Genomic DNA, 576,716 nt, shown 5'->3' with positions numbered 1-576,716 from the left:
GGCAGTCAAATAAAAAAAGGTGAGAAAGGCATTATTCCATAAAAGAGAAATGGTATGGAGATTTGAAGTCACAGGGTGTGCTTGAGAACTCCCTTTCACAGCCAAACTTCTTGAAAGAGACGTTATGACATGTTGGTTCCATCCTTGACCTCCATCTTCATCTGCCTATAGTCTAGCTTCTTTCTCTAATCACTCCTCTGAAAAGTGTTTTTTCAAGGTCACCCAAGCTTCCAAGTTGATTAAACCAATGGCTTGTTCCCTTGGCACTGGGCAAGAGGATGGACGTAAGAGCATATTTAGAAGATAAAGTCTTGAGATCTGGTGGCTGATATGATATGGAAGATGAGTGTGTGAAGACAAGGGACCAACATGATGTCTTGGTTTGAGTGTATGGTGGTGGTATGTAGTGAGAAGAATTTGGCTATGGCCAGTTAGCCCAGTCGGTTAAGAGTGTCATCCAGAAATGACAAGGTTGTAGGTTCAATCCCTGGTCAGGGCAAACATAGGAAGCAAACAATGAATGCAGGACTGAGTGGAACAACAAATTAATGCTTCTCTTTCTCCTCCCTCCTCTCTCCCTTCTTCTTTCTGTCTTAAAAAAAAAAAAAGCCCTGACTGGATAGCTTGGTTGGTTACAGCATCGTCCAGAAGAGCAGCAATTGCCTGTTTGATCCCCGGTCAGGGCACATACAGGAGAAGCTTGATGTTCCTATCTCTCTTCCCTGCCTATCTCAAAAAAAAAAAAAAAAAGAAAAAGTACTGAAGAGCAGGTTTGGGGGAATGGAAGGATGATGAAATTACTTTGAGATGGGTGGTGTTTAAGACACCTGACATTCAAAGGGGAGTTGGCCCATTCTGGTGTGAAGCCCAGTTGGAAAGATATATAAGGTGGAAGGGGGCTAAGAAGGAGGAGCCAGGAGAGAAGGGGATCTTATCCCTCTCTCCTCTCTCTCCATGTCTACTCCCCTGTATGTAAAATGAGGGGCTTAGATTAGGAGTGTCCACTTTTTTTGTTTTTTGTATTTATCTGAAGCTGGAAACGGGGAGAGACAGTCAGACAGACTCCCGCATGCGCTCGACCGGGATCCACCCGGCACTCCCACCAGGGGGCGATGCTCTGCCCCTACGGGGCGTCGCTCTGCCATGACCAGAGCCACTCTAGTGCCTGGGGCAGAGGCCAAGGAGCCATCCCCAGCGCCCGGGCTATCTTTGCTCCAATGGAGCCTTGGCTGCGGGAGGGGAAGAGAGAGACAGAGAGGAAGGAAGGGGGGTGGTGGAGAAGCAAATGGGCGCTTCTCCTGTGTGCCCTGGCCGGAAATCAAACCCGGGTCCCCCGCATGCCAGGCCGACGCTCTAGCGCTGAGCCAACCGGCCAGGGCCAGGAGTGTCCACTTTATTGAGCATATATTTTATTTTTGTTATTCACTAGACCCTGCTGATGACATAAATGACTCAGAGGCCTTGCATACAGGTAGCTCACTCTTGGGATACAGGCAGGAAAGGCCCAGAGGAAGAATGAGAATAGGAGGCACAAGCATAGCCCACAGAGAACTCAGGAAGAAAGGATTCTTTCCAAAGTTAGAAGGGCTTCCTGGAGTGGGTGAGCTTTGCGTTAGGCTCTGAGGGGTTAGTTAAAATCCAATGGGTAGTCAAGTGGGCAGGGAGTGTATTCCTCCATCCCAGAGAGAACAATGACCAGTCTTCTCTGAGCCTGCATCCCCAGCTCTGTTCTGTGGTAATGTGAAGATAATAATAAGGAACGGAGGAGGTAACAGTGTGAATACCTCCCTCAGGAGGTACATGGTGATTGTTCAATAACACTTTATTTATTTATAATTATTGATCTTGAGAGAAACATTGATTTGTTGTTTTACTTATTTATGCATTTAGTGGTTGATTCTTATTTGTGCCCTGACTGGGGATATAACCCAAAACCTGGTGGTATTGGGATGACGCTCTAGCCAACTGAGCAAACTGGCCAGAGCCTTATTGTTTGTTTGTTTTTTTAAAGATTTTATTTGTTGATTTTACAGAGAGAGGTGCGAGATAGAGAGGGGAAGAACAAGAGTATCACCTCATAGTTGTTTCACTGTAGTTGTTCAATTGATTGTTTGTTGTATGTGCCTTGACTGGGCAAGCCCAGGTTTTTGAAATGGTGACCTCAGCATTCCAGATCAATGCTCTATCCACTGCCCCACCATAGGCTAGGCCTTATTTTTAAAATAATTTCTTTTTCAATTACAGTTGACACACATTATTATATTAGTTTCAGGTGTCCACCCCAATGATTAGACATTATGTAATTTACTAAGCGACCATCCCAATAAATCTTCAACCCATCTGACACCAAACATAGTTATTAAAATATTACTGACTATATTCCCTATGCTGTACTTTATATCCCCGTGACCATTCCTTAACAATTAATTTGTCCTTCTTAATCCCTTCACCTTTTTCACCTACATCCCAGTCTCCCTTTGGCAATTGTCTAAATGTTCTCTATATCTATGAGTCTGTTTTGGTCCTGCTTGTTTATTTTTTAGATTCAATTGTTGATATATATGTACTTATTGTCATTTTATTGTTCATATTTTTTCTTTTCTTCTTCTTAAAGAAGATCCTTTAGCATTTCATATAATACTGGCTTGGTGGTGATGAACTCCTTTAGCTTTTTCTTGTCTGGGTAGCTCTTTATTTTTCCTCAATTCTAAATGATAACACGGCTGGATAGAATAATCTTGGTTGTAGGTCCTTACTTTTCATCACTTTGAATATTTCTTGCCACTCCTTTTAGGACTGCAAAGTTTCTGTTGAGAAATCAGCTGATAGTCTTATGGGAACTCCCTTGTAGGTAACTAACTGCTTTTCTTTAGCTACTTTTAAGATTCTCCCAGCACACATCTGCTTCTCTACCCCTCCCATCTCGCTTCTCTGTCTCTTTCTTTCTCTTCGCCTCCTGAAGTCATGGCTCCATTGGAGCGAGTTGGCCCTGGGTGCTGAGGATGGCTCCATGGTCTCCACCTCAGGTGCTAAGAAGAGCTCAGTTGCTGAGCAATGGAGCAATGCCCCAGATGGGCAGAGCACTGCCCCTTAGGGGACTGGCCAGGTGGATCCTGGTCAGGGCACATGCAGGAATCTGTCTTTCTGCCTCCTTTCCTCTCACTGAATTAAAAAAGAAAAAGATTTTGTCTTTAACCTTTTGCATTTTTTAAAATTTATTTTATTTTATTTTTTTACAGACAGAGAGAGAGTCAGAGAAAGGGATAGATAGGGACAGACAGACAGGAACAGAGAAAGATGAGAAGCATCAGTCATTAGTTTTTCGTTGCGACACTTTAGATGTTCATTGATTGCTTTCTCATATGTGCCTTGACCACGGGGCTACAGCAGACCGAGTAACCCCTTGCTTGAGCCAGTGACTTTGGGTCCAAGCTGGTGAGCCTTGCTTAAACCAGATGAGCCCACGCTCAAGCTGGCAACCTCGGGGTCTTGTACCTGGGACCTCTGCATCCCAGTCCGATGCTCTATCCACTGCGCCACCACCTGGTCAGGTTAAAATTTATTTTTTAAAGATTTTATTCATTTTAGAGAGGACAGATTAGATAGATAGATAGATAGATAGATAGATAGATAGATAGATAGATAGGGGGAGGAACAGGAAGCATCAATTTCCATTATGTGCCTTGACCAGGCAAGCCCAGAGTTTCAAACCGGCAACCTCAGAGTTCCAGGTGGATGCTTTATCCACTGTGCCACCACAGGTCAGGCAACCATTTGCATTTTAATTATGACATATTTTGGTGTAGGTCCCATTGGGTCCCCTCTGTGTTTCCTGGAGTTTTACATTTATTTTCTTCACCAAGTTAGGGACGTTTTCTGTCATTATGTTTTCCCATAGGTTTTCTTTAAAAAATTTTCCACTGAGTTGAGGGAGGGGGTAAGAGAGAGAGAAGCATCAACTCATTGTTTTACTTAATTGTTCCATTTGTTGCGAACTCATTGGTTGCTGGCTGGGGGTTGAATCATGACCTGTGGGCCAAACCTGTGGCCTCTGGTGTGCCAGGTTGGTGCTTTATCCACTGATCCACCCAACCAGGGTTTCCCATAGGTTTTCAGTTTCTTGCTCTCTCTTCTCCTTCCAGCACCCCCATTATGCAAATATTGCTATGCTTGATGTTGTCCCAGAGGCTCCTTACACTATCCTATATATTTATTCTTTTTTCTCTTTGCTGTTATGATTGGGTGTTTTTGCTTTGTTATATTACAAATTGCTGATTTGATTCTCAGCTTCAGCTTCATCTACACTATTGTTGATTCCCTGTAATATATTCTTCATTTTGGTAAATGTATTCTTCATTTCTGACTGGTTCTTTTTAATGTTTTCTATCTCTGGTTTTATGCTTCCTATCTCTTTGTTGAAGTTCTCACTAAGTTCATCTACTCTTCCCCTAATTTCATTGAACATCCTTTAAATTTTTTTTTAATTGAGCATGCACATAACCAGTATTTTGAACTCTGCATCTGGTAGATTGTTTCCATTTTTTTTTCTAGAGTTTTGTTCTACTCTTTCATTTGGGACATGTTTCTTTGTCTCATTTTGGCTGCTTCCTTGTGTTTATTTCCATGTATTAGGTGAAGCTGCTATATCTCCCAGGCTTGGTAGCGTGTCCTTATGTGGTGGGTGTCCTGCAGGGCCCAGTGGCACAGCCTCTCAGATCACTCAAGCTGGGCATTACAGGTGTGTCCCCTGTTTGCACTGTGTAGAACCTCCTGTTGTAGTTGAGCCTTGATTGCTGTTGGCATGTCAATGGGAGGGATTCACCCCAGGCCGATCAGTTGCAAGGACTGGCTGTGACCACCGACCACCATTGAGAATCAGTTATGCAGAGCCCCAGCCCACAGAGCAGGACTTACTTCAGCAGGGCTCTGGTGCCTGCTGAGTCTGTTCCTTGAGTCTCTCTCTTGTGGAGGTGGTTGGGTGGTGGTGCTTTAATGTGGTCTGAAGCTGTCCACTGAGTGCACTGGCTCTGGGGCCTCCTGGGAGGTGCAGGCTAAAGTCAGCTGTCACCTATGTTCTGCCAGAGCCCACCCAGCATGAGCTACATAAAGTGATCTGCAGATGGCTTGTACTTGTGCTGGGCTTGGATTTGAGGCCAAGCTGTGAACCAAGGCCAGCTGCTGCTAGTATTGGGCTAAGGCCAGATGCTGCTTGTTTGAGAGATTTTAGGAAAATCTGAAGCATGAGCCAAGACAAGCCATTCGTATAGAAAAACCCCTGGAAACAGTTTGGGTGGGCCTGAAATTTAGTTGGGGTGTGACCTCAGGGAATCACAAGGGCAGGGCAAACTGTGTGAGCCAGGTTGATGGAGTGTCAGAATGGTGCCCACCAGCTGGCTCTGTAAGGGAAGGGCTCATCAAAGGAATAATGGCCTCTGCCTCCATTTCTGTCTGGGAGAAAGGTGATCCCAGCTTTTGCCTTGATGCTGGACAATTCAATTCCTCCCCAATGTTTCTAGTGCCTTTCAAGGTGCTGCCCTAGCACTGGAGCTTAAGAGTCCAAGTAAGTCCTTGCCTGAGTCTCCAGCAGCCCTCAGCCTCCCTCAACCTCAATCCCTGCTGGCTTTTACAGCCAGAAGTTATAGGGACTTATCTTCCTGGCACTGGAATCCTCGCCTGTAGAGATGGGACCCCTTGCTCCTCAGGGGAAAACCTCTGCAGCTGAGATATCTTTCCAGATTTTTATCTGCCACATGTGAGTGTGGAACCAGCCTTTTCTCCATCTCTGCCCCTCCTACCAGTCTCAGTGTGGCTTCTTCTTTAATTCCCTGCTTGTAGTACTTTCATTCAGCCAGATTTCAGGTATTTCTGAATGATGGTTAGTCTGTAATTTAGTTTTTAAATTTTATTTATTGATTGATTTGAGACAGAGATAGAAAGAGAGAGAGAGAAACACTGATTTGTTGTTCCACGTTTTCCTGTATCATTGGTTGATTCTTGTATGTTTCCTGATTGGGGATCGAACCCACAACCTTCGCAGATTGGGGTGATGTTCTAACCATGTGAACTTCCCAGTCAGGGATAGTTGTAATTTTGATGTGATTGTGGGAGGATGCCAGTACTGAGTTTACCTACACCACCATCTTGACCTGAAGTTCGATAATACTTTAGTTACTTCCTTTCCTTACTGGATCAACCCCCTTCCTTCCTCCCCAATCCTCTTTTATTTTTATTTAAAAATATTTATTTTACTGATTTGAGAGAGAGGAAGGGAGAGAGCGAGAGAGACAGTAACATCCATCCATTCCCATATGTGCCCCAACCAGGGATTGAACTGGCAACCTCTGTGCTTTGGGATGATGCTTCAACTAACTGAACTATCCAGTCAGGGCATCCAACCCTCTTCTATTTCCTGGCGCTGGGGCTTGGCTAGGTCCTCCTTTCTGTGAGTAGGAGGGTAGACAAATCCATCAGGTTTCTCTAAATGGAACCATTGGAGAAGTACTAGCAAATATTAAGACTATCTATGAAGGAAGTTGGAAGCCATGGATAATTTTCATTAGGGAAGTGCTAGATTGGAGGCTAAAGCAGGAAAATGGCATCACTGGGAGCTGGGTATAGGGGCAGAGCTTTAGAGGACAAGGGCCATGGACCCTGTGCTTTTCTCCTGAAGCTTGCTGGTCCCTGGGGACCCATTTCTAAATTTGGGGAAGCATCTCCATGGGCCCAGGAGGGGCTTGAGCTAGATGTTGTGGGTAGGAGACCAAACCTAGGCAGCTAACCCAGTAGTGCTCCCTAGGTGCGTGTCTACAGCCCATACCAGGACTACTATGAAGTGGTGTCCCCCAACGCACACGAGGCTACATATGTTCGCAGCTACTACGGACCACCCTATGCAGGTAAATTTCCGACCCACTCCAACCCCTGTCTCAAGCTCATGGTCCATCAGGCTGGACCAGGCCCCACTTTTTTAGTGACGACGATTTCCCCTCAGCAGGACCCTCCACAAGGCCCTCTTCATTCTGAGACTTAAGACTCAGAATAGCTCTTGGATCAGAGCTTCTCCTCCCCATTCTAAAGCTGATCTCACCTCTATAGGCCACCTCTTTCTCAGGCTGCTCATCAACATGTTCCTAAGCTAGTAGTGACCCCTGGTGGCTAATGCAGGAACTGCTGCTGCCCCTCCCCCCCTCCAGGTGTGATCTGGAGGTTCTTGAAAGATCCCAGGGTTTCCTCGCCTTTCTCCCCTAGCCCACGGTTCCAGAACGTCTGTAGCAGATCTAAGACCTGGAAGCCGTGGGGACGGGACGCACTTCCTTCCAACTTTTAGGCTTCAGAGTCTCTGACTGACGAACAGGACAATGGGCGCAACGCCTTACCTTGGGTTGGGCTGGAGTCTAGTGGGAGGAGCGGAGCAAAGATTGCTCAGTTCCCTCCTCTCAATTTTCCACTCTCACCGGCTTTCTCCACAGGCCCCGGCGTAACCCACGTGGTAGTGCGGGAAGATCCCTGCTACAGCGCAGGCGCCCCGCTGGCCATGGGCATGCTTGCAGGGGCCGCCACCGGCGCAGCACTCGGTTCTCTCATGTGGTCGCCCTGTTGGTTCTGAGCCCTGAGATTCAACGCTGAGTATGGACCCTGCGCATAGAACCGACCTCTTTTCCTCCTTCACGCCAACCTCTACCCCGAGCACTGTCCAACTTTTGCCTCTTCCTCTCTATTAACCATTCTGAGCTTGAATTATCCCTTCCCACTCCTCACCCTCATTCCCAACATCTGAGGATGCCATCATCCCAGACACAAACCTTAACTCAAAATCCTTTTATCTACTGCCAGACACCTCAGAAATCTGTTACAGACACAGATGGGTATGTTTTCCCCAAACACACCAGGACACAGAAAACACAACTCTTGTGGCTTCAAGTTCTGCAGGTGCTAGAGACACAGGAATCAGGTTCTTTCCTCAGGTGGTTCCCAGCCTGTGGGTAACACAGGATTAAACACCTGAGAAGGCAGATTTCTCAGTCCTTTGACAGTATGAGGGCAGAGTGAGGAAGGTAGGCTAGAAGTACGGTTGTTGGCAAGAGTGTAGAGCCATTGACCATTATGGCATACCAAAGAAATTAAAGAGGCATTTAATTGTACTGGGGTGGAGGCAGAGGCCAGATCTTTTTGTCCCTCCAGGTTAAGAAGCTTGATGGGTAAAGGGGAGATGTGATTTTTTTTGGGGGGGGGAGTTCATTATGAATATATTGCCTGTTTTGTTAACAGATACATACTCAAACCCAACACTACATTTAGTCACATCCTTTCCACTACCAGCTTACTGAGTCCCCTGTTCCTTCAGTGATCAGAAAGTACCTGTTTCCCATGTCTGGGTCCCCTTGCTTGGGGGTGGGGTCCAGGTGAGATCTGTTTGGAACCTCCAGCCCTAGGACGGTACCTCCATCAGGAAATGCATTTCTGCTCCCCAGAAGCTTGGCCCTCTGCCCATAGCTGCAGCTATCACCGTGGCTTTGTGTCTCCTCCTTCACTCTGGGGGAGACGGCAGTGTTCACTTCTGGGGCCTGATCAACCTTTGTCAGCCCAGAAAGCCCCACATGTGCCTCCCTGCAGGCGGCCCAGCAGTCTCCCCATTTGGTCCCCTTCCAGTCACCTCCCCAGCTTATCCCAATCACCACAGAAATGTGAACACCCGGGCCTAGTAGTCAGAGTAGCTTACTGAAGTTCCCCTGTAGATAGGGGCTCTAGTGGTCCTGCTGCAGAGACTAATAAAGGTGTGGTTGGCTCTAGCCTTGGCTCTGGCTTTATTTGTTCTCCCTGGGTCCTGTCTCCCTACGCCATCTCCATGACTCCAGCTCCTTCCTTCTCTGGTATAGTGAGAAGTGTGGAGTCTGGTGTCAGGTAAACTGGTGATAGCATGTTAGTTGAACAATTTGAGGCAAATCACTTAGCCTTTCTGAATCTTGCTTTTCCCCACCCATAAGGTAGCAGGTTGAAGTTGGCCATCCCTGAAGACTCGAGAGAGGCTGTTTTAAGGGTCTCTGTCATCTAAGATAATGAGTGAGTCTGCTTCCTGGGAGTGATGTGGTGTTGGGGTCCTTCCCAGTATGTTCCCATCCTTCAGCTAAGTTAGTGAGTTGGTCTCAGAGACCAGGTGGTCAGGGAAGGAAACAACGGCAACCATCTTGAATCAGGCATTTTGAGGCTACAGGTGGTCTGGGAAAGATGGTCTAAAACAATAGGGCATTGAATAGGGATGGGGTGGTGTCCAAAAGGAAATTTAGGACACTGTTCCCAGAAGTAGGATGAATAGATGTGAGCTGGGTGGCAAAAACATCAGGTGTCCACATCAGCCATATTTCCAGAGACTCCAACTTAGAGGGACACATAAACAACGATTCATGCCTGACCAGGCGGTGGCGCAGTGGATAGAGCGTTGGACTGGGATGTTGAAAGACCCAGGTTCGAGACCCCGAGGTCGCCAGCTTGAGCATGGGCTCATCTGGCTTGAGCAAAAACTCACCAGCTTGGACCCAGTGTCGCTGGCTCCAGCAAGGGGTTACTCAGTCTGCTGAAGGCCCGCAGTCAAGGCACATATGAGAAAGCAATCAATGAACAACTAAGAAGTCGCAACACGCAACGAAAAACTAATGATTGATGCTTCTCATCTGTCTCCATTCCTGTCTGTCTGTCCCTGTCTATCCCTCTGACTCTCGCTCTGTCTCTGAAAAAATAAATAAATAAATAGAAGACTTTAAACAACAATGATTCAGTGAGGTAAGAGGAACCCAGTGTCTCTGAGGAGGTATCCAACTAGGGAACTAGGGAAACCTTTGGGAGGGGAAGTAGAAATTTAGAGTGAACAAGCAGAGAAGGGAGGGAGAGCTTTCCACACAGAACAGATTAGAAGAAATGGCATGAGCCAAAGCTTTAGAACACTTTGGCCTTTACAGCATTACAAAATCCAGAGAACAGTCTGATGTCACAGTAGGTTGTATGGTGAGAAAGGGTGGTAAATGGAGCCAGGTTATAAAGAACCTCCCACAGCTGGGTTAAGGGCTCTTTTCTTTGTGCCTCTAAAGCTTGAGGGCTACCATTTTCCATGGTCCCAGTGACACTATGGTTCTGTCCACTCATCCCACTGAACAGGGTAAGAATAATGCAAACAGATGCTCTAAATGCAGTTTGCTTCAAAATCTCTCCAGTAGTAGGATTGCAGTATGAATTTTTAATCTTCCAGCTGTCCAGCAGACAATTATAAAATTAGTCACACACACACTTAAAGAGAAATGTTAACCCTCACAGACAACATGCTCTAAACTTCAGGTTCACTGGGGACCACATCTGGTTCACACATGTGTTTAGTCAACACAGGTTTTTTTTTTAACCAAGTTTTGAACTCGTGATACTACTACACACACCTAAATGGCTAAAGGTGAAAAAGACAGACAACATTAAGTACTGATGTGGAGCTGGAAATCTCATATATAAACTGGTATAACTGCTTTGGAAACTGGTCAGTAGGGCCACACACAGGCACACTTGATAAGGCATCAATTCTACTCCTAAGGTATACCCAACAGAAATGTATACATTTGTTTGCCAAAACAACAATAGATACAAAAGTGTTACAGAGGCACTGGAAAAACTCAAATTCTAGAATAGGTGTAGGTGGATCCATTGACATATTCCATTCTCAAATGGATACTATTCAGAGAGAATTATCCATATGTACATGCAAAATTATGGCTGAATCAAGAAAATAGCAGAGAGGATGAGGGGAATAAGGGGAAGGTGGGAGAATAGTTACAGTAAGGCAAGTTTCCAGTACCTTATCTGAAGGAATACAATATTAACTCAAGTATATACTACTAAGTAAAAGATGCACAGTGGAATACCTAATGCAATCACTGAAAACAGAATGCAAAGAAATTAAGCTTAAAAAGCCAATAGAGGAATTTATAAAAACGGATGTGGCAAATAGAGAACACCAAAATGGCAGACATAAATCAAAACATTAATAATTACATTAAATGTAAGTGGATGAAAAGCACAAGAAACAGATTTTGCCTGACTACTCCAATTTTTTTTTTTTTGTATTTTTCTGAAGCTAGAAACGGGGAGAGACAATCAGACAGACTCCCGCATGCGCCCGACCGGGATCCACCCGGCATGCCCACCAGGGGGCGATGCTCTGCCGTGACCAGAGCCACTCTAGCACCTGGGGCAGAGGCCAAGGAGCCATCCCCAGTGCCCAGGCCATCTTTGCTCCAATGGAGCCTCGACTGCGGGAGGGGAAGAGAGAGACAGAGAGGAAGGAGAGGGGGAGGGGTGGAGAAGCAGATGGGCGCTTCTCCTGTGTGCCCTGGCCGGGAATCGAACCTGGAACTTCTGCACGCCAGGCCGACACTCTACCACTGAGCCAACCGGCCAGGGCTGACTACTCCAATGTTTTAAATTTTATTTATAAAATTAAACTTAACAGGGTGACATTGATCAATAAAAGTAGATAGATTTCAGGTAAACATCTCTATAGCATTTGAACAGTCGATTGTGTCATGTGCCAATCACCCAAAATCAAATCATTTTGTCACCATATATTTGTTCTTTAGTCTCCTCCCCTGCAACTACTCCAACTTTCTAATGCTTACTCTTTCTTTTATAATTTTGAATGTTTTGTTTTATTAATATTTTAGAGAGAGTAAGGGAGAGAGCAGGAGAGATAGGAACATCTGTTCCTGTGTGTGCCCTGATTGGGTATCAAACCAGCAACCTCTGTGCTCTGGGACAATGCACTAACCAACTTAGCTATCTGACCAGGGCACGATGCTTATGGAGTATCTTTTCCTATTCTGCTTTCAACCTACTTTTTGTGTTTGTTTATTTATTTTTATTTTGAGAGTATGTTTATTAAAGCTGGGGACAATGAAACAAGGAAGGGCTTAGTTAGGATAGAAGAAGCAACAGGAAAGATCCTAGGCATGGCTGCTTTGGATGAGAAATGGAAGTCACAGAGACAGAAGTTAGCCAAGTGAGGCTGCTCTTAGCTCACTGAAAAGTCAGAGAAAAGGGTGCGTTGGAGACAGGTTCAGGGAGTTAGCCCAGGACAAGCTGCCACTGCCTATTGCTCTCCTTGTTGCAAGTCTCATGGGGACTCTTAGAGTTTGAGATACATACCTGAGAGGGAAGAAAGTATGGACATGTTCCTGAGAGGGAGAGCTCCCCCACCATTTTTGTATTTTAAAGAATGTTGTTTGGAGCCCTGGGTGGGTAGCTCAGTTGGTTAGAGCCTGGTCCCAATAGGCCAAGGTTGCAGGTTCAATCCCCAGTCAGGGCACATATAAGAATCAACCAATAAATGCATGAATAAATGGAACAACAAAATTGATATTTCTCTCTCTGCCTTCCTTTCTCACTAAAATCAATTTAAGAATGTCTTTTGTACACAGAATATAGTTGAATCTTGTTTGTTTGTTCATCTTGACAGTCTATCTTTTTTTACTTTTAGCTGGGGGGCGGGGAGGGCGAGAGAAGAGAAACATCAACTCATAGTTGTATCACTTCAGTTGTTCATTGGTTGCTTCTCAGACACGCCTTGAGGAGGGAGTGGGGGACTCAAGTCAAGCCAGTGACCCCTTGCTCAAGCCAGCAACCTTGAGCTTCAAGCCAGTTACCTTCAGGCTCAAGTCAGTGACCATAGGATCATGACAGGCTTCACGACAAAACAGGCTTCATGACAAAAATTATCAGAAAAAGCGACATTTTATAAAGAAAGGGTCAACACATCAGTAATATGGTAGCAGTGCTATAAGAGATTTAAAGCTGTAAATTACTCTAAGGAGTAGATTTGGTGTAATTATTAAGGATTCTAGGATTTTTGGATGGTAAATGAGCAATGGCTTCAACTTAAAGTCAGCAGCTGCATTAGACCCTAACGAGAGTCTGCCTGTCCTTTGAAGCCAGGCATTGACTTCTCCCCTCCAGCTGCACAAGTCCTAGATGGCATCTTCTTCCAAAAGAAGACTTTCGTCTACATTAAAAATCTGTTTAGTGTAGCTGCCTTCATTAATTATCTTAGATCTTCCAGGTAATTTCCTGCAGCTTCTACATCAGCACTGGCTGCTTCAACCTTGCACTTTTATGTTGTAGAGACAGCTTCTTTCCTTAAACCTCATGAACTAACCTCTGCTAACTCCAAACTTTTCTTTTGTAGTGTCCTCACAGAATTGAAGAGTGTTAGGGCCTTGCTCTGGAGCAGGGTAAAACATTCTCCATATCAGCAATAAGGCTGTTTTACTTTCTTGTCATTTGTGTGTTCACTGGAGTAGCACTTTTAATTTCTTCAGGAACTTTTCCTTTGCACTCACAACTTGCCTAACTTGTGGCCCTCTGCTTTTTACATGCTTTCCTCACTAAGTTTAACCTAGCATTTGACTGAAAGTGAGAGACAATGCAACTCTTCCTTTCTCTTAAGAGGCCATTGTAGTTATTAACTGACTTAATTTCAATATTACTGTCTCAGGGGATAGGCAGGCCCAAGAAGAGGGAGAGAGATGGGGGAATGGCCAATCAGTGGAGCAGTCAGAACACCCACACCATTAAAAGATTAAGTTGCCATCTTATAATAAGCATAGTTTGTGGTACCACAAAGCAATACAACTGTAACATTAAAGATCACTGATTATAGATCACCATTGCAAATGCAGTAATAAAAAATTTTGAAGTATTATAAAGAATTACCAAAATATGACAGAGACACAAGTGAGCAAATGCTTTTGAAAAACTGAGGCTGCTAGGCTTGTTCGATGCAGGGTTGCCAAAAACATTCAATTTGTAAAAACGCATTATCTGCCATGTACAATAAAACAAGGTTTGCCTGTACAAAGCTACAGTAATCACAACAGTGTGGTACTGCCTGACCAGACGGTGGTGTAGTGGATGGAGCATCGGTCTGGGACACAGAGGACCCAGGTTTGAAGCCCTGAGGTCACCGGTTTGCGCGCAGGCTCATCCAGCTTGAGCACGGGGTCGCCAACTTGAGTGTGGGATCACAGACAAAACCTCGTGGTCGCTGGCTTGAAGCTTAAGGTTGCTATTTTGAGCCCAAGGTCACTGGCTTGAGCAAGGGGTCACTTGCTCTGCTGTAGCGCCCTGGTCAAGGCACATATGAGAAAGCAATCAATGAACAACTAAGGTGCCACAACAAAGAACTGATGCTTTTCATCTCTCTCCCTTTCTGCCTGTCTGTTCTTGTCTGTCCCTCTATCTCTAAAACAAAACAAAACAATGTGGTACTGGCACAAAGACAGATATACAAACTAATAGAATAGACAACTCAGAAATAAACCCTCACATATATGGTCATCAACTGCTTTTCAACAAAGGTGCCAATACAATTCAATGGGGAGGAAAGAACAGTTTTTTCAACAAATGTTGCCGGGAAAACTAAAGTAAATATCCACATGTAAAAGAATGAAGTTGGACCCTTACCTTATAACAGATACAAAATTAACTCAGAATGGATCAAAGACCAAAAGTTAAGAATTAAAATCATAAAACTCTTAAAATAAAACAGAGAAAAAATATTCATGACATTGGATTTGGCCATGATTTCTTGCATATGACACCAAAAGCACAGGCAAATAAAAATAATGATTTCATCAAAATTTAAAACTTTTGTAAATTCAAGGACACAGTTAAGAGTAAAAAGACAACCCACAGAATGTAAGGAAATATTTGTAAATCCATATATCTCTTAAAAGAGTAATATCTAGAATATTTAAAAACTATAACTCAACAAAATAAAAAGTCCAACTTAAAAATGCATAAAGGAGGCGCTGGCCTTTTGGCTCACTGGATAGAGCGCTGGCCCAGCGTACAGACATTCCAGGTTCGCACAGAAGAGAAGCAACCATTTGCTTTTCTCTCCCTCCCCCTCTTTTCCTGCTTCTCCCACAGCGAGTGGCTTGATTGGTTTGAGTATTGGCCTCAGGCCCTGAGGATAGCTCAGTTGGTCTCAGAATGTCAGCCTCAGGTGCTAAAAAGAGCTCAGTTGATTGGAGAAGCTGACCTTAGACAGGGGTTGCCAGGTGGATCCCAGTTGGGGCGCATGCGGAAGCCTGTTTCACTATCTCCCCTCCTCTCACTTATAAACAAACAAAATGGGTAAAGGATATAAACAGACAACTCTCCAAAGGAGATATACAAATGGCCAGTAAGCAGGAGGTTCAACATCATGAGTCATTAGGGAAATGCAAAAATCAAAACCACAATGAGATAGATACTGTAACACATGCATTAAGGTGGCTATTACTAAAAAATGAGAACATAATATGCATTAATGGGGATGTGAAGAAAGTGGAACCCTCATACATTGCTGGTGGGAATGTACACAGCTGCTATAAAAAGAAGCCTGGCATGTCACCTAACCAATGGTGGTGAAGTAGAGAGCGTGAACCTAGGATGCTGAGATCCCAGGTATGAAACCTCAAGGTCGCTGGCTTGGCCTGGGCTCATCTGGCTTGAGTGCTGGATCACTGACATGATCTCATAGCTGCTGGCTTGGGCCCAAGGTCGCTGGCTTGAGCAAGGGGTCACTGGCTCAGCTTAAGCTTCCCAGTCAAGGCACATATGGTAAACAGTTAATGAACACTAAAAAAAGTGATGCAACCACGAGTTGATGTTTCTCATCTCTCTCCATTCCTGTCTCCCTTTCTGTCTCTCTCTCTCAAAAAAAAAAAATAGTTTGGCATGTCTTCAAAGGTTGAACATAAAATTATCATATAATCCAGCAATTCCACTCTTACATATATACTACAAAAGAACTAAAAACAGTAACTCAGCCAGACACTGTATACCAAAGTTCATAGCAGTATTACTTAAAATAGCCAAAAGGTTAAAAAAAGGTCAATGTCCATTTGAATGAATACACAAAATGTGGTTTATATGTATAATGTAATACTATTCAGCCATAAAAAGGAATGACATTCTGATACATGGTATACTACATGGATAAACACTAAAAATGTTATGCTAAGAGAAAGAAGCTTTTTTTTTTTTTTAAATTTTTATTTATTTATTCATTTTTTAGAGAGGAGAGAGGGGAGAGAGAGAGAGAGAGAGAGAGAGAAGGGGGAGGAGCTGGAAGTATCAACTCCCATATGTGCCTTGACCAGGCAAGCCCAGGGTTTTGAACCGGCGACCTCAGCATTTCCAGGTCGACGCTTTATCCACTGCGCCACCACAGGTCAGGCGAGAAAGAAGCTTTTAAACCCAACTTAGGAAGTAGTTCTCACAGGAGGCACTACACTAACGGATGTTTTGAAAGGGTAAAGGTAAGAGTACTACAGGCCAAAGGCAGGCAGGTCATTTCATCAACTCCTCACTTATCCGGGATTTTATACTGTTCTAATATTCCCCCTGTGGACACCTGCACCAGTAGTCTGGCCTGTGGATTAGTTTCTATAGTAAAGGGTATAGTTATGGTTTGTACTAAGGCAGGGGGGTCAGTCCACCTTTCTGTGAAAGGGCAGATGGTAAATATTTATAGCTTTTTGGGCTATAAGTTCTGTCACAACTACTCAGCTCTGCCTTTATAGTGAGAGTATGGCTGAGTTCCAATAAAACTTAATTTAAAAAACAAGCAGCAGAATGGATTTGATGGGAGGGTAGTAGTTTAATGCTTTTATCCCAAGGCAAAGGTGGGGTAGGAGTGGACACAAAAGCAGAACTTAAACTATATACTTTTCCTAATACATCCTATTATTGCGCCCAACAGTGGCCCTATTTTTCAAGTTGCAGCCACTCTGCCTCACCATTGCTGGAAAGTCTTCTGACTCCTTTCTCTTAAAAAAAATTTTTTTTGGCCCTGGCCAGTTGGCTCAGCGGTAGAGCATTGGCCTGGCGTGCAGGAGTCCCGGGTTCGATTCCCGGCCAGGGCACAGAGGAGAAGCGCCCATCTGCTTCTCCACCTCTCCCCCTCTCCTTCCTCTCTGTCTCTCTCTTCCCCTCCTGCAGCCAAGGTTCCATTGGAGCAAAGATGGCCCAGGCGCTGAGGATGGCTCTGTGGCCTCTGCCTCAGGTGCTAGAATGCCTCTGGATGCAACAGAGCGACGCCCCAGAGGGGCAGAGCATCGCCCCCTGGTGGGCATGCCGGGTGGATCCCGGTCGGGTGCATGCAGGAGTCTGTCTGACTGCCTCCGCGTTTCCAGCTTCGGAAAAATGAAAATAAATAAATAAATAAAAATAAATTAAAAAAAATTTTTTTTTCTGGATTCTACAGTCCGCTTTATAGTTCTACGGAGGAAGTAAGAACATGCTAATTTACCACCTTGGCAGGAATGGAAAACCAAGTCAATAATTGTTTTGTGTTTTATTTATATACTTTTGGCAGCAAAATTGTTATTAAAATAAAAATCTGGTCTAGCCTGCCTAGGCTATGGCGCAGTGGATAGAGTGTTGAACTGGGATGCAGAGAACCCAGGTTTGAAACCCCAAGGTCACCAGCTTGAGCGTGGGCTCATCTAGATTGAGCACAGGTTTGAGCGTGGCATCATAGACATGACCGCACAGTTGCTGGCTTGAAGCCCAAGGTCGCTGGCTTGAACAAGGGGTCACTCACTCTGCTGTAGCCCCTGGTCAAGGCACATATGAGACAGCAATCAATAAACAACTAAGATGCTGCAATGAAGAACTGATGCTTCTCATCTCTCTCCCTTCCTGTCTGTCTCTATCTGTCCCTCTCTCTGTCTCTGTCACAAAGAAATCTGATCTATGAACACACTTCACTGCTTCAGTTGAAGAACCTCAAGCTAAATAAAAATACCAATAAAAGCAGCATAACTGGTTACTATTGTGTCTTAAAGATACATAAGAATAATAAAATGCAACAATGTGGTAAGTCAATAACCCCATGTGGGAAATCATGCCTCTTTCCAAATAAAGAATATGACTCATTTGCCATATTGAATTGATATTTATTTCAGGACATGCCATGTCAAAATAAAACAAAAGAGTAACCCTTGCCTTTGACAATAATATTGTATTATAAAAGCACTTTACAGTTCCATCCCATCTTTGAGTATAAGTTACTGGTATATGGGCTAATGATTATCTTAAAACATTTCTCTATTCAGACCCATTTCCAAGTGCTCTGTGAATATTAGAAGGTGATAATAAATGGGAAAAGGAGGAAGAAGAGGAAAGAGAGGGGAATAAGGTTCTCCCAGTTAAGGGTTTTGTTGCAATGAGGGGATGAGGAATTATGAAGATATTTTTGTTGTCTTTTCATCTTTATACTGTGTTAAGTAATGATTACAACATAACTCAGCAGGCTTTTCTTGAGCTGTAACTCAGAAATTTTCTTCCTGCAAATAATGTATTTACAAATGTGTTTATTAACTTACACAGCAATCTCACAATAACTAGTAAAGATTAAAGTGGTGCACTCCTAGTATATTTGTTTGCAGTGTTTTAAGGGAAATACATATTGCGATGGTGATGAAGCTCTAAATTGACTAAACAAAACACCTAAAAATTAAAAGTAGTTTTAAAAAAGACCAAGAAATAAATATCACCAAAGAAAAAAGATTATAGCTTAAATATAAAACTAAATTACTAGTTAATTAACCAAACTATACAGATCTAATAAAAAGTAAAACCATCCTGAAAGACCCAACATTTAAAAAAAGCTAAAAAATAAGGCATAATTCTGTATAATATTGAGTTTTATTTCCATTTTCTCTTTAGCGTCTTCTATATATGCTTTTTCGGAGCTGCCTCTAGGGGCCTATAAGAAAACTTGCTGTTTTCAACTTGACCTCAAATATCCTGAGCAAAGTATTTGCGATTTTGTTGAGTATTCTTTTGTTGGTAAGCTTTAGATATCATTGTTTCTACTGGGCACAGTAGTTTCGATCAAGATGGGAAATTAAATTCTTCCAACAGTTTTTCTCAAAGGCATTTGATTTCTACAGTGCCTTGCCTGAATAGCATTAAAAACAAACAAACAAAAACCCAGGAGAAATCTATTGCTTAAAAAAGTTTAAAAAAAACATAATAACTCTATGTTGACAATTTAAACATCTTAGGAGAGAGTTCATTAGAAGAATTAAATATTAAAAACCTGTCTGGAGCACTTCCACTTTTCTCTCCAAGAGTTTAATATAGAAAGGGTTATTTGTTTTGGTCAGAAATACATTTTGTGTTAATCACTTGTAAGTACTATGTTCATTAGGGTTCATTTTAAAGATGCATTGAACATTTTTCTTATTCAAGTACTGTCTACCATGATAGTTGAGTTTTGGCCTCAAATAAGGTCTATAATTTTCATCAGTGCTCAAGAATAATTTTGGACATCTTGACCCAAGGCCTAGAGCAAGTGATATCACTAAAATTGAAGGATAATTCCAGTGGGCTTGGTCTGACGGCTGCTTTGCCACCTCTTGTCTGTCGTGAAGGAGGGAGAGTAAGACTAGGGAATGGGGTAAGGAAGAGGTGAAAAAAGCAGGACCAAGTAGGTAGGCAAATGCTGCTGGAAACAACCATTCCTTAACCAAGCCACATACTGTTGAGATTTCTATCATTTTGAAGTACATTATCATAACATTAAAAATGAAAAAAAATTAAAATGTATCTAATTTTTAAAGTTATCTCTGGAATATGCTGGAATCGTTTGAACTTTTGGAAAATATAAATAATAAAGACACTGACTTTTTGTGCTTGTGAAGCTAACAGATCATCCCCACGAGACAGGCAGCAATGATGAATTGCAATACATTATTACTGAAGGGAAAAGGTTCAAGCCAATATTCACACTGCAGTCAATGAAAGAGTAAGGGGGCCAAAGCGGTGAGCTTCTGGAGAAAAGCTGAAGATGCCAAAGAAGGATTAGCAGGAACAGCCTCCTTCACTGACTGGTTGATCCTGAGGCTTTTCTAGTTTTATGTCAATCACTGAAACAAAAGTTAAGGAGCTATAAATTGGAAAGTACAATTCCAATTCTACTGAACACTGACACCTCTGGAAAGCCTCTCCCATTCCTATTTAACAGCCACTATTTTCTATATAGATTAGCTCAGCTCACCATACAACAAGGTGCTCAAATGGAATAAAGTTGCTTATATTTACTATGTGCAGCAAGGGTCAGAATAAGGTTATCCTCTCTATTCATGGGAAACTATCCTAAGGAAATTATTCTACAGGAGCAAGAAACCATATAAAGATGATGTTCCTTACATACAATATATAGATGATGTATTTATAAAATTATACACCTGAAAGTTATATAATTTTATTAACCAATGTTGCCCCAATAAGTTGTAGTAAAAAAGTAAAAACAAAAGATAATGTTCCTTATGGAATTATCTATAATAAAAATCTGAAAATAGCCCTCAAGAGAGTTCCAACAGGGAGAGAATTTAATAAATGATGGGACTTAACTCTGTAGAACACATTATGTTATTAAAAGTAATAAAGGCTTAGAAAACAAAACATTTAGAAGCAGGAAAAATTGAATACAAAGTGCTATAAATTCTACGGCTTAATAAAAATGTCTGCATATGGGAAAAACACTAGAAGATAAAATATACAACAAATAATAAAAATATCAAAATTCAAAATCCTTTGAAATAATACTAGTTGTGTTTCATTATGTTATATTTGAAAGCAGAAGCCACAATAAAACTCGAGACTGGGTTATTTCCTGCCTATGTCGAATAGAAAGCTTGAATGCTAAAAAAAACAGTGAAGAAAACATGATACATACTGTGGGGGAAATGTGCAGAGTCCACAAGACCCAAATTAAGAAGAAAGATGGGGTTCTAAGAATTTCCTGCTCATTAAAAATCAAGCAAGCAAGCAAACAAAACTTCTTCCACTAATTAAGTGTAGTGAACAGCAGGGTACAAAGTGTGTACTTGAATAACCAGATCTCATGTGCTACAGAAAACCTTGGGGCTTCTATGCTCCTAAGCCATCAATTCCTGGCTGTAAAAGGCAATGGCATAATATTCCTTAGCCAACCAAGTGGTAGTGTGAAGACTAGTGATAACATTTTTTCATGAAACAAAGGATACTGTCTTCTCTGCTTCTGTCCTGTGTGCTTTCCATTCCAGGCAAAGCTGCTGCAACACGTCGGAAGAGCTGTGGAAAAGATAGAAATGTGGTAAGTGAGAGGAAAGATTTAGCAAATGGTATCAAGTAAAGGTGGATGACCACTGAATGCTGTGTTCCAAGGGTATGGCATCTAGATTATTTTCCAATTAAATCTTACCATAAAGAAAGCATCTTTTTAGTCTATAAATAGAATACTGTATGAAAAGCAGTATGTCAAGTACAAAGAGGTATAAGATATGATCTCTGCTTTCCAACAAGTGAGAATAGACATGAACAAACAGCAAAGAAATAAGCAGCAAAAATGTCATTTTAATAATAAAAACAAAGTACTATAGAAACTCAGAATAAGGACAGATTTTTCATTCAGTAAAACTAACAGTGGTAGAAGGGTCAGGTTCTAAAGTCAGTGTATATATAGTGAAAATCAGTCTAGCCAAAATTACACTTGATAATTCTTTAAGATAGCACTGTTAGAGACTAACACATCACCGCTAAAGTTAAACACAGCAGGCTTTTCCTGTCATTAGAAAGAGCACTAATGGAAGTGGATAGCTTTTGTTTGAGGTATGGTGTAATGAAACATATCTTCATAAGGAGAAATACTCAAGCCTGGTGAGATGTTCACTTTAGAAGCATGCAGGAACAAAAGGGACTAATGACTCAAGAAATAGCAGATATGCACCTATTTTGTGTTCAAACCTAGGCATAGGCTCACTGAGTAGAATGGCACATAAAACTGCTGGATTATTTCAATCATATCTTTTGTTAGGCACGCAGTGTAAAATTTCTATAAATTAAATTCACATGTGATGTAACTCCCTCATACTAAGCACCTGGTTACTTGAGGTATCATCTCAGGTTCTCTAGGGATACAGAAATAAACAACATGTAATTTTGTTTTTTTTTCCCCTTAAGTGAGAAGCAAGGAGGCAGAGAGACAGACTCCCGCTTGTGCCCCGACGAGGATCTACCCAGCAAGTCCCCTATGGAGTGATGCTCTACCCATCTGGAGTTGTTGCTCCATTGCTTGGCAACCGAACTATTTTAGCATCTGAGGCAAGGACATAAAGCCATCCTCGGCACCTGGTGCCAACTTGCTCCAACTGAGCCATGGCTGCAGGAGGAGGAGAAAGAGAGAGAGAGAGAGAGAAGGGAGAAGGATTGGGGTGGAGAAGCAGATGGTCGCTTCTCCTGTGTGCCTTGACTGGGAATTGAACCCGGGACATCCACACACCGGGCTGACGCTCTACCACTGAGCCAACGAGCCAGGACCAAGAAGAAGTTTTTTTAATCAAGGAACTCACAGTCTGGTAAAGGAGACAGATGCATATAATTCCTTATGTTACAATGTGATGAATGCTATCAACCAAGGGAATAGAAAACCTATGAGAATACAGATGAAAAAAAGCCCTCCTCACAAGACTGGGAAAAATCTTTAGGTCCATTACTAAATCACGGCTTTAGGTAGTAACATCTAAGTTGGGATTTGAAAGCACTTTTAAAATTTCACCTGGCTGAAAAACATACTTAAGTGTTTCATAAATGCTGCTGAATTAAACAAGAAGGAAACAGAAAGGACAAAGACCAGAGATGAAAGACTGAGGCTGTAATCTGCTTGGAAAAAGTAGTATAGAAAAGGAGCAAATTTTTATCTGTAGGCAATAGAATGGAATAGGATTAGGGAAGACTTGAGAAAAAGTATAACTGCCTTGGTTCTATATGGCTTAGAAGCACTTTAGAAGTGTACCAAAATTAGGCATTAGCCTCAATATTCAACCAAAAGCAGCTATTAGACTTAAAATTGTAGAATGTTTTAACATCTTCTGGTATTCCAGAAATTGTGCATAATCAAAGATCAAGTGGTAGTGTAAATTACCATAAATATAATCAATATGACATTAATTATATAAGGTGGATCCATTTGGATTAATATATGAATACTCAGTTTCAAATATAGATCAACATTCTAGATACAAGAATAAAGGCTGCAATAATTAATGATTGTGAAAGCTGTTCATTTTATGAACAAAAATAACTTAAAATTCATAAAATCAAAATAAATGCATAACTAGGCCCTAGCCAGTTGGCTCAGTGGTAGAGCGTTGCCCCGTGTGTGGAAGTCCCGGGTTTGATTCCTGGTCAGGGCACACAGGAGAAGCACCCATCTGCTTCTCCCTCACCACCCCCTCAAGCTTCTCTCTTTGTCTCTCACTCCTCCTCCCTTCCTGCAGCCATGGCTCAATTGGACAGAGTTGGCCCCTGGTGCTGAAGATGGCTCCATGGCTTCCACTTCAGGCACTAAAAAAAAAAAAAGGCTCTGATTGCAACAGAACAATGGCCCAAGATGGGCAGAGCATTGTCCCCTAGTGGGCTTGCTGGGTGGATTCCAGCCGGGGTGCATGCAGGAGTCTGTCTCTGCCTTCCGTCCTCTCACTAAAAAAACCCAAAAAAACAAACAAACAAACAAACAAAAACCATATCTAGATTGATAGACTATATTAGATAACTTTAGAAAGAGTATGTTATGCTCTTTTAAAGCTAGTAAGTGTTCATGAAAATTTAATGCAAAGTTAGACAATAATTTCAATATTTTTGAAGTTTTTGTATATTAACATTAGATAATGTATTGAAGAAGAATGCCAACTTTGTCAGCTCAAAATTTTATGCATCAACAGAAAGTCAGCCTTGCCAGATGGCTCAGTTAGTTGGAGTGTCGTTCCAAAGCATGGTTGCCGGTTCAATTCCTGGTCAGGGCATATACAGGAACAGCTCAATGTTCCCATCTCTCTGTCTCTCTCCCCCAGCTTCTTTCTGGCCAATGGCTCAGTAGACAGAGTGTCAGCCCAGTATATGGACATCCCAGGTTCAATCCTGGATCAGGGCACACAGGAGAAATGACGATCTGCTTCTCTCCCTTTCCCCCTTCTCTCCCTCTTCCCCTCCTGCAGCCAGTGGCTCAACTGGTTCAAGTGTTGGCCCCAGGCACTAAAAATAGTTCAGCTGATTTGAGCATCAACTCAAGATGAGGTTGCCAGGTAAATCCTTCCGGGTGCATGCAGGAGTCTGTCTCACTATCTCCCCTCCTCTCACCTAAAAAGTAAAAATAAAAGTCTAGCCCCCATTAAAAATCACCTTTAATCTAGACACAAAGAATACAGAGTATGAAGTAAAACATATTTTATAGAAATAATAAAGTCTAAAAAACTGTAGCCCCCCACCACCATCAGCTAAAAGTAACCATCTATTTAGTATTGCAAATATACAGTAAGTATAATGACTACAGAAGTAATCTGGCAGCTAACAATGTGGCACTAGATAAAAACTTACATCCCAGAAATTCATTCTGTAATGGTGATATTCAGTCTTGGTCTCACTAATTTTAATAGTTGGTCATCTAGCCAAATGTAGAGTCAGTACATTTCTGATTTCAAAAGAGATGAGGATAAGGTAAAAGTAGTATGAAATTTTTCAGAGGCAAGAACTGCCTGGACAAAATGTTTGGAGGTAGGGAAGTACAAGGCACATTCAAGAATGGTTAGGTAGTCCTGACAGCCAAGAACATAGAATATGTAAAAGAATTGGATGAAGTTGTATATAATTTGAAAGACAGACAAGACCTGGAAAGGATATGGACTTTGTCTGCAGGACAAAGGTAAGGACAAAAGGAAGGCACTATAAAAGCAGTTTGTACGAGACCTTCTATCACTGATTGTCTTACTATGGCTATAAAGACATACCATATACATGACATATTGAAAACCAAAGACATTAGGTTGAGATGGCATAAAGTTAAAAACTAAAATGTAAAGTGCATTCAACATTCTAGGTAGGTCACTCAGATGACATAATCTTTCTGTCTCTCAGTTTTTTCATCTATAAAATGGGTTTAAAAATGATAGTATATTTAACTGACTAAGATTATTGTGAAGCTTAAAGAAAATCATGTTATGTTATGCTAACTGCTTAGGACTGATCTGCTATTTACAAAGTCTTTAATAAACAGTAGCTGTATTTCTTCTACCAAAGACTAGTCACAATAACTCATAAACCTGTGGACTAGGGGAATGGAAAGTTTTCCCAAATGTTTTGATATTCTGCAATGGATTCTAGGACTACAGAAAAAAATCAACAGGTACAGAACTCTGCTTTAAGAAATTACATAAAACTGCTGGAAAAGGTATGGTGATTGGGAGAGAGACCTGAAAATACTGGAGAACTGAAATGTTCTTCCTTAGAAATAACAGAAAATCTTCCCAAGATCTCATAGCTTGCTTCTGACATGAAATATTTATTAAACTACTATCTGTTCAGATGCATAAAAATAAATTTCAGGTCATAAAAATAAATAAAATGTCAAAGGTTATTTTATAGGCTAGCTGAGAAGTGGAATTTTTTGGTAGAAATTGATAAAGGGGGGATAAATGGTGATGGAAGGAGATTTGACTTGGGGTGTACAGTGCAATGCACAGAGGATGTATTATAAAATTGTGTAAGTGAAACCTTTATAATTTTATTAACCCATGTCACTCCCAATAAATTCCATTTAAAAATATGGAACTTTAGCCTGGCCAGGCGGTGGCGCAGTGGATAGAGCATCGGACTGGGATACATAGGACCCAGGTTCGAGACCCCGAGTTCGCTAGCTTGATCGCGGGTTCACCTGGTTTGAGCAAAAACTAACCAGCTTGGACCCAAGGTCACTGGCTCAAGCAAGGCGTTACTCAGTCTGCTGAAGATCCGTGGTCAAGGCACATATGAGAAAGCAATAAGGCCCTGGCCGGTTGGCTCAGCGGTAGAGCATCAGCCTGGCATGAGGGGGACCAGGGTTCGATTCCTGGCCAGGGCACATAGGAGAAGCGCCCATTTGCTTCTCCACCACCCCACCCCTCCTTCCTCTCTGTCTCTCTCTTCCCCTCCCGCAGCCGAGGCTCCATTGGAGCAAAGATGGCCTGGGCACTGGGGATGGCTCCTTGGCCTCTGCCCCAGGCGCTGGGGTAGCTCTGGTCGTGGCAGAGCATCGCCCCCTGGTGGGCAGAGTCTCGCCCCTGGTGGGCGTGCCGGGTGGATCCCGGTGGGGCGCATGCGGGAGTCTGTCTGACTGTCTCTCCCCGTTTTCAGCTTCAGGAAAAAAAAAAAAAAAAAAAAGAAAGCAATCAATGAACAACTAAGGTCTCACAATGAAAAACTTATGATTGATGCTTCTCATTTCTCTCTGTTCTTGTCTGTCTGTCCCTGTCTATCCCTCTCTCTAACTCTCTTTGTCCCTGTAAATAAATAAATAAATAAATAAATAAATAAATAAATAAAAAATAAGGAACTTTATTTGTGCATGGGGGAGGCAAAGGGAAGGTTTATTTTCTATGAAAATTGAATAAAAAGCTTTATATACATTTTGAGGCTATAAAAATTAAAATAGGTTCTAATTAGTGAAAAGTACATTAACTAATGAGGTCTTTAAAGGAGGGTATTGTTCACACATGTCTACCTATTCCCTAATATAACACATTTTGGGGGGGGGGGGTTGATTCTTGTATGTGCCCTGACTGGGGAATGAACCAGCATGGCAACCTTGATGTATCTGGATGATAACTCTAACCAACTGAGCTACCTGTAACAGAATATTTAATGTGTTTATAGAAAGAGCACAAAATTTGAGCCAAGTCACTCTAGTATTAAATACCCCCATTGTTACAACTTTGTTACCTGAAGGATATTAATTTCTCTAATCCTTAGATTTCTTCTAATAAAAAGGGGGGCATAACTGTGAAGTTCAAAGGACACAATGATGTTGCTTCTCTTTAGAATATTCTCCTCCCTGTCCCTAGCCCAATCTGTCTAGCACACCATCATCTTTCAGGGTCCATTCCCTGATAACTCCTTAGAAAACTTCTTTAACTCATTCCCAGATTCCTCCAATTCCATTATCCTTCTATCTAATAAAATATTTCTATATATTCTAATTGCACCGTGTATTTCTTCTTTCAGAGCTTTAACTACATCAACTGTATTAGCCTATTGACCTTCCTGTCTTTCCTTCTAGATTTTAAATCTCTGAAGGACAAAGCTCATATTTCATCTTTGTTATCCTAGTATCTGATATGCAGTAGGTATTTTTTTAAATTCTAGTTGAAAGAATAACTAATGGGCGTGAAAACGTATTAGAAAGCATAGAGTGTAGGACATATTAGTGGCTTTAGCTGATGGCTTTTTTGGGTTTACTTGCATCTAAATCATCATTTAATTCCTTAAGCATGACTATCCATAATACTATTTAGCAGATGATCACAGATATGAGAAAGACTGTTCTTTTATCAAGACTTACGCCCACCGAATCCTCAAAAAATAGGCAATAAAAGAAACCAGTTACCCACTTCCTTGAAAGAAAGGAAATATAAAAGGGATTTTAAATTTATATGCAGTGATTTATTATAAAATCTGATAAAACTTCAACTTGATTTTTAAAAATGCCACTGAATAATATCTCCAAATATAAAAAAAGAACTCAACTAAAATATGCAAATATAATGGGAATAATGACATATTGCCATCCACCAAATAAGTAGCAGAGCTGAGATTTCAAGGTTCACATTCTTTCTCCTACCTTATGCTACGTAGTACAAATGGAAGATCTTTCTGTATAGAAAACACTGTGAAATGGGCTATGTGAAGAAACAGCTGAAAATCCTGGGTAAAAAGAATCTGCTTTGTGAAAGACTATTACACACAAAACACAGACATAAAAATTTAATCCATTTTCTATGACCTAAAAATTTTGTCTGTTGTTTAAACTAATGTATTTTTTTTTTTTTTTTTTTTGCATTTTTCTGAAGCTGGAAACAGGGAGAGACAGTCAGACAGACTCCCGCATGCGCCCGACCGGGATCCACCCGGCACGCCCACCAGGGGCGAGACTCTGCCCACCAGGGGCTACGCTCTGCCCACCAGGGGGCGATGCTCTGCCCATCCTGGGCGTCGCCATGTTGCGACCAGAGCCACTCTAGCGCCTGAGGCAGAGGCCACAGGGCGATCCCCAGCGCCTGGGCCATCTTTGCTCCAATGGAGCCTTGGCTGCAGGAGGGGAAGAGAGAGACAGAGACGAAGGAGCGGCGGAGGAGTGGAGAAGCAAATGGGCGCTTCTCCTGTGTGCCCTGGCCGGGAATCGAATCCGGGTCCTCCGCACGCTAGGCCGACGCTCTACCGCTGAGCCAACCGGCCAGGGCTAAACCAATGTATTTTTAAAATTTGGTGCTCTTTCAAAATATTCCAATTAGATTAAAAGACTCAGTGTTGACCCTGGCCGGTTAGCTCAGTCAGTTAAGAGTGCCACTGGGAAAAGACAAGGTTGCGAGTTTGATCCTCGATAAGGATACATAGGGAATCAACCAATGAATGTACAACTGAGTGGAACAACAAATAAATGCTTCCCTTACACCTCCACTCTCTCTCTCTTCCTCTGTCTTTACAAAGAAAAAAATTAAGCCCTGGCTGGATAACTCAGTTGGTTGGAGCGTCGGCTAGGAGAGTGGAGGTTGCTGCTTCGAATCTCTAATCAGGGAACTTACAGAAGCAGATCGATGTTCCTGTCTCCCTACCTCTCAAAAAAAAAAAAAAAAAAAAAAGGTTCAATGTCACTAACTTGAACTCAATTCAGGATATCCCAAAATGAGACAAAAAATGCTTTACAAAAAGCCAAGTTCTAACCTTACAGAAATATATATGACAGGAAAGAAAAAACTCTAGGTGTTTAAGCTGTTTTAAAAAATCATTAAAGAAAAATCAATTTCTTAAATGCCAGTAATATACTGAGAAGCTTCTGCTATATAAGAATCATAAGTGATCAAGTATGGGGTCAGTAGAGTTAGTAATATTTTTTTAAAAAATCATCATGCATGTATTTACTGAGTATCTACTTTCTACAGGCATTCTGGGGCATCCTTGATAAAACATGTTCTTTTCTGGAAAAAGGTTATTAATTCCAGTTGTATGGTATTTTTTTTTTTTTTTTTGTCAGAGAGAGGGATATATGATAGGGACAGACAGGAAGAGAGATGAGAAGCATCAATTATCAGTTTTTCATTGTGGCACTTTAGTTGTTCATTGATTGCTTTCTCATATGTGCCTTGACCATAGGGCTATAGCAGACCGAGTAACCCCTTGCTCAAGCCAGCGACCTTGGGTGCAAGCTGGTGAGCTTTGCTAAAACCAGATGAGCCCACGCTCAAGCTGGCAATCTCGGGGTCTCAAACCTGGGTCCTCCGCATTCCAGTCCGACACTCTATCCACTGCACCACCGCCTGGTCAGGCAGCTGTATGGTATTTTACCTGTAATTTCTAGACGGGAAACAGGCATATTTAAATTGTAGTGACAGCTATGGGAATTAGCTCTAGAGATGATGATGAGCTGAATATAAGTTCTCCACAGAAATTTCCAAATTGAATATTTTGTACTATCATTTTAGGTATCTAATTTAAAGGAGTTGTACTTTATCCACTGTGCCAACACAGGTCAGTATTATTTTTAACAAAGTATTTTATAAGCAAGAAAAAACTCCAATCTTCAAAGAGCAAGCTAAACAAATCAGTTCCACAACTTACAGAAAAATTTCCATTATAAAAATAAATACTGTAAGAGTAGGGAGTGTTTTAAAAACCACTGTTGGTCCTGGCCGGTTGGCTCAGTGGTAGAGTGTCGGCCTGGCATGCAGGAGTCCTGGGTTCGATTCCTGGCCAGGGCACATAGGAAAAGCGTCCATCTGCTTCTCCACCTCTCCCCTTCTCCTTCCTCTCTGTCTCTCTCTTTAGCTCCCCGCAGCCAAGGCTCCACTGGAGCAAAGTTGGCCCGGGCACTGAGGTTGGCTCCATGGCCTCTGCCTGAGGTGCTAGAACAGCTCTGGTTGTGACAGAGTGACGCCTCAGATGGGCAGAGCATTGTCCCCTGGTGGGCATGCCGGGTGGATCCCGGCCGGGTGCATGCAGGAGTCTGTCTGACTGCCTCCCCGTTCCCAGCTTCAAAAAAATACAAAAAAAAAAAAAACAACACCAAAAAAAAAAAACACTGTAGGCCCTGGCCAGTTGGCTCAGTGGTAGAGCGTTGGCCTGGCGTGCAGGAGTCCTGGATTCGATTTCCGGTCAGGGCACATAGGAGAAGCACCCATCAGCTTCTCCACCCCTCCCCCTCTCCTTCCTCTCTGTCTCTCTCTTCCGCTCCTGCAGCCAAGGCTCCATTGGAGCAAAGTTGGCCCGGGCGCTGAGGATGGCTCTGTGGCCTCTGCCTCAGGTGCTAGAACGGCTCTGGTTGCAACAGAGCATCGCCCCCTGGTGGGCAGAGCATCGCCCCCTGGTGGGCATGCCGGGAGGATTCCAGTCGGGCACATGCGGGGAGTCTGTCTGACTGTCTCCCCGTTTCCAGCTTCAGAAAAACAAACAAACAAAAAAACCCACTGTAATTCTCAAATGATGAGTGCTCAGTATGTTAACTTTGAATTTTTGCTAGATCTCTGTTTTAGTTTGGGTAGTCTATCATTTCCCTTCTTCCCTCCCTCCCTTCCCTCCTTCTTTTCCTTTTCTCCCTCTTTTCCTTCCCTCTTTCTTTCTTGAGAAATAGAGACAGGGAGAGAGACAAGAAGTTTGGGAGAGAGAGAGGGAAAGGGAGGGAGAGGAAGAGGGAGAGGGAGAGAAGGGAGAGGGACATAAGCCCCATAATGCTATGGCTTAAGATGTTTTGCTCACTATTATGTCTCTGCACCTATAACAACTAGGCATGCAGGAGGAGATTCATAAATATCTGGTGAGTGAATTAATGACCAAACAAAAGCATGGTTGATATTTGTCTTTCCACTAGTTCATTATTCATCATATATTTGTAGTCCTGCCCATTCAGTAATATTAAAGTCCTACCATGTTAGGGATATGAAGTACAAAAAATTAGGGGTAAAATTAAATCTAAGAGAGGCAAAATAGTATAGGGTTAAGAACACAGATTTTGTAACTAAACAGACCTGGGTTCAAATTCTAGCTTGAGCTATAGTCTTAAATCAAATTACTTAGCTTCCAAACTTTGTTTATTTTTTATTTTTACAGAGACAGAGTCAGAGAGAGGGATAGATAGGGACAGACAGACAGGAACAGAGAGAGGAGAAGCATCAATCATTAGTTTTTCATTGCGACACCTTAGTTGTTCATTTATTGCTATGTGCCTTGACCGTGGGAATACAGCAGACCGAATGACCCCTTGCTCTAGCCAGCAACACTGGGTCCAAGCTGTTGAGCTTTGCTCAAACCAGATGAGCCTGCACTCAGGCTGGTGACCTCGGGGTCTCGAACCTGGGTCCTTGGCATCCCAGTCTGATGCTCTATCCACTGCGCCACTGCCTCGTCAGGCCAAACTTTAGTTTCTTATCAGTGTAATGGATATATGATACCTATGTACTTCATAAAGATACTGTAGGAATTAAGTAATATAAAAACTTGGTACATTAAGTGGCTCTAACACATAGTGCCGAGGTAATTCTTGGAAAGTTATATAACTTTTTTGCCTCAGATTTTCTAAAATCAGAGCAACAATAACAGCTGACTTAGAGGACTCTCACATGGGTTCATTCTTGTATTCAACAAATACCTGAGCACTTACATACTGTATATATAGTGCTTGCTTGGTAGGAAAGCAGTAAGAAAATGTAATTATAGATATATATATATATTTTTTTTTTTTGTATTTTTTTTTGTATTTTTCTGAAGCTGGAAACGAGGAGAGATAGTCAGACAGACTCCCGCATGCACCCGACCGGGATCCACCCGGCACGCCCACCAGGGGCGAAACTCTGCCCACCAGGGGGCGATGCTCTGCCCCTCCAGGGCGTTGCTCTGCTGCGACCAGAGCCACTCTAGCACCTGGGGCAGAGGCCAAGGAGCCATCCCCAGCGCCCGGGCCATCTTTGCTCCAGTGGAGCCTTGGCTGCGGGAGGGGAAGAGAGAGACAGAGAGGAAGGGGGGGGTGGAGAAGCAAATGGGCACTTCTCCTATGTGCCCTGGCCGGGAATCGAACCCGGGTCCCTCGCACACCAGGCCGACGCTCTACCGCTGAGCCAACCGGCCAGGGCCTAGATATATATTTTTAATTGATTTTTTTTTAGAGGAAGAGGAGAGAAAAACAGAGAGATATTTGTTTTTCCAGTTATTTATACATTTGTTTGTTGATTCTTTTATTTGTCCTGATGGAGACTGAACTTGCAACCTTGGTATATCAAGACAATATTACCCACTGACTACCCAGCCAGGGCCCGATCTGATTCTTAAGCTCCTTTATAAAAACTAATGCAAAAAAGTGCCACTGACCTGTGGTGGCACAGTGGATAAAGCATCAACCTTAAACACTTCCCGTATGTGCCTTGAATGGGCAAGACCAGGGTTTGAAACTGGTGACCTCAGCAGCAATAGGAGAGAGAAAGAGAGAGGAAAGGAGGGAGGAAGGGGGGGGGGAGAGGGAAAGAGATAGATAGATAGAGAGAGAGATAGATAGATATGGGGGAAGGGTAGAGAAGCAGATGGTCACTTTTCCTATGTGCCCTGACTGAGAATTGAACCCAGGACATCCACATGCCAGGCTAACATTCTACCACTGAGCAAACCGGCCAGGGCCAAAAATTAGTATTCTAAGCAAAGAGAATAACAGCATAAGATAAGGAGCCATGAAAAAGTATGCTATGGAGAGGTAATTAGTGACAATTCAGTATTTCTTACACATGTTTTAAGGCAAAGAGAGATGGGAAATAAAGTGTCAAAAGTGAAAACAATATGAAGGTTTCATAAAGCTTCATTCATTCATTGAGAGGAGGCACAGCTACAGACTCCCACATGCACCCTGACCAGGATCCAAGCCCACTAGGAGGCAATGCTCTTCCCATCTGGGGCATTGCTCTGTTGCTCAGCAACCAAGCTCTTCTTAGTGCCTGAGGTGAAGGCCATGAAGCCATTCTCAGTACCCTGGGCCAACTTACTCCAATTGAGTGATAGCTGCAGAAGGGGAAGAGAGAGAGAGAGAGAGAGAGAGAGAGAGAGAGAGAGAAGAGAAGAGAAAGGTGGAGAAGCAGATGGGCGTTTCTGTGTGCCCTAACCAGAAACTGAACCCAGGACATCCACAAGCTGGGCCAATGTGGTACCACTAAGCCAACTAACCAGGGTCTACTTACTTATTTTAAAGGATTTTATTTTAACCCTCTAGAATAAAAAAATAACTTATTGGTCTGTAAATACTATAAATCTGGGACTGCTACTCTATAATATATAGCCCTGAAGAATTAAGCAGTTTTTGGATACTTTATCTTTTAGAAAAATTTGAGAATGTGAGGTTTCCATATATTTTCCTGCTGCCCCAACATTCCTTTTATCATCACTGTTAACACACCAGCAGTTTGTTAAGGATAAAGTAACAGAATGCACTTTCAGAATAACAAGCAAAATACCATAATTCCCTATAACATTTGCTTTCTTTTATCATAATCTTACCATCAAACTCTAAAATAAGAAATGTTACCTTGAAACAATGCAGTACGGAAGTTATTAAAGTATGGTGAGTTTACAACCTTGCAATCATCATGAAGTACTTTTCCTGTGCACAATCTGAAGTTTGGCAAGTCTTTTCTTTTTTTCCAAAAACTGCCAAGTGTATATATTTCTCACTGTTTAATAAAACTAGTTCATTCTTCCTGTTAGCTGATGTTGCTAACAGGAAGAAAATCTTATACTAGAAGACAGAATACTCACTCAATTATTTCATGATATGTGTTTTCAGTTTGGTGCTGTCAACCTATACTCAAAGAATACTTACCTGCTTTACATTGTATCCTGCTTTTGCACTAGTTTCAATAAACATAACATTCAGCTCTTTGGCTTTCCTCTCTCCCTCCTCAATTGACACTTGCCTGTAGAAAAATAAAAAAAAAAACAGAAAGATGATATTATAAAGATTATAAACAAAGTTCTGAAAATAACTTTTCTTGATATGGGTGCTGGTTACACACACAAGACTAGTTTGCAATACACTTAAAATTCATGCACTGTATGTATATGTTACACCTAACAATTTTTTAAAGGTTATTTTTAAAAACAAATTTAAACTTTATCATTGTCATCTAAAGCTTGATTTTATAAAATACAAAAAAACTTTAAGAGTTCTGTATCACCTTGATTTAAACAGCAGAAACAGCAATAGCTTTGTAAGTGTAAATTGTTTACATTAAAATCAAACAGTGGAGATTTTTCAATATGAAACTATATAAATGAAATAACTAGCAAAAAGACGTTATAGTAATATTGTTATTATGGATTATCAATTACTTTAGAACCTAAACAAAGAGTCTGAATATTCAGACTTCTATTGCTGTCTTTCAGATTTGCCTATATTCTGGGTCAAATTATTTGGCCAAAAGCTCAGATTTAGGAAGGCATTCAGCCTTAAAGCAAAAGTTTTTCTATCTACAGTTACCACCTTCAAGGGACAGATATTACAGGGCTGATGCAATCTGCTGGCTTCCTTTTGAACAGTGTGCAAAAAATTATGTCAACTGGATAAAAAGCCAGACAGGTACCAAAAATGGAACAATTATGTACAGTTCAGTAAAGTATAATGTTAAGTTTTCCCCATTTAAAAATGCATCAATGAAACAGAACATGTACTGTTGGCTTGGTTTCAGAAAACACATTTGAGAATTACATTATTGTTCCTGTCTCATCTTCAGTCACGGACAGGGATTTTGTAGGACACCATGTTATTAACTCTGTGGATTGTAGTGAAGGAACGCAGAAGGATTTGCTCAGAATTGGTAATGAACTGTATGTATCCTGACTCTTCCCATTTTTCAGGTACAACAAAATCTTTGTACACATCAGCAGATCAAATGAACATGAAACTTCCAACAGTGGCAGAAATGTCACCGTAGCTATGATCTGTCTGACCACTGAGCAGATTTCATCTTGGATAGCTTTCTTCGACTTTTCTCTGGGTGTGCTGTCATCTCTGGCAGTCTTGTCACATTCAATATGACACTGCCATTTTACAAAGACCTCACCACTTTCAATATTCAAGATGACTACCACCAGTTTTTGAACTTGTACAATCAATCTTTTAGTTGTTCCATCACATTATTTAGGTAAGTTATGAGCTCAGGATCTGTAGTTACAAGCAAGGGTGAATCCATTTCTGCTCTTGAGTAAAGATTTCAGATGGATAAATACTACAGTGATATAAAATGCTGTTGATATCAAACAAGAACTTAGCCAAGATCTTGGTGCTCCCCTGCAAGGTGATGCCCTGTTCCCAGGACAGCTGCCACACCATGGCCAGGCCCATAGCCCAAAGTGCCCCTGCCACCTGCCCTCTCCCCCCAGACATGAAGACTGCACACAGTGACCACAGGGCTCACAGCAGCTCCCTGCCACTTGTTTCAAAGGCCTAAAGGACATTTTTTTTTTAGAATTTTATTTATTGAGTTTTTTGTTTATTTGTTTTGGGTTTCTTTTTTTTTTTCTTTTTTTCTTTTTTTAATTTTATTTATTCATTTTTGGAGAGGAGAGAGAGAGGGAGAGAGAGAAACAGAGAGAGAGAAGGGGGGAGGAGCTGGAAGCATCAACTCCCATATGTGCCTTGACCAGGCAAGCCCAGGGTTTTGAACCGGCGACCTCAGCATTTCCAGGTTGATGCTTTATCCACTGCGCTACCACAGGTCAGGCCATTTTTTTTTTATTTATTCATTTTTTAGAGAGGAGAGGGAGAGACAGAGGGAGAGAGAGAGAGAAGAGACAGAGAGAGAGAAGGGGGGAGGGGCTGGAAGCATCAACTCCCATATGTGCCTTGACCAGGCAAGCCCAGGGTTTCGAATCGGCAACCTCAGCATTTCCAGGTCGACGCTTTATCCACTGTGCCACCACAGGTCAGGCTAAAGGACATTTTTAATGATCTGCTTTTACTTGGCTGATCTCACCTTGTAACATTGTTATTTTTTAAAACTTAATAGCCTATAATTTTCTCTTAATATTAGATCAAAGTATTTAATCTTGTGATTAAAAATTGTTAAAATAATTTATTTCACATTTTATTTATTTATTTTAGAGAGGAGAGAGAGAGAGAGAGAGAGAGAAAGGGAGAGGAAGAGGAAGAGGAAGCATCAACTCCCATACATGTCTTGACTAGACAAGCCCAGGGCTTCGAACTGGCAACCTCAGTGTTCCAGGTTGACGCTTTATCCACTGTGCTACCACAGGTCAGGCATAAAATAATTCTTTACATCCCTGGCCAGATGGCTCAGTTGCTTAGACTAGAGCATCATCCTGAAGGGCAGAGGTTGCTAGTTCGATCCCTGGTCACAGCATATACAGGAAGAGATCGTAATTCCTGTCTCTGACTCTGGCATTTCCCTCTCCCTTCCTCTCTAAAAATCAGTAAGATAAACATTAAAAAAAGAATAATCCTTTATAGCTAGACAAACTGTCAATTTGCTACTATAATTTATGAAACAATTCCCAAACTGTCAGAAATGTAAGGTTGTTTCCAAATTCTAATGTGAAAAATGTTGCTATAAACATCTTTCTGATTAATATATTTTTTTCTTTTTAATTATTTATTTATTCATTCATTTTTAGAGAGGAGAAAGAGAGAGGAGAGACAGAGAGAGAGAAGGGGGGAGGAGCTGGAAGCATCAACTCCCATATGTGCCTTGACCAGGCAAGCCCAGGGTTTTGAACCGGCGACCTCAGCATTTTCAGGTCAACGCTTTATCCACTGCGCCACCACAGGTCAGGCCCTGATTAATATTTTGTGCAGTGTGGATCATTTCCTTAGGTTGGGTTTTGTGAATTTCTGCAAGTAAAAAAGTGAGTAAAAAAACATGTATGTTGAAGTCTCTTGAAACATAATATCAATACTATTTATTTTAGAGGGCATTTTGTGATATATATAATTAGCACTGTGTTTCAAAGTGTGAGCCCTTCAAGTGCAAGATTATCTCATTTATCTTGGTGTTCCAAATGCCTAGCTGGCAACACAGGTATTTATAAACTTTGTGTGTGTGTGTGTGTGTGTCTGTATAGATTTTAAATAAATAATGGCTTTTCTTAACATATTTAAAAAATAATGGCTTTTCTTAACAATTTGAAGTTGACGATCTATAGACCTTTAGCCCTAAGTACTTAGCAGTGTGAATTTCCTAAAAATAATTATCAGATGCCCTCAAACTTACTCTTAGACCTCTTTCTCTTTCCTACCTACAATTACCCTCCTGGTGATCCCACACAGTCTCATGGGTTTTTGTTTTTGTTTGTTTGTTTTTTGTATTTTTCTGAAGCTGGAAACAGGGAGAGACAGACAGACTCCCGCATGCGCCCGACAGGAATCCACCCGGCGCGCCCGACAGGAATCCACCCGGCACGCCCACCAGGGGCTACGCTCTGCCCACCAGGGGGCGATGCTCTGCCCCTCCCGGGGGTAACTCTGTCACGACCAGAGCCACTCTAGCGCCTGGGGCAGAGGCCAAGGAGCCTTCCCCAGCGCCCGGGCCATCTTTGCTCCAATGGAGCCTCGGCTGCAGGAGGGGAAGAGAGAGACAGAGAGGAAGGAGAGGGGGAGGGGTGGAGAAGCAGATGGGTGCTTCTCCTGTGTGCCCTGGCCAGGAATCGAACCTGGGACTTCTGCACGCCAGGCCGACGCTCTACGGCTGAGCCAACCGGCCAGGGCTAGTCTCATGGTTTTACGTACCATTTATATGCTGATGACTCCTCAACTTATAAATCATCTTGGATTGCTGCTCTGACCTCCAGGCTCACAGCCAGTTGCCTACCTGATACCTAGTAAGATATTAGGATATCTAATAACTATTCTAAACTTAAAATAACCAAAACTGAAGTTATGATATTCCATTCCAAACCATCTCTTTATGCAGTCTCTCTTATCTCGATTAATAAGTTACTCAGGCCAATAATCTAGGTATGATCCTTAACTACTTCTCTCAGATCCCATATTCCATCCACCATCATGTATTCCATCTAGTGTCTCAATATATCCTGATGGTTCTATCTTCAAAATGTATCTGAATTTGACCACACAAGCTTTGCCCACATGACCTGGCTTTTATTATTATTTTTTTAAACCTCATTGCCTACTATTCTTTCTATCATTCTCTTTACCAACTATACCAGCTAAATAAGCTTCCTCACTGTTCCTTAAGTAAGCTAAGTGTATTCCCAATTTAGGGATTTTGCATTTTCTGAGCCATCTGCCTAGGAGCTTTTCCTCCTCCTCAAAATATCTGCATAGTTAACTCCTTTTTTTCCTTAGTACTTTTAAAAAATTTTTTTTATTTATTCATTTTTTAGAGAGGAGAGAGACGGGGAGAGAGAGACAGAGAGGGAGAGAGAGGAGAGATAGAAAGTGAGAAAGGGGGAGGAGCTGGAAGCATCAACTCCCATATGTGCCTTGACCAGGCAAGCCCAGGGTTTTGAACTGGCGACCTCAGCATTTCCAGGTCGACACTTTATCCAGGGCGCCACCACAGGTCAGGCCACCTTAGCACCTTTAATCCAAAGTCACCAGCCTCACCTGTGGTGGCGTAGTGGCTAGAGCATAACCTGGAAAGCTGAGGTCACCAGTTGGAAACCCTAGGTGTACCCAGTCAAGGCACATATAAGAAGCAATTACTATGAGTTGTTGCTTCCTGCTCTTCCACTCTTCCCTTTTTCTCTTTAAGATCAACACATCTTTATCTCTTTTTTTCTTTTTTAAGGCAAGAGGAGGAGAGATAGTGAGGCAGGCTTCCACATGTGCCCTGACCAGGATCTACCTGGCAACCCCATCATGGGATGATGCTCAAATACTGAGCTATTTTTAGTGCCTGAGGCTGTTGTGTTTGATAGAGCTATCCTCAGCACCTGGGGCCATGCTCCAACCCATGGAGCCACTGGCTGCAGGAGGGGAAGAGTGAGAGAGGGGAAGAGGGGAGGGGGAAGAAGCAGGCAGTCACTTCTCCTGTGTGCCCTGACCAGGAATCAAACCCATATGTACATCTGCTGGGCCAATGCTCTATCCACTGAGCCACCAGCCAGGGCCACCTAAAATCTTTTAAAAGAAAGAAGTCACACCTGACCAGACGATGGCGCAGTGCATAGAGCGCTGGACTGGGACGTGGAATATCCAGGTTCAAAACCCCAAGGTCACCTTGGCTTGAGCATGGGCTCACCAGCTTGAGCCCAAGGTCGCTGGCTTGAACAAGGGGTCACTTGATCTGCTCTAGCCTCCCCGCCCCGTCAAGGCACATATCGGAAATCAATGAACTAAGGTGTTGTAATGAAGAATTGATGCTTCTCATCTCTCTCCCTTCCCATCTGTCCTATCTGTCCTTCTCTCTGTCTCTGTCACAACAACAACAAAAGTCACTGATCATTCTCTCAGTGAGGTCTTCTGCTGCTATGCCAGCTAATATTTCAAACTCACCCTTGACATTTCACATTCCCTTTCCCTGATTTATTTTTTACCCATGGCAGGTGTCAATATCAAATAGGCTACACATTTTTTTTTTGAACTAATTTATTGTCTGGTTCACTCTCTGAAATAAAAACACCTTGAAGACTTGACTTTTTTGTTCACAACTCTATCCTAGAGCAGCATCCTCTGAAATGTGATACTCAATAAATACTTCTTGAATTAGTCTGTAAACCCTATAAATGAAGGATTCCAGACAGGAATCCTTTCTAGTTTCAGAACCCTAAGTCCCCAATAAAATGGTTGATGGTTAGCTAAAACAATGGCTCCAAATGTGGCTTGATTTTATCACAATCACCTAAGGAAGATTCTCTAAAATAAATTAAAGGGCCCTACTCTAGACTAATTGAATCATAGTATCTAGAAGTAGGGTTAAAATCCCAAATTTACAAAGTTGACCATGAACCTTTATAGCCATAATCTTAAAAGAGGGTCTAATAAGCCATTTTTATCAGGTCTAAAACATCTGGGAATCATCGGGCTCTAAGGGACAGAGCGTACTGAGCAACAAAGGTACTTCTTAAATTGAGACACTGAAACAGACATATTCTAGTCTTTCAAGTTTTTAGTTCCAAAAAAGAAATTCTCAAAGAAAATGATAAAGACATCTTTCATTTTTAACATTTTTTTCTGATTACAAAACTAATCCATTTTTGAAAGACCTATTATCATTACAATGAATTCTTCCATAATCCCACTCTATTCCCGAAGATGACTATATTGAAGTTCCATGTATGCTTATGCAGATTTGTTTTAAGTTAAAGAATATATCTCTCTCTCTACCACCTTTTGATTTGAACAGAAAGGATATTATGATATGTGTATTGATGCCAAGTCTTTTTTAAGCTTCATGTGTTAGCAATAAATTCCTCTCATTCTTTTTAGTGGCTACAAGTATTTGTCTATAAAATGCTACTGCTACTGATGGAAATTTAAATTGATTTTAACATTTTAGTATTACAAGTAATGTTGTGACAAACTTTCTTTTATGTTCATCCTTCTACATTCTGTGGGTACATCTGTAGAATAAATTACTAGAGGTGGATCTAAGTCAATGAGTATTTTAATATTCTGATACTGTTAAATTGTTTTCCCCAAAATTATAATAGTTACATATTTTAATGTGTAAAAGTTCTTGTTTATTCAGACTCTTGACAGCTTCAGGGTTTTTTAAAATTTGTTTATTCATTTTAGAGAAGAGATGGGGAGGGGAAGGAGGAAGAGGAGGAGAAGGAGAGAGAAAGAAAGAATGGGACAGGAGCAGGAAGCATCAACTCTCATATGTGCCTGGACCAAACAAGCCCAGGGTTTCGAAGTGGCAACCTCAGCATTCCAGGTTGACACTTTATCCACTGTGCTACCACAGATCAGGCTGGCTTCAGGGTTTTTGTTTTTTTTTTCCCTGTATTTTTCTGAAGCCGGAAATGGGGAGAGACAGTCAGACAGACTCCCGCATGCGCCCGACTGGGACCCACCTGGCACACCCACCAGGGGGCCACGCTCTGCCCACCAGGGGCGATGCTCCGCCCCTCCTGGGCATTGCTCTGTTGCGATAAGAGCCACTCTAGTGCCTGGGGCAGAGGCCGAGGAGCCATCCCCAGCGACCGGGCCACATCCCCAGCGCCCGGGCCATCTTTGCTCCAGTGGATCCTCGGCTGCGGGAGGAGAAGAGAGAGACAGAGAGGAAGGAGAGGGGGAGGGGTGGAGAAGCAGATGGACGCTTCTCCTGTGTGCCTTGGCCGGGAATTGAACCCGGGACTTCTGCACACCAGGCCGATGCTCTACCACTGAGCCAACCGGCCAGGGCCTGGCTTCAGGGTTTTATGTTATGGTTATAAAAAGTTATCTATCAACAAAAGACTTTCTTTTACTGCTTTAAAAAAAGAATTTAGGTCATGGGCATGGCTCTGTGGTAGAGCAATGGCCCTCGTGTGTGAATGTCCTGGGTTCAATTCCCAGTCAGGGCACACAGGAGAAATGACCATCTGCTTCTTTACCCCTCCCCCTCTAGCTTCTCTCTCTCTGTCTTCCGCAGCGGTGGCTTCACTGGAGCAAGCTGGCCCCAGGTGTCGAGAATGGCTTCTGTGGCCTCTGCCTCAGACACTAAGAATAGTTTGGTTGCTGAGCAATGGAACAACACCCCAGATGGGCAGAGCATGGAGCACTGCCCGGTAAGGGGCTTGCCAGGTATATCACAGTCGGGGCACTAGTGGGAGTCTGTCTCTGTCTCCCATCCTCTCATTTAATTTTCTTTTTCTTAAAAAGGCATTTAAATCTTTCACTTTACAATTATTTTAATGAAATTAATAAGGCTCTAATTCTTTTAAATGTGAATAGTGGAATGAAGAGTGAGAGTCTGGCAAAATTACTGAGAAAGATGGTAATCCAAAGAAATAGTTAAATATTAACTTAAAAAATTATTGTAAATAAAATTAAACAAGTTTATAGTATTTGTTTACTCCAGGGGTCCCCAAACTTTTTACACAGGGGGCCAGTTCACTGTCCCTCAGACCGTTGGAGGGCCAGACTATAAAAAAAACTATGAACAGGCCCTGGCCGGTTGGCTCAGCGGTAGAGCGTCGGCCTGGCGTGCGGGGGACCTGGGTTCGATTCCCGGCCAGGGCACACGGGAGAAGCGCCCATCTGCTTCTTCACCCCAACCCCTCCTTCTTCTCTGTCTCTTTCTTCCCCTCCCACAGCCGAGGCTCCATTGGAGCAAAGATGACCCGGGCGCTGGGGATGGCTCCTTGGCCTCTACCCCAGGCGCTGGAGTGGCTCTGGTCGAGGCAGAGCGACGCCCTGGAGGGGCAGAGCATCGCCCCCTGGTGGGCAGAGCGTGGCCCCTGGTGGGCGTGCCGGGTGGATCCCAGTCGGGCGCATGCGGGAGTCTGTCTGTCTCTCCCCGTTTCCAGCTTCAGAAAAATACAAAAAACAAACAAACAAACAAAAAAAACTATGAACAAATCCCTATGCACACTGCACATAGCTTATTTTAAAGTAAAAAAACAAAACGAGAACAAATACAATATTTAAAATAAAGAACAAGTAAATTTAAATGAACAAACTGACCAGTATTTCAATTGGAACTATAGGCCTGCTTTTGGCTGAGATGGTCAATGTGCTCCTCTCACTAACCACCAATGAAAGAGGTGTCCCTTCTGGAAGTGCGGTGGAGGCTGGATAAATGGCCTCAGGGGGCCGCATGCAGCCCACGGGCCGTAGTTTGGGGACCCCTGGTTTACTCGTAGTTTGGGGATCCAGTAAAGAACAGATGCACATAAGTACTCCTTTAGAATAACCCTGGCTATAAAGGGTAACAGTTCAGATATATAGTTTTTCTGCTTAAAAATGAAGATATTTATAGACTCTCTACTAGAAAAATATATACTTTACATGATCTTCAAATTCTCATACTGGAGATAAATAATAGTGAAAATTTACATGATGGCAATTAATGTCCATAAAATGATTTTCATAAAGAAAAGATGAAATCACACTTCAAATTTACTTTTAAATTAATAAAGACTTTGTCACTAAACTACCAATTCCAAATGAAGTACCAGGGGTAGAAATGAGCTAACATTTCCACAAGCTTTTGAACATAATGGATTTCTTTGCAACATTTTAATTAACAGTACAAGTTTATTATCCGAATTTCAGTATACAACTCATGAACAAATAATAAATAGCAAAGGCTTCTACTATTAAGTAAAATGGTGAAGACTATTTAAAACAGAAAGAATATCAAGTAGATCACTTAGGAATGCTAAAGGCAGATACTGAAGCCATAAGCTCTACAGTGAATGTCAATATATTTTGCATCCTGTGACTTGAATATGGCTTTCCTCATTTGACTAAGGCAGTGGTTCTCAAAGTGTGCACCAGGACGCGCTGGTGCGCCTTAGAACAGTGGTCCCCAACCCCCAGGCCGCGGACTGGTACTGGTCCATGGGCCATTTGGTACAGGTCCGCAGAGAAAGAGTAAATAACTTATATTATTTCCGTTTTATTTATATTTAAGTCTGAACAATGTTTTATTTTTTAAAAATGACCAGATTCCCTCTGTTACATCCGTCTAAGACTCACTCTTGCCGCTTGTCTTGGTCACATGATACCTTTATCTGCACCCTAAAGGCCGGTCCGTGAAAATATTTTCTGACATTAAACCGGTCCGTGACCCAAAAAAGGTTGGGGACCACTGCCCTAGAAGATTTCCAGGTGCGCCCTATGGTATTCCAGAGAAATATGTGCCTGTTGGGGACCAAAAAACCAACAGGGTTTTTGGAGTTTAGATTTTGGGGGGACAGAGGTAGGGGGAATTGGCTGTAAGCTGACAGTCTGCCCAATCCCCCACCTCACTTGCCTGATTAGGTTGTAAAAAGCTGTTAAGGTGTGGTGATGGATTGTTTACACTACCCCCATGTTCCCCAGAAAGACTAGAGGCAAGTTTCTTCTATCCTTTGTTTGGCGTAAGATTAAGATGATATATATGGTGGGGGTTTTCTGCACTCAACACAATTAACAGTAAAAAGAGAGGAATTCTTCAGTGAATGGACAAGAAAATGAGAGTTTGCCTTTCAAATATATGCCCAAACATTGAAGAAATTGCTAGGACACATCAGGCTGTTTCTCATAAACACAGAATGCAAAAACTTAACATGTTTGTGCTGGGACCCACCGAATTTACTAAATCTTACTAAGAATGTATCTCTCTCTCTATATAAAAAGATAACTTTTGTCGTTTTTTTATTTTTTAACAACTCTTTTTTATGAATTCTAAAAAGCATAACTCAAAAAATGTAACATAATGAGGCAAGTATAATTCTGATTCCAAAACCAGGCAAAGACAACACAAAGAAAGAAAATTATAGGTCAACATCCCTGATGAATTTAGATGCTAAAATCCTCAACAAAATATTAGCAAACCAGATCCAGCAATATATGAAAAAAATCATATACCATGATCAAGTGGGATTTATTCTTGGGAGGCAAGGCTGGTACAATATTCACAAATCACTCAATGTGACTCATCACGTAAACAAAAGGAAGGAGAAAAACCACATGATAATTTCAATAGATGCAGAAAAAGCATTTGATAAATTCCACACCCATTCATGATCAAAACTCTCAGCAAAGTGGGAATACAGGGAACATACCTCAACATGATAAAGGCCATCTATGACAAACCCACAGTGAACATCATACTCAATGGGCAAAAATTAAAAGCAATCCCCTTAAGATCAGGAACAAGGCAGGGGTGCCTCCCTTTCACCACTCTTATTCAACATAGTTCTGGAAGTCCTAGCCACAGCAATCAGACAAGAAAAAGAAATAAAAGGCATCCAAATTGGAAAAGAAGAAGTAAAACATTATTTGCAGATGTTATGATATTGTATATAGAAAACCCTAAGTCTCGGTCAAAAAACCACTAGACATGATAAATGAATTCAGCAAGGTGGCAGGATATAAAATTAATACTCAGAAATCAGAGGCATTTTTATACACTAACAATGAACTGTCAGAAAGAGAAATTAAGGAAGCAATCCCCTTTACCATTGCAACCAAAAAAAAAGAAAAAAAAGTACCTAGGAATAAATTTAACCAGGGAAATTAAAGACTTGTACTTGGAAAAAAAAAGACTTGTACTTGGAAAATTATAAAACATTGATAAAAGAAATATATACTGTGCTCATGTTTAGTAAGAATAAACATCATTAAAATGTCTATATTACCCAAAGCTATTTATAAATTCAATGCAATAACAATTAAAATACCTATGACATACTTCAAAGATATAGAACATATATTCCAAAAATTTATATGGAACCAAAAGAGAACACGAATAGCCTCAGCAATCTTGAAAAGGAAGAATAAAGTGGGAAGTATCACACTTCCAGATATCAAGTTATACTACAGGGCCATTGAACTCAAAAGAGCCTAGTACTGGCATAAGAACAGGCATATAGATCAATGGAACAGAACTGAGAACCCAGAAATAAACCCACACTTTTATGGACAACTGATATTTGACAAAGGGAGTAAGAGCACATACATTGGAGTAAAGACAGCCTCTTCAACAAATGATGTTGGGAAAATTGAACAGCTACCTGCAAAAAAATGAAACTAGACCACCAACTTACACCATTCACAAAAATAAACTCAAAATGGATAAAAGACTTAAATGTAAGCCGTAAAACCATAAGCATCTTAAAAGAAAACATAGGCAGTAAGCTCTCCGACATCTCTCGCAGCAATATATTTGCCGATTTATCTCCACGGGCAAGTGAAATAAAAGACAGGATAAACAAATGGGACTATATCAAACTAAAAAGCTTCTGCACAGCTAAAGACAATAAGAACAGAATAAAAAGACAAACTACACAATGGGAGAATATATTTGACAATAAGTCTGATAAGGGGTTAATAACCAAAATTTATAAAGAACTTGTAAAACTCATTATCAGGAAGACAAACAATCCAATCAAAAAATGGGCAAAAGAAATGAATAGACACTTCTCCAAAGAGGACATACAGATGGCCAATAGGCAGACGAAAAAATGCTCAACATCACTAATCATTAGAGAAATGCAAATTAAAACCACAATGAGATATCACCTCACACCAGTCAGAATGGCGATCATCAACAAAACAACACAGAATAAGTGCTGGCGAGGATATGGAGAAAAGGGAACCCTCCTGCACTGCTGGTGGGAATGCAGACTGGTGCAGCCACTGTGGAAAACAGTATTTCTTCCTCAAGAAATTAAAAATCGAACTGCCTTTTGACCCAGCTATCCCACTTTCAGGAATATACCCCAAGAACACCATAGCACTGTTTGAAAAGAAGAAATGCACCTCCATGTTTATGGCAGCATTGTTCACAATAGCGAAGATCTGGAAACAGCCCAAGTGTCCATCAGTGGACAAGTGGATTAAAAAGCTTTGGTACATATATACTATGGAATACTACTCAGCCATAAGAAATGATGACATCGGATCATTTACAACAACATGGAAGGAACTTGATAACATTATACTGAGCGAAATAAGTAAATCAGAAAAAACTAAGAACTATATGATTCCATACATAGGTGGGACATAAAAATGAGACTCAAAGACATGGGCAAGAGTGTGGGGGTTACAGAGTGAGGGGGAGGAGAGGGAAGGCGTTGGGGGAGGGAAGGGGCACAAAGAAAACCAGTTAGAAGGTGACGGAAGACAATTGGACTTTGGGTGATGGGAATGCAGCATAATCAAATGTCAAAATAACCTAGAGATGTTTTCTCTGAACATATGTACCCTGATTTATCAATGTCACCCCATTAAAATTAATTTTAAAAAAAGGTATCATAAAACTGTTTTTTAATGTCAGAATAAATTTAATTTTGTTGTATTTATTTTGTTTAATTACCATAAAAGCACGTTTGGACTTTATATATTTTTCTTTAATATTTGACTTAATTATTATAACATATTTCTCAGAAATTTGTATATAGTGCGCCTACAATTATTTGTAACATTTTAAATGTGCCCCGACTTCAAAATTTTGAGAACCACTGGACTAAGGTAACACAAACAAGCTATTCAGTTAAACTACAGTCTGGCTCAACAATTTTAAAAAGGGAAAAAATGACACCACTGAATAATAATATTTTTAAGAAGACAACCAAAAGAGTGTGTATTTAATCATTATGAATAACTTTTAAGACAGGATTTGTTTTTTGGTTTTTTTGGCAGAGACAGAGAGAGTCAGAGAGAGGAACAGACAGACAAGAAGGGAGAGAGATGAGAAGCATCAATTCTTTGTTGCAGTTCCTTAGTTGTTTATTGATTGATTTCTCTTTATGTGCTTTGACCAGGGGGCTAGAGCAGACCGAGTGACCCCTTGCTTGAGCCAGTGACCTTGGGCTCAAGCTGGTGAGCCTTGCTCAAACCCAATGAGCCTGTGCTCAAGCTGGTGACCTCGGGGTTTCGAACCTGGGTCCTCTGCATCCCAGTCCAACGCTCTATCCACTGTGCCACTGCCTGGTCAGGTGACAGGACTTGTTTTTTAAAAAACAGTTTGTTCTTTAAGAGAACACTGCTCATTTTATGAGGCGTAAAAAATGCAAAAATTTACCTGCACATGTAAACAATCTTGCACAACAGTTATTTATACATGGGCTTACACAAACCAAAAGAACTCATTTTCCTTTAAGTACTAAGTATTTTATATTTCAAGTTCCCACACGAAAGAAAAGAAGGGTATAAGCTTAAGGATTTAACATGTTTATTTTCAAAACAGTCCTTTAGTAACATTAAGGTGACCAACTTTTTTTACAAAGAAAAGGAGGACAAAAATAAATTGAAGCCTGACCAGGCGGTGGCGCAGTGGATAGAGCATCGGACTGGGCTGCGGAAGACCCAGGTTCGAGACCCCGGGGTCGCCAGCTTGAGCACGGGCTCACTTGGTTTGAGCAAAGCTCACCAGCTTGAACCCAAGGTCACTGGCAAGGGATTACTCAGTCTGCTGAAGGCCCGCAGTCAAGGCACATATGAGAAAGCAATCAATGAACAACTAAGATGTCACAACAAAAAACAATCAAACTGATGATTGATGCTTCTCATCTCTCTCCGCTCTCGTCTGTCTGTCCCTATCTATCCCTCTCTCTGACTCTCTCTGTAAAAAAAAAAGAAAAAAATAAAAAGATATTGTAAAAGAAATTTTATTCATTGCAACAATAATACACTATAATATGATAAATGCATAAAAACATTTGTAATATTTTATATAATTATGCTTACATGCCCATTAATTTTTAATAATTGTAAGAAAAAAGTACTCTTTTAAATACAAATACATCACATCACACGCAATGAATCGACTCTGCATCGATCGAATACGGACATTTACAGATTAGTCTTCCAATATCAAACGGAGGACATGTAGGAGGACACTATTCGAGGGAGGACAGAACTTACAAAAGAAGGACTGTCCTCCTTAAAGGAGAACGATATGTCACCTTAGTAACATTAAAAACAACAGGCTACTTAACAAAGCAATAAAACATTTCAAATACATACAAAATCACTCCATACCTCTTATCAGCAAGATCTGTTTTATTTCCTACTAGCATGATGATAACATCACTTCCTCTTTCTGTTCTGACATCATCAATCCATTTTGTAGTTTGCTGGAATGAGTTAACATCTGGTATAGAAGGGTGGATAGAGAGATCAGTGTTACTGCAAATGCCTCCCCATATTAAAGGACTAAAAAAAGAAGAAGAAAAAGAAAAAGAAAAAGGAGAGAAAAAGACAGAAAAAAAACAACCCTGGATGTTGGAAGGGTGCTGGCACATTAGGACCAACTTTTAATGTGCCTGTAACATAACTCCATTTTATCTGAGTATAACTGTCAGTTATATTAAACAAATCATACAAGGTTCCTTTTTACAGAGGTTTAAAAGTTTTGGACACAACCAAATAAGTGCAATGTACTATGTGCAATTGAAAATTTTTTTCTATAATGTAAAGGCAGCTATGACAGATAATATGGTGTTACATTACTACAATGTTTTTTTGATCACTTACACATACCAAACATGACAAAGAAAGCATCTCCAAAAGTATGTCAGCCAGTAAGACCCAACACATCCAGAAAATTTGGACAGCCTTTAAATAGCTTTCAACACCACTCTGTTTGCATTGCTTATTCAGTTTGTGATCACTTTAACTTGACATTCAGTAGTTTAATGCACCAGAATCACTTGTAAAAGAAGAAAACTCCATCTTTTTTTAGCATTAGATTCTAAATAGAATACATCAGTATTTTTATAGCAGCTAAAGAAAACAGTTTACTCATATTTTAATCATATGTGCACAATTTTTAAAGAAAAATAAGCTAGGTTTCACTTGATTTGGTTAAAGTAAGCACAAACATTTTAAAGCTGCAAGACTTGTCAATGCACAATAATACACATATATTTTTAAAAACAAGTAGCAACCCAAAGTAAAGCTTCAAGAAAAGATGGCACATAGCTCGTAACCAAAAAAAAAAAGAAAAAAAAAAGGTCTGAATATAAACTTGTAACTTATAATTCTGCTATTACAATTACAGTTAAGTAGATATGACTTCTGGTTGAGCAGATACACAAAAATGTATAGTATAATTATTACACGCTCAAATCAATAGTTTGTTGGTATGTTTTTGAAAAATTCTAAGATGGGTACTATCCTGGTTTTTCCATAAATTATAAACCACTAGATAGACTAATGCTCACTATTGTCTAATATATATCATAAACCAATTTACAAAGACAATTTTAATCAGAGAGCATTTCCCTTGTCAGTCACCAATACGGCACGGAAAATTTAAAGTCACTAAAAATGCCAAAGGCATTATTCAGTCTCTAGGAAAAAGAAAAAGGAAGACCATTACTTTCATCTCTCATTTAAAATTTTTTCATGGAGAGAAATGAAAGTACAATTTGTTAGCAACAAAGCAAGTCAGTCACAGAATCCAGATATAATTCAAAAGGAAATGATTAATAGAAGACTACATATTATAATATGTCTTCTCTGTCTTCCTCTATAGAGAATGGCTTGGGTGGTGGTGGTGGGAGAAGCAAAGAAAAGCTGGCTAGCAAAGTTTTTAATAGCCACAGCAGAAGCTTGTAGGATTTGGAAAACTTGGCAAAAGGCTTAAATGCAGATTCTGTTTTAGAGAAATCTGAGATCAAGTTAAATTAAAAAGGAGATGTTCTTCCTACTATAATTATGGTGTGGCTTAAGGATAACAGGATACTAAGAAAGCCTTGGAGAGGTTTCACAATTGGACTCAAAGGGAAATTTCCAGGGCAAAAAAACCTGGCACCTGGCACAGTAGAAATAAAGCGTATTGGTACAAACACCAAAGCAAGTATTTCTGACCTTGCCAGTCTGTGGTATGGTTTGCTATGATAAAACTCATATTTACATGCAGTATGGAAAACAAGCATAAAACAAGAACATGCATGCAGCTAAGCTAAAGGTTGAAAGATTAGAAATACATAATTCCCCCCACTCACTTGTGATATCATAAACAACAACTGCCACAGTGGAGTCACGAATGTAGCTAGGAATCAAGCTCCTGAACCGCTCTTGACCTGCTGTGTCCCATAATTGCAATCGTACCTAACAACAAAATCAGTCAAACAAGCAAGAAGGTCAACCCATTGCAAAATACCTACTTGTGATATCGTAAACTACTACGGCTGCAGCAGAATCACGGATGTAACTGGGAATGAGGCTACGGAAACGTTCCTGACCCGCAGTATCCCACAGCTGCAGCCTGATCTGTGGGATGGGAAAAAATGAATAAAAAAACCCAAAATCTAAAAACAAAACTCATACTAAAAAGAAAAAAGAAATATATATATATCTAAATATATATATATATTTTTTTTTTGAGAGAGAGAGAGAGAGAGAGAAAGAGAGAGAAAGACAGGGACAGACACAGACAGACAAGAAGGGAGAGAAATGAGAAGCATCAACTTGTAGCTGCAGCACCTTAGTTGTTCATTGATTGCTTCCTCTTATGTGCCCTGACTGGGGCTCCAGCCGAGCCATTGACCCCTTGCTCAAGACAGCAACCTTAAGCTCAAGCCAGTAACCTTTGGCTTCAAGCCAGCAACCATGGGGTCATATCTATGATCTCACGCTCAAGTGGCGACCCCGTGCTCAAGCCTGATGAGCCCACGCTCAAGCCAGTGACCTCGGAGGTTTTGAATGGGTCCTGAGCATCCCAGGCTGATGCTCCATCCACTGCACCACCGCCTGGTCAGACAGAAATAATGTTTTTTAAAGGGGGAAGGTGGGCGGTCAAAAGAAGACTTATGCAAAAGGTTGCAGGGGTGTGAGGAATGAAAACATAAAACTTTCCTTTTTCAAAAGGGAATAATATAAAATTTGCTTGCTCTGAAGTTACATACTTAAAAAATGGCAATGGGAAAGATTTCACAGAATCAGAAATACAGCTCTCTTTTTCCTCCCTCTATAATCTCTCTTTGAATGCTATGCCTTCTGGATAGCGAAAAGTAGACTTTGCTGATGTTCAAATAGTAAGCATAAAAGGGAAAAAGAAAGGTAAAAGTCAAAAAGCAGCCCAGGCTATCAGAGTAAAGGAATTAATACTTCTTTTAAAGTCTCTCTGAGGCTGTGTCTCTTTTCTAATGGGTACAACAATTTGAAATTGGATCTCTGACGACTGTGCTTATGTTTCTCCCACACATTTCTTCCCATAATATTTTATATAATTTAACAAAAAGAATATCTTTTCTCAATCCTACATAAAAATTTTACGTTCTTACTTTTCTACATTTGAGAAACGCCTGAAAACAAGCATTAAGTTCTTTTACCATTATAAAACTGTTTCTAAGCTTTCAAATTTTAAGAAATGGCATACTATGTATTAAAATACAAAAGGGAACATCCAAAAGAAAACACACACTTATAAGAAATAGCATTAGATATAAAATGTTTTGGGGTATAGGCCCCAAAATATTGCATTTTATCACTGTTTAGGTGATAAAAATCTTTTCAAGGGATAGTGGACTACAATACAAAATTTACATAGTACATAACAGGAACATTCATAAAGAAGGAAGACAAAAATCTAACAAATATATATTCTTTCCATTCACACTGTGGTATACATCCTATTCTTACAAATAAAAGCTTGAAGTTTGCAAATTGTGTCAAATTCAAATGAAATCTTTCTGACAGCCTCAAGAGTGGCATTCAAAAGGTCTTTAGCGGCTCTGGCCAGTAGGCTCAGTGGTAGAGCGTCGGCCTGGCTTGCGGAAGTCCCAGGTTCGATTCCCAGCCAGGACACACAGGAGAGGTGCCCATCTGCTTCTCCACCCCTCCCCCTCTCCTTCCTCTCTGTCTCTCTCTTTCCCTCCCGCAGCCGAGGCTCCATTGGAGCAAAAGATGGCCCGGGCGCTGGGGATGGCTCCTTGGCCTCTGCCCCAGGCGCTCGAGTGGCTCTGGTCGCATCAGAGAGACGCCCCGAATGGGCAGAGCATCAACCCCCTAGTGGGCGTGCCAGGTGGATCCCGGTGGGGCGCATGCAGGAGTCTGTCTGACTGCCTCCCCGTTTCCAGCTTCAGAAAAATACAAAAAAAAAGGTCTTTAGCAGCTTTAATTATCTCAATGCTATATTTGTTATCATTTTTCCAAATCAAGATGACAAACTTTGTTTAATAAGCCTACGGCCTTCAAGATTTTATAAATAACTTGACCTTTCTCTTCCTTTTGGATTTCACTCGGGTGAAATTAAAAAGTCAGAGTGCTAAGTACTATTCACGCTGTAATAAGTTTTTCTTAAAACCTGTAAGTCAACTTTGGCAAGTTCGCTAAGTACTTCTTATGGTGACAATCATTGATTATAGTTTTTATTAAACTTTCCTATCCTGCAGTCTTGCAGAAAATTGCACACGGCAAACATTACTCACTGTTCGATCCTCCAAGTACATTGTTTTTGATAAAAAGTCAATACCAATTGTAGCCTGTAATCAAAACAAAACAAAGAAGTTAAATGATAATAGTTTAATGGCAGTTGACAGTTTAGCATTCACATGGGGATTACAGTTGTAGGAGAAATAATAAACAGACATAAACATATTATAATAAAGTAAGAATGAACAAAATTTTCAGTGATAATGGCTTCCAACTATTGGGCACTTGCTGTGTATTGGAGATTCTTTTAGGACCTTCACATAATTATCTCTAATCTTCTTACATCTCTGCAAAGTAGCTATTATCACCCCTATTCCTAGTGTATAGATAGCAATACTAGGGTTCAGAGAAGTTAAATAATTTACCTAAAGACACAAAATTTCTGTTGTGGAGTTGGGAGTAAAAGTCCAATATACACTTACTGGACATATATCTTAACCATTTTTTTGAAAAAGACTTTTTTAGAGTAGCTTTAGGTTCATAGCAAAACTGAAGGAAGATATAAATTTTCTACATACCCCTTACCCCTACACATGCGTAGTGTCCTCTATTATCAACAGTCCTCCACCAGAGTGGTACATTTTTTTGTACTGATGAACCTAAATTGACACTGATATATTTTTAAGATAGCTTTTATTTTTAAATTGTAATAAAACATATGTATCATAAAATTTGACATATTAACCATTTTTAAGTATACCAATCAATGGCATTAATTACATGCACAATGATATACAACTGTCAACACTCTTTCCAACACCTTTCATCACCCCAAACAAAAACTCTATATCCATAATCAATAACATATTACAATGGGCCGTACTAAAATTGATTTATCCATTCATCCATTGATGAACACTTGGGTTGTTTCCACTTTTTAGCTACTATGAATTCCTGTTTTCAATTATTTTTGGTTTATACCTAGGAGTGGAATTGCTTGGCCATATGGTAATTATATTTAACTTTGTGAGGAAATGTCAGACTTTTCTAGAGTGGCTGCACTATTTTAAATTCTATCCTATAGGCATGAAATGAAATCTTATTGAGGTTTTGATTTGCAGTTTTCTGATGACTACTAATGTTGAGCATCTTTTCATGTGCTTACTGGCTACATATGTATCCTCTCTGGAGAAATATCTATGCAAGTTCTTAGCCCAATTTTAAATTGAGTTTGTCCTTTCTGTTATGATGTGTAGGTGTTCTTTATATAGTATTCTGGATGTTAAACACTTATGGGACTTGTAACTTTCAAATATTTCCTCACATTCTATAGATTAGACCTGGCACATCTTTGTTGAAAATCCATTGTCAATAGATACATGGACTTACTTAGGGACTCTCAATTCTATTCCATTGGTCTATATGTCTGTCTTTGTACCAGACATATTTTGATTACTGTAGCTTTGTATTAAGTTTTAAAATCTGGATATGAGTCCTTCAACTTATTTTTCTTTTCCAAGGATGTTTTGGCTACTGCAAATCAGGATCAGCTCTTTCATTTCTACAAAAATGGTTGTAAAAATTCTGATAGGAATTGCACTGAACCTGTAGATTGCTCTCGGTAGTTACTATTGACAACTTAACAATACTGTATTCCAATCCATTTACCTGGGATGTCTCTCCATTTATTTAGGTCTTTAATATTTTGAGCAGTATTTTACAGATTTCAGTTATACAGATAAAAAAACAACAAATAACAAAAGCTTCCTCTTTTACCTCAAACTATGTGACTATGCATTCAATTATGCTTCTCAATTTAGGGCTTAACTACATATAACCAAAGCATTAATTCCATTTTATGACAATCCATCTGAGAATGTGTATATGGTGGGATAACAGGTTTATAAACTTGAAATTACTGTGTAAGAGAATCTAACTGACAAACCTGACGAATGTACAGGAATGACAGATGGCTACATTTAAGAAATCTCAGCCTGACCAAGCAGTGGCGCAGTGGATAGAGCGTCAAACTGGGATGTGGAAGACCCAGGTTCAAGACCCCGAGGTCGCCAGCTTGAGCACAGGTTCATCTGGTTTGAGCAAAGCTCACCAGCTTGGACCCGAGGTCTCTGGCTTGAGCAAGGAGTTAGTTGGGTCTGCTGAAGGCCCACGGTCAAGGTACATATGAGAAAACAATCAATGAACAACTAAAGTGCCACAATGAGAAACTGATGATTGATGCGTCTCATCTCTCTCCGTTCCTGTCTGTCTGTCCCTGTCTATCCCTCTTTCTGGTTCTCTCTCTGTAAAAAACAAAACAAAACAAAACAAAAAACATCAGCAGAACCTCACTGACTCATAATGACAGAAGCAGTCTATACAAATATCCATTTTCCCCTTCCTTACTAACACAAACGTTTATTTAAAGCCATACCTTTTTCCATGAAAAGGGCTAAATTTTACAGCCTTCTTTGAGTGTAAATAAATGGGGCTGTTTGAGTTGGGAGGTGCACCCTTGGTTTTGTCCTATTTTTCTTACCTGGATTTTGGATAGCAAAATTTCAGGAATCATTCAATAATCATTCAGCAAAATTCAATATGGAAGTCATATATTAGCTGTTTAAACAGAGAGTTAGAAGAAGTCTTGGACCTCGACCATGAAACTGCCACACAACCTCAGAAAATACCCTACTCCTAGAATTCTTTCACATGAAAAAAAAAAAACATTCTCGTCTTCTCTGCCTCTGTAGTAGCTTTCTCTTTGTTTGTTCCACTCCTTCACTAAAAAACTTTCACTTAAAAAAATTCTCAAGTCACTTATTAATGTTATTGTGCTTGTTAAAAACTGCCAAAAGTATGGCCCTGGCCAGTTGGTTCAGTGGTAGAGCATTGGCCCGGCATGTGGAAGTCCCGGGTTCAATTCCTGGCCAGGGCATACAGGAGAACCTTTCCAACCTTTTCTCCCTTTCCTTTCTCTCTTTCTCTCTTCCCCTCCTGCAGCCAAGGCTCCATTGGAGCAAAGTTAGCCCAGGCACTGAGGATGGCTCCATGGCCTCTACCTCAGATGCTAGAATGGCTCTGGTTACAACGGAGCAATGCCCCAGATGGGGAGAGCAATGCCCCCTAGTGGGCATGCTGGGTGGATCCGGCGGGGTGCATGTAGGAGTCTGTCTCTCTGCTTCCCTGCTTCTCACTTCAGAAAAATACCAAACAAAACAAAACAAAACAAAAAAAAACCCAGCCAAAAATAATTTTAATGGCTATAAACAGAAACTGTCACTTTTCAGAGCTCAGAGACAACACATATGATTTTAAAATTAGTACAAAGTCAGACTTTATGATAAAATATACCACAATACCCTCCTTCTACTACATCATCCTAGTATGGGAACACCACTAAACTTATAAAGATCAAAATTAACCTGAAAAACATAACCTGGTGCTGCTTTTCTTTTTAGTTAATTTTATACCAAGCAGAGCTATTATGGAAAAGAAGTCAATCAGCTATAAGAATTTAGCCAACATCAGTAAGAACAGAAAAATTCCAAGGAAAATAAACATTATCAGCTATTTCAGCATCTTGAATGCTATTAACCTGGACCTAATTAAAACCTTTATAAAGGACAGATGGTTGGCTCAGTGGTAGAGCATCAGCTAGGCGTGTGGCTGTCCTGGGTTCAATTCCTGGTCAAGGCACACAGAAGAAGTAACCATCTGCTTCTCCACCCTTCCCCCCATCCCTTCTATCTCTCTCTTCCCCTCCCATAGCCATTGCTCGAATGGTTCAAGAAAGTTGGCACTGGGTGCTGAGAATAAATCTATGGCCTCACCTCGGCACTAAAGTAGCTCGGTTGCCAAGCAACAGAGCAACAGCCCCAGATGGGCAGAGCATTGCCTTGTAGGGGGCTTACTGGGTGGATCCTGGTTGGGGTACATGTGGGAATCTGTCTCTCTACCTCCCTGCTTCTCACTTTAGAAAAAAAAAAAAAGACAGATGAGGTATTAGTACTGCCTCACACTCATCTCCTATATGAAAATGCAGAAGACATAGTGTAGAAGAAATCAAAGGTTAAAGAATTCTCTCATGTACCTTAGTTTACAGCTTCACATTAGTCAAATGTCAATTAATTCACTGGTTTGGAGGAGTGTACTTTGTAAAAAGCAAATGAAACTGAGTACATTTACTGTGGAAGCTCACAATTCAAGGCTTACCCAGATATATCAGTGTTAAGATAATGATAACTTTAGTTTAGATCAGGGGTCTCAAACTCAACTCAGCATGTGGGCCGCAGAGCAAGATCACAGCCGTTCGGCGGGCTGCACTAGGTCTACAAAAGGCAACTGTTACGCAATACTTTTCTCACTGTAGTTGAAAACAAAAAAAAATCAGTACAACAAGCACAATCGTACATGCAGTTTACTCAGTGTCACAAAACGACCAGAAACTGTAGTTCGCATCACAACTGCTGTTAACTAAGCTAATATCTAGCTAGGATGCTAGAGAAATGAAAAATACAAGTAGGCCCCTAGGCTTACTTAATTTTATCCAAAATATTTTGAACTTCGTGGATTAGTCTGCGGGCTGTACAAAATTGTTCGGCGGGCCGCAAGTTTGAGACCCCTGGTTTAGATATTTTTATTTGATGCTCTCCACTCAGAATGATGCTTATTTTTTTAAAAAAATTTTAATTGATTTTGTTGTTTAGTGATAGAGAGAGGAGACAAGAAACATCAACTTGTTTCGGCACTTTAGCTATTCACTGATTGCTTCTCGTACATGCCTTTATGGGGGTTCAAGACGAGCCAGTGACCCCTTGTTCAAACCAGTGACCCTGAGCTCAAGCCAGTGACCTTAGGCTTCAAGCAAGCAACCTTTGCGCTCAAGCCAGAGACCCTGGGATCATGTCAACGATCCTGTGCTCAAGCCAACAAGCCAATGCTCTAGCCAGAGACGTCTGGGTTTTGAAATGGGGACATCAGCAGAGGCAGATTTAACGGTGGGAGCACTGCATGCGCACCCTGGGCCCCAACTTCTGAAGGGTTCCATAAAACCCCAACTTGACACTTTTTTCTAATAACAAGTTTGGTTTCATATGTGCAATTTTAACATTAATAGTACATAATATTTTTTATTTACTTAAAAATACGGTTAACATACATTTTTATTTTCCCTGTTTTTTTTTTTTAAGGGGCCCAATAATTTCTTCTGCACCCAGGGCCTCAACTGACCTTAATCTGCCTCTAAACCTCCAGTGTCCTGGGTTGATGCTCTATCCACTGTGCCACCACTGGTCAGGCCAGATTAGTGTTTATTTGCGCCAAAAGAAATTATATAAAATAATGCATATATTGTCTGATTTCCTAAAAAATGGTTTGCCATCTGTCCTGATACCACAGACAGCCAAAGACCCACAAACGTCACAATTTTACAAAAGGGACATGATTTTTCCAATATAAAGTAATTGGGTAAGAAAAGCAAGTTTTCACCTGGACCAAGCAACAATAATCAGCTTCCTTCTGTGGTCCAAACATATGTAGAATTTTGTTGCCTGGCCCCCTGCTTTCCCTAGCAATAGAAAAGGGAGAAATACTAAGAGTTGGGAAAGGTAAATATTAAAATAAAGGAAAAAATGGGTTTAAAAGTTAAAGAAAAATATAGCTTCATCTGTGGTAGTGCAGTGGATAAAGTAAGTGTTGACCTGGAATGCTGAGGTTGCCAGTTCGAAACCTCGGGCTTTCCCAGTCAAAGCATATGAGAAGCAACTGTGAGCTGATGCGTCCTAGTCCTCTCAGCACTGTGCCTTCTCTCTCTGTCTCTCCTCAAAAATCAATAAATAAAATCAAATAAAGTCTAAAAAAAATAAATAAATAAAATAAAGTCAAATTGAATACAGAGATACATAAAAAGAATGAAGAAAGGCAAAGAAGCTCTAGGAAGAGGATGCTGATACAGATTCCATTTTAGAAGGGTAGCCATTCCATTAGCAAATATATTTATGTTTAGGTATGTTTGTGAAACATACATACATACACAAACACATACACTCCTTTCCTTTAGATATCTTTGTGGCACATTACTTAAGACAGACTAGGTAGTCTGTGGATTTTAAAAGTGAGTCATTATACCAGCATAAAATTTTGTTTATGTAAGATGATCAAGTTTTCTAGAAATCTGCACAACACTGTGCATATAAATAATAATACTGTATGGTTTACACGTAAAATCTGTTAAGAAGGTAGATTTCATGTTAAGTTCTTGTCAAAATTAACCTTACCCACTCCCCAAAAAATAACAACACATCTGGCGAGGAGCAAAAATGAAAAAAAATGTCATTAAAAATTGAAGAAAATAGCCCTGGCCGGTTGGCTCAGTGGTAGAGCGTCGGCCTAGCGTGCGGAGGACCCGGGTTCGATTCCAGGCCAGGGCACACAGGAGAAGCGCTCATTTGCTTCTCCACCCCTCCACAGCGCTTTCCTCTCTGTCTCTCCCTTCCCCTCCCGCAGCCAAGGCTCCATTGGAGCAAGGATGGCCCAGGCGCTGGGGATGGCTCTGTGGCCTCTGCCTCAGGTGCTAGAGTGGCTCTGGTCGCAACATGGCAACGCCCAGAATGGGCAGAGCATCACCCCTGGTGGGCGTGCCGAGTGGATCCCGGTCGGGCGCATGCGGGAGTCTGTCTGACTGTCTCTCCCCGTTTCCAGCTTCGGAAAAATGAAAAAAAAAATTTTTTTTTTGAAGAAAATAGGGTGGGAGTAGGAGAGTAAAGAGTGACAAATATACAGTGACAAAAGATTATTTGATTTGGGGTGATGGGCACATAACACAATCAACAGTTCAAATGTTACTGAGATGTTTACCTGAAATCTATGTACTGTTTTTGACCAATGTCACCCCCATTAAATTTAATTTTCTAAATTAAAAAATGTTTTTAATAATAAAATCACAAGCCAAAAAAATAAAATAATTACAGAGAATAGCCCTGGTTGGTGGCATAATGGATAGAGCATCAACCTGAAGCGCCAAGGTTGATGGTTTAATTTCGGGGTCACCAGCTCTATTACAGGGTCACTGACTTGATCCAGAGGCACCAGCTTGACCCCAAGTTGGCCAATTTGAGTCCTACTCAGGGTACATACAAGAAGCAATCAATGGATATATAACTACGTGGAACAACTTGATGCTTCTCTTTCTCAAAAAAAAAAATAAATAAGTAAAATAAAATTAACTTTCTGGACAAGTTCATTAAAGTGTCTAAAAACACAGTCTTATCTATGCCATCCTAAACTTACAGTAACTGTCTATTTGTAACAGTCTTTGGAATAATAAATCTTCTAAATTCAAAGTAATCTCAAAGTTTACTCTCAGCAATATAATTTTCCTCAAATAAAAGAATGAATCTACTCCTGCTGTTGAAATCTTTGAATATATATACATTAAATTGAACCATATAAAATTACCAATATTTTATTATTATTTTATTTTATTTTATTTTTTTACAGAGACAGAGAGAGGGACAGACAGGAACGGAGAGATGAGAAGCATCAATCATTCGTTTTTCGTTGCGCGTTCCAACACCTTAGTTGTTCATTGATTGCTTTCTCATATGTGCCTTGACCGCAGGCCTTCAGCAGACTGAGTAACCCCTTGCTCAAGCCAGTGACCTTGAAGCTGGAGAGCTTTTGCTCAAACAAGATGAGCATGCACTCAAGCTGGCAACCTTGGGGTCTCAAACCTGAGTCCTCTGCATCCCAGTCCAACACTCTATTCACTGCGCCACTGCCTGGTCAGGCTATTATTTTTGAATTATAAAAATAGCAACATTAATATGGTTCAAACTAGTATACTTGAAACTGTGAGAAAAATCTGTAGGTTTATAATTGAAAAAAATGAACTGGTGAAAAGAGCAACTTAAGAAAATCACTTCCAGACTTTAGCTAGAAAGAACAGTTCCACAGGTAACTTAGTTTTTGCTTTATTTTGAAATAATGCCAGATTTTGGTCAATTAAAGACTCTCCTGGACAATCAGTTTCCTCTTTTTTAAATGAAATTAATTCAGTGCAAAGAAATTATACATAGAGCATGAATTATGAATTACACAAAATTTCTTTTTTTGTGAAATAAAACTTTTTTTCTTTTTTTGTGTGACAGAGAGAGGGACAGATAGGGACAGAGAGGCAGAAAGGGAGAGAAATGAGAAGCATCAATTCTTTGTTGTGTCACCTTAGTTGCTTATTGATTGCTTTCTCTTATGTGCCTTGATTGTGGGAACTACAGCAGAGTGAGTGAACTCTTGCTCAAGCCAGCAACCATGGGGTCATGTCTATGATCCCATGCTCAAGCCAGCAACCCTGCGTGCAAGCCGGCAACCTCAGGGTTTCAAACCTGGGTCTTCCGTGTCCCACTCTATCCACTGTGCCACCACCTGGTCAGGTTGAAATAAAACTTTACTTAAACTACATATGACTCACATAAGGCCAATAATAAATTTCTAGCAACAAGACTAGCTCTTTAATTATTCATTGAAGAAGTTAATCTGTTGTGTGTGTGGTAGGCATAGGGGAATTTTCAATTGATTTACTGTAGAACTCTTCATCTGATAAGTAATTACAGTCAGTTCTTCATATTCAAAGATAATACTTGATATACTATCAAGCCTATTTCCCTAAGTGAGGATGTAAGTTGTTATATCATCCAAATTTCCTTGTTAGAGCTAAGATAATATCTAGGACTATAATTCTTACAAAAACTTGAGGCTTAAATTGTTAATTAGTGCCTCTTATTAATGTCTAAGTACAATACAATTTTGGCTTCATTAGCAACAACTTTTTAATGAAGATTCAAAATCTGTCAAATTCTAGCCTGACTTGTGGTGACACAGGGAATGAAAGCATCAACCTGGAATGCTGAGGTTGCCGGTTCAAAACCCTGGGTTTGCCTGGTCATGGTACATATGAGAGTTGGTGCTTCCTGTCACCCCCCCTAAAATGAATAAATAAAATCTGTCAAATTCTATATAACCTCACAGCAGCAACAGTCTTAGTGCATGGAGGGGGAGGGGAAAGCATGGCATTTTCAGATACACCTGAAAGATCTTAATTTCACCGAGAACCTGGGTATAAAAAAATGCTTTTGAAACTCCCAGAGAATTCTAAATATGGACTTTAGATCATAATTCTTTAGTCTAAGACTCTGACCATCGTTCATACTTTTTAGCCTATGGTATTAGATTCTAATTCCAAAGATTTGCACTTATATTCTCAGGGATTTTCCACATATGGCCCAATGATATCAATGCTTTTTTCAGTCCCTAAGACTGATATTAGTAGCATCTATGCTGAGGAGAGATAAAACCATTGCCCAGAATCAAAATACCACACAAGAGAAGGTCAGTTGGTGAAATTTATAAGCGGTAGTTGCAGGGACCTAGAAAATTGTGGATATCTGACCTAAAGGGGTCCAGAAGAAACTGAACCACTCTTTTCATTTTAAAACCTGCAATTTTTATAATGTCTTAAGAGGAAGCTAAACCATTTCTGAAATATTCAAAAGAATAATAAAATATATAGAGTACATATTAATTAGCTTTTTAAGAAATGACTTTCCTTAAATGTCAGATTTATGTTCTCAGTAATTATCTTTATGGTTTTTAATAAAAGGCTTAATTAAAAACAAATTCCAGCCCTGGCTGGGTGCTTCACTGGATAGAATAGCATTCTGGCATGCTGAGGTCCTGAATTCAATCACTGGTCAGGGAACAAACAAGAAGCAATCAATGAGTGCATAACTAAATAGAACTAAGTGGGACGAGTTGATGTTTCTCTCTCTCTTCGCCCCTTCCCCCCCTCGAATAATGAAAAAAAATTTTTTTTTCTTTTTTTTTTTTAATTTTATTTATTCATTTTTGGAGAGGAGAGAGAGAGGGAGAGAGAGAAACAGAGAGAGAGAAGGGGGGAGGAGCTGGAAGCATCAACTCCCATATGTGCCTTGACCAGGCAAGCCCAGGGTTTTGAACCGGCGACCTCAGCATTTCCAGGTTGATGCTTTATCCACTGCGCCACCACAGGTCAGGCTGAAAAAATTTTTAATAAATCAAATTCCATTTTAGACAATGGAAATGTTCATTTAGATTGTGGTGGTAGTTTCATAGGTGTACACTGTCAAAAGTTATCAGAATGTAAAGAATTCTAGACTACTATCAGATTTTAAGAGCTCTTTGTATAATTTGGGATAACAGTCCTTTATCATATGTATCTTTTGCAAATATTTTATCCCAGTCTGTGGCTTGTCTTCTCATTCCCCAGACAATGTTTTTTCTAGAACAGAATTTTAAAATTTTAATGAAGTCCAGCTTTATTGTTTCTTTTACAGATCACATCTTTGGTGTTGTATCTAAAAAGTCACTGCTATATCCAAAGTTCTATAGGTTTTCTCCAATGTTAATACTTTAGTTTTATAGTTTTATGTTTTATATTTAGGTCTGTGATCCATTTTGAGTTAATTTTTGTGAAAGGTGTAACCTCTATGCCTAGGTTCATTTCTTACAGGTAGATATCCAGTTGTTCCAGCACCATTTGTTGAAGAGTCTATCTTTGCTCCACTGTATTACTGCCTTTGCTGCTTTGTCAAGGGTCAATAAACAAAGTATGAGTATTTCTGCACTCGCTGTTTGTGAAATAATAAATAGCCCTGGCTGACTGGCTCAGCAGTAGAGCATCGGCCAGTGTGTGGAAGCCCTGGGTTCAATTCCCAGCAAGAGAACACAGGAGAAGCACCCATCTGCTTCACCACCCTTCCCCTCTCCTTTCTCTCTCTCTCTCTTCCCCTCCTGCAGGAAGGCTCCATTGGAGCAAAGCTGGCCTGGGCGCTAAGGATGGCTCCATGGCCTCCACCTCAGGTGCTAGAATAGCTCTGGTTGCAGTGGAGCAATGCCTCAGATGGGCCGAGCATCACCCCCTGGAGGGTATGCCAAGTGGATCCCAGTCGGGAGCACGCAGGAGTCTGTCTGCCACCCCCACTTCTCACTTCAGAAAAATTAAAAATAAATAAACAAATAAATATATTGGTCTCTGCCCCCAGTTCCTGACACAGGGTTCTTAAAACCTTTGTATATTCCTAAGTGATAAGAGTACTAGAAACATCTCTTATTCTCATATTTGTTTTTTTAATTTAAATTTAATTTTTATTTTTATTTAGGAATTAAACTGTCCCTGGTCGGTTGGCTCAGTGATAGAGCACTGGCCCAGCATGTGGATGTCCCAGGTTCGATTCCTGGTCAGGGCACACAGGAGAAGTGACCATATGCTTCTCCACGTCTCCCCCTTTGCTCTCTCTCTTTCACCCCTCTCACAGCCATGGCTTGATTGGTTTGACACATTGGCCCTGGGCGCTGTGTATGGCTCCATGGAGCCTCCACCACAGGTGCTAAAAATAGCTCAGTTGTGAGCATCAGCCCCAGACAGGGGTTGCTGGGTAAATTCCAGTGGAGGCGCATGCGGGAGTCTATCTCCCCTCGTCTCAGAAAAAAAAGAGTAAAAAAAAAAAAAAGAAATTAAATTTAATGGTATGACAATGGTCAATAAAAATACATGAATTTCAGGTAAACGTCTCTAGAGCATTTGAATTGTTGATTAAATTGTGTCCTAATATTTGGTCTTTGACTCTAGTCCCTGACACAGCTCCTAAAACCCTTGTAAATTCCTACGTATAAAGAGTATCTTTTGTTCTAATGAAGTGACTCTGGGTGGTTCCTAGATTGGGGGGCAAGGGGAGGAGCTAGTCAACAGAAAAATCCAAGCTATAATTAGAAGTTTGGAATTTTCAACCCATCCTCCATTCTCCAAAGAGAAAAGAGGGACTGGAAAGGGAGTTAATGATTGATCATGTCTACATGATGAAGCCTACATAAAAATCCCAAAAGTGGCCCTGGCCGGTTGGCTAAGTGGTAGAGCGTCGGCCTGGTGTGCAGGAGTCCCGGGTTCGATTCCCAGCCAGGGTACACAGGAGAAGTGCCCATCTACTTCTCCACCCCTCCCCCTCTCCTTCTTCTCTGCCTCTCTCTTCCCCTCCCACAGCCAAGGCCCCACTGGAGCAAAGTTGGCCTGGGCGCTGAGGATGGCTCTGTGGCCTCTGCCTCAGGTGCTGGAATGGCTCTGGTTGCGACAGAGCAATGCCCCAGATGGGCAGAGCATCGCCCCCTGGTGGGCGTGCCAGGTGGATCCCGGTCGGGTACATGCGGGAGTCTGTCTAACTGCCTCCCCATTTCCAACTTCAGAAAAATACCAAAAAAAAAAAAAAAATCCCAAAAGTATGGGGCTAGGGAATTTCCAGTTTGGTGGATACATCGATAAACCAGGAGGGTGACACACCTCAACTCCACAGGGACTGAAATTTTTACACTTAAGGCCCTCCCAGACTTCATCCTATGTGTCTCTTCATTGGGATGTGTCCTTTATATCCTTTAATAAACTGGTAAACCTACGTTAAGTGTTTCCCTGAGTTCTGTGAACTGTTCTAACAAATCACAGAATTGAAAGAGGAGGAAGTCATGGAAACCTTAGATCTGTGGGTAAGTTTGAACCTAATACTTATGACTGACATCTGAAGTGGGTGGCAGTTTTGTAGAATGAGCCTTAATTTGGGGATCTGATGCTATTACCATGCAAACGGTATAAGAATTGAGTTAAGCCTGACCAGGCGGTGGCGCAGTGGGTGGAGCATCAGACCGGGATGCGGAGAACCCAGGTTCGAGACCCCGAGGTCACCAGCTTGGGTGTGGGCTCATCTGGTTTGAGCAAAACTCACCAGCTTGGACCCAAGGTTGCTGGCTCAAGCAAGGGGTTACTCGATCTGCTGAAGGCCCACGGTCAAGGCACATATGAGAAAGCAATCAATGAACAACTAAGGTGTCGCATGAAAGACTGATCATTGATGCTTCTCATCTCTCTCCATTCCTGTCTGTCTATCCCTCTCTCTGACTTTCTCTGTCCTTGTAAAAAAAAAAAAAAAAAAAAAAAAAAATGTAGTTAAATTGTAGGATACCCAGCCAGTGTCACAGAACTGCTTGGCGTGGGAAAACCCCACAGACCTGCTATCCGAAATGTTGCAAGTGTGATAGTAGTATGACAGTAAAAGAGAAACACAAGTTTAAAAAATGAGGTTTTTTCCCCAACCCTGTTCCACTAATCTATTTTTTAAAATTCTTTTGCCAATAACAACACTGTCCTGATTACTGTAACTTCATAGTAAGTCCTGAAGTCAAGTACCAACAGTTCTTTGACTTTGTTCTCCTTCAATATTCTGGCTATTCTGAGTCTTCTGTCTTTCTATATAAACTTTAGAATAAGTTTGTCAATATATACAAAACTACTTGCTGGAATTTAATTGGTATTACATTGAATCCACAAATTAAGTTGGAAGCAACCAATATCTTGACAATATTGAGTCTTTTGTCCACGCATGTGGACTAGCTCTCCATTTAGTTCTTTGATATCTTTCATCATAGTTTTGTAGGTGTTTTTCATATAGATCTTGAATATATTTTGTTAGATTTGTACCTAAAAATTTTATTTGAGGAGAGAGGTGCTAAAGTAAATGGTATTTTGTTTACAATCTCAAAATTCCGCTTGCTCAATGTCAGTATATAGGAAGGAAAGCAATGGATTTATTTTCTATAAAGACTATCACGTCATCTGCAAACAAAAAAAGTTTTATTTCTTCCTTCCCACTCTGTTTACTTATTTCCTTTGTCTTATTGCATTAGCAAGAGTTACAGTACAATGTTGAAAAGCAGTGGTGAGCCTGACCAGGCGGTGGCGCAGTGGACAGAGCATTGGACTGGGATGCAGAGGACCCAGGTTCGAGACCCCGAGGTCGCCAGCTTCAGAACGGGCTCATCTAGTTTGAGCAAAGCTCACCAGCTTGGACCCAAGGTCACTGGCTCCAGCAAGGGGTTACTTGGTCTGCTGTAGCCCCACGGTCAAGGCACATATGAGAAAGCAATCAATGAACAACTAAGGTGTTGGTTGAACTGATAATTGATGCTTCTCATCTCTCTCTGTTCCTGTCTGTCTGTCCCTCTCTATCTCTCTCTGTCTCTGTAAAACCCCCCCCCACACACACACACACAGAGCAGTGATGAGAGGGGATGTCCTGGCCATGGTCTAAGTGGGGAAGTGTTAAGCTTCTCACCATTAAGTACAATGTTAGCTATAGGTTTTATGTAGATATTCTTTATTATATTGAGGAAGTTCTCCTCCATACCTGATTTACTGAGAGTTTTTATCATGAACAGGTGTTGGATTTTGTCAAATCCTTTTTTTGTCTACTGTTATGATCAACGTATGACATTTTAAAAAAATATTTGATTTTACAGAGAGAGGAGAAAGAGAGAAGAGGGAGTGGAGAAGTATCAACTGATAATTACTTCACTTTAGTTGTTCACTGACTTATTTGTCTATGCACCTCAACCAGGCAAACCCAGGATTTCAAACCAGTGACTGTAGGAAAATGGCTAAAGATTAGACTGCTGTCGTGAAACAAGTCTTTGGTGCAGACTTTGGAACACCAAGTCCTGCAGGGGCAGACCGTTGCCCCAGCAAGCACTGATAAGATTGTTTAAAGGAAGCAGCAGATCCCTATAGCCCAGGGGTCCCCAAACTAAGGCCAGCGCATGCGGCCCCCTGAGGCCATTTATCCGGCCCCACGGCACTTCCGGAAGGGGCACCTCTCTCATTGGTGGTCAGTGGCGGCTTCGCTCACATACATTACTACTTCCACCGCTCCAGAAGCCTGTCATATCACTTGTTATGGCTAGCAGTGACAAATATGGAATCAGACCTTGACCAGATCTCATTAGCCAAAAGCAGACCCATAGTTCCCATTGAAATACTGGTCAGTTTGTTGATTTAAATTTACTTGTTCTTTATTTTAAATATTGTATTTGCTCCTGTTTTGTATTTTACTTTAAAATAAGATATGTGCAGTGTGCATAGGGAATTGTTCATAGTTTTTTTTATAGTCTGGCCCTCCAATGGTCTGAGGGACAGTGAACTGGCCCCCTATGTAAAAAATTTGGGGATCCCTGCTACAGCCATTTCCTGTACACCTGAAAGATATTAGCTAATCATCTTTTTTGCACCTGAACCAGGCTCTGCTAATTTGCTTGATGATTACAGAAATGAATAAATATGATGAGGCTCCAGCGATCTAGGCTTTCAGTCCTAGAGGTTAGGAGTCCCCTGTATCCAACCTTTCTCTATGTTGTGTCTTGTGTGTTTTTTCTTTTTCTTTTTTAAAATTTTTTATTTTACAGAGACAGAGAGTGGTGTCTTGTGTGTTTTTTCTTTTTCTTTTTTTAAATTTTTTATTTTACAGAGACAGAGAGTGAGTCAGAGAGAGGGATAGACAACTACCTTTGGGCTCAAGCCAGCGACCATGGGGTAATGTCTATGATCCCATGCTCAAGCTGGTGAGCTAGTACTCAAGCCGGATGAGCCCACACTCAAGCCTGCGACCTCAGCGTTCTCAACCTGGGTCCTCTGGGTCCTCTGGGTCCCAGTCCAATGCTCTATCCACTGCACCACCACCTGGCCAGGCCAATCAATTTTTTTTTTTCCTTTTTGTATTTTTCTGAAGCTGGAAATGGGGAGAGATAGTCAGACTCCCGCATGCGCCCGACTGGGATCCACCCGGCACACTCACCAGGGGGTGACGCTCTGCCCACCAGGGGGCGATGCTCTGCCCCTCCGGGGCGTCGCTCTGTTGTGACCAGAGCCACTCTAGCACCTGGGGCAGAGGCCAAGGAGCCATCCCCAGCGCTCGGGCCATCTTTGCTCCAATGGAGCCTCGGCTGCGGGAGGGGAAGAGAGAGACAGAGAGGAAGGAGAGGGGGAGGGGTGGAGAAGCAGATGGGTGCTTCTCCTGGGTGCCCTGGCCGGGAATTGAACCTGCGACTTCTGCACGCCAGGCCGACGCTCTACCACTGAGCCAACCGGCCAGGGCCTCCAATTTATTTTTAAAATGTGTAAGGCAACATTAAAAAAAGGCAAATGTATATTCTTCTTGTTTCCATAAATTGGTTATCAAACAAACATGATTTTAAGTTAATAAAACTGGAACTGGAACTAATTTTATTTTATTTTATTTTTTTTTTAAACTTTATTCAATTTTCAGAGAGGAGAGAGAGAGGGAGGAGAAACAGGAAGCATCAACTTCCCATATATGCCTTGACCAGGCAAGCCCAGGGCTTCAAACCGGCGACCTCAGTGTTCCAGATCGAGGCTTTATCCCACTGCGCCATCACAGGTCAGGCTAATTTTATTTTTTGAGGGAAAAAAAAAATGCTCCCAGGGTTCAGCGAGCATGAAAAAAACTCACTACTCCAAGAGTTAATGTCAACACAGTAGCCAGTAGCCAGAATGATTCTCTTTATAAGTTAAAAGTCAATGATGGAAACTTTTAGGCCCTGGCCAGTTGGTTCAGTGGTAGAGCATTGTCCCAGTATGTGGATGTCTGAAGTTCAGTTCCTGGTCAGGGCACACAGGAGAAGTGACCATCTGCTTCTCTACCCCTCTCCTCTTTCTTCTTTCTCTTTCTCTCTCTCTTTTCCTTCCCCACATTTTATTTTTCATTTTAACAAAGAACATTTCAAAAAATTAATACAGAAAAAGATTTGCAATGTGCTTAGGATCTCAGTGAAAGTACTATAAGATTACTAATTTTTTTTTTAGTCTTTTCTTTGGTTTTTGTTTCACAATTAAGCAGTTTAAACTAAAATACATATTTAAAACTTATATATGCATAAAACTAAGACATATATAGAACTGAGAGAAAACATCCTTATCTTGTTACTGATATTCAGCCTTTTTAAAATTTTATTTACTTATTTTTTACAGAGAAAGAGAGTGAGTCAGAGAGAGGGATAGACAGGGACAGACAGGAACAGAGAGAGATGAGAAGCATCAATCACTAGTTTTTCATTGCGTGTTGCAACACCTTAGTTGTTCATTGATTGCTTTCTCATATGTGCCTTGACCGCGGGCCTTCAGCAGACCAAGTAACCCCTTACTGGAGCCAGCGACCTTGGGTTCAAGCTGGTGGACTTTTGCTCAAACCAGATGAGCCCGTGCTCAAGCTGGTGAGCTCAGGGTCTCGAACCTGGGTCTTCCTCATCCCAGTCCGACGCTCTATCCACTGCGCCACCGCCTGGTCAGGCGATATTCAGCCTTTTATTTAAGTAAAATATTGGTTGTGGATTTTCATAGACAGCCTTTATTATGTTTAGGCAAGTCCCCTTATATTTCTAGTCTGTTGTTTTTACCATGAAAGACTATTGGATTTTGAATACTTTTTCCACTTCCATTGAAATGATCATGTGATTTTTGTCCTTTATTCTATTCATACAGTGTACTACATTACTTTTTGTATATTGAACCAATTTTTAATCCTGGTACCAACCTATCATTCCCATTTGGTAAATGGTATATAATCCCATTTACACATTGCCAGACTCGGTTTATAATAATTCTGCTGAGGACTGCTGTGTTTACACTCATAAAAATTATCAGTCTGTAGGTTTAATTTTCATATCTTTGGTTTGGGTATTAGAGTAATACTGACCTCATAGAATGAGTTGGCAAGTATTCCCTCCTCTTCGATTTCTTGGAAGTTTATGATGTTTGGTGGTGTTTATTAAACATTTCACAGAATTGACCAGTGATGACATCTAGTCCTGGGATTTTCTTTGTGGAAAGTTTCTGATCACTATTTCTAGCTCTCTTCTTACTATAGGTACATTCAAATTTTCTATTTTTTCTTGAGTTCATTTCAGTAGTTTGTATCTTTCTTGGAATTTGTCCATTTCATCTAGGCTATCTAGTTTGTTGACATAATTGTTCACAGTATTCCCTTATAATCCATTTTTACTCCAGTATGGTCAGTAGTAATGTCCTCTCTCACTCCTGACTTTAGTAATTTGAGATTTTTCTCTTCTTCTTTCTTGATTAATCAAGCTCAAGCTTGGTTGATTTTGTTTATCCCTTCAAAAGAACCACCGTTGGTTTCATTTAACTTTTCTATTATTTTTCTATTCTTTCATATATTTCTACTCCAATCTTTTCTTTTTTCCCTTGAAGTGAGAAGTGAGGAGGCAGAGAGACAGACACTAGCATGCGCCCAACCAGGATCCACCCAGCAAGTCCACTAGGGGGCAATGCTCTGCCCATCTGGGGCCCTTGCTCCCTTGCAACTGTAGCCACTCTAGTGCCTGAGGTGGAGGCCATGAAGCCATCCTTGGCATCCTGGCCAACTTTGCTCCAATGGAGCTTTGGGTGCAGTAGGGGAAGAGAAAAAGGAGAAGGGGAAGGGTGAAGAAGCAGATGAGCACTTCTCCTGTGTGCCTTGGCCAGGAATCGAACCCGGGATGTCTACACACCGGGTTGACGCTCTACCACTGAGCCAACACGCCTGGGCCTCTACTCCAATCTTTATTAGCTTCTGAATTAATGTCTCTACATTCTGGGGGGGGGGGTGTTCCTTTCACATCTGGGGGATTGCTGCTTCTGGAGGACTGGCCCTCCCACAGTTTGCCAATTCCTAGAAATAGTAAACTTGCCTTGGAGAGCACCTTTAATATGCAAACCAACCCAGAGCTTATAACATCAACTACCTCATGTACCACACTCAAGACCACTATTACCCAGCAGTAATCATCTCAGGGCCAAGTACCAGACAACTACACCTCAGAGTCCACTGAAATTATTTGAACCTAAATCTGCTTATCTGGTTTCACCCATCCGTTGCAAAGAAACCACAATACCCTGACCAGGCGGTGGTGCAGTGGATAGAGCATCAGACTGGGATGTAGAGGACCCAGGTTCGAGACCCCGAGGTCGCCAGCTTGAGCATGGGATTATCTGGTTTGAGCAAAAGCTCACCAGCTTGGACCTAAGGTCGCTGGCTTGAGCCAGGGGTTACTCAGTCTGCTGAAGGCCCATGGTCAAGGCACATATGAGAAAGCAATCAATGAACAACTAAGGTGTCGCAATGCGCAAGGAAACACTAATGATTGATGCCTCTCATCTCACCGTTCCTGTCTGTCTGTCCCTATCTATCCCTCTCTCTGACTCTGTCTCTGTAAAAAAAAAAAAAAAAAAGAAACCACAAAAAAGGCTCTTGCTCACTTTTCTCATTTCCTGCCCCCCTCACCTCCTAACCAACTCAAGAGCTTCCCCATGTGCCTCCTTCCCATGGCATGAAGTGTCACTCTCCTTTTACAATCTGAGTATAAGGATCTTTGCAACAGCAATAATCTCCTGATCTGCTGGTCGCACCATACATGAATAATAGTAAAACCTATATTTTAAGTTTCTTCTGCTTGCTTTCCATTGTTTTCTTTTTCTAGCTTCCTAAGATGGAAGGTTAAATGGTCAATTTACTGTATTTCTTTTCCCTATAGCTGTAGCTGCATCCCATAGTTTCGGTATATTGTGGATTCTTTCTCATTTGTCTCAAAATATTTTCTAATTTCCCTTGTGATTTTGTATTTGACCCATTGCTCATTTAAGAATGTGTTGTTTGGCCCTGGCTGGTTGGCTCAGTGGTAGTGTTGCCTAGGTGTGTGGATGTCCCAGGTTCGATTTCTGTTCAAGGCACACAGGAGAGGCAACCATCTGCATCTCCTCCCTCTTCCTTCTCTCTTCCCCTCCCGCAGCCATGGCTCGATTGGTTCAAATGCAATGGCCCTGGTGCTGAGGATGGCTCTGTGGAAACTCCACCTCAGGCACTAAAAATAGCTTGGTTGTGAGCATAGCCCCAGATGGGCAGAGCATCAGCACCAGATGGAGGTTGCCAGGTGGATCCTGGTCAGGGCGCATGCAGGGGTCTGTTTATCTCCCTTACTCTCACTTAAAAAAAATGTAGATTGGTTAATTTCCACATTTTTGTGAATTTCTCAAATCTCCTTATTCTTGACTTCAAGCATAGATCAAAATGTTATAGAATCCTAGACTTGGACCAAGTCTCTGTAAGAGAATATTTATAATCATTCCCACTTCTACCCAAATGGTATTAGTGATATCTTTGAATAAACTTTAGAAGAGATACAAATATCAAATGAAGTTGAAGACTATGAGCAAAATCACTTATACTTTGTATTCATATAGCATTTTATAGATTACAGAAAGTGCTTTCATATTTAAAACTGCATGCATATAAAATTTTTTGAGACCCTGAATATTTCTTATAACACAAAATAGAGACAACCAGCAAGTTAGCAAAAACAAAATACCTGATAAGTGTTGTCAAAACTGTCATACATGAATCTGGTGATCAAGGATGTCTTTCCAACTGAAATAAAAAGAAAAATAAAATTCACTCAGCATATTACAGTGGTTTCTCAAAGAATTCTTTTATAAAGAATTGCAATTAAATTCAGTGGGAAATATCTGGAAAATTTCTACTAAAAATATGTGGAAAACCCACATAGACCAGGGGTTGGGAACCTATTGGTTGCGAGCCAGATGTGGCTCTTTTGATGGCTGCATCTGGCACGCAGACAAATCTTTAATAAAAAAATAATAACATTAAAAATATAAAACAGCCCTGGCCGGTTGGCTCAGCGGTAGAGCGTCGGCCTGGCGTGCAAGAGTCCCGGGTTCGATTCCCGGTCAGGGCACACAGGAGAGGCGCCCATCTGCTTCTCCACCCCTCCCCCTCTTCTTCCTCTCTGTCTCTCTCTTCCCCTCCCGCAGCCGAGGCTCCATTGGAGCAAAGATGGCCCGGGCGCTGGGGATGGCTCTGTGGCCTCTACCTCAGGCGCTAGAATGGCTCTGGATGCAACAGAGCGACGCCCCAGAGGGGCAGAACATCGCCCCCTGGTGGGCATGCCGGGTGGATCCTGGTCGGGCACATGCGGGAGTCTGACTGCCTCCCTGTTTCCAGCTTCGGAAAAATGAAAAAAAAAAGAAAAAGAAAAATATAAAACATTCTCATGTATTACAATCCATTCATTTCCTAACGCTCATGTTCATCGTTGCGGGTGGCTGGAGCCAATCACAGCTGTCCTTTGGCACACCACCAAATTTTTACTGGATAATGAGTAACGTACACGAGTTGCTGTATGGCTCTCACGGAATTACATTTTAAAATATGTGGCGTTCATGGCTCTCTCAGCCAAAAAGGTTCCCGACCCCTGACATAGACCCAAGTTTGTTAAAATGCCTTTCCCTAATTAAACAGATAACAATTTCTCAAATTAAAAGCACAAGGAAAGAGTATTTAGTTAAAAGTTGAGGAAAATAACCAAATATGTTGACATCTTTAATTCACAAGAAGGCAAAGCAGATATTTACTTGGGTCCTAACAAAAAGAACAAGGATTAGGCAGTGAAGCAATCTTAGTTAACTTCCTGGAGAGTAACCTAGGGAAACTGAGGTTCAGGTCTACTTGATTCAATGAATCAAAGCATAATCCCTGGGAATATAAAGATTCGAGAGTCCTCAGCAGGTATGAGGGCTGAAAGAACTAGACTATTTATGGGTAAAGATTAGGCAAAAAACAGAAAAAACAAATAGAACTATTTATGAGTGAGAAAGAAGTGACATGAAAAAAACCGTTTTAAAACTTATCTCAGAGCGGTAGAGCGTCGGCCTAGCGTGTGGAGGACCCGGGTTCGACTCCCGGCCAGGGCACACAGGAGAAGCGCACATTTGCTTCTCCACCCCTCCGCCGCGCCTTCCTCTCTGTCTCTCTCTTCCCCTCCTGCAGCCAAGGCCCCATTGGAGCAAAGATGGCCCGGGCGCTGGGGATGGCTCTGTGGCCTCTGCCCCAGGAGCTAGAGTGGCTCTGGTCGCAACATGGCGACGCCCAGGATGGGCAGAGCATTGCCCCCTGGAGGGCAGAGCATCGCCCCTGGTGGGCGTGCCGGGTGAATCCCGGTCGGGCGCATGCGGGAGTCTGTCTGACTATCTCTCCCTGTTTCCAGCTTCAGAAAAATGCAAAAAAAAAAAACAAAAAAAAACAAACAAAAAAAAACACAAAACTTATCTCAGGCCTGACCAGGCAGTGGCACAGTGGATAGAGCGTCGAACTGGGATGCACTGGACCCAGGTTTGAGACCCTGAGATCACCAGCTTGAGTGCGGGCTCATCTAGTTTGAGGAAAAGCTCACCAGCTTGAACCCAAGGTCGCTGGCTCCAGCAAGGGTTTACTCAGTCTGCTGAAGGCCCACGGTCAAGGCACATATGAGAAAACAATCAATGAACAACTAAGGTGTTGGAATGCGAAATGAAAAACTAATGATTGATGCTTCTCATCTATCTCCGTTCCTGTCTGTCTGTCCCTGTCTATCCCTCTCTCTGACTCACTCTCTGTCTCTGTAAAAATAATAAATAAATAAATAAAATAAATAAAACATCTCAGGCCTGACCAGGCAGTGGCATAGTAGATAGAGTGTTGGACTGGGATGCAGAGGACCCTTGGGTTTCAGGTTTGAAACCCCAAGGTCGCCTGCTTGAGCGTGGGCTCATCCAGCTTGAGCAAGCGGTCACTGGCTTGAGTGTGGAATCATAGACATGACCCCAAGGTTGCTGGCTTGAGCAAGAGGTCATTTACTCTGCTGTAGCTACTGGGTCAAGGCACATATGAGATAGCAATCACTGAACAACTAAGATGCTGCAATGAAGAATTGATGCTTCTCAACTCTCTCCCTTCCTGTCTGTCTGTCCCTATCTGTCCCTCTCTCTGACTCTCTGTATCTGTCAAAAAAAATCCAACAACTTAGGAACACATCATCATCAACCAAGGAATGAATAAACAAAATGTAGCATATCCATACAATGCTATATTATTCAGCCATAAAAAAGAAAGAAGTACTGATATATGCTACAACAAGGATGAGTCTTGAAAACACATTAAATGAAAAACAGTCAATAGCAAAATACCATATATAATATGTCTTCTTTATATGAAATGTTTAGACAAATAGAAACAGAAGTGGATTTAGTGGTTGCTTAAGAATGGGGGGAGGCCTTGGCCAGTTGGCTCAACAGTAGAGCATTGGCCCGGCATGTGGAAGTCTCGGGTTCGATTCCCGGCCAGGGCACACAGAAGAAGCGACATCTGCTTCTCCACCCTTCCCCCTCTCCTTTCTACCTCTCTCTCTCTTCCCCTCCTGCAGCCAAGTTGACCTGGATGCTGAGGAGGGCTCCATGGCCTCTGTCTCAGGCGCTAGGATGGCTCCAGTTGCAGCAGAGCAACGGCCCAAATGGGCAGAGCATCGCCGCCTGGTGGGCATACCGGGTGGATCCTGGTTGAGCGTATGTAGGAGTCTGTCTGTCTCCCTGCCTCTCCCAAAAAAGAATGAGGGGAAAATATAAGAATTGGGTGGTGATGATTAAGAGATGAAGAGATCTTTTAGAGGTAATAAAAATATCCTAAAACTCTGTAATAATGGTTGCACAACTTTGTGACTATACTAAAAAACTATTGCACTGTATATACTTTAAAAAGGTGAATTGTATGCTATGTGATTTTATTCCAATATATGGCTTTTACTAAAAATGTATGGTGGTGACAGCTGTACAACAATGGGAATGTACTTAATGCTACAGTAGTGTACACTTAGAAATAGTTAAAATGGTAAATTTTGTTACATACATTTTACCACATTAAAAAAAACTCTCACTACCAAAAAATTATGGGGGATTATTTTAAAATCCAAAATTGGAACATGAAAGATAGCAAAAAGGAGCCTGACCAGGGGGTTGCGCAGTGGATAGAGCATCAGAATGGGACACAGAGGACCCAGGATCAAAACCCTGAGGTTGCTGGCTTGAGCACGGGCTCACTAGCTTGAGTGTGGGATCACAGACATGACCCCATGGTTGCCTGTTTGAGTCCAAAGGTCGCTGGCTTGAAGCCTAAGGTCACTGGCTTGAGCAAGGGGTCACTGGCTCGGCTGGAGCTGCCTGGTCAAGACACATATAAGAAACCAATCAATTAACAATTAAGGTGACACAATGAAGAATTGATGCTTCTCATCTCTCTCCCTTTCTGTCTGTCCCTATCATTGTCTCTCTCTAAAAAAAAGATGAATGCTAAAAACAAGAGCTGATTATTAAAGGTTAGAGAAAATAACTATTGGGCCAAGACCAAGATACAGGGGTCCTCGGGTTACAATACAATTCCATTCCTACAACAGTTACATAACCCGAATTTTGGTGTTAAGTCAAAACACACCCTAGCCTAATACAAATACACTTGCAATTTTAACAGTCCAAAATGGCATAGGTAAGCATACTGGGGAATGCCAGCTCCCTCACTCATTCACCACATTACTGCAAATTCTTCCACCAATGCACTACCAAACTATTTCACCCATGTAGTCAGTAAGTATGATGTTAATGGCGTAAGCCAAAACATTCCACTCCCGTCTCAATTTTTTCAAGTTTTTATGGGAGTGAGCACCGTAAACTTGAAACGTTGTATGTCAAGACTATTATAACCCAAGGATCTCTATATACTAATTTAGAAGCTATTAATATGAGTGGTAAAGTAACTCCTCATATAATTTACTTAGAATTCAAGAATACTTAGGACTCAAAGAATATAAGACTAGTGTTTGCATAAAAGTCTCAATAATATACTGAAAGAGACAAACATACAAATACACAAGAGTGAACATAAGAACAAAAAACTATGCAAAACGTTCAGCTTCTATCAATATATTGCCAGAGATATCATTCCTTAATTTACAAAACATTCCAAGGCTCCCCAGTATCCATGAATTAAAAATCCTTCGAAGACATTCAAGGACCTTTACACTCAAATTTGAATCTAGCCTTTTAGTTTCATCTCCTATCCCTGCCAAACATAAACTTCATCTGACAGTGATGGAAAGCTATTAGTTATTCAAGCATAACAAGTACTTGAAGCCTCTGAGATTTAGTCACGTACCCTAATTTTGTGGACTTTTCTTTCCTGGTTACATTACAAACTCATAAATTCAATAGCAAATATGGTTCTGCCTGAAGAAAAACTAAATTACCTTTCAAAATTAATGTCAGCCTACAATTGTATTTCTACCAGTATTGCAGACGGCAGCAGGGCTTTTATTTTATTCCGATACAAAGTCAACATCCATCTATGTATATCTTAAGGATAAAAAGACGAGTTGGAAATAATCTGTACCCTTAAAGAACAGTCCAGTAGCAAGTTCAAAATAAGTACTAGCATGACACTTACTTTACCATCATTAACCTTACTCTAAGTGTAGAAAGTTAATGTATGGAAAAGCAAAATCCACTTTTTCTTATGGGGAATAATAAGAAAAAATGGCAACATAACACATCTTAAATTATCTTGTTTGTACATTTATTTACTAGTTTCATCCCCCCACCCCCAACTTACAAAGGGTAAGATGCAGAACAGGAACCTCATCTATCTTGTTCATGGATATTCCCTCAGTGCTGATCCCTACCTGGCACTAATAAATTACTACTGTAAAGTACTTACAACAAGATCTGATATGTAAGTAATCAAATGTCAACTGATACTATTAGAATGCATACAAACAAATAAATTAATGTCAGGAAGCCACAAAACATGGATCTATTCACAAAATTATGGTAGTCAGTTGAGTAGGAAATACACATTATCCATTAAGTTGTCAGAAGTATGTGGTTTTTACATTTGGTTGGAAAGGGATATTAAGCACTGTATTTTGGGGGTGGGGTGGAGGCAAGGCTACTATAATAAAGTACAATAAGCTGAGTGGTTTAAACAACAAGAACTTATTGTCTCATAGTTTGGAAGGCTACAAATCCAAAATCAAGGTGTTGGCAGAGTTAGTTCCTTCTGAAGGCTGTGAGAAGAACGTGTTCCAAGCCTCTTTTTTCTAGCTTCTGGTAGTTTCCTGCAAATTCTTGGCATTCCTTGGTGTATAGAAACATCACCCTCATCTTTACTTTGATCTCTACATGCCATTCTTTCTGCTTATATCTGTGTCCAAAATTTCCCTTTTCATAAGGAACACCAGTCGTAGTATGATATATAAGAGCCCATCCTACCCAGTATAACCTCAGGTTAACTAACTGCATCTAAGGTACTAGTGGTTAAACTTCAAAATACGAATTTAATATAAAAAGATACAACTCAACCCATAACAAAGCACAAATGTAAAAATCCTCAAAAGTAAAAACAAACCATCACAGTATTTAGCATGATTTTTTTTGTGTGTGTGACAGCGAGACAGACAGGAAGGGAGAGAGATGAGAAGCATTAATTCTTCATTGCAACACCTTAGTTGTTCACTGCTTTCTCATATATGCCTTGACCGTGGGGGCTACAGCCAACTGAGTGATCCCTTGCTCAAGCCAGCAACCTTGGGCTCAAGCTGATGAGCTTTGCTCAAACCAGATGAGCCCGTGCTCAAGCCGGCGACCTCCAGGTCTCAAACCTGGGACCTCTGCGTTCCAGTCCGCCGCTCTATCCACTGCACCACCACCTGGTCAGTATTTAGGATATCAATCAGACTGAGGCTGAAATAACTGGACTGTTTTACAGAAGAGACTACAACTATTGCAATATCAGAGACTTTGAAAACAAATATATTTTGTAAAGTAAATTCAACTGAAAAATTTTGAAAGTACAAAGCAATATTTTATTTAAAACTAAGTGTATTTGGTCTTCTTGTAAAGATGAACTACTTTCAACTTTTGGAAGTTTTCTGACCATTAACTAGGTAGGAATATATGAGAGGGTTCTGAGAGTTAAGTCTTTCAGTGGAGCCTATCAAGGATCACCTATCTATGCAGGCCATACTATATGGGGACAGATTATTCTCATTTTACATATGAGGAAACTGAGGTACAGAAAGGTTGAAGTGAACTTTTTAAGGGTAATTTACAGGGTGGCAAGGCAAAGACCATAATTTAGTTTTCCTAACACCTGCTCCAAGAATTTTCCTCATATCACATTAACTGTAAGAATTTCACAGGCCAATGGAAAGAAATGTTCCACATTAAACAATTATAAGCAAACATAAAAGTTTACACATAAGGGCCCTGGCCAGGTGGCTCAGTGGAAGAACACTGTCCTGGCATATCAAGGTCATGGGTTAGATTCCCAATGAGGGCACATATGAGAAGCAAACAATGAATACACAACTAAGTGGAACAAAGAGTTGATGCTTATCTCTCCCTCTTCCTTTCCCCCATCCCCTTCCTCTCTCTAAAATCAATAGAATATTTTTTTAAAGTTTATAAATAAGTAGTAACTTCAGTAGTCAAGTAGATTTTCCCTATTTACTTAATGTCAATATAATGATGCTTCTGTCACCTTCCTAAAGAATAAAGGCTATTTATCCAGCTTCCTAAAGATTACACAGTCAATATTTTATGGTCACCTATATGAAGGACATTATGCTAGACATCAATGACAGAGATCTAAAAGACTTGAGATGCCTGACCAGGTGGTAGCACAGTGGATAGAGAATAAACCTGGGATGCTGAGGACCCAGATTTGAAACCTCGAGGTTGCCGGCTCGAGCATGGCCTCATCCAGCTTGAGCATGGAATCGTTGGTTTGTGCCTGAGATCATAGATATGACCACATGGTCGCTGGCTTGAACCCAGAGGTTGCTGGCTTGAAGGCCAAGTACATTGGCTTGAGCAAGGGGCCACTGGCTCAGCTGGAGCACCTACGGTCAAGGCATATATGAGAAAGCAATCAATGAACAACTAAAGTGCCACAACTATGAAATGATGCTTCTCATCTCTCTCCCTTCCTGCCTATCTGTCCCAATCTGTCTTTCTTTCATATACATGCTAAAAATAAATAAATAACCTGAGAGTGGATTTTGTGCAGCCTTAAATACTGTACATCAAAATATCTTTAGTCCACGTGCGGAGGACCCGGGTTCGATTCCCGGCCAGGGCACACAGAAGAAGCGCCCATTTGCTTCTCCACCCCTCCGCCGCGCTTTCCTCTCTGTCTCTCTCTTCCCCTCCCGCAGCCAAGGTTCCATTGGAGCCAAAGATGGCCCGGACGCTGGGGATGGCTCTGTGGCCTCTACCTCAGGCGCTAGAGTGGCTCTGGTCGCAACATGGCGACGCACAGGATGGGCAGAGCATCGCCCCCTGGTGGGCAGAGCGTCGCCCCTGGTGGGCGTGCCGGGTGGATCCCGGTCGGGCGCATGCGGGAGTCTGTCTGACTGTCTCTCCCCGTTTCCAGCTTCAGAAAAATGAAAAAAAAACAAACAAACAAAATATCTTTAGTCCAGAGGTGGTCTTAAATCTGTCTAAATCTATGAGGCATTACATTCTCTATTTCCCTATTATAATCAACTTACTTCATCTTAATTATGTAAATAATTTAAGGTGCCCATTCATAAATTTCTGAAAGGATTGTCTTCAGTTTTAAGAGAATGGTTAAGGCCAGATAAAGGGTTAACTAGACACATAAGGCTACTGAAATTATAATGAAATAAAATTTAGAAATCGGCTCCTCAGTCACCCTAGTCATGACTTTTTTTTTTTTTTTTTTTTACAGGGACAGAGAGAGAGTCAGATAGAGTGATAGATATAGACAGACAGGAACGGAGAGAGATGAGAAGCATCCATCATCAGTTTTTCGTTGCAATATCGTAGTTGTTCATTGATTGCTTTCTCATATGTGCCATGACCGCGGGCCTTCAGCAGACTGAGTAAGCCCCCGCTCAAGCCAGTGACCTTAGGTCCATGCTAGTGAGCTTTTTGCTCAAGCTAGATGAGCCCGCGCTCAAGCTGGCAACCTCGGGGTCTCGAACCTGGGTCCTTCCGCATCCCAGTCAGATGCTCTATCCACTGCGCCACAGCCTGGTCAGGCATCATGACCATTTTAAACAGCACAAACATAAAACAGTTCTACCACTGTAGAAAGTTCAATTGGATAGTAATGATCCAGAGATCCTGAAATATTAAATTTCAAAAATATATAATGGAAAGTATCCCAAAATAAAGGCCTCTGTAGGTAACTATATCCATGAATGTTAAGAATATACCAATAAGAAAGTACTCATCTTTTAACAGTCATACCAAAATATTTGTAGTGACAGTGTACATGAAATTGTTTCAACTCGCTTTGGTGTAGGGTGCAGGTGGTGAGAATATGTGCTATACATGAAACCCATCTTAAGTTGATAATTACTGAAGCTGAGTAACACTATATGGGGATTCATGATACTTTCTCTGTACTTCCGTATATGTTTAAAATTCCCTATAATAAAGAGGTTAAATAATATTTTAGGAACCCAGAAACATATTCGGTTAAGTCACAAATTCACTCTTCAAACCTGCAACTTATACTTACTGCCTACTTCTGAATCTTTCTTGACTCTCCAAAACTACTGAAACCGCTTTTGAAAATATTGATTAAAAAAATAAAAACTGTTAGTTCTTGATAGATCCACAGACCTTTTCTGAGTCATTTTCCTCACCTGAGCCACTCACTCTTCAGAGTCATCCCAGATACCGAGCATATCAAACCGCTTTCCTCCTAGGTTTGTTTTTTTTTTGTATTTTTCAAAAGTGAGAAGGGGCGGGGGGTGCAGACATATTCCCACATGCACCTGACCTGGATCCACCTGGCATGCCCACCAGGGGGCGATGCTCTGCCCATCTGGGCTGTTGCTCAGTTGCAGCAGGAGCCATTCTAGCACCTGAGGCAGAGGCCATGGGGCCATCCTCAGTGCCCAGCCCAACTTTGCTGCAATGGAGCCTTGGCTGCAGAGGGGAAGAGAGAGAGAAAGGAGAGGGGGAAGGGTCAAGAAGCAAATGGGTGCTTCTCCTGTGTTCCCTGGCTGGGAATCAACCGAACCCAGAACTTCCACGTGCCTGGTCGACACTCTACTGCTGAGCCAACCAGCCAGGGCCCCTCCTAGGTTTTTCATTTAGTGTTATTGTGTTTTTCCTTTAATTATCCTCTTTCATGTGTATTTACTATTGTGAGCAACCTCAAGGTCTTTCTAAAACAAAGTACAAATCATAGATCATATACTTATTCAAAACTATTTAGTGGGCTCCAAGCACTGTGTTATGAACTTTAAAATATAGCAATAAACAAAAAATTCAGGAACACTACCCCTTGTGGAGCTGATCAACCAAATGAAAAATAGAAATTTTAATAGACAAATAATTACAATTGTATTAAAGGGAGCAAGAAGAAGTAAACAGTGCTGAGTATAAAGAATTCTGGAAACCTAAACTACTCTGAGGAAATCAGCAAAGACTTCTTTGAAGAAGAGACTTGAAATGAAACCTAAAGGATAAGAATTTACCACAAAGGAGAAGAGAGAATATGTAATAAGATGGAGATTAGTGAAGAGCTACAAAAATGAGAAAAAATGGTACTATGGCTAAAAAAGAGTGCAGTGGTGGGAGACATATTCAAGATAAGAAAGGACAAATAGTCTGACCTGTGGTGGCACAGTGGATAAAGCATCAACCTGGAATGCTGAGGTTGCCGGTTCAAAATCCCAGGCTAACCTGATCAAGGCACATATGGGAGTTGATGCTTCCTGCTCCTCCCCCTTCTCTCTCTTTCTCTCCTCACTAAAATACTTTCTTTTTTTTTTTTTAATTAAAAGAAAGGACAAATGGTGAGGATCCATACAATGTAGTGCTGGCCATGTAGATCTTTTGGAAAGATGTTAGACTTTAAAGAATGATTAAAAAAAAAATTACAAGCCTTGGCTGGTGGCTTAGTGCATAGAGTGTCAGCCCAGCATATGGAAGTTCCAGGTTTGATTCCTGGTCAGGGTACCCAGAATAAGTGACTATCTTCTCCTCCCACAGCCAGTGGCTCGATTGGTTCAGGCATGGCCCTGAGGATAGCTCTGTTGACACGCATCAGCCTCAGGTGCTGAAAATAGCTCAATATTCAAGCATCAGCCCCAGATGGGGTTGCTGGACCGGGGGTGGATCCCCATAGGGGCACATGTGGGAGTCTGACTCATTATTTCTCTTCCTCTCACCAAAGGAAAAAAAATTTAAAAATTTATAAAGGAAGGGCACCAAAGGAAAAAAAATTAAAAAATTTATAGAGGGAGGGTTTGTTTTCTGAGTTTTTTAAAAATTTAAACTACATATATCATAAAATTTGTCATTTCAACAATTTTTAAGTATACAAATTCAGCAGCATTAAGTACATTTATAACAGTTTAGCTTTTTAGGAAGTAACTTATTTATATATATTTTAAATCTTTATTGATTTTAGAGAGATAAATAAAGAGGGAGAGAGAAAGAGAAAAACAACAATTTGTTGTTACACTTATTTATGCCTTTATTAGTTGATTTTTGTATGTGCCCTGGCTAGGGATTGAACCCGCAACCTTGGTGGATTGGGACAACACTCTAACCAACCGAGCAACCTGGCCAGGGCCTGGTTTACATTTTTATAAAGTTCACTCTAACATTAATGTAGAGAATGGATTTGAGAGGAGGTCTAAGAATAGAGGCTGGAAGGTACAGAGAACAATGTAAAATTTAAATCTACTTTATCACCCTGGTGGTGATATCACCCTGGTAGCTCAGTTTGTTACAGTGTCATCTGGATACACCAAAGTTGAAGGTTCCATTTCCGGTCAGAGCACATACAAGAATCAACCAAGGACGCATAAATAAGTGGAATGACAAACTGATGTTTTTCTCTCTTTTTCTAAAATCAATAAATAAAAAAATTATTTTTAATTGTAAGGAAGAGAAAATAAACTAAAAAAATGGATCTAGGCCCTGGCCGGTTGGCTCAGTGGTAGAGCGTCGGCCTGGCGTGAGGAAGTCCCAGGTTCGATTTCCGGCCAAGGCACACAGGAGAGGCGTCCATCTGCTTCTCCACCCCTCCCCCTTTCCTTCCTCTCTGTCTCTCTCTTCCCCTCCCGCAGCCGAGGCTCCATTGGAGCAAAAAGATGGCCCGGGTCCTGGGGATGGCTCCTTGGCCTCTGCCCCAGGTGCTAGAGTGGCTCTGGTCTCGACAGAGCGACGCCCTGGATGGGCAGAGCATCGCCCCCTGGTGGGCGTGCCGGGTGGATCCCGGTCAGGCGCATGCGGGAGTCTGTCTGACTGCCTCCCCATTTTCAGCTTCAGAAAAATACAAAAAAAAAAGGAAAAAAAAATGGATCTACTTTATTGCTCCCTGCTAGACTGTAAGCAAGAAGAGAATAGAGAGGGCCCTGGCCGGTTGGCTCAGCGGTAGAGCGTCGGCCTAGCGTGCGGAGGACCCAGGTTCGATTCCCGGCCAGAGCACATAGGAGAAGCGCCCATTTGCTTCTCCACCCCTCCGCCGCGCTTTCCTCTCTGTCTCTCTCTTCCCCTCCCGCAGCCAAGGCTCCATTGGAGCAAAGATGGCCCGGGCGCTGGGGATGGCTCTGTGGCCTCTGCCCCAGGCGCTAGAATGGCTCTGGTCGCAACATGGCAACACCCAGGAGGGTCGCAACATGGCGATGCCCAGGATGGGCAGAGCATCGCCCCCTGGTGGGCGTGCCGGGTGGATCCCGGTCGGGCGCATGCGGGAGTCTGTCTGACTGTCTCTCCCTGTTTCCAGCTTCAGAAAAATGCAAAAAAAAAAAAAAAAAGAGAATAGAGAGTATATCTCATCTGTTAACAGCTATAACCTCTAGAACCTCGCTCTATGCCTGGCACATGGTGAGCATCTGTTAAATGGATAAATGACCTACAAAATTATGAATTTTTTAAAAAGCAAAAACATATGTTTTGTATAGCATGTAACATATCTATAAAATCTAAAATCTAACGCCTGACCTGTGGTGGCGCAGTGGATAAAGTGTCGACCTGGAAATGCTGAGGTCGCCGGTTCGAAACCCTGGGCTTGCCTGGTCAAGGCACATATGGGAGTTGATGCTTTCAGCTCCTCCCTCCTTCTCTCTCTCTGTCTTTCTCTCACCCTTTCTCTTTCCTCTCTAAAATAAAAAATATATATATATAAAAAATCTAAAATCTATATGGGGTGTCTGGGCAAGGTTTTATGCAATCTCACAATAGCAGGACTGGATAACGATGCTTATTATCACTTAACTTTTAAAAATCATATAATATGTGCCCTTCAGCATAATATCATCAAGGTTCATCCATGCTGTAGCATGTGCCAGAACTTTAAGGCTCAGTATTATTCCATTGTATGTATATACCACATTTTTAAAAAATTAAAAGCATAACTGAGATATTTTAGTTAGCATATACTTGCATTAGTTTCAGGTGTACAACATAGTGATTCAACACTAACATGCATTACAAAGTGATTGCCACAATAAGTCTAATAACCATCTGTCACTGTACAAAGTTGTTAACTGCATTCCCTATGCTGTAAACATCACATCCCCATGACTTATTTATTTCATAACTACAAGTCTATATACCTCTTACTCCCCTTCACTTCCCCCTTCCCCTGCTACCCTCCTCTCTGGCAACCATCTGTTGTTCTCTGTATCTGAGTCTATTTCTGTTTTGTTTGTTCATTTGTTTTGTTTTTCAAAGTCCACATATAAGTGAAATCATACAATATTTATTTTCCTCTGTCTGACTCATTTCACTTAGCATAATACCCTCACGGTCCATTCATATTGTCACAAATGGCAAGATCTCATTCTTTTTTATGGATAAGTAATATTCCATTATGTACACACTGTACATATCACATTTTGTTTTTCCATTCATTCACTGATTGACACTTGACTTGCTTCTACCTTTTGGTTACTGTGAATAATGCTGCTATAAATATTGGTATGAGTGGTTTTCATTTTATGAAATGTATGTTTCAAAAAAGAGGGAAAAAACCAGAAACCGAAAACCTTAAGCAATTCTAAATGTCTATATGTAATCATCTAAATTACCTAAGTTTAGAAGCTAGACAGCAAATGGAAAATGGTAACTGACATAAAAGATTCTATAAAGATAAGTTTTAAACTGATGATGAGGAAAGCTAAGAAACAATATGATTTGTGTCAGAGAATCCCAATATGGCTCAGGAATTGTTGGTACCAAGTACATATAGAAATAAGGGTAAAGTGGTACTAAAAACAGAAGGACTAGGTGAAAGTCTGTTTAAAAGGTAGACTGACACTCTCTCACATCCCCTTCCTCTATTCCATACAGCCAGATCCTCATCAGAATATTGGAGAATTATGCTATGAAAAAGAAAAACAGTGTTTCTGGACTAGGGAATACAAGGTACAAGTAACGTCTAGAGTACAAACAGTATTAAAAACGAAGAAGTTATATCTATTTACTCTACGTTACCTTCAAACCCCTCTCCATTCAGCTCCAAGAAAGCTGGCAATCAAGCTTATCCTCTTCAGCAGGAAATCCGAACAGCAAGAATTAAAAGACCTTATATTAGAGTCTCTCCCAAAAAGGATTCAGCCAGACTGTCCTAAAAGAGAAGCCCCATAAACCCATATAAGAGCTTAAAGTCAAATTTTTAGTGCTCAACTCTTTTTTCTTGCTCAGGACTAATCTCTGCATCATTCCAATGTTAATATACAGTATGCACTACTGAAGTGAGCACAGTATTCAACTCTTAAATAGAAGCAGACAGCCAAGAATTATTAGTGTTTTTTTTTTTTTGCCTGACCAGGCAGTGGCGCAGTGGATAGAGCGTCGGATTGGGATGCAGAGGACCCAGGTTCGAGACCCTGAGGTGGCCAGCTTGAGTGCGGACTCATCTGGTTTGAGCAAAAAGCTCACCAGCTTGGACCCAAGGTCGCTGGCTCAAGCAAGGAGTTACTCAGCCTGCTGAAGGCCCATGGTCAAGGCACATATGAGAAAGCACTCAATGAACAACTAAGGTCTCACAACGAAAAACTGATGATTGATGCTTCTCATCTCTCTCCGTTCCTGTCTGTCTGTCCCTGTCTATCCCTCTCTCTGACTCTCTCTGTCACTGTAAAAAAAAAAAAAAAAAAAAAAAAAAAAAAATTATTAGTTTTTTGAGGACCACAAAAAATAAAGAAACTAAAATAGAGGTGAAAAGCAATTTACAAAAGCCTGGGTATTGGGAAGAAAGTCATATATCTCATTAATAACCTCAATTAACAAGATACTGAAATCAGAAAGATGTTACAGACAAGTAAAATTGAGAAAACAATGAAAATAGAGAAAAGGATATCATTCTAGTTCAGAAAATTTTCTGACACTTAAGAACATTAGTTGCCAGTACTAAAGGACTAATACCCATTATTCAGCACATAAAATGAAAAAAGACACATCATTATGAAAGGTCAAAAGACCAAGAGTCATAATGGCAACACTAGAATCTACAAGGCAATACATTAATTCTAAATTCCAGAAAACTTCCAGTGTAAGGGGTGTACAAATACATTTTCAGATACAGAAGGTCTCTACAAACTTCCTCTCATCCTTATTAGGAAACTATGTACTACACGATATGTTCAATGTAATGAAGGAGTAAACAAAGAAGAAAAAACGTAATCTGAAAAACAAGAAATCCCTCCAACACAGAAAGAGAAGAAAATCTTCAAAAATGATGGTAAATGTAGATTAGACCCCAAATTGACAGCTGTATACCAATCACAAAGGGTAACCAGTATAAATTAGGAAAGGTCAGAAGGTTCTCGGGGGAGATGTCCTAAGGAGATCAAAGTGAGGGAAAACCTGAAGCATTCCTACATAATAAAAGACAATTTACACTGATGGCAAAGAGATTAGAAATAAATAAATGATATGTATATATATTAAAGGAAAAAAGCAAGTTAAATAGTGACACAAAAGAAAAAAAGCATGCCAAGAATAATCAGTATATTACAAGGCTCAGCTGTAAATACCACTTACCTATTAATAATGTAAAGATTAAATACCAATCTAATCAAAATGTATATCTATATCTATATTCAGAGTATGGGGAAAACAACATTACCAAGTTAATATTACCATATCAGAAATGAAAAGAGCTTATTAGAAAGGTTAAATAAACTGTTCAAGATCACACTTTAAACATTGGGGTCAGAATTAGAATAGCCTGCTTATCTGTGGAGCTGTCTTTCTCACTATACATTGCCTCCTCAAGAAAAGCTTTAACTATAGCATGGGAATAGATTTGAAGATTCAGAACAGGAGTTTGCTATTAAAAACTACAAAATAGGCCCTGGCCGGTTGGCTCAGTGGTAGAGCGTCGGCCTGGCGTGCAGGAGTCCCAAGTTCGATTCCCGGCCAGGGCACACAGGAGAAGCGCCCATCTGCTTCTCCACCCCTCCCCCTCTCCTTCCTCTCTGTCTCTCTCTTCCCCTCCCACAGCCAAGGTTCCATTGGAGCAGAGTTGGCCCGGGCGCTGAGGATGGCTCTGTGGCCTCTGCCTCGGTCGCTAGAATGGCTCTGATTGCGGCAGAGCATCGCCCCCTGGTGGGCGTACCAGGTGGATCCGGTCGGGCGCATGCAGGAGGCTGTCTGACTGCCTCCTCGTTTCCAACTTCAGAAAAATACAAAAAACAAACAAACAAATAAACAAAAAAAAAACCCTACAAAATAGGTGACTTCCCTGGCCTCCATCTTTCTTCGGGGCCAGGGAACCTCGCCAGGCGGGATACGTGCTCTGTACTCAATAAAGCCTTTTGTTATTCCATACTTCATGGCTCTGGCCCCTTCCTTCCTTCTTGGCAGGGAAAAATACCTTACATTTTGGTGCCGAAACCCGGGAGGAGCTGAAGTCTGCAAGGACCACTCCTCTTCCTCATCCCCTCCGAGAAAGAACCAGGATCTCCAACCTTCCACCCACTTCGGTGCATGGTGCAGTAAGTCCCCTGCCTCCAGCTTCCCTTGAGTTCTTTCCTCCGAGACTCCCTGTCCGAAACCGTAGCTACGTCAGGGAACTCTTTTCTGTTCCGAGTGAGTGTGTGCTTGCAGAGACTTCCCAAGCATATCCACTTTACCTTTTCCTTCTGTGGCCAGACCTTGAGTTTTAGGACTCTAATACTCAAATCTGACCACTCTGAGGTCTGAGGGCAGCTGTGGGGGCACAGGAATCTCCCTCCCTAAAGAAGAAGAAACTGTTCTTCTTTTCCATTGTGGCCAGGCCACAGAACCCACTGAATTAGCCTCCTGAAGGGATTTTCAGTTTTAACACCCTCACCAATTTAACTATTGCCAAAAAAGCTGGGAACTGATTGGAGATCTCTTACATACACAGCTTCTAATTATTCGCGCACCCGTCCTTAATCTCTGTGCCGCCTGTTCCACCGCACAGGCCTTTTTCTGGCCAGAGAAACCTCACCTAAAACCTCCACTCCTGATCTTTCCTTCTCCACGGACTCCCAACCCTCTCTCCCTCCTGTCTGACCCCCAGGGGCACCCCTCTCTTGGGACTTTTCTCTGGTCCCTCTGCAGACCTCTTTTGTGCTCGGGTCTCTTCCCTCTGAGAGCCCCCTCCCCTCCCTTCGTAAAAACCTGTTTCTTATTCACCACTACCATCTCTCTTTCTCCTCCCCTGCTGGCCAGGGGCCCCTCCTTCTCGACTGTGTTCTTAAGCCCCTCCTCCGTCAGGCCATTCTCAGCCTGGCATTGGCTTTTACACTGGTTTTCAGGACGTCCAACCTCAATTTTCTTGCAGAAAATTCTGGCTCTGTCCTGCCTTTGGCTCCAGCGTTTCCTGTGGGATCTGGGTGCCAGGCTCCGCACGAGCCCCCCCCCCCTTATTCTCAACCCCCAAACCCCTATCCAGAACCTGTGAACACGGCATTTAAAGTTTTTAATGGTCCCAATTAGTAGAAACAGGCCAAGGCTGTTTGCCAGGCCCACATGTAGCAGAAGGTAATGCTCCTAACCCCGGCTCTTGTGGCAACCCTGAGGCCAATAGAACAATAGAGGCAAGGCACAGGAAGTGCCAGACCCAAATCCAAGCCACAAAGAGAAACCCCACCAGCAGCTTGCTTTAAGTGTGGCAAGCAGGACCACTGGTCCCAGCAGGGCCCCTGCCGGCAGCTGCCCACTGAGCCCTGCCCTGACTGCAAGCAGCCCAGTCACTGGCGGAGTGATTGCCCCTTTGGGCAACAGGTTTTTCCTCAGCGCCTCTATGTGGAGCACAAGCCGCCCGAATGGGAAGGCCAATCCAGCCAGGTGGGCGCATCGCTCGAATTCCTAGGACACGGCCTGGACTCGGAGAACCCAGGGTATGCTGCAACGAGTGGGTAAGTCCATCTCATTTCTTGTGGACACGGGGGCTACCTTCTCTTTTTGCCACCACACTCTGGACCTCTAATTCCCTCACAGGTCTTGGTTATGGGAATGGATAGGACCCTTTCCTTTCCCCTTTTTATGCCACTCCTGACAAGCAGTTTTGCTTCAAGTTTGCCTCCTTACAGGACCACTGGCAGTCGGAACCACTGGACTCCATCCATCTCCAGCTCACCAAAAGGCTGGATCCTGCAAATTCCCCTATTACTCCTCCTTTTTTTAAAATCCTTACAGGACCCCTGTGTTCTTTCTTCGTCTCTTGGGATTCCCTTCTTGCTAATGTGGCCAAGTCTCTAAATTCAAATCGCTCAAATGATGAGGCATGTTCCAAGCTAGACAGGCCACCTTCGGCCACATCCTTTTTCAAATGTGATTGTATTCTTCCCAACCTCCCTTCATCCTCCTGCCTCCTCTCTTCCCCTGGGGCCATTCGACTTCTGTTTTTCTCCCTCTCCCTTCTCCCCTTCGAGCCTTCTCTCTCCACACGAAATAAAATCCTTACAGGACCGCATCTGTAAAGTTTCTCCAATCACGGCCACACAGATGTTCCTCCTGACACCCCTCAAAACCACCTTCTGATCTCCCCCTCCCCACGATGCCCCTAATCAGCAGGAAGTAGCCAGACGAATAAACGGCGCCCCTTTTCTATTTAACACAAAAGGTCAGAATGTAAGGTCAGTGGATAATGGGGGATGGTCATGTGGGGAACCCAGACCCGGGAACTTTGGCTAGGACCGCCCACAACCAAGTGCGCCAAAAGAAGCTTCGCAGGAACCCTTTGGAAAAAAGTGACTATCTGCCAGCCAGTGAGATTTCACCACATCATATTAGCCCGACTTCCCTAGAGGACCCCTTTAAATATCTCCCACACGGTTTAATCCTCGTGACTTTCCTGGCCTCCATCTTTCCTTGGGGCCAGGGAACCTCACCAGGCGGGATGCGTGCTCTGTACTCAATAAAGCCTTTTGTTATTCCACAAAAAAAAAAAAAAAAAAAAAAAAAGCCTGACCTGTGGTGGCGCAGTGTATAAAGCGTCAACCTGGAAACACTGAGGTCTCTGGTTCAAAACCCTGGGCTTGCCTGGTCAAGGCACATATGGGAGTTGATGCTTCCTGCTCCTCCCTCCCCCTTCTCTCTCTCTCTCTCTCTCTCCTCTTTAAAAAACAAAAAAAACAAAAAACTACAAAATATGTTTTCCTGGAGATATCTAATCTAATAGGATGAAGTAACTTAAGAGTGGTCCAATTTAACTGTCATAACCAAGAACAGTCTAAGGAGACCTACAATTAAATCAAGTGTATTATCCTGGATGGGATCTTAAAAACAGAAAAAAGGAGAAAAAAAAAAAAGATAAAACTAAAAAAAAAAAAAATCTAAATAAAATAAAATATAGACTTAGGTTAATAATTATATTAATTGTAAAAAATGTACATGGGGGGCCTGACCTGTGGTGGCACAGTGGATAAAGCGTCGACCTGGAAATGCTGAGGTCGCCGGTTCGAAACCCTGGGCTTGCTTGGTCAAGGCACATATGGGAGTTGATGCTTCCAGCTCCTCCCCCCTTCTCTCTCTCTGTCTCTCTCTCTCTGTCTCTCTCTCTCATCTCTAAAAAATGAATAAATAAAATTAAAAAAAAAAATGTACATGGGGGACGTTAATTATGGAAAAAACTAAATGTAGAGTATATGGAAGCTTTGTACTATCTTTGCAATTTTTCTGTAACTCTAACGCTATTTTGGAAACAAAAACAAAAATAGAATGAATAAGCTCTTTATGTACTAATATGAAAAGACCCTCTAGGGCAGAGGTCGGGAACCTATGGCTCGTGAGCCAGATGTGGCTCTTTTGATGGCTGCACCTGGCTCACAGACAAATCTTTAATAAAAAAAAATAATAACATTAAAAATATAAAACATTCTCATGTATTACAGTTCATTCACTTCCTACCGCTCGTGTTCATGGTTGTGGGTGGCTGCAGCCAATCACAGCTGTCCTCCAGGACACCACCAAATTTTTATTGGATAATGCGTAACATACACAGGTTGTTGTATGGCTCTCATAGAATTACATTTTAAAATATGTGGCGTTCATGGCTCTATCAGCCAAAAAGGTTCTCGACTCCTGCCCTAGGGCAATGTCTTCAACCACACATCTGTGGACTGGTGCGAGTCCAGCGGAAATTTCCTGCCAGTCTGTGAAAGAATTAATCATTCTGATGTTGTATGAAGATTATAGACCCAATGATCTTAGTCAATTTCATTTAGGCTCAAAGTGATTTAGTCTTAGAGGTCCATGAAATAATTCTCCTATTTTCACCAATCCCCAAGTGTAAAAAGTTTTAAAACCACTGGTCTAGAGTACATTAAGTAGAAAAACCAAAGTGCAGAATAAAGTCTGATATATCTTATGCAAGTAGAATTAGAAACTATATTCATACTTGCTTGTCTGCATAAAAAAAAAATCCCAGAATATACTCAAGAAAATAACATAATTATTAAAGAAGAATTGGGTGTGGGGTGAAAAATTGGGGTCACAGGAACAAGGGTGGTACTAAGTTTTCTCAGAGTATACCTCTTTATATAATTTTTTTAGTGTGTGTGTGTGTGTGTGTGTTAGAGAGAGAGAGAGAGGGAGAGAGAGAACCATCAACTTGCAGTTGCAGCACTTTTAGTTGTTCATTAATTTGCTTCTCACATGTGCCTTGACTGGGGGGGTCCAACAGACCCAGTGACCCCCTGCTCAAACCAGTGACCCTGGGATTGTGTCGATGATCCCACACTCAGGCAAGCAACCTCACGCTCAAACTGGCAAGCCTACACTCAAGCTGGATGAGCCTGTCCTCAAGCCAGCAACCCTGGAGTTTCAAACCTGGGACCTCAGCATCCCAACTCGATGCTCTCGACGTTCTATCCACTATGCCACCACCAGTCAGGCTATATAATTTTTGATTTGTGAAATTTGTGGTTGTATTACCTATTAGAAACAAAATTGGAGGAGAAAAAATGTGGCCCAGTTTACAGCCTTATGAGTAATACCTTATGAGGAATGGATTAGAGCAGTGGTCCCCAACCCCCAGGCTGCGGACCAGTACTAGTGTGCAGAGAAAGAATAACTTACATTATTTCCGTTTTATTTATATTTAAGTCTGAATGATGTTTTATTTTTTTTAAATGACCAGATTCCCTGTTACATCCATCTAAGACTCACTCTTGACGCTTGTCTTGGTCACGTGATACATTTATCTGCCCACCCTAAAGGCCGGTCCGTGAAAATATTTTCCGACATTAAACCGGTCCATGGCCCAAAAAAGGTTGGGGACCACTGGATTAGATGACTTCTCAAAGTCTCCTCTGACTATGGACTGCTCTAATTAAAGAATTTAAACTAAAGATGTTTAAACTATTAGTTTTATTTATAAATGTGCCTTACCTGAAACTCCATCTTCCCTTGTCACTTCTCTGTACCCTTTAATTCTACTCTTCAAAGCAGCTGCACTTATCACACTATATTTGGTATTATATATTTCTTCCCCAATGAAATGTAAATTTCTTAAGAGTAGATTCTAACAAACCACTTGACAGAATAGCAGTTTTTAGTTAACATTTGTTAAAATAAAATATTTACTGAGCACTTTTCATGTGCAAGGCACTTTTCTAAATGCTTTACACTTATTAACTAATTTAACCTTTATAGTAAATTTACATATAGATCCTATTATCTTTATTCTTAGATAAAAAAATTGCAACATAAAGAGGCAAATAATTTGCCTATGGTGAGTGGCCAGTGCTAAAATATAAAATGCAGACTCTGTGCTGTTACTCACTAGCTCTACTGTTTAAAGGCTTCAAAACAAGAAATGGAAAACATCCCCCTTGATTGTCCTAACTTGCAATATGAAGCTGCAATACAAATGGTTTGATATTATCTAACTCAGAAGTTCTCAAACTGTGGTCCCCTGACCACCAGTACCTTTTCATAGGGTTTACTACCCTCATAGTGGCCAAAACAATTTTCATAATATTAAGATGTTATTTGGCTCTCTTCACTTTCATTCTCTTATGAATGTACAGTGGAGTTTTTCAGAGTCTACATGATGTGTCATATTACAACATACTGAATGCAGAAGCTTTGAAAATCCAGATATCTTCTAATAACTCAGATAGTAAAGAAATTTGCAAATATATATATTAAAAATACACCACTCTCGCCTGACCAGGCGGTGGTGCAGTGGATAGAGTGTTGGACTGGAATGCAGAAGGCCCAAGTTTGAGACCCCGAAGTCACCAGCTTGAGCCCAAGGTCACTGGCTCGAGCAAGGGGTTGCTCGGTCTGCTGAAGGCCTACGGTCAAGGCACATATAAGAAAGCAATCAATGAACAACTAAGGTGTTGCAATGCGCAATGAAAAACTAATGATTGATGCTTCTCATCTCTCTGTTCCTGTCTGTCTGTCCCTGTCTATCCCTCTCTCTGACTCTCGCACTGTCTCTGGGGGGAAAAAAAAGAATTTCAAAAAAAATACACCACTCTCACTAAATTTTTGTTTGGAAAATAGTTCTTTTGTTAAAAATGATTATATTACTATGTAATAGGCTTAATACTATTATTTTTAAGTGAATCAAATATTTTTAAATTTTCTCAGTTAACTTTCAATACCAGAGCTCTTTAGAGGCCTCAACAATTTGTAAGCACATAACCGACACTTAAGACCAAGTTTAAGATCACTGATGTAGCCAAATCTAAACTGTTTAGGACTCCTGATCTCTGACAGTAAAACATTTATTTTTTTTAATGAGGGGGAGGGGATTCAGACACAGACGCACAGACAGATGGGAAAGGAGAGAGGTGTGAAGCATCAACTTGTTGCAGCACTTTAGTTGTTCACTGATTGCTTTCTCATAAATGCCTTGACCCAGGGGCTCCAGGTGAGCCAGTGATCCCTTGCTCAAGTCAGTGACCTTGGGCTTCAAGCCAGTGACCTTTGGGCTCAAGCCAGTGACCATGGGGTCATGTCTATGATCCCACGCTCAAGCCAGTGACCTCAGAGTATTGAACCTGGGTCTTCAGTGTCCTAGGTCGATGCTCTATCCACTGTACCCCCACCTGGTCAGGCAGTAAAATACTTTTTTACATCAAAGGAAGTGATGTAAAAAAGGTAATACACCATAAGAAGTAAGCAGTCGTAGGCCAGGTAAGTGCTTCTCCCTGAGATTACATTTCCTAATTTGTAACTCATAACATTTGTTTGTAGTAATATCCTTATACTGTACACCAAAATGACATTCCTAAAAGCACCTCTGCATTTCAAGACAGGTAGCAAAAAACAGTAAAAAAAAAAAAAAATTCCTCAAAGAAACTTCAGATTAAAATTGTGCATTTCAACTTTCCTTTATTAAACCATGTACATACACTACTGAAAAATAAACTATAAGAATTTATAAGGCCCTGGCCGGTTGGCTCAGTGGTAGAGTGTCAGCCTGGCGTGCGGGAGTCCCGGGTTCGATTTCCGGCCAGGGCACACAGGAGAAGGGCCCATCTGCTTCTCCACCCCTCCCCCTCTCCTTCCTCTTTGTCTCTTTCTTCCCCTCCTGCAGCCAAGGCTCCATTGGAGCAAAGTTGGCCCAGGCGCTGGGGATGGCTCTGTGGCCTCTGCCTCAGGCACTAGAATGGCTCTGGTTGCAGCAGAGCGACGCCCCAGATGGGCAGAGCATCACCCAGTAGTGGGCATGCCGGGTGGATCCCGGTCAGGCACATGCGGGAGTCTGTCTGACTGCCTCCCCATTTCCAACTTCAGAAAAATACAAAAAATAAAATAAAGAATTTATAGAAAGATTACCAAGGCTGATGACCTTTACTCAATCTGAGGTGTCATATACTAAAACAATCTATCTTCATTACAGAATACAGAACCTTAAAATTTTGATATGCTAAATAAAACAGTTTACCTAGCTTAAAATGATTGTCTTTAATATCATTTGACATAACAGCAAGTCATTTAGCAATAGCTTTAACAAAATAAAACTAATTTTGCTCAACTCAAAAAAGTGCAAAATCCTAGCCAGTCCTTTTTTTTTTTTTAAAGTGAAATGGTGAGGGCTATAAATTATTGGGTTTTCAGCCACCCTGAACATCTGCAATGTCGCTGCATACAATCAAACAAGTAAATATGAAATGTTATTGTTGCCCTGCCTGGATAGCTCAGTTGGTTCAAGTGTAGTTCTGAAGCATAAAGGTTGCCTGTTTGAGCCCTGGTCAAGGCATATACAGGAACAGATCTCTGTTACTGTCTCTTCTCTCTCCCCCCACTTCCTCTCTCTATAAAATCAATTAAAAAAAATAAAATGTTAATTTATTAATTGTATAAAGAAAAAAATGTAGACCTATCCATAGCAAAGATTAAGACAGGCTACTAGCAGCCCTGGCCGGTTGGCTCAGCGGTAGAGCGTCGGCCTAGCGTGCGGACGACCCGGGTTCGATTCCCGGCCAGGGCACATAGGAGAAGCGCCCATTTGCTTCTCCACCCCTCCGCCGCGCTTTCCTCTCTGTCTCTCTCTTCCCCTCCCGCAGCCAAGGCTCCATTGGAGCAAAGATGGCCCGGGCGCTGGGCATGGCTCTGTGGCCTCTGCCTCAGGCGCTAGAGTGGCTCTGGTCGCAATATGGCGACGTCCAGGATGGGCAGAGCATCGCCCCCTGGTGGGCAGAGCTTCGCCCCTGGTGGGCGTGCCGGGTGGATCCCGGTCGGGCGCATGCGGGAGTCTGTCTGACTGTCTCTCCCCGTTTCCAGCTTCAGAAAAATACGAAAAAAAAAAAAGAAAAAAAAAATACTAGTTTTTAATCTTCATGGGACTTGCATTCTGCTGTGGGAAACAGATTAAAAAAACATAAGAATTACAAATGTGGTAAATTCTATTAAGGAGACAAACAAGGCTTTGCCACGGATTAGTCTTTGAAAGCTGAATTGTGGAATTCTAAAACCTAAAGATAAATAATTCATTAATAATTACATCAAAATGATATGGATTCTTCAGACCTCTGCTAATGTACAAGAAAACTACAGACACTGCCCAACTACAGAAAGATTGAAACCCCGAGATCAATCTTTCATTGTCAAAGCTACTGGATGGTATTACCTAGCAATACAGTGGCCTCAAAAGATACTAATCTCACAGTTCCATAGAGTTAAAAGGCATACAAACAAACCTAAAAAAATTCTCAGAGGAGCCTAAGGAGACAGGACAACTAAATGTAATGTGTTATCCTGAAATGAATGCTAAAACAGAAAAAGATAAAACTAAGGAAATCTGAATAAGCTATGGTCTTTAGTTAATAATGTATTAATATTGGCTCATTAACTGTAACAAATGTACCATAGTAATGTAAGATAATAATAGGGAAAACTGGATGGGGCTATATGGGAACCTTTCACACAATCTTAATTTTTCTATAAATCTAATATGATTCTATAAAATAAAGTCTATTTTTTTTTAAATCTAAGGTGACTTCAGGAATTGGGGAGGAGTGGAGTTATTAAAGACTTAAAGTGAGATTTGAAAAAAAGATGAAAAGAGAAAAAATAAAAGAAGAAAGATTCAGAAGCCATAACATTGCCATGTCAATTCTCTACTAATATTAAAATCTTCCTAGGACAGATATTAACGGGTTTTTCATGCAAACTAAATAGTTCTGCATCACAACATAAGGCAGGCAATAACATCCCTCGAGGGCACAATAAGCACTTTAGATCCTATTTATCAATAATGATCAATAGGCTATATTTTATGTTGTGGCACTGTTCTGAAATTGCCATAAAATTCTTGAACTAAGATCAACTATGTAGGTCTTACCAAGTTACTTAAGAAACAAGCTTATGGCCTGACCAGGCAGTGGCACACTGGATAGAACATCAGCCTGGGATGCTTAAGACTCAGGTTCAAACTCCTGAGGCTGCCGGCTTAAGCACAGGCTCATCCAGCTTGAGCGCGAGGTCGCTGGCTTAAGCATAAGATCATAGACATGACACCATGGACACTGGCTTGAGCAAGTGGTCACTGGCTCAGTTGCAGCCCCCCTTCCCCATCATCAAGGCACATAGGAGAAAGCAATCAATGAACAACTGAGGTGTCCTAACTATGAGTTGATGCTTCTCATCTTTCTCCCTATCTATCCCACCCTTAAAAAAAAAAAAAGCCTATGCCTGAACAGGTGGTGGTACAGTGGATACAGCATTGGCCTGGGACGCAGAGGACCCAGGTTCAAAACCGCAAGGTCGCTGGCTTGAGCGTGGGGTCATTGGCTTAAGCATGGGATTACAGACATGATTCCCAGGGTCATTGGCTCAACTGGAGTGCCCCCCACTTCAAGGCATATATGAGAAAGCAATCAATGAACAACTAAGCTGCTGCTATGAAGAACTGATACTTCTCTCTCCCTTCCTGTCTGTTCGTTTCTCTTGCAAAAAAGAAAAAAAAAAAAAACGAGTATAAGCTCATACTTCACGAAAATGCATAAGTAAAGAAAAACTACATTTTTCCTTGGTAAAGGGGAAGAAAGAAAAGATTACATGTGAAAGAAGAAAAATAACTTCTCAGGTCCAATTGGAAGCAATTTTGCAACCTAATTAGTATTAAATGGTTCATGCTCTTAACTTATATCAGTTATCTTCCTTCCAATCAAAAAATAAATGTTTTCTATAACCTAGCCTAAGCCATCTTCTAGGGGTAACTCAATGTTTGATGACTTGGGAGAAACTACTCTCTCAATGACTGAATTTTAAAGATGGTTATGAAAAGTGTGAGAAAAACAAAGGATGATAATCTCTAAATTGCCAAGTATGAAGTTTGCATAATATTGCATAAAACTTAATCACCACAAGAAGTAATTTCAGAGACAGCCATCACAAAAGGATCATGTATCTTATACAAATTATAGCAGCCTTATCAAGTAAATAAAATAAAATTTCACTTATACAATAAAATATTAAGCATAAAAGTCACTTAACTGAAGCAGTATTATATATTTAAATATAATTTAGAAAACTAGATGATGAATCAATTCCTACTCCAGTACTCTCTAACCCCAAAGGAAATTACCAAACAAAGGTGTTCGTTATTCTCAAGCCTTCTCTCACAGGAATCGTAAATATAATTAACTGGAAAATACTCAAGAAGAAATGGAATAATTAACATTTCCCCAGTAATTCCTGTTTGCACCACCATGAGGAGAATCAGACGCTGCTTCATGTTGAAAGGAGAAAAAAGAGGTGAGATGTGAAAAATTCTAAGTAAAACGGTCATGACATAGCATCTGGCAGAGATTGGGAAAGTATCAATATTGCCAAAATAATTGATAGGGATCAAAGTCAAGAGAAGAAAATTAGGTTTTCCAACAATCCACAGCCTAACCCCAAGGGGCAAAAACCCCCACTGCCGCCGCCACCCCTAATTCCCCCACCCCAACCACTCCATCCTCAGGTCGCCTCCATTCAGATACACATCCTCTCTAACCCAGGCTAATTCCCCACCCACGTGAAAACCATCCAAGAATTTTATGCGACCCCCACTTCCATTAGAACTGCACTTCTCAGGGCCAAGCCTCTGGGGACAACAACGCCCAGATCCCACCCTCCTCCCCAAGGTTGAAGAGGGCTGGTTCCCGGTTCCTTGGAAATGGGGCTTGCCGGGGTGGGCCTCACAGAGCTGAAGAACTGGGATAAAAGCAATGAATAAGGGTGGGGCTCAAGGAAGGGCGCTGGGGTGGGTGAGACGACAGAGACAGGAGGAAGAAAGGGATGGACAGGAGGCTGAGACTGGGAGGAGTGGGGTGGGGTGGGGACTGGGGGAAGGCAGACTGACGGAAGAGGGTCAGGCTGCGGGGATAGGAGACACCGGAGTCGGGGGCGAAAGGGTCAAAATCCAACCGAAGGATCGAGGCGAAGAGGAACCGGTGGCTAAGAGGGGTTGAGAACCCGGGGAAGGGTTGGGGGGGGGGGGACCGAGCGCGAAGGCGAGGCCGGCAAGGAGCCTCGGCGGACTGAAGGGCCGCACTGGGGGCGGTGCAGGGAAGCCGCGGCCAGCTGCCAGGAGTGGGGGAGCCGCGCACTCACCGCTCTGCTCCCCCAGGAACACCAGCTTGAATTTCCTCAGCGGGTTCCCGAAGTCTCCGCCAGTGGACATAATGGAGCCGGAGAAGCGACAGCCGCCTCAGCCCAGACACCTCCCGGACCAACGCTGCTTCAACTGGTTGACGAAAAAGGCGAGAGGAAGGGCGGGCGCTGAGCTCTCTCGGCCCCTGCAGGACCTGGCGGCGAAGCAAGGCTTGGGGAGCAGGACTCCTCCACGGACAGGCAGCCGTCGCCGCCGCCTCCCCACGGTGTCGCCGAGCGAGGCCCGCGGCTGGGTAGCGAAGGAGGGCGGTGTCGGAAGAAGACAGCAATATGGTCGGAGTTCCCAAGGCTAGCGCTGTTTCGTTCCCAGCACCCAGCACGGAGACTTGGGTGACAGGCGGAGGGTAGCGTAGCCAGAACCTGAGACGTCTGGGACCTATGACATGAAGCGCCCCAGCTATCTCAGCTGCCGCCGCGCCGCAGCCCAACCTGCTGAGTGCGCGTGCCTATGCGCGGCGCAGGGAGAGCGCGGGCGCGAGCCCGCCGGCCCCTGGAGTGCGTGCGTGAGTGCGTGCATGTGTTAGTGTGGACGCGTGCGCACCACAGCCAGTGTCTTCCTGGTTTAGCCTGTTCTCCCGCCTCCTCCTGCGCAGCGAAGACGAGGGGGTGGCTTGGTCTCCACTAGCGTCAGTAGAAGAAAGGAGGCAGCAGGGCGGAGCCCGGGGGAAGTGAAGGGAGTGGAATAAGAAGGAAGTCGAATACGTCACTTTCATGCTGAACCAATTGGAAGAGACCAAAGGCGGGCCCGGCCGGGAGTGAGGTGGCGGCGCGAGAGCGCGCGCGTTCCACGCTGGGTGCAAAAACGTCGTCCGGCACCGACCACGCGAACTGTGGCGCGTCACAGCCTGAGGGGAGGAGAAGGGAGGTGGAGCGGATGCGGGGCAGGAGTGGAGGTGGGATTGAGCCCAGCATTGTACAAGTGTTATCAGGGAGCCAACGTGTGAACTAGGTTCTTCTATCCGGAGCATTCAGGCCTGCCTCACGTTCCTCAGATCCTTCTTCATTTGTGCACCCACCCACCTTCTCCATCTTATTATCATAAATATTCACCCCATATCTTACTAGGTACACCCTCAGCTGTTACTCCCAGAGTTTCTTATCTACCTTTTTGCGGATGAGGAGACTAAAGCTCAGAGGAAAGAAATGGCTTACTAAATCCACAAAGACAGAAGGGACCCCAGGTTTTGCCCCCCCCCCACAAAAACACACACTGAAATGTTGCCGTCTCCTCATTTCTCTAGCTTGACCTGTTTTGTCTTCTATTATTAGTCTTTGTTCCTCAGATGTTGACAACTAGGTGACTCCCACCTCTGCAGTCGTGTACAAACCCCTCATTGTACAGATGGTGAAACTGAGGCCCACATAGAAGGGAAAATAAACGTTGCAAAGAGGTCACACAATAAATTTGGCCTGATTGCCCTGGCCTGTTGGCTCAGTGGTAGAGCAACGGCATGTGGAAGTCCCGGGTTAGCTTCCTGGTCAGGGCACACAGGAGAAGCGACCACCTGCTTCTTCTCCCCTCCTCCCCCTTTCTCTCCCTCTCTCTAATCTCTTTCTCTTTCTTCCCCTTCCCCAGCCCTGGCTCGAATGAGCAAGTTGGCCCTGGGCGCTGAGGATGTCTCCATGGCCTTGCCTCATGCACTAAAATAGCTCAGTAGCCCAAGCATTAGAGCAGCAGCCCCAGATGAGCAGAGCATCAGCCCCCAGAGAGGGGTTGCTAAGTGGGTTCCGGTGGGGATGCATGCGGGAGTCTGTGCTTTCCTGCCTCTCACTTGATAAGTAAGTAAGTAAATAAATAAGTAAATAAATAATTTTGGCCTAATTGAGCCCAAACATGGGGAAGGGAATTTTGTGTGTGTGTGTGTGTGTGTTTTTCTGAAGTGAGAAGCAGGGAGGCAGACAGATAGACTCCCGCAAGCGCCAGACGAATCCACTCAGCATGCTCACTAGGGGGGCCATGCTGTGCCCATCTGGGGCTGTTGCTCCATTGCAATCAAAGCCATTTTAACGCCTGAGGTGAGGCAATGGTACCATCCTCAGTGCCAAGAGCCAACTTGCACCATTGGAGCCTTGGCTGAGGTAGGATGGGGCAGGGGTTGGGGGGAGGAGAAAGAGAAGGGATTGGAGAAGGATGGAGAAGCAGATGGTTGCTTCTGTGTGCCCTGACCAGGGATGGAACCTGGGACATCCACACACCCGGCGGACGTTCTACCACTGAGCCAACCGGCCAGGGCCGGAAGGGGATGTTTTAAAGCTCTTCTGTTCCTCCTAAAGCAGGGCTTCTAAATCTGCTATGGATAGGCCTCCCTTAAATTAGTCATCTGAAACATGTGCATTTTTCTTTGGAGAGGATCTGTGGTTGGATTCAGCTGGTTCGCACAGGTTCAGCAGAACCAATACATAATATTTTTGTTGAGTTCAGCAAACCGGTTGTTAAACATGGCATTTGTAATCAGAGTCTCTGTAAGGTGGGCACCTGGGCAGCTGCCCAATGTGGAAATCACAAATTTACATTCCTTACTCTTTTTTAACATTCATCTGCTCAACAGCGTCTTCTAAGCACCCATAATAATGTTCATTCCTTCCATAGGTGAAAAAAATTGCAAGTGAAGATGCCAATCAAGAAGGAATATGGAGCCTGACCAGGTGGTGGCACAGTGGATAGAGCGTCAGACTGGGATGCGGAGGACCCAGGTTCGAGATCCCGAGGTCGCCAGCTTGAGTGCAGGCTCATCTGGTTTGAGCAAAGCTCACCAGCTTGGACCCAAGGTCGCTAGTTTGAGCAAGGGGTAACTCGGTCAGCTGTAGCTCCCCCCCCCCCCCCCCCCCCGTCAAGGCGCATATGAGAAAGCAATCAATGAACAACTAAGGTGTCACAACGAAAAACTGATGATTGATGCTTCTCATCTCTCTCCGTTCCTGTCTGTCTGTCCCTATCTATCCCTCTCTCTGACTCTCTCTGTAAAAAAAATTAAAAAAAGAAGCAATATGGAAATATCTCAACAGTTTTAATGTTTTTTTGTCAGATATTTTTTATTATTATTTTAAAACATAATCTAGTTTGTTTGTTTTTTTCTTTTTACAGAGACAGAGGGAGAGTCAGAGAGAGGGGTAGATAGGGACAGACAGACAGGAACGGAGAGATGAGAAGCATCAATCATTAGTTTTTTGTTGCGCGTTGCGACACCTTAGTTGTTCATTGATTGCTTTCTCACATGTGCTTTGACCGCGGGCCTTCAGCAGACTGAGTGACTCCTTGCTCGAGCCAGCAACCTTGGGTCCAAGCTAGTGAGCTTTTTTGCTCAAACCAGATGAGCTCGCGCTCAAGCTGGTGACCTCGGGGTCTCGAACCTGGGTCCTCGGCATCGCAGTCTGACGCTCTATCCACTGCACCACCGCCTGGTCAGGCTATAATCTAGTTTTGTATACCTCTTTTATTGTTCTTAAGTATTAAATGCATGAAATAATAAACTACCTTTCGGTGTATCTTTTTCTATACTTAAAATGGTCATTAGGACTGAGAACCAGTTGTTAAATTATTGGAAGCTCACCACTGGAGAGGATCTATAATTTTCAGGAGATTTTCAACCCAATTCATGACCCAAAATATGAAGATATGAAAGTTAATGTCACACAGCCAAGAGGAGTTTAAGGAGACATGACAACAAAGTGTAATGTGAATATAACTAACATGGCAATTTCTTTAAAGATTTTATGTATCGATTTTTAGAGAGAGGAGAGGGAAATTGGGGAGGGAGGAGTGGGAAGCATCAACTCGTAGTAGTTGCTTCTCATATGTGCCTTGACTCAACAACCTGGGGTTTTGAACTGGCAACCTCAGCATTCCAGGTCAACACTATCCACTGTGCCACCACAGGTCAGGCATGACAATGTTTTTTTGTATTGACACATAATATAGCCTCATTATCTTCTGAAGCTGTATTCTTATTTATTGACTACATGTGTAAATCATTTATTTTGCCTTCAGAGAAAAATAAATTTGGCGCGATTGAGCCCAAACATGTGGTCTAACAGTTATGTGGTCTAAAAGTTACCTGTTAAGTGCTATGGGGTTCATAAATGGCGAAATTACTTGGAAGAAGGAGGAATTAAAGAGGCCTTTTTCAAGGACACTTTCACTTCCATAGTTTGCTACACACTGTGCTCTTTTCCCCTCCCTTCCACTTCCCAAGTCTGACTCATCCTTCAGGTATCATCTTTAGAAAGTCTTCAAGAAGACTTCTGTCTTCTCCCATAACAGAAATAGTATAAGTACTGCTGCCGTTCCTCCCATTGTGCCCTATTCCTCTCCATCAATTATTATCAATTGGTAGTCTTCCCTACCTGACTGTAAGCTCCAAGAGGTCAGAGCTCAGGTTCTGTACCCCCAACACTTCATAATGCTTGCTACATAGTAAGCAGGTAACAGATTTTTGCTGAATAAATGAAATAAATAAAATGGGGTTATTTTTAGCATTTTTTAAAGTTTGAAAGGAATTCAGCATGTGGAGGTAGAAAGGCAAGAGCATTTTGGAGAAAGAGAACATCAGCTCTAAATCAAAAGTACCTAGAGTAGTTTTCTTTTATTACCTTAAAATTGACAGTTAATTTGAAGCCCAAGAGTGTGTACAGGAAGCTACCATATACAAATGTAATGTAATCAAAACTTCTTTTCTACCCCAAGAGACACAAAACTTCTTGAAGGAGGACTGAGATTTCATCATACTCCGTGTGGCAGACACTGTTATTTGTCTGTCCAACAACAACAGCAACACACACACTTCTACAATACATATTGGAAATGACAGGTACTTTTCCAAGTTCCCTTTAACTAAGCTGTAGGCACCTAACTTGATCTGAGACAGTAGCAGATGAAGGAAACATCCCAGAGACTACTAAGATAAATTTTCTTCGTTGATGAAAAAAAGATAGATGAGGAAAAACTGCCACTTTGCTGCCACTGGGTTGGTTATATAAGGATATATCTACAGCTAAGACATGTTGTGAACATTAATATGTAATCTTGAATAAAAAAAGCCAATCCACTGATGATGGCTAAGCAAAAAGCTAAAAGGCATTACCACCCCTGGAACTGGCCTTCCTCTGCATTTCTCTATACTAAAATAATAAATGTCTTTATGTTTAATAATGTCTTCATAATATTGTCATTATTGTTACTTTCAGAAGAAAGCATCTGACAGTCTCATCCTTCAATTCCTTAAAACAGCTCACACGATTCCCTGAATATTAGGCACTCAATACAGTGTGTGTGTGTGTGTGTGTGTGTGTGTATAATACAGTAATAGTGATCAAACTGGAATTGCCTTTTTCTTTTTTCTACTTCCTAAAAGGGATTTATTGCTTTAGGAGAGGCAGGAAATCAATAGGAGATAAACTGTCCAGTAAAAGGGACTGAAATCATATTGCTCATATTGAAAACAAATAATAGCTTTGGCAAGAATTCAAATTCTATCAAATGTGAAGCCCTTCTAACCCACTATGCAGGTTATTATAATCATTGCTACTAAAAATAATAGTAGGTCAATATACAAAGCATAAAAATAACAAATGCTCAATAATTCAAGGTGACCAATTAAATGAGCACACTTAAGCCAAGGTTTGTTTAAGCAACTCTCATTTTCAAAGGACTATAAGCACAAAGGGGGAGAGGAGGCCTCATGGCAAAACCCATTTTCCAAATACCTTGGCAAGGGAGGAGTATAAAGTTTATTCAGAGGAGGATAAGGAATGTGCCTTCTTGTGATTATAGCCAATTTATAAGCCAAGTCAGAAGATATTTTTGCTACAGACTGATCTACATAATCTATTTTTTGATAATTCCATTTAGTTCCACCTATATGAATCATGGTCCTTGTTATGAATAATGTGATTTGTCAGAGCCTTAAATGTGGGGTGCTACTTCCAGGCTTTGAAATTGCAGTGGAGGAAGAGGTTCCTTTTTTTTATACTAGTCCAGAATGTGTAATACCTGACACATTGCTGGAGCTCTTCTCTCCTCATACTCTATCCACCACAAATAATAAAGTCTCTTCTAAGATGTACAGAAGAGTGAATCACTCCAATGCTACTAAGAGATAATAATTTACTGAGTAGAAGAAAATAATTGCTTCTACTGCTGTTTATGTAAAGAACAGAGCATCTTAGGACAGAAAAGTGAGACCAATTTGTACTGAAATGCCAACAGACTGTACAGCCAAATTGTAACTTGCCTAAGATGGCAAGAAAAACCATCTTTTTGTGAATATTTCTTCAGAGTTTTAGATAGCACAAAGTGACTAGGATTTTGTTTTATGTAAAAATAAAAATATCAAAGTCATTACAATGGTTTGTAGTTGAAAATATCCAGTGAGATAATAAACCACATTATTCAGAAAATGCCAACAAACTCCCAGTTTTAGGATGGTAAATTAAGGATGTTTCTGCCTCCGTCTTTTTCTGAAATGTTCCAAAACAAGAATAAAAAATAAAAATGGAAATTCTATCTTTGACATCTATAACCCAATATTTTAAATTGATAGACAAAGATAGAGCAGTAATAACATACTAAACAGCATAGAAAATGCTTACTGGGGGAGAAAGTAAAATGAAGCAAGCCAATAAGCCAAGCAGAACCCCAGAAAGACTCAGTAATGTGAAGCACTATGTACCACAAAAGGCAGGGATGAAAGGGGTCAAAAACAAGGGAATTGTATCAAAGACTGTATAAATAGTAGTTATAAACCTTTCTCTTTAAGGAGGAATTTAACTCAAAAGGCTTTGGACTCAGATAACCAAGTGTAATACAGTACTAGGGCAAGGTACTACCAGAAGATAGAGGGATTAATAATTTTAAAAATAGGGGACTTGCCTGACCTGTGGTGGTGCAGTGGATAAAGCGTCAACCTGGAAATGCTGAAGTCGCCGGTTCAGAACCCTGGGATTGCCTGGTCAAGGCACATATGGGAGTTGATGCTTCCTGCTCCTCTCTCCCCCTTCTCTCTCTCTCTCTCTCTCTCTCTCTCAATCTCTCTCCTCTCTAAAAATTAATTTTAAAAATTAAAGAAAAAAAATAGGTCCTGGCCAGTTGGCTCAGTGGTAGAGCGTCGGCCTGGCGTGAGGGAGTCCTGGGTTCGATTCCTGGCCAGGGCACACAGGAGAAGCGCCCATCTGCTTCTCCACCCCTCCCCCTCTCCTTCCTCTCTGTCTCTCTCTTCCCCTCCCGCAGCCGAGGCTCCATTGGAGCAAACTTTGCCCGGGCGCTGAGGATGGCTCTGTGGCCTCTGCGGCCTCTGCCTCAGGTGCTAGAATGGCTCTGATTGCAGCAGAGCCACGCCCCAGATGGGCAGAGCATCGCCCCCTGGTGGGCATGCGGGTGGATCCCAGTCGGGCGCATGGGAGAGTCTGTCTGACTGCCTCCCCGTTTCCAACTTAAGCAAAATACAAAAAAATTTTAAAAAAATAGAAAAAAAAATAGGGGACTTGAACAACATTGTATACAACTAGCCCTAACAGACATCTATAGAACACTCCATGCAATAACAGTGTGTATAATAACTCAATTGCACATGAAATATTCTCTATGACAGACCTTATCTTAGGCCATAAAACAAGGCATAGTAGGTTTAAAAGGTCTGAAATCACTCAAAATATATTCTTATATTATAATGGAATGCAATCAGAAATCAATAACAGAAGGAAATCTAACTAAACAATAGAGAAAATAAGAAAGCACAGGGAAAATTAGAAAATACTTTCAGACAAATGAAAAAAGAAACACAAACTAACAAAACTCATGGGATGCAGCAAAAGCATTACTTAGAAATTTATAGCTATAGCCTGACCAGTGATGGCATAGTGGATAGATAGAGCATCAACCTGCGACACTGAGGCCCCAGGTTCAAAACCCTGAGGTTGGTAGCTTCAGTGAGGGCTCATCCAGCTTAAGCACAGGTTCATCACCTTGAGCATGGGGTCACAGGCTTGAACATGTTATCTTCTACATGATCCCATGGTCACTGGCTTGAGCCCAAAGGTTGCTGGTTGAAGCCCAAGGTCACTGGCTTGGCTGGAGCACCTGGTTAAGGCACATATGAGAAACAATCAATGAACAACTAAAAGTGCTGCAAGTACTTAAGAATAAATTTAACAAAAGAAAAGCAAGATATTTACACTGAAAAGTACAAAATATCATTGACAGAAATTAAAGAAGACTTAACTAAATGGAAAGAGACCCTATGTTCATGAAGATAATATTACAATGGAAATACTCTCCAAATTGATTTACAGATTTGATAGCTTTCCTAGCCAAATATCAGCTGGAATTTTTTTGCAGAAATTGACAAGCTAATTAATTCTGCATCTCATATGGAAACTCAAAGGACCAAGAATAGCCAAAACAATCACCACTATAGTACCACTATAAAGATACAGATGTACATCAATGGAATAAAATTGATAGTGCAAAAATAAACCTACATATTTATGGTCAATTGATTTTCAACATGATGTTAAGACAATTTATTGGAAAGAGCATAGTCTTTTTAATAATTTGTGCTTGGATAACTAGCATCCACTTGTTAAAGAATGATCTTGACCCTCTACCACATATCATTTAAAAAATTAACTCAGGAGCAAAGATAGCCCGGGTGCTGGTGATGGCTCCATGGCCTCTGCCTCAGGCGCTAGAGTGGCTCTGGTCACAGCTTCAGAAAAATACAAAAAATAATAATAAGGCCCTGGCCGGTTGGCTCAGCGGTAGAGCGTCAGCCTGGCGTGAGGGGGACCCGGGTTCGATTCCCGGCCAGGGCACATAGGAGAAGCGCCCATTTGCTTCTCCACCCCCCACCCCTCCTTCCTCTCTGTCTCTCTCTTCCCCTCCCGCAGCGGAGGCTCCATTGGAGCAAAGATGGCCCAGGCGCTGGGGATGGCTCCTTGGCCTCTGCCCCAGGCGCTGGAGTGGCTCTGGTTGTGGCAAAGCAACGCCCCGGAGGGGCAGAGCATCGCCCCCTGGTGGGCAGAGCGTCGCCCCTGGTGGGCGTGCCAGGTGGATCCCGGTCGGGCGCATGCGGGAGTCTGTCTGTCTCTCCCCGTTTCCAGCTTCAGAAAAAAGAAAAATAATAATAATAATAATAATTTTTAAAAATTAACTCAAAGTGGGCTTTGGCTGGTTGGGTCAGTGCTGGAGTGTCAACCTGACGTGTGGAAGTCCAGGGTTCAATTCCTGTTTGGGGCACACAGAAAAAATGACCACCTGCCTGACCTGTGGTGGCGCAGTGGATAAGGCGTCAACCTGGAACGCTGAGGTTGCTGGTTCGAATCCCTGGGCTTGCCTGGTCAGGGCACATGTGGGAGTTGATGCTTCCTGCTCCTCCCCCCTTCTCTCTGTCTCTGTCTCTCTGTCTCTCTTCTCTAAAATGAATAAATTAAAAAAAAAAAAAGAAAAGAAACCTGTTAAAAAAAAAAAAAAATGACCACCTGCTCTTCCTCCGCTCCCCCTCCCTATTCTCTTTTTCTCCCTCCCACAGCCATAGCTCAGGTCAAGCATGTTGGTCCTGGGCACTGAGGATGGCTCTGTGGAGCCTCTGCCTCAGGTGCTAAAATAGCTTGGTTGTGAGATTGGGCCCCAGACAGGCAGAGCATTAGCCCAGATGAGGGGTTGCTGGGTGGATCCCAATTGGGGTGAGTGCAGGAGTCTGTCTCTCTATCTCCCCTTCTCTTACTTAAATTTAAAAAAATTAACTCAAAATGGATCAAAGACCTAAATATAAGAGCTAAAATTATAAAACTCTTAGAAGAAAATGTAGGTGTAAATCTTTGTGACCTTAGAATAGGTAAGTTTCTTAGAGATGGTCCTGTAGATATGATACAAAAACACAAGTAATGAAGAAAAATAGATAAATTGGACTGCATTAAAAATTAAAATTTTTGCCCTGGCCAGATCGCTCAGTTTTTAGAGCATCATCCTAAAGTGCAGAGGTTGCTGGTTTGATCCTTGGTCAGGGCACGTACAGGAACAGATTCATGTTCCTGTCTCTCTCTCCCTTCCTTTCTTGCTAAAATCAATAAATAAATTTCAAAAAAAATTTAATGAAAACTTTTATGTGCCAGAAGTATACTATCAAGAAAGTGAAAAAACAACACTCAGAATGGGAGAAAATATTTACAAATTGTAGATCTCATAAGCATCGAATATCCAGAATATATAATGAAATTTACAACTCAACAATAAAAAGAAAAACAAGCCAATTAAAAACAAAGGATTAAGTCGACATTTCTCCAAAGAAGACATATAAATGACCAATAACCAAATGAAAAGATGCTCAATATAATTAGTCACTGGGAAAACACAAATCAAAACCACAATGAAATACTACTTCAAACTCACTAGGATGGCTAACAAGTAAAAACAGAGGAAAAAAAGTATGGGAGTGGATGTAGAGCACTTTGAACCATCATAAATTGCTGCTAGGAATATAAAATGGTGCAACCACTTTGGAAATCAGTTTGGCACTTTCTCACACTGTTAAACATAAGGTTATCATATGACTCAGCAACTCCACTTCTTGGTAAACACTCAAGAGAATAGAAAATGTTATATCCACGCAAAAACTTGTACAAAAATGTTCACAACAGCATTATTGCTAATAGCCAAAAAATGGAATTGGTAACCAAACCTAGTATATTCATACAATGGAGTATTATTCATCCATAAAAAGTAAGGAAGTGCTGAGACGTGAGACAATATGGATGAAACTTGAAAGCATTACACTAAGAAGCCAGACACAAAAGGCCTCATTTCATCACCCTTCATTTTGAGGTGATGAAATTATCTGGAATTAGATAGTGGTTACAGTTGCACAACATTGTGACTATACTAAAACCCACTCAATTGTACACTCCAAAAAGGTGAATTGTATAGTATATAAATTATATCTCAATAAAAAGGTAAAAGTAAATAATGGTCAATACATCATGTTATATACAAACATCACAGGTATGATTTATTAGTTTCATCCTGATAAAGTGAAAAGGAGGCTTAATGTTCATGATAACTGGATGTGTATGTTGAATGTTAATATTTCTAGAAAAGCCAAAACATGGAGACAGTAAAAAGGATCAGTGTTGCCAGATGTTCAGAGAGAGGGAGGGTTGAACAGATCAGTTTTAGGGCAGTAGAACTACTTTGTATGATACTAAATGTTAGCCTGTCATTATACATTTGCCCAAATTCATAAAATGTGTACCACCATGAGTAAACTAGTTTTTGGCTGACAATAATGTGCCAATGTAGGTTCAGCAATAGTAATAAATATACCACTCTGGTGGAGGATATTGATAACAAAGGAAGCTATTTGTGTGTCAGGGCAGGAGATATATGGGCAATACCTTCCTCAATTTTGCTATGAACGTAAAACTGCTCTAAAAAAGAAAGTCAATTTAAAACGAACAGTACAACAAATACCCATGAACCTATTCCAAGACTGTATACATTGTTTAATGTGTTTCAACATTTGTTATGGACAAATGAAACACAAGGCAATGTGCGTGTTTTGAGGAAAGGGGAGGAAAAAAAATAAAGCATAGGGGTTCAACTTCATATAAACACTTAAACAAATGCTGCCTTATCTGACTCCATATACCTATTACCATGGAATTCCTATACACTTTACACTTTAAAGATCTTTTTGCAATCCCCCAAATCTGCTGAGCTCTCAGCAACAAAATACAAGGAAAATTTCTAATGAAATTTCTGACTGCTTTGCTAAATCTCTCACCTCAACAGACTCTTAACAGTGTATCTTGAAAATGTACAATGAACAATTACCATATTTTTCACTCCATAAGATGCACCTTTACCCCCCCAAAAGTGGAGGGGAAATGCCCGCGTGTCTTATGAAACGAAAAATATGGTATTTTATTAAATATTTTAACACACTATTCGGTTCAGAATATTTTTTTCTTGTTTTCCTCCTTAAAACCCTAGGTGTAAGAAAAAAACAACAACCTAGGTGTGTCTTATGGTCAGGTGCGTCTAGGGAGCGAAAAATATGGTATTTGTTTGCTTGAAAATTTAATAAATTGACAATTTATTATCCAATCAATGAGGTGCTTGTTGGGGATACCTTGACATTTATTCTTCCACTGAAGTATTTGCAATGTAATTGAAGAAGAAAGACATATGAAAAGTTAAATAATAAAGATTTGAACAACATTTCAAAACAATAAATAGAAACCTCACAAAGCATTGCATGATCAATTGCCCAATAAAGTACAAAGGCAATTAGTGCTGTAAAAGATGAAAGGATAGAGAGGTTACCTCTTGACGCATTGTTTATGACAAGGGTGAAATCTCAGCTGCATCTTGGCATACAGGCAGAATTTGAACAGATGGAAGAGGCAGAGAAAAAAGTAAAAATACTCCCCAGAATCAATTTCAATATATATCTTCAAGTCTCCTGAAAACTATTACTATTAGGACTCTCCCCTTGGGCTGGAAATATCAGCTATGGGGTAGTGAATCAGGTTGAACATTCTCATTACTTTCATCAGTAAAAGTAAGAAGTTTTTGTATCACTGATCTTAAAATCTGTTTTCCTGGCTTCACCTGACATGCTAATTGTTTTTTGTTGCCCAGGAGTGAGACCATCAAGGTTAGTGTGTGCAAACAGTCTTTCCAGTGGAGGCTTGCAAAAATAACTACATTGCAGCTGTTGTCTGATACAGACAACAGATGACAACAGAGTTGACATGTGCACTTTGTCCATCTCCACGGTAGTCCGATGAGAAGATAAAAAGACATAACTTGTTTTCTAAGTTATTCATTTACTAACATTATCACTTAGGAATATTTCAGCTAAAAAACCCAACCAAACAAAAAAAAACCCCACCAGAACAAATCATATAAAGTCACAAGCTAAAACAACTTCCGCTGGTTAATCTCCTCAGCAATGTCTGCAAAGACCAGGTACTTCTGTCCTTTTTAAATTTTTATTTTCTTTTTTTGAGAGAGAGAGAGACAGACAGACAAACAAACAGAAAGGGAGAGATGTGAGAAGCACCATCTCATAGTTGTGGCACTTTAGTTGTTCGTTGATTGCTTTCTCATATGTGCCCTAATTGGGGGAACTCCAGCTGAGCCAATGATCCCTTGTTCAAGCCAACGACCTTTGGCTTAAACCAGCGACCTTGGGGTCATATCTTTATTTTATTTATTTATTTATTTTTTCTGAAGTTGGAAACGGGGAGGCAGTCAGACAGACTCCTGCATGCACCCGACCGGGATTCACCCAGCATGCCCACAAAGGGGTGATGCTCTGCCCATCTGGGGAATCGCTCTGTTGCAACCAGAGCCACTCTAGTGCCTGAGGTAGAGGCCACAGAGCCATCCTCAGCACCCGGGCCAACTTTGCTTCAATGGAACCTTGGCTGCAGGAGGGGAAGAGAGAGACAGAGAGGAAGTAGAGGGGGAGGGATGGAGAAGCAGATGGGCGCTTCTCCTGTGTGCCCTGGCCAGGAATCAAACCCGGGACTCCTGCACGCCAGGCCGATGCTCTATCACTGAGCCAACAGGCCAGGGCTCTTGGGGTCATATCTTTGATTTCCACACTCAAACCAGTGATCCTACGCTGAAGCTGGTGAGCCCGTGCTCAAGGAGGATGAGCACATGCTCAAGCCAGTGACCTCTGGGTTTCAAACCTAGGTCTTCAGCATCCCAAATCGATGCTCTATCCACTATGCCACAGCCTGGTCAGGCCACACTTCTGTCTTTCTGCTCTGTATTACTCCATGTATTGACTTTGCTCTTAGACATTACCTTCCTCACTAATCACAGGATGGCTGTCATAATTCAGGTTATCATCTCTAGACACTATGAAGTCCAAAGAAGAAAGATGCCTCATATATCTCTATTTATAAGTGGAAAACTTTTCCCCAAATCCCTCCAGAAAACTCCCCATTACATCTCATTAGCCAGAATTTCTTCATATACTCATCCTAAATCTGTCACTGGCAAGAAAAATGGGATTATTATGACTGGATTACAAAAGCATATGACTTTTTGGAGGCAGATAGATTATTATAATAAAATTATAATTTTGTTATAAGGAGGAAAAGATGAAAAATGACATTTAGCAGACTCCCACTGATGTTCACTACAATTACATACCAATTCAGTTTCAAATATGCTCTGTCCCAATACAGTCTTTCATCCATTTATTCATTCTACAAACATTTTGGCCTACCTACTATTACCAAGCACTGTGTCTTCCTACTAGAAAGACAAAGCAGGAAAAGATTTGGTCCTTGTTCTTGAGTTTATATCAAACTCCTGGTGAGACAGATATGTTAAGAAAAAAAAAGAACAAATTAGAATAAAGTAACAGTGGCCCTGGCCGGTTGGCTCAGCGGTAAAGCGTCGGCCTGGCGTGCGGGGGACCCCCGTTCGATTCCCGGCCAGGGCACATAGGAGAAGCGCCTATTTGCTTCTCCACCCCCCACCCCCTCCTTCCTCTCTCTCTCTTCCCCTCCCGCAGCCAAGGCTCCATTGGAGCAAGGATGGCCCGGGCGCTGGGGATGGCTCCTTGGCCTCTGCCCCAGGCGCTCGAGTGGCTCTGGTCGCAACACAGCGACGCCCCGGAGGGGCAGAGCATCGCCCCCCTGGTGGGCAGAACGTCGCCCCTGGTGGGTGTGCGGGGTGGATCCCGGTTGGGCGCATGCAGGAGTCTGTCTGACTGTCTCTTCCCGTTTCTAGCTTCAGAAAAATACAAAAAAAAAAAAAAAAAAAAAGAATAAAGTAACAGAGATGCAAGTACATTAAAACTCTACTTTACAATATCTACTAAGGAGAATATACCTCTTATGGTCTATAGACTTCAGATATCATGTGTATATTTCATATTTTATACACCACTTGGAACTTGGTAATATTTGGGCAAATCTTAATTCCCTCCTCCAAGAAGAATGGAATTTATCTCCTAATTTGATGAAGTGGGTTTTGGGGGGTTTTTTTGAAGTGGTTTTTTTTCTTTTTAATATCCCAACTAGTTTGTTTTCCTTAATTAACTTCAGGAGTTTTTCATACATTTTGGTCCCCAGAGATCTGTTTGTGAGGGGCGAGTAGGGGGACTAGTGAAGAAGGTGAAATGAGTTTTCTTTTTTTGAAATGAGTTTTCTATTTGCATTTTATTATAGCCAAAGATCAAGAGAAGAACCACTATTGATAATACTGTATTTCCCTATGTATAAGATGCATACTTTTTCGAAAATTTTGTGGTCTAAAAAGTGGGTGCATCTTTTTTGTTGTTGTTGTTGTTTTTTCATTTTTCTGAAGCTGGAAACAGGGAGAGACAGTCAGACAGACTCCCGCATGTGCCCGACTGGGATCCACCCGGCACACCCACCAGGGGCGACACTCTGCCCACCAGGGGGGCGATGCTCTGCCCATCCTGGGCGTCGCCATGTTGCGACCAGAGCCACTCTAGCGCCTGAGGCAGAGGCCACAGAGCCATCCCTAGCGCCCGGGCCATCTTTGCTCCAATGGAGCCTTGGCTGCGGGAGGGGAAGAGAGAGACAGAGAGGAAGGCGCGGCGGAGGGGTGGAGAAGCAAATAGGCGCTTCTCCTATGTGCCCTGGCCGGGAACCGAACCTAGGTCCTCCGCATGCTAGGCTGACGCTCTATCGCTGAGCCAACCGGCCAGGGCCTAAAAACTGGGTGCATCTTATACAGTGGTTGTAGATATTTTTACTTGCATTTCCCACTTTTTCATGCTTGTTTTGTGCTCATTGTTGAAGACAGTGATTGGTCATCAGACATAGATGAGTACAAGCTAATGAATGGGAGTTTTGACAATGATGAGTTGTATGCAATTTATGATGAATAAAACTTGAGTTCGCCTGACCTGTGGTGGCGCAGTGGATAAAGCATCGACCTGGAAATGCTGAGGTCGCCGGTTCAAAACCCTGGGCTTGCCTGGTCAAGGCACATATGGGAGTTGATGCATCCAGCTTCTCCCCCCTTCTCTCTCTCTCTCTCTCTGTCTCTCCCTCTCCTCTCTAAAATGAATAAAAAATAAAAAAACTTGAGTTCAATAACTTTATGTAATACATTTTTTTTCAAGTTTCTGGTACCAAAATTTAAGGTAAATCTTATACATACGAGCATCTTATACATGGGGAAATATAGTAAGTCTTTTTGCACTGTACCAGTCTAGAGCCCAGGGCACAAGTCTGAGCTAGAAATATGAGAATTTGGAGTTATCAGTTTACAGGAGGAAGTTGTAGTTATGAGAATGGTTGTACTATAATTACCTAAATAAAGAGTAGGTTGAGAACTCAGGAAAGAACCCTATTGAATAGCAATATTTAAATTCAGGCAAAGAAAGTAACTTGTAAAGAAATACTAAAAAGTTAGGAGGGAAACCAAGAAAGAGTGCTGACCAGTAAGAAAGGAAGAGAAAGTTTTCAAAGGAAAGGTGGGGTTAGCACTGCTAAATACATCAAAGCAGTTATATAAGATGTGGACTGAAAATCGTTCACTAAAGGTGAGTAGTTACTACAAGGAGGCACACGGATCTCTTGGGTAAAATATAAATGTTCTAAAACTGGATTGTGGCCTGACCAGATGGTGGCGCAGTGGATAGAGCGTCAGAGTGGGATGCAGAGGACCAAGGTTTGAAACCTCTAGATCCCAGTTTGAACATGGGCTCATCCGGCTTGAGCACAGGCTCACCAGCTTGACGCAGGGTCGCTGGCTTGAGCTAGGGATCATAGATATGACCCCATGGTTGCTGGCTTGAGCCCAATGTCACTGGCATAAGCAAGAGGTCACTGGCTCGGCTAGAGCCCCCCAGTGAGGGCAAGTACGAGAAAGCAATCAATGAACAACTAAGGTGCCACAACGAAGAATTGATACTTCTCATCACTCTCCCTTCCTATCTGTTTGTCCCTATTTGTCCCTCTATCTGACTCTGTCTCTGTAAAAAAAAATTAAAATTAAAATTAATAAAAGAAAACAAACAAATCCCCACAATATAATATGTGAATGACCCCACCATCATTACCACTACCCCAGTTAAGACAGGGCCTAAGAATTCCTCCCTTCTATCCTTGTGATTTCTAATTAATTGCTCGCTATCACAAACCTTAGAGTCTTGAAGGAAAAAAAATTATGCTATTTTAAAATGCCCAGGAGCATTTGAGATCTTGCTCCCTTCCATATGTTATCTATTTGGCTCTCCTCATTCATCTTGACTTTGGTTACATGATAGAAGAACTAGCCTTTTTCAAGCCCTAACAAAATGTTTCATGGACATTTCAGAGAAAGAGAAATTCCTAGCATTTATTTTACAAATTAATGGATAAAATAAGAATAAAGACTCTAACAGATCTAAAGTTCTTTGTAGAGAGTTGTTGAATAAAATGCTTTTAAACTTCATACATGTGTACTAACGTCCATTTTGCAAAAGGATTTCTACTAAAGTATACTGGTGAACATAATTTCAAATAAAAATGACACTTGCAGGCCCTGGCCGGTTGGCTCAGTGGTAGAGCGTCGGCCTGGCGTGCAGGAGTCCTGGGTTCGATTCCTGGCCAGGGCACACAGGAGAGGTGCCCATCTGCTTCTCCACCCCTCCCCCTCTCCTTCCTCTCTGTCTCTCTCTTCCTCTCCCGCAGCCAAGGTTCCATTGGAGCAAAGTTGGCCCGGGCACTGGGGATGGCTCTATGGCCTCTGCCTTAGGCGCTGGAGTGGCTCTGGTTGCAATGGAGCGACGCCCCAGATGGGCAGAGCATCGCCCCCTGGTGGGCATGCCGGGTGGACCTTGGTCAGGAGCATGCAGGAGTCTGACTGCCTCCCTGTTTCCAACTTCAGAAAAATAAAAAAATAAAAAAAGACACTTGGGCTCTTTTTTTTTTTTTTTTTTTTCCCTGAAGTTGGAAATGGGGAGGCAGTCAGACAGACTCCCGCATGCGCCCAACCGGGATCCACCCGGCATGCCCACCAGGGGGCGATGCTCTGTCCATCTGGGGCATTGCTCTGTAACAACTAGGGCCATTCTAGCGCCTGAGGCAGAGGCCATGGAGCCATCCTTAGCATCCGGGGAAACTTTGCTCCAGTGGAGCCTTGGCTGCGGGAGGGGAAGAGAGAGACAGAGAGGAAGGAGAAGGGGAGGGGTGGAGAAGCAGATGGATGCTTCTCCTGTGTGCCCTGGCTGGGAATCGAACCCGGGACTCCTGCACGCCAGGCCGAAGCTCTACCACTGAGCCAACCGGCCAGGGCCTGGGCTCTTGATTTCAACAGGGAGCTCCTCTAGTAACTCAGAAAATATTTAGATATCTAAAATCCTAGTATCTCAAGCCATGAATTAAAAGCCCATTCTATAAATTTTATGTTTATATAGGACAGGACCCTGTTTCTCTTTCTTTCTTTCTTTCTTTTTTTTTTTTGTATGTGTGTTATTCCTAAGTTAAAAGTGGAGAGGCAGTCAGATAGACTCCTGCATGTGCCCGACCAGGATCCACTGGGCATGCCCACCAGGGGACGATGCTCTGCCCATCTGGGCCATTGCTCTGTTGCACCAGCCATTCTAGTACCTGAGGTGGAGTCCATGGAGTTGTCCTCAGCGCCTGGGCCCACTTTGCTCCAATGGAGCCTTGGCTGCAGGAGGGGAAGAGAGAGACAGAGAGGAAGGAGAGGGGAGAGGGTGAAGAAACAGATGAGTGCTCTCCCTGTGTGCCCTGGCCAGAAATCGAATCCTGGACTTCCACACGCTGGGCCAATGCTCTACTGCTGAGCCAACTGGACAAGGCCAACCCTATCTGTTTCTTTATCAAAGACATCAACTTTCATTTGTTTGTTAGTTTATAACTGACCCAAAAATTATCCAATCAGAGTTGTCTATTGTCATAATAATTTGAACTATTTATATAACCTCTGTTTATTCTAGGAGCAAAGTTGTTCTGAATGTTTACTCTATTATATTGTTTTATTATTAAGATAAAACTTGTTAATGTTTTTAAAAGTATATCATTGTCTTGGCCAGATAGCTGTTTGTTAGATGCCAAGGTTGCAGGTTTAATCCCTGGTCAGGGGATATACAAGAATCAACCAATGAATGCATAAATAAGTGGAACAACAAATCAATGTTTCTCTTTCTCTCACACTCTCTTCCTCTCTCTCAAAAATCAATAATATGCCTGACCAGGCAGTGGCGCAGTGGATAGAGCATCGGACTGGGATGCGGAGGACCCAGGTTCGAGACCTTGAGGTCGCCAGCTTGAGCATGGGCTCATCTGGTTTGAGTAAAGCTCACCAGCTTGGACCCAAGGTCGCTGGCTTGAGCAAGGGGTCACTCGGTCTGCTGTAGCCCCACGGTCAAGACACATATGAGAAAGCAATCAATGAACAACTAAGGTGTCGCAACAAAAAACTTATGATTGATGCTTCTCATCTCTCTCCATTCCTATCTGTCTCTCCCTATCTGTCCCTCTCTCTGACTCTCTCTCTGTCTCTGTAAAAAAAAAAAATCAATAATATAAAATTTTTAACAAGTATATTATTATATTTTCTGATTCCTGGTTGTAAATAGAGCTCTGAATTTTAGTTCCAGCTGTTACTAACTTCTAATGAAGCCCTATAAGCTTCACTGTCATTAACTTCTAACTGAAGCCCTATAGGCTTCAGTTTCTTCATCTGTAAAATGAGATGGGTCACATGACTTTGAATTTAGCAATGATTTCTTAAATGTAACACCAAAAGCACAAAGAAAAAAAGAAAAAATAGATAAATTGGACTTGGCCAAAATAAAAAATTTGGTGTATCAAAGGATACTATCAAGAGAGTGAAAAGACAACCCACAGAATAGGAGAAAATATTTGCTAATCAGATACATATGAAAAGAGTTTAAATATCCAAAATATATAAAGAACTCCTACAATTCAACATTTCAAAACTGGACAAACAACAATAGAAATTTCTCCAGAGAAGATATACAAATGACCAATAAGCACATGAAAAGATGCACAACATCATTAGTTGTGCAAATACAAATCAAAACTATGAGATAACATTTCTCATCTACTCTATGGCTATAAAAATAAAAATCAGAAAAGTATTGGTGAGGACATGAAGAAAGCGGAACCCTCGTACATTGCTGGTGGGAATGCAAAATGATGCAGCTGCTGTGGAAACAGTATGGCAGTCAAGAGGTTAAAATATGGCCCTGGCTGGTTGGCTCAGCAGTAGAGCCTTGGCCAGCGTGTGGAAGTCCCCAGTTCGATTCCCGGCCAGGGCACACAGGAGAAGTGTCCACCTGCTTCTCCACCTTTCTCCATCTCCTTTTTCTCTCTCTCTCTTTCCCTCCTGCAGCCAAAGCTCCATTGGAGCAAAGTTGGCTCAGGCACTGAGGATGGCTCCATGGCCTCCTCCTCAGGCGCTAGAATGGCTCAGTTGGAACAGAGCAGTGGCCCAGATGGGCAGAGCATCGCCCCCTAATGGGCATGTCGGGTTGATCTCGGTCAGACGCATGTGGGAGTCTGTCTCTCTGTTTCTCTGCTTCTCACTTTAGAAAAATATTTTTAAAAGTTAAAAAATATTTTTAAAAAGTTAAAAAATAGAATTATGACATTACCTACTAATTCCACTCCTTAGAAAATAACTGAAAGCAGTAACTAAAAATACATTCTAATGGGAAGTTCATAGTAACATTATTCACAATGGCCAAAAAGTAGAAAATCCAAGTGTCTATCAATGGAAGAATGAATAAACAAATTTTTCTATATTCATACAATGTAATATTATTCAGCCATAAATGGAATGAAGGGTTCAGGAAACCGATACATGCTACCACATATATGAACCTTGAAAACATTCTGAGTGAAATAAGCCAGAAAGAAAAGGACAAATATTGCATGATTCTACTAATGTGAAATATCTAGAATAGGCAAATTCAAAGAGACAAAGTTGACTAGAGATTATCAGGGGCTGGTGGGCGGGGGTAATGGTGGAGTTAGTGGTTAATGTGAAGAGTTTGGATTTGGGGTGATGAAAAATTTTGTAAACTGTTGTGGTGTTGGTTGTGCAATAATGTAAAAGTAGTTAATGCCACTGAATTGTCCATTTAAAATGGTTAAAATAGAAAAGTTTATGTTATATACACTTTACTGCAATTTTTTCAAAAGTACAAATGCGCTGTGCCTAGGACCTGGGAATTTCTAAGTAGGGTGGTTATAAGTTCCAGAACAGTCCACATTTACCACTGTTGGGCCAATCGTAAATACGTATTAATAGTATTCCCTTAGGCTCTCAAAGTTGTCCTAGTTTAAACAATAAATTATATGGTCACCCTCTCTCGGATTTTCAGCGGTTCTGAGACCTTAACCACGGGCATTAGGACCATGTAAATGTTTTATGATGACATCATCTCTGCAAAACTAAAGTCCACAGGCCTCCAGGGAACTGGAGGCGGCGCGGGCGATGTCTCCACTTAACACAAACGCCCAGCTCCCTACTGGCAAACCACTGTAAGTGACTAAGGAGAAACGTTGGACAAGTACAGCTGAAGCGGTGAAAGCAAATGGCCCCACCCTCCTGCGTGCTGCCACACTCAGCCCGGCCAGCCCCACGGGGGAGGGCCCGGGCCTTTGAGGCCTGTTAGAGATAGGGCGGTCCCTGATGCCAAACTTGGTTCACCGGGCCATTGTGGACAGGCAAGGGGCGGGAGTATGGGAGGGGCAGGAATCCTCCGGAGGGCGTTGCAGGGGATCTGGACCAAGCTTGCGTTGTTGGCCATTTGTAGCTGCCACGTAATTCCTGGATTTTGCCCGGTAGGTGCCACCGTCAGCGCTTCCGGTTTGAACTCCGGCTGAGTTTATCAGTCCCCGCCGCATCCAGTGCTAACCCCTCCCCTTCAAAGCTCTGTCTCAGCCCCGCTGACTCCCCCAGCTCCTTTGAGAGCACCCATCTCTACCCTTCAACTCCGAGATAAATTGGGCTGCGCCACATGTGTCCTGACACGATTGAACGTAAAACAATTTTTTATTATAAAATACATGCTTAAGTTAGAAGATTGGGAAATTGGGAAAAGCATTGCAATTAAAATCCAAGTGTCTATCCATGGAAGAATGAATAAACAAATTGTATATTCATACAACGTAATATTATTCAGCCATAGAAATTATTATCCTGTCAACCAAAAGTAAAAATGATTACCTTTGGTCATTCTTACTTATTTTTTCCTCCTGTTTTAACACAATTGGGACAATGTTGTAAGGAAGTTGTGTTAACAAACAGAAAGTTCTGTAGCCCTGGCTGGATAGCTCAGTTGGTTGGAGCATCATCCGGAAGTACAGAGGTTCCCGGTTTGATTCTCAGGCAGGGCTCTTACAGAAGCAGAGTTAGGTTCCTATCTCTCTCTCTTTCTGTCTCTCCTTTCCTCTCTAAAAAGAATCAATAAAATAAAAAAAAGTTGTGTATTGTTACATACTAAGTATTTTTCTTTGTCATTTTAATTATATGCATATTATAAAGTATTCTGTGAATGAATATGCCATTATTTTCGCATTTTCCCAATGGGCATTTAAGCACTTCCAATTCTAAGTGAATGGCTGATTGGCCTGACCTGTGGTGGTGCAGTGGATAAGGCCTGGACATGGAATGCTGAGGTTTCCTGTTGGAATCCCTGGGCTTGTTGGGTCAAAGCACATAGGAGAAGCAACTACTATGAGTTGATGCTTCCCATTTCTCCCTCCCTCCTTTCTCTTTCTCTCTCTCTCTTTCTGCCTCCTCTCTCTAAAATCAATAAATAAAACCCTTTAAAAAAAAATAGCTGATTGGAGGTGGGGCAGATAGAATAGGAGAGGCAGGTAAGAACTAACTAGTCCTCTAGTCCAGTGTTTTTCAACCAGTGTGCCGCGGCACACTAGTGTGCCGTGAGACATGGTCAGGTGTGCTGTGGGGAAATTAAACATGGGTCCCCAAACTACAGCCTGCGTGCCGGATACCCGGATACGGCCTGCGGAGGCTATTTATTCGGCCCGCTGCCAGCCGCCTCCATCCTAACATAAACATTCCCCTCACAATCCCTCTAGCTATCAGCGACAGGAAGAGTGGAGGCACAGGGAACGCTCACTGACCAATCACCTTCTAGGATTCATCCCGACCACTAGCGATGAACCAATAGTAGGCCGCCTCTCATCCACACCCAGGAAGGTCCCCGATCGGGCTGCCAGGCACTTGTCATTGTGTGGCCACTTGAGTAGTTGAAGCTGCTACTCCTCCCCATGGTCCCGATTTCTAATCCTGGTCAGGACTGGAGGTAAATGTTGCCACCACTAGATGAAGCCTCAGCCTCAGCTGGTTATGTCTATCCTGATGGTGTATATAGATATTTGACCTTTTTCTTTTTAAAAGAGGCTCCCGCAGAGGGTGATATACAATGCATCACAATGTTATCTAACTTTAAAGCTAAAGTTTGCTGATCTTCCTTTGGACAGTTTTTGGTTATCTGTTGCCAAGGAGTTCCCCATTCTGGCCAACAAAGCTATTTTGACATTGCTCCCATTTTCAATCACATATCTATGTGAGCTGAGCTTCTCAAGCTTGACTGCGATACTAAAAACAGAGAGAGACTGAGAACTGTTGAGGAAGAGCTTCATGTGTGTCTTTCTACCATTCCTGCGAGGATATCCCTTTTGTGTTCATCAAAACAGGCCCAGGTTTCACACTAAGTGAGTATAAATACATTTAGAAACTATATTATTAACTATATGTATAATATGTACTGTGTTAGAGTGTCATTTTGGTAGGTGGTGTGCCCCAGGATTTTGTAAATGTAAAAAATGTGCCGCGGCTCAAAAAAGGTTGAAAATCATTAGTCCACAACTTCATCCTCTAAATTTTGTAAAGTTGTTCCACAAGAATTACAAGATTTTAGAGCCACTTTAGAGACTTTACAGTCATATAGGGATCTAGAGTATTACAATCTTTGTGTGTGTGTGTGTGTGTGACAGACAGAGAGAGAGAGGGAGAGACAGAGAGAGGGACAGATAGGGACAGACAGGAAGGGAGAGAGATGAGAAGCATCACACTGGGGAACAAATTTTTTTTTCATTTTTTGTTGCATGAGGTTTTAGAACTTTTTCTATATATTTCTGCATCGCTGATTCCAAATCTGAAATTCGTTTTTTGGTGCATGCTTTAGTTGTTATGCAATTTTAATTTCTTTTTGTTACAGTTAATGGCATGCATTGTTTTTTAAATTGGAGTTAAAGGGCAACGACTCTTGGATTGAACATAACCACAAGGCAATTAATGTTTTACAAACATCACTTTTACATAATTGTAGTTGTTTTTAAATGTAAAAAATTATTATCTGATAAAAACACCCTCTTATTTTAAGATTGAATCATGGCTTCTTTGAGTAGGCATAAATGTAAGAATAGTCCTGGTACCTTCTGTTATATAAGTGGCTGTTACACACTTCCACGTCAAAAGCACAATATTTCATCATTTGTGACACGTGCATATATTGCCTATTTTTAAGTTCCCCTTGGCGATCAAGACAAGAATTGGGCTCCTCATATTGTGTGCCATAATTGTGAGGAAATGCTTCGTGACTGGACAAAAGGAAAATGCAAAGGAATGCCTTTTGGTATTCCCATGGTTTGGTGTGAACCTAATGACCACAGCAATGATTGTTATTTCTGTCTGATTCATACAAAGGGCATCGGCAAGAAAAAAAAGGCATATGATTGCATATCCTAACTAGAAAGCCCGGCGGTCATACGAAATGACCGCTGTTCTAGATATTATAAATTGTAATTAAAATGATTTGTGCAAAGGTGTCTGCTAATTCAAATTGAATTACCCAGGGCAGGCGGCGAGGACACCCCTTTGCTTAGTGCCCCACGGGGTTTCCCCCTTCTACTTGCTTAATTGCTTAAAGTAGAGTGCAATGAAGGAAATCACTGGCGGTACATTTCTAAAGAGCCACCGCTAGCTCAATAAATAAAGGTGATTTAAATAATAAAATGTTAATTCACATGTCAAAGATCTCTTTGTACACAACATTTCTTGTGTAGATCTTTCCATCATTTTTAAGCTCGCCTTGCAGAGGACCATCAATTATTTTTAATTTTACGTCCATTCTTTCACAAACTCTTGAACAGGCAACATAAAGTTGACCGTGTCCAAATGTAGGCTCAGGTAAAAAAAGACGCATTTGCTCTGCGACTAAAGCAAGCCTTATCTTTCTCTGCTCAGTGGTTTCTTTTTGTCGAGAAAGCCGTTTTTGTGCAGCTTTAGCTCCTTTTCTCTCCTCTTCAGTGCTGTATTTTCTAGGAGGCATTCTTAAAAGAAATTAGGTTAAGATGTAGTTTTTATGTAAAACAGATGATTGCCAATGCAAACAAATGTTCACCTTCCCCCTGACACGCTCAATTTGCATTCAGCCTTAAATTGTTTCAAAAGCAGATGATTGCCAATGCAAGCAAATGTTCACCTTCCCCCTGACCCGCTCAATTTGTGTTCAGCCATGGCAACTTCACCCCATTGGCTAGTACAGTTACGCAAGCAACCAATAAGCTATCGGCAACAAACAGACACTTAAGCCGCATATAATAAAGATATTCCTTCAGCAATACGACCTATCCCACACTCTGAGACACTCTCAGTTCCAGTTTTCAATGGTTTTATTTCTTCTGAGGACCAAGAAAGTGAACATGGTGATTAAGTGTATTTTGATAAGATGCATGAGGAAATGGTTGTAGAATCTGAAGGCTCTTCTTCTGATTCTAAGCAGTCATTAACCCCTCAGCAGTTTAGCCAACCCGAATTGAATGACTTTCCAGGCTTCAAGAAAAGAATGTATTTCACCGGTCAGCTAAAGTATCCCATTTCAGGAAGCGTGAACAAATTTTTGTGGACTTTTTCCCCAAAGACATACACTTTGTTTACTGTCATGATATCAGTATTCTTCTCAACCAGCTAGGTATTACTACTTACAGTTCAACAGAATAGAGGCTATTTCTTAACAGCTCTAAACGGAGTCTGAAATGTATTCTCCTACACAACGGTAATGTTTATGCAGCGGTTCCAATTGGTTATTCAACTCATCTGCGAGAAGATTATAATAACATAAAAGTTGTCCTTGACTTTCTGCAGTATGAGGAGCATAACTGGATCATTTGTGTGGATCTTAAAATGTTAAATTTCCTGCTAGGACAACAGAGAGGTTTCACGAAGTATCCTTGCTTTCTGTGTTTGTGGGACAGCCGAGCTTGGGAGAAACACTGGACACAGAAGGAGTGGCCAAAACGCGAAGCTCTGGAAGTAGGGATGCAAAATATTGGGAATGAACCTGTATTTAATTGAGACAGGATAATTTTCCCCCCACTTCACATCAAACTTGACTTAATGAAGCAGTTTTTTCAGGCTTTGAATAGAGAAAGTGAATGCTTTCAAGATATTATTTCTGCTTTTCCTGCCTTGTCTTTCGAGAAGATAAAAGCAGGTGTATTCAATGGATCTCAAACTCAAAACCTCATACATGAGGAATTTGCCAGGAAGATGAATAAAGAGGAGAAAGCAGCATGGCAGTCTTTTATGGCAGTTACAGAGAACTTCCTTGGCAACAAAAAAGCAGAAAAGTATGAACTTCTGGTTCAAAGGATGCTGTTGGCTTTTCGCGACATTGGTTGTAACATGAGTGTTAAGATTCACTTCCTGAACAGTCACCTTGATAAGTTTTCTGAAAGTCTTGGAGCTGTTAGTGATGAACAGACTATTGCTGGGGCATCAAATGAGATTGTCCTCAACAAGTACACAAACGCAAGAGCTACAAACACAAATTTTTGCCTGAATAGAATTTAAATGTTTTCCGCAAATTTTATGATTAAAATAAGTGTTTTAATATGTTCTATTTTGAAATTGTAGACAAATTCTGATGCAATCATATCTTTTAGTGTATTTATTGCATTGTATAAATTATTATATTTTCACAAAAATGATGCCCAAGAAGACATTCTATTTCATTGTTAAACTAAATGTTGAAAATTTTACAATAAGATGAAAACCTAAAATCTTGAATTGCAAAAAACCTGAAGCTTACAGAGAAAAACTAATGTCAGGTTTGAGATCAGCACACTTGAATTAGGTAAGAACAAGTGTTTTTGAGCATACAACAAAAATTTTGTTCCCCAGTGTTATTTGTTGCGGCACCTTGGTTGTTCATTGATTGCTTTCTCATATGTTCCTTGACTAAGGGCTACAGCAGATGGAGTGACCCCTTGCTCAAGTCAGCGATATCTTAAGTCACAGTTTTATTGTTTCTTTGTCAGGTATTATTTAATATTTTTCCTTAATATTTTAAAACTTTCTTGTAACAATCTAGTTTTGTGTACCTCTTTTATTGTTCTTATTTAAGTATTAAATGCATGAAATAATGAACTACATTTCAGTATGTCATTTTTTTTTTTTTGTACTTAAAATGGTCATTAGGGCAGAGAACTAGTTGTTTATTTGAATCCCACCACTGCCTAACAGCAGAATTGTGTGTCAAGTATCTGGGCAACAAGAGACAGCAATAAGTTCTGACTGTATAAAACAGTGAAGGTGACACCTAAGCTGTAGTGAAGGCGGAGTCTTCGCGCTCGGGGGGGCGGGGATTAGGGAAGGCGTGAGAATTTTGGATGTTGAGTCTCAAAAAACTGCCGGAACCAATGTGCTGTGGGAGCTGAATGAGTGTAAGTCGGATATTGTTACTGGACCCAAGCGAGGCTGGTCCTTCAGAATTGTCATCCGCCCAGGGAGCTAGCTGCTTGAGCGATTTTCATCTTGCACAATAACAGGTCTCGGTAGCAAAGGATGAACGGAGCTTTGGGAAAGGTAAGGTGGGTTCCACCAGCGCGGGGCGCGGGGGAGGTGGTGGAGCTGTGGGTGGCCTGTACTTTCGCCGCCTCTGCAGACATCCGGGTATAGACACTGGCGAAAACAAGGCTCTTCCGGGCAGCACATGCGGGGGCTTTGTAGGCGAAGGGTGCGTTCTCTCCTCTCCACTCCGGGTGCACCCGGCCGCACAACCCTTCGCGCCACACACCCACCGTAAATCACTTGCTACTTACTCTCTTCGCCCACTAGCCTGGGAAGGGAAGATCGCTGCTATGGGAATCAGACACCAGTATAGGTCCCAGCATAACCTTGAGCAAGTCACTTAATTTTTTTGCGTTAACTCATCAACTTCCAGAATTTTCTCTGAGAATACCGTTTTTGACTTGCTGAACTCATTGGGATATGAGGCTACTTGGCGGTAAGGGAAGGATAGTGATGAAATACAGTTTTACGTATAAAACCTTAAGTGACTGCAGTAAAACCGTGTGAACCACCATAAATGCATTCCCTTCGACTTCCCTTGTCCTCTTGACAAATATATTGAACAGATTTAGATTTCAGTGTGCTCATGCAGTTGTACCAGGCTGCTTAGAATAATGACTTATTTTTTTTAGCAATTTATGTTAAAATTTTATTTTAGGTATTAATTGTAGTGACTAAATCTCCATGATACATAGATTAGCATGATCATTGCTGCTCATGGATCCACTAGCGGTTGTCTTGGGGCAGCCCCTGAATTTCTTTAGCTTTGTTTCCTTAAGGACTCCAAAACGCACGTCATTCTGTATGAAATAACGTACTGTTGTTCACCTTAGCCAAATTGTGAGAATTGGGCCAGATCTGGTGAAAAGATAATAGAAAAAAAATCGGGAAGTTAAAGATGGTCAGATTGGTGAGTCCATGGTCTTGCTTATTGGCCTTGATTCTGAGAATGCTGAAAGGGAGAGATCATTTTTCAAGGAATTCTGTTTTTGGTCATTCTAGGCTCCAGAAGAGCCCATGGAAATCTGTCATTAGGCCATCACCTGAAGGTTTAAGGGCATATAGGGCCCTTCCAAGTGTGATACCACTGCTCCCTTCTAGACTCCTGGTAGATCACTCTTCCATTGCTCTGCTGCTTTGTCCAGATAGTCACTCCTTTATTTGCCAATGCAGAATTCCTCCTTGTTTTTTTTTTTTGTTTGTTTGTTTTTTAGAGAGAGAAAGAGACAGAGAGAAGGACAGATAGGGACAGAGAGGAAGGGATCAATTCTTTGTTGTAGTGCCTTAGTTGTTCATTAATCGCTTTCTCATATGTGCTTTGACGGGGGTGGTGGAGGGGCTCCAGCAGAGCGAGTGACCCTTTGCTCAAGCCAGCGACCTTGGACTCAAGCCAGCAACCTTGAGCTTCAAGCCAACTAGCTACCTTTGGGCTCAAGCCAGAGACCATGGGGTCATGTGTATGATCTCATGCTCAAGCCGGGGACCTCATGCTCATGCTGGTGAGATCATGCTCAAGTTGGTGACCTCGGGGTTTCGAACCTGGGTCTTTGGCATCCCAGGCCAGTGCTCTATCCACAGTGCCACCACCTGTTCAGGGATCTGATCCTTGATATTATGGAGCCTTCTCACCTGGAGTGCTCTCACCCTTCTCACCACTTATCCAAGTGTTCCATCCTTCAGCCCAGTTCATCTTATCTTTTACATAAAACGTTTCTGATTATTCCAGCTAACATGCTTGTTTATTTTTTGAACTAACTGCTATTATGTTTTGGCACCTAATCATGATCAGTCAGTCTTATGACCATCCTTATCTCAGCCTGTCTGGAAGTGTTAGTTACTACCTTATGGTTATAGAGAAAACCAATGGGATTGCATTAGACTTAGGTTCTATTTTCTTGCTAGCTATATGACCTAAGGCAAGTTATTTGACCTCTTTCTCTTTCAGTTTCACATCTGTAAAATGCAGCTCATGATACCTGCTATATGAAATTTGCTATATGAAATTGTTGTTTATAATCTAAAAGATTATAGAAGATAATGTAAAAGTTCTTTCTTTATTTATTTTTTTAGAGAGAGAGGACAGAAAGTGACAGACAGGAAGGGAGAGAGATGAGAAGCATTAACTCATAGTTGTGGCACTTTAGTTGTTCATTGATTGCTTTCACATATGTGCCTTGACCAGGGGGCTCCAGCCAAGCCAGTGACCCCTTGCTTAAGCCAACCACCTTGGGCTCAAACCAGTGACCTTGGGATCCTGTCTATGATCCCATGCTCAAGCCTGATGAGCCCACGCTCAATCTGGTGACCTCGGGATTTCAAACCTGGGTCTTCAGCGTCCCAATGCTCTATCCACTGCACCACCACCTGGTCAGACTGAAAGTACTTTATAAGGTGTGAAGGACTATATAAATAGGAATATTTATATTATTCTATAATTAATAAACTGCATTTGCATAATTTCATTTGCTCTTCATAATATTATGAAATAATCCTGGCAAGTGTAAGATGAGGAAATGAAAGCTACTGGCAGTGTCTGGTACATAATAGATTCTCACATGTTCTCTTGAATGCCTGTATGAATGAATGCCATGCTTATAGGGCAATAGCCTCTTCAGTGTTAGTACTGAAGTAGAGCCTAGATTTTTCTACCCCCTAAGACTTCACTGCCTTTCCTTTTCTGAGTATTTCACATTCCTGATTTGATAATGATCTTGGTTTTTCTCATCTTTGAAATGAAGAATGAAAGACTTCCTTGACCTTCCCAGTTGTGAGTCCTTCCTTTTTTGTGAACTATACAGTCCATATTGATCTCATACTGCAATGTTATAAAAAAAAATTGCACATCTACTTTCCTCACTAGAAAGATTTGAGGATAGGCAACTGTGTTTTTTTTGTGTTGGTATATACTCAGTCTTCACTGTACTTGGCTTAAAGTAGGTACCTGATAAATACTGAATGAATAAGTGAATGAATAAATGTTGACATTACATGGTATGTACATGGTAGAGCTGAGACTAGTACTTTAAACTCTTAGCTCAGTTCTCTTTCTTTGGAACCCAAAGAAGTTTTTAGCTTATAATTATCTAAAATTTTAGATAAGTGAGAAGCCCAGCTTTACTGGAATAAAACTAGACGGTATCATGTACCTCTTGGAGTCAACAAAAGTAATAGAGAAGGGTGGATCTAAGACACAAATGCTGATTTTCATCAAACTGCAGAAAACATATTGCTTGATCAAGGTGACAGCCCAGAAATAGCAACTTTGGGAACCAATCTCATAGTTCAAGTGAAAACATTGAAGGCTAACATGGTGCAGAGTTCATATGAACAAATAACAAACCAACAGACTTGAATTAGGAGGATATGAGAAGGCAGGGATAAAGGAAGCAAATTTACAGTGCCTAGAAGGGTAGGGAGTCCAAAATCCCAGGAAAATTATGAAGAAGTTCTTTATATCCTGGTCACTACTGGAGTAACGAGACTGTAAGTGGAGGACAGGGAAGTTTTTATATTTTGTTCATGGTTTTATCTTTAGTACTTGTCACACACTAAAGTATATATTTTTTTAAAAATGAGGAGCTAAACAATCACCACTACTATTGTCACTGCTACCTATTCAGCCATTACTAACAATGTGCCTTGCACTTACTAAGCCCTTTTTATATATTATCTAATTCAGGGGTCCCCAAACTTTTTACACAGGGGGCCAGTTCACTGTCCCTCAGACCATTGGAGGGCTGCCACATACAGTGCTCCTTTCACTGAATGCCAATGAAAGAGGTACCCCTTCAGGAAGTGCGGCGGGGGCGGATAAATGGCCTCAGGGGGCCATATGCAGCCCACGGGCGTAGTTTAGGGATGCCTGATCTAATTTAATCATATCAACAACTCTATAAGATAAATATTTTTATAACCTTTTTAAAGGATAAGGATGTAAGGTTTGGAGCATTTATTGATCAGTAAATATTTATTGAGCACTTGCTATATGTAGAGTGTGCTAGATGCTGAAATGTAGCAGTTTCCTATTTTCATGGAACTTGTATTCCTAGAAAAAGAGACAGACTAATTAAATATATAACTTATTGTGATAAATGACACAAAAGAAAGAATCTGGGTGCTGTATGAATGTGTAACAGTAGGATCCAAGCAAGTCTACAAAGTCAGGAAAGTATTCTTGAGGTTATTACATGACTAAGACTTAAAGAATGTTAGAATTTAGACAGAGAGAGCATGTGCAAAAACCCTGAAGTGAAAACACACTGGGAGTTTTAGAGATTCCTGAGGAAACTGGGAGGGAGAGAAGCAGTGGGGCTTGGATCAAGGGAGAGTGTGCAAAGCAGTGTGGGGATGAGAGTTGGGGAGATAGTAGGCGAATGGACTTACAGCTCAGGAGATGCCCACAGGTATTTTGAAATTGAATTTAGTCCTGGAGGAAGTTAGGGAATTGGGCTTAACAAAGCTCAGTTGCAACCTAGAAGTGCCATGTAGCAGTTATGGTATGAAGCCAGAATTTTTTAAAATATTGAGATATAATTTACATGCCATAATATTCACCCTTTATAAGTGGACAATTTAATGGTTTCTGTGTATATTCCAAAAATTGTGCAGCCATCACCACTATCTAATTCCAGAACATTTTCATCACTCCGAAAAGAAACCCTGTACCCATAACATTTCACCTATCAGTCCCCAACCCCCCGGTCCACCCCCTGTTAATCGTTACTAATCTACATTCTGTCTCTGTGGATTTATCTGTCCTGGTCATTTCACATAAATGAAACCATACAGTATCTGAGGCCAGGTATTCCTTAAGTGACTTGCCAAAAGTCATATAGCTAGTAAAATGGAAGTGTGGATTTTCAAACCCAGGTCTCTGCATCTGTTCCTAACTGCCATAAAGACTCAGTGATAATCAATGTATTAAACATCTTCAGAGAATGGCTAGCCTGACTAGGCTGTGGCACAGCGGATAAACCGTCAGCCTGGGATGCTGAGGACCCAGGTTCAAAACCCTGAGGTTGCTGGCTTGAGCATGGGCTCATCAGCTTGAGCACAGATTGGCTGGCTTGAGCATAGGCTCACCACCTTGAGCCGGGAATCGTTGGCTTGAGCCTAGGATCATAGAAATGACTCCATGATTGCTAGCTTGAAGCCCAAGGTCACTAGCTTGAAGCCCAAGTCACTGGCTTCAGCCCAACATTGCTAGTTTGAGCAAGGGGTCAGTGGCTCAGCTGGAGCGCCCCCCACCCCAGGTCAGCACATAGGAGAAAGCAATTAGTGAACAGTTAAGGTGCTGCAACAAAGAATTAATGTGGCCCTGGCCAGTTGGCTCAGCGGTAGAGCGTCGGCCTGGCGTGCGGGGGACCCGGGTTCGATTCCCGGCCAGGGCACATAGGAGAAGCGCCCATTTGCTTCTCCACCCCCCCCCCCCTCCTTCCTCTCTGTCTCTCTCTTCCCCTCCCGCAGCCAAGGCTCCATTGGAGCAAAAATGGCCCGGGCGCTGGAGATGGCTCCTTGGCCTCTGCCCCAGGCGCTAGAGTGGCTCTGGTCACGGCAGAGTGACGCCCCCTGGTGGGCAGAGCGTTGCCCCTGGTGGGCGTGCCGGGTGGATCCCGGTCGGGCGCATGCGGGAGTCTGTCTGACTGTCTCTCCCGTTTCCAGCTTCAGAAAAATTTAAAAAATAAATAAATAAATAAAAATAAAAGAATTAATGCTTCTCATTTCTCTCCCTTCCTGTCTTTCTGTCCCTGTTTGTCTCTCTCAAAAATAATAAATAAAAGAAGAGAATGGCTAAAGGAAAACTATAAACAAAAGTTTTGAAATAATTTAGGAAAAGGTCAGCTAGAACACATTTACTAGCTATGTGCATTGGGCATATTGATTCACCTTTCTGATCTCTGATTTCTTTTTTTTTTAGTTTATTTATTTAATAGGGACAGAGAGAGTCAGAGAGAGGGATAGATAGGGACAGACAGACAGGAATGGAGAGAAATGAGAAGCATCAATCATCAGTTTTTCGTTGTGACATCTTAGTTGTTCATTGATTGCTTTTTCATATGTGCCTTGACCGGGGGGCCTTCAGCAGACCGAGTAACTCCCTGCTGGAGCCAGGGACCTTGGGTCCAAGCTGGTGAGCTTTTTGCTCAAGCCAGATGAGCCCGTGCTCAAGCTGGCGACCTCAGGGTCTCGAACCTAGGTCCTTCCGCATCCCAGTCCGACGCTCTATCCACTGCGCCACCGCCTGGTCAGGCTGATCTCTGATTTCTTCACAGTAAAATGAGAGAACTGTCTACCTCACAAAATGGTTGTGAGAATGAAAGAAAATGATGTTTGGCATATAGCAAGTACTTAACAAATAGTAGGATTATTTAGGCTATTATTAGCCTATGAATTTCACTAATATAAATTGGTATTACTCGCCTGACCAGGCGGTGGCACAGTGGATAGAGTATCAGACTGGGATGCGGATAACCCAGGTTCAAGACCTTGAGGTCCCCAGCTTGGGCGCGGGCTCATCTGGTTTGAGCAAAGCTCACCAGCTTGAGCCCATGGTTGCTGGCTCAAGCAAGGGGTCACTTGGTCTGCTGAAAACCCGCAGTCAAGGCACATATGAGAAGGCAATCAATGAACAACTAAGGTGTCGCAAAGAAAAACTGATGATTGATGCTTCTCATCTCTCTGCGTTCCTGTCTGTCTGTCCCTATCTGTCCCTCTCTCTGACTCTCTCTCTGTCTCTGTAAAAAAAAAAAAAAAAAAAAATTGGTATTACTCTTTCAAGAGTTAGTGTGTCAGATCAGACTGGAAAACGTGGGGTTTGGATTCAGACAAAGGTTTGAATTATTTTATTTATTTTTTACAGAGACAGAGAGTCAGAGAGAGGGATAGATAGGGACAGACAGGAACGCAGAGAGATGAGAAGCATCAATCATCAGTTTTTCCTTGCGACACCTTAGTTGTTCATTGATTGCCTTCTCATATGTGCCTTGACTGCGGGCCTTCAGCAGACCAAGTGACCCCTTACTTGAGCCAGCGACCTTGGGTCCAAGCTGGTGAGCTTTGCTCAAACCAGATGAGCCTGTGCTCAAGCTGGCGACCTTGGAGTCTCGAACCTGGGTCCTCCGCATCCTAGTCCGATGTTCTATCCCAGGGGTCGAGAACCTATGTCTCGCGAGTCAGATGTGGCTCTTTTGATGGCTGCATCTGGCTCACAGACAAATCTTTAATAAAAAAATAATGTTAAAAATATAAAGCATTCTCATGTATTACAATTCATTCATTTCTACTGCTCATGTTCATGGTTGCGGGTGGCTGGAGCCAATCACAGCTGTCCTCCAGGACAACACCAAATTTTTATTGGATAATGCGTAATGTACAGAGGTCGTTGTATGGCTCTCACAGAATTACATTTTAAAATATGTGGTGTTCATGGCTCTCTCAGCCAAAAAGGTTCCCGACCCCTGCTCTATCCACTGAGCCACTGCCTGGTCAGGCAGGGTTTGAATTCTTAATATCTCTTACCAAGCCTATAACTTTAGGCAGTTGACCTAAGCTTCTGTATTTTCCTCTGTAAAACAGGACATTATCTCAATAAATAATGTCTCGCCTGACCAGGCGGTGGCACAGTGGATAGAGTGTTGGACTGGACCGCAGAGGACCCAGGTTCAAACCCTGAGGTTGCCAGCTTGAACGTGAGCTTATCTGATTTGAGCAAGGCTCACCAGCTTGAGCCCAAGGTCGCTGGGGTCACTCAGTCTGCTGTAGCCCTCCAGTCAAGGTACATATGAGAAAGCAATCAATCAACAACTAAGGTGCCACAACGAAGAATTGATGCTTCTCATCTCTCTCCCTTCCTGTCTGTCCGTCCCTGTCTGTCCCTCTCTCTGTCTCTGTCACAAAATAAATAAATAAATAAAGTCTCTATCAGGGTATTGGTAAAAGATTAATTGATAAAATATGTGTAAAGTGTTTAGCACAAAGGATATATTCAATAAGTAATAGTAAAAAGGCTATTTTAAATAATATTTGTTAATATGCAAATATATTCTGTTAATCATCATGAAATAGCTTTCAGTTTCTTGCCTCATGGGCCCCTGACCACTGCTGGCACCCCCCATGCTGAGGCTCTTGTGTTCGAAGCTACTTACAAACTATAGGTTTTGCCCTGTGACTTCGCTTCTTTGGTAACTGTGAAATCTTTTCCTGGTTCTTGGCTCCCAAGCTTCTGGGACAAGTATTTTCATAACCCATTGCAGCAGCTGTGTCCTCATTCATTCATTCACTAGCGTCACTGCCTTCCTCTTCCCTTTGCTCCAGAGCTGGAGCTGTTCTTTATCTGCTGACTGGAAGAAGGGGGTATTTGTAGATAAAGTCCCAAAATAGATTACCGGTACTTTTGTCCTGATAAATACTGCTGAGCATTGCAGGGAGAACAAGCACATTTCCCAGAGTTGAAAGGGAGTGTTCACACTACAGTTTGAATGTCTTCCAGAAAGTTGTCAACCTTTAAGCCTGGCTTTTAGATAGTTACATTCTTTGCTATTATAGAAACTCATAAATCTGAACAATTAAAGTGAGGAAAAATGAGTCTCATCTAGATCATTTTCCCTCCTCTGTATGAAGTGACCCATATAAGAATATATTTTTGACCTGGCTGGATAGCTTGGTTTCAACCTTTTTTTTCCATGGCACAAACACACACTAATTACCAAGGTCAGTGCCCCTGACTAAATACAACCATTTTCATCTCATGGCACAAATAAAGTAGTTACTAAGGGAGAAGCGGTCAGGGCCCCTTTTTCTTTAGTAATTAGTTTATGAGTGCATGAGAAACAAAGGTTGAAAAGAGCATCGTCCGGAAGCACGGAGGTTGTCAGTTCAATCTCTGGTCAGGGTACATACGGGAACAGATCAGTGTGTTTGTCTCTCTCTCTCTCCTTTTCTCACTAAAACCAATCAATAAAAACTAAAAAAATAAAAAGAAAAGGGAAATTTAAAAAAATACATATATATACTCTGTTCACTAGATCTGTTCTGCTTGTCATGATTGATAGATCTTGGACCTGGAGGAACCTTATAGTCATCTGCTTTAACTCCAGAAATGGGAAGTACTAGCCAACGTATTATTGACAAAAGGTTGCTGCCACCAATCAACAGTCAACAGGAGCTCCCAATTTGGGGTACAGTGAAGGGGTAGGAATTTTTTCCACATAAACAGTTTGCAAATCCAGGAAACACAGTCTCTGATGGAAATTAAATGTGCTCTCCATGAAGACTAAGGGCCCGCTTATATAAAGAAATTGCCGCCTTAATCCCTGTTGGTCCATTTTTATGTTATTGAGGAATCCAAATTCATACTGTCTGGTTGGTCCAAGTATCACTGTCCTGATTGGTTGTTATAGAGCTGCTCCGATTCATCAGTAAATATGCAAATATGGATATACTTGTGTAGTTCTGATTGGATGTGGCAGATCTCAGTGCCAGGAGACTGGTAGTTCAGTCTGTGCCTTCTCCTTGAAATGCAGAGTGCATCAGAGGCCTCTGTTGGCAATGGCTGCTAGACTCTGATTAGGAATTTGAGCTCAGTTAACCATGAGGCTTTATTTGTAGTTATTTTCTTCTTGAGCTCCATAGTATGATGACTGACAGTGAGGGAACCAGCTGGAGTTCCTGTCTTCTGGGGCTCACAGTGGCCTACTCTATTTTTTATGTAGATTAAGCATTTTACACACATACTTTACAAAGTCTTTTAGTATCTGATTTAATTATGATTTTTAGGATTGTCTATGTACTTTGCCCTTCCTTCCATCTATTTATATATTTCCCACTCTTTATGACCTCACATTCTCTGGGAGACTTTTCCAAATTTGATCATTTCCTAAAACCCAACACATTCATATATGTGAGAGAGGGTATAAAATAGTTAGAAAATCATTTGTTTTAAAGCCAGAGAAGCCTAAGATCTTATGCTAGTTCTGATAGTAGCTGTTTGGCTTTGCGTAAATTACTTAACCTCAGTTTCCTCAACTGCAAAATGGGATAATAATACTTAACCTATAAGGAAATTATGATTTAGCCTGACCAGGCAGTGGCACAGTGGGTAGAGTGTCAGACTGGGATGCAGAGGACCCAGGTTCACAATCCTGAGGTCGCCGGCTTGAACGCAGGCTCTCCAGCTTGAGCATGGGGTCACTGGCTTGAGCATAAGATCATAGACATGACCCCATGGTTGTTGACTTAAGGCCCAAGGTCGCTGGCTTGAGCCCAAGGTCTCTGGCTTAAGCAAGGGGCCACTTGCTCTGCTGTAGCCCTCCCCCCCCATCAAAGCACATATAAGAAAGCCATCAATGGCCTGACCAGGCAGTGGCGCAGTGGATAGTGTTGGACTGGGATGCGGAGGACCCATGTTCTAAACCCCGAGGTCACCAGCTTGAGTGCGGGCTCATCTGGTTTGAGCAAAGCTCACCAGCTTGGACCCAAGGTCACTGGCTTGAGCAAGGGGTTACTCAGTTTGCTGTAGCCCCACCATCAAGGCACATATGAGAAAGCAATCAATGAACAACTAAGGTGTCGCAAGGAAAAACTGATGATTGATGCTTCTCATCTCTCTGCGTTCCTGTCTGTTCCTATCTATCCCTCTCTCTGACTCTCTCTCTGTCAATGTAAAAAAAAAAGAAAGCCATCAATGAACAACTAAGGTGCTGCAACAAAAAACTGATGCTTCTCATCTCCCTTCCTGTCTATCTGTCCGTACCTGTCCCTTTCTCTGTCTCTTTCTGTGTCTTTGTTATAAAAAAAAGGGGGGGGCCCTGGCCGGTTGGCTCAGTGGTGGAGCGTCGGCCTGGCGTGCGGGGGACCCGGGTTCGATTCCCGGCCAGGGCACATAGGAGAGGCGCTCATTTGCTTCTCCACCCCCCCTCCTTCCTCTCTGTCTCTCTCTTCCCCTCCCGCAGCCAAGGCTCCATTGGAGCAAGGATGGCCCGGGCGCTGGGGATGGCTCCTTGGCCGCTGCCCCGGGTGCTGGAGTGGCTCTGGTCGCGCAGAGTGACGCCCCGGAGGGGCAGAGCGTCGCCCCTGGTGGGCGTGCCGGGTGGATCCCGGTCGGGCGCATGCGGGAGTCTGTCTGACTGTCTCTCCCCGTTTCCAGCTTCAGAAAAATATTTAAAAAAAGGGGGGGGGGGGAGAATCATGATTTAGACACATGGTAGGTATTCCTCAAAGGATGTGGGTGTTTAACAGATGGTAGCATTGATTATCACTCATTCACTTCTTTCTAATTATTTCTTTATTCACCAAAACAAACCTTGATTGAATGTCTACAGTGTATCTGAGAGGAATGAGATATGACCCCTGCCCCTGAGGATCTTTTGGTTTAGCATACTGGTTTATGGGTAATACTAAGAGTTTTAGTCAATCTCTTGCAATAGTATGCAAATTTTTGTATATCCGTGAATATATGTATTTGTCTGGAAAGCAGGTTCATAAGTTTGAGCAGATTCTCAGCAATATCTGTAACACCCCAAAAGCTCAGAACTTCTTTTGGCCATCTCCACCTTGATTTTCTGCCATAAGTGCTTGTTGTTTATACCACTTATTGTGACCTAAACATATAATGCTTACACTATTGTTTAGCTGTTTGATAGAAATGTATTCCCTTCTCTCCCCAGCCATTTGAACTGGGATAGGGATTGTGCTTACATTTTTTAAAAGCTTTATTGAGATATAATTCTAGCACCATACAATTCACTCATTTAAACTATACAATTTAATGGCTTTTAATATATTCAGAGTTGTGCACCCATCATTACAATCAGTTTTAGTACATTTTCATTACTAAAATGAAACCCCTTGTCCTTTGGCTGTTATCCCCAGACCCTCAGCCACTAATCCACTTTCTTTCTCTGTAGATTTGCCTATTCCCAGGATTTCACATAAATGTAGTCATACAATAATTTGGCCCTTATGACTGGTTGGTTTCACTTAGCATAATGTTTTTATTTGCTTGTTTGTTTTTTTGCAAGAGAGAGACAGACAGAAAAGGAGAGAGATGAGAAGCATCAACTTATAGTAGTGGCACTCCTAGTTGTTCATTGATTGCTTCTCATACATATCTTGACGGGGGGGGGCGTGCCAGCAGAGCCAGTGACCCCTTGCTCAAGCCAGTGACCTTGGACTTCAAGCCAGCAACCTTTGGGCTCAAGCTGGAAAGCCTGTGCTCCAGATGAGCCCACACTCAAGCTGGTGACTTCAGGGTTTTGAACCTGGGACCATAGTGTCCCAGTTCGACGCTCTATCCACTGTGCCACCATCTGGTCAGGCTTACTTAGCATAATGTTTTTGAAGTTCATCCATGTTGTTACATTTTGTTTTAATATTCTCTTTAATTTTCAGCACAGTAGTTGGCACATAATCTTTTCTTTATTCTTTTTCTTTATTTTTTACTTTTTTAGTGAAAGAGAGAGAGACAGGAAGGGTGAGAGATGAAAACTGTCAACTCGTAGTTGTGTCACTTGAGTTCATTATTTTTCATACTTGCCTTGACCAGAGGGCTGCAGCCAAGCCAGAGACCCCTTGATCAAGCCAGCGATCTCGGGCTCAAGCCAGCAATCTTGGGCTTTAAGCCAGCAACCTTTGGGCTCAAGCCAGCGACCATGAGATTATGTCGATGATCCCACACTCAATTTGGTGACCCCGCACTTAAGCTGATGAGCCTGTACGCAAGCTGGATGAGCCCACACTCAAGCCACATGAGCCTGTGCTCAAGCTGGTGACTTCAGGGTTTTGAACCTTGGACCTCAGCATCCCAGGTCAATGCTCTATCCACTGCACAACCACTGGTCGGTCAGCACAGAATAGTCTTTTTAAAAATTAAACTTTGGCCCTGGCCGGTTGGCTCAGCGGTAGAGTGTCGGCCTGGCGTGCGGGGGACCCGGGTTCGATTCCCGGCCAGGGCACATAGGAGAAGCACCCATTTGCTTCTCCACCCCCCACCCCCTCCTTCCTCTCTGTCTCTCTCTTTCCCTCCCGCAGCGGAGGCTCCATTGGAGCAAAGATGGCCCGGGCGCTGGGGATGGCTCCTTGGCCTCTGCCCCAGGCGCTAGAGTGGCTCTGGTTGCGGCAGAGCGACGCCCCGGAGGGGCAAAGCATCGCCCCCTGGTGGGCAGAGCATCGCCCCTGGTGGGCGTGCCGGGTGGATCCCGGTCGGGCGCATGCGGGAGTCTGTCTGACTGTCTCTCCCCGTTTCCAGCTTCAGAAAAATACAAAAAAAAAAAAAAAAAAAAAATTAAACTTTATTTTAGGCCCTGGCTGGTGGCTCAGTAGATAGAGCACTGGCCAGCCTATGGACATCCTGCATTTGATTCCCAGTCAGGGCACACAGGAGAAGCAACCGTCTGCCTCTTCCCTTCTTCCTCTCCCTTTTCTCTCCCTCTTCTCTTCCTGCAGCCAGCGGCCCGATTGGTTCGAGCATGGCCCCTAGTGTTTTGGATAGCTCCATTGGAGTGCATCGGCATCAGGCACTAAAAATAGCTGGGTACTCAAGCATTGGCCCCAGATGGGGTTGCTGGGTGGATCTCGAGTCTGCCTCATTATCTCCCCTCCTCTCACCTGAAAAAGAAAATAAATAAATAAACTTTATTTTAGAATAGTTTTAGAATTACAAAAAAGTTGCAAAGATAGTACAGAGAATTCCAGTGTACTGCACATCTAGTTTTCCCTATTATCTTACATTAGTGTGGTACTGTGACAGTTTCTTAGATTTTCCTTTATTTCTGTATAAAGGGCTTAAAAAAAAATTTTTTTTTAAATCATACTACCAAACCTTTATTTACATAGTATGTTATTAGTCCAAGAGTAGACAGACAAAACAATGTCATAGAATAGAAAGTACAGCCCTGGCCGGTTGGCTCAGTGGTAGAGCGTCGGCCTGGCGTGCAGAAGTCCCGGGTTCGATTCCCGGCCAGGCCATACAGGAGAGGCGCCCCTCTGCTTTCCACCCCTCCCCCTCTCCTTCCTCTCTGTCTCTCTCTTCCCCTCCCACGGCTGAGGCTCCATTGGAGCGGGGATGGCCCAGGCGTTGGGGATGGCTCCTTGGCCTCTGCCCCAGGCGCTAGAGTGGCTCTGATCGCAACAGAGCGACGCCCCGGAGGGGCGGAGCATCGCCCCTGGTGGGCGGAGCTTCGCCCCTGGTGGGCGTGCCAGGTGTATCCCTGTCGGCTGCATGCGGGAGTCTATCTGTCTCTCCGTTTCCAGCTTCAGAAAAATACAAAAAAAAAAAAAAAAAAAGAAAGTACAAAAATAGAACAAGCATATATAGATATTTGATATATAATGAAGGTGACATTTTAAATTACTTAGCAAAAAAGGTAGACTTTTATTTTTTTTTCAGCTTTTTATTAATTTTATTTTTTTAATGGGGCAACATCAATACATCAGGATACATATATTCAAAGATAACAAGTCCAGGTTATCTTGTCGTTCAATTATGTTGCATACCCATCACCCAAAGTCAGGTTGTCCTCTGTCACCTTCTATCTAGTTTTCTTTGTGCCCCTCCCCCTCCCCCTTTCCCTTTCTCTCTCTCCCCTCCCCCCATAACCACCACACTCTTATCAATGTCTCTTAGTTTCACTTTTATGTAAAGGGCTTAAAATTTAATGATTGATTTTTAGTTGGAGAGGGAGAGAGAGAAAATGAGAGAGAGAGAAGCATCGATTTGCTGTTCCACTTATTCATACTGTTATTGGTTGATTCTTGTATGTGCCCTGACTGGGACTCAAACCTGCAACCTTGGCATATTGTGGAAGAACACTCTAACCAACTGAGCTACCTGGCCAGGGCTAAAAGGCTTTTAACACATACATATCGAAGGAATTGAAACTTACCCATAGTGGACAGAATTTTTTCTTTATGTTGTGGGACCTTAAAGACAGTATTTATTATCACGTTACTTTATAGAAAGGCTTCTATGTTAAACACTCCCTAAATAAAGCTATCCTTTATCTTTTCAGTAGGTGCCCAGTCGGACAGATTGAGATTGAAAGCACTGAGATGGCCAGAACCTCAGGCTTCCATTGCTACTGCCTCCTCTCGTTATTGTTTTGTTGATGTTGGTATCACTATTATTACTATTGAGAGAGACAGTATGCTGTAATAGAGGCATAGCCTTTGGAGTAAAACAGTTCTCTTAACTACTTATTAGCTCTAATTTCTTGGACTATAAAGTCAATAGGCCTTGGTGGCCTCACCTATAAAATTGCTTTGCAGTGTTTTAAGGATTAGGGAAGAAGTTAAGAGGGTCTGTCACATGGTGCCTGTTCTTGGCAAAAGCATAACAGTTATTGATCAATATTAGAAAAAAATAGATCAAATTGGAATGGGGAAATAAGGATTTTTAAAAAGGCAGCATGTAAATGTTAGAAGGAGAATGCAGGGTGCTGAGGAAGAAGCCCATTTGTGCAGAGAGAGAGAAGGGGTGCAGATGGAAACCAGAGGTGAGGGGCTTTTGTGAGCTCCACTAAGACTAGTGAGGCCTTTGATTCTAGGAGAAACCAGAGAAGATTCTCCTGGTTGTGGAACCGGATAATGTGTCAGTAGCTTTGTGAGCTCTGAATGAATGAAGAGAGAATTGTTTTTCCTGTGTGTTTGCTGGTCAGCTGGTGCAAGACTTTAATAAAGAATGGCCCACCAAAAAAAAAAAAAGGCAGCATGTAAAAAGGACTTCTAGGTTTTTTTTTTGTTGTTGTTGTTGTTTTGTATTTTTCTGAAGTTGGAAACGGGGAGGCAGTCAGACAGACTCCCGCATGCGCCCGACCGGGATCCACCTGGCGTCCGGCATGCCCTCCAGGGGGGATGCTCTGCCCATCTTGGGCCTCGCTCTGTTGCGACCAGAGCCATTCTAGCGCCTGAGGCAGAGGCCACAGAGCCATCCTCAGTGCCGGGGCAAACTTTGCTCCAATGGAGCCTTGGGTGCAGGAGGGGAAGAGAGAGACAGAGAGGAAGGAGAGGGGGAGGGGTGGAGAAGCAGATAGGCACTTCTCCTGTGTGCCCTGGCCGGGAATCGAACCCGGGACTCCTGCATGCCAGGCCAATGCTCTACCACTGAGCCAATCAGCCAGGGCCGGGGCTTCATTTTCTGCAGTGGCTGGAATAAGAAAAAAATATGACCTGGATTTACCTGCATGTTTGGTATTAAGTATAGGACAGCTTCTTTGCTGGACAAGAGTCTTTGGGTCCTTTTGGTTTATGTACTATGGGTTTCTAGCCTCTGTGAAGAGGTGCTTGGAAATTTATCAGTCCTTAGATTGTTCTAATGTGGCTGTTTTGCTGTAGGTGCTGTGTTTGAAGAATGGTATAATTTTTAAGCAAGTCTTTCCCCACTTAAGGTAAGGATATTAATAACAGTAGTTAAATATGGTTAATATTTGCATTTTGCTAAGTAGTTTACACAACATTTTTTCATTATCTCCACTTGCATGTCTACTAAGCATCTCAGGTGTGAACTCTGCCATTATGCTCTTTCACCAGCCTCAGTGGATGACAATTCCGTTCATCTGGTTGCTTAGACCAAAATTCTTGGAGTCATCCTTGATATTGCTATTACTGTACCTCTACATCCAATTTTTTTGTTCTCTTTATATTAATAATGATTTTATTTACATCTATTATTCTATATTAGTGATTTTTTTGTTTCTTTTTCTTTTTTAATTGAATTTATTGTAGTAACACTGGTTAACAAAATTATACAGGTTTCAGGTGCACAATTCTTCATACATTTTCAGGTGCACAATTCTGCACACATCTTCTGTACATTTTATTGTGTGTTCACCCTCCCCGCATATCCAATCCTTTAACAAATCCTATTAGTTCAACTTTTGAAATATTACCGAATTAGGCCCTGGCTTGTTGGCTCAGTGGTCGAGTGTCAGCCCGGCATATAGAAGTTCCGGGTTTGATTTTGGTCAGGGCACACAGGAAAAGTGACCATCTGCTTCTCCCCTGCCCTTCACCTCCTGCAACCATGGCTTGAATAGGCAAGTTGGCCCTGGGCACTGAGTATGGCTCCATGGCCTTGCCTTAGTTGCTAAAATAGCTTAGTTGCTAAACAACGGAGGAGCAGGCTCAGATGGGCAGAATATCAGCCCTAGATGGGGGTTTCTGGGTGGATCCCAGTTAGGGCACATGTGATAGTCTGTCTGTCCACCTCCCTACCTCTCACTTCATTAAAAAAAGAAAAGAAAAGAAATATCACAGAATTAAACAATTTTTCACTTCCAGTTTCAGGTCTTATATTTTCTGTTTGCTAAACTACTAGGAACCAGCTCCCTATCTTCTTACCTACCATCATCCTGCCTTCTAACAAGTCTCCCTGTTTTCACTTTTGTCTTTTATTCTTCACGCTAAAATCAGTGTGATTCTTTTTTTTTTTTTTTTAATTTTTCCTAAGTGAGAAGCGGGACACAGAGAGACAGACTCCTGCATGCACCCTGACCAAGAGTCACCCAGCAGACCTCTTATCAGGTGATGCTCTGTTGCTTGGCAACTGAGCTATTTTAGCACCTGAGGTGAGGCCATGGAGCCATCCTCAGCACCCAAAGCCAACTTGTTCCAACCAAGACAAGGCCGCAGGAATAGAAGAAAGGGATAGAGAGAGAGAAGGGAGAGAGGGAGAGGTGGAGAAGCAGATGGTCACTTCTCCTATGTGCCCTGACTGGGAATTGAACCTGGAACATCCACACACCAGGCTGACACTCTACCACTGAGCCAGCCGGCCAGGACCAGAGTGATTCTTTTAAAATCAAGTAAGCTCCCCTGGCCAGTTGACTCAGTGGTAGAGCGTCAGCCTGGCGTGCAGGAGTCCCGGGTTTGATTCCCGGCCAGGGCACACAGGAGAAGTGCCCATCTGCTTCTCCACCCCTCCCCCTCTCCTTCCTCTCTGTCTCTCTCTTCCCCTGCCGCAGCTGAGGCTCCATTGGAGCAAAGATGGGCCGGGCGCTGAGGATGGCTCTGTGGCCTCTGCCTCAGGTGCTAGAATGGCCCTGATTGCGGCAGAGCAACGCCCAAGATGGGCAGAGCATCGCCCCCTGGTGGGCGTGCCGGGTGGATCCCAGTCGGGTGCATGCGGGAGTCTGTCTGTCTGCCTCCCTGTTTCCAGCTTCGGAAAAATGCAAAAAATAAATAAAATAAATAAAATAAAATAAAATCAAGTAAGCTCATGTCACCTCTCTCAGAGCTCTTCAATCTTAATCAGAATTAGATCTACAGTGGTTACCATGGCTTACAAGCCTTTATATGATCTATTCTCTTGTTGTGTACTACTACTTCCTCAGCTCTAGTCACACTGGCTCCCTTTCTATTCCTTGATGATCTGAGCACAATCCTGCCTGGGGATCTTTGCACATTCTCCCCATAGATATCTATATGGTTTGCCTTCTGACTTTATTCAGGTTTGTGCCCAAATGTCATCTTATCAGAGAAGCCTTCCCCGACTACCCTTCCATCAATCTCTATCCCCTTACCTTGCTTTATTTTTCATAGAAGATATCACCATCTGACACACTTTATATATATGAATGTGTATATATACTTAAATTATCTGTCTTCCTCACCCTGCTTACTGGAATATAAGTATCATATGGATTAAGACTTTGCTAGTTTTGTTTACTACTGTATCCCTAGGGCCTAGAATGGTGTCTGACACATAGTAGGCATTTAATAAATATTTGTTTAATTAATTAATAACTTCATAATGGTCTAGTGAAACAAGTGATGTTATCTCAGTTTTCTGCATAAATAATTCAGAATTGTTAATTGATGACATAGCTAATATGAGTTGGAGTTAGGATTCAAACCTATATTGCATATATAATATGCTACTTCTCCATTATTTTTTCTTTAGATGATAATGAAGAGCATTTGGTAGTTTATTTATTTCTCTATTCAGTAGATATCCACTAAGTGTCTTATGTGTGGCAGTCACATGCTATGAAATAACAAATTGAATATCTTCCTGGACCATAGGACACTCATAAGCCTGGATGATTTTTTTTAGTCCTTTACATTTTTTTTTTCTTTTTTTTTTTTTCTTTCATTTTTCTGAAGCTGGAAACAGGGAGAGACAGTCAGACAGACTCCCGCATGCGCCCGACCGGGATCCACCCGGCACGCCCACCAGGGGCGACGCTCTGCCCACCAGGGGGCGATGCTCTGCCCATCCTGGGCGTCGCCATGTTGCGACCAGAGCCACTCTAGCGCCTGAGGCAGAGGCCACAGAGCCATCCCCAGCGCCCGGGCCATCTTTGCTCCAATGGAGCCTTGGCTGCAGGAGGGGAAGAGAGAGACAGAGAGGAAAGCGCGGCAGAGGGGTGGAGAAGCAAATGGGTGCTTCTCCTGTGTGCCCTGGCCGGGAATCGAACCCGGGTCCTCCGCACGCTAGGCCGACGCTCTACCGCTGAGCCAACCGGCCAGGGCCAGTCCTTTACATTTTTTGAAGACTTTTTCCTCTTATTGCCTTTCCATCTTAATCTATTTTTCCATTAACCAGTCAACTATTAAATATGCACTTACTTGGCACCATGTTAGGCATTTTACATGTTCTCTCTAATCTGAACCAAAAAATCTTAACCAGAAAAATATAAATATTGTTATTTTACAAAAGAGGAAATAGGCTCTGAGAGTTTAAGATAGATTTTCAGTCCCATGAGATTGTACTATTATCTGTGTTGTAAAAATGAGATAACAATTGCAGAGATATAAAACAACTTGCCTAAGGTCAGTTTTGAAATGGTGGAGTCAGCATTTTTTTTTTTTTTTTTTTTTTTTTTTTTACAGAGGCAGAGATAGACAGGGACAGACAGACAGGAACAGAGAGAGATGAGAAGCATCAATCATCAGTTTCTCATTGCGCATTGCGACTTCTTAGTTGTTCATTGATTGCTTTCTCACATGTGCCTTGACCGTGGGCCTTCAGCAGACCGAGTAACCCCTTGCTGGAGCCAGCGACCTTGGGTCCAAGCTGGCGAGCTCTTTGCTCAAGCCAGATGAGCCCGTGCGCGACCTCTGGGGTCTCGAACCTGGGTCCTTCCGCATCCCAGTCCGACGCTCTATCCACTGCGCCACCGCCTGGTCAGGCGGAGTCAGCATTTAATTACAGATCATCTTGTCTCTATCTTGTCCCACAGTTTAGTGTCAAAGCTTTGCAGGATCCTAGACTAAAATATTCTGATTACCTAGTCAGCCAAACAGAACCATTTTATTCTTCTCCATGTTCTCTGGCTTCTGTATCCAGTCTGGCTCTCATTGCTGTTCCTTCCTCTCTATCCTCCCTGAGCATGTTCTAATAATGAAAGACCAATACAAGAACCAAATCGCTGGTTCTCTTGCCTCACTCTCACCTCTCCCATTCATTTCTCACCTACTGCCAGGGTTAACGTTCTAAAACTTAAACTTGACTATATCACTCCTGTGCTTAAATTTTGCCAGGAGATTCCCACTACCTACACAGATTAAAGACCAAACTCCTTAGCACAGTGTACAAAGTTTTTCATAATCTGGACCCTGATTACCACTTTCCCCCTGTTCCCTTCCCTGGCTTAAATTCCATTTATATCCAGCTACTTGCTGTTCCTCAAACATACCACTTTTATCCCTCTGCTTAGAATGCTTTACCTGTAAGGGTAAATAATCAAGAACAGCTCGTTTTTAAAGCTCAGCTCAAATAGTTTCACCTTCCAGGTGGAAATGATCACACTTTCCTTTGTGCTCCACCAAGTCTTGTACATGTTTTTGTTTTGGATTAGTACTACATTGTGGCTTGCATTTGTTATGTATAATATCTCTCACCCAACTACAGACATTTACTTATTTTTGTATCCTCAAGACCTAGCACATTGTCTGGCACATAGTAAGTACTTAATATTTCTGGAAAGAAGAGAAGGAGAGAATAAGGAAATATCTAGCATTGACTTATCCTTAATGAGGAGTATACAAGTTTTAATAACTGTGCAAATAAATAGTATCTAATTGTATTCAACGTACTCTTTCCCTCTTTTTAGGTTCAAAACTTCAGGAGAGAATCCCATATGTTCTTCAGGTAAGCATTTATTTCCTGGTATGGTCTGCCTGCATTAAGAGACTTTCTAACAGTGATAAATTTGGCTAGACGGATGCCTAACATAGCTTTGAGAAGAGTGGCTGGGACCAGATCTGAGCCTTTACATTGAATAGGACAGCAGTAATGTTAACAGCAAGAGATCTGCAGTTAGTTGGATTCCAAATCAACCACATATTTATATGGGGCCTTTGCCTACCTCCCCATGGCTTGGTTTCCTCACTTAAAAAATGGGGATTCCTCACTTAAAAAATTATAGTATAACTACAGTGAATTACTTGAAGATTCAATGAGATTAAACACATAAAGTGCTCAAAAATGTTAGGTGTTTTGTGTAAGGTATTTTTCCCCGCCGAGAAGGAAGGAATGGGCCAGAGCCACAAAGTGTGGAATAGCAAACGGCTTTATTGAGTACAGAGCGCATCCCGCCCGGCAAGGTTCCCTGGCCCCGAGGAAAGAAAGATGGAGGAGATGGAGGCTAGGGAAGTTGCACAGATTAAACCACGTGGGAGATATTTAAAGGGTCCCTCTAGGGAAGTGGAGCTAACATGACGTGGTGAAATCCCACTGGCTGGCAGACGATGGCTTTTTTCCAAACGGTTCCTGTGAAGCCTCCTTTTGGCGCACTTGGTTGTGGGCAGTCCTAGCCAAAGTTCTCGGTTCTGAGTTCCCCACGTGACCATCCCCCATTATCCACTGACCTTACATTTTGTTTTTGTTATTATTTATATTATTAGTGCTACTATTCCAGACCTGTCTTTCATGTCTGTCATCTCAAAGGTTAGGATTTTGTCTAAAATGAATGTCCATTCAATCTGATTGACTCAATAAACTTTAATCTGTTTCAACCTAATGACTTGCCATTTTTGCTTTGTGTATTATGTGAGAAATTTGAAAGCTGTTGTTGTATTTTAATGACATCTCTCATTTGTCTAAAGAGTATCGGAGCAAAGGAATGGGAGTAAAGAAGGGAACTAACTAACATGAGTGCCTAATATGTGCCAGGCAGTGTAAAAGAGGTTTTATATTTGTTAATTATTTCAGATGTATAGAGAATCACCATTTCTTCTAGCCCCAAAACCCAGCATCACAAAATATGGGATTCTTTTTATTACTCATTCTCTCAACAAATATTTATTGTACCAGGATCTGTTTTAGATGTTGGGGCTACGAAATTAAGAGGGTACAGTTGTTGCCATTTGGAAGCTAACAGTCTTGTAAGAAGTAATTTTTTACATAGGTACTAAACTCATAGACCTTGACCATAGAGAACAATTTATGAATTTGACTCCAAAGGCAAGGGAAGTAAAGGCAAAAATAAATGAATGAGACTATCTCAAACTAAAAAGCTTCTGCACAACAAAAGAAACTGACAACAAAACAAATAGCCAACTAAATGGAAGATGATATTGCAAACAACAACTCAGATAAGGGGTTAATTTCCAAAATATATAAAGAACTCACAAAGCTCAGCAACAAACAAGCAAACAATCCAATTAGAAAATGGGGAGAGGACCTGAACAGACACTTCTCCCAAGAAGACATACAAATGGCCAACAGATATATGAAAAGATGCTCATCTTCACTAGCTATTCGAGCAATGCAAATCAAAACTACAATGAGATACCACCTCACACCTGTTGGCTTGGCTATTGTCAACAAGACAGGTAATAACAAGTGTTGGAAAGGCTGTGGAGAAAAAGGAACCCTCATCCACTGTTGATGGAAATGCAAATTAATACAAACATTATGGAAGAAAGTATGGTGGTTCCTCAAAAAATTAAGAATAGAACTACCATATGACGCAGCAATCCCTCTAATGGGTATCTATCACCAAAACTTGAAAACGTTGGTATGTAAAGACACATGCACCCCAGTGTTCATCGCAGCATTATTCACAGTGGCCAAGACATGGAAACAACCAAAGTATCCTTTGATAGAGGATTGGATAAAGATGTGGTACAATAGAATACTATTCAGCCATAAGAAATGATGACATAGTGTCATTTACGACAACATAGATGGACCTTGAGAACATTATAGAGAGTGAAATAAGTAAATCAGAAAAGGCTAAGAACTTTATGATTTCACATGTAGGTTGGATATATATATATATATATATATATTTTAAGTATCAATGTTAAATCCTGGTTTTTAAATTTATTTATTTACAGAGACAGGGAGTGAGTCAGAGAGAGGGATAGACAGGGACAGACAGACAGGAACGGAGAGAGATGAGAAGCATCAATCATTAGTTTTCCATTGCACGTTGCAACACCTTAGTTGTTCATTGATTGCTTTCTCATATGTGCCTTGACCGTGGGCCTTCAGCAGACCGAGTAACCCCTTGCTGGAGCCAGTGACCTTGGGTTCAAGCTGGTGGGCTTTTGCTCAAACCAGATGAGCCTGCGCTCAAACTGGCGACCTCGGGGTCTCAAACCTAGGTCCTCTGCATCCCAGTCCGACGCTCTATCCACTGCGCCACCGCCTGGTCAGGCTAGGTTGGATATTAAACTGAGACTCATGAACATAGATAAAATTGAAGCAGTAGCTTGACCTGTGGTGGTGCAGTGGATCAAGTGTTGACCTGGAATGCTGAGGTTGCCAGTTCAAAACCCTGGGCTTGCCCGGTCAAGGCACATATGGGAGTTGATGCTTCCTGCTCCTCCCCGCCTTCTCTCTCTCTCTCTCTCTCTCTCTCTCTCTCTCTCTCTCCTCTAAAATGAATCAATAAATAAATATAAATAAAAATCTTCTTAAAAAACAAAAATATATATAAAAAAAGTGAAGCAGTTACCAGGGGAAGGGGGATGGGGAGAAGGGTGCAAAGAGGGACAAATATAATGTGATGGAAAATGATTTGACTTTGAGTGATGGGTGTACAACCACCCATCATCAACAGTTCAAATGCTATAGAAATGTTCATCTGAAACCTATGTGCTCTTATTGATCAATGTCACCCTGTTAAAGTTAATTTTCTAAGTAAAATATAAAAAATAAAATTTTTTCCCCAAGAATACTACTGTGAACACTTATGTACCCACCACTTAGATTTAACTGTTCTTAACATTTTGCTTTCTCTATCAAACAATATAATACTTCACCTTTAAATACTTCAGCATGCATTTCTAGAAATAAGGATATTCTCTACATTCTGTTAAAGAGACACCAAACCTTTGTCTCACACAACAAAGATGTCACTGGTGACCTTAGTGACAGCAGTGTCTTTGTAGGTGGGATTGGTCTGTGTGGAAATCAACCGAGTGGACAAGTGGATGGGAGTTCAGGAGTTAGAGAAAGTTATTATAGACAATATTTTCACAAAGTTTGACTTTGAATGGGATGAGAGAAAGTTGGCAGGAGATAGAGAGGGGTATGTGGCTCAGGAAAGTTTCTATTTTAATGGGTATTTTTCACCTAATTACACTTTTTATTTTGAAAGATGTAAACAGTATAACAAAGCAAAAAATATGACGTCAAATAAACCCAGTTTTGGAAATTAACTAATTGATTGAGTTTAGAGAGAGAGGGAAAGAGAGCAACATCAATTTATTGTTTCACTTATTTATGCATTCATTGGTTGATTATTGTATGTGCCCTGACTGGGGTTTGAGCCTGCAACTTTGCCTGTGGGACAATGCTCTATAACCAACTGAGCTATCTGTCCAGAGGGCAGTTAACATTTTGTTAGACTTTCTTTTTCTTTTTGTGTAAAAAAAAAGAATTATGTTTAAGTCCTATTATTCCTTAGCTGTGGTTTCATCCCTTACCTCTTAACCAGAGGCAAAGTTCATTTTGAACTGCACTGTATTCTGAGGAGTCTTTTTTAAAAATTCATGTTAAAATTATCAACTGTTAAAAAGTCCTAAATGTATTCATATGATAAGTTTAATTTTCTTCTATTTCCTAGCCTTATGCCCCACACTGATAGCAATTTCTTATTCCTGTATATTTTTCAAGAAAGTTTTGTACATATTATGTACATGTATATAATATGTTTTTATGATATATCTTAAAGTTGGGCATTTAGGTTGTATTTAGTTTCTTTTATTTGAACAAATGCAGCAGCAACCATTTTTATACTTCTTTGTAAACTTGTTACTATACATTTGTAAGATAAATTCCTGGAACTGAAATTGCTGAATCAATAGATTGTGAATTGAAAATTTTGATAAATATCATCAGATTGCCCTTCAGAGAAGTTGTATTAATTTACATTTCTATTTTCTGGCCAAAACTGGATTTTATAAAACATCTTATTTTTTTTGCTCATGAAAAATTATGTCTCTTTGTAATTTGCATTTTTTGAGTTTGTCATCTTTTTCTATTTTTATTGGCCATTTGTTTTTATTTCCTTGTGAACTGCCTATTTAAATTTTTTGTCCATTTTTCTATTTCTTGTTTGTTTTTTCATTTTTGATCTGTAATAATATTTATATGGTTTCTATCAATATATAATAAGGAAATATGCATTTTTCTGTCATATATAATTTGTATTGTTTCCAGTCATGTTCCTTGACTTTGTTTTTGTGATTTTTGCTAAATAGAAATCTTAAATTTTTATACAGATGAATTTATTAAGCGTTCATTTCTAGATTTTCTTTCATGCTTAGGAAGATCTTCTGTATGCCAAGATTTTTTAAAAAAACTATTCTTTATGTTATCTTTTTGTATTTTTTTTAAATATGTAGTCTATCCAGAAATAGGACTGAGTAGAGATGCAATTTTTCTTGCAAAACGAGTGAGTAGTCAGTTGTTTTAGCATTAAAACATCCATCTTTTCATGTTCACTTCAGCAGCACATATACTAAAATTGGGACGATACAGAGAAGATTAGCACAGCCCCTGTGCAAGGATGACATGCAAATTTGGAAAGCGTTCCATATTTTAAAAAAACAAAAAATACCCATCTTTTTCCAATAGGTTTGCAAATGTCACCTAAACTTCCATATAGATCCAGGACTATTTTAATTTTGTTTTATTTTATTGATCTATCTGTATATTTGATGGCAGTACCAAGCTGTTTTAATACTAGTGGTTACTATAGTTTAGTAGTATATTTTATTATTTGATAGCTACCTAATTCTGAGGGGTTTTTTCGTTTTGTTTTTAAAGCTAAGATCAAGTAGGGCATGTTAAATGCTATTGGAAAAGCTCAATAGCCTGACCTGTGGTGGTGCAGTGGATAAATCATCGACCTGGAAAGCTGAGATTGCTGGTTCAAAACCCTGGACTTGCCTGGTCAAGGCACATAGGGGAGTTGATGCTTCCTGCTCCTCCTCCTGTTCTCTCTATCTCTTCCTCTCTCTCTAATAAAAATGAATAAATAAGCCCTGGCCGGTTGGCTCAGTGGTAGAGTGTCGGCCTGGCGTGCAGGAGTCCCGGGTTTGATTCCCGGCCAGGGCACACAGGAAAAGCGCCCATCTGCTTCTCCACCCCTCCCCCTCTCCTTCCTCTCTGCCTCTCTCTTCCCCTCTGGCAGCCAAGGTTCCATTGGAGCAAAGATGGGCCGGGCGCTGAGGATGGCTCTGTGGCCTCTGCCTCAGGCGCTAGAATGGCTCTGGTTGCAACAGATTGACGCCCCAGATGGGCAGAGCATCGCCCCCTGGTGGGTATGCCGGGTGGATCCCGGTTGGGCGCATGCGGGAGTATGTCTGACTGCCTCCCCATTTCCAACTTCAGAAAAATACACACACAAAAAAAGAATAAATAAAATCTAAAAAAAAAAAAATGGAAAGGCCCAATAGTGATCCTTCTGAAGAGATAGGTAGGAAGTAATAATTTACTCAGTTTCATATTTGGTGAAATTTAAATTGTCTCCAGGAATTTCTAATATAAACAACACTATGATGAATATCCTTGTACATTAGAATTTGTGTCCTTATCTGATTATTTACTTAGGACACATTTCTGTAAGTCAAACTGTTAAGTCAAAGGAAACGCACATTTTTAAAGCTATTGGTGTGCATTACCAAATTGCTCTGCAGAAAGGTTGCACCATTTTATACTTCTTTGGTATTTGAGAATCCCTTTTTATATACTTATCAATATTGTTATTTTTAAGATATTTGCTAATATTGTAAGTTGAATAACACTGTACCTTATATTTGTCATCTGCATGTCTTTGATTAATAGTTGCTTGAACACGTTTTCATACTGGCCATTGATGTTTTCCTTTGCCCATTTTCAACTGTTAGGGAATGCCAGTGTCTAGAAGGCTCCAAGGCCCAGGGTGACTCACCAGTGTTGGCATGCCAAGATAATTCTACTTGAAAAGTTGTCAGCCTTTTCTCAGCTTGATCTCAGGCTAAGATCAAGCATAGCACCTGTTCTTATCAGTTTACTTGAAAAGCTGGTATTTTTCTTGGGTTCCTTGAAATATCTTTAAAGTTAGAAATTTCAAAGCTGAATTATAATGATGTTCAGGAAAAAAAGTAGGGAGCAGTAACCTATTCCTACCTTCACCCATTAAACTCTCTGGGGCCCCAGGTACTGTACCAGGTGCTCTCTCCAAGGTATGGACCTAATTGCAGTAAGTGTCCTTTTCTTACTGATTTAAACATAATAGAGAGGTGTAGAAGTAAACATTTATAAAGAGGTCTAAAGAAGTTAAGTGAAGGGAAATCAGAGTCCTCTCATTGCAGCATGAGCACAAAGGTGAACTCAGGCTTTGGCCAGTTGGTTCAGTGGTAGAGTGTCTGCCCCATGTGTGGAAGTCTCAGGTTTAATTCCTGGTCAGGGCACACAGAAGTGAACATCTATCTGTTTCTCCACCCTTCCCCCTCCCCTTTCTCTCTCTCTCTCTCTTCTCCTCCCACAGCAATGTATGGCTCAAATGGTTCCAGCAAGTTGGCCTTGGGCGCTGAGGATGGCTCCATGGCCTTGCCTCAGGTGCTAAAGTAGCTCGGTTGCTGAGCAGTGGAGCCGCGGCCCCAGATGGACAGAATATCAAAGGGTAGGGGGCTTGCCAGGTGGCTCCTGGTTGGGGTGCATTCAGGAGCCTGTCTCTCTGCCTCCCTGCCTCTCACTTTAAAAAAAAGAGGTAGAGTCAGAGAAACATGGTATGTTGCAGTCCAAGTAGTTCAGAGTAATTAGAAAACCTGGTGTTGGGCAGATAAAATGTATTATGCTCACTTTGTTAAAGATAACATGAGGAGGCCGTTGCCCAGGTGATATTAATGTGTGTTGGGGTGGGCTAAAGGCAGGCAGAATCCTTGTAGCCTGGGGCTCGGTTTTGGGATTAAGCCTTTCCCACCTTTTTTGATGTGGGGTGGTACAATCCAATCATGCCTCAGAGAAGTGACTTTGTATTAGAGACTTCCCTATTATGTATATTGGATTAAGGGTTTGGATTTCTACACTATAAAATGGGGTCGGAGCGGGAGCTTGTGCTCTTGGTTCCAGAAATTATCATTAGAAGAGAGAGCAGAGGAGAGCAGAGAAAGGCCACATGGAGGAGGCCAGGAGAAGCAGCCAAGATGGTGGAGTGCTGAGTCAGATGCCAGTTTGTGTAGAGTTTGTATTTGGGATAAGGAAGGAGATGGGGAACAGAGGTGAATAAGTCTGGTGAGCTAGAAACCTTTGATTCTAGGAAACTCGGATAAGTCAGTGGCTTTGTGAGCACTGAATGTGATTGGGTTTTGGAGCCCAGTGTGTGTTTTTACTTGCCCGCCGGGTGCAAGCTAGAATTAAAGACTATGGCCCATCAGTTTTTGGCTCCGCTGTTTCTTTACCGACTGTCCAAATCCAATGCGAACCTGCATGAGCTGGGCTGCTCTGATAGTGACCCTGGCCCTGGCTGCTGGCTTTACACCTGGAAAAACAGACAAACATACAATTAGCTTCCAGGGCCAAATCATTGCAGTTTGTCTTGGTAAACTATTCCAAGAACCTTAAAAAACACACACATATATATGTGTGTGTATACATATATATATACACATACATATTGTAAAACCTTTTGTGTTATTATAAGACCTTTTGTATAAATAAAAAAGAAAACTTAGATGCCACTCACCATTTTTAAGTACACAGAACTCAATAACCCTCCAGTGATTTCAAAAAGCAGGACCGAAAGTGATCTTTGAGATGATGACATATCTCAGGTAAAAGTTCCACAAATGCTTGCTGTGGCCTCTCATCTACTGGGATTCCTTGGCAAGGAGGCATTTTCAAATTCAGTTGGGGGCAATTCCTATAATTAGAGCAGCTGTTTAATTAAGAAGCTGATTCAAACTGCTGTTAAATGAACCATTTTTCTTCTTAAATGAAAGGTTTTGGTCAACTTACAAGTGGTTAAACTGCTTAATTAGCCAGTTGTTTGAATAATAAAATTAACAAGTTTGAAAGCCTCTGATTTCTGATAAATTCAACTGAATTCCCCCTTACTTGGTGTCATTAAGCTGGATTTCCTGCTGTCACATTAACTTTGCAACCTCCTGAGAGAAAAGGCAACTCTTTTCACTGAAAAGACACAAAACCCCAGGGTTTCAAAAAGAGGCTTTGAAAATCTTTCAGTTAGCACCATTATAGGATGTAATCACATATTGACACCTCCCATATCACACCCCTTCCTGTAAATGTGCCAGAGCCAACTGTCCTTCAATGTCCTTGTTTACTAAACTGGGTACTAAGCCCATCAATCTAGGAGGGAGAGTAAACAAATCACTTTAATCTTTAATTATTTCTCCTTCAAAATTGGAAGAACCATTTTTAGCAGGGCTATGCAGAAGGAAAAGAGGAAAACACTGGGATAGCCCCAGCCAAGAATTAATTACAGGACATTCTCTCCATTCAACAGACTGTGAGTCCCTGATACACCCTACCCAACACCTGGCAAATAGTATGTGCTCAGAAAGTGTGTATAACAAACAGTTGAAAGCAGTTGTTTGTATGAAAAATAATACAACGATTAATAAATAATAGTACAAGAATAAACTATGTGTTTCACATACTCACAACTGTAAACCTACTTTTGCCTCACCCTGTATCGTGCTTTACATATAGTACGGTAAGTACTTTTTTAAAAATTGTGTGTGTGCAATGAATAAGTGGTTGAATTAATGAAAGAGAATAACTTGATTAGGTCTGTGTTTAAAAAGGATTAATTTGTAAGCTCTGAAGGATGGACTAGAGAGAGGGATGGGGATACTTTGAGGTCACCAACAATAACTTAGCCAAGGCTACTCCTTGAATCTCCTATCCTTTCCATCTACACTCCCTCTCCCCACTCCCTTTTCCACACAACAACCAAAGTGATCTTTTAAAAACATATCAAACATATAATTTCCCTGCTTGTGGCTAGGCTGTTCAGTCTGAAATCCAAACCCTTAACAAGCCCACTGTGGTGTGTTCTGACCCACTGCTCTAGTCTCTGGTGGTCTCTGTCCCTCTCACTTTGTATCAGTTACACTGACAGCCTTTCTGTTCCTTGAACGTGCCAGAGCTGTGTCCCACATTGGAGCCTTTATGTATGCTATTTTCTCTGCCTGGAACATTTGTTCTCTATCTATTCACTTAATAAACTCCTATTTACCTCTCAGGTCTCAATTTATTTTATTTTTTGAATAGGTAATACATGTACATGGAACAAGTTGTTTTTTTTTTTTAAATTAAGTGAGAAGCGGGAAGGCTGAGAGATAGATTCCTGCATGTGCCCCAACCAGGATCTACCCAGCAAGCCCCCTACACTGTGATGCTCTGCCCATTTGGGGCTGCTATTCCATTGCTCAGCAACCGAACTACTTTAATACCTGAGACAAGGCCATAGAGCCATCCTTTGTGCTTGGGGCCGACTTGCTCTAACGATTCGAGCCATGGCTGTGGAAGAGGAAGAGAGAGAAAGAGAAAGAGAAGGGGGAAGAGTGGAGAAACAGATGGTTGCTTCTCCTCTGTACTCTGACTGGGAATTGGACCCAGGACTTCCACACATCTGGCCTACACTCTACCGATGAGCCTAACGGCCAGGGTGGAACAAGTTTAAAAGATAAAAAAGAGGCCCTAGCTGTTGGCTCAGTATATAGAGTGTCAGCCTGGCGTATGGATGTTCTAGGTTCGATTCCTGGTCAGGGCACACAAGAGAAGCAGCCTTCTGCTTCTCTCCTCCTTCTCTCCTTTCTCTCCCTCTTCCCCTCCCACAGTCAGTGGTTTGATTGGTTCGAACAAGTTAGCCCTGGGTGGTGAGGATAGCTCAGTTGATTTGAGCATTGCTCCCCCCCCCCCACGGGGAGGGGGTTGTCAAGTGGATTCCAGTCGGGGTGCTTGTGGGAAAAAAAGAACATAAAAATAAACAGTAAGTGTCCCTGTCCTCCTGCCTTCTAGCCACTTCCTCTCCCTGGGGATAACCACTATTAACCTCTGAATTCTGGTCTCAGTTCACATTCATTTTTTTTCAGAGAGGCCTTCCCTGATACTCCAGTCTAAAATAGACCCACTGATTGTATTGCCATATCCCTCTTTGCTTTTTCTTTTTAGTAAATATTTATCTCAACTTATAATTTTATATTTATTTTGTGACTATTCTGTTAATGATGCCTTCCTCCCAGTAGATGCTTAACTCCATAAGCAGAGTAGACAAGTTCGCCTTGTCTACTTACATATCCCCAGCTCTTAGCACAGTGCTTGGCACATCGTAAGGATTTGATAATGAAGCCCTTCCTAAGCTTTGCCTGTTTCTGGAAACTCATCTCTTGCTACCCTGCTCCTCATGTTCTGCCTTAAAATTTTCTCTGTCTCTTTCTCTCCCCATACCATGTTCTTTCCTCACTCTTAGTCATCTTTCAGGTTTTACTTAAAGCCACCTGCTCTAAGAGTCTTTTCCCAATACCTCAAGTTTGTCATCAGTGCCCCACCCATGTATAGCCCTTATCACCCTGCATTGGTATTACTGTTTCCTCACTAGATCATAGGTTCTTTATTGCAGGAACTTTGCCCTTGTCCATTGTTACAGCCCCAGCTCTTAGGGCATTGCGTGGTACCAATAGTCCTGCCATAGATATTAGGTTGGTCATACACTGCACAGCTCTAGTGTGTGCCAATTCATGTGACTGTGAGGATATAATTGTCACTGGCTACCGTGATAGGAAATAGGTAATAAGTATTAAGTGAGTGAACATGCTTTTTTTTTTTTTTTTAGATTTTATTTATTCATTTTTTAAAGAGAAGAGAGAGAGAGAGAGAGAGAAAGGGGAGGAGCAGAAAACATCAACTCCCATATGTGCCTTGACCAGGCAAGCCCGAGGTTTCAAACTGGCGACCTCAGCGTTCCAGGTCGATACTTTTACCCACTGTGCCACCACAGGTCAGGCAAGTGAACATGCTTTGAAGAGTTCAGTGCTTTTTCAAGGTCTTATTTTGAGGTCATGATAAATCTTGTAGGATAAGATTAATTTGCAAGGCTCTGGTCTGAGGTTCATTGTGTATCCATCAAGAGGATTTGGATATCATCTCCTTGGGTAGGGTTTCAAGTCACAGAGTTGGCACCAAAAGGCTCAAAGGGTCAAAGGTCTTAGATTCAGCAAGACAGAATTGGGACAGTGACCAAGGACACACCTCAGTTATGTCAGTGCTCTTTGGGAACCTTTCTTTCTTGCATGGTAAATTCTTCCTCCTCTTTCAGGAATACAGCCTTTACCTCTTCTGATCCTATTCCCCTGCACCCTTCCCCACTCACACCCCCAAGGCAGAGTTAGTTGTTTCTTCCTCTAGGCACTCACTACCTTGCTCTCATATCCCTCAAACTATTCTGTGCACCTTAAGATAATTACCTGCTTTCCCATCATCCTTGCCCAGTACACACAGAGTGTCTCTGGGAAAAGTACCATATTTTAGTCATCTTTGTCCCAGTGTCTATGAACTTGGTATGTAATAGTAAATGTGGACTAATGAATATCCCAGGGTTGTCTGGACAAAATAGTTTGATTGTAGATACTGGCTTGTCCCTGAAGCTGATTTTTAATTGGCCTGGCACAGAGCAGATTTGCTTGGGAACCCATTTTTAAAAAGAGAAGTTTAAGAAGCATTCCTCTAGATGTCATTACACTTGACATCATGTTGTGTTTAGCCCCCCACAGAGTGATGACGCTGGGAAGATGATGGCAGGGCCACAGGAGCTGGAAGAAAAGTGAGCAGTTCTAGGACTAGTACTTCTCCAGCGAGGACAGTGAGCAAGAGAGACAAGACAGACAGCAGAGCTGTATAGGGCTGCTTCCAGTGAAAGGGTAGAGATAAGAGACTGAGATTAGAGCCAATGAATCTAATCTAGCTAGATTTTATATTCCAGAAATTTAGATATATAAAACGCCTGAGCATAAGCTGTCCAGTCAGATAGACCTGGGTTTAGATTGTGGTTCTGTCTTTTATTTGCTAGATTATTTTGACTAATTCACTGTAATTTTTTGAGCTGTAGTTTCTTTATTTGTAAATTATGATAGCCTGACTAGTGGTGGCGCAGTGCATAGAGTGTAGAACTGGGACACAGAGGACCCAGGTTCTAAATCCCGAGGTTGCTGGCTTGAGTGCGGGCTCATCTGGCTTGAGTGTGGGCTCACAAGCTTGAACACGAGGTCGCTGGCTTGAGCGTGGGATCATAGACAGGATCCCATGGTCTCTGGCTCGAGCCCCAAGGCCAATGGCTTGAAGCCCAAGGTTGCTGGCTTGAGCAAGGGGTCACTGGCTCGGCTGGAGCCCCCGAATCAAGGCATGTATGATAAAGCAATCAATGAACAACTAAAGTGACGCAACTACAAGTTGATGCTTCTCATCTCTCTTTCTTCCTGTCTGTCTCCCTTTCTCTCACTAAAATAAAATAAATGAATAAAGCTAAAAATAATGAGGATTAAAGGAGACTTGTTAGATCAGCAAGTCCTTCCTTGAAGGGGGCTGTGGATGGCACATCTCTGGGCTAACATGATGAAGACGTATGTGGAGGTCCTGTTTTATACTCAGTATACACACACACTGTCTGTAGCTTAGGCTTTTGTTTTCATTGTTAGTTACTTAACAATGTATGTTAGAGATTGTTCCATATCAGCACAGATAAATAAAATTAGATAGTTTTTAAAACTTTGTAGAAATCTATGATTGTCCTCTTACCTGGCTATATTTGCCACCTTCACTTTCTGTATACGATCTGCAGTAGAAAACTTCAAAATAATTCTTTCCTGTTGAGGGACAAGAGAAAATGAGAACCTTGTGAAAATATATTTTGTCCCTATACAACTAGTGGCTCTAGCAGAAGAGAATTTCTGTAATGGAGGTTGGATATAGTCCAAGGGCCAAAAGGAGAGAGATGGTTAAACTGAGAGTCAGCCCAGGATAAAAAAAAACAAACAAAAACCCAGCTCTGGTTCTTTTTTTTTAAGTTTCTTTACAGCATTTCTTTTTTTTTTTAAATTTATTTTTATTTTATTTATTCATTTTTAGAGAGGAGAGAGAGACAGACAGAGAGAAAGGGGAGGAGCTGGAAGCATCAACTCCCATATGTGCCTTGACCAGGCAAGCCCAGGGTTTCGAACCGGCGACCTCAGCATTTCCAGGTCGACGCTTTATCCACTGCGCCACCACAGGTCAGGCCTCCGCTCTGGTTCTTTAAACCAAAACAAGGCCCAGTATCTCCAAACAGCCCCAATCTTGCAATGGAGTATTTGTCTCCTCACATGTGATCTGTCCCTGGAGGTGCTTTGAAACAAGTTTGTCTTATTTTCTTTCTTTTAGGTGGCATTCTGCTAAGTACTAGTCGGCACTACAAGACAAAGCCCACGCATGGCATTGGAAGATACAAGCACCTAATTAAAATGGAAGAGGTAAAGGGAGCAAGGGTTCTTTAGAAAAGAGATTGTGCAGCTTTTGTAAACACTCAAAGGTAGATTTGCATGGGTTGGCTATTATCGGAGCTAGGAAGAGTAGAGAGTCATTCCTCAATCCTCTCCAGCTACTTAGTTTGGATTTTATCCAGAGTGGAGATGTTTCTGCCAGTTCCCAATCTTGTCTCCAAGCCAGATTATCACTGTGAAAAGCAAATGATTTCATTCTATTATTTGTGATACTTAAAAAAAAAATCTTCCTAGTACTTAATTCAATATGGACCTCACAATGGAAATGATACATTCAGTTTAGCTGAGTGAATGGTGGCCAGTAGAGATGGACTGAGATTTTCAGCCAACTAGCTGAGTTTTATACTATTTGAAGATTTAAAATATAGGCCCTGGCCGGTTGGCTCAGTGGTAGAGCATCGGCCTGGCTTGCAGGAGTCCTGGGTTCGATTCCTGGCCAGGGCACACAGGAGGAGCGCCCATCTGCTTCTCTGCCCCTCCCCCTCTTCTTCCTCTCTGTCTCTCTCTTCCCCTCCTGCAGCCAAGGCTCCATTGGAGCAAAGTTGGCCCAGGCACTGAGGATGGCTCTATGGCTTCTGCTTCAGGCGCTAAAATGGCTCTGGATGTAACAGAGCAACGCCCCAGATGGGCAGAGCATCGCCCCTTGGTGGGCATGCTGGGTGGATCCCGGTCGGGCACATGCGGGAGTCTGTCTGACTGCCTCCCCGTTTCCAACTTCAGAAAAATACAAAGGAGAAAAAAATATGTATGTGTTCCTTCAATGCATTATCACAGATAATTGTGAGTTAATTCTAAACATTATATTTAGCCTATTTCTTGGCTGCAGCTGCAGAATTGCTTCTGGGTAGTTATATTTCTGTGCATGTGCAGAGGATTTTCTTTTTTTTTTTTTTTTTTTTTGCATTTTTCTGAAGCTGGAAACAGGGAGAGACAGTCAGACAGACTCCCACATGCGCCCGACCGGGATCCACCCGGCACGCCCACCAGGGGGCGACGCTCTGCCCACCAGGGGGCGATGCTCTGCCCATCTTGGGCGTCGCCATGTTGCGACCCTCCTGGGCGTTGCCTTGTTGCGACCAGAGCCACTCTAGCGCCTGGGGCAGAGGCCACAGAGCCATCCCCAGCGCCCGGGCCATCTTTGCTCCAATGGAGCCTTGGCTGTGGGAGGGGAAGAGAGAGACAGAGAGGAAGGCGCGGCAGAGGGGTGGAAAAGCAAATGGGCGCTTCTCCTATGTGCCCTGGCCGGGAATCGAACCCGGGTCCTCCGCACGCTAGGCCGACGCTCTACCGCTGAGCCAACTGGCCAGGGCGTTGGTGGGGAGAATACAACACTGGCCTCAAAGTCAGAAGCTCTGGCTTTGAGTCATGATTCTATTACTTCTTGTAAACAGTACAGTTAAGAAGTTTTTTTAAAAGAGTGTAGGCATTTTTTTAAGTTGATTTTAGTGAGTGAGAGAGAGAGAGAGAGAGAGAGAGAGGGAGAGAAACGGGAACATTGATCTGTTCTGGTATGTGCCCTGACCAGGAATTGAACTAGCAATCTCTGCACTTTGGGACGACGCTTCAACCAACTATAGCTTCAACGAGCTATCTGGCCAGGGCAAGAAGATTTTGCTGTTCTACTTGTGGAGTCTTCAACATTGCTTTGGGTTCTTGGGCTTATTTTTTTTTTTTTTTTTTAATTTTTTTTTTTTTTTTCCATTTTTCTGAAGCTGGAAACGGGGAGAGACAGTCAGACAGACTCCCGCATGCGCCCGACCGGGATCCACCTGGCACGCCCACCAGGGGCGACGCTCTGCCCACCAGGGGGCGATGCTCTGCCCATCCTGGGCGTCGCCATGTTGCGACCAGAGCCACTCTAGCGCCTGGGGCAGAGGCCACAGAGCCATCCCCAGCGCCCGGGCCATCTTTGCTCCAATGGAGCCTTGGCTGCGGGAGGGGAAGAGAGAGACAGAGAGGAAAGCGCGGCGGAGGGGTGGAGAAGCAAATGGGCGCTTCTCCTGTGTGCCCTGGCCGGGAATCGAACCTGGGTCTCTTGGGCTTATTTTAATGCTCCATGTAACCATGCCCACCTCCCATTGCCTCTCTCTCCTTGGCAGTAGCTCAGTATCTCTGTTCTTGGGCCTCAGAAGCCACTACCCTTGCCATGCTCTCCTGAGCATCATCCTTATATCAAAGCATTTCACTAGAGGAATATTGCTATGTCTGAAGCCTGGGTTAGGCAGCCTCCCAGAAGAAACAGCCCAACTAAAATAGTTTGTTTGCAGTAGAAAGAGTACAAAATTGGGAATCAGGAAACTTGGGTTCTGCACTTGGTGCTACAACTTACTAGCTTTGTAACTTTGGATAAGTTAACCTAACTCTTCTGGGCATGGTGGGCCCTGAAATTTTATGTAAAATATTTTCTTTATGTGAATTTTTCTGAGAAGAGAGTCCATAGCTTTTTTCAGGTTTTTCAAAAAGGTTGAGAAACTCTGGCTCATAGTCCTTTGGCTTTGATATGAAACTACATGATGCTATGAAATATTAATTGAATATCTACTATGTGCTAGGCACCGTTGGGGGTGAACTTGCCTATTAAGACTGGGTTGTGGCCTGACCAGGCAGTGGCACAGTGGATAGAGCGTCGGACTGGGATGTGGAGGACCCAGGTTCGAGACCCCGAGGTCACCAGCTTGAGCACGGGCTCATCTGGCTTGATCAAAAAGTTCACCAGCCCTGGCCGGTTGGCTCAGCGGTAGAGCGTCGGCCTAGCGTGTGGAGGACCCGGGTTCGATTCCCGGCCAGGGCACACAGGAGAAGCGCCCATTTGCTTCTCCACCCCTCCGCCGCGCCTTCCTCTCTGTCTCTCTCTTCCCCTCCTGCAGCCAAGGCTCCATTGGAGCAAAGATGGCCCGGGCGCTGGGGATGGCTCCTTGGCCTCTGCCCCAGGCGCTAGAGTGGCTCTGGTCGCAACATGGCGACGCCCAGGATGGGCAGAGCATCGCCCCCTGGTGGGCAGAGTGTCGCCCCATGGTGGGCATGCCAGGTGGATCCCAGTCGGGCGCATGCGGGAGTCTGTTTGACTGTCTCTCCCTGTTTCCAGCTTCAGAAATAGGAAAAAAAAAAAAAAGTTCACCAGCTTGGACCCAAGGTCGCTGGCTTGAGTAAGGGGTTACTCGATCTGCTGAAGGCCCACGGTCAAGGCACATATGAGAAAGCAATCAATGAACAACTAAGGTGTTGCAATGAAAAACTGTTGATTGATGCTTCTCATCTCTCTTTGTTCCTGTCTGTTCCTATCTATCCCTCTCTCTGACTCTCTCTCTGTTCCTGTAAAAAAAAAAAAAAAAAAAGACTGGGTTGCAGCCTGACCTGTGGTGGCACAGTGGATAAAGCATCGACATACAACCCTGAGGTTGCTGGTTCAAAACCCTGGGCTTGCCTAGTTAAGGCACATATGGGAGGGAGTTGATGCTTCCTGCTCCTCCCTTCTTTCTCTCTCTTTCTTTTCTCTCTCTCTCTCTCTCTCTTTCTGCCTCCCTCCCTCCCTCTCTTCCTCCCTCCTCTCTAAAATGAATAAGTAAATAAAGTCTTAAAAAAATTTTTTTTAAGTCTCTTAAATAAAAGACTGGGTTGCAATAAAACTTTATAGGATGAATGTACAATACCTGGTTCATGCTCAGAGGGAGCTGGTAAACCGTTAGAGATAAGACACTCTTATGCTCCCAAGCAGAAAGTGACAGGTGCTAAAAGGAAGCTATAAAGCTCCATTAAAATTCAGACAAGTGATTTACACCCTTTCTGAGTGTGACACCTTAGAGTAGTTGTTTGGGTTGTTTTATTTTAGGACATCCCTCTTCTAAAAGTTCCACATAAATGAGTGGAAATGAAATTGGTTTTGTTGGAGTGTATTTGTTTGTTTGTTTTTTTAATGTTTCGAGACCCTCCATCCTAAGAGAATTTTGTGCACATGCCGTGCTCCGACACACTCCTTAGCTTGATATAGAAGGAAGTTTATGCCATGCGTCCCCATCTTTCTCTCTAGCCCCTTCCCCATCTCATGGATACCACGCTTTAACTGCATTGGGCCTCTTGCTTTTCATCCAAATTACCATACTGTTTCAAGGTGTCTCACATGCTGTTCTCTCTGCTTAGAAGACCTTCTCCCCTTTTCACTTGGTTAATACATCCTCAACCTTTAAATCTCAGTGAGAAGCAGGGTAAGGATGGAAAAAATAGATGTTTTTTTCTGAGAAACTTCCTTGGTTCCCTGCACTGGGTTACTTGTCCTACGATGAGCGTCCAGAGTTCCTGTGCTTCCTCCGTCCTAAGGCCTGCTGCTCTTTAACCATCTGTTTTAATGACCATCTCCCCTTCTAGATGGTGAGCTCTCTAAGGGTAGAGGCCACATCTCATTTTTTGCTAGATCCTCATTGTCCAGCACAGGGCCTGGTGTCCAATAGAGGACAGTAAATATTGATTGCTGAACTGAACTGTGGTTAGCGAAGCTGCTCTGAGGTTTTATAAATCAGAGCTGGCAAACACAAACCACTATCTGCAAACAGCTGGGTCCACATGACCTTGGTTGCTTGAAGGGAGTATTGCTCCCTCTGTTTGTGGTATGGGCTTTTCTCTGATGTCATTCATTGTCTGGGGTGGCTAGCACAGGAGTGCTGTATAGTGGTGGAAGCTGCTGCAGGCTCCTCACTTCTGGGTGGGACAACACAATGAACCAGCTTGCAGAGGTTCTGTCCCAAGTTCCTGTCTACTTTACCCTCCTGGGGAACTGGGCTGGAAAAGCTAGAAGGCATCTTGTGACCCCCTTTCTCTCCTTAAGCCTAGAACCTGGAAAAAACAGTAAGTAGCCAGATGCCCATTTTTTCCTGTCTGGGTCTCAGGCTGGACCTTCTACGCTTTTGAGCCCTGCATCCCTGAGGTGAGAGTTAATTCTCATGCACAAAGTGCCCATCCCTTGTCCCATTTCTGCTTGTATAATCTCTTCACTCCTCTTTTCATAGGTCTCACACACAGTCTTAAGACTTCTGAACCTTGGGAAGGGGAAGGCACACCAACCTCATCAGCCTTTCTTGGTTTTACCTCTTTCTTTCTTGAATGGCCTGGTTGGTTCTCATCCCTCCCTCCTGTACCCTTGTCCTTGTTGCTTCTCCGAGGAGTGAGTGATAGGGGAGATGAAAGCAAAGCTTCCTCTTGGGTGGCACCATTGGGGATGACAGCAAACAATGGGATTCCAGGTCTCTCATAGAATGAACAAAACCTCCTTCTCAGTGATTTCTCTTTTTGTACCCTGTGCTCAGGCACTTCTCATATCCTCGTGCTGTCTCATGCCTCGGTGCCTTTGCATATGCTCCTGCTCCTTTGTGGGTTGATACCTTTCTTTGTTCTCTCATCTGTAAGTCTCAGTTTGACTCGTGGCAGTGAGGGATCACATTTTGGAGCATACCTCCAGACCTAGTACTGTGTCTCAATGTGTAGATCTCATTCTTTCAAAGGCCTTGCATTATTCTGTTGAATTTAAAAGGCTTCAGAGTAGCCTTGGCTGGATAGCTTGGTTGGTTATAGCTTCATCTGGAAGCTCAGAGGTTGCCAATTCAATCCCCAGTCAGGGCACATATAGGAACAGATTGATGTTCCTGTCTCTTTCTCTCCTACTCTCTCTTTCCTTCCCTCTCTCACTGAAACCAACAAATAAAAAAATTGTTTAAGGCTTCAGAGTATTTGGGGTGATTTTTATTTGACAGAAATAAAAGTAATATAGTCCTTCATATTTGTATAGTGCTGGGTCACTTTTCCCAAGACTATTTACGTACTTGCCCTCATCTGTTGTCCTGCCTTCAATCTTGGGGTAATAGCAGCCCAAGAATCAGAGAATTGCCAAGAGGAAGATGTGGGAAGATGAAAAAGAGGCAACATAAGTTGCTGTCAATTTGTAGTTGCTATATATTCTATCTCCTAGGCCCTGGAGCAAGAGAGGAGGTGTATCTTTTGTAACATAGTTAATTTACTTCTTTTTTATAGCATGACCCCTAGGACTCAAGATGCCATTTCTCTTGGAAACTTAATGCTGTTTTACGGTTGACATGGAGAGGATATCTGCCATTTCTGACACTTACTTGTTTTGTTGTAGCACCCTTAGATTAGCTCTCTGAAGAGACTGTGGCATCATTCCTGGAAAAATCAGCAGGTCAGAATCACTTTGGTGATAGTCTTAGCTTCCTGGGAACAGAAAGATTGATTTTTCCAGTCCAGTGACTATAGGACCAGACATAGATTATAGGACTGGCTTAGGAAAAGTTGTTTTAAACTAGCATTCATGTTTTTTCTCAAGTATACCTCTTATAATTTATTGAAAAGAAAAACTACTGTTGAGCACCTGCTACTGTGCTGAACACAGATGGTTCCCAGGTGAACGGAACACAGTCTTTCTACAGAAAAGTGTACAGTGAGCTAGGAAAGATAGTGCTCAAAAGTATATAACTAAATATACCTTGTAAGTGCTTTACTAGGGGAATGAACTAAATATCAAGAGAACAAAGATAAAGAAGCAATTTTTCCTGAAAGAGTCAGTAACGGTGTTATGGAGTTCAGCTCAACAAACATTTATAAAATGCCACCTACCTATATTCTTACACTGAGTATGTAAAGTGAATAGACACTCCTTCAGGAGTATCCAGTTGCTTGGAATAGCTGGAAACACTGGGGCTGTAAAGAATCATGAGGTTCCCAGAGCTTTTCCCAAGAACAGAGAGTGACTCCTATGAAGACCTGACTCTTGGCCTGTGCCATTAGAGCACCCTTGTCTTCAGCCCACTGGTATCTCATTCTACCTTGCTTGTTCTGCTAAGTGACGAACAATGCCAGAGTTGTACTGGGATGCATATTTGGTGTGATAATAGTAATGATCCTGGCCCTGGCCAGTTGGCTCAGTGGTAGAGCATCAGCCTGGTGTGTGGTTGTCCCAGGTTTGATTCCCAGTCAGAGCATACAGGTGAAGCACCCATCTGCTTCTCCATCCCTCCCCTTCTTGCTTTTTTCTCTCTCTTTCTCTCTCTCTCTCTCTTTCTCTCTCTCTCTCTCTCTCTCTCTCTCTCTCTCTCTCTCTCTCTTCTCCTCCCCTCCTGCAGCCATGGCTTGATTAGAGTGAGTTGGCCCCAGGTGCTGAGGATGGCTCCATGGCCTCCACCTCAGGCGCTAAAAAATGGCTCCAGCCCCAGATGGATGGAGCATCGCCGCCTAGTGGGTGGATGCCAGTCAGGGTGAATGTGAGAGTCTGTCTCTGCCTCCCCTCCGCTCATTAAAATTAAAAAGAAATGAAACAAGGCCCTGGCTGGTTGGCTCAGTGGTAGAGCATCGGCCTGGCGTGCGGGGGACCCAGGTTCGATTCCCGACCAGGGCACATAGGAGAAGCGCCCATCTGCTTCTCCACCCCTACCCCTCTCCTTCCTCTCTGTCTCTCTCTTCCCCTCCCGCAGCCAAGGCTCCATTGGAGCAAAGATGGCCTGGGCACTGAGGATGGCTCCTTGGCCTCTGCCCCAGGCGCTAGAGTGGCTCTGGTCGCAGCAGAGCGATGCCCGGGAGGGGCAGAGCATCGCCCCCTGGTGGGCGTGCCGGGTGGATCCCGGTCGGGCGCATGCGGGAGTCTGTCTGACTGTCTCTCCCCGTTTCCAGCTTCAGAAAAAAAAAAAAAAAGAAATGAAACAAAAAATAATAGTAATGATACCTTTCCATTTTCACAGTTCTTTTACATCCATTATCTCAGTGCTCTTCACACCATATGCCCTTGGAACAGCAGTGATCCTACAGCTGAACCCTTCAAGTTTTTTAATGCAGTCGTCTACATTTTAGAGAGACATTGTTAATGGATAGAACAAAGTTTCAAGTTTTTCTCCCATCAATTTTACTTGATAAAAATAATATTAACAGAAAAACTAAAATATGTTTTCATATTTTTTGAGATGCAGAGAACTCCATTTATACAATATAGCCATATTTTATTTTATTTTTAAAGAGAGAGAGGAACAGACAGGAAGGGAGAGAGATGAGAAGCATCAATTCTTTGTTGCGACACCTTAGTTGTTCATTGATTGCTTTCTCATATGTGCCTTGACAGTGGTCTCCAGGCAAGCCAGTGACCCCTTCCTCAACCCAGCGACCTTGGGCTTTTATGTCAGCGACCCTTGGGCTCAAGCCAGCAACCATGGGGTCATGTCTATGATCCCACGCTCAAGCCAGTGACTTTGTGCTCAAGCTTGTGAGCCCACGCTCAAGCCCAATGAGACCACACTCAAGCTAGCGATTTCGGGGTTTTGAACTTGGGTCCTTATCATCCCCAGCCGACACTCTATTCACTGTGCCACTGCCCAGTTAAGTATATAGCTCCATCTTCTGGAGTAAAATTGTTCTTGTTCTATTTGTTGTAAGTATGTTGATGACTATTTCATGTTGTTTCATAAAGAAAAACAATTTTTTTTAAATCTTTGCAACCAACAAATTTGAAAACCATGACTTTTGATTTACCAACCATCTGTAAGGAAGACAGGGTGGATAAGTAAACTGACCAAGGAGCATAAATGATTTCTCTATGGGCATGTGACTGGTAAATAACAATACCAGAATTAGTTTCAGTTCAATTCAACATTTACTATTGCTGGGCTCTAGGAATAAAGAAATGAATGAGACATGGTACCTTTTTATATGAATTGAGATAGTAGTTTGGCTGCCATAATAGAGAGATCCACTTATAATCCAGGGGCTTAAATAAGAGAGAAGCTTATTTTTCTCTCACCTAAAAGTATAGATATTCCAGCTTTTGGTTTTGCCACACTTACCCTACTGCTTCTATGTCGTATCTGAGATGGCTGCTTTCTTCAGCCATCGTGTCCACATTCTATTTCCATTTCGTATAAATTTACTATTTTGAGCTTTTCAAGAACCTTAGGTGTTGCCTGACCTGTGGTGGCGCGGTGGATAAAGCGTCGACCTGGAAATGCTGAGGTCGCCGGTTCGAAACCCTGGGCTTGCCTGGTCAAGGCACATATGGGAGTTGATGCTTCCAGCTCCTCCCCCCTGTCTCTGTCTGTCTCTCCCTCTCTCTCTCCTCTCTAAAATGAATAAATAAAATTTAAAAAAAATTTAAAAAAAAAACAAAAAAAACCTTAGGTGTTAAAGATGAACAAACTGACACCCAGAGAAGATACTCAATGTCAGGTAGTGACTGAGCAGACAGGATTTGAGTCCATATTTTCTTTGGCTTTCATCCAGTTTAATGCTCTTTATGCAGCACCAGGCTTTGCCTGTGCTGCCCAGGCAGGGGCAGGTCTTCTGTCTGGTGTGTTTCTCTTGGCGTGCCACACTAAGTTAGAAACATAGAACCCTGGCCGGTTGGCTCAGCGGTAGAGCATCGGCCTGGCGTGCGGGGGACCCGGGTTCGATTCCCGGCCAGGGCACATAGGAGAAGTGCCCATTTGCTTCTCCACCCCCACCCCCTCCTTCCTCGCTGTCTCTCTCTTCCCCTCCCGTAGCCAAGGCTCCATTGGAGCAAAGATGGCCCAGGCGCTGGGGATGGCTCCTTGGCCTCTGCCCCAGGCGCTGGAGTGCTCTGGTCACGGCAGAGCGACGCCCCGGAGGGGCAGAGCATCGCCCCCTGGTGGGCAGAGCGTTGCCCCTGGTGGGCGTGCCAGGTGGATCCCGGTCGGGCGCATGCGGGAATCTGTCTGACTGTCTCTCCCCGTTTCCAGCTTCGGAAAAATACAAAAAAAAAAAAAAAAAAAAAAAAAAGAAACATAATCACTTAATTCCTATGCACCTTACAGTTCATTATGGACTATTCAGAGTAGCATCATCAAATCATTCAAGACCCCAAGTATAAATTTTCACATTTCCATCGCCAGAATTTCTGGAAGCTGAATATACTTTAAGCCTATCAGCCTGTTCATTTGAGGAATACAGTGATATACTTCCTTTCAAACTTTCTCACCTTGGAGAAAGTCACCTGTAGTGATACTATTTGCAGAAGCTTGGGCTGCTAGACATAAAGTGGTTATTATTATAAAATTTTTTTGGCCATTTCCTTACTGTTGTAACCTTAAACAGGCCATTCTCCCTTTCTGGGCCTTAATTTCCCCCTGTATAAAATTAGGGAGGGAAAGAAGAAGAAACTGATATCGCTAAGATCTCTTCCAGCTGTGGCAGCCTTTTATTCCAACGACTCCTCTATCTGCTCTTTCCTTGCAAAGTTCCCCAATCACCTTGGGCAAGCAGCGTGCCTTCAGAGGTCCTCAGTTTTCTGTCTGTAAAACAAGGTAATAATGTGGACATTTCTTTACAAAAATGGTTTAGTAATTTATTTTTATGGTCCATTTTAGAGATGATAGTGCAGTCCTACGGGGATTAAGAATGGCTACCCAGGGCCACCCCACAGTGAATCCAGGTCATTCACAGGAGTGCCAAAGTTTGATGGTGGACAGTAGTACACCTTTCCTGCCACCTTTCTCCCTTTCTTTTCTTTCCCTGCCTGGCTTTCTTTCATGTGCAGTCAGAGTGGCCTCCCCCAAACACAGCTCTAGTCGTATATACCCCTTGCACAGATACCTTTAATAACTCTCCATGGCAGTCATGAAGGCCTGAACTCAGTTATAATAGAAAATAAGAGAAAGATGCGAGAAATATTGTGCAGATAAAAGTATAGGAACTAGTGGCTGATATTCTGTGCTGTCAAACTCTTGCTGGTCATTCTGTGCCCTGGCTCAAAACTGAAATATAATATCACAATGGGCACCTGATGGTGTCAACTGCTCCAAGCATATCTAGGCCAACACGGAAAAGCAAGTGAGATGCCAACAGGAATACTGGAATCAGCTTTCTTTTTTTGTTCCCCTAAAATAACACCTTTGAAAAACCCTGGCATTTTCCCTGGTTAAGAAAAGGCTTCAAAGAAGTTCCTCCCCTCTCTGCTGGAAAATTTCAGCTGCTCCCCATTGCATTCTGACATTAGCATTCTTCACAGATCTGACTGCAGTGTTGACTGTCCTGATGAAATGTCTAGATTGCTGCATTTGGCTATGGGTGTTAGGCCCTGAAGAAGAGAGAGCCAAGCTCCTGCTCCTTGGTGGTTGGTCTCTAAAGGGTGGTGTCTCACTCATCGCAAACTCTAGGACCCTGGGCTTGACATCACTGTTAAGAACTTTAGAAATGCAGGGGCTGCCTGGCCTGTGGTGGTACAGTGGATAAAACACTGACCTGGAATGCTGAGGTCACCAGTTCAAAGCCGTGGGCTTGCCTGGTCAAGGCACATACAGGAAGCAACTACCATGAGTTGATGCTTTCCACTTCTCCTCCCTTTTTCTCTCTCTCTGTCTCCCTCTCTCTCTCTCCTCTCTCAAAAAATCAAATTTTAAAAAATTTAAAAAAACAAACAAAAACCCTGTTTAGAAATGCAGAGGCTGCAGTGGAAAAATCCCTGCATGGAGGGTCAGGAGGTCTGGTTTTGGTTCCTAGGATCTGTCCTGTGTGGCTGTGTGACTCTAAAGGACTCATTTAATCTCTCTGAGCTTTATATTCTTCCCCTGTGAAAATAAGAACTAGGACAAAATCATCTTTAAATGTTATCCTGTTCTAAAATTCTAAAACAGTGATTCACTGCACGTTTTCTCTTCCAGGCCCTGTACTAGATATGAGAATAAAAAATGAAAATCGTATTAAAAGTTATTGTTTATTGAGTGGTTAATTGTAGGCCACAGATTGTATTAACCACTTTATATACAGTGTTTTCTTTAGTTCTCGGAACACCCTTGTGAAATCAGGCCCGTCATCATTATTGCTGGCCTTGTGAAAGGACTCTCAGCCCTCCCCCCGCTTCTGCATACTGCGTCCCGCTCTCTCAGATGACTAGAGAGCAGTGATGTAAGAACCATTCCAGGTGTTCTGCCAGAACAACTCTGTTGGAGAGGGATGACTTAAGACATGTAAACAGACATGGAGTTTTCCCCCTTTTACTTAAAAAAAAAATTTCTACCAAATATCAAGATTTATATATCTTCAATAATTAGGACAGTGTGATTTTAGCTCAAGGATAGACAAATAGCCCAAAAGAACAGAATAAAATGTACAGGAATGAACCCACATGTCTATGGACACGTGATAAAGGTGACACTGCAGTGGTGCTGGGTCAGCTGGACCGGTGATCATGTGGGAAAAAGATGGCTCTTGACTCCTATTTCACACGATACACAAAAAGCACTTAAAAATGGGCTGTAGAACCTGACCAGGCGGTGGCACAGTGGATAGAGCGTCTATCTGGGATGCGGAGGACCCAGGTTCGAGACCCCGAGGTCGCCAGCTTGAGCGCGGGCTCATCTGGTTTGAGCAAGGCTCACCAGCTTGGACCCAAGGTCACTGGCTCGAGCAAGGGGTTACTCGGTCTACTGTAGCCCCCCAGTCAAGGCACATATGAGAAATCAATCAATGAACAACTAAGGAACTGCAACTAAGTATTGATGATGTTTCTCATCTCTCTCCCTTCCTGCCTGTCTGTCCCTATCTGTTCCTCTCTCTGACTCTCTCTGTCTCTGCCAAAAAAAAAAAAACAAACCCAAAAAATAAAAAATGGGCTGTAGATCTAAATGTAAATGTTAAAATAACCAAACTTCTATAAGATAACATACAAGAATATCTTCAATGATCTTTTTTTTTAATTTTATTTTTTCCATTGATTTGAGAGAGGGGGTTGAGGTGTGGGTGAGAAAGAGAAGCATCAACTAGTTTGGTTGCTTCTCCATGTGCCCTGACCAGATTGAACCTGCAACAACAGTGTGTCGGGATGTTTGTGTGTGTGCGTGCGCGCTCTATCTACTGAGCCACCCAGCTAGGGCTTCATGATCTTAAGGTAGACAATTTCTTAAATGGATGCAAAAATCCCTATAACCATAAAAAATGAGTAAATTGACTTACATTAAAAGCAAGAAATTTTGTTCATCAAAATGGACCATTAAAAAGTGAAAAGGGGCCCTGGCCTGTTGGCTCAGTGGTAGAGCGAGCGTCGGCCTGGCGTGCAAGGGGTCCCGGGTTTGATTCCCGGCCAGGGCACACAGGGGAAGCACCCATCTGCTTCTCCACCCCTCCCCCTCTCCTTTCTCTCTGTCTCTCTCTTCCCCTCCTGCAGCCAAGGCTCCATTGGAGCAAGGATGGCCCGGGCGCTGGGGATGGCTCCTTGGCCTCTGCCCCAGGCGCTAGAGTGGCTCTGGTCGCGACAGAGCAACGCCCCGGAGGGGCAGAGCATTGCCCCCTGGTGGGCAGAGCGTCGCCCCCTGGTGGGCGTGCCGGGTGGATCCCGGTCGGGCGCATGTGGGGAGTCTGTCTGACTGTCTCTCCCCATTTCCAGTTTCGGAAAAAAAAAAAAGAAAAAGAAAAGTGAAAAGGGAAGCTACCGAGAAGGAGAAGATATTTGCAGTATGTATATTTAACAAAAGATCATATCAAGACTATACAAAGAACCTCTTCAAATTGATAAGAAAAAGGCAAATGACCCAATCTAAACAGTGGGCAAAATACTTGAATAGGCAGTTTACAAAGAGAGCATCCAAATGGCTAGTGAACAAATGGTAAGGTCCTCAAGTCTCAACAGACTTAAAGGAAATGCAAGTTAAAACCCTAATTCGTTACCACTTCATACCAACCAGAATGGCTAAAACAAACCAGAAAACCTAACTATGCTGTTTCTTAAGTGTTAGCAGGAAGGTAGAGCAATTAGAACTCTCATTCACTCTGGTGGGAGTCTTAATTAGAAAGCTTTTAAAAAAAATTATTGATTGATTTTTAGAGAGAGGGAGAAAGGGGGGAGAAACAGGAAGCATCAGCTCGTAGTAGTTGCTTCTTGTATTGCCTTGACCAGGCAAGCCCAGGGTTTTGAACAAGCAACCTCAGTGTTCCAGGTTGACGCTTTATCCACTGTGCCACCACAGGTCAGAAATCATTTTGTAAAACTGTTTGAGAATATTTATTAAAGATGAACATATGCATAATTTGTAACTCAGTGGTTCAGGTTCTAGGTCTATCCCCAACAGAAATTCATACATATGTTCACTGAAAAATATATACAAGAACATTGGTAGCAATAGTATTATTCATAATAGCCCCACACTGGAAGCAACCCAAATTTCCACCAACAGTGAAAGGGATAAATAAATTTTAGCATATTCATGCAATAGACTAGGTAAAAACTGCTTTCAACTTAATACATGATGGCAGTGGTTACCAATTTGGGGAAAGACTTTTTGAGTGTTGGTATTGGTCTATTTGTTGTTCAGGATACTGATTATTTCACTAATCGGTGTACTTAAGCATTTTTCAGTGTGAATATTATATTGCAATAAAATTTTTACTAAAAAATTTTAAATAGGCCCTGGCCAATTGGCCCAGTGTGTAGATATCCTGGGTTTGATTCCCAGTCAGGGCAGACAAGAGAAGTGACCATCTGCTTCTCCACCCCTCCCTCTGTTCCCCTCCCGTAGTCATGGATCAGTTGGTTCGAGCACATCTTCCCGGGCATGGAGGATGGCACCGTGGAGCTTCTACCTTAGGCACTAAAAATAGCTCAGTTGCGAGCATGGCCCCAGATGGGCAGAGCCTCAGCCCCAGGTGAATCCTGGTCAGGGCGCATGCTGGTGTCTGTCTATCTCCCCTCCTCTCACTTGGAAAAGATGAAAAAATAAAAAAATAAAAAAATTTAAACAGTAGATTTTAAGATTCTAAGTGTGTGTGTGTGTGTGTGTGTGTGTGTGACAGAGACAGAGAGGGACAGAGAGAGGAACAGACAGGAAGGGAGAGAGATGAGAAGCATCAATTCTTCGTTGCAGCAGCTTAGTTGTTCATTGATTGCTTTCTCATATGTGCCTTGACTGGGGGCTATAGCAGACTGATCCCTTGCTCAAACCAGGGGCCTTGGGTGGGCTCAAACTAGTGAGCCTTGTTCAAACCAGTTGAGCCTGTACTCAAGCTGGCAACCTCAGGGTTTCGAACCTGGATCCTCTGCGTCCCGGATTTTCTATCCACTGTGCCACCGCCTGGTCAGGCTAATTTTTTTTTAAGTCAGGGCTCATGCTTGAATCAACTGGCTGACACTCACCAGTGGAGACACTCACTGTGGGAGGGGAAGAAGGAGAGAATGGGGAGAGGGAAGGGGAGAAGAACAGATGATCTCTTCTCCTCTGTGCCCTGACCAGGAATAGAACCCAGGATGTCCATGCACTGGGCCAATGCTCTATCCACTGAGCCATCTGGCCAAGGCTAGATTCTAATTTTGAATTGATAAAAGATTCACATTATAAAAAATGCAACAATATAGCTGGGACATAATTTAAAAGTTTCCTTTCCACCTCTATGCCCCAGCCATCCAATTCCCTCACTGGCAGCCAATGATATAAGTATTTTTGTGCATCTCTCTAGAGATATCTTTTGGATATACAAGCAAATAAATACATATGTAATTACACACATACATATACCTATTCTTTTTATATGTATGGCATACATATCCTTTTTATGTGTATGATAATATTCTGAACACACTATTCTACAGTTTGCTTTTATCATCTAATTTATTTTAAAGACCTTTCTATATCAGTACATAAAGAAGTTCCTTATTCCTTCTTATAGCTGCATAATGTACTATGTATGGATTTTCCATGATTTAACAAGTCTCCCTCTCGATGAGAGTTTAGGTTTGATTATTTCTAGTTAAGAAAATTTCTTGATCCTGATTTATGTTGTGTTAAATATCTATTTTCCAAGGTTTCATTTTAGCTTAATAGCAGATTACACAAGTTGATACATAGTGAAACAATACTTTACATGAAAGGGAAAGTAAAAAAAAAAAATTTTCCTACCTTTTAATTCTTAAAAGAAGGACTGTCTAAATAATTGCAAAATTTTAAAGCTAGGGCGGCTAAAAGAGAACTAATGCTGAGTTTCCTTGCAATTGATTTCTTTAAGATTCTGATGAAAGCATACAAATCTTGGGGTTGACAGACTCCTTGAAACTGCTCTATGGGTTCTTTATTAAAAATGTGTTACCTGGCCCTGGCTGGTTGGCTCAGTCGTACAGCGTTGATCCAGCATGTGGATGTCCTGGGTTCAATTCCTGGTCAGGGTACACAGGAGAAGCGCCCATCTACTTCTTTACCCCTTCCCCTCCCCTTTCTCTCTTGCTCTTTCTTCCCCTCCTACAGCTATAGCTCGATTGATTCTAGTGTGTTGGCCCCGAACGCTGAGGATGGCTCCATGGAGCCTCCACTTCAGGTGCTAAGAGTAGCCCAGTTGTGAGCATGGCCCCAGATGGGCAGAGCATCAGTCCCAGATGGGGGTTGCCAGGTGGATCCCGTTTGGGGTGCACGTGGGCGTCTGTCTCTCTATCTCTCCTCTTCTGACTTGGAAAAGAAAAAAATATATTACTTAGCAGAAGCCCATAAATTTAAAAATTGGGAAACTGAGGGCCAGAGATACAAGGTCTCAAAATGAGTTAATTGTAGAAGACATTCACTTGTATTCATTTTAAAAGTAATGCCAGCCTGACCAGGTAGTAGCGCAGTGGTTAGAGCATTGGCCTGGGACTCTGAGGACCCAGGTTTGAAACTCTAAGGTCACCTGCTTTAGCGTGGGCTCATCCATCTGGCTTGAGCACGGGCTCACCAGCTTGAGAACGAGGTCGCTGGCTTGAGTGTGCAATCATAGACATGACCCCATGGTCACTGGCTTGAAACCCAAGGTCGCTGGCTTGAGCAAGCAGTCACTGGCTCTGCTGTAGTCCCTCCCTCCCCAGTTAAGGCATATATGAGAAAGCAATCAATGAACAACTAAGGCGCTACAACGAAGAATAGATGCTTCTCTTCTCCCATCCTGTCTACCTGTCCCTGTCTGTCCCCCAACCCCATCTCCCTCTCTGTCTCACTAAAAAAAAAAGTAATTCCAGGAGTATTTCCTTTCCTTTCATTGGCTGATGTCGCATCCCAGACTGGCAAGGGAAGCTGCTCATTCTTTCTCAGGAAAAGATTTTATAGGTATGATAACCTAAGAGAAATTTGGTAAAGAAATGTATATGAGGCCCTGGCTGGTTGGCTCAGCGGTAGAGCGTTAGCCCGGCGTGTGGAAGTTGAAGTCCCAGGTTCGATTCCTGGTCAGGCCACACAGGAGAAGCGCCCACCTGCTTCTCCATCCTTTCCCCCCTTTTTTCTCTCTATCTCTCTTTTCCCCTCCTTCAGCCAAGGCTTCATTGGAGCAAAGTTGGCCCGGGCACAGAGGATGGCTCCATGGCCTCTGCCTTATGTGCTAGAATGGCTCCGATTGCAGTGGAGCATCACCCCCTTGGTGGACATGCTGGTGGATCCCTGTTGAGCACATGCGGGAGTCTGTCTCCCTGCCTCCCCCCCCCTTCTCACTTTGGAAAAATACCAAAAAAAAATGTATATGAAAGGTTGATTTTTTTAAAATACTAGATGATATGATTAGAATTTCATATATAATAGTTTGATTTTCCTTCTTTCTCTTTTTATCTTCTGTCTAGCCCAAGAAGAAGAGGGGAAAAGTGGAAGTGAGACCAATTAATTTGGGGACAGATTATGAATATGGGGTTTTGAACATTTACTTGACTGCATATGACATGGCCCTGACAGAGAGTTATGCGCGATATGTTCACAACCTCTGCAATCACCTCTCCGTTAAAGTGGAAGAAAGGTATGATGCCTTTGCCTGAAATATTCTTGGCGTGGGGTAGCATGCTCTGCTTTGTTGTTAAATGAAGTTATGAGAATTAACATGTACAGTAGTAAAACTAACCCTTTTTAGGTATATAGTTTGCCATAATCAAAATATAGAAGAGGCCTGATTAGCGGTAGCACAGTAGATAGAGCGTTGACCTGGGATCCTGAGGTCCCAGGTTCAAACCCCAAAGTTGCCAGCTTGAGTGAAGACTCATCCGGCTTGAGCATGGGCTCACCAGCTTGAGTGCAAGGTCCCTGGTTTGAGTGTGGGATCATCAAAAGGACTCCATGGTCACTGGCTTGAAGCACAAGGATGCTGGCTTGAGCAAGGTGTCACTGGCTCGGCTGGAGCCCTCTCCTTCCGGCCCCGGTCAAGGCACGTATGAGAAGCAATCAAAGAACAACTAAAGTGCTGCAACTATGAGTTGATGTTTGTCATCTCTCTCCCTTCCTGTTTCTCTCTTGCTAAAAAAAAAAAAATATCTATCTATCTATCTATCTATCTATCTATCTATCTAGAACAGCTCTGTTAACCCCAAAAGTTCCTGGGTGCCCAGGTGTACTCACTTACCCTCTATTTCCCCTTCAAGTTCCTGGCAACCACCAATTGATTTTCTGCCCCTGCTGTTTTAAGTTTCCTGGAACATCATGTAAGTAGAATCATACAGTATGTAGCTTTTTGTCTGGTGTCTCACTAAGTATAATGTGTTTCAAATTTATCCATGTGTTTGTTTGTTTCGTTTTTTGTTTTTTTTTTAATTTTCTGAAGCTGGAAATGGGGAGAGAGACAGTCAGACAGACTCCCGCATGCGCCCGACCGGGATCCACCCAGCACGCCCACCAGGGGCAACGCTCTGCCCACCAGGGGGCGATGCTCTGCCCCTCCGGGGCGTCGCTCTGCCACGACCAGAGCCACTCTAGCGCCTGGGGCAGAGGCCAAGGAGCCATCCCCAGCGCCCGAGCCATCTTTGCTCCAATGGAGCCTTGGCTGCGGGAGGGGAAGAGAGAGACAGAGAGGAAGGAGGGGGTGGGGTGGAGAAGCAAATGGGCACTTCTCCTATGTGCCCTGGCCGGGAATCGAACCCGGGTCCCCCGCACGCCAGGCCGATGCTCTACCACTAAGCCAACCGGCCAGGGCCCATGTGTTTGTTTTTTGACAGAGACAGAAAGTCAGAGAGAGGGACAGACAGGAAGGAAGAGAGATGAGAAGCATCAATTTTTCATTGCAGCTCCTTAATTGTTCAGTGATTGCTTTCTCATATGTGCCTTGACTGGGGGCTGCAGCAGAGCAAGTGACACCCCCCCACCCCACGCCCAAGTCAGCAACCTTGGGCTTCAAGCTAGCGACCTTTGGGCTCAAGCGAGTGACCATGGGGTCATGTCTATGATCCCACGCTCAAGCCAGCAACTCCTTGCTCAAGCTGGCGACCTTGGGGTTTCGAACCTGGGTCCAAGGTCCCTCAGACCGTGTCCCAATCTGAGGCTCCATCCACTGCACCACCGCCTGGTCAGGCCATCCATGTTTTTTAAGTATTTTATTACTGAGCAGTATTCCATTAAATGGTGAATATTAATTGGCTTATCTATTCATTAGTTGATGTACATTTAGATTGTTTCCAATTTATTGGTAATTATTAACAAAGCTGCCATAATCATTGTCACACAGGTTTTGTGGGTCACATGTCTTCTTTGCTCCTGGAAATCTACTTAAGACTGGGATTTTGGGATTGTATAGTGAATATATGTTTAACTTTATAAGAAACTGCCAAACTATTTTCTAAATTGGCTGTACCATTTTGTATTCCCACCAGCAACATATGAGAGTCCCAGTAAATTCTTAACCTGGTCAGCACTTGGTATTGTCAGTTTGGTATTATCAATATATAGTGGTATCTCATATTGGTTTTAATTTTCATTTCCCTAATAAATAAATGATGTTGAGTATCTTTTCATGTGTTTATTTAACTTCTGTATATATTCTTTGATGATGTATCCAAATCTTTAATCTATTTTTTAAATTGTTTTTTTTTTTTATTACTGAATTAAGAAAGTTTTTACCTGATTGGGCAATGGTGCAGTGGACAGAGCATTGGCCTGGGATAATGAGGACCCAGGTTCAAAATCCCGAGGTCACTGGCTTGAGTGCAGGCTCATCTTGTTTGAGCACAGGCTCACTAGGTTGAGCACAGGGTTGCTAGCTTGAGCATGGGATCATAGATGATGACCCCATGGTCCCTGTCTTGAAGACCAAGGTCAGTGGCCTGAGCAAGGGATCATTGCCTCGGCTGTAGCCCTCCGGGTCAAGGTACTTATGAGAAAGCAATCAGTGAACAACTAAGGTGGCACAACAAAGAATAGATGCTTCTCATCTTTCTCTCTTTCTGTCTCTCTCTCTTTCTGTCTCTCTCTCTTTCTGTCTCTCTCTCTCTCTCACACACACACACACACACACACACAAGTTTTACAAACTATTTTTGGATACCAGGTCTTTTTCAGTACTGTATATGTTTTGCAAATATTTCTCCTTGTCTATGACTTATCTTGTCATGTTATCGGAGTCTTTTGGAGAGCAGAAGTTTCACTTTGATGAAGTTCATTTTACCAATATTTTTAAATTTTTTTATGCTTTTGGTGTCATATTTAAGAAATCTTTGCCTAAGCCAAGATTACAAGTTTTCTTCTAGAAGTTCTATAACTTAAAATTTTACTTTTAGGTCTATTATACATTTTGAGTTATTTTTGTATATGCCATGAGATATTTGTTGATTATTTTTTTAATATACATATCCAATTGTTTGTGTGACATTTGTTAAAAAGATTTTCTTTTCCATTGAAGTGTCTTAGCACCTTCTGAAAGTCTAAATTAACCATGTATGAATAGATTTATTTCTATACTCTATTTTGTTACACCAGTCCCACACTATCTAAACCTACAACTTTGTTCTTTTTAAAAATTATTTTGGTTATTCTAGGTCTTTTGGTTTTTCATTAAATTTTAGAATTAGCCCTGGCCGGTTGGCTCAGCGGTAGAGCGTCGGCCTAGCATGCGGAGGACCCTGGTTCGATTCCCGGCCAGGGCACACTGGAGAAGCGCCCATTTGCTTCTCCACCCCTCCGCCGTGCTTTCTTCTCTGTCTCTCTCTTCCCCTCCCGCAGCCAAGGCTCCATTGGAGCAAAGATGGCCCAGGCGCTGGGGATGGCTCTGTGGCCTCTGCCTCAGGTGCTAGAGTGGCTCTGGTCGCAACATGGCAACGCCCAGGATGGGCAGAGCATTGCCCCCTGGTGGGCAGAGCATCGCCCCTGGTGGGCGTGCCGGGTGGATCCCGGTCGGGCGCATGCGGGAGTCTGTCTGACTGTCTCTCCCTGTTTCCAGCTTCAGAAAAATGAAAAAAAGAAAAAAAAATTTTAGAATTAGTTTGTTGATTTTTACAGAAAAGAACCTGATGGAATTTTGTTGAGATTGTGTTGAATCTGTAGATTAATTTGAGGAGAATTGACATTTTATCTATTTTAATTCCTCTGATCCATGAAGATGGTATATGTCCCCATCTATTTAGGTTTTTTTTTGCATACTCTGCTTTTCATTTTTTTCTTTCAATTTCTTGGAAAACTGTAGGGGAGGAAAACTAACATTTACTGATTACTTATTCCAGGCCAGGCACTGAAATACCTTACCTCAGTGTTTCAGAAAGTATGTGATTGCCCTGTGGTTTGCCTTAAATAACATTAAATCACAATGAGAAATTTCATTTCTTTTTAGTTCTCATTCAACCTAATATGTTAAGGAGAAATTCTTTTTTTTTTGTATTTTTCTGAAATTGGAAAACGGGGAGGCAGTCAGATCAGACAGACTCCTGCATGCGCCCAACCGGGATTCACCAGGCATGCCCACCAGGGGGCGATGCTCTGCCCATCTGGGCTGTTGCTCTGTTGCAACCAGAGCCATTCTAGCGCCTGAGGCAGAGACCATAGAGCCATCCTCAGCGCCCAGGCCAACTTTGCTCCAATGGAGCCTTGGCTGTGGGAGGGGAAGAAAGAGACAGAGAGGAAGGAGAGGGGGAGGGGTGGAGAAGCAGATGGGCGCTTCTCCTGTGTGCCCTGGCCGGGAATCAAACCCAGGACTCCTGTACGCCAGGCCAACTCTCTACCACTGAGCCAACCGGCCAGGACCTCAAGGAGAAATTCTTAGTGTAGTTCTGGTGTGTCCTTAATACTCCTCCAGCACTTCCTAATTTTTATAACAGAGATGGGACCTCTGGCTCACAGTCTTTGGCTAGCACTAAAACCTAGCTAGAATGTTATAAATTATTTTGTTTTTATTGATTTTAAACTTTCTATTTATGACAGTTGATACTGGTTTTTCATTTATAGGTATAATATAAAGTAAGGCTCATTGAGATGTAATTCACATTCAGTAAAAATTTACCCTTTCGGTGAACAGTTTCTGAGTTTTGACAAATATACACAGTAGAGGGTAAATACTATCATAGTCAAGATACAGAATATTTCCATCAAGTTCCCAAGAAGTTCCCTCCTGTCTTTGTAGTCATTCCCTCCTCACACCACCAGTCCCTGGAACTACTGATCTATTTCTGTCCCTATAGTTTTTGCCTTTAACAGAATGTCATATAGGTAGAATCATACAGTATTTTTCCTTGTGAGTCTGATTTCTTTCACTTACGATAATGTATTTGAGATTCATTCATGTTGTTGCCAGTATCAAGTTGTTTATTCCTTTTTGTTGCTGATTAGCATTTCATTGAATGGATATATGTTTTGTTTATCCATTCACCAACTGAAGGACATTTGTGTTGTTTCCATTTTTTGGCAATTATGAATAAAACCACTATAATGTATAGGTTTTTGTGAGGACTTAAGTTTTAATTTCTCTAAGAGTGTGATTGTAGAGTCAAATGTTTAAATGTAGTATATGTTAAATTTATAAGAAACTGGCCTGACCTGTGGTGGCGCAGTGGATAAAGCGTCGACCTGGAAACACTGAGGTCGCCGGTTCGAAACCTTGGGCTTGCCTGGTCAAGGCACATATGGGAGTTGATGCTTCCAGCTCCTCCCCCCTGTCTCTCTCTCTCTCTCTCTCTCTCTCTAAAATGAATAAATAAAATTAAATTAAAAAAAAATTTATAAGAAACTGCCAAACCATTTTCCAAATTGGCTGTGCCATTATTTTTCTCATCAGCAGCATGAGTTCCTTTTGTTCTACATCTCAAATTTCTTTTTCAAACAATTTTTAAGAGTGTTTACTTAAAGAAAAGTATTTATTTATTTATTTATTTATTTTAGGTGAAAGGAGGGCAATAGTGAGGCAGACTCCTGCATGCACCCTGACTGGGCTCTACCTGGCAACCCCATCTGGGGCCAATGCTCAAGTACCCAGCTATTTTTAGCACCTGAGGCTGATGAGCTCAGTGGAGCTATCCTCAGCACTGGGGCCACACTCAAACCAATTGAGCCACTTGCTGTGAGAGGGGAAGAAGGAAAGAAGGGGGAGAGGAAGAGAAGCAGGTGGTCACATCTCCTGTGTGACCTGACCAGGAATCAAACTCAGGACGTCCACACACTGGGCCAACGCTCTATCCACTGAGCCACTGGCCAGAGCCAAGAAAAGTTTTTTGGATTTTTTTTTTTTTTTGGTGATGAAGAGAGAGAGAGAGATGGATAGAGAGGGACAGGCAGACAGGAAGGGAGAGAGATGAGATGTGTCAATTCTTTATTATGGCTTCTTAGTTGGCCACTGGTTTTTTTTTGTAGGTGCCTTGACGGGGGGGGGGCTACAGCAGAGCAAGTGACCCCTTGCTCAAGCCAGCGACCTTGGGCTTATGCCAGAGACCTTGGGCTTCAAGCCAGCGGCCTTTGGGCTCAAGCCAGCGACCTTTGGGCTCAAACTGGTGATCATGGGGTCATGTCTATGATCCCACGCTCAAGACAGCAACCCACGCTCAAGCTGAATGACCCCACGCTCAAGTCGGTGACCTCAGGGTTTCAAACCTGGGTCCTCTGTATCCCAGTTTGACGCTCTATCCACTATGCCACCGCCTGGTCAAGCAAAAAGAGTATTTAATAAATAATAGTTTAGGTGGTCTGCCATAGTGACAAGGTAATACATGGCACAATATATAGATATGGCAAAAATTATACTTTCTCACTCGCTAGGTAGATATTAGTATATTCCCATTGTATAGATGAGGAAACCAAGGCTCAGAATAGTCAAAAGTCAGGGAACTAGTAAGTTGCCTGGCTTTAACCCAGTTCTGCCTGACTCCAGTATTTTTAATTCTATAAGGTCTTGTTTTAAGTCATTAAGCGAAATTTGAACTTTTGAACCTTTATAACTTAAGAGTATAACTATGCTAAATGTGCTTTTTGGAAGATTGGATAATAAGGTGTGATTTTAGCTCTCACAGCAGATAGTACTTCAATTGTTTTAGGCCTCGAGATGTGCTTTATCTATTTATGATGCCCCAGAGAGTCGGTTGCTCTTTCAGCACTTGACACACACTCTATCATGTCACTTAGTGCTTTGGGCTGTAATGGTCTATTCATATACTAGCTCTTCTTCCCCCTGACTAGATGGGGACTGTGTTCTTCTTTATTTCTTCAGCACCTAGCACAGGGCCTACCTGCCACATGGGGGACATTAAGCCATTGTTGAAAGAATGACAGGTCCTTGAATATGACTGTACAATCCAGCCATTTCCTAAAGTTTAATGACAGTGCTTTTAATTAATTAATTAAAAACTATTGATTGAGCCTCTTCTTGCTGTGTGATAAGCATTGTACTAGGAATTCTAAAGGAGGGCACTAAGGTGAGTGTCCCTGGTTTCAGGGATGTATGTGTGTGTGCACACAAGTACACGGAGAAATAATTACAATGTGGAAGGTGGTAAGTGAAAGATAAAGCGAAATACCAGTTCAAGGAGGCAGAGAGTAGTATAATAATTTAGAGCAGTGCCTCTCAAAGTACTGCTCCACAAACATATATATCAGAAGCGTATACCAAAATGCACATTCATGCTTTTTGCTTCCTTCATCAAAAATGTCTTTCTGGCCTGACCTGTGGTAGCGCAGTGGATAAAGCATCGACCTGGAAATGCTGAGGTCGCTGGTTTGAAACCCTGGGCTTGCCTGGTCAAGGCACATATGGGAGTTGATGCTTCCAGCTCCTCCCCCTGTCTCTCTCTCTGTCTCTCCCTCTCTCTCTCCTCTCTAAAAATGAATAAAATAAAATATTAAAAAAAAAAAAAAGAAACATCACGCACTATAACACGTTATCTTTAAAAAAAAAAAAGTCTTTCTATTGAAAAAAATTGTTGGCTGAATTAAATAGTGTGTTTAGTAACTGTGGCATGCTCCTTATCTTGTCCTGGCCTGATAACAAGCAGTTTGCACACCAATAACTTGTCTATGGACCACACTTTGAGTAACATAGTATCAGCTTTGGAATGAAACTGCCTGATTTAAGTTCTAGTTCTACCAGTTGTTGGCAATATGGCCTTGGGAAATTCTGAACCTGTGTTCTCTTCTGTATAAATGGAATGATAATTTTCATATTTCTTTAAGTTCTGAAAATGTTTTCTTTTTTTTTTTTTAAGATTCTATTTATTGCCTGACCTGTGATGGCGTGGTGGATAAAGTATTGACTTGGAATGCTGAGGTCACCGGTTCAAAACCCTGGGCTTGCCCAGTCAAGGCACATACAACAAGCAATCAATGAACGACTAAAGTGAAGCAACTATGACTTGATGCTTCTTGTTCTCTTCCCTCCTCTCTCTGTAAAATCAATCAATAAAATTTTTAAAAAAGATTCTATTTATTGATTTTAGAGAGAAGAGAGAGAGAGAGAGAGAGAGAGAGAAAGAGAGAGAGAAAGGAGGGGGAGAGAAGAGCAGGAAATACCAACCTGTAGTTGCTTTCCATATGTGCCCCTGACCAGGCAAACCCAGGGTTTTGAACCAGCAACCTCAGCATTCTAAGTTGATGCTTTATTCACTGCACCACCACAGGTCAGGCTGAGTTCTGAAAATTAAATATAGTATATGATAGCACTTAGCAGAGACTGGCGCATTGCAACACTCTAAATAATAATTGATAGTGAAGAGCACACATTCTCCCTCCTAGGAGCATGCCTATGCCTTTCTTTTCCCCCTTCCCCTCCTCTTCCCTTATAGCAGTGGTCCCCAACCCCCAACCCCCGGGCCACGGACCAGTACCGGTCTGTGGGACATTTGGTACCGGTCCGCAGAGAAAGAATAAATAACATGAAACGTTGTCAGAATAACAAATTTAAATACAGCCTGAATAATGAGGACATACTCGTTCCTCCTTTAACTTAGCCCAATAAATATCATAAGTTTGACAATTATATTTAAAAATATCACAGTTTTTACGCCGGTCGCATAATTTTATTTTGCACATTTATCCATCCCACCCTAAAGGCCGGTCCGTGAAAATATTTTCTGACATTAAACCAGTCTGTGACCCAAAAAAGGTTGGGGACCACTGCCTTATAGGGATGCATCTCCTAAACTCTAAGGGTTCCACGAGACTTGCAGCCAGGGGAGCAATGGGCAGTGGCAGCTTGTCCTGGGTGAACACCCCGCACCTGTCTCCAAGGCCCCCTCTTCTCCGACTTCCCAGTGGAGACTCATTTCTTTGCCATAAGGTTTCTAGAGAGCCAAAGCAGCTCAGCCTAGACTCTCCCTTGTTGCTTCTTCTATTCTAGGCCAGTCTCTGTTTCACTGTCCCCCCTAAAAAGAAATTAACAGAGAGGTTGTTTCAGCTGGCAGGGATTAAGGGTAACTTCTCAGAGACTGTGATAGCAAAGAAGCATTAAATGTCATTTACAGAATGTTATCTTACCTACAGTGGATCAATTCCCTGGCATAGTGTTTTAAATTTTCAGAAGGACTTTTTAAACAGTGCAGGTTTTTTCTTTGTTTGTTTTGCGAGAGAGAGAGACAAGGACAGACAGGAAGGGATTGAGATGAGAAGCATCAACTCGCAGTTGTGGCACTTTTAGTTGTTCATTGATTGCTTTCTCACACGTGCCTTGACCGGTGGCTCCAGCCAACACCAGTGACCTTTGGGCTCAAGCCAGTGACCCTGCGTTCAAGCAGGCTGAGCCCGCACTCAAGCCAGTGACCTCAGGGTTTCGAGCCTGGGTCCTCAGCGTCCCAGGCTGACACTATCCACCATGCCACCGCCTGGTCAGGTTAAAAGGTGCTGTTTCAAAAACCCAACTGTGAAAAGCTCTGGCTGCATTTGATTGCAGGAAGGCAGTAACATTTGTTGAGCATCTACTATCAGCCAGACACTCTGCTTAGTATATTGTTATTTAATTCAAACAAGCACTTTGCAAATAGTGAATCATAGCTCAAGCCTGGAGCTAGACCATCAAGGTTTTACCTGTACTCTGCTGACTATTATGTGATGTTAGGCAGTTTATTAACCTCTTTGTGTCTTAGTTTCCTCATCTATAAAATGGGCTTAGGCCCTGGTCAGTTTGCTCAGTGGATAGAGCATAGACCTGGTATATAGATGTCGCAGGTTCAATTCCCAGTCAAGGCACACAAGAGAAGTGACCATATGCTTCTCTTCTTCCCTTTCTTCTCTCTCTTCCTCTTCCCCTCTCACAGCCAGTGACTCGACTGGTTTGAATGTAGGCTCTGAGTGCTGATGATAGCTCAGTTGATCTGAGAGTCAGCCTTAGGCAGTAGGAATAGCTTGGTTGATTCAAGCATCGGCCCCAGACAGGATTGCTGGGTGGATCCTGGTTGGGGCGCTTGTGGGAGTCTGTCTCACTATCTCCCTTCCTCTCACTTAAAAAAAAAGAGAGAGAAATAATAGACTTAAAGTACAGTCGTCCCTCGCCATATCACGGTTCACTTTTCACAGTCTCACTGTACTGCAGATTTTTAAATTGTATATATCTAATTTTGTATCACAGATTTTTCGCTATATCGGAGGATTTTGCAGTATATAGGTTTTTTTTTTTTTTACAGTAACAGAGAGAGGGATAGATAAGGACAGACAGGAACAGAGAGAGATGAGAAGCATCAATCATTAGTTTTTCGTTGTGACACCTTAGTTGTTCATTGATTGCTTTCTCATATGTGCCTTGACTGTGGGCCTACAGCAGACCGAGTAACCCCTTGCTCGAGCCAGTGACCTTGGGTCCCAGCTGGTAAGATTTGCTCAAAGCAGATGAGCCGGCACTCAAGCTGGCGACCTCGGGATCTGGAACCTGGGTCCTCTGCATCCCAGTCCCACACTCTATCCACTGCGCCATCACCTGGTCAGGCATATATAGGTATTTTTATATTGTTGGGCAGATAAAATATATTATGCTCACTTTGTTAAAGATGGCGCTGCCCACACAGAAGCCGTCACCCAGGTGATATTAATGTGTGTTGGGGGCAGGCTATGGGCAGGCAGGATCCTTGTAGCCTGGGGCTTGGTTTTAGGACTAAGCCTTTCCCCTTTTTGATGTGGGGTGGTACAATCCCATCATGCCTTGGATAAGTGACTTTTTATTAGAGACTTCCCTATTTTGTATATTGGATTAAGGGTTTTGATTTCTACACTATAAAATGGGGACAGATCGGGAGCTTGCTCTCTTAGTTCCTGAGATTAGCATTAGAAGAGAGCAGAGAGCAGAGAGAGGCCACGTGGAGGAGGCCAGGAGAAGTAGCCAAGATGGCAGAGTGTTGAGTGAGAGGCCAGTTTGTGCAGAGTTTGTTCAGGGAGAAGGAAGGAGATGGGAAACAGAGGTGAATAAGTCTGGTGAGCTAGAAACCTTTGATTCTAGGAAACTCAGATAAGTCAGTAGCTTTGTGAGCACTGAATGAGTGGGTTTTGGAGCCCAGTGTGTGTTTTTACTTGCCCGCCGGGTGCAAGCTAGGATTAAAGATGATGGCCCATCAGTTTTTGGCTCTGTTGTTTCTTTACCGACTGTCCAAATCTAATGCGAACCTGCATGGGCCAGGCTGCTGTGATGGTGGCCCTACATATATACTGGCTTTACATATATATTTATTATTTTAATTATGGGCTTTATATATATATTTATTATTTTAATTATTTTTGCAGTAAAATAAGCAAAATAATTGTGGGGAAAGGTTAATAACAGTGTGAGAAAGGTTTATAAGAGTGTGGGGAAGGTTTATAAAGCCTTAAAACATATATAAAAAATAAATATAATGTCGCTACTTTGTGGATTTTCACCTATTGTGGGGGGTTCTGGAACCTGACCCCCATGATAGACGAGGCACCACTGTACCTTGTTTTAAATAAAAAGTCTTAAATAAAAATTAAAAAAGTTGCCTGACCAGGTGGTGGCGCAGTGGATAGAGCATCAGACTGGGATGCGGAAGGACCCAGGTTCGAGACCCCGAGGTCGCCAGCTTGAGCGCGGGCTCATCTGGCTTGAGCAAAGAGCTCACCAGCTTGGACCCAAGGTTGCTGGCTCCAGCAGGGGGTTACTTGGTCTGCTGAAGGCCCACAGTCAAGGCACATGTGAGAAAGCAATCAATGAACAACTAAGAAGTCACATCTCGCAACGAGAAACTGATGATTGATGATGCTTCTCATCTCTCTCCATTCCTGTCTGTCTGTCCCTGTCTATCTCTGCCTCTGTAAAAAAAAAAAAAAAAAAAAAAAAAAAAAAAAAAAAAAAATTAAAAAAGTTAATATATTTAAAGTGCTTACAACAGTTCCCAGCAACTCTTGGCTGCCATTATTATTACTATTATTGTTATTATTATTATTATTGAAGCTTGTCTGTAGTCACATATCTAACAAACAGTCTGGATTGAACCATCACCGCCACTGCCGCCTCTCCCTCCTCCTCCTCCTTCCCCCCTCCTCCTCCTCTACCTCCTCCTCCTCTTCCTCTTCTTCTTCTTCCTCTTCTTCCTTTTCCTCCTCTTCCTTCCTCCCTCCTCTTCCCCTTCTTCTTCTTTTCTTTTCTCCTTCTCCTCCTTCTTCTTCTCCTTTCAAATTCTCAATTTCTCCTAACTGGTTCTCCACACAGCTTTCAGTGTGATCTTTCTAGAATGTAAATAAGATCATGTAATTCCTATGCTTAAATTCCTTCCATAGTTTCCCATTCCTTTCTGATTAAAGGCCCTCATATGGTTACCTGGTGCCCCATGGCCTGGGCTTGCTTTTTTCCTTTAACCCATACTTCCTCTCTCTCTCCCTCCAATTACACTGGCTTTGTTTTTGTCCCTTTTCACCCAAGGACCTTAGCACATGCTCTCTAGAGCTTATAATACTCTTTCTGCTTCACCTAACTAACTTCTATTTTTTCCTTGGTTTCATCTTGAATGTCATTTCTTCAGAGAACCTCATTAAATTAGGTCCTATATTAGATATTTAGTAGAAGTGAAAGTTACATAACTTTCCTTTCATAGCAGTCATTCCTTACCCTTGTAATTATTTGACTTTTATTGGTCTTCCTTATTAAACTCTAGGATCTGTAAGGCAAATGTTGTTTATAGTTCACCGGCAATCTAACCCTAAGACCTTGCCTAGTACCTGATGCATAGTGGGCAATGACTTGGATTGAATTCCAATAGGCATGGACATTATTCCTAGAACAGCAGAATGAATGATGTGCTGTTTTTTGCCTCTTTCCTGGCTTTTTGCTCCAAATAGCACAGAGTATAAAGAGATATTTATTTTCAGCAACTCACTTCTCTGCATAGATTGAGGTTTTCAGACCATCGTATTGTTAGGTATTCTCACTCCCCAGCTTTTCAGAGATAAAATAATTTTTCTTCTGATTTTTATTTCATCATGATCCATTTTTCCTCTGGGAGTCGGGGGTAGGGCTTTGACCTTGAGATGAAATTGGGCAGTGTGCTCACTTTTGTTCTAGAAACGGTCTGATTTGCTCTAGCTGCAGCTCATCTAGGAGAGGAAGGAAAGGGCCTCTCATGCAGGCCCCCTAATTGCCTGCCTCCCTTGCTGAACAGTTGCCTGGAGAGATGGAGATCTTACGCATCAGGGAGCAGCTTCCAAGCCTGAAGCTGATCGAGCCCCTGTGCTCCATGGAGAATAAAGCATCTCTCAGCATCACTCTCTGTGAGGCTACTCGTTCCTTTTTACTTTATTTTTCAATTAAGTTTACTCACATTGTTTAAAATGGAGGTATTAACTTATATATAGTAGAGTCCATGGATTCTAAATTCCCTTCTGTCCCATCTCAGGCAATACTCCCAAAGGGTAACATTATTTTATTGTCTTATGTTGATTCTTGAAATTCAATTATTTCATTTCATTCCTTTTGTTTTTACTATGTGATCATCCAAGTAATGTTTATTGTAGAAAATTTGGAAAGTATAGACACTAATGGAAAATTACCTATACTCTTAATACTCAAAGGCCTATCCTACTTTGAAATGACTAGAGTTCCCAGTATTTGCTTATCAAACTATGGTTTTTCTGTTGGTTCTCTTTGAGAGCCCTTCATGCTTTATTGCCTTTGTAGATAACTGCTGTACTTTTTTGGGCAAACACCTTTGTTCATACTTTACATCTTCATAAAGTATTACTTCACCTATGAAGCTTTTCCTGAGCCTCTCTTCTCTCCCTCTTGTCCCTATAATATATGGTGCATACCTATTTTTGTCTTTGAGTTACTGTAGTGAAGATGTTCATCTACTTACCTATCTCTCCAAAACACTCTTAGGGAGCTCCTTGTTTGCTTTTTTTTTTTTGTGGCAGAGAGAGTCAGAGAGAGGGACAGATAGGAAGGGAGAGAGATGAGAAACATCAATTCCTCGTTGCAGCTCCCTAGTTGTTCATTGATTGCTTTCTCATATATGCCTTGACCGGGGGGCTACAGTAGATTGAGTGACCCCTTGCTTGAGCCAGCAACCTTGGGTCCAAGCTGGTGAGCCTTGCTCAAACCAGATGAACCCGCGCTCAAGCTGGCGACCTAGGGGTCTCGAACCTCAGTCCTCCACATCCCAGTCCGACGCTCTATCCACTGTGCCACCACCTGGTCAGGCTTAGGGAGCTCCTTTAAAGCACAGGCTACATATTGCCCACCAGAGTGCCTATGACAGAACAGGCTTTCAGTGAATGTTTGTTGAATGAATGAATGAAATCTTGACCAGGTGAGTGTTGAAGAGTAAAATGTATGCTCAGTAGCAGGAATGGACAATTCCTTTTACTTAGTCTTAATTGCAGAATGTCAAAAAGGAAAAACAGCATTTTAGAGTGCTTTTTACTTTCCTGAAAGCCTTTACATAGTTATTTTACCTGATCTTCCATAACAAGTCTGTGAATGTGTCTTTTTATATATATATTTATAGAGGAGCTACTACCAAATTTGAATTGCAAAAAGAGATCAGAGATTGTGCTGAAAAGTGTGAGGGAATGTCATTAAGGGAATCTTCCTGGAAGAGTTTGCATTACCTAGCATTTACTCATTGTTCATAAGAGCAAGGGAACTGGCATTTGTAGGCATAGTATGTCAGGCAAATTACTATGTAATCTCATTTAATCACTGCAACAAACCTATAAGTAAGTATTATTATCCTCATTTTATACCTGAAGAATCTGAGACTCAGAAAGCTGAATTAATTTGTCCAAGGTCAAATAGGTAATAAGTAGCCATGCCAACATCTAAATCCAGGACTGACTGTCATGTCTCTAATTCATTTTCCATTACATCAAACTTTCTTTTGTAGCAGTTCATCTGTAGAGAGCCATACCACCCTGCTATTAATTTTTTTTTTTTTGTATTTTTCTGAAGCTGGAAACGGGGAGAGACAGTCAGACTCCCGCATGCGCCCGACCGGGATCCACCCGGCACGCCCACCAGGGGCGACGCTCTGCCCACCAGGGGGCGATGCTCTGCCCCTCCGGGGCGTCGCTCTGCCGCGACCAGAGCCACTCTAGCGCCTGGGGCAGAGGCCAAGGAGCCATCCCCAGCGCCTGGGCCATCCTTGCTCCAATGGAGCCTCGGCTGCGGGAGGGAAAGAGAGAGACAGAGAGGAAGGAGGGAGTGGGGGTGGAGAAGCAGATGGGCGCTTCTCCTATGTGCCCTGTCCGGGAATCGAACCCGGGTCCCCCGCACTCCAGGCTGACGCTCTACCGCTGAGCAAACCGGCCAGGGCCCCTGCTATTAATTTTTGTTTTTATTATTAAGTGAGGCGGAGAGGCAGAGACAGACTCCCACATGCACCCGGACCCAGATCCACCTGGCAAGCCTCCCACAGGCCAATGCTCTGCCCATCTGGGGCCATTGCTGTTACTTGGCAACCGAGTTATTTTAGCTCCTGAGGCGAGGCCATGGAGCCATCCTCAGTACCCAGGGTCAACTTTGCTCAAACCATTTGAGCCATGGCTGTGGGAGGGGAAGAAAGGTGGGGGGTTGGAGAAGTAGATGGTTGCTTCTCCTGTGTGCCCCGACTGGGAATTAAACCCAGAACTTCCACATGCCGGGCCAACGCTTTACCACTTAGCCAAACAGCCAGGGGCCCCCTGCTGTTAATTAATGAAGCTTTTTATGGCATGAAAATTCAGGAATTCTGCTGTTATTATTCCATTTATCTTCAGTTGGATGGCCATTTTCATAAGCTGAACATTAGTACCATATTTCTGTGTAACCCTTAGTCCTATCATCATCACACCTAATCCTCACAATAATGTATTGATATAGGCCTAGATTGTAATCTTCTTCTCAGAGGGGTATGACTTACCTTAGTAAATATTGCTAGAAAGTGACAGGGCCAAGATTTGACTTCGAGTCCACTGTTCTTTCCATTGAAGCATGTAGATCTACTGAAGCTGATTATAGTGAGCATAGACCCTACAACAGTAGATCTCAACCAGGAGACATTTAACAATGTCTGGAGATAAGTTTGATTGTCACCACCTGGGGGGGGGTACTACTGGCCTGTGGTAGGTAGAGGATAGGGATGTGTAAGCTAGCCCCCCACAATGAAGAATTATCTAATCAAGTGTCTATAGTGCTGAGGTTGAGAAATTGGCTCTAGAACAATTGGGTTTCAGGCCTCATTTTTCCAGAAGAGCTGAAATTCCCAAAGTTAGCCTCCAAATCATACCCTAGTGACGAACTTGATTCTTTTAGATTGGCTATGCTTTAGTAGCAGCAAATACTTATTAATCACCAGATTTTATTCAGAGTGTTATGTTAGGCAAGACCGGGGATGCAGAGAAGTGTTAGTCATCATCTACCCCCTCAGGGAGTTTAGAGACTTCTGGAGGTAGTTTAAAAGAATCTGATTACTTTGCCCTGGCTACCCATAACAGGCCTAGATTCCAGGAGCTCTATATATAGTTGTGGCTGCATTCAGGGACTAACTGAAGTGATGCTGCTGGCTTAAGGGAACCCTCCCATAGCTGACCTCTTCCTTCCCACAGTTATGCGATGCCCACCAAAACCATGGAGGTGTTGCGGCTGCCAGAACAAGGCAACAAAATGTTCCTGGACTCAGTTCTCACCAGCCATGAGCGAGTGGTTCAGGTAGGCCCTCTGGGAGAAACTTGAAATGTATTTGCCTCTCCTGGTTCTTCTCTGTCCATTCTCTATCCTTCTACCATGCCTGTATCTTCCTCTTACCTGCCTCTTGGATGGTGATGTTCTCCAAGTTTCAGTTCTTGATCTGTCCATCCCTCCTTACATAATACCGTTCCTCTATGCAATCTCATTTATTTCCCTGGCCTCAGTAACCATCATTATATACTGATAACATCTAGATATGTATCTCCAGTCCTGATCTCTTGGTTGAGCTTCAAACCTGATAGCAGGTTGTCTACTGGACAAACATCTCCACAGGAATGTTCCACAGGTGTCCTACACTCAGCACTTACAAAATTAATTGTAGAGAAAATGATGTTCCTTTTTTTTCTATAATCCACCCTACCTTTGAGCCAAATGCTTGATCCTTCTTTGTTCTCTGATGTTCATTGATTTGCTAAATTCCAAAGTTTCTACCTCTAAAAATCTTTTAGATCCATCAACTTTGCTTTACCCTCATTCCACTGTGGTCATGCCATTTTCTTGCTTAAGCCCCTCAGTGGCTTCCCTTTTGCTCTAGCAGTGGGTCTCTGTCATTTTACTATAGAGACAGATGGCTGACAACCACACCACCATGGGAGTGCTCAGAGTTTTTAAAATGTCACAGCTAACGTCATTCTTTTTTCATGGCAGCTTTTTGAGTTTTATTCCCATACAATACACTTTACCCACTTAAAATGTACAGTTAAAAGAGTCTTAGTATATTCAGAGTTATAATACTGTCACTACAGTCAATATTAGAACATTTTCATCACCCCAAAAAGAAACTCTGTACCCATTAGCAGTCACTCCTCTTTTCCCATTGCCCTAACTCCTAGCAACCACAAATTTCCTTTCTGATTCTACTTTACCTATTCTGTACATTTCATTTAAATAGAATTATATAATATATGGCCTTTTAACATCTGGCTTCTTTCACTTTGCATAATATTTTCAAGGTTCATCCATGTTGTAGCATATATCAGTACTTCATTCCATTTTATTGCCAAATCATGTTTCAATGGACATCACCTCTTTTTGATCCACTCAAGAAACATATCACCAAGGTAATGAATATTAAGGTAGTAACACCTTAAATCAGGGGTAGTCAAATTTTTTATACCTACCGCCTACTTTTGTATCTCTATTAGTAGTAAAATTTTCTAACTGCCCACTGGTTCCACAGTAATGGTGATTTATAAAGTAGGGAAGTAACTTTACTTTATAAAATTTATAAAGCAGAGTTACAGCAAGTTAAAGCATATAATAATAATTACTTACCAAGTAGTTTATGTTGGATTTTCGCTAAGTTTGGCCTAATAAATCTTTATAAAACAACTTACTATAGTTAAATCTATCTTTTTTTTTCTTTTACAGGAACAGAGGTAGAGTCAGAGAGAGGGATAAACAGGGACAGACAGACAGGAACGGAGAGAGATGAGAAGCATCAATCATCAGTTTTTTGTTGTGACACCTTAGTTGTTCATTGATTGCTTTCTCATATGTGCCTTGACTGTGTACCTTCAGTAGATCGAGTAACCCCTTGCTCAAGCCAGCGACCTTGGGTCCAAGCTGTTGAGCTTTTGCTCAAACCAGATGAGCCCTGTACTCAAGCTGGCAACCTCAGGGTCTCGAACCTGGGTCCTCTTCATCCCAGTCTGACGCTCTGTCCATTGCACCACCTCCTGGTCAGGCTAAATCTATCTTTTTATTTGTACTTTGGTTGCTCCGCTACCGCCCACCATGAAAGCTGGAACACCAACTAGTGGGCAGTAGGGACCAGGTTAACTACCACTGCCTTAAATCTATGTTAATTTTTTTAATTAATTTTAATGGGGTGACATTGACAAATCGGGGTACATATGTTCAGAGAAAACATCTCCAGGTTATTTTGACATTTGATTAAGTTGCATACCCCTCACCCAAAGTCAAATTGTCTAACGTCACCTTCTATCTGGTTTTCTTTGTGCCCCTCCCCTCCCCCCACCCCCCTCTCTCTCCTTCCTCCCTACCTCTCCCCCCTCATAACCATCATACTCTTGTCCATGTCTCTGAGTCTCATTCTTATGTCCCATCTATGTATGGAATCATATAGTTCTTAGTTTTTTCTGATTTACTTATTTTACTCAGTATAATGTTATCAAGGTCCATCCATGTTGTTGTAAATGATCCGATGTCATCATTTCTTATGGCTGAGTAGTATTCCATAGTACAAACCTTTTTAATCCACTCGTCCACTGATGGACACTTGGGCTGTTTCCAGATCTTCGCTATTGTGAACAATGCTGCCATAAACATGGGGGTGCATTTCTCCTTTTGTAACAGTGCTATGGTGTTCTTAGGGTATACTCCTAAAAGTGGGATAGCTGTGTTAATCCAAATTCGGAGGGACCCAAAACATGAAAGACAGAAATAAGGTCCGTGTTTTACACATTAAAGTTTTATTGTCTAGCTTGGCCAAGCGGCGGGAACTCCGACAGAAATCTGACGGAGAGCGCGCTGGCCCTTTGTTCTACTTAGTTTTTATAGTTTTGTAAGTGGGAAGTACAGAAGCAAAAATTGCAATTAGGAGCCCCTTACCGCTATTGGTTATAGTCATATGTCCTTTAACATGATAGGACCACGTTCAATTTGCAAACCATACATCATTTTGGAGAAAACGAAATTTACAAGTCAACACAATGGTAGAAAGATATCTCTTTACATATTAAAAGGCCTTCCTATATTTTCTAGTGTTCATCCGCCATCTCTCTGTCCAGAGTCACACACACATTTACATAGGAGAGGTAGTTTCGGTGGGGACAAATGCCCGCAAATGACTCATTGCTATAAGAAAAGGTTTATTTTGGCTTTTCTCTTCCTGCACCGGCTAGCCATTCACCCCTTTCCCCACAGGTGTGGTGGAATGTCTGGGAATCCATGTTTTCCTCCTCTTGCATTTACAATACAATGCCAAGGGCCATCCTGGTTATGCCAATCACACAGTACAGAGACTATTCTCACAATTTCTCTGCACATCTTAATCCAAATTAATAAAATGTTCTCCAAGCCTCCTAAAATATTAATATTAATTCTGTAGCCTTTTGGTACTTTACAACATCTGCAGGTGAAATGGCTCAGTGGCTCCTCAGCTGGGTCAAAAGGCAGTTCAATTTTTAATTTCTTGAGGAATCTCCATACTGTTTTCCACAGAGGCTGCACCAGTCTGCATTCCCACCAGCAGTGCAGGAGGGTTCCCTTTTCTCCACATCCTCGCCAGCACTTATTCTGTGTTGTTTTGTTGATGAGCGCCATTCTGACTGGTGTGAGGTGATATCTCATTGTGGTTTTAATTTGCATTTCTCTAATGATTAGTGATGTTGAGCATTTTTTCATCTGCCTATTGGCCATCTGTATGTCCTCTTTGGAGAAGTGTCTATTCATTTCTTTTGCCCATTTTTGATTGGATTGTTTGTCTTCCTGGTGTTGAGTTTTACAAGTTCTTTATAAATTTTGGTTATTAACCCCTTATCACAAGTATTGTCGAATATGTTCTCCCATTGTGTAGTTTGTCTTTTTATTCTGTTCTTTTTGTCTTTAGCTGTGCAAAAGCTTTTTAGTTTGATATAGTCCCATTTGTTTATTCTGTCTTTTATTTTACTTGCCCATGGAGATAAATCGGCAAATATATTGCTGCAAGAGATGTCGGAGAGTTTACCGCTATGTTTTCCTCTAAGATGCTTATGGTTTCACGGCTTACATTTAAGTCTTTTATCCATTTTGAGTTTATTTTTATGAATGGTGTAAGTTGGTGGTCTGCTTTCATTTTTTTTGCAGGTAGCTGTCCAATTTTCCCAACACCATTTAGTAAAGAGTCTGTCTTTACTCCATTGAATGCTCAATGTTAATATATGTAACTCAATGTTATGTAACTCAATGTTAATTTTTAAAGTACTTAAAATCTTTGGTTCTTTATTATCAATAATAAATTATTTGAGCTGCATCTTATGGCAACTCTAAATTGCCACTGAGGTCCACAGGGTCAAGTTTGAACTCTTTAAATTATTACCTAACTACCTTCATGATTCTCCTGCTTTTCTTCACAGCCCATTCAATCCAGTTACCCATGGAACTATTTTTAATTTCCCAGTACTGTGCTATGCCTCCACGTTTTACTGAATATTGTTTCCTCTGCCCTGAAAACTCCCACTATTGTTGAATTCTTCCAGTTTACTCCTGTTTTTTCTTCAAGACTCCTCCCCGATCTTTTCTCTTTTGGAAGCTTTCTTTCACCTCCCCTGGTTAATTTAGGTAGGTGTTTCTCTCATGGGTTTCTGCAGCCTCCTTCATGCCCCTCTACCACATCTGATTCACCTCTGGATTCTCAGCACAGGGTCTGACACCAATCAGGTCCTGGTCTATGTGGGTTAACTTAAATCAGAAAGTCATCCTGGACTTGATAATAACCTCTTTGGTCCAGTTATGACATCCATTGCCTACAGGAGCGGATATTGGCCATGACCATGTCAGCACGCAAACCCTTTGGCAGAGAGCAGGAGAAATCCTGTAGAGCCTGGGCTCCAGAACCAGCTCTGGGTGATAATCCTTTACCCAAGGTCCTCTGGCTCTGCTGGACCTGACATTTGAGCCCATGCCATGTCTCCCAATCACCTAGCTTTCAGCACCTCCCTGAAAGCATCTTCTTTCCTTTTGCAGATAAGCGGTTTGAGTGCTACATTTGCAGAGATTTTCTTGGAAATAATCCAAAGCAATCTTCCTGAAGGAGTCAAATTGTTGGTGAAGGAGGTAGGTGCTAGTTTGAGAAGAAGCTCCCTGGTGCCCCACCTGTGCTCAAAACATCTAGACTGCCTGGCTTTATTTATTTATTTATTTTTAAATTTTTTTTTACAGGGACAGAGAGAGAGTCAGAGAGAGGGATAGACAGGGACAGACAAACAGGAACACAGAGAGATGAGAAGCATCAATCATCAGTTTTTCGTTGTGACACCTTAGTTGTTCATTGATTGCTTTCTCATATGTGCCTTGACCACAGGCCTTCAGCAGACCGAGTAACCCCTTGCTTGAGCCAGTGACCTTGGGTCCAAGTTGGTGAGCTTATTGCTCAAGCCAGATGAGCCCGAGCTCAAGCTGGCGACCTCGAGATCCCGAACCTGGTTCCTTCCGTATCCCAGTCCGACACTCTATCCACTGTGCCACCACCTGGTCAGGCTAGACTGCCTGGCTTTAGAAACAACAAAGAAATGTGGATAATTTAGCTCAGATAATAATAATCAGGGAAGGTTTGCAGGCTGATATTACAGTGATCATTATTCAGGAAAGATGCTTTATGGACCACAAAGCTGAAGTCCATCACAGCATCCTGTTAGGGGTGAGCCCATTACACCTCAAAAATCTCTCCCTCAGGCAGTTGTATAGCAGAAAGTGCATGATTTAAGATCACATACATTATAACTAATCAGAACATAAATAGGGGAATGTACTTTAGATAAAAGGTTCTTGGATCTGTGAAGCTTCACTGTACTGTGACTGAATATATTAAGAAAAAAGAATGCCAGTCAGAAGGAAATTTAACATGGAAAATTTGGATTACATTAAGAACTTTAACCTAAATACTGAGTATTTGAATCCTGTTGCCAAGATAATCGTTACTGTAACACAGATACATCACGATATCTTAGACTTATGCCATTTGCTTCATGCAGCATCTTTGTTCTGAGTCTATGCTTATTAAGCCTCTGCTTATTATTACAGATCTGTATACAGGGGAAAAATGTGCTGATTATGTTGACTTGAAATATACCAGTCCCGGCCCTGGCCGGTTGGCTCAGCGGTAGAGCATCGGCCTGGCGTGCAGGAGTCCCGGGTTCAATTCCTGGCCAGGGCACACAGGAGAAGCGCCCATCTGCTTCTCCACCCCTCCCCCTCTCCTTCCTCTCTGTCTCTCTCTTCCCCTCCCGCAGCCTAGGCTCCATTGGAGCAAAGATGGCCCGGGCGCTGGGGATGGCTTCGTAGCCTCTGCCTCAGGTGCTAGAATGGCTCTGGATGCAACAGAGCGACACCCCGGATGGGCAGAACATTGCCCCCTCGTGGGCGTGCTGGGTGGATCCCAATCGGGCGCATGAGGGAGTCTGTCTGACTGCCTCCCCGTTTCCAGCTTTGGAAAAATGAAAAAAAAGAAAGAAAGAAAAAAAAGAAATATACCAGTCCCTGTGTCTGTTATTTCCTATTGAAAATGGAGAATTTTGGCACTATTTTTTTTTTTAATTTTTCTTAAGTGAGAAGCTGGGAGGCAGAGAGACAGACTCTTGCATGTGCCCGACCAGGATTCACCTGGCAAGCTCACTAGGGGGCGATGCTATGCCCATCTGGGGCATTGCTCTGTTGCAACCAGAGCCATTCTAGCGCCTGAGGCAGAAGCCACGGGGCCATTCTCAGCGCCCCAGGCCAACTTTGCTCCAATGGAGCCCTGTCTGCAGGAGGGGATAGAGAGAAAGGTGAGAGGGGAAGGGTGGAGAAGCAGATGGGTGCTTCTACTGTGTGCCTTGTCTGGGAATTGAACCTGGGACTTGCGCACGCCGGGCTGACACTCTACCACTGAGCCAATTGGCCAGAGCTAGCACTCTCTTTTTTTAAATGCTTCTATTGTGATACTTAGAGAATTTTGACAATAATTTTTAAATAAGTCTGTCTTCTCTCACCAGACTATACATTCATTAAAGGCAAGGAGGAAGTCCAATTCAACTTTGAATCTTTGGTACCTAATACAAGTCTGGGACATAGTAGATACCCAATAAAATTTAGTTGAATCTGATTTATTCTCTACAGAGCTGGCTGGTGGATCCTTTTCTGATGCTTTTTTCTGTTGTTCACTTTTTTGTTGCTGTGCATATTTGAATAACTGAAAGCTCTGCAGTAATTCCCACTTATTTTCTTTTTTTCTCCCCAGCACACTGAAGAAGACTTCAAGGGAAGGTTCAAAGCGCGGCCAGAACTGGAAGAACTGTTAGCCAAGTTGAACTAGCTCATTGCAGACTGTTTCATACCAGCACTGGTGATATTGAGTGCCAAGGAGAAGTGCTTTCTGAGTGGTCTAAGTTAAGCAGAAGACCCTAACCCTTAAATATAAGTTTCCATCCCCACATCCAGGAATGCCTCTGTGGAGACGAGTGCTTGCCAATTGTCACCACTTTCTTTTCAGCCAACCTTAGGTATCCTCCATCTAATAAAAACCTACTGATGATGGGTGGTTCTTTTTTTTTTTTTCTTTAAAAAATTTTTATTTATTCATTTTAGAGAAGAGAGGAAGAGAGAGAGAGAGAGAGGAGAGACAGAGAGAGAGAAGGGGGGAGGAGCTGGAAGCATCAACTCCCATATGTGCCTTGACCAGGCAAGCTCAGGGTTTCGAACCAGTGACCTCAGCATTTCCAGGTCGACGCTTTATCCACTGCGCCACCACAGGTCAGGCCTTAACTTTTTATTTTTTATTTTTATTTTTTTACAGGGACAGAGAGAGAGTCAGAGAGAGGGATAGATAGGGACAGACAGACAGGAACGGAGAGAGATGAGAAGCATTAATCATCAGTTTTTCATTGAGACACCTTAGTTTTTCATTGATTGCTTTCTCATATGTGCCATGACCGCGGGCCTTCAGCAGACTGAGTAACCCCCCGCTCAAGCCAGTGACCTTGGGTCCATGCTAGTGAGCTTTTCTGCTTAAGCCAGATGAGCCCACGCTCAAGCTGGCTATCCTGGGGTCTCGAACCTGGGTCCTTCCGCATCCCAGTCCAATACTCTATCCACTGCGCCACCACCTGGTCAGGCGATGGGTGGTTCTTTTAAAAATAATTTATTAAGGGAAAATGCACATACCACAAATCAAATCATTTTGAAGTGACTAATTCAGTGGTATTTATTACATTCACAATGTTGTGCAACCAACACCTCTATCTAGTTCCAAAACTTCATTGCCTGTTTCTGTAATAAAGGTTTATTGGAACATAGCCATGCTCATTCGTTTACATCTTGTTTATGGCTGCTTTCACACTATAATGGCAGAGTGGAGTAGTTATAACAGAGACTGTAAAGAAAAAACATTTATAATGTGATCATTTATAAAAAGGATCTAAGTCATTGGTACTCAAACGTAAGCATACATCAGGATCACCTGGAGGAATTTTCTTTTTTTTAGAGAGAGAGAGAGTGAGTCAGGAAGGGAGACAGATGAGAAGCATCAGCTCGTAGTTGCATCATTTTAGTTGTTCATTGATTGCTTCTTATATGTGCCTTGACGGGGTCAGGGGGTGACAGAAATGTCAAGTCAAGCCAATGACCCCTTGCTCAGGACAATCTTGGGATAATGTTAATGAGCCTGCACTCCAGCTGGTAACTTTGGAGTTTCAACCCTGGGTCCTCAGCATCCCAGGTCGACACTCTATCCACTGCGCCACCACCAGTCAGGCAACTGGAGGGCTTTTTAAAACACAAACTGCTAGACTCTACCTTTTCAAATTTAGTAATTTTTTATTTTATTTTATTTTTACTTATTTATTTCTTTATTTTTCATTTTCTTTGTGTGAGAGAGAGAGAAAAGGAGAGAGATAAGAAGCATCAACTCATAGTAGTGGTGCCTTAGTTGTTCATTGATTGCTTCTTATACATGCCTTGACAGGGGGCTCCAGCCAAGCCAGTGACCTCTTGCTCAAACCTAGGAAGTGACTTCCTAGGTTCATACATCAAATAGTGGCAGCCCTCTCTCCCAGATACCCCACAGCTCTGAAATACACCTACAAGTCTGTGCAAACTGAAGCATATTAGTATTTGTTTTAATTTTTATTAAATGTCTTGAGGTTACGTTAACAAAATCATTTAGGTTTCAAGTGTAGTTTGATATACACTGGTCATGAAAATTAGGGGATATTTTATTGCTTCATATTTATTTTGAAATATCCCCTAATTTCTGTAGGTAGTATACATTATCTGGATATTGTATTGTGTGTTCACCATCCAAAGTCTCCTTCCATCATCATTTATCCCTGCTTTAACCTCTTCTACCTGCCCCCACCCCCTTTTCCCACTGTTAATCACCATACTGTTGTCTGGGTTTTTTTGTTTTGGTTTTAGTGAGAGAAAGAGAGAGGGACAGACAAGGACAGACAGACAGGAAGGGAGAGAGATGAGAAGCATCAATTCTTCGTTGCAGCACCTTAGTTGTTCATTGATTGCTTTCTCATATGTGCCTGGACTGGGGGGCTATAGCTGAGCCAATGACCCCTTGCTCAAGACAGCAAGCATAGGGTCATGTCTAGGATCCCGTGCTCAAGCCAGCAACCTCGGGGTTTCAAACCTGTGACCTCAGCGTCCCAGGCCAATGCTCTATCCACTGTCTTGTCAGGCTTTTTTGTCTTTTTCCAAGTGAGAGGAGAGGAGACAGACTCCCGCATGCACCCCAACTGGTATCCACCTGGCAACCCCGATCTGGGTTCATGCTAGCAACTGAGCTGTTTTTAGTGCCTGAGGTGGAGGCTCCACGGAGCCATCTTCAACACCGTAGGCCAATGAGCTTGAACCAATTGAGCCATGGCTGTGGAAGGGGAAGGGAGAGAAAGAGGATGGAGAAGTAGATGTGGTCACCTCTCATGTGTGCCCTGACTGGGAATGGAATCTGGGACATCCACACACCAGGCCTATGCTCTACCACTGAGCCAACTGGCCAGGGCCTTTTTCTTTTTTTTGCTTAACCCCTTCACCTGTTTTACAGTTCCCCACACCCCCCCCCTTTGACTTTTGTTCATTGGATTCCACATAAAAGTAAAATCATATGATATTTGTCTTTCTCTGATTGGCTTATTTCACTTAGCATAATACTTTCCAGGTCTATCCATGCTGTCACAAAAGTAAGATTTCCTTTTTATGGCTGATTAATATTCCATTGTGTAAATATACCACAGCTTTTGTATCTATTCATCTACTGCTTGGCACTTGGGCTGATTCCAAATCTTGGCTGTTGAAAATAGTGCTACAATGAACAAAGGAGTGTATATATTCTTCTGAATTAGTGTTTCACATTTCCTTGAATATAATCCCAGAAGTGAAATAATTGGGTCATAAGGCAGCACCATTTTTAAATTTATGAGGAAACTCCATACTGTTTTACATAGTGGCTACACCATCTGCATTCACACCAACAGTGCACAAGGGTTCCCTTTTCTCTACATCCTTACCAACACTTGTTTGTTGATTTATTGATGATAGCCATTCTGACAGGTGTGAAGTGGTATCTCATTGCAGTTTCAATTTGCATTTCTCTGATGATTAGTGATGCTGAGCATCTTTTCATATGTCTATTGGCCATCTTATGTCCTCTTTGCCCTTTTTTCTTTTTTTCAGGTTTTAAAACTTTTATTTGCTTATTAAAAATTGTGCATTGCAAGAATTAAAATAGCCTGACCAGGTGGTGGCGCAGTGGATAGAACATCGGACTGGCATGCAGAGGACCCAGGTTCGAGACCCCGAGGTTGCCAGCTTGAGCGCAGATTCATCTGGCTTGAGCAAAAAAAAATATAAGCTCACCAGCTTGGACCAAGGTCGCTGGCTCGAGCAAGGGGTTACTCAGTCTGCTGAAGGCCCACAGTCAAAGCACATATGAGAAAGCAATCAATGAAAAACTAAGGTGTTGCAATGAAAAACTAATGATTGATGCCTCTCATCTCTCTGCATTCCTGTCTGTCTCTGTCTATCCCTCTCTTTGACTTTCTCTCTGTCCCTGTAAAAAAAAAAATAATTAAAATAATTTTAACAAAAAAGAAATGGCACTCTGATTAAACTGCATTTTACAGCCTGCAGGACATCTTGAGCCAGCTTGGTTTTTACTCTAGATTTCACTGTCGTCTCACCCAGCTTCTTCCTTCCCAACATGCAAGTTCTTTTCCTTCCCTGCCAGCCAGACAGACAGATGGGGAGATTTGATTGCTTGTTTTTGGCATTGAGTTGTCTGTTCTTCACATGCTTTGGATATTAACCCCTTTTCAGATGTACCATTGGCTAATATATTTTGCCATTCAGTGGGTTGTCTTTTCATTTTGTTGATGGTTTCCTTTGCTGTGCAAAAGCTTTTTAATTTGATGTAGTCCCAGTTGTTTATTTTTTGTTTGTTTGTTTCCCTTACCCAAGGAGATATATCAGAAAAAAATACCTCTATGAGAAATGTCCGAGATTTTAATACCTATGTTTTCTGTGGTATCGAGTTTTACACTTGTTTTTAATCCATTTTGAGTTTATTCATGTGTAATGTATAAGAAGGTGGTCTAGTTTCATTTTTTTTAATGTATCTGTCTAATTTTCCCAACAACATTTATTGACTAGTCTGTCTTTACCCTATTGTATATCTTGCCTCCTTTGTCAAATATCAAATTGACCAAAAACGTACACATATATTTCTGGGCTTTCTATTCTATTTCATTGATCTATGTTTTTATGCCAATACCATGCTGTTTTGATTACAAGGCCTTGTAATTTAGCTTGATATCAGGTAGCATGATTCCTCCAACTTTGTTCTTCTTTCTCAAGATGGCTGTGGCTATTTGGGGTCTTTTCTGGTTCCATATATAGTTTTAGAATATTTGTTCTAGGCCCTGGCTGGTTTGCTCAGTGGTAGAGCTCAGTGGTAGAGCCCAGTTGTGGATGTCCCAGGTTCGATTCCCAGTCAGGGCACACAGGAGAGGTGACCATCTGCTTCTCCACCCCTCCCCTTCTCCCTTCTCTCTCTCTCTTTCTTCCCCTCCCACAGCCAAGGCTCAGTGGAGCAAGTTGGCCCCAGGCACTGAGGATGGCTCCATGTCCTTGCCTCAGGTGCTAAAACAGCTCAGTTGCCAAGCAATGGATTAACAGCCCCTGATGGGCAGAACATCACCCAGTAGGGGGCTTGCCAGGTGGATCCCAGTCTCATGCAGGGATCTGTCTCTCTGTTTCCCTGCTTCTTACTTAAGAAAAATTTTTTAAAAATAGAATATTTGTTCTAATTTTGTGAAATACACTATTGGTATCTTGATAGGCATTTCACTGAATCTATAGATTGCTTTGGGTAGTATGGACATTTTAATGATATTCGTTCTTCCTGTCTATGAACACAGTAGATGCTTCCAATCTTGTGTGTGTGTGTGTGTGTGTGTGTGTGTGTGTGTGTGTGTGTGTGTGAGAGAGAGACAGAGACAGAGACAGAGACAGAGAGAGGGACAGATAGGAGGGAGAGAGATGAGAAGCATCAATTCTTCGTTGTGGTACCTTAGTTGTTCATTCATTGCTTTCTCATACGTGCCTTGACCAGGGGGGCTACAGCAGACAGAGTAGCAACCCTGGGCTCAAGCTGGTGAGCCTTGCTCAAACCAGGTGAGCCCATGCTCAAAGTGGCGACCTCGGGGTTTCGAACCTGGGTTCTCTGTGTCCCAGTCCAATGCTCTATGCACTGCGCCACTGCCTGGTCAGGCGCTTCCAATTATTTTTATCTTCAATTTATTTCTTCTATGTCAGAATTCTAAGTTTCTGTGTACAGGTCTTTTACATCCTTGGTTAAATTTATTCCTAGATATTTTATTATTTTTTGAGGTAATTGTAAAGGGGGATTGTTTTCTTAGTTTCTCTTTTAATAGTTTATTATTGGTGTATAAAATGCAACTAATTTCTGGATATTTATTTTGTATTCTGCTACTTTGCTGAATTCATCTATCACTTCTATTAGTTCTTTGGTGGACTGTTTAGCGTTCTCTATATACAGTATCCTGCTATCTGCAGAGCATTCTTAGTACTGCATGTACTTTTCTGAAACTCATCGGTTTCAGTCCTGAAGTTATTTTGGTTCCTTTGCCTTTGTCTCCAAAGGCAACAAAGGGAAACTCAGATTTCTTCCCAAAGGTGTAAAATTAAGACAGGACTGTCAAGATAGCATGTGCCCTCAATTAAAATGCTTCCCTGAATTCAAACTGAAGGCTCAGCGGGCCACGACTTCAAGTGAATCCCACTGGGAGTGTGAATTTTCCAGGTGAGGACTGATATTCTGGTTGTAGAATTGCTCAATGCTGAGTCTCTTGTAGGGAAGATAAAAGTGCAGCAGCTAATGGGTGAATGTAAAGTTGGATGTGTAGTGACATGAAGAGAAAAAGGTGAATAAATAGATGTACACTCCCACACACACCACACCTATATCTCATGGGCAATGAGCAATGTGCCATGGACCTCATTTGGAACCTAGAATACACCAGTCTTTTTGAGTTGCCCACTTTCTCTTGTTATCAATATGTGAAAGCAAGACACAGGGCTTCATAAATTGACAAGACATTAAAGCTGAAGGACCCTGGGACCCAGACAACCTAACCCTCTCTTTTAGCAAGTTCAGTTTAGGGGCCCAGGAAGGGCACTGTATTACCAAGTTCACGGGGCACTTCATTGGCAGGGCTAGGAGCAGGATTCCGATCTCTTGATTCCCAGTCCATCCCTTTCCATTACATCACTGGGTATGAGTCAGGCTTATCTCTTAAACAGGAGGCAGCTGGGTACTGTCATCTTGGAGCTCTTGTGTCACTGACCTAGTTGATGATTTATCCTGTCACCGAAGTCACAGGGTTTTGTTGCTCATGATTAACCTGCCCTGAGACAAATGGAAATTGCTCATAATGCCTTGTCCTGGTGAGAAGGATGGGATATTCTGATTGCTAGACCCTCAGAGTTGCAAAACAATTATGAGCTTCATTTGACTCTAGAGTGAGGCTCAGAGGAAAATGGATTTTCCTAGGATCAAATGTCAGTAAAATCAAATGGGATGCAAGTCTCCTGGCTCTAGGTTGAAGTCTCCCTCCCTGAGATAACCTATTATAAAGAGGCAGACAAATGTGAGCTATTCTTAAGTTTCTACATTTATTAGTTTTGAGGCCTCAGGTGAGTTATTTTAATTTCAATAAAACTTAGTTAGATAATCTATAAATGGGGATAATTCCCTTTTAGGAGTTTGAGATGGAGATAATGTATATAACATGCTAGCAAATGCTCAGTAAATGTTAGATTACCTTCCCTTCTAAACTTCAGCAAATTTTTTGAAATTTTTGTTTCCATTGAGGTATAATATAGAGTGAAACACATATTTTAAGTGTACACTTGATCAATCTTGAAAATGTAGCCACTCATGAAACCTATACCTCTATCAAGATGGAGTATTTCCATCACCCCATAAAGCTCCCCTTATATTCATTTTTCCCCAGAAGCAACCACAAATCTCATTTCTATTGCCATAGATTAGTTTTGCCTGTCTGGTACTATATATAAATATCCTACTGCCTGACCAGGCAGTGGCGCAGTGGATAGAGTGTCGGACTGGGATGCGGTCCTCGAGGACCCGAGGTCGCCAGCTTGAGCGTGGGCTCATCTGGCTTCAGCAAAAAGCTCATCAGCTTGGACCCAAGGTTGCTGGCTCCAGCGAGGGGTTACTCGGTCTGCTGAAGGCCCGCAGTCAAGGCACATATGAGAAAGCAATCAATGAACAACTAAGAAGTTGCAATGCGCAATGAAAAACTAATGATTGATGCTTCTCATCTCTCTCCATTCCTGTCTCATCTGTCTGTCTGTCCCTGTCTATCTCTACCTCTGTAAAAAAAAAAAAAAAAGTACATTAAATATCAGACATACATTTTATGTCTGACTGCATTCATGTACCCTGCTTTATCTGTTGTTGTGTGTATCAGTACTTCCCTCCTACAGCATACTTTGTTTTGAATACCTCAGTCAGGATTAAACTATGCCTAGTACTGCTATAGAGACAACGGGTTTAGATAGGTGTTAAGTTTGGGTTCAGGGCTCCTTTATTTCTTTAATTTTTTCTGAAGTTGGAAATGGGGAGGCAGTCAGACAGACTCCCATGCGCCTGACCGGGATCCACCCGGCATGCCCACCAGGGGGCGATGCTCTGCCCATCTGGGACATCACTCTGTTGCGACCAGAGCCATTCTAGCGCCTGAGGCAGAGGCCACAGAGCCATCCTCAGTGCCCGGGCCAACTTTGTCCAATGGAGCCTCGCTGGAGCCAGCAACCTTGGGTCCAAGCTGGTGAGCTTTTTGCTGAAGCCAGATGAGCCCGCGCTCAAGCTGGCGACCTCGGGTCCTCGAACCTGGGTCCTTCCGCATCCCAGTCCGACACTCTATCCACTGCGCCACTGCCTGGTCAGGCAGTAGGATATTTATATATAGTACCAGACAGGCAAAACTAATCTATGGCAATAGAAATGAGATTTGTGGTTGCTTCTGGGGAAAAATGAATATAAGGGGAGCTTTATGGGGTGATGGAAATACTCCATCTTGATAGAAGTATTTCCTGGCTGCAGGAGAAGAGAAAGACAGAGAGGAAGGAGAGGGGGAGGGGTGGAGAAGCAGATGGGTGCTTCTCCTGTGTGCCCTGGCCTGGAATCAAACCCGGGACTCCTGCACGCCAGGCCGACGCTCTACCACTGAGCCAACCAGCCAGAGCCTCAGGGTTCCTTTAAATCCAGACCCTCTGCCTGACCAGGCAGTGGTGCAATGGATAGAGCGTCAGACTGGGATGCAGAAGACCCAGGATTGAAACCCCAAGGTCGCCAGCTTGAGCGCAGGCTTATCCAGCTTGAGTAGAGGGTCACTGGCTTGAGCCCAAGCTCGCTGGCTTGAGTAAGGTGTCACTCAGCTCTGCTGTAGACTCCTGGTCAAGGCACATATGAGAAAGCAGTCAATGAACAACTAAGGAGACTAAGGAGCCACAACAAAGAATTGATGCTTCTCATCTCTCTTCCTGTCTATCCCTTTCTGACGCTCTGTCTCTGTGGGGGGAAAAAAAAAATCCAGAGCTCCTTTAAACTCAAACTCCCCTCACCCAACCTCCCACTAGGGCAATTTCTTCATTAAACATCTCTCTCACCCCTCTCCCTCCCCTTAAGCATCTCCTCCCACCTTGGGAAAGTTCTGGGAAATGTCCTTGGGACAAGGCCATCGGGAGGAGCCTGAGAGTTGGCAAAGGGAGACAGTCTGTGACCAAAGGCAACAAACCAAGATATGCTAATCTGGACATATCCAGGTGCACCCAACCCCTTGCCAGCAAATGCTTGCAGCCCCCGATATCATACACCCTCTTCCTGCAGCTCTCTGCTGGTGCCACTAGGGTCTCAACCCGTCTGGTTCACAGACGCATAAACTTCACATAAAACTCATCAGACTTTGTGCATCCCTCCTTCAGCTGACTTAACAGCAGGAAGAGAGGGAAGGCCAATGGGTAGGAATCAGAATAGTGGGGTTCTAGTTTTGATTCTGTCAATACACAGCCTTTGGGATGGTCTGTTTTGGTTTTCATTTTACTGATGAGTTAACTGGTCCAGAAGGGAAAGAGACTTGTCCAAGGTCACCCAGTTAACCAGTGACAGACAGGGATAACTCCAGGTCACTCAATTCCTAGTTCATTGCACATTGAGATTTTTAGAAATGCGTTTTTATGTAGTTCAGTAATTTTCAGGAAGAAAATGGGGTCAAATGGGGAGTTTTAGTAGTTATAGCCAGTAGATTCCTCAGCTTCATTCGTTAGTCCCTTCCCAATGTCTGAGGATGTCTTATTCCCCCAGCACAAAGCCAGAAATTGCCAGCTATGGATTCTAAAAGGGTACGTTTTAGTTGCATAGAAATGAAGTCTAGCTATTTGTGCCATTCAGACCCCGTAGCAATGCTGATCCCTGGTTCCCACTCTTTCTAGGATGTAAAGTGTACTTGAGGAAGAAAAGCTCTGAGCAGTGGTGGGATTCAAAGAATTTAACAACTGGTTCTCTGCCCTAATGACCGTTTTAAGTATTAAAAAATATATACGGAAAGGTAGTTTATTATTTCATGCATTTAATACATAAATAAAAACAATAAAAGAGGTATACATAATTAGATTATAGGAAAGAGTTTTAAAATATTAAATAATACCTGACAAAAACAATAAAACTGTTATTTAAGATATTTCCAATGACAGCTTGTCACCCCCTGGTTGTTTGGCACTTTTTCTCTTTACGTTATATGTTTGTTTACTGAGGTAATAAATGTGAGGGAATTAAAATGTAGTATTTCATCAAAGGCATAGTAAGTTTTATAAAATGAATAAATAAACATTACAAGCATAGTTTCACCAAATTTTTTTCACCTATTGACAGAATGAACTTTATTACTACAGGTGCTTAGAATACGCTGGTGCAGACTGACCAGGCAGTGGCACAGTGAATAGAGCATCGGACTGGGATGCGGAGGACCCAGGTTCGAGACCCCGAGGTCGCTGGCTCGAGCAAGGGATTACTTGGTCTGCTGAAGGCCCGTGGTCAAGGCACATATGAGAGAGCAATCAATGAACAACTAAGGTGTCGCAATGTGCAATGAGAAACTAACGATTGATGCTTCTCATCTCTGTTCCTGTCTATCCCTCTCTCTGACTCTGTTTCTATAATTTAAAAAAAAAAAATGCGCCTGACCTGTGGTGGCGCAGTGGATAAAGCGTCGACCTGGAGATGCTGAGGTCGCCGGTTCGAAACCCTGGGCTTGCCTGGTCAAGGCACATATGGGAGTTGATACTTCCCGCTCCTCCCCCCCTTCTCTCTCTCTTTCTCTCTCTCTCTCTCTCTCTCTCCCTCTCCTCTCTAAAATGAATAAATAAAAATAATAAAAATAAAAAAAAGATAATTCATACTTTAAAAAAAAAAATGCTGGTGCACAGATGAACATTATGAAAGAGTGAGAAATGTAAATTTGTGATTGTCAACCTTCTTCTTTTTTTTTTATTTATTCATTTTTAGAGAGGGAGAGAAAGGGGGAGGAGCTGGAAGCATCAACTCCCATATGTGCCTTGACCAGGCAAGCCCAGGGTTTTTTGAACCAGCGACCTCAGCATTTCCAGGTCGACGCTTTATCCCCTGCGCCACCACAGGTCAGGCTTAAAATTTTTTTTTTATTCATTTTTTTTTCTTTTAGAGAGGAGAGGGAGAGACAGAGAGAGAGAAGGGGGGAGGAGCTGGAAGCATCAATTACCATATGTTCCTTGACCAGGCAAGCCCAGGGTTTCGAACCGGCGACCTCAGCACTTCCAGGTCGACGCTTTATCCCACTGCGCCACCTCAGGTCAGAATTTGTGATTGTCAACTGGTTCACCAAACTCAACAAAAAATTAGGTATTGGTTCTGCCGAACTGGTGCAAACCAACTGAATGCCACCACTAGTTCTGAGCAGGCATTGGGCATGTCTAAAACTAGACCTGCTAGAAAGGCACTGTAGACGGAGGAGGCCAATGAGCCTGGTGCTTGTTTTATATGTACTTTGACCTCTTTGTGCCGTTTTTATCTTCAAATGTCTGATCTCCCTGGAGAATCTGAAATGATTCATTTAGTGCTTATAATTCCCGTGGAATAACTTTCATCCTCAGACATTTCAGGTTTAGGGAATTAGCTCACCATTTAGACAAAATACCCAGGCTCTGAAAAATGAAAATTTTTCAGAAGATAGCTGCTAGAGAAGGAAAGAATCCCTCCCACTTCCTCTGCCTGCTTTAATTCCCTGCTGGAGCAGAGCAGGAAGCCTGAGCATTCAGTACAGCAGGAAAGTGGAAGGTTTCAACCTGGACTTGCTCCAGCTCTCCTTGGATTTCTAAAGTCAACAGTTCAGGACTTAGTCTGGTCATTTTACCTGAGGGAGGGACAGTGCAAGGAGTATCTTATTACTCATCTAGGAAAACACATTGCAGTGCACCTTTGCACTGAGCACAAGCCAAGTCCCTAACCAAGAAACTTGCAGGGAAGAGCCAAATTATGAGTCTGCCCTAGGCCTAGCCAAGGGGGGGCCGCCACCTGGGAAGGGGACAGCCAGCCAAGAGGTCTCATCCTGACACCAAGCCTCTCTGCAGAGGTAGAGATGGATTGTATAAAGACAGCCGTGGCCCACCTTAAACTCCAGCTCCATAGCTGTAGGCAGTAGAGCTAAGACTTAAAAAAAAAATTGCCAATTTAAACACCATGGGACCAGCAGTGGTTAATTTCCTTTTTGTAAAGCATTAAAAAAAAAGTATAATAATATTTTCACAGTAAATACGGTTACTTACTGTGCTAAGCATCATACCAGGCACCAGATGCTTGTGAAAGGGCAGAGAACAGGATAGGCTTTAGAACAAGATACATTTGGGAGCCTGGTCCTCAATCTGACCTTTATTTCTTCTCTGTAAAGGTGAGTTAATGGGGGGATTAAATGATGATAATGTAACTCAGGATAGTGACTAGCACGCAAGAATAATGACAATAATAGCTAACATTTAGTGACTACTTACTAAGTGCCAGACGCTGTGACCTCTTTAAAGTAAATCCTCACTAATGTCATTGATAGGTTCTGCAACTTTAAGCAAAATGTGGTAATAATGAAACCAATTTTACTATTAGGCTAGATGTAAACAGTTAAATTCCTACCTTATCTCATCACTATAACAAAATGACATTGAAGAAATGACATTATTTGAAGACCTATTATATCAATATTAACTCATTCTTTCTGTAACTCTACAAGGAATATCTACATTTATTAGTTGTGAGGCATATGAGAAAGGCATTACAACTAGATTTTTACAAAAGAAAAAACAACTTGAAATGTTAAGTAATTTGCCCCAAATCACCCAGTAGGAAGTGGCATAGTCGATTTGAACGCATATTGTGGGGAATGAGGACACCCTCTGGAACCTGATAGCCTGGGTTAAATGCTACATAAATATTATAGTTAGGCCCTGGCCGGTTGGCTCAGTGGAAGAGCGTCGGCCTGGTGTGCAGGAGTCCCAGGTTTGATTCCCGGCTAAGGCACACAGGAGAAGCGCCCATCTGCTTCTCCACCCCTCCCCCTCTCCTTCCTCTCTGTTTCTCTCTTCTCCCGCAGCCAAGGCTCCACTGGAGCAAAGTTTGCCCGGGTGCTGAGGATGGCTCTGTGGCCTCTGCCTCAGGCGCTAAAATGGCTCTGATTGCAACAGAGCGGGTGAATCCCGGTCGGGTGCCTGCGGGAGTCTGACTGCCTCCCCGTTTCCAGCTTCGGAAAAATACAAAAAAAAAAAAATATTATAGTTAAAAGTTCAGTAAATGCTAACAATTTTTATTACCACTTATATATTACCTCATTTAATTCTTTTAGTATAAATATCTCTTTAATCCTTTTAGTTTACCTATTAAATAGGATTTATCCCCAGTTACTTGAGGAAAGAGGCTTGGGTGGCCACAGAGCATCCTTTGCCCCAAAACATTGTTACTCACCCAGTGCTAGCTCCCTGTCAGTGCTGGAGCCTTCCAAAAATTGCTATCTCCAATGTTTGTAAGTCCTTTTACCCACCCTCTCTGCTAGAATTTCCCCACCTCATGGTCTATTACTTCTATTTTAATTACACAAATTAATACATAGATACATTCCTATTGTAAAGGATTTAAATATATAAGCAAATATGTATAGTCCTTAGTGACGGAATGATCACATTGTGACCATTTATTCACTTTTTTTATTCCTGAGACAGAGAGAGGGATAGACAGGGAGAGACAGACAGGAATGAAGAGAGATGAGAAGCATCAATCGTTAGTTTTTCTTTGCACACTGCGACACCTTAGTTATTCATTGATTGCTTTCTCATATGTGCCTTGACCGTGGGGCTACAGCAAACCCAGTAACCCCTTGCTTGAGCCAGCGACCTTGGGTCCAAGCTGGTGAGCTTTGCTCAAACCAGATGAGCCTGCACTCAAGCTGGCAACCTTGGGGTCTCGAACCTGTGTCCTCTGCATCCCAGTCCGACACTCTATTCACTGCGCCACCGCCTGGTCAGGCTTATTCACTATTTTAAACAAAGCTGTAATAAACATAATAGTATATACATCTTGTAAAATACATTTAAGAGCATTCCTAATACAGGAATTGCTGTTTGAGTATTTTAAATATTGCCTGACCTGTGGTAGCACAATGGATAAAGGATCGACCTGGAATGCTGAGGTTGCGAGTTCAAAACCCTGGGCTTGCCTGGTCAAGGCACATATGGGAATTGATGCCTTCTGCTCCTCCCCCCTACTCTCCTCTCTAAAAGGAATTAAAAAAAAATTCAAAGTATTTTAAATATTTATAGATCCCACCAAATTGCCCTCCAAAAGCTTTACAAAGTTATGATCACTTCATTAGTGTGACTATGTCTGTTTCTATCTGTCCCCACTAATAGTGGCCATTATAACTACCTACTTTGATTTTTGTTAAGAAGATCAGCTAAAAAAACTTTGTTCTTTAAATTTGCATTTACCTTACTATCAGTGATGCAAAATATAGTTACATTTTCCTGTTTTGGGGTATATTTAACTATATTCACTTTTCAACTGGGCTGCTTGCTTTTTCTCACTAAATTTGAGGTACCTTTTATTTGCTGCAGATGGTAATCCTTCCTGTTATTATGTTACAAATAAGTAAAATCTACTTCATCTTTAAAGGTTCAACTCAACTAAATCCCTACTCTTCTTTGAGATTCTTACTCAAAACTCACTCCAGCCCTGGCCAGTTGGCTCTGTGGTAGAGCGTCGGCCTGGCGTGCAGAAGTCCCGGGTTTGATTTCCGGCCAGGGCACATAGGAGAAGTGCCCATCTGCTTCTCCACCCCTCCCCCTCTCCTTCCTCTCTGTCTCTCTCTTGCTCTCCCACAGCGAGGCTCCATTGGAGCAAAGATGGCCCGGGCGCTGGGGATGGCTCCTTGGCCTCTGCCCCAGGAGCTAGAGTGGCTCTGGTCGCAACAGAGCGACGCCCTGGAGGGGCAGAGCGTCACCCCCTGGTGGGTGTAACGGGTGGATCCCGGTCGGGCACATGCAGGAGTCTGACTATCTCTCCCCGTTTCCAGCTTCAGAAAAATAAAATAAATAAATAAATAAATAAATCTCACTCCACACTACTTCTGATGACCCAAAGCACTGAACACACAGATTCATATTTATCTATATACCCAGTCAGTGCTTTCTGCTTGAAGGTTGAAATAGGATTTTATTGTTCTTTAAGCTGGTATTGCTATATTCTCTTTCTCTTCTCCCCAAATGCCAACACAAAGGTAGTTTCAGGGCCTACTATACTTTAGATTTGTGCTTCTATTTTATGATATGAGATACACTCACACAAGAAGTATTACTGATAACGATGACAACCGATGTCCCTTTGCATTCCAGCTTCTATGACAGCAGTCACTCTCCCAACTCCCTTTCCACCCCAATGCCTTTCTGGACTAGGCAGAAAGAAACAGACTGCGTATGTAATTCCATGGAAGCAAAATGAGAAGTGGTGGCAACTAATGAGTCAGAGGACACAACCACCTAAAAGAGAAACCGTAATCAGCTCTAGCAAATTGTTGTCAAGTAGGAATATAAATTCCATGTTGACAGCTTCTGTTTTTCAAAGGTGAGAAATCTGTATTTTACATTAAATGTCCTGTTGGGTTTTTTTTGTTTTGGAGAGGAGGGAAGATAATGAGTCAGACTCCTGCATGTGCCGCAACCAGGATCCACCCAGCCCCATTTAGGGCTGATGCTCAAATCAATCTAGCCATCCTCAGTGCCTGGGGCTGAAGCTCAAACCAACTGAGACACTGGCTGCAAGAGAAGAAAAGAGAGATGGGGGAGAGGGAGGGAAAGAGAAGCAGATGGTCACTTCTCATGAGTGCCCTGATAGAACCCAGGATGTCAGAACGCTGGGTCAGTGCTCTCTTTACTGAGCCAAATGGTCAGGGCCAAATGTACTTCTTAAATGTCAAGCTAACTGACATAGTGTGTTTGTTGGGTTGGGAGTGTGTTGAGGTTAGACTCTACATCTGTTAATTCAATAGACTCTGGCATATAAGAATCACTCAATGTTTAATTTTCACATTTTTTTCTTCCTTCCATCAGACTGAATGAAATATCCAAACATCTTATGAAAGATAAAGTCATTTGTATCATTATCAGAAATTATTTAGTTGTTCCAGTCTTGTTTTTTTGCTATCTCTCAAACTAGACCAAACAACATGAAGACAGAGCTCATATTATTTATCAGTGTCCAACAATGCCTGGTACATGAGAAGGTCTGAGAAAAATTTGCTGTTGTTGAACCAATGACTGGATAAATGAAGAGCGGATTAGGTAACCAATTTACCTTTAGATTGTGAATTTACCTCTAAAATTCAATGTACATGTAATCAGTTCAGTACTTGGCACACAGATCCAAGATGTAGAGTAGACAACCATGCCTTAACCCTGCCATGAACCAGCACAACTCGTCATTTTGCAGGCCTTGGGTATGAACAGTGGAGGATCAGAAAATAAGCACAGAAAGAAAAAGGATGGGACTGGGAGGTCTTATGGTGGCCAATGGCCTACCAAAAAGTGCCTGCACTCCCAAAGCTTTATTTTTATAGTGTAAAGCAAAGTCATTTGCAAATCAAAGAGATCTCAGATATAAAGCCACATTTCTGAGGCAACCCAAGAATTCTCCCCAGTGCAGAAAACCCCCCACCATGTATAACATCTTAGCTTCACAAAACAAAGGATAAAAAAAACTGCCTCCAGTCTCTTCAAGGGACATGGAGGATGGGACTAGTGGAAACACAGCTAACACAGAGGTGTGGAGAAAGGCATACTTTAGCAACTTAATCAAACAATCAGAGATTTGTGGGGAAGAGTTTACCCTTAAGTCTTAAACTGTGAGGACTGTTGTCAACTTGCAGTCTCCCACATAACACCACTCCTTGTGTTACATGGCAAATATTGGTCAGTATTTAATATTCAAGGAACAAGATGAGTATGGATGTATGGATCTCACCACGAAAACATGACAGCTCTTTCATTGTGACAGTCAATGTCTAAACCCATGGCTGCCCGGCTCTCAATCCCAAACCTGAAGACTATCGCCAAGTTTCATACCTCTTGGCCCAAACTTCCACTGTTTAGGATTTCTTCCTCCCATGATTTCTCTGGGTGCTAGTTTCTGCAGGCCATCCTCTGGGGATAGATAGTTTGGGGTCTCAGCTGTGGGCACTGCCTTGCTCTTTCCTCCTTTGCAGTTCCTCCCGCCGCCTTGCCTGCTGTTCACTCATGCAGTCCCTGAAGGCCTGCACCTGTGGCTGGCACTGTCGCCAGTCCTGGTGCTGGGCCATGCACTCCTGCACTGCATAGTGGGAAGCAGCACAGCCAGAGCGGGAGATCAACTGGTCCAGTGGGTCCTCTTCCTCACTCTCCTTTTTCGCCTGTTGGCTCCAGGTATGGCCTTGAGTTGACATCTTTGGGAGTCTCTAGACATCAATGGAGGCAAGGTTAGAGTAGGAACATGATGATATATGAGGCTCCGCTATTATAAAAACACGGACCGCCTGGCTTGTGGTGGTGCAGTGGATAAAGTGTCAACCTAGAATGCTGAGGCCACCATTTTGAAACCCTGGGCTTGCCCGGTCAAGGCACATAGGACAAGCAATCAACATACAACTAAAGGGAAGGAACTATGAATTGATACTTCTTTCTCTACCTGCCTCTCTCTCTGTAAAAGCAGTAAAATAAAATCTTTAAAAAATTACACTGCCTACTGCACTGTTATAGCTTATTTATGCATATGCCTCTCTCTGGAGACTAAGCTATTTGAGGACAGATAATGGGCCTGATTCAACTTGGTGCCCTCAGTACTACTAGGCCTGGCAGGAGCAGGCCTACAAAATGGTTTGAACTAAATGTAGTAAGTATGTGAGAATACATGGAACACTAAATAAGCTCATATGGATTCTGCTAATGGAATGTGAATTAAGTGAAATACCAGCTTTCCGGAGAATCTATTTCTGATTCACCCCAAAAGAATTAATCTCTTTTCTAATATTGACCTTATTCTATGACTGGAGAAGAACAAAGTTTAACACTTGGGGTGTACCCAAGTATGGGTAGGGTTTAATGTATGGGAGAAATGGAGAGTTGTATAGCTATAACATACAGCATGTAGCAGCCAGGGCAAGAGGTGAGTGTGAGATAACTGAAAGTACTTAACTGTGAAGTGTATTTGCCCAAACTACTTCCCAAGATCATCTGCTTCAGAAACACTGAGCAGAAGTTAGCATACAGAAGGAACTTAAAAAAGGCTGGCTTGTGCCTGACCAGGCGGTGGAGCAGGGGATAGAGTGTCGAACTGGGACGCGGAAGACCCAGGTTGGAGACCCTGAGGTCGCCAGCTTGAGCACAGGTTCATCTGGTTTGAGCAAAAGCTCACCAGCCTGGACCCAAGGTCGCTGGCTCAAGCAAGGAGTCACTTGGTCTGCTGTAACCCCCTGGTCAAGGCACATATGATAAATCAATCAATGAACAACTAAGGTGCCACAACGAAGAATTGATGCTTCTCATCTCTCTCCCTTCCTGGCTGTCCATCCCTATCTGTCCCTCTGTCACACACACACACACACACACACACACACACACACACACGGCTGGCTTGCCTGACCAGTTGGTGGAACAATGCATAGAAATGTCAACCTGGGATGCTGAGGACCCAGATTCAAGACCCCAAGATGGCCGACTTCAGTGTGGACTCACCAGCTTAAATGTGGGGTCACAGGCTTGAGCAAGGGGTCACTGCCTTGGCTGGAGCTCCCTCGTCAAGGCACGTATGAAAAGCAATCAATGAACAACTAAAGTATTGCAACTACGAGTTGATACTTTTCTCCTTCCCTCCCTGTCTCTCCCTAAAAAAACAAAAAAAAAATGAAAGGCTGGGTTGCCTGCCTGGTGGTGGCATAGTGGATAGTGTTGAACTAGGAAGTCCTGGTTTGAAACCCTGAGGTCACTGGCTTGAAGCCCAAGTTTGCTGATTTGTGCAAGGGGTCACTGGCTCAGCTTGAGCCCTCCGGCCAAAGCACATGAGAAGCAATCAATGAACAACTAAAGTAAAGCAACTACAAATTGTTGCTTCTCATCTCTCTCTTCCCTCTCTCTCTCCCTTCCTATCTCTCTTTTAAAAAAAAAAGACTTGAAGGAAATGATCTCAGCCTTATGTATAAATTTCAGTATGGCAGGCTATAAAGGAACCAGGACTCTTTAATACTTTTCCTGTGGCCTAACCTGAGGTGGCGCAGTGGATAAAGCGTCGACCTGGAATGCTGAGGTCGCCGGTTCGAAACCCTGGGCTTGCCTGGTCAAGGCACATATGGGAGTTGATGCTTCCTGCTCCTCCCCCTGTTCTCTGTCTATCCCTCCCTCTCTCTCTAATAAAAATGAATAAATAAATAAAAAATCTAAAAAAGTAAATAAAAAAAAAGATTTAATACCTTTCCTGTGTCTCTGGCTCATTTGACAAATGATTGGAGTACCTATCATGTATCAGGCACTATGCTAGAGTTGAGCATACCAGAGTGACCAGGAGATACAGTTCCTGCCTTCATAGAATTTACAATCTGGACAAATAAATGGGCAGTTTTATACACTGTGTACAGATAGCTAAGATTGGGAACACAGTGGAGTGTTACCTAATCCTGACAAGGGTAGAAACAGGCAGTGATTTCTAAACTGACACTTGAAAGATGAATAGGAGTTAGTCAGAGATGGAAAGGAAGGATATACCTGTCAATGGAAGAGCAAGGTGGGGAGCTGAAACAGTTTAACAGGAGAGGAAAGGAAAGTTCTGAATGGAGAACTGAGTATGAGGAGAAAACAAAACAAATGAAACTGGCAAGATGAGAAAGTATTTGGTCACTGCCAGACCTTGTTAGCCAAGTTAGGTGTTTAAAGGGCAAGCAAGGGGGAAATGACAAAGATTTAAGCACTCCATAGCCCTACATAACTCATTTGCTTTTGGGGGCAGTATAACCTGAGAAAGGGGGAAACGGGCTTTGAAACAGAGGGGCTAGAAACTACCTTTGTAACTGACATATTGTGTGACCTTGAGCAAATCGCTTCAAAAACTCGCTTGAAAAATAGAGATTATATCCCACAAAATTATGAAAGGCTAAATGAGATAATATATGTAAGGAGCCTGGCGCGCCCAGAGTTCAATAAATGACAGTTTCTAATTAGCTCATTAGTTACTGTACATGTTTCCTCTTCCTAAACTCACTACGAACTCTTTAAAGGTAATGGGGCAAACGTTAGAGCACAGGGGAAAGAAAGTGCCTTGAATCCTAAACCAAGAAATCCGGGTTCGAATACCGACACACGCCTTACCATGGAATGGTTTTATTTCCTTCTTAAGGCAATATTTAACTCACAGAATTACCGTAAGGATTAACATAATGATGCTAAATGATTGGGCTACCACAGGACTCAGTAAATACTACTGTACTCTTTTTCCCCACCACATCCCGGCTTTAGTCTCCCTTGGAGTTAAAAGAGGAAGACCCTTGACAGAAATCAGGGAAGACTAGATGGCCGCCAGCTGAAACGGAGTCCGGCCAAGAGCAGGAAGGCATGGGAGGAATAGAAAAGCAGAGAAACCCGGGTGGCCAAATCACCTGAGGCTCCGCTCCCACCTTCAGGAGATGGCGCAGGCGCACCCCAGTTGTGCCCGTCACGCTTCAAGGACCTAGGACGTAGCACGCAGTGTCCGCCTGACAGACGGACAAGAGGACCTGAACACGCATTTCAGCACGTCGATTTTGCAGGGTCCTGCCTCAGTGAAGAGCGCGCGCGCGCGGAAAGGGGGTGGAGGGAATGGAGAGGAAGGGACCCAACGTGCATTTTCATTGGTGGCCTCTCGGTGTAGATCCGGCTCTCCGTACTTACGTCAGCCCTTTTGGAGGAATCCATTTCCGGGAAAAAGCGGAAGAGGCGGGGTGGTGGAACTGGGGTCAAGATGGCGGCGCCTTTGAGGATTCAGAGCGACTGGGCCCACGCCCTCAGGTGAATCCAGTCCTTGAACCGGGACAGAGGAGGCGGGTAGTGGATATTGTCTTTCCGTTGAGAGCCTTGCCCGATCCATGATGTCCATGGCGTTACCTCATCAATTGTCGAGGGAACAGTGCGTCTAGAAAAATCTCGAACCCACATGGTCATTGTTTTTCATTCTCAGGAGAGCTATCCAAAGGTTAAGGGAACACATAAGCGTTGTGTGATTACACCATCAAAACTAGGATCATTGAGTTGGAGAAAGATAGGAAAACTGAGCGGCAGGAAGCCCAGTAGTTATTGTCATTTAGTAGATATTTATCGATTGTCAGCTATTTGTGAAAATCCCAGTACTCACCACCACCACCGCCACCATCATTGTCTTCCAGTGTGTGTGTGTGTGTGTGTGTGTGTGTGTGTGTGTGTGTGATGTAAAATTTGTAGCCTAGCGGCAGGAGGCCCAGTAGTTATTGTCATTTAGTAGATATTTATCGATTGTCAGCTATTTGCGAAAATCCCAGTACTCACCACCACCACTGCCACCATCATTGTCTTCCAGTGTGTGTGTGTGTGTGTGTGTGTGTGTGTGTGTGTGTGTGATGTAAAATTTGTAGCCTCCTGGGCCCCTAGTAGTAGTATTTGTCATAGTGGACCATGCTTTTCAGTAAACCATGTAGCACCTACCATGTCCAGACTCTGACTTAGATGCTCGGTGCTGTTCAGATGCGTTCTGGAAACTGAAGGGGTGGTTCCTGTCCTCAACCTGACAGTTTAATTGGGAATACACAGCAAACCGTTCATTTATCTAACATATATTTAGTTCTCTAGGTACCAAGATGATAAGTAAATTCCTGCATTTAAGAAACTAAAACCTTACTAAGTGGGCTAAAATAAAATAACACATTACTTACTGTAACAGAATGTGTGATTAGTAACGAAGAACACTAACATTTATTGAGGGCCATCAGGTGCCTATGAGGGAATGCAGAATCAGAATCAGAGGAAGTAACTTGCCCATGATTGTATAACAAGTAAGTGATTCAGAGTTGCTGGCAACCTAAAAGCCTAGGTCAGGGGTCCCCAAACTTTTTACACAGGGGGCCAGTTCACTGTCCCTCAGACCGTTGGAGGGCCCGACTATAAGAACAAATCCCTATGCACACTGCACATATCTTATTTTTTTTTATTATTTTTTTTTATTTTTTTTTTGCATTTTTCTGAAGCTGGAAACAGGAAGAGACAGTCAGACAGACTCCCGCATGCGCCCGACCGGGATCCACCCGGCACGCCCACCAGGGGCGATGCTCTGCCCACCAGGGGGCGATGCTCTGCCCATCCTGGGCGTCGCCATGTTGCGACCAGAGCCACTCTAGCGCCTGGGGCAGAGGCCACAGAGCCATCCCCAGCGCCCGGGCCATCTTTGCTCCAGTGGAGCCTTGGCTGCGGGAGGGGAAGAGAGAGACAGAGAGGAAGGTGCGGCGGAGGGGTGGAGAAGCAAATGGGCGCTTCTCCTGTGTGCCCTGGCCGGGAATCGAACCCGGGTCCTCCGCATGCTAGGCCGACGCTCTACCGCTGAGCCAACCGGCCAGGGCCTGCACATATCTTATTTTAAAGTAAAAAAACAAAATGGGAACAAATACAATATTTAAAATAAAGAACAAATAAATTTAAATCAACAAACTGACTGAAATCAATGGGAACTGCTCCTCTCACCACCAATGAAAAAGGTGCCTCTTCCGGAAGTGCGGCAGCAGGGGAGGGGGGGTGGGGGAGTAGATAAATGGCTTCAGGGGGCCGCATGTGGCCTGCGGGCTATAGTTTGGGGACGCCTGACCTAGAGTGTAAGGGTAGTAATGATTTGAATGATTGAGGCAGTGCATTCTAAAATGTGAAAAAATTTATCTGTGAGGTGGTAGAACACAAATCTTATATATAGTCCCAGGTTTTAGTTTGTGCTTTATAGCTAAGTGACCTTGAGCAAGTCACTTCTCTCTGAGCTTCAGTTTTTTATCCTTAACATGGAAATAAAAGATACCTTGTTAAATTGCTGTGAGGATTAATGATGCTACTATACAGTGTCTAGCACAGCACCTGGCTTACAGTAATCCCTAAAATAGATAAATATATACTTGATTTTTCAGAGCTGTGCAACTATTAATGGATCGTGAACTCCCTATTGATTAATTTAACTGAGCGTCATTTAACTAACAGATATGTGCATTAAACTCTTAATCCACAAATATTTCTTCAACAAATAAAGTTTGTGTTAGAATAAGCTATGCCTGGGTCAGGTATTAGACTAGATCAGGGGTCGGGAACGTATGGCTTGCGAGCCAGATGTGGCTCTTTTGATGGCTGCATCTGGCTCGCAGACAAATCTTTAATAAAAAAAATAATAATGTTAAAAATATAAAACAGCCCTGGCCGGTTGGCTCAGCGGTAGAGCGTCGGCCTAGCGTGCGGAGGACCCGGGTTCGATTCCCGGCCAGGGCACACAGGAGAAGCGCCCATTTGCTTCTCCACCCCTCCGCCGCGCTTTCCTCTCTGTCTCTCTCTTCCCCTCCCGCAGCCAAGGCTCCATTGGAGCAGAGATGGCCCGGGCGCTGAGGATGGCTCTGTGGCCTCTGCCTCAGGCGCTAGAGTGGCTCTGGTCACAATATGGCGACGCCCAGGATGGGCAGAGCATCGCCCCCTGGTGGGCAGAGCGTCGCCCCTGGTGGGCGTGCCGGGTGGATCCCGGTCGGGCGCATGCGGGAGTCTGTCTGACTGTCTCTCCCCGTTTCCAGCTTCAGAAAAATGAAAAAATGAAAAGAAAAAAAAAAAAATATATAAAACATTTTCATGTATTACAATCCATTCATTTCCTACTGCTCATGTTAATGGTTGCGGGTGGCTGGAGCCAAGCACAGCTGTCCTGGACAACAACAAATTTTTATTGGATAATGTGTAACATACCCGGGTCGTTGTATAGCTCTCACGGAATTACATTTTAAAATATGTGGCATTCATGGCTCTCTCAGCCAAAAAGTTTCCCGACCCCTGGACTAAGTCATGTCTAAGTACTATGGCCAAACTGGAAATTATATGATTTTCCTCCGCTTACATCAGTGGCATCCTTTTCAATGTTGAGTGAGCCTAATTAGGCTTTGTCTCTCTTCATAGGAAGGATGAAGGGGAGGCCTGGCTGAGCTGTCACCCTCCAGGTAATGTCCTTCAATCTATGCACATTCCCTTTAGAAAAAAGGTTTACTATCCCTAGAAGAAAGCTTCCTATTTACTCCTGGCCCAAATTCCTTGCACAGTGCAGTCTATGCTATGCTGATGTCACCCCAACTCCTCCATTCTAGGTGAAGGCCTTCAGGTTGGTTTTCCATTTGGAAGCCATAAACTTTTTCATAGGTATGTTGCTGATGTATCTTAAACAGTCTCTTAGACATATGTTATCAGATTCCAAGCAGTTCTATAGCTTTTTTTATTTTTTTTGACAGAAACAGAGAGAGGATGGATAGGGACAGACAGACAGGAATGGAGACAGGAACAGAAAGAGATGAGAAGCATCCGTTTTTCATTGTGGCACTTTAGTTGTTCATTGATTGCTTTCTCATATGTGCCTTGACCAGGGGCCTACAGCAGACCGAGTAACCTCTTGCTCAAGCCGGCGACCTTGGGTCCAAGCTGGTGAGTTTTGCTCAAACCAGATGAGCCCGTGCTCAAGCTGGCGACCTCGGGGTCTCGAACCTGAGTCCTTGGCATCCCAGTCCAACACTCTATCCACTGCGCCACTGCCTGGTCAGGTTTTATAGCTTCTAATGTGACGTTCCTAATGATGATTCCTAGATTTATAGTTCTAGGCCTGATCTCTCTTCAGTTTCAAGCAGTTGTATGCTACCTGTTTCACTTGAAGCTCTCATTGTCATTTTAAGTTTATCACATCCAAAACCAAGCTGAGCACTTCCATCATCAAATAGATTCTCTTTCTTAATTTTCTCATTTTTTTTTCTTTTTAGCGAGAGAGAGAGAAAGAGAGAGAGGGACAGAGAAGAGAGGGACAAACAGGCAGGAAGGGAGAGAGATGAGAAGCATCAATTCTCTGTTGCGGCACCTTAGTAGTTCATTGATTGTTTTCTCCTATGTGCCTTGACCTGGGGTCTCCAGTTGAGCCAGTGACTCCTGGCTTAAGCTAGCAACTTTGGGCTCAAGCCAGCAACCATGGAGTCATATCTATGATCCCATGCTCAATCTGGCAACCTCAGGGTTTTGGACCTGGACCCTCAGCTCGCAGGCCAATGCTGTATCCACTGCACCACTGCCTAGTCAGGCAATTTTCTCATTTCTTAAGTTACCATCATTCTAGGCATCAGAGTGTAAAACCTTGTTACTTCACCCTTAAAATCCACAGTTCCTAAGTCTTATAAATTTTTCCTTTGAATGACATTCTTGTGTTATTCCCATCTATTTTTTTGCAGTTACTGTGGTAACTGATTTTACTGAGTATTTTCCATTTCAGATACATTTAATATCTTTGTATAATAATATAGTCTAGTTCTGTTTAAAACAGTTTTTTTTTGAGTAAATTAGTGCTGCATAGAAGAGAAGATGGTAGCTAGTAAGTCTCATAATCAAGAGTTTTGTTTTTAAAAATAAGAACTAATTGGAGCCTGACCGGCCAGTGGCGCAGTGGCTAGAGCGTCGGACTACGATGCCAAGGACCCAGGTTTGAGACTCCGAGGTCCCCGGCTTGAGCGCGGGCTCATCTGGTTTGAGCAAAAAGCTCACCAGCTTGGACCCAAGGTTGTTGGCTCGAGCAAGGGGTTACTCGGTCTGCTGAAGGCCTGCAGTCAAGGCACATATGAGAAAGCAATCAATGAACAACTAAGGTGTCGCAATGAGCAACGAAAAACTAATGATTGATGCTTCTCTCCGTTCCTGTCTGTCTGTCCTTGTCTATCCCTCTCTGTCTCTCTCTCTGTCTCTGTAATAAAAAATAAATTAAAAAAAAAGAACTAATTGGAGAGCAATTAAAATATATATTATAAGTGGAGAAGAGAAGGACTAATTTAAAAACCAATATATTAGAGCAGTGGTCCCCAATCTCCGGGCCACGGACCGGTACCGGTCCGTGGGCCATTTGGTACCGGTCCACAGAGAAAGAATAAATAACTTACATTAGCCTGACCTGTGGTGGCGCAGTGGATAAAGCATCGACCTGGAAATGCTGAGGTCGCCGGTTCGAAACTCTGGGCTTGCCTGGTCAGGGCACATGTGGGAGTTGATGCTTCCAGCTCCTCCCCCCTTCTCTCTCTCTCTCCCCTTCTCTCTCCTCTCTATAATGAATAAAAAAAAAAAAATTTAAATAACTTACATTATTTCCGTTTTATTTATATTTAAGTCTGAACGATGTTTTATTTATTTATTTATTTATTTTTGTATTTTTCTGAAGCTGGAAACGGGGAGAGACAGTCAGACAGACTCCCGCATGCGCCCGACCAGGATCCACCCGGCATGCCCACCAGGGGCGACGCTCTGCCCACCAGGGGGCGATGCTCTGCCCCTTTGGGGCGTCGCTCTGCCGTGACCAGAGCTACTCTAGCGCCTGGGGCAGAGGCCACGGAGCCATCCCCAGCGCCCGGGCCATCCCTGCTCCAATGGAGCCTTGGCTGTGGGAGGGGAAGAGAGAGACAGAGAGGAAGGGGGGGTGGAGAAGCAAATGGGTGCTTCTCCTATGTGCCCTGGCCGGGAATCAAACCCGGGTCCCCTGCATGCCAGGCCGAAGCTCTACCGCTGAGCCAACCGGCCAGGGCCCGATGTTTTATTTTTTAAAAATGACCAGATTCCCTCTGTTACATCTGTCTTGTCTCGGTCACGTGATACATTTATCTGTCCCACCCTAAGAGCTGGTCCGTGAAAATATTTTCTGATATTAAACTGGTATGTGGCCCAAAAAAGGTTGGGGACCACTGTCTTAGAGGACAGAGAAGAGACTGAATTAAGTATAAAAGACTAAGATAAAAGAAAATTAGGGTTAGTGCAGATACAGATAAATACGTAAGCATGGACATGGACATTTAAGAGTATGTTATAGCCTCAGTTTTCTTTGTGATGTTGGAAGAAGAGGGTTTTGGGGTTGTTTTTGTTTTTTGTTTTTTTGTTGTTTGTTTTTTGTGGCAGAGACAGAGTCAGACAGACAGGAAGGGAGAGAGATAAGAAATATCAATTCTTCGTTGCGTTTCCTTAGTTCTCCATTGATTGATTTCTCATATGTGCCTTGACCGGGGGTCTACAGCAGACTGAGCGACCCCTTGCTGTGACATCTTAGGACAAGCGGTGCTGGCCACCAGCCATGAAAACTGAGTACATCCAGTACATGGCTAGAGGAAAGAAGATAAACAACTGTTAGAAATGTAGCAATATTTTCCACTGAACTCTACCCAGATCAAGGAAGCCCCTACCCTAGAGACTTAGCCAAGAACAATGTCAGCTAATTGCACCTCTCCTGCCCTTGTAAACGCTGCTTGCTTACTCAGCCTAGATAGCCACCCTATAAAAAGGAGACATTTTAGAAGCTCGGGGCTTCAGTGTTCCCTTGTGTGGGTTGCCTGCAGTCCCTGTGCAGGTTTGCAATAAAACTTATAAAATTCACTTTGGGTTTGCTGTGGTCTGTCTCCTGGGATGTAACACTTGCTCAAGCCAGCGACCTTGGGGCAAGCTGGTGAGCCTTGCTCAAACCCGATGAACCCGCGCTCAACCTAGTGACTTCAGGGTCCCGAACCTGGGTCCTCTGCGTCCCAGTCCGACGCTCTATCCACTGCGCCATTGCCGGTTTTTGTTTTTTTTAAGTAACAGTTTTATTGACTTAAAATCTGTGCTGTGCGCCTGACCAGGCGGTCAAGGCACATACGAGAAAACAATCAATCAATGAAAAACTAAGGTGTTGCATGAAAAACTAATGATTGATGCTTCTCATCTCTATCCGATCATGTCTGACTCTCTGTCTCTGTAAAAAAAAAAAAATCTGTGCTAGATGCTTTACATTAATTTCTATTTCTTACAACCCTATGAGGTAAATACTATTAGTATTGTAATTTTTTGTTTGTTTTTTTTTGTTTTGTTTTGTTTTTTTGCATTTTTCTGAAGCTGGAAACAGGGAGAGACAGTCAGACAGACTCCCGCATGCACCCGACCAGGATCCACCCGGCACGCCCACCAGGGGGCGACGCTCTGCCCATCCTGGGCGTCGCCATGTTGCGACCCTCCTGGGTGTCGCCATGTTGCGACCAGAGCCACTCTAGCGCCTGGGGCAGAGGCCACAGAGCCATCCCCAGCGCCCGGGCCATCTTTGCTCCAATGGAGCCTTGGCTGCGGGAGGGGAAGAGAGAGACAGAGAGGAAGGCGCGGCGGAGGGGTGGAGAAGCAAATGGGCGCTTCTCCTATGTGCCCTGGCCGGGAATCGAACCCGGGTCCTCCGCACGCTAGGCTGACGCTCTACCGCTGAGCCAACCGGCCAGGGCTGTAATTTTTTAATAACAGCTTTATTGAGTTATAATTCACATACCTTAAGATTGACCTTTTAAAGTGTAAAACTCAGTGGATTTTAGTATATTCACAGAGTTGTGTGTCTGTCACCACTGTCCAATTTCAGAACATTTCTATCACCCCTAGAACAAACCCTTTACTCTTTAACAGTCACTTCCCATTTTCCCCTCCTTCAAGATACTAATTGACTTTGTCTATTCTGGATTTGCCTATTCTGGACATTTCATATAAATTGAATTATATAACACATGGCCTTTTGTGTCTGACTTTCATTAAGCATAACATTTATGATTCATCCATTTTGTAGCATTCATTCCTTTTTGTGGCCAAGTAATATTTTATTGCATGAATATACCACATTTTTATCCATTCATCAATCGATGGATATTTGAGTTGTTTCCATTTTTTGGCTATTATGAAGGAAGGAGGTGTTTTTTTGGGGGGTTTTTTTTTTGGTATTTTTCTGAAGCTGGAAATGGGGAGAGACAGTCAGACAGACTCCCGCATGCGCCCCACCGGGATCCACCCGGCACGCCCACCATGGGCGAGGCTCTGCCCACCAGGGGGTGATGCTCTGCCCCTCCGGGGTGTCGCTCTGCCGCGACCAGAGCCACTCTAGTGCCTGGGGCAGAGGCCAAGGAGCCATCCCCAGCGCCCGGGCCATCTTTGCTCCAATGGAGCCTTGGCCTCAGGAGGGGAAGAGAGAGACAGAGAGGAAGGAGGGGGTGGGGGTGGAGAAGCAAATGGGCTCTTCTCCTATGTGCCCCGGCCGGGAATCGAACCCGGGTCCCCCGCACGCCAGACCGATGCTCTACCACTGAGCCAACCGGCCAGGGCCAGGAAGGAGGTTTTGATGGCAGGATAGTTGTCATGGGAATTAGCTGCTGTGGGGCATAGGAAGGGCAAAAGGCCGGCAGAACTAGAGTTTGGGAACATGAATTGTAGTGGTACCCACCTGCACAGTTATTTGCTTGTCTGTAGCAGCTCTCAGCAGTCTGCATATAGAAATCTGGAAGGTGAGCAGTTGGATTAATCCCATTTCTGTTATATAGGCCAAAAAACCAAGACAGATAATTTCAGTGACTTTATAAATGTAGAGAGGTCATTAAAGAGGCCGATAGAAATTGGTTGAAATGATACACCTTGAGAGCCAGACTTCATAGGGTGGTTAGCAAAGCCAGGAAGGGTTCTAGAAGAGGGACAAAAAGCAGAATTCCTCAATCTCATTTTTTTGTGGTATCTTTCTGAACTATCATTTCATGTCATGTCCTGACCAAAAGCTTCTTCTTCACTAGACCTTTGCTAGTCCAAACTTCTACCCTAGGTTACCCTAGGTGAGTTTCTTATTTAATGTCCTTCAGCTACCTTTCCATGACTGTTGTAACCAAACTGATATATTACTTGATGCCTCCTTTCTCCTTGTTCTTTCTCACTTTCTTTTGTTCTTTTTTTTTTTTTTTTTTCCTGAAGCTGGAAACGGGGAGAGACAGTCAGACAGACTCCCACATGCGCCCGACCAGGATCCACCCGGCACGCCCACCAGGGGCAACGCTCTGCCCACCAGGGGGCGATGCTCTGCCCCTCCAGGGCGTCGCTCTGCCGCGACCAGAGCCACTCTAGCGCCTGGGGCAGAGGCCAAGGAGCCATCCCCAGCGCCCAGGCCATCTTTGCTCCAATGGAGCCTTGGCTGCGGGAGGGGAAGAGAGAGACAGAGAGGAAGGAGGGGGTGGGGGTGGAGAAGCAAATGGGTGCTTCTCCTATGTGCCCTGGCCGGGAATTGAACCTGGGTCCCCTGCACGCCAGGCCGACACTCTACCGCTGAGCCAACCAGCCAGGGCCTTTCTTTTGTTCTTGACATGCCCCCCTCCCTGACTTGGAGTTTCCTTTCCCTTAACTCCTACCTAGTCCTATCTTTCTTTCTTTCCTTTTCTTTTCTATTTTTTTTTTTTAATTTTTGTGTTCCTGGCCAGTTAACCCAGTGGTAGAGCATCGGCCTGGTGTCTATAAATCCTGGGTTCAATTCCTGGTCAGGGCACACAGGAGAAGCAACCGTCTTCTTCTCCACCTGCCCCCTCTTTCCATCCTGCAGCTGTGGTTCGAATGGTTCAGGCAAGCTGGCGCCAGGCTCTGAGAATGGCTCCATGGCCTCCCCTCACGGTCTAAAATAGCTTGGTTGTGGAGCAACTGAGCAGCCACCCCAGATGGACAGAGCATTGCCTGGTAAGGGCTTGTTGGGTGGATCCCAGTCAGGGTGCATGTGGGAGTTTGTCTCTCTGTCTCCCCACCTCTCACTTAATAAAAAATAATTAAAAAAAATAAAAATAATTTACTTATTGATTTTTAGAGAGAGAGAAAAAAACATTGATTTGTTGTTTCACTTATTTATGCATTTATTGGTTGATTCTTGTATGTGCCCTCACTGGGATCAAACGCACAACCTTGGTGTATGGGCACAGCACTAATCATTGAACTATCCAGCCTGGGCCTGGTCCTATCTTGCTTTTTTTTTTATTTTTATTTTTTTACTTTTTATTTTTTTGCATTTTTTGCAAAGCTGGAAACGGGGAGGCAGTCAGACTCCCGCATGTGCCCGACTGGGATCCACCCGGCATGCCCACCAGGGGCGATGCTCTGCCCATCTGGGGCATCACTCTGTTGCATCCAGAGCCATCCTAGCGCCTGAGGCAGAGGCCACAGAGCCATCCTCAGCACCCGGGCCATCTTTGCTCCAATGGAGCCTTGGCTGCGGGAGGAGAAGAGAGACAGAGAGGAAGGAGAGGGGGAGGGGTGGAGAAGCAGATGGGTGCTTCTCCTGTGTGCCCTGGTGGGAATCGAACCCAGGACTCCCGCACACCAGGCCGACGCTCTACCACTGAGCCAACCGGCCAGGGCCTTTTTTTTTAATTTTTAAAAAATTTATTTATTTTAGAGACAGGAGAGAGAGAAAGAAGGGGGGGGCAGGAAGCATCAACTCCCATATGTTCCTCAACCAGGCAAGCCCTGGGTTTCAAACTAGTGACCTCAGTGTTCCAGGTCAATGCTTTATCCATTGTGCCACCACAAGTCGGACTCCTACCTTGCTTTCAAGGTTCTACCCTGTCTAGGAAGCACTTTAGGTTCGTAATGGTTTTTACTTCTCTCCTAGAATTTCAGCTTGGTACCAACAGTTATTTATTGAATCATTTATAGCAACCTGCTAGTTTCTGAACATTAGGACTCCAGTCTAATAGTAGGTTAGAAATGTAAACAGCATGTTACTGGCTGTTATAAAAGTGTATATAGAATATGTGATGGGGACTAGAAGAACATGTTTTTAACTGCATTCTACTATCTGCATACATTTATGTATAGGATAATATCTTTTTTAAACTCATATCACTGCAAGAACAGTGTTCTACTTAAGTACATTTTCCAGATTAATGAAGCTTAGCTCTTTACTATGTATTATATGTATATACAGTAGATAAATGCATATATTCATGTTGATCTTCACCTTTCATCCTGAAAGAATGCCATTTCACAGCCATTGAAATTGAGACTCAGATCAATTCCTAGAGCTGTCCCTATAAATGCTACATTGTATCTTCAAACCTTTCTTCCTAGTTTTTAGTCCTTGAGTGTATTCCCTCCCTAATTAGGTTCCCTTGGGCTAGTCTTTCCACTTTGCCTCATTTTAAACACAAATACCTGTTTTTCTTTCATGAACTAATTTCCTACCATTTATACAGATGCTTGAATTGGTTCTTCAAGGAGAAAAATATTAAATTTTTACTATTTTTTGAGACATGTTTCTTTGTGCTGTCTAGGGAAACCAACTCTGTATGGCAGCCTAACTTGTCAAGGAATTGGCCTTGATGGCATCCCAGAGGTTACAGCTTCAGAAGGATTTATTGTGAATGAAATAAACAAGGTAGGTGTTTATGTCTTGATACGGTGTCCATATATATGGTAATATTTATATATCTACTTTAAATATTTATACTGTTATCTGTCAATCAGTTTCATCTTCATTTCATCTGTACCATAATCATAGTTTTTACTGCCTTTGAATGTCAATTTTTCTTTTGTAGTTACATATATGGTACTTTTAGGTACAGTCACACTTCCTCTTTCCTTATACCAGCACTTTCTAACAGATAAATAATGTGAGCCACATATATAATCACATATATAATTTTAAGCTTTCTAGTAGCCACAAAAGAAACAAGTGAAATTAATTTTAATAATATATTTTATTTAACTTTTATCTGTCATGCATATTGCAAATATATTCTGGAAGCTAAATATTCTTAATTTATATCCCATAAAGATGCCCTTTAGATTGTGGTTGAAAAGAATATGTACATACATATATATTTTTTATTTAGCCCAATATATCTAAAACATTTCTACATGTAATTAATAAGATTATTAATGAAATACTTTACATTTCTTTTTTCTTATTAAGTCTTTGGGATCCTATGTATATTTAACACAGCACACCTCAATTCAGACTTTCACTTTTTATCGGAATACCTGATATGCATTTAGGTTTTATAAAATTTACAGTTGAAAACATATTCACATGGCCGCGGGAGGGAAAGAGAGAGGGGGTGAGGGGAAAGAAATGAGAAGCAGAGGTGCCCTGACCGGGAATTGAACCCAGGACTTCCACATGTCAGGTTGATGTTCTACCCCTGAGCCAACTGGCCAGGGCATCTTATATCTGTTTTTTTCATCAACAATTATAGAATTGTAGAGTGTTAGAAGATCTGAGTCCAACTCATAGTTAACTCTGATATTTACTAGCAATATTATTTTGGACAAACTCATAGACAACAATATGGTGATTACCAGAGAGGAAAAGGGTTGGGGGAGGTAGAAGAAAATAAAGGGGGGTAAATGGTGATGGAATAAGACTTGACTCGGGGTGGTGGACACACAATATAATATACAGATAATGTATTATAGAATTGTACACCTGAAACCTATATAATTTTATTACCCAGTTTCACTGCAATAAATTCAATTAAAAAATATAATTTTAGACAAATAAATCCCTAAGCCTCAGTTTCCTCATCAATAAAATGGAGATAATAGTCTGCCTTATAGACTGGTTAGTGGGGAGTGAGACTGCATATGAATGAAAATGTAAAATATTACAAAACTGAGTTATCCTAATAGTCTTTTGGGATTGGTATTTTAAAATCCATTTTGCAGATAAGCAGACAGACTCAGAAAGGTTCATTAACCTGTAATAATCAAACTAGTTAGATTATATGTTGTAATTGAAACGCAGTTTATATTAATTTCAAGTATACCACCACCTTGCAAGCCTGCATTTTCCCCAGGTGTTTCGCTTGTATCCATTATTGGCAGGGTGCTGACTTCCTTTCTTCCCTTCATACTCAGGCCCTGATACACTTCTTATCTTCCAACATCATTGCTAATTTCTGCTGTGTACCTGCTGGGTCAGACAGTAAGTGCTTATGGTTGAGCATTCATTTGTTTCCTAATTGCCATGAGTCACTTTGCTATTTGATGCTAACTACGTACATTATTTTAAATAGATCTGTCAACATGCTTAAAAATCTAACCCTGGAAGATAAAATAATTTGACTTTGAATTTCACCTTACTGTGAAATACTCACATTCCCCTCTCCAACTCCCCACCCTTAAATACTATCTGTTTTGCTATCTCCTGTAGCTTTTCTTTGAAATATTTTCATTAACAGCATGATTCTTTACTGCTGATGTTGGAAGGCAGTTCCACATTTATCTTCCTTCATAGTTTGTTATGGATTAGAGGTGGATTTGCAAGATTGATAAGCAGGAGAAAACCACTGATTTTTGCACTCTTTCACATAATTAGCCCCAAAGAAATGAAGTCTGCTGAGAGCAAAACAGTGCCTACAGAGGCCTGAACACTAAGCTCCTTCTCAGAGCCTCTTGCGTCCTTGCTTGGTATGAATATTTAGCCAGGAGAGTTTAGCTGACACTTTAGTTTTGGGTGCAGGAGACAATTCCAAATCCAGGTCAGCTCTCTGGCAGCTAGCTGTATGGGCTTTGTCATGTGGTTAGAATCAAAACCTCATTTAATGAAAGGCCTGCAGGCAGCCAGGCATGGATATGCAGTCTAAGGAAGTAGTTTGTATAGCTATTCTGATGGTCTTTTTAAAGGAGTAGAAGACCTGTAATAAGAGCATATTGATTTTCAGTGATAAGAGTATTATAACTTTGAAACTGTTCTTTCTAATGAATTGTGGGGACTGCTTGTTGTACACAGATTAGCCTTATAAAGAGGTTTAGAATATCTTGATTGTTGAAGACGTTTTTGTTATCCAGCAGAATTTCCAGAAACTTTGAAGTACTACTATGGAAGAAATAACAGGGTAGGACCATTTGATGAGTGTAGGTCCTCAGCTCTCTATAGAGAAATGCACTGAGATAGTAGGGTTGGTATTCTGCCAGTTAGAGTAAGGAATTATATCGAATCTTTGATGTGCATTTAGGTTTTATAAAATTTATAATTGAAAACGTATGGGTTTACTAAGCCTTTTATACCTCTACACATACTACCTTGAAATACCAACATACTTAGTTGTAATGGTTACAAAGTCTACTTTAGCTAGTCTTGTCACCTGAATCTAACATCTGGTTCTAGGTATAATTTCCTACTATGTCACTAGTGTTATTTTGCTACAGTAGCTGAAAAATGTGATAATGATGAGGCAAAACACATAGGAATCATAATACAGCTATGACTGCAACGATGACCATCTACAAACATGGACAGCCAGTTTAAGTCCTAGGTGGGAATGGGCACCACAAGCCTGACCAGGCCCTACACGGTGTTAGAGTGTAACATAATTTACAATTTACTTTGCCAGTTTACCAGTTTTCTCTGCTATCTGTGGATGTCAGCAGTCTAACATTCTTTCTGAAAGTTCTTATAGGCATTTACTTTTAGACTAGTCCATAGGCCCTAGGCTTGAGGGCTGGTGCTGTTTCTTCACATCTGTTAATTCTGCTCCTTGCCCCATTGCTAATAAAGAGTACTGGTATTACATTTTCTTCTAAAATGCTCTCATTTTGTCAGTTGTATCTTAGTATTGGTTTGTCTTCTATGAGACAGGTTAACATAAAAGGATAATGGCATCTGAGTGGTTCCAAATTGCATTACAGCCCCTGCAGTGAAAGCCCTACAGATCTATAGGGGAGCAATAGTTTTCTGGGCTGGCGATGGAGGATTAGAGAGCATTTCCTGTTGTCCTAATGCTTTTGTTAAAAGGCTTTAATTCCACTAGAGTGGCTTTACTGATGTATTTCATCTTTTCTTCTCTGTTTAGAAAAGCATTCATATTTCATGTCCAAAGGAAAATGCATCTTCGAAGTTTTTGGCACCGTATACCACTTTTTCCAGGATTCATGCAAAGAGTGTAAGTGTTTTGAGCCTGACCTGTGGTGGCGCAGTGGATAAAGCGTTGACCTAGAATGCTGAGGTTGCCGGTTTGAAACCTCGGGCTTGCCTGGTCAAGGCACATAAGGGAGTTGATGCTTCCTGCTCCTCCCCCTGTTCTATCTCTTTCCTCTCTCTCTCTCTAATAAAAATGAATAAATAAAATCTAAAAAAAGAATGTGTTTTGATAAAATAAGGAGAAATATAATACAGGTACCCTGTTAATTTTTTTGTATCTACTTGTCTTGTGCTATAAACATTTATAAGTAATATGTCTTTCATTTATTTTGATTATAAGATAAGAGCTGATGAAGTATGATAACTGGTACTTGGAATCACATAGAATATGTGCATAAATCCACTCACTGGTATCTTAGACAAAGGAATTTTGAAATGAAATTTTCTTATGTGTTTTTGCAGAGCTATTTACTGGCTTTTGGATAATGATGATAGTAGCTGATATTTGCATAATTTGCTATTGCTCGTAATTTTAGCCCTTTGCCTACAGGACAGGGACATTTTCTCAAATTCTAAGTACAGCTATTGAGGAATAGTTTTATTTTTTCTGTTTTTTTTTTTTACACAGAGAGTCAGAGAGAGGGACAGACAGACAAGAACGGAGAGATGAGAAGCATCAATCATTAGTTTTTCGTTGCACATTGCAACACCTTAGTTGTTCATTGATTGCTTTCTCATATGTTCCTTGACCACGGGCCTTCAGCAAACCAAGTGACCCCTTACTCGAGCCAGGGACCTTGGCTCCAAGCTGGTGAGCTTTGCTCAAACCAGATGAGCCCGTGCTCAAGCTGGCGACCTCGGGGTCTCGAACCTGGGTCCTCCACATCCCAGTCCAACACTCTATCTACTGTGCCGCTGCCTGGTCATACAGGAATAGTTTTCTTTCTTTTTTTTTTTCTTTAGTGTGAGAGAGAGACAGAGACAGACAGAAAGAGAGATGAGAAGCATCAACTCGTAGATGTGGCATTTTGGTTGTTCATTGATTACTTCTCATAGGTGCCTTGACTGAGAGGCTCCAGCTAAGCCAGTGACACCTTGTTCAAGCCACTGACCTTTGGATCAAGCCAGCAACCATAGGGTCATATCTATGATCCCAGGCCCAAGCCAGCGACCGTGCCATGCTGGTGAGCCCACTCTCAAGCCAGAAACCTTGGAGTTTCGAACCTGTGTCCTCAGGGTCCCAGGTCAGCGCTCTATCCACTGCACTATCACCTGGTCAGGCGAGGAATAAATTTCGAGGTCTAAATGATAAAGCTCTTTCTACTATTGTGGCTTTTGAAAGCAGAAGTGAAAAATAGGTGGATAAACTGGTTATATTAAAACCTTCCAGCCCTGGCTGGTTGACTCAGCAGTAGAGCATCGGCCCGGCATGTGGAAGTCCCGGGTTCAATTCCCGGCCAGGGAACATGGGAGAAGTGCTCATCTGCTTCTTCCCCCTTCCCCCTTCCTTTATCTCTGTCTCTTTCTTCTTCCTCAGTCAAGGCTCCACAGGAGCAAAGTTGGCCTGGGCACTAAGGATAGCTCCATGGCCTCCACCTCAGGCGCTAGAATGGCTCTGATTGCAGCAGAGCAACGCCCCCTGGTGGGCTTATGGAGTGGATCCCGGTCGGGCAGATGTGGGAATCTGTGTGGTGTCCCCCCTCCCTTGCTTCTCACTTCGGAAAAATCCAAAAAACAAAAATCCTTCCACTTTTTGTTGTGTGGCACATTTTTTAAAATAGCTATTTTTTCCCCTTATTGCAAAATAAATATGTGTTTAGGGGTGAAAATTTAGGAAACAACAGAAAGTGAATCACTTTTCTTTTTCTAATCTAAAGATTACTTCTGTAAACTTTTGTTATATAGCCTTTATTAATAACAAGCATAGTAGTAATAACTAACATTTACTGATTACCTATGTGCCAGCATTGTGCTAAGCTTTTTTTTTTCCCAAGTGAGAGGAGGAGAGATAGACTCCCATGTGTGCCCCCACCGGGATGCACCCAGCGATTCTGTCTGGGGCTGATGCTCTGCCCATCTTGGGTCGATGTTGGCAACCAGGCTACTTTTAGTGCCTGAGGCAGAGGTTCTGTGGAGCCCTCCTCAATGCCTAGAGCCAATGTGCTCGAACAAGTTGAGCCATAGCTGCGGTAGGGAAAGAGAGTGAAGGGGAAGGAAAAAGGGTAGAGAAGCAGATGGTTGCTGCTCCTGTGTGCCCTGACTGGGAATTGAACCCAGGACATCCACACGCTAGGCCAATGCTCTACCTCTGAGTCAACTGGCTAGGGCCCGTGCTAAGCTTTATATATATCATTATTTGACTTGATCCTCCTAATCTTTCTTTTTTTTTAAATTTATTGATTTTTGGGGAGAGAGAGATTGAGAGAGAGAGAGAAGCAGAAAGCATCTACTCATAGTAGTTGCTTCCTGTATGTGCCTTGACTGGCAAGCCCAGGGTTTCGAACCAGCGACCTTAGTGTTCCAGGTCTATGTTTTATCCACTACACCACCACAGGTCAGAACCAATCTTTTTTCTTTAAATGTTTTACCAAAATAAGCCTTTATAGTACCTGCTATTTTATTTTATTTTATTTTTTGAGTGTGAGAGAGAGACAGACAGAGACAGGCAGGAAGGAAGAGAGATGAGAAATATCTACTCATAGTTGCAGCACCTTAGTTGTTCACTGATTGTCTTCTCATATGTGCCTTGACTGGGTTAGGGGCTGCAGCCAAGCCAGTGACCCCTTGCTCAAGCCAGAGACCATGAGGTCCTGTCTATGATCCCACGCTCAAGCCGGCGACCCCGTGCTCAAGCTGGTGAGCCTGCGCTCAAGCCAGCAACCTTGAGGTTTCGAACCTGGGTCCTCCGCGCCCAGTCCAACTGCTCTATCCACTGCGCCACCACCTGGTCAGGCTTCCTTTTTCTTTAATAAAAGTTTGGAGGCAGGAAACAGCTGATATGACCTATAATCGACTCCTCAGTATTCTATCACTTTGTAAGAAATGGATGATAATTTAGATGTAATTACTTTTTAGGTTTAGGAACCAGGGCCCCAAAGATAGGTAATACAGATAAATAACATAATATCCTGTCCCCTCCTGGGACAATACATTAAGTGAGAGGACACAGTACAGTATAACAGAGTTTCTCAACCTTGGCACTACTGACATTTTGAGCTAGATAATTATTATAAAGGGACTTTTTTTTTTTCCTTTTTTAGAGAAAGAGAAAGAGGGGGAGAAGTGGGAAGCATCAGCTTGTAGTAGTTTCTTCCTGCATGTGCCTTGACTGGGCAAGCCCAGGGTTTCGAACCGGCGACCTCAGTGTTCTAGGCCAACACTTTATCCACTGCACCACTGCAGATCGTAAAGGTGGTGGTGGGATTCGAATAATTTAACAACTGGTTCTCTGCCATAATGACCATTTTAAGTATAAAAAAAAGATATATGGAAAGGTAGTTTATTATATCATGCATTTAATATTTAAATGAGAACAATAAAAGGTATACAAAACTAGATTACATTATAAGAAAGTTTTAAAATATTAAAGAATACTTGACAAAAACAATAAAACAGTTAAGATATTTCCATATTACTTCTTGATTGGCATCCTCACTTGCAATCTTTTTCACGTATGTACGAATGAACATTACTGCTGGTGCTTAGAATACACTGTTGAGCAGATGAATGTTGAAAAGGAGTAAGGAATATAAATTTGTGATTTTCACATGGAGCGGCTGCCCAGGCGCCCACCTTAGAGAGAACCCTGATTACAAGTACCATTTTAACAACTGGTTCACCAAAATGAACAAGAAATTGGGTATTGGTTTTGCTGAACTGCTGTGTAAAGGGGCTGTTCTGATGCACTGCAGGATGTTTAGCAGCATCCCAGTGAGGTACCACCTTCAGTTGTGACCACTGAAAATGTTTGCAGACATTGCCAAATATCTTCTAGGGAGCAAATTTGCCCTTGTTTGGCAGCCCTACAGTATACAAACATAGTGCTGAAGACTACTGGGGGAAGAAGTGATGAAATCCTTGGCAGAGTTTTGTTTTTGTTTTTTTCTGAAGCTGGAAACGGGGAGAGACAGTCAGACAGACTCCCGCATGCGCCCGACCGGGATCCACCCAGCACGCCCACCAGGGGTGAAGCTCTGCCCACCAGGGGGTGATGCTCTGCCCCGACCAGAGCCACTCTAGCGCCTGGGGCAGAGGCCAAGGAGCCATCCCCAGCGCCTGGGCCATCTTTGCTCCAATGGAGCCTTGGCTGCGGGAGGGGAAGAGAGAGACAGAGAGGAAGGGGGGCGTGGAGAAGCAAATGGGCACTTCTCCTATGTGCCCCGGCCGGGAATCGAACCCGGGTCCCCCGCACACCAGGCCAACGCTCTACCGCTGCGCCAACCGGCCAGGGCCTCCTTGGCAGAGTTGAGAAAACCACTTATCTTTTGAGAAGTAGGTTTTTAAAAAAAATTATTAATTGTTCCCCTTTTCTATTTTTTCCTTTTCTCTTATTTGAGCTTATTATTAAGTGATTCACAGATTTTTTTTTTTAAGATTTTATTTATTCATTATAGAGAGGGGAGAGAGAGAGAGAGAGAAGGGGGGAGGAGCAGAAAGCATCAACTCCCATATGTGCCTTGACCAGGCAAGCCCAGGGTTTTGAACCAGCAACCTCAGCGTTTCCAGATTGACACTTTATCCACTGTGCCACCACGGGTCAGGCTCACAGATTTTTTTTTAATTTTTCAAGACTATTTGTTTTAGAGAGGAGAGGGAGAGAGAGTGAAAGAGAGAAGTGGGGAGGAGTAGGAAGCATCGACTCCCATGTGTGCCTTGACCAGACAAGCCCAGGGTTTCAAACCAGCAACCTCATTGTTCCAGGTCGACACTTGATCCACTGTGCCACCACAGGACAGGCCTGATTCATAGATTTACTAATAACCTACTATATTCCAGGTATCCTTCTGGGCACTGGGGCTATAGCAATGAATAAAACTGTTGTAGAACTTCCATTCTGGGGGTGTGACACCAGACAGGATTTGCTGATGACTTGGATATGAGATGAGAGAGAAAATGAAGATTCGGGATGATTCCAAAAATTTTGGCCTGAGAAGTGGGTAAACTGTGGTGCTATTTACTGATTGGGGGGCAAGTAGTTGTATTGCTATGGAGCAGGGGAAATAAGAGTTCTGGTTTGGCCATGTTTAGTTTGAGATGTCCACTCTGTAGCCAAAAGTAGATTCCTAGCAAGTGGTTGGATAGAAACCACCTGAGTCAGGAAAGAGGTTGGGCTATGTTGCTTTAGGGATTAAATTGATTTCAGAGTGAGTAGGTAAGTGTTTCAATATGTCTTATTTGCCTGACCAGGTTTTGGCGCAGTGGATAGAGCATTGGCCTGCCTGAGACCCTGAGGACCCAGGTTTGAAACCCCAAGGTTGCTAGCCTAAATGTGGGCTCATCCAGCTTGAGTATGGGAGAGGGAGATTAGAAGCATCAACTCATAGTTGCAGCACTTTAATTATTCATTCATTGCTTTTCTCCTATGTGCCCTGACTGCGGGGCTACAGCTGAGCCAGTGACCCCTTGCTCAAACCAGCAACCTTGGGCTCAAGCCAGCGACCATGAGGTCATGTCTATGATCCCACAGTCAAGCCGGCAACCTAATGTTCAAGCTGGTGAGCCCGCGCACAAGCTGGTGACCTCAGGGTTTTGAACCTGGGCCCTCGGCATCCCAGGCTGACACTCTATCCACTACACCAGTGCCTGGTAAGGCAATAAATAAAATCTTAAAAAGAAAACAAAACGGCCTGACCTGTGGTGGCACAGTGGATAAAGCGTCGACCTGGAAATGCTGAGGTCCCCAGTTCAAAACCCTGGGCTTGCCTGGTCAAGGCACATATGGGAGTTGATGCTTCCAGCTCCTCCCCCCCTTCTCTCTCTCTGTCTCTCCTCTCTCTCTCTGTCTCTCCTTCTCCTCTCTAAAAAAAATTAAAAAAAAAAAAAGAAAACAAAACGTATATCTCTTTGTTTCAAGAAATAAAACATGTTGGCTTTAGCCTTGTTGGGAGATTGGTGATGAAAGTCAACCTTTACATGCACCACCTGTCTTTTGTGTTGGGATGTCTGGGAGGAGTGTGAAATGGGGGATCTACAACATATTACAAGGGAAGACAAGCATTTCTTTATTTGTAACACTGGTTTGTTTTGTCTTTTGAAACAGATAACATGCCTGGATGTGTCCAGTGGTGGAGGCCTTGGTGTGTCTTCTAGTGCTGATGGCAGCATGAAAATCTGGCAGGCTTCCAATGGAGAGCTCAGAGTAAAGACTTTAGATACACTTTCAGGGTCATATACATGAAGGGTAGTGTAAGAAACCCTGGACTGGACCATAGGAAGAAGATTGTCGCATTCTAAAAATATAGTACCATTGCACTTCAATCTTTGTTCTATTTGTTAATCTGAGAACCATCCTCGAGCCTGGTGATTTGCCAGAACAAATTGGGGCTAGAACAGTGGAGGAGCCAGGCCAGTGAATGCCTAAGTGGGTAGTCCCTTGGTGTGAACTGCATTGAGTGATCATTTCTAAGACAGAGTAGCTAGACTGTTACACAGATTTATGGCTTAGCCTCCCCGTCTATTCAAAAGATTTTAAGAAGTGGTGAATAAGAGAGTCCCCAAGCCTCCTCAGCTTCTTATATGTAGAACTATCCTAAGGATGACTGTGAGAGCTGTGGAGTTCAAATCCACATCTGTAGCCAAAGTCAGTAAGGGAGCCTACAGCTCTTAGAAAACTACATGGTAGACAAATGAGCTAATGAGATCCTTCGGACCACCTTATTTTTAAAACGCAGCATGTGAGTATAGTATATAGATACTTCATTTAAGAGACCAAGGATGTGGGAGGTAAGAGAGCATCAAGGATGCACAAGACAACTAGCCTGGAATTTTCTTTTGTTTTTCCAGAGAGTATTGGAAGGACATGTGTTTGATGTGAATTGTTGCAGGTTTTTCCCATCAGGCCTTGTGGTTCTGAGTGGGGGAATGGATGCCCAGCTAAAGATCTGGTCAGCTGAAGATGCTAGCTGCGTGGTGACCTTCAAAGGTCACAAAGGAGGTATGAACGGTGATTTTTTCCAAAAGGCTTCTCTGATGATCCCCATAGACAAATCACAAAAAAGATAGAAACAGCATGACCAGGGGATGGCATAGTGGATAGAGTGTTGGCCTGGGATGCCGAAGACCCAGGTTCGAGACTACGAGGTTGCAGCTTGAGTGTGGGCTCACCAGCTTGAGCACGGGGTCGCCAGCTTGAGCATGGAATCATAGACATGACCCCATGGTCACTGGCTTGAGCCCAAAGGTCACTGCCTTGAAGCCCAAGGTCACTGGCTTGAGCCAGAGGTCACTGGTTTGAGCAAGGGGTCACTGGCTCTCTGGAGAGCCCCAGTGAGAAGCAATCAATAAACAACTAAGGAGCTGCAACAACAAATTGATGCTCCTCATCTCCCTGCCTACCTCTGTCCCTGTCTGTCCACCTTTCTCTATTTCTCTTGCTTAAAAAAAAGATAGAAACAGAAGCCTGGTTTCCACAAAAATACAAGTAATTCAGACAACTGGCCATATAAATGAGCTGTTATTTCTCCAAAGGATGAGAAATTCTTTTACTGTTCAGTCTAGTTATTGCTATCTAGAACAAAATATCTTACAGATAGTTGTTTTCACAATTGATAAGAGGAAAATATTCTCCCCAGGAGAGCCTCTCTCTGCTTGTGTGCTGAGAAAGAGAGAGTGGGAGAGAGGAGCCCACATTTTCTCATTGTTAGTCCTTTGGCTGAGGTGACAGTAAAAGCAAGGTGGCACATGGCTTCATCACAACACAACAGAAATAGAGCATGAAACTAACAGTTTCTTTCCATGGATTTAAATCACAGTTCAGATTTTTAAAATGGATTATCTATATAACCAGTTGATATGAGATTATAGAAACAGTGAGCATATCTTCCCTTTGTAACTGATTGGTTGGTTGGTTGGAAAAAATAAATTTAGAGATGTTTTATCCTTAATTGAAATGTTGAAAAGGTAACAATATTATTTTTATTTTATAACTTTGGATATTTTGAAAATGTAATAATGTCCCCAAATAATTCCTTAATGTGTTCCCTCCTTTGGAACTATATACACACTATACCACTCATTTGGGAATTAATTATGTATTACCCTATACTTAACGATATTTAACCCAGTGTTTTTGCCTTATGTATGTGACTATATTGTAAATAAGTTGTGTGTAGAGATTGGGCTTTAAGTTTTAATATTTCTTTATAATGCCTTTGTCAGATAACATACAGATTATCTAACAGACACTTTTTTTTTTTTTTTTTTTTTTTTACAGAGGCAGAGATAGACAGGGACAGACAGACAGGAACGGAGAGAGATGAGAAGCATCAATCATCAGTTTCTCGTTGCGACTTTTTAGTTGTTCATTGATTGCTTTCTCACATGTGCCTTGACCGCGGGCCTTCAGCAGAGGGCCTTCAGCAGACCGAGTAACCCCCTGCTGGAGCCAGCGACCTTGGGTCTAAGCTGGTGAGCTCTTTGCTCAAGCCAGATGAGCCCGCGCTCAAGCTGGCGACCTCAGGGTCTCGAACCTGGGTCCTTCCGCATCCCAGTCCGACGCTCTATCCACTGCGCCACCACCTGGTCAGGCTAACAGACACATTTTAATCCCAGCAAATACATGGTTTACTTCTGTAAGTACACGGCTGCATTGAGAGGGAATAGAAAGGATATTTGGAGACTTCTTTGCATTCAGCCTGAAGAACTGGCAGATCTAAGGAGTCAGGGCAGCCTGTGCAGTCTAAGAGCCAAAGGAGTCTAGACAAATGCTAGGAGATTCCCCTCCATTCTGGCTTGCCTTCTGAATGTGAGGTGCAGGGGAACTTTCCAGTGGAACAGCACGTGACTGTGCGCGTTGAACTTAACAAAATGTGTATTCAACACGAATGCACACTCAGTCAACTTACAACCCCTTTGAATACTACAGTTACTGAGTGGACCCACCCCATGGATCCTAAGCTCCCAACGTCCTTCAGTTCTCCTTAAGAATACATGAGTGTCACTTGGCTTAGAGTGGGTTACAGAAAGTTTGTTCATCTGATTTCAGCTTTTATTCATGCAGTTTGTTCCAGTCTTTTGGCCTGTGAGAAAGTCCTGGGTGGGGGTTGAAAAGGAAAACTTTCTAGGTGGCAGCTCTTTGGTGTTACTTGAAATTTGTACACAGGTCTTACTAGTCATAGTTCCCTAGCCACAGCTATAGAATCCAGCTACGGGCACATGCTTTTCACAACTGCTTTTTGTTGTTGTTGTTTTTTGTCTCTGGCTAGATAGCTCAGTTGGTTGGAGCATCGTCCCAATACACCAAGATTGTGGGTTTGATCCTGGTCAGGGCACATACAGGAATCAACCAATGAATACATAAATGAGCAGAAAAACAAGTCAATAACTCTCTCCCTCTCTCTGTTAAAAGACAAACAAGAAATATGTTTTTTTAAGCTTACATCATTTCCATGAAACTCAATAACATTTTAGCCTGACCAGGTGGTGGCTCAGTGGTAGAGCGTTGGACTGCGATGCAGAGGACTCAGGTTCAAGAACCCGAGTTTGGCCCTGCCCGGTTGGCTCAGTGGTAGAGCGTCGGCCTGGCTTGCAGAAGTCCCAGGTTCAATTCCCGGCCAGGGCACACAGGAGAAGCGCCCATCTGCTTCTCCACCCCTCCCCCTCTCCTTCCTCTCTGTCTCTCTCTTCCACTCCCGCAGCGGGGCTCCATTGGAGTAAAGATGGCCCAGGCGCTGGGGATGGCTCCTTGGCCTCTGCCCCAGGCGCTAGAGTTGCTCTGGTTGCAACAGAGCAACGCCCCGGAGGGGCAGAGCATCGCCCCCTGGTGGGCAGAGCGTCGCCCCCTGGTGGGCGTGCCGGGTGGATCCCGGTTGGGCACATGCGGGAGTCTGTCTGACTGTCTCTCCCCGTTTCCAGCTTCAGAAAAATACAAAAAAAAAAAAAAAGAACCCGAGTTCATCAGCTTGAGCACAGGCTCATCTGGTTTGAGCAAAAGCTCACCAGCTTGGACCCAAGCTCACTGGCTCGAGCAAGGGGTTACTCGGTCTGCTGAAGGCCTGCGGTCAAGGCACATATGAGAAAGCAATCAATGAACAACTAAGGTGTCGTAATGAAAAACTGTTGATTGATGCTTCTCATCTCTCTTCGTTCCTGTCTGTCCCTATCTATCGCTCTCTCTGACTCTCTGTCTGTCTCTGTAAAAAAAAAAAAAAAAAATGTCTTAAAAAAAAAAAGATGGTGACTAACCCTTTCTATTCTCAATGGAAGCAGGAGGATATTTTTAAGACACTGATTTTCAAACAGAACTTTCTAAAATGCCTATTTAATTTTTGTTTTAAAAACAAACAAACAGATTTTAGGCCCTGGCCGGTTGGCTTAGTGGTTGAGCGTCGGCCTGGCATGCAGGAGTCCCGGGTTCAATTCCCGGCCAGGGCACTTGGGAGAAGCGCCCATCTGCTTCTCAACCCCTCCCCCTCTCCTTCCTCTCTGTCTCTTTCTTCCCCTCCCACAGCCAAGGCTCCATTGGAGCGAAATTGGCCCGGGCGCTGAGGCACTAGAATGGCCCTGGTTGCAATAGAGCATTGCCCCCTGGTGGGCATGCCGGGTGGATCCCGTCAGGCACATGCAGGAGTCTGTCTGACTGCCTCCCCGTTTCCAACTTTAGAAAGTACAACCCCCCCCCAAAAAAAACACCCCAAACAGATTTTAAAGCCAAAATAATATCTTGAAAACCACTGTTCTAGAACACTTCACTAAAAATTACTTTCCTTTTTTTTTTTTTTTTTTTGAAGCTGGAAACAGGGAGAGACAGTCAGACAGACTCCCGCATGCGCCTGACTGGGATCCACCCGGCACGCCCACCAGGGGCGATGCTCTGCCCACCAGGGGGCGATGCTCTGCCCATCCTGGGCGTCGCCATGTTGTGACCAGAGCCACTCTAGCGCCTGAGGCAGAGGCCACAGAGCCATCCCCAGCGCCCGGGCCATCTTTTGCTCCAATGGAGCCTTGGCTGCGGGAGGGGAAGAGAGAGACAGAGAGGAAAGCGCGGCGGAGGGGTGGAGAAGCAAATGGGCGCTTCTCCTGTGTGCCCTGGCCGGGAATCGAACCCGGGTCCTCCGCACGCTAGGCCAACGCTCTACCGCTGAGCCAACCGGCCAGGGCAAAAATTACTTTCAAAGCTTCTTTTTCCATGTCTGTCTCTCATAGCTGGTCTTTGAACCATTGAGAAGTAGGGATTCTGTTCTATTTATTTGTTTTTCTAGCAGTTGAACATGCCCAGCATGTAGTATATATCCAGTACATGTTTGTGAAGGAATGGAGTTGTTTATGCAAATCTGTCTTCTCTGCCCCTGTAGTTTCTTTTCTGCCTACTCTGTAGGGTCTTTTTTTTCCTCTCTTGCCAGGTATCCTAGATACAGCCATTGTTGATCGGGGGAGGAATGTGGTATCTGGTTCTAGAGATGGAACAGCGCGACTTTGGGATTGTGGGCGCTCAGCCTGCCTGGGAGTCATTGCAGACTGTGGTTCTTCCATCAATGGAGTGGCAGTGGGTGCTGCTGACAACTCCATCAACCTGGGCTCCCCTGAGCAGACGCCCAGTAAGTTGATACTAATCTGTGAGCTTGTTTTGTTTCCTTAGACCCCTTCAGTATTTGCCTTAGTTTCTCCTTTTTCTCCTTGTCCTTTCCTGCTCTGTAGCTGGTATTTATTTCTATTTTCACCGTAAGATTAATATTTGTTACAAACCTACTGTGTTTCTGTTGCTTTGAAATCTACAAAGAAACTATATGTTATAGTTATTGCATTTGAGTAATTACAATTTAATACCAGGTGAGATTAATGCCTGTAAAACAGAACAGTAAAATTTTGGCTGAAATAATTTAGTGATTCTTGGAAGAAGAGAGAGTTTGAGATTAGTGTTGATGAGAAAGGGGTCACAAAAGAAGTTGACTTTAACCTTAAAGGATGGATTCCAATTGAACAGACAAGAACAGGAAGGATGGGAGAATGGGAACTAGGGCAGGGTCACCAGTGACTCCACGTTGCCTCATCTAGTCTCTGTTCTTATCTTTCTCAGTTCTCTGCAGGGTTCAACATAGTCCACTCCTCGTATCAGGGGCCTTCTTTCTTGGCTTCTGTGATACCACGCTACACTGCATTTCTTCCCATCTCACTGACTGCTGCTTCTTAGTCTCCCTTTATAAACCTCCTTCATTCAACCTTTAAATATTGAAGGCTCCTCAACTCTAACTATAGTTTTTCCCTCAGTGACTCAGCTCTAGTATTATATGTAAGCTCGTGATTTCCAAAAATATAAAGTTATAGACCTCTCACCTGAGTTTCAGACTCTGTTTAGATGTGTAACAGACAACTCATGCTTACCTTGTCTGACAAGGAGTGCTTTATTCCCCCACCCCCACATCTGTTTTTCCCCATCTTTCATTTGCTCAAACCTAAAGCCTAGGATTTATTCACAGTTCACTCCCGCCTCTCATGCTCCACATTAGCAAAGTCTGTCATCTCTACCTTCAAAGGGTTTCTGATTTTTCCACCTCACCCTCTCCTCCTCACTCTTCCTCCTGCCCACATCTTGGTCCAGTCTGTCATCATCTATTGCTTGTACTAGTCTCCTATAATCCATTCTCCTCAGAGCAACCGTGTGGTCATTTAAAAACCATAAATCAGGCCCTGGCCGGTTGGCTCAGTGGTAGAGCGTCGGCCTGGCGTGCAGTAGTCCCAAGTTTGATTCCCGGCCAGGGCACACAGGAGAAGCGCCCATCTGCTTCTTCACCCCTCCCCCTCTCCTTCCTCTCTGTCTCTCTCTTCCCCTCCCACAGCCGAGGCTCCACTGGAGCAAAGATGGCCCGGGCGCTGGGGATGGCTCCTCGGCCTCTGCCCCAGGCGCTAGAGTGGCTCTGATCGCAACAGAGCGACGCCCCGGAGGGGCAGAGCATCGCCCCCTGGTGGGCAGAGCGTCGCCCCCTGGTGGGCGTGCCGGGTGGATCCTGGTCGGGCACATGCGGGAATCTGTCTGTCTCTCCCGTTTCCGGCTTCAGAAAAATACAGAAAAACAAACAAACAAACAAAAACATCAAGTCACATCACCTTCTCTTCTCCAGTGACTTCATTTTATGCACATAATTAAAATCTTAACCCTTTACCATGGCTTATTACAAAACCCTTACACTTTCTGACCCCTGCATTCCTCTGTATCCTGGTGTACCACCCTTTGCCAGGGCCACTGTGTTCCAGCCACAGGCCTTCTGATTGTAATTTTAGCGCACAGACTCTGTCAGCCAGTACTTTTCAAAACTCTTCACATGACTGGCTTCTGTTACCATTCCCATATCACTTATAAAGTGGCCCCCATGGAGCCTTTTTAAAGTTACCTTCCCCCCCAATCCAATCCTCCTACATCTATATGATCTTTGGTCATATATTCCTGTTTTATTTCCTGTGTAGAACTCATCACTGTCTGAAAGTATCTCACTTGTTGACCTATTCCACTATTTCCTACTTCCACTAGGGTCCTGAAGAGTAAGGACGTGGTTGGTTTGTACATCACTATTTCCTCAGCGCCCAGAGTAGTGTCCAAGTAGAATCTCAATAAATATTTAGTGAATGAATGGATGAATTTTCTCTAGACTATAAGATCCTTGAGGGCAGAGACTCTATTTTATTGAACATTGCACCCTGCTCCTAGTATGGTACTGTTTCTTGTCACATTGCAAAGCACTTAACAATAGTATATTTAAGTTGGATGTATTGAAATATATTTTACATAAAGTAAAAGTCACTCTTTTTTAATTGCACAGTTCTATGAGTTTGACAGATGTGTACAGTCATAAATAATACCACAGTAAAGATATAGAACATAATAAGTGATTTTTTAAATTAATGAGTGAATTACACTAACAGATAACTCAGTAAACAGGTATTAGTATCTGTGCTTTCTGGGGACCGCCAGCTGATCAGCCCATTATTGACATAGCTCATCTGTCATGCAGGTGAACGGGAGGTTGGAACAGAATCCAAGATGCTGCTGTTGGCCCGGGAAGATAAGAAGCTTCAGTGCTTGGGACTTCAGAGCAGGCAGCCGGCAAGTGGTTCCTCTAAGATCTGCGAACTCTAGGGCAAGCTGGGTCACTCTGATTCTTGGAAAGCTATTTGGGAAACATTTCTACATGCTCGCTGTGCTCACCTCTTGAGGGAGCTGCATGAGTGAGAGGCAGTACATGGTAGTGATTAAGAGCATGGGATTTGGAATAGGGCAACATTGAAATCTCAGCTCTTCTACTTAATGTCTGTGACATTGGACAGGTTCCTTAAGCTCTCTGACCCTCAGTCTCTTTATCAAACTGGACCTGGGTCCTGGCCAGTGGCTCAGTGTATAGAGGATCAGCCTGGTGTATGTACGTCCCCAGTTCAATCCCTAGTCAGGGCACACAGGAGAAGTAACCATCTGCTTCCCCTCTCCCTGCTTCTCTCCCTCTTCCCCTCCCACAGCCAGTGGCTCCATTGGTTCGAGGATGGCCCCAGGCACTGAGGATAGCTCCATTGGAGCACATTGGCCTCAGGGACTAAAAATAGCTCAATAGTCTATTATCGGCCCCAGATGGGGTTGCTGGGTGGATCCCAATTGGGGCACATGCAGGAGTCTGTCTCACTATCTCCCTTCACCCCCCAAAAAAATATAAATAAAAAAGTAATTAAAATATAAACTGGACCTGGTAGCATTTATAGGGTTATGTGATTAGGATTAAGTGCTCTACTGCTTTGTGACCTTTGTTAAGTCACTTTCCCTCTGCCCCTTCATGTGCTATATGTAAAATGATACAGTTGTATATATTTCTTTCTACTTCTACGGTAACATGAAGGAATTCTGAGTAAAGAACTCATGTACTTGCCTAACCGGACGGTGATACAGTGAATAGAGTGTCGGCCTGGGATGCTGAGGATCCAGGTTCGAAACCCCAAGCTTGCCAGTTTGAGTGTGGAGTCGCTGGCTTGAGCAAGGGGTCACTGGCTCTGCTGTAGCCCCCTGGTCAAGGCACATAAGAAAAAGCAATCGGTGAGCAACTAAGGTGCCTCAACTATGAGTTAATGCTTCTCATCTTTCTCCCTGTCTGCCTTATGTGTCTGTGTATCTCTCACGCATGCAAAAATAAAAAAATAAAAAAAACTCATGCGTTCAGGACTCTAGATCAGATAATGATCAGAATGTCATTTATAGAAAAATAATTCGTTGGATTTTCTTTCTTCATCCTCTGAGGTTTTGCTAGGCATACTGTGTTTTTAAACTCTGAGTTCCCTGGGAGTAGGTTTGAGAAATTTCTTTCCAGCTCCTGTCATCATCACCCAGATAACTTTAATGGTTTGGCCATCGGCAGTTTGTCTCACTTCATTGTGCTAGTGACGTTTGCATTTTCAGAGTTCGTTCCAGGAACGTCACTAATATTTATCATACTGCCTTTGCACTCCGGATTTCCATGAGTCTTACTTCCAGAGGGAAATCAAGGATTTTTGTTTGTTTTGCTTTGCTTTACTTTCTTTCTTTTTTAGAACATTCAAGAGAGAAATGATCATTTTGAGCTAACAGTAAGGAATAAATAATTTTCTTTTCAAGTACACAGGGAAAATTGTGATTCTTTAACTTGCCGCTTTATTTTAGCTTGGGTTTTTTTCTACGAAGTACCTTCCTTAACAAAGCATTTAGAAGTGATATGAAGCAAACCTTCAATGTGTGAATTGCAAGTGTTTCCTCTAAGATCAAATGAAAAGTTGTAATGAGAAGAGGGAAAAGAAGGATTTTTAATGTCAGTGTATTGAGGGGTAGTAGTCTGAAAATTGCTGCCTCAGAGTATTGCATAGTATAAACTGCTAAAGCCCTCAACCAAGCAGCCTCTCGGGTTCCTGAAATCCTGGGAGTGCTGCTTCCTCAGTTGTTGGTGAACGCATAGTTAGATCAAGAATACTTAAAGGGGAAAGAAAGAAAATATATCTAAAAACAGTAAAATTTTTCTCTTCTTGATGCCTGTTTATCTCTGGAAACAAATTAGGCTTTAGCAGCATTTTTTGTCTCCTACTTGTTCCCAGGTGTTCCTCTTTATTGGCTCGGATGCCTTCAACTGCTGTACTTTTCTCTCTGGCTTCTTGCTGTTAGCTGGGACACAGGATGGAAACATTTATCAGCTGGACGTGAGGAGTCCTGGGTGAGTCACCATTCGTTTGCATGATGGGGACCTTCTACAGAGTGGAAATTTTTATCGGCTTTAACATTGATTTAGCTTAGCATGTAGGTAATTGTTGAATCAGGGTATATTTTTCCATTTATAAAGATTTTCTGGTGTGAATTGTCTAATTGTTCTTATTCTTGGAATCATATTAAAAGGTAATTTGATTCATACTATCATTATTGTCCTATTGTAGTGATTGCTTTGGAAATTAAGCTTAAATAATGAATTAATATTTCACTTTAAAGTGATTGTGTAAAATTTAATTTTAAGGAGCTCAGTAATTTTCTCTATGGTATTAGATCTGCATTGGCCTAAGATTAATCATTTTTTAAGTTCAAATAAACCAACTCTGGTTTTTTATTTAGTTTTGATCATAACATATCTAAACAGGCCTTATTCTGGTTTTAGGGGTATCCAGAGAAAATCACACACCCTCTCTGTCCCAGGATTTAACAATATCTGCAATTTCTTCATCCATTTCGTTCAACTCATATATTTATTGAATGGCTTCTGTGGGCAACAGGCTGTCTGCAGGGCGCTGAAAAACAAAAGATATAGCCTCTGTCTTTGAGGCATTTGGAGTCTAATAGTAACACTGGACAAGTAAAAGGCTATTGTGATGAAGTGTGATCAATGGTCTGACAGGGTGATACACAGGACTATGAGGAAGCTCTGAGGTGAGGGGAGAAGGTGAGGTTGCTTCTCCAAGGAGATGAGGCTTTGATTGCATATCGTTCTGTAGGAAGGTACAATGCAAAGAAGAAAGGGTCCTGCCCAAGGTAGAATAGCATATAGAGAAGCATGAAGGCATATGAAAGAATAGCACTTTCAGGGATCTCTGAGTGGTCTAATATGACAAGTATGCACCCTACTGACAGGGCAGCAGTGAAGAGTGATGCTAGACAGGAAGGCAGGAATTTGCTTAGAAAAGACTTCTATTCCTCTCCTGGCCGGGTAACTTGGTTGGAGCATTGTCATCGATATGTGTGTGTGTATGTGTGTGTGTGTGTGTGTGTGTGTGTGTGTGTGTCTCCCATCCTCCCTCCCTCCCTCCCTCCCTCCCTCCCTCCCTCTCTCCCTCCCTCTCCTCTCTCCCTCCTACTTCCCCTCCTTCTCCTACTCCCTTTCCCCCTCCTTCTCTCCCCTTTTCCTTCTATCTCTAAAATCTATAATTAAAAAAAACAACAAGTAAGACTTTTACATACCAGGTTAAGGAATTTGTACTTTATTCTAAGACTAGTGAAGAAATTGTAGCTAAAGAGTGACTGGCATATACTTTTCTTTTATAATTTAAGTGACTATTTTTATACTTGTTTTTGCTTCCCTGGAGAGAGAGACTCTCTGATCATCATTGTAAAATCACTCATATATATATATATACACACACACACACACACACACACATATGTATATAAATATATATATAAATACATATATATATGTATATAAAATTGATTCTCACTCTTCTGTTTACAGTCCTGACAATTTTAATAATCTATAACTATCTTAATTGTCTATAAGTAAAAAGATTAGCATACCCTTGTCAGACCTTCCTAAAAACTAGAGATATTGGTGGTGCCCAGGTTTATTCAACTCAATGGCATGTTTAGATATATGTTTAGATTCACTCCAGAGTGTTTTTGAATGAGTTATTTTGATCTACCATTTAAGAATCTTGCAGGAAAGAAGCTGTATGAATGTTTAATCTCTATCCACCTATGTCCTGTTTTCTGTTATATATCAATATTTAGTAGTATATAGTCAGGCACTGCTTTTGAAGAAGAAAACTAAAATTTCCACTTTTCCTCTGAATCCTAGGGCTCCAGTGCAAGTCATCCACAGATCAGGAGCTCCAGTTCTGTCCCTGCTGAGATTCAGAGACGGATTCATTGCTAGCCAAGGTGGGTCAGAGACCAGTGGAGAGAGGTGGCTCCACACAGTTCAGTTAAACATAGGTTTAAGTGCCTGGTCTATGGCTGGGCTAGGGCGTGGTCCTCCACTATTGTTTGGCATATTGTGCTTATCACATAGTGTTTATCACCCTACATTGTAGTAATGTATGTCCCCCTCCAGTCCAAGCTCCTTGAGAGTAGTGACGGTGCCTTATCCAGTGCCCACTATGTCAATGGTGCTCAGTAAACATTGGTAGAGTTCATGTATTGTCCTTTATTATAAACATTGAAGATTCAATAATGAATCAGCCTGACCAGGTGGTGGTGCAGTGGATAGAGCGTCGGACTGGGATGTGGAAGGACCCAGGTTCGAGACCCCAAAGTTGCCAGCTTGAGTGCGAGCTCATCTGGCTTGAGCAAAAAAAAGCTCACCAGCTTGGACCCAAGGTCACTGGCTCAAGCAAGGGGTTATTCGGTCTGCCGAAGGCCCGCAGTCAAGGCACATATGAGAAAGCAATCAATGAACAACTAAGGTGTTGCAATGAAAAACTGATGATTGATGCTTCTCATCTCTCTCCGTTCCTGTCTGTCCCTAACTATCCCTCTCTCTGTTCCTGTAAAAAAAATAAAAATAATGAATCAGTTAAAATCTACCCTAAAGGGGCTCACAGTTAGTAGGGCAGATAGACACGTGGACATGTGATTGAGTATAGTTTGATAAGTACTGCAGCAGAAAACTCCACAGGCGCATGGAGAACAGCTGGCGCTAGTGGTAGGAGTGCTGCAGGGATGCTCTCACGGACCAGGTGATGTGTAAACCAGTGAAGATTCTACCAGCGGGAGATGTGAGATAAAACATTGAAAACCAAAGCTGTAGTGAGGGCAAAGTCATAGATGAGGGAAGAGGACAAAAAGAAGGGATGTCATTTACCAGGTACCTGCTATATAGTAGATCCTGTGCTTGAAGCTTTACATAAATAGTCTAGGCAGAGTGAATACCTGGGCATACCCAGGACAGGATATTTGGAAATTGGGAGTGGGTTGGGGAAGTGAACATTGGAACAGGCTGTTCCCTAAGGGACACTGTGGATCCTCCTAGGAATGACCGGTGAGAGGACTAAACAGTGTGGACTGAGGGATCTCCTTCCCTGAGTGATTCAGTGTATCACTTAGGATGTTTTTGGCTGTTAACAACAGAATACCCAACTGAAAATGGCTTCAATACTTAGGAAAGTTTGCTACTTAACAAGAAGTCCAGATTTGCTGGTTGCCAATTAGATTAATTTAGTGATTCAAAACAGTTCTCAGAGGAGATTAAAGAAACTTGACAACTAAATCAGTGTGGTATCCTGGATTGGATCCAGAATATTAAAGTGTAGACTGGTGAAATCCAAAAAAGTGTAAACTAAAACTGGCTGAAGGCCATAGGAGAAATTTCTGTATGATCTTTGTAAATTTTCTGCAAACTTAAAATTATTCTAAACTATAAAAACTCTTTGATTTAAAAATAAAATCTTTAGCAAGGAAAAAGAAATAAAATTAGGAACCAGCTTTTCCCATCTTTTGGTGCTCTCCTCCCTGGCTTGCTGTTTCGTCCTCAGGCTTGTTCCCTCGGGTCACCGTGAAAAAAACTGCAGTTCCTCTCACTCTCACACAACAGTAGACACTGTTATCCTTCTTAGTAATGAGGAAAATGCCTCAGCAGCCCTGCAGACATACGTCACTGTCCAGATTGTAATTCATGGCCATGCCTAAAGCGGTCACTGGCAAGAGGAATAGAATGACCATAATTGTCTTGGGTTAATCAAGATTCACCCCATGTCACTGTTACTGGAAATAGTTTGGGATTCCATCAGTCAGGGGAAGGTGGAGAAATAAATGAGTAGGCAGCCGATAGTGTCTGGATGTCCATGGCCATGTCTCAGATACAGGTAAGTCCTTTATTCCTGTCAGTACTGGTGCCTCATTTCCCTAGCCCTTCCTCAGGACTTTCATGGCCATAGGGGAGTAATGAGGAATCTGTGACCTAACCTTCTATCGCTCTGCACTTGCTCTCTCCGTCTCTGCCCCCCGTGACTTGACATGGTTTGGTGATGCAGCAGCACTCTTTATAGAGTCTTAGTGAGAGCACAGCTGGCATGCGCTTGTGGCAGCTTCCCCTGCTGCTGCCGCCGCCACTCATTACGATCCTTTTTTTCAAATTCTCTTTGCTGCCATGCCACACTCTTCCCTTCAGATCTCTGTATTTTTGCCTCCATCCTCATCTTTCTGCTCAAATTTTCTTCTTGAGGGCCACCAATGATTAGCTTCTGGCTAGACCCAGCGGCCTTCTATACGTATACGTGGTGTTCTCTAGTCCCTAGGTTTCCTGGAGGCCAGGTACTATTTCTCTTTCGCTGTGTAGCCCCAGCCCTTGCACAGGACTGAAGAATTGCATCAAAGGTTTGTTGAGTGCTTGAGTACGTATTTTCATGACTCTTAGTGGTAATAAATTCTGTTACTGTTATTCCCCTCTTAAAATTTAGCTCCTTTGACTTTAGTGATACTAATAAATTTCCCGGTTTTTCTCTTTCTTCAGGTACTGATTCTTTCCCAAATTTCAGTAGCTTATAAGTACCTACCATGATTCATGGTTATACTTATTATATGTTTGTAATTGTTGAATCCATGTGCTATTCCTACTATCATTACCATCCCTACAATAGAAATATTTACTGAGTTTAGCCTTTGTCCTTTTGTCTTTTCTTCTCCAGGATTCCTCAGAGACTAGCTGTTCATGGTTTTAGCTGTTACTTATTAGACTCCGTAGCTCCTGGCCTGACCTCCTACTTCACCCTTATTTTATTAGGAAGCAGCATGATATAGAAAAAGTGTAAATTTTGGAACCAAACTGGCAACCTTATCAATGAGTTTAAATCCTTATTCAATCATTTACTACTGGATTCAACCATAGGACTTTCCAAATATATGACCATTTTTTATTTACAAAAATGGCAATAATACATGGCTTATTGACCTAATCTAATAGTTCTGTGACCACTGGCAAGTCATTTCACTTTTGTTTTAATTTCCTTAAAGATAAAATATGGGCCTGACCTGTGGTGGCGCAGTGGATAAGGCGTCGACCTGGAAATGCTGAGGTTGCCGGTTCGAAACCCTGGGCTTGCCTGGTCAAGGCACATATGGGAGTTGATGCTTCCAGCTCCTCCCCTCGTCTCTCTCTGTCTCTCCTCTCTCTCTCTCTCTCTCTCTCTCTCTCTGTCTCTCCCTCTCCTCTCTAAAATGAATAAATAAAAAAATAAAAATAAAAATAAATAAAAAAAAAAAGAATGTTTAAAAAAAAAAAAAAAAAAGATAAAATATGTAAAGTACTCAACATAAAGTAGACATGCTATAATTGATAGTTGTTTCTTACACCTGTTACTATCCCTTGCCCTGAATGCCCTCCTAAAAAGTGTTCCTTATCATCATGATCCAGTGACAAGGCACACAGCCTCAAAAAGTAGAATTATGCTATAGGGCTAGAAATGTTAAAATAACAAAGGAAATGTAAATGTTATAAGAGCCCTGGCTGAATGGCGTGGTTGGTTGGGAGCATTATCCTGATAAGCAAAGGTTATGGGTTCAGTCCCCAGTCAGGGCACATACAGGAACAGAGACTGATGTTTCTGTCGCTCTCTTTCCTCTCTAAAATCAATTGATAAATTATATATATATATATATATAAATTTTTTTTTTTGACAGAGTCAGAGAGAGGGACAGATAGGGACAGACAGACAGGAAGGGAGAGAGATAAGAAGCATCAACTCATAGTTGCGGCACCTTAGTTCATTGATTGCTTTCTCATATGTGCCTTGACCATGGGCCTTCAGCAGAGCAAGTGACCCCTTGCTCAAGCCAGTTACCGTGGGCTCAAGCCAATGACATTGGGCTTCAAGCCAGTGACCTAGTGACCATGGGGTCATGTCTATGATCCCATGCTCAAGCCAGCAACCCCGCACTCACGCTGGTGAGCCCATGCTCAAGTAGGATGAGCCTGTGCTCAAGCCAGCGACCTCAAGGTTTTGAGCCTGGGTCCTCTGCATCTCAGTTTGATGCTCTATCCATTGCACCACTGCCTGGTCAGGCAATAAATAAATTTTTTAACAAATAATAAATGTTACAAGAGACTGGTGGGGAAAGGGTTTACTATATGGGTTGGTTAGAAGTGGTATCCTAGCCTGATCAGGCGGTGGCACAGTGGATAGAGCGTTGGACTGGGATGCAGAGGACCCAGGTTCAAGACCTCGAGGTCCCCAGCTTAAGTGTCAACTCATCTGGTTTGAGCAAAGCTCACCAGCTTGGACCCAACGTCACTGGCTCAAGCAAGGGGTTACTTGGTCTGCTGTAGCCCCACAGTCAAGGCACATATGAGAAAGCAATCAATGAACAACTAAGGTGTCACAATGAAAAACTGATGATTGATGCTTCTCATCTCTCTCTGTTCCTTTCTGTCTGTCTGTCCCTATCTATCCCTCTCTCTGACTCTCTCTGTCCCTGAAAAAAATTTATTTTTTAAATAATTGGAAAAAAAAGAAGTGGCATCCTAGAGGGAATGAGACTAGGGTTTATTAGGTGGGTAAGGTTTGCATATAGAAACTTGGTAATCATACATTTTTTGAAAGGATAAAAAAGAAACTCAGAGGTCAATATCACTTGTTTTTGCTGAAGTAATAACAGTAAGAAATTGACAAAAGATTGTAAATAGTTTCCCACTCTGGCTTAACGTGAGATTATGAGACAGAAGGGATGTAAACAAACCTAGGATTATGTTGCAGCACAGTAGAAGTGTATGTCACCCTTGGGGCAGTTCTGAAGTCACAGAGCTTAGTATTCCTGAGAACCAACCAGCATGTAGGCTGCCTAGGTTCTCTGCATCTCTTTCCTTCCCTGTCCTGCCTTTAGGGCATTTAAAATATATATATTAATATCTCTGTTGCGGCCTGACCTGTGGTGGCACAGTGGATAAAGCATCGACCTGGAAATGCTGAGGTCGCCGGTTTGAAACCCTGGGCTTGCCTGGTCAAGGCACATTTGGGAGTTGATGCTTCCAGCTCCTCCCCCTGTCTCTCCTCTCTCTCTCCCTCTCTCTCTCTTCTCTAAAATAAATAAATAAAATTAAAATTAAAAAAATATATCTCTGTTGCGAGGAGATATGTGGATAAAGCAAAGGGTAACAGGGAGAAGAGCTAACTCATAACCCTTTGACTTTTTGTAACTCTTTTCTACTGGAAAGAAGGAAAGGCATAACTTCCATCATCAATATCTAAAAAGAAAAAGGGAATAAAGCTCTGTGTTCAGAGGATAAAACTAAGGCCAATAAAAGAAAGTTATCAGGCCTGACCAGGCGGTGGCTCAGTGGATAGAGCGTTGGACTAGGATGCCGAGGACCCAGGTTCGAGACCCCGAGGTAGCCAGCTTGAGCACGGGCTCATCTGGTTTGAGCAAAGCTCACCAGCTTGGACCCAAGGTTGCTGGCTCGAGCAAGGGGTTACTCGGTCTGCTGTAGCCCCACGGTCAAGGCACATATGAGAAAGCAATCAGTGAACAACTTTGACTAAGGTGTCACAATGCGCAACGAAAAACTAATGATTGATGCTTCTCATCTCTCCGTTCCTGTCTGTTCCTGTCTATCCCTCTCTCTGACTCTCTCTCTGTCTCTGTAAAAAAAAAAAAAAAAAAGAAAGTTACCAAGAGCCACATTTAGTTTTTAATATAATTAGAAAGAAGGTGGCAGTGAGGTAATGAGCACCTGTAATCAGGGGACGGACAAGCATGGCTGGCTGGCTGCTCTGTAGGGTGCTGAAGGGAATTCTGTGCTTAGTTTAGAAGTTGGAAACAGATGATCTTTGAGGTCTTTTGGAATTCTTTGATTCACTAGAGATTGAAATTACCAGATAAAATATCCAGACAGCCTGACCTGTAGTAGCACAGTAGATAAAGCATTGACCTGGAATGCTGAGGTCGCCAGTTTGGCTGGTTCGAAACCCTGGGTTTCCCTGGTCAAGGTACATACGGAGTTGATGCTTCCTGCTCCTCCCCCCCTTCTCTCTCTCTCTCTCTTTATTTTTCTCTCTATCTCTTTCCTCTCTAAAATGAATCAAGTCTTAAAAAATTTTTTTTTAATTTCCAGACAGATGCAGAGCTAGAGAGAATAGCATAGGGAACCTGCTGTACCCATTATTCAGCTTCAGCTACCACCCATGTATGGATAATCTTCTTTTTAAATTAATTTCATTTATTGGGATGACATTGGTTCACAAAACTGTATAGGTTTCAACTTATGAGTAATCTTGTTTCATGTTTCAAAATATATCATAGACATATTATTTCATCTGTCAGTATTTATATATTATCTCTAATAGATAAGGATTTGTGGGGGGAAATATTATTTTTAATAATAACAATACAAGAAAGGATAAGGTCCTATTGCTGCTGGTTGCAGTATAAGTTGATTAGCAGATTAATTAAAATAAAATTTAACATAATTTTGGAAAGCAGTTTTTCAGATTTCCAAAAAGTTTGAAAAGTTTAAATAATACTTTTGATTCTTTTCCATTCTTGTTCTGTACAAAGTCGTAATCTTAATACAGAAATTTTATACATAAAGAAATTTTTTTTTCTTTGTATTTTTCTGAAGTTTGAAACAGGGAGGTAGTCAGACAGACTCCTGCATGCGCCCGACCGGGATCCACCGGGCATGCCCACCAGGGGGCGATTCTCTGCCCATCTGGGGCGTCGCTCTGTCACAACTAGAGCCATTCTAGCGCCTGAGGCAGAGGCCACAGAGCCATCCTCAGCACCTGGGCCAACTTTGCTCCAATGGAGCCTCGGCTGTGGGAGGGGAAGAGAGAGACAGAGAGGAAGGAGAGGGGAAGGGGTGGAGAAGCAGATGGTCGCCTCTCCTGTGTGCCCTGGCCAGGAATCAAACCCGGGACTCCTGCATGCCAGGCCGACGCTCTACCACTGAGCCAACTGGCCAGGGCCTGCATAAAGAAATTTTTTATGCAGTATGCTCTTAATCATGTAAAATAAAAATTTGCACAAAATGATGAAAAAATACATTGAAATGTCAACAATAATTATGTTTGAGTGGTAGATTACAGGTGATTTTTTACTTCTCTGTTTATTTTTTTTAAGAAAACAAGTTTTATTTTATTTTTTTACAGAGAGAGTTAAAGGGATAGACAGGGACAGATAGATGAGAAGCATCAATCATTAGTTTTTCGTTGCACTTTGCGACACCTTAGTTTTCATTGATTGCTTTCTCATATGTGCCTTGACCATGGGCCTTCAGCAGACTGAGTAACCCCTTACTCGAGCCAGCGACCTTGGGTACAAACCTGTGAGTTTTGCTCAAACCAGATGAGCCTGTGCTCAAGCTGGCAACCTTGGGGTCTCGAACCTGGGTCCTCTGCATCCCAGTCCGACGCTCTATCCACTGCGCCACCGCCTGGTCAGACTTCTCTGTTTATTTTTAAAGTTTTCTTCAGTGAGCATTTACTACTTTTATATCAAGTAAGACAAGAACAACAAAAATCTCCTTAATCAGCATTTTATAAATTATCCCAAGTTTCATTTGTCCATGTTCTTCTGAGAAAATAACTTTGAAATTATACTTTTATTTTTGTAGTATAACTTTTTTCCTTATATATATATGGTTAAGTTTATAGACTGAAGAACAATTTGGGAGATTGATTTCTTTTTTTCGAAAAACATTTATATAGACAAATTTCCTGTGAATAATTGTCTTGGATAAGTTTGCAAACAGATATGTAAATCTGTAGGTGCTCGCTCTGTGTCCTTGGCAGGTACTGCTAACGAAAGACAAGCCTTCTCACAGAAGGCACTGGCCTTCACAACCTCATAGCCCAGCCTTCTAGGCAGCCACTGCAGGTCCTCATAGTTGGTCTACAATGAGACTTGTTTGCCTTTTTGGGTCGTAGGACTATTTCTTTAGGCTAGTGATGTACAGAAATAAATGAAAATATCGAGCTCTTTTAAAACTTCTTTGAATGTAGCTTTATCTTCAGTTTTCTAAATTTTCTTTCTGCCTTTTAGGTGATGGGAACTGTTTCATTGTCCAGCAAGATTTAGACTATGTCATTGACCTCTCCGGCGCTGACTGTGACCCTGTGTACAAGGTACAGACCTGCCTAGAGACCAGGCCTGGGCGGTCCTCACCTGGGCTCTAGAGCTTTGGAGGGGACTGAAACCAGCTATTTTTTTTATTATTAGGGGGGATAAAATAATTAGGGATGGGATAGAAACAAATGGGAATTTTGAGTCAGAAGTCACTTCACCTATTCAGCCTGTCAGTTCAGCCGTAAAAATGATTAACAGTGAGAGAATGCATATGAGCGCCCTTTGCAAATTTAAAAATTCTATAAATAGTGAGAAAGCAATCAATGAACAACTAAGAAGTCGCAACGCACAACGAAAAACTAATGATTGATGCTTCTCATCTCTCTCTCCGTTTCTGTCTGTCTGTCCCTGTCTATCTCTGCCTATGTAAAAATTCTATAAATAGTAACTATTATTATTATTTAAAGTTCAAGACTGGTTATCTTACTTGATTAGGATGGAAAGAGAAAAACAAAGGGGAAATGATATTTATTGACCAAACATTGTCAATATCTGTTTTACAGATACTGTCTCATTGATTAAATGCTATCATTCCATGAAGTATAGGTATTATTATTTCTTTTTTTTTTTTTTTTTTTTAGTTTTTCCATTGGCTTGAGAAAGAGAGGTGGGGGAAGAGAGTAAGAGAGAGAAGGAAGCATTAACTTGTTGTTTCACTTAGTTGTTCCAGTTAGTTGTGTACTCATTGATTGCTTCTGGTAAGTGCCCTGACTGGGGGGTCGAACCCTCGACCTCTGGCATGCTGAGATAAGAACACTTTATCCACTGAGCCACCCATCCAGGGTCTCCTGATATTTTTCTTGCAATTAAAAAGAATTATACAATTAACATACCTATAAAAATTCAAGCAATACAGACTTATAAGTTCCCTCTAAAACTTTTTTAGTTCAAGTCTTCTTTCCAGAATAACTAGTCTTAACAGTTTGGCTCATATATTTCATGACTGTTTTTGTGCTTATGTATTTATGTAAATAATATAGCTTTATCTTAGTTTATTCATAATTGGGATCATCCTGTGTATATTGCCTTATGGCTTATTTTACTTTTTATCTTGGAGCTCTTTCCAGATAAATGCATGTAGATCCACTTCATTTCTAAAAGTTTGTGCATAGTGTTTTATATTGTGAATTAACATATTTTCATTTTACAAATAAGGAAACTGCAGCCCCGAGGATTTGAGAAAGTTGCCCATGGTCATGCAGCTATATATTAGCAAACCTGAGATTCAGCTAACTCCCAAATTCATGTTATTTTCACCAATTTAGTGGTTCGTAACCTTCTTTGAGAAGTTGATGAAATTCTCCTCAGAAAAAAGGTAAATACTTCCTGGCCTACGGTGGCGCAGTGGATAAAGCGTCGACCTGGAACACTGAGGCTGCCAATTCACAACCCTGGGCTTGCCCGAGGTCGCTGGTTCAAAACCCTAGGCTTGCCCAGTCAAGGCACATAGGAGACGCAGCTATGAGTAGATGCTTCCCCTTCTTCTCCCTACATCTTTCTCTCCCTCTCCTCTCTTTAATCTCAATAAATTAAATCTTTTTAAAAAGGCACATATTGAGAACTTTGCATATATCAATAATTTTATGAGGTTTGGGGATACCCAGGGCCATCAGTGGTCATCTCCTCCCAGGTACCAACCCTGCACTAAACAATGCACAACACTAATGTGTTTGCCCTACACTTGCCTAATTAATATCTCTGTTCTGTAGTCATAGACCCTTGACCCTGGCCAGCCATTTTTTAAATACATTTGAAAAAAATAAAATAAAATCCATATGGATGTAATTCTTTTCTTGTCTTTGGAATCAGGAAAGCTTTTCAGACTTCCTTGTACTAGTTGGGGTGAATGACAAAGCTCTGTCTTTTTGAAATGGAAGAATTCCAGATTAGTTTGAGCTGTGGACTCTTGTGTTCCAGGTAGCCACGTGGGAGAAGCAGATCTACACATGCTGTCGGGATGGCCTTGTGAGGCGCTATCAGCTCTCTGACCTCTGATTCCTCAGAAAGAGGAGCCCCAGTTAATGAAAACAATTGACCCTGATCAACAATGAGCAGCAGCAGCATAAGTCCCTCCCAAGGACCATGGCTCTTTATCGTCTCGGGCACCCTTTGGAAGTCACAGAAAGCCAGCTGTATTGGCCATGTGGAACTATCATTCTGTAACAAAACTTTTAACCGAGTAAGAAGCTCACATGTGCTCTCTGCATTTGCCCAACTTCTTGTATAACTCACTCCAACAACACAGGGCAAGGTTATGGATTGCTTACTATTTGACCTCACACGGGTTGTGTTAAATGTTTACAGGACCAGAATATTAAAGCTTGTTCTCTGAAAGAAATAAAATATGTTTGAAGGAGTCTGAGTTTGAAAAACTGTTAAATAATCTTGTTCCAGCAAAGAGTCAGTCAAGTGATGGAACTCCTTTCTCAGGCACCTCCTGCTGCCCGGCTGCAGAGGAGGACTGCGACAGCAGCAGAAGTACCCGGAGGCAGCAGCCTGGCCAGGATTTCTGTATGGCTAGGAGCACGGCCATCCTAGTTTTCCTGGGACTGAGGGCTTTTCTGCAAATGACATGGTTGGTCAGCCTGTATACAGGTGAGGAATTTGAATCGAATCCTTGTAAAGGCAATGACTGTCAAAGCGAGGTGCCTGGAACAGCTTATCAGTATTTCTCAGGAACTTAGAAACAGAAATTCTTGAGCCCCACCTCAGACCTAAATCAGAAATTCTATAGGTAGGGCCCATAATCAGTATTTTAACAAGTCTTCCAGGTTCTGGTGCATAAAGTTTGAGACCTTGGGGAAGAAATGGTAAAGGGCACTTGAGTCCTGTGTGGAAGCCAGCACTCACAGGATGGCCAGGCTGGTCTGCAGGGGATGAGGCTGGAGAGGTTGGCAGGGCCCGGAGAGTGAGGGGCTTGAGTGCCAGGGAAGGAGCTTGAACTTCACTTGGTTGGCTGTGGGGAACCATGAAGGAGTTCTTGTTTTGTTTTGTCTTGTTTTTTTATTCTGTTCTCAAATTATGAGAGAAAGTTTATTGAGAAAATTCCAGAGGTAGAAGTCAGCCAGCTGGGATGCATGGGCTCAGGAAACAAGTTACAGAAGCAAAAGAAGGGCCCTTGGAGTTTAGGAGAGGGAAGGGCAGAGGTGACAACCTGGGGGAAGAAGGAGGAGGGGAAAGGAGCTGGAGAGGGCGGGCATGCCCTTGAGGGATTTTTTGTTTTTTTAAAGATTTATTGATTTGGGAGAGAGGAGAGAAAGGTGGGGGCTGGGGGAAGGAGTTGGGGGCACCAGCTCATAGTAGTTGCTTCTTGTTATGTGCCTTAAACCAGGCAAGCCCAGTGACCTCAGCATTTAAGGTCCATGCTTTATCCACTGCGCCACAACAGGTCAGGCTGAGGAGTTTTTTGTTTTGTTTTGTTTTGTTTTTTGACAGAGTCAGAGAGAGGGACAGATAGGAACAGACAAAAAAGGAGAGATGAGAAGCATCAATTCTTCATTGCGGCACCTTAGTTATTCATTGATTGCTTTCTCATATGTGCCTTGACCCAACACATATGGCACTACAACAAAGTGACCCCTTGCTCGAGCCTGTGACCTTTTGAGCTCAAGCTAGGGACCATGGGGTCACAACTATGATCCCCAGGCTCAAGCCAGCAACTCCGCGCTCAAGCCGGATGAGCCTGTGCTCAAGCTAGTGACCTCGGGGTTTCTAGTCTGGGTCTTCTGCATCCCAGTCTGACACTATCCACTGCGCCACTGCCTGGTCAGGCCAGGCTGAAGGAGTTTTTAAGCAAGGGTATGACATGGTTACTTCTTTTCTTCTCTAAACATAAAAATGAAGTAATAATATATCCCATGGCTTATTTTCACTTAGTATCTCAGTACTTTTAGACATTCCTTATTCTTTTAAACAATTTCTAAGGTATGTATACCATATCTACATTCTAGACATTATTAAAGAAAAAGTTTCTTGCCTGACTAGTGGTGGCGCAGTAGATAGACGTGAACCTGGGACGTGGAGGACCCAGGTTTGAAACCCCATGGTCGCTGGCTTGAAGCCCAAAGGTCGCTGGCTTGAAGCCTAAAGTTGCTGGCTTGAGCCCAAGGGTCACTGGCTTGAGCAAGGGGGATTCATTGGCTTGGCTGAAGCCCCCTGGTCAAGGCATGTACAAGAAGCAATGAACAACTGAAATAACGCAACTATAAGTTGATGCTTCTCATCTCTCTCCTTCCCTCTCACAAAAGAAAAAAGAAAAAAAAATTTCTTGGAGTATACAACACTTGAGCTGGGCCGTGTAGGCCGAGACCTAGAATTTATGTAAGAGAAGAAGGTAGTTCCTGACTGGGGCAATAATATGGTTAAAGAGTTCTTAAAGGTATATTCACATGTAATCTTTATTACTATCTTATTACATACCCGTAGTGAGATTCAGAGAGATAAAGTGATTTACCAGAGATCATAGAGAGCAGGAACTTAAAGTTTATCTTAATTTTAAATTCAATTTTTTCTTGCCTGTTGCTTATACCCAACCCAAGCAAAATCGTGAAAATAAAATACTATAATTGATTATTTACTGGTTATCTACTCTGTTCTAGATACTATACTGATATAGTTAATCCTCACTGTTATAAAGGAAATGAGCCTGACCTGTGGTGGTGCAGTGGATAAAGCGTCGACCTGGAACGCTGAGGTCGTCAGTTTGAAACCCTGGGTTTGCCTGGTCAAGGCACATATGGGAGTTGATGCTTCCTGTTCCTGCCCCTTTCTCTCTCTCTCTCTCTCTCTCTTCTCTCCTCTCTCTAAAATGAATAAAGTCTTTTTAAAAAAAAGCAAATGAAATTATTTCTGTTTTACAGATAAAGAAATTGAGGCTTAAGAAATTAAATACAAGAGCCTTGATTTGGTTCTTGCTCAGTCTGTCTCCAGGGCCTGTGCTCCTTCCACCTGACCATGTGATTGCGAGATCTCTGGGAATAGAGCTGTTTCTTTTCTTTTTTTTTTTTTTTTCAGAGACAGAGAGTCAGAGTGAGGGATAGACAGGGACAGACAGGCAGGAACGGAGAGATGAGAAGCATCAATCATTAGTTTTTCGTTGTGCATTGCGACACCTTAGTAGTTGTTCATTGATTGCTTCTCATATGTGCCTTGACCATGGGCTATAGCAGACTGAACAACCCCTTGCTTGAGCCAAGCTGGTGAATTTTTGCTCAAACCAGATGAGCCCATGCTCAAGCTGGTGACCTCGGGGTCTCGAACCTGGGTCTTCCTCATCCCAGTCCGACACTCTATCCACTGCGCCACCGCCTGGTCAGGGTAGAGCTGTTTCACTTAAGGAGTGATTTGTGATAGGGTCAGGTGACCTAAAGAGACATACCCCAGAATTGAGAAGCATTGATTCCTAGGAGGTCCGAGGGGTGCCTCTGTGAAGTCAGATTAGGAAAACAGGATGAAGCAGGCTGTGGCTTGAGTTCATCACATGGCCACTGTGTCTCTGAGTTCCCACTTCAGGACTGACTTCCCTATTACTCTCACATTCACAAGCCCCATTCAGAGGGCTCCAGAGTTCATATCCTGGTTGTGACGGAAGCAGTGACCCTCAACAGCTGCTGCGAAATCCAGACCCAAACAGAAGGAGCAGAGGCTAGCTCTCAGGTGCCCAAAGCCTGTCTACTGTGAACAGAATAAACACCAGTTTGCAACAGACAAAGCTTTTTTTTTTTTTTTTTCATTGAGCTGAGGAGTGCATTCTGGATAAGGAGGAGTGGACAGCCACCATCCGCAGCACTACAGGCCCAATGAAGCTCTGTGCTAGACCTTGCTCTTTGGTGTTCAGATGCCCCCTTGTGACTTCTTGTGAGAAGTGCCTCTTTCTCAAGCTGGCAGTGGCATCAGCTATTGTACAAATACTCTGTACCAATCACAGTCCTCACAGTAGCCTTGCAAAGTAAAGGTTTCATTTTTTCAGACAAGTCTCTGTAAATATATGTTATATTTTTTCTAATTTTCTTTTTATTTTGAAATAATTACAAACTCAAAAATAAGTTGCAGCCTGACCAGGCAGTGGCGCAGTGGCTAGAGCGTCAGACTGGGATGCAGAGGACCCAGGTCCGAGACCCCGAGGTTGCCAGCTTGAGCACGGGCTTATCAGGTTTGAGGAAGGCTCACCAGCTTGAGCCCAAGGTCGCTGGCTTGAGCAAGGGGTCACTTGGTCTGCTGTAGACCCTGGTCAAGGCACATATGAGAAAGCAATCAATGGACAACTAAAGAACCACAATGAAGAATTGATGTTTCTCATCTCCCTTCCTATCTGTCCCTATCTGTCCCTCTCTTTGTCTCTCTCTGTCTCTGCCACACACACACAAAAAAAAGTTGCAAAGATGGTACAAGGTATTCCATTGTATCCCCACTTAGATCACCTCCCAATTGTTAACTTTTTATTATGTTTATCATTCTCTTTCTGGCTCGTGAATGTACTACTGCCCTCAAGGAGATGGAGCAGAACTTCCCACTCTTTAAGGGTGATCCTTGAAATGACTTACCACCAAAATATACAGTCCAGAAAGGGGGGGAGGATGACTTTACAGTGGAGAAACCAGACAAACACTACCTCAGCAAGTGATCAAGGTCAGCACCCCCAGTTGGCAGCATGTACCTTTGATCTGATGTGATGGGAATGGCACTTTACCTTCGTGGTCTTCCTTCCAAAACCCACAGCCCCCAGTCTAATCTTAAGAAAAACATCACACAAACCCTAATTGTGACCTTGTATGGGTAGCTTGGTTGGTTAGAGTGTCATCCGACACACTAAGGTTGCATATTCAATTTCTGGTCAGGGCACATAAAAGAATCAACCAATGAAGAAGAACAACAAATTGATTTCTCCCTCTCTAAAATCAGTATATTTATTTGGTTTTTTAATTAAGTGAGAGGCAGGGAGGCAGAGACAGACTCCTGCATGTGCCCGGACCAGGATCCACCTGGCAAGCCTCCTATCAGGCAATGTTCTGCCTGTACTCAGTTGCTTGGCAACCGAGCTATTTTTAGCACCTAAGGTGAGGCCATGGAGCCATCCTCAGTGACCTTGGCCAGTTTTGCTTGAACCATTCTAGCCCTGGCTGCAGGAGGGGAAGAGAGAGAAAAAGAGAGATGGGAGGGAGAAGTGGAGGAGCAGATGGTCACTTCTGTGTGCTCTGACTAAGAATCAAACCCGGGACTTCTGCATGCCAGGCCAATGCTCTACCACTGAACCAACAGCCAGGATCAAAATCAGTAAAAAAAATTAATAATAATGAATCCTAATTCAGAGATATTCTCTAAAATAACTGACCAGTACTTCTTAAATTGTTAAAGTCATTAAGATCAAGGAAAGTTTGCCTGACCAGGCAGTGGTGCAGTGGATAGAGCTGGACTGGGATGTGGAGGACCCAGTTTCGAGACCCTGAGGTCGCCAGCTTGAGCATGGCCTCATCTGGTTGAGCAAAGCTCACCAGCGTGGATTGGACCCAAGCTTGCTGGCTTGAGCAAGGGGTTACTCGGTCTGCTGAAGGCCCACGGTCAAGGCACATATGAGAAAGCAATCAATGAACAACTAAGGTGTTGCAACAAAAAACTGACGATTGATGTTTCTTTCTTTCTTTCTTTTTTTTCAGAGAGAGGGATAGACAGACAGGAACGGAGAGAGATGAGAAGCATCAATCATCAGTGTTTTTTTTTTGTTGTTTGTTTGTTTGTTTGTTTTAAACCCTTGCTAGAGCCAGCGACCTTGGGCTCAAGCTGGTGAGCTTTTGCTCAAACCAGATGAGCCCTTGCTGAAGCTGGCGACCTCGGGGTCTTTTTTTTTTTTTTTTTTTTTACAGAGGCAGAGATAGACAGGGACAGACAGACAGGAACGGAGAGAGATGAGAAGCATCAATCATCAGTTTCTCGTTGCGCATTGCGACTTCTTAGTTGTTCATTGATTGCTTTCTCACATGTGCCTTGACCGTGGGCCTTCAGCAGACCGAGTAACCCCCTGCTGGAGCCAGGGGCCTTGGGTCCAAGCTGGTGAGCTCTTTGCTCAAGCCAGATGAGCCCGCACTCAAGCTGGCGACCTCGGGGTCTCGAACCTGGGTCCTTCTGCATCCCAGTCCGACGCTCTATCCACTGCGCCACCACCTGGTCAGGCCAATCATCAGTTTTTCATTGTGCATTGCAACACCTTAGTTGTTCATTGATTGCTTTCTCATATGTGCCTTGACCGTGGGCCTTCAGCAGACCGAGTAACCCCTTGCTCGAGCCAGCGACCTTGGGTCCAAGCTGGTGAGCTTTTGCTCAAACCAGATGAGCCCGCATTCAAGCTGGTGACCTCGGAGTCTCGAACCTGGGTCCTCCGCATCCCAGTCCGATGCTCTATCCACTGCACCACCGCCTGGTCAGGCTGATTGATGTTTCTCATCTCTCTCCGTTCCTGTCTGTCTGTCCCTATCTATCCCTCTTCTGACTCTCTCTCTCTGTCTCTGAAAAAAAAAAAAGATCAAGGAAAGTTTGAGAAAGAGTTGTAGTTAAGAGGAGCCTAAAGAAACACAAAAACTAAATGTAATACGGGATCCTAGATGGGATCCTGGAACAGAGAAAAAAAGACATTAGGTTAAAATTAGAAAACCTGCCCTGGCTGGGTAGCTCAGTTGGTTAGAGTATCGTTTTTACATGCCAAGGTTGTGGGTTCGATCCCCGGTCAGGGCAGATACAAAAAAATCAACCAATGAATGCATAAGTAAGTGGAACAACAAATTGATGTTTTTCTTTCTCTCTCTCTTCCTTTCTAAAATAAATTGGAAAAAAAAAACCCTAGTTATCTGAAAATTATTCACTCTTATTGCTCGATATCACTCCATTAAATTTGATTCCTAAATAAAAATGAGGAAATGCGAATAAGGAATGGACTTCTGATATAAGTCCATTGGTGTATTGATATTGCTTACTATTTGTGACAAAAGTACCCTCTATAGGATCATGTAAGTCGTTTAAAATGGGAGGAAATGAATGTGGGGTATTTGAGAACTCTATCTTTACAATTTGTCTGAAAATCTAAAACATTTCTAAAAAAATAAAAACAGCTAAATGCATTCGTTCTGAAAACTTTTAATTAAAAACTAATTGCTGCCTGACCAAGCGGTGGCTCAGTGGATAGAGCATCGGACTGGGACGTGGAGGACCCAGGTTCGAGACCCCGAGGTTGCCAGCTTGAGTGCGGGCTCATCTGGTTTGAACAAAGCTCACCAGCATGAGACCAAGGTCGCTGGCTCGAGCAAGGGGTCACTTGGTCTGCTGTAGCCCCCCTGTCAAGGCACATATGAGAAATCAATCAATGAACAACTGGGGAATCGCAACAAAGAATTGATGTTTCTCATCTCTCTCCCTTCCTGTCTGTCTGTCCCTCTCTCTGACTCTCTCTGTCTCTGCACAAAATAATAATAATAATAATAATAATAATAACTAATTGCTGCCTGACCAGGCTGTGGTGCAGTGGATAGAGCGTTGGACTGGGATGCGAAGGACCCAGGTTTAAGACCCCGAGGTCGCCAGCTTGAGCTCGGGCTCATCTGGTTTGAGCAGAGCTCACCAGCTTGGACCCAAGGTTGCTGGCTTCAGCAAGGAGTTACTCGGTCTGCTGTAGCCCCCCAGTCAAGGCACATATGAGAAAGCAATCAATGAACAGCTAAACTTCCACAATGAAAAACTGATGATTGATGCTTCTTATCTCTCTGCGTTTCTGTCTGTCCCTGTCTATCCCTCTCTCTGACTCTCGCTCTGTCTCTGTAAAAAAACAAAAAACAAAAAAAAACCCAAACTAATTGCTTCTTAACACCCTGGTTTCTGAGTTACAGAATTAGCCCCAGGTCTCTCAATCCTTTCATTGGTTCTTTCATAAAGTAGAGCTGAGAAGGTGGGTTGTTAAGGTAGGAAGGACTACAACTCCCAGAGTGCCTCTCTGCAGTTGTCAGGAGCAACCAGAGAATGCAGTCTAACCACCCAGCTGAAGTCAAGACTATCCAGGACTGACTGCCAGACAGCCATGGGACAGGATTATTATGCTATACTCCAGATCACTCACAATGCAGAAGATGCCCAGATCAAGAAGGCGTAAGTTGGGGCAAGAATAGGGTTTTAGGGATGTGCTGGGGCAGGCCCCACCTTCATCTTTTTCTAATTGGTCTTTCCTGCACAGCTTAGGACAAGCAAAGTAAACCTTGTTTCTTCTCTTGATTCTTACATACTTATATCCTTGCTTTGGACTGGGTCATGGTTCCAGTCCATCTTTTAACCTCCATACCCTGTCTCCTCTCTTGGGTGCCCTGGCTTTTCTAGCAATGAAGTGGGGACGAAGGAGAATTTTATTCTGAATATTATGGAGAACTAAAGTATTGTGACCAGAAGAGTAGCCTGGCCAGAAGGATGTGTTACAAATCTTATTTGGCCGTTATATGGGGTTTTGGTGTTGAATAAACTGCGTCAAGTCTTGGGGACTTTACAGTCCATTTCTAAGAAAGTCTAGGACCAGAGTCAGCACATTTTCTTGAGAAAAAAAACAAACTTTTGGACAAATTCTTACTGAACAACTACCTAATGGGTTAGGACAGGGGATGGGAACCTATGGCTCGTGAGCCAGATGTGGCTCTTTTGATGGCTGCGTCTGGCTCGCAGACAAATCTTTAATTAAAAAAATAATGTTAAAAATATAAAACATTCTCATGTATTACAATCCATTCATTTCCTACCGCTCATGTTCATGGTTGCGGGTAGCTGGAGCCAATCACAGCTGTCTTCCGGGACAACACCAAATTTTTATTGAATAACACTTAACGTACGTTGTATGGCTCTCATGGAATTACATTTTAAAATATGTGGCATTCATGGCTCTCTCAGCCAAAAAGATTTCCGACCCCTGGGTTAGGAGATAATAATCATGACTCAAAGATGAAGCTTAATTTTGTTAGTGACTAAAGATGTTGACTAAGTCACAGGTGTGATGGGTGTTACATAAGGGGAAGTACAGGGTGCTGTGGAAGCTTATATTGGAAGGAGAGAGACATCTTCAGAAGCTGTCATGAAAAGGCAAAAAATGAAGCTTGAAGTAGGGCAGTGGGCTGGTGAGAGAAGGAAGAACGGACTTGAGAATTAATTGGATAATTATAGGGTAAAGGAAAAAGGAGAAATTTAGGATAATTCAATCAATTAGATTGGGTAGTTGTAAAGCCAGTAGCTGGGGTTGTTATCACAGCCACCTGGCTCATGCAGGTTTGCATTTGATTCGGACAGACAGTAATGAAACAATGGAGCCAAGAACTGGTGGGCCATTATCTTTAATCCTAGCTCGCACCCAGCGGGCCAGAAATACACACCATGGGAAAACACTTCTCTTTCCATTCAGGGCTCCCAAAGCCACTGACTCATTCGAGTATTCCTAGAATCGAAGGTTTGTATCTCACCAGCCTTATTCACCCTATTCCCCATCTCCTTTTCTCTGCACAAACTGGCTTCTCCTTCAGCACTCTGCCATCTTGGCTGCCTCTCTGCTGCAATGCTAATTTGCAGAACCAAGAGCGAGCGAGCCCCAGGTCTGCCCCATTTTATAGTGTAGAAATCAAAACCTTTAAGCCAATATACAAATAAGGAAGTCTCTGATACAAAGTCACTTATCTGAGGCATAAATAATGGGATTCCTCATAAGAGTGCACCACCCCATATCATGCAACAGTCAAGGATTTGGGGGAAAGCTTAGTGTTGAGAAGATTTTAGGGGCCCTGGCCGGTTGGCTCAGCGGTAGAGCGTCGGCCTGGCGTGCGGGGGACCCGGGTTCGATTCCCGGCCAGGGCACATAGAAGAAGCGCCCATTTGCTTCTCCACCCCTCCCTTCCTCTCTGTCTCTCTCTTCCCCTCCCGCAGCCAAGGCTCCATTGGAGCAAAGATGGCCCGGGCGCTGGGGATGGCTCCTTGGCCTCTGCCCCAGGCGCTAGAGTGGCTCTGGTCGCGGAAGAGCGACGCCCCGGAGGGGCAGAGCATCGCCCCCTGGTGGGCAGAGCGTGGCCCCTGGTGGGCGTGCCGGGTGGATGCCGGTCGGGCGCATGCGGGAGTCTGTCTGACTGTCTCTCCCCGTTTCCAGCTTCAGAAAAATACAACAACAAAAAACATACAAACAAACAAAAAAGATTTTAGGATTAAAAGGGTGGGAATGGCTTAGTCTTAAACTAAGGCTATAATGACTTAGGCTATAGCCTTAGGCTATAATGACTTTGCCTACTTACAGCCTGTCTCCCACACCCAATGCAAACTATAAGTGAGCAAACATATACAGTATATCAGGGGTTGGGAACCTATGTCTCATGAGCCAGATGTGGCTCTTTTGATGGCTGCATCTGGCTCGCAGACAAATCTTTAATTAAAAAAATAATAACGTTAAAAATATAAAGCATTCTCATGTATTAGAATTCATTCATTTCCTACTGCTCATGTTTATGGTTGTGGGTGGCTGGAGCCAATCACAGCTGTCCTCCAGGACAACACCAAATTTTTATTGGATAATGCGTAAGGTACACAGGTCGTTATATGGCTCTCATGGAATTACATTTTAGAATATGGGCATTCATGGCTCTCTCAGCCAAAAAGTTTCCCAACCCCTGCAATATATCATATTTACAAACATATTTGACCAACAGTAGTGATAACAGTTACATCTATTGAGTTGTACAGATGCTGTTCTGAGAACCTTCCATCGCTATTTCACTTGATCCCCACAACAACCCTGAGAAGTAGGTGCCATTATTACCCTAACGGCACACGCCTACTAAACAGCAGAGCTGCTATGCAGATGCCAGGCCTGCTGTAGTTGCACCTGCTGTGGGCCAGGTCCTGTAGGGGATCTAAGTAGCATAAATGGAGAGAGACTACAGTGTGGTTGGAAAAACAGGACAAACTCATGAAACAAAGAATAATCAGGACCGGGTGTCATGTCACCCACTGTTTAGAGCAGTGGTAGACAACTTGGTTCCTACCGCCCACTAGTGGGCATTCCAGCTTTCATGGTGGGAGGTAGCAGAGCAACCAAAGTATAAATAAAAAGATTTAACTACAGTAAGTTGTTTTATAAAGATTTATTCTGCCAAACTTAGCGAAAATCCTACATAAAGTATTTGGTAAGTAATTATTATTATATGCTTTACCTTGCTGTAACTCTGCTTTATAAATTTTATAAAGTCAAGTTACTTCCCTACTTTATAAATCACCATTACTGTGGAACCAGTGAGCGGTGGGAAAATTTTACTAACAGAAATATAAAAGTGGGTGGTAGGAATAAAAAGGTTGACTACCCCTGGTTTAGAGCATCTTGTTGGCCATTGGGACCCATCTGGGGAAACATCACAAAGAGGGAAGGCATCTGAAATCCAGAAAGATAAGCCCAATTTAAGCATTGGAAAGACCTAGGTCTGAATCCAGGTTTTCTTACCTGCTAGCTATATGACTTGGGCGAGCTACTTAACCTCTTTGAGCCTCAATTTTCCCATCTTTCTCTAAAAAGGGAGGGGTGTTTGTCATTTTAAGGTATTTTCCCCTCCGAGGAAGAAAGAAGGTGTAGCCACCAAATGTGGAATAGCAAAAGCTTTATTTAGTAGAGCGCTTCCCGGATGATGTTCTCTAGTCTGCGAGACCGGCCAGAGAAGTCGCGCCGCCTCCCCTGTTTGGGAGTAATTTATAGCATTGGTAGGGTGGTTGGGTTGATATGACATGGCAAAATATCATTGGCTGAGAGACAGTCGTTCTTTTTTTTTTTTTTTTTTTTTTACAGAGACAGAGAGAGAGAGTCAGAGAGAGGGATAGACAGGGGCAGACAGACAGGAATGGAGAGAGATGAGAAGCATCAATCATCAGTTTTTCGCTGCAACACCCCAGCTGTTCATTGATTGCTTTCTCAGATGTGCCTTGACCGTGGGCCTTTAGCTGACCAAGTAACCCCTTGCTTGAGCCAGCGACCCTGGGTTCAAGCTGGTGAGCTTTTGTTCAAAGCAGATGAGCCCACGCTCAAGCTGGCTACCTTGGGGTCCCGAACCTGGGTCCTCCGCATCCCAGTCCGACACTCTATCCACTGCGCCACCACCTGGTCAGGTGACAGTCATTCTTTTTCAAAGGCTCCTGGGAAGTTTCTTTTGGCGCACATGGATGTGGGCGGTTCCAGCCAAAGTTCCCGGGCCTGGTTCCTCATGTGACCTTCCCCCATTACCAACCGACCTCACATTCCAACCTTTTATGTTAGATAGGGGCGCCACTATTTGTCTGGCTACTTCCTGCTGGTTAGGGGCATCATGGGGAGGAAAGGTCAGGTCAGAAGGTGGTGGCTCTGAGGGGAGTTGTGTATATGGGTGTAGGAGCATCTGGTTGACCGTGACTCGAGAAACCTCATGGATACGGCCCTGTAAGAATCTAAAAAAGAGGAGCAAATATGAGTAATATGCTGATAATTAGAAGAGGACCTAGGATAGGGGCAGCCCAGGTGAGGATGGGTGGCTGCCACCAGGAGTTAAGCAGGTTGTAGGAGGACAGATCCTTGCACAGTTTCTCTTGCAGACAGTTGAGGACATTGATGTTTTCTTCCATCAGGCCAGTCTCATTGAACAGCATTGATCTCTGCTTTAAGTCACTCTGGTGGCAGGTTCCTGGTGGGAGGGACAGGAGCAACAGGGGGATCTGCAGAGCCTAACCTTTTGGTGAGCCAGAGGCGGGTGGGGCCCAGTGGTTCCAACTGCCAGCAGTCCTGTATGGGGGCAAGCTTGAGGCGAGAGACTTGATACCAAGGTGTTTGCCCTAGGAGCTTGGCTGCAGTAGGAGTGGTCAATATTACCGTATGGGGTCCCGTCCACCTGGGCTGTAGGGAGCCGGGCTGGAGCTCCCTCAGAATAACTCTGTCTCCTGGCTGGAGGGGGACTGCCGGTGTGCTTCATCTGGACCCCCTATGGGAGGAAGGGTCCGGTCCACATGTTCCCTGAGAAGATGGCGGAATAAAGACAGAAAGGGGAAGTAGGTGGCAAGGGAAGGGGGTTTTGGTTAAGAGAACAAAATTGGGAATTCAGTGTCGAAAGAAGCCTATTAGATCAAGGAAAGAAAGAATCTGAAGGAGTGCAAAAAAGGGGATTCCGTCCAAACTGCGTGTCAGGAGTGGTGTGTGAAAGAGAAAAGAAGAGGTCCCATCCCCTCCCATAACTGAGACCTGTGAGGGAACTAGAGGTCCAGAGTGTGATGACAAAACAGAGAAGGTAGCCACAAGAAATGAGATGGACTTAGGCCCTGGCTGGTTGGCTCAGTGTTAGAGCGTCGGCCTGGTGTGCAGGAGTCCCAGGTTCGATTCCCGGCCAGGGCACACAGGAGAAGCGCCCATCTGCTTCTCCACCCCTTCCCCTGCTCCTTCCTCTCTGTCTCTCTCTTCCCCTCCTGCAGCCAAGGCTCCATTGGAGCAAAGTTGGCCCGGGCACTGAGGATGGCTCTGTGGCCTCTGCCTCAGGTGCTAGAATGGCTCTGGTTGCAACAGAGCGATGCCCCAGAGGGACAGAGCATCGCCCCCTGGTGGGCATGCCAGGTGGATCCTGGTCAGGCACATGCAGGAGTCTGTCTGACTGCCTCCTTGTTTCCAACTTCAGAAAGAAAAAAAAAAAAAGAAATGAGATGGACTTATCCGCTACCTGCAGTATTACTCTGGGCTTGGCAAGGGTGATGGGGGTCTCCGAGTCTGGGCCACATCAGTCGTCCATGAGGTCGAGAAGTTCTAGTGATGGGCCCGCCTGGCTGGCTTGGCCTCCCATTTGGATGGCTTGTCCTCCATGTAGAGGTGCCGAGGAAGAGCCTGTTGCCCAAAAGGGGCAATTGCTCCACCAGTGACTGGGCTGCTTGCAGTTATGGCACGGCTTAGTGGGCGGCCTCGGGCAGGGGCACTGCCGGGACCAGTGACCCTCTTTGCCACATTTAAAGCAAGCTCGTGGTGGGGTTCCTCTTTGTGGTCTGGACTTGGGTCAGGCACCTCCTATGCCTTGCCCCTGTTGCTCTGCTGGCCTCAGGGCTGCCACAAGAGCCTGGGTTGGAGAGTTACCTTTTGCTGCATGTGGGTCTGGCGAGTAGCCTTGGCCTTTTCCTACTAGCTGCGACTGTTAAAAACCTTAAATGCCATGTTCACAGGTTCTGGATAGGGGTTTGGGGGTTGAGAATAAGAGGGACAGCTCCTGGGGAGCCTGGCACCCAGATCCAGCTGGAAACGCTGGAGCCAGAGGCAGGATAGGACCAGGCCTTCCTGCAAGAAGACCGGGGCCGGGCTGTGGGTCAGGAGCCCTGCAAACCTGCATGAGGGTCAATGGCCAGTGGAGGATGGCCTGACGGGGGAGGGGCTTCAGAACACAGCAGAGAAGGGAGGGGCTCCTAGCTGGCAGGGGAGGGGGCTTCCTGGAGGGAAGAGACCCGAGTGGAAGAGGTCTGCAGAGGGACCAGAGAGGGGTCCCAAGAGAGGGGCACCCCCGGGAATTGGGCAGGAGGGGTAGAGAGAGTTAGGGGTCAGCAAAAGAGGAAAGATCAGGAGTGGAGGGTTTAGCTGAGGTTTCTCTGGCCAAAAAGGACCTGCGCTGTAGAACAGGTGGCACAGAGATTAGGAACGGGAGCACAAATACTAGAAGCCCTGAATGTAAGGGATCTCCAACCATTTCCCAGTTCTTTGGCAATAGTTAAATTGGTGAGGGTGTTAAAATCGAAAGTCCTTTCAGGAGGCCACTTGGTCCGATTATCCAGTGGGTTCTGTGGCCTGGTCACAGCGGAAAAGAACAGTTTCTTCTTCTTCTTTTTTTTTTTTTTCTGAAGCTGGAAATGGGGAGAGACAGTCAGACAGACTCCTGCATGCGCCCGACCGGGATCCACCCGGCATGCCCACCAGGAGGTGACGCTCTGCCCACCAGGAGCCATCCCCAGTGCCCGGGGCCATCTTTGCTCCAATGGAGCCTCGCTGCGGGAGGGGAAGAGAGAGACAGAGAGGAAGGAGGGAGGGGTGGAGAAGCAAATGGGCGCTTCTCCTATGTGCCTTGGCAGGGAATCAAACCCGGGTCCCCCGCATGCCAGGCCGACGCTCTACCGCTGAGCCAACTGGCCAGGGCCCAGTTTCTTCTTCTTTAGGGAAGGAGAGATTCCGGATAAGGCAACTCCAGGAGTGTTTTTGAGTCAGGTTTAGATTCCTGTGTCTCTATGGCCACCCTCAGCCCTCGGAGTGATCAGAGATGAGAACTGGCATCCCGCATCTCAAGCTCTGGCCACCAGACAGTTAGGTAGAGTGAGCGTGTCTGGGACGTCTCCACGGGCACACACACACTCAGAACGGATAAGAGGTCCCTGACGTAGTTGCGATTATGGACAGGGATTCTTGGCGGAAAGAACTGAGGGGAGGCTGGAGGCAGGGGACTTACCACACCATGTGCCAAAGTGGGTGGGAGGCCAGAGATCCTGGTTCTTCCTCGGAAGGGAAGGAGAGAGGAGCGGCCCCAGTGGGCTTCAAGCCCGTCCTGGGTTTTGGCACCAAATGTGAGGTATTTTCCCCACCGAGGAAGAAAGAAGGCCTTAACCACCAAGTGTGGAATAGCAAAAGCTTTATTTAGTACAGTGCATCCCGGACGAGGTTCTCTGGTCCATGAGATGGGCCAGAGAAGTCGCACTGCCTCCCCTGTTTGGGGGTAATTTATAGTGTCAGTAGGGTGGTTGGGCTGATATGATGTGGCGAAATTTCATTGGCTGACAGACAGTCATTCTTTTTCAAAGGGCTCCTGGGAAATTTCTTTTGGCATGCATGAGTGTGGGCAGTTCCAGCCAAAGTTCCGGGGCCTGGTTCCTCACGGGACCTTCCCCCATTGCCAACCAACCTCACAGTCATGGTATTAAATTGGGATTATATGAAACAATGAGCATGCAAATGCCAAGAAATCATTTTCATCTGAAATCCTGTCATATACAATGTGTCCGTAAAGTCATGGTGCACTTTTGACCGGTCACAGGAAAGCAAAAGACGATAGAAATGTGAAATCTGCACGAAGTAAAAGGAAACCCCTCCCAGTTTCTGTAGGATGATGTGGCAGCATGTGCGCATGCGCAGATGACAACGTAACACTGTGTATACAGCGGAGCAGCCCACGGCCATGCCAGTCAAGATGTGGACGGTACAGAGGAAAGTTCAGTGTGTTCTGTGGCTCGCTAAATTTGAATCTGTGACCAAAGTGTAACGTGAATATCGGCGCGTTTATAACAGAGCGCCACCACATAGGAATAACATTACTCGGTGGGATAAGCAGTTGAAGGAAACCGGCAGTTTGGTGGAGAAAACTCCATTCTGGTAGGCTATCAGTCAGTGACGAGTCTGTAGAGGCTAACGGGATAGCTACCTAAGGAGCCCTAAAGAATCTGTGCATGAGCCCACATCGAACTACACTGAATAGGTATGAAACTGGGAGAGTTTTCCTTTTATTTGGTGCAGATTTCACATTTCTATCGTCTTTTGTTGCTTTCCTGTGACCAGTCAAAAGTGCACCATGACTTTATGGACACACTGTAGTGATTAAAAGAGCGGTATGTTTCAAACAACAGTGCTTAACTCTTCTCCCCTGCAACAGCTCTTAAGGGATGAGTCCTTGTAGAACACACACTCTCCCACAGGAGTACCTAGGTTTTGTGCATCCAGAAAAGCTAAACTTATATAACAATGATTCATAATCACTCAGCAATTAACCTTAGTTATCACTCATTCACTACAGGCTGCCACATCAATGCTATGACGCCACCTTCTCTCCCACTCAGGAGAGCATATGAATGACAGTGATATTACTGCAGGGATAATTTAAAATCCATTCACGTTTATATGAAAAATTGAACTTTTCTTAAATCTCTTTACTTTTACTCATTGATAAAATTTACTTGCAAGTCTCCTCATAACTGTCTGCAGCCTCTGTAGTTGAGAAGGGCTGGTTTAGAAGTCACAGGGAGGCCATGACAATTGTCTTTAAGTCTCTCAAGGTAGAGCAGATTCTCTTGGCAAGGCCTCCAAGGGCTGAGCCAGGACCGTTGTGGATGAAGAGGTTTTGTGACAGGACAACAGACCCAGCTCAGTAACTGTGACTACCATTGCCTAAAATTTAGAACAGTCCCACAGTGAGATGGGCTGCCTTGTGGGATAGTTCATGTCATTCGTTTATTCACTGCTACTCAGTGCTAGGTAATGGGGACACAGAGAAGACAGACCAGTCAACAAACAACTGGAGCACCGCATGACAAGAACTGAGGTCAGCCTGACCAGGCAGTGGCGCAGTGGATAGAGCATCGGACTGGGATGCCGAGGACCCAGGTTTGAGACCCCGAGGTTGCCAGCTTGAGCGTGGGCTCATCTGGTTTGAGCAAAGCTCACCAGCTTGGACCCAAGGTTGCTGGCTCGAACAAGGGGCTACTCAGTCTGCTGAAGGCATGCGGTCAAGGCACATACGAGAAAGCAATCAATGAACAACTGAGGTCAAAGGCACTGGGAACAAAAGAAGGGGTGTCTGATTTAGAATGGAGGCTGCAATCAGGGGAGGGGTCATGGAGTTGACCCCTGATCTGAATGTTGAAGGATGAATAAAAATGTGCCAGGAGGAGATGGGAGGGGCTGTAGAGGGGTGAGTGTTACAGGTAAGGGAGTAGAATGCCAAAGGTTTGAGCAATGCAGTGTGGGCAGTTTGGGCAGAAGAGGTCACGGGAGCAGAGGAGAGTAGTGATGAGGAAGCCACAGAGAAGAGCAGGCGTCTGAATCTTACAGATACTTGGTTTTTACGCTGAAGTCAAAGGGGAAACCAGAGAAGGATTTAGGCAGGATAGTGACTTGGTCAGAAGCATCAAATTAATGAAAGAAAAATCAAACTGGTGGCAGCACCAGAATAGATTGGAAACCAGAAACAGGAAGACATGGTTCTGCAACAATTGTAGGGATAAAGTGGCAGGAACAGAACATTAGTTAGAAGGAAAATCCAGTATGCCTTCCTGATGATGGGATAGGGGTGGAGTGGACGAAGAGGGCCTCAGTGTTAATGACTGTGCTCAGATGTCCAGCTGTAGTACCTGGACAAGTGGGGAAAAAGTCAGGGAATGAAAATGGTTTTATGGTTGGGCTCACAGAGTCTGTGAAGCTCGTGGGACATTGGAGAGGAGATACCAAGTGGGCAGCTGGATACTGCCTGGAATTCAGAGAAGGGGCCGGATTTGTGATAGAGATTTAGGAGTCATAAGCGAGTAGGTGGAACTCTAAGTGTGAGATAGGCGAGCTTGTCCATGACAGCATTTGGAGAAGGGAAGTGGCAGGGCTCTGGCAACACCAGTGAGGAAGTGTGTGCTCTGACCCAGAGGAGCACGGGGACCAAATTTGTACTGAGTGATTTAGGAGGCTGCGCTGATGTCCCCCTTTGCTCCTCCAGGGCCTCTCCCTGCCTTTAGCCTTCCTGGCCCTCGGGCTTCTAATGCATCCTGCTAAAAAGAACACGGGGCAGGAGATTGGGAAGGAGGAGAGTGGTGCTGGGGTATTCATTCCCAGTGCCCTTTCTGTGAGGGTCTCTTCAGGTTTACTGTGACCCTGAACTGAAGAGCACAGCTCCTGCCAAGGGCCCTGATGTACACGCTTTCTTGGGGGCTTCAGGAACCCCCCCCCCCACTCCTATAGACTCAAGAGGTCAGGGTGCCTCAGAGCTCCTGCTCAGGTTCTGCACTGTCCCTATGGTCTCCCACTCACTTCTGACACCTGGTGAGTGGTTCCTTATTATAAACTCTACCAATCACCCTGACCATGCCTCCTCTTTTCTCCTGGGACACTGATGATAGATTCCTAGATGCTGTAGGCATCATGTCCCTGAGTCTTGGAACTGGGCAGATACAGAAGTGGGGGCAAGAATGAGCATAGAGGCAGGAGACGTGAATGGGCCTGACATGTGCTGAGTGCCTCTCTGCACCAGGCCCTTTGACACCTTATTTTCTCTAATCTTCCCAAGAAGCCTGGGTGTCAGGTTAGACACCAAGATGGGATTAGATGTGCAAAAAAATGTTTTGGGGGAAACACTAGGGTGAGAGGAGAACAGGAGTATGCAGGGAGAGCCTTCAGACCACAGAGGAGAACAGGAATATGCAGGGAGAGCCTTCAGACCACAGCGCAGGCCTGACACCCGTGAAAGGGGAGAGGGAAGGAAGGTCTGGGGGAGGACGGATGCAGTGTGAGTGTGGTCTGGTGATGGGGAGGCTTCACGCAGAGGTTGTGTGTTGGAGGAATTCTGTGTCCTCAGGGTTGGGCCAACACTAATATCTCCATCACGCTGAGGCATTGGCTGGGAGCAGCTGGGTGGTGGAGAGGTGTAGCCTCAGCACAAAGCCACTGGGGCTGTCAGTCAACTACGCTCCCTATGCTGGATTCTCTTCAAGGGAGTCTGAGCACTGTGCCTCCCTGGCCACCACAGCCCTGATGTATAGCAGGGATCATCAAAGCTCTGAGAAGCCAGCAGGCAGTAGGTAGCAGAGCCCGCTCTGAACCGTGGTCTGCACTCAAGAACACAGCAGCTGCCATGACTTGCATTAACAGCCTTCCTCCTCCAGGTACCGGAAACTAGCCCTTAAGAACCACCCATTGAAGTCCGTTGAGCCATCCTCAGCAGAGATCTTCAGGCAAATAGCAGAGGCCTACGACGTGCTGAGCGACCGTGAGTGACGGGCTGAGCCTGGAGGGGTGACTCCAGGACATCTCTGTCCCACCTTTCTGTTAGGATTATTCCTTAAGTCTCTGAGTGTTGGGCTCTCTGTGGGGGCCCAAAATCGAAGTAAACTAGAAACAGAATGAAGAACCTTTCTCAGTAGACACACGCTAAGGTGGGCAACATGGCGTGGAGAGCCCCAGGTCAAGCTGACATGCTCACCCAATCTCATCAGAGCAGGACTGGGACAGGTCTCCTCCCACCCCCACCCCATTGTCTCCCACAGGGATGGAGAGAGCTCGCTGCTGCTGAGAAGGAAGGCTGAGGCTGAGGCTGCGGCCCAGATTATTCCTCCCAGATTTACCAAGTAGCTGAATCTCCATTTCCCTGGGGACAGTGTGTATATAGAAGGGCAGAGAGAGGCCAGTCATTAGGAAATTTTTCTCCTATGGAAACCAGAAGAGTGGGGAAAGAGATTTCCCACCCCTGCCTGGGGCATGGCCTGGCTTTCCCTGAGGGCTTTCCCTGGAGCCGGTAATCAGGGATACCGTGCAGGAGGATGGTCAGATCACTAAGGTTTTTCCAGCCCCAAGTTTTTAGCACTTTTGACCTCAGGATTTCTAGAATTTGGAAGTGCTAGAATCATTAACTTCTGGGGTCCTATTTACCCTGAATAAGGTAGCAGCTGTGATGGGTTAAGCCAAATCCCAGAAGCAGAGCCTGACCCTTAGCCTCTCTGCTCCTCACCCCACCCCTGCCCAGCAAGTCGCAGTCTACCCCATCTCTTCTTTAGGGGGCCATACCTAGGTCCACCCACAGAGAAATCAAACCCCTAACTTCTAGAGTCTCCTTCCAAAGACTGCCAGACAGCAGACACTTTAGAAATAAGGCTGGTTTTGCCCCCAGCTCTTCCCCATAGCCTCCTCCTTCCCAGCCCTCCAGCTGTCTCAGCCCCTAAGGCTGGGCCCCTCCTCAAGGTGGCATATCTCCACAGCTGTGAAGAGAGGCATCTACGACAAGTTTGGAGAAGAGGGTCTGAAGGGCGGGATTCCTCTGGAGTTTGGGTCCCAGACCCCATGGACAACTGGTTATGTCTTCCACGGCAACCCTGAAAAGGTGTTCCATGAGTTCTTCGGGGGAGACAACCCCTTTGGTGGTAAGAGGTTCTACCTACCCCCTTGCCTTACTAGGAAAGTATGTAGCTATAAAGACACTTTTCTTTGAGTAGTATTTTTTTTACTTATACATATATATGTAACATGATAAAAAAAAATAATTTATTGAAGAACTACATTCCAGCCCTCCATTCCTTTCCCAGAAGCAGCCACGCACTAATATTTTATGTAGTATCCCAGAAATTTTCTATACATTTAATATTTTTATTTTTACATAGGGTTTGTATTTCATTAAGGAAATGTGACTACACTATATACACTTTTTTTTTATTGATTTTTTTTAGAGAGAGAGGAGTGAGAGAGAGAGAGAGAGAAGGGGGAGGAGCAGGAAGCATCAACTCCCATATGTGCCTTGACCAGGCAAGCCCAAGGTTTCGAACCGGCGACCTCAGTGTTCCAGGTCGATGCTTTATCCCACTGCGCCACCACAGGTCAGGCCTATATACACTTTTTTTTGAGGGGGGTGTTTGCTTTTCTTTTTTTTGAAGCTGGAAACAGGGAAAGACAGTCATGCGCCCGACTGGGATCCACCCGGCATGCCCACCAGGGGGCGACGCTCTGCCCACCAGGGGGCGATGCTCTGCCCCTCTGGGGCGTCGCTCTGTTGCGACCAGAGCCACTCTAGCGCCTGGGGCAGAGGCCAAGGAGCCATCCCCAGAGCCTGGGCCATCTTTGCTCCAATGGAGCCTCGCTGCGGGAGGGGAAAAGAGAGACAGAGAGGAAGGAGAGGGGGAGGGGTGGAGAAGCAGATGGGCGTTTCTCCTGTGTGCCCTGGCCGGGAATCAAACCCAGGATCTCTGCACGCCAGGCTCTACCACTGAGCCAACCGGCCAGGGCCTGCTTTTCTTATTATATACATTATATACAGATTTCCTTTATTCATTTTTATGGCTGCAGATTTCAGTGTACCGATGTGTGTTGGTCAGATGAGTCCGTGGATGGCTTGGTGAATGAGCCCAGGTCCCAGAGAGGCGCCAGAGAGTTGATTTCTGAGGCTCAGAGGAGTTATCTTGCAGGGAGTTATCTTTCATACCTGTCTACTTGGCTCTAGTTATACAACTCAAGAGGGTCTAGATTTTTATTGCCTGGTTCCCCCAACCCCTTCTTCCTGGTCATCTACAGCCTTTCTGTATTTCAAAAGTTCTCTTTTCCTCTTTCCAAGTTACTATAAGTGGGCTACAGCCCACATCCCCTTCACTGCAGAGACCCTCCCACTGTGCATTGCCCCCACCAGTCTGCCAGAGGAACCCGAGTTTATAAACTCCACGTGAGACTGGAAAATTTAAGAGACTCAGATTCAGAGGGCCTGCTTCAAAGCCATGCACTGCCACTTATGAGCTCTGTGACGCTGCGCAAATCTCTTCACCTCTCTGAAACTTCAGCTTCCTCACCATTATTAAATGACTGTAACAGTCCATTGCTCATAGATCATTATCAAATGAGATAATGTTTATGAAAAAGGCTTTGCTGCCTGACCAGGCTTTGGCACTGTGTATAGAGCATCAACCTGGGATGCTGACGACCCAGGTTCAAAACCCCGAGGTCGCCGGCTTGAATGCGGGCTACCAGCTTGAGTGCAAGATCACTGGCTTGAGCATGGGATCATAGACATGACCCCATGGTTGCTGGCTTGAGCCCAAGGTCGCTGGCTTGAGCAAGGGGTCACTGGCTCAGCTGGAGCCCCCCCCGGTCAAGGCACATATTAGAAGCAATCAATGAACAACTAAAGTGCTGCAACTGCAAGTTGATGCTTCTCATTTCTCCCCCTTCCTGTATGTCTCTGTCTGTCCCTCTCTCTGTCTCTCTCTCATGCTTAAAACAAAGAAGAAAAAAAATAAAGAAAATGGGCTTTGCAGTCAGAAAAATACCACACAGTGGACCTGCCTCTCCCAGTGATGGCTGCATGGTAAAGAAGCGGCTAAGGAGAGCCAAACCAGAGCGCACAAAGGCATTGCTCACTAGGGAAGGTCAAGCTGAGGAGTCGGGGGTCCCTCAGGCAGTGCCCAGGAGCTATAATGTCACAGTGCTTCACCATAGGGGTTCTTGTGTCCTATCTCCCTGTGGAGTCAAGGGGCTGGGCTTCCTGCGATCTGGCTATTGGGGTGTCTAAGACCTGGCACCTCCTAGGTGCTGAGTGAACAAATTAGCAATGCAAGAGGGGACCAGGTAATACACAGGCCTCTTGATTACCCAACACATTTTAGGGGGACACAGTGTGATGCCGCTTTGCTCTAAAGTCATTGTGTCACTCTAGCCTGTGAAGTTCATTCCATGACACTAACCAGGAGAGGCAGCGTAATAAAATCCTAACATGTAATGACTCCTGACTCTACAGTTTACAAGGGCTTCACATCTAGCAACATAGTGCAGTGGTTGCTACACGATGTAGTGTAGGACGTTCACCTATGTCCTCATGCCTCCTGACCATCCAGAGTACGATCGATTTATTTTAAAAATGTGTGAGGCAACATTAAAAAAAGGCAAATGTATGTTCTTCTTGTTCCCATAAATTGGTTATTAAACATAATTTTAAGTTAATAAAACTGTAACTGGAACTAATTTCATTTTTGGAAAAAAACCCTCACTCCTGGGGGTCAGCGAGCATGAAAAAAACTCACTACTCAAAGGGTTTAGGGTAGAATTTCTGTAGTCAAATCGTGGACTGATCCCCACTTTACTACTTACTAACTGTGGGACTTGAAGCCTTTTGTTTGGCTTCTGAGCCAATGAGATAACATAAAAAACTGAAAACAGGCCCTGGCCAGTTGGCTCAGTGGTAGAGCGTCGGCCTGGCGTGCAGGGGACCCGGGTTCGATTCCCGGCCAGGGCACACAGGAGAAGCGCCCATTTGCTTCTCCACCCCCACCCCCCTCCTTCCTCTCTGTTTCTCTCTTCCCCTCCCGCAGCCAAGGCTCCATTGGAGCAAAGATGGCCTGGGCGCTGGGGATGGCTCCTTGGCCTCTGCCCCAGGCGCTAGAGTGGCTCTGGTCGCGGCAGAGCGACGCACCGGAGGGGCAGAGCATCGCCCCCTGGTGGGCAGAGCGTCGCCCCTGGTGGGCGTGCCGGGTGGATCCCGGTCGGGCGCATGCGGGAGTCTGTCTGACTGTCTCTCCCCGTTTCCAGCTTCAGAAAAATACAAACAAACAAACAAACAAAAAAACTGAAAACAGCATCTGATGCATAGTAAGCTCAGCAAGTTTTAGCTTTTCTTCATTGTCTTATCTAATCCTAGTGGTGGAAGGCAGGTCAGGCATTATTACTCCACCTCACAAACAGAGAAACTGATGCCCAAACGATTTCACAGCACATCAGGACATCAGGTTGTGAGTACAGAGCTGGGCAGGGGCAAAGAGTTGAGGAAGAAGGTGTTGAAGATGTGCTGTTAACCTCCTGCCCTGCCTCTCTCCCATCTCAGCTTCTGACTTTATAGAAACTTGAATCTGGCCCTGGCCGGGTAGCTCAGTTGGTTGGAGCATCATCCCAACACACCAGGGTTGTGGGTTTGGTCCTGGTCGGGGCACATGGAAGAAACAACCAGTGAATACATGGATGGGTGGAACAACAGACCTCTCTTTCTCTCTCTTTCTCCCCTCCTCTTTCCTCTCTCTCTGAAATCAATCAGTAAATAAAAATTTAAAAAGAAACTTGAGTCTGGGGGTGTCTATCAGTCTTGGGCTTAGCTGGACAGTGAGTGGCATTGTAGCTTAGAGAAGGACAGGGAGAACTGGCACGCTAGGACCAGCGGTGGGACTCAGCCGGTTCACACTGCTTCGGCAGAACTGATACCTAATTTTTTGTTGAGTTTGGCAAACTGGTTGTTAAAATGGCACTTGTAATCAGGGTTCTCTCTAAGGTGGGCGCCTGGGCAGCCACCCAATGTGGAAATCACAAATTTACATTTCTTACTCTTTTTTAACATTCATCTGCTCAACAGCGTATTCTCTCCCCCCCCCCAAGCTGGAAACAGGAAGGCAGTCAGACTCTCGCATGCGCCCGACCAGGATCCACCCGGCATGCCCACCAGGGGGCGATGCTCTGCCCATCCGGGGCATTGCTCCATTGCATCCAGAGCCATCCTAGCGCCCAAGGCAGAGGCCACAGAGCCATCCCCAGCGCCCCAGCAAACTTTGCTCCAATGGAGCCCTGGCTGTGGGAGGGGAAGAGAGAGACAGAGAGGAAGGAGAGGGGGAGGGGTGGAGAAGCAGATGGGCGCTTCTCCTGTGTGCCCTGGTCAGGAATCGAACCCGGGACTCCTGCACGCCAGGCTGATGCTCTACCCCTGAGCCAACCGGCCAGGGCCTCAACAGCGTATTCTAAGCACCTGCAATAACATTCACTTTGTCCATAGGAGAAAAATATTCCAAGTGAGGATGCTAATCAAGAAGCAATTTGGCGGCCTGGCCAGTTGGCTCAGGGGTAGAGCGTCGGCCTGGCGTGCAGGAGTCCCGGGTTCGATTCCTGGCCAACGCACACAGGAGAAGCGCCCATCTGCTTCTCCACCCCTCCCCTCTCCTTCCTCTCTGTCTCTCTCTTCCCCTCCCACAACCAAGGCTCCATTGGAGCAAAAGTTGGCCCGGGCACTGAGGATGGCTCTGTGGCCTCAGGCGCTCGAATGGCTCTGGTTGCAACAGAGCAACGCCCAAGATGGGCAGAGCATCACCCCCTGGTGGGCATGCTGGGTACATCCTGGTTGGGTGCATGCAGGAGTCTGACTGCCTCCCCGTTTCCAGCTTCAGAAAAATACAAAAAAAAAAAAAAAAAGCAATTTGGCAATATCTGAAATAACAGTTTTATTTTTTTTCAGATATTACTTAATATTTTTTCATTAATATTTTAAAACTCTTGTAATCTAGTTTTCTGTACCTCTTTTATTGTTCTTATTTAAGTATTAAATGCATTAAATAATAAACTACCTTTCGGTATTTAATTTAATTTAATTTTTTTTTACAGAGACAGAGAGAGAGTCAGAGAGAGGGATAATAGGGACAGACAGGAACGAAGAGAGATGAGAAACATCAATCATTAGTTTTTCATTGTGGCACCTTAGTTGTTCATTGATTGCTTTCTCATATGTGCCTTGACCGTGGGGCCACAGCAGACCGAGTAACCCCTTGCTCAAGCCAGCGACCTTGGGTCCAAGCTGGTGAGCTTTTTTTGTTGTTGTTGTTCAAACCAGATGAACCTGAGCTCAAGCTGGTGACCTTGGGGTCTCAAATCTGGGTCCTTGGCATCCCAGTCTGACGCTCTATCCACTGCGCCACTGCCTGGTCAGGTGGTATATAATTTTTTTATACTTAAAATGGTCATTAGGGCAGAGAACCTGTTGTTAAATTATTTTAATCCCACCTGTGGTGGCGCAGGGGATAAAGCGTCGACCTGGAAATGCTGAGGTCGCCAGTTCAAAACCCTGGGCTTGCCTGGTCAAGGCACATATGGGAGTTGATGCTTCCAGCTCCTCCCGCCTTCTCTCTATCCTCTCTCCCTCTCTGTCTCTCTCTCCCTCTCCTTCTCTCTCTCCTCTCTAAAAATGAATAAATAAAAAGAAAAAAATTTTTAAAAATCCTGCCTGCTGAGAAGAGATCTTTAAAAAAAAAAAAATTTAAATCCCACCATTGGCCAGGACCCTCCCCTCCAAAAGTGAATAGCAGGAGTCATTTCTGGCACTACCAGATGCTGCCACCAGAGGGTACTCTGCTCCTTAGGCAGCCAGGATTGAGGAGTAATTCCCAAGTTGTGGGAGAAAGAAGTCAGGAAAGTGTGGAGGGGAGTGTTCAAAGTGGGGGGATGAAGCAATGGGGAGTAGCAAAGGGTGATAAGCATTGGATCTGCAATTAAGGACAGCTTCTTGGTCTGAGTCTTCAAGATGGGAATGGGATGCAGGGTATTACCCTTGGGGACTGAAGAGATGGGGTGAGGGAAATTCCATCAATCCAAGTCTCTAGACACAATTTCTCTTATTCCTCTTCTCTCCCCACCTCCTGCAGAGTTTTTTGATGCAGAAGGAAATGAGGTGGATTTGAACTTTGGGGGGCTTTGGGGCCGAGGGGTCAAGAAACAAGACCCCGTAATTGAAAGAGACCTCTACCTATCCCTGGAGGACTTATTTTATGGCTGCACCAAGAAAATCAAGATCTCCCGCAGGGTGAGTACTTGGCTTGCTCCTACTGGGTCCCCTCTAACCCTGGTAGTACCCTGACTCTAATTAGGATCTCAGTCTAGTCTCTGATGGAATCATGCAATCTTAGTTTTGGAGAGCTAGGATTGCAGAATTCTAGAATCTGAAGTTTGAAAAGGAGAATTGGGGGTATCAGCCTGCTTCTTTCTGAGTGTAGGATTTTCTCTGCATTATTTTTAATTGGGATAAGACCTTTCCCTTCTCAGTTCAGCCACAGCCCTTGGGAAGTGGAAAGGCTCTGAATGGGAGGAGCTAAAATGGTAAATTCTGCCCCCTGGGTGTTACTAGACCAAACCCTCAGGATTTTATCAGGATGTATGTCCCATGAGTAAGAAGGAGCAGTGTGGGAATGGAGGGTGAGCTGGGAGACCATCCCTCAATCCCAGGGCACAGCCCTGTGCTAGTACATGAACACGACCCCCTCAAAACTTTGCCCAGTGTAGGAGATGCCAACTGAGGTCATGCTTTCCACAGATGGCACCCATTTGGGCATGTGATTGGGGAATGGATGGATGATATAATAGGTGAATACTTCAGGTGAGGCTCAGATATGTTGACCTCGGTGTCATCCTCTGGGTGGGAGAGAGGAACTGAGCACATACTCACTGTGCATTTGTTAGTGGCCATGTGACTTCTAGGGCTGGAGTCGTGGGCTTGATCCACTCATGGTTACTGCTTGGCATCTGTGGCCCCAGCCCTGTGATATGCCCTGCCATCTTGGAATCCTAAGTTTTTGGTTCTGCTGGAATGGGGTGGGAGTGGGAATGGCTCAAGGCAGGTTCTCCCCATTGTTAGAGGATCGAGCCCGAGGACAGATCCCTCTGCACTTTTTTCATGCTGGGAAATCTTGAGCAATCCACCCTCACCATCCTGCTGCAGGTGCTGAACGAGGATGGCTACTCCTCCACCATCAAGGACAAGATCCTCACAATTGATGTGAAGCCTGGTTGGAGGCGGGGCACACGAATCACCTTCGAGAAGGAAGGTGACCAGGTGAGAGGGAGGGAAGCTGATTCGAGGCGGTCCTAGGATCAGTCACCTGAACTCACGTGGTGGAAGACTGAGGGGGAAGGAAGCAATGCTTTTTCTTGCCCCTGTGAGCCCTGGTCTGGCAGGGAGACCAGTCTGCAGAGTGGTCTTATGTCCCTTCCAAAGGGCAGAGCCTCACAACGCCTCTGTGAGTGGGCAACCCAGGGCTTCTCCCCATTTTGCAGAGTGGGAAACTGTGGCCCAGAGAGGGGTGGGCCTTGCCCAAGGTAAGAGCATAGGAGCTGAAAGGAGAACCCAATCCTAACTCTAGTGCTTGATTCTCTTCCGTGTTTCTCTCAGTAAAGTCCAACTACAGAAACTATTTATTGGCCCTGCTGGATTACTCAGTGGATAGAGTGTCATCCTGGTGCACCAAGATCTCAGGGTAGGTCCCTGGTCAGGGCACATACAAGAAGCAATCAATCAGTGTACAACTAAGTGGAACAACAAGTTGATGCTTCTCTCTCGTTCTCTCTCCCCACCCTTTCTCAAATCAGTGAAAACATTTTTTCCCTTTTCTTTTCTTAAGTGAGAGGAGGGGAGACAGAAAGACTCCTGCATGTGCCCTGACCATATCCACCTGGAAAGCCCCCTACTGGCAATGCTCTGCCCATCTAGGGTCCTTGCTTAGTTGCTCAGCAACCAAGCTATTTTTAGCACCTGAGGGGGAGTCTCCACAGAGCCATCCTCAGCTCCCAGGGCCAACACACTACAATCAATTGAACCATGGCTGTGGGAGGAGAAGAGAGGGAGAGAAAAAGAGAGAAAGGGGAGGGGTGGAGAAGCAGATGGTTGCTTCTCCTGTGTGCCCTGGCCAGAATTGAACCCAGGACTTCCACATGCCAGGCTGATGCTTTACCACTGAGCCTACTGGCCAGGATGAAAACATTCTTTAAAAGTACTTATTAATAATTTTACTATTTTTTTTCTTTTTTTTTTTTTTCTTTTTTTTTTCATTTTTCTGAAGCTGGAAACAGGGAAAGACAGTCAGACAGACTCCCGCATGCGCCTGACCGGGATCCACCCGGCACGCCCACCATGGGGCGAAGCTCTTCCCACCAGGGGGCGATGCTCTGCCCATCCTGGGCATCGCCATGTTGCGACCAGAGCCACTCTAGCGCCTGAGGCAGAGGCCACAGAGCCATCCCCAGCGCCCGGGCCATCTTTGCTCCAATGGAGCCTTGGCTGCGGGAGGGGAAGAGAGAGACAGAGAGGAAAGCGTGGCGGAGGGGTGGAGAAGCAAATGGGCGCTTCTCCTGTGTGCCCTGGCCGGGAATCGAACCCGGGTCCTCCGCACGCTAGGCCGACGCTCTACCACTGAGCCAACCAGCCAGGGCTACTTTATTTTTTTAAATAAAAAATTTTAAGATTTTAATTATTCAGTTTTAGAGAGGGGGGGGGGAGGAACAGGAAGCATCAACTCCCATATGTGCCTTGACCAGGCAAGTCCAGGGTTTTGAACCAGCAACCTCAGCATTTCAGGTTTACACTTTTATTCACTGTGCCTCCACAAGTCAGGCTACTTATTAATAGTTTTTAAATACTTATTAAGTAAAAATATAAAGTTCTTGTCTAAGGCATTAATGGTGTCTTCAGAGCTGAGAGAGATTAATTTCTCTGCCAATACTTACTGCCTTTCTCACCTATAAAACATTTACTACCAAAAACACCCCCCTTCAAGACTCAACTCCAGTGCAGTGTTCCCCCTCTGGGCATCATCCCCGAGTTCCCCACCTAAGTCAGCACCTCTCTGAACTCCTGCCTCTGGGTTCCCTTTATTTGCCTTGAGCATGCTGAAGATTCACTGTGTCTGTTTACCCTTCTAGACTGGGAGCTCTTTGGGAGTAGTGGCTAGTCTGATTCCTCTGTCCCCAGTGCCCAGAAAAGACCTCATGACTTAATAAAGTTTGGCTGGACAGAGACTTTGCAGAATACCCAGACAGCGTTCCACCTCCCATCTAAAGAAGCCTTTGTCTCCCTCCAGCTGAGTGCATCTCTTTGGGCATGCTCAGTAGAGGAGAAGGAATGTGTTGGGATATAGAATTCATTTGGATAGTCTTCTCAGAAGAGAGGATATAGGGTCAAATTGAAAGGGCCCTTCCAGAAAACCTGGTCTAATTTCCTCATTGTTCAATGAGACCAGTAGAAGTAGGAACTTGGCCAAGATCACACAGTTAATTAGTGCTGTCCCCCCTTGGCCTCCTCTGCCAGGGCCCAAACATCATCCCAGCCGACATCGTCTTCATTGTAAAGGAGAAGCTACACCCTCGCTTCCGCAGGGAGAATGATGACCTCATTTTTGTGAAACCCATCCCCTTGGGCAAGGTGAGTGGCCAAAGTGGAAGGTCAGGGTGTGGGCAGATCAGAGTGAGCTCCCCCTGCCCCGTGGGAGGCCCTGAGGCAAGCAGGCCTTCGGAACATGGTGCATGCCACATGAAATCTTTGTGGCTGTCTTCACTCCTGAACGTGAGTGGCCCCTCCACACCCTTAAACCCAAGCAAGAAATTAGGCACCAGCCTAGACTTTGCCTCTTCTTTCCCACCAGCCTATAGTCAGCCACTAAGTCCTGTCAGTTCCACCTCCAAACCCCTCTCCACTTGGTCCACTTCTGTTCACCCTACCATCTAGGTCTGAGCAGCAGTTTCTTCCATGGCTGTCCTGCTTCTCTGCTCATCTCCTCCAGGCTCTTGTCCACAGAGGTCTTTCCACACACTCACCATGTCACACTCCTGTCTAGTCACCTTCACCTGGCATTCGAGGCCCTCCACAGTGGGGCCTCTGCTGATCTCATCCCCTGCCCTCCACCATGCCAGGTAGAGCTCCTGCCCATTTGGTACATTTTCACACCTTCGTTCTCTCTTTTGTTCTGGCCTCTCTGCCTGGAGTGCTACCCACCCACCTCGTCTAACTGGCAAGCTCCTCCTTACCCTTGAAGGCCCTCATCAACTGCTACTAGCCCTTTTGTTCACCCAGAATGGTCTGAGGGCCTCTCGTTGGTTCCCACCGACCCCTTTACTTCCCTCTATCATAACACATAACAACATCAGTCTTACCTACCAGACTCTGAACTACTTGAGGACAGGTAATTGCCTGGGTCACTCTCCTGTTAGTTCTTGAGTATCCCTTTGTCTCCTTGAGTCCCAGCTCAGGGCCTGGTACTGAAGAGGATCTTAAAGTGCCTTCTAAACAGAATGGTCATGGGGACCTTCCCTACTCCTTCCTGCCTTTGGCCTTAATGCCCCCTAGGCTCTGACCTGCTGCACCGTGGAGGTGAAGACCCTGGATGGCTGTCTGCTCAACATCCCCATCAATGACATCATCCAGTGAGTTCCACCTGCTTGGGCCCCATAGGCAGAAGGGCTGGCCTGGGCCTGAAAGGGCAGTATCAAACAGGTGGACCTGTTGTTCACTTGTTCAGAAATTTTCCGAAGAAGTCTGGGTTGAAAAGTTATTTTTATTCATATTCATATTCTATTCTATTCCACACTTACCAAAGTATAGGGAAATTATTGTATTTAAATCTGAAGTCTTTCATTCTTTTTTTTTTTTTTTCCAGAGAGAGGGATAGATAGGGACAGACAAACAGGAACAAAGAGATGGGAAGCATCAATCATTAGTTTCTCGTTGCGCATTGCGACACCTTAGTTGTTTGTTGATTGCTTTCTCATATGTGCCTTGGCCGTGGGCCTTCAGCAGATCAAGTAATCCCTTATTCGAGCCAGCGACCTTGGGTCCAAGCTGGTGAGCTTTGGCTCAAACCAGATGAGCCCGCGCTCAAGCTGGCAACCTTGGGGTCTCGAACCTGGGTCCTCGGCATCTCAGTCCCAGTCTGGCGCTCTATCCACTGGGCCACTGCCTGGTCAGGCTATTTCATTCTTTTTAATTTTTGTTTGTTTGTTTGTTTGTTTGTTTCTGCATCTGCTCCCAACCACCTAAGTGATCACCCCAGGCTTCTTAGGCAAAGCTGCAGGCATGGTATGTAGGCTGTGAGAGGGTTGTTCTCTCCAGTTGCTGTGGGAGTAGAAATGACACTCACCTAACAATCTTTTTTTAGCTTAGTTTATTTATTTATTTATTCATTTTAGAGAGGAGAGGGAGAGACAGAGAGAGAGAGGAGAGACAGAGAGAGAGAAGGGGGGAGGAGCTAGGAGCATCAACTCCCATATGTGCCTTGACCAGGCAAGCCCAGGGTTTTGAACCGACGACCTCAGCATTTCTAGGTCAACGCTTTATCCACTGCGCCACCACAGGTCAGGCCTATTTCATTCTTTTTAATGTCTTATATTAAAATCTAATTTAAAAAATAAAAAGGGGGCAGGAGAGTACTAAAACCCAGCCTTCATTCTTCCTGAGCTGTGGGTTGCTTTCATCTGGCTAATGGAGTGCCTTTTTCTAAGTTCCACATAGCCACCTCGGAGACTAGAGGCCCCAGTGTTAGGCAGCCCTTGCTGCCTTCATCTCCAACCCTCCAAAACCTTCCGTTAGAGTTCTGAGTTAATTCCACTAAGCCCTTTCCCAGGGAGGCCCCTGCACGGAGGCTTTGCTCAGCAGCCCAGCCCCCGCACCAGCCCAGTCTGCCCACCCTCCTTCCTTCCTCGCCCTGTTTCCCACCTCTAAAACGGGGCTCCCGGACACTCGCCACAGACTCGGTATAAACGGGTTTTCAGGGAGCAAACTATATGGAACAAGCCAGTCTTCTCTCTCCTCCCACCCAGTTCTGGATGGAAAAAGCCATCCCATGGCGGAAGCTGCAGTGACTGCCCCTGCCTGAGGTGGCGTCAGCAGGGCTGGCATGGGATCTGTTGAGGTGCTGCTGTGGGGTGCCCTCTGAACTCCCTTCTTTCATCTTCCCTTAGCCCAAAGTACTTCAAGAAGGTGCCAGGCGAGGGTATGCCGTTGCCTGAGGACCCCACCAAAAAAGGGGACCTCCTAATCTTCTTCGACATCCAGTTCCCCACTCGCCTCACGCCCCAGAAGAAGCAGCTGCTGCGCCAGGCGCTGCTGACATAACCGGGGGCCGCGGCAGGAGCTGCGCCAGAGCAGGCTGCTGCGCCGCGCCCCTCCTACCTCCCAGTCTCAGGTGTTCAGCGGAGCCAGCCCACTGCACAGAGGAGACATGGCATGGAATGGCTTGGGACTTTCAAACTGACACAATAAAGATTTACTTCCTGTCCTCCGGCCTCACCCAGGAGCGTGTGTTAGGGGGAGAGGAGCTTTACATAGCCCTTGTGGATCAGAGAGAAATGGAGGACGCAGGTCCTTGTCCTGCCTTTGTGGGCGTAGCTGGGTCCCTGAGGGTTCAGAACCTCTGTGCTTCCAGCTGGAGGGCGTGGGGCAGTGCTGGGAAGCCTAAGGGTCCCCAGCTCTGCTGATTTCTCAAAATGTGATCTTCAGAAGAGGCAGTCTCTAGAGCAGGGGTCCCCAAACTTTTTACACAGGGGGCCAGTTCACTGTCCCTCAGACCGTTGGAGGGCCCGACTATAAAAAAAACTATGAACAAATCCCTATGCACACTGCAGATATATTATTTTAAAGTAAAAAAACAAAACGGGAACAAATACAATATTTAAAATGAAGAACAAGTAAATTTTTTAATTTAAATGAAGAACAAATCAACAAACTGACCAGTATTTCAATGGGAACTATGGGCCTGATTTTGGCTAATGAGATGGTCAATGTGCTCCTCTCACTGACCACCAATGAAAGAGGTGCCCCTTCCGGAAGCGCGGCGGGGGCCAGATAAATGGCCTCGGGGGGCCACATGTGGCCCGCGGGCCATAGTTTGGGGTTTGGGGACCCCTGCTCTAGAGTGTGATGGTTACATTGTATTCAGGGATCAGTGGCAAAACTGTCATCAGAACCTTGAAGAGCATCTCCCACAGACTCACCCTGCTTATGGAGGTGGCACAAAGGACACAGCACTAGAAATGGCTTTGGTTTCTACCTCACCAGCCTCACTGCCTTGCCTGTGCGGTGAGTGGGTCCTGGGCTGCTTCTGGGCAGGCTGGCCTAGGAGGCAGACCTGCCTCTGCCCCCTTGGATGTTACTGCCCTTCTAAAGCAGAGCTCATAACTCCCTCAGGATACTTGTGAGGACCGAATCATTGGTGTGAAAGTGCTTGGTGAACTTGCTGAGATTCCAGGGTTACAGTACTGCTGCCCACGTGGCCTACAAGAGTCCAAGCCTCCAAGCCCAGCTGGGCCTGTGCAGACCACACCTGCCAGCCCAACCTGCCCTCCGTCAGTCAACAGTGAGGTGTGCACTTCTTTTCGTCAAGATGCCGAGAGCCTGACCAGGTGGTGGCGCAGTGGATAGAGCATCTGACTGGGATGCGGAGGACCCAGATTTGAGACCCTGAGGTCACCAGCTTGAGCAAGGGGTTACTCGGTCTGCTGTAGCCCCACGGTCAAGGCACATATGAGAAAGCAATCAATGAACAACTAAGGTGTCACAACGAAAAACTGATGATTGATGCTTCTCATCTCTCTTCATTCCTGTCTGTCCCTGTCTATCCCTCTCTCTCTCTCACTGTCTCAGTTAAAAAAAAAAAAGATAAAGATGCCAGAGACTCTCCAAACTGAATGGGTTTCAGCTGGGATAGGTCCAATGGTCCACTGTTATGACAGAGTAGGAATCACTTTTGTAGACTTCATAGGTGCCAAAAATGGTAACCATTATTGCTTCAAAGCACCATACTAGCATAAGGCTTTTTTCCTTCAATGGGGACTCCATAGTACTAGTCAGCCACTTTTTTTTTTTTTTTTTTTTTGAGAGTAACCAGAGAGAGGGGCAGACAAGGGAGAGAGATGAGAAGCATCAATTCATTGCAACACCTTGGTTGTTCGTTCATTGCTCTCATATTGCCTTGACCGGGGGATACAGCAGAGCAAGTAACCCCTTGCTCAACCCAGTGACCTTTGGGGAACCTGGGTCCTCTGTGTCCCACTCCAAGGCTCTATCCACTGTGGCAATGCCTGGTCAGGCCTAGTCAGCCACTTTTAACCCATTAGGGAGAAAGTTACAGTAGTAGCAGCAGCAGCCCAAAATGTGGGACCTGGGCCAGGTCTAGGGACCATCCCTTCAGTCATTGAAGAACATGGCTTTGGAGTTAGGTGCACCTCAGGTCTACTGTTTACCACCTGTGTGCCCTTAGACAAACCTCTTTGCTTCTCTGAAACTCAGATCCATACAAAACTCACCCCTATCTTACAGGCCTTCTGCAAACCAGATGAAGCCTGAGTCAGGACATGGAGGTGGTAGCTGCCCTGCACTGAGAGCAATCAGTGGGTGAGGGCATGTGGGGTTTGCACTGGGAGGTCCTGGTACTCCAGGTCTCCAAGGCCAGCTGGAAATTCTGCTCCCAAACTCTTCCTCATGGTGACACTCTGAAGATCTTTTTGAGATTCGGGGTTTTTTTTTTGCAGCCAAAAAAGGATTGAGGAGATGGTGCCAGGCCCAGTCACAGGTAGCTCGTGCTCAAAGATCTGACTCCATTTCAGCAATCTTCAGTGTTACCTTGTGAGCCAGGAAAAGCAGGGCTTTTCATACACCTTCATAGGAACCAAGGACAAAGGACCAATTACCGAGGCCTACTAGTACCCTGCCTTGTGGTTCCTACCACCTTTCCCTGTTCACTCCCAGGACCATGCCCAGAACCATGATGTCTCTTGGACTCATTTGTGTCTGGGACATAAGCCTGCTGGATGAACCAGCTGATGTACCTAGGGTCAGTGGTTTTCAACCGTTTTATAATTGGGGACCAGTGAAAACATTATTCCAGGACTGCTAAAGCAGAAATCACCCTGAGCAGAAGTGAATATGACTATCACCACTCCCTGGGTCTATAATCGCCATACATCAAGGTATTTAACTATTTCAGACTGGCACTAAAGTTCTGGCAGATGGGCAGTTGAAAAACACTGCCCAGTTCCTCTGGTGTAAAAGTGAATGGCCTACCTCACTAAGATCCAAGGTGCATAAGGTATGTTGCCAGGGGCCTCCATTTATGCTGACTCCCTGCAGCCCAGCAGAGGACAGCCTGGCTCAGTTGCCTGCCTTTACCCTGAACTGACTCATGGCACCCAACCCCGTTCCTCTCAGGGACTATGAGACCTTGGTTTAGCTGTCAGAAGCCAGCTAGCCATCTCTCCTTCTCAAGGAACCTAGTATCTTGGACCCCTTGCCCAGGCACTGAACGGTCTAACCTCCAGCTCTGAGCAATAGGGCAGGAGCAGCAGTATGTAGCACCAGCTACTTCAGGTTGAGGAGGCTCGTGCTTTCTCAGCCTGGCTTCACAACTGCCAACAGGATTCCCAGCAAAGGTCCCTGAAGACGTGAGTCTTAGTTCCAGATCACCTGTTGTCCTTTGTGTCCTTGCCTGCATGACCTGTCTGGGCCCTTAGATTCTTCAGACATATGTAAAATGGGCCTTGATGGCTTAATTCTAAGGGCCCAGCCCTGCACAAGATATTTTCAAATTCTGGGACCTCATAAAGTCCCTGACCCCTTGAAATAAAAGTAGCCCTGCCCACCTGCTTGAGGACAGGTGGTAGAAAGAGGGACAGAAAGGTGTCAACCTGAGTGGCCTAAGCCTTGGCTTGTCACCACCTCCTCTGGATCTCTAGCCCGTGGAGAGGGTGGGATTGAGTGGAATGTACCCCCTACCCAAGGGCAGATGTCTGCCTGGTAGCCTGTCCTCCCAGGCCAGCAACACTGCCTTCCAAGGGTGGGAGTCCGGAGGATGGGAGGCGGCCCAGCTTGCCCTCACTAGGTCTGGGACTTGGGAAGGTAGATTTCCCATTTGTAAAATGGAGTAAAATAAGCCCACAGCATCGAAGATTCCCAAGTTGCTCTAAATCTTCCAAGAAACACAGGAGATGCAGAGCAGACAGGCACACTCTCATTTTGCAGATAAACAGGCCTGGGGCCAGCTGAGGGGTTGGAGTTCTGGGCACTCGGCGAGTGAAAGCTCAAGTGGCCTGGTGAAAGCAAAGCCACTGACTGCTGTGACTCTGGGCTGCTCCTTCACTTGCCACCTCGGCCCAAGGCCTGGTTTGGAAAGAGAAACAGACGAGATGACCTCCATGGGCCCCAGGTTGGACACTGAAGGTGGGAAGTGGGTCATACACCCCCTTTCCAAGTCAGGGGTGGCTCCTCCCCTGCCCACCAGGTCCCACTAGACCAAGATCTCTGAAAACAGCTGAGAGAGGGAGGAGACAGCAAGGTTGAGCTTGTTTTATGGGTGACATGCTGGCTGGGCTTGGGGACAGGATAATGAGTTGGGCTGAACTTTTCAAGGGACTGAGGGGCTTGGTATTCAGGCTGGTGGCAGGCCTCGTGCAGGGTCAGCTGAGGACAATTCCATCAGAACTGAGAGGCAATAGGGAGATGAGGTAGGAAGAAGAGGTGAGAATGGGGATAGGGAGGGGAGGTGGTAGAAATGGGAGCAAAAGGAAGGGGTGGGAAGAAGGGAAGTAGAAGGGAAGGAGGGCCTGGCTGGAGCCAAAGCCAAGCCAGAGGGGGTCAGGCTGGCAGCAGGAGAGGATCAAAAGGGAGCCTCCTGGGAAGTGCAGGCAGCCATGAGGGCCCGTTTCAGCTGCTCATAGGTGACGAACATCACCACGTTCCAGGAGCCCAAACGGAGAAAGGAAGGCATAAACCTAGAGGGGAGAAAACATAGGTCACAGTGGGCACCTCCACCTCCCATTCACTCCACTGGCATCCAACCCAACCCAGCTGCTCTGTCCCAAAGGAGGTTGGGAGGACCCAGGGATAAGAGCCTCACAGCTGTGTGGCTTTGAGCATGAATCCCCCGTAAGTCTCCATTTTAACCCTTAAAATAAGTAGCAACTCAGAGGAAGGAGTTCAGAGCATGACAGAATACTGGTGAAATACCAGAACCAATGTCAGAAACAGTCTGACACTGGATGGCTACTCAGTTCAAGATGGTTCCCTCCCACCTGTGTGATAGGAATCCTTGAATCAGGTGAGGTGGGTCAGAGGCTCACCCTTTATAGAATGCTCGGGGTCCCTCCTTCTGGAGCATGGTGAGGGCACAGTGGCCAGCGCTGTGGTACTGGCCCAGCGCAGAGTTCATGTATCTCGTCTTGACTACGTCGACAGGGGAGGCAATGATGGTGGTGCAGAAGCCGGCTCCGAAGGCAGAAGTGAAGTGGCAAGGAAGGTCATCTGTCAGGGAGGAGGAGCAGGCAAGAGCGTCAGCACTCCTCACATCACCATTCCAGAGGGAAAGAGATTATTTAAGTAGCATGGGTCTTATGGTTTTAGAGAAACAAAGGGCCAAAAAGTCATTTTCCCTGCCCTCCCCTCACTGTACAAAGTGGGAGCTTCATCCCATCTGGCCTCAATACAGCAAGGGAGAGAAGCTCACTACAAGCAAAGGGGAACCAGGCTGAAAACATGTGGGCTTCAGGGAACCAGATTCCCACACCCGATACTGGGCTGGGGAAAGGGCAAGACCCAGCACCCTTTATTTACCCTAACGCACCTGTCATGAGGTTGGCTTTCAGGAGGGCATCCTTGATGAGGTCATAGGTCACCAGCTCAGCACAGTTGACAATAGCATTACGAGCAATATTGGGAGAGGTCCCTACAGAAGAAAAGGGTGCCTGTGTGAGACAGGGGAATAGAAGTGGAGGAATAAGGGGAAGAAAAAATATCTGGTACACACCTTTCCAGAGTCCCCGGAACCCTTCCTCTCGAGCAATGGTCTTGTAGGCCTCAACAGTGCTTTGGTATCTCTGGCCGCTTCCAGCCCGGGCCTGAGCCTGGAATCGGACCTTTACCACATCCGTGGGCTGGGCGACAGCCACAGCCAAGGCACCTGTGGTGCTGCCTGCCAGGAGGCGGCTCCCAATGCCAGCGTCTGGGGGAGAACCGTGGGGGTCAGTGTCTAGCTGGGCTTACACTCATTTTCTACCTCTCCTAAATATACCATGTGACTGTCACAATCTCTTGCCTTTTAGGAATAGAATCTAGACCAGCTCTTGCTCTACAGACTCCTCACATTACATAAAATGTTACTGTTAGTGTCTACTACTTGCTAGGCACTGGGACACAGCAGAAAGTACAATTTGAGACTTGGTGCTTTCTTTTGTAAAATATTTTCATTTATGTCACAACCGGCTCAATAGCCCTGAGAAACCAGTTATTTCCATTTGAAAAATGAGAAAACCTAGGCTGAGAGAGAAGTGGCGTACCGTCCTGGCCTTGGAAGCTAATGTCCTAGGTGTGTTTTCTGGCTTCGCATGGTATATGCCATTGGCCAAGTCCCTCATCCCACCCCACTGCAAGCCTCGGTCTCTTCATCTGTAACACAGGGATGATACCACCTACTCTCCAGGTTGTGAGGACTGTTATGAGAGGACACCTTACGCAGAGCCAGCACAGTGCAAGAACTCAGGAATCATTAGGAGTCAGGGCCCTTCCAGTTCTCCATTCCTCTGATCTCCTAGGGATCGTGGGGCCTAATGGGGCTGTACAGCAAAATGAGCTATCACCGGGAAGAAAAGGCCAAGAAGCCTATAGCCTAGCTCCACACTTACGCTCAGAGCCCTTGGTGTAGAACTGTTTGACAGAGTCATAGAGGCCGATGCGGACAGAGGCAAAGCTCATCTGGCGCTGCAGGCCAGCCACCAGCCCGTTGTAGAGGCTGCGGGGACCCTCGGTGCGCACCATGGTCAGGATGGTGCCCAGCACGCCGCGGTACTGGACACTAGCTGCAGCTCGCACTGCCCCCTGCCTTTCTCCTTGGATCTGCAAGGCCAAGACAGGTATCGGGATAGGCAGGTTGCTGTCCTCATCTCCTGCCATCCCTACGCCCCGAAGTTTACAGTCCCAAACACCCTACTGGCCCGTGAGGAGTCTGTGTCTTGGGGAGGGAACTAACTAGACACCATCAGGATCCCCAGGCTTTACCCCTCACCTGCAGCCGAACTTTAGCTGTATCCAGGGGAAAAGTGATGAGATCTGCAATGCAGGCAGCTGCGCCAGCCCCCAGGAACTTCACAGTGGCAGTGGGGGGCACATCTGTGGCCTTGAACCCAACCATAATGCTGACTTCCTGCTACCTCCCCAGGAGATGAAAAAAAACTGGAAGAGGCACCTTCTTCCAGCAACAAGACGAGATACAGGAACTCTGCCGGAATCTATGCAGAGAAAAGAGAAGCCCCATTATCATCAGTATCCCTAGGCCCTCCCTGCTCACTATCCCCACCTCGGCCCCCCGACAGTATCACCTCCCTAAGCAAGGACTAAGGCTAACCTAGGAGTGAGCTCCAGCGGTACTCAAATAGGGGCTGAAGCAGCAATTCCTGTCCAAGAAAGTCCAAATTTTGTGAAGAGCCCCCTCCCTCTCACTACAAGACTTTGGATCACAGATATCCTATCCTAGTGCTGTCTCAAATAGGCCCTGGCCCCAGCCTATGGGTCTGGAATTGTCTAAGTCTGGAAGAAAAGGAATGGATAAGACCAATTCAGTGCCATTCCAGCCCATCTGTCTCATTCTCTTCCCCAGCTCTCCTGAATCACTTTCAACAAGACTGCTTTGCTAGGTCCTGGTTCACTGAGATGCAAGAGACAGAGGGGGCTTATTGTATGACAGAGAGTTGGCAGGTGATTCAAGTTGCACTGGAGCTTACAGGACATACTGTCAAACTGCAGAGGAGGAAACAACTCCATTAGGAGAGAGGTAAGGAAGAGTAAGTCATCAGAAATCCAAGGCAACATTCAAAATGCCCAGAGAAGGGAGCATTTCTTAAGTCTTAGAAAAGGTAACCTTTAGTGGGCCCTTGAACGATGTGGGGCCGAGAGCAGTGCTTAGGTGCTTAACTTTCTTCCCCTGGCCTACGGTGTGATTTAGGGAAAACTGTCTCCTTCTTTGGCTAGTTTCCTCTCCTCCCACATAGGGGGACCCACATCTTCACCACAAAAGAGGTGGGGAGATGCCAAGTCAGAGATATAAAGTGACACAGGAAACCAAAACCCCCATTTTGTTCTGAGTTGGAACACCCTTCCCTCCGCTGCTAAGGGAGGAAGCGAGCCCAGCACCCCAGTGGGGGAGGACGACCTGCTTCTCTTTCCCCTGAGCTCACTTCTCTGATTTCATAGGAGCAGCTGCTCTAAGCCCAGTGTGATTGGCCCTCTCTGTTGCTGGGGCAGGGAAGAACTGAGCAGCAAAGGCAGGATGTGGTGGGAGTCAGCTGTGCACACAAGAGACCCATGAAACAAACAACTCACCAGCTCCTCCCTCCTGGGGTTCTTAGCCCAGGTGGCTGGGGCAAACAGGGAAATCCAGAGCCTACTCACTGCTCAATTGCATCAGGAGCTCCTATAGGTAGGGGCTTATTTTTGTTTCCCGCTTGTGGCTCAATGAAGATGGGTGCTCAAATGGCATAATGTGTTGAAGGTTATCCAGACTCCCTAGCTTCCCTGCTCTGCCATTCCCCCCCCCCCCCACCAGGAGGTGCTCTATCGTCCTACTGCCTGAGGCACTCCATTAGCCCTCTTTTGCCTCAGAACAGCCCTGTGAGGTGGCTGCCCTTACTTATATATTACAGATGAGGAGAGAACTTAGTAAGAGGGCCATGTCTACAGGCTCCAACACATCTGCTATTTGATATGTACTGATGCTCAGCTCATTTCTTGCTCCAGGCACAGACAGGCCCTTTCACAACGAATTCCAACAGCCAAATTTTCTTGTGCGAAGCCAATATGACAGTTCTGAGGATGTGAAGGCAAATGACACCCCTTCTCTGGGCATCAGAGACATGACACAAGTCTTATGTCCTGACTTTGAGCTAAGGGTGTTGTGAGTGCCAGAATAGAATAAAACCCAGCCCTGACCCACCTCAAAAATAAATGACAAACTCAGCGGCCATTTTGAATGTTGCCTTGGGTTTGCCACAAGTCAGGTCTTTCGGGGCATGGTATGGGGGTAAAGGTCACCTGTTAAAAACCCTAAGTAGAGTTAGTAAAATTAAGGCCTAGAAAGAGCTAATCATATATTTTTAAAATTAATCATATTTTAGTCCCCAGTGAATAACCACTTTCAGTGTTCCAAAAAAGTACACATTACTCAGGGACAATCAATGCTGGAGTGAACATATGGCTAGAACAATAGGTTCCCGTTCTGCTGATTCCCAGGGTCACCCAAGGCCAATCACTGTCCCACCTGGGGCTCAACTTTCTCCTTTGTAAAATGGGGACCATTATCCTTGGCTTGTCAGGGTCAGCTTAAGAGCCAGAATGAGACCAGGGATATATGACAGTGCTTTGTGAACTCGGAAGAGTGACTTACCTGGTCTGGTGATGGTAGTTATTTTTGTTAATGTCCTACTAAGCCCCACCCCCACCCCAGACCCTAGGGTTAGGAGGCAGCAGGAGACCCCCGCCTGCTTAGACTGGACTCTTACCCGGCTTTGTAAGGTCTCACGTTGAGGCCTTCAAGATCAAGCTTCTCTAAAGGTGTCCCTTTCTTCAAAGCTGCCAGAAGATACCATGGCCCAATCCTGTTGGTTTTCCATAGAAAATGGCAGGGAGACGAAATACCTAAAGGTCATACTATGTGTCCTGTGGATAATGACAAAGGAGTAGAGTTTAGAAGGAAATTCACCTTAAAGGATCGCAGGCCAGCAAGGAAAGGGCTACCAGCCCAAGGCACACAGCCCAAGCAGTCAGTACCTGGGGGGAGGGAACAGGGTCCCTCCCAGGGAAGCAGAGGACGGACTAAATGCACACAATGGGGGTGGGAGGGAATGAACCCAGCAATTCTCCCTGCCCAGTCCGCTCTCTTCCAGACTTCTGCTTTGGTGACACGCGGTACTCTGAAAGCATCCCCCAACCCGGCCAGCAGACCGGTGAGTTATGAGTGTTGCAGCGTGTTGAGGGGAGAGGGCGGGAAGTCAAGATGGGTCAGAGCTGGGTGGGAGTCCACTAGGGCCGAGAGCCGGGCTGCGAAGAGGTTAGAAGAGTTGGGATCGGGCGCAGCAGAGGCCGGTTCAGGCAGCTCAAACCCCCTCCCAGCAGAAATAGCCCTGGCAATGGCCTGGGGCCCTCGAGGGAGGGAAAGGTCATTCTGGTTTTCGCTGATGCGTGAGAAGGCCCCCACCCAAGGGAGGGAAGGGCATTCTGGCCGAGGGAATGGAGTGGGAGGGTGAAGGTTTAAATTACAGCCAACTGAACGCGGGAAGTAAAGAACAAGAGCGAGATACGAAAAGGGTGAAAAAAAGAGATAAAGAAAGGACGGGCAGAGAGGAAAAATACAAAAAGGTTGAAAGTACAGGATGGAAATTAAAGAGAGGGAGGGGGCGCGGGTCGGTGCCGCCGTAGAAGCACGCGTGAACCATGTGAGCAGGGCTGGGGTGGGCGGGGGTCGGGCTCACCGGGCTGCAAGGAGAACACGAGACAAGAACGCGGGTGGCTCTGTCTGTCGGCGATCAGAAGGCGCGTGGGGGACAGCGCAGGAAGCAGTTTCTTCGGGCAGCCGGCTTTGCAGTGGGGTCCGCGGAGGCAGCCGCAGCAACTTAAGCCCTGGGGGCGGGGTCTGTGTGGAAGGGCGGGGCCTGCGGGGCTCATGCTCCGGGATACGGACAGCCCTTCTAGCCGCCGCCTTTCCGCCGGGGCCCTCGCGGTCCGCGCTTCCCTCCCTTCCCTTTTCTTTTTTTTAAATTTTATTTTATTTTACTTTTATTAATTTTTAGAGAGGAGAGAGAATGAGAGAGAGAGAGAAGGGGGAGGGAGGAGCAGGAAGCATTAACTCCCATATGTGCCTTGACCAGGCAAGCCCAGGGTTTTGAACCAGCGACCTCAGCATTCCAGGTTGACGCTTTATCCACTGCACCACCACAGGTCAGGCCCTTCCCTTTTCTTTGCAGGCGGATCCTCGCGTTTACCACTTAGGTCTCCTTCCCCCATGCTCTTTATCACTCCCTCCCCCGAGTCTGCCAACATTATGAGAATGGAAAGACTGACGGCGGGAAAGCAGAAGCCGCCCAGGGTCACACAGGCCTCTGCCTCCACCCTTCCCTGCCAGGCTCTTTCTAACAGCGGCCCAGGGCGCGGGTATAAGTGCTCTCCTTCCTTCCACACGCCCAGCGCGCAAGCCCAGACTGCACGCCCCCTGCCTGCCGCGGGAGCGAGCGCGTGGCCTCCCGACCGGCCTCGCTGCCGATTGGTTAAAGCAGCTAGGCGCCAACCTGCAGCAGCAGGTGGCCGGCAACCGCCAACGGCCGTTGGGAGCCGTTGGGCTGCTGCATTCTTCTGCCCCGGACCGGCCACGCCCTGGGGACCCGGGGACTTCCGGCCAGGGTGGGGCGGGAGCGCCCAGCTCCGCGAGTGAGAAGGCCAAGCAGGGCGGTGGCCGCGACAACCACGCGTGTTAGAGCTGTTGGATTCTCTGTCCCTACATTTGTGTCCCCTCTTCTCCGTTGTCTGTTGTGTACCTTTCTTCGTTTTCACCCTCGTCTGCCTTTGAGGACTGTTGTAAAGGAAAGCTATCTCCCTGACTACACTGTAAGTTTCCTATGTTTTTAGTACCACAACACACCAGGGGCCAGTATACCTGTATACATTTAGTAGAGGCTCCGTGTGTGCAGTTTGGGCTGCTGTTGAAGCGCCTAGAGCCCTGGCCAGGTAGAGCGGTTGTTGGAGCACTGTCCCAAAGCGCAGAGGTTGCAGGTTCCATCCCCGGTCAGGGCACGTACAGGAACAGATCGATGTTCCTGTTTCCTTTTCTCTCTCTCTCTCTCTAAAATAAAGACGAAAAAAAGAAAAGAAAAAATCAACTTGAAGAGCGTAGTGGGAGGACCAGAGGAACATTTGGTGTGCGCAGTTGCTGTGTTCAGGTCCAGTGTGGATCCTCCAGGTAACCCTGTGAGGCCGCTATTAACCTCCTCAGAAAACAGTGTCCCAGGAAGGTTAAAGCGTCCGCCTAATGTCTCACAGCTGGGGAGTGGTGAGTCCTCACTGAAACCCTCGTTGGGCCAGGCCTCATGCTTGCATATTCTTTTTTTTGTGTGTGTGTGTGTGTATTTTTCTGAAGCTGGAAACAGGGAGAGACAGTCAGACTCCCGCATGCCCCTGACGGGGATCCACCCGGCACGCCCACCAGGGGGCGTCGCTCTGTCGCGACCAGAGCCACTCTAGCGCCTGGAGCAGAGGCCAAGGAGCCATCCCCAGCGCCCGGGGCCATCTTCGCTCCAATGGAGCCTTGGCTGCAGGAGGGGAAGAGAGAGACAGAGAAGAAGGAGAGGGGGAGGGGTGGAGAAGCAGATGGGCGCTTCTCCCAAGTGCCCTGGCCAGGAATCGAACCCAGGACTTCTGTACGCCAGGCCGACGCTCTACCACTGAGCCAGCTGGCCAGGGCCTGCATATTCTTATTGTCCACAAGCGGCAGGACTTGTCAGCTGAGGAAACTATAGCTGCAGTGGGAATGCATAATTATAGCAGGTGTCCAGGGGAAAACGTCCAAACCTGTAGAAAAGTTTTAGGGGTTATTTGAACTAAGTTTTAAGGACATGCCCGGAAGCACGATCTGAACGGATTAGGAAAATGCTCTGGAGAATGACAGTTTTGCGTTTAGAATCAGGAGAAAATATAAGGAAGGTACATGAAATCTGGTGGTAAATTTAAGGAGGTGGGAGAAAGTAAAGGGGGAAATCTCTAGGAGTGGATAAAAAGCAAAATAGAGAAACATACTTCTTTTATATTGTTGGATAGAGGATAGTTAATAATTAACATTTACAATACATAGAGCCTGACTGGTGGGGACCCAGTGGATAGTGTCAACCTGAGACACTGAGGGGACGTCCCACGTCTCAAACCCTGAGGTTGCCACCTTGAATGTGAACTCATCCGGGCTTAAGTGCAGGATCATTGACATGATCCTAAGGTTATGGTTTAAGCCCACAGGTTGCTGGCTTGAGCAAGTGGTCACTAGCTTGGCTTCAGCCCCCTGGTCAAGTCACATATGAGAAGCAATCAAGTGACACAAATACAGTGGTACCTTGACACACGAGTTTAATTTGTTTCATGACCAAGCTCGTGACTCAATTTGCTCATGTGTCAAATAGCATTTCCCTATTTAAATTAATGGAAATGCAATGAATCCGTTCCAGCCCCCCAAAATCACATGAATTTTTTGTTTTATATGCTTTTAAATAAGAAAATGTACTTTATAAATAACAAATACACACACACACATAATAAGAGAGAATATAAAGAAATAAACTGGTTTATGAAGTGTATTTACCTTCAAGGTCAGGCAAAGATGCTGGTGGAGGGGGAGGATACATTAGCATAACAATGGCTCTTCCCAAGCAGGAAGGTAATTAGCAATTTCACAGATAGCCACCCAGCGCCACTTTTAACAATAAAAGTGAGCAAACTCAGAAAATACAAATTTTACAAACTCATTTGCCCAACAATCATCATTTTCTTTGCTGCCTTTTGGCTTTTTTGCCACACTTTCCTTGTTTTTACTTAGAGGCCGTTTCAACGAAAACCTTTCCATGGAAGTTTGTTTCTTCCTCCCTTTCAAAATGTTCGGCTGCATATCTAGTGGAGGGTGGCGGATGCTTGTGATTCAAATATCTGCACGTGACTTAAAGCAAAAAATCCCACGAATGACTGCTTGTCTCTCAAATTACTCCTGATTTAAAGTGCTCATGTGTCAAAGAACCACTGTAGGAGCTGATTCTTCTCATCTCTCTCTTCCTGTCTCTCTTAAAAACAAGAAACAAAAACCCCCAAAACATTTATAGTACATAGAGATGGTATGCAAGGAACAAGATAGCAAAGAGGTGTTCTGCAGTCTACTCAGGTGGTCTTAGGTTCTGGTGTCTGTTGGTTGTGCCTTTGAGGGATCTAGAAAATTATTCTGACATTTCAATGGTATGTTATCCTAGATCAGGGGTTGGGAACCTTTTTGGCTGAGAGAGCCATGAACACCACATATTTTAAAATGTAATTCCATGAGAACCATACAATATGTTTAACACTAAATACAAGTAAATGTGTGCATTTTATGTAAGACCAACACTTTTAAAGTACAATAAGTCTCTGAATTCTTTTTAATAACATTATTATGCTGTTGCTAACCAATGATGAATAAAGTACTTGTTACCATTACTGCAACTTCTGGTGCTCCATGGTTTTGCTGATGGCTTTGTAGTCTGGTTGATACGTAGTGAGGTTAAGCTTCATGCAGGCGTTGAGACTTCCATCTGTTAAACGTGATCATAGGTTGGTCTTAACGTTCTTTAGATGTGAGAAAGACTGCTCACATGCATACGTAGAGCCAAACATTGTCAGTACAGCAATACTCATACGGGACACACGTTTCAAGTTTTGACAATCATCTGGTCCGCGGGTTGAAGTTTTTTCATTTCTCCCCACTTATGTTTGCTCGCCAGCTCTGCTTGCTGTCCTGCAAGTCTTTCCAAATCTTCATTCAGTGACTTGAACTTATTCACCCACATGTCTGAGGCCTTCAGGTCACAGCTTGTAGCTCAAAATCTCTGATGGAGACACCGGGGATGTAACTCAGGTCGGCGCTGTCCACTGCACACTCGCATGGATGGGTGATGAACTTAAAAAGACGAGAACTTAAAAACTTTGAGATCGCTTACAGAATTCTCCAAAGCGCGCTTTGAATGACTGCAGGAGATTAGATGTGAAGCCTGCTAGCTGCTGAAGATCAAGATGTTGAGCAGGGTCACTTGCTGTGCATGCATCTTTAAATTCTCCTACTTTTTCCAAGTGTAGTAAACGACCTGTTTCAATATCTGCGATGAAGAGTTCCAGCTTGTTTTCAAATGCAATCACTGCTTTTTGAAGGGATAAGACTGTATTTCCAATGCCTTGCATTTTCACATTGAGCTGGTTCAGATGTTCGGTCATGTCCACAAGATAGTAGAACTTCAGGAGCCACTCAGATTTAGCTAACTCAGGATGCTTGACGTTTTTCATTTCAAGAAAAGTCTGGATTTCGCTCAGACAAGCTGCGAAACGGCTGAACACCTTCCCTCTTGACAACCAATGCACATTGCTGTGCAGAAGCAGACCAGGATAATTATTCCCAACTTCATCCAGCAGTGTTTTAAACTGGCGATCATTTAAAGCTCGGGCAACAGTAAAGTTCACCTGAATGACCAGCGACATCACCTCACCAAGCTGCTCGCCACACCTCTGAGCACAAAGCACCTCCTGATGTAGGATGCAGTGAAAACTTAGGATGGGTCTCTTTTCATGTTCACAAAGAAGTGCCACAAATCCTCTGTTTTTCCTCACCATACATGGAGCACCATCAGTACACGCCAAGATAAGTTTATTCATCGGTAGATTTTTTTTCTTTAGCGAACTCAGTGAAAGACTTGAATAAATCCCCCCCCCTCTAGTTGTCTCGTTCATAGGCAAAACAGCAAGACTTTCCTCACATAGTGTGTCACCAACAGCATACCTTGCAATCACGCTGAACTGGGATAAATGGCTTATGTCTGTTGACTCATCCAAAGCAAGAGAAAAGAGTGGTGCTGCATTTATGTCCTTCACTTGTGTTGCCTCAATTTGATTTGCCATCATGATGGTACGATTGTGAACAGTTCTTGCCAACAGAGGCATGTCTTTTATTCATTTGATTATCTTGTCTTTATCCGAAAAGTTGTCAAAAAGTTCATTGGCAACATCGAGCATGAATGTTTTGGCATACTCCCCATCTATGAATGGCTTTCCGTTTCTCACAATTGCTAAAGCACCAGCAAAGCTAGCCAAATTCCAGTTACCTTGTTGGGTCCAAACACGGAGTTGCTGCTGACTAGCTTGCACTCTGCACAGTAGCTTTTGATATGCTTTCTTCCTGCTGTCCCCTGCTGGATATTTCGATGCAAATATAGTATGGTGTGTGTCGAAGTGCCGCTTTATATTTGACAGTTTCATAGATGCAATTTTATCATTGCATATTAGACACACCGTAGAACCTGCTCTCTTCACAAAGGCGAATTCCTCTCTCCATTCCTGCTGAAAAATACAATACTCCTCATCTTTTTTTCTTTTGGCCATCTTCTTTGTCAAAAGGGTTTCTGCAATTAGCTAGCTGACTACTTGATTAAAAGGAGGAAAGGGCCCTGGCCGGTTGGCTCAGCGGTAGAGCATCGGCCTGGCGTGCGGGGGACCCGGGTTCGATTCCCGGCCAGGGCACACAGAAGAAGCACCCATTTGCTTCTCCACTCCCCACCCCCTCCTTCCTCTCTGTCTCTCTCTTCCCCTCCCTCAGCCAAGGTTCCATTGGAGCAAAGATGGCCCGGGCGCTGGGGATGGCTCCTTGGCCTCTGCCCCGGGCACTAGAGTGGCTCTGGTCTCGGCAGAGCGATGCCCCGGAGGGGCAGAGCATCGCCCCCTGGTGGGCAGAGCGTCGCCCCTGGTGGGTGTGCCGGGTGGATCCCGGTCGGGCGCATGCGGGAGTCTGTCTGACTGTCTCCCCGTTTCCAGCTTCAGAAAAATACAAAAAAAAAAAAAAAAAAGGAGGAAAGTTTACTTCTTGACCTTACAACGACCTGTGTATATTACACATTATCCAATAAAAATTTTGTGTTGTCCTGGAGGACAGCTGTGATTGGCTCCAGCCACCCGCAACTATGAACATGAGCAGTAGGAAATGAGTGGATTGTAATACATGAGAATATTTTATATATATTTTTGAGAATATTTTATATTTTTAATGTTATTTTTTTTTATTAAAGATTTGTCTGCGAGCCAGATGCAGCCATCAAAAGAGCCACATCGGCCCTGGCTGGTTGGCTCAGTGGTAGAGTGTCGGCCTGGCATACAGGAGTCCCGGGTTCGATTCCCAGCCAGGGCACACAAGAGAAACGCCCATCTCCTTCTCTACCCTTCCCGCTCTCCTTCCTCTCTGTCTCTATCTTCCCCTCCCACAGCCAAGGCTCCATTGGAGCTAAGTTGGCTCAGGTGCTGAGGATGGCTCTATTGCCTCTGCCTCAGGTGCTAGAATGGCTCTGGTTGCAACAGAGCGTCATCCCAGATGGGCAGAGCATCGCCCCCTGGTAGGCGTGCCAGGTGGATCCCGGTTGGGCACATGCGGGAATCTGTCTGACTGCCTCCCCGTTTCCAACTTCAGAAAAAAATAAATTAAAAAAATAATAATAAAGAGCCACATCTGGCTCGCGAGCCATAGGTTCCTGACCCCTGTCCTAAATACATAAGAAAAATGGTTATGGCGCCCTGGCCGGTTGGCTCAGCGGTAGAGCGTCGGCCTAGCGTGCGGAGGACCAGGGTTCGATTCCCGGCCAGGGCACACAGGAGAAGCGCCCATTTGCTTCTCCACCCCTCTGCTGCGCTTTCCTCTCTGTCTCTCTCTTCCCCTCCTGCAGCCAAGGCTCCATTGGAGCAAACATGGCCCGGGCGCTGGGGATGGCTCTGTGGCCTCTGCCTCAGGCGCTAGAGTGGCTCTGGTCGCAACATGGCGACGCCCAGGATGGGCAGAGCATCCCCCCTGGTGGGCAGAGCGTCGCCCCATGGTGGGCGTGCCGGGTGGATCCCGGTTGGGCGCATGCGGGAGTCTGTCTGACTCTCTCTCCCTGTTTCCAGCTTCAGAAAAATGAAAAAAAAAAAAAATGGTTATGACTCACTTAAAGTAAACATTGACCTTTGCTATGGGCCTGAGATGTGACTACCCACTATGACTTGCTCAATTAGAAATTTGCGATCCACTGTCCTGTGTAGTTTTTTGTTGGGCCTGCCGTGTGGCCCCTCCTGAGCTTGTCAGATTTATTACGTAGTCCCTTTTTCATTCATGTAGGAAAGAAACACCTCAGCACATGGTCCTGGTAGAAGCAGAAGGGAAGTGGAAACTGAGAATTCAAGTAAAAATTATTTTTGGGCCTGACCTGTGGTTGGTGCAGTGGATAAAGCGTTGACCTGGAAATGCTGAGGTCACCGGTTTGAAACCCTGGGCTTGCCTGGTCAAGGCACATATGGGAGTTGATGCTTCCAGCTCCTCCCCCCCTTCTGTCTCTCCTCTGTCTCTCCCTTTCCTCTCTAAAATGAATAAAAAATAAAATAAAAAATAAAAATTGCCCTGGCCGGTTGGCTCAGCGGTAGAGCGTCGGCCTACCGCAGAGGTGCAGAGGACCCGGGTTCGATTCCCGGCCAGGGCACATAGGAGAAGCGCCCATTTGCTTCTTCCACCCCTCCACTGCGCCTTCCTCTCTGTCTCTCTCTTCCCCTCCCGCAGCCAAGGCTCCATTGGAGCAAAGATGGCTTGGGCGCTGGGGATGGCTCTGTGGCCTCTGCCTCAGGCGCTAGAGTGGCTCTGGTCGCAACATGGCGACGCCCAGGATGGGCAGAGCATCGCCCCCTGGTGGGCAGAGCATCGCCCCTGGTGAGTGTGCCGGGTGGATCCCAGTCGGGCGCATGCGGGAGTCTGTCTGACTGTCTCTCCCTGTTTCCAGCTTCAGAAAAATGCAAAAAAAAAAAAAAAATTATTTTTGGCACTGAGGGGTCGCCCCTGCTGGTCTTGCACTCAACTGCAATATCTAGACTAGCATAAGATGGTAAAGCAAACTTGACAAAGCTGGTCTCTGTGTGAACATTGGTGTTAAAGCACCTTCATAGAATTAGTGAACAAACTTGAGATGTAGAAAGAGTTTTCTACTGGAATGTCAAGAGTTTTTGAAAGCTTTCTTTTCTGCAGAGGTTGTATGTACCAGTTTTCCTACAAACTTTCTAATTGGATTGAGAGCTAAACAGTTAAACAGCTCTGAATTCAGTGAGAAACAGCTCAAGAGGAAACCAGTTGGCTTCTGTTGTGGCAACATCCGTTCTGTTTTGTTGTTGAATCCTTAGTTGCTTCCTCAATGACTATTCTGTACTTTCCTTTGCTCTGAGCTGGAAGTTAAGTCAAGTTCTCCTTTCTCACCAGAAGCACCACCAAGTGTTCTGTTTGCATGTTGACTAGAAGCGTAGACATGGGACATATCCACCAAAACCCCTACAAGCCCACTTTGTTCCTTGATATTTGTAATGCTTATGAACACCCATATCGACACAAGCAAACTCTCCTTGTAGCTTTGTTTTTTTTTGTTTTTTTTTTAATTTTTTATTTTATTTATTCATTTTTAGAGAGGAGAGAGACAGAGGAGAGAGAGACAGAGAGAGAGAAGGGGGGGAGGAGCTGGAAGCATCAACTCCCATATGTGCCTTGACCAGGCAGGCCCAGGGTTTCAAACCAGCGACCTCAGCATTTCCAGGTCGACGCTTTATCCACTGCGCCACCACAGGTCAGGCGTAGCTTTGTTTTTTATCAAATGGAAAAGGTTTCTCTTATCCCATCATTCAACATCTGAGTTCATCTGAAGTAGGGATTACTTCAGGATTATGACTCCAAAAATATTATTAATGCTCAATAATAACCCTGAAATATATCTGATAGTTTTTGAAGTCTTGTACCTTTGGACAGTAAAATAAATGAGAATTGACTTCTAGGCAGTGACTACTGGATAACTGGTCTAATATTTGGGGAGTACTATAGCTGATGGGCTGAATTCATCAGTAAGAAGAGTCATGGAAAAAAGTATTGTTTGGAACTCTGCTTTAAGTCACAGGGTCCAAATCAAGAAGGCTTCACCCTAGCCAGATAGCTTGTTTGGTTAAAGCATCATCCAGATGCGCAGAGGTTGCCGATTCTATCCTCGATCAGGGGACATACAGGAAAAGATGGATGTTCCTGTTTTTCTCTCTCCCTTCCTCTCTCTCCAAAATTAATAAATACATTTAAAAGAGAGAGAGAGAGAGAAAGAGTGAGAGAGAGAGAGAGAGAGAGAGAGAGAGAGAGGGCTTCCACAGAGTAAGAGACTCAGAAGAAAACCATAATTGGGTTGTTCTGGCTATGCAGTTTTGAGACTATATCATTAATATACAGAGACAGTATTGTGTTTCTCAGAGTATGTGCCTGATCAAAATATCTCTGCACTTCTTCTTCACCAGTGTTTTATTTTATTTTATTAATTTAATTTTAGTTTATTTTAGGAGAGGCAGGAAGAGAGAGAGAGAGAGACAGGAACATCGAGCTTTTCCTGTATGTGCCCTGACGGGAGGTAGAACCAACAACCTCTGCCCTTCAGGATGACGCTACAACCAACCAAGCTATCTGGCCAGGGCTTTTCACCAGTGTTTCGAACCTTTTTTAGTTTTGTAAGAAAGCTGTCCACAGACTTATGTCAGAATTTGCCAACTTTTGGTGAAAGATTTCCTGTCATTAAAAAGATAAGAGTTGGCCCTGGCCGGTTGGCTCAGTGGTAGAGTGTCGGCCTGGCATGCAGGAGTCCCAGGTTCAATTCCCGGCCAGGGCACACAGGAGAAGCGCCCATCTGCTTCTCCACCCCTCCCCCTCTCCTTCCTCTCTGTCTCTCTCTTCCCCTCCTGCAGCCAAGGCTCCATTGGAGCAAAGTTGGCCCAGGTGCTGAGGATGGCTCCATGGCCTCTGCCTCGGGTGCTAGAATGACTCTGGTTGCAACGGAGCAACACCCCAGCTGGGCAGAGCATCGCCCCCTGGTGGGCATGCCGGATGGATCCCGGTTGGGCGTATGCGTGAGTCTGACTGCCTCCCCGTTTCCAACTTCAGAAAAATACAAAAAAAAAAAAAAAAAAAAAATTAAGTCCTGGCTGGATAGCACAGTTGGCTGGTTGAAAAGTCTTCCCAGAGAATGGAGGTTGCTGGTTCAATTCCCTCCCTGGTCAGGGCACATACAGGAGCAGCTTGATCAGCTTGATGTTCCTGTCTCTCGCCCTGCTTTTAAAAAAAAAAAAAAAAAAAAAAAGATAATAGTTGAATCAAATAGGAAATCAATAAGCTTTGTGTATCCTGTAGACAAACCCAGCTGCTTATACTGGCTGTGTCAGCTGGATCTTGACTATTTTTATCAATATTGGAGCTGACGAAGCTTCTTGTTCAAGACTCCTACTTTACTTCTTATCCTGTGATAAGAATAGCTTTTGTGGCTTGAAAGTACTTTTAAATCTGTTTATACATTAAACATTCCATCTTTTTTTTTTTTATAAATGACCGATAATTTTTAAATTATTTTTATTTATTCATTTTAGAGAAGAGAAACAGAGAGAGAGAGAGAGAGAAGTGGGGAGGGAGCAGGAAGCATCAACTCCCATATGTGCCTTGACTGGGCAAGCCCAGGGTTTTGAACCGGTGACCTCAGCATTCCAAGTCAAGGCTTGATCCACTGTGCCACCACAGGTCAGGCCAAACATTCCATCATCTTGATGAAGTTGATCCACATTATTACTGTCCCTTATTATGGGCAAAACCCAATCAGCAACACTGGGAAACACCATTCTTTTTTCTTTCCCCCCCCATTGATATGAGAGATAGAGAGGGAGGAAGGGAGACTGATAGCTTCTCATAGGTACCCTGAAAGGAGATGGAACCCGGGATTTTGTCAGGCTGAGTGGATACAGTATCCACTGAACCATCCAGTCAGGGCCCAGAAACACCATTCTTTTTTTTTTTTAATATTTTATTTATTGATTTTTAGAGAGAGAGAGAGAGAGAAAGAAAGAGAAGGGGAGGAGCAGGAAGCATCAACTCCCATATGTGCCTTGACCAGGCAAGCCCAGGGTTTTGAACCGGCGACCTCAGTGTTCCAGGTAGACGCTTTATCCCACTCAGGCCAGAAACACCATTCTTAACAAGGGAAAGCCTGTCTTTTCCAAGTTGGTTAGCTCAGTTGGTTAGAGCAATGTCCTGATACACCACAGCTGCAGGTTCAATCCCCAGTCAGGACACACAAGAATCAACCAATGAATGCATAAATAAGTGTAACAACAAATCAATATTTTTTTCTCTCTCAAATCAGTGGGGGGAAAAAAAGAAAATCTATCTCAAGGTTGTTTGCAAGCTCTGCAACATTAGTATGCTCTACTATTGAAAGAAATATAGTTAGAAGTTTTCATCACCTTGCACTCAATTCATTATAAAATCTTCAAGAGAATAAAATGGTCATTAGATATTGATACATAAAAATAAATGACTTGTTATATAAACTGTGTATCACATTGTAATATAGTGATCTGATCTACAGAGTTGAGGCTGTTTTTTATAGTATATTTCTGCCTAGCTTTGTTATTTTTATGATCTGACCAGCCTACACCACCCACCATGCCTCTATGGTATTGTCTATAGTTTTGTAAGGCAGACGATGTGACCATTCTTCAAATGGACACACTGTATGTGAACATTTCTTCAAATTTTAAAAAGAAAAAAAAAATTGATGATCTACAATGATTTATAGCAATGTACTACTACCTTTTTTTTTTTTTTTTACTACTACCTTTTTATGACAAGAAAATTTAGACAGTGAACCCTGTAAAACTGGGCAATGAAGCATAAATTTTTATTTGTTGATAATGTCCTCTGTAATCTCAGTATAATACAAAAATGGTGTTCTCCTTAGGCCCTTTACCATAATATCCAATATACGGTAAAGGTGCAGTATGAAATAATCTTAACTGTGATAGTTCCTCAAAGTATTTGCATTCATCTCTTTTTTTTTTTTTGTATTTTTCTGAAGCTGGAAACGGGGAGAGACAGTCAGACAGACTCCCGCATGCGCCCGACTGGGATTCACCCGGCACGCCCACCAGGGGCGACACTCTGCCCACCAGGGGGCGATGCTCTGCCCATCCTGGGCATCGCCATATTGCGACCATAGCCACTCTAGCGCCTGAGGGAGAGGCCACAGAGCCATCCCTAGCGCCCGGGCCATCTCTGCTCCAATGGAGCCTTGGCTGCGGGAGGGGAAGATAGAGACAGAGAGGAAAGCGCGGCGGAGGGGTGGAGAAGCAAATGGGCGCTTCTCCTGTGTGCCCTGGCCGGGAATCGAACCCGGGTCCTCCGCACGCTGGGCCGACGCTCTACCGCTGAGCCAACCGGCCAGGGCCCCATCTCTTTTTTTTTTTAACTTAAAAATTTATTGACTGGTTTTAGAGAGAGAGGAAAGGGGGTGGGGAAGAGATCTGTTCCTGGATGTGCCCTGACCAGGGTGGAACCCACAACCTTTGCATATTGGGATGATGCTCTAACCAACCAAGCTGTCCAGCCAGGAATGCATTCATCTTTCTCGACATGTTTAAATGATGTTTTTGTATCATAACTGATTGTGACTATGTAGAGGACAACCTACTTTGCCTATTTTCTCTGTGAATTTCCAAAACCCTGTCTCATGTTGTCAGGCAGCTAGCTCTGTGAGTGGCTGTGCCTGAGGTGGAACTCCATGCCCACGTGTGAGGGTCCTGGGCAGTTGTGGGGCCTGCTGGAGATCTCTCTCTCTCTATGCTTTAGAATGCCTCAGATGTTTTATGGTGAGGGCTCCTGACAGCTCAGCGTGGAACAGAGAACAGTGTCAGAAGTGTATCAGAGGACTCATTAAATTGTATTTTAAGGAAAAAAAAGTTTTAAAAATTATCTCATAAATAATTCTACAGGCTCACTAACCTACTTATATGCATATGTAACCATTCCTTAAATTTCAATGAAAGGACTGGAGCAGGGGAACCCAAACTATGGCCCCCTCGGGCCACATGCGGCCCCCTGAGGCCATTTATCCGGCCCCCACCGCACTTCCAGGAGGGGCACCTCTTTCATTGGTGGTCAGTGAGAGGAGCACTGTATATGACGGGGCTGCAAAGCGCAGCATCGCTCACGTACAGTACTACTTTGGTGACGCGGGACGCAGGCGTCGTATCACTTGTTACGGCTAGCAGTGACAAATATGGAACCGGACATTGACCATCTCATTAGCCAAAAGCAGGCCCATAGTTCCCATTGAAATACTGGTCAGTTTGTTGATTTAAATTTACTTGTTATGCCTGGCCTGTGGTGGCGCAGTGGATAAACCTTTGGCCTGGAATGCCAAGGTTGCCGGTTTGAAACCCTGGGCTTCCCTGGTCAAGGCACATACAGCAAGCAAGCAATGAACAACTAACATGAAGCAATTAGGAGTTGTTACTTCCCATTCCATGCTCCCATTTCTCTCCTGTCTCTGTAAAATCAATAAAGTATTTTAAATTTACTTGTTATTTTAAATATTGTATTTGTTCCCATTTTGTTTTTTTACTTTAAAATAAGATATGTGCAGTGTGCATAGGGATTTGTTTGTAGTTTTTTTTATAGTCTTGCCCTCCAATGGTCTGAGGGACAGTGAACTGGCCCTCTGTGTAAAAAGTTTGGGGAACCCTGGATTGGAGAATGCCTTCATTTTGCTTCTAGTTCAAAAATTTTGCCTGTATGACTTTTGTTTCTCATATCCTGCCTAGAATGGTCCATCCCACCTATACCTGTTATTTTGTGTTCTCTGTTTCCTCTAGGACCTTACTTCTGCAATCTTTCCTCCTCATCTTCAGTCTTTCCTTACTTTTAGTGTGCGTATGTGTGTAAATTAAACCAGCAGTACTTTCCTAACCCTTTTACAATGGCTATTTTTTTCTCCTTTCTTTCTCTGCCAAACTTTCGCTGCAATTGACTGTGCTCTGACTTGTCAGCCTCTGGCAAAACTCTTACATATTTGATGAATGAATAAAGGAATGATCTCACGTTTGTCTCCTTATTCACTTTACACCAGCCATGTGGGATTCTTTCTGTTCTTTGAACATGCCAAGTTCATTCTCACAGGGCCTGTAAACTGCCTGTTCTCTTTTCCTGGGACACTCTTCCTCAGATCCTTACCTGGCCAGCTTTGTTCATTACACACACACACACACACCCACACACACACACAATTGCATGTCAGTCAAGTCAAAAGTTAGAGAAAATTTTAAATATGAATTTTATTTGAAAGCCAAACCAATTTTCATGTTTGCTTTTGTTTGGACTTTCCAGCTTGTATATGTAGATGATCTCAAATGATAATTTAAACTTAGAAAAGTGTTGAATATAAGTGGATGTTCACTTTTTCCCAGGGTGTGGAGGAGTCAGTATGAGGAAGGATGGCTTTGCTGAGCAGTTGTGCGAGGTGAGGATTGTTCCCACATCTTCTGTAGGACCCTGAGGTACAGTGTGGGGGGGGTGAGGTTTGAACCTAGTTCTGTCATCAGAGACATACAGGCTGCTAAGAAGCAGAAAAAGATAGGCATTCTGGGTCCCCATTATCAACCTGAAAGATGCCTAGGTTTTTTGTTTTGTTTTGTTTTGTTTTTTCATTAAGTGAGAGCAGGGGAGGCAGAGAGATTCCTGCATGCACCCAGAGTGGAATCCACCAGGCAAGCCACCTATGGGGCGATACTCTGCCCATCTGGGGTATCATTCCATTTCTCAGCAACAAAGTTATTTTTAGCACCTGAGGCAGGGGTCACTGAGCCATCCTCAGCGCCTGGGGCCAACTCACTCAAATAAATCAAAGCATGGCAGGAGGGGCAGAGAGAGAGAAAGGGGGTGGGGAGAAGCAGATGGTCGTTTCTGTGAGCCTTGACAGGGAATCGAACCCTGGACATGTACATGCCAGGCTGAAGCTCTACCACTGAGCAAATCAGCCAGGACCTGAAAGATGTTTAGTTTTAAATTCAGAAGGCTGTCTGGTCTAACCCCACCTTTTACAGATGGAGGAGCCAAAGCACTAAAAGGCAGCACAACCAGCCTGCAGGGGAGGGCGAAGGCAGTGTGGGCTTGTGGGGCCTGATCTGGCCCAGCCCTCACGGATAGGAAGCCTGAAGTGAGAAAGGGAATTCTAAGAAAGAGAAGGCAGAAAAGTGGCTGTTCTTACTCCAACACCCAAGGTGTAAATTCCTTTATTAAGCCATAATAATATTCCAAAAATTCTGAGTCTTGCTACTTTAGGCTTTCAGCCCAACCATTTGCCTCTTTTTCTCCAGGCTCCATACTCTTCAAGGTGCTCACAGTCCAGCCAGGGAATGGGAGCTGCATGGGTGTGGGTGTCCAGTGGCCACATGTCATCCACTGTCACTGCCAGCCCATGAGTCCCTGGTTCCTTTGTCTGTATCTCAAGTTCTTTCAAGAACTTCCCTGGCACTTGCTGTCATGACGAAATCTTTCTTAAGGCCTTGTCTTTATATTTACATCCGTACAGAATTTTTGCCTTTATAAAGTGCTTTCCTGTCCAGCTTCCCACTGGATCCTCACGATACCCTAGTGAAGTAGCAGGGATGGGATTTTTACTCCGGTTTTGCCAGGAAGGGAGAGTGAGCTGGCCTCAGGATTCTCTGGTGGCGTCCAGGACTGATGGTGATTCTCACCCTCACCCCAGCCCAGCAGCACTCCTTTGGCACCGATTCCAGGTTTTATCTTTTCTGTTCTCACGTTTCCTAGAATCCCAATGAGTTCTACACAGAGGACTCCTGACGATCAAGGGCTGCAGTCACGAGCTCTGTGCTGCTTTGGCAGTTCCTGTCTGGAGTCCTTAGCTGATGCTAAGTTAACACATGCCTCTCCTTTCCAATGCTTGCAGTCTTTCTTTCATTGTCTAACCAGATTTTTCAGTTTACAAACTCCCATTTTATCCAAATGGATCTGTTTTGGTTTATTTTCTCTTGCCTAAATGTTAGGCAGCCCACCTAATGGGTGTCAAAAATTAATATAATTTATTTTCCATCTCTTCAGTGCCCAAGAAAAACATTCTGAAGGCAATGCACTGAAGACCAGACTCCTTCCTCCTCTTCTCCTTCTGTTTCTTGAGTTAGCAGCAAGGAAACAGCTCTGTAAACACGTGTGGGTCTGTGTCCTCAGGTGCGTGGACCCACTGTTTTATTCCATTCTTGGCTGGTTTGTCCCAAGTGGCCTTTCCTACTCAGAATGGGGATTCCCGTAGCATCTGGACTTTCATCAAGGTCCGTTTCAGCTGCTCATAGGTTACAAACATCACCACATTCCAGGCTCCCAGTCGCAGAAAGGAGGGTGTAAATCTGATGAGAACAACAAAGCATTAGGCGGAGAGGACTGAGCTCCGGAGAGATCTGCTGCCCCCGCACCGTGTCAGTGCCGGCGGACCCAGACCTGTGTGAGCATTTTCCAAGAGTTCAGTCTTTTTCTTCTCTGGTGAAGGAACTAGGAAGACGTTGGAATCAGGAAAGGCAAGGAAAGTGTGTTCAGCCAGGCCACTAATTCTCACAGTTCTATAAGGGAGCTATGATTGTTGCCAGTCGTCTTTTACAGAAACCGAGGCCCAGGGAGGTTAAGTAGCTCTACTAACACCTGCCTCCACTCTGCTGCTGAGTGCTTCTGGGCTCATTTATATCTTGAGTGGTCACCCTGAGGAGGCACCTGCCAGGGCACCAAGAAGCTAGGACACCACAGAGCAAAGACAGTGTAACACCAAATGCAGCTAATCTCCAGAGAACTTGCCTGTCCTGTGATAACGCAGTCAAGAGAGTCCCCACCTCAGCTGTGTTTCACAGCTTCAGGGAGGAGCCTGTGACCTGGCCCGCCCTCCTCTTCAGCCTCTCCCTGCTAATCCCCTCCTGGTCCTGTCTGCTCCCGCCAGGCCAACCCTATTTCCATGCCTTTACCCATGTTGCTCCTTCTGCTTGGAATGGCCCCTGCTTTCCTTGCCCGGCTGGTTGCTGTTGGACCTGTAGGAATCAGTTTGGGCACCATAACCTCACACCAAAGCCTCTCCTGAACCCTAAGCCTAGGCCCCTTATAGGGGGTGTAATACTGGGGCAATGACGTGAACTCTGGAGTCAGGCCTTGGTTTAAATCCTAGCTCTACCAGTTTCTAGCTTCATAAGCTTGTTTGAGTTAATCTTTCTGAACCTCAGTTTCCTTATCTGTAAAAGGAGGAAATAATGGTATCTAGCTAGTTCACAGAGTTGTCGTGAGAATTAAATGAGTTAATGTATAGCACACAGCACAGGGCCCACTATCCAAAAATGCTCAGATGTCACTTGCTTGTCTGCTGCTCTTTGAAGGAAGCATGGCACAAGGTCCGGCACCCATGAGATGCTCAGTAAATGTTTCCCAAGTCAATAATTAAACTGAAACTAAGTGGCTACAGCTGAAGATTGTAATGACAGAGGCACTTACAGGAAAAAAAACAACCCCATCTGTCAATGGAAATACAGGTTGATGATGCCATTCCCGGGGTTGAGAACCTGTTTGCTTGTTGAGTTCAATCTTACACTGGACACCAGAAAACTCTCATCATGGAAGAGGTGAGAGGCCTAGGAAAGGGCTGAGTGGTACAATGGACACCACGTTGGGTGGTATCTGATGGTCTGACTTTGAGCTGTGGATCTGCCATTTTAATTTTGTGATCTTGGACAAGTTATTTGATATTTATGAGTCTGTTCCTCAGTAATTATGGAGAATACTATCCACATTTTGGGGTTTGTTGAGATAATATATAGAAAGTGTTTAGCACAAGGGCTAACACTCACTGATTTAGCGATCATGATGGTTGTTAATAACCTATGCACTGAGTGCTGGCTTTGTGCTTGGGACTCGGGGAGGTGAAAGATGCAGAAGCCACCCGTCATGGCATCAAAGTGCTTACTTATACTCTGGCATAGCAGATAATTTAATTTTACAGATACTATAACACAAATAGTAGGTGGCAAACACCATACTCATAGGGTTCTTGAGAGGGTTGGGGAGGAGGTGGCATTTGAACTAGTCTTGAAGGACAGCTAAGATTTAGAGCATGTTCATTTTGTTGGTTGCCAGGGGGGTGTTGAGGGACTGGGTGAAAAGGTGAACGGATTAAGAAGTATAAATTGGTGGCTACGGAATAGTCATGGAGATGCAAAGAACAGCATAGGGAATATAGTCACTAATATTATAATAACTATGTATTGTGCCACGTGAGTACTAGGCTTACTGGGTTGATCACTTTGTAAGTTATATACATGTCCAACCACTGGGTTGCACACCTGTAACTAATATAATATTGTACATCAACTATAATTGAAAAAATAAAAATGTTATTTCTTAAAAAGATTTAGAGCATGTAGGTGGCATGGGAAAGGCATTCATGCAGAGGGAACGGAAAATGCCAAGACACAAGCATGAAAATATGACACACTTTGGGCACTTCAAGGTCAATCAGTGGTGACCCACAGTTGTGGAAAAGTCTCCAATTACCAACCACCTCTCCTTCCTTCGCCTCTGCCCAATAAGTTTGGGGACAGCACTTTGTCCTATGCTTAGACTCTTTTTTCTCAGATAAGTCTCCCTGCCTCTCCAAATTAGATCTGCTTCACTCTATTTTAACATCCATAGTTCTTGATACTCTTCTTTGTGGCATTTACAGCTGTGCTGTTCACCACTGCACACACACCCCAGATGGACCCATGGTAAGCACATTATACATGAAAGGAATAAAAAAAGGAAGAAAGGAAGGAAGGAAAGAAAAGAAAGAAGGGAAATAGGAAGTAAAGAGAAGAAGGAAGAAAAGGGAAGAAGGAAGGAGGGAGATAGACCAAGTTTTCTGGGAGGGAGTGTGGAGGGAGGAGAGGGAGGCTCACCCCTTATAAAAGGCTGTGGGACCCTCCTGGACCACCATCGTCAGCATACAGTCCAGGGGACTACGGTACTGGCCTGGGAGTGAGTTCATGTACCGGGTCTTCACCACGTCCACAGGGGAGGCCACCACTGTGGCACAGAAACCAGCTCCAAAGGCGGAGACAAAGTGGCAGGGGAAATTGTCTGTAGCACGGAGGGAAGAGCAAACAGTGGCCTGTGAGCTGAGGCGAGCACTGGCTTCCTGCTCTGTGTGTGTTCATCATATGTCCCCAATGAAATGGGGAACTGAACATGAGGGTAGTATTTTCTATCTTTCACTGCCCTGGGTGGAGCTCTGGGTAAGTACTGGCAAGCTAGAACTGCGCCGTCCCAGGGTCGGAAGGTCATCCATCCCAACCACCGTTTGAGGAAAATGAAGTCAGAGTTGGTGATCTTGCTAAAGGTACATAGAGGTGGTGCTGGGCTAGCACCCGGTCTCTGGCTTCCCCTTTCAGGGCTTTTTCCCACTTATCACAATGATATATATACTGGGCACTGTGCCACTCTCTGCTCCTTCTGAAGCCCAGGTGTCTGAGTGGCGCTCGCTATGTGAAGTTCCATGTTCCCTCCCGGCTGTGGGAGGGCTGTCTGACTGGAGCCCAGGGCCTCACCAGTGAGCAGGTGATGGTCTAGCAGCTTCTCCTTGATGATGTCATAGGTCACCATCTCAGCACAGTTGACAATGGCATTCCTCGTGATGTTGGGCCAAGTTCCTATTAGAAAGGGGTGGGGTGGGGGCTGATAAATGGGGAGGAGGAGGAGAAGTAGACCCCCTGGCTGCAGGGCCATAGGCACCAGTTTAGGGGCACAGTGCCCCATTCCAGTGGTCTCAGAGAACCCACCTCAGCTGAGCAGATTACAGATTTTCTAGTGTTAACAATTCTCAGATTACCCATGTCCTCCTTAGAGACAGAAAATAGAGGCCCACTGGGTTTGTTTGGGCCATATTTTGGAGGATAATCTGCAGTATCTATCAAAATTTAAATATACCTCCATGAGCCCTGGCTGGATAGCTCAGCTGGTTAGAGCATCGTCCTGGTACGCCAAGGTTGTGGGTTTAATCCTTGGTCAGGGTATATGCAAGAGGCAAGCAATGAATGCACAACTAAAGCAGAACAACAAATGAATGCTTCTTTCTCTCTCTTCCTCTCTCATCGATTTTAAAGTGGAATATATATATTCCTCCCTGAGACTTATCTAGAGCTAGAAAAGGAAGACTTTCTTTGGAAGAGGGAGGCTGGCTCTTGGTAGTAGCTGCTTCTCACATGTGCCTTGACTGGGCAAGCTGGCTGGCTCTTGGAGAAGTGGCAGAGTGTAGTGCCGGTGGGGCCCAAGGGGAGCATCCAGACCACCCCTGGTTTCACAGCTGAAGGCCAGGTTCCCGGAGGGCACAGTGCCAGCGAGTGCAGGGCCAGGGCCGGAGCACTGTTTCTTCTGCAAGGATTCTTGTGACCCCTGGTCTCCATATGGGAGAAACTCCAGCATTTGTCGAGGTTGCTGCCATTTACATAGCTTCCCAGGGAAGCTGCCTCCTCACGGATTCTCCCCTGCCCCACTCCTCACAGCTGCCGTTTCTTCTCCACACCCTGCAGTCACCTCTCTTAGATCTTTGCTTGGAAGGCCCTTTGCTGCAATCTCCACACACCTAGAGCCCACTGAATCTTTTTTTTTGTGTGTGTGTGTGTGTGTGTGTGTGTATTTTTCTGAAGCTGGAAACGAGGAGAGAGTCAGACAGACTCCAGCATGTGCCCGACCGGGATCTACCTGGCACGCCCACCAGGGGCGACGCTCTGCCCACCAGGGGGCGATGCTCTGCCCCTCCGGGGTGTCGCTCTGTTGAGACCAGAGCCACTCTAGCGCCTGGGGCAGAGGCCAAGGAGCCATCCCCAGTGCCCGGGCCATCTTTGCTCCAATGGAGCCTCGCTGCGGAAGGGGAAGAGAGAGACAGAGAGGAAGGAGAGGGGGAGGGGTGGAGAAGCAGATGGGTGCTTCTCTTGTGTGCCCTGGCTGGGAATTGAACCCGGGACTTCTGCACGCCAGGCTGATGCTCTACTGCTAAGCCAACCGGCCAGGGCCGAGTCCACTGAATCTTTAAGGCTCAGTTTAAGAGCCACCTTCCTCCAGAGTCCACATGGCCTCTCCTGCCTCTGGACCTGCATGTTGCCATGAACCTAGCACATCCTGCCCCCTGGTATGGTTGCTCCTTGACATATCTCATCTCCCCGGTGTGGGTGTGGAAGGTGTCTTTTATTCTTTTCTGTCTCCCTCCTGCTAGCCAGCACATGGTGAAAGGCCGGCAAATTGAACTGAATGTGAGGAATGTGATGGGTCAGGAGCTGCTCTTCCAGATCCATGGGAATTCACTGTGCTGGGAGCTCCCTCGTTGCTGGGTTTTCTGCCCCAGCCTTGGGGTAGGGAATGCTCGGCCGGAGGGCCCCTGAGACTGGAGTCCAGACCTACCTTTCCACAGGCCCCTGACCCCTTCCTCCCTGGCGATGGTCCTGTAGGCATCCATTGTCCCACTGTACTTCTTATTGCTCCTAGGCCCGAGGTGCACGTTGGCCTGAAATCGAACCTTCACCACATCTGTGGGCTGGGCACAGGTCACTGCCATGGCCCCTGTGGTGCAGCCCGCCAAAATCCGGGTGGTGATGCTGGAGTCTGGGGAGAAGGGCAGAGAAGGAGGCAGAGAGGGCCAGTGAGCCGCCAACCAACAGCTCTGAGCCCGATCCTGTTTTTGCAGGGCTGTCCTGCCTGATGTCTGCCTCTGCTTCTGGGTCAGCGTGCTGGGGCTTTTTGATGGTGCTCCAAGTCTCCTCATGAGCGTCCGTTACCAGCTCCTCACACCCCAGCCCGCCTCTGAGTCTGCCCTGCCCTGGTCTCTGGGCCCGCCCACCAGTGTCCACTGGATACTGGGCACTCACAGTCTGATCCTTTGGGGGTGTAGAACTGCTTGACAGAGTCGTAGAGGCCGATGCGGATGGAAGCAAAGCTCATCTGGCGCTGCAGGCCGGCCACCAGCCCGTTGTAGGGGCTGCGGGGGCCCTCGGTGCGCACCATGGTCAGGATGGTGCCCAGCACGCCGCGGTACTGGACTCTCTGGGCCACCTGGTTCTCCCCCTGGATCTATGGGACACCCCCCACCCCGGCAGAGGTGTGAGGAGCTTGATGGAGGGGAGAGTGGGACTGGGCTCAGAGGGACCTGCCTGGGGCTGGACTTTGAAAACAAGCATGACGACAGCTGACACATCTCCGAAAGAATAACTGAGGTTTGTGCAGCAGTTTATAACTCACAAGCTCTTAGACACGGTGTGGCATTCGATTCTCAGAGAAAAAGGAGGACAGACTGTTTTTCCCACTACAATAGCCAGTGGCTTGCTCAAGGTCACCCAGTAATTCCTTACTTTTATTTACTTCACTCTTTATGGTTTAAAAAGTAGGGTTACGCAATGAAAGGCCCTATCCTGTCAAGGAATTGAGAATTTTTTCTCTTGGGCAACGGTGATGGGGAGGTGACAAGGCAGGGTCTTAAACAGTGGAGTGAATGGCCTGCTCGGGGCTCCACGTGAGGAAGAGCTTGCTGGCAGACTGCGCAGACGCAGATGCAGACGCAGGCCCAGGTGCAGGTGGTGGAGAACTGAGCCGTTCCTTTGATGCAAACATTGACTATTGGCCAAAGGGCACCTACCTGCAGGCGGACCTTGGCTGTGTCCAGTGGGAAGGTAAGGAGGTCAGCAAAACAGGCTGCTGTCCCAGCCCCCAGGAACTTGACAGCCGTTGTTGGGGGCATCTCTGAAGGCTTTAGTCCAACCATGGTCCCAGAAGTCTCTTCTGGTCTCTTGAGGGCCCAGTGCAGGTCCAAGGAGAGAGGCCACTCTGCAGCCCTGAGCTTTAGTGCAGGGAGGCTGCAGGAGACAGGCCAGACAAGGGAATTGGAACCTGTCTGGCCAGGCCCTGAACTCCCCTCGGCACCAAGGGGGGCTTTCTAAGCGAAAAGCCTGGGCATTGCCATGCTCAGCTGTGTGGAACTGGCTTATAAAAACTGGCCACTTGCCTGACCAGGCGGTGGCACAGTGGATAGAGCGTTGGACTGGGATGTGGAAGGACCCAGGTTCAAGACCCCAAGGTCGCCAGCTTGAGCGTGGGCTAATCTGGCTTGAGCAAAAGCTCACCAGCTTGGACCCAGAGTCGCTGGCTCCAGCAAGGGGTTACTCGGTCTGCTGAAGGCCCATGGTCAAGGCACATATGAGAAAGCAATCAATGAACAACTAAGAAGTCCTAAAGCACAATGAAAAATTAATGATTGATGTTTCTCAGCTGTCTCCATTCCTGTCTGTCTGTCCCTGTCTATCCCTCTGACTCTCTCTCTGTCTATGTAAAAAAATAAATAAAAATAAAAAAAAAACCAAAAAACTGGCCACTTGACTTAGCCTTCTCTTTTTTGATCTTTCCCCATATGAAGTTGCATTTAAAATTTTATTTTTAAAAACTTTTTTGTTTGTTTGTTTGTTTGTTTGTTTTACAGAGACAGAGAGTGAGTCAGAGAGAGGGATAGACAGGGACAGACAGACAGGAACGGAGAGAGATGAGAAGCATCAATCATTAGTTTTTCATTGCGCCTTGCAACACCTTAGTTGTTCATTGATTGCTTTCTCATATGTGCCTTGACAGCGGGCCTTCAGCAGACCGAGTAACCCCTTGCTGGAGCCAGCAACCTTGGGTCCAAGCTGGTGAGCTTTTGCTCAAACCAGATGAGCCCGCGTTCTAGCTGGCGACCTCGGGGTCTCGAACCTGGGTCCTCAGCATCCCAGTCCAACGCTCTATCCTCTGCGCCACCATCTGGTCAGGCTATTTTTAAAAACTTTTAAAATGGAGGTATAACTTTCATTTAATGGTCGTGTGCATATTAACGGCTTCTGAGCTATAAAGGGAATAGTTTGCTGATTCTGGAATGTTCAGCCAGGACAGCAGATAAAGGAAGCGATTTTCTGGGTGGGGATCTAACCTAGAATCCAAGCGTACATACTGTATTGCCCCATGTATAAGATCTACCTTTTTTCAAAAAAATCGGGGTTTAAAAACTGGGTGAGTCATATACAGTGGTTGTAGTTTTTGTTACTTGCATTTTTACTTTTTTTTTTTTTTTTTGTATTTTTCTGAAATTGGAAGTGGAGAGGCAGTCAGACAGACTCCCGCATGCGCCCGACCGGGATCCACCCGGCATGCCCACCAGGGGGCAATGCTCTTCCCATCTGGGGCATTGCTCTGTTGCAACCAGAGCCACTCTAGCGCTTGAGGCAGAGGCTATGGAGCTGTCTTCAGCGCCTGGGCCAACTTTGCTCCAATGGAGCCTTGGCTGCAGGAGGGGAAGAGATAGAGAGAGAGAAAGGAGAGGGGGAAGGGTAGAGAAGCAGATGGGCACTTCTCCTGTGTGCCCTGGCTGGGAATCAAACCCAGGACTTCCATATGCCAGGCCGATGTTCTACCACTGAGCCAACTGCCCAGGGCCTTTACCTGCTTCTTTGCACTTGTTTTTGTGCTCATTGTTGAAGACAGTGATTCCTCATCAGACATAGATGAGGACAAGCTACTGGATGGGAGTTTAGATAGTGATGAGGAGTTATATGAATTTTATGATGAATAAAACTTGAGTTCAGCCTGACCTGTGGTGGCGCAGTGGATCAAGTGTCAACCTGGAATGCTGAGGTCACTGGTTCAAAACCCTGGGCTTGCCTGGTCAAGGCACATATGGGAGTTGATGCTTCCTACTCCTCCTCCCCCCCTTCTCTCTCTCTCTCTCTCTCTCTCCTCTAAGATGAATAAATAGAAATAATTTTTAAAAAACCCCAAAACTTGAGTTCAATAACTTTATGTAATACTTTTCCCCCCAAATTTTGGGCCCCCAAATTAAGGTGCATCTTATACATGGGAGTGTCTTATACATGAGGAAATACGGTAAGTCAGATCATCTCAATCTCTGTTCTGAAATTGTCCAATGCCCCGCTCTCCCCCACCCCAAGTCCTGGCCATGGCTTATGGACCCACCTATAAGATCCACCTCATGTTTTCTGGATCAATAAAAAAAAAAAAAAAAGATCCACCTCATGCCAGGTTTTGTGCTCGGTACCCCCTAGGAAATTGAAATGAGTAAAAACAGTGTGTGTGACCTGCCCACAAGGAACTAACTGTCAAGGAGTCTTGCAGGGGTATTAGACATGCCCACAGGTAACTGTAGTGTAAGATGGACTGGGCCACCATCAGAGGAAGGAGTCATCGAGAAAGGACTCAAGGAGGGAGAAACCCTCTCTGTTTGTGAGGTAGAATTAGAACAATTTCATGGGGGAGGGTGTGGTTGAAGGGTTGCACAAGTCAGGCCTTGAAAGGTGGGCAGGAGAAGGGTGATCAGCAGATGGAGAAGGGTGTCTGAGGCACAGGGAAGGGCACGAGCTTGGGTGAGCGTGGGGCATGGCTTAGGGTGAGGAGGGAATGGCTACTGGGCCGTGAGGACCTCACAGTGAGCTTTACACACAATCTCATGGAATTTTCATAACTTTTCTGAAAGGGAGCTTCCCTTCCTTTCCCCTACTTTGGATGAGTAAACTGAGGCTCAGAGACATGTGTTACCAGCCACTATGTCACAGCCTGGTTCCCTCTGCTATACTAGGCTGAACGTGCCCTGGCAAGAAGGAAGGAGAGCATTTGAATCCTTTTTGAGCAGATGAGAAAATAGAGGCCTAAGATGGAAAGAGACTGTCTCAAATTCATAGAACTGCAAACAGCTTCTGGGATGGCACTAAGGCTCCCTTCACCATTTACTCAGGGCCGCAGTTGGCTACCCACAATATTGCCTCTTTAATTGAGGGCATTCAAAGGCTGAGTAGACATCATTGCCCAGTTTGTTTGTTAGCTAAAAAAAAACGGGGCCCCAAGAAGCCAAGACCTCTGCAAGTTGCACAGTCAGGTCTTGGCTCTCTCTGTAGTGCTCCTCCCACAGCCCATCCTCCTGCCTTTCTGCACTGCCTTCTTGACATGATCCAAGGAGGACCTGGCTCCTTGGGAGGCTGGTGTGGGTGTCCCAGTGTCCATGCCGCTGAGCTGGCTGAGGGTCAGCATGGCAGACATGCTGGGGAAGCCCTACAGAAGACCAGCTGCCAGGGGAGGCTCGGTCCCCAGCTGGGAAGTTCTGGCTCCTCTGCTCAGGGCTGGAATGGGAGAGAAAGAGAGAGAGAGAGAGAAAGAAAGAGAGAGAAAGAGAAACACGCTTGCTTGTGTGAGCAGAGCCCTCCCTCTATGCCTGCATCCTGTTAGCCTCTCTTCTTCAAGTGCTGGCATTGGCATCCTCCTGCCCTTCCCCCCTTTTCTTGTAAGCTCAGCCTGGGGGATCCGAGGGCCTGATTTGCAGAGCTGGGAGGCCCTAGGGGGCTGTGTTCTTGGGTGTCTCTCACTGGTTGTCGGAGTGTGCCTTCTTAAAACCTTTGGTGACTATCCAGGCTCTATTAGAAGAGCCCTACGAGTTAGGTCTTCTTATTCCACTTTCAGAGTTACAGACAGGCCCAGACAGGTAGAATGACCTGCCTGAGGTCACAGGTGAGCAGGCATGTGTGTGATGTGCTGGTCTGGTCTGGAACACTTTGTGGGCTTACCTTACAGCGATTTATCTTCCTGGGGGAGCCTGTTTTCCCCTGGCCCAGGGGCTGAACCACCCAGGGCTTCCCTTCTGAACGTCCTTTTTCCCCACCTATCCCGGCCCTACACCATCCTTTCTTGTAGGATCAGCTCATTAACTGCAGTGGTTTCCTGCCTAGGTGGGGGACCCCAAGGGCAGGGACAGGGTTGACTCTTCCTGTTTCTTTGTGTAGCCTGGTACAGGGATGACCTAGGGCTGGAAGGGCCCAGGGAGGGCCAGTTGACCAAGGAACCGTATTTGCTGAAGGGGGGAAATGGGAAATGAAAAGAGGTGCCCACAGAAGCCTTTAGTGGAGGGCCTCAAATACCGGGGCTATACTTAACCTAGTAGAGAGCGGTTGGGGGTTTTCAAGTTGAGGAGTGACACCGGCAGACTTGTGTGCAGAGCATGCTGGTGTGGGTGTTGAGGATGGACTGGGAGAGATGGGAGCTCAGAGATCAGTGAGGAGATTGTAGGAATAGTACAGTAAAAGGTGTGGGAGCCTGAATTTGGCCAAGAGCAGTGGCCCAGGGTGAAGCTGGAGCATATTCAAGAGGTGGTGGTCTGAGCCACCCCCGGGAGGGAGAGCGAATAGGCTTGGACTCAGGTCAGTGGCCACACCTTCCGGGGAGAGCTCTAGAACTTCCACTGGTCAAGCTGAGGCGGGGCGTAGGGAAGTTGCAAGAGTGGGCACAGGTAAAGGCTGCCCTGAGGCCAGTGTTCCCCAACCTCCTTCCTTCTTTACAGCTTCCTGAATCTACCTGAGGAGCCCCAGCAGAACTTTGCCACTCACTGGTAGAAGCTGGGAGCAGAACCCACCTCCTAGTAGCTCTGCTGGGGCACTTGAAGGATGGGATGTTCTAATTGCATGGCCTGGTGCCCATTAATGTTTGCTCAGTGCTTCCTGCACCAGGCACCCTGCTAAGGGCTTTATAGACATTAATTCAATCCCTTTATGAGATTCAGGTAGTTGCTAGGATTATTCCCACTTCATTATCAAGAGACTGGAGACTTTGAAGGCTGAGGGATGGGGCTGAGATTGGAGCCCAGGTCTGCCTGAAACCTGTGCTTCTTCCGTTGCCGAGTTGCAGGTTTCAAGGAGAGCTCAGGATCCATGGAACCACTTGTTTACAGAGTGGATTCTCATCCCTCATCCCCAGAGATCCCGATTCAGGTCTGGGTAGGGGGGCCTGAGAATCTGCATGAGAAACAAGTGCCCTAGTGTCTATGGAGCAGGGGTCAGAGGACCCCATTCTGCGACACCCTGCCCAACCCCACCATCCTGGCCAAACCTCTGCAGCATCCCTACTGGGGAAGTCGCCGGGTGGAGAGTTCCCACGGGGCTCTGTAAAACTCCCAGCATGCAACTTGGGCCAGGCCTCATGCCAACATGCCTCCACCATCCTTCCTCAGGAAGGGGTCCGTAGGGCCCTCACGGGAAGAGGACTTGATGCTCTGGAGAATCCTGGGGGGGATTCTGGGTCAAATTAAGGAGAAAGCCATGTCTTATTGTCAGGGATGTGCAAGATCACAGCAGAGGCAGCCAGCGGAGCCAAGGGTGAGTCCTGGATGAGTGCCGTGTGCTAGGTTTGAGTCCCAGCCCTACCACAGGGTCCTCATCAGGGCTGCCGTCCCCCATCCTGTCAAGGTGGGGGCAGGACTAAATCTCTGTCAGCTCCGCCATGCTGGGGGAGTGCTCTCTGCCGGTTCCTGACTACTCTCTGTAAGCCACCGTGAAGGGCAGAATGTGGAGGAGGAAGGGGGAAGAATGGGGTCTTACCTGAGTCCAGCTTGGGTGGGAAGCTCAGGACCTCCTTAACACTCCTCAGGGCTCCATCCCAGGAGGTGGCGGCAGGACTCTGCTTGCTCCCTTGCCATTCACTGTCGTCTCTGCTGCCTCAGGCTTGGCGCCTACCTTTATACACTTCAGCTGACCTGAAACCTTACCCGAGACGCTCTTGACAGCCTGATCACTTGACAAGAGGCGGCTGGTGCGGGCAGGGAGGTCAGAGTTCTAGATCTGGTTCAGTTCCTTTGACTTGAGGTTCTTTAAAATAGTTCCTTTCAGCTGCTGAAAGAAGAGCTACCTCAGGTTATAAGGGTATATATATATGTGGGTGTGTGTGTGAGTGAGAGTGAGTGTGAAGGTTGGATTTGTGACCTGTCAAAGTCCAAAGGTCAAGGCTCCCTCAATAAGCTGAGCAGGGCTCTTCCGCCCTCCCCCTTTAATTAACTGAATTTATTGGAATGACATTGGTTTGCAAAACCATACAGGTTGCAAGTGTACAACTAAAATACCCTCTGCACCTGCCGCAGTCTCTTTCCACCCCCACTTCCACCCCCTTTGCTCACCTCCACCTAACTCCCACCTCCCTGTCCCTCTGGCTCTCCCCACACTGTTGTCTGTGTGTTCTGTGTATGTTTTTTCGGCTAATCCTTTCACCCTTTTCCATCTGGTCCCCTCACTGCCCTACTCTCTGACAGCTGGCCATCTGTTCCATGTGTTTATGCCTCCGTTTCTATTTTGTTCATTAGATTCCACATATAAGTGAGATCATATGGTACTTGTCTTTCTCTGACTGACTTATCTCACTTAGCATAATACTCTCCAGGTCCATCCATGCTGTTGCAGAAGGTAAGATTTCCTTCTCTTTATGGTCGAGTAATATTCCATTTTGTAAATGTACCACAACATTTTTTTATGCACAGTTACTGATGGGCACTTGGGCTGTTTCTGGATCTTGGCTATTGTAAATAATGCTGCAACGAACTAGGAGGTTCACGTATTCTTTTGAATTACTGTTTTGAGTTTCTTAGGGATAGCTGGGTCAAAAGGCAGTTTCATTTTTAATTTTTTTAAATTTTTTTTATTTTTATTAATTTTTAGAGAGGAGAGTGTGAGAGAGAGAGAAAGAGAATGGGGAGGGAGGAGCAGGAAGCATCAACTCCCATATGTGCCTTGACCAGGCAAGCCCAGGGTTTTGAACCGGCGACCTCAGCGTTCCAGGTTGACGCTTTATCCACTGCGCCACCACAGGCCAGGCCATTTTTAATTTTTTGAGGAAATTTCATGCTGTTTTCCACAGTGGCTGCACCAGTCTGCATTCCCACCAGCAGTGCAGGAGGGTTCCCCTTTCTCCACATCCTCGCCAGCACTTGTTGCTTGGTTTATTGATGAGAGCCATTTTGGTAGGTGTGAGTTGGGCCTCCTAATAGCAATGAAAATAACTCTCATTTCTCGGTGCCTGCTACGCTAGATACTTGACTACATTATTTCTACTTCTCACAACCCTATGAGGTAGGTACTATTAGGACTCTTAAGTTTTTTATTTTTTTAGTAACTCCTTTATTGAAGTATAATTCACACATTTACCTATTTAAAGGGTACAATTCAATGTTTTTAGTATATTCACAGTGATACTACCATCAATCACCACATTCCCATCACCCTCAGGCAAGTGCCCCACATGTCAGCAGCCACTTCCCTCCCCCAGCCTCAGGCAATCACTAATCCACTTTGTCTCTATAGATTTGCTTGTTCGGAATATTTCATATAAATAGAATCATACAATATGTGACATACTCTATGAGGCTTCTTTCATTTAGCATAACGTTTCCAAAGTTCACCTGTTTATTCCTTTTTATGACTGAGGATTGTAACATTTGTAATGCTTATTTTACAGAGGAGAAAACTGAGCCTCAGGAGGGAGAATGACTTACACAGGTCATACAGCAAGTACGAGGCAGAGCTGACCTCTAGCCTGTAAATTGTAATGTACTTCCGGTCTGTCCGTGACCGTTTTGTTTTTTTTTTAAGTTTTATTTATTTATTTATTTATTTTACAGAGACAGAGAGTGAGTCAGAGAGAGGGATAGACAGGGACAGACAGACAGGAACGGAGAGAGATGAGAAGCATCAATCATCAGTTTCTCGTTGCGCGTTGCGACTTCTTAGTTGTTCATTGATTGCTTTCTCACATGTGCCTTGACCATGGGCCTTCAGCAGACCGAGTAACCCCCTGCTGGAGCCAGCGACCTTGGGTCCAAGCTGGTGAGCTCTTTGCTCAAGCCAGATGAGCCGGCGCTCAAGCTGGCGACCTCGGGGTCTCGAACCTGGGTCCTTCTGCATCCCAGTCCGACGCTCTATCCACTGCGCCACCACCTGGTCAGGCCCGTGACCACTGTTTTTGATGACATAACACTTGGAGGCTCCAGCATGAACACAGGGTGGGAAAGGTCCCCCGCAGCAGCTAATGTAGGGCAGGCACTGAGGGTAAGGCTTAGGCACATCTGAACCCGGGACCCAAGTGACAGAGAAAAGAGAAGAGGAGAAAGGGTGAAGGGAAGAGAGGGCAGGGGAAGAGAGGGGCAGAGGTTGGGAAGGGTAGGGAAGGGAATTAACCGGGTGGGGCAGAGCAATAGGCAGAGGCCACTGTGGATTTGGGCACAGAGCCATGGCCATGAGGCAGGTGGTCACAAGTCCAGATGCTCAAGTGCAAAGCCTGTCCTCCCCCTGATGTCAACAGAACAGGCAGCTGTGTTGGTGTGTGACAGCAGGGGCTGCCATGCTGCTAGGGCTGCTGAGGTTGGCAAGGCTCAGGAAGCACGTCCTGGGCTCCACCTGAAAGTGCTGGCCTGGAGGTGGCGGGTGAGTTGCAGTGGGTACTGGATGTGGGGAGGGACAGAGCAGGAATGCAAGCAAGGCAGCGGTGGGCCCTGGGGAAGCCCAGGGGGCAGGCAGGCTGGCTCTGCTTACACTGGCCTGGGAGCTTCTTGAGGGCCGGTCCGTCTGCTCTGGTTCCCTGTCCCCAGAATCCAGCCTGCCCTAGAAGTCCCAAGGTTGGCCACTATGAGCTAGGATCAATAATCCTCGGGGTGATCAGAAACACCCACTTTCAGGTCTCCGTGAGGGAGTGCTTAAAGGGAAGTGGGGAGACACTGGCTAGCTCTGCTGGTGGTGGGAACAAACCTCTACCTCCCACTGCATGGCCCTGCCAGGCATTTCACCTCTGAGCGGTCCCTGGGAAAGACCCACCTTCTGGGGACACAGCGGACTTCAGACCCTCGGAGCCTTTAGATCAAGGAGGCTTTCTCAGCCTGGGTAGAAGCAGCCAGTGTCCTCCTGTGGCCTTATCCTAACTCCACGTGATTAGGCTATTTACAGGACATGAAAGGAATATTCTTCACCGGCTTAACCCCTCGGGCCTGGGTCTGGGCCTGCTCCACTGTAGGTTCTCTGTGGCCTCAAAAAAGGTATAGCCCCAGGCCTGACAACTGGGTTAGTGACCTGAGAGGGAGGGAGGCTCGGGAGGAAGTGAGTGGGCAGGCTGAAGGTTCGGGGCCAAGGTGCACAGATGGAGCAGGCTGGTCTGCGGACACTTCACTGAGGGCACCTGTTCCTCCTTGGGGCGTCTGCATCGCCGCTGTGAGGGCATATTCTGCCTGTCTCTGGGTTGGCGTGCTGGCCTACCTATGGACTTGCTGCAGGAGAGTGGGGAGGTGTAGGCGGGGCTGACATTTCCTAAGCTTCCTCTAAGTGCCAAGTGCAGACGAAGCACTTTCACAAATGTCATCTCATTAATCTTTACAACAACTCTGTGAAGCTGGGTTATTATCTCCATTTCACAGATGAGGCACAGAGGCTCGGATGGAGGGAGTGGAAGCCGGAGGGGACCTAGTGGCTCTGCCATTTCCCCAGATGTGTGTGGCCTGAGCGCCCTGTTGTTCTCTCTCTGGGCTCACCTCCAGAATTACCTCTTTAGGAAGCCTTCCTTGGCTGCTCCAGCCCACATGGTCTTTCCCCCCAAATTCACAGCACTTACTGGCTGTAACCTGTTTCAGTCACTGAGTGCAGAAGCCTTGAGACATCTCTGGAGATACCTTGTGTGGTGAGTCACTTCCTGTCTACATCAACAGAGGCAAATTAACCTCACCGAGCTCTGGTTTAGCTGCAGAACAGATGACCTGTGCTTGGGGGTGGAAAGCAGGTCCTCCGTGCCAGCTCCCTTCTAACCTCGCAGCCACTCGCGCGTCTTTGCCCTTGTCTTCCCCACAGCCGTGTCTGCAGTCGCTGCTCAGATGTTTGGGGTCTGACAGGCTAGGCCAGAGCTCCCCACCCCTGAGAGATAGGGGATTCTGAGGACTTGTCCCAGCGGACTCCCTCTACTTTTCTACCAAATTTGAGGAACCAGCAAAAATAATGGTTGTAATGATACGAAGCGAAATAAGTAAATCAGAAAAAACCAGGAACTGCATTATTCCATACGTAGGTGGGACATAAAAGTGAAACTAAGAGACATTGATAAGAGTGTGGTGGTTACGGGGATGAGGGGGGAATGGGAGAGGGAAAGGGGGAGGGGGAGGGGCACAAAGAAAACAAGATAGAAGGTGACAGAGGACAATGACTTTGGGTGATGGGTATGCAACATAATTGAACGACAAGATAACCTGGACTTGTTATCTTTGAATATATGTATCCTGATTTATTAATGTCACCCCATTAAAAAAATAAAATTATTAAAATTAAAAAAAAATAATGGTTGTCAAAAAAAATAAAATAAAATAATAAAAATAATGGTTGTCATCCACATCTGGGTCAACCTGACCTCGGGGAGCTCAGAAGCCTCATGATGACCCTGGTCCCACTTTCAGATGAGCTTCATCGAGGGACTGTGTGGTTGTCAAGCTTTCTCTCTGGCTGTCAGAACACAAATGAAATTCCTAATACCCCTTGTCCAGTGGCCAGTTCAGGAAATACTTGGGCACAGAATACGAATAACAATATGATTTTACTCAAAATAGGCAGGAACAATGACCTTCAGAGCTAGGTAAAAACAGTAAGTTAAAAGCACAGTTAGAATTTCAGACAATGAGATAAAATGTTTGAAGGAGGTGAGTACCTCCTCCTTTCCTACTGATTAATTCAAACCAGCATATAAAGAATTTGCATCTATAAAGTACCCTATTCCCAAGCCTGAAGGTGACCACAGCATTTCTCAGTTACACAGGATGCATACAATCTACACCTCTCCCAAAACCTTTATGGCAGAAATGGCCCATTATCTTCAGGCAGAGGGTGGGCTCATGTCAGCAATACTCTCTGTCAGGGACACTGGGAGGAGTTTCTCAGCCAAAAGGTGATACGTGGGTCCTTTCAAAAGACAGGTGGGCCACTCGGGTGCTGGAATCCACTTTGTTCCTAGCCTTTACCTCACTACAGAAGGAAGAAGCTGAAGTCCTTGCAGGTGGACATGAGGCCACTTTGGGCCACTCCCACCACCTTCTGGTGCCATGGACTTGGCTGGTGGTGGTTTAGGACTCTGACGGCCCTGAGGGAAGCAGACCTGGTACCTCCTGTGAACAGGACCAGGCCGGGGATGGCGGCTGGTGGGTCCTCTTTTCAATCTCAGGCTGCATCAGTCTTTCTGGGAGTACTGGGAAGAAAATATCCGTGCAATCCTGCGAGTTTCTTCTTCAGGCAGGTTAGGAGGCAGTGAACGAGGTCTGAGGTGACAAGGCATTTGGGATGGGGCTCTTCCAGTGGCTTCGCTCTTGTCCTGGAGAGGAAGTCAGCTAGGTTACAATGAGGATAAGGCACCAAGAGATGACTCTTTAGAGATGATCTCTTAAAGAGATGCTTCTCCTCAGCTAATAGTGATGCAGAACTTAGCAGTTATGAAGTACTTTACATGTCTGATCTTTTTAAATCCTTACCTTGACCCCATAGGTGATACACCATTCCCATGTCATGGATGAGGAAGCTATAGTTCGGGTGAAATAAAGTCAAGGTCCCCTAGGGCACAGTAGCAGAGCTGAGATATGAGCCAGCGCACACACTTTCTAGGTCTCTGGAGGAGGCGCAGTCCCCTCCAGGATGGGTTTGAGGCCTCATCCATCCTGTTGCTGAATGAGTCAAGACAAGTCGTTTGTCCTCTTGAGTTATGACTGTGCCATGTATGACCCTGGGAATATATCCAACTTCTGGGGAGAAGATATTGGTGAATAATATACTTTGTTGACCCTCGGGAGTTTCTGAAGCTGCCAAGTGATAGGAAGCACATACCCATGGACCTGCTACTGAGCATCTCCCTGCCTTGGGCTGACAGGTTACCACTCATTCCACTTTTAAGGTGCTTGCATTTGGGTTATTCTGCTGTGGTGCTCTGGACTCCTCTATGACTCATCTGCTCAACTGTTTTTATACACACAGCTCACAAAAATTAAGGGATCAGGGAACGTGCAGACACTCCAGTACTTTCAGCCTTTTGTATAGTGTATTTTCACCAATGAAATAAAAGTTGGTTTTGCATCTCATTTGCATAATAAAACAACTTTCTTTGACTTGCCATTTGCTTTTCTGATGTTCTTGTATAATAAAAAAAAGTCAAATGCTTTTTTTAATTGCTTCATATTCATTTTGAAATATCCCCAATTTTTTTTTTTTTAAGATTTTATTTATTCATTATAGAGAGGGAAGAGAGAGAGAGAAGGGGGGAGGAGCTGGAAGCATCAACTCCCATATGTGCCTTGACCAGGCAAGCCCAGGGTTTTGAACCGACAACCTCAGTGTTCCAGGTTGACGCTTTATCCACTGCGCCACCACAGGTCAGGCAATATCTCTGAATTTTTAGGAGCGGTATATATTTATTTTTTAAAGAGAGAAAGGCAGGGACAGACAGACAGGAACATCATGCTGTTCTTGTATGTGCTCTGACCAGGGATTGAACTGGCAACCCCTGCACTTTGGGACAACACTTCAACCAACCAATCTATCTGGCCAGGGCCTAATTTTTTATTTATTGATGGGTTTTTAGAGAGACAGAGGAAGGAAGAGAAAGAGAGAGAGAGGGGAAGGGGACAGGAAGCGTTCATTTGTTCTACTCAGTTGTTCATTTATACGTTGCTTCCCATGTATGCTCTGATCGGGGATAAAACCCGAAACCTTGTTGTTTTGGGGCCCTTTCTGTGTGTGTGTGCTTAGTCTGGGCCGGTTCCTGCCCTGAAGGAGCCCAATGAAAGCTACCCTAGGCAGCTAGCTGGCTGAGAGCAAGGCCCTGGCGAAGAGGTGCAGGCTGGTAGGAGAAGATGCAGTGCTGAAAGGAGATGGGCGTCCCGCCACTGACAAACATAGCTGACGTCACAGCATGAAGCCTGCCCTGTGGATGGACCCAGATCGCAGGAGCCGAGATCGTCACCAGCTGAAGGAGCACCAGGACGCACTGTGCCACTCCTCCTCAGGCACCGGGCAGCAGCTCGGTGGACACCCTAGACCTCCCTGCTCCCTGCAATTCTGCTGCTAGTGGGAAACTGAGGCCCAGCTAGACTTGCTTCTGGGATCAGTAACATTCAGTAATCCTTTTTTCCTTTATTTCTTTTTTTTTTTTTTTTTTTTTTTTACAGAGGCAGAGATAGACAGGGACAGACAGACAGGAACAGAGAGAGATGAGAAGCATCAATCATCAGTTTCTCGTTGCGCGTTGCGACTTCTTAGTTGTTCATTGATTGCTTTCTCACATGTGCCTTGACCGTGGGCCTTCAGCAGACCGAGTAACCCCTTGCTGGAGCCAGCGACCTTGGGTCCAAGCTGGCGAGCTCTTTGCTCAAGCCAGATGAGCCCGCGCGCGACCTCGGAGTCTCGAACCTGGGTACTTCCGCATCCCAGTCCGACGCTCTATCCACTGCGCCACCGCCTGGTCAGGCTTTTCCTTTATTTCTTTAACCTATTTAGTGCCTAGTGTGAGAGGGAGACAGAAATGAACGGAACTTATTTCTTGAGCTCCACAGCTCAGAGGTAAGCTGAGGAGACAGAAAGATCTATTGAAAGAATCAGAACAGCAGCCAGCATACGAGGGGAGTGGAGTTAGGCATCCCCACTCTACTGCTGGGTGTTGGTTTCTCACCTGTGGAAAAGGGGGAGGTGGGCAACCACGAGGGTCCTTGCCCATCTGGAATTCAAAATGCCTAGAGGAGTGCACACAACCCGAGTGAGCTCTCAGTCCACAGGCAGTTTCCTGAGAACCCAGAGCAAAGTGGTGCTGAGGGCTGAACAGAGACGAGAAGACACAGCTCTGTCTTCTAGGCGGGCCTAGGCCAAAAGGAGAAAAAGGAGACCAACCCTTTGCTAGTGTATGCATTTCTTCTTTCCAAAATATGGGAGGCATCTGTGTCTGTGTCTCGTACTGCCTCAGGTCAGGGGAGGCCAGCTGCCCATCCACTGCCTGTTACCTTCCCTTCCAGACTGGGTGGACTGAATCTGATGCTTGTGAGTCCAACTGGGCCAGGTCCAAGATAGGAGCCTGGTAGCTGCTCGATCAGTGAATAGGTAGGACCAAGCTACGGTGACTAGAAGCTTAAACTGGGTGGGGAGGAGACCGCCTCTTTTTTTTTTTTAGTATTTTTTTTTCTGAAGCTGGAAACGGGGAGAGACAGACAGACTCCCACATGCGCCCGACCGGGATCCACCTGGCACGCCCACCAGGGGTGACACTCTGCCCACCAGGAGGCGATGCTCTGCCCCTCCAGGGCGTCGCTCTGCCACCACCAGAGCCACTCTAGCGCCTGGGGCAGAGGCCAAGGAGCCATCCCCAGCGCCCGGGCCATCTTTGCTCCAATGGAGCCTTGGCTGCGGGAGGGGAAGAGAGAGACAGAGAGGAAGGGGAGGGGTGGAGAAGCAGATGGGTGCTTCTCCTATGTGCCCTGGCCGGGAATCGAACCCGGGTCCCCTGCACGCCAGGCCGACGCTCTACCGCTGAGCCAACCAGCCAGGGCCGAGGAGACCGCCTCTTGTAGCAAACATCCATTCATTCGTTCTGGAACCGTGGTTCTTACAGACTACCATGTACCAGGTCTTTGGTTGAATCAAATCCTTTCTGCAGCATTTAAAGCCTCAGCATGCCTCTCTCTACTCCTAAGATCCAAGACTGTTGTTCCACGAGCTACTCAGGATTTACAAGTGACACCGAGTCCCATTCTAGTCATTAGTTGTACTGCAGATGTGTCTTTTGGGTCACCAGCTATAATTTTCTTTTTTCTTTAAGTTTCTTTCTTTTTTTTTTTTTTTCTTTATTCATTTTTAAAGAGGAGAGAGAGAGGGAGAGAGAGAGAGAGAAGGCGGGAGGAGCTGGAAGCATCAACTCCCATATGTGCCTTGACCAGGCAAGCCCAGGGTTTTGAACCGGCGACCTCAGCATTTCCAGGTCGATGCGTTATCCACTGCGCCACCACAGGTCAGGCTTTAAGTTTCTTACCAGCTGTATCTTAATATCCATTTCTTTCTCTGTTACAGTGAAAGGGGACAAGGACAGATTGGTCCCCTATCTCAAATCCTAAAACAAGGCCTCTGTGTCCTCTCTGTCAGAGGAGAAGAATTCTGTTTGGAAAGGTTCTGATGGATCTTGCTCTCTATGACTAGAAGGGCTGAAGTACCTCAATTCATGAAATGGCCATCAAAAAACCTTTGTTGGTGCCTGACTGGTGGTGGTGCAGTGGATAAAGCGTCTACCCAAGACGCTAAGGTCCTTGGTTCGAAACTCCAAGATTGCTGGCTTGTCAGCTTGAGCATGGGATTGCTGGCTTGAGTCCAAAGGTCGCTGGCTTGAGCAAGGGGTCACTGGCTCAGCTTGAGCTCCCCAGCTGAGGCACATATGAGAGGCAATCAATGAATAACTAAAGTAAAGCAACTATGAGTTGATGCTTCTCATCTCTCTCCTCCCTCTCTCTCTCTCCCTTCCTGTCTCTCTCTCAAAACAAAAACAAAATCCTGTGTTGGTGATTTATCAAAACTTTCAGGAGCCTACTCAACCTGATCCATTTGTAAGGATAATTTTAGGTAGCCATAGTTCCTGTCCTCATGGGGCTACTCAGCTAGAGGGGAGACGGATGCCAGCCTATCCAACCGTCACAGAAATGAGGCCAGGAACTTGGGAGCATGGAGAAGGGAGCAACTGCTGACAGGAAGCTCCGAGTTTTCGCACAGAGGTGGGCAGTGTGTCAGCAGAGCTGGGGGTGGGCGTGAGGTCATCCCACTGGAGGGAACAGTACGAGCACAGGCCTGCCCCTGCTGGCTGGGCCAACAACTGCCCTGGAGCTGAAGCTAGTATATGTGGTTCAGCCAACCTCCCAGCACCCACACCCAGACCCAGAGACTGAGGGGCCTTATCTGTGTGGGCCAGGGCCAGGGCTTGGCTTCAGTACAGGGCAGGGCAGGGGTGTGGAAGGACAGAGAACACAGCCTCAGCAGCATTTGGCTTTTGTTGACCTCAACAGGTTTAAAATACATCTTGACCAGTAACCAAGGTTCTTTCTTCATCAGGGTTGCTACCCTAAAACACATAACCCTGGAGGGGCTGGGCAGAGGAAAAACTGCCCAGAGCAGGGATACCCTCCATCTACTGCTCCTCTGAAATACTCCCATACCCCTGCTGCGGCCCTGTGGGCATAAGCGAGTTCCACAGCCTTGGATTTGCAGGAGCCTCAGCCTTCCTGTGGAGGCAGGAGGAAGCCATGTGGAAGCAGGATCATCACACTAAGGGGCTATAGAGACCCTGGAATCTGGATAGCGGAGTCTTATATGGGTGACAACCCTGGAAGGGTACTTTGAGGAGGAACTTGAAAAACATGGAGGTAAAATCTGAATAAGGAAGATGAGAGAGGGTGTTTCAGGTGGAGGCTCAGCTTCAGCAAAGGCGTGAAGGAGTTTGTTTGCTGGGAGAGCAGTTGGGCTGGGCCGGTTGAACTGAAGGGAGAGAGAGCAGAAGACAAATGCAGAGAGAGGGACTGATGCTTGTTGTGGGAAGTTCCTAAGTGTCTGGGGAAAAACTGACCATATTCCTCTCACGCCTTCCCAGTGAACTGGGATCTGGGGGTGGAGGGCTGACCACTGTCCTGAGTTGAAGGACAGAACTAGATTTTCCAGTGGGTATTAAGCATGGTAGCAGGCTTGGGATCTCCAACTGCCACCATTAAACCGCCCAGCTTTCCCACTAAATTCTCTCTCAAATATCGGAGTCTGCATTTTCCAAGTACCTGTGCACTCAGGCCATGAAGATGAACAGGCCTTTTAGTCTATTATTTGAGACAGATGTGTCTCAAAGGAACCTTTAATGCCAAGGTAGAATTCTGCTGGGGTGAAAATAAAGCATCATGAAAGGAGTAAGGAGCAGGTGGAAGGAAAATTTGGGGCTTCCTGGCTCCTCAAATCAAGAGGCTAACCCCGGCTGGGGAGCTGGTTCTAGTCCTGGCTCTAGCATTTCTTGGCCAAGTGGCTTTCTGCAAGTCACTTTCTCTCTGGGCCTTCATTTCTCCATCCGAAAACAAACCATCAGCAGATAATGCCAGAGGTGCTCTCTGTAACCCAGGGGCTGGTCCTGGCCCATGGTTCCCTCTTTGGCCATGTCCCTGTGATGCGTCTTTTCCAAGCCACTGTGATCTGGGTTCCTTCCACTCCAGTGCCCAGATGGATCTTCCTGAAAAGGCCACGTGTTCCCAGGATGGTGACAGGTGCAGGTACTCCCACTTACCCCTGCTTCAAGGTGTCCTTGGGACTCTCTCACAGGGGAGGCAGTGGGGGGGGAGGAGAGGGGAGTGGAAGGAACACTGGTCTGTGGCTCAGCCCAGCTGCCCTAGTTGCTCAAGGCCAAAATACCTTCCTTCTGGCCTTCTTACCTCAGGTCTACTGTGACGCTGGGAAACAAAATTCGGATGTGACCAAGGCTCTTGCCAGGCACAGCTTGTACAACACAGGTGCTAAACTAGAGGTAGAGCAGACACCCGCTGCAGAGTGAAATGAAGCCTAGCTGTTCTCAGACCTCACTCCCAGCAGAGAAGAAGTGGGTACAGCAACCCCCTAAGGCATGCCCAGTGCTTGGCCAGGCCACTCTCCCAGAGTGTGGCTTCAGTACAGGGCAGGGCAGGGCAGGGCAGGGCAGGGCAGGGGTGTGGAAGGACAGAGAACACAGCCTCAGCAGCATTTGGCTTTTGTTGACCTCAACAGGTTTAAAACACAGCTTGACTAGTAGTCAAGGTTCGTTCTTCATCAGGCCAGCCTCTGGGCCTGGCATCAGGGCTGAAGTTTTGCTCTTCTCCAGAGCAGCTCTCCTAAGTGACATAAACACTGACTCAGGAGCTGGAAGCAAAAGTTTCCAGAGCTGAAAACTGAAAGTAAACAGCGGTCTGGTTCTGGCGGATTAGGTGGGCTTGCCAACAGTCTGCTGCTTTAGAGACAAAGTGCTTGCTCAACTTTCACCCTCTTGGCTGGCTGCCTTCTCCTGGGCTGTCCTCTCTGAAGGCCAGGACTAGGACTTGGTGCTAAAGACAGAAACAAACTTTGCAGCTGTAGCTAAGAGCAGGGGAATGTGGGGACAAGGTACACAGACCAGAGGCCTAGTCCTGAGAAGCAAATCCTCAATCTGACCCATCCAGCCCAACTGTAGCACAGCTGGGGCCCACACTCTGAGCTCACATTCCATTGCTGCATTAGAGCTCTGATCATGTGGGTCTCACTTTCTACATGCTCCCCGGCTCCTCACCACCCCCAATGCCTCTCTCTCCGTCCTCTGAAGTCTTCTCTGACAATGGGCTATTCCGAGGGTCACTCCTTCACCCCAGCCTGTCTCCCCATCTACCCAATGAAGAGACCTGACTAGATCCAGACTGTTCAATTTTTTGAACCTATGCCCTGTCAGTGAGAGGGATCAAAAGGTTCCTGAGAGGGAAGAGTTAAAGTGACACTTTTAGAACTCCTGGCTCCTCCCAGATTCTGGCCTTGGCCTTAGGCAACTTGAGCCTAGAACCTACCCAGCAGGCCTATGGGCCCCAGCCAATTCTAGCTGTTTCCCCTGACCTCTGTACATCCTTGGCCAGAGAGCTCACTCCTTGCCAAAGCTCTGTGTGGTCTTTATCAGAAATACTCTAACTTTCAGGTCTCCTCTGGTGCTCTGCAGAGGGCTAGGGTCTTGGTGGCTCAAAGAAATGAGGCAATAAGTCAGTAGGGAAATAGGTCTTGGAGCCTCCTGCTCCAAGAGGGGTAGTTCAGCCATCAGTCCTGGACCACAGGCTGAAGAGAGAGGACACGGGGCTCAGGAAATTCCGTTGGGGCCCTGCTGCTTTGGTCTGGTGATTTTATTGTGCTTGGATTTCTCTATCAGAATTGTGTATATAGATACCTCTGGGTTTGGGGAAGGAAAACCAAGGGACAGAAACATTCCTTGGGCTCCTGGGAGAAAAGAAGCAGTCTTAAAGTCTTAAGACTCATAGGCAGGCCATGCACTGCTGAGGCTCTCTTACCCTTAGGTGGGGGCAGTGTGTTGTCCTGGGCCTCTAACTTGGTCTGAGCTGAGCACACCGTACACTGTGCAGCCCTGAGCACTGCTCTCCATACTTCTGGGATGCCCTTCTCAGCTCCCCACTCCCAGTGTTAGGCTTCTGATCACGTCTCTGTCCCTTAGTACTTCTTTCCTATCAGTCCCCGCAAAATGTACTTTATATTATCTTAGTTAATTCTAAACAAACCCTAGAAGGCAGGTGCTCTGCCAATTTTTCAGATAAAAGAACTGAAGCATAGAAAATGTTAGGTAACTTGCCTCAGGTTACACAGCTGGTAAGTGGGAACTAGGCACTCAGAGGCATGCTCCTAACCACTACACAAACTGCCTGAAAGGAGAGAAGAGGGAAGTGTGGCCTCAAACTGAGTCCATGTTGCCTCTCCAGAGACCAGAGAGACCTTGCTCTACACCCCAGAAAGCCAGCAGCAGAGCCGGGGCAAGAAATCAGGTCTGCTGACTCTCTGCTTCCCAGCTGACCTGGAACACCTTGATCACTAGACTATCTGAAACACTGGTCTGGCTGAGTGGAGGTGAGAACACTAGGGTGGGAGGGGTAGACAACCTGCCTGGTCTTGCCTCTGACTCCTGCTTCCTACACTCACTCTTCAGGAACAAGAGCATTTGGCCCCATGTCTGTGGTGAGCCCAGGGGCTCATTCATGATGTGGGAAGAGCCTGGCCTTAAAGCAGGAAGGCAGAGAGCAAGACTGGGCCATCTCACGGTAAGGAGCTGCCATGCTGGCAGGCAGAGAGGCAAGGCTGAGATGACAGGCTGTTGCTTGTGTTTGCTTCTGATTCTTATCTTATCTTGATTGTTTCCACCCAAGCCTCTCTCTCCTCATCTCTGGTCTTCTCTTAAGCCCATATCGTTTGAACCTCCCAGTGCAAAATTCTGTTGATTTTGACAGAGGACAATCTGACTTTGGGTGATGGGTATGCAACATAATTGAACAAGATAACCTGGACATGTTATCTTTGAATATATGTATCCTGATTTATTGATGTCACCCCATTAAAAATATAAATAAAATAAAAATTCTGTTGATTTTCTGAGATTAAAATAAATTATTTATTTATTTTAGAGAGAGGAAGGGAGAGAGAAACTGATTTGTTGTTCCACTTATTTATGCATTCATTGGTTGATCCTTATCGCAGCCCTGACTGGGGACTGAACCTGCAACCTTGGTGTATCAGCAAAATGCCCTAACCAGCTGAGCTACCCAACCAACTAAGCTACCCAACCAACTGAGTTATCTGGCCAGGGCTCTCAGCAATTTCTTTTCTCCAAATCCACAGCCTACAAAGCCTTTCCTTCATCTTTGCTGAATTCTACTCAAGCCACCCTATGTGTCTCTTCCTTTTCCTATACTATTTTCTTTACTTTGTTTTACTTAAGTGTTAGCATAGGCTGATATGATTTGATAAAGTTATTGAATGACTTTGAGGCTACTGCCTTTTAAAGAACTGTGAGTGTTAGGTTTGAGGAGGTGTGCTGTGGCTGCCAGAGTCTAACTCTTGAAGGAGCAGGAACAGGGAAGTGCTGACAGGGTCCCTGTGAGGCTGAGAACAAAGAGATCAGCAAAAAGCTGGGAAAACATCCTGCATTCTATTGGTTAGAGACCCTTATCAGAAGTTTATGTTTGAAATTCTCCACTAAACTAAACCCTTCCCCTGTTGCTATTTTGCGTGCGACCCCTCTAGCGAATAGTGAACTGTCACATCTGCTTCTGTAAATGCTTGCTCACTTAGGATATATAAGGACCTAGTTGTAAGCTCCAGGCGCGACTCTCGGTTGTAGCCCCCTGTGGGTACGGTGTCTCCGAACACCTTGAGAGTTCGTCCCTGTGCAGGTTAAACTTGGCCAATAAAGTAAGATCTAACCCTTGAAAGTCTCCGACGTTTATTCTCACGCGTGGTGGATGCAACATTGGGTGCACTGGCCGGGAAACTTCCCCCGGTTCGGAGACCGGATAGGCAGCTCGGGCTGAGTATTTACTGAGGATCTGCTTTTGGTTCGGTATTTGGGCTCCGGAGCAAATAACCCTGAGGTAGTAGGTGGGATGCTGCCGGTACCTACCCAGGACTTTCAGAGGTGGGACGCCGCTCTCTGAAATTTGGTTTCGCTAACATTAGAAGTGACCGGTCACGTTAGGGTCCTTATTGGCTTGCGCTGTGCTGCGTTAGTTTTTTTTGATTTACATGTCATTCTCGTATGTATAAAAGTTAGATTGTCTCATCTGCTCCTTGCTAGTCTGTATTGTTTGTTTTTCCCTTTTTACTCTTCCCTGATTTTCTTAGGATGGGCCAGCAGGAATCTATACCCGGTTCTCCACTTGATTGCCTGTTGAATAACTTTTCTGATTTCCAGAGGCAGGCCCAGGAATACGGGGACCCACCGCCTGACCCTGAATTTCTCCGGACCTTAAGTCAGCTAGAGTGGCCCACCTTTAATGTAGGATGGACCACAGAGGGTACCTTTGACCTTCCGACTTTATTTGCTGTTCGAGCCACCGTCTAGGGTTCCCCACCCGGACCAATAGCTGTACATAGACGCCTGGGTAGATATAGCTACTGAACGGCCCGGATACGTTAGGAAGTATTTGAAGGGAAACCAGTGAGGCAGATGGGCAGTTTGCCTTGCCGCAGGGAAGAAGGTCGTCAAAGGAAAGGAAAAGGGGGAAGCCCACACCCCAAAACAGCCTCATAGCCAGCCTAGGCTTTACCCAGTCTTGCCCGAACCACCGGAGGACCACCTAGACCCGGTGAATGCGCCTCCACCTTACCTGCATCGAGAGGAACCAGATTCCTCGAGTCAGGATGTGGGCGGGCTCCCGAGCCCACCCCACACCCGGGGAGGGGTATTCTATGGGGAGGAAGTCTTGCCTTCGGCGGGAGGCGCCATCTTGCCTCCGGCAGGAGGTGCCGCCATCTTGCCTCCGGCGGGTGACGGCGCCATCTTGCTTTTGGTGGGAGGTGCCTTCTTGCGTTCGGCAGGAGGCGCCATTTTGCCTTTGGTGGGAGGCGCCGCCGGCACCAAATGCGCCACCGCGGGCACCTCCCCGCCTTGTTTATGTGCCCTTCTCCACCAGTGACTTATATAATTGGAAACATCAGAATCCCCCATTCTCTGAGAGCCCCAAGGGCTGATCTCCCTCCTCAAAACCATATTCAGAACTCATCAGCCTACCTGGGATGACTGTCAACAGATTCTGCAAACTCTCTTCACTTCTGAAGAGAGAGACAGGATAATGCGGGAGGCTGCAAAGGCGGTCATGGGGGAGGAGGGAGAGACTACGGCTGGGAGAAGGGAAATAGAAGACATACTCCCTTCTCAGCCCCCAGCCTGGGACCCTAATACTACCGGGGAAGGGACGCGCTCCTCTAGTACCGCCGGGCTCTGCTGAGGGGGCTCAATCAAGGCAGCTGTGAGAAAACCTACCAACTTCAGTAAGGTTAGTGAAGTCATCCAGGGAAGAGAGGAGTCCCCAGCAGCCTTCCTAGAAAGACTCATGGAGGCTTATAGAGTATATACCCCTCTAGATCCTGAGGCAGAAGAGAACAGGAGACTAGTAAATATAGCCTTTGTGACTCAGGCTGCTCCAGATATTAGGAAAAAGCTTCAGAAGATAGAAGGATTTGAAGGAGAAAATAGAAGCAAGCTATTAGAGATAGCCTAGAAGGTGTACGTCAATAGGGATGATCTGGAGGTTGGCAGGGTGAAAGAAGTTGCCAAAATCCTGATTGCTGCCTAGAAACTTCCTCCCAAGGGGAAAGGGGGACAGCAAAAGGGCCAGGGACAGCGAATAGCCAAGGATCAATGTGCCTATTGTAAGGAGAAAGGGCACTGGAAAAGAGAGTGTCCAAGGTTGAAACAGCAGTTCTACTTGGCAGGTGAGAGATAACAGCTTCCTAAGGGGCATGACTCACTGACACTTCACCCACTTGGCTCAGAGGGGAAGAGGGAACAGTGTCTGCTTTTTTCCTCTAGGGAAATTCTCACCAACATCCTAGTAGGTAAGAATTATATTAGCTTGACTGTTATTTATAAGGAAACTGAGACTCAGAAACTTAGCTAATAAGTAGCAGATTAAGTATTTCACCTCCTGGATGTCTCACTCACAAGCTTGTGCTTGTTGCTTGGACACAGCCCTGTGACCCTCTTGTAAATGCTGATGAATATGTATGGAACAAAAAAGGGAAGATGCAGAGAGGAAAGAGATGAGCTTGTGACCACAAACCGGAGTCGCAATAGTCCCTAGACAGGGACTGGCACTTCTCCTCCTCCAGGAGAGGATTTATAAATTTGATAAAAACTGAGATGCATGGGCCCTGGCTGGGTTACTCAGTGGATAAAGCGGTGTCTCGGTCACCAGGGCACATGAGAAGCAGTCAATGAGTGCACAACTAAATGGAACAACTAAGTGGAATGGTGTGTTCATACTTCTCTCTTCCTTCTTCCCCTCACTTTCTCTCAAATCAATGGAAACCAGAGGAACCCTCCCCTAAAACTTGGAATAATGTCTAGTGCATAGTAAGAATTAAATAGAGGTTAATTATTATAGTTAATAAATGAGCTATTACATTTTGTCCATATCATGTATTATTTGTTGAAATTATCTTGTTTTTTAAAAACAGTTCCATGAGGCAGGGGCTCTGTGCCGACTTCCCCCAAGTCCTGGAACGGAGCCTGGCACATGGCTGAAATTCATGGCTCCTCTCTACACTCCATCACTGCAAGTACTCCTTCAGGATCACCCATGCCCACCATGCTGCCAAATCTGAGACCAACACTCTCCACTCAGCACTTTGGGTGAATTCTTTAAAACCAAATTAGAGGCCCTGGCCGGTTGGCTCAGCAGTAGAGCGTCGGCCTGGTGTGCAGGAGTCCCGGGTTTGATTCCCAGCCAGGGCACACAGGAGAAGCGCCCATCTGCTTCTCCACCCCTCCCCCTCTCCTTCCTCTCTGTCTCTTTCTTCCCCTTCCGCAGCCGAGGCTCTATTGGAGCAAAGATGGCCCGGGCGCTGGGGATGGCTCTGTGGCCTCTGCCTCAGGCGCTAGAATGGCTCTGGTTGCAACAGAGCGACGCCCCGGATGAGCAGAACATCGCCCCCTGGTGGGCATGCCGGGTGGATCCCGGTCGGGCACATGCGGGAGTCTGTCTGACTGCCTCCCCGTTTCCAGCTTCGGAAAAATGAAAACAAAAAACAAAAAACAAAAAAACAAAACAAACAAACAAACAAAAAAACCAAATTAGATCTCACTCTCCTGCTTAACCCACTTCAATGGATAACCCTGCTATTAGAATAAAATTGAAACTCCTTTCCCCAATTTACATATCCTTTATGATCTGGCCTTTCGACCTCATTATGACGTCTCTCTGCTCCACTGCAACTGGCTCTGTCCTGCTGAGCTCTTTCAGCCTCAAAGCCCTTGCACTTGTTCTCTCTGCCTGGAACGCTGCTCTCCAAGCTGCTTATACAGCTGGCTCCTACTCGGTACAGTATAGTAGTTAGAAACACAGGTTTTGAAATCAGTGGCTCTAACACGACCTGTATGAGGCAAGTTACTTAAAATGTGTGCATCAGTTTCCTCACCTTAAGAAAGGGATAAAACTGTGTACCTCATCAGGTTGCCAAAGTATGTCAGTTAATATAAAGTGCTTCAATCCATGTCTGATACCCAGCAAGCACCACACCGATCATCTTTCAGCCTGAATACTCTGAGAGAGACCATGCTCTTTATCAAAGCACCCAGTACTCCTCACAATCTGTAAATATTTTATTTTTTACTATTTGTGCTCCATGAAGACTGTAAATTTGTCTTATTTACTATTGCATCCAGCACAATGCCTGATGCTCAATCAATATATGTTGAGTGGCTAGAAAACCAGTTATTTTTCTTGCCACCTTCAAGAAAAGTCAGGTACTGTGCCAAGCCAGAAAAGCGAAGAGCTGGGGTTTGTACCAGGGTTCCAACCACCTCGCTCAGCTGAATGATGAATAGTTATGAGGTGCCCTGTGAACAAGCAGGTATTGGTATTATTCTCTTCATCCAGACCACATTCATCTGTCGGGTCTCCTAAGGTTGCACCTCCTGTTGGAAGCTTCTTCTGCACACACCTGCCTTTGCTAGTTGGAGCTCCCACAGCACTATATATGCATTTCTTAGCTCAATCCTGCTTTTATGCTTCTGCACTGTTTCTTCCACGTCATCTTAGCTAATGATGCCCTGCCCTGAACATATCAGCTCTTCATTTTTCTTGAGCTCCTTTGCCCACTGTTGGGCCCACAGAATACGCTCAGCAAACTTGGAGAGTGACCACTGCAAATGCCCTTTCATGAAGCCGCCCTGGGTAGCAAAGCATTCTGAGCACTTTCACGAACAAGATGATGCCTCTACAGAAGAGGAAGTTCTCTTACCTGATCTGTTGCGGCTGCTGGTGGCAAAGCTGATGAGAGTGAGAGCATCCGCAGGGAGGCCTCCAACTGCTGGGTAGGCAAAAAGAAGTTGGGCACCACAATGGGCTCTGGGCTATAATGCTGGTTAAGGGACACACACACCTAGAAACCCTCCCACTTGTCAAACCAGCATCTTCCCTAATATGTACATCTGACCATCTCACACTCTTGCTTGCCAGTTAAGATTTACTGAACACTATTTTGAACCAGGCACTGTACTAGGTAATTCCTCTATTAATTGATTTTAATTTTTACAATCCCAAGAGAAGTTGTATTTTCTCTATTTTAAGGACAAGGAAACTGAGGGTTAATTGCTTGCAGGATAGTCCAAAGTATTTTAGCCAGGCATAAAAGGCCTTGAAGATCCAGCCCTACCCCACTGCTCACCACAAACTAACTCCTGGGCGCTAGCCGCAGTGAAGTGCTGCCCACAGGCCAGGCTCTTCCACCTGACTGTGCCCCTGCACACACAGTTCACTTTCTCATTTGTCTACAGAATACCTATTCATCTTTGAGTACCCATTCACCTGGCTCTAATGTCTCTTTCTCGGACACCTCCAAGCAGAGTTATGGCAGCTTCTTCCTCTTGCTCTCCAACATTTAATCCATGTCTCGTCATAGCATTTGCCTTTTTTTAAAAAAAATTAAATATTTGGCATATCACTGTAACTCTGAGCCTCAGTTTCCTTACATGCAAAATACAATGACAATACCTACTTTAAAGACTTGATGTGATTGAATAAAAAATGTATGGAAAGAGCCTGGCACACAGCAAATGCTCAACTGGGGTAATACTCTTCTTTCCCCCATTTGCACCTTCCACTTCTACTTCCAACTGAGATTAAAGGTCTCATTCCTTAGCGCAAGAGTCTTGCCTTCAGGTGTAAAATACTGTACTAATAGGTTAATCAGGCTAGGATAGGCTAATCAGTGCACTGCCAACACCTCAACCCAGTTCAATACACTATGCTTCAGAGAGCTGGTGTTAATGGGACAATCAGAGCACATTGTCAGTGCAGGTGAGTCTTCTAAAGGGTCTTCCCGTGCCCCTCAGAGCATCCCATGAGGGTGGTAGCCACTGCTCATGCTCACACAAGGCTAGCCTAAGCACCAGCGTCCAAAGAGACTACACATGGCTTTAGAAGCTACTGGTGGGAAACACCAAAGGATACAGAAGGAGGCTCTGCTTTGTGGAAACCCCTGATCCAGATGTTGCCTGCTTCTGCCTGATGTCAGAGCAGTTGGCAGGTGGCCCCTTACGATTTTCCCTTTTGTTCTGGGAGACTAGGTGTAGAGGGAAATTCTCAAAGCTATCAGCAGAGTCACTTAGCTCACTGGAGGCAGTTTCATTCTCAGCCTGGGCATTTGGCTTGGACTCCTGGTCCTGATCTGCTTGTGGTGAGCAAGTGTTGTTCTGTTGGGCTCCTGAGAGTGTCACACATGAGATGAACTGAGGATCTGCTGAGGCAGGCTCTCTAACCCTGGCCTTAGAGTTCTCACCCTCACAAGGAACTAGACTTTGGCTAGCAGAACCCTGCATAGGCAGGTGGGGGTTGACAGCCCTTTCTGGGCTGGACAGAAAGCTACTTCTAACTTTGAGTTCCTTTCTAAGGCAATTGACTAGAGAAGGACAAGAGGGGCCTACCCTCTGCGCCTTATCAGACTGAAGGTTAGTGATCTCACTTGTGTCTGACACAAAACTGGACCATGGGCTAGTTTTGTCTGTTATGGTGGTGATCTCATTGAGTGTCCTGGGCTCAATGATGTCTTCTTCATAGTCCTCATCACTGTACACTGGGCCTCCCTCAGTGTCCTCATTGCTCTGCATCCTTGTAATGGGTACCGTGTGTCCAAGGGACTCATGGAGCATTCCTCTTCCATTTGAAAACTCTTTAAGAGTAGGGGGCAGAGGGGAGTCTGTGCCCTCATCTGGAGCTCTTGCCAATGACAGGTCTGGAGTTGTGCTTTGTTCTTGCATGGCTTTTGTGTTCTGAGCATCTGGAAGAGTGGTAACTTCTCTGCTTCTACTCCTGGCTTGGTGAGAATTCAAAGATGCTTGAGTGTTCCTGGTGATAGTCTGCAGATCTGAAGAGCAACAGATATCATTCAAACTACAAGGTAGAGCCACACACTGCTCACCTTTCCCACACTAACTTCTAGTTTCATAAGTATTCTTCTGCCTGGCCAGGCAGTGGTGCAGTGGATAGAGCGTTGGTCTAGGATGCTGAGTACCCAGGTTTGAAACCCCGAGGTTGCTGGATTGAGTTGGGATCAGACATGATCCCATGGTCACTGGCTTGAGCAAGGAGTCACCAGCTTGGCTGGAGCTCCCGGTCAAGGCACATATGAGAAAGCAATCAATGGACAAGTAAGGTGCTGCAACTATGAGATGATGCTTCTCACCTCTCTTCCTTCCTGTCTGTCCATCTGTTCCTCTTTCTCTCCCTCTCAAAAGAAGAAGTATTCTTTATTTTTCTTTATTTTTATTTTTTAGTGAGAGGAGAGGAGACAGAGACAGACTCCCACATGCGCCCCGACTGGGATTCACCCAGAAAGCCCACTAGGGGGCGATGCTCTGTCCATCTGGGGCTGTTGCAACCAGAGACATTTTAGCACCTGAGGCGGAGGCCACACACAGAGCCATCCTCAGTGCCCGGGTCAACTTGATCTAATCGAGCCATGGCTGCAGGAGGGAAGGGGAGGAGGGTGAGAGAGAGAGAGGTGAGAGTGGGAGGGGTGGAGAAGCAGATAGGCACTTCTGTGTCCCCTGACTGGGAACTGAACTCGGGACTTCCACATGTCAGGCCGACGCTCTACCACTGAGCCAACTGGCCAGGGCCAGGAAGTATTCTTACAATCAGACTTTGAACAAATGTTAAAGATAGTTAATCCGCCCAAGAGTCAGTGAAACTATATTCAAAGCAGTACAATTTCTAGCACTTTATTCTAATATCAGAAGACCAAAATCTAATCTATTTATAGTTGTGGTGACATCTGTAGAAACGCTTTCAGATACTATCTGCTCCTGCTCAGGAATTCTTGGGAGCTGGGAATCCTGGTGGGCATGTTCATGCTTCCATTTACTTCAGTAATTACCTATATTAAAAACCAAAATAAGAATCCACTTATTTACCTATTTGATGACAACTATGTAAACTACCTATTTTACTTGAAAAATAAAAGCAAGAAAATATCACCCAAGTGGGGACAGACAGGAGAGGTTTACAGAGAAAATGGAGGCAGCATGGTGTGCTAGAAAGAGCAGAGGCTTTGGGGCTGGTTCTTGTCGTTGTCAGGAAACTATTCTGTTTATCGTTATTATTAACACGATCCTTTTTGCAAGGTTTTGGTATAAATAATACACAAGATAAATGGGCACATGTTGTATGGCACATATATCGACACAAGAAATGGAAGCTACCAGTCACCACCTGAAATTATTTTGGAGACGAAATGGTAGGGAATAAATGAATAAACAGGTGTAGTAAATGTTATATGTTTACATGATTATTTGAGAGGAGAAAAGAGTTGGGAGACAAATTTGACTCCTAGAGATAGGTATCCCTCATAGCACCTACGGGAGGACTCAGACCACAGAAGGTGCTGGCTAGGTTTAGTACAATGACTATTTTCAGGTCTCAAAGGGGAGTGAATAGATGTATGAAAATGGAACAACCCTACCTGCAAATAGAACAGGAACCAGGAAGCACAATTAGTTGATCCTGGTTCTTTGGCCTGAACTTCCCCTCTGTCTTAGAGCATTCTTCCTGCTTTTCATAACCAGCCCATCCTTCTGGGCCCCATTCTACTGAATTTTCTTCAGGAAGTCCTCCCAGACATACTAGCTGGATGGAACAGCTACATAGCTTTGTTTTTACATGGAAGCATAAGAACATACTATTGTGTATTTGTCTGTCTATATATTTCTCTTCTCAGATTATGAACTTCTCAAAAGCAGAGACCATATATGTCTGATTCATGTTGTAATTGCAGGGCCCAGCAAAGGACCTGGCATATAAATGTGGCATAAATGATATACCATTCAGTAACTCCCTCTCATATCTACTTGTCTAATGACTTCTTTAAAAAAAAAAAAAATTTCTGCCTGACCAGGCGGTGGCATAGTGGATAGAGCACTGGATTGGGACGCAGAGGACCCAGGTTCGAGACCCCAAGGTTGCGAGTTTGAGCATGGGCTCATCTGGTTTGAGCAAAGCTCACCAGCTTGAGCCCAAGGTCACTGGCTTGAGCAAGGGGTCACTTGGTCTGCTATAGTCCCCAGTCAAGGCACATATGAGAAAGCAAGCAATCAATGAACTAAGGTGCCGCAACAAAGAATTGATGCTTCTCATCTCTCTCCTTTCCTGTCTGCCCCTATCGGTCCCTCTCTTTGTCACACACACACACACAAAAAAATGTTCCCATTGATTTAATGGAGGGCAGAGAGGGAGAGAGGGGAAAGGAAGGGATAGAGAGAGAGAAAGAGGTAGAGAGAGGGAAGGAGAAGGAAGGAGAGAGAGAGAGAGGGAGAATGAGAAAGGGAGGGAGAAGGAGGAAAAAGAGGAAGGGAGGGAGAGAGAGAGAGAGAGAGAGAAAAGGAGAGAGAAGGAGGGGGGAGAGAGAGAGACACACAGATACAAATATTAACTTGTTGTTTCACTTAGTTGTGTACTCACTGATTGCTTCTTGTACACGATCTGACTGGGGATCAAACCTACGGGTTGACAGTTTATCCACTGCGCCATCCAGCCAGGGCCTCTAATAGCAGCTTCAAGTGCAGGGGTTAGGAACCTTTCTGGCTGAGAGAGCCATAAACGCCACATATTTTATTTTTTTTTATTTATTTTATTTTTATTTTGCATTTTTCTGAAGCTGGAAACGGGGAGAGACAGCCAGACAGACTCCCGCATGCGCCTGACCGGGATCCACCCGGCATGCCCACCAGGGGAGACACTCTGCCCACCAGGGGGCGATGCTCTGCCCCTCCGGGGCGTCGCTCTGCCGAGACCAGAGCCACTCTAGCGCCTGGGGCAGAGGCCAAGGAGCCATCCCCAGCGCCTGGGTCATCCTTGCCCCAATGGAGCCTTGGCTGCAGGAGGGGAAGAGAGAGACAGAGAGGAAGGAGGGGGTGGGGGTGGAGAAGCAAATGGACACTTCTCCTATGTGCCCTGGCCGGGAATCGAACCCGGGTCCCCCGCATGCCAGGCCGATGCTCTACCGCTGAGCCAACCGGCCAGGGCCTAAACGCCACATATTTTAAAATGTAATTCCAGCCCTGGCCAGTTGGCTCAGCGGTAGAGTGTTGGCCTAGCGTGTGGAGGACCCGGGTTCGATTCCCGGCCAGGGCACACAGGAGAAGCGCCCATTTGCTTCTCCACCCCTCTGCCGCGCCTTCCTCTCTGTCTCTCTCTTCCCCTCCCGCAGCCAAGGCTCCATTGGAGCAAAGATGGTCCGGGCGCTGGGGATGGCTCTGTGGCCTCTGCCTCAGGCGCTAGAGTGGCTCTGGTCGCAACATGGCGACGCCCAGGATGGGCAGAGCATCGCCCCCTGGTGGGCAGAGCGTCGCCCCATGGTGGGCGTGCCGGGTGGATCCTGGTCGGGCACATGCGGGAGTCTGTCTGACTGTCTCTCCGTTTCCAGCTTCAGAAAATGGAAAAAGAAAAAGAAGAAGAAGGAGAAGAAAAAAGTAATTCCATGAGAGCCATACAACGACCCATGTATGTCATGCATTATCCAATAAAAATTTGGTGTTGTTCCAGAGGACAGCTCTGATTGGCTCCAGCCACCTGCAACCATGAATATGAGCGGTAGGAAATGGATTGTAACACATGAGAATGTTTTGTATTTTTTTTTTTTTTTTACAGAGTCAGAGAGAGGGATAGACAGGAACGGAGAAAGATGAGAAGCATCAATCATCAGTTTTTTGTTGCGACATCTTAGTTGTTCATTGATTGCTTTCTCATATGTGCCTTGACCATGGGGCTACAGCAGACTGAGTAACCCCTTGCTCAATCCAGAGACCTTGGGTCCAAGCTGGTGAGCTCTGCTCAAACCAGATGAGCCCCGTGCTCAAGCTGGCAACCTCGGGGTCTTGAACCTGGGTCCTCCACATCCCAGTCTGACGCTCTATCCACTGTGCCACTGCCTGGTCAGGCTGTTTTGTATTTTTTTTTTTTTTTTGAAAGGAACTTCTATACTTTATTTATTTTTTACAGAGACAGAGAGTGAGTCAGAGAGACAGACAGGGACAGACAGACAGAAACGGAGAGTGATGAGAAGCATCAATCATTAGCTTTTCATTGTGCGTTGCAACACCTTAGTTGTTCATTGATTGCCCTCCCATATGTGCCTTGACCGCCGTCCCTCAGCAGACCGAGTAACCCCCTGCTGGAGCCAGCGACCCTGGGTTCAAGCTGGTGGGCTTCCGCTCAGACCAGATGAGCCCGCTCTCAAGCTGGCGACCTCGGGTTCTGGAACCTGGGTCCTCTGCATACCAGTCTGACGCTCCAGCCATTGCGCCACCACCTGGTCAGGCTGTTTTGTATTTTTAATGTTATTATTTTTTAAATTAAAGATTTGCGAGCCAGATGCAGCCATCAAAAGAGCCACATCTGGCTTGCGAGCCATAGGTTCCCGACCCCTGTTCAAGTGTACTGAGATATGATAGAGGCAAGGGAGTGTATTTATTTAAACTGGTCTCCCTGATCCAATCATTTTCTCCTTTAAAATTCATCCTCTCCTTGTGAAATCAGTTCTCACAGTCATCCCCTTGCTTAGAACTCCCCATTTTCTTCCAGGAATAAGATTAAACTCTCAAGCTTGCCTTCAAGGCGCTTCAGCTTCAATCTTTCACTTCTTTTCTCTTCTTTTAAAATATCCCTTTAAACTTTTAAAGGGATTCCTTATTTGCTCTCATCTCTACCACAAACAAGCCTCCGTCTTTTGCTCTTAGCTTTTTTTCTGGGAGGTAGTTTCTTTAGTTAACTTGATAATGCATGCTTGATGAAAGCAGAGACAGTGCCACCACTGTGTCTTTCTGGAACTAGCAACATGACAATGCCTGGCATGGCTGGTGCTCAATCAACAGCTGACTATTACTTCCAAGCAAGTAGAAGCCAAATATAGAGTACATCTCTAGGCCCTGCTACCAACAGGTTAGACACCTGGGAAAGGACGTAGGATAAGAAGATTAGTACCTAATATCAATTCTGGCGGTTTTCCCTTTAAACAAAGAAAATGGAACTTAACCATCCCTGTGTACAATTCACACATTTTCCTTGAGCAAAAATGACACCAAGTGAGAGTTGAATTCAGGTGCTGATCTAAAGATTTCTTAATAATCCCCAAAGCATACCTGATATAAGTTTACAGGACTTAAACCTGGATTCTGATTCAGTTGAACCCAGCAATCTATATTTTCAAAATAAGTACCCCAAGGTGATACTTATCTCAGGCACATTTGAAAATATTGTTTTAGAGTGATTTCTATCTGGGTTGCACAGTGGAATTACCGGGGAGACAGAAAAATACTGATGCCTGGGTCTCACTCTCAGAGATCCTGATTCAACTGTCCTACAGTGCAGCCTAGGCACCTAGAGTTTTAAAAGCCCCCTCAGTAATTCTAATATGCAGCCAAAGTGAGAATCACCACTTTAAGGGGTTTTTCAAAGGATGGACTATGATTACCAACATCCAAAAGCATCTTAGGTGCCTGATAAAAATGCAGACTTCTGGGTTCTGAGAATTAGGATTATAAATATATCTGTATTTGACTTTTTCTGAAAACAGAGTGGCACAAGTTCAAGAACTTCTACTGAAGAAATCTAGTCCAACCTCCTTTTTTTCTCTGTAGGGGAAACCTCAAGAGGGAAAAGGTATGTATGCTCAGGCTCAAACAGTCCGTGCTAGAAACCCACCAAGGACCCGCCGGGGCCTCCTGCCTCTCAGTCCAATGCTCTTTCATTGCACATGTTCTTGTGCCATGCTACTATGCCCCTCCTTTCAAAAGGAAGACGATAAATTAAATAAGATGATGAAAGCTGTTGGTCTCTGTTGGTCATAGGAGTTGGTCTGAGGATAGACATTCAACCACTTTTGGGACAGGCACCCAAGTGACCAGAATTCCTCAACAAGAGGGGCCCTGAGCCATACCTGTGATTAAGGAGCTGACTTGCAACACCAGGTTACTGGATTTCTCCAGGATGCCCTGGCTCTCAGGGTCTAGGCTGCTGGCTCCTGGCCCACGACGGTCCCCATGGCTCTCTTGGCACTGCAAGATGGTCTGAGACTTAGGACTAAGGGGAAGTAAAGGCTTCGTGAGCTTCTGGCTAAAGTATCGCTGAATATGATCTAACTCATTCAGATTCTTCCTGTAGAAAAAGAAGGGGTGAAGATGACAAAAGGGTCATTCACTGGAACTATAAGCATTTTTTATGTTTCCCTGACATTCTACTGCTCGAGCTAGGACCCAAATACCTCTCACTTGGTTTATTAATACTAACGTTCTCTTTCCAATCCACCAATTCTCCCTTTATGTCTCTGGCTATAGTCCCATTACCAGGGACAACCTTCTCCCTTTCTCTCTGGCTCATGCAATTCCTCTTCTGATGTTCAGAAAAAAATCTCTCCTCCTTGTAGAGAACCACTCTTCTTTTTTATTTATTTTTTTATCTTAAAAAAAAATATTTTGCCGACCTGTGGTGGCGCAGTGGATAAAGCGGCGACCCGGAATACTGAGGCTGCTGGTTTGAAACCCTGAACTTGCCTGGTCAAGGCACATATGGGAGTTGATGCTTCCTGCTCCTCCCCCCTTTCTTTTTCTCTCTTAACCTCTCTTTCTCTCCTTTCTCTCTAAAAATGAATAAATAAAATCTAAAAAAATAATAAAAAAATATTTTTTATTTATTCATTTTAGAGAGAGAGAGAAGGGGGGAGGAGCAGGAAGCATCAACTCCCCATATGTGCCTTGACCAGGCAAGCCCAGGGTTTTGAACCGGCAACCTCAGCATTCCAGGTTGATGCTTTATCCACTGCACCACCACAGGTCTAGAGAACCACTCTTAATCATCATTCCAGCCCTCACGCCCTCTATCTCTGACAGGTAAGGCCTTACTCTGGGCTAACACTGACCCTTGCTATCTCATAGCCATTCCTGATCCTTCAAGCTAGTAAGCCTGCTAGTAAGCCTTCCTTGACTGTCTAACTTGGTGTAAGGCCATAGTTCTTTCACACTCTTCAATCACATTGCTTATTTGTTTCACATCTATTTCCCCTGAAGAACTATGAGCTCTGCGCTGATTCCTTTATATTTATTACACCCAGCATAGTGCTTGGCACAAACTAAATCAATGTTAAATGGACAAATAGACATGAATAAATTATTTTAAAATGTCTTCTGTTCAAAAACCTTTAATTGGGCAGCATTCATTTTTTTTGAAGTGAACATGTCCTCAAGATTTTACTGTCACATAATAAAACAAAATATGAACCTTAGAACTGGATCACTTGGCCCTTTCTCTTCTTTTCTCCGTCCAGTCAAAATACGCTGCATACCTTAACAGCCAATGTGCTCTTAGATCTGCAGTTGGGCTCAATGCATTCAATCCTAAGCACAATCTTCTTTGTAGTTTTAGCCTTTTTACGAAAAATTAGCTTAGGCTGCCTATAAAAGCCATTCTGTTTCCTGTTGTTAACGCCACTTTCCCTGTGCGTACAGAGAACCCTTGCCCTCTGTACTGCTACTTTGTGGGGTTGATGCTTGCCACATTTCTTAGAGAAAGTCCAGCAGGTTTTAGGAATGTTCACCATGTTTGGACAGCACTATCTGCATGGAAAGACAGGCCACATTCATTCTTACCATTCTCCAATGAGAAATCACACCAACCACTGCCACCTTCATTTGTAGAAGATTTTGTTTTGTTTTCAAATATGAGATCAGTAATTACTGTTTTACAAATAAGGAATGTGAAGATCAGAGAATTTAAGTGATTTGTCCAAGGTGAGTAGTATGTAGCTACTCAGAATTTGGAACTCCAAGTCCTGTGCTTTTTCCATAAGAGATGGGCCCTGTCCCAACTGGGTTCAGTCCTGTCTCACAGCTCTGAATGCTGGAACTCGAGTTCAAGCTACCCCTGCTCTGTCCTATTCCTTTCAAATTTTAAGATACTTGTATTTCTCCTTTTCAAAGTCCATCACCCCAAATCACTGGGCTACCTCCCCCTTACACTCCTTCACTCTTGGCATCTCCATGGACCTGTTGTCTTTAGATTTCCCTTTAGTTTTCTCATTATATGTTAACTGAGTTCCCCTATCTAGGCCATAAGCATCTGGTAGTAGAAGATACTATCTCAAACTTCTCTGTTTCTCTAGTATACTCAACGTGCCTGACACAGTTGGCACAAAATAGACACTTAATACCTGTGAAGTAAACCAAAGTCTTCCTATCCTTTTGTTAGGAATAGTCTGCATGGCTTAGAGTTAAATCCAAAGTAAATGAGGACAAAGCTGATCCTCATTCTGTCAGTAGAAGCCAAGACTCTACCAAATCCCAGTGGATTAACTTAGATGTCTACATCTGGGTACATGCCACACGGATAAATACCAATAGCAGGAACATGCAAACAAATGTAAACATGGTGAAGCTTTAGAAAATATGTAAACCCAACTGGCCTTACCAGGGCTTCTGGGTATAGAACTTACCATCAAGCAGCAATTTTCTCATTTGTGAAAAAGGTTTATTTAAATTGTCTTGCAGGCCTTATAGGATTGCTGTGACTCAAAGGAATCACTGTGAACTCAAAGAAGTAATGACAAATTGGTATTATCTTGATTCTCTCCATTTGGTAGAGAATTCATCTATAACAGTGGTTCTCAAAGGTTCGCATCAGCATCACCTTAGAACTTGTCAGAAATGCAAATTCACAGACTCTACTGAATCAGGAATTATATGGGTGGGTCCCAGCAATCAGTTTTAACAAGTCCTTTCTTTTTTATTTTTTAGGTTTTATTATTTATTCATTTTAGAGAGAGGGGACAGAGAGAGAAGGGGGGTAGGAGCAGAAAGCATCAACTCCCATATGTGCCTTGACCAGGGAGGGAAGTCCAGGGTTTCGAACCAGCAACCTCAGCGTGGCAAGTCGACGCTTTACCCACTGCATCACTGCAAGTCAGGCGACTAGTCCTTTCACCTGGCTTGTGGTGGTGCAGTGGATAAAGTGTTGACCTGGAATGCTGAGGTTGCCGGTTTGAAACCCTGGGCTTGCCCGTAGAGGAACATATGAGAAGCAACTACTATGAGTTGATGCTTCCTGCTCCCCTCCTTCTCTCCTCTAAAATCAATAAATAAGATCTTTAAAAAACAAACAAACAAAACAACCAAGTCCTCTCATGCAATTCTGATACACAACTAAATTTTGAGAAGCATTACTCTAGGGTAGTGGTTTTAGCTTGGGAATTTTGACCCCAAGATGACATGTGGTCATGTGTGGAGACATTTTTGGTTTTTACAACTGGGGAAGGATGCTACTGGTATCTGGTGGACAGAGTCCAGGGCTGCTACTGAATATCATAGGACATGCATCCACAGCAAAATATCTGTCTGGGCTAAATGTTAACAGCGCTGAAGTTGAGAGAAACTGCTCTAGGGTGAAAGAGAGTTTCTTTTTCTCTTTTCTCAGAGGGACTCACCTGAGAGAAGTCAGAATGGAAGTATGGGAGGACAAGGATGATGTGGTCAGTTTGTCATCACTTGGCAAGACTGCCTCTCCCTGCTGCAGGGATTCATGAAATCGGCGGACATTCTGCATGTGCTCTTCATGCCGTGATGCCTGGCTTCTTGTGGCACTGCTTCTGTCAGAAATAAATGGGAGCAACATAAACTTCCAACCAATGAGAAGACTCCTAGTGTGACAATAAATAAATCACCTTCCTGAAATGGTACTGCAAATCCATCCCACTACCACTGTTCTGGCTTCATCAACTCTTGCTTGGATTACATCAATCTCCTAAATAATCCCTTCAGTATTACTCATTCCCCTTGAATACATTTTCCACATTATTGCCTGAGTGATTTTTTAAAACCAGATCTGAAATAACGAGAAAAACATTTATGTAGTCTTTATTACATGCCAAACGATGTTCTAAGCATTCAACATGTACTAACCTATTTAATCACCATCATTCCTTTCTAGTTTTGGGTTCTTCTTTTATTTATAGAACAAATTTCAAATTCCTAAGCAGGGTATTCAAGAACTTGATCCCAGCATAATCTTCTTTTTTTTTTTTTTTTTTTATTTTTTAAAAAAAATTTATTTATTTATTTATTTTAGAGAAGAGAGAGAGAGAGAGAGAGAGAGAGAGAGAGAGAAGGGGGAAGCAGGAAGCATCAATTCCCATATGTGCCTTGACTGGGCAAGCCCAGGGTTTTGAACCAGGAACCTCAGCGTTCCAGGTTGACGCTTGATCCACTGCGCCCCCACAGGTCAGGCCATAATCTTCTTTTTAAATAACAGATTCATTGAGATATAATTCACATATACAATTCACCCATTTAAAGTGTATTCCAAGTGGTGTAATCATCATCACCATCAATTTAGAACATTTTCATCACCTCAAAAAGAAACCCCATTAACTATCAGCAACCATTCCACATTTCCTCCTATCTTCCCAACCCCCACCTAAACCTCCCAGCCCTATGCAACTGCTAATCTACTTTCTGTCTCCACAGATTTGACTAATTTGGATATTTCATATAAATGGACTCATCTAGTATATGGTCTTCTGTAACTGACTTCTTCCTTTCAGCATGTTGTTATAAATTTTCACCCAGGTTGGAGCATGTATTAGTACTTCATTACTTCTCATGGCTGAACAAGTTTCTATTCTATATATTTTATATAAAATGAATTTTATATAAATGAAATAATATAAAATATACTTTTTAAAAAAATCTAGCTTCTCCTTGCATAATTATTTTGATTCATTTTAATGGATACCAACACTGCCTTTTTAAAAAAATTCTGTGAAAGGAGGAAAGGCAGAAGACTCTTGCATGTGCCCCAACCGGGATCCACTGGCAAGCCCACGATGGGGAGATGCTCTGCCCATCTGGGGCACTGCTCCATTGCTCCTCAACTGAGTTCTTCCTATCGCCTGAGGTGGAGGCCATGGAGCCAACCTCAGCGCTCGGGGCCAACTTGCTCCAGTGGAGTCATGGCTGCAGGAGGGGGAGAGAGAAAGAGAGAGAGAGAGAGAGAGAAAGTGTGAGAGAGAGAGAGAGAGAGAGAGAGAGAGAGAGAGAAGGAAAAGGGGGAGAGGTGGAGAAGCAGAGGGGGCCTCTCCTGTGTGCCCTGACATGGAATCGAACCTGAAACATCCACACGCTGGGCCAGTGATCTACCACTGAGCCAACCGGCCAGGGACTGCCTTTCTTTTAAGTGGTATTCCATCATAAAATATACCACAATTTGGCTAGCCTTGCATGGTTAACTGAACTAGAGTATGTCCTTTTTTTTTTTTTTTTTTTTTTACAGAGGCAGAGATAGACAGGGACAGACAGACAGGAACAGAGAGAGACGAGAAGCATCAATCATCAGTTTCTCGTTGCGCGTTGCGACTTCTTAGTTGTTCATTGATTGCTTTCTCACACGTGCCTTGACCGCGGGCCTTCAGCAGACCGAGTAACCCCCCGCTGGAGCCAGCGACCTTGGGTCCAAGCTGGCGAGCTCTTTGCTCAAGCCAGATGAGCCCGCGCGCGACCTCTGGGGTCTCGAACCTGGGTACTTCCGTATCCCAGTCCGACGTTCTATCCACTGCGCCACCGCCTGGTCAGGCGAGTATGTCCTTTTGATATGGTCTTTGAAGTGGGAACATAAATATTTTTATGTGCAAACCACTAAATTTGTAGCCACTTATCTCTATTTCTATTCTTGTACCAGTACCCTGATCCTACGCATCTGTCTTATGGATTGGCTATGGTCAAAGTAACACCTATAAAATAACATAGAAGATTTGACTTAGGGTGGTGAACACATAATACAATATACAGATGATATATTATAGAACTGTACATTTGAAACCTATGTAATTTTATTAACCAATGTCACCCCAATAAATTTAATAAAAATAACCCCCCCCCCGAAATGATCTAAACCTGAGATCTAAGATTTGACAGACACATGGGCTCCCTATATGCAGAGCACATATGGTGAGTAGGTAGGAAGCTACACAGCACTGAAATGGGCCTTTGAGTGGCTAAACAGTATTATAGAGTGTCTTTCGTGGAATAAAGGGTCTATAATTACTGCTGTTGGAGTGGCTGCTATATGGGAAGATCCCTTGCCTTCTCTCTGAGGTAGAGAGAAAGACATAGGAAAGACTGGTGGAAGCACAAGGATGCCCAATGGCAGCAGGGTCTGGGAGGGAATGGAGTAAAAAGAAGCAATCTTATTCTTTTTTTTGTGTGTGTGACAGAGACAAAGAGAGACAGAGAAAGGGAGATAGGAACAGACAGATAAGAAGAGAGATGAAAAGCATCAATTCTTCATTGTGGCACCTTAGTTGTTCACTGACTGCTTTCTCATATGTGCCTTGACTGGTGGGCTACAGCAGAGCTAGTGACCCCTTGCTCAAGCCAGAGACCTTGGGCTCAAGCTGGTGAGGCTTGCTCAAACCAGATGAGCCTGAGCTCAAGCCAGCGACCTCAGGGTTTCAAACCCGGGTCCTCCTCATCCTAGTCCAATGCTCTATCCACTGCGCCTCTGCCTGGTGAGGTAGCAATCTTATTCTTAGACCGTGCCCTTTGACAGGATAGAATATGCTCTAGTCTAGCCTGATATTCACCCATGGTTGGCTTGGGTGAAAAAGATGGGCCAGTTGCTTTTTATAAAATAACCTGGCACATCAATTTGGGAGGGGAAAAATTAAGATATCTTTCTCACACAGCTGATTACTGATTTTACAGATGAAGATCAAAGATCTCTTGAGGAAAGAGAAAAATATCCTTTGCCTGAAGCTATCCTTTGGTAGTAGTAAAAGTTCTACATCCTGTATTATAAAAACTTTGTTTTTATAGTATCTAGTGGTTCCCAGGTATTATGACAGAAGGTTAACAAAGCTCTTTCCCTATCTCTAGTATCTTCTGCTAATAAAGGAAACAGAAATGACAAGCTAGTTCGCACACTTCTACTCTTTGAGTTCATCTCTTCCTATCATCAAGAAATCACTAGCCTGACCAGGCAGTGGCGCAGTGCATAGAGCGTCAGACTGGGATGCGGAGGACCCAGGTTCAAGACTGACGTCGCCAGTTTGAGCGTGAGCTCATCTGGTTTGAGCAAAAGCTCACCAGCTTGGACCCAAAATCGCTGGCTCGAGCAAGGGATTACTCTGTTTGCTGAAGGCCCACGGTCAAGGCACATATGAGAAAGCAATCAATGAACAACTAAGGTGTCACAACGAAAAACTGATGATTGATGCTTCTCATCTCTCTCCATTCCTGTCTGTCTGTCCCTATCTATTCCTCTCTCTGACTCTCTGTCTCTGTAGAAAATAAACAAACTTTATAAAAAAAAAAAAAAAAAGAAATCACTAGCCTGATCAAGCAGTGGATAGAACACTGACCTGAAATGCTGAAGACCCAGGTTTGAAAACCCGAGGTCTCCAGCTTGAGTGCAGGCTCATCAGCTTGAGTGCGGGGTTGCCAGCTTGAGTGTGGGGATCACAGATATGACCCCAAGGTCGCTGGCTTGAGCCCAATGTTGCTGGCTTGAGCAAAAGGTCACTGGCTCAGCTGGAGACCCCCAGTCAAGGCATGTATGAGAAGCAATCAATGAACAACTCAAGTGCTGAACTATGAGTTGATGTTTTTCATGTCTCTCCCTTCCTGTCTGTCTCTTTCACTTAAAAAAAAAAAAAGCCCTGGCTGGTTGAGTCAGTGCACACATGAGAGGTGGCTATCTGCTCCTCTTTTCCACACGCTCCTCCTTATCTCTTGCAGCCAGTGGCTCAAATGGTTCGAGTATCAGCCCCAGGAGCTGAGGATAGCTCGGCCAGTCCAAACATCAGCCTCAGGCGCTGAGGATAGCTCAGTTGATTCGAGCATCAGCCCCAGATGGGGGCTGTTGGATGGATCCCAGTAGAGGTGCATGTGGGAGTCTTTCTTTTTTTTTTTTTTCCTGGAGTCTTTCTTAAAAAGACTCACTTAAAAAACAAAAAGAAAAAAAAAGAATGAAATTACCTCACAGGAGAGGAGAAATCAAGCTCTTTTGATGAGGTGTGAACAAGTTGTTCTGGAGTCTGTCTTGCAGTGCCACTGGGGAAGGCAGCATACACATCAGAGACGGGGAAGGAAAAGGGGCCGTATACCGGGTTCTATATAGAAGCAAAGGAAAAACAGCATACTTATCACCACAAATCCTTTAGAAACAAAGTAATAGAAATGAATTTATAATTTTTATTATGTGTATAAATATAATTTCCTAAGTTTTTTATGTGTTGAGCACTGTACTAAACAATTTACATGTATTTTCTCATTTAAACTTCATAATAATCTTATAAAATAGGTACTATTATGCCCATTTTATAGACTACATTATCAGATTTCTTTTTAGTTGATTTATATGTATTTATAATCTTGTTCCTCCAGCTGGACTGTGAACTCCTGGCTACATATCATCTTATATTTATATGTGAGGATAATCTGGTTGTGATATTTATCTGATGGCAACCAGGGTTGATGTGTGAAGACAAATCAACCTTACTATATAGAGACTTACTATATAAAGACCTTACTATATAGAGACTATTCAACTCTGTCATTTTCTCATGCATTCATTATTTGCTGATGCCCACTCTGCCAGGGCCAGGCATGTATAATAGAGAGATGAATAAACCATACTCTGCCTTGACAGAGCTTCCCTATCTGGGACACTTAAGAAAGCTCTCCTTTCTTTATATTTAATTCCCTGAAAGAGTTGTCGATGCTTAGTATCATAAATTCCCGTCATTCCAGTCTCTCACTTTTAATTTTTTAATGATAGACCAATAATTTTAATGTAAGAGTTTTAATGAAGTTCGACCAATATGATTTCAGATTCCACACTGCAGCTCTCATTTAAAAACTGAGATATGCCTGACCTGTGGTGGCGCAGTGGATAAAGTGTTAACCTGGAAACGCTGAGGTTGCTGGTTCAAAACCCTGGGTTTGTCTGGTCAAGGCACATATGGGAGTGATGCTTTCAGCTCCTCCCCTCTTCTCTCCCTCTCTCTCTCCTCTCTCTCTCCTCTCTCTAATGAATAAAATCTTAAAAAAAACCAAACAGATATAATTAATGTATTATAAAGTTCACCCTTTGAAAGTGTTTAATTCAGTGGTTTTTAGTATATTCAGAGTTGTGCATTCATCATCACTATGTAATTATAGAACCTTTTCTTTTAGAGAGAGAGGAAGGGAGAGAGATGAGAAGTATCAACTTATAGCTGAGGCACTTTAGTTGTTCACTGATTGCTTCTCATACATGCCTTGACTGAGGGGCTTACTGGGCTAGTGATCCCTTGCTCAAGCCAGTGACCCTGGGCTCAAGCCAGCAACCTTGGGCTTCAAGCCATTGATCTTTGGGCTCAAGCCAGTAACCATGGCATCATTTCGATGATCCCATGCTCAAGCTGGTGACCCTGTGCTCAAACTGGATGAGCCTGCTCACACACTGGATGAGCCTGCACTCAAGCCAGAGACCTTGGGGTTTCGAACCTGGGATCTCAGCATCCCAGGTCGATGCTCTATCCACTACGCAACCACCAGTCAGGCTACAGAATATTTTTATTCCCTCTAAAAGGTCAAATATCTTATAAAACAAAAATAAATAATATGTACTGTAAGCTGGAGAGTACCAAACACATGTAAAGAATCTTCGTGTAGGTTTTGCTCAGCAGAACCCTTTATTGCTTAAGGATGTGAATCAGGATACATACCAGTGATCCCGAGGTCTCTGTCCCCCGTCTTGCTTGCTTTTCTTCTTTGAAGTGCATCACACTCTCCAAAGGGGAGATAGCAACTTTTACCTGCCCCTGGCACTCTCCACTGAAGTCTGTGATGTTGTACCAGCCACAGACAAACTGGAAGCCAGAGAGAAGCAGGGAAAGGTCCACTGAGGCAAAGCCAATCACTCTCTCCTCATCTGTGGGGGAAAGAGAAGAGCTGGGCAGAATGGCTGGGCATGTCTTGCCCCTGAGATTAGAAGCTGCACACAGAGAAACTGTCAGGAAAGAGGGAGGTTTAGTGATTCCAAAATAAACACAAAAGACAGACAATGAGGGTGAGACAGACTGGCAACCACATAGCCTGTTTTCACTTTTATGAATTAATTCCCGTTTTGTATGGCAGGGAAAAGCTGGCAGGGTTGAGATTTGTCCTTTTGATACAGATAACTAGAAAACACCTTTAAATATAAGAAACACATGTTCTTTTCCCAAGGTTAACAAGACTCAGTGACTTTCCTCAAGGCAGCAGATTTTGAAAGAAAGCATTCGAAAGACCATCACCCTTGGAATTATGAGGGATTTATTTGCATTTTTCCTTTTATGCTTATATGTGTTTTAAAAATGTTCTGTAACATTTAAATTAAAAACAAAAGTGACATAAATCACAAGAGAGAGACAAATAATTCCCTGGAAAACCAGTGGAAGTGCAAAATGTGCTTGGGTGTTGGCTCCTAAGGGGGTTGCCCTGTAATGGCTGAAAAGGCCCCTTCTTGGCTGGAAAAGCTACCAGGCAATGACCTTTGTTCTCAGATGCACTGCTTCTTGTTCCTCATTTCTGACACGAAAGTAGTGAGGACTAACAGGCCTCTGTCACTCCTCAAGTTCCTGTTTTGTACAGCCTCTGCCCCCTCCACTGAATATCAAAGGATAAATCACCAATATGGACACAATTTTCAGTTTTCAAATTGCTAAATAAATCAAGGAATGCAACTTTTCAAGAGGAGTGGTTACAAGTTTCCCAGGTCCTTGTGCACACTACTGGTGACACTAAACTCACCACATGCCAACAGTTGTTTACACAACTTACTCTTCTTTAGACCGGGACCTACCTAAAAACTGAGACCAGATATTACTCACTTTATATTCTCTCATTTTCCATACCTAACATAACAACTTCTCTCATCATGAGGACCTTGATAAACATCACTGAACAATAGTGAACTGGCCAACGGAGATTGGGACAAAGCAGCAATGTGCCACAGCAGGAAATCTGTGTGTGGCTTTGGGTTGAAAACACATTACTTGAGCTCCCTGAACCTCAAAAGTCTCATATATTTAGTGAGAAGTACTGAACTCAATTTAAGATCCTCTTCAACACGGACAGTCTTAGATTCTAGGAATACTGGAAGTTGTGCTCCCAAGGGTAGACCATTCTTACCTACTGAGGATAAAGAACAATGGCTAAAGCCATTAACGTGAACTCCAAATATTTGTTACCACTCTACAAAGAAAACTTATTTGCTTTATTTGATTATTGGAGATGTAACCTGTTCTTCTAACTTTAGGTCTAGGTAACCCCAAATTGAGGCTTCTGCCTAACATGAAAGCACTACATCCTAAACATACGTGAGGAGGAAACTGACTAAGTCGATCACTAAGAAAAACAATGGTTTTGAAGAGTGAATTTAACATCAGATTCAGCAGGACAACCCACCACTCTCTCTTTGTGGTTCTAGTGATCCTATAATCCCTTCATATCCTTTTTTCTTTCTTTTCTTTTTTTCCCCCTCTTTCTTTCTTTCTCTCTTTTTTAGATTTTATGTATTCATTTTAGAGAGGGAAGAGGGAGAGAGAGAGAGAGAGAGCGAGAGAACGTGGGAAGGGCAGGAAACATCAACGTCCATATGTGTCTTGACCAGGCAAGCTCGGGGTTTCGAACCTGTGACCTCAGTGTTCCAGGTTGAAGCTTTAGCCACTGCACCACCACAAGTCAGGCCATACTCTTTCTATACTCCAAGATTTTGTATTTGCTGTTTCCTTGGGCTATAGTGTGTCCTGGCCCTTCTTTTCTCAGCTGAGGTATACATGCTGCAGGAATACCCTAAGTCTAAGTTAGATGTCCCCTATCAGAGCACCCTGTGTTTGCCTAATCATACTATAATGTTAGACTGTGAGCTCCAGGAGGACAGAGACCATGTCTTATTTTACCTTTGTTGCAAAAGCATTTAGCATAGAGCCTGGCACAGAGTAGGAACTCAGATATTTACTGAACACAGACTGATTTAATTTGAATACCTTTTGCTATAGGTTTGTTGAGTCTGTGTGTAGAGGATGGAGTTAAGGGGAGAGAAGTATCTATATACACTCAGAGGCAGAGCTAGAGCTCATCAGTTTGATCTCACTAATTTCTTCATCTCCATTTACAGCAGAGTCCTACAGGACTCTCTAGGGCTCCTGAAGGTAGGAAATACATATACATACATACATACATATATATATATAAATTAAATATTATTATTCTATATATCCAACAGCCCTATCACAGTATCTGACACATAGCAAAAACAATAATAAAAAGAGCTCCACTTACTAATCAGCCAAATACTTTATATATCAATATATTATCTCTAATCTTTACAAAACCCTGTGGTACAGGTACTATTATCTTTATTTTATAAATAAGGAAACAAAGACTCGAAGAGGTAAACTCACTTATTTTAGGCCTAACAGTCTGTAGAGAGCATAGCCAAGATTTGAATCCAGGTCTACATAAGACCAAAACTTATTTTTTCCTGGTAAGGTAAGTCTTGAATTAAGGTGATCCATGGTCTACTTTACAATCTCTGGAATACTTTACAGAGAAGAGAAGAATAGAAAGCAAGACAGGAGTGTGGAGCCTAACTAAATAAAGCAGGAATTTGTAGTGTTGATTCAGAGAAAACCTATTTATGATCAATTCTTGCTGCACTTTGGAGGTTGGTCAGGGGTGGGGACATAAGTGAATCTGAGGAGGCAGCATGGGAGGCATCATAAAAACCAGACCTACAGGCCTGACCTGTGGTGGCGAAGTGGATAAAGCGTAGACCTGGAAATGCTGAGGTTGCTGGTTCAAAACCCTGGGCTTGCCTGGTCAAGGCACATATGGGAGTTGATGCTTCCAGCTCCTCCCCCCTTCTTTCTCTCTGTCTCTCTCTCCTCTCTCTCTGTCTCTCTCTCCCTCTCTCTCTCCTCTCTAAAAATGAATAAATAAAATAAAATTAAAAAAAATTAAAAACAAAACAAAACAAAACCAGACCTACAGCATCACTTTCAAACAGGAACACAGGAGGGGACACAGGTAAGTTGATGCTTTTATACCCTGACTACTCTCAGGTCTTTATCAGGCTTTGGGGTTACCTCTAAAAACTTACCACTAGACAAACAAAAACTGTAATGCTATAGATGACTCAAAGCAACAGAAGGTTTAGAAACCAGGCCCTAGCAGGAATCCTAGAGCAACTAGATTTAATGGAGGGATTTAGCTCACTAAAACTTTCTTAGTATAGGAGTTGTAAGATAGCTGGAGGTCCCCAGCACCTTATTTTCTAAGTTATCCAATCTTACCAGTGTGCTGAAGTACGAACAGTGAAGGCTATATAGCCAGTCAAAATTGGGTTCCAGACCTAGCTGGGTGGCTCAGTGAATAGAGTACCATCCTGACACACTGAGGGCATAGGTTCAATTCCTGGTCAGGGCACATGCAAGAAGCAATCAATGAGCTTATAGCTAAATGTCTGGAACAACTAAGTGGAAGAATGAGTTGAAGCTTCTCTCTCTCTTTCTTCCCCCTACCCCCTTAAATCTATGGAAAAATTAAAAAACAATAAAAACAAAAATAAAACTGGGTTGAAATCCTAGCTCTATTAATTAATAGGTATACTGTATAATCTTAGTCAAGTCACTAAACTTCCTTGGGCCTCAGCTTTTACCTTCATAGAACTGAATTAATTATATTTTTACCTTTCAGGCTTAGAGATCCTTGTAAAGCTCTTAGCACATTACCATTCATTAATAAAAACAAAAACTGAAATAGTGTTTACTCAGTATCAGGCATTCATTTAAGTCTCCTACAATCCTGTGATGACGGTACTATATCCTCCCTAACAGAAGAGGAAACTGAAGCATAGAGAAGTCAAGTCATTCACCAGAGGTCATAGTACTCTGTAAGGGGAAGAACTGGTATTTAAGAGTTGTGCTTCAGACTCTGTGCTCTTAACACTGTTGTATTATGCCTTTTAATAAATGGTAGCTGAGTAAAACTAAGTTCAAGGCCCATGATGTCAACACCTCTGTCCTTGGAAGCTTCTTAAAAAAGGACAAGAGCCCTGGCCAGATAGTTCAGTTGGTCAGAGCATCATCGCATAGCACAGAGACTGCCAGTTCGATCCCTGATTGGACACATACTGGAACAGCTTGATATTTCTCTCTCTCTCTCTCTCCCTTTCTCTCTCACTCAAATCAATATATAAAAATTTAAAAAAATATAAAATGAAGGGCAAGCTGTGCGACTCTAGTCTTGTGTACTGCCTGAAAATGCTAGGGTCTTGGTTAATAAGCCAGAGTTAACAGAAGGCTTAACGTGATACAAAAGAAGTAGAAACCACTTGTGCTTGGCATGATGTACATAATAGTTGAGATATAATTAGAAATACTCAAATGTACTTGGATTTCTGCACTAAACATGGAGTCAAACAAAATTAAATGCTTTCTAAGGGTTTAGATTCTAGTGGCATTCTGTGGGATTCTCTCTAACACTGGGATTCTTAACACAGGTGTTCTCGGCACCATCAGCACCAATGTTTCTCTTGCTTAAAAAAAGGATTAGCAAACTGTCAATTGTGTGTGAGCTCATTTTTTACAACCAGAGATTACACAGTTCATACCTCCTTTATGCCAAACTTTGAAGACCAGAGTTTGTTGTGGGTCCAAAAGAAGCTCTTTTGATAACCTATTAAGAAAAACAACCACCATAAATTGTGTAGAACGCTTCTGTAGAATGAAGCCTAAATTTGAAGAATATCTTGTAGTTTGCAATGAACTTTAACACTTTCATTTCATGTTCTCGGTCTTCTTCTAGAATTGATTTTTATTTTGTTAAAAGGAGATGAAAACTCAGAGAGGTGAAGTAACTTGCCAAGACTAGAAAACAGGTTCCCCTGATACTGATTTCCCCTTGAACACTCAAACTGTTCCTCAAGGCAAGGGAGGGAGTGTGGAAAAGGAGCCCCTCCACGGGTAGTGAACAATTTTACTGGAGCAAGTAAGAATACTCTTAGTACCATGGGAGTGGGAGGATGATGATAAGGAAAAAGGGGACAAGAACATTTACTGAGTGCCTTCTTGGGTTCAGGCACAGTGTCAAGTGTTCTATATACATGTAAAATGCACAAAAAGCTATGACATGAGCATTATCATTCCTGTTTTACAGAAGATAAAGCTGGGCTCAGAGAGGCAATTTGTTCAAGGTGACATAAAAGGGGCAAAGCTGGCATTTCAACCTAGTTTGCCTGACTCCAAAGCCACTCTGCACAGAAGTAAGGCACCAAAATAAAAGTGTCCAACTTTCATACCAAATAAAATGATATGGAAAGCATTCAGCACCTTTAATACATATATTTTATGAATTACACAGTTTTAAATGATAAAGATTTAGAAAGTTCCAAACCAGGTACCACTGCTCCAGGTGAGCAAGATGGAAAATGAAGGCAAATCTAAAGATTTAATTTCCTTCACCAGATACCACTGGAGAATTGAAGAGAGCAAGTCTAATGAGAGATCCTGCTGTGTTCAAGTAAAACAAATACCATGGGTGTCTTTTTAACCCTTTGACTAGTGAGTTTTTTATGCTCTCTAATCCCCAGGAGTGAGTTTTCAAAAAATGAAATTAGTACCAATTACAGTTTGATTAACTTAAAATCATGTTTGTTTGATAACCAATTTATGGAAACAAGAACAACATATATTTGCCTTTTTTAATGTTGCCTTACACATTTTTAAAATGTGTAATTGTACTCTGGATGGTCAGGAGGCACGAGGACGTGCATGAATGTTTGTACTACTCAAAGGGTTAATGCTACCTGGGGGGTCAAAATACTTACCTTTGTATTCCCACTTCTGTTGTTGTCACCTGAGGGACCCTGACTGAGCCTAGTTTTCTTTTAGCTCTGGTTTTTTTACTTGTAAAATAGAATATTATCTACCTATAAGGTTGCTAGAACAATTTTGTGATAAAGGAATGATAAACAGGACCATTATTCATTTTTCTTCGAATCTTGACTCTGCTATCTACAATTATGTAATCTCCCTGGGCCAAAGCCTCTACAACTATAACACGATCGACAGAACTCAACTGTTGGCATTTTGAGCCTTCCATAGGAGAGCTGTTATGTACCATAACGTAATTTTCCTAAATGTCATCAAATTTGGACCTCACAATAATCCTGCGATTTATCCTACCTTACAGATGAGGAAAATCGCTTCTTGACCTTTTGGCTAAGGTCAAGTGTAGAGATGAGGAATCTGAGGTTCAGAGATGTTATGCACATTGTTCACACAGTTAGTAAATGAGAGATGGGGTTGGGGGCCAAGTCTCTCTAGTTCCAAAGTTCAGCCTCCTCATACTGCACCAGAAATCTTTTCCAAGGATGTATAATTCACAGCCTTTTCTAAGATTAGTTTTCTCTGTCATCTTCATCTAGATAACATATATATAAATTCTTTCATACTTAGTTAGCTGAGGTATCTAAGGAGACTTCTGTGAACTTCTAGCTCTTCTCTTCTAACACCTCAACCAGAGTCCTCCCAGCAACCCCATCTGGGGTAGATGCTTGAGTACCCAGCTATTTTTAGCGTCCGAGGCTGATGTGCTCCAATAAAGCTATCCTTGGTGCCCGGGGCCATGCTCGAACCAATTGAGCCACTGGCTGTGCGAGAGAAAGAAGGAGAGAAGGGGTGTGGGGGGAAGAAGCAGATAATTGCTTCTCTTGTGAGCCCTGACTGGGAATCTAACCCAGGATGTCCCTGCACTGGGCTGATGCTCTATCCATTGAGCCACCGACCAGGGCCTCTATGTATTTTTCTGAAGTGGTAAGAAGTGGGGAAGCGGAGGGGTGGTGGTGGTGGTGGTGGCACAGACAGACAAGACTCCCGCATGCGCCCAACCAGGATCCACCCCACATGCCCACCAGGGGGAAATGCTTGGCCCCTCTGGGGCATTGCTCTGCTGCAATTGGAGTCATTCTAGCACGTGAGGCAGAGGCCATGGAGCCATCCTCAGTGCCTGGGCCAACTTTGCTCCAATGGAGCCTTGGCTGTGGGAGGGAAAGAGAAAGACAGAGAGAAAGGAGAGAGGGAGGGGTGGAGAAGCAGATGGGCGCTTCTCCTGTGTGCCTTGGCCCGGAATTGAACCCAGGACTTCCACACACCAAGCCAACACTCCACTGTTGAGCCAACTGGCCAGGGCCAGCCTCTATGTAATTTTTAATGTATCTTAGTCATCCTAAACACCTTGCTTTGTTCCAGGCACTGGGAATTAAAGATAATTATAGTCCTTACTGGATAATTTAAAATTCCTTTTATTTGTTGATGTTTTAGCCAGAGAGTAAGGGAGAAAGAGAAAAACAGGACCACTGAGCTGTTCCTGTATGTGTCCTGATTGGGGATCGAGACAGCAACCTCTGTGATTCAGGCTGATGCTCTCATCAATGGAGCTATCCAGCCAGGGCCTGAGTAATTTTTGAACTGTACTAAGCAGAGTTAAAACACTACAACAAGGCCCGGGCCGGTTGGCTCAGCGGTAGAGCGTCAGCCTGGCGTGCGGGGCACTGGGGTTCGACTCCCGGCCAGGGCACATAGGAGAAGCGCCCATTTGCTTCTCCACCCCCACCCCCTCCTTCCTCTCTGTCTCTCTCTTCCCCTCCCGCAGCCAAGGCTCCATTGGAGCAAAGATGGCCCGGGCGCTGGGGATGGCTCCTTGGCCTCTGCCCCAGGCGCTAGAGTGGCTCTGGTCGTGGCAGAGCGACGCCCCGGAGGGGCAGAGCATCGCCCCCTGGTGGGCAGAGCATCGCCCCCGGTGGGCCTGCCGGGTGGATCCCAGTCGGGCGCATGCGGGAGTCTGTCTGACTGTCTCTCCCCGTTTCTAGCTTCAGAAATAAAACAAAAACAAACAAACAAACAAAAAAACACTACAACAAAACATTTAAACCACTGCTAACTGTGAACTTTTTCCTTAAAAATTTTTTTTCTTTTTCTTTTTTTTTTTTTTGTATTTTTCTGAAGCTGGCAACGGGGAGAGACAGACAGACTCCCGCATGCGCCCGACCGGGATCCACCCGGCAGGCCCACCAGGGGCGATGCTCTGCCCCTCCGGGGCGTCGCTATGCTGCGACCAGAGCCACTCTAGCGCCTGGGACAGAGGCCAAGGAGCCATCCCCAGCGCCCGGGCCATCTTTGCTCCAATGGAGCCTTGGCTGTGGGAGAGGAAGAGAGAGACAGAGAGGAAGGAGGGGGTGGGGGTGGAGAAGCAAATGGGCGCTTCTCCTATGTGCCCTGGCCGGGAATCGAACCCCAGTGCCCTGCACGCCAGGCTGACGCTCTACCGCTGAGCCAACCGGCCAGGGCCTAAAAATTTTTTTCAATTACAGTTTAAATTCAATATTATTTTGTATTAGTTTCAGATATATGGCATAGTGGTTAGAAAATCATATACTTTACAAAGTGACGCCCTGATATTTCAAGTACCCACCTGACATCATACATATAGTAGTTACAATATTATTGATTATATTCCCTATGCTATAGTTTACATCTCCATGATTATTTTGTAACTACCATTTGTACTTATTAATCCCTTCAACTTTTGCTATTTGTGAGTTTGAAAGCATTAGAATTAAATAACTGCTTAATAAGAAAAGCATTTTCCAGGTCTGTTCAATATTATTGTGTCTGTTACATTCCCTGTTCTGAGTTTGTTACCTGGAGCCAAAAGCAGATTCCAGAAGGCTGATGGAACATCATAAAATACAAACCTTGATTGATGTTGAAAATTCCAGATGGGGGAATCTGTGTTTTCAACCACGGGGGTGTAGACAGGAGATGGTTCATTAGCTGTTACAAAGGATACACAACAACTGGGTACTGATACTTTCCTTTTTGTCAAGGGGCTCCCTGAAATAGAACAGAATGGAGTGACTGTCACTTAACATACCCAAAAGAATGTGTTGGAAGCCTCCCATTATACAGGTATAAGCAGGACCATTCCAGCCTTCTCCTACCTTTGGCTCTTTGCTCGAACTATTTCCTGTACCTGAAATGTTTCCAGTGTCCTTTCTGCTACTAAAACAATCCTATCAAGATTTAGCTCATAAATATTCCCAGATAAAAAATGACTTCTCCCATCTTCTTGTACTTTATGGGATGACAGAAAATAATGGATTGAGAGGCAAAAGACAACTGCAAAAAGCCCTAGACATAAGGGTCAGTTGATCAATTACTAGCTCTGCCACATATATTCTGTGTGACCTCAAGCAAGGCCTATCTAGGCTACAGCTTCCTCAAATATGGTTTATGATACTTACACCTCCTAAGATGTTAAAAATAAATAATATACATAGTAGCAGGTAACACTTCTAGTATATCACTTACTATGTGCCAGGAACAATTTTAATATATGTATATACATTAATTCTTTTAATCTTTAGAACCACCCGATGAGGCAGGTATTACTATTATTTCCATTATACAGATGAAAAAACTGGGGTACAGAGAGATTAAACATTTATTAAGTGGTCACACATTTATTATATGGTAGAATTCAAGCATTCTGGTGTAGGAATACGCTATGAAAATATGCATAGTTAGAATAACAATCAGAGACAGTGAGGTGCCCAAGGGCAAAAGCCCTGAGTGGAGGAGAGTCCAGGGGTCTCTCTGACTCTTACTGGAAACATTGTGTGCTCGAAACAGTAAACCAGCAGGATAGAAATGTTCAGCAACAGAAAATGTTTAGGCTCTCAGAAAGAGATTAGGAGTCAGCATGTTCCTTGTCCTTGACTTCATCCCCTGAGAACTTCTTCTCTCTGTTTCCTTGAGTTATTTGTACTGGTTAATAAATATCTGAGTCTTTCGATCTGTTGATGGGGACTGTTGCCTCCCCTTGGCGCATTGGAGCATTTCATCTGGTCTCTGAGTAAGTAGTTCAGGTGCCCCGTGTGAGAAACGGGAACAAAATGACAGGTTTGCACTCCAAGTAGTTCACTATAGCCGCAACAAGTGGTTTCCAGAAGAAAACGACCTCCCAAAGGAAAAGGATGTCCACTCACCCCATTTGGTAAGGGACACAGCAGCAGGGGAAAAGCCCTTGAGTGCTTGTGGTAAGGTCACTTCTAGGGATCAGGCCAGGGGATTTCCCTTTCCCTCCACCTCTCCTTCATCATGGGGAATTCCCTTTTCCTTAAGCAGCGGAGTCTCAAGTTACAGCTGTAGGGAATCCTCCAGTCTGTAGGGTGTCAGATTAGAATTTAACTATCCTTTTGCTCATGATCTGACAACAATGCCCTTGGTATCCAAAGGAGGGAAGTTTACACTTAGAAGATTGGGAAAGCACTTTTACCAGGGGACGGTTGAAGCAATCGGGACGGGATATGAAATGACCTCTTGGGGTTTGAAAGGGCTTGTAAAAACTGTTCTCATCACTATGAAAGCTAGTTATTTCTGAACAGATAAGAAAGTTTATGAAAGTTACAGAAGGTCTGTGATAGAAAAAAAAAAGAGAAGGAACTAAGAAAGTAGACAAAAGTGAGAAAAGGAAAAAAAAGGAACATTAGAAAAGTCTTAGGGGCTTGAGGAATTCACCCAAACTTACAGGTATTGCAGAAAGAGACAATAGCTTTCTTTCTTTCTTTTTTATTTTTTGTGACGGAGACATAGAGGCAAAGAGAGGGACAGACAGACAGGAAGGGAAAGAGATGAGAAGCATCAATTCTTCATTGCAGCACCTTAGTTGTTCACTGATTGCTTTCTCATATGTGCCTTGAACAGGGGGCTACAGCAGAGTGAGTGAACCCTTGCTCAAGCCAGCAACCTTGGGCTCAAGCCAGACACCTTGGGGTCATGTCTATGATCCCACGCTTAAGCCAGCGACCCCACGCTCAAGCTGGTGAGGCCATGCTCAAACCGGAGACCTTGGGATTTCGAACCTGGGTCCTTTGCATCCCAGTCTGACGCTCTATCCACTGTGCCACTGCCTACTTGGTCAGGTGAGACAATAGCTTTCTTAAGCCCCAACTACACAGACAAAAAAGGGGCAGTCAGGAGGAGAGACTCATTCCACAAGAACAACTGTATAAGGCTCTTTTTACTCTTAATTTTTTGAACATTTCCTTATCTGGACTTACTGTAGCCAAGAGGCCTTTTATACCAGCTAAGCAACGACCTAAGCTTCTCGTATCGTACTGGGAAATATTAGCTGGCCCTGAGTGGCAGAATCCAGTCAAATCACTAACTTGGGGGCGAGGGTATATTCCAATTTTGTCATCAACAGGTCCTCTTTGGATACCAGCAAGAAACATGAAGCCTTATCATGATTTGGCACCAGCCCTTAGAAAGCAACTTGGTTTCAGAGATCCATAAATTCATCTCCAGAAATGAACCCCCAAAAGAGGAGAACACCGAACTCGCTCCCAAGCACTTAGGGAACATCTGACATCAGCTGGGACACTCTGAAACATCTAACCAGGTGTGCTGAAGAAGTTTTGAAAAATACAGGCATGCCTGTGAGCACTAAAAATCTCTCTCTCTATGCTTGCCCTTCACCTTCCACTGCAACCACTGCCACCCATTAAACCTAACCATCTTACTCTCTGTTAATCTTTACTAAAACAAAAAAGGGGGATATATAGGATATGCTATGAAAATATGCATAGTTAGATGAACAATCAGAGACAGTGAGGCGCCCAAGAGTGAAAGCCCTGAGCAGACGAGAGTCCAGGGGTCTTTCTGACCTGTACTGGAAACACTGTGTGCTGGAAACGGCAAACGAGCAGGATAAGATTCAGCAACAGAAAAAGTTTAGGCTCTCAGAACAGAGATTAGAAGTTAGCATGTTCTTTGTCCTTGACTTCATCCCCTGAGAACTTCTTCTGTCTGTTTCCTTGAGTTATTTGTACTTGCTAATAAATATCTGTAGGGCTGGGACAGGGCTTCAGTCCCTCAATATGTTGACCAGGACTGTTGCCTCCCTTCGGCCCCTTGGAGCATTTCATCTGGTCTCCAATTAGTTCATTGTTGCCATGATATTCTGGCTCTAGAGCCCAAGCTCCCAGCTATCAATTATACTGCCTCAACTATAGAGTTAATGAATGTAAAACACTGAGCACTATGCTGGTATTAATTTTTTTAACATCAGGTTTCCAATGTGAGAGACTCAGTCTTTTATTCACTCTTAAAACAATGCAAAATGAAGATGTCTAATGATACCAGATAGTCTAACTGAGCTGTCCAGCAAGTAACCACTAGCCATATGTAGTTATTTAACTTTAAATTAATGGAAATTAAATAAGATTAAAAATTTAATTTCTTAGTTGCACTAACCATACTTTCAAGTGCTCAACAGCCACATATGGCTAGTGGCTATAATACTGGACAGCAAAGATACAGAACGTTTCCCTCACAGTACAAGTACTTTTTGACAGTGCTAAATTAATACAAACTCTATATAATATAGACTCTTTGTACTCCTTAAGATCCCTTTTAGCTCTAAAATGCTATGAGTGTCAGGGTTACAGGTGTAGGAAAGAGAAAAAAACAATAAGAAAATAAGTATGTCTTAAACATCATTTATGTGATCCAGAGGAACAAATTCTGTATGTAGATTCTAAGTAGTTTGTCTTCTTTCTACCTGTCCAGCTCAAGGTTTCTCCAAATCCATACCCCCACTTCACCTGTAGGTAAAGTTAATCTTTGAGGCACCACCCCACTCCTTCTCTATCTGGCTGCTCCTTTTAGTAACTGCTCTTCCAAAGACCTCAGGCTATCCTGTGGAGAGAAAGCAATCTGATAAACAAGTCCTGGTCAGGAACTGCTAACTCTCCTCTCCTCCACAAGCAGTGTAACATTTAACAAGTAGCCATTAAAAGACAGGATCTAGCACCATCTACCCTCAGAAGCCTCTTGACTCTCTAGACAGAATCACTGAACTTTATACTCTGAGTTAGATTTCTCCAACTTCAGTTTTCTTTTGATATATTTTCCTCAACCAAAAGAATTTCTATCAGAGAAGACCAATTCTTTTCCAACTTTTCCACAAAAATAACAATAATCCAGTAAATTCTAAAGTATTGGGGTTGCTGCTGCCTTTAAAGAGCAACAATAGCCCTGGCTGGTTGGCTCAGTGGTACAGCATTGGCCCAACATATGGAAGTCCTGGGTTCAATTCCTGGCCAGGGCACACAGGAGAAGCACCCATCTGCTTCTCCACCCCTCCCCCTCTCCTTTCTCTCTGTCTCTTCCCCTCCCGCAGCCAAGGTTTCACTGGAGCAGTTGGCCTGGGCACTGAGGATGGCTCCATGGCCTCCTCCTCAGGTGCTAGAATGGCTCCAGCCACAACAGAGCAACACCCCAGATGGGCAGAGCATCGCCCCCTGGTGGGCATGCCGGGTGGATCTCCATCGGGCGCATGCGGGAGTCTATCTGACTGCCTCCCCGCTTCTAACTTTGGAAAAATACAAAAAAAATTTAAAAAGAGCAACAATAACCATGACATCTATTAGCAGGCTTCTATTTAATTTAAAAATTTATGAGAATTTTATATTAACTTCCATAATACAGCCCTAGTTGTTTAAACTAAAAACAGCCCTCCCCAACTCTTGGTTAAAAATAAACACATCTGGCCCTGGCCGGTTGGCTCAGCGGTAGAGCGTCGGCCTGGCGTGCGGGGGACCGGGGTTCGATTCCCGGCCAGGGCACATAGGAGAGGCGCCCATTTGCTTCTCCACCCCCCACCCCCTCCTTCCTCTCTGTCTCTCTCTTCCCCTCCCGCAGCTAAGGCTCCATTGGAGCAATAAAGCCCGGGCGCTGGGGATGGCTCCTTGGCCTCTGCCCCAGGCGCTAGAGTGGCTCTGGTCACGGCAAAGCTACGCCCCGGAGGGGCAGAGCATCGTCCCCTGGTGGGCAGAGCACCGCCCCTGGTGGGCGTGCCGGGGGGATCCCGGTCCGGCGCATGCGGGAGTCTGTCTGACTGTCTCTCCCTGTTTCCAGCTTCAGAAAAAAAAAAAAAATAAAAAAAATAAATAAATAAACACATCATTTAATCTCGTGCATTTTAACACCTCAGAGCACACAGCTAGAACAGATGGCATTACTTTTAGACTGTCTTACAGGGGATAATTCATAAAGAAAATGAGTGATAAGGAGAGCAAAGGGAGTGGAAATGTTGTAAGGAGGCTGTGGGAAAGAACTGACAAGAAGGAAGAGGAATGGCTAGTCTTAAAAGTGAGCGCTGGGGGTGTCTGCGAGGCTGAAGGGAGCTGAGGCATGTGTAAGAGCTGCCAAAAGCAGAAACCGGAGGAAGGAAAACTTGGAGGCAGAAAAGATTTAGAATTAGGAAGTCACTAAAGATACGGAGGAGATCTAGATAGGGAACAAAATAAAACAAAAGTCACTGGCTTACAACATGACAAAACTAGCTTACAAGCATATTCTTGAAAGAGCAAGAAAGAAGATTCCAATAAAATAGTGTAAGCAAAGAATAGTTAACGTAAATCAATTAATTTAGTACCCATCATTTCAAATATAAAATGTAGAGGATGGCACTAATAGTACCTTTATCTAGTGACATATCATCTTAAAAGTTTTATTTTAGTGAATATGAATAATATTTATGTAAACTGACATGCTCAGCATCCACCACCACCCACTTTTTATTTTTATATATTTTTTAAATTTATTTTTTAAGTGAGAGGAAGGGAGATAGAGAGACAGACTCCCGCATATTTCCCAACTGGGATCCACCTGATAACCCCAGTCTGGTTGATGCTTGAATCAACTGAGCTATTTTTTAGCACCTAAGGCTGATGCTTGGAACAAATGAGCTTCCCTCAGTGCCTGGGGCCACACTTGAACCAATCAAGCCACTGGTTGCGGGAGTGGAAGAGAAAAAGAGAAGGGGGGGAGAAGAAGGGGAGAGAAGCAGATGGTTGCTTCTCTTGTGTGCCCTGACTAAGAATTGAACCTGGGATGTCCTTACATTGGGCCAATGCTCTATTCACTGAGCAAACTGGTCAGAGCCACGTCTGCCCACTTTTATTGTACTGTACTCCTTTACTATATAGACTGAAAGGGTAACAACCACGTTTTCTAGACTCTCTTGCAGCTAGAGGATGGATAAAAATTGGCTTCTTGCAATTAGATGCCACTGCAACAGATTTGGAAGGCAGATGTGAGGCAGAAGACATCTTCCTTTTCTACTAGCAAGGGTGGCACTAATTTCCTGCTCCAGGGTTTGGTCCCTGGGTTACCAGAGGCCCTATGGTAATAGGATTGATGAGTTTTGACTTACTATTTTGAACTAAAAGATCTAGTGGTTAAACTTAGCCTAAAGTCTACTCCTCTAGCTCTTCCAATGACCTGAGGTACCTTAATATTCTGTATTAAAGTCCTGTTTAAAATGTCAGGAATAAGTTGTTTTCTATAACTGGGCTCTCCCCGACACAGCTTTCATACTGGCTCCTGCACTCCCACTTTCCTTAGTAGAAATCAAGCTTCTCAACTGATTTCTTCCAATAAAATGTCATAAATATTCACAGCAAGGGAGACATAATCTGTCTCTATACTGACAGTTCCCACAGTATTCTTTAATAATCTGTGTGTCTTGTGTCCCCCCTACTAGATGGAGAACTCCTTGAATGCAAAGTAGGCCCAAGGTCCTTATTATAGGTCTAGAAGCTCTGCCTGACCAGGTGGTCACACAGTGGATAGAGTGTTGGCCCAGGATGCTGAGGACCCATGTTCAAAACCCCAAAGTCACCAGCTTGAGTATGGGTTCACCAGCATGAGCACTGGCTCACCAGCTTGAGTGTAGGGTTGCTGGCTTGAAGCCCAAGGTCGCTGGCTTAAGGAAGGGGTCACTGGCTCAGCTGGAGCCCCCTGGTCAGCAATCAACTGACAACTAAGGCGCTGTAACTATGAGTTGACACTTCTCATCTCTCTCCCTTCCTGTTTGTCCGTTCCTCTCTCTCTCTGAAAATAAATAAAGGTCTGAAGACTCTTCACTGCCTTTGGTCTATAGATGGTTACCCAGGTTGGAGGAGAGAAACTACCTTGTCTGCTAGTAGTGTGTACCAGCAAAGGACAGCAACATCTGCTCAAGGATGTTCTGAGAGAGATCAGCAGAGAAGACCAGCTGCAATTCTGAAATGCTTGACTTCTAGGTTCTGCAGTCCTCTAAGACAGTCTCAGCGATGATCTTCTATGAGGATCACATTTGACAGTTGAGGAAAAGAAAAATGGGTTTGCCCAAAGTAACAAAGTAAGTTAATGGCTCAGATAGGGTCAGAACCCAGTCTTCTAATTCTCACTCTGGAACTCTTTCTATTATATCATAATTTGGAAGGCACATTTCAGAGTGATGATGGGCAGGTCTATACTCTCAGGGTTCAGCACAGTGCCTGACTGACACATAAATGTTTGTGGGGGGAAGAACTACACAGGCTTGTCATTGCAAGGAAGGAAATCATGATACAACAGAGACTTCTGAAAGTCAGATGCTTACTCTGACTTGGCTAAACAGAAAGAGGCCAAACAATAAGTGACTTACTGTTTTTGTGTGTGACAGAGACAGAGAGAGGGACAGATAGGGACAGACAGGAAGGGAGAGTGATGAGAAGCATCAATTTTTTGTTGCGGCACCTTAGTTATTCATTGATTGCTTTCTCATATGACCCAGGAGCTACAGCAGATCGAGTGACCCCCTTGCTCAAGCTGGCAGCCTTGGGATCAAGCTGGTAAGCCTTGCTCAAACAGATGAACCCATGCTCAAGCCAGTGAACTTGGGGTTTCAAACCTGGGTCCTCTGTGTCCAACACTCTAATCATTGTGCCACTGCCAGGTCAGGGAAGTGACTTTTTTTTTTTCAGGGACAGAGAGAGAGAGAGAGAGAGAGAGAGAGAGTCAGAGAGAGGGATAGACAGGGACAGACAGACAGGAATGGAGAGAGTTGAGAAGCATCAATATTAGTTTTTTGTTGCGACACCTTAGTTGTTCATTGATTGCTTTATCATATGTGCCTTGACCTCGGGCCTTCAGCAGACCGCGTAACCCCTTGCTCGAGCCAGCGACCTTGGGTCCAAGCTGGTGAGCTTTTGCTCAAACCAGATGAGCCCACGCTCAAGCTGGCGACCTCAGGGTCTCGAACCTGGGTCCTCTGCATCCCAGTCCGATGCTCTATCCACTGCACCACTGCCTGGTCAGACAAAACTTACTTTTTTTTTTTTTTTTTTTGTATTTTTCTGAAGTTGGAAACTGGGAGGCAGTCAGACAGACTCCCGCATGCACCCAACCAGGAATCCACCAGGCATGCCCACCAGGGGGCGATGCTCTGCCCATCTGGGGCGTTGCCCTGTTGCAACCAGAGCCACTCTAGCGTCTGAGACAGAGGCCAGAGAGCCATCCTCAGCGCCCGGGCCAACTTTGCTCCAAGGGAGCCTTGGCTGCGGGAGGAGAAGAGAGAGACAGAGAGGAAGGAGAGGGGGAGTGGTGGAGAAGCAGATGGGCGCTTCTCCTGTGTGCCCTGGCCGGGAATCGAACCTAGGACTCCTGCATGCCAGGCCAACGCTCTACCACTGAGCCAACTGGCCAGAGCCACATTTTAAAACTCATACAAGGAGTGTTAAGAGTTGCTAAGTATCATATTCACAAATGAGAGGACATTATGCTTACATAGCTACATTGTAAAGACCAAGGTCCTAGGATATAGAAATAAACAACATGCACAGGCCCTGTCCCCAGACAACCTAGTGGAGAGGGACACTGTTATTTTCAGTATGGAATAATAAATGATAGGAAGAAGGAAAACTGTGGGGGGTTAGCGGTATGGGCAAGTGCTGACAACACGGAGGTTTTCTGCTGATAGGGGTGGTCAGTAGGCTTCAAAATGTTGCAGTCACTTTAATGAACTCTTGAAGGATGAGGAACATATTTGCTGGATAAGAGTGGAAAAGATATTCTAGGTAGAGGAAACAGCATAGTCAAAGGCTTTGTAATATAAGAGAGAATTGGCACTGGCATAGAGTTTATGAAGCCTGGACAAGCAAAGTGGGCAGTGAGAATGGAGAAATGGTGACAGAAACTTTCTAAGAGGCCATGATCCTATACCATGTATTGGACACAGTGGAAACTTTGGAGAGGCAACAAAGGAAATCAAAGAAGGTATCACAGAGAAGAAGCCAATTGTGCAAGGCCTCAGATTCACATATTTCTTCATTAGACAAATATTTACTACTTATTATGCATCAGACACAGTTCTAGGTATTGGGAATTCAGCAGTAAATAAAACAAAGCAAATAAATAAACAAAATACATTGTTCAAAGCTGTAGACAAAAATAAAGCAAGAAAGAAGGATAGAAAATGTTGAAGGGGCTGTAATTTTAGATGGGTGGCCAAGGAAGGCCTCGCTGAGACACAGTGATTTCAGTAAAGACAGGCCAGGAGTGAAATATACTCCAGGTAGAGGAACACTGATCCAAAGACCCTGAGAAAGGAGTCTGCCTATACAGTCAAGAAAAAGAGGGCTGGTGGATGAGAAGAAGGGTAATGCCAGTAGGGTAGGTAGAGTTTTATAACTGGGAAGAGAGAAAGGAACCCAGGCTTAGAAAGGGTGAATGAGCAACGGCTCAGGGAGTTACTTGCTTGTTCTGGTAGAAGGGAAAGGAAGCTAAGCACCACTGGAAAAAAGTCGCCATGGTGCTACATGGCCATCTAAAATCATGTCAATTATTCTTAGTCAAGTCTTTACTACTGCTCAGCAATTTTCTTATTTATCTTTTCATGAGATCCTATAGGCTCTCTTGCAATGACCTTGAGTTCTAGCCAAGAGAATCAACTGCTATCAGATCCTCCATGTCCCCTCTAAGCAAGCCCAAAACATGTACTTTCTTACTTCAATACCTTTGTTCAAGTTGAAATATCTACTTGGAATTTCATTCACACCTTTCTGAAATTCTATTCAATCTAAAAGTTTTGATTCCTTAGCCATATCTGATTTCTCTTTTTAAACTTTGTGAACACTATAAATTGTATTACCCTTTGGCCTTCAGAACATTTTGTTTCATAGCTCACTCATTAACTGTGTAGCTGCTAATGTTCTTAACCAGGTTATCAGCTGTTGGAAGACAGAAACTATGTGTCATTTGCTCTGCACTCTCTGTACCTGGCACAGGTCCCACACAGATTCATTCACTATTTGCTGAACTGAACTATCATTCTTGCAATGAAATCACAGGACTGGACATGTGATAAATGCCCACCCTCGGCTCGGCTTGACTGACTGGTAAACAACTGCAGACAGGACTAACTGGCAAACACAGCTATATCTCACACCCAAGAGGCGAGACTTGATAAAGGAAGAGTATGGTGTGAGAGTCAGATATAACTGACCCAAGCTGTGGCTTTGCAGAGTTTATTAACTATGTAACTCTTATCACCTTCTTGAGCTTTAACTTCCTCATTTATAAATGGGTATATACTGTGATCTATTCATATCATAACCCGGCTTGTGGTAAGAATTAAATGAAATAATTAATGTAAAAAATGAGAATAAAACTTGGCACTAGGAGGTGTTCAATAAATCACGGTCCAATTTACTCTGCCAAATCATATCTTAAAAATGAAACTCACTGTCTGATAGAAAAGTTACAAGTATATTTCATTTTTTTCTCATACAGAGACTCCCCTGAAAATGAGATATAAACCATATTTTTGTATATTAAATTTTATTTTTGAGGCAGTAACAAAAAACCAAAATAATTGTTGTAAAAGAAATCAAAGCTTTTATGTGCTTTTTAAAAACTCAATCAGCATTTTTTTTTGAGAGAGAGAAAGAGAAGCACTTTTTTGAGAGAGAGAGAAAGAGAGAGAGAAAGTTGCAGCACTTTAGTTGTTCATTGATTGCTTTCTCATATGTGCTTTGTCTGGGGCTCCAGCCAAGCCAGTGACCCCTTGCTTAAGCCAGAAACCTTGGGCTCAAGCCAGTGACCTTTGGGCTCAAGCCAGTGACCTTTGGGCTCAAGCCAGCAACCCCCACGCTCAAGCTAGTGAGCCTGCACTCAACCAGGATGAGTCCATGCTCAAGCCAGGATCCTCAGGGTTTTAAACCTGGAATCTCAGCATCCCAGGTTGACGCTCTATCCACTGCTCCATGCCTGATCAACTCAGTTATTGATTTTTCTCTAAACCTATATAATATTATTAACCAATGTCACCCCAATAAATCCAAAAAAATTAATTTTAAATAATCCTTAACCAGGCAAGAGCCAGTGGCTCAGTGGATAGACCTTTGGCCTGGTGTATGGACATTCCAGGTTCAATTCCTGGTCAGGTTACAAAGGAGAAGTAAACATCTGCTCCCCCCCTTCTTGCCCTCTTCCCCTCTCACAGACAGTGAGCATGGCCCTAGGCACTGAGGATATCTTGGTTGGTCTGAGAGCGTCAGCCTCAGGTACTAAGGATAGCTCGGTTGATGGTTGATTCAAGCATCAGTCCCAGACTGGGTTGCTGGGTGGATCATAGTAAGGGTAAATGCAGGAGTCTGCCTCACTATCTTCTCTCATCTCACCCCATCCCCCGAAAAATCCTGAACCAAAAGATTTCATTTTTTAAAATATCAACTTGTCAAAAACAGGCTGTTCTGGTGGAGCAGTAAAAAAGCAAAAATTATTTCTCAATTTTGTTACTTCTAAGGCATCTCAGTATATCTAATCTCAGTATCTCAAACACTACAAAACAAGATTGTACTTGAACTGTCCTGAGATAAAATGTCTCAAGGTTATGATACACAAAGATTATGGGAAGAATCATTATATGGAGATGTCATTATAGAAGCTTACAATACCAGGAGTGATGTCTGTTGATGGTGTGTATAGGTTGAAATAGAAATGAAATATAAACAACAGTTACTATGAGCATGAGTTTTGTTTCTGTTCCAACACAGTACAAACTAAGAGATCAATACAGAGATGATAGAATCAAAACCAAAGGATGTATTTTGAAACTTCTGAACTCATAAGGCTATGGTTTCTGGCTCTCACAGCCACCATACATCTCAGATCTATTAATCCCAGCTATTCATTTTTTATTTTTATTTTTTTATTTTTTTTAAAAGACAAAGAGTCAGAGAGAGGGAAAGACGAGGACAGACAGACAGGAACGGAGAGATGAGAAGCATCAATCATTAGTTTTTCGTTGCACGTTGTGACACCTTAGTTGTTCATTGATTGCTTTCTCATATGTGCCTTGACCGTGGGGCTACAGCAGACCGAGTAACCCCTTGCTTGAGCCAGCAACCTTGGGCCCAAGGTTGTGAGCTTTACTCAAACCAGATGAGCCCGCGCTCAAGCTGGCAACCTCGGGGTCTCGAACCTGGGTCCTCTGCATCCCAGTCAGACGCTCTATCCACTGCGCCACCGCCTGGTCAGGCAATCCCAGCTATTCATAAATGAGAAATTCAAGATACAGAGGGAAACAATAACTTGGTCAAAGATATATACATACACACACATAGCACACTGGCTGAGAATATAGAGCTGAATATGTTCCTACTAGAATGTAAGCTGCAGAGGAATACAATTTTTGTCTGTTTTGTTCATTACTTTTATCCCTAGCACCAAAGACAGGTTTGCACATAGCAACTATCAAGTTTTGTTGCTGAATGATGAATGAGAAAATCAGATAAGCTTAAATAGCTCATATCTAGTAAAAAAAGCCATGCAAACAGTCTGACCTGTGGTGGTAAAATGGATAAAGCATCAACCTGGAATGTCAAGGTCCCAGGTTGGAAACCCTAAGGTCGCTGGCTTAAGTGCAGGCTCATCCACTTGAGTGCAGAGTTGCAGCTTGAATGTGGGATCATCAATTTGATCCCACGGTTGCTGGCTTGAACAAGGGGCCACTGGCTTAACTGCCCCCCCACCTCCCTGTCAAGGCATGTATGAGAAGTGATCAATGAACAACTAAAGTGATGCAATTATGAGTTGAAGCTTCTCGTCTCTCTCTCTTCCTGACTCTATCTCTAAAAAAACAAACAATCCCCACTCCAAAAAAAACATGTCAACAATTTCAGTCCTGTGGAGGGGATCTTTATGTCAGGGAAACTGGTACATGGTATTGTTTGAGCTGAGTCTTTAGAGAGGAGTTGGAATTGAGCAGGCAAAAGAGAAGGGTGATGTCAAAGGGAAAATTTTAGGAGCAATTCCAAGGCTGAATAAAGGCAGGGTAAAGGTTCCTTGTGCATGGTCCCCTTTGGCTGTCTGACGAGGTATACGGGCCTCTTTTTTTTTTTACAGAGACAGAGAGAGAGTCAGAGGGAGGGATAGACAGGAACAGATGGACAGGAACGGAGAGAGATGAGAAGCATCATCGTTAGTTTTTCGTTGCAACACCTTAGTTGTTCATTGATTGCTTTCTCATATCTGCCTTGACCGCGGGGCTACAGCAGACGGAGTAACCCCTTGCTCGAGCTAGCGACCTTGGGTCCGAGCTGGTGATCTTTGCTCAAACCAGATGAACCCACGCTCAAATTGGCGACCTTGGGGTCTTGAACCTGGGTCCTCCGCATCCCAGTCCGACACTCTATCCACTATGCCACCGCCTTGTCAGGCTGGGTCTCTTCTTTTAACATTGTTTTTTTAAAATGCATAATGTAAAATACGCAGGATTACACAAAATCAAATTATACTGGCATAGTTATCAAAACATTAAAAAAACTTTGTGATAGCCTGACTAGGTGGTGGTGCAGTGGATAGAATGCCAAACTGGGATGCGGAAGACCCAGGTTTGAAACCCCAAGGTTGCCCAGCTTGAGCGTGGGCTCACCAGCTTGAGAGTGGGGTCGCTGGCTTGAGTGTGGGATCATAGACATGACCTAAAGGTCACTGGCTTGAAACCTAAGGTCGCTGGCTTGAGCCCAAGGTTGCTGGCTTGAGCAAGGGGTCACTCACACTGCTGGAGCCCCTGGGTCAAGGCACTTATGAGAAAGCAGTCAATGAACAACTAAGGCGTTGTAAGGAAGAATTGATGCTTCTTATCGCTCTCCCTTCCTGCCTGTCCCTATCTGTCCTTCTCTCTGTCTCTCTATGTCTCTGTCACAAGAACAAAAACAACAACAACAAAAAACTTTGTGATATGGTAATATGTGCTTTACTAATGTATAAAAAGATCTAACTGTAGGTTTAATAACTACTATAATTTTGAAATAATAGGTATAAATGATATTTTAGATATCTTCAATAACTACAATGAGATATGAAAATATCTCTGATTTCTACTGTTGATATCACAGATACTGTTAAGATTGCTAGGGTCTATTGCTTATATTCACAATCAGAGGAAATGTTAAAATTAGTTAGAGTAGCAATTTTCAACTTTCATCTCATGGCATACATAAACTAATTACTAAAATTCTGTGGCATACCAAAAAATATATTTTTTTCTGATCTGACAAAAAAAAATAGGTATAATTTTGATTCATTTACATTGGATAGCTACGGTTATGTTGACTGTTGTAATTTTTTATTGTGACAATCTAAGGGAAAAGAGCTCAGTGTCCCTGACTAAATAGTCAGGTATCGCACGTTTTAAAAAATTCTTGCAGGCCCTGGCCGGTGGCTCAGTGGATAGAGTGTTGGCAAGATAAATGAATGTCCCAGATTGTATTCCTGGTCAGGGCACACAGGAGAAGTGACCCTCTGCTTCTCCCTCCTTCCCTCTCCTCTTTCTCTCTCTCTTTCCCTCCTGCAGCCAGTGTCTTGATTGGTTTGAGAGTGGCACCAGGCACTGTGGATAGCTTGGTTGGTCCAAGCGCATGAACCTCCGGTACTAAAAAGAGCTTGGTACTTAAGCATTGGCCCCAGAGAGGGGTTGCTGGGTGGATCCTGGCCAGGGTGCTTGTGGGAGTCTGTCTCACTATCTACCCTCCTATTACTTAAAAAAAAAATCTTGCAGCTTACCAGTTGAAAGCCACTGATTAGAGGTTAATAATGTAACCTCTATGTAATTATTTTCCTATCTAAATTCACCAACCCTGATTTTTATGCTTGGCTCCTTTGGGGGTCTTATGGATCCATGTTAAAACTCTTGACTGTAGGTGCATAGTGAAGGCCTAAGTTGGTAGCAATGAAAAAAAAAGATATAAAATAAATTTAAGAGAGAGAACAATTTAAGGGCTCTTATATTATAATTTGATGGTAACTAAGGAAAAGAGAAGTATCCAAGCTGCTACTCAAGTTTCTGGACTGAGAAATTTATGATATGCAAAATTAGGATAACAGAGTTTCACTTATATTTAGAAAGGTTTTCATGTTGCTTAAACCTTTAGGCTTGAGAAATACAATAGTTACTGATCATGATGGTTAACAGTATTTGCATATCCTGCCATGATGTGAAAGGTCTATGAGAGAGGACCACAGCTTGAGGAGTCAGATATGTTTCTGGATAAGTGAGCAGAGCATACCTTTCAAGCTCAAGTGCATTGCTCTTTCTACCAGGATACTGACTGCAAAAGTTCCATCCAACTCAGCAGGGCCCTCCTGGGCTGGGCAGACTTCAGCTGTGGTGCTGGTGCAGGGAACCGGGGTGCAGGCAGAAGGCTCCTCCTGGTGGTCAGGTGGTAGAGAGAGTTGGATCTTATCGTTCCTTCTGGGGAGTTGCTCAGACTCACTGTGGCTGCTGTAGTCCATGGAATCCAGCTCATGAGTGGGCCCAGGGTGTTGGGAAAGAGATGAAAGAACCACATGAATTCGCAAGGCAGCTCCTGAGAGGTTGTAAGCATTTCGTCCAAATAGAGGATACACACCTGCAAGAAAATAAAGAACAATAAGCCTAAGCAAGCAGGAACCAAGAACACTCTCTTAACCTTGGAGGAGAAGCTCACTGAGGGTGCCTGTGGTCCTGTCTTTGGTAGGCCTCCATGCCACAACATACCACGTTGTAAAAAACTGTGAAGTTAGTAGACAGTGTGAAAAATTTTCACATATCCACCTTCCCCACCCCCAAACACACACACTATTTTCAATAATGGAAAGCAGTGAGAACTTGGACTTGACCCGTTATAGTTTTCCATAGCTCTCAGAAAAAGTCCAAACTCTGCTGCGTAGAAGAGGCCTTCAACATAGCACTTGTGTCCACATCTCTGGCTTCGTCTCCCATCACTTCCCAACCTGTGCATCCTATAATTCAGTAGTACCACATGACTTCTAGTGCCTAATATGTATCAAACTGCTTCATGCCTCTATGCCCTCACTGTTCCTTTTCAAAATATTCTTTCCACCCCCTGTTCTTTGCTTATTTTTAAATCCTTTGAAACACAGGTCTCTTCTTCCTGAGATATTGTCCTTGAACTAGAGATGTTGCATGTCTGTGCTCCCATAGCACTGCTGAGAAAACCTTCTTCACAGTTCTTATACACTGTAATTGTTTATTTACTATTCTATTTTCCCACTAGACAATACACTCTTTGAGGTCAGCATTACTTCCCATTTATCTTTTGAGTTCCCAGGGCCAAGTACATGTACGAAGTATTGAACAAATGTTTGAAAGACAAGTACCCAGCATATAATGCTGCTTGCAAAATGTAACTTTTTCCCTTTTGCTTGGCGAACCAATTTATTACTATGCAGATTTTATGGTATCAAGATATGTTGACCAGAAAGAAGGATAGCCTAGTTTCATTAGCAGGTATGCTTTTCAGTGTATTTAAAATATAGCATTCTAGATTATCATAGAGGCTCTCATACATGTGGTGAAAGGTGATCCCCTAAATTCACTCATTATTTTACACATATTAAATCAGTGTTTACAATGCTGCAGGCACTACATTAGGTGCAAAAGTCTGAAGCATGTGAATGTACTCTAAAGCTACTATGTATAGAGCCGGTTCTTAGAGCCATGGTGACTCCATGAAGGTATGCTATCACTAGGTAATGCTCTGCCTTTTTTTTTTTTTACAGAGACAGAGAGAGAGTCAGAGAGAGGGATAGATAGGGACAGACAGGAATAGAGAGAGATGAAAAGCATGAATCATCAGTTTTTCGTTGTGACACCTTAGTTGCTCACTGATTGCTTTCTCATATGTGCCTGGACCATGGGCCTTCAGCAGACTGAGTAACCCCTTGCTTGAGCCAGGGACCTTGGGTCCAAGCTGGTGAGCCTTGCTCAAACCAGATGATCCCGTGCTCAAGCTGGTGACCTCAGGGTCTCGAACCTGGGTCCTCCGCATCCCAGTCCAATGCTTTATCCACTGCACCACCACCTGGTCAGGCTAGGTAATGCTCTTTTTAAAGCAGACAGTAAACCTTTTTCTTTCTGAAATCTATTTATGAGCAGCATTACTAAATTACTATTAATATTTCACAATACAATAATAGGAAGAACGCTTCCTAATCTATGATCCTAGGCAGTTACCCAACCTCTCTGAGCCTCCACTTTCATGACTATAAAATGGGTCTCTCACCTATCTCACGGGATAGCTTGGAGGATCAAATAAAATAATGTCTGAGAGGGTATCTCACTTGAGTGCTTATCATAGAGCAGGTGCTCAAACCACAAGAGCTGAAGCTCGTTCTTAACTTACCACTGATAGTTAGCGTCCTTGCTGTCCTCTCCCCAAGTCTGGCCAGGTCCACATAGGCTGAGCCAATCCAACTGTCCGTATGGTGGGGCCTCTCCACACTGTCATTGCCATAAGCCCGCCACACTTGAACCTCTAATCTCTCCTCCCTCAAATACCAAAGCAGTGATGGGCCCCTACTGACTTCTGCTCTTTTGGATGCCTTAAAAGTAACCATGACCTGGTTTTTATTTGTAGATTCCTTAGGTTTCTTGAGAGGGGTCCAAAAACCTTCATGATCATATAGCTTGTAGCGGAGGTAACAATATGTGTTCTTATTAATGCGTTTCTGGCCAGCAAGCAGCACACAGTGGATGGGCAACCAGAGCCTTGGCGTGGAGACGGTGATAGTGGCTGGTTCTTCTTCATCCATCTTGCCAAGATCCTTCAGGTTATGGTTATTCTCAAAGCTCCAGCCCAATAGTTCAGCAGCTTCCAACACCCGTTCTCTGTCTCCAGGATGGGTAAAGGAAACTGAAAGCTCCAGACCACCTACAATCTTCTGCATGAGCTCTAAGCCATGAGGTGTTGTACCATCTTCTGGTAAAATAACAGGATACCATCCTGTGATCCCTAATGGAAAAAACATTTTCAATTATTGTTTTAAAAGTAAAAAGACTTATACCCATTCTCCACCCCAGAGTCACCATCACCTAGCCCAAGACAGAATAGAAAACATATGTCCAACAGTGCACTGCAGTTTCTTTCATGTGATCACTGAAAGGCAATGAGATCAGGTTGGAGAACAAAGGCGAGGAGTTAGGAGATATGAATTCATTCCTTGGTTCAGCCTAAAACTAGTGGGTTCGTCTGGGTAAACCACTAATTTCTCTCAGCCTTGTTTTCCTTACCTGCCTATAGACAAAGTTGTTATAATCATTAAATGAGATAATGGTTTTAGAAGAGCTTTCAAAGAGAAGTGCTATAAAAGATACGAAATGTTATTATGATGTTATGAGTACAATGAAAAAGGCAAGGGACAAGAAACAGGAGATCTTGAGTCTAGTCAGAAGTCCTCCCCGAAGGCAACTCCTACTTAGTGAATACCTACCAAGGACCAGGAACTAGATTTCAAAATAATAACAGCTACTCTGCTGAGGATTTACTATGTGTCAGAAATTCTCCTAGTGTTTTATATATATTACTTCATTTCATTTTCTTGATAACCCTGTGAAATTCTGAAAATTAAATGAGATAAGATAGAGATGAGATATTATAGAAGAGAAAATGGAAGCCCAGAGCTGCCCAACTTGTTATAGCTACCAAGGGGTAGAGCTAGTATTCGAGCCCAACTCTAGCTGGTTCCAAAGCCTACATTCCACCTACTATAGGTTCACAATATTTTATCTAAAACCCTTTGGGCCAGATTTGTTTCTGAATTTAGAATTTTTCATATTTTAGGAAGGCATTATTGTATATAAATAAAATATACAAATATACAATAGAGTGGTCATTTAAGTCATGGGTTGGTAAACTTATTCTGTAAAGGCCAGGCAGTAAATATTTTAATCTTTGGGCCATACGGTCTCTGTTGCAACTACTAGCTATCCTGTTATAGTGAGAAAGTGACCATGCACAATATGCAAATAAATGAGCATTATGTGTTCCAATAAAATTTTATATAATCAGACAGTTGCATAAGTCATAAATTAAGACTAAATAGTCTGTCAGTTGAGGTCAGGTTTGGCTGCTCAAAGAGTTAATAAAAAACTTCCGATTTTCTGAGTTTTTTGGATTTCACAATTATATAAAAAAGACTGTGGATTGGAATAATAATATTCACAACAATTTTATGAGAAAGGTTTCATTTGTTAATTATACTTTACAGATTAGAAGATTTAACTTATTGAAATTAAATTTCCAAAGGTCTCTTAAGATGTTATGGTTTTTAGAAAAGGCCTTTAATTTTTCTGAGCCTTCCTAGTTTTATCCATGAAATGAGGAGGCTGAATACATTGATCTCTAAGACTCCTTTGGCTTGGTCAGTCTAAGAACTTATGCCTTCGCTTTAGTAACTTCACCTCTCTGGATATTACTTTCCCAATAACCTAGTGGTTCTTAGTTTTTGATCACAGAACCCTCTGGCTCTAATGAAAACTATTATTATCCCCAGAAAATTGCACAAATGCACATATAAAATTTCACACCATTTCAGCAATTAAGAATTGCTAATTGATTGTTCCTTTTGCTCTGAGATTCTATAATTGAGATTATTGGGAGGAGGAAAGGAAAAATAAAATGTTTACTTTAGAATAACTCTGAAAAACAAAGACAAATGATATATCCCAAACTGTCTAAAAGATTTTATTTCCAAGGGTTAAATTTAATTTGTATAGATATGGGATATCCTAGATGGTGCCTACTGCCTGACAAACTGTAGTAAGTTTCAGAAGAAAGGAATCTGAGGTTTCCTATGTGCCTAGGTCTGTGCCAAGATCCTTCCCATGTATATTTTCACTGAATGGTTCATAATCTTGCAAAGTAGATCTTACTATTTCCATTTTTACAGATGAGAAAATTGGATCTGAAAGATGAAGTGACTTTTTCTAGATCACGAACAGTAAGTGACAGAAGTGAGATTTAAAGCCCATATCAAGTTGGACAGATTTCTCTCTGGCAGACATACAGCACCTACATATTTATAAGAGTATCGCTCACACTTCAATTTATAACTGAACTTGGGGGATGTGTGACAGAGTTTTGGAAACCAGATTAAATAACCTTAGGAAGTAAAATAAGCAAGAGAAGAAAAATGAATATTTACTGAGTGCTTACTATGTGTTAGGTACTTTATCCTATTTACTGTATTTTTCGCTCCATAAGACGCACCCGACTATAAGACACTCCTAAAGTTTTAAGGAAAATAAGAAAAAAAATACTCTGAACCAAATGGTATGTTAAAATATTTAATAAAATACCATCTTTTTCACTCCATAAGACGCATGGGCATTTTCCTTTCCACTTTTTTGGGGAAAAAGTACATCTTATGGAGCAAAAAATACAGTAATCATTTCTTACACTGTAGACTTGTCAGGATTAACTGTCTCTACCTATGAGCTAAGAAAAGTGGGGTCAAACAAGGTCAAGGTCACTCTGTAAAGGTCACTAAGCTAGTAAGTAATAAGTAGGACAGGACCAATATTTTCTTTTTTTTTTTTTTCATTTTCCGAAGCTGGAAACGCGGAGGCAGTCAGACAGACTCCCGCATACATCTGACTGGGATCCACCGGCATGCCCACCAGGGGGCGATGCTCTGCCCCTCCGGGGCGTTGCTCTGTTGCATCCAGAGCCATTCTAGCGCCTGAGGCAGAGGCCACAGAGCCATCCCCAGCGCCCGGGCCATCTTTGCTCCAATGGAGCCTCGCTGCTGGAGGGGAAGAGAGAGACAGAGAGGAAGGAGAGGGGGAGGGGTGGAGAAGCAAATGGGCGCCTGTGTACCCTGGCCAGGAATCGAACTCAGGACTCCTGCATGCCAGGCCGACGCTCTACCGCTGAGCTAACTGGCCAGGACCAATATTTTCAAACTGTCTGGGTGATAGTATCATCACCTCATGTCTTTATTCTTTTTTTAAAAAAAAATTTAGACATTAAATTTAATGGGGTGATGTTAATCAGTAAGAGTCCATAGGTTTCAGGTCTCATGTCCTTACTCCTTCTTCATTGAGAGGAATGTTTAGAAAAAAAAGAATGGGCAAATCTGGATTTGATGTCCAGTACTGTCACTCACTAGCCGTGTGGTTTTGGCAAATCACCTCTGTGATTCTAAGTTTTCTCATCTGTCAAATACAAGAATAAGATCCTGTGTTCCCATCAGGCAGGGTTATCCTAAGACTCAAACAAAATTGAAGAAAATATATTACCAAGGGCTATATCGAATGGATATCACTATATTTATTAGCAGTAATATCCTTATCATTATCTTTCCTTGAGTAAGATGACAGTACAATGTTTTGAGCTTCTCTGCTTTATTAGAAAAACTTTGAAATGATTTGGAGAGGACCTAAAATGTTTTTGAGAAAACTTTGAGATACCCAGGAAAATTCAGAAGCATGTTAAGGGGTCATAGCTTTTTGCATTTTTTCTTTTCCTTTCTTTTTTTAAATTTATTAACTTTAGAGAGAGAAGGGAGAGAGAGACAAGAACATCAATCTGTGCCTGTTCCTGTATGTGCCCTGACCAGGGATCAAACTGGCAACCTCTGTGCTTTGGGACGATGCTCTAACCAACTGAGCCATGTGCCATGGCTCTTCTGCTGATCTTGCAAAGGAGTGAGACAAGATGATGTCTTGTAGGAAAGTGAATGGGAAAGGATGAGGTTAGAAAGTGATAATCAGGGTCCTTACCAGATCTCTTGATTAGCAGCTCTTTTGTTGGAACCTTTACTACTCCAAGTAGATAATCTTTGAGTGACTGGATACGAGTTATATCACTTGCTATCAGATCAAACAAAAAAGAGAAATTATTTGGTGTCTACTGATCAAAGGATGTTTACAAGTACATCCATAAAACCCTCCCTTTACGCTTACTGAATCTCAGTGTTGGAAGATGCAGTAGAGATCATCTTGCTCAGTCAAATGCCCCTCAAATTACTTTTACTTAAATTATTAGTCATATATATATATATATATCAGTAGTTTTAAATAATTTTACTTGACAAAAATTCAGGCATACAGAAAGGCTTCAAGAATATTACCGTGAACTTCACCTAGATTCAGCCACTAGCGTCTTGACACATTTATTTCTGCCTACATTCTCTCACAAACACACACACACAGTCAATAGATATTCTACTGATTTTCGCTATACCCTTCAGAAGTAAGCTGCAGAGAATATGACCCTTCACCCCTAAATACTTCAGCATTTATCTTCTAGGAAGGTTATACCATTCAGAACAGAGTACCTTTTAATTCTGATTGTGATGACCCATTTGGTGCTCACCTGACTTGGTATCTTCATGATAAATGGCAAAAGTGACCTCTGCAAACGCCAAGAGCTCTGCCAGGAGACAGGCCTCTCCGCTGCAGTGCTGGGTTACTAAGTTACAGGAGAACTCAGCGTGATGGGAGAACTCAGGGCAGAAGGTACAGGCCACAGGGCGGGTTTGGCGCTGTTCTCCCTTGGGCAGGAAGGAGAGATGAACGGTGACAAATGCATTGACCCCAACTGAGGCGCTAAACTGTAGAGAGGGTTCCTGCTCAGCCAAAGCCCTGTAGGGAAAATGAGTGGGCAGAAGAAGGAAGTATCAAAAAATAGCTTGACTGCCTAGAAAACATCTCCACCATTTCCATAAGGTCACCACCATGTTTCCTACCTCGGCTTTTGGCAGTGCCACAGTGTGCTTTCTTAGTAATCTGGTTATCAGAGTGTATGTGTATGGGGTGGGAAAGAGACAACAGTCATATATTCACCAGAGTGACACTTCACAGACACTTCATTGGACTATCAATACCCTTCAACCAAAGACTACCAGGAACCAGCTGCAGCTGAACTGCACTGAAGAACACACACTGTGTGTATCATGGTGCTGGCATCTCTGTAAGAAGGCCTCAGAAAGGACTCACAGCACTGGGTTCATGTTAGGTGATCTGAAGGAGTGAGTACTCAAGGAAGTGGGGCTGTGCTCTGGATAGGTGTTCTTAATGAATCTTATTTAGAAGGAAGGCTAAAGATGTAATTGGTAAAGCAGCAGCAGACACATTAGCCAGGATGTGAGGATATTGGGTATTTTTGTGGCTTTCTTAATGATCACGTTTTGGTTTATGCTTAGACAAGATTATGAAGTTGTCTTATTTTTGTCTCCCTTGATCATGGTCACAGAGTGGCCTTGTCTGATGCTGATGTCTCATGAGATTGTTTATGCTCAACAGGAGAAAATACCAAAGCCTAGCTGAGTGCCAGGTCAATTCTCAGATGCCAGGGGGTGCTTTTCTCTTTGCCAGTTCAGATGTTCCATGATGTACAGATAAAATCGACCCAACTTTAACAGAGTCAAATCTTTTGTGTTGTGGATATAGTAGCCCTACCCCAAACTTCCTAAGAATATAAAATTGACATTTAGGCAAAGATGTCACCTGTTTTTGAAGCATTCCCTGACAGTCCCAAAGAAGACTTAAGAGTTTCTTCCTCTAAGTTCCTTACTACACTTGCTATGTTTCAGTAGAGGGTAATATTTGAAGTTACACAGATCTGGTTTGAATCTTGGATGCACCATTTAAAGTGTAACTTCAGACAAATTATTCAACCTCTTTCAAATTTGTTTCCTATTTGCTAAAATGAGGACAGCATATGGACACAACAGATACTAAAGATGAGTGTGTATTTGTATAATTATAGCAATTTTATTTCTAATGAAATGCAAAATGATCATTAATAGTAGACTACTGTATGTACATATAATAGCATACTATGAAATATATAGCATGTCTAGGAAAAATAAGATGGAAACAAATGTTAGCAGTGGCTAAAAAATAAGGATAAATTACTCAATGTTTTAAAAATCACATTAGACAATATATACAAACAGAGAACCTATCTATGGGCGTTGAAACGACTTTTTTTTTTGTAATTCACCCAAAGTCAAGTCTCCTGTCACCACGCCATTTATCCCCCTCTACCTGCCTCTAGCTCCCCCACCACTCTCCCTCTCGTAGTCACCATATCACTGTCTGTGTCTATGCGGTTTTTTTCTTCAACACTTCACCTTTTTTCACCTAGACCCCCCCCCCCCAACCTCCAGTTCCCTGACAGCTGTCGGTGTGTTCTCTGTATCTAATGAACAACAACAAAAACAAAAAAAATAGAAAATAATATTTTTTTTTGCTTGAGAGAGACAGAAAAAAAGAGTGAAGAGATGAGAAACATCATTTTGTAGTTGTGGAACTTTAGTTGTTCATTAACTGCTTTTCATATGTGCCTTGATGGGGGTGGGGGATTTCAGCTGAGCCAGTGACCTTTGGGCTCAAGCCAGCGACCATGGGGTCATGTCTATGATCCTATACTCAAGCCAGTGACCCCATGCTCAAGTTGGTGATCCTGTGTTCAAGCTGATGAACACGCACTCCAGCTGGATGAGCTCGTGCTTAAGCCAGTGACCTTGGGATTTTCAACTTGGGATCTCAGCATCTCAGGTCGATGCCCTATCTGCTGTGCCACCACTGGTCAGGCAAGGGGTTGGTATCTCTCTCTTTTTTTTTGTATTTTTCCGAAGTTAGAAGTGGGGAGGCAGTCAGACAGACTCCCGCATGCGTCCGACCAGGATTCACCCAGCATGTCCACCAGGGGCGATGTTCTGTCCATCTGGGTGTTGCTTCCTTGCAGAAGGAGCCCTTCTAGTGCCTGAGGTGGAGGCCATGGAGCCATCCTCAGCGCCCGGGCCAACTTTGCTCCAATGGAGCCCTGGCTGCGGGAGGGGAAGAGAGAGACAGAGAGGAAGGAGAGGGGGAAGGGTGGAGAAGCAGATGGGTGCTTCTCCTGTGTGCCCTGACTGGGAATCGAACCCAGGACTTCAACATGCTGGGCTGCCACTGAGCCAATCAGTCAGGGCCTGAGGATTGGCATCTCTCTTTTTTTTTTAATTTTTTTTTTTTTTTGTATTTTTCTGAAGCTAGAAACTGGGGAGAGACAGTCAGACAGACTCCCGCATGCGCCCGACCGGGATCCACCCAGCACACCCACCAGGGGGCGATGCTCTGCCCCTCCGGGGCATCGCTCTGTTGCGGCCAGAGCCACTCTAGTGCCTGGGGCAGAGGCCAAGGAGCCATCCCAGCGCCCGGGCCATCTTTGCTCCAATGGAGCCTCGCTACGGGAGGGGAAGAGAGAGACAGAGAGGAAGGAGAGGGGGAGGGGTGGAGAAGCAGATGGGCGCTTCTCCTGTGTGCCCTGGCCGGGAATCAAACCTGGGACTTCTGCACGCCAGGCTGACGCTCTACCGCTGAGCAAACCGGCCAGGGCCAGGATTGGTATCTCTTGATGAAAGAGGGATCACTTCAGAGTACCTGCTATCTGGATACCAGAGTTAAGATTCAAAGAAGTAAGTTTAGAATACCAAGAATTTCTCTCTTCAATAAAAGCCAATGTAAAACATATTTCTAATTTTACTATATTATACCAGCTAATAAAGATAACATTAATTATTCATATACTGGAAATAATCCTAAAAATCTACACATTGGGATAGAAGTTGGTAGTTTATAAAAATGACTTCATATTTGTTCATTTCTATACTAATCCTTATAAAATTGGGGGAAGGGTGTGTTCATAATTGTCACTTTCAGATGAAGAAACTGACACTCAGAGAGGTAAAAAAAATACCCTAAGATCACGCATAGCTAGTGGGAGGTGGAGGTGAGACTACAAGCCAATGGGTCCAATTTCTAGTGTAGTTGTGTTGTTGTGTTTCCATTACACCTTGGTTTGTCTCACATCCTGTGGAACTCTCTCTCCCAAACTGATCAGAAGAATGCAGTGTTAGATATGGCCTGGCTTCTTGCCCTTCCTTATCAAAACTATAGCACAGACCAAAAGCGGGACTCACAACAAACTGCCTGCTATCCAATCTAACTTCCCTCATGCGTCTCCAGAAAAGGGAAATAATGAATTTCTTATCTATTATTCAGTCTCTCTCCTTTTCTGCCAATTATGTAGTAGTTAATTTAACACTATATTGAAGAATTCTGATGTTGGCTGGGTCTTACACAGAACAGGTACTTTTTTAGACATGAGTTTCATGTCTTCATGACTTTGCACGTGGTCTCTTTGACCAGAATAATTTTCAGCCCTCTTGGGTATTTTGTTAAGTTCTATTCTTTCAAGATTAAGATTAAGACATTTTGAAGGGCCTTGAATGCCAAGGTGAACATTTTGAACCTTATCCTGTGAACCAGTGGTCCTTAAAATAGATTGTGTACAACCAAAGGGGTTCACAGAGTAAACTATGTGGGCACAAAAAAAATATTAAAGCTTCTATATTTGTTATTTGATATGTTAACATTTTACTACTCTGATATATTTTACAATGTATTTAATGTATTAGTATAGTATTACACAAAAATAAATTTATACATGATTAAGTACACATATATTTGGAGGGTATGTTAAAGTTTACTTTTTCTAGTAATAGGAATAAAGTTAGGAGACCTTTAAAATTAGGAGATCATTGCTACTGACAATAGGAAACCATCAAAAGTTTTAATGTGAGGGAGTGACACGATTAAAAAACTGCCAAGGTGTCACTGACACTGACACATTCTTGGGTAATTACTGAAAAAGTCTATTTGGAGAATCAGTGATGAAAAATATTAACCAGACTGAACATTTTACCAGCTGTCTCAGCATCAGATCTCACATGGGCAGTAGTTCAATTATTTATTTAGAAAGCATGAAATTTAAGGCAAACAATCTGATTCTAAGTTACAACAGAAAAAGTTAATAAGTACTTGCTTCTTATTTCTTGAACTCATGTCCAAAGTGAATTAGTCTGCAGCAGGAGTATGACCTAGTTCTCTTTTTTTTTAGCAAGAGACAGAGAGACAGAGATAGAAACAGGAAGGGAGAGAGATAAGCATCAACTTGTAGTTGCAGGACTTGAAATGTTCATTGATTGCTTCTCATACATGCCTTGACCGGGAAGGGGCGGGGGGGCTCCAGCTGAGAAAGTGACCCCTTGTTCGAGCTAGTGGCTTTGGGCTTCAAGCCTGTGACCATGGCGTTATGTCTATGATTCCACGCTCAAGCCAGCAACCTTGGGGTTTTGAACCTAGGTCCTTGGCATCCCAGGTTAACGCTCTATCCACTGTACTACCACCTGGTCAGGCTGACCTAGTTCTCTTTCCTACTGAGCACTGTTAAGTGCAAGAACTATACTATGTGGTGGTGGCGCACAGAGAGGATTAAGGTAGTGTCTGTGACTAGAGGAATTCACAGCCTAGTGGGGGAAAACTCATGTATGTAAATAATTTAAACAGAGTGATATGTGCTGCAACCACGGTATTAATAGACAAAGTACCCATTCTGTTTACATGTAGAATGATGTAAAAAAAGGCTACTTCAAAGAAGCTGCAAAGTCTTAAAAGAAAACTGAAGAATCTGTTTAGTAAACAAAAGAACATTCAAGGTAGAGAGAAGTATGAGCAAAGATCTGAAGGAAGAGGGTCAAGCTGTTTATATATAGATATAGTGTTCCAGGCACAGAAAACAGCAAGACAAAGGCCCAGAGAGGAGAATGAGCTTGGTGTGTTAGGAAGCAATAAGAGGGCCAGTGGCTGGAATGCGCAGAGGAAAGACCAGCAGGAAGAGATGAGGTATCTTACACAAAGACAATGGGGTCAGATCATGTGGGGTCTTACAGCCTTTTTCAGGCTTTTACTTTGAATGAAATGGAAAATCATGGGTAGGTTTTAAGAAGAGGCGTGTTAAGATCTGAATTAAGTTTCCATAGGATCATTGGCTTCTGTATTGAGGACAAACTTGAAGGGGAAAAAGCAAGAAAAAAAGAGGCTGGTATTCAGAGACAGAACATGAGATTACAAAAGAGTTGTGATGATTGGTCCTGGCATGTTTTGAGGGTGTAGGGTATGACTATAGGAATAAGCCGTTAAATACAGTAGAGGATAAAGTTGTTAGACAAAGTTAAGGAACTAAGTTGTAATAACAGTTAAAAATAGCAAAGTTTGCAAGTGATTTATTCAAATATATTCATATATTTTTTAAAAAAGAGAAAAGAGTAGAGTTGTGGTTAATGATGTGGAAATGGTACACAAGCAAGTTCTGTGTATCTGATCATCATGTATCTGTGGATTGCAGTGGAAAACGTATGAGGATTGCTTTTCTAAGGGAGACTTACTTGGCCGCTGCTTGCAGACCACAGGCTCTGATAATCTGGACTGAGATGGAGACAACTCGAGCAGCAAGAACTCCCTCTGCTGTCTTTGAAGTACGCCTGTACCTCAGGCCCACATCTAGTAAACCTGAAGAAGGACAAAGGGAAAAAAGATAAATAGGTGGTTTAGAGGATCTCTATTCTATCCAGCTCCAAGTACTGGGCAGGAAGGAAGGAGAGAATAAACACTATAATCCTGATGAACAATAAGGTGCCTTAGCAGGGAGAGAATCACATTATATTATTGTACTGTAAGATTAATAGAGACATAATAGTAGTTACTATTTTTTTAAATGGCTTTATTTTTATTTTATTTTAATGAGGGCAGAGATAGATAGATAGGAGGGGAGGAGCAGGAAGCATCAACTCCCATGTGCCTCGACTGGGCAAGCTTGGGGTTTTGAACTGGCAACCTCAGCATTCCAGGTCGATGCATTATCCACTGTGCCACTACAGGTCAGGCAGTAGTTAACTATTTTCACTTTATATCCAAGAATCTATGGCTCAGAGATTCAATTGCCTGCCAAGATCATATAACTACCAGAGGCAGAACTTCAAGATTTTCTAAACCCCCAGTTATTTTTACAGATTTAAGATGGGTTCTAGATTTTCTTCTCAAACTTTTGAAAAGTTTTTATACTCTTATACTTCTATCACTCTCCTGCCACCACCACTTAAAACACCCTTCATATGGCATCTTTTTATCAAATCTACCCTCCATCACATTTCAGGGAAACTTTACAACAGAACAAGCTGATCAGTGAGCATCAGTAAGAACAATTCAATCTTAATCATGGCACAATAAAACCTTTGTTTCAGCAAATACTCTCCAGCAAGCTTGTAGAGTAACTTGATTTAGGAGGTTAATATTAGTTACCTATTATGTACTGGAGGGCAGGTCATCCTGCTAGAACCCTTAGGATTTAATTAAAAACTTCAAATTCTAACCAATTTCTCCCAACTTTAAATTCTGTCTCCTCCCTTACAATGAATTCCCAGTTGATGCTAATTATATTCCACCAATCTCAGATCTGCTTATGTTATTTTGGAATAATGATTCTCTGAGTAAACTTATATAATATATACTTAGGATTTAGGCTGTAAGGGCTTATTAAATACTTAAAGTTAAAGGTGCAATGGGACAAACAACATTCATACAGTCAATGGAACTATGAATTTTATTAATTGTATGTAAAATTTGCAGTGTATAGTTCCACTAATTTTTCTAAGAGAAGGTACCTCACAGTTTCATCAGATTCTGAAAAAAATACTACAAAATGTGAAGAATAATTTAGAGAGAAAGAGATATTTATATATACTGATTTTGAAAGGGAAAGACAAAATAATCTTCAATTACCTGATGACTGGCTCCTCAGTTCTTTCCTATTCTCAAGCCTGGAGGTTAAAGGGAGAGTAAAGCTCTGTAGTCCCACATCCTGACGGTGCTGCATGGTTACCATGGCACAGATCCTTGATAATGGCAAGGTTCCTCTGGCGACTATCTGGTCTCTTACATTAGGATAATAGTATCTGTAAGTGACAATAGCACAAGCTGTCAGTTGGAAGAATTAGGTAGATAAAAAATTCAGTCTGCCCTAGGGATCATCTTTCAGTATCTAGTTATTTTTGGAGCTTGATCTGTATTCATGGTATACAGTTGTGGTTGTCTGGCTGGATTTACTGCCTATTATGTGAAGGTGGACCCCCATAAATTATACCGTGTTCAGGACAAAGCCTGGTTAGCCACAGCTTTCTGTTTGAGTATCTGCATCTGGCCTGGACCTTCGGGAGCAGCCCCTCCTGAAAGCATCCATCTTGCAGTAGCACAAGTGGTTCTAAGTGGAGCAGTCCCAATTTCTTCTATGGCTTCAGGCCCAAGCCCTTCATATTTGGAGGGTAATGAGAATCTGTTAGTACCTATATACTACCTATCATCTCAAAACATCCCATTTTTAGATCACAAAGTTATCAAACCTGATTTCTAACAGATTCTATTTCCAAAAAGGTTCTGGCAAGTGGCTGTTACTCTTCCCTAGTTCTGTCCCTGATGCTGCTTCCTCTCCTTTTAGATTTTAGATTTATACTCTTAGTCATTTTAGTTGGTTTCTTGGTTATGAGGATACAAAGGAGGAGGTTGAACACCTGTTTTAATGCCATTATTTTTCCTGAAAACTGACAATGTCTGTGACATGAGTAGATTTATATATTATGAAGGCTACTCTTCTGGTGATGGGAAGAATAGATTACAAAAAGTCTAGAAGACCATTACAGTAATTTAGGTATGATATGGTATGGGACTGAATAAGGCAGTAAGCTTCCTTACAATTCAACCTAGGCTAGTTAAGGAAAAGATGCTCTATGCTTGTGTATTTACTTCCTAGGTACAGGATTGGATTCTCCACATTACCTGCACCAGATTTCAAAGTGGACTCCACCTCCAGGCACAAGTGCTTGTGCAGAGAAGGCACTGAGTAGAAGCCTCTGCACTGGAACTTCAGCTGGCAACAGAAGAGAGTGATGGTGCTCACTATTAAAGATGGGATCTGGAACACAGAGCGTGGTTGTAGATCTGAAAGGCTTCAGAGTGATTCCTTTGGAAAAGAAAAGCAATTCAGAACAATCTAGCATATCATTTAGTGTTTTATATATAGTAAGACAGTATGTTACTGTCCAGTATTATTCAGTTTTATCCTCACAATATTCCTATAAAAAACAAAGCAAGTATTATTACTCCTACTTCATAGATAAGAGTACAAACTAGTGAGTCACAGACCTGGAGCCAGAATCTTAAGGTCCACTTCACTAGTAGGTATGATACCTAAGGTCTCACCATAATACAGAAAAAGCCCCTTGTTGGTGGACAATAAACGAGGGTTCCAATTTCTCCACCTCTTTGCCAACAATTAGTCTTTTTCTTTTTTTTTAAACTATAGCATCTTAGTAGATATGAAGTCGTACCTTGTGGTGGTTTTGATTTTCATTCTTCAAATGACTAATGATGTTGAGGATATTTTCATGTGCTTATCGACCATTTATATGTTTTTGGAGAAATGTCTTCAGAGCCTCTGCCCGTTTTTAAATTAGAATGTCTTTTTAATATTGACTTATAAGAGTTCTTTATATATTCTGGGTACAAGACTGTTATCTGCACCCCAAAACTAATACTGATAGCACCTTGGCAGTTATTTCCTGACATGCTCAGAATGGCAAAAAAACTTGTTCATTTCAAGGTGAGGTAAAAAAAAGCAATATTCTGCCTACTTATTTCAGCTCTCAGAAATGACCAGAAGATATGCCCTGGCCAGATAGCTAGCTTGGTTGGTTAGAGCAGTGTTTTTCAACCAGTGTGCCGCGGCTCACTAGTGTGCTGTGAGACATGGTCAGGTGTGAGTATAAATCCATTTAGAAACTATGTTATTAACTATATGTATAATATGTACTGTGTTAGAGTGTCATTTTGTGTCATTTTGGTAGGTGGTGTGCCCCAGGATTTTGTAAATGTAAAAAATGTGCTGCAGCTCAAAAAAGGTTGAAAATCACTGGGTTAGAGCCCCGTCCCGAAGCACAGGGGTTGCTGGTTCAATCTTGGTCAGAGCACATACAGAGACAGATAAATGTTCTTGTCTCTCTCTCTCTCTGAAGTTAATAAACATTAAAAAAAAAAAAAGAAAAGAAATGATCAGAAGATAGGTATGGTGGAGACAGTGTAGTGTAGTGCAAAGAGCTCTGGCTCTGGGACCAGGGGTCAGGGTATCAATGTCAACCTTGGTACTTGTTAGTGGGGCGGCCTCAGTCATTTCACACTCTGAACTTTGTTTTCTCTTTTGTAAAATAAAGAAAATAGAATTTATCAGAATAAATTGATTTTAGAATTTAAGACTATGATTAACTATGCTGTAAACCTGAAACTGAAATAATATTGAATGTAAACTGTAATTGAAAAATAAAATTTAAAAAAGATTCTGTTCTATGTGAGATATGTACATGTATATACTTCACCAGACGGGTGGTGGTGCAGTGGACAGAGCATCTAACTGAGACGCTGAAGTCCCAGGTTTGAAACCCTGAGATCACCAGCTTGAGAGCGGGTTCAACATGATCCCAAGGTCGCTGGCTTGAGCAAGCGGTCACTGGCTTGGCTTGAGCCCCCTGGTCAAGGCATGTATGAGAAGCAATCAATGAACAATTAAAGTAACTCAACTATGAATTGATGCTTCTCGTCACTCTCACTTCTCCCTCTAAAAAAAAAAAGAGAAACCAATTTCTCCAAGGAGCAATGGTTTTAGTATTTTCTAATTTAGTGTTCTTAAAGACTTTATAGACTATAACATCCATGGATGATGAGAATCAACTGTATGTTTATAGATGATAAGAGTGAGTAGGCAAGTAAATAAGATGAAACAAGATGTAAATAATTGATAGATCTAGATAAAGGTATACAGAAATTCTTTGTACTATTTTCACAACTTTTCCATAATATTTAAGTCAAATCAAAATAAAAAGTTACAAAATTTTTTTTAGAAAAAGTAAAACAAACATTTAGTCTATCTACTGTCTAGTTAAGACGATAAAGATTGAGGAACACATAATTCACTCAAGAAAAAAAACTCCTAAGTATATCCAATAAAAGAATCATATAAGAGCAAGAAGGCCTAATCTCTCAAACCTACCATTTTCAAAGAACTCAGGTCCTTTCAGCATACTGGATTGTGAGTCTTGAACTGGAAAGTAGTATTGAACATAACAATCTGCTTCTCCCCAGACTGTTGCCTGAAGAGGGACTAATCCTTTAACCTTTTCTACATGGAGCTCAAAGTGGTGCTCCACCAATCCATTTTGTTGGTCTTCTGCCTATTAAACAAAACAGAGAGAGACTGGTGAGCTTTAAAGAGTAACCTGATTAGAATATTCTTGCTTCTCTATGAAGTCTTACAGATGAAGAAATAAGCATAATTAGCCTATACTAAATCATTAATTTTAATTAATTCATATTTAATTTTCAGTGTATATAAATCTTACAACTGTTCATTATAATAAGATCAAGATGGATTTATTTTAGACTGTGAGACTGGGTCAATACTACGAAATCCATAATTGTGACTCAGTACATTAATGAAAAGAAAAAAGAAAATAACCCATGAGTCTCTTACTAAAGACTAAAAAAGCACTTGATAAAATCTAACATTTGTTCCTAATTCTCAGTACACTTAAGAATAGAAGGCAATTTCCTTAATAAAATAAGAAATACACATTTGAAACAAACAGGTAATAATTTACTTAGTTACTATTTTTAATGAAGTCAGGAATAATAGCAAGTGTTCACTAACGGGAAGGACTACGTGGTGAGGTGGTGAATATACTGTTACTCAAGGTACTTCTACTAACAATTAATAATGCAGTCAACATTCACTATGAGCCGAGCACTCTACAAACCCCTTCACCTATATTAGCTCATTTAACATGCATAACTAGTAACAGTGGGACCATGGTGTTTGAACGCAGGTAGTCTGATACCACAGCCAAAGTTCTTTAACTCTGTTCTACATAGGTTCAGCAGACACTAGATAACTGATTATTGAGAATATTTAAAGAGGAAATTCAGGGTTCAGATAAGGGTCAGACTATATAATTTATATATGTTTAATGTTCAATAAATTTGGAACAGAGATTAGGTCTTTGCTTTGTGATCTGAAAACATGTCAATGATACCTGCTCAAAAACTTTATGAAAACAGAAAACTTTCAATTTTATTCCACAGAGAATAAAAATATAGAAAAGAAAAACCTCTCTGAATTACAGCATCTGCTCAACATGGCCACACAGTATCAGAGTAATTTAATAATTCAGTTCTGCACATACTGAACTGGATGAGAAACTTAGGAGTGTAGAAGAGAAACAACTACCGTGTATTTGTGTTTTTTTTAAAGCAAAGCAGACATAGACAGGAAGGGAGAGAGATGAGAAGCATCAACTCATAGTTGCAGCACTTTAGTTGTTCATTGATTGTTTCTCATATGTTCTTTAACCAGCTGAGCCAGTGACCCCCTGCTCAAGCCAGCGACCATGGCGTCATGTCTATGATCCCATGCTCAAACTGGCAACCCCGTGCCCAAGCTAGTGAGTCTGTGCTCAAGCCAGTGACTTTGGGGTTTCAAACCTGGGTCCTCAGTGGCCCAGGTCGATTCTCTATCTACTGCGCCACCACTTGGTCAGGCAACAATTGTTATTTGTTTGATATCAAACATTTCAAGGACTTCTTTTATGTTCATAGTGAATAACATTTTCTAACTTACTCCACTGCATGCAATGTGAGGGCCATGTAATACTTACTAAGAGTTGGGAATATTATAGATGATTTTTCTTTACTTTTGTTTTTATGTCATTTTAAAATAAAAATAAATCACTATTGATAGATACTAATGTACAAAAAACAGAAAAGTTTAGAGTTCATGACAAATAGACAATAATACTAATAAACACTTTCCTAATAGTTCCTCTTTGCTAGAAAAATTAAATTTGTCATTCAGATTCAGATTAAAAAATACATACTTAAGTGGTGTGGAGACTAAGATTTAGTTAAATTAGACAGCAAATATAAGATACAATAGGATGTGATATAAGAGTAAGAAGACCTGTGTTGGAACCCTAATTCTCCCATTCTTAGCTATGGGACCCTGGACAAGTAACACAATCTCTTTGATTTTCCATGTTATCATCTATGGAAGAGAATGAAAATGACCCACCTTGTGTAGTTGTTAGGAAAAGAAACATGATGTCAAGGTACTTTCTCACTTGTATAGCACTATGTAAAAAAATATTACTTTTAAGTTATTAGAAAAGCTAGCAACTTCACTATAACTTTCTAACACGGATTTAGTCAAGAAAAACAGTAAGATTTCGCTGGCTTACATTTGGAATCACTCTCCTTTCCCCATCCTGTTTTTTTTTTCCTGAATTATTAAAAACATTTTTTAAAATTAAGATTATATTTTTTTAGAGGAGCTAAAATTCACTCCAATATTATAAAAAGGCAATTAAATTCCTAAATTAGAGGATTAGGATCTGGTTGTCCAATTAGATTTCCTTTATAAATTCAAGAAAATCAGACAAACACATATATCTACTTAAACCACAAAAGAAAAGTACTAATGATTCCTTTGATCTATAAGCAAGCACTAAAGTGCAAGTACATGCTTTTGTTATGCTTTTCATTACTGAAATAAGGATTTGGGCAATGGTTTCATTAAAACTTGCAGGATAAAATGAGATTATGATACTTAAAACTTCCGATGGCCCTGGCCAGTGGCTAGAGCGCTGTCCCAGAGCACCAAGGTCTCTGGTGTGATCTCATGGTTGCAGGCTTGACCCACAGTTGCTGGCTTGATTCCCAAGGTTGCTGGTTTGAGCCCAGGGCAGGGCACAAATGAGAAGCAATCAATGGTACAATTAAGTGTAATGAATTGATGCTTCTCTCCTTCTCTTTCCTTGTCCTCCTTCTTTCAAAATAAATAAAAAGACAGTAGATCTGCCCTGGCCAGATAGCTCAGTTGGTTAGAACATCATTCCAAAGGGCAGAAGTTGCTGGTTCGATCCCCGGTCAGGGCACATATAGGGACAGCTCGATGTTCTTGTCTCTGTTTCCCTTCCTCTCTCACTGAAATCAATAAATTAAAAAACAAAAAAAGTAGATCTAAGGATTCTCACCATAAACACACAAAAAGGTAACTAGGTGAAGTGATGGATATGTTAATTAGCTTGACTGTAATAATCATTTCACAACATAAACATCTATCAAAACATCACATGGTACACTTTAAAATAAGATTACGGTTTTATAAACAATCAAGTGTTTAGTCACCTCCACAACAACAGATGTGTTAGATGGCTGGTCCAGTAAATGAGCTGGCCTAGAGCTCAAGGGAGGAAGTGTTTCTTCTTCATTCTTTAATCTTCGTAGTGCCATTATCTGATCCGAAGAACCCATAGCTAAAAAGACTCGAAGACTCCCATTTTGCTGGCCTGAGAACACATCAATCACAGGCATGTAGCTGTCGACAGCAACAACTGGGTACTGAGCATTAAGCAGCAGGCGAGAAATCTTGGGATCTCTAAAGGGAAATTGTACATGGGTAAATAGCAATCATCAATCATGTCATAGAGTTGCTTCATTTCTTACTTGGCTCATTTTTTTCAGTTTGTTAAAAATGGATCTAAAACTAGAAAAGCAATGGTGGTTTGAAAAAACATGAATCTATCCATAACCCATCAAATAAAAATCACCAGGCAGTTAAGTTCTAAATGTAGCAATTTAAGGGTAAAAAGAGGTTCACGAGATAGTACCTACAACAGTACCCTTTGTAAAATATAAAACACAGCACTTAAAACATAGATCCATGAGAAGGATGCTGGGAAAGAGGTCAGTGCTAAAATAATTTAAAATCAGCACTTTGAATCAAAACAAACAAAAAAAACACTGTATTGAGGATAGCAACTGCCTTCAGATGAATCAATAAATACTCCATGTAGGTGCTGGGTAGTGATAAGTTAGGTATATTAATCAAATCTGAAGGTCTGAAAGACAACACTAAATCTTGAAAATAGCTGACGTGAATAATACTACAGTTTTGTGACAGGGAGATAAAGTATTTGTTTTGTAAAGTGGCAGCAGAGGTTCTTGGTAAAGGATAGTGGACTCTAGAGCAAGGCTCTCTGGGTTCTAACCTGGTGTACTACTTGTAATACATACGTCATGTTATTTAACTTCTGTGTGCCTCTGTTAACTCATCCATAAAACAGGGAAAAGAAAAGTTACTGCCCTCAGAGGATTGCTGAGGATAAATGACTTGAGGGGGTCAAGTTCCTAAAATAGGGCCTGAAACACAGTAAGCGTTAAGACTACTTTAACACAGAAGAGCAGAAACTATGGTGAAATTGAAAAAGTCCTCCAAAAAGTTATTGAACTAGCCATGTTTGCAAACCAAAGGAATTCCTCTTCTGTCTATACAAAGTTAAAGATATAAAACAAAGAATACTCAAAAGGTCCTATTTACTTGAATGACATGTAAAACTGATGGAGGGGGACTTTCACCAGCCCGAGCAGCTTGTCCTGTCCTGGGCTCCGCACCTTGTTCCAAGTTTCAATTACCATCACATTGTTCTTAAGCCTTTCCAAGCTTTTTGGAGAGAGAGAAACAGGAATCACCTGGGAAAAAGAACATAAAAAATATAAAAAAGCCCACCGCTGAGAAAGTAATTTATACTTTTATTCAATAAACATTTACTGAAAGTCTACTGTGTGCCTTGCACAGTTGCTAGGAGCTGAAGACATTAAAATCCAATCTACATCCTCAAATTAAAGCCATAGTCTGGTGTCAGAGACCAACATATATAAAGGCCAAAAACAAAATGGCATTAGTTCTTAGATGATAAAGTTCATATAGATGCAGCTTTGAGGACAGAGAATGTTGTCAGACATGTCAGTTATGGGGCCTGCCAGGCTCACTCAACCTTTCCTAAGGCAAAATGACCCATTTCTAATCCCCTCCTAAAGATTTATGTTTTTCAAACAACCTGATCAAAGGGCAGCCAATCTACTGGTTGAATGGTATGGCTCACTGCAAAAAGCTCTGCCTAACAGGTACTATGGTAAATAGCAAGGCCAACTGTCTATCTGGATTTTCTATATAAAATTACTCCAGAATTGGCCAGCCAGTTGGTAGCTGAAAGAAAAAAGAGAAATCACAAAGAGAACTAGAGATCTAGAGTCAAGAGCAGGTCAAATTAATAATGGAAGTAAAGGCCCGCCAATTTGAAGAAACCCGACCTTAGTATAACTGTAAAGCAGAGGAGAGATAAGCCCTAGTGATGTAACCTATAGAAAACACAAGAGGCAAAAGGGTGAAATCTGAAGAGCAGACAACCAGAGAAGATCTTCTTTTATATTTATCTAAGAAACTCCAATTCCATAAGGTACTCTGAGCACATGGGAGAAAGTAAACCTAAATCTTAAGGATAGCACGAGTGAACGAGTACAAAAAGCTCTGCCTAACAGCGGTCATGAAAGCTGAGAGGAAATTCCAGCAGAAGCACATTTAAAGACACAGAGGTAGGAAAGGAGAATATTCAGGAAACTGCAAGTAGCTGAGCACAGCTGGACTATCTTTTTTTTTTTTTTTTTACAGAGACAGAGAGTCAGAGAGAGGGATAGACAGGGACAGACAGACAGGAATGGAGAGAGATGAGAAGCATCAATCATCAGTTTTTTGTTGCGACACCTTAGTTGTTCATTGATTGCTTTCTCATATGTGCCTTGACCTCGGGCCTTCAGCAGACCAAGTAACCCCTTGCTTGAGCCAGCAACCTTGGGCTCAAGCTGGTGAACTTTTTGCTCAAGCCAGATGAGCCCGCACTCAAGCTGGCGACCTTGGGGTCTCGAACCTGGGTCTTCCGCATCCCAGTCTCACACTCTATCCACTGCGCCACTGCCTGGTCAGGCACAGCTGGACTATCTAATGTGAAGGGAAGAGTGGCGAGAGTGGAAACTGGAGAAATATAGACAGTTCTTAAAGGATTTGGGCTCTATCCTGAAGGCTATGAAGTAACACTGAAAGGTTTGAAGCAGGAGTAAATACTCAGGTTAGTGTTTCAGAGGTGTACAGAAGGAATGCATAGGGAGCAAACAAAAACAGGTATGCTAGTCTGAAGTCTATTTTGAATGAGAGCGAGGGCCTGAATAAAAGCAATGGCAATGGCCTCTGCCTCAGGCTCTAGAATGGCTCCCATTACAGCGGAGCATTGCCCCCTGGTGGGCATGCTGGGTGGATCCTAGTCGGGTACATGCAGGAGTCTGTCTGTCTGCCTCCCCCTCGTTTCTTTTCTTTTTTTTTTTTTACAGAGGCAGAGATAGACAGGGACAGACAGACAGGAATGGAGAGAGATGAGAAGCATCAATTATTAGTTTTTCGTTGCGCGTTGCGACTTCTTAGTTGTTCATTGATTGCTTTCTCATATGTGCCGTGACCGTGGGCCTTCAGCAGACCGAGTAACCCCTTGCTGGAGCCAGCGACCTTGGGTCCAAGCTGGTGAGCTTTTTGCTCAAGCCAGATGAGCCCGCGCTCAAACTGGCGACCTCGGGTCTCGAACCTGGGTCCTTCCGCATCCCAGTCCGATGCTCTATCCACTGCGCCACCACCTGGTCAGGCCTGCCTCCCCCGTTTCTCATTTTGGGGTGGGTGGAAAAAAAAAGCAATGGCAATGAAGTGGAGATAGGAGGATTTATTCCAGAAAAATTAAGTTTCCAACATCTATTGGGCTTGGTGAATAATTACGTAAGAAAGAGTTGACTTTTATGTTCTACTTGGGTTTCTGAGTAAATTATAATATGAATTAGGGTAGACAAGAGGAAAACCAAATTTAGAAGTAAATTTAGAGATGACATTAGAGTAATGGCAGTGTGAGAGATACTCCTAATTTCTCTCCTTGAAATTTCAACAAATTGAACAACCATAATGTAGTGAAAGAACCTCAGCTAAGCTCGCAGGCATGCCTGAAAGATCTGCACACTAAATTGACTAAAGGTGGGACAGGCTGAAAAGGGGAGGCAGAAGATAAAACACATTCACGGTCCACTCTGGGGAGAAGACAAATCTGGAGTGATTGCGTTTTATTTTCTCTACCAGACTACGGGAAGGAGGGAAGCTCAGGCTGTTGGGTTTTGTCTGAGGGGTACAAAGAGGGAAACCCAGAGTGATTGGGTCTCCTTCTGCTGGGAGGGGCAGTAAGACAGAGGGGCATAAGGGAGATAAATCAAAGAAGCGGCACAGCACAGGTCACAGCCAGTGTTCCCTCATCTGACTACAGCCCACATTCGGCAGAGACAGAAAAAACTAAAGTGCAGTGCCCCAGCCAACCCCACAGCTAGCTCTCCAGAGCCACTATCTTCCCTGAAGAACAAAGGTGCTCCACAGCTGGTCCCCTAGTCTGTTGATACATGGGGAGGAACATTGGGAGGCCTGAGATCATCATTGCTAGAGCTGTAAAGTTGGAAATCCGAAGGTCTAAAGCCATCACAACACATCCCACCCACCAATGCAACTGCAGCCCCACCTACATCATTGCAACAGCAACATGTCAGTGGAGGACAGCCCAGGAATTACACAGAGCTCAAACTTGTAACACAACAACACCTACTGGAAGAAAACAGTAACCTCTCAAAACCAAAATTTATTTTTCCTTTTTTTCCCTTCATATTCTATTTACCTTTTGAATTTCATTTTCCTTAATTTTTGTATTTTATATTATTTTTTGTAGGTGTTTTGTTAGTTTTTGATTATTCTTTTTTAAATTTTTGATCTTTTTTATGGTTTTTCTTTTTAATTTGTTATCTTTTAAAAAGTTTTTAATTGTGATTTTAAATTTTTTTTTTTTTTTTTTTTTTTTGTTAGAGCTCTTAACAGTAAAACTCTGAAAAGCCATCCAGAAAAAAGAAATCAAATACCATGGCTACACCAGACAGAGATATAGTCTGGAAAAAAAATGAAAAATCTCCAGAAAAAAAATCTCAATCACATGAAACCTTGGAGTTAAATGATAGAGAATTCAAAATTGAAGTTCTGAAAATACTCAATGAGATGGGAGAAAACACCAATAGGCAACTTAATGAGTTCACCCAAGAGAATGAAACTTTAAAAAAAAAGAGATGAAGAACTCAATACATAAACTGAAAATTGAGGTAGCAAATTTAGCTAATAGAACAAGCCAGATAGAAGAAAGAATCAGTGACATTGAAGACAGGCAACTACAGATGCTACACAGAAAAGAGGGAGAGACTCATGAATTAGAAAAAATGAGAGAGCTCCACAAGAACTGTCCAACTCGATGAGAAAGAGCAATTTAAGAATAATGGGTATATGAGAAGAAGAGAGGGAGAAAGGAATGGAGAGCTTGTTAACAAATAATTGATGAGAATTTCCCAAGCCTATGGAAAAAGTTACAGCCTCAAATCCAAAAGCAAACAGAACGCCAAGATACCTCAACCCAAACAGACCTATTCCAAGGCACATCATAATAAAATTGTCAAAAATCAATGACAAAGAAAGAGTCCTCAAGGCAGCTGGGGAAAAGAAGAACATAATAAAGGAAAGCCCATTAGGGCTCGAACTTCTCAGCAGAAACTCTATAAGCTGAAAGAGAGTGGACCCAAACATTCAAAGTACTGAAAGAGAGGAATTACCAGCCAAGAATACTATATTTATCAGTTATCCTTCAAATATGAAGGAGAAATAAAAACTTTTACAGCCGATAAATTTGGAAGAAGAGTTACAAAAATCAAGTAAGAAAACAACATAACCAGTAGTGTGAAATTTTACATAGAAATCAAGTAAAATGGAGTATTGAAATAAATAAAGAAATAAATTAGAGAGAATATAAGTAGATAAAAAAAAATAAAGGAGAGATTGGAGAAACAGAAAGGAAAAGTGGAAATTTAGGTGATCAAAGCCCTAGAGGAAGCAGCAAGAAATAGAACTCAGAATTCAGGCAAAAAGAAATAGTGGGAACTAAGAACAGAGAAAGACACAAAAATTTTGAAAATGCTGACAATATTTTTTCCTCTTCCCATCCTACAGTGGAACTGGACATATATACTAGAAAATTACAAAGGTCCCTCCCAGTATGAACATTCTGGATTTCTTTTACAAAGGCATTATAAACTTGGGAAACATACTTGTCTCCCACCCCCCTACATCCCTAATGGATATGAAATGTTGATATGTACAAAGGTACCTGAGAAAAGTTAAAGACTGGTTGTGTCATGTCCCATGCGATGGCAGATCTGGTGACTTCCTCTGTGCTGAAGAATTTGCAATTTAAATAAACATTGCACGGTGGTTGTTTCTCAGATTCCCCAGTAATGAAATCTTTCCCATCTGGCACCATCAACAGCACATGCAACAGCAAAGCACTCTCTTTGGTTGACCCATCTGTCTGATTTACTAAATTGTGAGAGGCTGGAATAGCCATGAAGGTTGAAGGATTTGGTACAAGAGGGCTTGGAGATTGTGGGTTGGGGAGCAACAAATTCTGGTCTTCCTTTGCAGTTTCTTCATGAATTTGATTTAGGTTCTGTAAATTTTTTGTACAAGTAACATGTTGGCTACTTTCTGGTAGTTTCTTATCTGGACTTGTAAGAAAACAAAGTGGGGTATGTTGGGTGCTACTATTTAACTTTGTCTTGACACCAGTGAAATCCTTGTTATCCATAACAAGCTCCACAGTTATCTACAGAACACAAAAGAAAGTGAGTTAGGAATCTCTTCTAGAATCAGAATCAGAATTTTAAAGTTGGATGCAGCATTGGATTGTTAGGAAATATATTAATTCATTCACAAATACCGTTATAGTATGAATGTTTTTCTTACCAGGAGTAAGTAAAAGTAGGCAGATGATTTATCAATAATATAAGATGAAACTGGTACATTGACTTGTGCCAAAAAATAAGGACATGCTCAGAAAAGGATGGAGACATACTGAAAGGATACAGAATCCAGCTGAAGGGGATCCCACTGGCCAAATCTGGGACTATCTGAGCATCAAAATGAGTAACAGTAACGGGTTATAACCAATTTAATAATGTAAGATTCCATAAGTCCATAACAATATAAGTAAATACGGGAGAAAGGCCAAGTCTTCCGAATAGCAGAATGCCATTTAATAAATGTACAGAATTTACACAATAACTGGCTTTACTTTTCAAAAATATCAAAGTACTCAAAGACAAAGAAGGGCTGCAGCACTGTTACAGACTAAAGGAGATTAGAGAGATACAATTAAATGTAATGGATCATGAACTGAAAAAAAAGTGCTGGCACAATCAGAAATTTTAGTATGGACTATAGATAGAATACAGTAACACTTTTAAATTGATTTTTATAACTGTACAGTGTTACATATGATAGTGTCTTTGTTCTCAGGAAATATATACCAGAATTTAGAGGAAAAGAGACTTGATGTCTGTGACATAATCTTAAATAGTTCAGAAAAAAATTGTATATGTGTTATATAGTGGGGTGGGGGGAGGCGAAAAGGAGAAAGTGAGAAAAAGAGGTACACAATGATAAAGCAAATGTGATGAATGTTAGTAACTGGTGGGTCTAGAAAAATGGTATGTTAAGTTCTTTGTATTATTTTTACAATTTTCTGTAAGTTTGAAATGGTTTTTAAAAGTTAAAAATATTAAGTAAAAGAGGATGCAAAAGAAACGATGAACAAAAGTGGTCACTATTATGAGACTGAATAACTAAAGAAAAAGAGAACTTCCTGTTTCTTTTATTTAAAACCCACAGTAAAGTTCTTTTGTTCTATCAAATCTAGATGGCAGTCTGTCTGGAACAGAACTTCTCTCAAGGCAGGATAGAAACAATTTCTAGTCCATCAATTCTATTTTTACCCTTTTCTGATTTTAAACATTGCAGGCCAGAATGAACTAGGCAAGGAAAAAATAAAACTTTCATAGCAGAAGAGTAATGTGATATAGATTTTTTGCAATAATAATCACACAAGTCTTTAAAACTAAATGGTGGCCCTGGCTGGCTGGCTCAGTAGTGGAGTGTTGGCCCAGCGTGTGGGTGTCCTGGGTTCAATTCCTGGTCAGGGCACAGAGAAGAGCCGCCCATTTGCTTCTCCATCCCTTCCCCTCACTTCTCTCTCTCTCCCTCCTGCAGCCATGGCTCAATTGGAGTGAGTTGGCCCTGGGCACTGAGGATGGCTCCATGGCATCTACCTCAGGCACTGAGGAGAGCTTAGTTGCTCAGCAACAAAGCAATGCCTCAGATGGGCAGACCATGGCCCCTTAGTGGGCTTGCTGGGTAGATTCTGGTCGGGACACATGCAGGAGTCAGTTTCTGCCTTACCTCCTCTCATTGAGTTAAAAAAAAAAAGAAAAAGAAAAACTAAATGGCATTATTATTAAGACCAGGAAGAGGCAGACAGGGCTTCCAAGAAGAGGAAGCATAATCAAAATCAAGAACAAAAGCATGGAGGCATGAACCAGCATGACACCTTAGCAAGACTTTATATAGTTTGACATAGCTCTTGGTAGGAAAGCTGCAAGGGAGAAGGCTACAGTGGTAGGCTGGAGTCAACGGCATACCCTATATGTTATCCTTTGGGTGCTGAGGGGCCATGCAAATGTTTTAGGTATGGTTCTGGTAATTTTAAAAGCTCATCAGGTCAAGCCACACTTTCAAATTCTGCCATCTAAGAAATTCTGATGCTTCTGAATACAAGGAAAGAACCCTCTCTCCAATGAATTACACATCAGAATTCATTCACCAGGAACAAGTTCAGTTAGTTTTCTCCTTGTTCACTGCCACTACTCTCTTCCAAGACATCAACAATCTCTTTTCTGAACTAATCCAACAACTCTTCCATTTTCCCTCTTGCCCCCTACAGTCTATTTTCTATATAGTAATCTTTTAAAATGTAAATCAGATGTCATTCGCATGCTTCAGTGTTCCTTCTTGGCACTTAGGATAAAATCTAAACCCTTTACTTTGACCTATAAAGCTCTAAATGACATAGCTTCCGCCTGCTCATCCAATCTTACGTTCTACCACTCTCCCTTTGGGCTATCTATCCTATGTCAACATTCTGATCGTTGATAACACCAAGCCCATTCCCACTTTAGGGCCTTTGTATGTGCTAATCCTTTTTTCTGGAATGATCTTTCCTGCACTTTTTACTTGGTGGTCTCTTCCTCTCATTCATCAAATCTCACCTTAATATGTTACTTCCTTAGAGAGACTTCCCTGACCACCATCTCCTTCCTCCCAGGTACTCATCATCACATACTATTTATTTCCTTACAGCTCTCCTGTTGTCCTATTTTAATATAAGCGACAAAAGCAGAGACCCCGATTTTCTTGTTCATTGCTATATTCTCAGGGCCAGCCAGTAATATTTGCTTCATCAACACTGGACTGCCTGAATTATCTCTGTACCTTGAGGGGGCCAAGCGGAGCCTGACCACTTTCCTCCTGCACTGGAAGCTGGTCACGGAAAGAAAGGAGCTCAGACTGAATGACAGCTCTCAAAGACAGTGATGCAGATCCAACAGCTTCTGGCTGAGAGAAGAAAAGAAAAAGTGTAAGTTAAAGAGGAGCCACAGGGCCCTGACCTGTGGTGGCAGAGTGTTGACCTGGAACGCTGAGGTTGCCAGTTCGAACCCTAGACTTGCCTGGTCAAAGCACATATGGGAGTTGATGCTTCTTGCTCCTCCCCCCTTCTCTCTCTCTCTCTCTCTCCTTTCTAAAATAAATAAAGTCTTAAAAAAATTGTAAAAAAAAGAAAAAGAGGAGCCACAGGGAATTTTAACAAAAATGACAACATATGATGTTTCATAAACGAACCTATGCTTTATGAAGTAAATAGCTTAATTATTTGACCGAGGCAACACTAAGTAGAAACTCATACTTTGTCATATTTTGGCCACCTCTTCTGGGTTTCAGTACTTCTCCTTGGGAGATTACAGAGGGCTTCATGAGTCACAAAAAAGTTGGAAGATTACTCTTTTCTGTTTTTTTTTTTTTTTTTTTTTTTTTACAGAGGCAGAGATAGACAGGGATAGACAGACAGGAACGGAGAGAGATGAGAAGCATCAATCATCAGTTTCTCGTTGCGCGTTGCGACTTCTTAGTTGTTCATTGATTGCTTTCTCACATGTGCCTTGACCGCGGGCCTTCAGCAGACCGAGTAACCCCTTGCTGGAGCCTAGGGTCCAAGCTGGTGAGCTCTTTTGCTCAAGCCAGATGAGCCCGCGCTCAAGCTGGCGACCTCGGGGTCTCGAACCTGGGTCCTTCCGCATCCCAGTCCGACGCTCTATCCACTGCGCCACCACCTGGTCAGGCACTCTTTTCTGTTTTTAACAGTTCTTTATAAAAATTGTTCAACTTAACTCTTAAAAATATAAAATGAAATTAAGATGATAAAAATTTTTGCCATTAAAGCTAGCAAAATTATAAAACACTATTACAGATGCTATCAAAGTTATGGAGAAAGAGGCAGTCATATGCCTAAAGTTGGGAATATAAACTGGCAACATACTTTTGCGCATCCCAGTCCGACGCTCTGTCCACTGCGCCACCACCCAGTCAGGCGACAACATACTTTTGGACAGCAAATTTGGCAATAAATATGAAAAGCTTTAAATACTCATACTCTTTGGCCCAGTTATTTTACTTCTGGATATTTACACTAAAAAAATAATAAATACGGGAGGGTTTTGGGGGAAGGGTATAAAGAGGGACAAATATAAGGTGATGGAAAATGGTTTGACTTTGGGTGATGGGTATACAACACAATCAACAGTTCAAATGCTATAGAAATGTTCCCCTGAAACCTATGTGCTCTTATTGATCAATGTCACCCTATTCATTTTCTAAAAAAATAATAATAAATACATAAAAGTATCATACACAAATATATATATTTAACAATGAGAAATAACTAGATGTTTAATAATCAAGTTATAATTAAGGTAATCATAGCACATTCCTATGCTCTGATTATATATAGTGAAATAATATATATGATGAAATAATATAGTCATTAAAATAATGTTTACTGCCTGACCAGGTGGTGGCGCAGTGGATAAAGTGTCGGACTGGGATGCCGAGGACCCAGGTTCGAGACCCCGAGGTTGCCAGCTTGAGCGCAGTCTCATCTGGTTTGAGCAAAAGCTCACCAGCTTAGACCTAAGGTCGCTGGCTCGAGCAAGGGGTTACTCGGTCTGCTGAAGGCCCATGGTCAAGGCACATATGAGAAAGCAATCAATGAACAACTAAGGTGTCGCAATGAGCAACGAAAAACTAATGATTGATGCTTCTCATCTCTCTGTTCCTGTCTGTCCTGTCTATCCCTCTGACTCTGTAAAAAAAAAAAAAATGTTTACTAAAAGTCTGAATTACCATAAATAATACTTGTTTATAATGTCTGATAAAAATAAGAGTATTCAAATACTTATAAAACTTTGGAAAAGATTAAATATATATTTTTGAAAAAATGAATAAAAACCCTCAAGATAGTTTGACCGATGTGGCGCAGTGGATAGAGCTTTGACCTGGAATGCTGAGGACGCTGGTTTAAAACCCTGGCTTGCCCAGTCATGGCATATATGAGAAGCAACTACTATGAGTTGATGCTTCTCGCTCTTCCCCACCTTCTCTCTCCCGCTCTGTAAAAAACAAAACAAAACAAAAAAACATCCAAATCAAAACAAAAAACCCTCAAGATGTTAAAAAAAAAAAAAAAAAAAAAAAAAAAAAAGGATTGCCTGAACAGTGGTGGTGCAGTGGACGACAGAGTATCAACCTGAGACACTGAGGAACTAGGTTCGAAACCCTGAGGTCGCCAGCTTGAGCACAGGCTCATCTGGCTCAAGTGAAGGCTCACTAGCTTGAGCGCAGGGTTGCCAGCTTGAATATGGGATCATAGACATGATCCCACGGTCACTGGCTTCAACCCAACGGTCTTTGGCTTGAACAAAGGGTCACTGGCTCAGCTGGAGCACCTCTTCCATTCATCAAAGCATGTATGAGAAGCAATCAATGAAAAACTAAAGTGACACAACTACAAGGTGTTACTTCTCACTTCTCTCCCTTCCTATTTGTTTCTCTCTGTCACCAAAAAAAGAAAGGATAAAAATTGCATACAAAATTATCCTAACACTGTCAAAGATTTACATACATAATATAAGGTCTACCGGAAAGTTCTGTCCGTTTTTGGGATAAAACAAAATACAAATTTTTCTTACCATCAATAAACTTTATTAAATAATATAATTGCCACTATTATTAATAATTTCTTGCCAGTGTGAGGGCAATTTGTATATCCCATTTTTGAAAAATGTTTTATCTTTTGATGCGAAAAACTGAATCAGTGCTTGTTTGATATCTTCTTCATTTTTGAATTTTTTGCCCTTCAAAAAATTTTGTAAGGACAAAAACAAGTGATAGTCAGAGGGTGCTAAGTCCGGGGAATATGGTGGATGTGACAGACATGCTTCTGTAGCATTTCTTCCTTGTTGAAATTCGTAAAAATTACAGTGGCGTAAATGAACTTTATCAGTAGCCATGGGTACACTATCGTTTCACACGTAAGACTAACGTGAATCAACTTTGTTTTAGTTAATTTGCTACGTCAGTATGTATACATTAAATGATTATAAAAATAGAGAGGCACACATGCGCCAAATAAATATGTGCTTACATGTCGAAACTTGTTGTGATAGAAACAAACAGAACTTTCCGGTAGACCTGATATACTGTATTCCTTTGAAAAAGATAAAGGAGACACATATAAATATACTGCTCATAAAAATTAGGGGTATTTCAAAATGAATATAAAGTGATTAAAAAAAGAAGCATTTGATTTTTTTTTTAATAGGGACAGTCAGAGGGATAGATAGGGACAGACAGACAGGAATGGAGAGAAATGAGAAGCATCAATTATCAGTTTTTCGTTACGACACCATAGTTGTTCATTGATTGCTTTCTCATATGTGCCATGACCGCGGGCCTTCAGCAGACTGAGTAACCCCCTGCTCGAGCCAGTGACCTTGGGTCCATGCTAGTGAGCTTTTTTTTTTGCTCAAACCAGATGAGCCCGCGCTCAAGCTGGCAACCCCGGGGTCTCGAACCTGGGTCCTTCCGCATCACAGTCCGATGCTCTATCCACTGCGCCACCGCCTAGTCAGGCTGATTTGTTTTAATTAAACAAGAACATCAGAAAAGCAAATGACAAGTCAAAGAAAGTTGTTTGATTATGCAAATGAGGTGCAAAACCAACTTTTATTTCATTGGTGAAAATGTACTATACAAAAGTACTGGAGTATCTGCATGTTCCCCGATCCCTTAAATTTTGTGAGCAGTGCATTAACAATAGTTATTTCTTGGTTATAGGATTATAGGTGAGTTTTTGCTTTCAAAAATAATTTTCAAGTTTCTATAAAAATGTAATTCTTTTACAATTAGAAAAAAGAAATTAACTAGGTGATTCAATTTAAATATACTGAAATGTTTACAGAGGTTTTCTTGAGGTTATAAAATTATGTATTTTTCCTCCTCTTCCTATTTTGCTCCATTAAGAAACTCTAAAAAACAAACAAACAAGATGCATTCCTCATGCTATCCATACCAAAGAAGAGGTCAAAGATGCAAAAGCTACTCTTTTACTGAGGAAGTAAAAACTGCTTATGACATAGTTTAATGATTTATGTTGTAGCAGTTACAAATGGATTTTATAGGCTAAGAATAGCTGATCAAAACTGCTGCCCATATTACATTATTTTGAACATGGGCTGATTATATTCTACCTGAAAAAGTAGTATCTCAAATTAAGGCTAATAGCTGATATCAATCCAGTCAACTTTCCATAGTAGGGAGCACAGAAAAGACATTAAGAACTTAGAGTCTAGAGTCAAAAAACTTAGGATGGAGTCCTAGTTTTGTTTTTTATTAGCGTGGGTGATCTTATATGTTACTCAACTTTACTTAATCTCAGTTTTTTTCATCTGAAAAATGAAGATATTAATGTCCCTAATTCACAGAGTTGTTGTAATGGTTAAATTTGACAGTGTGTTCATATAGAGCTTTTAGCATATTGGTCTATAACAAACAGCAAACAGACTATAATATCTGTTCTATAAGAAATAGCAAACAAAAAATTAAAAAATAATGGCCTTGGCCAGTTGGTTCAGTGGTAGAGCATTAGTCTGTCGTGTAGATGTCCTGGTTTGATTCTCGGTCAGGGGACACAGAAGAAGTGACCATCTGCTTCTCTACCCCTCCTTCCCCTCCCTTCTCTCTCTCTTCACTTCCTGCAGCCATGGCTTGATTAATTTGAGTGAGATGACCCTGGGCGCTGAGGATGGCGCTGTAGCCTCTGCCTCATGCACTAAAAAAATGGCTCCATTGCTGAGTAAGAGAGCAACAACTCCAGATGGGCAGAGCATCGCCCCCTACTGGGCTTGCCAGGTAGATCTTGGTCATGGTGCATGTGGGAGTCTGTCTGCCTTCCATCCTCTCACTAAAATAAAAAATAATTAATAATAATAATAATAATAAATAATAACCATAAGCATTAGTGTTGTTTGATCTTAGAGAAGTTCCTAGTTTAAGTAAAAATATAATTTTAAGTATACTCCAAATCCCTGGTGTAATCAGAGAGGCAAAAGTCAAAATCACCTGACGTACCTTTTCCTGTGGGGTTTTCTTTGTGTATATTTGGAAAACAAGGTTGGAATTCCACCAGTGTTCTATCATTGGGCCACCAAACTGTACTGGAAACACAAATCTCTGCTGAAATTTCACCACTGTAAGGAGAATCAGACACATAAACACATATCACACCACCCAACTAGAGACATCATCAATCCATGCTTTGACAACACCCACCTCCCATTCAAATCTAACTAAAATCTCTTTCAGGAATCTAGTCAGTTTAAGTTCACAAAAGCATTATTGCTGTAGGACTGAAAGAGCAGAGACAAAGAGAAAACCCTGGGTTTAGTGCAGGGAAGAAAAGCAGTGCTTTATTGCTTTGCTTTGCTATGAGAAATGAAGGACAAGCACATGAGCACAGGGTGTGTAGAGAAACATACTACTATGACCTACTATTTTTAAAAGACAAGTTAGTAGGTAGTGTAACAAAAGAAGGGGGCTGGCTGGAGGTGGGACAATAAGGTAAATGAAGAGAAAAAAAGAACTGAATCAAAAATGATTATAATGCAAATGAGTTCATCTTCTGACAAAGACTGTAATACTCCAATTGTGACACTCAGACAAGGTTCCAATACTGATGTTAGTTAACAGTGGTAGGTCTATTTCTTGGATGGAAAGAAGGGAATTTCTGCTAACTATCAAGTGTAAAGGGGATAATTTTTGTGTGTGTGTGATACAGACAGAGAGAGGAACAGACAGACAAGTAAGGAGAGAGATGAGAAGCATCAATTCTTCAATGTGGCACCTTAGTTGTTCACTGATTGCTTTCTCATATGCATTCTCATATATGCCTTGATTGGGGGCTCCAGCAGATGGAGTGACCCCTTGCTCAAGCCAGTGACCTTGGGCTCAAGCTGGTGGGCCTTGCTCAAACCAGATGAGCCTGTGCTCAAGCTGGCAACCTCAGGGTTTTGTACCTGGGTCCTCCACGTCCCAGTCCAACACTCAATCCACTGCCCCACCACCTGGTCAGGCTAAAGGGGATAATCCGAAAGTAGTATTTGAAACTGTGCTCATTGCTATGGGGCTTTAATAGGTTATAAAAAAGGAAGAATCCTTTGATATGAGTAATTTCTGTTCCTTACTAATACTACCTCAGTCACAATTTATCACATGTAAAATGATCTTCTAGTTCATTCACTTCTAGATCTTTAAAATGGATCTGAAGAGCCCTCACAAAAGACCAAATGCATTCCAACTGCCCATTTTGACTTAAAAGATCTATTCATCTTTGTCATCTTAATTTTTTAAAAATCTTTTTTTATCTAAGTGAGAGGAGAGGACATAGGGACAGACTCCTGTATGCACCCTGACCAGGATCCACCTGGCAACCCCCATCTGGGGCGGATGCCTGAATCAACTGAGCTATATTTTCAGTGCATGAGACTGATACTTGGACCAACAGAGCCACTGGCTGCGAGAAGGGAAGAGAGAGATAAAGAGAAGTAGATGGTCGCTTCTCCTGTGTGCCCTGACTAGGGATCAAACCTGGGACATCCACAGGCCTGCTGACACTCTATCCACTGAGTGAACTGGCCAAGTCTGCCAACTAAATTCTTGACTGTTTTATTTCTGTTGGTCATCAAAGACAGAATGTGGGACTTGCTATGTGTGTATGGATCCACACACAAGAGGCCCACATCCACTAGACCAGTTTACCTGCTTATTCTACTAAGAGAAGGGAAGTACAACAATACCTACACCTCCTCCACTGGTGTGCTGAGAGGATCAACTGAGGTAATAGATGATAAAGCACTTTGGGCTCTATAAAATCCTTTATACACAAACAGGACTTAATTTCATTCTGGTGCCATGCAGATTTCCCTTCACCACCTAGGTATGTTTTTATACTACATAACCGTATTTCTCACATAATTCTGTTTCTTAATCTCATTTTTTAAACACTAAAAGTGAGTTAAGGCAATAATGAAAGAAGAAATTATGTGGCCCAGGCCAGTTGGCTCAGTGGTAGTGCGTCAGCCTGGCCTGTGGATGTTCTGTATTTAATTCCTGGTCAGGGCACACAGGAGAAGTGACCATCTGCTTCCCACCTCTCCCCCACCCCTCTCTCGTCCCGTCCTGCAGCCATGGTTCCATTGGTTTGAGCACATTGGCCTGGGCGCTGAGGATGGCTCTGTGACTCTTCCGCCTCAGGTGCTAAAAACAGCTTGGCTGTGAGCATCGGCCCCCAGATGGGGTTGCAGGGTGGAACCCGGTTGGGGTGCATGCAAGAATTTGTCTATCTCCCCTCCTCTCACTTGGAAAAAGAAGAAAAATTAAAAAGAAGAAATTAATGTAAATAAATTGCTAACAATGTCCCAGAGAATTTTTTTTTTTTATAGGAAGGGATCCTGAAAATACCCAGTCCAATGTATACTATAATTATTGTTGTTGAGAGGTGCACAGATGAAAAGTAATTTTGTCCACAGTCACACAATAAATGTGTAGTATAATCAGCACTAGAACTGTCTTATAATTTCTGGTTTGATGCTCATTCCACACTTTCCATATGGATGTCCTTTGAAGAACACAAGCAAAACTCAGTTTCTGTGGCCAACAATAATACATGCCAAGCAATACAAATTAAAAGCACGTGACTTAGAAAAAAAAATCTAGGTTCAAATTTTAGTTCTATGATAAACTAGCTATATTATCTTAGACAAGTTCATTAATTGATTTATACCAGTTTCCTTTTCCCTTATCTGTGTGTGTGTGTATATTCCAATTTAATGATTAGATGATTAATACATGTAAAACACTGAGCAGTTTTTGGCACATAATTTAATCCCAAATAAATATGAGCTACTGTTCATTACATACTATTTTAGAGTTTAAAATTTTTTAATTCACGATCTGATTGGACTGTCCATTAATCCTTTATTACATAAAGGCAGTCTTTGCTTTGCAAGTACTATGTTAACTGAAACTTGTGCACATCAGAACCATGTCCTTGCTGTATCTCAGTTTTACAGATGGGGAAACAGAAGTTTGAAGAAACTCATCCAATGTTACACAGGTAGATGAAGGCAGAACGGGAAGCCTTGAGAAAAAAAGCCAACATTTTTCTTTGCATATGGGGTTTGATAAAAAACCAGTTTAACCACATTAAAGCTCCTAAACATAGTTACTTCAGCTAACAGGATCAAATATACATTCTCAAATACAGTACCTAAACAAGCCCTCAGAGCAGCTTCCAATTTAAACAGTCAGGAAGTAAACATATGAAAGTTGTTGTTTTTTTTTAAGTGAGAAGAGGGGAGATAGAAAGACTCCCACATGTGCCCCAACCGGAATCTACCTGCCAACCCCTATCTGGGGCTGATGCTTGAATCAACAGAGCTATCCTTAGTGCCTGAGGCTGACACTTGGACGAACCGAACTACCCTCAACCCCCTGGGGCTGACACTTGAACCAACTGAGCCACTGGCTGCGAGAGAAGGAGAGAAGGGAGAGTGGGAGGGAAGAGAAGCAGATGGTAGCTTCTCATGTGTGCCCTGACTGGGGATCTAACCCAGGACATCCATATGCAGGGCTGATGCTCTAATCCACTGAGCCAGCTGTCCAGGGCCACGCAAAATTTTAAATGCCTTAATTCTTTCTTAAGGAGATGAAGAAAGTGAAACAACGTATTCTAGTAAAGAATATATTAAATTACTTTAGTTGCTATGCTTAAGAGTAATTGAATCTTTAACATTTGTGATATATCACATTAAGTGAAATAATGCATGTACAAGATTATTTACTGAAGCACGGTTTTTTAACAGCAAAATATTGATAAATATTAAATACTGATCAATAGAGGGTGTTTAAGTTATGGCATATCCATATAATGGAGTATAATATAGTCAACGAAGGACTAAGAAAGTACTTTATGACCCGATATGAAAAAATTCCTATAACATTAAAGCAAAGGTGCAAAACAGTGTATATGGTATACTAATACTTAGATAAAAATAGGGGGGAGGGCAAAAAGAATAAACATATTTGTTTCTAGATGTATAAAATACCTTAGCAAGGATATAAATGAAACTTACAACATTGTTTGCCTACAAAAATGGGACTCTGAAATTTTGAACCACATGAATAAATGATATTTAGTTCAAAAACCAAATAAACAAATAAAACAAAATAAAAAAATGTAAATCTGATGTTACTATGCCATATAGGAGAGTTATATAAATGTATAGGAGAGTTAAGACCATGTATTTTACTTCTCAAATTACCTCCTAGGAAAGAAACTCAACACTAATGAACTTTCATGAATCAAATTGCAGAACCAGGGCAAACATATACTCAAAATCTGTTAGAAAAGCAGCTAAAGTTTGAATAGCAGGGACATAAATGTTTATTATATTACCATTTACTTTTCTGTAGTATTAGAAATATTTGAAACAAAATAAAAGACAACACCAAAAACACAAAAGAAAAAAAAGTTAAAATTAAGACTGTATCAAAATTAAAAACTTTTGTGCTGTATGTGATATTATTTAGAAAGTGAAAAGACAACACATAGAATGGGGAAAAATAAGGGTCTTCCATCCAGAATACATAAAGAACTCCTATAACCCAATAAAAATTTTTAAATGAGCAAAGGATTCGAAGAGACATTTGTCTGAAGAAGATATGCAAATGGACAACAAGGATATGAAAAGATGCTCAACATCATTAGTCATCAGGGAAAAGCAAATCAAAGTCACAATGAGATACCACTTTATAACAAGTAGGATGGCTAGAATAAAAAAAAAAGTTGGGAAAGAGAAGAGAATTAGAATCTTCATACACTTATTGTGTAAGTGTAAAATGTGAAGCACCTGTTGAAGAGTCTCGCAGTTCTTAAAACACAGTTTACCGTATAACTACTGTTAGGTATATACCCAAAGGAAAGGAAAGCATGTCAATACAAAAATGTGTACACAAAGGTTTTTAGTAGCATTATCCATAATAACCAAAAAGTAGACACAACCCAAATGCCCATCAGCTAATGGATAAATGAAATGTAATGGAATATTTTATTTTACTTTTTGTGGCAGAGACAGAGTCAGAGAGAGGGACAGATAGGAAGGGAGAGAGATGAGAAACATCAATTCCTCATTGCAGCTCCTTAGTTGTTCATTGATTGATTTCTCATATGTGCCTTGACCGGGGGCTACAGCAGACCGAGTAACCCCTTGCTCGAGCCAGCGACCCTGGGCCCAAGCTGGTGAGCCTTGCTCAAACCAGACAAGCCCATGCTCAAACTGGCGACCTCGGGGTCTCGAACCTGGGTCCTCAACATCCCAGTCTGATGCTCTATCTACTGCGCCACCGCCTGGTCAGGATCACAATGGAATATTAAACAGCCATAAAAAGGAACAAAGTACTACTATATACCCCAACGTGGATGAAACTTGAAAATATTAGAAGTCAAAGAAGCCAGTCACAAAAATTGTATATAATTCAATTTATATGAAATGTCCAAAAAGAAAAAAAATTATAGAGACAGAAAGTAGATTAGGAGTTGCTTGGTACTGGGGCTGAAAGAGGGCAGTAAGGCATGAATGCTAATGAGAATGAAAAGTTCTCAAGTGAAATTGTGGGATGGCTCCACAACCCTATGAACATATTAAAAACGTGGAATAGTATACTTACAACGGGTGAACTGTATGGTACGTGAATTATATCTTGAGAAAGTTGTTTTTTTAAAAGAGAATAAAAAAAATGGCAATAGCTGAAATAACAGGATCTAAGCATCAAGTTCTGAGTTGTCCTTAGCTGTGTTCCTGACTTGTTGCCGTGCGTCACCACAGTCACAGCAACTCTGGGCTTCTTTCCTCACTTATAAGAGAAAGGAATTAGAAAAGCTTCACTTCAGAATTCTTTCTAACTCTAAGATTCTATGATACTATAAGAGTCAAATTAGTAACTAGGGATTCCAAAATTCTTCCACAGCTAAAATGTCTAAGGAGCAGAAAACCAGTCTCTTACTTCCATCTGTAATTTTACTGGAGGCGAGTCGAACAACTTCAGTTATCAAAGATGTCTTTCCCAATCCATGTTTGGAAAAGCCCACAGGAAAGTGATATTCCAGAAAGAAGGTGCTAAAAAAAAAAATCAAAACAACAAAAAAAAGAGATTAAAAAACAAACCAAATAATAAATCTATTTTTATTTCATAAGTCCCACGTATCTTTCAGGGTCCTGTTGTCAGGCCTTCACCAATCCTGCCAGGCAGTACAGGCTCCCTTCCTTGTGTTCCCACAGCACTTTTCATAAAAAACTTCTATTCTGGACCTGGAAGCCCTATATTACAGATAGCATTTAAACATCTCTCTCTCTCCTACTGAATGTAAGGTATAAACTCTGTGAAGACAGAGTTTCGATCTTACACACACTTGGCATAGTGCTTGGGACTTGGTGGGGGATTCAATACATTTCTGTTGATTGAGTAGTGCCTATGAAAGAACTTCACAAACTGTAAATTGTTATGCAATTATTTAATTATTATTATCAGTCACTTCCCACTAATGTCAAATTTAGTTTTCCTGCCTGGCCAGGTGGTGGCACAGTGGATAGAGTGTCTCTCTCTCTGTCAAAATAAAAATAAAATAAAATAAAATTTTAGTTTTCCCATGTTAGAGACATACCGCTTTTTTGTTGTCAGTTTAGGCAGTCTTCCAGGAAAGCTTTTTTTGCCAGGGGTCATCTGTGGATTATCAGGAGGAACTCCCATTGTTTCAATGATGATTCTGACCGAATGTACTCTACCCAGAAGGGCCAGTCTATCTACACTTAGTGTCATCACTAGGGCATCTTCTGGAGTTTCTGATACTATCTGTTGTTCAACCAAATTTCTGAAAGGAATTCACACAGTGAGTAGACAGAGGCCCAATAGTAAATGATCTAGTTTGCTTGGACAAGAAAAGAAAAGAGGAAGGGCAGCAAACATCTTAATTCACAAGTTATCAAGTATTGGGAAAAGGCTTTATTCAGAATTCTGGACCTAATCCACAATGAAAGAAATCTCAAAAAAAAAAAAAAAAAAAGTAAAAACATTCTTCTAATCTATAGGCTTATCTCTATACAAGTACAGAAACTGATGTCACAAAATTAGTTTTTCTACAAGTTTTCAACAAAGACTTGACTTTAGTTAACCACTACTTTAATATAACGACTACTGTCACTTTTTTTGTATTCCTTTTCATTTGCTTTCCTTATGTATATTTTCTACATATGTATAAAAACAGCACACTTTATAATGCAGAATTCTGTTTTCTCCCTGAACCATGTCATCGTATTCGTCTTTTCATGTTATTACATTTTTAAGGAATACAGTACTTAATGAGTTAAAGTAACTAACTTAACCAGTCTGATACTACTGGACAAACACAGGCCACTTCACTTTAGGAGATCTTGAGAAAATAATCTTCCTTTGTTATTGCCTTTAAACAAGCATTCACAGAGAGGCTCACCTGTTTTTCTTGTCCGCTGCTCTCTTCCTCAGCTTGTGATCATTTGACTCCAGAACCTGAGATCTGGCAAGAGCTTTGGACTGGTTCATTTTCTTAAAAGGGACAGTATCATCATCTTCACTGAAGAAATCACTAATGCTGCTATCAGATTTCTATGGGGGGAAGAAACGAAAAGAGAAGTACTAAAAGACAAGTGTTTTGAGGATAGTAGTAATAAAAACATGTCTCTACAAGTAATCAAATTCTTCTTTGTACATATATAATTCCTAAAGCAATACCTAACACCAGGCAGATAATCCCATGTATCTCCTGGTTATATAAAAATATAGTTGACCTCTGAACAACGTGGGAGTTAAGGGCATTGATCCTCCTGCATAATCAAAAATTTGCCTCCCCTATACCCCAACTACAGTTAGCCCTTAGCATCCATAGTTATTGCTGCGAGAGTCCATAACCTTAAGGGCAGGCAATTCCTACACCTTTTCTTTACTGCTGGCTTCCAGGGATACTAGGGAGACCTTGAAGTCATACTTCTTGTGCACAGGAAGACAATGGCTAAACATGTTGCACATCACAAGCACACAGCTGTCTTCACTGTCCATGCTAACTCAGTATGTCCTCAGGAACTGCATGTTGCCATGGCACTTCACAATGTACTGGTGGTAGTTGGAGAGGTTGCTATGCATGTCAGCAGTGTCCTCACTGGATACTTCTTTGATGACCAGAATCTGATCATAGGAGATAAGGAAGTAATCATCACTGTCCTTCACTTTCACTGGGGGGACTTTGGGTAAGAAACACCAAGTAATCCTGATTATCAATGACAAATCGATCATGGAGGTTACTGAAGACCTGGGGACAACAATCCTGGATATTGAAATGACTAGGAAGATTTTCTCTATGAAAAAGCTAATTCTTGACTTTGACCTTGGAATTGTCCTTAAAAGTCATCTGGCAGCAGCATCACAGGTGGAGGCACGTCGCTGAGCTCACTGATCTAGTGGGCTCTGCCCCACAGGAACATACTCTGCAGCAGGTCAGCCTCCTGGAACACCTTCAACTCTGCAGCATGAGATGCTTCGTTTTTGAGGTGAAGCCAAAACCTGGGCCTGAGGCTGCTGTAGTCGCTGGTACAGTAGCAAGTGGGGCCAAGAAGGATGCCATGGTCTCCCACGTATCTAACCCTACAAACTTTTTTTCCCCATCTTTTCCAAGAGAGAGTAGGGGAGCTAAAGAGACACTCCCACATGTGCCATGACTGGGATCCACCCAGCAACCCCATCTGTGGCCGATACTCTGCCCATCTGGGGCCATGCTTGCAAATGAACTATTTTAAGAACCTGAGGTGGAGGCTCCATGGGGCCATCCTCAGCACCCAGGGCCAATGTGCTTGACCCAATCAAGCCATGGCTGTGGGAGGGGAAGAGAGAGTGAAAGAAGGGGGAATGGAAGGGTAGAGAAACAGATGGTTGCTTCTTATGTGTGCCCTGACTAGGAATTGAACTCGGGAAATCTACACAGTGGGCCAACGCTCTACCACTGAGCCAACTGGCCATGTTCAACAAAGCTTTTTGCTCTTAGCCTTTTCTTTATTAAATGGTAGTTTTTAAAAATGCTTACTGCCAACACAATGAAAATCTAGTTAGGTCCACAGCCTGAAGGAAATTATAATAAACACAGTCTGATCAGGTGGCAGTGCAATGAATAGATCGTTGGTCTAAGATGCTGAGGACCCAGGTTTGAAACCCTGAGGTCACTGGCTTGAGCGCGAACTCATTCAGCTTGAGCATGTGATAATAGTCATGAACCCATGGTCACTGGCTAGAGCCCAAAGGTTGTTGGTTTAAAGCCCAAGGTCACTGGAATGAGCCCAAAGTTGCTGGCTTAAACAAGGTGTCATAGGCTCAGCTGAAGCTCCCCAGTCAAGGTACAAATGAGAAAGCAATCGATGAACAACTAAGGTGCCATAACCATGAGTTGATGCTTCTCATCTCTCTCCCTTCCTGTCTGTCTGTCCCTGTCTGTCTCCCTCTCCCCTCTGGCAAAAAAAAATAAAAAAGAAAAAAAGAAATTATAATAAACATAATCTAGGTTGTTCAAAAGTTAAGGATTTCAGGAACCAAAACAAGGCATTACAATAATACTCAATTTTTAAGCTGTGGAGGTTATTCAATATTAAGAGCATCAAAAACTGACTCCAGGGAAGGACATGAGCATTCTAGGTCTCCCATTACTTACTTTTCACTCCTTTTCCAGTCAACAAACATTTTCTAAGATTATTTTGGTTAAATAGTATGGAGGATTACCAGTGTCATTCATAAAATTTATTCATTTATTCACTAGGTATCCACTGAGTACTCAGTATCTATCAGGCCTTTGTTGTAGTGAAATAAAAAGATAATGAAGACATACTCTGGCTAAAACAGAGGTATGTGCAGGATACTGTGGGCCTTCAGGCAAAAAAATCTGCTTGGGGGAGTCTGAGACGGTTTCTTTACACAGGTGATGAGTTGATAAAGAACGAAGATAAGTTTACCAGATGTACCAGAGTATTTCAACATTCAAAGAACATATAGAGATAGAAAAAGAGCTAGAATGTCTGAGGAGAGTTGCAATAATCAGCATGACAGGAGTCTTCAGTGGATACAGAGCCAAGTGGGAGATGAGGTGAGGGAGGTAAGTCAATGTCAGATTCTAATGCCATGCTCCAACTGATGAGATAGATGGTGTAGTTTAAGTGGGAAAAACACAAGCTTTATGCCAGACAGACTAGGGTAAGAATTCTAGTTCTGCCACTTAATTACTACTAATTATTATCTCTAAGCTTTTATTTCACAATAAGTAAAAAAGATAACATTATCTCATGGGGTTAGAAAGAGAATTAAATGAAATAACATTTAAAATATAAGGTACAATATTGAATAAATAACAGGTAACATAAATTCCCTGACACAGAGACAATGTATAATAAATATACGCTCTCTTGCCTTTTTATCCTACAGGTAACACAGTATCAAAGATGAATTTTAGGGCAGGAAGTCATGAAATGTGAACAACTCATAATGTCTTTTCAATCCATTTCCTCCTTTCCGCTCCCTTGCTGCCACCGTCATTCAGGCTCTGCCTCTCTCACACCTGAAGTAGCCCAATGGCTTCCTATCTGCTTATGGTTATTCTCCCCCTTCATCACTGCCAAATTAACATTCCTAAAACACTACTGTGATCCTGTCACCTCATCACCTGACATTCAACAGGCTTTCATAGACTGGATGCAATGTTCTAGCCTGCCTTATAGATGACTTGTTTTCCACAGAAATTCTCATCTACTCAAATTAGATACCTTGCAATGCACAAACTGCTATTCTAGATAGCTCATTCTTTCTATTTCCATTTCATATCCTTTATCTTTCTAAACACCATTTTCCAAGTCTCAGCAAAACTCCTAATTCCTGATAATATCATGTAAAAGTTCTACCTGCATGCTCTGAATTCTGGTAGCTCTTACTGTCTTACTACTGAGTTGGTATGAACTACCTCTCATTTCCGTTATCTTTTCTGAACCAGTAAAAAGAAAGCAATGTTCATAAATATAAATGCTTACTTGTAAAAACAGGGACTGAACTTAATGTGTAGGCCCTAGGACCATGATGGCAAACCTTTTTATAAAAAGGTGGGCGGTAGGGGAGCAACCAAACAGCGCAGTGATTGGCCTGTCATGAAAGCTGGAACACCCACTAGTGGGTAGGAGGGACCATGCTGACCAGAACTGCAAAAGTGGGTGGTTTTTATAAAAAGATTCGCCATCACAGCCCTAGGAGATACTAAGCCAATGAACAGAACATATGGCTTGATAATCAGAAAGAACTCTGAAAATGCTAGAACTCCGTAAAAAGAGAATGCTTTGTCTTAAGGGTAAGTAGAGGTATTTGTCCTGTGAGCAGAGGTGTTTCTGAAATAGTTTGAAAAGATACCAGTCAAGGGTGATTCTGAGGGTATATCTGCATTAGAAGAGCCATAAGGGAGCCATATACTATATCTTCATTAAAACTATAGGCTTTGGCCCTGGCTGCTTGGCTCAGTGATACAGTGTTGGCCCAGTGTGTCAGGGCACACAGGAGACCATCTGCTTCTCCACCTCACTCTCTGCCCCTTCTCTCTCTTTCTCCCTTCCCCTCCTGCAGCCATGGCGCAACTAGTTCAAGTGCATCAGCCCTGGGCGCTGAGGATGGCTCCGTGGAGCCTCCACCTCAGGTGCTAAAAATAGCTCGGTTGTGAGCATTGCCCCAGATGGGCAGAGCATGGCCCCAGACAGGGGTTACCGGGTGGATCCCAGTTAGGGTCCATACGGGAGTCTGTCTCTCTAGCTCCCCTCTTCTCACTTGGAAAAGAAGAAGAAAAAAAACAAACCATAGGCTTTGGACTCAAGTAAACTAGAATTTTAATCCTGGCCCTAACACTTACTTACTGTGTCCTTGGATAACATACTGGGTCTTACTAGGCCTGTCTCATCTGTAGAATGAGGAAAATATTTTTCTTTTCAGGTTGCTGTTATAATTAAGTATAATATGTAAAATAGACAGCTTTCTATCTGGCAAGTGGTAACATGCTGGCATCTACTAGTATTAGTAATACTCTTGTTATCTAATTCCAAAAGCTGCAGATTCAGTGACTTACAGGTGCTGTGTAAAATAAGTTCTCCAGGAGACTCTGGTCATACTGAGGGTCATTCGGCTCACTGCTGCAATACACATCACTTCCAGGAGCTGGAGAATCTGGAGGAGAGCCTAGCCCATCCCAGTAATGACCCTGGGATAATTCAGCACTGCAGAGAAAGAAAAACAAAGCAGAAGAACTTTGAGATGCCAACAACTAGCATTCAAAAAATACACTACTGACACTGATTTGATTGAAGCAGGGAGAGAGAAGCATCAGTTTGTTGCTCCACTTAGTTGTACACTGATTGCTTCTTGTATGTGCCTTGTCCTGGGATTGGACCGGTGACCTCAGGCTCATACTGAGCAACCCCTTGCTCAAGCCAGTGACCTCAGGAATCTGTTGACAACCTGTGCTCAAGCCCATGGACTTGGGTTTCGAACCAGCGACCTCAGCATTCCAGGTCAATGCTCTATCCACTGGGCCACCACTGGCCAGGTGCTTTTACTCATTTATTTAACAAACATTTTATCGCTTCTCGGCCTTTTGGCTAAGATCAAGGTGTATTTAACAAACATTTTATTGGGCACCTATTACGTGCCAGGCATGGTGTTAGGTCCTAAATGATACAAAGATGGCTAAGCTAATTTGCTCTAGTCTTGTGTGGCTTACGGTCTAGCAGGGAGGAAAAAAAAGGGAAATTATTAACTGTAATTCAACAAGTTAAATGTTATATGTTGCTTTTGTGAATGGCTAATTCATAAATGTTTTCTTCCACTAAGCAAAAATATGTATATTTAGGGTTAATTATGGTGAAACAAGTTTTTTTGTAGGGTATAAAAATGAGTAAAACAGACATTCTACTTACAGAGTTTGTACACTATTAAGGAAGATAAGCACACAAGTATGTGTACATTTTATTCGTTTTTCCCATGGTAACTAACTTTTTTTTTTTTTTTTTTTACAGAGACAGAGACAGGGACAGACAGACAGGAATGGAGAGGGATGAGAAGCATCGATCATTAGTTTTTCATTGCGCGTTGCAACACCTTAGTTGTTCATCGACTGCTTTCTCATATGTGCCTTGACCACGGGCCTTCAGCAGACAGAGTAACCCCTTGTTGGACTCAGTGACCTTGGGTTCAAGCTGGTGGGCTTTTTGCTCAAAGCAGATGAGCCCGCGCTCAAGCTGGCGACCTCGGGGTCTCGAACCTGGGTCCTCTGCATCCCAGTCCGATGCTCCATCCACGGCACCACCGCCTGGTCAGGTGTGGTAACTAATATTTAATGAACATCTATTAATGAACCTCCTGAGTTCTTAATAAACATGTTACTCATAATGACAGCATATTTATTAAATATTACATGTGCCAGATACTGTGCTAAGCATTTCATTATTCTTTCAACTTTGCTTCCCTTTCAAGGTAGCTGCCTACTTTCTTCTCCCTTCTTTGATTTCTCATGAATATAGCACACAGTAAATACCTTCAAATTAGATCATATTCTTATATTTCTTGAGCATAATAGATGTTCAGTAAATGTTCCTTTCCTTAATCTGTAGCAGGGGTTCTCCATTAGCACTCTTGACGTGTTCGGTCCAACAATTCTTTGTCATTGGGAGGTATTTGTGCACTTTGGATCCTTGAACTCAACTAATTAGATGCCAGTAGAACTATGCCAGCTTTGACAACCTAAAATGTCTCCAGACATTACCAAATGTCCCGTGGGAAGCAGGGGAGAACTATCCCAGTTGAGAACCATTTATCTATAGTAATCTCTATCTCAAAGGTCAGAATAACTTCCTAACTACCAAAAACTAAATAACAACTTCTCGATCTACATGGCTTCTCTGCAGTGTGTGTGCACTGCTCCTTTTTGAAGCTTTACCTCTTGGTAACTATACAGCTCTCATTCGCCACCTATCGCTCCCCCCCAACACACTCAGTTGCTTGCTGTTTATTACCTCCTTGCATACTGTTAAAGTTACCAAGATCTTCACTGCTCAGTACACAGTCCTCCACCTTGTTTTATCCCCAAATTAGTCTTTGAATTTATACTACAGTCTATGACACATTAAAAGGGCATGCCAATTCCCTCTATGCAATATTTGGGACATACTTATACCAGAAACTGGGAGTGGTCAGAGATACTTCGCACAGGCTAGAGGCCTGGGTTTCCTGTGCAGCTAGGTGGGCAGGAGATATGAAAAAAAGGGGTGGGGTGGGGTGATGCTGGAAAATGTCTGTGTTCTTTGGCTATAAGACAAGCACACTCTCAGCACTTTCCTGTTTTTTCTTCTTAAATGTTTTTTAATGTTTATTTTGTTGATTTTAGAGAGAGAGGAAGGGAGGGAGAAGAAAGAAACAATGATCTGCTCCTGCATGTGCCGACTGAGTATTAAAGCAGCAACCTCTGCGCTTTGGGACAATGATCTAACCCAGTGGTTCTCAAACTTTTTGAAGTCAGGGTGCATTTAAAATCCTACAAATAATTGTAGGCACATTATATACAAATTTCTGAGAAATATGTTATAATAATTAAGTCAAATATTAAAAAATATATATAAAGTCCAAGTGTGCTTTTATGGTAATTAAATAAATATGACAAAATTAAATTTATTCTGACATTAAAAAACGTTTTTATGTTATAATTTTTTGAGTTATGCTTTTTAGAATTCACAAAAAAGAGGGGTTAAAAAATAAAAAAATGACAAAATGTTATCTTTTTATATATATATAGATACATTCTTAGTAAGATTTAGTAAATTCGGCAGGTCCTGGCGCAAATGTGTTAATTTTTTTCATTCTTGTGTTTATGAGAAACATAAATATAATGATGTGTTAATAATAAATATAATAATGATGTGTTAACAAAAAAAGCAGTATTTCCATAATGAAATGGTATAATAGAGTATATATACTTATTTTCATATCTGGATACATGCTGCAAATCAGTGCAGCTAGTAATTCCAGGTCCTGAGTGGAAATGGGGCGGAAGAAAATACAGGGTTGGGAGGGCCCTGTAATTGCTGCTGGCAAGAACAAAGCATGCCCAAAAACCATATCTTGCTTTACTTATAGGGAAAAGTAAGGCCGTTAGCAAATCTATGGTCTCTGATCACGTTTCCAAGGCAACCCAAGAATTTTACCAAGTGCAGAAAACCCCTACCATACATATCATCTTAACTTTACACCAAAGGATAGAAGAAACTTGCCTCCAGTCTTTCCAGGGAACATGGGGGGTAGTGTAAACAATCCAGCACCACAGCTTAACAGCCTTTTGCAACCTAATTAGGCAAGTGAGGTGGGGGTTGGGCAGACTGTCAGCTTACAGCTAATTCCCCACACCTCTGTCCCCCAAAAATCTAAACTCCAAAAACCCTGTTGGTTTTTTGGTCCCAACAGGCACATATTTCTCTGGAATACCACAGGGCGCACACTTTGAGAACCACTGATAACCAATTGAGCTATCCAGCCAGGGCAAATGTTTTTTAATCAAAGAATATGTGTATCTATTTTAAAAGTAAAATAGGATTACATGACATAATAAAAAATAGTAGTGGCTTGCCTCCTCACTTCCAACTCACTAAAATATTTCTCCGGTATTTAGCTGTATATTGCTAAGTAACACATGTGTATCGCTATTTTCTGATTTTTCACTTTCTAAATGATTTATGGACTTCCTACTACGAAAACTGAAAATCCACTCTCTTATACCACTACTCTAGAACACAGATTTCCCCTTCATCCACCTTCTCAATTTAGTTATATTACACTATTTAAAAGTTCATCTTCTGGGTTAACATTATGTCAGAGCCAAGTATAATTTTGTACACTTTCTTAAGCAGCTTCTAGTTTTTCCCTGTTTTAATAACTGCCTTGATTTTCATCTACTTAGTTTTCTATATGCCTATTACTATTTCATTATTGAACTCTCCAAGAGAACTGAAAATTTCCTCTCAATTTGGTTAAACACTGGAGGAATGTATCTCCCTCTCCACTCTCCCCTCCTCACTAGGTATACAAATACTCCCAGTGAAGCCCTGTCTAGCAGCCAAGTGTTTATCTTCTAAAAATGACACAGATCTTAAACCTCCTTTTCTCTTTCCTCTGTGTTATATTCTCTATTTCTTGGACTCCATGTCTTATGCTTTCTTGTATATTCTCTTTGTGGCAGAAAGTATCTCTGTGCTTTCCCGAGGAATAGTGTAAGAGAGGTCAACTTTTGAGATCCCGGATGCACAAACATTTTTATTTTACTCTTACATTTGACTGATAGTTTGAGAATGAAATTTGAGGTTGAAAATTCAGAATTTTCAGAATTTTGAAAGCATTTCTCCATTGTCTTCCATGGAGCTGGTAAAAAGGCTTTATTTCGTTTGTTTCCAGCTTTATTGAGATATAATTGACAAATAAAATTATAAAATATTGAAAAAGTACAATGCGATGATTTGATATGCATACACATTGTGAAAGAATTCTCCCCATTGAATTAATTAAAACATCAATCACCTCACATTTTTGATTTTTGGGTGAGGGGCAAGAACATTTATGTTTTACTCTCTTAGCAAATTTCAATTATACAACACAGTGTTATCAATTAGTCTCTATGTTATACATTAGATCCTCAAAACTTATTCAACTTATAACTAAAAGTTTGTACCCTTTTATCAATTTCTTCCTATTTCTCCTGCCTCCCGGAAAACATTTTTAAAATCTGTTTCCATGAATTTGACTTTATTTTTAATTCCATTGTAAGTGATACCATGTGGTGTTTGTCTTTCTCTGTCAGGCTTATTTCACTTAGCATAATGCCCTGCAGGTTCATCCATGTTGTCACAAATGGCAGGATTTCTTTCTTTTTTTTAAAGGCTGAATAGTATTTCATTATATGTGTATTTACATAGACACACACCCCATTTTTTAATCCATTCATCTACTGATGGCCACTTATGTTGCTTGCATACCTTGGCTATTGTAAATAATGTTGCAATGAACACAGAGGTTCAGCTATATCTTTGAGATCATTTAATTTCCTTTGGATATATACCCAGAAGTGGGATTGCTGGATTATATGGTAGTGTTATTTTTAATGTTTTGAGAGATCTTCATACTGTTTTTCATAGTGGCTATATCAGTTTCCATTCCCATCAACACTGTACAGGGTTCTCTGTTCTCCAAATCCTCACCAGCACTTATCTACTATCTTTTTGATAATAGATACCCTAATGGGTATAAGGTGATATCTCATTGCAGTTTTTTTTTTAAATTTTATTTATTCATTTTTTTTTAGAGAGGAGAGAGAGAGGGAGAGAGAGAAACAGAGAGAGAGAAGGGGGGAGGAACTGGAAGCATCAACTCCCATATGTGCCTTGACCAGGCAAGCCCAGGGTTTTGAACTGGCAACCTCAGCATTTCCAGGTCCACGCTTTATCCACTGCGCCACCACAGGTCAGGCCTCATTGTAGTTTTGATTTGTATTTCCCTGAGGATTATTGATGTTGAGCCACCTTTTCATGCACGCTACTGGCAATTTGAATATCTTCATTGGAAAAATGTCTATTTAGGTCCTTTGCCCATTTTTGAGTAAGCTATTTGGTTTTTTACTACTGAGTTGTATGAGTTCCTCGTATATTTTTGAGATTAACCCTGAATCAGATATGTGGTTTGCAAATATTTTCTATTATCTCAAAGACTGCTTTTGCATTTTGTTGGTTTTCTTTACTGTGCAGAAGCTAAAGTTTCATGCAGTCTCACTTGTTTATTTTTATTTTTGTTTTTGTTTTTCTTTTTTTTTTTATTAAATTTAATGCAGTGACATTGATAAATCAGGGTACATATGTTGAGAGAAAATATCTCTAGATTATTTTGACATTTGATTGTGCTGTATACCCCTCCCCCAAAGTTAAATTGTCTTCTGTCATCTTCTATCTGGTTTTCTTTGTGCCCCTCCCCTCCCCTAACCCCTCTCTCCTTCTTCACCCCCTCCCCCTTCCCCCAACCTCCCGCCCCTGTTGCCATCACATTCTTGTTCATGTCTCTGAGTCTCATTTTTATGTCCCTTCTATGTATGGATTCATCTTAGTTTTCTTTTTTTTTTTCTGATTTACTTATTTCACTCCGTATAATGTTGTCAAGGTCCATCCATGTTATTGTAAATGATCCGATGTCATCATTTCTTATGGCTGAGTAGTATTCCATAGTATATATGTACCAAAGCTTTTTAATCCACTCGTCCTCTGACAGACACTTAGGCTGTTTCCAGATCTTCGCTATTGTGAACAATGCTGCCAGAAACATGCGGGTGCATTTCTCCTTTTCGAGCCGTTCTATGGTGTCCTTGGGGTATATACCTAAAAGTGGGATAGCTGGGTCAAAAGGCAGTTCGATTTTCAGATTTTTGAGGAATCTCCATACTGTTTTCCACAGTGGCTGCACCAGTCTGCATTCCCACCAGCAGTGCAGGAGGGTTCCCTTTTCTCCACATCCTCGCCAGCACTTATTCTGTGTTGTTTTGTTGATAAGCGCCATTCTGACTGGTGTGAGGTGATATCTCATTGTGGTTTTAATTTGCATTTCTCTAACGATTAGTGATGTTGAGCATTTTTTCATATGCCTATTGGCCATCTGTATGTCCTCTTTAGAGAAGTGTCTATTCATCTCTTTTGCCCATTTTTGGATTGGGTTGTTTGTCTTCCTGGTGTTGAGTTTTACAAGTTCTTTATAAATTTTGGTTATTAACCCCTTATCAGACGTATTGTCAAATATATTCTCCCATTGTGTAGTTTGTCTTTTTATTCTGTTCTTGTTGTCTTTAGCTGTGCAAAAGCTTTTTAGTTTGATATAGTCCCATTTGTTTATCCTGTCTTTTATTTCACTTCCCCGTGGAGATAAATCAGCAAATATATTGCTCTGAGAGATGTCGGAGAGCTTACTGCCTATGTTTTCTTCTAAGATGCTTATGGTTTCACGGCCTACATTTAAGACTTTTATCCATTTTGAGTTTATTTTTGTGAGTGGTGTAAGCTGGTGATCTAGTTTCATTTTTTTGCAGGTAGCTGTCCAATTTTCCCAACACCATTTGTTAAAGAGGCTGTCTTTACTCCATTGTATTTCCTTACCTCCTTTGTCAAATATCAGTTGTCCATAGAACTGTGGGTTTATTTCTGGGTTCTCTGTTCTGTTCCATTGATCTATATGCCTGTTCTTATGCCAGTACCAGGCTGTTTTGAGTACAACGGCCTTGTAGTATAACTTGATATCAGGAAGTGTGATACCTCCCACTTTATTCTTCTTTTTTAAGATTGCTGAGGCTATTCGTGTCCTCTTTTGGTTCCATATAAATTTTTGGAATATGTGTTCTATATCTTTGAAGTATGTCATTGGTATTTTAATTGTTATTGCATTAAATTTATAGATTGCTTTGGGTAATATAGACATTTTAATGATGTTTATTCTTCCTAACCATGAGCACGGTATATGCTTCCACTTGTTTGTATCTTCCTTGATTTCTTTTATCAATGCTTTGTAATTTTCCAAGTACAAGTCTTTAGTCTCCTTGGTTAAGTTTACTCCTAGGTACTTTATTTTTTTGGTTGTAATTGTGAAGGGGATTGTTTCCTTAATTTCTCTTTCTGACTGTTCATTGTTGGTGTATAAAAATGCCTCTGATTTCTGAGTATTGATTTTATATCCTGCCACTTTGCTGAATTTATTTATCAGGTCCAGTAGTTTTTTGACTGAGACTTTAGGGTTTTCTATATACAATATCATATCATCTGCAAATAATGATAGTTTTACTTCTTCTTTTCCAACTTGAATGCCTTTTATTTCTTCTTCTTGTCTGATTGCTGTGGCTAGGACTTCCAGGACTATGTTAAATAAGAGTGGTGAAAGGGGGCACCCCTGCCTTGTTCCTGATCTTAAGGGGATTGCTTTTAATTTTTGCCCATTGAGTATGATGTTGGCTGTGGGTTTCTCATAGATGGCTTTTATCATGTTGAGGTATGTTCCCTGTATTCCCACTTTGCTGAGAGTTTTGATCATGAATGGGTGCTGGATTTTATCAAATGCTTTTTCTGCATCTATTGAAATTATCATATGGTTTTTCTCCTTCTTTTTGTTTATGTGATGAATCACATTGATTGATTTACGAATATTGTACCAGCCTTGCCTCCCCAGAATAAATCCCACTTGATCATGGTGTATGATTTTTTCCATATATTGTTGGATCCGGTTTGCTAATATTTTGTTGAAGATTTTAGCATCTATATTTATCAGAGATATTGGCCTATAATTTTCTTTCTTTGTGTTGTCTTTGCCTGGTTTTGGAATCAGAATTATGCTCGCCTCATAAAAGGAGCTTGGAAGTCTTCCTTCCCCTTGAATTTTTTGAAATAGTTTGAGAAGGATAGGAGTTAGTTCTTCTTTGAATATTTGGTAGAATTCCGTTGTGAATCATCGGGCCCCGGACTTTTCTTTGTTGGGAGTTTTTTGATAACTGTTTCGATCTCATTTGGTGTAATCGGTCTGTTTAGGTTTTCTGATTCTTCCAGATTGATTTTTGGAAGATTGTATGTTTCAAGGAATTTGTCCATTTCATCTAGGTTGTCTAGTTTTTTGGCATACAGTTCTTCATAGTATTTTCTTACAATATTTTGTATTTCTGTTGTGTCAGTTGTTATTTCTCCTCTCTCATTTCTAATTTTATTTATTTGAGTCCTCTCTCTCTTTTTCTTGGTGAGTCTACTTAAAGGTTCATCAATCTTGTTTACCTTTTCAAAGAACCAGCTCCTAGTTTCATTGGTCCTCTGTATTGTTTCTTTAGCCTCTATGTCATTTATTTCTGCTCTGATCTTTATTATTTCCTTCCTTCTACTACATTTGGGCTTTACTTGCTGTTCTTTTTCTAATTCTTTTAGATGCAGGGTTAAGTTGTTTATTTGAACTTTTTCTAGCTTCTGAAAGTGTGCCTGTAGTGCTATGAACTTCCCTCTCAGCACTGCTTTCGCTGTGTCCCATAAATTTTGAGTTATTGTATGCTCATTGTCATTCGTTTCTAGGAATTTTTTTATTTCTTCTTTGATCTCATTCTTAATCCATTCATTATTTAGCACCCTGCTATTTAGTTTCCATGTGTTTGAGAATTTCTGAGCTTTTCTGCTGTGATTCATTTCTAGTTTCATGCCGTTGTGATCGGAGAAGGTGCTTGATATGATTTCAGTCTTCTTAAATTTGTTGAGAGCACTTTTGTGCCCTAACATGTGGTCTATCCTAGAGAATGTACCATGAGTGCTTGAAAAGAATGTATATTCTGCTGCTTTAGGGTGAAAGGATCTGAAGATATCTATTAAATCGAGTTGTTCTATTGTTTCCAATAAGTCTGCTGTTTCTTTGTTAATTTTCTTTCTTGAGGATCTATCTAGTGATGTTAGTGGGGTATTGAAATCCCCTACTATTATAGTATTGCTGTTGATCTCGCCCTTTAAATCCATCAAAGTCTGTTTTATATATTTGGGTGCTCCTATATTAGGTGCATAGATATTTATAATAGTTATATCTTCCTGTTGGATTACTCCCTTTATCATTATGTAGTGGCCTTCTTTATCTCTTACTATATCCTTTGTTTTAAAGTCCAATTTGTCTGATATAAGTATTGCTACCCCAGCTTTTTTTTCATTTCTGTTTGCATGAAATGTTTTTTTCCATCCTTTGACCTTCAATCTATGTGTATCTTTTGTTCTAAGGTGTGTCTCTTGTAGACAGCATATGTATGGGTCCTGTTTTCTTATCCACGCAGCTACCCTATGTCTTTTGATTGGATCATTTAATCCATTTACATTTAAGGTTATTATTGATATGTAGTTGTTTATTGCCATTTTCTTCTTTAAAGGTGTATTCCTTTTTTTGCTATATTCTTTTCCAACTTTGATCTGTTTACAACAGGCCCCTTAACATTTCCTGCAGCATTGGTTTGGTTGTAATGAATTCCTTGAGTTGTTTTTTGTCTGAGAAGCTTTTTATTTCTCCTTCGATTTTAAACGATAGCCTTGCTGGATAAAGTAGTCTTGGTTGTAGGTTCTTGTTCTGCATTACTTTGAATATTTCTTGCCATTCCCTTCTGGCCTCAAATGTTTCTGTTGAGAAGTCGGATGTCATCCTAATGGGGGCTCCTTTGTAGGTGATAACTTTTTTTTCTCTTGCAGCTTTTAATATTTTCTCTTTATCGCTTAGCTTTGGTATTTTAATTATGATGTGTCTTGGTGTAAGTTTCTTTGGGTTTCTCTTTAATGGAGTTCTCTGTGCTTCTTGGACTTGTAAGAGTTTCTCTTGCATTAATTTAGGGAAGTTTTCAGTTATGATATGATTGAACAAAGTCTCTATCCCTTGTTCTTTTTCTTCTTCTTCAGGAACCCCTATGATGTGAATGTTATTTCTCTTCATGTTGTCACAGAGCTCTCTAAGTGTTTCCTCTGACTTTTTGAGTCTCTTTTCTCTTTTCTTCTCTGCTTTCATGCCTTCATTCCAGTTGTCCTCCAACTCACTGATTCGATCCTCTGCTGTATCCATCCTGTTTTTAATTCCTTCCATTGTGGTCTTCATTTCTGATATTGTATTTGTCATCTCTGACTGATTCTTTTTTAATATTTCAATATCCTTTTTTATACTTGCTATTTCTTTATTTAGGTTTTCAAACTGCCCCTCCATTGTTGTTCTAAGATCCCTAAGCATCCTTACAATCATTATTTTGAACTCCGCATCTGGAAGTTTGATTATTTCCATATCACTCAGCTCATCTCTCAAGGGTGTCTCTTGTGGTTTCATTTGGGTTGCACTCCTTTGTCTTCTCATAATGGTGTTTTATTTGTAGAGTTGCTTGAGTCTAGGCTTGGTGTTTTCTGCCTCCTGTTTTCAGTTGTGTTATTTCTCGGTCTTCTTGGATTGGTATCAGCTATTATTTGTAATCTACTTTCGGATTTGGGCAGCTTTAAAGTCTTGATTTGTTTGTTTTCTTAACAGGTGATAGTCTTGTTAACTGATCTCAGCAGGGGGCTTCCTTGAAACTGTAACCAGGAATGCTGTGGGTGTAACCTGAGACGCTGAAGGTCTGTTCCACCAACTAATCTCACTGGGGGCAGGGTTTTTTCTCAGCTTCAGTAGGGGGAGGTGTATCTCAGATCTCCATGGAGACCTGAGTTACTGCCCCTCCTCCCCACTTCTTGTTTTCAGCTGTCTTGTTGTGCTGATTGGAGCTGGATAGATGTCCGGAGATCTCTGATCCGGAAGCACTTCAGCTCTGTTTTGTGAAAGGTTCAGTCCCTCCCCCAGCTATGGCCGCCTCCAGCACGAATGAGTCAGCTTTTTTATTTCGTTTCTTGCATACCTTAGCCCCTCACAGTCTGTCCCTCTCCTTGTCCTTTTCACTTGGGAGATAAGCTGGTCTTTTCAACCCACCTTGCACCCTGGTCGCCAGGTAAGTGGCTGTGAGCAGTAGTTTCTGCTCTTTTTCCTCTGTGAAATCCTCTCTGGGCTCTCAGCCTCACCCTCCCCCCCCTGCTGTTCCTGTAAGCAGAGGAGATTCAGGCACTCCTTACCAGGTTTATTGTGGCTTCCTCTTTGCTCCTTGGTTTTTGAGAGCTGTTCTTGCAGTTCAGTGTTGGTTTTTCATGCTGATTTTTCCTAAATTGATTTGTATTCCAGTTTGGTGTTGAGAGCTGGGCGTCTGTGTGTCCGTCTACTCCGCTGCAATCTTCAAAAAGCCCTCACTTGTTTATTTTTGCTGTTGTTGCCTTAACTTTTCATGTTAAATCCCCAAAATTATTAAGACCAATGTCAAGGAGTCTACCGCTATAATTTTTTCTAGGAGTTTTATGGTTTAAGGTAAAATGTTCAAGTCTTTAACCCATTTTCAGTTGATTTTTATATATGGTATAAGATAGTGGTCTAGTTTCATTCTTTTGCTTGTGGCTGTCTAGTTTTCCCAAAACTATTACCGAAGAGACCGTTCTTTTCCCATTTAGTATTCTTAGCTTCTTTGTCAAAAACAAGTTGACCTTAGCCTAACCAGGCAGTGGCGCAGTGGACAGAGCATCGGACTGGGATGCGAAGGACCCAGGTTCAAGACCCTGCTTGAGTGCGGGCTCATCTGGCTTGAGCAAGGCTCACCAGCTTGGACCCAAGGTCGCTGGCATAAGCAAGGGTTTACTCGGTCTGCTGTAGCCCCATGGTCAAGGCACATATGGAAAAGCAATCAATGAACAACTGAGGTGTCGCAACGATAAAACTAATGATTGATGGTTCTCATCTCTCTCTGTTTCTGTCTGTCTATCCCTCTCTCTGACTCTCTCTCTGTAAAAACAACAAAAAAGGCAATATGGAAAATAAATAACAGTTAAAAAATTTTTTTCAAAAAAAAAATTTTTTTTCAACTCCCCCCCCCCCAAAAAAAAACAAGTTGACCTTATATGCATGGGTTTTTTTCAGGGCTTTCTATAATGTTCCATTCATTTATGTGGCTGTTTTTATGCCAACACCATATGCTTTGATTACTCTAGCTTTGTAATATTGTTTGAAACCAGGATGTGTAATGCCTACAGCTTTGTTTTTTCTCAAGGCTGCTTTAGCTATCCAGAGTTGTTTGTAGTTCCACATGAATTTTAGCGTTTTCTTGCATTGAAACTAAAGAGTGAGCCTGACCTGTGGTGATATAGTGGACAGAGTGCCAACCGGGAATGCTGCAGCCACTGGTTCAAAACCCCAGGCCTGCCCAGTCAAGGAACATATAAGAAGGAACTACTAAGATGTAAGTCAATAAAATCTTAAAAAGAAAAAAAAAATTGCTTTGGGTAGTATGGACAGTTTAACAATGTTAATTCTTCCAATCCCTGAACATGGAATCTCTTTCCATTTATTTGTGGCCTCTTCAATTTCTTTCATCAGTGTCTTATAGTTTTCAGTGTATAGATCTTTTACTTACTTGGTTAAACTTATACCTAAGTATTTTATTCTCTATGATGCTATTTTAAATGGATTGTTTTCTTAATTTCTTTTTCTGATAGTCTGTTGTTAGTATATAGAAACATAACTTATTTTGTCTATTGATTTTATATACCACCACTTTACTCAATTTGTTTATTAGTTCTAATAGTATTTTGGTGGAGACTTTAGGATTTTCTATGTAATATCATGTCATCTGCAAACAGGAAGAGTTTTATTTTTTCCTTTCCAATTTCAATGCCTTTTGTTTCTTTTTCTTGCCTAATTGCTCTGGCTAGTACTTCCAGTACTGTGTTGAAGAAAAGTGGTGAGAATGGGAATTTGTTTTCTTCCTGATATTACAGGAAGAGCTTTCTGCATTTCATCACTGAATAATTATGTTAGCTGTGGCTTAACATACATGGCCTTTGTTATGTTGAGATACAGTCCCTCTATATTCAGTTTGGTGAAAGGTTTTATCATGAATAGGTGTTGAATTTTGTCAAATGCTTTTCTCTACTGATTGAGATACAATGTTTTATCCTTCATTTGGTTAATACTGTGTATTACATTTATTGGTTTGGAGATGTTGAACAATCCTTGAATCCCTAGAATAAATATACATGATGTATAATCCTTTTAATGTATTGTTAATTTTGATCTAACATTTTCTTGAGGATTTCTACATCTGTATTCTTCAGGGATATTGGCTTGTCATTTTTCTTTCTTATAGTGGCCTTGTCTGAATTTCTATCAGGCATCACGATGAGTGCTTACATGCCTGGCCTGTGGTGGCACAGTGGATAAAGCATCGATCTGAAATGCTGAGGTCGCCAGTTCAAAACCCTGGTCTTGCCTGGTCAAGATACATATAAAAAGCAATCAATGAACAACTAAAGTGAAGCAACTATGACCTGATACTTCTATTGCTCCAACACCCTCTGTAAAATCAATAAATAAAGGGTTAAAAACCTTATTTCTTTGCTTGTTATAGTCTTCTGAATCTTGCAAGATTAGTTTTTAAAGCTAGACACTTTGGGAGCCCAGCTCTCTCTGGTGGGAGTTTTAAAAGTCAGGGCACTACATGTGAGTTCCAAACCCTTTGTTCAAAAAGAAGCTGAGTTGGGGAGTCTCTCCTGACTGTATGGCACTATTGCAAGATAGAGTTTCAGCCTTTCCTACCCATTTTGATGGTATTTTCTCATTTGTATGATGTGTAGAAATTGCTCACTTACTTTCTGGATCTCTTTCAGAGGAATTGCTTTGTGTGTACCTGTACATTTGGTGCATCTATGGGAATAGGAGAGCTGAGAAGCCTCTTAGGTGACCATGTTGGTCAACTCTCTGGAATATGTCATTACAATTTCGGATACTGTACATATCATCTTTTTCTTTCCCTTTTTTTCCTTTCTGGAAGCTTTTTTTTTTTTTTTAATTTTTATTTATTTATTCATTTTAGAGAGGAGGGGGGAGATAGATAGAGAGAGAGAGAGATTGAGATTGAGAGAGAGAGAGAGAGAGAGAGAGAAGGGGGAGGAGCAGGAAGCATCAACTCCCATATGTGCCTTGACCAGGCAAGCCCAGGGTTTTGAACCGGCAACCTCAGTGTTTCTAGGTTGACGCTTTATCCACTGCGCCACCACAGGTCAGGCCTGGAAGCTTTTAAGATTGTCTCTTTATACCTGATAATTTGAAAATTCATTATTATGTACCTTGATGTGTCTTTTTCATTCACTATGCTAGATTTTTTTTTAATTGATTGCTTTTAGAGAAACAGAGAGAGGAAGGGAAGAGAGAGAAAGAGAGAGAGAGAGAGAGAGAGAGAGAGAGAGAAGACAAAGAGAGAAGCATTCATTTGTTTCGCTTGGTTGTACATTCATTGGTTGCTTCCTGTATGTGCCCTGACTAGGGATCAAACCCACAACTTTGGCATTTTGGGACAACACTCTAACTGACCAAGCTAACTAGCCACAGCTATGCTAAATTCTTTGTTTTTTTAGCCAGCCTTATTTAGACATACTTCACATTATACACAATTCACCCATTTAAAGTCAGCAATTCAACATTTTCAGTATATTTACAAATATGAATAACTACTACTACAGTCAATTTTAGAGCATTTTCATCACCTCGAAAAGAAACTATATATCCCTTAGCTATTACTACTTACTAACATACATCAGACCCTGCCCTAAGAAACAACTAATCTACTTTCTGTCTCTATAGATTTGTATATTTTGTACATTTCATATAAGTGGACTCAAAATATGTACTCTTTTGTGATTGGTTTCTTTCATTTAGCATGATGTTTTCAACGTTCATCCATAATGCAGCATGTTATCAGTACTTTACTTCTTTTTATGGCCAAATAATACTCCACACTGTATGAAAATACCACTTTAAAAAAATTCATTTATCAGCTGGTAAACATTTTAACTATTATCAATAATGTTATTATAAAAATTTATGTACCTGTTTTTGCATGGCCTTATGTTTTCACTTCTCTTGGGTTTGTAAGAGTTGAAATGCTGGGTCATATGGCAAATCTATATATAACAGTTTGATGAACTGACAGACTATCTTCCAAAGTGGTTGTACCATTTTATACTACGACCAGCACTGCGTGAGGGTTCCAAAATCTTCACATCCTCACCAACACATATTATCTGACTTTTGGTCCTATTCATATTAATGGATGTAAAGTATTATTTTATTGTGATTTCTGTTTTGCATGTCCCTGATAACTAATGGCGTCAACATCTTTTCATGTGCAGATTAGAGAAATAGCTATTTAGATCCTTTACCCATACTATTAATTGGATTACTTGTCTCTTAAATTGTATGAGTTCTTTATATACACTAGATATAAGTTTTTTTATCAGATATAAGATTTATAAATATTTTCTCTCATTCTGCAGGTGTTTTTTTGCTATTCTTTGGAGAAGAAACATTTAAAATTTTGATGAATCTAATTTATTTATTCTTTTGTTGTTGTTGCTTGTGTTTTTACTGCCATATCTAAGAATCCTTTCCCAAATCCAAGGCCATAAAGATCTACCTCTATGTTTTATTCTAAGTGCTTTAGAGTTTTAGCTCTTCTGTTTAGCTATTTAATCCATTTTGAGTTAATTTTTGTACATGATTTAAGGTATGAGTCCAACTTCACTTTTTAAAAAAAAATTTTTTATTTATTCATTTTAGAGAGGAGAGGGAAGGAGAGAGAGAGAGAGAGAGAGGAGAGACAGAGAGAGAGAAGGGGGGAGGAGCTGGAAGCATCAACTCCCATATGTGCCTTGACCAGGCAAGCCCAGGGTTTCGAACCGGCGACCTCAGCATTTCCAGGTCGACGTTTTATCCACTGCGCCACCACAGGTCAGGCCAACTTCACTTTTTTAATGTATGGCTACCCAGCTATTCCAGCACCATTTGTTGAAAAGACTATTCAATGAATGGTTTTGAAACCTTTATTGAATATCAATTGATCATAAACACATGGGTTTATTTTTAGACTATTCCATTGATTTATGTCTTATGCCAGTATAAAACTGCCTTGATTACTCCTGCTTTGTAGGAAGTTTAGAAATAGTTAAGAATCCTCCTCCTTTTTTCTTTTTCACAATTGTTTAGACCAGTGGTAGTCAACCTGGTCTCTGCTGCCCACTAGTGGTGGTGGTCCAGCTTTCAGGTGGGCAGTAGCGGAGCAACCAAAGTATAAATAAGATAGATTTAACTATAGTAAGTTGTTTTATAAAGATTTATTCTGCCACACTTAGCGAAAATCTGACATAAAGTACTTGGTAAGTAATTATTATTATATGCTTTAACTTGCTGTAACTCTGCTTTATAAATTTTATAAGGTAAAGTTACTTCCCTACTTTATAAATCACCATTACTGTGGAAACGGTGGGAGGTTAGAAAATTTTACTACTAACAGAGATACAAAAGTGGGTGGTAGGTATAAAAAGGTTGACTACCCCTGGTTTAGACTGTTCTGGGTTCCTTGCAATTTCATAGGAATTTTGGAAATCAGCCTGTCAATTTCCACAAAGAAGTCAGCCATGATTCTGACAAGGATTACACTGAATCATAAACATGAGATTTCTCCCCTAATTTTTAGATCTCTTAAATTTCTTTCAACAGTGTTTGGCAGTTTTCAGAGTTTATGTTTTGTACTTTTGTTACATTTATTCTTAAGTATTTTATTCTTATCAATGTAAATAGTCTTTTTTTTTTTTTTTAGAAAGACAGAGATAGGAAGGGAGAGAGATGAGAAGAATTAATTTGTAGTTGTGTCACTTTTTAGTTGTTCATTGACTACTTCTCATATGTGCCTTGATCAGGTGGCTCCAGCTGAACCAGTGACCCCTGGTTCAAGCCAGCAACCATGAAATCATTTTAATGATCCAATGCTTAAGCCGGAGACCTCACATTCAAGCTGGAAACCTTAGGGTTTTGAACCTGGGACCTTTGGTCCCAGGTCAATGTTCTATCCACTGTGCCACCACTGGTCAGGCCAATAAATTATTTCTTAATTTCACTTTTGGGCTATCCATCACAAGTATATAAAAATACAACTGATTTTTGTATATTGTTCTTGTATCCTGTAATCTTTTTTTTTTTTTTTTTTTTTTTTGTGGCAGAGACAGGAGAGTCAGAGAGAGGGACAGATAGGGACAGACAGACAGGAAGGGAGAGAGATGAGAAATATCAATTCTTTGTTGCAGCTCCTTAGTTGTTCATTGATCGATTTCTCATGTGTGCCTTGACCGGGGGGCTAAAGCAGACCGAGTGACCCCTTGCTCAAGCCAGTGACCTTGGGCTCAAGCTGGTGAGCCTTGCTCAAATCAGATGAGCCAGCGCTCAAGTTGGTGACCTCAGGGTCTCGAACCTGGGTCCTCTACATCCCAGTCCGATGCTCTATCCACTGCACCACCACCTGATCAGGCTATCCTGTAATCTTCTGTTTTTTATTCTCTAGGATGTTCTACATACCAGATCATGTCATCTGTCACTAGAGATACCTTTACTTCTTTCTTTCCAACTGGAACCCTATTATTTATTTTTTCCCATCAAACAGTGCAAGCCACATAGATAATAAGAGACAGCATCTAATTTCAACTCTGTGTAAAATCCATGCTCATTTCATTATACCCTGCTAATACTGGTGTTGAAACAGAGTTAGGAGATAAGATTGAAAAGGTAGACTAGAGATCATTCTGTAGGTAAGGGTAAGAATAAAAGGCTAAAGACTGGATTTTTAATTAGTGGGTAATGCATAATGATTTTTACTTAGTGTGCCACAGTAAGCAAGAGAATGTCTCAGTTTTTCTAAGAAAGTACAACTTTATGAAGATAAATCTGTGAACAATGTACACCATGAATTGGAGGAAGAACTTAAAACAAAGAAAGCTAGTTAAGAGCTCTTACCTGCCCAATAGCAGCTGTATAGCTCTGGTATCAGCTTTTGTGTCATGTTTCCAAAATTCATTCTCAGTTGGAGGGAGGTGATCTTCATTGTGGTCTTTAAATTGATTTTTAGACAAGGCTTTGATTCTAAGGTGTGGAAAAATACTTTTGAGTGGCTTACATACAGAAAAAAATCTAAATCAGAATTAACTGACCTAAGCCCTGGCTGACTAGCTCAGTTGGTTAGAACATCATCCTGATATACCAAGATTGTGGGTTTGAACCCCGATCAGGGCACATATAAGAATCAACCAATAAATGCATAAATATGTAGGACAGCCTGACCAAGTAGTGGCGCAGTGGATAGAGAGTTGGACTGGATGGGGAAGACCCAGGTTCGAACCCCGAGGTCGCAAGCTTGAGTGTGGGCTCATTTGGTTTGAGTAAAAGCTCACCAGCTTGTACCCAAGGTCACTGGCTCGAGCAAGGGGTTCCTCGGACTGCTGAAGGCCCACGGTCAAGGCACATATGAGAAAGCAGTCAATGAACAACTAAGGTGTCGAAACGAAAAACTGATGATTGATGCTTCTCATCTCTCTCCATTCCTGTCTGTCTGTCCCTATCTCTCTCTCTCTCTGACTCTCTCTCTGTCTTTGTAAAAACAAAAACAGAATATTAAAAAAATAGGTAGGACAACAAATCAAAGTCTCTCTCTCAAATCAAAATAATAAAAAGAGTATGTTTTCAGCAGAGAAGTGAGCTAAAAGATGGTTCAACAGGGAAAACTTAACATACCTTAGACCTATCTACCTTAAATATACATAAAACTTCACAATTTACAAAGCCCTTTCTTACATTAGAATCTCATTTCTGTATGAGAGGAAGGAGAGAAGAGTTCCATTTTAATATATAAGCATGCTGGTTCAGAGAGAGCAAAGAATTTAGCTATTTACAGATGTAGTAAGTGCCAACGCTAATTCTAGATTTTGAGTATCTTAACTTTTAGCTTAGGCTTCTTTTCCACCACAGTAAGAATTGTTTGCTGAACACTTCCAAAATTATTTAGTTCATAACTTGACAAAAACATGTTAGCAACTCTCATGAAATAAACTATTGAGGTTCATGTTTATCCTGTAACTTACTGTACTGATGCTCCAAGAAAATCTTCCTTCACAGGAAGATGAACTTCGTCCAACAACATGCTAGTATCTGGGCTTGATTTCATCACAGAAACCACCATGGCATTACGTAGTTTATTGCCTTGTTCCAACAGAGCTGAGGAGGGCAAAAGCAGAACACAGAAAATCTAAAATCCAGAAGAAGTAGTTGCAATATTCAGCACTTTTGTGTACACATATTTTCTCCCAGTGATTCAAACACTCATCTAGGTATTGCTCTGAAGGGATTTTGCAGATATTATGGTTCCAAATCAGTCAACCTTAAGATAGGGAGATTAGTGGCGGGCACAAACCTTTTAAAAACAAAGTTTTCTCTGGCTGCTTGCAGGATACAAGTCAGAGATTTGAAGCATGTGAAGGACTTCAAGTATCATTGCTATTTTAAAGATGGAAGGAGCCATGTGGCATAAACAATGCAGACAGTCTCTAGAAGCTGACCATGGCCCCTGGCTGACAGCCAGCAAGAAAACAGGACCTCAGTCATACAACCATAAGGAACAGAATTCTGTCAACAAGAATGACCTTGGACGACTTTTTCCTCACAGCATCCAAAAGAGAATTTAGCTTGGCTGATACCTTGATTTTAGCCCGTGGGACCCTAACAGGAGAACCAACTATACCTCATTGTATTTCTGATGCTCAGAACAGTGAGCTGATAAATGGGTGTTGCTTTAAGCCACTATGTTTGTGGTAATTTGTTATGCAGCAACAGGAAACTGATAGACCCATTAATGCCATACTGAAGCATACTGATTGTTACCATTTCTATATATTCCTTATATAAACATACCTCACTTTACTGCACTTTATTGCGTTGTGCAGATACTATGTTTTATACAATTGAAGGTTTGTGGGAAGCCTGTGTTGAGCAAGTCTATCAGTGCCATTCTTTTAACAGCATTTGCTCACTTTGTGTCTGTCACATTTGGTAATTCCAACAGTATTTCAACTTTTCATTACTATTACATTTGTTATGATGATCTGTGATCAATGACCTTTGATGTTACTATTGTAATTGTTTTAGGGTACCATGAACCACACCCATATAAAATGCTGAACTTAATCAATAAACGTGGTCCATGTTTCATCTACTGGTCGTTCCCCTATCTCTCTCCATATCCTTGGGCATTCCTATTCCTGGAGACAACAAAATTGAAATTAGGCCAATTAATAACCCTATAATGGCCTCTAACTATTCAAGTAAAAGAAAGAGTCAACTGATGCAGCAAACTTCATTGTTCTCTTATTTTAAAAAATTGCCATAGCTACCCCATCCCTTTCAGCAACCAACACTCTGTTCAGTCAGCAGCCATCAACATTGAGGCAAGACCCTCCACTAGCAAAAAGATTTTAACTCCATGAAGGATTAGATAGTATTTTTCAGCAATAAAGTATTTTTTAATATATACTGTTTTTTAACATAGCGCTATATAGACTTACTTGCACACTTTAAATATGCTACGAAATAGTGCAAACAGGAGAAATAGAGGATGATGTCAGAGTAATGACAGCATGAGAGATACTCCTGCTCTCTCTCCTTAAAATTTCAACAAATTGAACAACTATAACGCAGCAAAAGAACTCCAGCTGGACTTGCAGGCACACCTGAAAGATCCATGCACTGAATGGACTAAAGGTGGGACAGGGTAAAAAAGGGAACGGAAGATAAAAGGCATTCATGGTGGGCTTTGGAGAGGAGACAAACCTGTAGTGACTGGGTTTTTTTTCTCTACTGGACTATGGGAAGGAGGGAAGCTCGGGCTGTCTGAATTTTTGTCTGAGGGGTACAGAGAAGAAAACCCAGAGTGACTGGATCTCTTTCTGCTGGGAGGAGTGGTAAGATGTGGGCAGAAGGGGAGATAAATCAAAGTGGCCAGAGCATGGAGTCCCTGTCAATGTTTCCATGGTCTGCCTGAAGCCTGCACCCGGCAAAGACAGAGAAAGCTAAAGTGTGCCCCCCCAGCCTCCCAGATCCTGCCTCCCTCTTCTCGTAGTACGAAGAGTAGCAGAGAAAAACTTCACAGCTCACTCTCCAGAGCCACTCTCTCCCTTGAAGGACAGAGGTACTCCAAATCCAGTCCCCAGGTCTGTTGAGATGTGGAAAAGAGTGTCCAGAAGCCTGAGATTGCCATTGCTAGAGCTGTAAAGCCAGAGAGCTGAAGCTGTAAAGCCAAAGCCATAAGGCCAAAGCTGCAAAGTCCTCAAAACAAGCCCCACAAACCAATGGGACTGTGGCCCCACCTATATCATTGCTACAGCAACATCTCAGTAGAGGAGAGCCCAGGAATTTCACAGAGCTAAAAGTTGAAACACAGTGACACCTACTTGAAGAAACCTCTCAAAACCAAAATTCACTTGTTCTTTTGTTTCTACTTTTTTCTTTTATTTCTTATTCTTTCTCTTTTGAATTTTATTTTCTTTAATTTCTATATTTTTTATTCTTATATTTCTGTGCATGGTTTTTTTCTTTGCTTTTGATCTTCTTTCCTGTGGTTATTCTTCTTTACTTGTTGTCAGTTTTTAAATTGTTATATTTATTATTGTATTCTTAATTTTTCATTTTTTTAGCTGTTTCTTCTGTTAGGGTTCTTAAACTACTCTCAAATTACTTCAAAGGAGAAGAAATCAAATACCATGGCTACACAAGACAGAGATGTAATTCAAAAGAAAAAAAAAATCTCCAGACAAAAACATCTCAATCATAGGGAAACCTTGGAGTTAAATGATACAGAATTCAAAATTGAAATTCTGAAAATACTCAACGAGATGTGAGAAGACACCAACAGGCAACTTAATAAGCTCAGAAAACAAACTGATGAACAAAACAAATACCTAACCAAGGAGATTGAAACTTTAAAAACAGAGATGAAGAACTCAATACATGAACTGAAGACTGAGGTAGCAAGTTTAGGTAACAGAACAAGCCAGATGGAGGAAAGAATCAGTAACATTAAAAGTAGGCAACTAAAAAAAAAAATGTAGGCAACTACAGATGCTACAGACAGAAGAGGAGAATCACAAATTTAAAAAAATGAGAGTGCTATAAGAATTCTGTGAATCCATCAGAAAGAGCAATATAAGAATAATGGGTATATGAGAAGAAGAAGAGAGAGAAGGAGAAGGGAATGGAGAGTCTATTAAAAAAATAAGTGTAAAAAAGAGAAAGAAAAAAAAAAAATAAGTGATAAGAATTTCTGAAGCCTATGAAAAGAGTCAGAGCCTCGAATTCAAGAAGCAAACAGAACACTGAGTTACCAAAACCCTAACAGACTTACTCCAAGGCACATCGTAATAAAATTATCAAAAACCAATGACAAAGAATCCTCAAGGAAACTATGAAAAAGAAGAACATAGCATATAAAGGAAAGCTCATTAAGTTATCATCAGACTTCTCAGCAGAAGCTCTATAAGCCAGAAGAGAGTGGACCCAAACATTCAAGGTACTGAAAGAGAGGAATTAACCAGCCAAGAATACTATATCCATCAAAGTTATCCTTCAAATATGAAGGAGAAATAAAAACTTCTGCAGACATATAGAAGCTGAGGGAATTTATCACCAGAAAACACCCACTGCAGGAAATATTCAAAGGGGTTATTTGACCAAAAACAAAGAACAAAACAAACCAAAACTACAAGGTAAAGCTCCAACAAGGTCACAATAAAAACAAGGACAATCTGTGACAATAAAAGAAAAGGGGAGGGGATAAAGATCTGCAGTAGCAGAGGAAGATGGAGTGCAGAAGCACATATGACAAAGGACTCTTGTACATAGGTACATTTTTTTCTTAACCTAATGGTAACTACCCACGAAAAAGCCACTAGAGAAACACACAGCTTAGAAAAGAAGAAACGGTAAAAAAGTATAGAATACTACCAAGCAAAAACAAATGACAGAAACACAAAAGAGAAGAACCAAACAAGACACAGAGTTACCAGAAAACAAAACATGAAATGGCTATAGGAAATCCTCAAGTATCAATAATTACCCTAAATATAAATGTAAATGGACTGAACTCATCAATAAAGAGGCACAGAGTAGTAGACTGGATCAAAAAGCAAAACCCAACCATATTCTGCCTTCAAGAGACACATCTAAGCTGCAAGGACAAAAGTAGATTCAAAGTGAAAGGTTGGAAAATGATTCTCCAAGCAAATAATATCCAAAGAAAAGCAGGTATAGCCATACTCATATCTGACAATGCTGACTTCAAGACAATTGTTACCAGAGACAAAGATGGACATTTCATAATGATAAAGAGGACACTGTATCAAAAAGACATAACACTTCTTAATATATATGCACCGAACCAGGGAGCACCAAAATATATGACATCTACTAACTGATCAAAAATAGAAGCAGACAAAAACACAATCATACTTAGAGATTTCAACACATCATTGATGGCTTTAGATAGATCATCCAAACAGAAAAATCAATAGAGAAATATTGGCCTTAAATGACACTCTGTACCAAATGGACATAATAGACGTTTATAGGACATTTCACCCCAAAACATCAGATTATATGTACATTCTTCTCTAGTGTGCAGGGAACATTCTCAAAGATAGACCATATGTTGGGCCACAAAACTAACATTAACAATATCAGGAAGACTGAAATTATCAAGCATATTTTCTGATTATAAAGTTTTGAAATTAGAATTCAACTATAAAACTGAACTAAAGAAACCCACAAAAATGTAGAAATTAAACAGCATACTTCTAAAAGATGACTGGGTCAAAGAAGAAATAAAAGCAGAGATCAAAAGATATATACAGAAAATGAAAATGACAACATGACATATTAAAATGTTTGGGATGCAGCAAAAGCAGTAATAAGAGGGAAGTTTCTATTACTATCATTACAGGCTTATATCAAGAAAGAAGAGAGATCCCAAGTAAACAACCTAACATCACACCTTAAGGAACTAAAAAAAGAAAAAATGCAACCCAAAGTCAGCAGAAGAAAGGAAATAGTAAAAATTAGAGCAGAACCAAATGAAATAGAAAACAAAAAAACTATAGAAAAAATTAATATAACAAAGAGCTGGTTCTTCAAAAAGATGAATAAAATTAAGAAACCAGTGGCCAGGCCCTGGCTGGTTGGCTCAGTGGTAGAGCGTCGGCCTGGCGTGCGGGGGACCCGGGTTTGATTCCCGGCCAGGGCACATAGGAGAAGCGCCCATTTGCTTCTCTACCCTCACCCCCTCCTTCCTCTCTGTCTCTCTCTTCCCCTCCCGCAGCCAAGGCTCCATTGGAGCAAAGATGGCCCGGGTGCTGGGGATGGCTCCTTGGCCTCTGCCCCAGGCGCTTAGAGTGGCTCTGGTCGCGGCAGAGTGACGCCCTGGAGGGGCAGAGCATCGCCCCCTGGTGGGCAGAGCGTCGCCCCTGGTGGGCGTCCCGGGTGGATCCCGGTCGGGCGCATGCGGGAGTCTGTCTGACTGTCTCTCCCCGTTTCCAGCTTCAGAAAAATACAAAAAAACAAAACAAAACAAAACAAACAAACAAAAAAAGAAACCAGTGGCCAGATTCACAAAGAAAAAAGAGGAAGGACTCATATAAAAATATAAATAAAATCTGAAATGAAAGAGGATAAGTTACCACAGAAATCATAGATATACAAAAGATAATAGTAGAATATTATGAAAGATTATATGCCACCAACCTAAAGGAAATGGATAAATTCCTAGAACCATACAATCTTCCTAGACTAAGTCACAAAGTGCAAAACCTAAATAGACGTATAAGCAGGGAGGAAATAGAAACAACAATCAAAAACCTCCCCAAAACAAAAGTAAAAAACCAGATGGTTATACAGTGGTACCTTGTCTATCGTGGCGGTTAGGTTCCAGAACCCCTGGTGATAGGTGAAAATCTGCAAAGTAGCGACCTTATATTTATTTTATTATTTATACATATTTTAAGGTGTTATTTTGATTTAATATACTTTTAGTATTTTTTTTTTTCCTGAAGCTGGAAATGGGGAGAGACAGTCAGACAGACTCCCGCATGCACCCGACCGGGATCCACCCGGCATGCCCACCAGGGGGCGACGCTCTGCCCACCAGGGGGCGATGCTCTGCCCATCCAGGGTGTCGCTCTGTTGCGACCAGAGCCACTCTAGCGCCTGGGGTAGAGGCCAAGGAGCCATTCCCAGTGCCCGGGTCATCTTTGCTCCAATGGAGCCTTGGCTGCGGGAGGGGAAGAGAGAGACAGAGAGGAAGGAGAGGGGTAGAGAAGCAGATGGGCGCTTCTCCTGTGTGCCCTGGCCGGGAATCGAACCCAGGACTTCTGCACGCCAGGCCAACGCTCTACCACTGAGCCAACCGGCCAGGGCACTTTTAGTATGTTTTAATTAACATACTTTATATTTTTTATATTGTTTTCGTTTTTTAGGCTAGAAAGGGCTTATTTTACCACAAAAATTAAAATAATATATAAAAATGCCTATATACCACAAAATCTTGCAATATAGCAAAAAACCTGCAACACAAAATTAGATATATACAATTTAAAAATCCGCGATATAGTGAGACCGCGAAAAGTGAACCACGACATGGCAAGGGATGACTAGTGAATTCTATCAAACATTCAAAGTAGATTTGGTACCCATCCTCAAAGTCTTCCAAAAAATAGATGAAGCAATATACCCTGACACATTTTATGAGGACAACATAACTCTCATACTGAAACCTGGCAAAGACAACACAAAAAAAGAAAACCACAGACCAATATCTCTAATGAATACAGATACAAAAATTCTAAACAAAATATTAGCCAATCAAATATAATACATTAAAAAAATAATACATCACGATCAAGGAGGATTCATTCCAGGAGAATAAGGATGGTTCAACATAAGGAAATTGATCAATGTAATATATACCACATCAACAAAACAAAGAATAAAACTCATATGATTTTATCAATAGAGGCAGAAATGGCATTCGATAAGATACAACATCCCTTTATGTTTAAAACACTTAATAAAAGTGGAATAGCCTGACCAGGTGGTGGTGCAGTGGATGGAGCGTCAGACTGGGATGTAGAGGAACCAGGTTCGAAAACCTCAGGTTGCCGGCTTGAGTGCAAGCTCATCCAACTTGAGTGTGGGATCACAGACATGACACCCATGGTCGCTGGCTTGAGCCCAAGGTCACTGGCTTGAGAAAGGAAGGGGTCACCTGCTCTGCTGTAGCCCCCCAGTCAAGGCACATGTGAAAGAGCAATCACTGAACAACTAACGAGCTGCATCAAAGAATTGATGCTTTTCATCTCTCTCCTTTCCTGTCGGTCTGTCCCTGTCTGTCCCTCTCTCTGACTCTGTCTCTGTCAAAGAAAATAAAGAAGCAAAGTACCTCGATATAATAAAGGTCATATATGACAAACTATTAACTAATATTATATTAAATGGTGAAAAAATGAAGACTTTCCCTCTAAAATCAGGAACAAAACATGGCTGCCAACTCTCTTCACTCTTATTCAACATAGTTTTGGAAGTTTTAGCCAGAGCAATCTGGCAAGAGAAAAAAATAAAAGGAATTAATATTGGGAAAGAAGAAGTAAAGGTATCACTTTTTGCAGATGACTTGATTCTGTATAGAGAAGACCCCAAAGACTCCACCAAAAAACTATTAGAAACAATAAACTAATACAGTAAAGTTCCAGGATACAAAATCAACATACAAAAGTCTATTGCTTTCCTATACGCCAATGATGAAACTTTGAAAAATGAACTAAAAACAACCAATTCCTTTACAATTACAACAACAACCACCACCACAACAAAAATGCCTACAAATAAACTTAACAAAGGATGTGAAGGACCTATATACTAAAAACTACAAACCATTATTGAAAGAAATTTAAAAAGGCACAATTAAATGAAAAACCATTCCATGTTCATAGACTGGAAGAATCAACACATGTAAAATGGCCATATTATCCAAAGCAATATACACATTTGATGCAATCCCCATCAAAATCTCAATGACATTTTTAAAGAAATAAAACAAAAAACCATCAGGTTGCCTGACCTGTGGTGGCGCAGTGGATAAAGCATCGACCTGGAAATGCTGAGGTCGCCGGTTCGAAACCCTGGGCTTGCCTAATCAAAGCACATATGGGAGTTGATGCTTCCAGCTCCTCCCCCCTTCTCTCTCTATATCTCTCCTCTCTCTCTCTCTGTCTCTCCCTCTCCTCTCTAAAATGAATAATAAAAAATAAAAAAAACTCAAAAAAAACCCCCACCAGGTTTGTACAGAACCATAAAAAACCATGAATAGCCAAAGCAATCTGGAGGAAATAGAATGAAGCTGGAGGTATTACACTACCTGACTTCAAATTATACTATAGTGCCACGATAATCAAAACAGCATGATATTTGCAGAAAAACAGACAGACCAATAAAACAGAATTGAGAGCCCAGAAATAAAACACATATATGTGAATAAATCATCTTCAACAAAGAAACCAAGAAAACACAATGGAAAAAAGAAAGCCTCTTCAATAAATGGTGCTGGGAAAATTGGAAAGCTACATGCAGAAGAATGAAAAGACTTGATTAGTCTGTATCCCTGCACAAAAGTTAATTCAAAATGGATCAAAGACCCAAACATAAGATCTGAAACAATAAATAACATAGAAGGAAACATAGGTACTAAACTCATGGACCTTGGCCGTAGAGAACAATTCATGAATTTGACCCTAAGGCAAGGGAAGTAAAGGCAAAATTAAAGGAATGGGACTATATCAAACTAAAAAGCTTCTGCACAGCAAAAGAAACTGACAACAAAACAAACAGCCAACTAAATGGGAGATCATATGTGCAAACAATAGCTTTGTTAAGGGATTAATATCCAAAATATATAAAGAACTCACAAAGTTCAGCAACAAACAATTCAATTAGAAAATGGGGAGAGGACCTGAACACTTTTCCCAAGAGGACATACAAAAGGTCAACAGCTATATGGAAATATGCTCATCTTCACTAGCTATTCGAGAAATGCAAATCATAACTACCATGAGATACTACCTCACATCAGTTAGATTGGCTATTATCAACAAGACAAATAATAATAAGTGTTGAAGAAGCTTTGGAGAAAAAGGAACCCTCATTCACTGTTGGTGGGAATGCAAATTAGTACAATCATTATGGAAGAAAGTATGGTGGTTCCTGAAACAAATTAAGAATAGAATTACCATATGACCCAGCAATCGCTCTACCGGTATCTACCCTAAAAACTCAAAAACATTGGTACATAAAGACACATGAACCATCATGTTCATTGCAGCATTATTCATAGTGGCCAAGACATGGAAATAACCAAAGTGTCCCTTGATAAAGGATTGAATAAAAAAGATGTGGCACATATATACAGTGGAATACTACTCAGCCATAAGAAATGATGACACAGTGATATTTATGACAACATGGATGGACCTTGAGAACATTATACTCAGGGATGCAAGTAAATAAGAAAAAGCTAAGAACTGTATGATTTCATACATAGGTGGAATATAAAACTGAGACTCATGAAACATAGATAAAAGTGAAGTGGTTACCAGGGGGAAGGGAATGTAGAGGAGGAGGAAGGGAACTTGAGTGAATAGGCTGGGGGGAAGAGGTAAGGGGAAGGGGGTAAAGAAAAAAAATATATGGTGACAGAAAATGATTTGACTTTGGGTGATGGGTATACAACATAATCAACAGTTCAAATGCTATAGAAATGTTCACCTGTAATGTATGTGCTCTTATTGATCAATATCCTAAATAAAGTTAAAAAAATAAACATAAAATTTTTATGTTTTAACTTTATTTATCTAAATAAAGTTAAAAAAAAAACCATAAAATAAATTGCTGTATCCCTGACATCTAGAAGAATGTCAGACATTTAACAGGTGATGAAAAATAACTGCTTAATGAGTTGACAAATATCTTTCTCAAAGTCTGTTGCCCAGGTCTACACAAAATATTCTAGGTGTGAGTGACATGTGCTAAGTATAATTTATGGGACAATTTTCTTTCTTCTTAACATGCCTAGGTTACATTAAAGACTAAAATTAATAATTAGATCAGAGTGTATTTTTATTTATTTATTTTTTAAATTTATTTATTCATTTTAGAGAGGAGAGAGGGATAGAAAAAGAGAGAGAGAGAAGGGGGGAGGAGTAGAAAGCATCAACTCCTATATGTGCCCTGATCAGGCAAACCCAGGGTTTCGAACTGGCGACCTCAGCGTTTCCAGGTTGACACTTTATCCACTGCGCCATCACAATCAGGCTCAGAGTGTATTTTTTTTTTTTTAAGATTTTATTTATTTATTTTAGAGAAGGGGGGAGAGAGGGAGGGGAGGAGCAGGAAGCTTCAACTCCCATATGTGCCTTGACTGGGCAAGCCCAGGGTTTCGAACCGGCGACCTCAGCATTCCAGGTCGACGCTTTATCCACTGCGCCACCACAGGTCAGGCCTCAGAGTGTATTTTTAAAATAGGGAATCACAGGCCTGACCTGTGGTGGCCCAGTGGGTAAAGTGTTGACCTGGAATACTGAGGTCGCCGGTTCAAAACCCTGGGCTTGCCTAGTCAAGGCACATATATGGTAGCTGATACTTTCTGCTCCTCCCCCCCTTCTGTCTCTCTGTCTCCTCTCTAAAAAATGAATAAAATCTAAAAAAATAAAAAAATAGGGTATCACCAACATTTCAGTTTAACAAATACAGAAGAACTACTTCATTTAAAAAATACCCTTATTAATGTAAATTATGTACCCAAGTAGTTATTTAAAAGATTTTTCTACTAAATGCTACAAATATCAATATGATACTTTGGGAAGTTTACTCGTGAGGATGGAGACAAATTCCTGTCATGCATTCGATGTCATGGAGATAGAAAGTTGACCACAACAGTGTAATATAAGTCCGTGTTTTTTAACCACCAGTTTTTGATCCGGTCTGCCAGAAATTTCGTGCCAGTCTGTGAGTTAACTGCCCTGATGTTTTATGAAGATTATAGACCCAATGATTTTAGTTGAATTTGCTCAGGGTGATTTCTGCCTTAGGGGTCCCTGGAATAATTCTATATTCACTGGTCTCCAAGTGTAAAAAGGTTAAAAACCACTGATATGTTACCTCATTTGCTTTTAAAACACCACTCCTTAACATAAGGTAATCTGATCCAGTTCCTATTTGCTTTTTTATTTCAGTCAAAGTCCTTACATAGGTAAAGTAACTCCTTCCTACCTCTTTTTCTGCAAGTCATATTTAATTTCCAGGCTTAAGATCAGCAGTTGCTGTGGACTGAATGTTCCAACTCTGAGACCAGTAGTTTTCAGAATGGAAACAGATTTAGTACTAGCCTCTGCACAGTCGTACAAGTAAATGCTGATGATGTGACAAAACCTTATTCACCCTGAATTATTTGGGAACAAATAAGCACTAATAATATTCTATGATAAAGGCTATCCCCCATCATCAGGTTCTCTTTAAATGGTTCCCTCCCTAAATTGTAATCTACAATTATAAGCACCTACTATTTAGAAGCAACTTAAAGATTTAACAGAGCTGCCTTTAAATGGTGACAAATTGTGGGCTCTAGTAAGAGACAGAGAGTTGGTAAGACGGATAGATAGGGACAGACAGACAGGAAGTGAGAGAGATGAGAAGCATCAATTCTTTGTTGTAGCTCCTTAGTTGTTCATCGATTGCTTTCTCATATTTACCTTGACCAGGGGACTACAGCAGAGAGAGTGACTCCTTGCTCAAACCAGAGACCTTGGGCTCAAGGCAACAACCTCGGGCTTCAAGCCAGCGACCTTTGGGCTCAAGCTAGCAACGATGGGGTCATTTCTATGATCTCACGCTCAAGTTAGCAACCCAGCACTCAAGCCGGATGAGCCCACACTCAAGCCGGTGACCTCAGGGTTTCGAACCTGGGTCCTCTGCATCCCAGTCCAACACTCTATCCACTGCACCACTGCCTGATCAGGTGAGAGTACTCACTTTTTTTTAAAATTCATTTTTAGAGAGGCGAGAGAGACAGAGAGGGAGACAGAGAGAGAGAAGAGGGAGGGGAGGAGCTGGAAGCATCAACTCCCATATGTGCCTTGACCAGGCAAGCCCAGGGTTTTGAACCGGCGACCTCAGCATTTCCAGGTCGACACTTTATCCACTGCGCCACCACAGGTCAGGCCGAGAGTACTCACTTTTATCTGGCTATTTAATTCAAACAGAAGCTTTGGTTCTTGGCTCTGGAGCGCCAACATCCCAGGTTCAATCCCCAGTCAGGACACGAATGAGAAGCAATCAATAAGCACACAACTAAAGGGAGCAACTAAGGGAACTAGAGTTGATGTTTTTTTCCTCTCTCTCTCTTCTTTCCCCTCTCTCTTACTCTCAAATCAATGGGAAAAAAAAAAGTTTTGGCTCTTTTTGTAGGCCAGCCAATGAGCAGTGTAATCCCAATCTAGTTTAGTCTCAGTTCACAAATATATACACACCTGAAAGAAGGTCCTTGGTAGGGGGATTGTTTGAAGAAAGAATGCATGAGTCACTCCTACTCTTGGCCACTATCCTTTGAGGCTGGGATTCAGAACTGTTGAGAAGAGACATCTGCTTTAGTGGGGCTTTGCCTTTCAGATTCAAAGACTGTAAACTCTGTCCTGAATTAAGATGGTGCTGTAGTCCAACAAAAGAATCCTTTATCGTATCAGAGTTTTCTGCAAAGTACAAGTGGTCCTTTCCCCTGTTTTAAAATAAAAAACATCAGCTGTTTATTATTCATTATGGTAACATTCTACTTTGTCAGAGACAGAAAGTGGATCACTGGTTTATAACAACAGCAATGTAGCTTAGACTTTATAATCTGTTTTTCATCTCCTAAATGAAATAAATAATAATTTTTTTTTTTTTACCTGCTACTGTGTGGTTGTGTCTAAAGTGAGATAATGAAATACAAAGCTCAGTACTGGGCCCGATATAAAGCAAATGATTCATTTTAAATTCAAAAGCTATTGCCCTTACTACATTCTGTTTCACAAAATACTACCTTTTCCCTCTTTCCTCATGGATATCTATCATCTGTATATGACTTGGTTATACTTATTTACCTGTATGTTGGCCTCTTCACTAGACTATAAGCAGTCCTTAAAAACAGGAATTTTATCTCAATTTCTTCCTTTAGATTTTATTTATTCATTTTTAGAGAGAGAGAGAGAGAAAGGAGGGGGGAGGGGCAGGAAGCATCAACTCCCATATGTGCTTGACCAGGTAAGCCCAGGGTTTCAAACCAACGACCTCAGTGTTTCAGTTTGATGCTTTATCCACTGCGCCACCATGGGTCAGGCCCAGTTTTTTTATTTTTCAATTATAGTTGATATTCAATATTCATTTATATTAGTTTCAGGTATACAGCAGAGCAGTAGGATAATTACATAACTTATGAAGTAACCACCCCCAATGATTCTAGTATCCACCTGGCAGCCTGCACAGTTATTACAATATTATTAACTATACTCCCTATCCTGTATGTTAAATGACCATGACTATTTTATGCATCTTATTAATTCCTATGCCCAGCATCTGGTACTGGACGAGGAACATAGTGGGTAGTTAATACTTATTTGCTAAATGAGTGACTACTTTCAGTCTTTTACCCAATGACAAAATGAAAGACAGAAATTCCAAATGCATTGGGAATTAGCTAACAGATTGACTGGCATTAGGTACAGTAATTACCTTGGAGTAGTTGATCTACTATTGTTGGCTGTTAATTCTTTTCCATTAATTTTGGTAGTAGATATCCTATGAGGTCTTGATGGGACCAGAAATTGAGTATTGCTGGGTTCAGTATATTCTCCAAATCCCTCCTCAGATAAAAGCACATTTTCTGTCATATCAGTGGTAGGATGAGGGTTGTAAGTGTCATAAGTTTCTGACAAAGGCTCCAAGGCAAGTGAGACCTGAAAGAGACACGGACTACATCAGGGGTAGTCAACCTTTTTATACCTACCGCCCACTTTTGTATCTCTGTTAGTAGTAACATTTTCTAACCGCCTACTGGTTCCACAGTAATGGTGATTTATAAAGTAGGGAAGTAACTTTACTTTATAAAATTTATAAAGCAGTTACAGCAAGTTAAAGCATATAATAATAACTACTTATCAAGTACTTTATGTCAGATTTTTTCTAAGTTTGGCAGAATAAATCTTTATAAAACTTACTATAGTTAAATCTATCTTTTTATTTATACTTTGGTTGCTCTGCTACTGTCCACCATGAAAGCTGGAACGCCCACTAGTGGGCAGTAGGGACCAGGTTAACTACCACTGGACTACATCAAAACTTGTCTTTGGTATCCACTAATTTTAAGACACCTTGCTTACTATAAATTGATGGCTCCCATTCCTTATAGGGCCAAGTTCAAATTCCTGTCTGCTTCAGAACCCTCATCTCTCGCTGTTCTCCGCTCCTCCATCCCTCTCTTCTAGATATACCAATTACTTAGGGTTCTGCAAATGTACCTTATATTCATTCCCTTATACCTTTGTACGTGCAATTTCCTCAGCATTACTTTTTCTGTATAAATTTCTTTGTATCCAGGAAGAGATGCCATGAACACACCCTTCTTCAGGTTTCTACTCACCCTGTATCTATCCATCAAAATAATCACCATTTATTGAACATTTTACTACAGGTCAGAAGCTGTGCTAAGTTCCTCACACAGAGAAGCTCATATGATAAAAATCTGTCAGAAAGTTATTACCCTAATTTGAAGATTAAAAAAGAAAAGAGAGAGGCTTAGAGGAGGTATTTGTAACTGGTAGTTTATTTTTTCATCCTGATTATATTATAAATTTCTGGAAGGCGTAGACTGTCACAGTCGTTTTTCTGTACTAATTAGAATAGTACACAGTGTACAAGTCCAGTACGCCTAACAATGTGTAATGGACTGAACAATAAAAGGTTGACATGACATCTTCCATGTCATCATTGTTAATTATTTGAGAAAAATAAAGCCCTAGTTCTATGCTGCAAATAGGGTGAGGAGGGAGAAACACTAGATGAAAAGGAAATCACTTGGTCTGAGCTGTGGTGATGAAGCAGATAAAGCATCAACCTGTAATGCTGAGGTTGCCAGTACAAAGCCCTGGGCTTGCCCGGTCAAGGCACATATGGGAGTTGATGCTTCTTGCTCCTCTCCCTTCTCTCTCTCTCTCTCCCCTCTCTAAAATAGATAAAGTCTTTAAAAAAAAGAAAACGAATCACTTGAAGTTTTCTTTATTATCTGATTCCTGTTGGTTCAGGTTCTCTATGAAAGGTTCGATCCCTGGCTAGGGCAGATACAGGAAGAGCTCGATGTTCCTGTCTCTCTCTTTCACATTCTCACACACTCACATTCTCTCTCTCTCTCTCCAGTCCTCTGAAAAGTCTAATGGAGGAATAAAAATTAAAATAGAGCCTAGAGCCACAACTCTACACAAGAAAGTGAAGACTATAGTACTCCAAAAGAAAAGAATAGCAGTATTGAAAGTTTAGTTATGACAGAGAAAGCAGGAGGAATTGTTTAAGCAAGCAGAAGATAAGATAATGAATGGCCTAAAACAAAAATGAAAGAGTGCAGTTCAAGATTTTAAGATGTCTCTGTGAAGGTCAATGAATTAATTTGTGAAGGGAAACTACCAAGGCACAGATTCAATAAAACACATTTGGGTCTTGATGAGAATTTTGTTCATGAACCAGGTAACAAAGTCTTTTAAATCTATTCATCATCAAGATTTTCTACAAAGACAATGAACAGGAATGCAGTGGGGCAAATACTCTCTGCAGTGATCACTGCAATAGTATTACATAAAATCCTGGCTAACAGTAAATGTCAGAAAGTGTTCCCTTGCCATTTAGCACTTGTGGAAAGACTACAACTGTATTCTAGACACAAAGAAGACACTGAGAATATAGGCTGTGTCCCTGGCCCTAACAATGACCTGGTGGTTAGCCACTAAGTTTTGCTTTTCCCCTAAGCAGACCTGAACCAGTCACAAGACAATTCATAGGACTATACTACTAGTGGTCCCTAATGAAGGTCCAGGTACTTGGTCCCTAATGAAAGAAGGTCCAGGTACCTGCCACCCCAATCTTACAATCAGAACACATGTGCTGGACTAACTCCTTTGTTCAATTAAGAAATATCTGTTGATACTAGCGCTCTGTGCTACCTGCCTGAGACAAAGAAATGAAACATGAAACCTAACCCAAAGGGGATCATAGTATTTTGGAGGGGAACATGAAGTAATTTTAATACAAACTGGTGAGTTCTGAAATAAGGATATGTACTGGGTACGATGGAAACACTCAAGAGGGGTCTGAGCTTGGGGAAGCGGTGTGGTAGGAATGCCAGTGACTATTTCCAGTAGTGAAATGATGTTTAGAATTTTAAATATGGCCCTGGCCGGTTGGCTCAGCGGCAGAGCGTCGGCCTAGCGTGCGGAGGACCCGGGGTTCGATTCCCGGCCAGGGCACACAGGAGAAGCGCCCATTTGCTTCTCCACCCCTCCGCCGCGCTTTCCTCTCTGTCTCTCTCGTCCCCTCCCGCAGCCAAGGCTCCATTGGAGCAAAGATGGCCCGGGCGCTGGGGATGGCTCTGTGGCCTCTGCCCCGGGCGCTAGAGTGGCTCTGGTCGCAACATGGCGACGCCCAGGATGGGCAGAGCATCGCCCCCTGGTGGGCAGAGCATCGCCCCTGGTGGGCGTGCCGGGTGGATCCCGGTCGGGCGCATGCGGGAGTCTGTCTGACTGTCTCTCCCTGTTTCCAGCTTCAGAAAAATGGAAAAAAAAAAAAAAAAAAGAATTTTAAATATGAATGAAACAGATAAGGCTGAGGGATGAGGTAAAACATTCCAGGCAGAGGAAAGAGCATGAGTCAAGCTTTGTAGGTATAAAACAAAATAGTTTCAGCAATTCCTACCAGTCTGTGGGATTTTCCCCAACTCTTGTTTCTTTATAATGCACCCAACATACTCCTGCATTCATCTCCCAGATCGTCATTCCGGTCCACCTCAGTCATGCTCCTCCCTGACTGTTCATCCTTGTGCTTATTCTTCTTCTAACTCCCCTTCACTGAGCCCTGCAGAATTGTTTACATAAACTACCTTATCGCTTTCATTGAACATCTCTTTCTTTCTTTCTTTTAGATTTTATTTATTCATTATAGAGAGGGGAGAGAGAAAGAGAGAAGGGGGAGGAGCAGAAAGTATCAACTCCCATATGTGCCTTGACCAGGCAAGCCCAGGGTTTTGAACCGGCAACCTCAGCGTTTCTAGGTTGACACTTTATCCGCTGCGCCACCACAGGTCAGGCTCTGAACATCTCTTTCTTATATCTCCCTTTACCAGTCTTCTCCAATAGAAACTATTTCTTTTACTAGCCAGGATAAGAAAAAGTTGACCTCCTTTCTATTTTTTGTTATTATTTATTTATTCATTTTAGAGAGAAGAGGGAGAGACAGAGAGAGAGAGAGAGAGGAGAGAGATAGAGAAGGGGGGAGGAGCTGGAAGCTTCAACTCCCATATGTGCCTTGACCAGGCAAACCCAGGGTTTCGAACCAGCGACCTCAGCATTTCCAGGCCGACCCTTTATCCACTGTGCCACCACAGGTCAGGACTTCCTTTCTAATGTCAACCATGACTAATCACATTTCATTTATTCCTTACCTAATTCCTGTTTTGCAACTGGGATATTGCAACCCAAGTGCCAGATAGCATTCCATTTCTTCTTTTTTTTTTTAGTGAGCAAGAAACAGAAACAGAGACAGAAACAGAGAGGAAAGGAGATGAGAAACATCAACTTGTAGTTGCAGCACTCTTAGCTGTTCATTGATTGCTTCTTATATTTGCCTTGACCAGGGGGCCCTAGCTGAGCCAGTAACTCCTCGCTCAAGCCAGAGACTTTAGGCTTCAAGCCAGCGACTTTGAGATCATGTCTATGATCCCATGCTCAAGCTGGCAACCTCAGGGTTTCAAAACTGGGTCCTCAGTGTCCCAGGTCAATGCTCACTGCATCACCACTTAGACTTATACCATTTCTTATGTAAACATATTAGTAATAATACGAGGATTCTTCCCCCTCAAGAACATAAACATAATACCATTAGCACATCTAAAACATTAATTTTTTTAAGATTTTATTTTTATTCATTTTAGAGAGAGGAGAAAGAGAAAGAGAGAGAAAGGGGGAGGAGCAGGAAGCATCAACTCCCATATGTGCCTTGACCAGGCAAGCCCAGGGTTTTGAACCAGTGACCTCAGTGTTCCAGGTCAACACTTTACCCACTGCACCACCACAGGTCAGGCTAATTTTTTAATATTATCAAAAGTTGAATTGCCTGACCAAGCAGTGGCGCAGTGGATAGAGCGTCGGACTGGGATGCAGAGCACCCGGGTTCGAGACCCCGAGGTCGCCAGCTTGAGCGCCGGCTCATCTGGTTTGAGCAAAGCTCACCAGCTTGGACCCAAGGTCGCTGGCTCCAGCAAGGGGTTGCTCAGTCTGCTGAAGGCCCGCAGTCAAGGCGCATATGAGAAAGCAATCAATGAACAACTAAGGTGTTGCAATGCGCAATGAAAAACTAATGATTGATGCTTCTCATCTCTCCATTCCTGTCTGTCTGTCCCTGTCTATCCCTCTCTCTGACTAACTCTCTGTCTCTGTAAAAAATAAAAAATAAATGTTTAAAAAAAAAAAAGTTGAATCAACATTCCAATTTCCCTGATCATTTCTAAGGTTTTTTTTTTACAACTGTTTATATGAATTAGAACCTCAGTAGGCTTTTTCAGTATGGAAACTGATATTTTTAATATTGACCTAATTATAGGTCCAATACTCCTTAAAGAAAATAAAATCAAGTACCAAACATATAAATTCACAATGTCCAATAGGCAATGAAAAACTACAAGAAGGAGGAAGTGCCCTATAATCTCAAGAACATTTAAATCGATTAAAAGAAACTTCAAATGACAGAGGTAGTAAAATTAGTATATAGGATCTTGAAACAGCTATTACATAGATGTTCCTAATGTTCAAGGATGTAAAAGAAAATATGAATGTAAAGGAGATAAACTGTACATTTAAAAAATAAAATGTACCATCATGGTGATTACTTTCTAAGTTATATATACTGCACCCAAAAATTAGGAGGTATTTCAAAATGAATATGAAGCAATAAAATATCCTCTAATTTTTGTGAGCAGTATGAATGGCTAATCACTGTCTTGTATACCTATTGTACATCAACTGCAATTGAAAAATTATGTTAAAAATAGAGAAACATATAAAAATAAAAATTTTTAAAAATGTAACTTTTTTAAAAAATGTAACTTTTGCCTGACCTGTGATGGCACAGTGGATAAAAGGTCGACCTGGAATGCTGAGGTTGCCGGCTCAAAACCCTGGGCTTGCCTGGTCAAGGCACATATGGGAGTTGATGCTTCCTGCTCCTCCCCCTCTTCTCTCTCTCTTTCTCTCTCTACTCTCTCTCTAAAAGTAAATAAATAAAATCTTAAAAAAATGTAACTTTTAAAGAGATGTAAAACACAGTACTGTATCTGAAATGAAAATCTGGCTGATTAAACACTGCACAAGAAAGATGAATACATGAAAATATCTAGCCATAGGAAAAAGATCAACTATCCAACATACATGTACTTAGTCTCATGAAATCATTAAGAGGATCTGGGTAAGAGGGAAACAATGGTGTGTTATAGTATTTGGGTAAAAACATGAACAAAGGCATGGTAAATGGGAGCTACGTGCCCATCCATTCTACAAACAGATTCAACTACTGGTGCCCAAAAAAGCTTTATTCTATGCAACAAAGAAGATATTTTTACCTGAAGTTCTCCAAGTTTCTTAGATGTTGGTGAAACAATGCTGAAAAATCCATTGATGTGATGGGTTGGGGAAAGCTTGGCTAATCCACTGATCTGAACTCTACCAATTGGAAGATGATCAAGTTTGGTAACTACGTCCAGCACCAGCACAGCCATATCTAATCAGAAACAATTATAATGCAGATAGTTTTCATTTACTTTTATTTTTGAAAGTGGACAGAGGGATATACAAAATTTTTTACGTAAAAAAAATCATTTTATTTACAAATAAGCCATGCACTTACTTACTATATCATTTTGGGGGAAGGGAAAGAGTAAACGCATGATTAACAGAACAATAAAATTTTAGAGAAGAAAAATGACAAAATATCTCACATGGAGAAAAAAAATTATATTGAATAAAGATATTTAGCATATCAAGTATTTGACAAGAAAAATACTTTAAGAAAGAGTATTTTTAACATACTTGGCAAGAATTCAGGCTTTGTTTTTGAAATATAAAAGCAATAATTCTTAGTTCTTTCACTCTTTTCTAGTTTTGAACTGGATAAAGGGATTCTCTTGTATAGATGCTATAGTTCCTGCCTCCCGGAGTATCTAATTGCTTACTCTTTGATTGTATGTGGAATACTAAAATACTGAGAGCACTTGGAACTAATTGGAAAGGCAATAAACTCCTTAATTGTATTCTTCAATTAGTTGCTCAGATTTAATACCATTATGGTCCTAATTTATAGCAGGAGAAATATAATGCATTCACATGGGATGTACAATTCTTTCAGGACAGTACAACTTCTGAATATTTTCTTACCAAAATTGAAACAATGGGTCATTTTCACTATCTGTTCATACTATAGTGAAAAGAATATAGGACTTATAATTAGAAGACCTATAGACCCTGGCTGGTTGGCTCAGTGGTAGAGCATCAGCCTGGCATGTGCATGTCCTGGGTATAATTCCTAGTCAGGGCACACAGGAGAAGAGACCATCTGCTTCTCCACTCTTCTCCTCCCCTTCTCTCTCTCTCTTTCTTAACCTCCCGCAGCCATGGCTCCATTGGTTCCAGTGAGCTGGCCCTGGGTACTGAAGATGGCTCCTGGAGCCTCCACCTCCAGTATTAAAAATAGCTCAGTTGCCATGCAACGGCCATATTTGGGCAAAGCATTAACCATAGGGGGTTTGCTGGGTGGATCCCAGGTAGGGCGCATGCAGGAGTCTGTCTCTCTGCCTCCCCTCCTCTCACTAAATATTAAAAAAAAAAAAAAGAAAGAAAACAAAAGAGCCTATAATTATGTCAGAGCACTAATATTCATGAACTACTTCTATTGTAAGCCACAGTTGTCTGTAAAATAGGCATTATCATGGCTGTTGCAAGTATAACATATAGCACTGTCCTCTCACATGGTAGATGCTTAATGATCAGTATAAATACATGACTTTAGGCAAATTACTGAATCTATCAGAGTTCCTGTTTAACCTACCCATGGAAGCTATCTGAAAATCATGAGAATAAATGTAAAAATGCTTTGTCGGCCCTGATCAGTTGTCTCAGTGGTACAGTGTCAGTCTGGTGTGTGGATGTCTCGGGTTCAATTCCCAGTCAGGGCACACAGGAGAATTGCCCAGCTGCTTCTCTATCCCTCTTCCTCTCTTTCTCCTTCTACTGCAGCCAAGGCTCAATTAGAGAGAGGTGGCCCCTGGTGCCAAGGATAGCTCCATGGCCTCCGCCTCAGGTGCTAAGAATAGCTTGGTTGTTGAGCAATGGAGTAATGCCCCAGATGGGAAGAGCATCACCCCCTAGTGGGTTTGCTGAGTGGATCCCAGGAAGGGCTCATGCAGGAGTCTGTCTCTCTGCCTCCCCTCCTCTCACTGAATTAAAAAAAAAAAGAGAGAGAGAAAGAAAGAATAGAAAAAAAAAAGTACTTTGTAGACTATAAAATATTAATATGGGGAAGTGTACCAACGTTTTTTTGGTTATTTATTAACAGCCAGGCTATTCCATGTCTCATTAATTCTTTTAACAACTTTATGATACAGTTGTTTCTGTCCCCATCTGAGGCAAATACAGACTCAGAGAAGTCATGAAACACTCCTAAATTCAGCCAGCTTTAAAGTGACTATAGTGGGCTAACACTCAGCTCTTTCTAACTATAGAATACTCTACCATGCTGCTTCATTATTCATTACTTTTAGGGAGAAAAAAATTAATTCTTAATAAGCTCCTGACCTCTATCATTCACTGGAGCTATGGGATTATTTTTACTTTTGATTCTATTTTATTTCAGCAACAGAAAATCAAATTTAATACAGTTTATGTATAGAAAACCCACATACAGAAAAAAGTCAGAGACCCCACATGCAGGAAAGGTCAGAGACAGGAAACGGGGATTGAGATATGTAAGACATTCTGTGGAATCAGAATCCTTACTGTTAAGCATTCTTCCCATCCCCATTGTCTTTTATTCCTACTAACTGAATGCTATCTGATTAAAGAGAGGCAAAAATACAAGTGGTGAGACTCAGTAAGGTATTGTAATTTCCTCAGTTTCTACTCTAACCTTCACATGCACCAAACATTTTCATGGCTTCTATTTCCCATAAAGAGATACAGGGTAAGGAATAAAAGATATCAGAAGAGAGTTTGAGGCATACCTCAGAACACTACAATCTCTCTATTTCCTGAGGCAGTATGGCACAGCAGAAACATGATCTTGGATTTAGGGCATCCCTGAAATTAGGTCTAGTGTAAGGGTGACTTTGGGTAAGTCACTTTTAACTTGAAACTCAAATTTATCACCCAGAAAGTGAAGTTAATACCCATTGCAAATGTACAGGGTCTTATAGCATGTATTCTAATACTTTCAGTGGTTTTTTCTCATTCCTCCTAGTGTATTTTCACTTTCCTTAAACAAAAAGTTTTTAAAGATTTAAAATGTATAGGTTTTCTTACAAATTAAAAAAAAACTTTGTTTACAATGTTTTTTTTAGCCCTAATTTCTGTTCAAAATAAGAGGAAATAGATATAAAGGGATGAATTAAACAAACCATTACCTACTGTAAGGGTCATTTTAACATCAAATAAGATGATGGGCTTGAACATATTTTATGAACTGTAAAATGCTATACATTCTTGCTTGTTCCTACATATTATTTTTATCTGAGGAATTCACATAATTTTTTTTTTTTTTTGTATTTTTCTGAAGCTGGAAACGGGGAGAGACAGTCAGACAGACTCCCGCATGCGCCCGACCGGGATCCACCCAGCACGCCCACCAGGGGTGACGTTCTGCCCCTGGATGCTCTGCCCACCAGGGGGCGATGCTCTGCCCCTCCGGGGCATCGTTCTGCTGCGACCAGAGCCACTCTAGCGCCTGAGGCAGAGGCCAAGGAGCCATCCCCAGCGCCCGGGCCATCTTTGCTCCAATGGAGCCTTGGCTGCGGGAGGGGAAGAGAGAGACAGAGAGGAAGGAGGGGAGGGGGGTGGAGAAGCAAATGGGCGCTTCTCCTATGTGCTCTGGCCAGGAATCGAACCCCGGGTTACCCGCACGCCAGGCCGATACTCTACCGCTGAGCCAACCAGCCAGGGCCGGAATTCACATAATTTGTTTTACTATCTACCTCTTTCTAATCTGGATTTATTCATGTTTTATGCTAATATGTGACATTACATCCACTGGTTTACTTTATGCATTTTATTTTCTTTTAAATGAGCTATGCATACAAGAGTATATAAAAAAATAATAAAGCAAATAGAACAAAGCTTAAGAAATACTTTCCCCAAGTTTCCAGTTAGAGCATATAGTCATGTAAACCAATGTGTGTCTTCGTTTTCTAATAATCATATCATGCCTGACCTGTGGTGGTGCAGTGGATAGTGCATCGACCTGGAACACTGAGGTTGCTGGTTTGAAGCCCTGGGCTTGCCCGGTCAGGGCACATACAACAAGCAATCGATGAACAACTAAAATGAAGCAACTGTGAGTTGATACTTCTCGTTCCTCACCCCTCCTCTCTAAAATCAATTAGAAAAAAGTTTACAGTTGTTTGTATGGAAAATAAACTCTGTGTTTCACATACTCACAACTCTAAACCTATTTTTGTGCCTCCCTGTATTTTTATAAGACTCACACCTACTATGTGCCAGGTATTAGAGCAATAACTTTATAAAATTTTCCATTTAATCTTCTCAATAATTTCTTCTAGGTGCTATTATTCCTATTTAACTAATAGGAAACTGAGGCTCCAAGATCTTAAGTAATCTTCCACACCACGTAGCATCCACTCCTGACCAGGCCAGGGTTCAAATTCAAGATTGTCTGACTTCAAAGCTCATGCTCTCTCATTCAAACAGGCTGCTTCTTCATAGGGCAGCTATTTGATTCCTTTTACAAATGAGGGAAAAAGGGGTCAGAAATGGAAAGGGACTTTCCCAAAATCCCACAGCTGGTAACACCAACCTAAAGTTCAGATGCCAAGTCTAATGTATTTTTTATTTCATCACAGGATAATCAAATAAATGTCTGACCCATTAATCGTAATATTAAAATACATCTTCCTTTCTGTTTTTTTTAAAAGATATCTTACCTTAATAAAGAATTTCTATGCCTGACTGGGCAGTGGCGCAGTGGATAGAGCATCGGACTGGGATGCAGAGGACCCAGGTTCGAGACCCCAAGGTCACCAGCTTGAGTGCGGGCTCATCTGGTTTGAGCAAAGCTCACCAGCTTGGACCCAAGGTCGCTGGCTCAAGCAAGGGGTTACTCAGTCTGCTGAAGGCCCATGGTCAAGGCACATATGAGAAAGCAATCAATGAACAACTAAGGTGTCACAATGAAAAACTGATGATTGATGCTTCTCATCTCTCTCCGTTCCTGTCTGTCTGTCCCTATCTATCCCTCTCTCTGACTCTGTCACTGTAAAAAAAAAAAGAAAAAAGAATCTCTAATCATTCTTCATTTGTTAAATTATATAAAAATATACCTGAGGATTTAACTTTTAAGTTTACGGTACCTGCACACCCATGGAGAGCCTTTACTATTACTTATCACTGTCCACCATTATAACTAAACTTCTTTGTGAACTTAATTAGAATTAGATATCATTCTGATTAAATACTTTTGTTCATTTTTGCATTCCCCATTGTGTCTAGCACAGCATCTAGCACATGTAAATGTTCAATATATATTTTTTGAATTACTAAATTTTTTATTCTTTACTTTATGATATTTTTAAAAATAGAATGTGACCTTAAGAACAGGTTAATCTCTAATTCACATTTGGCTCTCCAGTATTCCTGGCCCAACAATATTTACAGGAAAAATGCTTAATTTTTACTGACTTCAATTGGATTGCTTTGATAAACAATCCCACCATCCAAAATGTGTTTATGTGAAAGCTGGACCTGAATATTGAAAAATAATACAGTACATTTAGAATGCTTTCCTTGAACAGAAATGAAGACATTATGGCTCCTGGATGCATATGGAGGGATCCTTCCCTTCTCTGAAAGCCTGCAGTACTAACTCACTAAACAATTCATTTGGCATTTAGCATGTATTATCTTGCACTGTTAGTAAATTTTAGTTCTACACTCTCTTTCCTTGAGCATAATTTAAGTCTCAGAACAAAGACTACAGTTATTAAAGAAACATGATTTGGTTAAAGGTACATGAGTTTTGGTGTTAGAAGTGAGTTCAACTCTTAGTTTTTGCCATTATCAACTATGTAATTGTTGCATAGGTGTGTATGATGAGTATTGATTTCATATCTGAATCTCAGTTCACTGTCATAAAACAGAGAAAATATCTATTTTGCAGGGTTATTAACGATTAGAAATAATAACAGTATATTTATCAATTGCTAACGCATTGTATACTCTAAATAAATGATAGCTATAATAAAACCTCTTTCAGTCCTCAATAATTAACAATGCCATAGACACTAGGTACATATTAACACCTACTACTAACATTATTACATGCTTATTAGGTCAGCAGGTGAAATAAGACAAAACAAAACATACCTGTTAGATAGGAGGTAAACTGCTTTGGACCACAGCGGATAGCATAACGTGTAGTTGTCCTCACATCTTTTGGCTCAGTCTGCAATGTGTCCCTGGGACAAAAGAGGGTTCCACCTGATGTTTCTCCCCACCATCTCACTCGGACAACGACACAAGAAGGAGGCTTTGCAATCTTCCATACGACTTTATTAACAGTAAGTTTCAGAAAGCAGCGTAGTTGGCCTTCAACTAGAGGTGGTAGGCTTGTAGATGGAGGAATGTCACTCAAACCTGTGGAGCCATTTAAGAACACTAAGTCAAAATTTAGACTAAATATAAAAATGTATAATCTGCTTCTGAATAAAAACATACAAAAACATTTTAGTCTCTACAGAGAGCAGGCTTACCCTACCTATGTAATAAAGGAAACCAGACCATAGAATAACCTATTTTGTCACCTAAGCAACCCTGATAATAAATTAGGATTTAAGGTTTGATTCAGGTTATTAAAAGAACATACTAGCTTAAGACATGTGAATACAAACTCCTCTTTGATTGAAAGATTCCATTTGAAAAATACAGATGCAATGATATGCCAGACAGGATTTTAAAATCTCAGTAGTTGAAATTTTTCTTCCAAGTACTGTTGTTTTGATTATTGCAAAGTCCACAATTCTTAAGATATGTTTTAACTCTTACTTTAAAACCATCACTAAACATAAAACAGCAACTCCCTTCACTCAACTCTCAAATAATTAAGTCTATGCCATACAAATCAGCATTTCAATAAAGACCACCTTAAATTGTCTTTTCTTTCCTGTCAACATCATAGTTATTGAGAATAGAGATTATTATCTTCAGATTTTGCACTATTTTTTAGCCCACTGCTGGATTCATAGTATTTATTGGCTTTCAGACAATTAGCAAAATGGAAATATGGCAATTAATCATAGCTTTCTATAAAACTTTCCTTTAATCTATCTTCTAACCAAAACTAAGAGATTTAAGAAACCACTCTTACATTACACACCCCTTTCTATTCCTTTGACTTTCCCTTTGGTAGTGGTCATGCCTAATAAGAAGAAAATATACTGAAGTCTATCAGATTAGGAATCTATATAAATAATTCTTCGGATTTCTTTTCCTTTTTTTTTTTTTTTTTTTTACAGAGACAGAGAGAGAGTCAGAGAGAGGGACAGATAGGGACAGACAGAAAGGAACAAAGAGAAATGAGAAGCATCAATCATCAGTTTTTCGTTGCGACACCTTAGTTCAGGGGTCCCCAAACTACGGGCCGCGGGCCACATGCGGCCCCCTGAGGCCATTTATCCGCCCCCGCCGCACTTCCGGAAGGGGCACCTCTTTCATTGGTGGTCAGTGAGAGGAGCATAGTTCCCATCGAAATACTGGTCAGTTGGTTGATTTAAATTTACTTGTTCTTTATTTTAAATATTGTATTTGTTCCCATTTTGTTTTTTTTACTTTAAAATAAGATCTGTGCAGTGTGCATAGGCATTTGTTCATAGTTTTTTTTATAGTCTGGCCCTCCAATGGTCTGAGGGACAGTGAACTGGCCCCCTGTGTAAAAAGTTTGGGGACCCCTGCCTTAGTTGTTCATTGATTGCTTTCTCATATGTGCCTTGACCGTGGGGCTACAGCAGACCAAGTAACCCCTTGCTCAAGCCAGCGACTTTAGGTCTAAGCCAGTGAGCTTTGCTCAAACCAGATGAGCCCGCACTCAAATTGCCAACCTTGGGGTCTCGAACCTGGGTCCTCCGCATCCCAGTTTGATGCTCTATCCACTGCACCACCGCCTGGTCAGGCAATTCTTTGGATTTCTGAAGTGAACACCCTCTATGCCAGGGGTCCCCAAACTTTTTACACAGGGGGCCAGTTCACTGTCCATTAGATCATTGGAGGGGCGGACTATTAAAAAACTATAAACAAATCCCTATGCACACTGCATATATCTTATTTTAAAGGAAAAAAACAAAACGGGAACAAATACAATATTTAAAATACAGGAGGAGTACATTTAAATCAACAAACTGACCCAGTATTTCAATGGAAACTATGGGCCTGCTTTTGGCTACTGAGATAGTCAATGTCCAGTTCCATATTTGTCACTGCTAGCCACAACAAGTGATATAACGCGCTTCAGGAGCCGTGACGCTGGAAGTAGTACTGTACGTGAGCAACGCTGCGCTTTGCGGCGCCGCCACATACAGTGCTCCTCTCACTGACCAACAATGAAAGAGGTGCCCCTTCCAGATGTGTGGTGGGGGCCGGATAAATGGCCTCAGGGGGCCGCATGTGGCCCATGGGTCATAGTTTGGGGACCCCTGCTCTATGCTCTCTATAGTGGTGAAAAGACCCACCATAATCTTTATGGTAACTTGTTTCAATATAACTATTATACACAGGTGAATAACACATGAGCATTACATTACTGCATATGTATATGGCAGTGGTTCTTAAAGTGTGTGCCAGGGTGCACTGGTGCGCCCTAGAAGATTTCCAGGTGCACCCTATGGTATTCCAGTGAAATATGTGCCTGTTAGGGACCAAAAAACCAACAAGAGTTTTTGGAGTTTAGATTTTTGGGGGACAGAGGTGTGGAGAATTGGCTGTAAGCTGACAGTCTGCCCAACCCCCCACCTCACTTGCCTGATTAGGTTGCAAAAGGCTGTTAAGCTGTGGTGCTGGGTTGTTTACACTACCTCCCATGTTCCCCAGAAAGCCTGGAGGCAAGTTTCTTCTATCCTTTGTTTGGTGTAAAGTTAAGATGATATGTATGGTGGGGGTTTTCTGCACTCAACACAATTAAAGAGTAAAAAGAAAAGAATTCTTCAATGTATTGACAAGGAAATGAGAACTTGCCTTTCAAATATTAGCCCCAAAATTGAAGAAATCGCTAAGACACATCTCGCTCATGTTTCTCATAAACACAAGAATGAAAAAACTTAACACATTTGTGCTGGGACCTGCCGAATTTACTAAATCTTACTAAAAATGTACCTATATATATAAAAAGATAATTTTTGTCTTTTTAAAATTTTTTTTATTTTTTACAGAGACAGAGAGAGTCAGAAAGATAGATAGACAGGGACAGACAGACAGGAATGAAGAGATGAGAAGCATCAATCATTAGTTTTTTCGTTGCACGTTGCAATACCTTAATTGTTCATTGATTGCTTTCTCATATGTGCCTTGACTGCGGGCCTTCAGCAGACCGAGTAACCCCTTGCTGGAGCCAGAGACCTTGGGCTCACGCTGGTGAGCTTTTGCTCAAACCAGATGAGGCCTTGCTTAAGCTGGTGACCTTGGGGTCTCGAACCTGGGTCTTCTGCACCCAGTCCAACGCTCTATCCACTGCGCCACCGCCCGGTCAGGCAATTTTTGTCGTTTTTTTTTTTTTTTTTAATATTTTTATTTTATTTATTTATTCATTTTAGAAAAGAGAGAGAGAGGGAGAGAGAGGAGAGAGAGAGAGAGAGACAGAGAGAGGAGCAGGAAGCATCAACTCCCATATATGCCTTGACCAGGCAAGCCCAGGGTTTCAAACCGGCAACCTCAGCATTTCCAGGTCGATGCTTTATCCACTGCGCCACCACAGGTCTGACTTTTGTCGTTTTTTAACCCCTCTTTATGAATTCTAAAAAGCATAACTCAAAAAATGTGACAAAATATTTTTTAATGTCAGAATAAATTTAATTTTGTCGTATTTCATTTAATTACCATAAAAGCACGCTTGGACTTTTTTTAATATTTGACTTAATTATTATAACATATTTCTCAGAAATTTATATATAGTGAGCCTATAATTATTTGTAGGATTTTAAATGCGCCCTGACTTCAAAAAGTTTGAGATCCACTGGTATATGGTATAGTGAGTAGGGCATTCTGATATTATTTCTATTATGATTTTCCGTCAACCAAATATGCTTGACTGGCTTTACATAGAGAGCACTAGAACTGACCACTTCCAAGCTTCTGTGTCATATCCTCCCATCATTCCTAGCAGGAAAGGTACTGCTTCAAAACTGTCTCAAACATCTTTAAACAGTTTGGATAAGATTCATTGCTAGGGCCCTGGCCGGTTGGCTCGGTGGTAGAGCGTTGGCCTGGCATGCAGGAGTCCCAGGTTCAATTCCCAGCCAGGGCACACAGGAGAAGTGCCCATCTGCTTCTTCACCCCCCTCCCCCTCTCCTTCCTCTCTGTCTCTCTCTTCTCCTCCCACAGCCAAGGCTCCATTGGAGCAAAGTTGGCCCGGGCGCTGAGGATGGTTCCTTGGCCTCTGGTTCAGGTGCTAGAATGGCTCTGGTTGCAACAGAGCAATGTTCCAGATGGGCAGAGCATCACCCCCTGGTGGGTATGCCGGGTGGATCCCGGTCGGGCGCATGCGGGAGTCTGTCTGACTGCCTCCCTGTTTCCAACTTCAGAAAAATACAAAAAAAACCCACAAAAAAACAAAAAGATTTATTGCTAGGCTGTAGCTTCAGTCCTCACTCCAATGGCCTAATGTACTGTCAGTATTCCTATCATCTCTTTTTGTAAAATGTAAAAAGGCAGCCACCATTTTTTTTTTTTTTTGAGGCAGGCCTGTAGAGATTCAATTGCCACAGTCCTGATCTACCCTAGGTTCCTAGGGTGACTATTCTCCCATGCAAATACTAACCAGGCCCGACCCTGCTTAGTTTCCAAGATTGGATGAGATCTGGTGCGTTCAGGGTGGTATGCCTGTAAACAGGTGACTGTTCTCACTCTAGCTAACATTTTCCAACTCTCCTGCTGAATTCAAGTCTCCTGGACTAACCTGATAACTTCTTGCTACAGACTCATCATCTCAGATCCCTCAGAAACCCTCATGCCTTCACCCACACTTCAACCATACCTACCACATGGTGTAACTCCCCATTCTTTCTTCTTTTCGCCTCCACAACTACCTTTCTCAGCTCCTGTCTGTAGCCCTTCATGCTTCACTCATTCAATTAACGTTTACTGAGTCCTGCTTTGTGTTAGTTCTTGGGGAATTCAGTAATGTATAAAGCATGATCCTTGCCTGTTTGGATTATTGACATACTCTTAACCAACTTGTTTCTTTCTTTCTTTCTTTTTTTTTTTTTTTTTTACAGAGACAGAGTGAGAGTCAGAGAGAGGGACAGATAGGGACAGACAGGAATGGAGAGAGATGAGAAGCATTAATCATCAGTTTTTCGTTGTAACACCTTAGTTGCTCATTGATTGCTTTCTCGTATATGCCTTGACCGTGGGCCTTCAGCAGACTGAGTAATCCCTTGCTCGAGCCAGCGACCTTGGGTCGAAGCTTTGCTCAAACCAGATGAGCCCATGCTCAAGCTGGCGACCTTGGGGTCTCAAACCTGGGTCTTTCGCATCCCAGTCTGACGTTCTATCCACTGCGCCACCGCCTGGTCAGGCCAACTTGTTTCTTTATCCTATATGGACTTCCAAAGGTATATTTTCACACATATTTAAACTTGTTATCAAGAACCCTCCTGGCCCTGGCCAGTTGACTCAGTGGTAGAGTGTCAGCCTGGCGTGCGGAAGTCCCGGGTTTGATTCCTGGCCAGGGCACACAGGAGAAGCGCACATCTGCTTCTCCACCCCTCCCCCTCTCCTTCCTCTCTCTCTCTCTCTTTCCCTCCAGCAGCGAAGGCTCCACTGGAGCAAAGATGGCCCGGGCGCTGAGGATAGCTCCGTGGCCTCTGCCTCAGGCACTAGAGTGGCTCTGGTTGCAACAGAGCGACGCCCCAGATGGGCAGAGCATCGCCCCCTGGTGGGCCGGCCGGGTGGATCCCGGTGGGGAGCATGCAGGAGTCTGTCTGACTGCCTCCCCGTTTTCAGCTTCAGAAAAATACAAAAAAAACCCCAAAACAAAAAAACCTCCCAAGCAATGAGAATGTAAAGTACACTGTGGTAACTATAGTTAGTAACAGTATTTGAAAGGAGCTAAAAAAAGTAGATCTTATGAGTTCTCATCACAAGAAAAAAAAAAAATTGTGGCCCTAGCCGGTTGGCTCAGTGTTAGAGCATCGGCCTGGCGTGTAGGAGTCCCGGGTTCGATTCCCGGGCAGGGCACACAGGAGAAGCGCCCATCTGCTTCTCCACCCCTCCCCCTCTCCTTCTTCTCTGTCTCTCTCTTCCCCTCCCTCAGCCAAGGCTCCATTGGAACAAAGTTGGCCCAGGCGCTGGGCAGAGCATCGCCCCCTGGTGGGCATGCCGGGTGGATCCCGGTCGGGCGCATGCGGGAGTCTGTCTGACTGCCTCTCCGTTTCTAACTTCAGAAAAAAAAAAAAATTTGTAACATGTATGGTGACAGATGCTAATTAGTTATTACACGGTGATCATTTTGCAATATACACAAATATCCAGTCATTATGTTGTATACCTGAGATATGTTGTCAATTATATCTCAATTTCCAAGAAGTAAAAGAAAAAAATCTGTAGAATTTTTTGTTCCTTTCCTCTAGAAGAGTCCTCCTACCTGTATGTACCCTTTGGTCCACACTTCACCCCATTTATTAGTCCAGTTTGCACCCCGGCCCCTATTTTCTGTCCATTTATTGGAGAACCAATTGCCCTCTCTTTTAACCTGATTCCCTGGTTATTCGCCTTCCTCCGCTCCCTTTAATCGCAGTCTTCTTTTTTTTTTTTTAACAGGCGCGCGCATGGGGGGGAGGGGGGCCTCTCCTTAGAATCCTAGACCCTGCTCCCGTAACTCCGCGCTTTAACGCTTTCCTCAACTTTGGGTCGCTGAGGTTACCTCCTTTCTTGCGGCCACGGCCACCCCCAGGCCCTTGGCCTTTCCGTTGTTTCATGACGAAGCCAGGTTTCTCTTCACCAACTCAGCTCCAGCGCCAGCACCGAAGCCGTAGCCTCCCGCCATCCTCTCCCACCACGCCTGCGTTCCTCGGCAACCGGCGCCGCTGGGCGGACTGGGAAGCCGGAAGAAACAGCTTCTCTAACAGTCTCTAGCAAGCGGTGAGAAGTGAAGACACCAAGACTCCTTACCGCCAATAGACTGCAACCCCCAGGATGCTTTGCCACACTACCTCTGCGGAGTTGGACGCTGTCGCCTTCAGCTGCGCAAGCGCAAAGAGATACGGCCTTTGAGGACTCCATTGCCCAGGGTGCATTGCCTCTAGGAGCGCTTCTCTTTCCGGCGAGGGTCGTTGAGTTCTCCTCTTGGGGTCTGAGGGGTCCATAGACTCCGTTACCCAGCTTCCTTTGTGGAAAGCCACTTTCTGTTGCGCACTTCCGGTGGAACGGCCGGAGGGGAGTGGGCGGAGTTTACGGAGCCGGTGGGCGGTGGGCGGTGCTGCCGGTAGCTGGGTGCTGTCCAAAGGCTTCTGGGCGCCGCTGAAGGAGTGATTTGTGACCGGTTGGGCCGCATTTAGCCTGGAACGAAGCTTCGACTCCCATTTGACTACCTGCGGCCTCCCCTTCATGTCGGCCCTCGAGAAGAGCATGCACCTCGGTCGCCTGCCCTCTCGCCCCCCTCTACCCGGTAGCGGGGGCAGTCAGAGCGGAGCCAAGATGCGAATGGGGTACGTGACCCGAACCCCTTCTTCCCAGAGGCCAGACCTTGGCCATTGGAGAAGGATGTCTCTGGGCGTTTAGAGTTGTACGGCAAGGGAGGCTAAGGAGAGGAGAGAATGTTGGCGGCCTGGAGACGTTTAGATGGAGTAGAAGTCAGATTTAGGCTCTAGGGGAGGCGCCAAGTTAATTGAAATTGGAGGACAAATAGTATTGAAGGGAGAAGGAAATAAGGCAAAGATCGAAGAAGCCGGGAGGGTAATTTAAGAGATTTAAGAAACACCCGCAGAAAAACGGATGGAGGAGGTTTTTAAAAAGGGAATCAAAAGATAACAAAGGTGGAGGGAAACCTGCCAGGGACGGTTGAGGGAAATGGGGAATGAATGAGAGAAAAGTTGAGGGGATTTAGGGGAAACAACTAGTGAAAGATTTAGGAGTAGTAAGGAGACTGTGAGAACTAGAGAATACCTGAAGCAGGGTTAAGGAAGGAAATGATCTAGGGAGCAGAAGATTCTAGAGACAGTTTCTAGAAGTGTAAGAGGCAGATTTAGGGAGTTAGGGGGGGTGACTAGGAGAACTGAGAAAGATCGGGGAATCGACGGAAGGAAAGATGGAGAACATAACCCTGTTAAGGGTAGTAGGAATGCATGACAAGTGAACGAAAAGAATAAGGGGAGGCCTGATGACGAAGAGGGCTGGGAGTTTAGAGAGCGACCTTGAACTCCAGAACTTAAGAAATGACTAGGAATTGGGCTTAGTAAATGGAAGTGCTGCAGAAGTAAGGTCTGGGTAGCTTAAAGAGGAAGATTTGGGGAATCGATTTTTATCTGTCAAACAGGCCTGATGGAAGCTATGTACTGGTTTGATGAAACAAAGAATGAAGCATTGAGAGTAGCTACCTAAAATGTTTCAGAGAAACCATTTACTGGGAAGGAAGGAGCTGTGTTGAAGAGAAGACTTTTGGAATTTTAGGATATTTTATGCCCTGTGCCAGGTTAGGGGATACTTAGGTATAGGAGAGAGTACAAAGAGTTGACCTGGGAGTGTTAATTGCTGGAAAACAGAGCAAATTGAATAAGCAGTTGGTTTTGAGGGGTGTTCATGGTATTACGATTCTGGAGACTGATGACTATAAAGAAAAAAGGGGCAGAAAGAATACTTAGGTACAAGGTAATCAAGAGTGTGAGTTTGAGAATCTAGAGTTAGATTGGTAGATATTCTTGGAATAAGGATGAGAAGAGAAACCTTAGGTTCTGAGAAGTAATATGTACAAAAATTCATCCAAAGGAGATGAGGATAGATAGGAGATGTAGTACTGTGAAAGTGGATTCTATCAATGAAGAGAAAGGGGAGTCATAAATTAAAACAGTAGTAGGAGGTGGCGAGCGTGGTTGGAAAAATCAGGGAAACTAAGAGTTGAAGTGGAGACCTGACTATGATACACAGTAGAAAAATAGAGACCTTGACAGGGTAAGATAGGTCCATGGATGCACAATAGAAAGAGGTGGTAGAAGACTACATTTAAGGTAAAATAAATATTGTTTTGATTTTGGAAGACAAAAGATAGGACTTTAACATAAATAATAAGAAAGTGATTCATAACAGATTATTTGGGAAAATTAACCTGGAGTATAAAATTACTGTAACATTTTTGTTGATATGTATCAACATTTATTGTTGATATGTATTTTAGTTGGTGCCTTTTATAATCTAAAATTTGACCTTTCAGTGTACCATCATTCTTTGATAAAAAAGTGAAAAAATATTAACTTTTAATAACTATACATGTTTCAGATAAGCGTAATTAGAGCTCAGCTTCTGGTTTTGTTAAAACAAGTTTTCTGAAGATGAAGAATTGAAGAAAAATACTAAGAGAAAATAAAGGGGAAAATCTGCTGAGTAGAAGGTTGTATAGTTGTTAGAACTTATTCTCTTAAATAGATGTTTGGTCTTCTTAATTTGATTGACTGCTTATCCAGGAAAATAAAGTCCTTTAGAAAGATGCTTTTTTGTAGTATTGTGAAGAGATGATCATATGTTGGCAGATTTTATGTGGTCCTCCAGTGGTCTAGGGGTTGTTTTTGTTTTTCTTTTTTTTCTGTTTCCATGTTGGAACATAGGCAGGCCTCCCCTAAGTCTAATGTTAGTGATAATATAGACTCTCTCCCCCTTACAATCATAAAGCAGGGAGACAGCTTTGAAGTGATCTGCCCTGGCCGGGTGGCACAGTGAATAGAGCATCATCCTGTGTGCTGAGGTTTGATCTGGTCAGGGCAGATAGGAGAAGCATTCAATGTTTCATAACTAAGTGGAATAACAAGTTAATGCTTCTCTCTCTCTTTCTGCCTCAAAATAATGGGGAAAAAAACTATCTCATCTCATCACTTCACTGTATAGTTGAGGAAACTGAGACCCAGAGAATTTTGTATTCTGTAAGGTAAACTAAGGGGCAAGGGATAATATTTTCTCCTAATAAATGACAAAGCGGAAACTCAAATCTTCCTCATACTGAGGCACCCTAGAAGCTTGGTGGTAGGGCTGGCCACTAAAGACTAGGACATAGGTTTCTTGACTCTGAGACCCATTGCATTTTTTTGGATTCATAGATATTACCCTGGCAATACTTAATTTGAGTTGTGTATCTTATTCCTTTGCAGATACTCTAGGATTCAGTCTTTTTTCCTCAGTCCTGATTTATGAGGTCTCACTTCCACCAATTTCAAAGCATCCTTCTTTATTTTCCTCTACTTGCTTGTTTTTTCCTTATCTTATCATCTATTTCATCTTTTCCATCTTTCTCTTCCTCTCAAGTTGGGACAGTCTCTTCTATGACTCACTCTTTTAACTATTTTTCATAATCTCTTACCCTCAATTTCACTAACCTGGTTTAGATGTGTGCATATTCAGGGTGATTTTGAGCTTATGATTTTTCTTGAGTTTCCCTACTTTAGTTTTTCAAAATGGTTTTAGTAATTCCAGAATATTACTGGATAATGTAATAATGGCAATTACTTTTTTTCTGAGTAAATACTGTTTGCCAGGCATTGTAGTAGCTTTATATATGTTATTTATTCTGCCTACAGACTTTCAAGGTAGATATTTCCTTGCATAAGAAAATTAAGACTTGGAGACTAAAGGTTACCGAACTATGTATTATGTGGCAGAACCAGATTCAGTCTAGGTTTAGTTTCTAGAATCCATTCCTTTTTCAGAACACCAACACTTTTTCTTTGGTAAATCCTGAAATCCTGGCTTTATTATTCCTTGATAGATGCCAGTAGATGATGCCACAAACAGTTTTGAACTTTTTAATTTTAGGTTTTGGAACTACTTTGGTTTGAGATTCCTACTTGTGACGGGTATTTTAGTTCATTAGGGTTGCCATAACAAAAATACCATAGACGGGATGGCTTATAAACAACATTAATGTATTTCTCACAGTTCTGGAGGCTGGAAAGTGCAAGATTACATGTCTGGTTAGGACCCCTTTCTGGTTCATAGGTGGCAGTCTTCTCACTGTGTCCTCACGGAGCAGAAGGGAGTAGGAGCACTGTGGGGTCTTTTTCATAAAGCCGCTAATCTCTTTCATGAGGGCTGCGTCCTTGTGACCTCATCACCTCCTAAAGGACCAACTACAAATGTCACATTGGACATTAGAATTCAACATGAATTTTGGGGTGGGGGCATAAATGTTCAGTCTGTATAACACCTGGTATACTTGAGAGAGTGTGTCTTCAAAAGCACTGCTTTAGTGCATTCAGTACCATTAGAGGGACTGTAGATTATTAAAATCATTAATTTTTTAACATGTTTTTGGTTTATCAATAGTCCTCGATTTCTATAATTATCTCTTACATTTCTGCAGTGCTTTAACTGACATGTGTTAGTGCCCTTTTTCTTTAATTCTATGAGGTAAGTTAGGACAAGGGTTAATATTTTCTGATAATGAGAAAACTCAAATGTTCATTGACTTGTCCAAGATCACAGGATCATTAAATGTATTCAGGTCCAGATTTCAGATTTTTAGTTTGTTATTCTTGTACCTTGGTGCAAAAAAATAGGTGTTTAAAGTGATATAGATCTGAGTTTGAGGCCTAGCTTGAGTAGTTACTTTGGTCAAGTCACTTAACCTCTAGTCTATTTTTTTATCTGTAAAACAGGATACTTCTGCTTATCTAGAGTGCTGTGAGATTGAGATAATACATGAAAAGTATTTATGCTTCCTGACACAAACTCTTAGGAATGATAACTAGTAAGCTATTTTATATTGGTGAAAAAGGCTTACTCTTTATGAAGTAGGAGCACTCCTTTCAATATGTTAAAAGGTCAGCTTTACTCCCCAAAGCTATATGTTTATTCAAATCTGATTAGATAGTCTTCCATTAAACTTAAGTTGATTAGCCTGACCTGTGGTGGCGCAGTGGATAAAGCGTCAACCTGGAAACACTGAGGTTGCCGGTTCGAAACCCTGGGCTTGCCTGGTCAAGGCACATATGGGAGTTGATGCTTCCTGCTCCTCCCCCTTCTCTCTCTCTCTCTCTCTCCTCTCTATAATGAATAAATAAAATCTAAAAAAAAAAAAAAAAAAAATTAAAAAAAAAAAGACTCATTTATCTTTAAAAAAAACAACAACAACAACAAAAAAAAAACTTAAGTTGATTATGGATAACAGGCCTCAGAAAGGCTTTAAGGGGCTATTCACATGGGGAAATAGAGAGAAAAGTGAAGTGATTTGCTCAGGGTTGCATACTGACTAGAAGAATTAAATTCTAATGTTTCTTTTTTAGTTATTATTTTTTACACACTGTTTCCTATTTTGACATGTTTTATATCAATATGTATATTTATTTTTAGGATTTTATTCGTTTTTACAGAGAAGAGAGAGAGAATGGGGGGGGGGGGGGAGGAGCAGGAAGCATAAACTCCCATATGTGCCTTGACCAGGCAAGCCCAGGGTTTCGAACTGATGATCTCAGTGTTCCAGGTTGAAACTTTATCCACTGTGCCACCACAGGTCAGGCGTTAGTTATTATTTTTTTAAATTAAGTTATAATTCACACATAGAATTCACCCTTTTAAAGTGTACAGTTAGTGGTTTTTTAGTACATTCAAGGTTGTACAATCACCACCACTAATTCCGGAACATTTTCATCAACCCATAAAGAAACTACTTACCTGTTAACAGTCTCTACCTTCTTCCTCTGCCCCTGATAACCACTGATCTACTTTCTGTCTGCATGGATTTATCTATTATGGATATTTCATATAAATGAAATCATGCAGTATGGCCTTTGGTGCTTGGCTTCTTTCACTTGGTATAATGTTTCCAAGTTTCATCCAAGTTGTAGCATATATCAGTACTTCATTCCTTTCTTTAAATTTTAATTGAATTTATTAGGGTGACACTAGTTAAAATGATTATACAGGTTTCAGGTGCCCAAATCTACAACACATCTCTGTACACTGAGTAATTCATTCCTTTTTGGGACAAAGTTCTATCCAACTGAGTCATCTGACCAGGGCCTTATATCCTTTCTATTGTTGAATTATATTCCATTGATATGTCATTTTATTTACTCATTTATCAGTTGCTGGACACTTGGGTTTGTTACTTTCTGTGGTATCCCATTTTCTTTCTTTCTTGTTTTTTTTTTTTTTAACTGAGAGGGCAGGAGATAGACAGCCTCCTGCATGCGCCGCACCAGGTATCCACCCGGCAACCCCCCTCCGGAGATGATGCGTAGTCAACCAAGCTATCCTCAGTATCTGAGGCCAATGCTCAGACCAACCAAACTATCCTTAGCACCCTGGGCCAACACTCAAACTAACTAGCCACTGGCTGTGAGAGAGCAGGGGGAGTAGGAGGGGAAGAGAAGCAAATGGTCACTTCTCATATGTCCCCTGACCAGGGATTGAACCTGGGACATCTGTACAGTGGGCCAATGCTCCATCCCTTGAGCTAACCAGCCAGGGCCCATGACTGGAATTTAAAAATCTTATCTAAGGTTATATGTTTCATACCTAGAGCATTTAGTCTATCCTGATCAATTTGGATTTATTTTTACCATCTTATTTTGTACTTTCTGTTTGTCTTATCTGACGTGTGTTTCTTTTTCTTATTCCATTTTTTTTTATTGGTATAGTAATGATATAATCTATCAATAGAGTCTTTGAATAGTTACCTTAACATTTTTTTGTAACATTGAAGAAGAAATAGAATTCATACCAGTGACCCAATTAGAGTGTACAATCAATTATTTTTAGTATATTCTACAACCATTACCACAATCAATTTTAGAACATGTTCAGGACTCCAAAAAGAATCCACATATCCATTAGCAGTCAGCTCTTACTTTCTCCCAAACCTCCTAACCCTAGCCAGCCACTAAGCTATTTTCTGTCTCTATAGATTTACATAGTTTGACCTGTGGTGGCGCAGTGGGATAAAGCGTTGACCTGGAACACTGAGGTCGCCGGTTCGAAACCTTGGGCTTGCCTGGTCAAGGCACATATGGGAGTTGATGCTTCCTGCTCCTCCCCCTTCTCTCTCTCTCTCTGTCTCTCTCTCTCACTCCTCTCTCTCTACAAAAAAAAAAATCAATAGATTTACATAGTTTGCATATTTACAATAAGGAATTATACAATATATATGTTAACTTTTGTGACTGGCTTTTTTCACTTAACATAATATTTTCAAGGTTCATCCACGTAAATTGTTGTAATACTTCATTTCTTTATATTGCCGAATTAAATATTCCATTGTATGAATATGCCACATTTTATTAACCATTCAACAGTTGAATGATATAGGAGTTATTCCCACTTTTTTTTTAAGTGAGAGGAGAGGAGATAGACAGACTCCCACATACACCCTGACCGGAATCCACCTGGCAACCTCCATCTGGGGCTGATGTTCTACTTATCTTGGGCCATGCTCACAACTGAGCTATTTTTAGTGCCTGAGGTGGAGGTTCCGTGGAGTCATCCTCAGCACCTGGGGTAGATGCGCTTGAATCTATCGAGCCATGGCTATGAGAGGGGAGAAGAGAGAAAAAGAAGGGGCAGGGGTAGAGAAGCAAATGGTCACTTTTCCTGTGTGCCCTGATCGGGAATGAAACCTGGGATATCTACATGCCAGGCTAACACTCTACCACTGAGCCAACTGGCCATGGCCAAATTGTTCCCATTTTTTTAACTATTTTGAACAATGCTGCTATGAACATTTGTATACAAGTTTTTAGGTAGGTATGTTTTCATTTCTCTTGGGTATACTTAGATGTGGAATTGTTAGATCATATGGTATTTCTCTGTTTAACCTTTTGAGGAATTGACAATCTGTTTCTCAAAACCCCTGTGCCATTTTATATTTCCATCAGTAATGTATCTGGGTTCTAATTCTCCCCATCCCTGTCAACACTTTGTCATTGTTGGTTTTTGTTTATAGCCATTCTAGTGATATGAAGTGGTTCTTCATTGTGGTTTTGTTTTGCATTTTCCTAGTAACTGATGATAAATACTTTTTCATGTGCTTATTGGCCATTTCTATATCTCTCTAGAGAAATGTCTATGCAGATCCTCTGCTCATTTAAAAAATTGGGTTATCTTTGTATTGAGTTATAATAAGAGTTCTTTATGTATTCTAGATACAGATCTCTTATCAGATCTATGATTTGCAGATCTTTTCTTCTATTTTGTAGGTTGCCTTTTCATAGTTTTTTATTTTATTTTATTTTTTTTACAGAGACAGAGAGAGAGAGAGAGAAAGGGACAGACAGGAACAGAGAGAGATGAGAAGCATCAATCATCAGTTTTTCGCTGCAACACCTTAGTTGTTCATTGATTGCTTTCTCATATGTGCCTTGACCTTGGGGCTACAGCAGAGCCAGTGACCCCTTGCTCGAGCCAGCGACCTTGGGTCCAAGCTGGTGAGCTTTGCTCAAATCAGATGAGCCCGTGCTCAAACTGGTGACCTCGGGGTCTCGAACCTGCGTCCTCCGCATCCCAGTTCGACGCTCTATCCACTGCGCCACTGCCTGGTCAGGCCTTTTCATGTTTTTGATGGTATCTTTTAAAGCATTTTTCAAATATTTAATTTTGAAAAAGTTGAAGTTATCAACTCAACTTTATGCTTTTGTTATCTTATCTAGGAAGCCATTGCCTAACCCAGGATCAAGATTTATAACTCTGTTTTCTTAGAGATACAGTGTGTTTGTAAAGTCATGGTGCACTTTTGACCGGTCACAGAAAAGCAACAGAAGACAATAGAAATGTGAAATCTGCACCAAATAAAAGGAAAACCCTCCCAGTTCTGTAGGATGATGTGGCAGCATGTGCACACGCGCAGATGATGACATAACACCATGTATACACGGAGCAGCCCACGGCCATGCCAGTTGAGATGTGGACGGTACAGAGGAAAGTTCAGTGTGTTCTGTGGCTTGCTAAATTCGAATCCATGACAAAGTGCAACGTGAATATTGGTTTATAACGAAGCGCCACCACATAGGAATAACATTACTTGGTGGGATAAGCAGTTGAAGGAAACTGGCAGTTTGGTGGAGAAACCCCGTTCTGGTAGGCCATCAGTCAGTGACAAATCTGTAGAGGCTATACAGGATAGCTACTTAAGGAGCCCTAAAACTGTGCGTGAGCCCACATTGAACTGCACTGAATAAGTATGAAACTGAGAGTTTTCCTTTTATTTGGTGCAGATTTCACATTTCTATTGTCTTTTGTTGCTTTCCTGTGACCAGTCAAAAGTGCACCATGACTTTACAGTCACACTGTATATAGCAGGGGTCCCCAAACTACGGCCCGCCGGCGGCATGTGGCCCCCGGAGGCCATTTATCCTGCCCCGGCCGCACTTCCAGAAGGGGCACCTCTTTCATTGGTGGTCAGTGAGAGGAGCACATTGACCATCTCATTAGCCAAAAGCAGGCCCATAGTTCCCATTGAAATACTGGTCAGTTTGTTGATTTAAATTTACTTGTTCTTTATTTTAAATATTGTATTTGTTCCCGTTTTGTTTTTTTACTTTAAAATAAGATATGTGCAGTGTGCATAGGGATTTGTTCATAGTTTTTTTTATAGTCTGGCCCTCCAACGGTCTGAGGGACAATGAACTGGCCCCCTGTGTAAAAAGTTTGGGGACCCCTGGTATATAGTTTTAGCTCTTACATGTAGGTCTGTGATATTTTAAAGTTAAATTTTGTGTATGACCTGGGTCTGACTAACTTCATTCTTGTGCATTGTCCCAGCACCATTTATTTAAAAGATTCCTCTTTCCCTATTGAATTCTCTTTCACTCTTTGTCAAAAATCAGATGACTATAAGTGTATGAGTTTATTTCTTAACTTGTTTCTATTCCATTGATTTATATAGATGTCCATGCACTACTACCACACTGTCTCGATTACTGTATATTTGTAGCCCATTTTGAAATCAGGAGGTTTGAGTCCTCCAACTTTGTCTTTCTTTAAAAAATTGTTCTGAATTTTCTGGGTCCCTTGAATTTCCATATGAATTTTAGGATCAGCTTCTCAGTTTCTATAAGGAAGCCAGATGTAGTTTTGATAGGTATTGCTTTGAATCTGTAAGTCATTTCGGGAAATATTACCATTTTAACAGTATTAAGTCTTCTAATCTATGAATATGGAATGCCTTTCTCGTGTTCATGTCTTTTTAAATTTCTCTCAGCAGTGTATAGTTTTGAATGTAGAAATCTTGCATTTCTTTAGTTAAATTTATTCCTAAGTATTATATTCTTATCATTGCAATTATAAATGGAATTGTTTTCTTAATTTCATTTTTGGATTGTTTATTGCAGGTATAAAATACAATTGATTTTTGTATTGATCTTGTATTCTGTAACCTTACTGAACTTATTTACTAGTTCTTACAGTTTTATAATGGGTTTCTTATGATTTTTTCCTAGACATTTTAACTTGCACATTCAATATTTTTGCCATTCTTCTGAAATAGTACAATGACTTTAGAAACCTGTGGCAGGCAGAATAGTGTCACCCTAAATATGCTTAGGTCCTATTCCTGGACCTTGTGAATTTATTCTTTTACATGGCAGAGGAGAATTGAGATTGCTGATCAGCTGACTTTAAAATAAAGAGATTATCCTGAGTATTTGGGTGAACCCAGGGCAATTACAGGGTCCTTTAAAGAATAGGGAGACAGAAGAACAGGTCAAACTCTGAGAAAAATTTGAAAATGCTATATTGCTTGCAGGCTTTGAAAATAGAGGAAGAACCTGTGAACCAAGTAATACAAGAGTCTTCTAGAAGCTGTGAATGGTATTTAACTATCTCATGAGGGCCCTGGCTGGTTGGCTCAGTGGGAGCATCAGACTGGCATGTGAATGTCCCAGGTTTGATTCCCAGTCAGGGCACACAGGAGAAGTGACCATCTGCTTCTCTACCCCTCCCCTTCTCTCTTCTCTCTCTTTTCATCTCTCTCTCTCTCTTCCCCTCCCACAACTATGGTTCAATTGATTCAAGCATATTGACCCTGGGTGCTGAGGATGGCTGCATGGCCACCTCAGGCACTACAATAACTTGATTGCTGAGCAACGGCCCCCGATGGGCAGAACATCAGCCCCAGATGGGGTTGCCAGGTGGGTCCTGGTTGGGACCCATGTGGGAGTCTATCTCTCTGCCTCCCCGCCTCTCAATTTAAAAAAAAAAAATCTCAATGTGGGCACTAGATGAACTCATTGCTACTAGATTGATTATTGCTGTGGGCCTTTACAGCAGGCAGAGCTAGAGTATACTTTTCTTTTTAAGACAAAGGTATCATGACTTCATTGTGATATTTTTAATTCAAAATTAAGATTACAAGATTTTTTACTTCTTTGATTTTATGTAATTATCTCTGCTCTTACAGTGGAAATCTTAGTTACTAATGACATTAACCTATGTAGTACATGTATATAAATATGCACATATATGATGTTCAAAATAACCAATTATGCTACCAATAAAAACTACCAACAGTATGATTACTGAATACTGTTTAAGATTTTATTCAGTTCTTTTTTCCCTTAAAGTATATCTCACCAGACATGTACAGTCAAGTATTTACGTTTTAAAGTCACTTTGAATAATTGTTAGTATGCCATTTGGTTAATTTGTTTCCTTTTTCGTTGTTGGTGATTAGTTTTACAAACTGTTTAACATTTTTATAAAACAAAACATTATTTACATGACTCTAAAGTCATGAAACTATAAAACAGTGTATATTCAGAAGAAGATAGCATTTGCCCTTTCCCCTTCCTGTACCCTACAGGTAACCTTTTTTTTTTTTTTTTTTGTATTTTTCTGAAGCTGGAAACGGGGAGAGACAGTCAGACAGACTCCCACATGCGCCCGACCGGGATCCACCCGGCACGCCCACCAGGGGCGATGCTCCGCCCACCAGGGGGCAATGCTCTGGCCCTCCGGGGCCTCGCTCTGCCGCGACCAGAGCCACTCTAGCGCCTACGGCAGAGGCCAAGGAGCCATCCCCAGCGCCCAGGCCATCTTTGCTCCAATGGAGCCTCGGCTGCGGGAGGGGAAGAGAGAGACAGAGAGGAGGGGGGGGGGTGGAAAAGCAAATGGGCGCTTCTCCTATGTGCCCTGGCCGGAATTGAACCCGGGTCCCCCACATGCCAGGCCGACGCTCTACGTCTGAGTCAACCGGCCAGGGCCCAGGTAACCATTTTTATTAGTTTTTGTTTAATCCTCCCACTTCAAAAAATATATGCATATATTGCCCTGACTGGTTAGCTTGACTGGTCAAAGCATCATCCCATAGCACATAGGTTGCTCTGTTCAATCCCCGGTCTGGACACATATAAGAACAGATTGATGTTCCTATCTCCTGTCTCTCTCTCTTTCTTTCTCTCTCACTCTCCTTCTCCCTCTCCATTCTCTCTCTCTAAAATAAATAAACATTTTAAAAAGTTAACAAAATTCAAAAATACATGCATATATATTTATATTCCCTCTTTCTTAGATAAAAGTTAACATATTATATATTCTGTCCTGCAGATTACTTGATACAATACACTATATCTTGATCACTCTTTAGCAGTATATAGAGATCTTTCTCAGTTTTTCCTCCTTCAGTTACATAATACTCCACTGTATGGATTATAACACAATTTATTCAACCAGTCTCCCTATTGATGGACTGAGGTCTTTCTGTCCTTTTCTATTTCAATATAGTGCAAACTATTTCAAATAGTTTGTTACCCTTCCCCTTAGCTGTGTCTAATTTGTTAAACTTGATCAAATTTGTGTATTTCCTTTCATATTGGGGGTGCTGTAATTGTCTTTAATACTCTGCAGTTTAACTACAATATAGTAATTATCTTAAAATCTTGTGATTCCTTGGGCTTTATGAATCTGTAGTTTGAAGTTTTAGTTCTGGAAGCTTCAGCTATTACTCTTCAAGTATTGCCTGATTATCCATTCTCTACTTTCCTGTTGGAACTGCAATCTGACATATGGAAGATTTATTTCTCTCTCTTCCATGTTCTGTTTAAAATGTTTTTAAAATTTATTGATTTGAGAGAGAGAAAGAAATACGGATTTCTTTTTCCACTTATTGTACATTCATTGGTTGATTCTTATGTGTGCCCTGACCAGGGATCAAACCTAAACTTGGGCGTAGCAGGATGACACTCTAACCAGCTGAGCTGCTGGCCAGAGCCTCCCTTTTCCATATTTTTAACTTCTTTCATAGTTTTCATCTTTTGTTTCTATGTTATATTTTAGATATATTTATATATATCCAAACAAATGTTTGTTACCTTTCCCCTTAGCTGTGTCTAATTTGTTAAACTTGATCATTTATTTTTTAACTCTATTCTTTTAGTCTAGAAGTTGTATTTGTTTTGTTTTTGTTTAAGAAAACATATTAAATATATTTTTATATTCTATCTGATAATTTCAATATGTGAAGTCTTTATATATCTATTCCCTTACATAAGTTATACTTTTTGACAGTGAGGTGGTCCTTTGCTTTGGAACTTTGGGAATTCTTGGTCCTAGAATAAAGGTTGATTTCTTCAAGGAGAATTGCCTTTGCTTATGTTGGGGTCCTAAGGGCACTACCAGTCTGGTCCACTTTAAACTAAATTCTCAACTTTGAACTTCTTGGAATATATAAGTGGTATGAATTTAGCTAAAATCAGTATGAGAGCTGTCTTGTGGTTAGTTTCATAGGAGAAGGATTTTTCTTCTCCCTTCCTTTCAATACCAAGATTCAGGAAAGGGATATTTTTTTCCTAGTCCTGAGATTGGGGTAGGGAACAGTTAAATCTGTTTTAGCCTTTCACTGATGATATTCTTTGCTGTATAGGAGAAAGGTTTTCTTTTTCTTTTTTTAATTTTTATTTATTCATTTTAGAGAGGAGAGAGAAAGGGAGAGAGACAGAGAGGGGGAGAGAGAGGAGAGAGAGACAGAGAGAGAAGGTGGGGAGGAGCTGGAAGCATCAACTCCCATATGTGCCTTGACCAGGCAAGCCCAGGGTTTCGAACCGGCGACCTCAGCATTTCCAGGTCGACGCTTTATCCACTGCGCCACCACAGGTCAGGCGGAGAAAGGTTTTCTACTCAGCTCCCCAGCTTGGACTTTGTGTCCTGTTTAGTATGCCCCAGGAAACACCAGAAACCTAAAGTTCAGTTAGTTGGCAAATGCCATGAAGGTAAAAGCCAGCTTTAATGGACTGATTGCCTTTCTGGGTTCCCACTTTCACTTAACTTTTGGCCTCAATATTTCATATTCTTTATTTCTTGCCAGTTCACTGATGCATTTAAGAAGAATGAATATAATTACATAAGATATGTATAATAAAATATATATTTATTTTATATATTCATATATTTTTAGACACATTTACATATAATTTAAGCCAACATTTCCAAAGTTGTATCTGTCAACAAAGTTGTACCTAATTACCATTGATGGAAACAATCCCTGACATAAACTCGCAATACCTAAGAGACCAGGCAGTCAACTGTGAAAATGGGGTAATGGTATTTTCTGACACGCAAAGCTTCAAAATTTATTTCCCTTTCTCAGGGAGCTAATGGACCATATGTTTCATCAAAATAAGGTAATACATCAGGAAAAATATGGGATTTAGGAATCAGGGTTTTAACACAGGAGAAAGGCAAGAGGTATTCTCAGGATGATGGTGAAATGACAATAATTCATCATGCCGAGAGAGCAAGCAGTCCCATTTGGAGCAGATGAATGGAACATGCCAGGAGTGGAAGTTTCCAAAGAAAAATGGACCTGATAGATTATTTAATGTGCTTGATCACATTAAGAGAAGTTTTACAGATTTTTCAAAGGTTTTTAAATTGTGAAATATATTACATGTATAACAAATATTTTTAAAATATATGTATAGTTCAAAGAAAAATAAAATAAATCCCCATATATTCACCATCTACCTTATGAGATAGAACATTTACAGCACATTTTAAGACCATTTACCTCTTCCCAAGAACACTTTTATGCTCCATAGTCTTGACTTGCATGTTTATCAAACCCTTGCTTGCTTTAATAGTTTTGCCAACTCTGCATGTATCTATAAAAAAATTATTGTTTTTGCCTGTTTTTGAACTTTATTATTAATGGAATCATACTGCACTTACACTTCTGTGCTTATTATTTCCTCTAAATATTATATCTATCTATCTATCTATCTATATATTTTTAGTGAGAGATAGACATAGGTAGGGACAGGTAGAGACAGACAGAAAGGGAGAGAGATAAGCATCAATTCTTCGTTGCAGCACCTTAGTTGTTCATTGATTGCTTTCTCATATGTGTCTTTGACTGGGGGGCTCCAGCCAAGCCAATGACCCCTTGCTCAAGCCAGTGCTTTGGGCTCAAGCCAGCAACCATGGCATCATGTCTATGATACCATACTTGATCAAGCTGGCAATCTTGGGGTTTTAAACCTGAGTCCTCTGCCCCCTAGGCCGACACTCTATTCACTGTGCTACTGCCTGGTCAGGCTTAATATTACATGTTTTAGATTCATTTGTGTTATTACATGTAATTCTAACACATCCATTTTCACTGTTGTGCTATATTCAATTTTCCAAATATATCACAATTTATATATTCCACTGGTGAGGGACATTTAGCTTGCTTGATAGTCTTTGCTTTTATAGAAATGCTTCTGTGAATGTCTTCTGTGTGTATTTTAGTGCCTATGTACAGGTGTTTCTCTGTAAACTAAAAGTACTAGATTGAAGGACCCCTGTTCAGTTTAACAGGTGATGCCTCACTGTTCCCAAATAGTTTTCCCCTTTTACACTTCTACCTGCAGTAGTTAACAATTCCATCTGGTTAAAATCCTCACTTATACCTAATAATGTCTGGCTTCTTGTATTTTGTCAACATGATTGATGTGAAATGATACCTTACTCTGACTTAAAATTCTGTGTCTCTGACTATAAATGAAATTGGGAACCTTTTCATATGTTTATAGACTATTTGTGTTTCCTATTTATGAAGTGCCTATTAAAATCTTTTACCTATAAAATGATTTGGGAAACAATTAGTGATAGTTTAATAAAAACTAAGTAAACAAAAGACAGTTATTAATTTTGGAAAAAAGTAAAAGAAAGAATGTAATCAGCATACCATGTAGCTCAGCCGTGGACAGTAATAATTAACATTTATGAAGTATTGATTATGTGCCTACTTATATCACTTTTCAAAGCATATAGTTGAGGAAGTTGAGGCAGAGATTAATTTACTAATGATCAGAAAGCTTGTATTGGAAATAATTTAAACTAAGATAATTTGTATTTAGCCATAGTGTAAAAACTGTATATATGTATTTTCAGAATCTTCACTAATTTTTTTTATTGTGGCAAAAAAACATAATGTAAAATGTACCCTACTGACCAAATTCCAGTGTACTGTAAGGACTGTATTGTCAACCACACACATTGTAGTGCAAAGGATTCCCAGAACCACCACTCCTGCTGCATGACTGAAACTGCATTCACCAAACAACTCATCTCTCCTCTTTCCAGCTCCTGCCAACCACCATTCTACTTTTTATTTCTATCTCCTTTAGATACCTCATGTAAGAGGAATAGTCACAGCAGTATATGGTCAATTAATCTAAAACAAAGCAGGCGAAACTATACAACAGGGTAAATATAGTCTTCATAAATGTTGTTTGTAAAACTGGATAAATACATGTGAAATATGAAACTAGACCACTTTCTTATACCAAAAACAAAACTAAACTCAGAATGGATTAAAGACTTAAAGACCTAAAACCATAAAACTACTATAAGAAAACATAGGCAGTAAACTCTTTGACATCACTCAGTCAATATTTTTCTTGCTATGTTTCCTCAGACAAGGGAAACAAAAGGAAAAGTAAATGGCACTACATCAAATTGTACAATATATGGTTTAAACAAAAAATTTTAATTTTGATGAAGTCCAACTCCTAAATCTCTTTTATCATTTTTTCCTTTGGTGGTGTATTTAAGAAATTGTTGCCTACCCACAAATCACAAAGATTTATGCCTGTGTTTTCTTTTTAGAGTTTTATGGTTTTAGCTCTTACATTTAGGTTTATGATCCACTTTAATTTAGTTATATATGTAGTGTATGAAGGGGCTCCAGATTTTTATTTATATATATAATATATATATAATATATATATATATAAATATATATTATATATATATATTTAATATATATATAATATATATATATAAAAAATATATATTATATATATATATATTTTTTTTTTAATGCGAGAGGCAGGGAGGTCAAGATAGACTCCCACATGAGCTCCAACCAGGATCCATCCAGCAAGCCCATTACCGGGCGATGCTCTGCCCATCTGGGGCCACTGCTCCACTGGTTGGCAACTAAGCCATTAGTGCCTGAGGCAGAGGCCATGGAGCCGTCCTCCGCGCTCAAGGCTCAAATGATTTGAGCCATGGCTGCAGGAGAAGAGAAAAAGAGAGAGAAGAGATTAAGAGAGAAAGGAGAAGCAGATGGTCATGTCTCCTGTGTGTCCTAACCGGGAATCGAACCCAGGACTTCCACAAGCTGGGCTGACACTCTACCACTGTGCCAACTGGCCAGGGCCAGATTTATACTTTTGTATATAGATATTCAGTTGTCCTAACACCATTTGTTGGAAAAACTATTCTTTTCCCAGTGAATTGTCTTGGCCCCTTTGTTGAAACTCTATTGATTGTGAATGTTAGAGTTGATTTCTGCTTTTTTTTAAAGGTTTTATTTACTGATTTTAGAGAGAGGAGAGAGAGAAACAGTAAGGGGGGAGGAGTGGGAAGCATCAATTTTTAGTAGTTGCTTCTCTCCTATGTACCTCGACAGGGCAAGCCCAGGGCCTGGAACCAGCAACCTCAGCATTCCAGGTCTACACCTTATCCACTGCACCACCACAGCTTAGGATTTTTATGTCTGTTCAATAAATCTTATGTCTACTCTTATGCTTCTACCACAGTCTTGATTAATGTAGCTTTGTAGTGCTCCATTACCTTTTACTGGAAACTTTATGAGGATTCAGTAAGGAGGATTCTGTTTATTAGCCTCAAAGCCTAATAATAGTAATAATAAAAATACTTACTGAGACACCAACATAAATGCTTTATGTATATTATCAACAGATAATCATCAACGTGTTAGACTCTGAGATTACATTGATGAACAAGCAGAGAACATTCATGCTCTCATGCATCTCACATTAGTAGCAAATTAGCACAGGCTAATTTGAGAGTAACCAAGGGATAAGAAGTCTACTTTAATCCTTATATCAGCCCCTGTAAAATAGGCAATATAACTCCACCTGACATGAAGAAACTCAGGCTTGGAGAAATTGACTTTCCCAAGGTCACACAATTAATGAAGGCAGAACTGGGTAACAAAAACAAATTTTTAGACGGTAGCAAACGAAAAAGAAATTTAGGTTTAGGACTTTATTCTTTGCTTCTATTTTAAAAATATTATTCCCCTTTCTGCTGGAAATAGATTGTTATGGTCAAAGTATGACCAAGTTTCTTAATTTGGGATTCAGAGATGGGTTTTCTGAAGCCAGTGGAACTATACATAAAACATATGTTTGTGCTTTTCTTTTTTATGTAGTGAAAGTTTATAGCATTCATCAGATTCTTTTTTTTTTTTTTTTTTTTTTTTACAGAGGCAGAGATAGACAGGGACAGACAGACAGGAATGGAGAGAGATGAGAAGCATCAATCATCAGTTTCTCGTTGCGCATTGCGCCTTCTTAGTTGTTCATTGATTGCTTTCTCACATGTGCTTTGACCGCGGGCCTTCAGCAGACCGAGTAACCCCCTGCTGGAGCCAGCGACCTTGGGTCCAAGCTGGTGAGCTCTTTGCTCAAGCCAGATGAGCCCGCGCTCAAGCTGGCGACCTCGGGGTCTCGAACCTGGGTCCTTCCGCATCCCAGTCCAACGCTCTATCCACTGCGCCACCACCTGGTCAGGCCATTCATCAGATTCTGAACAGGGTCTGTGAGAATAGCAAAGGGTCCATAAACACATTTGATTCATGTGGTTGAGGCAGAAGCTATATTTCCTTTATATTACAGCAGTATTTTGTTCCCTCTCTGTTGAACTTCTTTCTCTGGTAGCAGGAGGTAGAAGGGAATTATACATTTATTTTGCTAGGTTTGAAATGAACTTTATTGTGACACAAAGAATTCTGTGTGTGTGTGTGTGTGTCCAAAGTAGATTTTTATTTATAAGTTTTGGACAAAATAATTCACCTCTGTTAGTTCAGAACTTTAGAATTGACTTTGATTCTACTGTCTTTCATGTCTTTAACAGTCCTAAAATTTGTTGATTGCCTTTTTGAAAGGTCTTTCTGTGTTTTTTTCTTTTTAATTCCATTGCCACTATAGACTCCCATCTTGTAACCAAGTTATTGCAACATATTATTTTCTAGAATCTAGTCCATCTTGCACCTTTCACCCCACAGATCTTCTAAAATACTTTAATCTGTACATTTTATTGGCTCCTCATTTTCTACCACACCATCTAAACCCACTCTGACTTTTGGGACCCTAACACACAAATAATAGACAAAGGACATATTGTATTTCCTACTTTTCTTTTTAAGCCAGAGAGAGACAGGAAGGGAAAGAGATGAGAAGCATCAACTCGTAGTTGTGGCACTTTAGTTGTTCATTGATTGCTTCTCATATGTGCCTTGACTGAAGCCAGGGACCTTGAGCTTTAAGCCAGTGACTATGGGGTTATGTCTATGATCCCACACTCAAGCCAGTGAGCCCATACTCAAGCTGGTGAGCCCTCGCTCAAGCAGCGGCCTCGGGGTTTCAAACCTGGGTCCTCAGCATCCCAGGTTGACACTCTATTCACTGTACCACCATCTGATCAGGCTATTTCCTACATTTTATATCTAATATTGTTCACTCTCCACTATATGTTTTTAGTTGTATAAGCTTTTTTTAGTTTTTCAGAATTGCTGTACTTACTCCTACATTTTGCAGTTAGCTATTTTTTAAATTGTTTTTTTATCAGTGTCTCCTATGACAGGCACCATACTGGGTCCTTATTTGTGCACTTCTCTTTACCTGAAATGTCTTTGTTATTTCTCCCTATTTCTGTTAGTCCAAATCTTGTCTTTTCTGCAATGCCTACCTTAAATGTTTCTTTTTTCCTTTTAAGCCTCCCAAGCTAAAAATAATCTCTCTTCATTCCTTTGAATTTCACACACTTTTAGCCATATCTCTTAGGTTATTTAACTCTGTATAGTGTTAGATATTTAGATATTTGACATTAGCTTTTATTTTTTTAGTGGGGGTGGGACATAGTCACACTTCCACATGTGCTCTGATGGGGATCCACCCAGCAACCCCAATCTGGGGTGGATGCTGGAATCAACTGAGCTATCCTCAGCACCTGAGGCCGATGAGAGGGAGAGGAAGAGAAACAGATGGTTACTTTTCATATGTGCCCTGATTGGAAATCAAGCCTGGGACGTCTGTACGCCAGGCCAACGCTCTATCCACTGAGCCAATCAGCCAGGGCCGACATTAGCTTCTTGAGAAGAGGCATTATCTCACTAGTATATAATGCTTAATGTAAGGTCCTTGCTATCTACTTCATGCCTAACATTAGTTGCAAAATTACCTGAAATTGTGGAGTGCATAAACAATTATGTATTCAAATGGAGATATTACAAGTATGCCAGAAAAATTTCTGAGAGTAGGAGGGACTTTTGGAGGTACAGATTATTGGCTCTTTTACTAAATGGGAATCACTCATATGTTGGTATAAGTTGGGTAGTCCCTGGAACTTCTAAAGGAATTAGAAGCAGAGGATGGGTCTCCTAGGAAGAATTTCTGTTTATAGGAAGTAATATTTCTTTAACTGGTATCTAGCCAACTTGAAAAGTTTCTGTGGCCTTTACAAAGTCAGCCATTTTTAGACTCTGAAAAGGGAAACCTCTGGTAATATTCCCTAAAGCTTTATTACTTTTCAGAAGCATAAATGAGAAAGCAAGGAGGAAAAAGCAATGAGAATTGCTAATATAGTGCTGGGGTAAAGAGCAGATGGTTTGAAGAGTGATGGACCTGGATTTGTATGCTGTTCTGCCACTTAATACTTGTAGAACCTCGAGCAAATTACTTTCTATCAGTAAATCAGTTTTATATCTGTGAAATGGGGAGAAATAACTCACAGTTTTGTGAGGATTAAATAGAATCCTGCCTGTAAATTACTTGAAATAGTGACACACTGTTGTACAGTAAATGTTAGGTACTATTACTATGCTGATATCAAAAATGTATTCATATACTAGATCCTTAGAAGCCATTATAACATGTTGGGCATGGCATTTTGTGGTTGTTATACATGAAATTCGTGTACACATAGGTGGATTTGCGAGTGTCTCATGAATTGGTAAAATTAAGAGTGCTGCTTTTAGTTTTCTAGTAGGAATTCAAGTGTAACCAGCAAAGAAATAAACAAAAAATAGGTCTAGGCTGAAGTTGTTGTTGACTTACACAGATGCAGTTTTTCTATCAAAAGATGACTCATTTACTGAGCAACTACCAAATGCCATATGTATTAGATTCTTTTAAAATATATGTTATTCAGTCATTGCAATTCAAGGCAGAAAGAGTTTAAATAATTTAAATTTTCCCAAGCCCATACTGGGTTAAGAATTTGTAGGGAATTATAGGGAAATAGTAGGAACTGTGAGGAATTTGAACTTCTCTCTCATTCCAAATCATATACTCTACCTTTGTATTTCTTGCACCTCTCTCTCAACTTGAGGAATTTTAAGAATTTAAAGTGCCTATGTCACACTTCAGACCATTTAAATCAATTTCTAGAAGTGAGACCCAATCATCAGTATTTTTAAAAGCTCCTCAGTGATTTTATTGTTACATGGATTGAGAACTACTGACTTGGCTCAATACCTACAAGAGAGTAGATATTCGATAAATGCTTGACTTTTGAAAGAATCCATACCTGACTGCCGAGCTGCTCAGTTGTAATTCTTTCCAGTATTATAGTCTACCTAGAGTGCGGGCCTTCGTATTGTACTTTGTATATATTCTCCATTCAGCCTATGGCGTATACAGGAAGACTGGCAGGAGATAATGTTTTATTGCTCATAGAATTCTGAATTTTCTTAGTTGGGAAGAATAAGTGTGGAAATAGGGGAAGGCTCAGGATTTCCTTCTAATAGTCCATTCCAAGGTTGAAGACAGGTTGTAAATAGACATTTATTGGTTACTTTTATTTTAAAGTAGTCTTACATTTTAAAATAATACATGGTTCAGAAATCAAAAGATAGAAATAACAGTGAAGATTGTTTCTCTCATCTCCCATGATACCATCAATGTTATATCAGTGTTCTTCCAGAGATATTCTAAACATATATAAGTAATAATATTTATACATATTTCCCATTTTTATCCAAATAGTACTATGTACATCATGTTTGTTTATTTACTTAACAGTGTATCTTCCTTATATATAAAGAATTTTATCAGTATATAAATGTTTCCTTCTTTTAATAACTAAATATTATTTCTCTATAATTTATTTTAATCATTCACCTATTTGATGGATATTTAGGTTTTTAATTTTTCTCTATTACAAACAAAGCTACATTGAATAGATAAGTCATTTCACTTCTTGGTGAGCATATATTCAGATAAATTCCTAGCAATTTAAGGTATTCATATTCCAGTTTGCTTTCTGTGAAGGTTGACTATTTATTGGTTGGGAATTAAAGGTATAAAGAAGCATAAGTGACCAAAAATTATTGTGGCAGCAATGATATTAAAGTAAGTTGAGAAGATAAGAATAAGCCTATAGCCAAGAACAAGGAGAAAGAGCTATCAGGTTCCGTATATACACAGAATACATTTGTGATTAAAATATACTAATGAATTTACTCAAGTCCTAAAATTTTTTATTCTTAAAATATATTTGAACTTTTAGAAACACATTTTTAATGTGTTGCTTTGTGCCTAAAAGCTCTTCATATCTTTAAGGGATGATACCCTTGCTATTTGCACTTCAGATTTACATTTAACATGTGTTTGATCAAGATTTTTATTCTCATGCATAACTATTTTTTACTTAAAATCTCTCTCCCTCTTTTTATTTCTTTAGCCCTGGAAGAAAGCGGGACTTTTCTCCTGTTTCTTGGAGTCAATACTTTGAGTCCATGGAAGATGTAGAAGTTGAAAATGAAACCGGCAAGGATATATCCTTTACAAAATGGCTTATTCTTTAGTAAGCTTAAAATGTTGTTTAAGTGAGAAGACATGTAGAGTTCCTATAATGTTCTTTATTTCTGTTGTTTATTTCCTTTTTATTCTTCACCTGTTTTGTATGTGTGTGTGTGTGTGTGTGTGTGTAGCATTGAAAATTATGTGTAAGTCAATGCCAATATTTTACTTGGCTATACTTGTCTAATGCACAGGGAAGGGATTAAGAATTAAATTTCTAAAACATATCTCTTAAGGGCCCAGGGGAAAGTTTTACGAGTCAAGTGAGTTGAATTGGTTTTTAGCACTTTGTCCTGATTAGCACAAAGGGAATCATCTTTTTGCCATTGAAAAAATGGTCATACTGGGTTTATGCTTCAAAAACCAGAGGTTCGGTATCTCAGAAATTTCTATTTAAGTGTTTTAAGTTTGGAAGTCTGCAGCTTTGCATGTATTAGATTGGTGCTTCATGAGTTTTCTAATCTGCATTTTTATGACTAACCAAAAATTTCAATGAACAAAAGCTTCAATGTGTTATCTTTAACTATTCACACACTTTTCGAGTTTACAAGAGTGGTTCAGAGGGTCCAGTCCTACTCCTCCTGCATGGAGGAGGCCATTCTGCCCTTTCCTGGGCTGTGTTCACGGTAAGTAGTTGATAGTAGAAGGTGATATTAGTGCAATCATTGTTTACTTCTGGATGAAATTTGACTAGCCTAACTTCCTTCTGCTCACTCATATGGTTTGATGCAAGAAAGGTACAGATGTAGGTAGATTTTGTATTTAATATGGTATAGGTCAAAGATCACTTGTTCTTTAAACTAGAGGTTCTTAACTGGGGTGAGCTTCAGTGCATGAATTCTTCAAACAGTTTATAAAATGTTATATATATATATATATATATATATATATAATTGGAATGAGGGTTATAAACTTTGTGTCTTGTCAAAAGTGGGGGTCTATATCTCAGTAACCTAAGTAATGGATAAGCAGATATATTCTATTCAGGTGCATAGATAGAGATAATGTCTTTTACTGTCTCTCTCATAGCGCCTATTGTATTACTTTATACATGAGATGTTCCATAGGTATTGGAAAATATGCTTTCTTTTTTTTATGAATAATGCTTTATATTTTAATGGTACTTATGAGCTTCTAGTAAGTAAGCCGTATTTGGTTAATGATATCCTGTCCCGGTATAGAGGATATGTGTCTCTGTGAATGCTGTTAGTTGTAGTTCTTCCTAATATCCTGATTCTGGGATGGGGTGGTCCATGTGCAAAAAGAGATGCTGCTAAGGACAATACATTCATATCTAAAGTGAAATTGTCATATCTTCTTATGTGTATCAAGCAGAGATATACATACTTCCTCTGTTTACCACTAGAGAGTCTGAAGGACAGAAAATGGGAGCAAGTGGGAATGCAGCAGTAAGTACCTGGAGCCAGATGGCAGTGGAGTTGAGGAGGCTTCAAAAAGTATCATTTTGTTTCTGGCAGGATTATTGGGATTAAATATAAAATCACCTTCTGGTCTCTTCTGTTAGACTATGAATTCCTTGAGAACAGAGATAGTGTCTTACTCTTTTTTGTTTCCCAAATGCCTTAAACAATTCTTGACAGACAGGCACTTATTCAGCTGTCATTAAATGATTTGTTCTGTCTTGTTTGCTATTTCCCTTCTCTTGCTTTAGGACATCACTATATGATTTGCCCATAAGTGCCAGGATCTTTCATGTCTCTAGACCTATGTTGTCCAAGAGACATACTTTATAATGCAAGCCATATATGTAATTTAAAATTTCTTAGTAGGGACATTAAATAGGTAAGAAGAAACAGGTGAAATTAATTTTAACATTTTATTTAATTCATTGTACCCAAAATGTTATCATTTCAATAGCTAATCTATATAAAAATTACTGTTGAGATATTTCACATTGTTTTTATACTGTCTTTGAAATCCAGTGTATCTTTTATACTTATAGCACATCTCAGTTTAGACTAGCCACATTTCAAGTCCTTAGTAGCATAGGTTTAGTCATTTACATTCCTCAACTAGAATGTAAGCACTTTTAGAAGCAAAGATCATGGTTTATTTTTGCCTGGCATATATTTTATGCTTAAGGAATATTTTTTTTAATGAACAAGTAACAGCAACATCTTCCTAATGTAGCAGTTATAGTAGTAAATATATTCTAGTTGCCCTGAACCAAGGTCAGAACCACCAAAAATGGCTCATGTACCATGACTTGTCTGGCTGTGCTCTAAGCTAATACACTGTTATTTGGCAGCTAACACATTGGAGACATGGAAGGAAAGAGATGTGTTACTGAGGTGAGAAAAGAGGTACCATTTTAATTGGCATGACACAGTCAGACAACTGTATTGAAACTTGCTAGGATCAGTGACTCTTCCTCATAAAAAATTCGGCAGGCCCTGGCCAATTGGCTCAGTGGATAGAGCGTCAGCCCAGCATGCAGACATCTCGGGTTTGATCCCTGGTTAGGGCACACATGAGAAGCGACCATCTGATTCTCTTCCCTCCCTCTTCCTTTCTCTGTCTTTTCCCCTTTCGCAGGCAGTGGCTTGATTGGTTTGAGCATCAGCCTAGGGCACTGAATATAGCCTGGTTGGTCTGAGCATCAGCCCCAGTCAGGGTTTGCCAGGTGGATCCTGGTTGGGGCACATATGGGAGCCTGTCTCTCTATATCCCCTCCTCTCGCTGAAAAAGAAAAATCTGGCAAAAGTAGTCTGTGGATAGGAAAAGCTTTATTCCAAGAATAGAACTTAATGGGTTACAAGATTTTGTAAAATTTATGAGAATTATGTATGTAGGCTAGAGGTGGCCTCACTATATTCTTTAAACTTTGAGCAGCTTCTTAGTAGTCTAGTGCAAAATCAGAGCTAACATTACCTATTTGAGCACTTAGAGTTTTTAGAGAAGAAGGGTCTAGGTAGGCTAGAACAAACTTTCTACAAAACAGTATTGCTTTTGACACTAAGAGAAGGAACCATGAAGTAGGAGTTAGAGGATGTGATTCCTAGCTCCAATTTTACTAGTACTAGTAATACATCCTCGAGGAAGCTACTTAAGTCCTTGAACAAGCCATGTAAGCCTTTATTCTCCAAATATAGTCTCCTTACATTTCAAGGTTTCTTTGAAGTTTATGTAAAATAATGGGTATAAAAACTTTGTGAATTATAAAACCTTGTACAAATATTATTATAATAAACTGTTGACATGTTTTGATATTAAATATTTTTATCCCATCGATTGGAACAATGAAATAACATAAAAGTGCCTGGCATAGAGGAGGTGATTGGTAAATAGCTGCTGACAGTATTATACTTATTATCATTGTAGAGGTTATCTCAAGTTCTTTTACCAAGATATATTCTACAGATTACAAATACCATGAGAAATTAATGAAATAGGGATTTTGTGATTAAATGAGTTTGAGAAATGTTACATATAATATCCTTTTCTTATGTCTCTCTTGGAAATTCATTCTACATATCAGTATATTACTAAAGCCTTTAGGATGTTCTTCTATATAAATCTATTTTATTTCATCTGTGTTTTCCAAATGTACTTGACCACTCAATTTTATTTTATCTAAAACAATTGAATCTGAAGTGTCTGCTGATTCTTACACTTTGTGAAACTCCTTTATTGATAGATCATTGTGTCTCATTGCTTATCTGGTTTACTTATGTAACCAAGGGACTTTCCTACCACCCAGTAACTTAATAGCTTGAACTTTGGCTGGTTTAACTTACTTGCCTTTTTTGTTATTATTCCTGACAGTGTACAGTGCAATGAATGAGTTTATGTGACTATGCTTTCAAAATAAAGATGGCTACATAAAAGTTAGTGGTCTTGCAATTGACTGGACTCTAGAGCTCCTGTTTCCTCATCATTGGAACATGCTTGTGAATCCAGAAGGCAGCTATGGTAAATGACAGGAATAAGTTCAAGTACCTAATAATCATGAGAGACATAATGTTCCTCAGACTTTTCCCAGATAATAATTGGTAAACTAAGGCAGTAAAATAGAAGCAAAAAGGCCCTAGCATAGCAGGAGGACAAGTATACTGACAGCCAAAGGAAGAGATGAACAACTGTGATTGATATGTATGGTGCTAGATCATGAGACCCTTGAAAGTAGGGACTGTGCCTTATTCAGCCTTATATGTCTAGCACATGAGGCTGGCATGGAGTTGATGGTCAGTAGTTCTTCCTTGAATAAATTAATACCAACTCTAAGCAATTAATAAAAAGTTAATTTTGTTCATTGTATTCTGTTTAAGAAGCAGACAAATATGTAATTTTTCTAAAGACTTTATCAAATGACAGTAAGTTATTTACTTACGGCTAATACATAAAGAAGTGTATGACATGATTAGAAAAACCCCAAAGTCCAGGAGACATGAGACCAGAGGACATGAAGAGATAGGTCATGGAAAATAGTGTTCATCCTCACTAGTAATCAGATATGATTCATAGGAAGTATCATTTTTTTTAACATATCAGTATTTTTCAAAACTAATCCTCAGTGTTGGCAAAGGTACTGAAAAAAAATACTTTCAAACATTGCTGGTAGCATGGTAAATATAGCTCTTTTGGAAGGTAATTTACACTGTGATTGAATCATCAGATGTTTATACCATTTGACACAAATTATACTTCTAAGAATCTGTTCTAAGGAGAAATACAAAATATGGGGAAAGCTATTTGTCTAAAATGAACAATCCGGCCCTGGCCGGTTGGCTCAGTGGTAGAGCGTTGACCTGCTGTGCAGGAGTCCTGGGTTCGATTCCCGGCCAGGGCACACAGAAGAAGCGCCCATCTGCTTCTCCACCCCTCCCCCTCTCCTTCCTCTCTGTCTCTCTCTTCCCCTCCCGCAGCCAAGGCTCCATTGGAGCAAAGTTGGCCTGGGCGCTGAGGATGGCTCTGTGGCCTCTGCCTCTGGCGCTGGAGTAGCTCTGGTTGCAGCAGAGCGATGCCCCAGATGGGCAGAGCATCGCCTCCTGGTGGGCGTGCCGGGTGGATCCTGGTCAGGCACATGCGGGAGTCTGTCTGACTGCCTCCCCGTTTCCAACTTCAGAAAAATACGAATAGATAAATAAATAAATAAATAAATAAATAAATAAAATGAACAATCCCAATATCCAACAATAAGTAAATGGTTAAATAAACGATGTACCTATAAGACAAACTATTATACAACCTTTTAAAACAATTCTGGACACTATGGAAAAAACCTTTTCTCTGTTTTTCAATTTTTTGTTTTTTTTTACAGGAACAGAGAGAGAGTCAGATAGAGGGATAGATAGGGACAGACAGACAGGAACGGAGAGAGATGAGAAGCATCAATCATCAGTTTTTCGTTGCGACACCGTAGTTGTTCGTTGATTGCTTTCTCATATGTGCCTTGACCGTGGGCCTTCAGGAGACTGAGTAACCCCTTGCTCAAGCCAGTGACCTTGGGTCCATGCTAGTGAGCTTTTCTTTTTTGCTCAAGCCATATGAGCCCATGCTCAAGCTGGCAACCCCGTAGTCTCGAACCTGGGTCCTCTGCATCCCAGTCCGATGCTCTATCCACTGCGCCACCGCCTGGTCAGGCTGTTTTTCAATTTTTTAGATTTTCTTTTAGTTGTCTGTTTCTTTTATTACTTTCATAATTTAAATATTTTTTTCTTTAATGGGCACTGTTTTCAAAGGAAGGAGTTTATATTAATTTCACAGTTTTTATTCAGAGGGTGTATTTAGGTCTGTATCCCACAAGTTAAAAGGTGATTGGCAAACTGAAACTTGTTTAGAGAAGGGCAACCAGGGTTAGAGTACTTGAAACCATAGCATTCAAGAAACAAACTGAAAATGTTTGGCCTGAGAAAAGCAAAGACGTGGGAGGCATAGTATTTGCTTTCAATTATATTAATTTTTAAAAAATTAGCCACATTTTTTAGTATGTGCCAGGTACTGTGCTAAGTGCTTACCTACATGATTTCCTTTTTGCATTTTTATGAGGTTAGACAGATGACCATTAAAATTTAGAGAAATAACAGCCAGTTACTGCACCAAAACTCAAACCTACCTACCTCCACCTCCAGTGTCATGTTTCTTTGAAGACCAGTTCTAGCTTAAGAGTAGAGACTCAGGGCACAAGCCATGAGGACACATTGTGGACACACATAAGGCAGAACTTCTAAAGATTGGGGAGATTTTAAAGCAGACAAGGCCCTCTACAGAGGAAAAATGAGCATCATCTTGGTAATGTATTAGCATAGTGCATACTGTAGGATTTAATTGTGACTGTACCTGAAGTTCCTTCTTACATGAGTCCATAAAATCTCTGGACCTGAGTAGAACCCCATTTGCATTATGTGTTTTGTGGGTTTGGGGGAAGGGACCCCAGAGATTCACCTGAACAAGCTCTATTAATTATCAAGAGAAAGCATTTCTACTTTGGCTTTAGTAACAGGAAAAAAAAAGTGTGTGTGTGTGAGTGCATGCATGTGTGATCCATTTTGATTAAAAGGTGATAACCAAGAGGGAAATTTTGGTGTTTTTTAAAGGATGAGTTTTAGGTTTCTAGAAAATTAATTTTCAGAATTCTTTATTGTTTGGCTATATTCAGTAAATTAATACTGTAGTTGTTGCTACAATGATCAAGTTCATGATATATAGAGGATAATACAATACATAGGGCTTCTATAAGGTTCTCCATCAACAGTACTGGGTGTGACAGACTGGCCTAATTGCTGTGGAAAAATCCAAAACTAAGTAGAAATTAAAGTTAGGCTGAGAGAGGGGAGGAGCAGTGGGAGCTCATTAGCACTTGCAGCCTAAGCAGGCTCGATTTTGCCAGCCCTTCCAGTTGTTTTCAGCTTTGGTACCTCAGAGGGACCTGGGAGCAAACAAGTGTGAATTTATTGAAGCCAAGAATTGAATCTGAAGTGTCTGCTGATTCCTGTTGCTTCTTCCAGTTAATTCGTATTAGCAAATATGTACTTGCTGAGTATATTCTGTGTTTCAGGTATTGTGCGGGGTTACTAAAGATAGGCAAATGCGAATTGACTCTTTAACAAGATTAGCCAATCAGCAAATACTTGTTAAACTCCTGCTTTGTATCCAGCATTATGCTCGGTGCTGTGGATACAGTGGAGAATTAAACATATGCTAACCTCTTGTTTGTATGATGATTTAAGTCTAATGGGGGAGATAGGAGTAATGGAAATGACACATGTATACAAATAATACAATAAATATATTAAGAATCTTTCATATCAAGTAGACTGTTTGAATCTCAAAACAACTTAATCTGCCAAGCTTTAGTTTCTTAATCTGTAAAATGGGTTTAATGCCATCTAGTTAATAGGGTGGTTGTGAGAATAAACAGATGTTCAGTTCTTGATAAAGTACTTTACTCTAGCACTCAGTTTTCATTTACATCATCTAATGTAGAAGGAACAAACATGACAGGATATATAACATAAAAATGAGTATCTTACTATTAATGAAGAAAATATAAAGTAAAATAAAAGAATACCACTTTTCACTGTTCAGATTAGCCCAAATTATAAGATTTGAGGATATCATGTGTCTGGGAGGATACCTGTTTCTCCACACCTTCACCAACACTTGATTTACCTCCCAGAACCTGTTTTGTCAGCTACAAAAATTGGGCTAATATTTTCCCAGCCTACTTCTCAGGGAGATAATATGGTGAGATAACAAAGTGATACAAAAAATGTTATTACCACCCAGATTTTAACTTCTATTCTTGTCTTAGGCTCTAGTCGAGGACTAGGCTGAGTTATTAGAATCACCTAGAGAACTCTAAAATGTATAGATACACTGGCTCCTCCCCAGATGTGTTAAATCAGAATTTCTGATGGGTTAGCCTGGGCAGTAGTATTTCTTTCTTTTTTTGTTTTTTTAGCGAGAAAGAGACAAACGGGAGGAAAGATAAGAAGCAGCATTTTAGTTGTTCATCGATTGCTTTCTCCTATGTGCCTTGACCCAGCAGCTCCAGTTGAGCTAGTGAACCCTTGCTCAAGCCAGCGATCTTGGGTTCAAGCCAGTAACCATGGGATCATGTCTATGATCCCATACTCAAGCCAGCAACCCCATGCTCACACTGGTGACACCACACTTAGGCTGGTGACCTCAGGGTTTCAAACCTAGGTCCTCAGCATCTCAGGTTGATGCTCTATCCACTGCACCACCACTTAGGCAGGGCAATAGTATTCCTTAAAGCTGTTTATGTGATTGTAATGCAGTCAGGTTGAGAATCACCCGGAGCCAGGCTACTTGGATTTTAATCTTGGCATCACCATTTATTAGCACTTACTAGCTGTTTGACTCTGAGCAAGTTATTTAATCTCTCTGTAAAATGTTCTCGCCTATAACATGAAACTTATGTCTGAATAAAAATTATAAGGAGAAAGTTAGATAATTCATTTGAAGCACTTAGATTGGTGCTAAAGCTAAAGTCATCCCAATTGCTGATTTCAAATTTTATTACAAAGCTGTAGTAATCAAAACAAAATGTACTGGCATAAAAGTAGACAGATATACTAAAGAAACAGAATCAAGACCTCTACACTAAAGAAACAGAATCAAGACCTCACAACTAAACCCATGCATATACGATCAACTAATGTTTAACAAGGGAGCCAAAAAGACTCAATGAGGAAAATGATAATCTTTTCAATAAATGGTGCTGGGAAAACTGGCTAACCACATGCAGAAGAATGAAATTGGACCCCTGTATTATATCACTTACAAATATTAACTTGAAATGTGTGAGAGATTTAAATATAAGACCTAAACCTGTAAAACTACTGAAATGAAACAGGGAAGTAGACACTTGACATTGGTCTTGGCAATGATTTTTGGATTTGACACCAAAACTGCAAGCAACAAAATAAACAAGTAGAAATACATCAAACTAAAAAGTTTCTGCACTGCAAACAAAAAACAAAACAGCAAAATGAAAATGCAACCTACAGAATGGGAGAAAATATTTGAAAACTATCTATCTGATAAGGACTTAATATCCAAAATATATAAGGAACTCATACAACTCAGCAAAAATTAAATCTGATTAAAAATGCAGCCTGACCAGGTGGTGGCACAGTGGATGGAGTGTTGGACTGGGATGCAGAGGACCCAGGTTCGAAGCCTGAGGTCACTGGCTTGATTATGGGCTCATCCGGCTTGAGCACGAGTCACCAGCTTGAGCACAGGATCGCTAGTTTGAGTGTGGGATCATAGACATGACCCCATGGTCGCTGGCTTGAGCCCAAAGATCCCTGGCTTGAAGCCCAAGGTTGCTGGCTTGAGCAAGGGGTCACTCACTCTGCTGCAGTCCCCCAGTCAAGGCACACATGAGAAAGCAATCAGTGAACAATGAAGGTGCCACAGCAAAGAATTGATGCTTCTCATCTCTCTCCCTATCTGTCTGTCTCTGTCAGTCCCTCTCTCTGTCTCTCTCTCTCTGTCTCTGTCACAAAAAAAATGCACAAAAGACTTGAATAGACATTTTTCTAAAGAAGACATACAAATGGCCAAAAAGCACAAGGAAAGATTCTTGACATCACTAATCAGGAAAATGCAAATCAAAACCACAAAGATATTTATTACCTCACAACTGTTAAAATGGCTATTGTCAAAAAGACAAGCAACAAGTATTGGTGAGGCTATATGAAATAAAAGGAAAGAAACCCTTAGGAATGTTAACTGGTTACAGCTACTGTGGAAAACAGTATGGAGCAGACTCAAAAAGTTAAAAATAGAACTATCATATGATCCAGCCATCCCACTTCTAGGTAATACTTGAAGGAAATGAAAACGCTATCTTGAAGAGAAATCTTTACCCCCAAGTTTATAGCAGTGTTATTCACAATAACCAGGACCTGGAAATAACCTGAACATCCATCACTGGATGGATAAAGATAATATCTCTCTCTCTCTCACACACACACACACACACACACACACACACACACACACACGAATATTATTCACCCATTAAAAAGGAAACCCTTTTGCAACAACATGGAGGATCTTGATGGCATTGTGCTAGGTGAAATAAGTCAGAGAAAAACAAATCGTATGTGATCTCATATATGCAGAATCTTAAAAGGCTGAACTCATAGAAAGAGAGGTTAGGGCTGGGAGGTGGCGGAAGTGGGAAGATGTTGGTCAAAGGATACAAACTCCTTGAAAGCTGTTAAAAAAGTATATCTTAAATGTTATTAATACACACACACAAATGGTAATCATGTGAGGGAATGGAGGTGCTAACTAACCTTATTATAGTAATCATTTTGCAGTATTCACATGTACCAAATCATCACATTGTACACCCTAAACTTACGTATATGTCAATAATTTCTCAATAAAGGTGGGAGAAAACGATTACAGAAAATACTCAAAGAGATGACAAGGGCTACATTTGGATGACAAGTCAAAGAGTTGTTTTTTTCCCCCCTTTTTAAAATTAATTTTCTATATTTTAACATTTTTATAATGAGAATATATTCAAGATATATTTAATGAGGGGACAGTATGATTTAAGTAATCTGACTTGTGTTATACTTTGGATATTACATTGGTAACTTACCTTGATTCTGGTTCTGTATTTACTAACTTGTTATATGACCCTGAGCAAATAATTTCCTTTCTCTTGGCCTCAGTTTCATCATTCATAAAATGTGAGGATTAGTCTACACAGGTTTTCTGCTTTATTCTTAAAAGTTAAAAAATGTTAACATTTACTAACACCAACTGTGATGCATTATTGGCGAAGAATTTAGTCCATTTGAGGAAGAAGATCCTTGATTCTTTCAAGTTTGTTTATTTTATTTTTCCTCTAGGTAAGAGGAGGGGAGATAGGCAGAATTCCACATGCACCCCAACCAGAATCTACCTGACAACCCTATCTAGGGCTGATGCTTGAGTACTGAGCTATTTTTAGTGCCTGAGGCTGATGTGCTCCAACAGAGCTATCCTCAGCTCCTAGGGCCACACTTCAACCAATCAAGCCACTGGTTGTAGGAGGGGAGGAAAGAGAGAAGGGGAAGAGAAAAGGGGAAGAAACAGATGGTCACTTCTCCTATGTGCCCTGATTGGGAATTGAACCCAGGATGTCCATACACTGGGCCGATGCTCTATCCACTGTGCCACTAGCCAGGACCAATTATTTCAGGTTTGTATAAACCTCTAAAATTGTAACTCCCCATGATGATTTTTTTTTAGTATGTTTATTTACTGGTAACTGCAGTACAAGCTTGTGTGTTATCCTGCATCTATTTTTTTTTTTTTTTTTGTATTTTTCTGAAGCTGGAAGGGGAGAGACAGTCAGACAGACTCCCGCATGCGCCCGACCGGGATCCACCTGGCATGCCCACCAGGGGGCGATGCTCTGCCCCTCTGGGGCATCGCTCTGCCGAGACCAGAGCCACTCTAGCGCCTGGGGCAGAGGCCAAGGAGCCATCCCCAGTGCCCGGGCCATCTTTGCTCCAATGGAGCCTTGGCTGTGGGAGGGGAAGAGAGAGACAGAGAAGAAGGGGGGGTGGAGAAGCAAATGGGCGCTTCTCCCATGTGCCCTGGCTGGGAATCGAACCCGGGTCCCCCGCACGCCAGGCCGACGCTCTACCGCTGAGCCAACCGGCCAGGGCATCCTGCATCTATTTTAAATTACTCTTAGATAGGTTTACGGACTTATACTGCTTTCAGGGTTATTTCATGATCTGAATGTTATATTTGTGTGACATCCAGAGTCAAGATATTAACTGACTCATGGTCTTTATCTAGGGAGTTTTTCTTCCAGAGTAAGGGAAAGACAACTAAGGAATATAGATAAAAAATCATAGTTAATACCAGAACACACAGGGTCATTGTTTAGCGAAGCTCACTGTGTGTTTCATGAAACGTTAGGAAGAATTAAGATTTATAAAGGGATTTAGCTGGAGTAAGCCATATTTTGAAGTTGAGATAGAACCATTATATACACCAAAAAAGCAGAAGATATTATTTTTAAAATTTTGCTTAAAATTGGAAAGTCGTCTTTTGATTGTCTTCAGATCCTTGTATTCTAATGGCAGTTTATCACACAAGATTATCGATAATGGGGAAAGATTTGCTAACCCAGATGTATCTTACTACTTTTCCTTTTCCTTCTAGGCAGCAATCATTAGTAGAGTTCAATGTAGGATTGTGGCTTTGGATCTGCGAGGTCATGGTGAGTGATGTCCTTAATTAGTTCTGACTGAGTGACATATTTGCCAAGCCCTGAAAATAGTGTTAAATAATCTGGTCTGTTTCATTTTGGCATTTTAAGGGAAATTCTAGCTTGCAATTTTTATAAATATTTTATAAATACACACACATGTATATTTGTTGTTTAGCTAAGAAAATGTCCTTTAATGTAGTCAATTTTGCTATACTCAAAATTTGGTAATATATAAGGAATATGAAGAAATTTTTTTTAGGTCATTGTAATTATCCTCCTTAGGGTGTCCAATTGTAAAAGATGTGTCTGTAACATAAAATTCTTGCTAAGTTTACCATACATAAGTATAAAGTTCCCATTTCATTGTCCAAAAGTGAGATTTTTAAAAGAGAATACTCTTGCATTTATAATTCCAATCCTTGGGAATTTTATTTTTAAAATATTTCCTTTTTAGGTGAAACAAAAGTCAAGAATTCTGAAGACCTGTCTGCAGAAACAATGGCAAAGTAAGGAATCTAATATTGTTTATATATAACCTGGCTTTCATTACTATTATAGAGAGTAGTATACCTTTATCACTCTCCTCATGAGATTGTTGGACTGAGATTAGTGCATACTCCGCTCTTTTTTACTTCTATATCTGGTATCTCCTTGCTGTTTAATCTTGAAAGAAACATTCGTCTTTCTTGGTAATCAATGTAATGGTCATACATAAAACACTTGAAAATTCTTCAAGGTACAGTTTAGTTTGTGTTAGCTTTTGCAAAGTTTTTTTGTTTTTTATTGATGAATAGAATCTATATATTAATTGGGGACCCATGCTTGGAAAAGTAGTTGTATACAAAAAGCCCTGTGAAATGTTCTCAAGGTATCCTGCCCACATTCTTTGTCCAACTGTGTAGTAAGAAAGGTACAGAATATTAAAGAAGAAGGTATGTATCCCCTAGGCCTGAAAGTAAAAGATAAATGTAGCATTTGCAGTGGCTCTCAAACCTGGTCACTCATCAGGATCACCTGAAAAGTGATTAAATTACAACTGATTTGGCCCTACCCAGCACCTTCTGAATTAGTGCTCCTACCGGTGGGATCTGCGCATTTAAATTTTGATAAAGCTCTGTAAAGGAATCTGATCTAGGCAGTCCTATAACTGGTTTTTGGGAACGATTATTCTATATTGTAAGCAGGATTCTTCTCACTACCCTGCTTTCATACATACTCTCTCATGTACATAATACATACCTTCTCAAGTAGTTGACCATCTTTGGCCAAAAATATCTTGTCACTTCTTACTTTAGCAGCTTTAATCCAAGAATAAACTGTTTTTCCTTAAACCCCAAACTCATGTGGCCATAATTTTATTGTTATAGCAGGTGCTATTTGTGTCCTTTCTATTTGCCAGGTGTTATTAAAACTGTAAAATAAGTATTTATTAAGAATAAATGATTTAGTTATTTAAGTTACATAAATTTATTTACATTATTAACTTGGTAGAGTAGATACTATAACTTTTTTACCAGTGAGAAAACTAGTTCAGATATGATGAATGACTGGATGAGATTACACAGGTAATAGACCAAAATTGTGATCATTCAACTACAGTGCTTGGCAGAGAGAGAAAGAGAAAAGGAAACTATGTATAAAAACTATTCCACTCAGTTAATATATGCCTGAGAAACCATAGAAAGAGAACCAAGAATCTGTTCCCTCAGTTGTTCCTAATGCCTTTATAATGTGGGGAAAATGAAGCCTGAAATAATCAAGAATGTTAGTGATACCTATGGAAAGACTTGTGAATGATTTTGAAGGCTTTAAAGGGTTTCTTGACTGTTGACAAAAAAGTGAAATATATCATTTAAGTGGCTAGGCAACTAGACAAAGGGTGATGATGGCTTGGCTGGCAATCTGGAAGAAATGGAGTTAACTTGATTGTGGAAATCATTTCACAATTTATTCATGTGTCAAATTGTTATGCATACATTAAAGATATTATAATTTTATCAATTATACCTCAGTAAAGCTGGGATAAAATCCTACAGGAAAGAAAGAATATAGTAATAGCAGGTGTAAGAAGCAGCCACTATTCTCTCAGGCTAAAATAAAACACTTATGCCTAGAGGTTGAGATGTAGACCTTTTTGGAGAGCTCACTGCTGTGGCTCTGAATGAAGGCAGAGAAATCACTTTGATGCCACATTGGTAGAACTTTCCATAATTCTCTTTTGTGCACAGGGACGCGTCATTCTTTCACAGGGACCAGATTCATTCTGCAGCAAAAATATTGGGGGTGGTTCCAGAGATCTGCTGTACAACACGGTGCCTATAGTTTTCAGTAAGATATTGTGTGCTTAAAAGTTAAGACCTACCGTAAAAACTCAAAAACATTGGTGCACAAAAACACATACACTGCTATGTTCATCACAGCATTATCCACAGTGGCCAAGACATGGAAACAACCAAAGTGTCCCTTGATAGAGGACTGGATAAAGAAGATGTGATACATATATATAATGGAATACTACTCAGCCATAAGAAATGATGATATATTGCCATTTGTGACAACGTGGATGGACTTTGAGACCATTATGCTAAGTGAAATAAGTAAATTAGAAAAAGTAAAAAACTATATGATTTCATACATAGGTGGGATATAAAAATGAAACTCATGGATATAGACAACAGTGAAGTGGTTACCAGGGGGTGGGGAGTTGAAGGAGGGAGAGTAAAGAGGGACAACTGTATGGTGACAGAAAATGATTTGACTTTGGGTAATGGGCACACAACACAATCAACAGTTCAAATGCTATAGAGATGTTTGCCTGAAACCTATGTATTTTTTTTTTTTTTTTGTATTTTTCTGAAGTTGGAAACGGGGAGGCAGTCACACAGATTCCCGCATGCGCCCGACTGGTATCCACCCGGCATGCCCACCAGGGGGCGATGCTCTGCCCATCCGGGGCGTTGCTCTGTTGCAACCAGAGCCATTCTAGCGCCTGAGGCAGAGGCCATGGAGCCATCCTCAGCGCTTGGGCCAACTTTGTTTCAATGGAGCCTTGGCTGCGGGAGGGAAAGAGAGAGACAGAGAGGAAAGAGAGGGGGAGGGGTGGCGAAGCAGATGGGCGCCTCTCCTGTGTGCCCTGGCCGGGAATCAAACCCGGGACTCCCACACGCCAGGCCTACGCTCTACCACTGAGCCAACCAGCCAGGGCCAAACCTATGTATTCTTATTGACCAATGTCACCTCGTTAAATTTAATTTCTAAATAAATAACAAAAAATTAAATTCAAGAGGGTAGATGTTATGTTAAGTGTTCTCACACAGACACAAGCACATACACACACAAAAGTGATATAAGGAAATTTTTGGAGGTAATGGATGTGATCAAGGTAATCCTTGATTGTGGTGATGTTAACACAAGTGTATATATAGCCTGACCAGGCTGTGGCACCATGGATAGAGCTTTGGACTGGGATACAGAAGACTCAGGTTCAAAACCCCAAGATCACCAGCTTGAATGCAGGCTTATCCAGCTTGAGTGCAGCCTCACCAGCTTGAGTGCAGAGTCACTGGCTTGAGCATGGAATCATAGACATGTCCCTATGGTTGCTGACTTGAGCCCAAAGGTCACTGACTTGAGCAAGGGGTCACTCGCTCTGCTGCAGCTCCCCCCCCCATATGTGCTTTCTCACATATGAGAAAGCAATCAACAACTAAGGTGCCGCAATGAAGGACTGATGCTTCTCATCTCTCTCCCTTCCTGTCTGTCCCTCTCTCTGTCTCTCACAAAAAAAGCAAGTGTGTGTGTGTGTGTGTGTGTATATATATGTATATATATATTCAAACTTAACAAATTTTATACATTAATTATGTACCACTTTTTTTATATATACCAATAATACTTCAATAAAGCTAGGAAGATAAACATTGGGGATGGAGTGCTGGAGAAGTTGGGCACTAGGGAAGCTGTGTGTGAGGCAGAGCCTGGGTGCTAGGGAAGTGCACATTACAAAATGTGGTAAAGACACGAATCAGGGGCAAACCCCTTTCTTTCTGCAGTGTCTCTCTACTGACATAGCTTAACATCTTGCCAGCTGGCAAAAGAAGACATTTAAAGGCCTTGCCCTTAGATCCAATTTTGCAGAATATGCAATGAAAGGTGAATTGGAGCTGAGAGACAATAAATTGGATTCTTGCTGAAATAGTCTGAGCAGTAGAACATTTATATGATTTCTGAATTCAAGCACTCTGGGAAAACAAAATGGCAAAATGGGCATACTTAGTGGGCGATTAGTGGGTTCTCAGTAGTAATGACAGCATGGTTTTCACCTTGCATAACAACTTTAGACCTGTATCCTACATAGATGCAACTCCACTGAAAGTAGAAGAGCCAAGGTTTGAGCTTAGGTTGTTCTGATATTCTTTTTTCTGCTTTGTCTGTGATATGCTATACTGCTTCTCAGGAAATGAACCTACTATTAATAAGTATGACGAAACCCCCTTAAAGAACAACTACTAAAATTGTGATACATCCAGTTACAGACTAGTTTTGGGGTCAGTCTCTTCTACTTCATCTTTATTTTATTTCTCTGTAATATCAGGACATATCTCAAATAAGCAATAATCTTATTGACTGAATTCTTTTGACTAACTTTAACAAAGAATATATTTCTCCTGGGATAAATGATCAGGTGATTGATGATAACCAACTTTTATCTGAACGAAATCTACCTTTCCTAAGCTTAGATACAATATTAGGTTGGTTTGTTTCAGACCCTGTCCACCTTCATGCATGAAGCAGATATCATAGAACCCTCAACTTAGTATTTTAAGGAGACCTGGATTTAGATAATAATCTCCTATGGCACACTTTTTTTACTTATTATATTTGTTACTAACTCAAAATTTTAGCCTTAAGTTTAACTCCAAAATATTAAATTTTTATTTGTTTTCACTTATAAGAGTTGCCTCCTTATCTCCCATTCAGATTGTCTGCTGTTGCTGCAGCTACCATATTGACATCTGTGATTGTTTTATGAGGTTTTTAAAATAAATTCCTTCAGAAATGCCATTTACCTTTGCTATTCTGAATACCGAGACCATTTCTGAATGGCTATGTCCCTAAATCCACACCTGCTGTATTTGGCTACACTGTGTGACTGCTTGAGGTATGTAGTGACACTCAGCAAGACAGAACTGTCTTTTGAACTTAACTGACTCAGCCACTCCCCAAAGAAGAAATAGAGCCAGTGGTTTCAAGAAGCACGCCATCATTACCTATTGCTATAGCAAAGAACACCTAAAGCAAATAAAAACTAAGGTTGCTACTTCAGTTCACATTTTCAAAGCTTTGAGGTTTGACTTTGTTAAATAGATATATTCATAATTAAAGGCTAGGACAGAAGCCAATAAAAATGAGCTCTGAACATCTTTCTAGTTTCTTAGAACACTATACTTACATTTATGTTCATACTTCAAATAACTTTACATGATAAATATAAATAATAATTAACATTTGTATAGCACTTTATTCTTTTTATGTGTGTGTGTGATAGAGAGAGGGACAGATAGGGACAGACAGGAAGGCAGAGAGATGAGAAGCATCAATTCTTCATTCGGCCCCTTAGTTGTTCATTGATTGCTTTCTCATATGTGCCTTGACCGAGGGGGGGGGGGGCTGCAGCAGAGCAAGTGACCCCTTGCTCAAGCCAGTGATCTTTGGGCTTAAGTCAGCAACCATGGGGATATGTTTATGATCCCATGCTCAAGCCAGTGACTCTGCATTCAAGCTGGCGACCCTGGGGTTTTGAACCTGGGTCCTCTGTGTCCCAGTCCAATGCTCTATCCACAGCGCCACAGCCTGGTCAGGTGCACTTAACTCTTTTTAAAGTATTTCACATTCATTCTTAGTTAATTCTCACAGGAATTCAGAATAGTAAATGATAATCTTATCTTTATTTTATAGATGTTGAAACTGTGTGAGAAGTTAAATAATCCAAGTCCATATAGTAAAAAATAGACTTGGGTCTGTAATTCACTTATGACTTCAAACTTCACTACTTTATAATGCTTAATAAAGAACCTAATGCATAGAGCAGTTAAATGATTTGTCCAGAGTTTCAAGCTCACGTTTAAACTAAAGATATATGTTTAGATAATTGTATTAAATGTGTGGAACAGTGAAAATGTGATACAAATGAAAGTCAGAAAATTGGGGTTCTTAGTCCTCAATCTGCCATTTATCCAGAGTTAGATGTGTGGCTACATGTGTAGATACTGGGGACACGTTAGGAGGCCCAGTAGACCTTTACAGTCCTAGGACTATTAATTACAGACCAAAGGAGGGAGTGAGGAAAGAAAACTATTTTATAATGTTGTCAGCATTCTCAGCTTTTTCTCCTTTGCAGAGATGTTGGCAATGTGGTTGAAGCCATGTATGGGGACCTCCCTCCTCCAATTATGCTGATTGGACACAGCATGGGAGGTGCCATTGCAGTCCACACAGCATCATCCAACCTGGTGCCAAGCCTCTTGGGTCTGTGCATGATTGATGTTGTGGAAGGTAAGTTTTCTTATGATAACTGAATCAAAATCTTAGACTTGTAAGAGCCACCCATGGAGATTATTGTTATCATGTTTTAAACTGTTATTGATTTCACTGATATTGAAATATGTCCCTTTGTCTTTTCTGTTATTTTGTGGCAAAGGCATTCCAAGTTTTTTTTTATTTGGAATATAATGGACATCAAACTTTGTATTAGTATCAGGTGTACAATATAATGATTTGATAAAAGTACAAGGTGAGGTAAAAGTAGGTTTACAGTTGTTCATATGGAAAATAATAAAGTAATTAATAAGTAATAGTCAAGAATAAACTGTGTTTAGAATACTCACAACTGTAAACCTACGTCTGCCATACCTTGTGTATATTGCAAAATGGTCACCATAATATGTCTAGTTATATCCATCACCACACAGTTAAAAAATATTTTTTTCTTATCATGAGAACTTTAAGATCTATTATCTTATAACCTTCAAATATATAATACAGTATTAGTAACTATAGTCACCATACTGTATATCGCAACCCCAGCACTAACTTTGTAATTAGAAGTTTGTATTTTTTGACACCTTCACCCTTTTCACCTACACCCCATATTACATAATCCTTGTCCATGACATAAGAAACTCTTTATAAACATCTTTTATGGCTGCATAATATTTTAATTATGAGCATGTCCCATAATTTTATGTAACATTTAAAAAGAAGCTGCTATGTCTTCTATTACCCAGCCTTGTATTGCTTATACAAGGCAGCCCTTTTCATTGTGGGGGTTGTGCACAAAGGAGTGAATACCAGGACACAAAAGTCACTGGAGGCCATCTTGGAACCTGACTGTCACGTCAGTCTGAATTTTCTTAAACCACATCTTTTTTTCCCCCAAGCATCACTGAATTCTGATGTCATTAAGGGCAGATGTATATAGTTGACCCAGTAAGTGTAAATATTTGGAGAATGTTAAGTGCTGCAGTTAAAATTTTTGTTTAACATCTAGGTACAGCCATGGATGCCCTTAATAGCATGCAGAATTTTTTACGTGGTCGCCCTAAAACCTTCAAGTCTCTGGAGAATGCCATTGAATGGAGGTAATCCACAAATCTATATTGTCTATATTTTAAGTGTTATATTGTAGCTTTTCTTTTTCAACAGCTCAAGCACCAAGTTCAAAGGAATAATTCCGCACCTTAACTTTATGGTAATATCATGGGTATCATTAAAAAGTTCTTTAGCCCTGGCCGGTTGGCTCAGCAGTAGAGCATCGGCCTGGCGTGCGGGGGACCCGGGTTCGATTCCCGGCCAGGGCACATAGGAGAAGCGCCCATTTGCTTCTCCACCCCTCCTCCTTCCTCTCTGTCTCTCTCTTCCCCTCCCGCAGCCAAGGCTCCATTGGAGCAAAGATGGCCCGGGTGCTGGGGATGGCTCCTTGGCCTCTGCCGCAGGTGCTAGAGTGGTTCTGGTCGCGGCAGAGCGACGCCCCGGAGGGGCAGAGCATCATCCCCTGGTGGGCAGAGCTTCGCCCCTGGTGGGCGTGCCAGGTGGATCCCGGTCGGGCGCATGTGGGAGTCTGTCTGACTGTCTCTCCTCGTTTCCAGCTTCAGAAAAAAAAAAGTTCTTTAAAAAATGTTTCAGACTTGTCTTAGTTGCATAAAATCCAACCTTTTTCTAATACTCTGCCGTACCTGCTACAGTCTTAGAATTATGGATCATCTGCTGTCTAGCTGTTCCCATCATTAAGGTGAGAGTCTAGACTAATTGAGACTCTAGGACCTCTTCCACCTCTGATGCTTCATGGTTCTAGATTCTCTTTCTGTGTTCCAAAGAAAATGAAAGAGAAACAGAAGATGGGTGTAGATTCCTTTCTCAGTTTTTATTTTGGTTTTGGGGAAATAGTTTTTACAAAAATCACTGAAAGAATTGACTGTGGTTCTCATTTAAGTAAAGGTTGTTCATTCTTTAATTTATTCATTAATTCAATAAATTACTTGATTAAATGTTTATTAAACACTTTGTGCTAAAGGGTAAAGAATCGGAGATAAGTAAAATACTGTCCCTCCCTCCAAGGAGATCAGTCTTGGGGTAAAACCACTGTCAGTATTCCATCTTTCTACCTGTTCTTCAAAATCCTTTTTCAGAACACTTTCTCTACCTCCACCCAACCACACAGATCACTGTCTTACTAGAATTGCCTGAGACCTCTAAGTCTATATTATATCATACTGTTCACCCCTTGAGTCTTTTAATCCCTCCTAAAGGGATATGCTTATATTGTTAATTTTTACTTCTATCTTAATGCTCTTCCTGCATCATGAGAGTAGCAGCTATTCTCTATTTCTTTTGTACGTTCATACAGCATATAGCACACTAGCAGTCAGAGCATTTCTGTTAACTGAATCAGAGATATCAAGTGGAAATTATGGACCTGGTCAATATATCCTAAGGGAGTTTTCCTAGGACAGAGGATCTTATGCCAAATATGGCATGCCAGACTGATGTGTATGTTTAGTGAGTTTGCCTCTACCTCCCTGTGTTCATGCTTATGTTCTCTCAGAGGCACCAAAGATCTCTCTGTCTTGGGCAGTCACAGCATGGAGAGTACAGCTGCTGCCAGCTCAACATGTGGCTTGAGTACTCTGCCTGCTTCCCTAGTAACAACCAGTGAGAAAATTATTCCAAATAATGATTAAAACTTATTCAGTAAACACTTTTTTAGTACCGAAGATGTGTTAGTACCTGATCCAAGTACTAGGGATGAATCAGAATTAGTTCTTATGTATTTACTTGTTGGGATACCAATATTAACAAGTAAATACATAACTGCAATACAATGAAGGAAGCCCAACAGGTACAAAAGATAGGTATGCAGTCCAGCCTGGGAGTCGTCGTGGACCTTCACTTAATGGAGGTAGAATCTTGATTCTAGTGGCAGTTTAGGATAGGATAGGGTAGGGTAGGATAGGGTAGGGTAGGGCAGGGTAGGGTAGGGTAGGGTAGGGTAGGGTAGGGTAGGGTAGGGTAGGATAGGATAGAGTTTTGTTTGTTGAATGTTAAAATGTTCTGGGCACATAACAGGAATATAATACTGTATATTGCTAGTGCAGAAAAAAACAAAATTCAGAATTGGAAGTATGGTTTCTACAGAATGCATATCGCTTTCATACCATTATAAGTTGAAACTATTAGTCAAACCATCACAAATCAGTGATCGTCTGTAGTTAGAAGAGGTTGAGCTAGATAAAATTTGAAGAAGAATTATCGCATAGATAGTATTTAAGCCAAAAGACTGAATGTGCTCACTGAGGGGTTTGATGTTGATAGAAAAAAGAGCCAAGAACTGAGCCTTGGGATAATCCACAATATCTAGAGCTTGGAAAGAGTGGGACGATTCAACAAAGGAAACTGAAAAGGCCCAGTTGGTGAGATACATGGAAAACTGGCAGGGTATAGAAAATGTTTCTAGAAGGAGGGAGAGAGCATTTGTGTCAAATAATGCAGAGAAATCACCTAAGATGAGGGCTAAGAAATGACCATTAGAATTGGCATAATGGAGGTGACCTTGCAAAGGAAATCTCAGGAAATAAGTGGGAGATAAAAACCTGTTATAAACTGGGTATATTAGTCAAGGAAAGGAGATGAGATGACAAAGTAGAGAAACCAAGTGTGATAACTTTATTGAGAAATTGTGTTGTACATGAGAACAGAGAAATGAGGTGAAATAATGAATGTGGAGTTGAGACTATTTTCAAGGGCTGGAGAATGTTTTTTTTTTTTTTTTTTTTTTTCATTTTTCTGAAGCTGGAAACAGGGAGAGACAGTCAGACAGACTCCCGCATGCGCCCGACCGGGATCCACCCGGCACGCCCACCAGGGGCGATGCTCTGCCCACCAGGGGGCGATGCTCTGCCCATCCTGGGCGTCGCCATGTTGCGACCCTCCTGGGTGTCGCCATATTGCGACCAGAGCCACTCTAGCGCCTGGGGCAGAGGCCACAGAGCCATCCCCAGCGCCCGGGCCATCTTTTTGCTCCAATGGAGCCTTGGCTGCGGGAGGGGAAGAGAGAGACAGAGAGGAAGGCGCGGCGGAGGGGTGGAGAAGCAAATGGGCGCTTCTCCTATGTGCCCTGGCCGGGAATCGAACCCGGGTCCTCCGCACGCTAGGCCGACGCTCTACCACTGAGCCAACCGGCCAGGGCTGGAGAATGTTTTTAAAGGTTGTTTTATAATGTCCACTAGAGAAAAAACAATGCTGACAAAGGAGAGAGATAAGATAACTAAAGGATACAAGGTCCTCATAAGCAAAAAGGGATGGGAACCAATATCCCACACTGGCCTTGAATAGGAACAGAGATATTTCATATATTAAACTGTCATCAAATAGAATATATATGATCATGAGTACTGGTGGATTTGCATTACTGTAGATTCAGTTTATGGTAGAAAAATAAAGTAATAGTACTGATTGTTTCTGTTTATCATTAAAATAAGAAACAAGGTCATTCATTATCTAAGGGGGGTGCACTTTAAAATTTTACATAATTTTTTAAATTAAAAGTGAGATTTAAAGAAATGGGTTCTGGTGGCCTGCTTCATGTGGTGTTTATGGCTCCTCTTGGTACATGCAGTCATTGTACCTGGTCCTTAAGCATACTTAGGGGAAGTATGCAACTCTGGGGAAACTAATCTATTAAGATAGAGTCAGGCCTGACTGCTGGTGGTGCAGTGGCTAGGGCATCTACCTAGGATGCTGAGGTCCCACGTTGGAAACCCCGAGGTCGACAGCTTGAGCACAGGCTCACCAGCCTGAGCGTGAGGTTGCCAGCTTGAGTGTGGGATCATTAACATAATCCCAAGGTCACTGGCATGAACCCTAAGGTTGCTGACTTGAAGCCCAAGGTCACTGGCTAGAGCCTGCTAGTTGAGGCATAGATGAGAAGCAATCAGTGAACAACTAAAGTGATGCAACTATCAAGTTGATGCTTCTCATCTCTCTCCCTTCTCTCTCTTTCTTTCGCAAAAAGAAAGAAAAGAAAGGATAGGGTCGAAACTCCTAAGCTGTCTATGATGGCATGCAAGGTCCTGTTCCACTCCACCCCCATTTCTCCTTATACCTGTCCTCTAAAGTCATCATCCTGCAGACTCTTTCACATCACAGTGCCTGTGTTCACACAGTGTGCCCTCTGCCAGTAATGTTCTGACCATCTTCTTTTCTTTCTTTTTTTTTTTTTTTTTGACAGAGAGAGAGTCAGAGAGAGATAGGGACAGACAGACAGGAAGGGAGAGATGAGAAGCATCAATTCTTCATTGCAGCACCGTAGTTGTTCATTGATTGCTTTCTCATATGTGGCCTGACTGGGGGCTCCCAACAGAGTGAGTAACCCCTTGCTCAAGCCAGTGACCTTGCGGTCATATCTGTGATCCCATGCTCAAGCCAGCAACCCTGTGCTCAAGCTAGCAACCCTGTGCTCAAGCTGCTGAGCCCACGCTCAAGCCAGCAACCATGGGGTTTCAAACCTGGGTCCTCCACATCCCAGTTCAACGCTTTATCCACTGTGCCACCGCCTGGTCAGGCTGACCATTCTCTTTTATCTTTTACTTCTTATCTTCAGTTCTCAGTTCAGACAGGACATTTGGGAAGCTTTCTTTAACCTCCTCATTCAAAATAAAGTTGATTTCTTTGAGCCTTGCCTTATTATATTAAAATTATATGTTTGTGTTTCTTTCTCCCCACTGAATTATGTGCTTCTGAAGCATGGGCCTGACACATAGTATCCTTTGGTAAATATTTGCAGAACTGAAATGACTTCAGTGTCTTCACTTATTTTTTACTACTCAGTTTATAGACATAACAACCAAGTGGGAAGTAGTGGTAATCTCCCTATAAGCTATAGTGGTAACTATAACTTGAGTATAGTGGTAACTATAACAGAATCTGTATAATTATTCATTTGACCCTACTGACATGGTAAGATGAATTCTGAATAATCTCTCTCCCTTCTTTTCTCTTCTAGCGTGAAGAGTGGCCAAATTAGAAATCTGGAGTCTGCCCGTGTCTCAATGGTTGGCCAAGTCAAACAGTAAGTCCTATTTTTCCCTGTTAGGCTGATTAGAGAATGAAACATAGTGAGGGAATTACAGTTTACTTTTTTCTCATACACTTACTCTACCATCCTTGTGAATGCCTTCAGTATTTTAGATAATTTTTACAAGTGAGCTCAGGTGGGCCAGTTACATAGATTTTCTTTTCTTTTTTCTTTCTCTTTTTCTGGGGAAACTCCAAGAAAAATAGTGTCTTCTCCAAATAGTATTGGATTACTTTATTAGCACAACTTTAGGTGTTAAAGGTGAAGAATCCCAAAGAATGGACATTAAAAATTAAGTGTCCACTCAAGTGCTGGCAGTATGGTTCATTCTCATAAGTCTCCTTCTAAGCCAAATATGGCTGTGAGGAAATTATAGCAGAAAAGCTTTGGTGTACCCTGAGTGGAAGCCAGATTCTAAGAGTGAGCTAAGATTCTTTAACCCAAATGATCTTCCTGAATAAGGTTACATGAGTCCTGGATATTGCTATGTAGTCACAAAATAAATTTCAGCTGAATTGAAAAAACGCCCAGTGAACAGACAGGGAACACAAGAGTTGATGAAAATGATAATGGCATTATTGAATGTGTGCTATTTATTTACCAGGTACTGTGTGGGGTATTTTATATACACTATCTCATTTTTTAAAACCTTATATTATTGAACATTTTCAGATATATATGTACCTATTGCGCATTTTCAGTGGTCATTGAGTCATGGCCAGTCTTGTTTTATCTGTACTCGTTTATTTCACCTAAACACAAAATATTTTCAAACAAATTCCAGACAAACACAATTTTCTCTGTAAGATTTCAATATTCTCTCTGTAGGTTCCACTTCTATCTCATTTTTTTCTTGCACTTTATGTGTTGAGGAAACCTGGTTATTTGTCCTGTAGAGTTTCCCACAGTCTGGATTTGCTGGTTGATTCCTCAAGGTGTAAGCTCACATTTTCCTTTGTTTCCTGTATTGTCTGTAAACTGTTAGTGAGATCCAGAGATTTTTTTTCTTTTGTATTTTTCCGAAGTGAGAAGCAGGGGGAAGGCATACAGACAGACTCCCGCGTGTGCCCGACCGGGATCCAACCGGCATGCCTACCAGGGAATGATGCTTGGCCCCTCTGAGACATTGCTCCGCTGCAGTCGGAGCCATTCCAGTGCCTAAGGCAGAGGCCATGGAGCCATCCTCAGTGCCTAGGCCAATGCTGCTCCAATGGAGCCCTGGCTGCGGGAGGGGAAGAGAGAGATAGAGAGGAAGGAGAGAGGAAAGGGTAGAGAAGCAGAAGGGCACTTCTCCTGTGTGCCCTGACTGGGAATCGAACCTGAGACACACACACTGGGCCAATGCTCTACCGCTGAGCCAACTGGCCAGGACCCAGAGATTTTATTAAGTTCAGGTTAATTTGTTGTCATTTTTCTTTTTTTATTTGTTTTTAAGAATAGGTGGCCCTGGTTGGTTGGCTTAGTGGATAAAACATTGGCCTGGTGTATGGATGTCCTGGGTTCAATTCCTGGTCAGAGCACACAAGAGAAGCAATATCTGCTTCTCTCCCCATCCCTTTCCTTCTCTCTCTCTTCTCCCACAGCCAGTGGCTCTATTGGTTTGAGCATTGGCCCTCGGGCACTGAGGATAGCTTGGTTGGTCTGAGCATGTCAACCTCAGGTGCTAAAAATAGCTCAACTGATTCAAGCTTGGTCCCAGACAGGTGTTGCCAGGTGGATCCCGGTTGGGGTGCATGTGGGAGTCTGTCTTACTATCCCCCCTCCTCTTACTTAAAAAACAGAAAAAAGAATAGGTGATATTTATACCAGGGGTCCCCAAACTACGGCCCGCGGGCTGCATGTGGCCCCCTGAGGCCATTTATCCGGCCCCCGCTGCACTTCTGGAAGGGGCACCTCTTTCATTGGTGGTCAGTGAGAGGAGCATAGTTCCCATTGAAATACTGGTCAGTTTGTTGATTTAAATTTACTTGTTCTTTATTTTAAATATTGTATTTGTTCCCGTTTTGTTTTTTTACTTTAAAATAAGATATGTGCAGTGTGCATAGAGATTTGTTCATAGTTTTTTTTATAGTACGGCCCTCCAACAGTCTGAGGGACAGTGAACTGGCCCCCTGTGTAAAAAGTTTGGGGACCCCTGATTTATACTATTTACTGTTTAATGTCACCAGGAAACACATAATGTCTAGTTGTCTCTTTTTTTGAATGTTAGTAGCCATTGATGATCATTACATGGATTCATTAATTCATTTGCACTATCATATTTAATTCTTACAATATCTCTTTAAGATAAGTATTGTTTTATAGGTCAGGATATGAAAGTTCAGAAAGGTATAGTGATTTTTCTAAGGCTCACACAACTAGTGAATCACAGATCTCAGATTCAAACTCCTATATATTTGACTCCAAGGCCTATATTATGGATTTTGTGACTAAAAAGGCAATTTGAATAGTAATACCTGATAGGCACATTGCAGAGGCTTTGAGTAAACTGTCAAACAGCCCACTTTTCAATGCCTAAATATTTTGAGATCTGACTTGTCTAAACAGTGGTAAGACATAGGTAGTTCAGTGATTTTTAAATTTTACTGTATTTGTAAAACTTATGTGGTATTTTCTCTTCATTTGTAAACCTGTGTTTGTAAGAGTCTGTGTGTTTTAATTGTCACATAGTTATCAGCTGTAACCTTTTTACCTTCTTGATCTAGGTGAAATTTTCTTGAATCTCCCAGTTTATAGCTATGGAAATCCAAAGTACACGCTTCTTTTTTTTTTTTTTTTTTGTATTTTTCTGAAGCTGGAAACGGGGAGAGACAGACAGACTCCCGCATGCGCCCGACCGGGATCCACCCGGCACGCCCACCAGGGGCGACGCTCTGCCCACCAGGGGGCGATGCTCTGCCCCTCCGGGGCGTCGCTCTGCTGCGACCAGAGCCACTCTAGCACCTAGGGCAGAGGCCAAGGAGCCATCCCCAGCGCCCGGGCCATCTTTGCTCCAATGGAGCCTCGCTGCGGGAGGGGAAGAGAGAGACAGAGAGGAAGGAGGGGGTGGGGGTGGAGAAGCAAATGGGAGAAGCAAATATGGCTTCTCCTGTGTGCCCTGGCCGGGAATCGAACCCGGGTCCCCCCGCACGCCAGGCCGACGCTCTACCGCTGAGCCAACCGGCCAGGGCCCAAAGTACACGTTTCTTTATAATGGTCCTTTGACCTAGATATGAAAATTGATACTTCAAGTCTAATAGAAACCCCCACTTTACAAAACATTTGTGAACATACACATCACTGATGGTTTGGTAGAGGAGACAGAGAAGAGATGATCATCTTGCTTATTCTCTCTCCTCCCTTCTCTTTCCCTTTTAAGGGCAGAGTAACAAATCCTTGTTTACCATGCAGAGCAGACCTTGGCTCTAGCGGCTGCCAGGCTTTTGGGATTTTTACCTTTAACATTTATGAATGTATTTTTTCCAATCAGTTCTTTCTAAAAACAATTTTGGTGTCAGCTGTTTATATAATATTTTTCTACCTAATTACATACTAAAAAGATACTGTTTTTAGAGGAAAAAACAATAATAATAATTGGTTGGGTCAGATATTCTAATCTGGAAAGTTCAGCTGGCATGGTGATTATACTTGTCAGTTTCTATCAACTAATTAAAAAGTCAGGGCTTTTTACCATTCCATTTGAACTTTATTCTACTATAAGCAGGGTACAGTAGAAGAGCATCATGCTTTAGAATTATTTGGGCCTGAATTTACCCACTGGTTTTATCCATTCATTTAGTAGGTGATCCTGGACTAAACTACAGGCCTTTTTCATAGGGTTATTAAGAGGATTATATAAAATAATGCCAATACTATGACTGGGTTGCTCAGTGGATAAAGAGTCTACCTGGCACACTGAGGATACAGATTCAGTCCCAATCAGGGCACGTAAGAGAAGCAACCAAGGAGTGCACAACTAAATGGAACAACTAAGTGGATAACAACTTAATGCTTCTCTCTCAACTCAATGGAAAAATTAAAAAAAAAATGCCAATAAAACTTGCCACCATACCTCAGGGAGTGGTTACTCCCTGTGTGGGTCAGTATTGGTGCAAGAACTGGAAACCATCCCTTGAAGTATAGTCATACATTGGTCATGTTCTTCCACAGTTCTGGGATAGACAGGGACAGACAGACAGGAACGGAGAGAGATTAGAAGCATCAATCATCAGTTTTTCGTTGCGACACCTTAGTTCATTGATTGCCTTCTCATATGTGCCTTGTCCTTGGGCCTTCAGCAGACCGAGTAACCCCTTGCTCAAGCCAGCGACCTTGGGTCCAAGCTGGCGAGCTCTGCTCAAACCAGATGAGCCCATGCTTAAGCTGGCGACCTCAGGATCTCGAACCCAGGACCTCTGCATCCCACTCTATCCACTGCGCCACCGCCTGGTCAGGCTATTTTGTGCAATTTTTTTTCTTTTTCTTTTTTTTTTTGTATTTTTATGAAGCTGGAAACGGGGAGAGACAGTCAGACAGACTCCCACATGCGCCCAACCGGGATCCACCCGGCACGCCCACCAGGGGCGAACGCTCTGCCCACCAGGGGGCGATGCTCTGCCCCTCTGGGGCGTCGCTCTGTTGCGACCAGAGCCACTCTAGCTCCTGGGGCAGAGGCCAAGGAGCCATCCCCTGCGCCCGGGCCATCTTTGCTCCAATGGAGCCTTGGCTGCTGGAGGGGAAGAGAGAGACAGAGAGGAAGGAGAGGGGGAGAGGTGGAGAAGCAAATGGGCGCTTTTCCTGTGTGCCCTGGCCGGGAATTGAACCCGGGACTTCTGCATACCAGGCCGACGCTCTACCACTGAGCCAACCTGCCAGGGCCTATTTTGTGCATTTTTAAAAGCACATTTTCCACATCCTTCTCCCAGGGGCATTAAGTTTTAACTAACATTTAATTATAAAAGGCCATAAGTATGAGTATCTCTGAGATATTATGTGTATAGAAGAGAAGTTTGTAACAGCATTTTTTTTTAAACCTAGGTGTGAAGGAATTACAAGTCCAGAAGGCTCAAAGTCTATAGTTGAAGGAATCATAGAGGAAGAAGAAGAAGATGAAGAAGGAAGTGAGTCAGTGAACAAGAGGAAAAAGGAAGATGACATGGAGGTGGGTAAAACCTGCATTCTTGGAAGGATGGGGTAGGGAATGGTGGCATTTTTTTTTGTCTGCCATTAGATCTTTTAGAGGGCAAAGATATCATCATGATAGATATTATTTTAACTATAGTCTATAAGGCACTTGTAGATAGCGCCAACAAACTGGAACATAAAAGTATACCCTACCCTGAAACAGGCTGCTCTCTCTTTAGACTCCTTCTCACCTCCTTCGTTCTTTTCCTGTGGTTTATTTAATGAGAAAATCCCATTTCCAACTGCTCGATACTAAACCCATCCAACTCTTACCCATCTTGTAAGATGTATCTGCTTGGGGAAGTTTTCTGAGTTCAGTTTATGTCAGTCCCTCTCCAGTACAGCACTGAGAGTGACACCCTCATCACTTTGCTGTTTGAAGTTGTGGCTAACCCAGAGAACTTATTCTCATAAGCCACATTCAAGGACACTATAGACTCCTTCCTGGTAGTCATCCCTTGGATGCAGATTCAGTGTCTTCTAATTGTCCAAGAATTGTCTCCCAACAAAAATAACCCATGTTGTTTGAGGACAGAAACTGATGTTCTATATGAATTTACCTTGGCATTCAGCTCAGGGTTGTGCACATAGAAAGTTTTCTGTGAGTACTAGATGAGCATTTGATATGAGGATTGTAGTGAGAAGGGATGCTTTTTCTCCGGAAATGATTAGTGAACATGACCAGCAGACTTTCAGGTATGGCTTATAAACATCTTACTATGGATTTGGCGTACACCACATATTCCTTTGCATTTAGAGATGTTACTGTTAGCAAAGAGGAAAGTACTTTTTTAAATAGTATTTTTGATTTAATAAGGATCTTTTTGGAATCCTAAAATCAATGAATAATACCTTGTACCTCTTTGGTAGTTATAATAATATAAATAATGCATGGTCAATTTGCCCTCCCAACACTGCTAAAAGTGAGGGAAGTTCATTTCTCCCAAGTTAACAGTGTGGAAACTGAGACTCAGAGATGAAGAAACACAAACTATCAATTACTGTTTACCTTCTATGTTGTAGGAACTATACCCAGAACTTTACATTTATCATATCTAATTCTCAGTTTAGCTTTGTGTTACAGATATTATCACTGTTTTTACAACTCAGGTACATATACTTGCCCATGGTCACACATTAATATTAGTGCTAAAGCATATCTAAATCCTGTGATTTTTAATTCCAACTTATTTTTTCTTTGTACTTTTTTATACACTCAATTATATGAAGTTATATAAATTCCAGCAGTTTTGTTAGGAGGGCAAACTAAGGTACATCAAGCAATAAGGAATATAAGGTCCAGGGGCCTTTGGTGCCCATTCGACCTTAGGAGCATCCCTGTTAGAGCAAAATATAAAAAAAGTAGTGTTTGAAATGACCCTGAGACATACCTAAGAGGTCAGTTGCATCCATTCTGTTCTGTAAAAGAAGATAAAGATATACATTTAATGGGAAGGGGGATGCAAATCTAAACCAAAATGAATAAAATACAGAAAAGAAATGGAAAACATGTAAGCTTTGTCCCCTAAAGCAGTATTTTTCAACCAGTGTGCCGTGGCACACTAGTGTGCCGTGAGACATGGTCAGGTGTGAGTATAAATACATTTAGAAACTATATTATTAACTATATGTATAATGTATACTGTGTTACAGTGTCATTTTGTAGGTGGTGTGCCCCAGGATTTTGTAAATGTAAAAAATGTGCCGCGGCTCAAAAAAGGTTGAAAATCACTGCCCTAAAGGAATAAACTTCAGTTGTTCATGAGATATTCTTTTATATATAAATTTATTTTTTAACTAGGTACTTTATTGAGTGATTACTCATCCAAAGTATACAATTCATTTTTTTTATAATAGTCCAAAGTTGTGTAACCATCACAACAATTTAATTTTAGAACATTTTCATCACTTTTAAAAACAATGTCACCTGGAGATGTTTTCTTTATATGTACCCTGATTTATTAATGTCACCCCATTAAAATTAATAAAAAAATAAAAAACAATGTCATACTATTTTCAGTCACTTTCCATTTTTCCCTAACCTTCTCATCCCTAGGCAACCACTAATCTACTTTCTGTCTCTGTAGATTTGCCTAGTCTGGACATTTAATATAAATGGAATTATGGAATATGTGATACTTTGTGACTGGCTTCTTTCACCTCAGCATAATGGTTTCATAGTTCATCCATGTTGTAGCATGTATTAGAACTTCATTTCTATTTATGGCTGGATAATATTTCATTGTATGGATAGACAACATTTTTTATCCATTCTCCAGCTAATAGACACTTTTTGTTCCCACTCTTTGTGTTTGAATGATGCTGGTACAAACATTCACGAACAAGTTTTTGTGTGGGCATACGTTTTTATTTCTTTTGGATATACACCTACAACGGGAATTAGTGGATGGTAATCCTATATTTAATCATTTGGGGAACAGGCAGATTGTTATCCAAAGTGTCTGTACCATTTTACATTCCCACCAGCAGTATATGAGGGACCCAGTTTTTCTACATCCTTGTCAGTACTTGTTATTGTCTTTTTTATTTTAGCCATTGTAGTATGTGTGAAGTATCCCCTGTGGTTTTGATTTACATTTTCCTTATGACTTTTGATTTTGAGCATCTTTTCATGCACTTATTGTCTTGTTTGTATCTTCTCTGGAGACATATCTATTTGGACCCTTTGCCCATTTTAAAATTTGGTTGTCTCTATTATTGAGTTATGAGTGTTCTATATTATATGTGATTTGCAAATATTTTCTCTAGTGGGTTGTCTTCTCACATTCTTGATGGTATTATTGGAAGTGCGAAAGTTTGATTTCGATGAAATTCAGTTTATTTACTTTTCATCTATTGCTTGTGCTTTTGGTGTCTTAATCTAAAAAAGGCTTTGCCTAGCCCAAGGTCACAAAGATTTAGACCTATGTTCTCTTCTAAGAGTTTTCTAGTTTTAGCATTTAGGTCTATGATCCATTTTGAGTTCATTTGTGTGCAGTATTAGGTTGGGTCTGTAACCTTATTTTTTGCATGTAACTATTCAGTTGTCTCAGCACCATTTGTTGAAATGACTGCCCGTTTCTCATTGAGTGGTCTTGTCAAAGATCATTCAACCAGGTATGTGAGGGTTTAAGAGCTCTCTAGTTTATTTCGTTGGTATATTTGTCTGTCTGTATACCAGTACTATGCTATTTTGATTACTGTAGCTTTGTAATATGTTTTAAAATCAGAGAGTGTGAGTCCACTAATTTTTCTTTTTCAAAGATTTTTTGACTGTCCAGGGTCCCTTGAGATTTCTTATAAATTTTAGGGTAAGTTTTTCTGTTTTTGAAAAAAAATATCATTGGAATTTTGATAGGGATTGTATTGATTCTATAGATTTCTTTGGGTAATGTGGACATCTTAACCACCAATGTTCTTTAATATATTACTGTCTCATGTTTACTTCTAGATTTTCGTATTGTGATTAATACAGTATCCCAGTTATTTATTTTACTTATAATATTTCAAATTTTTAATGATGCAGAAAAATACAGAGAATTATTTACTTATTCAGCTTGCATTTGATGAATGCATACTCTGTGCCTATCCACTTTATATTGAGACTTAACAAATATTGACATTTGGTCATATTTGTGTCAAATTTCCTTTTTTAAATTACTGTTGCAGGAACATTATAACATTACCATTAATCAAAATATTTTTAAAGTGCTCTAACAACAAATCAGCGTATTTTCAGTTTTCCTTTCAATTCTTTCCCAAAGTTTACCACATTCCAGTGGTAATCCTAAATTAGATGGCATGCTGTACTCTGCTTCTTTCACTTAATATTATATTGTAAGCATTTTTTTCACACTGCAATGTGGTTTTTGTAATTATCCTTTTGATGGTGTGTTGTTTTTGCCAAATGGATATAAGAGAAACTCAATCTTAGCTCTATCATTTACTAGCTTTGTAATCTTAAGAGAATATCCTAACTTTACTAAAACTAGTAAAAGTAAACTAATTATCTAAACATTGAAATAACAATATATCACAAGGTGGTTATAGAATTAAATGTATATTGAAATATCTGAGACATAGAGTAGGCCCAAATAAGTGCTAGTTTCCTTCCCTTTCCTTTTCCCAGGGACCTAGTTTTTATCCGTTCGTCCAGGGGTTGCTCTCAGAGACTCAGAACTTGCTCTTATTCCTCTAGACCAAGAAAGATCATCCATACACTTGGAGAATTGAACTGGCAAAAACAGAAAAATACTGGGATGGCTGGTTCCGAGGCTTATCCAATCTCTTTCTTAGTTGTCCTATTCCTAAATTGCTGCTCTTGGCTGGTAAGTGTGTGTGTGCGTGTAGTAGTTCGGGCTGCCATAGCAAAATACCACAGACTAGGTGGCTTACACAACAAATTTATTTTCTATCAGTTCTGGAAGCTGAAAGTCTGAGATCAGGGTACCAGCATAGTCATGGCTTACAGACAACTGCCTTCTCGCTATGTCCTTACATGGCATAAAGAAAAGAGCAAGCAAGCTCTCTGGTGTTTGCTAGCAAGCTCTCTGGTGTTTGCTCTTATAAGGACACTAATCCTATCATATGAAGGCCCCACCCTTATGACCCCATTTAACCCAATTACTTTCTCATTTAACCTTAATTAGTTCCATATTGCTAAATATGGTCACATTGCAGATTAAGGCTTTAATATATGGATTGGGGGGGGGAGACATAAATTAGTTCATAACAATATAGATATGCTGTCATCTGAATATGTTCTTGTTATATATAACTTCACCAAATGGGTAGTGACTTCTAAGATTTAGTACCATCCTCACTCATTTGTGCCCTTTCTCTTTCCCACACCAGATCCCTAAACCCAATGAAGCATAAGCACCCTCCTGGGATGGCCTGATTCTGACCTGGCCTCTGTACCTGGTCAAGCCTAAGCCCTTCTCCTAGAGTGGTATAAGGACATGCTGAGTGTAATAGAAATTTGAAAAAGTAAAACTGTTTTCAGAAACTAATTAAATGAGCAAAGTGATTGCCTGGAAAGCTTCATGGTGAGAATTTCACCCTCAGGAAGTTAGGATTGTTATTCCCATAAATTCAGAATGTCATGTTTACAACTTTGTAACAATTTTTTACTTCATACTTGAACAGTAACAATTATTTCACATTGCCTTTTCTGGTAAACTACTTATGGATTATCTTATTTTTTCCTAGGTGTTGATAGGTTGGATAAAGATCTGACTATTGGCCAAATGCAAGGTATGTCATCAGGAAATTATATTCCTATGTCGTTCTCTGAGGGCACAGGAAGGGGCACAGTCATGTGGAAATTAGTATTCTGAGAGAGTGAGGTGCGGTAGTGCTTTCGAGTGAGACCAATGTGGCATCCACCTCTGCTTCTCATCCACTATGATTATGGACAGGTACTTCCCTTTTCTGAGCTTCAATTTTAATCCCCCTTCTAAAAATGAGAATTATACTGCCGCCTGCATCTTAGAGTTGTAAGGACTAAAATGAGGCAATGTCTTTGAAAAGAGCATTATAAGCTATAAAGTATTCTATAGGTATATAATACTGTGAAAGTAGATATTCTGAATACTTACCATTATTTTTATTATTGTAGGAAGTCTTAGAAAAGGAAAAAGTCCTAGATAATCCAGATATAAAAAAATATAACTCCATTTAGAAGACAGCATGGTTTGGTGGTTGCTAATAACAAGGGCTCTGGGCTTTGGAGAACTGGATTTTAGCACTGCTTCTTTCCTACTAAGGTTTTGACATTGGGGAAGCTACTTGGCCTGCCTTAGCTTCAGTTTCCTCAGACAATAAAATGAGAAAATTGATGGCAGCCTCCCAGACATCGTGAAGTACAGTGTGTAGGAGAGTGACATGTGCTGAGGACCAGGGATGTTGGCCAGATGACAGTGGAGGCGGTGGGGCCAATTTTCTGAAGGATCTTGCTTTAGTATGGATGAAAGGCTTGGTGAGGTGAAGTCAACAGGCATTGGTACTTTTTGGGCAAGGGGAAGATGTGCGAACCCCAAGGCCACCATTTCAGGCTTGAGCAGATTCTGTTCTTCACCTTTCTTCTCTGCTACCTACTGTCCCTGGGCAGTCTCATGGCTTCTGTTTATACCCCGATAGATAATTCTCAAAGCTAAATGTCCAGCCTATCCTCTCCTGAGCTCCAGACCCGGTCCATGTATCAAACCTGCACATCTCCACTTGGATATTTCATGGGCCCCTCAAACTGTTTAGCTGTCCTCAAGATCTCCACATAGAAAAGGGCTATATTCCCTCACAATAGTTGTTCAAAGGCTCCTGACTGATTTATCAAACTCCTGCCCCAGGCCCTCGTACGCCTCCCTTCCTCCAGCTACAGTGTCTTGAAGCCTGGAAAAGGACCATGGCTGAGACTGTGATTTTTATGGCACTGATGTTGGTAATTCTGAGCTTAGACACCTTTCCTTGAATTCAGTTCAAGCAAACCTTTCCTAAGCACTCTTTGTGTTGTAAGACCTATGCTTGATGCTGGGTGGGCAAAAGATCAGACATGCCTTTGATACTGACTGAAGCAGCTGATCTGGCCTGGACTAGCATGTGGAACCAGTGTTGATCACCAGTCTTGGAATCAGTTCTGGGTTCGAATCCCTGTTACTGGTTTTGGGGCCTGAGTGAATTGCTAATGTCTTTAATCCAGAGTTGGTTTTTTTTTCGTTTATAAGATGGAGATAATGATATATCTCAGTACAGTTGTAGGAGATTTAAATGAGAAAATGTGAGTGAAGTAAGTCTGACAGATGATAGCTTCACCAAGTTCAGGAAGCAGTCATGATTCCTCATTAGATGACCTTCTGTTTCTCCTGTAAGGATTATGCCAAGACCACCTTCTCTTTCAAAGTATCTCATAAATATAGAGATTAAATGGCTGGGTTGGGGGATGTTACATATAACAAAGAGAAATGGCTAGGTTGGCATAGATTTCTAACTTCAGCCTTCCCAGTATTATGTTTAAACCAGCTGAATTAGTTATAGAATCCTGGAAACCCAGCCCTCACTCATGGTGCAATTTGGGTAAATAATTTAGGTTTTCTAAAATTAAGGATCCTCTTTTGAAAAATGAGAGGGGTAGTTTTGGAAATATGCCTACCTTATAGAATAATTGTGAGGATTACCCATGATCACATTACTTTATGTGTACTGAACATAATGTTGTTAATATGTGTGAGTTCTCCTTGATGCCTTAGACTCATTCTTTTCAAAGAGGAATGAAAAATGCATCCCTAGTCATTAATCCTGGGGTGGTTGGAGTTGTAAGTTTTATCAGGTCATCCGTTCAATTCATTCATCAAAGACTTACTAAGCACTTGCTAGATGTCTCGCCCTGTGTTGGCCCTATTAGAAATTCAGAGCAAGTAATGATACTAGCCCCTGTCCTTACAGAGATGACACACTCCTGGGGAGACAAGCACCAGTGGCATTTAAAAATATATGCTTATAAAGTAAGAGGGGCACATGCTGCTCTGTTTGGATTCAAGGGCATTCACAGTAGTACAGGAAGAGATATAAGGGATAAGGGAGTAGGCTGGAGTACCCAGGGCAGCTTACTGTAAGAGGAGGTGCATGACCTGGGCCTTTCTGAGTGGAATGGCCTTAGTTCCTCTCTGATTAAGCTACCTTGGGCAAATCACTTATGTAATCATGGCCTCAGTCAGATTCACCATCTCAAAAAATAATTTTGTATTTGTCCTTAGTTTTATAGGGTACATTTGAGAGTCAGCTTAAAACATGGTTAGATACTCGGATTGATCAATGTCACCCTGTTAAAGTTAATTTTCTAAATAAAATAAAATAAATAAAAATGTTTTTAAAAAGAAGAAGAAGAGTTTTTGAAAGCTTTGTAAAGCACCTTGTAACTGGGGTGAGACTCCTAGAATATAATGAGCAGGGAGGGGGCTTTCAGTGCTCAGTCCCTTACTTTGTACATGGAAATACTGCTACTGAGTCTGCTTTGTCCACTTTGGGGAGCCATGGGTCCCCTATCCTTTAGTCTACTTAGGGATCTTGCTTTATCAGTCATCTCTGTTTACTTTTAATAGCTATCACTTTGGTTGTGAGCTTACAGCGTTCCACAAGACAGTGTGAGGAAGTGCTTAGTACAGTGTCTGGCGTAGTTAAGCTTTCAAGTTGGTAACTTATTGTCATAATAAATTTCAAAATCCTTAGCATAGTTGGCGAGGCCTTTACTGGTGTGGTTCTTGCTTACCTCTCCTGCCTCATTATTAACTCTCACAAGCACCGTGCCAAACTTTTTATTTCTGGAAACAAATACCTTTTCATTCTCCTTTCCTTTGTGTAGGCTCTTCTTCCTGTGTGGGAGGACTCCCTGAATCCCTATTTGATCACAAAGCCCCCTTGCTTACATTCTTCCAGTTCCATGTGTGCAGCTTCATCATAGGAACTACATGATGCATTAACACGCTGGTTCTTGTGTTTTGCTCCCCCAACAGACTATAATAAATCCCCTGAAACAGAGACTGTTTCTTCCTTTATGTTTGGCCTAAAGTAAATGCACATTAAATAGCTGTAGAAGGAAAAAGTGAAGGGAAAACGATTTGGCTTAGATTACAATTACAAGTATTACCATCCTTCTCATAGGCTTGGTAACTGTCTAGAGTATTGGGTAGGAGGGGACGGAAAGGTCTGGCTCTTGGAGTGTCCTGTGAGGCTGCAGGGGTGGTGAGGTGAGAGTCGTTTTGTCCCTGAGGTTGCCTGGGTTTGTTTCCTCTCCAGGGAAGTTCCAGATGCAGGTCCTACCTCAGTGTGGCCACGCAGTCCACGAGGATGCCCCGGACAAGGTGAATCCAATGCTTGCTGACTGAGAGTTGTGATGACATCTGTGAGAGGGACCTTGGTCGCACAGGAGATAGAACACACCTTTGGAGCAGTCTGTGCTGCCCACAGCTGTTGCTGTGGAGCCTATGCAGGCACAACTTCACCAGCTCCCAGCCTCTGTGGCAGCAGCTTGTGGGCTTGGCCTTCTGTGTGTGGGCTGAGGAGCGACTGGCACCTGCTCTCTCATCCTGGGGCCTCTGACTAAGATCTTAAGCTCTACTTCTCCATTACTCCTAAAACTCAGATGTAAAAAGGGATAATTTCTCCCTAAATTGTAGTAACAGGAGTTAAGAATATACACTTCCCTCTATAAGAAAAAGGGACTTTGTAACTCTGAGGGAATAAATAAGCCTTCACATCATTCTTCTTGACTTCTCTGGAGTCATTCTTGACAGGGATGGTGGGGAGGAGTCTCCCAGCCCCAACCAGAACTGGGTCCTTTTGATCTCAAGTTACCCAGACCTATAGGACCCATGAGTTCACTGAAGAGCCTAACCTTCCAACAGAAGCCCCTAGGACCTCAAGGCTGAGGTCTGTTGCTAACTTTCATATGGCTGGAATATCTGTGTTTTTCAGGTAGCTGAAGCTGTTGCCACTTTCCTGATCCGGCACAGATTTGCGGAGCCCATTGGCGGATTCCAATGGTAAGGAAGTACAAAGGTTTAAGGAGCCCAACAGTGCTGGTCAACACCAACAAAGAGATTTGTTGTAAATATCTCTTTCTTCACCCTGCCTGATTGGGTCACCATGCCTTTCTTCTTCCTCCTCAACACAGAGCCTGCATGTGTCTATAGTGCCACTGCTGTTTGTGTTCTCTGTCTGAGATTAAATTGTGCCTTGTCCCTTACCCTGCTGCGATGTGCACTTCTAATTGAGGTGGCCTTTCTCTGAGGATGCTGGGATGGGAATCAGTCCTTTTCCAAGCTCTTAGAGAAGTTCTGTGTGCCTTCTCCTGCCCTGCTGCTGAGGAAGGCTGAGCAGGCCATGGAGGCTGCGGAGAATCAGAGCAGGGTTTTCAACCTCAGCATGACTGACGTTTGGGACAGGTAGTCCTTGTGTTGGGGCTGCCCTGTGTATTATAGGGTGTTTAACACCATCCCTGGCCTCTATGGCACCCCACACACTTATAGTTGTGACAAGCAAAAATGTGTCTAAATTTGATCAAATGTCTCAAAGCAGGCAAAATCACTCCCCGTTAAGAATGTCTGGTCTAGAGGGAAAAGGATGCCTCTCACCCTAGGTTGCTCTTCGTCTGGTTAGGGAGACATGGGGGCTCTTTGTTGAGTGGGAGGAAGGAGAAGCATGGTGACCAAACCGCATGGCCTTGGCCCCACCTCAGGGACATCTGGTCTGTGCTACATCAGTCCCCTGATCCTCAGAGAGCCCACAGCCTGATGAGGAGTCACACTTGCCAGTGGAAAAGCCTCTGATTTTGGTGAGGGTCCAGGGGGTCTTATTCCCCACCCTCAAGAAATTTGAAGAAGAAATGTTTTTAAAAAAAGGCTTCTGTGTTAGAGAACTTGGAATGCCAGGGCCTGGGAGGTGAGGGGAACAGGGCAGGGTAGGCATTGGAAATGGTGACAGGAGCCTGGCACAGTGAGCCACACCAGTGACTCCCTTATGCCAAACCCCTCTCAGCAAACTGACCATTGATGGAGCCCGGGTCAACAGTAAAGCCTTCATTTCTCCTAATAAGCAGTGTTTGGGGCCCTGGACCATTTGGAGCTGTGGTCGCATCAGCTGTGCACTGAGAGCAGACCCAGTACAGCCTGCAGAGGGCTGTGGGAGGTGGGACAGATGTGCAAGGGCCTTCCTGGTTATTAGGAAGGCTTCCTGGAGGAGACAGAGTGACATTTATTTTCCCTTCTCTTTCCGCTCTTCACAGTGTGTTTCCTGGCTGTTAGTGACCTGCTCTGTCCCTCCTTCAACATTGAGCTCTGTTGTAAATAACATTGCACCAGAGGCCACTGTGATGCCGCTGTCTCCTCCTCACCATCCTGCCCGACCATGTGACACCGGCTCCCTATAGATGGGCATCCCCAGATGTACAAACCCTTTTGTGTATTTCTGCCAAAAGCATTGTTTTTCCAGGGCCTTTGACCAACATCAGCCTTCCTAATCCAAGGCTCCCCAGATCTCCCCCCTACCCTGTTCAGGGGTCTGCCTGTTCTCCCTGCCTTACCTAGAGTAAAGCCTCCATCAGAACTGCCACGCTGGGCCCCTATTCCTAGCATTAGGCAATGTACCTGGGTGCATATGTCTCCCAGGCTCAGGGACCTCCATTGCTTGAGATTGTTCTTGGCATGGCCCTGCCCTACCTCATGGGATGGGCCATGCACAGGGTGGTCCTTATTTTTCCCTTTCAAATAAAATACCAGTCAGGTACCTTTATATCCCAGTCTTACTCTTCAAGGCTTCGAAGACCCATACAATCCAGGATCCAATTCTTGGGTACAAGGAGGGGTGGTGGACAGCGTCACAAGAAACCAGCCTGGAAATCAGGTCTAGCCAGTCCAAGCACATGGCTTCCCGTCTGGGGAGAGCCTGCCATCCCACTCCCACATGTCTGGGCACCTGTCCTGGGCTGAGGCCAGGCTGCTCAAGGGGCATCTTGAGCCCTCACCTGTCACAGAGTAACCCAGGTTATACAGCCCATGCACAAAGCCACAGGCTAAAGCCCGTGGGGTTGTTTTTAAGAATCAGAGTTAACCATTTTCATGATTGGTCCCTGGAGGTGTGCAGAGTGCTGCTTGCCTCTTTCGACCCACACAGCTTACCTTCAGCATTTGTGGTTTCCACGTCACTCATAGAAGCAGTATAGTCCAGCATCCGCAGTCTTGCCCTCTCCCAGCTGCCCCATCACAGCACTGCGGCCGCCCCGCTGCCCTGGCACGCTGTTCAGGGGCAGGAGGGGCAGGCTCCTGCAGGCCATCCTCTGTGACTGTCTTAGGTGATGCGTAGCCCCCTCCACCTCTCCACCCAGCAACTTCCTATCCCTGTCCTGCTGCACGGTCCAGAGTCTGGGACCTACTTTGTTTCTTTGTTATTTATGACCTTGTAAAGAAAATAAATATCTCCCAACCTTTATTGGTCTAGTCTTTCTCTACAAAGTTGTCCTTATTTCTGCTAATCTGGGGGCAGGGGACAGTTTGTTGCATTTAGTTACCATGGAGCTCCAGACACGCCTTTCCTGCAGCCCATCAGCATTACGTGCTCTGCCTACCTCCAGATCTGGAATGCCCAGTGGGATGGACAGGGCCAGCCTCCACAGCAGCCGGGAAACCTGGATTCCAGTCCCATCTCTTCAGACTACATATTTGCTGTGTCAGCTTGGGCCCACAACAGGACAGTCTATGCACTATGCACATGACCTCAACCACTCATGGGTTCATACCTGCCAATACCCACTTTCTGCACAACCAGATCATCTCCTGAGCTCTAGACACTTAGGTCCACCTACCTCCTCCTCTCTCTCCCGATGACCACAAGCCACTCATGTTGACCATTCTGAAAACTGAATTCCCCTCCCCCCTAAAACTAACATGTTCTTCCTCCCGAGTTTCCTAGCTTAGTAAATGGTAGGTACCATCATCTCTCCAACTGTCCAAACCAGCCAGCCAGAGCTCCCTAGACAGCTCTCTCACACCCACATCCAGTTCACCACCAAACCTAGGGTGGACCCACAGCCCTGCCCGAGCAGAGCCCTCCTCTCTCAGATCACTTCAGTCCCCTTGCTGGTTCCCTGCTACAGCCACCCTTGGTCAACTACACACTGGGAGTCTTCCTCCTAGAAGGCTAGGGCCTAGCTGCCTAAATTAGAACCAAGGCCGAGCCCTTAGGGTTTGTATGAGATAATTGCATTCTGTGCTGCTGGTTCCTCCTCTAAAATGTGGAGATCAATGGGGCCTACCACAGGGTCTTGAGGACTACATAAGTTAGTACTGGTTAATTGGCTTTCTCAGAAACTGACACAGGGGAGGCACTTCATGAATAGTTTCTGTCATGTCACTTTAAGACCTTATTATACTTAAGACCCTAATTACTCAAAGTAGCCTGTGGGCCTGTAGTATCAGTATCACCTGGCAGCTTGTTAAAGATTTTGTCCCCATCTAGACCTTTTAAGAATTTATCTGTATTGGTCCTGGCCGGTTTGCTCAGTGGTAGAGCATCGGCCTGGCGTGCAGAAGTCCCGGTTTCGATTCCCGGCCAGGGCACACAGGAGAAGCGCCCATCTGCTTCTCCACCCCTCCCCCTCTCCTTCCTCTCTCTCTCTTCCCCTCCTACAGCCGAGGCTCCATTGGAGCAAAGATGGCCCGGGCGCTGAGGATGGCTCCTTGGCCTCTGCCCCAGGCGCTAGAGTGGCTCTGGTCGCAACAGAGCGACGCCCCGGAGGGGCAGAGCATCGCCCCCTGGTGGGCAGAGCGTCGCCCCCTGGTGGGCGTGCCGGGTGGATCCCGGTCGGGCACATGCAGGAGTCTGTCTGACTGTCTCTCCCCGTTTCCAGCTTCAGAAAAATACAAAAAAAAAAAAAAAAAAAGAATTTATCTGTATTCTAACAAGCACATTACTTCTAAGAAATTCTGGTTTAGATGTTCACTATTTCAGGGTGAAGCATGAGCTCTCCCCAGCAGGGAAGTACTTGTGTGTGAGCTTGTTTCTCTCACCAATCCCTTGGCCTGGCTGTAAGCCCTTTGTCCACAGGGGGGCAGCATGATCACATGCATGATTTTTAAGGACACTGCCACTTCAGTTCACTGGGCAAGTCAAAATAGTCATCAAATCTTGATCACCATAAAAAAAGAAAAAAAATCTTGATCACCATCTAATTTACTTTACACACATCTCATTTGATCCTCTCAGCAACCCTATGAGGTAAGTGATATTACAGGGAGTCAGGTTCAAATTCATACAGCTCAGAAGTGAGTGTCAGAATTTTTTTTTAATTTTTAGAAAATTAAATTTAACAGGATGACATTGATCGATAAAAGTACATAGGTTTCAGGTAAGCATTTCTATAGCATTTGAACTGTTGATTATGTTTTATACCCATCACCCAAAGTCAAATCATTTTCCGTCACTATATATTTGTCCCTCTTTAGTCCCTTCCCCCACCCCATCCCACATCCCCTTCTCCCTGGTAACCACTTCACTTTTAACTATGTTCATGAGTCTCAGTTTTATAGCCTACCTGTGTGTGAAATCATAGAGTTCTTAGCTTTTTCTGACATACTTATTTCCCTCAGTGCAATGTTCTCAAGGTCAATTCATGTTGTCAGTGGAAATATGTCATCATTTCTTATGGCTGAGTAGTATTCCATTGTATATCTGTACCACATCCTTTTAATCCAATCCTCTATCGTAGGACACTTTGGTTGTTTCCATGTCTTGGCCACTGTGGATAATGCTGCAATGAACATGTGGGTACATGTGTCTTTACGTACCAATGTTTTCCAGTTTTGGAGGTAGGTACCCAGTAGAGGAATTGCTGGGTCATATGGTAGTTCTATTCTTAATTTTTTGAGGAACCACCATACTTTCTTCCATATTATTTATACTATAATAGTTTAGATTCCCGCCAGCAGTGAATGAGGGATCCTTTTTCTCCACAGCCTCTCCAACACTTGTTATTACCTGTTCTGTTGATAATAGCCAATCTAGCAGGTGTGATTGTAGTTTTCATTTGCATTTCTCAAATAGGTAGTGAAGAAGAGCGTCTTTTCATATATCTGTTGACCATTTGTATGTCCCCATGGTAGAAGTGTCTGTTCAGGACCTCTCCCCATTTTCTTTTGTGTGTGTGTGTGAGAGAGAGACAGAGAGAGGGATAGACAGGAAAAGTGAGATATGAGTATCAATTCTTTGTAGCTTCTTAGTTGTTCATTGATTGCTTTCTCATTTGTGCCTTGACCAGGGGGCTACAGCAGAGTGACCCCTTGCCCAAGCCAGCAACCTTGGGTTCAAGCCAGAGACCATGGGGTCATGTCTGTGATCCCACACTCTGGCGAGCCTGTGCTCAAGCCAAGACCCAGGGTGTGTGTAAGGCTGATGGTTGTGGCCATGCAGATTCACATTGAATTTGGGCAGATAGTAAAGGAACTGGGGAGCCAGAACGCAGTGAGCCATACCAATTTATTGGAGGCTCACCAAGACAGGCAAGCTGAAAGAAAAGGAAAACCTGCTTTTCACAGTGGAGGGCGAGGGGTCAGGAAACAAACCCCTGGCAGTGGCAAGAGTGACGTCTGCTCTAATCTCCCCTGAAGGGAAGTGCTTATATCCTTACAGTAGTGCTGTCACATGCTCATGCCCTAATTGCACAAAGTGCTTGTAGCCAGTAAACCAGCAAGCAAGCCTAACCCAGCCGTTTTCCCCACATTCCACCATTGTGGAATGCTCGCCTCACAATCTACCCAACAGTTATCTCCCATGATGGTCCCCGTGTGAGGAGTGAGGTATGTTGCATAGACACAAAGAGTACAAACTACAGCAACAGAATTACCAAAGCACAAGCTAGAGGCGAAATGAGAGAATGGTCAGCGGCACCAAGAGAGGCAAATCTTTCTCGTCTGGCAGAATACAGGCCAGAGTTTTATCGGACAGCACAGCAGCTTGTACCAGAGGCCACCGTGGGCAGACATACCAAACCTTATTCACCTGTACACCAGGATCTGGTGGTTCTGTGTAACAAAATGGAAAAACTTATTATTGGCCATAAAGAAATTACAAAGGTGCCCTTCATAATGCTGTTTTCCTGAACACTCAAGGGATAATATACTTCTATCTTAGGTACCATGTGCTGATTGCCCAGGGAGTTAACTGGAAGTCTACCTCTAGCCCCTTAACTCACAGTACCAACAAGGCCACCCATGTAGGAGGTGGCCTGTACAGCACAGGCCATGTCCACTGAAGTCTTTGGCCTTTTTTTTTTTTTTTTTTTTCTTCTGAAGCTGGAAACGGGGAGAGACAGTCAGACAGACTCCCGCATGCGCCCGACCGGGATCCACCCGGCACGCCCACCAGGGGCGACGCTCTGCCCACCAGGGGGCGATGCTCTGCCCCTCCGGGGCGTCGCTCTGCGGCGACCAGAGCCACTCTAGCGCCTGGGGCAGAGGCCAAGGAGCCACCCCAGCGCCCGGGCCATCTTTGCTCCAACGGAGCCTTGGCTGCGGGAGGGGAAGAGAGAGACAGAGAGGAAGGAGGGGGTGGGGGGTGGAGAAGCAAATGGGCGCTTCTCCTGTGTGCCCTGGCCGGGAATCGAACCCGGGTCCCCCGCACACCAGGCCGACGCTCTACCGCTGAGCCAACCGGCCAGGGCTGAAGTCTTTGGCCTTTAAGGAGAGCTGTAGGGGCAGGCAGGAGCACATTTTCCCTGCCATCCAAAGCCCAGTTTATGTAAAATGTCCTCGGTGTGTAACTGCAACTGGATGGGAGCAGCTGCCCTGTGCAGGAGGGCCTCCACTGGAGTTGCCCTGCCCCATCGAGGTCTCTCAAAATCTGGAGTACCCTCCTCAAGCGGCATGTCCATCCAGTGAGGGAGCTGGTGCCCACCTCCTCTCGCAGTCCCTGCTTTAAGAGTCCATTATACTGCACAATGATACCAGCAGGGTGGTAGGGAACATGGTACTTCCAGTCCACCCTCAGCTCTTGAGCCCATTGCCTCACCATAGAACCCATGAAATGGGTACCATTGTCACTTTCAAGGACCAGTGGCCACCCGTATGCAGCACTAAGGTGGTCCAGAGCCTGTATGACTGCCCTCTGGTCAGGGTTACGAGCGGGGTAAGCAGCAAGCAGAACAGTGGCAGTATCTACACAAATGGCTGCATACTGGTACCCTTCTGACTTTGGTAAGGGTCCAATGATGTCTATCTGCCATCGTGTCAGTGGAACATGACCCCTCTGGATCTGTCCAGGTGATGCCAATTGTCTCTGAAGGTGCTCCTTGGAACACACTGCACATTGCTCACAAGCTGCAAGTACCTCTGTATAGGACATAGGCAAGTTCCACGCCTTGACCATAGCCCACATAGGTTTCTGTCCTATATAGAGCAGACTCCGGTGGAGCCACTGTGCCACATCACCTGTGGGTGCGGTCTCCAACCATCGCACCCTTGCCAAGGTGTCTGCCTCATCATTCCCAAGATGGGCTAGAGGGGCATACCCTGTGACATGATATACTGTCACCTGCTTCTGGTGTCCTATTTCCCATAAGTCCTGCCACATGGTCTGACCCCATAGTGGACGGTGCATTACCACCCACTGGTTAATGTGCCAAGTAGCAATCCAAAAGGTCAGTCCACAATAGACAGCCCAGCTGTCAGTACAAATCACCAGAAGTAAAGGTTCATAATAGGTGACTAGCCATTTGGCTCTTTATTCTACACATTGGCTGCTATGGCTTGTACCCGTGTCCATCCAAATAGTCTCAGTGGCCAGATAGAAGGCTCTGGCCATCCATTTGTCAGGTTGACCCTTGCTGGAACCATCAGTAAACCAGGCACCCTTGGGGATGAGTGTCCACCCTCCTGGTAGCAACTGACTTCAGGTTCTGCCTCCTGAACCCCAGCTGCACCTGACTCTAAGGTCGCATAGGTGACTGGACCCAAGACTTCCTGCAGTTCTGCCCTCAAAGGGCTAGTGCTAAGAGCATAGCATTGTTGCAAGTGTGCACCACACTTGGCCAGGGTGGGGGTTTGGGCCATAACACTATGTGGTTTGGTTGCCCAACCTCTCACCCATCCTGCAATAGAATATGTTGTCTTGACTGTAGCTGGTGTTATGGTCATAATACTCTCAGCGGCCAGGAGGGCAGCACAGACAACTGCCAACTCTTTCTCCACTAATGAGCAACGGACTTCAGCGCCTTTCCACAATTGGAGCCAAAACCCAATAGGTTGACATAAGCGCTCTGTCTGTTGCCACAAGCCTCATCCAAAACCCTCAGAGGTTACATGGATTTCAAGCTCCTAGGGCCTGGCAGGATCAAACACATTCAAGGCCTGTGCCACCTTGAGAGCTCTCTTAGCTGCTGCAAATGTACCTTGTGCCTGCTCAGTCCAATCCAAGAAAACCCCCTTTCGAATAAAGTTGTATAAGGGGCACAGTAACAGCCAAATGGGGTATGAATGCTCACCAATACCCCAGCAGACCTAGGAATTCCTGTAACTGCTCTACATAGTGGGCACAGGGTATGCTTGGATCTTATCTATAACTGCATCAGGGATAACCTTTGTCTTACCCGACCAGACAACTCCCAAGAATTTAACAGATAATTCAGGTCCTTGTAATTTGTTCTCGACTGCGCAGCCACATACTTCCAAATGGGATTGCAGGGTAGGGACTGCTTGCTCCAATTCCGGAAAAGAGTCTCTAGTTAACATAATATCATCAATGTAATGGTATATATGAACTGCCTCTGGCTGTTTCCATTTAGCCAGGTCAGCAGCCACCAGCCCATGGCACAAGGTGGGGCTATGCAAATAGCCCTGGGGTAATACTGTAAAGGTCCATTGTCTCCCTTCCCAACTGAAGGCAAATTGGTCTTGACTCTCTGCAGCTATATCAATAGAGAAAAAGGCATTTGCCAAATCTGTCACAAAGTGGTATGTCCCCAACTCATGGCTTAGCTGATCCATCAGGTTAGCTATCGAGGGAACAGCAACATGCAAAGGGGAAACAACTTTATTAAGTTCTCTGTGATCTACTGTCATTCGCCAGGTTCCATCTGGTTTGCGCACAGGCCATACCTGCACCAACTGGATGATCCCCACCTTTTCTAGTTTGAGGATCATCTCTGTGATTTCTTCATAACTGCCTGGCAGGTGGTACAGCTTTGTGCTAGTCATGTGCTGGGGAACAGGGTAATTGCAACAGGGAATGTGCTGCATGTCCCTGCAACTCTGCCTTCATGACCTGGACTCGCAGGCGGAACTCTCTGGCTGTGGTT

General features: G+C 42.8%; 10 protein-coding genes, 3 long non-coding RNA genes, 4 other non-coding genes and 4 pseudogenes across 31 annotated transcripts in view; 11 read left to right on the top strand and 10 right to left on the bottom strand.

The window, feature by feature from the left end:
• PLEKHB1 (pleckstrin homology domain containing B1) overlaps positions 1–8,789 on the top strand; it is a 21,657-nt gene extending 12,868 nt beyond the window's left edge. For all 4 annotated transcript variants that reach the window (XM_066250426.1, XM_066250417.1, XM_066250401.1 and 1 more), the window contains 2 exons: positions 6,797–6,896; positions 7,470–8,789. In XM_066250426.1, the coding sequence (XP_066106523.1) occupies positions 6,797–6,896; positions 7,470–7,606 (237 nt within the window). In that variant the 3' untranslated portion in view covers positions 7,607–8,789. The remainder of the gene's footprint in view (positions 1–6,796; positions 6,897–7,469) is intronic.
• An 11,063-nt stretch (positions 8,790–19,852) lies between these two features.
• RAB6A (RAB6A, member RAS oncogene family) lies at positions 19,853–101,952 on the bottom strand. 2 transcript variants are annotated; one of them, XM_066250341.1, is made up of 8 exons: positions 101,388–101,952; positions 73,343–73,401; positions 53,116–53,169; positions 50,851–50,956; positions 48,719–48,830; positions 33,941–34,034; positions 21,075–21,141; positions 19,853–19,952 (listed from the first exon to the last, which is right to left on the bottom strand). In XM_066250341.1, the coding sequence occupies exons 1-8, from the start codon at positions 101,455–101,457 to the stop codon at positions 19,888–19,890; spliced, it is 627 nt and encodes a 208-aa protein (XP_066106438.1). In that variant the 5' UTR covers positions 101,458–101,952; the 3' UTR covers positions 19,853–19,887. The 2 variants fall into 2 exon arrangements, with proteins under 2 accessions (XP_066106438.1, XP_066106427.1); XM_066250330.1 differs by lacking the exon at positions 50,851–50,956 and adding an exon at positions 50,689–50,794 and having other exon boundaries at positions 101,388–101,951.
• Positions 34,523–35,566, bottom strand: LOC136320562 (mitotic spindle assembly checkpoint protein MAD2A pseudogene; annotated as a pseudogene).
• Positions 101,953–123,149: 21,197 nt separating the features above from the next.
• MRPL48 (mitochondrial ribosomal protein L48) lies at positions 123,150–205,786 on the top strand. 2 transcript variants are annotated; one of them, XM_066250198.1, is made up of 8 exons: positions 123,150–123,266; positions 145,636–145,688; positions 150,357–150,394; positions 164,126–164,214; positions 181,799–181,968; positions 198,411–198,513; positions 203,242–203,331; positions 205,493–205,786. In XM_066250198.1, the coding sequence occupies exons 1-8, from the start codon at positions 123,165–123,167 to the stop codon at positions 205,565–205,567; spliced, it is 720 nt and encodes a 239-aa protein (XP_066106295.1). In that variant the 5' UTR covers positions 123,150–123,164; the 3' UTR covers positions 205,568–205,786. The 2 variants fall into 2 exon arrangements, with proteins under 2 accessions (XP_066106295.1, XP_066106302.1); XM_066250205.1 differs by lacking the exon at positions 123,150–123,266 and adding an exon at positions 129,149–129,324.
• LOC136321628 (U6 spliceosomal RNA) lies at positions 155,198–155,302 on the top strand. The gene has a single exon (XR_010728774.1). It is a non-coding gene; the product is annotated as a U6 spliceosomal RNA (small nuclear RNA).
• A 12,400-nt stretch (positions 205,787–218,186) lies between the features above and the next one.
• COA4 (cytochrome c oxidase assembly factor 4 homolog) lies at positions 218,187–226,218 on the bottom strand. Of its 2 annotated transcripts, none has more exons than XM_066250354.1 (2): positions 226,047–226,218; positions 218,187–222,860 (listed from the first exon to the last, which is right to left on the bottom strand). In XM_066250354.1, exon 2 carries the CDS (start codon positions 222,846–222,848, stop codon positions 222,594–222,596), a length of 255 nt encoding a protein of 84 aa, XP_066106451.1. In that variant the 5' UTR covers positions 222,849–222,860; positions 226,047–226,218; the 3' UTR covers positions 218,187–222,593. The 2 variants fall into 2 exon arrangements, with proteins under 2 accessions (XP_066106451.1, XP_066106459.1); XM_066250362.1 differs by having other exon boundaries at positions 226,065–226,218.
• Positions 226,219–226,341: 123 nt separating this feature from the next.
• On the top strand, positions 226,342–270,171 carry PAAF1 (proteasomal ATPase associated factor 1). 5 transcript variants are annotated; one of them, XM_066250239.1, is made up of 12 exons: positions 226,342–226,434; positions 229,582–229,622; positions 237,759–237,862; positions 241,281–241,370; positions 247,608–247,706; positions 248,351–248,501; positions 252,907–253,101; positions 255,511–255,602; positions 257,600–257,715; positions 259,558–259,640; positions 267,732–267,814; positions 269,733–270,171. In XM_066250239.1, the coding sequence occupies exons 1-12, from the start codon at positions 226,388–226,390 to the stop codon at positions 269,808–269,810; spliced, it is 1,179 nt and encodes a 392-aa protein (XP_066106336.1). In that variant the 5' UTR covers positions 226,342–226,387; the 3' UTR covers positions 269,811–270,171. The 5 variants fall into 5 exon arrangements, with proteins under 5 accessions (XP_066106336.1, XP_066106355.1, XP_066106345.1 ...); XM_066250248.1 differs by lacking the exon at positions 226,342–226,434 and adding an exon at positions 226,437–226,552; XM_066250258.1 differs by lacking the exon at positions 252,907–253,101.
• Positions 270,172–277,822: 7,651 nt separating this feature from the next.
• DNAJB13 (DnaJ heat shock protein family (Hsp40) member B13) lies at positions 277,823–307,377 on the top strand. Its single transcript, XM_066250287.1, has 8 exons — positions 277,823–277,940; positions 289,464–289,567; positions 290,553–290,714; positions 296,718–296,875; positions 297,788–297,901; positions 300,149–300,262; positions 301,184–301,260; positions 302,794–307,377. Exons 1-8 carry the CDS (start codon positions 277,873–277,875, stop codon positions 302,945–302,947), a joined length of 951 nt encoding a protein of 316 aa, XP_066106384.1. The 5' UTR covers positions 277,823–277,872; the 3' UTR covers positions 302,948–307,377.
• UCP2 (uncoupling protein 2) lies at positions 307,157–313,492 on the bottom strand. The gene is made up of 8 exons (XM_066250302.1): positions 313,339–313,492; positions 312,370–312,526; positions 309,882–310,104; positions 309,502–309,712; positions 308,628–308,822; positions 308,445–308,546; positions 307,945–308,125; positions 307,157–307,596 (listed from the first exon to the last, which is right to left on the bottom strand). The coding sequence occupies exons 3-8, from the start codon at positions 310,005–310,007 to the stop codon at positions 307,482–307,484; spliced, it is 930 nt and encodes a 309-aa protein (XP_066106399.1). The 5' UTR covers positions 310,008–310,104; positions 312,370–312,526; positions 313,339–313,492; the 3' UTR covers positions 307,157–307,481.
• A 7,552-nt stretch (positions 313,493–321,044) lies between these two features.
• Positions 321,045–321,126, top strand: TRNAG-ACC (transfer RNA glycine (anticodon ACC)). The gene is given in 2 exon segments: positions 321,045–321,085; positions 321,092–321,126. It is a non-coding gene; the product is annotated as a tRNA-Gly (tRNA).
• Positions 321,127–321,585: 459 nt separating this feature from the next.
• LOC136319581 (protein FAM91A1 pseudogene) lies at positions 321,586–326,676 on the bottom strand (annotated as a pseudogene).
• A 2,052-nt stretch (positions 326,677–328,728) lies between these two features.
• On the bottom strand, positions 328,729–342,242 carry UCP3 (uncoupling protein 3). Its single transcript, XM_066250317.1, has 7 exons — positions 341,936–342,242; positions 336,178–336,394; positions 335,414–335,615; positions 334,950–335,150; positions 333,101–333,202; positions 332,453–332,633; positions 328,729–329,893 (listed from the first exon to the last, which is right to left on the bottom strand). The coding sequence occupies exons 2-7, from the start codon at positions 336,301–336,303 to the stop codon at positions 329,779–329,781; spliced, it is 927 nt and encodes a 308-aa protein (XP_066106414.1). The 5' UTR covers positions 336,304–336,394; positions 341,936–342,242; the 3' UTR covers positions 328,729–329,778.
• A 1,245-nt stretch (positions 342,243–343,487) lies between these two features.
• On the top strand, positions 343,488–346,099 carry LOC136317566 (uncharacterized). The gene is made up of 2 exons (XR_010727894.1): positions 343,488–343,943; positions 344,326–346,099. It is a non-coding gene; the product is annotated as an uncharacterized lncRNA (long non-coding RNA).
• Positions 346,100–346,512: 413 nt separating this feature from the next.
• C2CD3 (C2 domain containing 3 centriole elongation regulator) lies at positions 346,513–504,538 on the bottom strand. Of its 5 annotated transcripts, none has more exons than XM_066250210.1 (33): positions 504,284–504,538; positions 497,520–497,789; positions 491,498–491,655; positions 485,356–485,579; positions 484,119–484,363; positions 471,588–471,720; positions 470,467–470,592; positions 452,087–452,234; positions 447,413–447,564; positions 446,588–446,794; positions 445,930–446,042; positions 439,939–440,057; positions 434,689–434,811; positions 431,474–431,968; positions 426,742–426,893; positions 425,550–425,799; positions 422,362–422,542; positions 420,099–420,282; positions 419,049–419,221; positions 417,656–417,779; positions 411,754–412,022; positions 411,159–411,248; positions 406,780–407,388; positions 404,662–405,003; positions 388,972–389,110; positions 384,829–384,893; positions 379,898–380,103; positions 378,165–378,298; positions 373,619–373,780; positions 370,085–370,302; positions 363,106–364,018; positions 361,895–362,006; positions 346,513–347,711 (listed from the first exon to the last, which is right to left on the bottom strand). In XM_066250210.1, the coding sequence occupies exons 1-33, from the start codon at positions 504,336–504,338 to the stop codon at positions 347,571–347,573; spliced, it is 7,032 nt and encodes a 2,343-aa protein (XP_066106307.1). In that variant the 5' UTR covers positions 504,339–504,538; the 3' UTR covers positions 346,513–347,570. The 5 variants fall into 5 exon arrangements, with proteins under 5 accessions (XP_066106307.1, XP_066106314.1, XP_066106310.1 ...); XM_066250217.1 differs by having other exon boundaries at positions 484,119–484,213; XM_066250213.1 differs by lacking the exon at positions 470,467–470,592.
• On the top strand, positions 355,826–373,725 carry LOC136317574 (uncharacterized). The gene is made up of 3 exons (XR_010727896.1): positions 355,826–356,005; positions 356,085–356,196; positions 373,609–373,725. It is a non-coding gene; the product is annotated as an uncharacterized lncRNA (long non-coding RNA).
• LOC136320561 (large ribosomal subunit protein eL42-like) lies at positions 371,423–371,740 on the bottom strand (annotated as a pseudogene).
• LOC136317571 (uncharacterized) lies at positions 390,149–420,205 on the top strand. Its single transcript, XR_010727895.1, has 4 exons — positions 390,149–390,272; positions 390,983–391,200; positions 391,485–391,679; positions 420,073–420,205. It is a non-coding gene; the product is annotated as an uncharacterized lncRNA (long non-coding RNA).
• Positions 447,832–448,576, bottom strand: LOC136322460 (phosphatidylinositol 5-phosphate 4-kinase type-2 gamma-like; annotated as a pseudogene).
• Positions 504,539–504,817: 279 nt separating the features above from the next.
• PPME1 (protein phosphatase methylesterase 1) lies at positions 504,818–569,860 on the top strand. Its single transcript, XM_066250277.1, has 14 exons — positions 504,818–505,067; positions 527,746–527,840; positions 528,399–528,490; positions 540,039–540,096; positions 540,542–540,593; positions 546,488–546,642; positions 547,637–547,727; positions 552,647–552,712; positions 557,735–557,858; positions 562,080–562,209; positions 563,093–563,137; positions 566,672–566,736; positions 567,350–567,417; positions 568,659–569,860. Exons 1-14 carry the CDS (start codon positions 504,967–504,969, stop codon positions 568,675–568,677), a joined length of 1,161 nt encoding a protein of 386 aa, XP_066106374.1. The 5' UTR covers positions 504,818–504,966; the 3' UTR covers positions 568,678–569,860.
• Positions 532,599–532,674, top strand: TRNAS-GCU (transfer RNA serine (anticodon GCU)). The gene has a single exon. It is a non-coding gene; the product is annotated as a tRNA-Ser (tRNA).
• Positions 557,500–557,575, bottom strand: TRNAT-GGU (transfer RNA threonine (anticodon GGU)). Its single transcript has one exon. It is a non-coding gene; the product is annotated as a tRNA-Thr (tRNA).
• Positions 569,861–576,716: the final 6,856 nt, after the last annotated feature.

Source organism: Saccopteryx bilineata, chromosome 1 (genome assembly GCF_036850765.1).
Source record: "Saccopteryx bilineata isolate mSacBil1 chromosome 1, mSacBil1_pri_phased_curated, whole genome shotgun sequence".
NCBI classification, from domain to species: domain Eukaryota; kingdom Metazoa; phylum Chordata; class Mammalia; order Chiroptera; family Emballonuridae; genus Saccopteryx; species Saccopteryx bilineata.
Note: the sequence above shows the minus strand (reverse complement) of the source record. Positions and strands in the feature narration are given on the sequence as shown.

Coding starts and splice junctions, on each gene's coding strand:
- UCP3 (XM_066250317.1), bottom strand. CDS start 336,303: ATGGTTGGACTAAAGCCTTCAGAGATGCCCCCAACAACGGCTGTCAAG. Junction 333,203..334,949: donor GGTCAGGGGCCTGTGGAAAG/GTAGGTCTGGAC, acceptor CCTTTCTAATAG/GAACTTGGCCCAACATCACG. Junction 332,634..333,100: donor AGACCATCACCTGCTCACTG/GTGAGGCCCTGG, acceptor TCCGTGCTACAG/ACAATTTCCCCTGCCACTTT.
- RAB6A (XM_066250341.1), bottom strand. CDS start 101,457: ATGTCCACTGGCGGAGACTTCGGGAACCCGCTGAGGAAATTCAAGCTG. Junction 34,035..48,718: donor ACAGATCTTGCTGATAAGAG/GTATGGAGTGAT, acceptor ATTTTTCTACAG/GCAAGTGTCAATTGAGGAGG. Junction 21,142..33,940: donor CAGGATACAATGTAAAGCAG/GTAAGTATTCTT, acceptor TCTTTTCCACAG/CTCTTCCGACGTGTTGCAGC.
- PPME1 (XM_066250277.1), top strand. CDS start 504,967: ATGTCGGCCCTCGAGAAGAGCATGCACCTCGGTCGCCTGCCCTCTCGC. Junction 540,594..546,487: donor TCTGCAGAAACAATGGCAAA/GTAAGGAATCTA, acceptor TCTCCTTTGCAG/AGATGTTGGCAATGTGGTTG. Junction 566,737..567,349: donor ACGAGGATGCCCCGGACAAG/GTGAATCCAATG, acceptor TGTGTTTTTCAG/GTAGCTGAAGCTGTTGCCAC.
- UCP2 (XM_066250302.1), bottom strand. CDS start 310,007: ATGGTTGGGTTCAAGGCCACAGATGTGCCCCCCACTGCCACTGTGAAG. Junction 308,823..309,501: donor CTACACCAAGGGCTCTGAGC/GTAAGTGTGGAG, acceptor GTTCTCCCCCAG/ACGCTGGCATTGGGAGCCGC. Junction 307,597..307,944: donor CCCCGAGCATTCTATAAAGG/GTGAGCCTCTGA, acceptor TCTCCCCTCTAG/GTTTATGCCTTCCTTTCTCC.
- C2CD3 (XM_066250210.1), bottom strand. CDS start 504,338: ATGAAACAACGGAAAGGCCAAGGGCCTGGGGGTGGCCGTGGCCGCAAG. Junction 491,656..497,519: donor GTTTACCTCCTATCTAACAG/GTATGTTTTGTT, acceptor GTTTCTGATTAG/ATATGGCTGTGCTGGTGCTG. Junction 370,303..373,618: donor TCCATTCTGACTTCTCTCAG/GTGAGTCCCTCT, acceptor CTTTTTCTACAG/GAAGAATCTGAATGAGTTAG.
- DNAJB13 (XM_066250287.1), top strand. CDS start 277,873: ATGGGACAGGATTATTATGCTATACTCCAGATCACTCACAATGCAGAA. Junction 289,568..290,552: donor CTACGACGTGCTGAGCGACC/GTGAGTGACGGG, acceptor ATATCTCCACAG/CTGTGAAGAGAGGCATCTAC. Junction 297,902..300,148: donor TCGAGAAGGAAGGTGACCAG/GTGAGAGGGAGG, acceptor CTCCTCTGCCAG/GGCCCAAACATCATCCCAGC.
- PAAF1 (XM_066250239.1), top strand. CDS start 226,388: ATGGCGGCGCCTTTGAGGATTCAGAGCGACTGGGCCCACGCCCTCAG. Junction 255,603..257,599: donor GACTTCAGAGCAGGCAGCCG/GCAAGTGGTTCC, acceptor ACTTGTTCCCAG/GTGTTCCTCTTTATTGGCTC. Junction 267,815..269,732: donor ACTGTGACCCTGTGTACAAG/GTACAGACCTGC, acceptor CTTGTGTTCCAG/GTAGCCACGTGGGAGAAGCA.
- MRPL48 (XM_066250198.1), top strand. CDS start 123,165: ATGGGAGGGGCAGGAATCCTCCGGAGGGCGTTGCAGGGGATCTGGACC. Junction 123,267..145,635: donor TAATTCCTGGATTTTGCCCG/GTAGGTGCCACC, acceptor GTTTTGCTGTAG/GTGCTGTGTTTGAAGAATGG. Junction 145,689..150,356: donor CAAGTCTTTCCCCACTTAAG/GTAAGGATATTA, acceptor CCCTCTTTTTAG/GTTCAAAACTTCAGGAGAGA.
- COA4 (XM_066250354.1), bottom strand. CDS start 222,848: ATGTCAACTCAAGGCCATACCTGGAGCCAACAGGCGAAAAAGGAGAGT.